The 426,921-nt window shown below is 43.3% G+C and overlaps 2 protein-coding genes and 2 pseudogenes across 3 annotated transcripts; all 4 read left to right on the forward strand.

Moving 5' to 3' along the window:
• Positions 1-20,809: 20,809 nt before the first annotated feature.
• Positions 20,810-23,950, forward strand: LOC129505809 (dnaJ homolog subfamily C member 2-like; annotated as a pseudogene).
• A 23,421-nt stretch (positions 23,951-47,371) lies between these two features.
• Positions 47,372-48,157, forward strand: LOC129506034 (40S ribosomal protein S4-like; annotated as a pseudogene).
• A 5,934-nt stretch (positions 48,158-54,091) lies between these two features.
• On the forward strand, positions 54,092-424,362 carry KCNH1 (potassium voltage-gated channel subfamily H member 1). Of its 2 annotated transcripts, none has more exons than XM_055319555.1 (11): positions 54,092-54,241; positions 81,702-81,825; positions 85,374-85,480; positions 98,089-98,217; positions 106,180-106,298; positions 139,855-140,328; positions 204,962-205,391; positions 318,315-318,514; positions 323,928-324,180; positions 344,787-344,983; positions 423,496-424,362. In XM_055319555.1, exons 1-11 carry the CDS (start codon positions 54,163-54,165, stop codon positions 424,360-424,362), a joined length of 2,979 nt encoding a protein of 992 aa, XP_055175530.1. In that variant the 5' UTR covers positions 54,092-54,162. The 2 variants fall into 2 exon arrangements, with proteins under 2 accessions (XP_055175530.1, XP_055175531.1); XM_055319556.1 differs by having other exon boundaries at positions 139,855-140,247.
• Positions 249,247-252,367, forward strand: LOC129506088 (VPS35 endosomal protein-sorting factor-like). Its single transcript, XM_055319558.1, is given in 2 exon segments — positions 249,247-249,431; positions 249,433-252,367. Coding segments are annotated over 2 exon segments (2,880 nt in total). The 5' UTR covers positions 249,247-249,255; the 3' UTR covers positions 252,137-252,367.
• Positions 424,363-426,921: the final 2,559 nt, after the last annotated feature.

Below are 426,921 nucleotides of genomic sequence, written 5' to 3' on the forward strand. Positions count from 1 at the left end.
CAAATTGATTAGTTGAGAGGGAGAAATACAACTCTTCCTTAAATAAATGATGTTGAACAAAATTCTCACTTTTTGCTTATTGAGAATCAGGGTAGTAGTCTGCATCCATGTGTTTTTTAAAAAATATTTTATTTATTTACTTGACATGCAGAAGGAGCAGCAGACAGAGGGAGAGGGAGAAGCAGGCTCCCCACTGAGCAGAGAGCCTGATGTGGGGCTCAATCCCAGGATCCTGGGATCACTACCTGATCTGAAAGCAGACACTTAACCAACTGAGCCACCCAGGCACCCCTACATCAGTGCATTTTTGTTCTTGAAGTAAATAACTCTCTTTGCTCCTACTTTCTTTTTTTTTTTTCAAAAAATTTTTTTAAGATTTTATTTATTTATTCCTGAGAGACACGGGGGGGGGGCAGAGACACAGTCAGAGGGAGAAGCAGGCTTCATGCAGGGAGCCTGATGTAGGACCCGATCCTGGGACTCCAGGATCACGTCCTGGGCTAAAGGCAGGCGCTAAACCACTGACCACCTGGGCTTCCCTGCTCCTATTTTCTATAGCCCTCAGGTAGTAGCTTATCATAATAGTGACTTTTCAAAAAGCAATTGATATATCTCTGCATTGGCCACTAGAAAAAAAATTGTCCTAATTTTTAACACTTTTTTTTTGTTGTTATTTGGCATCAACATGGTTAATCATGATTCACTGACTGAATGCTTGCCTTGTTCCAGGCACTGAGCTGGCAGCAGTAAGCACACAGACACACGGTTATTCTAGTCTGTGGTCAAAATGACATGCCTCAAAGGGATGATGCAGGTAGTACTTAACAATTCTTTTTCCTGAATATTGCCAAGCTGCTGCACTGTCTTGATTCACAGTTCGGCTATCTTCTCCTTCACTGATGCTTCTGAAATTGTGTGGTTTGTAGGGCTGAGTGCTTCCACACTGCATGCCGTTATTCTGTATTTGGTGGTGATAATGTTGTCTTCCTTCTTGTTGCATCTACCTTCTCCATGGTAACTTCTTGAAGCTGCCAGAATGATGTAACTTTTTTCCTCTTCCTTTTTTCAGCCACTCCTGCACAGTTGCCAGGGAAAACTAGATAAGTATTAAGTGTAATATTAATTTAAATAATTTCTGTTAGAATAGGGATAAAGTGCATGGCTTTAATGATATCTATTTCAAACTAGCCTCAGGCTTTTGCTGCATTTACTTTAGGTTTTTTGTTAGGCTCACAGGTGTCCTAGAATTGAGGTTCCTGGTAGTCTACCAGGTAAATAGGGTAATGTCTATGAGGAGAAAGTCTAGACAATGTTGTTGGGGAAATGTGGGGAGGGGTAAGCATTATGACCTGTTTGAGATGGTCCTTATTAAAAAAAAAAACCAACAGACTCTAATGTGAATGAGTAAGGGATGGTCTATAGGTATATTTAACTCATTCTTATATCTCCTGATCTTGGTTCTTAACTGGTAACTAGTGGGAAAGAAAGGCCACTCCTTGGATAAAGGTGGCTAACGTTATCCCACCCATTTTTCCTCTTCAATAAACTAGTCAGTCTATGCTCAGCTTCTCAGATTCTTACATTGTGATAGTTATGAGCTAGTTTATTCCCCAAACCAATCATTCTATTCTCTGCTTTGTGTTGCTAGACTTTGCAAATCACAGTTTCTGCTTTGCCATCTGCCTCCTGTAGGCTTTGACAATAGTGATTCATTACATTGACAATGTCAAGTGATTGCACGTTTGGTTTCTGTTTGCAGTTTTCACATAACAAACTTAGACCAGTACCAGTCTTACCTTAAACCCAGAGATACAACCACCTGACCAGTGTCCTTCCTCAAAGGATTAAGCATCAGCTCCGTAGGGCTCTTCCTCCAAGACTCTATGTTTTAGTAATACCAATGTCTTCATTTTTGATCTTCCCCCAGTTCTAAGACTGGTACTTGCTTCCTTAGGTTACTGTCTTTATGATACCTTACCTTCTATGCTTGCCTTTTCAGTTCCCTACCCATGACCAACAATTGTTTAGATTAAATTCTTTCTGTTGAAATAATTTATGTAGTTTTTCTTTTTTGAACTTGATCCTGACTGGTATGTGGCATTTTATTTCTTTCAAAGGAGTACCATAAGTTTATGACACACTAAAACTATATAGAGGATGGCCAACATATTAATCAACCCATAGTTCTTAGATTCCAGGTGAAGAAAATAGCAAAAAGGCTGTTCAGGTAGGAACAGGGTGGTGTGTAGTCACTGATTTTTAAAACACAGAAATTTCTAGTAAGAAAATCAGTACAATGCAGAAAACTGACAGAAGCATGGGGAATGAGGTATGTTACCACTCAATCAAGCTTTCTTTTTGTTCTGGAAGATAATTGAGTGTTACCAATGAATGAGGCTTGTGATCTCTGCTGAGGTAATCTGCAGCCTACACACATGGTAATTTTTACATAATACTTGTCATAAGGATTTTTAAGTAATTATTTAAATATTTTAAAAAATATTTATTTACCCATTTGGGCTGCTTCTTAAGGACTGGGACTATGTCTGTTTTGTCCCTTTCTCTATTTCCAACTTATAGCACAATGCCTGGCAGAAAAGTACTCAAAAATTTTGTCAAACAGGAGGAAAAAAGATAATTTAAATCTAAAGATCACATGCACAGAGTATACAAGATGTCCCTTTTTTGGAAGTCACCAGCTGGTCTAGATGTCCAGGACATCATTTTCCTCTAAAATTCCTCTTATTTTATTGTCAAAGGCTGTCCATCAACCAGGGATAGAATTAGTTGGTGGATATCAGCTGTTGTCATTCTACTTCACTTTCTAGTAAACTCATAGTGAAAGAGGACATCAAGATTTCTGGTTCAGAAAAATAATAGACCTGAAAACCTTTCTGCTAAAAACACTTAGAAATGCTGGCTAAAAGTTAACAAGCATCATTTTAAATACATTTCTGAGTTGGGTCCTGCTTTTTTTCTGAGATTATCTATTCTGATATTCCCTGCTCTGCCTTTTAAAAAATGTTTAGTCCATTACCATTTAATGTAATGAGGGGTGTGGTTTGATATGTGATTTTTCATAATTTTTTTTCTGTTTGTCTCCTCTGTTTTTTGTTTTTGTTTTGGTTTGCTCTTTCTTCACTTTCTACCTCCTTCAGAATTTTGTTTTTATTTATTGGATTTTTATTTATTTATTTATTTATTTTTAAAGATTTTATTTATTTATTCATGAGAGACAGAGAGAGAGAGAGAGAGAGAGAGAGAGAGAGAGAGAGAGAGGCAGAGACACAGGCAGAGGGAGAAGCAGGCTCCATGCAGGGAGCTCGATGTGGGACTCAATCCCGGGTCTCCAGGATCACACCCTGGGCAGAAGGCAGGCGCTAAACCACTGAGCCACCCAGGGATCCCCTATTTATTGGATTTTTAGTATTATTTTCTAATTGTTTACTCCAGAGGTTATAATATACATCATTAAGTTTTCAGTATATTTGGATTTACTGTTTCATTTCTCAAATGTACAAATCTTCATTTGTATAGGTCCATTTAACCCTCTATCTGCCATTGTTTATGCTTTGTTATCATATGTATTACATGTACATTCATTATAATTTCCAAAAGTATTTCTATAATTTTTTGCTTCAAACAGTTATGTTTGTTTTAAATATAATAGGTCATCTATACTTATCCAGTATTTACCATTTCTGATGACTCTAATTCATTCCTGAAGATCTGAGCTTCTCTTTTGTGTTATTTCCCTGTTCTTTGATAAATTCCCTTCAGTATTTCTTATAGTCCACTCCTGGTAGTCATGAAATATCCTAGTTTACTATCATTTGGATAGTAAAATATCAATATCAATAGGATATTTGAGTAAGTAGTTACTAGTTTACCTTTATTTAAAAACTTTTTTAGTTTTCTTTCATTCCCATGAGATATTTGCTAGATATAGCATGTGGAATTGACAGTCTCATTCTATAACTTGAAAAATATCATTCACTCTTTTCTGGCCCCCATAGCTTTTGATGAAAAGTCCAAAGCCATTGAATAATTTTTCCTCTTGTATGTAACATTTCTTCTGGCTGCTTTCACTTTTTTCTCTTTATTTTTGGTTCAACAGTATATTGGTTATCTATTGCTGTGTAACAAATTATTCTAAAACTTAGCAGAAAAACAATACACATTTATTCTCTTACAATTTCTGTGGGTCAGGATTTCAGAATCTGGGCACAACAATCTGGGCTCTAGTATTGGTCTCTCATCGGTTCATTACAGTTTTCTCAGGCTTGATTGTGAAGAACATGCACATAACTCATGTGCGTGATTGTTGCCAACATTCAGTTCCTTATGTGCTGTGGCATAGCTCAGTTTCTCATGAGCTATGGGCCAGAGGTTTCCCTCAGTTCCTTGCCACAAAGTCCTCTCCATAGAGCATTTCACAGCATGGAAATCTGCTTAATGAAAGTAAGCAAGCAAGCATGGCGGTGGAGAGAAAGAGAGAGAGAGTATACTACCTAGAGGAAAGTCCCAATTTTGTCATCCAATCATGAAAGTTACACACCACAAATTTTCTGTATTTTATTCACCAAAAAACAAGTGACAAAGTTCAGCTTGCACTCAAGGAAAGGGATTTTACAAGGGTATGAATACCATGGGGTTGGAGTTATTTGGAGCCATTCCAGAAACTGTCTACCAGTTTGACTACACCATATCCGGACAAGACCTACCATGGGGGGATCCCTGGGTGGCGCAGCGGTTTGGCACCTGCCTTTGGCCCAGGGCGCGATCCTGGAGACCAGGGATCGAATCCCATGTCGGGCTCCCGGTGGAGCCTGCTTCTCCCTCTGCCTATGTCTCTGCCTCTCTCTCTCTCTCACTGTGTGCCTATCGTAAATAAATTTAAAAAATTAAAAAAAAAAAAAAGACCTACCATGGGGCTTGAACTCACAACCCTGAGATGATGAGTCACATGCTCTATGGACTGAGCCAGCCAGGAGCCCCTGTATTTATTCTTATTGGGGTTTGCTAGGCTTTGTGAATCTGTAAATACATATATTTCATCAAATTTGGGAAGTTTTGTTCCCATTATTTCCTTGCATATTTTTTTTCTACCTCATTCTCTCTCTTCTCTTTTTTTTGGGACCCTGGTTGTCTGTATGTCAGCCCTTTTGATATTGTCCCTCAGATTCCTAAGGCTCTGTTAATTTTTTCAACATTTTCCTTCTGTTTTTTCAGATTGAACAATTTCTATTGATCTAACTTGAGATTAACTGACTCTGGTCTCAACTTTGTTTCACTATTAGATCCATCCGGGGAATTTTTTATTTCTGATATTTTATTTTTAGTTTTAGAATTCCCATTTAAACTATTTAAGTGTTGTAACTCTTATTAGAAATTTCTTGAAATTTTTAGTATAATAATAACCTCAAAAAAATGGAAGTAGTCAGGCCTCTCACAACCTTTGAAAAGACAGTTACCTAGAAGATCCTTAACAAATGTTTGCTGATTTGGATTTAATTGTAGCAAAGCTAGAGAACACATGGAGCCATAGAAAGTCCAGGAAAGGAGCAAGAAATATCAGGTATCTTTGCTGACTTGTTTTGGGAAGTTAGGCACAATGACTTCAGATAAGTTTGACTAGTAGAGTACCAAGAAAAAGGGGTGTATAATTCCCTTAACTCACAGACAAGGAAGGTTTTAAATCCGTGTGGCAGACAGATTATAAAATGGCTCCCATGATTTCTGTTAATTGGTGTTTACATCTTTGTGTAATCTCTTCCCCTTGAGAATAGACAGGGTTTGTGACTTTCTTCTAACCAGTTAAATGTGATAAAGGTGATGGAATGCCACTCCTGTGATTATGTTGTATAAGATTCCGTCTCGCAAGCCAACTCACTTTACAGGCGATTTGCTGGCTTGATGAAGGAAATGGCATAGTTGGGGAAATCTCCATGACAAGGTACCACAGGTGGCCTCCAGTCTCCAGCCAGTAAGAAGCTAGTTTTACAACCACAAAGAACTCAATTCTGCCAACAGCCCAAAATAATTTAGAAGCAGCTTTTCCTGCCTGTACATGGGACCACAGCATAGCTAACACCTTGACTTCAGCTTTGCAGAGGACCCAGCCAAGCCATCCCTAGCCTCCCGACCCACAGAAACTGTGAAATAATAAACAGGTGTTGCCTTAAGCCACTGAATTGGTGGTAATCTGTTCTGCAGCAATAGAAAATGAATACAAACTGCATTGTATAGCACAGAGTTGTGCTACCTTTTATTTTGTTGACAGTGATTTTCCTAAGTGATTTTCATACTTAATATGCTGCTTGAGTTTTAGGAAATGAAATATTTTGAGAGCAGCAATTTTATAGAGTAATCGTAGGAACAATAGGACTCTGGGGAACCCACAAGAAAAGCTTTTTTTTTTTTTTTAAATGATCTAATGCTAGCATTTCCACTCTTGGGAATTTGTCCATAGACATAAAGGCTTATTCAGTGAGGATAAATGCATGTATATATATATTTTTTAATTTTATTTTTTTTAATTTTATTTATTTATTCATGAGAGACAGAGAGAGAGAAAGAGAGAGAGAGAGAAAGAGAGAGAGAGAGAGGGACAGACACAGGCAGAGGGAGAAGCAGGCTCCTTTCCATTCAGAGAGCCTGACATGGGACTCGATCCGGGTCTCCAGGACCACTCCCGGGACTAAAGGTGGTGCTAAGCCACTGAGCCACCCAGGCTGCCCGCATGTATATATTTTTAATTGCATTGTTGTAGTGGCAAAAGAACTAGAAACAAATTTTTAATAGCTAAATTGCTTTCCAAAAAAGCTGTTAGAATTCACATTAAAAAAAAAAATCATGTTTCCACCAGCAATATATAAGTACCCTTTTCCTATGTCTTTTAATGGATTTCTCCTATCCATCTGTGTTAGTTTGCTAAGGTTGTCATAACAAAGTACCAGGTGGCTTAAACAACTGAAATTTATTATCTCACAGTTCTGGAGACTAGAAATCTGAAATCAAGATGTTGGCAGGGTTTTTTTCTGGGCCTCTCACCTGGGTTTGTGGATGACTGTCTTCCACCTATGCTCTTTCATAGTCTTCCCTCTGTTTGTATCCAAATTTTCTCTTTTTTTTTAAGATTTATTTATTTATTCATGAGACAGAGAGAGAGAGAGAGAGAGAGAGAGAGAGAATGGCAGAGACACAGGCAGAGGGAGAAGCAGGCTCCATGCATAGAGCCTGATGCAGGACTGATCCCGGGACTCCAGGATCACGCCCCGGGCTGCAGGCGGCGCTAAACCGCTGCGCCACCGGGGCCACCCTATAAATTTATTATTTAAAAAAATGTTTTTCATTACCTATAAATAGTTGTATAACAGAGTTCCAAACTCTTATTGACATAGAGCAATAAGCACTTGCTTTTATAGCTGAGCTGGACTGGACCCGCAGAGGTTTTGCACAAAGTGGGATTAGTGGGAAGGTTAGGGCAGGCTTTTCTTATAGAACAGCAGAATCTCAAGAGGTCAGTAGGAGTTAGAGAAGCATCTGCAGGCCTAGGCTTGAAACAGGTACATTGTCATTTATTGGCCAAAGAGAGCGACAAAGTAAAGGGATTGGGAAGTATGCTCTACACATTGAAGTGGGGTTAGGACAGAGAGTTAACATTTCTAATCAAGAATCTAGTCTATAGCAGTTGTATGCATATATACTTAGAGTTATACATTTCTATGAGTACATAAAGAGTTTTATGAAAGGATAGATCCAAAATGAATGGCTGTTATCCAAACATGGTAGAGTTTGAAATCATGTTTACTTTTTGTTCTTTTTACTTGATGTGTTTAAATTTTTTGCCATGCATGTACTTTTTGTATAATCTAGCAATAACAATAAATGTATTTTATTGGGGAATAAAGTAATTTACTCAAGTGAAGGGGCTGGTAGGGAGAGGGAAGAGCAGCCTAGAGAAAGCCCTTCAGAGTCAGGCTAGCTTTATATACAGCCGCGAGTCCTTAAATAACTTAAGTAAAAATCCCTGACTTTGGAAACATTATTTTGGTCATTATGCAAAACCACTGAATTTACTCATGTAGATACTCACTTATAATTTGGTATATGATCATCCTAATTTAATTTAATAATTATTTTATACTATATAAAAAAAGAAATTAAAGCAATGATTCTCAAAAACCTAGCAGATCACTAACCAACCAGAGCACTTTTCAAACTATATAAATTTCAAAGCCTTACTGCTGACGCAGATCTATGAGGTGAGGCTTAGGAAGCATTTTCATTAAGCTCACAGATAATTTTTATGATCACTCACATTTCGAAACTCTGAGATAAGGCTAATTTTGTAGACTTTGTCCAGCGTCCTCTCTCTTACAAAGATGATGAAAATGAAAAGAATTAAATTAATGTGGTTGCCTATGAGTCTTTCAGATGTCCTGACCATCCACATTAGTTGTTTATATTGCTCCTACATCACTAGTACAAACAACAGTTGCCATGTACTCCATGTTTCTTGATTATGTAGAATCATGTTATAAGTAGCCATTAGATATGTGAACTTGATCTTACTTTGAATTTATATACCTGTTGGGGAGACTAATTTCTTTTTAAGTGAAATTTAACAGTTTCCAGAAATTCTTGATTAGACTGACTTCATTGCAGAGGGTTTTCTAATAGGATTGAAAAATCTCCATATAACTAGGATCATTCTTCTTTAACCTAAAAATGCAAGTTTTCCCTCAGACATCCAGATACTGGCTTAGTGAACCTGGAAGTACACGCCTTAGAAAGTGTATAGAATAGTTTCCTGGGGTTTAGTTTTTTAACATGATTTGGTTCCCTTTACACCTTGTATTTAACAGCCAGGCTTTGAGGCTACTTTATTCCCCAAGTGGGCAGAGCTCAGGCCCATTGGAACTAGAGGCAGTAAGCCTATTCTTTAAATTCTGGCTAAGAAAACAGAGAAAAAAAAAGAAAGATCCCCTGATGTCCAGAATTTGGGGTGAGGAGAGATAGAAAAGATTTAGGATGTTTGGGTATTCAGAAAGGGAAATCTTTGAGAGAAGTAGAAGATCAAGGACTCTACAGGTTCTCTGACAAGTTTGTCAAGTTTATCTGAATGTGGAAAGCAAAATCAAATTGACAGGCAATTAACAACCTGGACCTGTTTTCAAAATTTCTCTGCATTGCACCCAGAGGAATTTGGAATTTACAGAGATCCAATTATTTTATACTATATAAAAAAAGAAATTAAAGCAATGATTCTCAAAAACCTAGCAGATCACAGATCTCAAAAACCTAGAGATCAATTTCCCTCTCATATTTCGTGTGGGTAAAATGTGCTAAGAAAAATAAATAAACCTAAACTAAATGTACAAGAATACAAATTTCTTGTTCTCTTGTTCTCTTTCCTAGCTGGAAAATTCCATCTCTCCCCAATGCATCTTAAAATTGTCACTTGCTTGATTTCGTTTTAAGATTATATTTATTCATGAGAGACACACACAGAGAGAGAGAGAGAGAGAGAGAGAGAGAGGCAGAGACAGAGGAAGAGGGAGAAACAGGCTCTAAGGAGAAAGCCCAATGCGGGGCTCCATCCCAGGACTCCAGGATCACACCCTGAGCCAAAGGTAGAAGCGCAACCACTGAGCCAGCCACCGAGGCATCCCTCACTTGCTTGATTTTGGATGGAGTCTTACACTCCAGGCTGTAGAAGGTAAACACAAAGTCCCTTAGGTACAAGGTATCCCAATTTTGGCCACAAATTTGACCAATTTGTCCCTCATGTCAATAATTAGGATTGCCAAGAAAAAAATATAGAACAAATAAAAAAATGTGTCTAGAATTATAAATGAAATACAAGTCACTAAGTTCAGATTTAGAATTTGGTTCTTTTGAAATGTGCTGACTCTGGTCTGGGGGAATGCCATCACACTGTGGGTAGTCCTCAGGCATTCCAACGTGGCCCTTTCTCTCACTCAATTTTTCCACGTGTTATTTTTCCCCTCACAGCATACCATTCACCACTATATTAAAGGTAGTGATGTCTGTAAAAAACCAAAACCAAACTTCCAGTTCTCCTAAAGATTTTCTATGTAATGCTCAAGGTAAAAACACCCCTTCCCTTTTCAAGGAGTAGAATTTAAAAACAAATGGCTATTACTTTACTTTAGATTGTTTTGGAGAATATTTTTGTGGGCTGAATTTACTCAATAGTTTTATAAAAACAGGTACACATTCCCTTCAATTTGAACTGGTAAAGTGATTTCACTTTACTTGAAGTAATAGCTAAAAAATAACTTGAAAGTTTACTTGAAGTATAGCTAAAATACACTATTGAAATTCATTATATGGATGCAATTTGTTTTCAGATACACTGTTTTAATTTTGTTCCAGTGTCAGCCTGGGCTAACACTGTTAAATCAGTCCTGGAAATAAAAGGAATCCAGTTAAATAAATTTTTAATATTAACTTTGGCCCGTGATATGAGAAGAATTTTTTTCTTCTAAATAAAGGAAGAGAAGATTGGGTAGTACTACATCAATGATTCTTAAAATATGTTAATACAACCTATCATCTGAGGATTTGAAGGGGTGCAGGGAATAGCAGAATGTTTTATTTATTTATTTATTTTTTTTTTGCAGAATGTTTTAGATGGAAACTTTCCTTCTTCCATGATCATTTGAACAATATGTTAAACCATATTCTTATTCTAACTCTCAAGATAGTGATCCAGGTAGAGATAAAAGAAGGAAAAGGAAATGGTTCTCAGTCAGAGAACCATTCTGGAATGTTTGACAGCTGTCTAAAAGTCCTGAGTTAGATGTCAGCCATCCTCACACCACTGTTCCTCAATTCAAGTATCCTGTTTCTCAAATGAACAAACGCAATTCAATGCATCTTATTTCTCAAATGAACAAATAAAGAAACAGACAAAATTTAGTAGTTTGCCTTAAGAGAAGTCCAAGAAGTTTATTTTTTAAATGCTAGGGACTTAACCAAAACTTGATGAAAAGTAGCAGAGCAATTAATTGATTTCCTTGCTTTAAGAGGGCCAATGATAGTGTTGGGGATTGAATGTTTGTGTCCCTCCAAAATACCCATGTGGTGGTATTTGGAGGTGTGATCTTTGGGAGGTAATTTGGTTTAGATGAGGTCATGAAAGTGGGCCCTAATGATGGAATTAGTATCTTTATAAAGAGAGGAAGAGGCACTAGAGTTCTTTTTCTCCCCACCATATGAGGACATAGCAAGAAGACAGACATCTATAAGCCAGGCAGAAAGCTCTTGCTGGGAACTGAATCTGCTAGCACCTTGATCTTAGACTTCCCAGCTTCCAGAACTGTGAGAAATAATAAACAGTTGTTTAAAAAAAAAGGGGAGGGGGGTGGCTGGGTAACTCAGTTGGTTAAGTGTCTGCTTTCTGCTAAGGTCATGATCCCAGGGTCATGGGATCGAGCCCCACATTGGGCTCCTTGCTAGGTGAGGAGCCTGCATCTCCCTCTCCCCCTGCCGACTTATGCTCTCTCTCTCTCCCTGTTAAATAAATAAATAAAATCTTAAAAAAAAAAAACAGCCACCCAGTTTGTGGTATTTTATATCAACCTGAGCTGACCAATTGAGTTAGGTTCAAATGAAGTAGTAGTAGTAGTAGTAGTAGGACATGTGGGTGACTCAGTTGATTGAGTACCTGACTCTTGATGTGGGCTCATGTTGTGGTCTCAAGGTTGTGAGGTCAAGCCCTGTGTTGTCAGCTCTCTTTTCAAACACAGAGTCTGCTTGAAATTCTCTCTCTCTGCCCCTCCCCATGCTCTCTTCCTCTCTCTCTCTCAAATAAATAAATACACCTTAAAAAAAAAAAAAAGAGTAGTAGCTGTCGAATGTACAGAGCAGTCCTAAAAGTAAGTAATGGGACATGTAGAGCATAACAAAAATAAAGGTAGATTGGAAACAAGGAGAACCAAACTTAAAATGAATGCATAGGACTTATCTTTTTCAACCATTACCACAGTAATTGGTCTTGGATTTCCTCTCCTATTACCTACAATAATGACACCAGATAAAATTTATGTTTTTGAGATTTTTCTTTATTTTTGGTTTTTGGCAGTTTTAAACATTAATAATTAATTAATTAATTAAATTCCAGTATAATTAACATATAGTGTTAGTTTTTTTTTTTTTTTAGACTTTATTTATTTATTTTGAAAGAGTTGAGAATGAGAGAGAGATGGGATGCCTGGGTGGCTCAGCGGTTGAACGTCTGCCTTCGGATCAGGTCGTGATCCTGGAGTCCAGGGATATAGTCCCACGTCGGGCTCCCTGCATGGAGCCTGCTTCTCCCTCTGCCTGTGTCTCTGCCTCTTTGTCTCTGTGTCTTTCATAAATAAATAATAAATTAAATCTTTTAAAAAAAGGAAAGAATGAGAGGGAGAGAACATGTGCATGTGCAGGGGGGAAGAGGCTGAGGGAGAGGAAGGAGCAGACTCCCTGCTGAGCAGGGAGCCTGATGCAACACAGGATACCAGGACCCCGGGATCATGATAAGCCAAAGGCAGATGTTTAACCAACTGAGCCACCCAGGCACACAGCATGAGTGGTTTTTAATAGTTTGATCCTGATGTGCTAACTAGCTGTGGTTTTCATTGCATTTATCCTGTATGGGGGTTTGTTGAGCTTATTGAATATACAAATTAATATTTTCCACCAAAGTTTGGGAAAATTTCAGCCATCACTCATCAAATATTTTTCCTATCCTACATTATCTTATTTTGGGACTTCAATGACATTGCCTGATAGGTTTTAGAAAATACTTCAATCTTTTTTCTCATTGTTCTTCATATTGAATAATTTTTTTGGCCTCTTTAAAGTTCACTGATTTTGCTTTCTGCCATATCAAATGTGAAGTTGAGTCCATGCAGTGAACTTTCCATATCTATCATTTTACTTTTCATTCTAGAATTTATATTTGCTCTTTATTAAAAAATATTATCTATATGTCTATTGAAGTTCTGTATCTGTTTGAATATTGAGACTACTCCATCCTTTAGTTCTTTGAATGCATTTTAATTCTTTATATAGCTGCTTTGACTTCTTTTGTTTTAAAAGATTTTATTTATTTATTCATGAGAGACACAGAGAAAGATAGAAAGGCAGAGACATAGGCAGAGGAAGAAGCAGGCTCCTCACAGGGAGCCTGATGTGGGACTCGATCCATGCCCTGAGCTGAAGGCAGATGATCAACTGCTGAGCTACCCAAGTGTCCCGAAATCTTTGACTTCTATATACAACACTGAGCCCTCTTGGAATCACTATATTTTGACTTCCTTTCTTCCCGAATGTGTCATGCTTTCTTCTTTTTTTGTATGGCTAGTAGTAATTTTTTATTGAAAACAATATTATAGATAGTGCATTGTACCAACACTGCATATTCTTTTTTTTTTTTTTAAGATTTATGTATTTATTTTAGAGAGAGACTGAGTGAGCAAGAGTCAGGGGAAGGGCAAAGGGAGAGAATCTCAAGCGGACTCCCCACTGAGTGTAGAGCCTGACATGGGGGCTCCATCTCATGACCCATGAGATCATGACCTGAACTGAAACCAAAAGTTGGATGCTCAACTGACTGAGCCACCCAGACACCTGAGACTGGATATTCTGATACTCTTCTAAGGATTGTTGGTTTTTTTATTTTAAACAGTTGACTTGATTGGACTATCATTGTTTTAAAACATCCCATTGGTATGTCTCATGTGATCATAAGCTAGCGGTTGGCGAGGGATATGGGCACATTTATACTCAGAATTTTTCTTTTTTAAAGATTTTATTTATTTATTCATGAAAGACACAGAGACATAGGCAGAGGGAGAAGCAGGATCAGGCTCCCCTCAGGGAGCTTGATGCAGGACTCAATCCCCGGACCCCGGGATCACAACCTGAGCCAAAGGCAGATGCTCAACCACTGAGCCACCCCTAGGATTACATTTCTAAGTTTCTAGCTGCTCTTTCAGTCTTGAACTCCATCTCCTGTCACAGTGAATGAGTAAGGCTTTAGTTTTCTGCTTCTGGATATATGGAGTTTGGGAGACTATTTTAAGACAAAAACATCACCGACACAATTCTTACCTATTTCAGTTGTGGATTTTCAAGTGGAAACTCTCCTGTGATTTCTTTTGAATGCCATTAAATGGTTGTTTTTAAAAAACATTTTGTCCAGATTTTGTCATTGTTATCTGTGGAAGAATTTGCTTGAATACTTCACCCTGTAAATATGGGAAACTAGACTTTCACTCTTAATTTTGAAAGATATTTTTACTGCACTTAGAGTTCTGTGCTAAAAGCTTTTTCTTGCTTCTGTTCAGCTTTAAGAGGTATTCATTGTGTTCTGCGCTCCTTTGTTTCTTTTTTTTTAAATTTTTAAAAAATTATTTATTTATTTATGATAGTCACACACAGAGAGAGAGAGAGAGAGAGAGAGAGGCAGAGACACAGGCAGAGGGAGAAGCAGGCTCCATGCACCAGGAGCCCGATGTGGGATTCGATCCCGGGTCTCCGGGATCGCGCCCTGGGCCAAAGGCAGGCGCCAAACCGCTGCGCCACCCAGGGATCTCCGCTCCTTTGTTTCTAATGAGAATTTAACTGTCATACTTTTTATGTTCCTCTGTATGTAATGTATCTCTTTTGGTCCAGCTTGTGTGTGTGTGTGTGTGTGTACTTGTCTTTGTCAGACTTGGGGTTCACTAAGCTTCTTGAATAAATATGTGCCTAAGTACATGTTTTTTTTTCAAAATGTGGAAAATTTTGAAATTTTTAGTTACTATTTCTTCAAATATATTTTCTAGTCCATTCACTCTCTTCTTTCCTTCTGTGATTCTAATTATAAACATTAAACTGCTTAATTTCTTTTTTTTAAAGATTTTATTTATTTGAAAGAGAGAGAGAACATGAGAGAGAGAGCACAAGCAGGGGGCAGACAGAGAGGGAAAAGCAGACTTCCTACTGAGCAGAAGCCCAATGGAGGACTCAATCCAAGGACACCGTGATCATGACCTGAGCCGAAGGCAGATACCTAACCGACTGAGCCACCCAGGCACCCCTTAACTTCTTTTAAAAACATATTATTTAAAGCAAAAGTAGTGACACTTCATAATGGGATTTATAAAATAACAATGAAATGTATCACAAAAAACCACAAAATATGGAGGGCTAGGAATGGAATTGTACAGTATACTCTCTTAATTTTATGTGTACAATATTACCCCTACTTAAACTTTAGTAAGTTAAAGGTGCATATTGTAATTCCTAGAGCAACCACTAAAAATAATGCAAAGATAAAAATAAATAAATAAATAAATAAATAAATAAATAAACAAACAATAAAAATAGGGATCCCTGGGTGGCGCAGTGGTTTGGCGCCGGCCTTTGACCCAGGGCACGATCCTGGAGACCTGGGATCGAATCCCACGTCGGGCTCCCGGTGCATGGAGCCTGCTTCTCCCTCTGCCTATGTCTCTGCCTCTCTCTCTCTCAATCTCTCTCTCTCTCTCTGTGACTATCATAAACAAATAAAAAAAAATTTAAAAAAATAAAAATAATGCAAAGATGTGTTGCTGAAAAACCAATAGAAGAATTGAAATGCAATATTAAAAATTTTATGATTAAACCAAAATAAAAAAGAAAGGAGAGACAGAAGAAATAATAAATGGGACATATAGAAAACTAAAAGCAAGATTGTAAACCCAGTCCCAACAGTATTAATAATTATATTCACTGTAAATGGATTAAATACTGTAATTAAAAGAATAAGGTGGTCAGAATGGATTTAAGAAAAGAGAAAGAGATCCTCTGTCTACAGAAGATTGAACTTTAAAAATAAACACAGTTCAAAGTAAAAGAATGAGAAAAGGTAGATCATGCAGATAATAAGCATAAGAAAGTAGTTGTTATTATATTAATATCATGCAAAAGTGACTTCAAGGAACATCGCTGGAGATAAAAGGGAACATTTTATAATGATGAAAGGATTGATTTGTCAAGAAGATATAAAATTCTTAAGTATCTATAAACCTAATAATAGAACTTCAAAATATGTGAAGCACAACTGACAGAACAAAAGGGAGAAATAGACAAATGCACAATTTTTAACATGACTCTCAGTAATTAACAAGTGGATAATACAAGTAGATAAAAATCAATAGGGATATAGAAAATAGTTTAATCAACTTGACTTAATTGAAATTTACAGAATATTTCACCCAGCAACTGCAGAATATGAATTCTTTCAAAGTGAATATGGAATGGTTGCCAAGTTAGACCATATGCTAGCTCATAAAATAATTTTCTATAAATTTCAAAAGGTTGAAATCTTATAGACTATATTCTCAGAACATAATGAAATTATTTATTTATTTATTTATTTATTTATTTATTTTTTACAGATTTTATGTATTTATTCATGAGAGACACAGAGAGAGAGGCAGAGGGAGAAGCAGGCTTCATGCAGGGAGTTCAATGTGGGACTTGAGCCCAGGACTCCAGGATCACGCCCTGAGCTGAAGGCAGATGCTCAACTGCTGAGCCACCCAGGTGTTCCAAACATAATGCAATTAAATTAAAAGTTAATTGCAAATAAAATACCTAAAGAAACTCCAGATATTTGGAAATTAAACAACTTATTTCTCTATAAGCCATATGTCAGAAACATCATAGAGGAAAGTAGAAAATATTTCAAAATGAATGACAATAACAAATATATCAAAACTTATGGGGAAGTGTTTTACCTTCTTAAATGCTTATATCAGAAAATGGTGAATTCTCAAACCAATGACCTCAGTTTCTACCTTAAGAAGCTAGAAAAAGAGGAGCAAATTAAAGTAAAAAAAAAAAAAACACAAGGAAAAAAAATAAAGAGCAGAAATCAATAAAACAGAAAATATACAAACAAGAGAGAATAAGTAATAGTTAAAAGTTGGCCTTTTGAAATAAATAATAAAATTGACCAAGAAAAAAGGAGGGAAAACACAAATCACTAAAATCAGGGATGAAAAAGGGGCTATCACTATATAAGATCTTACTGATGTTAATTGAGTATGTGGGGTGATGGAAATACTCTGTATCATAATTGCTATTTTGTTACACGAGTATTGTACATTTGTTAAAACTCATTGAATCGTTCTCTTAAGATCTATGCATTTCACTGTAAGTAAATTTTCCCTTAATTTAAAAAAGTTAAGTCAAATGTATCACACTCTCAGTTGGCTTCTTTCTTTGCTATTGTGTATGCTTTTGTGCAAACCAGCATTTTGGTAAGACTTGAATTTATTCAACCCATTCTCTAAGTTGGAAATACAGTCTTTGACCTATTCATTTTGTAGTTACTGTAATTGTACGTTCTTATTTCCTTTCTTCTTAGATTATATGCTCTTAAAGAATAGGACTGTCTCCTCTGTACGCTATGTTCCGAGGACCTCATATGGTACCATGAAATTTGTGGGTGCTTGACAAATACCTGGGTTATTTCTCAACTTTCAGCTTTTGATCATAATTAAAGCAAGCAGAGCTAACCAAGATAGGATCAAATATCAGGCATTTAAAACAGTGAATTCATGCTTGTGAGTGTTTGTGTGAGTGATGGTGTGTATGTAGCTCTGTTCTACAACAGATGAAGAATAATTTGGATTCATTCCACATTAGCTATTTCTCTTCTCTTAGTTACTGAGCATGATTAAGACCTCCTTTTTTTTTAAGATTTCATTTATTTATTAATGAGAGGCACAGAGAGAGAAAGAGAGGCAGAGACACAGGCAGAGGGAGAAGCAGGCTCCATGCAGGGAGCCTGACGTAGGTAGGACTAAATCGGGGATCTCCAGGATCAGGCCCTGAGCTGAAGGCGGGAATAAACTGCTGAGCCACCCGGGCTGCGCAAGACTTCCCATTTTTAACGGGTCTGGAAAATCATCTCAAGAATCCTACTTTGTTGTCAAAACATCTCTAACAAGGTTAAGGATTACTGTGCCTCACTTCCTCGTCAGAATCTTCATTAACAGAAATGAAATCACATAGGACACATAGGGAAAAAAAGTTCCCTAATGTCAGTTAAATTGTCAAATGTGTATACTCTTATGTGGTAAATATCAATTACAAGAAAGTCAAATGGGAAGGACAATATCAAATATGCATTGGGGTCTTAAACCTAGGAAAATACATAAGCTTAACTTCTAAGGGTATGCCTTTGAGGGGATAAAGAAGTAGAGGGCAGGTGGGAGAAAGAAAGACATGGAGGACAAATTAAGGGTGAGGAGAACTTATTTTTAAGGCATGAGAAGCTTGAGTTAATCAATTCAGGAGCCATATGCTCCTTTTTTTCATCCTCAACATTTATTGTGCATGGATTGTGTAGCTCCCTCACTATTGAGACAGTCCCTGCCCTTGGGACAGTCTGGGACTTATGGAGATTCAGTGGGTAATATGTACAAAGTGCCTTATATTTCTGGACACATGGGGAACTTCAGTCTTACTGTGTTGGTTCACTTTATGGATTCTAGTACTCCTCCCCTTCCTCTGGCCACTCCCATTTAGATTCAAACTGAAGAGATAGGCCAAGTCTTAAAACTTCATCTGTTATTTTTATACAGTACTTAAACACCCTATAAGCAGCATAGCATTACTGTCCTTATACTCCAGCAAAGGGGCCATTGCCATGCCTCAGAGGGCTCCGTTTATCACACACACAAATATAGATGCGTGGACTGAGTGTCACACATGAGAAGAGCTCAGCTGTGGCACAGCATGATCTGTAATCCTAAACAGCCCCTCTGGAGACCAACGGCATTCACCTCTTGCTCCCTTGCTCCATGTCCTCAAAATAAAAAGTGACTGTGTCTGAGTGGTAATGATGATAGATTATGCCACTGCCAACATTAGAAACAAATATTTCTGAGCAGTAGAAGCACTTAGGTCAGAGAAAAAAAATTACTTAACTCGCCAATTTCTTCCTCTCGGATGATATGAATACAATAGATGTTCACATAATGAATTATCATTTTCCAATAATGCCTAGCATCCATTTTCTTACTTGCTTGCAACAATTGAGCATGACATCTGGGAAAGACTGTAATATTAAATGATTCATATTCCTCTTACGTTGATACATATGTAGGTCTAGATACAACATGTGTAGTAACTAATTCTTTATATAAAAGCTCAGATATAGGGACGCCTGGGTGGGTCAGTGGTTGAGCATCTGCCTTTGGCTCAGGTTGTGATCCCGAGGTCCAGAACTGAGTCCCACATCTGGCTCCCTGCAAAGAGAGCCTATGTCTCTGCCTCTTTCTCTGTGTCTCTCATGAATAAATAAATAAAATCTTTAAAGAAAGAAAAAAAATAAAAGCTCAGATATAGCTATTGATTTAAGAGATGATAAAATTATTAAATTATAATGATTTTTATGATGAAATTAAAATATTTTATAATATTAACAGTTATAATAATCTTGCATATAACAGCTTTATTACAATGTTTGAGTATGATACAAAAAGTTCATGATTTGTTTCTGAATCTAAGTAATGCTTTAGAGATATTACTTTAGTTGCTGTTGTTTCAGCAAAGTTTCTCCAAATTGTAATTAGTAACAAACAAACAAAAACTTATATAGGAACTTCTCTGGTCCAAGAAAAGTCATCTAATTTGGAATGACTCAGAGTAGAAACAAACTATGTGAAAAATCTTGATTATAACCACATAATTAGTGATTTTGCTAGAATGAAAACTAGAAAAGTAAATTTCATGGACTAAATGTGATTAATGAATGTTTTGTTACTAATCAGTTATCACTGACTCATCAGAACACTCAAGATGTGCAGTAGTAATTAAATTCAGTTATTTTTTATAACTAGCTGCCTTTTGATCAAATAAAAACATAGTTACATTTAAAATTTTTTGTTATGAAAGATAATTTGTCAAGATAAGAGGATAGAACATATTTTATTGGAAAGTTTATTAATGTGATTTAGAGCTTCCAAATATTTCTTCTGTTAGATGGGAGTCTAGATTTGTATTATTGCAGCGGGTCATGTATCTGTTAGGGGAAGTTTCACAAAGTAGTAAATGATGAATACATTTTTGTTCATTGGTTGATATAAGATCTTCACGGGAAATAAGCATTCTCTTCGTGTTTAGAGTTCATTAAAAAATAATACTTTATTTTGCGGAAAATCTTTTTCTAGTAGTTTCAAATGAAAGTTTCTGATGATTTCTTATTCTCTGGAAGAATTCCCATGTTTTAAAAGAGTATTTGAGGGCAGCCCCAGTGGCCCAGCAGTTTAGCGCCACCTTCAGCCCAGGGTGTGATCCTGGAGATTTGAGATGGAGTCCCAAGTCAGGCTCCCTGCATGGAGCCTGCTTCTCCCTCTGCTTGTGTCTCTGCCTCTCACTCTCTCTGTGTCTGTCATGAATAAATAAATAAAATCTTTAAAAAAAGAGTATTTGATAATTTTTATCAATTTTTTTCCTTTCTCCTTTCTGAAAAGCTCAGATATTAAAGTCAGACTAAGGTGGGCATTGTGAGGTGGGTGGTGTGTGGAGGGCAACTAGAGCCCTCCAAACAAATCAAGAGCATGTTGCTAGGCTCAATTTGGTGTGCGGTCAGAGCCCCAGTGGGAGGAAAAGGCAGCCTATGTTGGGGGCAGTGTAGTGTAGGGTGTTAGACCCAAGCTGGGTAAGGAGAGCATTCACGTGGTGGGGAACCCTAGAGCAGTGTAGAGCCCAAATTCGGTGAAAAGAGCACCCATGTGTATAGAGAAGCCTGGCCATGAAGTTTCAGAGCCTGAGCAGAATAGACATTGTCTATATGGAAAGCATGGTGGCAATAATGGGAAATGGATTACAAACAAGGTGGGGGAATGTAATTGCAAAGATAAAGATATCAAAAGAAGAGGGAGTCATGATTTCACTATCTAATGGAAAGGGAGAAAACTAGAATGAACACTGTCGTGTTAGGTTGGAATTGGTTGTATCTGCATGAACTCATGATTTCGATAAATATAATTTAAATTAATAAAATAAATAAATAGATATCAATGTGCAATGTGTATGTATGATGGCCTTGCAGTAGCATCCTTTTCCCACCCCAGCAGCAATGAGCACACTTTTCACCCAGGCTTCTAAATGTCATTTTCTATTAAAAAGTATCAGAGCTTTCTAGAGATGACATTCCAGGGCTCAGTCAAAACTTTTGGGACATCCTATTGAGCCAGAGAATAAGTGTCTAGGAATGAAGGACCATGTCAAAGGGATACAGGCACAGCAAAGGAAACCATCAACAAAATGAAAAGGAAACCTACTGAATGGGAGAAAATATTTGCAAATCATGTATCTGGTAAGCAGCTAATATCCAAAATATGTAAAGAGCTCATGCAACTCAATAGCAAAAAACAATCTGATAAAAAAAATGGTCAGAAGTTCTGAGTATACATTTCTCTAAAAAAGACATACAGATGACAAATATATAATGTACCCGTACCTGTTGCTTAACATCACTAATTATCAGGAAAATGCAGATCAAAATCCCAATGATATCACCTCACACCTGTTAGAACGGCTATTATGAAAGAGACAGGAAATAACAAATGGTAAGGATATGGAGAATAGGCAACTCTTGTATACTGTTGGTGGGAATATAAATTGGTGCAGCCACTATGGAAAACAGTATGAAGTTTCTGCAAAAAAAGTAAAAAAATAGAGCTACCATATGATCCAGCAATTCCATTTCTGGGTATTTACCTGAAGAAAATGAAAACACTAACTTGAAAAGATATTCACCCCCAAATTCATGGCAGCATGAAAAGAATCTAAGTGTCCATCTGTGGAAGAATGGATAAAGAAAATGTGGTGTAGCTTGGTGCCCTTGTGCTGCTCCTGCCTAGTGCTGCAGATAGCCACAGCACCACCGTCCCCCACACTCTGACCTCTGCCTCAACACCCCATCAGGTTGAACCTCTGGGAACATGGTTTGAAGCTTTTGTTAAGAGGAGAGACAGAAATGTTCCTGCCTCTTTTCAGGAACTGGAGGATAAAAAAGAGTTATCAGAAGATGAAGAATTGCAGTTAGAGAGTTTCCCATGTTTAAAACACTTGATTTCAAAGACTGGAAGATAAAGCAATGGTTTTAAAACATCACCCAGACAAATGGAAAGCAGCTGGCAAACCAATAAAGAAAGAGATAAGGCTGACTTCACTTGCATAACTAAGGCTTATGAAATGCTATCTGATCCAGTGAAAAGATAAGCATTCCACAGTGTAGATCCTACTTTTGATAACTGGGTTCCTTCCAAAAGTGAAGCAAAGGACACTTTCTTTGATATGTTTTCCCCAGTATTTGAAAGGAATTCCAGATGGTTAAATAAAATAATAATAATAATAATAAAATCCCTAAATTTGAATTCATCATTTGAAGATATAGATGCATTTTATTTTTTCTGAATTCATCATTTGAAGATATAGATGCATTTTATTTTTTCTTGTATAAATTTGAAGATATAGATGCATTTTATTTTTTCTTGTATAAATTTGATTCTTGGAGAGAGTTTTCATTATGAATTCATCATTTGAGGATATAGATGCATTTTATTTTTTCTTGTATAAATTTGATTTGATTTGTACAAATTTGATTTTATTTTATTTGTACAAATTTTGTACAAAATTTGTACAAATTTTGATTTATTTTTTCTTGTATAAATTTGATTTGATTTGTACAAATTTTATTTTATTTTATTTTTTCTTGTATAAATTTGATTCTTGGAGAGAGTTTTTGTATTTTATTGAAGAAGAAAAAGCAGAATATTGCAGAGCAATAAGGGCTCAGAAGAAAAAAGAAATGAACAGAAAAAGAACATTAATTGATAATGCATGTAGCTGTGATCCAAGGATAAAAAAAAAAATAAGGAAGAAGAAGCCACAGGAGAAGCAGAAAAGAGAGCCAAAGCAGAAGCAAAATGGAAGGAGCAAAAAGCTAAAGAAAAACAAGGGCAAGCTGAACTAGAAGCTGTCTGGTTAGCTAAAGAGAAAGAGGGGGAGAAAGATAACAAGAATTACTAACTAAGAAGGAAAAAGATATCCAGAAAAAAAGCCAATAAAAAGGAAAGGCAAAAACTTCGAAATTCACATAAGACCCGAATCACTTTTCTGACAATGAGGCAGAGCAGCTTATAATGATGCAAGAAGTGCAAAAAAAATGTGATTGGCTTGAACTAGCAAGCTTACAGCATTTGAAAGAAACACTCACACCATCTACTAAAGAAGTAGGAAAGTTTGCTCCAGAAAAAAAACAGAAGAAATAAATGAACAAGTTAGAACAGAGAAAGAGGAACCTGAAGCTCATATGCGACTGCATCTAAGAACGCAAAGCAACTGCCTAAGTGGAAATGGTAAAAATTAGCCAAAAGTTGATACGCAATTACTAATTCATTGAACCTCTTTCCTGCCAGAAGAGATTCAGGATGGGAAGGTATTGCTAATTACATTAACCTATGTTTTTCTGGAGTTAGGAGACCTTCCAAAGATGGTAGAGTCTTCAAAAATGTGACCTTCATCAGAAAGATGAGATAAAGAAAAAGGCTTTTGATAAATACTAAAAGAAACACGGAATGGTGCCTCAAGCAGACAATGCAACACCTTCTGAACTATTGGAGGTCTACACCCAGATCTCACCCCTTGGACAAGAGTAGAACAGAAGCTTTTGGAACAAGCTTTGAAAACATACCCAGTAAATACACCTGAGAGATAGGAAAAACATAGCAGAGACAGTGCCTGATAGGACAAAGAAGGACTGCATGAAACGATATAAGGCATTGTTGGGATGATAAAAGCAAAGAAAGCTACTCAAATGCAAGTGCTGAATGCAAGTAGAGCCAAGAAATGGCTTACAATTTTTGTTGTGTGTGCATTTTTATAATAAAGCTGAAAATACTGTAAAAAAAAGAGAGAAAATGTGGTGTATATATACAATGGATTATTATTCAGCCATAAAAATAAAAAATACAAAGGCTTGAGGCACCTGGGGGGCTCAGTTGGTTAAAGGTCTGACTTGGTTTTAGCTCAGGTTGTGAACTTGGGTGGTGAGATGGAGCTGTGCCTCAGACTCTGCACTCAGTGCAGAGTCTGCTTAAGACTCTCTCCCTCTCTACCCCTCACTGCCACTCTCTGTCTCTCTTTCTTTGTCTCCTGTCAAATAAATAAATCTTAAAAAAATAAAAGAATGAAGTCTTGTCATTTGCGACAACATGAATGGAATTTGAGGGCATTATGCTAAGTGAAATAAGTCAGACAGAGAAATAGAAATGATCTCACTTATGATCTCACTTATATGTGGAATCTATAAAGCCCCCACACCAAATGAAAAACCAAGCTCATGGATACAGAGAAGAAGACATGGGCAGTTGTCAGAGGTGAGGGGTGGAGATAGGTGAAGTGGGTGAAGGAGGTCAAAAGGTACAAAAGGTACCAACCTCCAGTTATAAAATAAATAAGTCATGGGGCTGTAATGTAGCATGGTGGCTGTAGTTAATCATACTGTATTGAAATTTGCTAAGAGAGTAGATCTTAAAACTTCTCATCACACACAATTTTCATGGTAACTATGCATGGTGATGGATGTTAAACTAGACTTATTGTGATTATTTCACAATGTAGATTAATATCAAATCATTATGTTGTACACCTGAAATTAACACATTGCTACATGTTAATCATACCTCAATTTTATTTATTTATAAAATATAAATAAGAAGTAATGCAGCAACAACAAAGGACACAGAAGCCAGCTTGAAAGAGATCCCACTGATCAGTTTGAGTCTCAGAAAGATATTGTCTATTATCTAAGAGATAGTAACCCATTGAATATAATACAAAATCATAGTCCATGCTGATATAAATTAATAAGTGAAGGATCTGATGAAGAATGGGATATTTACATTGTTTTAAAGTGCTCCCCCCAAATAAATAAAATATAGTGCCCCTAAGCAAAATATTTATTAATTATAAAGAGAAGAGCAAGCTTGCAGTGGAGAAGCTTGGCAGACACCCTTGAAATCAAATAGTTAAAGCACACATTCTCCATAAAGGAACAAATGAAAATCTGCACCACTTAAGAATGCAATAAGAAGATGGCAATATTGTTTCTGCAATATTCCTACCAAAGATACATAACCTGAATTTAATCAGGAGAAAACATCAGACAACTCTAAATGGAGACATTCTATAAAATAACTGGCCTATCATTTTCAAATGTGTCAAGGCCATGAAAGTAAAAGTAAGACAGAAGGAGACTAGAAACAGGACATCTCGATGCAATGTGTAATTGGGAATTGGATCTATAAAGCACGTCATGGGACAATTGGGATCTGAGGATTAAATTGCAATGTGGTGTCAGTGTTAACTTTCGATCATGATGGTTATTTTGTGGACTGTAGGGGGATGTTCTTGTTTGTAGGAAACAAAGCATTTACAGGGTGATGGGGCATCAGTTTGGCAACTTATTCTCAAATGGTCCAGGAAGAAAACATCTTTGGATTCTTTTTTTTAGAAAAAGATTTTATTTATTTATTCATGAGACACACACACACACAGAGAGAGAGAGAGAGAGAGAGAGGCAGAGACATAGGCAGAGGGAGAAGCAGGCTCCATGCAGAGAGCCTGATGCGGGATTCGATCCTGGGACTCCAGGATCACGCCCTGAGCTGAAGGCAGGCGCTAAACTGCTGAACCACCCAGGGATCCCACATCTTTGGATTCTACTTGCAACTTTTCTGTACGTTTGAGATTGTTCCTGGACTAAAATACTTATGCCAAATATAAAAATTAAAAATAATTCTTAAAATCACTAATTATAATTCTGAAAATGAAAAGAAAATAACAAATCAGAAAGAAAAAGAAGAAAAAAAAGAAAAGAGCAAATCAGTTTTGGTCAACTAACCTAAAGACACTTCAAAAGAGCACAGTTTACATAAGACATCCCAGGTTGTTTTAATGAAATGGCAGATAAAATCCAAGAAATGTTGTGCCTTGTAAGTGATATATAAGTACAAAATGCCACTTAGCAAGGGGAGAAGCCTACATCCTATATGAGTACTGAGTACTCAATACTGAAGTCTGAAGTCGACCGTTGAGTGTAGAGTATATATTTTTACATTTATTTATTTATTTTTTTTAATTTTTATTTATTTATGATAGTCACACACACACAGAGAGAGAGAGGCAGAGACACAGGCAGAGGGAGAAGTAGGCTCCATGCACCGGGAGCCCGACGTGGGATTCGATCCTGGGTCTCTAGGATCACGCCCTGGGCCAAAGGCAGGCGCCAAACCGCTGCGCCACCCAGGGATCCCTATTTTTACATTTAGAGTAGAAAAAAGCGTGTGTTTCTGCCTGCTAAGACAGAACATCACAAGTGGTTGGATTGTCAATTAGTCGATTGATGGATTCATCCTGGCTCTGTCATTTACTAGCTGTAAGACCTGGACAAGTCGCTTAATCTCTCTGTGCCTCAATGTCCCCATATATAAAACAAGGATAATTACGGTGCCTATCTCATAGGTGCTCACAGGGTAAACTTTAAATGAGATAGTATGTACAGTGCTTAGAATACTGCCTGGCACAAAACAAGTGCTACCTGAAAGTATTAGCTGTTGTTATGAATTCATTCAACAGTACGATTTGCATTTTTCAATGTTAAGGATGGTAATGACATGGTGCAACTCCCTGCCAGGTGTTGAGAGAAACCTTCCCTGCTATGACAATTTCTTTTTTTTTCTAAAAAGGAAAATTTATGTATTTGAGAGAGAGCATGCACATGGTGGGGGAGGGGCAGAGGGATAGAGACAAGCAGACTCCCCACTGAGCAGGGACACTAACACTGGGCTCCATCCAGCACTCCCAGATCATGACCTGAGCCAAAGACAGATTAACTGTCTTTAACTGACTGAGTCCCTCAGGTACCCTCTATGGAAATTTCTTATATTATTCCCCTCACCCCACTCCCCACCTCGTACCCCCATCCAGCCTGTGTCCATCTGGACCCTCCTTAATAGCAGAATGTCAGTACCCACCATGGCCTGACCCCAACTTTTTACCCTAACCCTAGAACCTCCCCTGGCTGAGCTGGGAGCCCTTAGCCAGCATATCTAGAACATACCTTATATTTTCTGGTAAATGGTTCATTGCTTCCCTTCATGCCATTCTGCCATTAGGATGTTTGCCTCGTTACATCCTTGCAGAGCTAATCAAACTGTCTGGGACCACTGACTAAAAACTCCGCCTTCTCCAACAGAGCTCCTCTGTTCACCTTGTTCCACTGTGAAGTCAACATATTTTCTTCAACACATCTGAAACTGAAATAATGCTTACATTTTTGATGATTTATATTTTCAATACCCATTCAATGCTTAGGCTCCAAAAGTCTGATTATGAGCAGATTGAACACTGACAGAGGAGGGCTTACATAATCTTTTTAGGATGATGCGCAAAATTTTAAGCTTTAATTATTGTTATCGATCAATAGTTAGACTTCCAGTTCTTATTTGTTTGCAAATGTTTTGGGAAATTATTTAGGCAACTCTCTTATGGTCTGTGAGTAATTTATTTATGCATTTTATTGCCGTGTCACTGTGAAGAGCAGATGGCAGTAAATATATCTCGACTTGATTTAAGGACTTGAATTTCCCCTGCATTTACAGATTGCCACTTTTAATGATGCTGTTCTCTAAAGTTGCTTGCTTGAGAGCATCTGAGGATATACAGTAACAACCTGTGTGTCCTTTACCTCAGCTAGCACATATGCCTAAATTTGCACACCAGTGAATAGAATGTGAATTTCAGAGTCAGTCACAGCTGCCTTTAACACTTCGCTCTTCAAGAAAGTTCATGTTGGCTGATGAGTCTGGGCAAATTTCTTCATCGAAGAATAGTGGTATTGACTGTTGCTCCCCAAAAGGTCACTGGAAAAACAAAACAAAACAAGACCTATTGATCAAACAAATCTGTGTGGATTGGATTTGCCATAAGGGTGTGAACATCATCTTGACAGTCATATCTCAAAAGGGAGAAGTCAGGGGAGGATTTATTTATAGAATTTAGATAGGCTGGAGAGCATTTCAGGTGGAGAAGTAGTTGAGGGGGGCAGAAATTATGACAGTCACTTTGGATTGGTGGGCCTGGTGAAGCAAGCATGCAGTTAATGTTGGAATTAACCCATTTTAGTTGGTTCACAGTCTTATCTTCTAAGGGCAAGCAGTTAGGTCACTTTTGTTCTTTTCAATATTTTCTAACACAGGGGCAGGAAGATATGTCCAGTTCTAAGACTGTTTAACACAGGTTTAGGAAATTTGCTGCTTTTGATTCTCAGTGATCAAATTATGTCATCAGATTGCTGTATTAAATAGAATACTGTATATAAATGAGACTGGCACTGAATAATTGCTCATTAAAATGTTAGTTTCTTTTCTCTCCTAGTCTTGCTGCCTCCCAACTTTCCATCTCTTTTTATGTGGCGACCTCCTCTTTATATTAGCACCATCCAAATCAGTGGTATGCCATAGTAAGAGTACTAAAAAAAAACCTTATTGAATAAATAAATGAAAATCAAAAGATAAAACTTTAAAAATCAAAATCAAAGTATTTGTGGAGTTTTAATAATGGTTTAAGCCCATGATACTGGATTTCTTCTAAGCCTTTTTTGTTGTCATACTGAATGCAACTTTCTTGTTAACTCATTAAAATTCTGGAAACTTGAAAACCTAAAAGAAAGCACTTATATTTTGATTCCAAGTATTTAAATTATTCAACTTTATTAACTCTCACGGGAAAAAGGCTATCCAAATTAGTTAAGAGTCATTCTATAAAGATCTTCTAAAAATGCTACAACATCAGAATAAAGTGAGAGGTCTAAAGATCAGATTTTGTTTAACATTTTTTTTCTTCTTTGAACTGGGAGTCTGCTTTTGATCACCTTTGTTAGAAAACAATTTCAGTTACTTCTGAATCCGTTTGCACCTACTTGTATTGATAAAGTGCGATAAACTGTACAATTGTAAAGGTCTGACATCCCATAATGCTGTTTTCCCACAGTGCTTACCTGCTTTCTCTTTATTCCTCTCCCTAGCTCTCTGTCTCTCTGTCTCTCTGTCTGTCTCTCTCTCTCTCTCACACACACACACACACACACAGATTCCAAACCTCAGATGAGAAAGAGATTATATCAGCAGTTCTGACCACTGGAGCACCTCAGAACTTTTAAAGGTATATGTATCAGAATCCCTTTCTTTCATCAACCCCTAGGAGATCCTGACTCGGTCAAGTCTAAACTGAACACATAGGGATCTATTCTTTTTCAAAGCACCTCAGAAGATTCTGGTGGTGAACCAGGTTTGGGAACCAACCCCTGAGGAATATGGCCACAAGGGCATTCGCAGCTCCTGGGGTTTCGGAGGAGCCTGGCAGCTTCTCACAGTCATTCACACACAGGGTGCAATTGCTTGTTTTCCTTTCTTTGCCACCATTCTAGTTTCTGGGGAGGCATGCAGGCTGCATCTGGTTACAGGCATGCTTCGTTAGCTGCAAGGTTAATACAACTGTGACTTTGTTTTGTTTTGTTTTGCAGGGCCATCAGAAGGGCGAGATGAACAGGAAAAGGGAATTGAATACAGTGAAATTCTATTCTTCTGTTAAGAGACTGGAGTCCCCTTTATTCCTTCATGTGTGCTAGGTGTAAGGAGTTGGTGTGTCAGCTGACAACCGTTCATGGAAACCTCACCAAGAAATGCCTGATTTTCTATAGAATTTAAAGCCCCAGACTGATCTATTTTAGTTTCCAGGCAGGTGCTAATTCTTATGGCTACAGCAGGCATCTCTCACTCTTTCATGTGGCGTTTGGCTAATAATAGCTACCATTTATTGGCAGCTGCTATGTTCTGAGAACAAGTTCAGCACTTTCTCTAATTTGTTTCATTTAATCCTAACAGCAACACTGAAACTTGTTCTCCTCATATTATAAAAGAAACTGAGGCTTGGGCAGATTAAATAATTTACTTGGGGTTAGATATCACCTACACTGCACAGCCAGCCCGGAGACCCAGGTTTTTTTAGCTCCAAACCTGTACCCTGAAGGCATTACAGAATAGTGATTATGACTGTGGGCTCTAAGCCCTCCTGACTGGGTCAAATGCCCACCGTGTAAGCCTGGGCAACTTGTGGAACCTTTCTGTGCCTTGGTTTCCTCATCTGAAAATGGAGTTCTTAACCCAGTTAACAAATAGGCGAAAGATCTGGACGGATGGCAAATAAGCATATAAAACGATGCTCAACGACATACATCATTAAGAAATTGCAAGTGAAAACAACAATGACATACCACCACGCCCCTATTGGAATAGCTAAAATCCAAAACATCGATAACCCCAAATACTGGGGAGGATGTGGAGCACCAGGAACCTCATTTGTTGCTTATGGAAACGCAAAACGGTACAGCCACTTTGGAAGACAGTTTGGTGATTTCTTATAAAGGAGCACATTCTTAGCATATGGTCTAGCAACCGTACTCTTCAACATGGACTCGAATAAGTGGAAAACTTATGTCCGCACAAAAACTTGTGCATGAGTGTTTAGGGCAGCTTTATTCATAATTGCCAAAATGTGGAAGCAACCAAAGATGTTCAATAGTGGACAAGTAAGCACACTGGCACATCATTACAATGGAAGAGTATTCAGCAACATGAAGAAATGAGCTATCAAGCCACACAGGACGTGGGAGACCCTAAATGCATACTGCTGAGTGAAAGAAGCCAACTTGAAACATCTACACGTTGTGTGATTCCAACCATAGCATATTCTGGAAAAGACAAACTATGAAGAAAGCAAACATAGCAGTTGTTGCCAGGGGTCCAGGGATAGGAAGAGAGGGATGAATAGGTGAAACAGGGGAATTATGGGGCGGTGAAACTCCTCTGTATGATACTGTGATGGTGGATACATGTCATGACACGTTTGTTAAAACCCATTTTACTTAATAGTAATGTATCAGCATTGGCTCATCTATTGCTTTTTCTGTTTCTTGTTTTTTTTTAAAGATTTTTATTCATCCATTTGAGAGAGAGAGAGAGAGAGAGAGAGAGAGAGAGAGAGAGAGAGAGAAACAAGCAGGGGGAGTGGCAGAGGGAGAGAAATAAGCAGGTTCCTCGCTGAGCAGGAACCCTCACCCCCACCCCACCCCCAACTCGAGGCTTCATTCTCGGACCCTGGGATCCTGACCTGAGCTGAAGGCAGACACTTAACCAACTAAGCCACCAGGTGCCCCTTGGCTCATCAGTTGTAAAAAAAACAAAAAACAAAAAACAAAAAAAAACTATATTAATGCAAGATGTTGGTAATAGGGAAAACTGTGTGCATGGTGAGGTGGAGGGAAGAGGGAAAACAGGGTCTATGGGAACTCCCTATGCTTTCTGCATAATTTTTCTGTGAACCTCAAATTGCTCTAAAAAATAGTCTATTAATTTAAAAAGAATATCCAAAAACAGTGTTATTGTGAGGATTAATGAGTTGATATAAATAAACCACTTAGAAAAAATGCCTGGCGCTGAGTAAATATTGTTATTATTACTATTATTACTAATCTCTATTGCTTCCTTGGAGGTGATCCAGACATTTGTCTGGAAGCACCCTGAAGTTTTTGTGGGGAATTTAATGTGACCTTGGGCAGATAACATAAACCTCTGTACCTCCATTTCCTCCTCTATAAAGTGGGGGTGAAAATTGTGCCTCCTTCTTAGGTTGTGAAGAATTAATGGGTCAGTGCATATTAAAGGTTCAGAACAGTGCCTCACATGAAAGTGTACACTGCATAGAGCTACTTTTACTACTGTTTCTATATGACCTCCCAGCCCTTAGTACTCCATGGAACTCTGCTCAAACCTACCACCTAATTTTTGTTTTCTTTGCTTGTCTCCATTCTAGCACATGAACTTACTATGTTTGGCCTCAGGATGAGATGCAGCACACTGACATGCTCAATATCTGCTGAACAGATGGAGGGAGATATAAAACCAAAACCTGGACACCTCACCTGCAAGGAGACCTTCAGCCTTCCAGGTTGTGAGAACACTTGGGTTATATAGGTCTAACATGCAGTCTGAATGATGGGGAGTACACTCATTTTCTTGGGGGGACTTCCTCCTTCACTATCTAATGCGTCTTGGGCTCTTCTTGTTATTCTAACATTTGGGCACTATTTCTACAATCTCCACCTCCCACCTCTCTTCAGATTTACTACTCTGACTATACTGCAATGAATTTCAACTGATATCCCAGTGATCACAGGTTCACTATGGTTGACTTTGAAATTGGAAGGTATCCTTTCTTGTGTATCAAACTTCATCAAGTTTATAACTAAATTTCACAGTCTGATATGCATTCTAGATGTCAAATAATCTTTCATCTCTTAGGGGGCAGAATTACAAATATTCCGCCAAAGTTAATTTCTTTTTCTAGAATAGTATACATATATATGTGTGTGTATGTGCCCATGGGCATGCGCGTGTATGTGTATGAAAAATATTTATAGTTTTATGTTTCTTATGAATTCTACAGGTATTTAATTAAAATATATAGCCACTGAATGTTCTTAAAACAGGCTCACATTTTTATGAGTGCTTAAAAGATTGTTTAGGTACAGCTCTTCTGGAGAAAGAATGAACAAAGACAGTTTTAACAACAGCAGATAATCTGTTGCCTTCCATTTTTAGATATGATAATTGTGATAATACTAATTCATAAAAATTGGGACTAAGTTATTTCAAACTAAAAACAATCTAAGGAAAATGTATACACAAAATATGCTTGAATTCAAGTGATTTTTCTTTTCTTTTTAAAGATTTTATTTATTTATTTATGAGAGATGAGAGACACAGAGAGAGAGAGAGAGGCAGAGACAGAAGCAGGCTCCATGCAAGGAGCCCGACATGGGACTCGATTCCGGGTCCCCAGGATCAGGCCCTGGGCTGAAGGCAGCGCCAAACTGCTGAGCCATCCAGGCTGCCCCCAAGTGATTTTTCTAATAATTGGCTGAAAACACCTATATACTTTTGACAAAAAAACTAAATCATAGTTGTTTACTGGTCTTGATTTATGGATCCTTAGAGTTCTTAAATATGAATCTTAATCTTACAAGGTGGCCTAGAGGATGCATTTGGTTTATCAATGTTGATGGTGTGGAAAATTCTCAAAGGCAAGAACTCTATCTCGCTAGATAGTTTATCAATAAGCCAGTGAATGCTTGACCTTTTTATTGAGTTGATCAGTTGTGTTTGTTGATTATTCCAGCTTCACAGGGAACCAAAAGGCTCATGAGACAGTATTAACATTAAGCTTTTGTCCCCTAGAAGAGAGGCACTTCACAAAAATGAAATTCTTTCTGGGATACTAGAAGTTTACATTACTCTGAGTACATTGCACACAAAATGGGCTCTGTATCGTTGTGATAAGGGAGGGAGGACTCCAGAGGGTCATGTATGATGCCATTTTCAAAAAGGAGAAAAATTAAGATCCCAGGTAGTCAAGTGACTTTTCGATAGCTGACATGAAACTTGTCTTTTTGCCTGATTGACTTGCTCCCGCTCTACCTTTTATAAAGGTATAAATATCCCCTACCTTCCCTAATTTTTCATTACCATCACCAGCTGGTCTCACTGCCCTCAGGCTTAGCCCATTCTAATATATTCTTTTCATTGCAGCTGAAATGATCTTTCTAAAATGCACATCTATTCCTATGACTCTGCTCTTTAAAATCCTTCAGTGGCTTTCTGTTGCTTTTTTGATAGAGTAAACCTTTCACAGTGTTACTCAAATGTTGTCTGCTAACCCATAGCATTATTATTGCCTGACATCAGTTTGCAAATGAAGATCCTCGGGTACTATCCAGAACTCTTGAAACATGGTCTGCATTTTGGCCACATCCCGAGCTGATCTACAATGCACAATACACTTTGAGAAGCACTGATGGGCTGAGTATAGGCTTGAAGTTAGGCAAGTCAGACTCCAGAACAACACTATCCAATAGAACTTTCTGTGATGATGGAAATGTCCCATATCTGTACTCCTCAAAACATTTGCTGTTAACCACATGGGGCTATTGAGTGCATGAAATGTGAGTAGGGCCTGAGGCAGGTCCCCTTGAGTATTTAGCAAAGTAATGGAGTGGCACATGTGTCTGAGGAAATTCAGATCGGGAAAGAACCATCTAAGAAGATCAAAGAGAATAGTGCTTACCACTAGGAGAACCAGGAATGGTGCTTGTTCCCTATAAATCCAGTGCTTTATACAGTGTAGCAAATATTAAGTGCTTAGCTATTATCATTGTTGGAGGTGTTATTCAATCTTTATACTCTTAAGAAAGTTACTGTTATTAACCCTCATTTATAGATGAAAACGGAAGTGCAGAGAGGTTAAATGACTTGGCCAAGATTACACAGCCAGTAAAGGGTAGAGATGAGTCTCAAGTTGATTCTATTTGACTTCAAAGCTCATACTTTCAACTACAATGCTGATCTAAGTCCAATAGGAGATTATTATTATTTTTTCCTTTGTTCTTCAGTACTGAACTAGCTCCAAGTCAACTGCATCTCAGTGTACATTGATCCTCAAAAGTGTGTGTGGTTGATAAGAAAGATGGTTCTTCCACAAACCATTTCTGGAAAGTGTCAATACTTCCTAGGAAGCAACTCACACGTCGTTTCCCATTTTCCCCTGCGCAGCTGCTAACATGATTTCTTAAATGCTGACAATATGTGGGTAGGTCATTAGAGACTTACCTTCTCTGATAGAAACTAGAAGTATGAGACAATGAATTGGGGATCTGAACAGCTGTCTGGTCTTCTTCCCATTACTTTGTCAATCATGGCATGGCTCTCTGCCCTGGGTTTCATGAGTTTATTTTTATTTTTTTTTTATTTTTAAAGATTTATTTATTTATTTATTCAGAGAGAGAGAGAGAGAGAGAAAGAGAGGCAGAGACACAGACAGAGAGAGAAGCAGGCTCCATGTAGGAAGCTTGATGTGGGACTCGATCCCAGGTCTCCAGGATCACACCCCGGGCTGCAGGCGGTGCTAAACCACTGCGCCACCGGGGCTGCCTTCATGAGTTTATTTTTAATGTCGTCATGTAAAATAATTTTCCTCATTCACAAACAAAAATGCTCTGTGATTTGTAACCCTTCTCTAGTTGCCTTCCCAACCCCAAAAACACTTGACTTGCCTTTTTTATGTTACTCCCTAACCTCTGAGCACAGCTATCTTGCCATGCATTCACCTCAGGGCCTCTCTATCATCTCCAAAAACAAGTAGAAACTCAAGTTTTTGGTTTATATAACCCATATGTCCACTGTAGACCTATTACTCACTGAGTCCTAATTTGATCACCTCAGTCCTAGGAAATTCACTTTTCTCTCCAAGATTTCTGTGTCTTTGCATCTTTTGCATGAATACTCCTACTTCTGGGCTCAGGTTTTAGTGGGTAGTTCTTCTGCAGCAACTCAGATATGTAATTCTGCTTCTTTGTAAGTTCTAAATGCATTTAAGGACCACCCCTCACTGCCCCCTTGCCCATAGAATTTGGCTTTGAAATTAGCTGACACAAAGCTAATTTTGGAAAGATGTATATTGCTTCAGTTCAAATGACTTCAAATTGAACATTAGATATTTCTTTTTTGAAATGCCTTTTAGATACTCCAATATTACTGGCCTTTTACCCTACAAGGTCTCCAACTGCACATCATAACTCTGATTCTCCTTTTACCCTCCCTGCTTAGAAGCTAAAATATATTTCTTTCTTTGCTTTAGGAAGACCACACAACCACTTTCTAAAATATTTACCATGGTGCCTGCTGACATTCACACTCTTTGATCTGTCAATAAGGCACAGTCTAAGTATTGGCTCAGAAAATTACAGTAACCTCTGTAAGAGAAATTCTGGTGCCAACTGTTAAGATAATACATTTTTTCATTTCTAGTGACCTAATTTTTGCTTACATTTCCAACTTCATCTCCCCACTAGTACACGTGCTATTTCTGCTACTAATAGACAGTGTTTCCCCTCATTTCCATGTTTTAAAAAGATGTTACAACATCTTTGGCCTGAAGTCCCTTCTACCCTCCTTTATTTTGTATTTATTTATTTAAAAAAAAGATTTTTTTTTAAATTCATGAGAGACACACAGAGACAGAGAGACAGAGACACAGGCAGAGGGAGAAGCAGGCTCCCTGCAGGGAGCCCAACATGGGACTCGATTCCCGGGCTCCAGGATCAGGCCCTGGGCTGAAGGCAGTGCTAAACCGCTAAGCCACCCGGGGCTGCCCGGAATATATATTTTAAAGGGAAAGTCATGTCTCTTGTACAATAAAAAATAAATCAAAGATTTTATTTAACTCATTAATTAATGTGGGAACTAATAAGATGCTACAACAGATTTAAAGGACAGCCCAGAGAGCAGAAATATAAATGGGCCATACAGGCCATCAATAATACTGAGATAAATTTGCTTCAAAAATGCAAAACTGGTTTATTTCTCATTGTGGAGTGGGGCGGTCAATTGAAGCTCCATCAGAAAAAAAATGCATCTGTACATCTCTGGACAAAATTAATTTGCACTGTTCTAAGTTGTCTACAAATTACAGAGTTATAAGTAGCTCAAAGGCCTCGAAAGGCACAAAGACCCCTAGAACTTGTTATCTTTGGAGGATGTGCTAGACAATAATTGGGTTTTTTTTTTAAACTTTTTTTTTAAATTTATTTATGATAGTCACACACACACAGAGAGAGAGAGGCAGAGACATAGGCAGAGGGAGAAGCAGGCTCCATGCACCGGGAGCCCGACGTGGGATTTGATCCTGGGTCTCCAGGATCGCGCCCTGGGCCAAAGGCAGGCGCCAAACCGCTGTGCCACCCAGGGATCCCAATAATTGGTTTTCATTAAAAACATCCAGTAAATTTTTTAGTGCATTTCCAAGGCTTTCAATTTTTTCTCTGTACTCTCTTCCTCTTCCTCTACCATCTTCTGTTCCTCTCTTTCCCCCCATTTCTGGCTCTCAGTGGTTGACTCATTCCTTTCTAGATGCTCTCAATCTGTATACTTAATAACCTATCTATGGTCTGTGCAGAATTTGCATCATTAGCTTGCTAAATAGTGTTTTTTTAAAAATTATTTCATTCTCCTTTTGAACAGAATCAGGAAACCATTCATTTGTGTGCTTAAGTTTCTGGTTACTCTGATGTTTCATCTAGCTGGATTTGGAGGCTTGAACTAACTTGAACTAGCCGTATGGTTTCTTAATACATTTTTTCCCCATATCTTAGACTTCAATTTCTGTATGATGTTGGGAGGTTGTATACAATTCAAGTATTATTATATTATTCTTACAAAGAAGGTAAGAGCAAAAAGGACCTTGAGGAATTCCATATTTTCTGTCTTTTGTTATATTTTTATGCATACATAATCTATAAATAGTGGTCTTCTGCTTTATATATTCATTTACTGGCTCTAGGAATAAGTTTTGGTTGCCTGCAACATTTATCACAATTTTCAGAATTTTGAGGGAGCTGGTCTCTGGCATTTGGCTCACAGGTTAATACAACTCTTTGTCATTTCTGTATTTCTGTTCTAAATATGAACTATTTGCGGAGCTGTAGTGCTCTGGTTTCTTTGTGTTCTTCTTCACTTTTCTTCCTTCTTCGGATGATAGATAATAGTACTTTTAGAACTGTATTGTAATAGTCAATACTTTATAGAGGTAAATTGTATATTTAAAAAATATTTTATTTATTTATTTGACAGAGAGAGAGAGAGAGAGAGAGAACGAGCACAAGCGGGGGGAGTGGCAGAGAGAGAGGGAGTAGAGGGCTCCCCACCAAGCAGGGAGCTCTATCCCAGAACCCTGGGATCATGACCTGAGCTGAAGGCAGACACTAATTTAGGGGTGCCACCCAGACACCCCTAGAGATAAATTGTGTTAAGGCTCCTGATCATTCTAAATAGTTTTTACTGGAAGATACTTTATAAAGTGACTTATTAGGTGGCTTCAGGAGGGGCCTGTTGATGCTGAGACAGTATTTTTCAGACAGGATGGTCAATGAGTAAACAAAGTGGCATTTGAAGAACGGAGATAAGTAGGATCCATGCTGGTGAAGAGTGAAATCTTGTGATAATGAGATCATGTATAATGTAAACAAACCAAAGCTATCCAAACAGTGTCACAATGATTCCCCAGTGACTTAAAAGCACAAATAGGATTTATTATTCTGCTGGATTTTCAATTCTGAATTTTGCTCAATGTTAAGCACAGAGAGGAAAATCTTACGCTGTTTTCCTGGGTGCTCTGGGTGCAGTTGGACAGTCATTTGTGTTGTTGAGGCTATAAAAACTGCTGCTCACAAAGTTGTGGGGACTGAGGATCCCTGGCTTGGGATGGAGAAGACTCTGGCTGCAGTAGGCATTGTAGTGGGTAGAAAGTCAGGCTGTGGTAGGTGAGGCCCCCCTTAACCCCCTTAACCCCCTTAATCAGGCAACCAGCACCCTCAAGGCCTCTGCCCACCACTTCTCGTAAGAGACCTCTGCTATTTATATGTCTTCTTTGGAGAAATGTCTGTTCATGTCTTCTGTCCATTTCTTGACTGGATTTTTTGTTTGTTTGTTTTTTAGGTTTTGAGCTTGATAAGTTCTTTATAGATTTTGGATACTAGCCCTTTATCTGACATGTCATTTGCAAGTAACTTCTCCCATTCTGTAGGTTGCCTTTTAGTTTTGTTGACTATTTCCTTTGCTGTGCAAAAGCTTCTTATCTTGATGAAGTCTTAGTAGTTCCATTTTTGCTTTTGTTTCTCTTGCCTTTGGAGATGGTCTAGCAAGATGTCCCTGCGGTTGAGGTCAGAGGTTCCTGCCTGTGTTCTTCTGTAGGATTTTGAAGCATTTCTGTCTCATCCTTGGGTTTTTCATCCATTTTGAGTTAATTTTGTGTATGGTGTGAGGAAATAGTCCAGTTTCATTCATTTGCATGTGGCTGTCCAATTTTCCCAACACCTTTTTTTGAAGAAACTGTTTATTTCATTGGATATTCTTTCCTGATTTGTTGAAGATTAGTTAACCACAGAGATGAGGGTCCATTTCTGGGTTCTCTATTCTGTTTCATTGATTTATGTGTCTATTTTTGTGCCCATACCATAGTGTCTTGATGATTGCTACTTTGTATTGTGGTGCCTCTGGTTTTGGTTTTCTTTTTCAACATTTCTTTAGCTATTTGGGGTCTTCTCAGTTTACACAAATTTTAGGATTGATTGTTCCAGCTCTTTGAAAAATGCTGATGTATTTTGATATGGATTGCATTGAATGTGTAGATTTCTTTGGCTAGCATAGACATTTTAATAATATTTGTTTTTCCAGTCAGACATTTCTCAAAGGAAATATACAAATGGCCAACAGACACATGAAAAAATGCTCAACATCACTTGGCATCAGGAAAATACAAATCAAAACCACAATGAGATGCCACCTCACATCTGTCAGAATGACTAAAATTAACAACTCAGGAAATAACATATGTTTGTGAGGATGCAGGGAAAGAGGAACTCTCTTACACTGTTGGTGGGAATGCAAACTGGTGCAGCCACTCTGGAAAACAATATGGAGATTCCTCAAAAAGTTAAAAAAGAGAGTTATCCTACAACCCAACAATTGCACTACTAGGTATTTATCCAAAGGCTATAAATATAGTGATTTGAAGAGGGCAAATGCACCCCAATGTTTATAGCAGAAATGTCCGTAATAGCTTAATTATGGAAAGAGCCCAGATGTCCATCAAGAGATGAATGGATAAAGAAGATGTGAGATATATTTATATCCAGCCATCAAAAAGAATGAAATCTTGCCATTTGCAATGACATGGATGGAACTAGTATTGTGCTCAGCGAAATAAGTCAATCAGAGAGAGACAAATTCCACATGATTTCACTTGTATTTGGAATTTAAGAAAGAAAACAGATGAACATAGGGGAAGGGAAGGAAAAATAAAAGATGCAAATTGGAAGGGAAGCAAATGATGAGAGACACTGAACTCTAGGAAACTGAGGGTTGCTGGAGGGGAGATGGGTAGGGGGAAGGGAGAATTGGGTGATGGGCATTGAGGAAGGCACTTGATGTAATGAGCACTGGCTGTTATATGCAACTAACGAATCACTAAATTTTACCCCTGAAACTAATAAAAACACAAAATAAAATATAGGAGAAATAAATACACCACCAGCTCAGATGGGGGTGATTTAAAAAGATAAAAGAGAGACCTCTGCTATAGTTTCCTGGAAAGTTAGTGGGGAGGGAGATTTTAACTTCAAAGATAAATTCCTAGAATTCACGGTTTTTCTTCCTTTTCTTCGTGTGCAGTGTCTCTCCTGTCACAAGCTCCTGAGCTACAGATAGTTTAGTTGCATCAACCAGTTTTAAACAGTAAAAGGGAATGGCAGGGCATAATGTATAGCCAAAAACAAACAAGCAAACAATGGTGTGCCAGACATTTTTCTCATTGCTTTACATTATTAATTTGTTTATTCCTCATCACAACTAAGTGAAGCAGATAATATATGACATTTTACAGACATGTAGATTATATAAAATTATGTACTTATTGTTCTATATTATTTAGCTTTGTAAAGCAACAATCCATTAAAAAAGGCCTCTTCCTATTTTATACAATTTATAGTTATAGCTAATTCCCAGCCTTGGTGGGTTTAGAGGGATGTGAAGGAGGGGAGTCCTTGGCTCGGGTTAATTAATTTCTGCCCTCTAGTCCAAAGTGTCTCCCTCATTCCCAACCCTTTCTCTTTTAATTTCTGAGGGACTAAATTCCACGTGTGAAGGTTGGCCATGTCCTTTTGCAGCTGGCCATACCCAGAAATATTGGTTTGGCATTTGATGCCATGACTGAAATCACACTGAAGCTTCCAACTTCCTATAATTCAGGCTAAACATCTTGGTCTGCTTCTTTATCAGTGATTTTCACCAGCAATATGGCCAAGGTAGTAGGTCCTCAGATGGCTTAGTGTGTCTTATGTTTGATGAAAATCATTGGTTGATAGTGATAATAGGACTCTTAAAATAGTTGTTTTTTTGTTTTTTGTTTTTTGGAGGGGGTGCCTGGGTGGCTCAGTCAGTTAACTGACTTTTGACCTCAGTTCAGGTCTTGATTTCAGGGTCTTAAATTCAAGCCCTGCATTGGGCTCCATGATGGGTGCAGAGCCTACTTAAAATAAGTAAGTAAGTAAGTAAGTAAATAAATAAATAAATAAATGAAATTTTTTTTTATTTGAAACTATACAATAGAGTAATGATGCCCAACTCTGTTTTTTATGATAACTAAGGACATTTACTGTACGTCAAAAGATTGTCAAAACCTGCCAGTGTTCCTTTAAGAATAATAAAACTTAACACTTACATAGTGCTTGCACTGTGCCAGATCCTGTTTTAATTAATTAATTGACTTTAATTTTAAAAAGATTTTATTTATTTATTCACGAGAGACATAGAGAGAGAGGCCGAGACACAGGCAGGGAGCCTCATGTAGGACTCAATCCCAGGACCCCGGGATCACAACAACTGCTGAGCCACCCAGCCATCCCCAGGCGCTGTTTTAATTACTGAATGCATATTACCAAGTTTTAATCTTCACAATAACTTTTGGAAGCAATTTTAGTTTGACTTGTTTCTTTTTTTCTATCATTTTCTTCCAACTCTAAGTCTCATGTGGTTGCAGTAAGTAGTAGGACTTAATATCACATGCTTACACTTGATTGCAAGGGAGGCTAACAAGGCAGGCCTCGATCTTTGCCTTGGGGGTTGGACTCATCATGAAGAAAGTGAACACAATATGGAAATGTGTTTAAAAGATTCCAGGATAACATAAATATAAATAATGCCACTAATGCCACTATAAACAGAAGAGGAAATTTAGAAATGTGACATCACAGAAGCCAAAGGAAAGTGCATTTCAAAATACAGGCAGACACTGCTATCAGACACAGACGAAAACCATGCACACATTACAGCAGCCATTGCCACCAAGAGGTCCAGTATTGTGAAGAGTGAAAAATATTCATTGGCTCTAAATATTTAAAAAAATGTAGAAAATATTCATTGGAGGTCACCAATGACCTTAGTGAATATCATTGCAGCAGAGTGTTGGGAGGGGAAAGAGATGGATTGAACTGAGGAGAGAATAGGACTTGAGGAAATGAAAATAGTTAGTTTAGGCAATTCTTTAAAGATCAGCAGTGAAAAAGGGGAGAAATATAGGATAGCAGTTGATAGAGTAGGAAGTGGGATCAGGAATTTAAAAAAAAATTCTATGTGAAGGATTTCATAAAGAGAAGAAGATGAAGATATAGGATAGCAAAGGTACAATTAATAATGGCAAGCTTCTGAGAAGGAGGCCAGGGATATTCAGAGCACACTACTATTTCAAAAGGTGGAATAGATGAGAGAATGGTAGCAATTGTAAACAAGTCTTTGTGGTAAAAAGTAAAAAGAACTCCCATAATTGACTTTGCATTTTGGGAAGTGGGGCATAAAATTGAAATTGGGAGAGTGAGAGTATGCTGGTTGAAGGAAAAATGTTTTAAATGGTAAAGCATAGCAAGCAAGCTGACTTGAGCGGTATACCATGACTTCCAGGTAGTATTTAGGGCTCTGGTAGGGTAGGAAATCGTGAAGGTATAAATAGCAATGCCAATCTGGCCTATCTCACAATTTCCTCCTACATGGTTTACTGCCAAGATACAGGCACAGAGGGAACAGATAGTGTATTTACCCTGGGTAAATAGATAGAGGGTAGAAGGGTAAGGGAGTTTAAGATGTTGGTGAGAGACTTACTAAACTGATAGACAATGTAACCTAAACTGAATAACATGGGAAGTAAACATCATGGTGGTGGTGGTGGTGGTGGTGGTAGTATACACTAGTAGGAAGTTCAGTGACCTGGCTGTCCCAAAGATACAGAAGAATGTCTGTGGTGGACAATGGTTGAATAATCAAACTGGAAAGAGAAGTTTAGGGTCAAAAGCAGGTGTGGTAAGCAGCCTCTAAGAAACTTCACAGAGATCTCTGCCTCCTGATACTCTTGTGTAATCCCCTGCCTTTGAATGTGAAGTTAATTTGGAATAAACAGAATATGGTAGAAGTGATGGGGATGGGATGACACTTCTGAAATCAGGTCACAAAGAGACTATGGTTTCCACCTTGAGCATCCACTCTTGCGCTCTCTCACTTCCTCACTCCGAGGGTCTTTGCCCACATGGCAAAGACAGCAGGATGCTTCTGGCCAACAGCCTGTGGAATTAAATCTTGCCCAAAACCATGAGAGGTGGCTTAGAAGCAGATCCTCTGCCAGTTGAATTTCCATATTAAACTGCAGTCCTAGCTAACAGCTTGATTGCAGTCTCATGAAAAACCTTGTAAGACACCCAGCTAAGCTCCCTAGATTGCTGACCCAAGTAAATGGTGAGATAATAAATATTAGTTGCTTTATGCTACTAAATTGTGAGGTAATTTGTTATGCAGCAGTGAGTAACTAAGCAGGATTATCAAAGTACTAATTAGATGCTACGGTCTTTTGTTTAAAGGAAAAATAAGATCTTTTTCATAAAAGTCATGTTAGAATGGGATTAGAGTAACATTTTGTAGGTTCCAATACCAGTGCTGAACTGAAGAAATCAAATGGAAATAAAATGCCAAAGAATCTTTTGAGAAGGCTGAAAACAATGGAAATATCTCTTTAACTTAATAGCACCCTTCTCCAAGGTCCCCTGCTGGAAAGTAATACTGACAGTTCATATATTTCCTATAATGATTATACCTGCTCTGAATCATTTTTCTTTAGCTCCACAAGGAAATAAAAGTGAGTAAAAAAAAAATCTATCTTTTAACATGCAAAATAAAGTATGTATTATTTTTTGCTAATCTTACCTAATCAGAATTTAGCTCCTTAAAGGATATTTATTGTTTATTCACTACTGTATCCCCAGAAGGTAGAGCAATTCGTGCACCTGTTTAAACTTTTGTTCCTTCAGACTGTCCACAGAATAAAATTGACCTGGCCTTGGTCTGGTTTTCTACCCTCCCACCCCCACTTTGCTTGGGTGACAACAGTGTAAAATCATTGTGCTCATTGCTTGGTTTTTAGTTCTGTCTTTGCTTTTAGTCCCTGAGCATTTATTTACATTTCACTTGATAGCTACTCACGTAAAAAGATATATATATATATATGTATATATATATATATATATAATCATTTATTTGTTTTATTCAATATTTTTTGATATATGTAGAAGGGTTTTAAAATTTCTAATTTGAAATATTGCTAAAATCCAAAGTCCTACTATATCCATTTCCATCTCTCTCTGTATTAAACATTTCTGTGTAATTGTGCTCCAAGTGAGATTCTTTTAAACCACCAAAAGAGGGATATTGTTTTGTTTTTATCTGACTTAAAAGTTTAATAAGCAAATTTAATCCATTTACATTTATTGTGATTACTGATATTTTTGGGTAATATATTTTTTATGTCTACTGTATTTATTCTTTTTTTAAAAAAGATTTTATTTATTTATTCACGAGAGACATAGAGAAAGAGGGAGAGACAGGCAGAGGGAGAAGCAGAATCCCTCTGGGGACCCCGATGTGGGACTCAATCCCAGGACCCCTGTGAGGATCATGCCCTGAGCGAAAGGCAGTTGCTCAACCACTGAGCTACCCAGATGTCCCACCATATTTATTCTTTACATCTTTCCCCCCCCTCTTTTCAAGGCATATTTTAGTTTGATTGTATTTTCTTTATCCCCATTCCCATTTCCCTTTGCTGGTTTTTCTTTTCTTTTTTAAAATTTATTTTTTATGTTTATGTGTTCAATTTGCCAACATATAGAATAACACCCAGTGCTCATCCCATCAAGTGCCCCCCTCAGTGCCCGTCACCCAGTCACCCCACCCCCCCCACCTCCCCTTCCACCACCCCTAGTTTGTTTCCCAGAGTTAGGAGTCTCTCATGTTCTGTCTCCCTTTCTGATATTTCCCAATCATTTTTCTCCTTTCCCCTTTATTCCCTTTCACTATTTTTTATATTCCCCAAATGAATAAGACCATATAATGTTTGTCCTTCTCCGATTGACTTATTTCACTCAGCATAATACCCTCCAGTTCCATCCACGTCAAAGCAAATGGTGGGTATTTGTCGTTTCTAATGGCTGAGTAATATTCCATTGTATACATAGACCACATCTTCTTTATCCATTCATCTTTCGATGGACACCGAGGCTCCTTCCACAGTTCGGCTATTGTGGACATGGCTGCTAGAAACATCGGGGTGCAGGTGTCTCAGCATTTCACTGCATCTGTATCTTTGGGGTAAATCCCCAGCAGTGCAATTGCTGGGTCATAGGGCAGGTCTATTTTTGACTCTTTGAGGAACCTCCACACAGTTTTCCAGAGTGGCTGCACCAGTTCACATTCCCACCAACAGTGCAAGAGGGTTCCCCTTTCTCCACATCCTCTCCAACATTTGATATTTCCTTCTTGTCTTGTTAATTTTCCCCATTCTCACTGGTGTGAGGTGGGATCTCATTGTGGTTTTGATTTGTATTTCCCTGATGGCAAGTGATGCAGAGCATTTTCTCATGTGCATGTTGGCCATGTGTATGTCTTCCTCTGTGAGATTTCTCTTCATGTCTTTTGCCCATTTCATGATTGGATTGTTTGTTTCTTTGCTGTTGAGTTTAATAAGTTCTTTATAGATCTTGGACACTAGCCCTTTATCTGATACGTCATTTGCAAATATCTTCTCCCATTCTGTAGGTTGTCTTTTAGTTTTGTTGACTGTTTCTTTTGCTGTGCAAAAGCTTCTTATCTTGATGAAGTCCCAATAGTTCATTTTTGCTTTTGTTTCTTTTGCTTTCATGGATGTATCTTGCAAGAAGTTACTGTAGCCAAGTTCAAAAAGGGTGTTGCCTGTGTTCTTCTCTAGGATTTTGATGGAATCTTGTCTCACATTAAGATCTTTCATCCATTTTGAGTTTATCTTTGTGTATGGTGCAAGAGAGTGGTCTAGTTTCATTCTTCTGCATGTGGATGTCCAATTTTCCCTTTGCTTGTTTTTCTAACAGACTCTAAAATTTCACAGATCTTTGCTATGTTAAAATAAGGACTTTAGAATACTTCAATTTCCAATATTCATTTCACTGTTGTCAGGTATTTCAGTGTCACTATATTGTTAACCTTCTTCCAATCTATCTGTTATTGGCCTCATTATTTTTAGGAGCCAGTATTTATTGAGGTTAACTAACAGTTTTTACAAGTTTCTCTGTTTACCATTGTATCTTGTACTCTCTTTTCAGCACATTTTGTTTTCTGCTGTAGTACATTCTTAATCATTTCAGCAAATGTCTGTCAGTTTTATCCTTTCTGTATCTGAAAATGCCATTTTTATACTCCTCTTCAAATTAATAGTTCAGATGTATATGAAAATAATTCAAATATATAGAGCACTTGAAAGACCTTTACAGTGAATACCTATATCCTAACCACCTAGATTCTATAGTTATTAACATTGTGCTGTATTTGTTTTATCCTACATTCATTTATCTATTTCTCCATCTTTCTTTTTGATGCATTTCAAAATAAGTTGTAGACATCCATATACTTCACCCTTAAACACTTAAGACTGAGTATGATTAGCTATGGTTCAATATGTGTTTAGATTTTCTTTTTTGAAATAAAATATACATGATGCATGAAACTCAAATGTATCATTTTATGAATTGTGACAAATACATGTACCTGTATATCCTATACTCTCATTAAGATGTAGGATGGTGCCATACGCCAGGAAGTTCCATCATGTCCCTTCCCAGGTAATCCCTAGAATCCCCCTTGAGAGGCAAACACTATTCTGATTTTTTTCACCATAATTTCATCTGCTTATTCTAGAATTTTGTATGAATGAAATCATATACCATGTTCTTTTTTTTGTCTAAAGATTTTTCATTCAGCATAGTGTTTTTGAGACTCATCCATTTATCTGAAGTTTGTTTTTATTTTTGAGTAGTATTCTATTGTTTGAGTGGACTTATTCTGGCAGTGATGGACACGGGGTATTTTTAGGTTTTAACTATTATGAATGAAGCTGATGTGAACAAATCTTTTCATGGACGTATGTGGAATTTCTGGGTTGTAGGGGAGGTGAATGTTTAGTTTGATAAGAAATTGTCAAGCTAGGCAGTCCTCTTTTTGTGCCTAGAGCAGCCATGGCTCATGATCCCAAGAAGCATCTGAAGCATGTAGCCGATTCGAAGCATTGGAAGCTGGATCAACTGGCCAGTGTGTTTGCCCTCATTCATCTACTAACCTCCCTAAGCTGAGAGAATGTCTCCCTCTCATCTTTTTCTGAGGAACAGACTTAAGTATGTCCTAACAGGAGGTGAAGTAAAGATCTGTATGCACCATTTTATTAAGATTGATGGCAAAGTCTGAACTGATATAACCTACCCTGCTGGTTTTATGGATGTCGTCAGCATTGACAAGACTGGGGAGAATTTCCAACTGATCTATGATACCAACGGTTGCTTTGCTCCTCATCAGATTACACCTGAGGAAGTTAAGTATAAATTGTGCAAAGTGAGAAAGATCTTTGTGGGAACAAAAGAAATTCCCCATATGGTGACCCATGATGCTCACACTGTCTGCTATCCTGAGCCCCTCATTAAAGTGAATGACACCATTCAGATTGATTTGGAAACTGGAAAGATTACTGACTTCATCAAGTTTGACACCGGTAATCTGTGCATGGTGACCAGAGGTGCTTACCTGGGAAGAATTGGTGTGATCACTAATTGAGAGAGACACCCTTGTTCTTTTGATGTAGTTCATATGAAAGATGTCAATGACAACAATGACCTTTGCCACCTGGCTCTCTCTCTGGTATTGGCAAAGGCGACAAACCATGGATTTCTCTTCCCTGTGGAAAGAGTATCCGCCTCACCATTGCTGAAGAGAGAGATAAGAGACTGGTGGCCAAACAGAGCAGTGGGTAAAATAGTCTTTAGGTGATGTGTTTGGAAATCTTTAATTAAAGATAATATAGCATGATAACAACAACAAAAAAGAAACTGCCAGCCTATTTTCCCAAGTGGCTTTTATTATTTCACATTTCCACAACGTATGAGAGTTCTGGAGGCTCTACATCCTTGCCAACATATGGTATTATCCATCTTTTTAATTTTAGCCATTCCATTGGGCATATATAGGAATTCATCATGTATTCCATTGTTTCTCTCTTATTCATGTTGAGATCCCAATGGCAGTTTCATTTTCATCTCTTTGTAGCTAATCTATCCTTTCCTATGATAGTTTTTAAGATTACCTTTTCCTTTTATGTTCTGAGGTTTCACTGCAATATGTCTGGATTTGTTTGTTTCCCTTTATGCTGCCTTTTCAGTTTGAGTATTTAATTTTAGAAAACTCAATTTGGAGTAATTCATAATTATGGCTGTATGTTCACTGTTGGGGGGAATTTTTATCAGTTGGACCTTAAGGTGTACTGGTTGGTATAGGTTTTTTTCTATGTGGGTAGTTTCTTACTGGATTCTGACAGGGTTATGTGAGATTTCTATACAAATTTCTTGGCACAGAGTTGATACACTGTGAGGGCACCTGGGAAAATTCTACCTCAAATATGTGGAATGCTTTGTCTAGAGGTCCTGATTTCTGAAGGTCAACTGTTTCTACCCATATTCTGGACAAGCTGAGAAATAGGGCTGGTAGGTCCTAATTTTCCAAGCTCTTGGCTTCACCAAAAATCCAGTGCCAGTTTCCCCACTATGAAAGGAGCCTGTGTTCTTGGCTTATACCATCACACAAATACTAAAACTCCAGCCTGTAGGGTGTGTTTCTTTTCAGGTTATAAGCCTCCCCCGCCCCCGTTAGATTCCCACTAACGTTACTGGTTTCCTCCCTATTTTTGACATCTGAAATTTCCCCCATTTTGCTCTTGAGCTTGGCAATATATTAATTATGTTTAAAAACATTTTTTTCCTGTCATTTCTATGTTTTGTGTGGAAAGGCAGTGCTCATTACTCCTTAGTTCAATTTGCCATCTTGATTGTAAGTTTCTCCTTACTCTTTAAACCCATTGTAATTTGGCTTCTTCCCCAGTACTCTATTGAAAATGTATCTACCAAGGTCTCAAATCACCAATGAATCACTAGATTCAGTGGACATTTTCCAGTGTTCACAGCATAATGCTATTATGATGGTGTCTTCATTTCTCCTACTTCAAGACTTTCTCCCTCTGGGCTTCTATAAAACTGCTTCTCGCAGTTGTCCCTGCTTCCAAACTGTTCTTTCTCAGCCTCCTCTGAAGGCTATAAATTGGTGATTTCCAATCTCTGGCTCTACCCAGATGTGTCTTTTGGGTTTTAACCTGTGTGTATCTCCCTGGCTACTCAATATTTCTTTGCAATGCCCCACAACATCTAGACTTTTTCAAAATGGAATAAAAATATCCCTAAATCTATTTTAAGATATGAAGAAGAGTAGATAGAGTGTTATTTCTCTTGATCGTGGTCTTCAAAGGAGAACGGTTACCTGAATGTAGAAGAGTAGTGGTTTGGATATGGTAGTGAAGAATTAGATGAATTCTCACCACAGCCTCTGGCTTTTAGGTACAGAGGCCATAGCAGATGAATATCCTCCAAAGGAGGGGGATCTGTGGAATTTTGAGACCTTAGAAGAAAGCCAAGTCTCAGTTAAGAGGAGATGGAAAAATCTTCAGGGTTGAGATCAAGCTGAGTTGTAATTTATTGACAAAGCGAGATTTAGAATGTACATCTGAGAGAGTAAAGTAGCTAAAAGGAGAGAAATTATAAAGAAGCAAAGCACTCACAGAGCGTTTATTGAGCTTCTCGAGGGCAAGTACCAATCATCTGCATCTTTCCATCCTTAGAATCTATCCCAGTGTCTGGTATATGCTAGTCTCTGAGCAAATGTTTGTTATGATAAAATGAGACTGTTGTAAATGGCTTTTAATTATTTTCCACGAGAGGGAGTGCAGTAACAGATCCTGTTCTCTGATGGTAAGAGGAAATGAGAAAGAAGGATATTAACTTTGGGCATTTAGAAGGACATAACCCAATTCTACAAACATTTATAAATGCCTGTTGAGTTAACCACAGTTGAATGCAACACCCACATCTGTGCATGCTTCCCACCCCCCAGTCGCATAGATTCTAATTGCGGCAGATTTTCTCCCTTCTCCCAACAGATCTGGGGTGGAGGGGGTGAGGGGGGAGTTGGGGCGGGGTGGGGAGGTATCTATAATAAAGAACAGGTCCTTCCAGTGGATATGGCCCTCACAACTCTCTTCCTCTAAGTTTATTAGAAAATAATTTTTACTAACAGAAATTAAATATAACAAATAATACACTAGTCACTGGGTTATAGGAGCTGAAATGTCTTTTGCTGCAAATTCCCCGTTTTAGATATTTCACTCTTGATGGCAGAGCAGGTAAGTTACCTCCACGTTCAAATTCTCCTACTGGTGCTAATGGTTTGGTAACCATGAGGCGTCCCTGTTCGGCCATTCTGTCTCCCAGGCTTTCTAGGACTCATAGGTGACTCTCCCATGTTTGAGGGGTTCTTGGCTTTCTGAAATGTGTCACCTATACCTGATGGTCTTAATAAAAGGAAAAAAAAAGTAATTTCTGTCTTTGCATGATGCCACCCCCTCCCGCCTGCCACGTGTGGCATTGTCTTCCTTTGTATTTGGTAGGTTTGTTGTTGTTGTTGTTGTTGTTGGGCATAAAGATTTTTTTCTGTTATCTCCTGGACTCTTCCCAGCCAGTTTGCAGCCCTCCATCACCAGGCTCTCTCTGTCGTGGTATACTTCCATCACTATCAGTCCCTCTGTGAACTCACTAATTACACCCAGCTCAATTACATTCGTTAGAACAAAGATTGGCAAAGTTCATCTTTGTTTCACGGAGCTCTCCATCCATTGTGTGAATACAGATATGAACTCATAATTGAGGGGTAAACAAAAACACTGGAAAGTACAGGAGGAGAACTGCTGAGAAGGGTAGAGGAGAGACATCGGAGTAAAAGTTTACAAGTTTTAGACTTTTTATCTTAGACTTTTTATTTTAGACTCTCTATCCTTCTTGGTACAAGTCCTAGACAGTGGTAGCCTGCTTTCTGCAGGGAGGGACAGAGGCAGCTTAATTGGAATTCTGGCCACAGTTATTTAAAATTGTCCCTTTAAATAAGAAGTGGCTTTTCCTGTTATATAAAAACACAGGAACGCTCAACTGCCTTGCCAGCGCACATTGGTATATTGTGAATCCTTTACAAATGTGTTACCAAATTTTGACAAATTTGTAAGACTAGAGCTTGCTCCAACTACGATTCCTACATTTCAGTGACAGAGCTCAGAACTTTAAGCTGAGCAGATCCTGGAACTGAAGTAGAGTTGGGAACGGAAGGTGTCAAGAAAGAGGTAAGAAGCATAGTGCATTGTCAAACCAGCCCCCCAAAAAGCCGGTATATTTACTGAACACGTGCAACCTTGGCCTGTAAATTATTCAAGGAGAATGTGGACAGAGTAGAACACGAGTCTCTTCCCACAGTCAGATAGTGTTGAGGGTTGGGCATGAGAATGCTTTGCTTCCTCTTTGAGACATGCTTTCATGGACTCACTGTGAAACACAGTCACACTGAGTAGTGATGGTGGTTAGATTGCTGACTTTTTAGTGTTCTTTTAGGTCCCTTAGTCTCTTCAAGTGTGCTACTAAAATCTGTAGTTTTCAAAATGGTGCCCCCCCTTCCACACACACAATATTGTGCACAGTGAGAATCACTGTGGTAGTACATTTAAAATTAAAATAGAAGAGATCTCCTGGTTCTTTTTTCTTATCAGGTAAAAGGCTTTAACATCGCTCACCTCAAATGAATATCATCTGTTTCCTTTTTATCTGAGCCACAGAACATGAAAGCTCATTAAAATCCGAGAAGTTTTATTAACTCTCTATGACAGTTTTCCCCCATTCTCTTCTTTATCTTCCTTGCACAAGCAGGATTATGAGGTTGCTTGATGGGTTTTTAATATTGTCATGAAAAATCTCCCTGTGGGCATGTTTGTGCAGTAGATAACATAACCTTAAGAGTCTTATTCAAATGAACTTATTCAAATGAAGTGGGCAGACGCCACCGAGCTAGCTCAGCACCACATACATTTCAGATAAGTTCTTGTCAACCACCATTTGTTATCTCATTTGTAATAGAACAAAGAACCACTAGACGGAGCTAGGGCTTAAGAAATCACAGCTCGACACTGGGCGTCTTGAGGGATGGGTTATCTTCTGGAAAAAGTGTATCATTACTTTGATTTCAAAGCCTATGCAAGGGTTACCTAACTCGGCTAGCAGCCGTCATCTATTTGCTTTGTGCCCGCACAAGATGACGTCCCTAACGGCCCAATTTATTTAGTCACTCATATGATGACATCTCACCTTGGTATAGCACTTTACAGTTTAGAGTGCTGCCCTTGGCATAATTATGCTTGATCTTCACAGTAACTCTGAGGCATTGCTGGGCAAGGATCGGTTCCTGTATTTTGAGACTAATAAATGGAGACAGGGTGTCTGCAATACAATAGGCCGCACCAGGGTGGTGAACCTGGACAGTTGAGGTGGTGGGGTCTGTTCTTCCCTCATAAATATTTTGGTGCCGGCCATTAATCTAGCCTGGAACTAACTAGAAAACTATCACCTCCTTTTGTGGTCTCTGGCCACACCTGCTGGGGGACGTCTAGTAAAAAGACAGGTAAAGAGTCCTGTGCGGGTGGAAATCGCCCAAGTGAGCACGGGGAAAACGAGCAAAAGTGAGCTCCTGCCCAGAAAACCCTTGGTGTATATGATTCTTCATATCAGAGGCAAAGGTGTGGAAGACCAGCGCCTCATCCTGTGTGTAGACAGTCCTTCAAGCGAAGGTTGTTCTTATAACTGAACGTTAAGTGTTGGGGACACAGCCCACCCCATTCCTTCGGCCCCACCATTTGGCCTCAGAGGCAAGCCCACCCTTTTGATGCCTGTCAGTTTGCTCCTGTTCCCTAAGCTCACACATTGATCCTAACAGGTCGTGCTTCAGCTAAGAAAGAAGTCGTGCATACGTACAGATGGTTTCTTGGCCTTGGGTTAAACCAGACGCTGGATCAGAGTGGAAATCAGGTCAGTCACTCAGCAAACCTGTGAAACGTCCAGAGCCTGCGTCTGTCCGTGCCTTGGGTTATCTTTAACGACTCAAGACAGCGCGTCTGGAGCTCCGTCGGCCGGTCACTCTGCGAGTCTGACCTCTTAGGATTCAACTTCTTTAACTACTTGGGAAAACACGGGCAACTCTCACGGACCCTCTCACGGACGAGGCTAACAGCCCCCACGGGGAGGCGGGAAGGTGTTCCAGGGGTCCCCGAGAGCTCCCAGAGGCTCCGGCCTGCAACGGAGCGCAGGAGGAGGCTTCCAGGGCCGTGTGCCCCCAGGACTCGCGGTGACCTTGTGGCAGGTGGACGCACCGCGGACGGGGCTCCGCGCGCCAGCGCAGGGCGCACCCCGAGCCCGCTGCAGGGCTGTGCCAGGGGGTGGCGCTGCCGCCCCAGCCTCGGCCGCCCGCCCGCCGCTTCCCGGCCGCTGCGGGAGCCCCCCGCTCGCTCTCCCGCAGGCCGGCGGCGGGAGGCGGGGGGGCGGGGGGCGGGGGGGCAGCGCCCGGTAGGGGGCGCCCCGGGCCCGGCGCCGCGGCTCCCTCCGCCCACCCGGAAGGGCTGCGGCGAGGCGAGCCCCGCGCGAGCGCTCCGCGAGGCGGGCGGCGGGGAGGGAGGCGCGAAGAGGGCGCGAGGGCGGCAGCCGGAGGGAGCGCCGCCCCTGGCCGCCCGGGTCCCCGCGGGGCGCATGGGGCGCCTGGAGCCGCGATCGCGCCAGGGCCCGGCGCCCAGCTCGCCGCTGCCGTGAGAAGCCGCGCCGGGACGCCCCCCGGACCGCGAGCTGCCGGGAGGATGACCATGGCCGGGGGCAGGAGAGGACTGGTGGCCCCGCAGAACACGTTCCTGGAGAACATCGTCCGGCGCTCCAGTGGTAAGCGGCGCTGCGGCTGTCGGGGGCCCGGGCTCTCCCTCCCGCCGCCCGGCGCCCGCGGATGCAGCGGAGCCCGCAGCTCTGCCGGGAGCCGCGGCGCGGGGCCGCCTGCCCGAGGCCGGCGAGGTGCGCAGGGCGGGGCGAGGTCCGCGCACCCCAGCCCCGGGGACGGCCGCTCTCGCGCCGTCTCCGTCCCCGCTCCAGACAGCGTGACCGCGGATGGGCAAAGTCCTGGGAAAAGTGACGGGAGCCGGACGCGGCGGGAGCGGGAGCGCACTCCCCGCCGCACCGCCCGCCCCCCGCCGAGGCTCGCGGGGCTCCCCGGCTGCACCCCGGGCGCCGCCTCTCCCCGCGGGGAGCCCGCGGTCCGGGAGGCCGGCGGGGCCGGGCCGGGCCGGGCCCCCCCACCCCGAGGGCTGGGGTCGGGGGGTGGGGCGGGGGGCGGCAGCTGAGAAGTCCGAGGCGTGGGACGCGGGGGTACAGGGACGCGCTGCACCTTGCCCGGGCCCGCCTCTCCCCCGCCCCCCACCCGTCCCACCCTTTTGGAGGTTAAGGCTCGTGAGGGGCAGACTTTCCGGGACTTGGACGGCAAGTGGAGCGCACAGGGGCAGAGCTGGCCAGGCGGGCGCAGGGCAGACCTGTCACAGGTCCTCTCTCCCGCACTCGGCAGGTTCATGCCCGCACACCTTGCTCACCTCTAAATTCCCCACCTCGCCAAGCCTGTCAGTCTGTCCATCACCCAGTCACCCGGTGCTCCCCGCTCCTCTCTTTCTTTCTCTGTGGCATTAGGGTGGACAGTGCATGGCAGGGAGCGCTGGACGGGATGCTGCTCCCCAGGGAGCAGGGGTGCGAAGGGAAAGGAACGCTGGCGATCCCTTCTGGACCCACACGCAGCAAAGCATCCTGGCTCCAGCTCGCAGGGCAGAGAGGAGGTGGGCGTCTGGCCCCGGCCATCACGGGGCCCAGATGAAAGGGGGCCAAGCCTGGAGATGCTCTTCACAGGTTCCGGGACTCCTCTCCTCCCAGGGACCGAAGACACGAAGAGCTAACTTAGGAAATGGGTTTTAAAAAGGCGCAGATGTCACAGTTTCGGAGCCCTTGTTTAAAATCATGGGCTTCTGCTTGGATTTAGTTAGGGATCCAGGGGGAAGAGCGTGAGCAGTGACTTGTGCTCCCAAGAAATACTCTTTAATTGAAAAGTGATTGAAGTTGATCTTAACAACAAGAAGCTTATCAACCAGCATAGCCTATTCTTGGGTCTTATTTAAATATCTTAGAAATGATCATTTACTGTGTGTCTCTTAAGAGTACCGAAGAGTTTCTGTTTAGTCACCTTTTCCTTCAAGGTCTCTCTCACTCAAACTCACCAAGGGGGCTTTTAGAACAAGGTGACCCCCATTACCTGGGGATTCGAGGGGATGAGAATTACTTGGTGAGTAGTCCCCCCGAACTCTTCTGCCGTGAAGAAGCTGGAGGAGTTCATGGATTTTTAAATAAAATCACTAGTTAAGAGTTCACGTGCTGTGATTGCTGTGGTTATTGACCTGTTAGGGGCTGTGGAGACAGTCTTGCAGATTTGGGGGATCTCAGTGACATCAATTTTCTTATGAATCTCAAGGACAATTCCTTTTTTTCTTATTTATTTATTTATTTATTTATTTAGTTAGTTATTTAGTTAGTTAGTTAGTTAGTTTTTTTTTTTTTTTGTTTTGGTGAAGAGGCAGTGTCCTTTAAGTTATAAGGGAAACCTCGTGTCTCATGTGTATCATACTATGTTTTTGAATGGAGAATGAGATAACAGATCTTACATGTAACAGTCCTAAGGTTCCCTTGGGCTTGTAGGAGGACCTTAAGAAGGGTGGGGCTAGGGGTCCCTGGGTGACTCAGTGGGTTGAGTGTCTGACTGTTGATTTTGGCTCAGGCCAAAATCAGGGACCTGGGATGGAGCCCTGTGTCAGGCTCCCTGCTTGTGAGGGCGGGGGTGGGAGTCTGCTTGAGAATTCTCTCTCTCCCTCTGCCCCTCCTCAGCTTGTAGTTTCTCTCTCTTTCTTTCTCCAATAAATAAATAAATAAATCTTAAAAAGAAATAAGAGTGGTGAAACTAATGCCCCACAACCACAAAATCAATCTGGAGCTGGGAATGCAGGATAAATACTCTAGTTGATTTTCTTAGAGCCACTTCTCCTTTATAAGCATATATAGAATGTCAATAGACTAAGTAGCTGGGAATATTTTTAGCATTGGCATTTTAATTTCAGCACCAATCCCAACAGCTTGACTTCAGTTAACCAACCAACCAAATGACATCAACCACACAAACAAAACATCCTTAGGAGAGTTGAAGTCTTAACATGATCTGTTGTTTCAGAAGAAAGTATTCTGGTCTTGAAATGTGGGATTTAAGCTTCTCATGATCCCTTTCATCACATTTCCTAGAGACAAACAGAAGAAAAATATGTGGACTCTTGGAAATATCACAATATCTTCATGCATTGTTTTATTTTACAGTGATGGAAAAAGTCTATTTAAAAATATTGATTGTCTCCTCCTGAAATCCACCAGCCTTTTTTGGACGTGACAGTGTTTAAATAGCAGCTTACCTTTAATAGCAGTACTTTTTGGATCATCTTTATTAAGCATTTTCTCCCAGTGGTCTTATGCAGTATTGTGGTTCCTGTTTTACAGATCAGAAAACTGAGCCCTTGGAATATTACGTGACTTATTCAAAGTGGCAGGCACACATTGCCTGACACAGGAAGTCTTTGGAGGGTATCATTCATTTCCTCCTGTAGCATCATTGTTTCTCCAGCCATATAACTTAGCCTGTCTTTAAAACACACACACACACACACACACACACACACACAACCAAAAAAACTACTCTCATTATATGCTTATGGATAATAGAAGTGGCTTTGTCTTGGGGCATTAGAATATCTGGTGTCTGGAGTATCATGACCTGTAGGATTAGATGCTGCATCGTCTGCCTCTCCTTCCCCATCCTTGTGTAGATGAAGAAGGTGAAGGAAGCACATTTCCTCAAATATTTAAGGGCAGAGCTGATGAGACCCGAAGTCCCTTGACCCCAGTGTCATGTTCCTTATGGTACACTATGCAGCGGCCTTCCTTGTATTACCAGTATGTTCTCTAGAGAAGCTTAATTTCCCAGGGGAGATTAAATAAAATGTTATAACAACAAGAACAACATCCATTTTGGCTAACAGCCATACTACCACATCCAAACAGAATAACAGGGCAAAGGAGAAGCTAATTCTGTTTTAAGCAAGGGCAGTATCTTCATCTTTGTCAGTGGTTTAGCTGAAGTCACCGGTGGGGTAACAGCCACTTACTTATTCATGCACCTGCTTATAGTTATAAAGTTTTAAATAACTTTTCAGAGAATATCACATTTGATCCTCATATGCCAGCAGAGGAGGTGCAGTGTCTCCATTTTAGAGTTTCAGGAGCTGAGAATCTTGGGGCGCCCGGGTGGCTCAGTTGGCTAAGCGTCTGCCTTTGGCTCAGGTCATGATCCCGGGGTCCTGGGATCGAGCCCTGCCTTGGGCTGCCTGCTCAGCGGGGTGTCTGCTTTTCCCTCCGCCTCTGCTGCTCCCCCTGGCTCCCCCCTGCGTGTCTTCTCTCCGTCTCTCTTTCTCTCTCTCAAATAAATAAATCAAAATCTTAAAAAAAAATCCTTAGGTTAAGTAATGTACTTACAGTTAGTAAAAGGCAGTTGGAGGCACGTCAGGTACTAGTCAGCAGCTGTGACAGGTTTGTTCATTCAAAAAGGTTTTATCGAGCACAGTTATTGAATGCTGAGGATATAGTGGGAATCAAGGAACCCTCCTTGCCCTCAGAAATTTGCATTCTAGTGAATCTTGGTCCAAGCATCTTGACCCTTCCCACGATGCTTTCTGGCTGTAGCTCTTATACAGGCTTGACATTGTGTTTAAAAAGAATTTTTTTAAAGGTATTTCTTGGTTTTGATGGGACTAAAATCTAGTTTAACTTTCTCTGATACATTCCGAATACCATTTGAAGGAGAGATTTTTTTAAAAAGATTTTATTTACTTATTCGAGAGAGAGAGAGAGAGAGAGAGAGAGAGAGAGGCAGAGACACAGGCAGAGGGAAAAGCAGGCTCCAAGCAGGGAGCCCGATGTGGGACTCGATCCCAGGTCTCCAGGATCACGCCCTAGGCCGAAGGTAGGCACTAAACCACTGAGCCACCGGGGCTGCCCTGAAGGAGGGATTTAATAATTATCTGGGTTTTTTTTGAGAGTTGCAAGTAATTAGCAGGAATAATTAAGTATTCTCCAGATTTTGCTTATGGTCATGTCAGTGATCATGTCAAATCCTTCTATTGACTTTGTTACCACATAGGCAAAGCCAGCCTGTTTCTCTTTATATTCATGATTGGAAAGTGTTATTCCAGAATATTTTTTGAGGGTTGCTTAAATCTGCAGGCACTTACTGTCATGGGAAGGCTGGCAGACCTTAGTGCCAGGAAACTACAAAAATATTACCCTAAATGGTCCCATTCTAGGCAGAACATATGTTTTAGTGTTCGGAAACCTATATCAAACAATTGTAGGTGCCAGTAAGAATCCATGCACATTAGCAGGAGCGAAACGTAGCACATTTTGGTACAGATTTATGTACATGTATAATTTACAGATTGCTAAATCAGCTGTGTTTTTGTATAGTGTTAAGTTGGTTCAGGTTGTTGATATAATTAGTACACAAACAGGATGAAAGCCGCGGGTAATGTTGTGTCTCCTCATAGATGTGTTGAGCCACGGTAATATTTATAAAACAGAAAACTGGTTAAAATCCATTGTTGCTCCGAAAGGGGAATAGATGGTAATCTGGATTATTACCAGCTCCACGGAGCTTGTTTTTTCCCTTGTAATATGTTCTGAGATAACCTTCAGCCAAGGCTCAGCTGTCTTGCTCTGAAAGTGTCAACAAGTAAAATCTAGTGACTGATATTGCTCGGAGATAGGGAAGATGCAGGCCTCTGATTTAACGGGAGACAATAACATTTCCAAACTCCATGGGCTTTTTTTTTTTTTAAATCCCTCTATTTTAATCATTGATCGTGAAAGAAGAAATGCATTTGAGGAGCACCGTAGGCGAGTTGAATCTTTGCCTTCATCCTTTCTCACACCAGCTCTTCATTTATGATTGGGCTTTGTTTGGCCCTGGCTTCTCCAGCATTACGTCGAAGTGCCCCACTTCTCCTTCCCTTTATTTTTGGTTAGTTAATGGCTTGTAGGCAAACACTTAAAAAAAAATTTGTTACTTATTCAAAGGCATCACTTTCCTAATGTGAGTGTCTGCTTGATACATTTTGGGTATTTGGACCATGGTTTGGTTTTGTTTGTTTCTTTAGGTGGCCACACCTGTAACTGGTGAGAGAGAGAAATAGAATCACAGAACTTTAGGTCCAAAGGGACATTTTCTACTATTCGTTTTCCAGTGTTCAAATGTCTCCAGAATTTCCCTCTCAGTTGTTATCCAGCCCATGCTTGAATAGTGACGGGGTGCTCACTTTTTTACAAGGAATGTTCTGTTTTCAAGTAACTAGTAATTGTGAACTAGTTTCTCTTGTGTTGCCTTGTCTTGTTTTGCCTTCCCTTCTCTTCCCTCTCCTCCCCACCCCTCTTCTCCCCTTCTTTTTTCTTCTCTCCTCCTTCTCCTACTCTTTTCTTGTTGTTATTCTTTGGTCTCACCCAAATCTGTCCTCTTACAGGTACCAGCCACTCATTCGAGGTCTGGCCCATGGAACAAAACTGACCTAGTTCACTCCTTTTTCCTATCAGAAAACTTTTTCTTTCTTTCTTTCTTTCTTTCTTTCTTTCTTTCTTTCTTTCTTTCTTTCTTTCTTTCTTTCTTCCTTCCTTCCTTCCTTCCTTCCTTCCTTCCTTCCTTCCTTCCTTCCCTCCTTCCCTCCTTCCCTCCTTCCCTCCTTTCTTTCTTTCTTTCTTTCTTTCTTTCTTTCTTTCTTTCTTTCTTTCTTCTTTCTTTCTTTCTTCTTTTTTCCGGTGGTGGTTATTTGATAATAGTTGTCCCGCCTTGATTCTTCTTCCTTTTTATTTTTTTTAAAAATCTTTTTGATTGTATAATACCACAATAGAAAAGCATATAAAATAATTTTGTGTAGCTCAACACATTTGTATAAAGTGAATATGGTCCTGTCACCATCTATGCCAAGAAATAGAATCTTGCCAGCTCTCCAGAAGCGCCCCGGACCCTTCCTGATCCCAGCTCCCTTACTCTCAAAGGGAACCATCTTCTGATTTTATGGTGATCACTTTCTTGCTTCTTCCTCCTAATTTTGCCACCTTGTTTTGTATTTGTGAACACCTGCAGTTTAATTTTTTATCTGTTTTTGAGCTCCAGATGCATGGGGCCATACAGCATGTGTTCTTTTGTCAGTTGGAAATTCACCCATGTTGTCCCATGTGCTGTTGGGTCATTTTTACTGTGGTGTGATGCTTTATGGCATGATCATACCACACATTTTATATATCTTTTCTGCTGTTGATGGACTTGTGTTGGTTCACAAACTGGTTTCTGCACACGGAAGGCAAGGATATACCAAAGAAAGAGCCAGGCGACTCCAGATGGGTAGGTGGCAGGTTTATTTGTAAACAAGGGAACTTACTTAGGAGGCTTGTCTTGGGCTGCCAAAAGACAAGTAGATCTCTGCACCTACTACTAGAATCTTACAAGTTGATACACAGGCCTTGACTGGGGCCAGCCATGTATTCAGTCCTCATGGTTTCCACCCCTTACTCTTCCACGGCTGTAAGCTTGGAAGGGCTCCCACTGTGGGAGCAGTGAGCAGAATGTACATTCCAAGGGCAGAGGAGGGGGTGAGGAGCCTCCGATTGCCTGGGCCCAGCTGGCAGGTCAACCAGTGGTCACATCGTCTCGGTGACCTCCTCCAGCAACATGTGAGCTGTTTCCAGTTTTTTTGCTATTCGTGCTGGTCCAGACATTCTTGTACATGTCTTTTTGGACATGTGGGGACCTATTTCTCTTGCATGTTTATGTGTTAACTGGTTAACTACGGTAGATGATGCCAAGCAATTGTCCCAAGGGTTTGTGTCAATTTGCCAACCCACCAGGGGTGAAGGAGAGTTCTCATCACTCCACATCCTGGCCAAAACTTGGCATTTTTTCCTTTTTTTCTCTTTAATAGGGACATTGCCCAAACAGTCTAGTAACTAATAAAATAGGGTCATTTAGAGTTCTGTTAATAGTGAGCACATGAACAAAATGAAATGAAAACAAAACTTGCTCTTGTCCTTTGGGAGGCATCAGTGTCTAGTGTGTGTTGAAATGTTCTCACAGTCTGAACTGCCTCACACACGCTGATAAATGACATGAAAGACTTGCCCAGTTAGAATTGTGTGCACAGGGTTCGTGCAGGGGTGTACACGTGCGTACGTGCGTGTGAGTGTGTGTATTTAGGAGACCCATTTTCTTAAGATGAGAAGCACTAAACCCCAGGGATAGAGATTATGTAAGAATCAGAGCTGGAAGTGAGAAGGAAATAGGAAGTGGATGATTTATGTTTATTTTAGTGAAAGACGGAAAATGGCTGATGGAAGGAAGGGCACAGATGAAGGAGGCCTGAGAAATCAAAAGACAAAGTAAAATGGAAAGTAAGGTCTAGCTTATGGGTTCAGCTTCACAAACACAATGGACCTCCTTTGTGCCTGATGCTGAGCCAGAGGCCGAGCAGAGCACAATGAGGGAGAATTCTGTGATATGGGGTCTGGTCGGGGGATTTATGATGAAGACCAGCAGGCACTGTAGGCCTCGAGAGATTTAAGCGATGTTGTGTTGGTTGAACACACATGACACGTGTTCCCCTTATAAATGCCTTACCCCCAAATTATTCTTAGATTTTACAGCCATTTCTTTTCCTGTGAGATTGAACGTGGGATGACTAGATCCCTGAAGTCAATTTAAAGAAGATCGCAGAATGTGTGAATCTTTGTTTTGGTGGGTGGAAGTTTTCCTTAAAAAAAAAAACAAAAAACAAAAAAAAAACTCACTCCTCGGGGATATCTCACCACTCTGACTTCTTTGGCATGCCGTCTTGGGTTGTTCACCCATTGTGAGCTTTCAGCTGTTGACTTTAAAAATAAAACAGTCATTTATTTTACCAGCAAAAGTGGGTTGATTCAGGAATAGCAGAGAATTATAATTTGGGACAAGCAGGCTCTGGCAGAAAGGACAGGGTGTCCAACAAAGGAGGGGAACGTTTTATGGAGAAGAAGGAGGAAGTTGGGGGTGGGGGCTTGTTTTGAATAAGTGTCCATTGGAGAAAGGCAGGAATTCAGGGTGATGATGGCTTCTCGTTGGCTGAGTTGCGGAGGTCGTCAATTCTTACAGGAGATGCGCAGTGTACATCTTTCCCTGTTTGGGCCTGTGGCTGCTGCTGATTCTTTCCTGTTGAGGATTCTTCTGTTGGGGGCCTGTAGGTGACGGACAGTTCTTGACATCGCGTGGTGCTGCGTGAGAGCTCCCCTTTCTGGCCTCTCTACTCCCATTTTAGTCAGTCCCTTTACGTTTCCACGCAGCATGTTCTGGATGCTGGGATTTGTTTGGTGCTCTGTTGTCCACGCGCATGCGGTCGTGGCAAACACACTGCGGTCTGAGCAGCTTTAGCATCTCACTTCTCCTGGTCTCTGCTCCGACAGTCACGCGCTGCTGCTAATGAGCAACTACCAAAAACTCTTCCGATTGGGTGTCCAAGAGTTATGCCAATAATCAGAATGTTTGCTTCCTCATCCTAAGATTGCTCATGTTGTAAATTGAAATGACATTCTTTTGATTAGCTCTAGGTTGCATAAAACTGAGTTTGCAAATTAACTGAGTCAGTTCGTTCTTTCCTTTCCTGTTTTTTTTTTTTTTTTTGGTTTTATTTATTTGAGAGTGAGCGAGCAAGAGAGAGCATGAGTGGGAGAGGGAGAGGGAGGAGCACAGAGACACAGGGCTCGATCCCAGGACCCTGAGATCATGACCTGAGCCAAAGGCAGATGCTTAACCAACTGAGCCAATTCTATAATTATTAATGTAATTATTAACCAAGAGTGCCCCCAAACCATCATTTCTCATATATTTTTACAATTTTTTTTTATGATAGTCACACACAGAGAGAGATAGGCAGAGACACAGGCAGAGGGAGAAACAGGCTCCATGCACCGGAAGCCCGATGTGGGATTCGACCCCGGGTCTCCAGGATCGCGCCCTGGGCCAAAGGCAGGCGCTAAACCGCTGCGCCACTCAGGGATCCCATTTTTACAACATTTTTAATTTATTTATTCATGAGAGACACACAGAGAGAGGCAGAAACACAGGCAGAGGGAGAAGCAGGCTCCCTGTGGGGAGCCCAATGCAGGACTCAATCCTAGGACCCCAGGATCACGCCCTGAGCCCAAGTCACACCCTCTATCTCTGAACTACCCCAGGTGTCCCTCTCATATCTTTTTAAAGGTCTTGAGGTGACATCAGGTGCTTCTGTGAAGAAGAAAGTCCTCTCCTTCCTCTCTTGTTCCTCCTTCTCTGAAAGAAACACACGGAGCGTGGACTCCCCAGTCCTCACATTCCCACCCCGGGGCCTGTGTCTGAGAGATGCTACTGTCCTGGCACATTTTACTGATGCTTTGCCCCTGCTTAAGTGTGGTTTTCATTTTAGACTACACAACCGTGGCAAGGAAAATGAGTTCATTTGAGTGCTAAGTCTGTATTTACTTTATCTAAATGGATTTTTTTTAAAGTTTTAATTTTGTTTCTTCTCAGCGTTCTTGGTATCAAATTGATCAGGGTTCTATGCTGCTGTCGTGAACCTTGTGCTTTGGGTGGGTCAGGGTGCTGCCTATCTTCTCTTTGCTTCCCTAGAGCCATTCTCTTTTCTTTCTTTCTTTCTTTCTTTCTTTCTTTCTTTCTTTCTTTCTTTCTTTCTTTCTTTCTTTCTTTCTTTCTTCTTTCTTCTTTCTTTCTTTCTTTCTTTCTTTCTTTCTTTCTTTCTTTCTTTCTTTCTTTCTTTCTCTCTTTCTTTCTCTCTTTCTTTTTCTTTCTCTTTCTTTTTTTAAAAGATTTTATTTATTTATTCGAGAGAGAGAGAGAGAGAGAGAGAGAGAGAGAGAGATTGAGAGGGGCAGAGGGAGAAGCAGGCTCCATGCAGGGAGCCCCATTCTCTTTTGGGAGGCTGCCCTGTATGGGTGATGTCCACGGGCTCCCTTGCTTCCTGGCTTCTGGCTGGCTCCAGCCCTCGAGGGGCATACCCACCACGAGATGGAGGGAGAATTTATTTACTCTGTGCTATTTCTTCTCCCAGTTTCTTCCCTCCCTCCCTCCCTCCACCGTAGCTTAGCTGTTTTCCCTTGATTGAAGACTATACATCTAGCTCACTCTCTTCGGGTCTGGGTAGGGCTGAGGGTCCTAAAGTTTCCAAGCATTACTAACCCTGGGGGTGCTTCCTGTGGCTGAAGTTTCTCTTGGGGGTGTCCTGGGGTCACCCTGGGGGTGCTACCTGTTGCTGAAGTTTCTCTCGGGGGTGTCCCAGGGGCAGGCTGCAGCTGGCTGGCACTGCCTCTCAAGATCTGAGATATGTGCATCTCTTCTCTATTCTATGTTCTCAGACTTCACCTTGGTGGCTTTACATCTGCCATGCTGGGGTATGTGCACCCCCAGAAATTGGCAAATGGTATATATCACCTGCCATGAATTACCAGCACGCTACTGCCAATATCTCCCCACCTGTGCCTTTGTAGATAGTTCTGTTATTCCCCACTCGTCTGAGTGTGCCATTTTTTCCCTGCCAGGACTAACTGATAGAACCAGTTACTTGTTCTCTGGATCAAGTACTTTCTCAACCTTTTGTCCAGACCAGCGGTAATCATGGGGGGCGGGAGGGGGGACCCAATGAGGGGCGGGGGTGTATGTTCCAGGTTGTTCTTTCAACTGAACGAAAAACACCTGTGTTCTGTGTGCCACAGGCAGCTGTCCTTGCTTTTCCACTCAGTGAGGTGGTCCCCTCCAGGCTGGGGGGCTACTTTCACATTCCTTCTCCATCTTCTTTCACTGTCCTGATTTCAGAGGTCAGGAAAGACCATAAGTAAATTGTGAGTTTATCAGAGACAGCGGAAGCCAGGTACTTACTCCTAGTTATAAGCGCCGATTATAATTATTGGGGACAGTCATGACCTTGGACAAAGGGCCTTTCTCACATGTGTCCCTGGCAGCCTTGCCTCCCCTGACCTTCATTGGGACCCTTGTCCTGTGGGTGCTTTTGTCATTCTCATTCTACAGATGCAGACACATGGGTGTCACAGTTGGGGGACTGCTGCTTTTGAGACCCACCCCGTGTGGTTTTTTTTAACTCGAGAGGTAAATGGTTGACTGCTAAGGTGTGTGGATGGAGGAGGGTGCATGTTGGAGACCGAGTGGACTTTTTCTCTATGGCCTTTCAAGTAGTTTTCTGGTTGTTCTCACATGCCATTCTTTTTTTTTTTTTTTTTTTTTTTAATTTTTTTTTTTATTTATTTACGATAGTCATACAGAGAGAGAGAGAGAGGCAGAGACACAGGCAGAGGAAGAAGCAGGCTCCATGCACCGGGAGCCTGACGTGGGATTCGATCCCGGGTCTCCAGGATCGCGCCCTGGGCCAAAGGCAGGCGCCAAACCACTGCGCCACCCAGGGATCCCTCACATGCCATTCTTGCCTTGGGTAGCAGCTAGCGGGTCTGTGGTTCCAAGGACCTACTGGGCCCTGTTAAACCCCCTTCTTGGCCAAATTGCTCTAGAAGTTTGAAGTTGTGGTTTCCTCTGCTGCACATTTACCCACCATCCACTTTTCGTCTTTCAGAAACTGAGCTCAGGCCTTCTCTTTGTTTTGGTGTATATCCCTTTTCCTTTTTCCGTCATCCTTCCAGAACGAGGAAATACTAGTATGTGACCAATCTGCCATCTTGAAGTGATAACGGATATCTTTTGAAGACAGAGGAGGCCCTCAATTCTAGCCTTCTCCCTCTGTCAGATAAAATTACACCTCATGCTTCCCCCCCCCCAGTGAGCGTGTCCAGGGATTGTGCTCTGGCCCGACTTCCATGGAGTGTGCCATTTTTCTCTGTTGTTCTTGACAATGACAAAACTAAAACCATTTAGTAATGAGTTTGATGTCCTTTGTTTGAGGGAAAAACAATCCATGGACTGGGGGAATGTGGCGCCTCACAAGCAGCGGAGGCTCTTCCAGGGGGATTGGGACAAGAGCGGGTTCTATATGGTGTTAGAAGGGGCGATGTGGAAACATGGCATCGTGACTGGTTAGGAGGTCAGGATTTCCTTACCAGGCCAGCAGGTCTTGTTTTCTAGGTAAGGTCGGCTAGCTAAAGGTGAGCTGGAGGGTTGGGATTGGTGTACGTGAGGTGTTCCTGACAGTGAGGCGTTTCCCGTAAGTGTGAGCTGATTTAGGTTTAGATTCGTGACATAGGCCAGGCCACTGGGGTGGCCACCATTTCGTGAATCCCAGAGAAGGAATTAGCTGTCACTCTCTGCCCTAACTTCCCAATCCCTGCCTTCCAGCTGTCTAGGTACGCCTTCGCTTTGAATTTCCTGCTTTTCTTCTCTTTCTCTCTCTCCCTCTGGCTCTTGGTCTCCATCTGTTTCCTCAGTCTCTCCTGCATGCTCTTCCCATGGGTTTATGTTCTCTGCTCACTCACTCTCTAGGTCTTGCTATGGGTCTCTTGCTCTTGGGTGCCCATCCTCCAGCTCTGCCTCGTGCTCTTGTACTCTTTGTTGGCCATCCCTCCTACTCCCGTGCTCCTTGTCCTTCCATTCCCTCCGCCTCACATCTCTCCATCTGTCTTCCTGTCCATCTCTGCCTCCTGCTGCCCGCCATGGATTGTCTCTGTGGCTCTCTGCCTTTTGTTTGTACCCCTGTCTGTCTGTGTTGCTGTTTGCCACTTGTCTTCATCACTGTCTGCCTGTCATCTCTATCTGTTTGTTGTCTCTCTTTGTAGTCTCTGCCTCCACCTCTCCTTCGTTTGTCCATCTCTTTTTGTCCAGTTCTCCCTTCACCTGCCTCAATAGATGCTCTTGCATGGATCCATCCGATGGCCTTATTTCTCTCCCAAGACCTCCTTTCTCCACTTACTCAGCAGCATGCACAAGCTCAGCTCTACAGACCTCTTGGTCCTAGCATCTTGGTTTTTGTTCTAAGAGAATCTAATTGGCCCAGCTCTAACTATGAGTTGTTGGCTGGTTGTTTGTTCCTGGCCTAGTCTGCTGTGACTGGGGCCTGGATGGGCCGTCAGGAGGGCAAGGAGTTTTGTGATATGTAGACTATGGCAGGTGCAACTAGACAGGGAGGTGGGTAGAACTTTCAAGCAGATAGATGTATCCCCTGCACTCCTGCCATGCCTGGGACAAAGTAGTTACTCAAATATTTGTTATATTGAACTGAGCTGCTCTGAGATTCTTTCCATCCACCTTGGTGCTATACTCTAGCCTCACTGAGCCATTTACCAAGAAAGTTGTAAAGTAACATAGGAGAGGGACACCTGCGTGGCATCTGTGGTTGAGCGTCTGTCTTCTTCTCAGGTCATGATCCTAGGGTCCTGGGATGGAGTCCTGCATCAGGCTCCCCACAGGGAGCCTGTTTCTCCATCTGCCTATGTCTCTGCCTCTGTGTCTCTCATAAATAAATAAAATATTAAAAAAATAACACAGGAGACAAATGTAAAACTAATTAAAAAAATCTTTTTCTAGCACTATTTAATAGTCTGTACTGCTTAGTTTGAGTCACTTTTTTTTTTTTTTACTTCCAGGAATGAAATTTTTGTATGTTATTATTCAATGATGGTCAGAGAGTTTTTTTTTTATAAATTTATTTTTTATTGGTGTTCTATTTGCCAACATATAGAATAACACCCAGTGCTCATCCCGTCAAGTGCCCACCTCAGCGCCCATCACCCAGTCACCCCCACCCCCGCCCACCTCCCCTTCCACCACCCCTAGTTCATTTCCCAGAGTTAGGAGTCTTTCAGGGACCCCTGGGTGGCGCAGCGGTTTGGCTCCTGCCTTTGGCCCAGGGCGCGATCCTGGAGACCCGGGATCGAATCCTACATCGGGCTCCCAGTGCATGGAGCCTGCTTCTCCCTCTGCCTATGTCTCTGCCTCTCTCTCTCTCTCTCTGTGTGTGTGTGACTATCATAAAAAAAAAAAGGAGTCTTTCATGTTCTGTATCCCTTTCTGATATTTCCCACTCATTTTTTCTCCTTTCCCATTTATTCCCTTTCACTATTTTTTTATATCCCCCAAATGAATGAGACCATATAATGTTTGTCCTTCTCCGATTGACTTACTTCACTCAGCATAATACCCTCCAGTTCCATCCACGTCGAAGCAAATGGTGAGTATTTGTCATTTCTAATGGCTGAGTAATATTCCATTGTATATGGTCAGAGAGTTTTGTTCAAAATGCCTATAATATGTATATATGTGCATTAAGAAATGATTATGACTCTAAAAATGAGAATAAAACACTTGATTAATCTATCGCACCACTTGTTAGCAACTGATGACACCAAGTATTTCTTCACAGTAATTCAACGTGTCACTGACCTCTTATTCATTAAGTAAACTATCACTGAATCATAGAAAGTCTACATTTCTAAGTTTCGTGTGTTTTTGTTCCCTTCCATAGTGCTTGTAAAACTGATTCATCTGTTTTGTTTTATTTTATATAAAATTAAAAAAAATTTGTATTTAAATTCAATTAATTAACATATAATGTATTATTGGTTTCAGAGGTAGAATTTAGTGATTCATCGGTCCTATGTAGCGCTCAGTTCTCATTACATCACGTGCCCTTCTTAATGCCCATCACCCAGTTACCTGCCCTCCAGTGACCCTCAGTTTCCTATGATTAAGAGTCTCTTATGGGGGATGCCTGGGTGACTCAGCAGTTGAGTGTCTGCCTTTGGCTCAGGGACCCAGGGTTAGAGTCCCACACTGGGCTCCCTGTGAGGAGCCTGCCTTTCCCTCTGCCTCTCTCTGTGCCTCTCTCTCTCTGTGTCTCTCATGAATAAATAAAATCTTAAAAAAAAAAAGTCTCTAACGGTTTGTCTCCCTCTGTTTCATCTTGTTTTATTTTTTCCTCTCTTCCCCTATGGTCTTCTGTTTTGTTTCTTAAATTCCCCATATAAGTGAGATCTAATGATAATTGTCTTTCTCTGATTGACTTCTTTCACTTAGCTTGATATCCTATAGTTCCATTCATTGTTTTTATTGTTTTAAAATCTTTTAATTTGATGTTGAATGAAGGTGGAGGTCACGCTAATGAAACTATGTATTTAAGGGTAATACCCAGTAAACAAAGTGTTTGAGTTTGCTCTTGAAATTGAAGGCTCTCTTTCCATTGTAATTTACTGACTTAATCAAAACGTATTTATTTAGGATATTAAAATTAGAGGCAAAGCAAGTGATTATGGAATCTCTTGGGAGGATTATCAGATCTCTTGCCAGGATTGGGCCCTTGACAATTTAGAAGAGTCATTTTCATGGAATTTTATTGTTGAAAAACAATCAAGACACAACATGACTTCTGCCGATCTTAAGATTTTAGATGTTTTATTTAGGTGCATTGTACTGACTGGGCTCCTTGTTTCTCTCATCCCATCCTCTCCATTCTTCTAAATTTTGTCAAATCTCGATTTTTTTTTCTAAAGATTAATTTCTAGTATGGATTTTATGTAGGTTTGGGCAAGTTGAATTATTGTTTTCTTATCTTTGTCTAGTGCTTATGTATGTACTTCTTGTTTTCGTCGTTTATCTCAATGATGTTTTTTCTATTGTTTCCCTATTGTTTTAAAATAAAGGAAAAGATAATTTTAGTCAAGCTTGCTTTTTGTAGGTTTGATATCCTTAGTAATCTGTCAGAGTGAAAATATCCCAAAGGTGTGTTCCCTTCTAAGAAAATATTTCTAGTTCTTAGAAGCATGTTGTGAAATACATATTGTTGTCTTCTAACTAAGTAGCGTGCATGGGGAATAATACATTTGCATGAATTGCTTGCTGGATGTAGCTTTTATCTCTGTGATGGCCCACACTGAGTCACTTGCCAAGTCATTGCTTTGGTTAATCTCTCCTTTGTTGTTTGTGGTCATTACGATGTAAAGGAATTTTCTAATAATTTCTTTTTAGAATATCTCTGTGACATAGTAGGTTGGAATGATTTTGACCCATCTCACTTTCTGTGGTGTGACTTGGCTCATGCCCCACCAGCTGAAGAAACTTTACATGCTGAGGTGGGGGAGTCTTTCCAATTTTAAGAGAGTGTTTAATTCTACAAACCAGAGGAAAACTGTGTGGGCTGAGGAAGGTTGATTTGGGAAGTCTTACATTTCATTGGATGCACTCTTACAGCTGAAGACATTCAGAGGGTAAAAAGGCATCAGGGGGAGGTAGTAGAATCTATCTAATTTGCATCAAAGACCTGGAGGCATAGGGAACTTTCAGATGAGAGCCAATGAATAAATCATGGCAAGGGCAGCCAAGTTGAACCTACATATTTTACTGAATAATCGAGGAGGGACCTGATCAGTTCAGAGAATATGAATTTGAAGGCAGGCTTGGTGCTTAAGAATGGGCCACTGGCTGATTGGAAGTTACACATGCTACCTGCAAAAGCTACATGTATGGGGCTGCTTGGGTGGCTCGGTTAAGCATCCGACTCTTGATTTCAACTCAGGTCATGATCTCAGGGTCGTGGGATTAAGCCCTGTATCGGGCTCTAGGCTCAGCATGGAATCTTCTGGTCCCTCTCTATCTGTTCTTCCCGCCGTGTTCTTTTTCTCAAATAAATAAATAAATAAATAAATAAATAAATAAATAAATATCTTTTTTTTAAAATAAATAAATATCTTTTAAAAAAAAGCCATATGTATAGTCAAGAGTACATGTCTTATTTGGATTTTACAGATTCCAAAGACACATTTGGGCATTTTCTGTATACATAAACTGACCCACCAATATGTAATTTATTTCGACTGCAGACTCCTTTGACAACATGGTACACTTTTACATTAATATGGCATATCATGTGTCCAAATCCAGACAGTTCCACTGAGCAAAAGCCAGGTACACCATGGTTCGCCTGGAGTGTATCACTTCCCACTGAATTAAGTTTAGAAGGTGTTTCTTCTCTTTTTAAAGTGACCTAGATTCTATGGAGTCTAGCATTTAAGGAAGTGACATTTTAGAGTTATGACTGGTTGATTACTCCTCAAGGGTGGGTAGTTGTAGGTTGCAGAGGCATCATCTGATTTGTTCTTTGTTTTGAATCTAGTTACTTAGGAGTCAGATTTTATTGTTACCAGAAGTATAGAAAACTTCTAGTTCACTTCTACTGAGACCCACAGAGCTAAAAGAACATACCCACACAGCTCATTAGACCCAACTTGTTGTCCCCATGGCAGTTCTTTTGGATGGTGCTCTGGGGACCCTAGGGATTGCTGAGGACGGGTGGATTAATAGGGTCTCTCTTACCCCTTATTCTCCCATTGGTTTCCATTGTTGACTAGGTTCCTTGGTACTTCTCTGTAGAATCTCATGGCCTCTATCTGACCAGGTACCCTCTGCTTGTAGAATGTCCATGTGGTATCTCTAGTAGTATAGCTCCAGGCTTACCAGGAAGCTCAGGGCTCCCAAGGGTACAGAAGTAGACACTTCCAGACCTTCAGTGCTTAGGCCTGGGATTGGCATAGCATCCATTCTTCTGCCATCTGTTGGTCAGACAAATCACAGAGCCACCCAGATTCCCAGAGAGGAAACTAAACAGAGCATGAGTGTGAGGCACAGTTTATTGGGAGCTACCAGTGTAATCTGTTTATAGTGATGCTTTGGGCCAGCTCTCATAGGCATGGGCCTGAGACATGTGAAGGGCTGGTCTCTACTAAAAATATATTTTTTTCAAAGAGAAGATAGAAAGTAAAAAGGACTTAAAGCACCAAGAGTGTTCTGGAGGGGATCATATTGCTTCTTCCTTTGTAGGTATTTTATGAAGACTCTCACCAGTGCGAAGAGGCAGGAAAACAGATGACCTCTGAATACCCTTTGGGATCTTGGAGCTTTGATCCATGTTAATGTGTTGGAGCCTGTTTAACCTTGATCCCTCCAGGTTTTTACCGAAGTGAAGCCTGAAGGAGCCACTTGAAAGTCAAAATACAGTATCAGCTTTATTACTGTTAAACGGGATTGGACAACATGCAGTACCACCTGTCTCCCTCTTCAAGACTAGACTTTGACTTCTAGACCATAAGTCACTGACCTACTCCTAGACCAAGAAGCTGGAGGTGACAGGGCAGAGAGCTGGCAGTGGGTTCTTTTCTTTTTTCTTTCTTTTTTTTTTTAAGATTTTATTTATTTATTCATGAGACACACACACACACACACACACACAGAGAGAGAGAGAGAGAGAGAGAGAGAGAGAGACAGAGGCACAGACACAGGCAGAGGGAGAAGCAGGCTCCATGCAGGGAGCCTGACGTGGGACTCGATCCTGGGTCTCCAGGATCATGCCCTGGGCCGAAGGCAGGCGCTAAACCACTGAGCCACCCAGGGATTCCTTTTCTTTCTTTTTTAAAAGTAAGTTCCACGCCCAGCAGGAGCTTCACAACCCTGAGATTAAGACTTGAGTTGAGATCAAAAGTTGGATGCTTAACCAACTGAGCCACCCAGGTGCCCCTCAAGTGGATTTTTTTATTTTTAAAGATTTTATTTTATTTATTCATGAGAGACACACAGAGAGAGGCAGATACATAGGCAGAGAGAGAAGCAGGCTCCGTGTAGGGAGCCTCAGGGGGACCCAATCCCAGGATCCTGGGGTCGTGACTTGAGACAAAGGCAGACACTCAACCACTGAGCCACCCAGGTGCCCCCCAAGTGGGTTCTGAAGCAAGTGACTCAGGTCCTCTCTTCCCCCACCACACCTGGCACAGGCAAGTCTGAGAGGTCAGTGCACACAGTGGATTCTCCTTGCTTTTGAGATACCTACTAAGAGCTTGATCAATCTACTTAGGTGGGTAGAAGTGAGGGGGGCAGTGAAGAAAACTGTCGAAAGTGTTCAGTCTAATGCTTCCTTTTGGGGATGGATAGATACTCCTTCCTCTCAGTGAAAGCCCCAGATGTGGAAAGATAAGTGTTGCCTTCATAAAAGCTATTTATCAAACTAGAGCTTTATAGAACTACTGTATTCTGCCAAAACCTGGAGTCCTGGAGCAGTACCAAGGATTTTGAGGGAACTGCAGAATTTGTGAGCTGTGGTTCTGCTGAATCTTTAAGGATTACTGTAGAACATCATAGAGTTAAGAGCATTGGCTTTGGTGTTTGTGATGGTTAATTTTATGTGTCAACTTGATTCAGTTATTGAGTGTGGAGATATTTGGTCAGATATTATTCTGAGTGTTTCCGTGAAGGTGTTTTTGGATGAGTGGAACATTTAAATCAGTGGATTGAGTAAAGCAGATTGCTCTCCCTAAGGTAAGGGGGCTTCATCTAATCAGTTGAAGGGCTGAATAAGACAAAAAGCTGACTTTCCCCTGAATAAGAGGGAATTCCTTCTGCCTGACTGCTTGTATGTTGGGACATTGGTCTTCCTGCCTTTGGGTTTGAAATGAAACACTGGCTCTTCTTCAGTCTACACCATGAGCTCTCCTGGTCTTAGGCCTTTAGATTTGAACTAGAACTACACCATTGGCTCTCTTGGGTCTTCAGCTTGCCAACTGCAGATCTTGGGATTTGTCATCCTGAGCCAATTCCTTGTAATAAATCTCTCTTTCTCTGGATACACACACACACACACACACACACACACACAGACACACCTTACCTCCTATTGGTTCTGTTTCTGTCAACCCTGATTCAGTGTTAGTTTTGTCAATTTACTAAGCCTTTTTTGCAATATCTATAAAAATAGATGAACATTAGTGTCTGCCTACCTCGAGGAGTAATGAATGACCCAATAACTATTAATACATGCAGTCTTGATGATGTCGATGCCCTTTTCACCAGTGAAGAATGGCAGGTATCCTAACATTTCTCAGTTTAAAAATCTCCAAGTCTCTTGTATTCAGATCAGGCCAATTCTGCTGCAGCCTTAGGAGATTATGTCTTCTTGATGTTTTAGGAGATTCCCACTTTCTGTGCCTGTCTCTTCTTATGCAGACCTATCTCTGGAGGCATGGTAGCAAATTGACTTAGACCCACTTAGGTTCACTTCTTTATTTTATTTACCAGAGCTTATCTCGCTCAGTAGCTCCCCCTCCACTGAACAGCAAAGGGAGACTATGAATGTCCCAGTTAGTAGGATCTCAAGCTCTGCTCTTTTAATTATTCTTTTTTGGGTAACTCAGTCTCTTGTGTTGAGAAGCCAATTCTGCCCATCCCTTTGCTTTCCTGTACGATGGTGTGTGGGGTAGAGGCAAACACTTGCACCACCTTGGGGGCCTCAGATCCCCAGTGCAAGGCCTTATTTCCCCTCCTCTAGTTTCTGGCAGTGGCCTCTGTTCTAGTCACTAGGTGACTAGCAGCTGAACTTATATTCTGTTCTTTGGTTTGAACAGAACTTGATGCCCTGCCTCGACCTGACACATACTCCCTTGTGTGTGTGTGTAGTATGTGTATGCATGTGTGTGTTATATATGTATGTGTGTATGTGTATACACAACTTGATCCTATCTAGGTCTCCACTAGCTGTGCTGCTCACCTCTGATATTTGCCTGAACCCCCAAGTCAGGCAGTTTGACACACAGCCTTTGGCTACAGGGTCACTTTGCTCCACTGTGATAACCATCTGCTTATGCAACGTCAGCACTAGTGGCGTAGTTGGGAGCTTCTGGATCCTTTCCAGAATCTTTGGGAGCTGAGGGGGTGCTTAGGAGGCTAATACAGCCAAGTTTGCTCTACATGGTGCAGCTGGAAGCTTCTGGATCCTTTTCAGAATCCATAGGAGCTGAGGGGGCGGGGGCTCAGGAAGTTAATATGACCAGGATTGCTCTGCAGCATCTTTAGGTCACCAGTATGGCATCCTCTCTCACCCTTGAGTGTCAGATGGGGATCCAGGCATGAAGTTTCCCCTCCTCTTCTGTCCTCTTCTGTCGCCATGTGGAAGCAGGACTGTTAGAGAATAGGTCAACACACCAAGGTTTAAGAAGTGGGAAGCGACAATTTACAAGTGAAGCAAGAGACCAAACATTGAAAATCTAGACAGGAGGGCAGCCTTGGTGGCTCAACAGTTTAGCGCCGCCTTCAGTCCACGGCATGATCCTGGAGACCCAGGATCAAGTCCCACGTCAGGGTCCCTGCATGGAGTCTGCTCCTCCCTCTGTCTGTGTCTCTACCTCTCTCTCTCTGTCTCTCATGAATAAATAAATAAGATCTTAAAAAAAAAGAAAATCTAGACAGGAGAACCCAATCATTTAGATGAGGAACAATTACTTCTGTACACATCAATATTTCCTAAGGACGTCTTTGTAGATCACAAAGTAGAATCATAATATATGGTGACAATAATGGTAATGTTGACTCATCAGTTGAAGATCTCATTATACTTAGTATTTTTATAGGAAGGCACATAAACCTATGTGTTACAAAGATTTTCATAGAAATGGTCTGATTTTGGTACTTAATGGAATAAGAGTGAGATGATATAATATGATGATTAAAGGATGGATTTTGAAGTCAGATAGACCTAGATTCAAATCCTGACTCTAACCTGCCATGACTGATTATGTCCTCAGAGGCTAAGTGTAAAATGATGAAATCCGTGACGATTCATCTAGTAAAGGCATACCACATCACAAAGATTATTTTGAAGGTTAAAAAACCCTCCCCTTAATATATGGTAAAGTCTTAGTGCAGAGCCTGGCACAGAGTAAATTTCGGTAAATGGTAAAATTTTTCCTTCCACGCCACATCTTTGGGTAAAGAGGGAGCTCCTAGAGCTTCCATCATATAGTGGCAAGGGAATCGTGCTCCCTGGCAACTGTAATTTCTTGCTTAGGTTAACAGTAGTTAACTACTTTAGAATTTTATATTCTACGATGAGAAATCCTCTGAGTATTTGATCAGTAGGCTGATGTTTCTATTCCTACAGCACTTCCTATTTTTCTATTTCCTTTCTAAAGTCAAAGAAGGTACTAAGAGACTTACTTTTTCCCAGATAAGACTGCAATCTGCACCCTACTGACAATGAGAATGCTTGAGGAGGGTGGGCACCTTTAAAGGATGACCAGAATATGTTTGTGGGAAATTGCAATGATATCTGTAGCTTGAAATGTATCCTGTTCTCATTTTTTAGCAAAAAAAAAAAATTAATCAATAAGTTAATTTTTTCTGATTAAATTCATTAAAAATTAAGAATATACTTATTTTTATCAAAGTAATATATGTTCTTGGTTAAAAAAATCAAACTGAAGAGGTTGTAAAGAAAAATAACCGTCCTGAGCCTTGTCCCTTTGCCTTGCTCACTAGAGGTCACATGTTCTAATTTTAGCTGTTTCTTCTTATAGTTTCTGCCATGTTTCCAAATAATATGCATTGTAGCTATTTCTAGATTTATCAGTTTTAGCTATTAGCTGTTGACTTCTGTTAATTTAGCTGAGTTCTTATCTCGGTTTACTTTCTACCCCCTTCTTTTAATATAATTATATTACTCCCTTATTGGTTATGTTTGCAACTTTAAAATATTTGTACCCTTATTATTATATCAATTAGAGATATCATATGATTTGAGAACACTTTTCTCTCTAAACTTATCATTTTATTTTTACGATGTTGGAATTGATAAGATTATATTGAGATATGTATAGTTAAATATTTCATGCTTTGACTATATGTTGGTTTTAAAAATTGTAGATTAATAAGGTGTTTTCATTGTCATGACAGTGATGAGACATGATGTGATTTGTTCTCCCTTCTTGCACAGCTTTAGTTTTCTTTGGTACTACTTTCTTTTTCTGCCCCCTCCCCACCCCCAAATTATATACCTATATTGACTTATTTTTTTGAAAAGATTTTTATTTATTTGAGAGAGAGATAAAGAGAGAGAGAGAGAGAGAACGAGCCAGGGGTGGGAGGTGGGCAGAGGGAGAGGGAGAAGCAGGCTCTCCACTGAGCAGGGAACCCGATGTGGGGCTCGATCCCAGGACCCAGGGATCATGACCTGAGCTGAAGGCAGACACTTAACCACCTGAGCCACCCAGGTGCCCTGTATATTGACTTTTCATGTTGTTTCAAATGATCAGTAATATCCTCAGATCCTGATCTTTATCTTCTAGAACTTCTGTTCTTGGAATCATTCTATGCTGAATGCTTTCTTTTAGCTTCCTTCCTGCTTTCTATATTTGGAGCTACTTTTCCCCTTGGTTCTCATGTTATCTTCTTCCCTTACTCCTTCACTTTGCTCATACACATACCCAAGTAACTTCCCAAGAAAAAATATGTGGTAGGAGAATGCCTGGGTGGCTTAGTGGTTGAGCATCTGCCTTGGGCTCAGGGTGTGATCCCGGGGTCCAGAATGGAGTCCCACATCGGTCTCCTTGCAGGGAGCCTGCTTTTCCCTCTCCCTCTCCCTTTCTCTCTCTCTCTGTCTCATGGATATATAAATAAAATCTTTTTTTAAAAAAAGGATATGTGGTAGGGCACCTGGCTGGCTCAGTCGGTTAAGCAACTGACTCTGGATTTTGGCCCAGGTCATGATCTCAGGGTCCTGGGATTGAGCCCTGTACTGAGCTCTGCACTCAGCAGGGAGTCTGCTTGAGGAGTTTCTCTTCCCCTTCCCCTCCTGCCACTCACACTTGTTCTCAAATAAATAAATAGATCTTAAAAAAAAAAAAGAATATGTGGGAAATAACTTTCCTAGGTCTTTGCACATCTGGATATCTTTATTCTAGTCTCCCATTTGATTGTTTTAATTTTTTAAAAATGTCTCTGGCTTTTTTTCATGTTGTTCTTTATGCTGTTGCTACTAAGATGCGTGTTGTTTCTCTTGAATTGATGCTCTGTGTCTTATTTTTAAAAATGCTTCTATCTCTTTCTGTCTTATCTATGAGACTCTATCTTCTAATATTTATGTTGAATTTTTAATTACTCACTTTTACTTTATTGAGGGTCTTACCTGTAATCTTATTTTTTTCATAGCATCCTGTTCTTGTTTTATGGTTATAATAGCTCTTAAATCTCTATGAGGATACTAAATGAGGGTTTTGTTAAAGTTATTTTTTGTTTCTTATATTATTTCTACTTCTTCAATAGTCATTTTTTCTGTTCTTTTTTACTCTAATTTTTGTGGATTTTTATCTTTTTATTTCATATATTTTTATTTTAGAGGTTCCTAGGATAGGAGAGAAAATAAACACATGCAGTCAAATCATTATGGATAACTGGCTGTTATTCCTTCTTAGCACGTAACTTTAGTTGGGCATTAGCCATGAAAGAGCTCACTCAGTTTTTCCCAACTATTTGAGGTCTTTGAGGAAAATTGCTTATACTTTTAGGAATCAACAAGAGAGTTAAACTGATCGGACTTCATGTATACTTAGGGGTGATTTAGTGAATTTTTTTCATTATTTTTTTTTTTTTAGGGAAAGCCATGTGCATGAGTGAGGTGGCAGTAGAGGGAGAGGGGGAGAGAGAATCCCACATGGGGCTTGATCTCATGACCCTGAGATCACACCTGAGCCAAAATCAAGAGTAAGACACTTAATTGACTGAGCGACCCAGGTGCTCCTGACTTAGTGAATTTTGTACTTCTTTTAAGGCTTGGTTGTTCTGTTCAAGAATAATTCAGGAAAAGAAGGCCAACATGAAGGGTTATCCCTTTTTAAAAAATAATATCTTTATTGAGATACAACTCACATTCCATAAATTTCACACTTTTTAAATGTATGATTTGTGTGTTCAGAGTTATGCATCCATCACCATGATCACATTCAAGAACATTTTCATCACCCCAAAAAGAAACTCCATACCCATTGGCAGTCACTACATCTTCCCACCCCTCCCCTCCAGGCCCCTGGCAATGATGAATCTACTTTCTGTGTCTATGGATTTGCTGCTTCTGGACTTTTCACGTAAACGGAACCAAAAAATATGTGACTTTTTGTGTCTGGCTTCTTTCACTTAGCAATATATTTTTAAGGTTCATCCATGTTGCAATATGTATCAGTATTTTGTTTCTTTTTATTGCCAAATAGATACCACATTTTGTCTGCCCATCAGTTTAAGGGTATTTTGGATTGTTTCCACATTTTGGCTATTATGAATAATGTTGCTATGAACATTCATGTACAAGTTTTTATGTAGACATATGTTTCCATTTCTCTTGAGCATGTAGGAATAGAACTGCTGAGTCATGTGGTAACATTATGTGTAACTTTTGAAGAATTGCCAAACTCTTTGTCAAATTGAATGCACCATTTTATATTCCCATAAACAGTGCACAAAGGTTCCAGTATGAGGGTTCTAATTTCTCCACATCCTCATCAACACTTGCTATTGTCTTTTTTATTATAGCCATCCTAGTGGTATACCTGAAGGGTTATTCTATCTCCAGAACATAGTCAGAGACCTTTGACAGTCAAGCCCATCCTAGGCTGGTCTTCAGGCTTATCTCCTCTGAATCTTCCTGGCTACCCTTTGTCTACACCAGTCTTTATGTGTTCCATGCTGCCAGACCTTTGCTCATGCTGGTCGTCAGTCTGGAATGTTCCCTTCCTCTCACAACCTCTTGAGTTCACCAAAGGCAGACAATATGTTTTCATTTCTCTAAGTATTGTTTTTGTATCATATGTGGTAGTTACATGTTAGGCATTCAGAATGTTTGAATGAGACTTACTTATCTTTCCAGGGTAGAGCAAGTTCAAATGTGACCCCTCTGAGACACAGTTCTTTACCTCCCTTGGAGTTAATCATTTTATTACTGGTTTCTTTAGTTAGTTGTACACATGTCTTTTTGTCCTGATAAGTTCCTGGAATGCATGGATCATATCTCAGCCTTGTTATCTCCAGGGTCTCATCATGGGCTTGGTACCTAGTGGGTACTCAAGGACTATATGGGAGAAATGGAGGTAAAGACTGGTTGCAGATTTTCAGGAAAAGCATATTTATAAAATTAACAGGTGTATTCTTTAACTTAATGAAAGTTGTGTTTTATGTTCCTTTTAAATAGCTGAAAGCATTTCCAAGAAGAGTTTACCATATTTAGTTATTTCTCCTCCCTTTGGTTCCTCTATTTCTTCCCACATAAATAAGAAGGGATGATTACCCATACTGTGAATATATTGTAGATGCTGTACTAGAACAAAATTAGCCTCCCAATTAAATGAGGACATTATATGTCACTTTGCACAGTATGCATTTCATTTTGCGCAGTGTGCATATGTAAACAAAACCCCCTCAGTTCACAACAAAAGAAGGGTTGTGTGTGTGTGTGTGTGTGTGTGTGTGTGTTTTCCCCCCTTGGGGAAGTATTCTGTGGAGACGAGAGAGACAAGCTAAAATAATGATGATACTTAATTTCTGGATGCTATTTGCTTAATTTGAGGTCTTATTATTTTATTTTATTTTTTAATTTGAGGTCTTAAAGAGAAAAAGATGGACAGTTGATTACCTGAGCGCAAAAAGTACTGAAGACTTTTGATCTTGAAAAATGTGGGAAGTGGTGAGAACACACCGAACAGCCATACGTCTCTGGCCCACTTAATTTGCATCCGAAGTGCATGTGGGCTGGTAGTCAGTGAAAAGAGATCTGAAATGTGGCTTCTGTGGCTACAAAATCTGAGAATCAGCAAGAAGGTTTTTGCCATTGTGAGCATCTGGATCAGGTTGTATAGGCTCTATATTAGGAGGGTCTAGTCACTTCCTAAGTAAGAGGAGGGCTGTCTGGTGTGTGTGTTCCATGAGGTGATCCTCTGTCTTCCTTCCTCTGTCTCTCTAAGAAGGCTGTCAAAAGACAAACAAGGCTGAGATGCCAGATGGAGCCCAGAAGAAATTCCTTTTGCATTCTCTCTTGCTCCAGAGTACTATGTACTTTCTTTGAGATGAGTTAGTACTTGCACGTGTCTCTTAGGAATCACTGGATTTCTGCAGGATTCATTGGTTGGTTGGTTAGGTATGTTTCCATTGCTAAATTCCTCTTAGAGGACAATAACCTTAGCATTTGAATTCAAAATACTCAACTTAAAGGACTGTTCTTTTGTATTCCTCACAGGGCCATTTCCTGTTCAAGAGACTGTTTTAGAGGGAAGCCAAGATACCTGGATTGGTTGACATTATCTGTGTCCTCATTGAATCTCAACTAATGTCTTGCCTCCTATACCCTTTTCTTTTCTTTTCTCCTTCTCCTTCTTCTTCTCCTTCTTCTTTTTTTTTTTTTAACAGATACTAATTTTGTATTGGGGAATGCCCAGATAGTGGACTGGCCTATCGTGTACAGCAATGACGGATTTTGCAAGCTGTCTGGCTATCACAGGGCGGAAGTGATGCAAAAAAGCAGTACCTGCAGGTATTTATGTTTGGGGCTGTTCTGTTGAACAATCTATCACAGTACCTTCTGGAAAAATAAAATGGCTGACTCGGTGTGGGGATTGCCTTTCTCTCATTTAGTGTTAATTCATATTCATAGTAACATTATCTCTCGTTCATGTACTGTACTGAGAAATTGAAGAAGCCTTAAAACATGGTCTCTGCTACCTGATGGACTTGCAGTCACTGAGACGGAGGCACCTAGAAAAACTCAAGAAAGTCATTTTATCTAGAAAATGGGGACTCAGAAGTTTATGAGGTATTAGATGAAATGATATGAAAGTTAGATGTTGAAATGAAATGAACATGAAACAAAATTTTAGGTGATTAATCTCTGAAAATACATGACTGAGAAGAATCACTATGACGTTGGCCACAAGGGCCTTGTTCAGAGGGCTTTTCACCAGAGAAAGAAGAGAGCTGGGATTGGGTTGCCTTCTAATTCATGCTGTCACATCTCTGGTAGCTAACTCAAAGGCAGAGGCAAATGGTGCTAACAGCGCACGCGGCCTATGCACTTGACAGTGCATAGTGGCCACCTATGCACTTACCAAGAAGTACCCTTGGGTCGGGGCACTAGCACTAGAAATGCTCCTTTAAAGCATCCACAAGGTGTGGAGCAGAGCAGAGCTAGCAGAACGAGCAGTGCACGTGCCTGGCCCTCCTACAGCCCCAGCCCTGCGGTGCCCTGGCAAGGTCTCAGCTCAGTCCAGCCTTCAACTCCTCTCCCTCACCTTCTTCGGAGTCTTCTGTCTTCAGTGGTGTTTGCATGAAGTGAAATCATCTTCCCAGACCTGGCAAATCCAGAAATAAAGTCAGCTCCGGAGGGTGGAAAAACCTGTCTGACACAGGCATAGTCTTCGGTTGTCAGAAGTTGCATTTTGAGGCTATGAAATCAGGCATGTGACGAGTTATGGTGAAAAGTATTACATGCTTTGAAAATATCATTTCCTTAAATTGTAGGTGTTTTGGGGCTGGGAAATCTGAGATTCCCCTTCTTCCCTGAAAGGTTTAGAAGTTATGACTCTTACGTACTGTAGTTGAATTCTCTGATGTTTGTGGTGTGCTCTTACCCTCGTTTCTGTCTCTGTATCTGCATCTCTGTCAGTATTTGCACATATACCATCAAAACAAATCGGGAGAGTCAGCCTCACTTTTTGATGTGACCTGAGCAACCTTTCCTTCCCTTTCTTGCTTCTTATTGGCTTTAATCAGACACGTGAAGAAGATCAGATAACTTGCAAATTTAGTCACTTTCCCTTTTATGCACCATGGTGGGAAAGTTCTTTAATTCCCTGAATGTGTCCCTTTTCCTAAAGATGAAGCAAACCTGCCTTGTTTGTGCTGGCTCTGTTCCCAGGAGCTCAGGAGCCCCTTTGTGCTTATTTATTGCATTGCAGGTATTTGAAATCCAATGTCCGGGTAAAGGAAACTTATAGCTGCCAGTAAATTACAGTTTGAGGAAGTACATTAGACTAATGAAAGCTGGGTGTGATTATGGCACCTCACTCATTTCAAGCCTTCATTTTACAGGGATTTGTTTTACCTTGTGAAGGAAACAGCCAGCATATACACCATCATGTCACTTAAATGGAAGGTGCTTATATAGCAAATTAACTCAGAAAGAAAACGTGGGAGGAAGCTAGAAAGGCAACTGGCTAAATAAGATGATCACAGAGCCTAGTTTTTACGTCCTAGGAGTTGTCCTCTTGTTCTCAGGCAGGGCTAATTTAGTCTTGACCTAGCCGTCTTTTAAAAGATAATTCAACAAGATCAGTTATCTGTTTTCCTGATTTATAGATGAAAAGCAGAGTGCTACATGAGAGAAGCACAAGGGCAACCATAGATAATAATGTCGCTCAGTGAGCTGGGAAGGGACATAATAACAAAAGTGACACAGAATTCATAATGTCAACAGTGAGGGCACTTTTTTTTTTTTTTTTAAATACAGTGCTGGCAGTGGGAAGCCTGCAGTAAAGCTCAAGGCTTCCAATATCAAGCCAAGCAAGGCTCTTGAGTTGGTGGTAGACTCTGAGGTTCTTTGTGGCTCTGAAATTCTGTGATTCAAGTGATCAAGATCAAGTTAGATTGCATTCGGTGTGCACAGTTTCTGAAGATGGAGATTATATTGTTTAGGAACATACACCACTGCTTCCACGTCACCCTAGGTTCGGGGGCTGCACATTGGTGTCCTTCTTGTTCTGGTCACAAGAAGGCCTGAGGTGGACAGGGGAAGTGCTCGCTGGGTCCATGGGGAGCCTGAGTCCTGTCCCATTGAGAGATGGCTTTTCCCCTCTTCCATGCCATTAGTGTCCTGTGCCATTGTTTATTCCACCCAGTGGGGGGTGGATCTTATTCCCAGAGGGACAAACCTTATTCACAGTGGGATTCAGGAAAATGGGCAGTCCTGGCAGTTTTCCTGCCTCTGCTGAGAACCGGAATTAGTTGGTAGGAACATCTATCTAGAGGTTTTCTTTAATTTTCCTTCATGCTACTTATTTCCCCCCTTAGTATACTTTCCTCCAAATGTGAGCGGTAGGGAGGTGTACTGGTAAGAACTGTAGGATTTTATCATTTCTATTTTTTAAACCCAGTGCTTTTTTGGGGGTGGGGTGGGTAGGAAACAGAGCTGCACAGACAGTGGCTGAATCTTCTGTTTATTTCCTTAGCTCTGCCTTAATGATTAGAGCATCAAATTGTACCCTTTGGTGCAATTCTTTGGTTGATGGATTTTTGTGATTTTTCCTATTCTTTTGTTTATTTGAATGGGAATTAGGAGAGGGAAAAAAAAATCTGTCTCCCAGATTTGCTCCGCCATCTTCCCCGGGAAATTTCCCAGAGTTGTATTTTAAAATGCACATCTGATTATGTAACCCTTTTGCTTAAAACCTTCCAATGTCTCTCCCCAAGCCCCCTGCCCACCCTGTTGCTTTCAAGATAAGGCTGAACTTACTTCACATGGCTTATATGCCATGTACGCCTTCATGATTTGGTTTGTGCTTGTCTTTCTATGTTGTCTCTTGTGAAATCTCCCTTCATTGTGTATATTCCAGTCACACTGAACTGAACGACATTCAGGTTCTAGAATTAACCTTACTCTCACATCTCTGTCTTTGCACATACTTTTCTTTCACCTGGAATGTTCTTTTCCCTCCTTTGCCTTCAAATTTCCACCTGCTCTTTAGATTTCCTCTATCTTTACCTCTGGGAAGCCTTCACTGAGCCCTCAGGGCTCTGTGCCCATGTCCTGTGTTCTGTAATTCCACATGCACTGGTCACACTGTTTTCGGATCCACTCTTTTTTATGTTTCTCCCTTATTATACTGTTCATTTCTGGGGGGTGGAGTGCTGATGAATCAGTACATTTTTTTTGATTGATTGAATGTTCTGTGTGTGTGTGTGTGTGTGTGTGTGTGTGCGTGTTCATTCCACACAGCACAGTGCGAGGTATAGGAAAGATGCTTAACATATGCTGGTACAATCATCAATATTTGTTTAACTAACTTGAGTTTTTTGGTTGATTTGCAGTTTTATGTATGGGGAGCTGACTGATAAAGACACAATTGAAAAGGTGCGGCAAACGTTTGAGAACTATGAGATGAATTCCTTTGAAATTTTGATGTACAAGAAGAACAGTGAGTATCCAGACCATCCTGAACCATACCTTCACGTGCTCGGAATAGTAAAAGAGATCCTCTAACTTGGTTGACGTCTTGGGTTTTCTTCTCCTCATCAGCTAAATGTTACTTGAGGCTATCATGTATGTTGGGATAAATGGTATAGATTGCAGAGTTACACTGTGCCTAATGGAACACTTGAACTTGTCCACCGAACAGTTAAGACTTCTTGATCTCAGGGCACCTGGCTGGGTCAGTTTGTAAATCATGTGACTCTTGATCTTGAGGTTGTAAGCTTGAGCCTGATGTTGGGTGTAGAGATTACTTAAAAATAAAATCTTATTAAAAAAAAAAAAGATTTCTTGATCTCTTTTTCTGCCAAGCTAGTGTTTTTCCTATTGGTTTACTTATGGTGAGCTGCTAGCTGAAGACACTTGTAGGCTTTAAGCCTTCTAGGGGGAGGGGAAGGCATGGGAGAGTGACTCTGGCCAGGTCATCTTTGAATCTACCCTCCACAGTGCCTAGGGACAGCAGGTATCACCAGTAGATGCCCTGTTAGGTGAAGGGGAGATTAAGAGTACACTTACCTTGATGAGCACTGAGTAATATATAGAATTGTCAAGTCACTATGTCGTGCACTTGAAACTAATATAACACTGTATTTTAACTACACTGGAATTAAAACAAAAAGCTTCTGAAGAAAATTTTCTTCTCCTGATAACTCTAGTTTTCATCAGAGACAGTATTAATATTCAGAGTGGATTGTGAGTGAATTAGTATTTGTTTTGGATAGTTACTTCCACAAAGTATGTTAACGAAGAATTTAGCTCAATAGCCATACACAGGTATAGCACTTGCTTTTCTCTTCTGAGGTTTCCTGTTGAATGGAGATTAGCTATGTTAGAAGTATGGAAAAGTGGGGCATGTGGCCATAGCAGGGCTGCAGAGATGTCAAATTGTGCTGTATTGTTGGTTTGAAAAAATGATTTTGTTTGTAAAGCATTCTGTTCTTTATATGTTGGATGGAATGGTAGATCATAGGTTCAATAGAACATTTCCAGAGCGGCCCAGATGGCACATGAGGATAAGTGTTTATCTTGGTGGCATTCACAGTGATGCATCTTGCTCTGGAAAGCAAAGGCCACGTGTTTTTCTTTGGAAGGAAGTGGGTCTTTTCTTCAGTCTGGAGGTTGGGGCAGGCAGCTGAGGGGACCATTTGCTTGCTCAGTGGCCTGTGCTGATGCTGATCTGAGAACCTTACTCGGGGCATCAACTAATCTAAGAGAGTTGGTCCTGTAGCTTTCATACTAGCATGGTGACTTGTTCTGTCTTCCTCCCTTAGCTGGTAGGTTTAGTTCCTACCCAGGAGAGGAACGGGTGAAAGACTATGAATGGCTCTGCCCTGGTCCTCCATTATGGGTAGTACAACCCAAAGCACCAGCTCTTACCAGGAGCACACTGGCCTTTTCATGGGGAGGAGATGCTCTGCCCATGTGCCCCCAGCTAATGGAGTAAGTTCAAGGTTTTCCACACTGGGAGCTTTGCGTACTGAACAGTATGGATTTCCCCTTGACGCAGAATACTAATTGGGTAGGTGTATCACAAAAATAATGCTTTGCATTTATATTTTGCTTCAGAGTTTTCAAGCTTCATTAGACTATGCATTTAACTTGCTCAAATTATATGTGTTTGGCACAAAAGGGAGATAAGGGGAAACTTAATTTAAGTTGAGTCAGTGATTTCACTTGCTATTCCCTTCAGGGAGCATGTAGCCCAGAGGAAGTGCATGATGAGGGAGGGGAAGCTGCTCTTCTCTCTACCGCTTCTGGGGCTGAAGGCCTTGTGTTGTGAGCATCTCATGGCACTGAAGGTGATTCTGGTATCTGAGGTTCTGTACTTTGGGTAGACATGGCCCCCACATGTAAGCCAATTGGTTCAACTAATGTTCTACCAAGAAACGAGCCTCTCTTCCCTCCTTTGAGGTTGTGGTAGGCGTATTGACAGATGCATGCCAGTCTTCATGGGGGCTACATCAGCCTTCGCATGGGACTCTACTTCCTGGGTGGTGGCAAAAAAATTTTCAAGAGTAATTGTGGTCCTATGCAATTTTTACCTTACCCTTTGACTTGAGAAAATAAACTCTGTGGAAGATATGACTCCACTCTTATTTTATCTTATTTTTATTTTTAAAGATTTTATTTATCCATTCATGAGAGACACAGAGAGAGGCAGAGACATAGGCAGAGGGAGAAGCAGGCTCCCTGTGGGGAGCCTGATGTGAGACTCGATCCTGGGTCCCCAGGACCATGCCCTGAGCTAAAGGCAGAGGCTCAAACACTGAGCCACCCAAGTGTCCTGACTCCACTCTATTTTACAATGTTGATTCTCAAAGCCCCAAGAAGTAGGCATGGCTGATGTTATTTATGTCCAGTGTATAAAAGTTAAATTCCTTACTCAAGGTCATGCAGAGCCAGGACCTGGTTTCCAGTGGTTACTCCATGGCCATTCTTCCAAGATTGGGACAGTCTTAACTGTCGGTACAAGGTAGGGCCACCATATATGGTTGTGGAGGCTATTCCCTGAATAGACAGCAACTGGACCACTTATGATTTACTTGCTGGATCTTCCATGCACCATAGCCTGGCATTACCTCTGTGCTGAGGGAGGAGCTTCTCTTTCTAATTTATACAAAGATGTCTAGAAGGCTTGTGGGAGTTGCTTACAAGGCTAAGCTTGTACATAAAACATGAAGCATGAAACTGATGTGGATGGTGTTGGCTTCTTCCTAGGAACCTGTTCACTGCCCCCCAATTCCTCCAAATCCCATCCTCTCCTAAGGAATTTAGAAACTAAATTATTTATTAAGCCTGGGAATTTTACATTTGCACTGAATTCTATACCTTAAGAAATATTTTATTTATTTGAGAGAGGGGGTACAAGTGGGGAAAAGGGCAGAGGGAGAAGGAGAAGCAGACTCCCCACTGGGCAGGGAGTCCAGTGCTGAGACTCGATCCCAGGACCCTGAGATCATGACCTGAGCCGAAGCCAGGTGCTTAACCAGCTGAGCCACTCAGGTGCCCCTATGCTTGCTTTTTTTTTTTTTAAACTGCTTTTTATTGACCCACTACCCTATGTCAGACACAGGCTTATGCTAGGACTGTGGTTATGAGAAGAGACACAGCCTCTGCCTGTACTGCAGGAGTGGGGCTGCATCCACGGTGCACAACCATAAGTGTTTTCATGGTGACACCATTTGGAGAGGGTCACCGAGCCCTAACTTAGGAGGTCAGGGAAGGAAGTCTTCCTAGCAGAGAGGAAATCCATGCAGAAACTGAAGATGATGGGAGTTAGGAAGAGGGAAGGGCAAAAAGTAGCCCAGGCTGATGAAATGCATGGAAGTTTCAAAAGACCCAAAGGGCTTCTCAGACTTTGACATGCCTAGGGAATCACCGGCAAATGGTAATACTAGTTCTTTTCAGTAGGTCTGGGGAAGGGTCTAGAACTTCTGCTCCCAGGTGATCCCATGCTGCTGATGCATGTATCCCACTGAGCAGCAAGGACAGAAAGCAGCAGACTGAAGACTGATTTCCACGTCTACAGTGTGTGTCTCCTCCCTGCCAGATCCCCCACACCGGGCACCATGCCCGACACATCACAAATGCTACCCCACAAACTCATGGAGTAAATTATATCAATATGCAAATCGACAAGGGTTGACCATTGAAGCTGGAGAGGTTAGGAAGGGCCAGGAATGCAGCCACATTAAAGACTTGGCTTGAGTCATGGCCTCAGGGTCTGGGATCGTTGGACTCCCTGCTCAGTGGGGTTTCTACTCGGCCTCTCTCTCAAAATAAATAAATAAAATCTTAAAAAAAAAAAAAGAGCAGTGTTTGGGAAAGAGGGTGGGGGTGAGGGGTGTTCAATATATCATCAGATTTACATTTTAGAAAGATATCTCCAGTAGAGTGGGGAGATGGAACAAAGCATAGGAGACTGGAGTTTGGGGCCCACTTAGGAATGACCCCGGTGACAAGATGGTTGTGGCCTGCTGGCCCAGGGTGGGGGGTCAAGGCAGGTGAGAAAGAGGAATATCCAGGGATGTCTCCTCCAATGACTGAGTGTGGGGACTTTGTCAGTGGTGCCTGCTGACTGGCTCTGCCCTCAGTCTACCCAGTCCCGGGCAGCGTCCAGGAAGCCAGAAGCATAGCATTTCCTGTCAGGAGCTTCTCATCTGGCCTGAAGTAACACATGCCGAGTGTCTAACACAGAGCCCCATGTAGATGAGGTGCTCAGTGCGTGTTTGTTGAGTGACTTTGGAAGGAACTTGGCAGCTACCAAGAAACAGATGAGTGCAAGAGAAGCATGTGATTCAGAGCGAGGGCAGGAGGGCCGAGGTGGGAGCAGCGTGGGGCCAGACTGGCTGCTGATGCCTCCGAGGAGCAGACTGAGCAGACATGGGTGGGAGGAGAGGGGGAGGGAGGCAGAGTTTGCTTCTACTTTCAAAATGTCTAGTTTAATAGACTAGAATGTTCAGCATTTTGAAGCAGTATAGAGTCCCATGAAGGGACGGCACCCCTGTTGAGATTTCAGAATGTGAAATGTCATCATCTAAAGGAATTTTTTATTTTTTTTCTCTGATTTTTAAATTGAATCACTTCTACTATGGAGAATACATGAAGATATGAAGGAAAACAATCACCCCAAAGACTCAGACAAATAATACTATGCTACTAGCTTTTTTGATGTGTTTCCTTTTAGGTTTCGTCTTGCACGTGTTAAATAATTGAGATTTTGATGTGTATGCAACTTGAAGTCATATATTTGAAGTCAAAATATAAACATATAATTAATCTTTGATCATAAAAATATCCTCCTCATTTAAAATTCCCCATAAATATAATTTAGAAATAATTCATTAATACTCCCTCCGCTGTTGGATATTTATGAGGCTCTAAACTTTATTAAACACAATGCCGAGGGGAGTATCTTAGGTAAAGATATTTATTGACATTCTGAGGTAGTTCCTAGAAGTTGAAAACTACCATGTCAGAGATGTGAACTGAGGTTCCTGAGACGTTTTTGCCAAACAGTGTTTCAGAATTGAACCCATTCCCAAGTTCACTTGCAGGTTTTGAGCGTCTGACTCATTGTACTACACCAACACTGAACAATATAGCTTTCAAATTATCAAATTGCCTACAATTAAACTTTTTTCTTGTTTAATGAATATTTTTAATGCTAGTGAGACTTAAGTACTTTTTCCTATTTACTATCCATTTAAAGTTACCCTTTTTATATTAATTGTTCAGATTCTTTGCTCATACATTCTACTTAATTCTGGTGATTTTTTTACTGATTTTTAAAAATAACCCCTTAATAAATTGGCTCCCCCCCCATTCTTTAGTACTGTTTGCGAGGACAGCTTTTAGAAATAATTTTCTACTGATAAGCATCCATGTTTGTCCTACTTTGGGGACTTGGGAGTGATTAGCAGATCCTGGTGTGCTTTGGAATGAGTGTGTGGAATACTATTATGTATCTTGAGGATGGATAGTTTGAAAGGTTTCTTTCTATTGGCCTGTCTGATGAATAAACCTGGGCATTTTAGTAGTGTCATGTGTTTCATATTGTTACTTAACTCATTGTCAGTGTGTTAGATGTTATTCATACATCAATGATAGTCATCATTAGTGAACGCGTTCAGTAAATATTTAGGCGGTCACTCTTGTGCTAGTCAATTCGTTTTTCTATTTTTCAAACAAGAAAATCATGAAGTATCAGCTCTGAGTTGAAAGCAGGATACTGAGCAACCCGGGTGGCTCAGCAGTTTAGTGCCGCCTTCGGCCCAGGGGGTGATCCTGGAGACCTGGGATCGAGTCCCACATCAGGCTCCCTGTATGGAGCCTCCTTCTCCCCCTGTCTGTGTCTCTGCCTCCCTCTGCTTTAAAAAAAAAAAAAAGGAAAGAAAGAAAGAAAGAAAGAAAGAAAGAAAGAAAGAAAGAAAGAAAGAAAATAGGATACTCTCTAGGTAACACTCTGCAGCATGTGACTGACCCCACAATTTGTGGCATGGCGGTGGCCTCCTGTTTGGGACCTCTGGATCAGCTTCTACATCAGAGAAGCCCAGGAAAAGGTTTCTTACTGCATTTGTGCCAAGCCAGCATGGAGAAGCTGCCAGCCAAATACTTATTGATTTCCTACTGTAGGCCTGTGGGTTTGAGCCAAAGAGATCCAGGTATAAGAAACTGACTCTGCCTTTGAGGAGCTTACAATCTAGTTATAGAGACAAGTCTAATAGGAAAACCATCACATTTTGCCCTAAAGAATTGTCTTTTACTTATTCAGTGCAAGGAGCTATTTATATGTAAGGGATATTGATTCTACATTTAAAAATATTTTTTTATTTAAAATTTTTTCTCTTTAATTAGACCTTTTTATACTTTTTTTTTTTTTAAAGATTTTTACCCATTTATTCATGAGAGACACAGGGAGAGAGAGGCAGAGACATAGGCAGAGAGAGAAGCAGGCTCCATACAGGGAGCCCAATGTGAGACTTGATCCCAGGACTCCAGGATCACACCCTGCGCCAAAGGCAGGTGCTTAACTGCTGAGCCACCCAGGCATCCCTTTTATACCATTTATAAGTCATAAATTTATGGCAGTGTTTTCCTTTATGGTGTAAGCTTTATATAATGTTTAGGAAGTTCTTCTCTTTACCTGTACTAATGAAAATATTCTTCCATTTTTCTTTCTAGTACCTTTATAGCTGTGTTAGAATATTTAAAACATTAAACCATTTGGAATTTATTTTTATGTATTACATGACATAGCAATCTAACTTAATTTATTTTCCACATTGCTTATTTAGTTATCTCAGTATGATGTATTAAAGAATCCAGTCCTTCCCTTCTAGTTTGAAATGTCTTTTTATTCTATGCTAGATTCTCACACATTCATGAGCTTGTTTTTCTCCTCTCCTTTTCCAGAAGTCCTTTTGTAGCCTATTAGCTATGTGAGTTTGATTAAAATGCTCTCTCACTTGGTTTTTCCATATTTAAAGTAAGGAATAATTCTAGTCACAATTCCATTTCACGGAGTTGCTGTGAGAATTAACCATAATGTGTTAGTACTGGACCCCATTGTAAGCACTTAATAAATGATATTACTATTTTCATTGTTGTTTGTTTTAGGGCCAGTGCCAACGGCTCTTAGTTACTGTACAGTTAGTTGATATTTGAACAAGACAAGGTGAGGGGTATCACCCCCCTTGTGGTTGAAAGTCTTGGTTTAACTTTTGATTCTTCCAAAACTTAACCACTAATAGGCTACAGATGACTAGAAACCTCACCAATAACCTAAAGAGTTAACACATATTTTGTTTGTTATAAGTGTTATATACATTGTATTCTTAAAGTCCTCTAGAGAAAAGAAAATGTTACAAAAAAAAATCATAAGGAAGAGAAAATACATTTACAGTATAATATTTATTGAGAAAAATCCGTATTCCCTAGAGGAAGTGGGTGGGACAGGCTATCTATTTTCATTCCAAATAAAATTCTCTTTCTAAAAAAAAAATCTGTGTATAAGTGGACATGCACCACTCAAACTTGTTTTGTGCAAGGGTCAACTGTGGTAAACAGCTTTGTTGTTATTTTTCCTTTCAAAGAATTTCAAAGCTTTCTTCTCTGTTCTTCTACCTTTATTTTTCTACTTGAGTTGAATTTCAATTCATCAAACTCTGAGAAAAACAAACAAAAAAGAACCATTGAGATTCTGATTGAAATTGCATTAAATTTATATATTAAATGGGGAGATTTGACATCTTACAAAATTGAATCTTCTCATCTACAAACAATGTAACTCTCTCCATTTATTTAGGTTTTGTGTTTTGGTCTTCAATCAGATTTTAATTAAGTTGAGGCTTAGGCATTGATTTTTCTAGCTTTTCCCCCATGTTTGAGACTGGCCGTCTTCCTCAAAACAGGTAGAGGCAGCTTTGGAATTTCATTAAACACCTTGAGATACATTCTCTTTTAGGTCATCCAGACAGTCCTGTGAGGTAAGATCAAACCTTTCCATCTTACAGATGAGTAATTTAAAAGGAAGGGAGGAATGGATCAGACATTCCTATATTGGATATAAAAATATATCCAATATATTTTTATTGAATCTAAAGTAGGCCTATTATCCCTACTTTGAAAATGAGGAAACTGAGTCCAAGAGGTTAGGTGACATGGCCATGGCATACAGTAAACTAAGACATAGGGCTCAAACCCAGGACTTGGGATTCCCAGTCAGATATTCTAATGGCCAGTGGCCGCTTCTTCCCCCTGGTGCTCTCTCATACTCTCTGTGCTTGTCATTTGTCTCAGGGAAGGTGACCTGAGACCAACTGGTCTATTTCTTAGGGCAGGCTGCCATTCCCTAGTCTAGTTTCTGGACCTGACTGAGTGGCTCTGCACAATGCGGCCATTTCCATATGCCGGGGATAGTGGCTTGGTTAATTCTGTTGCTGTCGAATATGGCCTGGCTGCCTGGCTGCCTGGTTATAGAGAGTGCCTGGGAGGATGTCCAGGAGAGGAGGAAGCCTAGCAGAAGCCAAACAAATCTCTTGTACACCCAAGCCTTGCTGTTTTGTTATCTGACTGCTAGGGTTGAGAAACCCCATCACCAAGTCAAGGTGTCAGATTCATTACTACGTGACCCAAGGCAGCTAGTAAGGGATAAGAATCAGAGTGAGCAAGAGGAGGAGCCTGACCCGGAGCTGCCCCTCCACTGGTACTCTCAGCTAGAAAAGACCTGCTCTCCCAGCAGCAGCCGCCTTTGCCATCAGCCTTTGCTATATTTTTCTTGGATTTGTGCATCGATCTTCCTTTATTTATCATTCACCCCTTGTCCTTTTGCAGAAACAGGACATCAAATACTTGCTTTTCTTGTTTTTCCACTGTAGCCACTTGGGTGCAGAGGCAGAACTTTAACCTTATCTTCCTGATTTTGTGTCTGTATATGTGAATATATGTGCACGCATTGCCTCTCTTGTATCTTGGTGGGATGAATTGTAGTCCAGAATCTGGGCTCTTGGAGAGATCCCTGGAGGCCAACTACCCCGGCCTCTGCTTCTGGGCAGGTTTATATCTGAATGGAGCCAAGGGACTCCTGAATATCCTTGGGGGCATCCAGAGGGTTGGAAGAGAAACCGAGTGAGTAGGGTCTCTAGGTGCTGGGCAGTCTGTGTTCACTTGAAGCACCTGTTACATATATTGAGACTTTGAGTTATATTTCACTGGTTAGAAATGCTTTGCTCTTAAGAGTAAAAGACTGAAATTACTGGTCTGTGCCACATAGATGGGACTCATGTTCTCTTTTGAAAGAATATCAGAAATGAAAATTTAAGCCCATTCTGCTTGCTTTCCTAGATTGTGTAGGGCACAATAATTTGGAAAAGAGGCAGGTCTGAGTGTGAAGATACTGGAAGTAGGATTTATTTCTTTGAAACTCAGCAGGTACCTATCCCATCAGGGTGTTGCATTTCCCAACCCCACAATGGTACCTTCTGGAGTTGAGCTATGAAATGGCCTCATGTGGCCCTATGCATCACCTTGCACTTAACAGGGATGCAGGGTGATAAGACAGAGAAAGTTCAGATCTCCTGCCCCAGAGTGAATTACAGTCTATTTAAGGAAAGAGTCCTCAATTGTGAAGGATTGAAGGGAGCCATTACATAGCCCTTTCTTTCCTTGCCTGTGATCAGAACCAGTTGGAAGAGATAGAGGAATCAGGCAAATGGAGTTAAAATATCCTCTTTATGACCAGTGAAGTTGGTCCTAGAAATTGTTGTTTATGTCCATGGGCAAGTGAAATTTCTAAAAGTGAATCGTAGAATCAGACAGATTTCCCCACCCAACACAGGTAGCCCTGGAGAACTGCAGGCTTCTCTTCCTATTGGTCATCCCCATGCCCTTTGACTTCTCCCCTAACACCTATAGAATGGGGAAGCAGAGCAAGATGCAAATTCATCTCCAAGAAAGCAGATAAAGAGAGGTGCTTGAGCTACACATGTCCAATTCTTGACTCCCGAATTACCAATCCAGGGAAAAGACCTGAGAGTTACTTTGAAATATGTCTCTCCATGAGGAAACAGCAGATCAGGCAATAGGAGATTTTCTCCCTCAATAAGCCCACCTGATTAGCTAGAGATGTACTATAAGGCAATGCATACTGACTCCGAGTTTTTGCTAGAAGATTCATATATATTTACTGAAAAGAGATGATCAGAATAACATGTGTTTAATCAGGGAACATCTCTGGAAGAAGAATTGGGCTCAGTTTGGTGGAGAGGAGAACACAGCTTTAAACACTGACCTGTAGGAATGGGGGGGGGGAGTTCAAGATGAGTTTGAGCTGTAGTAAAACCTAGAAGGCCTCCCCACACGATAAATACAGTAGGCTATCATGATCTGGGAGATGTGGGTTAGCGTCATCAATCCCAGGAGTCATAAATGGAATATAAAGATTAGATGGCACAGTCCCAACTGGGAAAGTTCACAGGCCTTGGGCCCAGCTGATACAGTGTGTGGGTAGCCCATAGGTGGCAACTGGGAAGGTTATGGTTCCAGGGATTCCAGCAAGATGAGGCTCCTGGGGTTAGTCCTCATGAGTCGGGTTGTGGGGGGAAAGCTCTCTGATTTCTTAACTGGTTTGATAAATTAGTGGTGTTTTCTGGTGTACTATCTGAAAAAAAATTGCTTACTTTTTTTTTAAAAGCAGAAAGAAAATGTTTTTTTTTATTTGTTTGCTTTTTGTCTTAACATCTAGAATATAAGGGAGAGCTGTGGTATGTAGGCTCAATGGGTGTGATACTTTATTTTGAGTTTTCTGTTGCTTGATTGAAAACGGTTTAAAATCCCACAGGTTCTGAGCAGGGAACTGGGACGAATCGTAGCACAGACCTTTCAGAAACAGTAGGTGATTCAAAGGCCATATTCTTCTTGATTTTAGAATGCGATGTGTGATTTTTGTATGGTGGATTTTTCTTTCAAAACACATTTTTCTTAGGGTGACATTAAAATCTGTTTGTCTTCTGGGAGTACCCAGGAACTGGCAGCTGAAAATTATGAAACAGGAAAGTCGACAGAGGATCAAAGTTATAACTATGGATGAACGTATAGATAATGAAGATTTAAGAATATATTCCCATCTGGTCTATTTGCTGCTGTTTGACTATATATTTATACTTGTTTATGCTTCCATGTGAATACGTGGCTATACCTGGTTATTGTTAAGTTGGATTGGCTAATCCTAATGTCGAGCAGAGATGTCTGTCCATGTTGTAGTATGGTATAGAGTTTGCTGTGATTGCCTTCAGAGAGACCCAGGTACCTCTTGAGGATTTATTTCCATCTCCCAAGATTCAGTGAGTTGTTTGCTGGCTATCTCAAAATAATATGTGTAAAATGCTGAACACAGTGCCTGGCATACAGGAAGCTTCTCTAATTCTTAACATGGAGAAATACTTATTGTATTTTAACTTGGAAATGGTTATAAAATAGCATGTAAAGTATTATCCCAGTATTATCTCAGTTCTGCAAAATTCAGCAAATAGTTAAGTTCTTATATCCCAGATGCTGTTAAGGACCTTGGCTATGAGATAGGGAAGAACTTTCCACTTTCTTGTGTTTCATTTAATTTTGCCTCACAGAGTTGATTGGTGTGGCTTGCTAGGGTGACCTCTATAGATAGAAAACATTTGTTTTCCCTAATTCTGTTTTAGAAGCTAGATGCTGACTTTGTATAGATATTTAGCCATAGAAACCTGATTGGGTGCCCTCTCTGAGAAGTTAGTCAGAAGTCTTGCCCACCTTCTCCTTGTGTTGATGAGGCAGTGCTTTGGAAGAGCTCATTTGTCCCTTGTTTTTGCTCAGCAATAAGGATTGGAAGTTGAAACACATTGGTTGAGTTTCCTAGAGCACTGATGTCAACACAGCCCAAAGCCACCTGGAAACCTTCCTTTTCAAGGGAACCTTTGCTGGGAGAATGATTGTGGTGATTCTCTCTTCCTTCTTCAGCATGTTATCATCTGCCCCCTTGCATTGGACCTTTTGAATTTTTATTTTGGGGAGAGATACTTAGAAATATGGCTTTTGGCCCATGGTTGATTGAGCATGTGAGTCAAATTGATGGGTGCCCAAACTGGATTTTGACACTGGGGCCCTTTAGCAATGGAAATTTGAGTTTGCAATGGTCTGCTGGATATGATTGGCAATGCCCACCCTGGCCCTTATTCTTTACTTGTCTACTGCATGGTCTAAGGTAAGTATTTAGGTACCTTAGTGACTTCCATAAGATCAGGAGGGATTTTCAACCCATTTCTAATCATTTTGCAAGGGTTAAGAGATCTACACTTAACAAAATTATTTGAACCGAAGCAAATTCCTGCCAAACAGTCACTGTGAAAGTTTTTTATTTCAGCAAGAAGAGGAATTCATGATATGATATTCCAGCACCTAAAGGAATGAAACCATTTAAGAATGAAATAGTATTTGTACCTATTCATTCCCCAGTCTTTATTCCAGAGCACCTCACATGAGAATGCAAATTACTGACCAACCTTTTGATATTTCTTTCAGGGACACCTGTGTGGTTCTTTGTGAAAATTGCTCCAATTCGAAATGAACAGGATAAAGTGGTTTTATTTCTTTGCACTTTCAGTGACATAACAGCTTTCAAACAGCCAATTGAGGATGATTCATGTAAAGGTTTGTAATTCTGATTTGTACAAATACATTTATGTGGGTTTTTTTTTGTTGTTGTTGTTGTTTCCTGTGGTGTGACTCCCATTCCAGAGAATTTGAGGTTGCCAAGGCAATCTCTACACAAAGATCAAGATTTAAACTTTAATTTGTGTTGGGTAAAGCATTGTATCATTCTGGAATGTATTAAGGGGTCAAAGGGGAGGGGAAAAAGCTTTGTTTAGGAAACCATTTGAACTCAATTTTATACCTTTTTAGAGTAACCCTTTCCAGTAATGATTAGACAGAAGAAGGTAGTTGGGCACCTTTGGTATCAACAGAATCTTTTCTAGTGTCCCCATGACAGATGGGGGTCACCCAAATGAGTTAGTTCATGGCCACATTCATCGTATTTGTATATAGACTTTGTTAGGTTTGACTGAGGTCTTGCATTTCAAGATTGTTGCAGTTGATTTTAACACAGCTCTACCTCTGTGGTTGTTAGGTCTACAGCTGGTGAATTCATTGGAAACATGGTATTAATGAGGCCATGGTCTTGAGTAACATTTCCATTTGGGTCATTTAATCAGCTTGGGACCACAGATTTTAGCACTCACTTCAGCCATGTATCATGTGCATGTATTCTCTGAATCACACTGCGGGCCAGTGAAGGAAAGGACTCAGGATTTCTAGAACAACTGTACTCTTGAAGAGGTCAAGGTAATCAGATATACAATAGATGGCATGCTATCCTCAGAGGTTTGGGATTAGGGGGTGTCACAGCACTCTCTTCCATCCCCCTTCCATTGGGTGCATGCAAGATAACCGAGAGGCCATAGCTCTTTCTTGTTGCAGTGCTTCTTGGCTCTGTGGTTGATTTTCTAGCTCTCTCTGAGAACTCTGCTCCTTGCCGTTTCCTGAGATGCAGCAGAGAGATGGGAGTAGAGTCCAGGGAAAAGTCAAATTGGGGAGTATTCTTGATATGATAAAATTGCGATTGTTAAATGTATCTTATAGGAGGAAATAAAAAGCATCATGGTCTTTTCATTTTGTGACTTTTCTCTGGGGGTGTGTCCTCTAGCACATTTGGATGCTCACATTTATAAGTTCAGAGCACAATGCTGTATATACCAGTGCATCGTATTATTTTTCTTTTTTTAATTATCTGATAACCCAGTAAATCAATTTCAGCCTGCCTTTTGGTTTCAAGACTACAGCAGATGTAAAGTTTCTCAACCAGTGCCTCAGCTCCTGCAGTCTCCTCTTTTTCCTGCAGGTCTGTGACTCCCTGATTTCTGGTTTCTGACTTGAGGATTTCTCAGCGCAATAGTGATTACACGGTGATAGACTCACTCATGATTAAGTATCATCCTGCTATCATCCAGAAAGGCCATTTGCTTTTTTAACTGAATAAACTCATAAAATATTAAAGGCAGTCAGATATTTTGACATTTGCTTTTGTAAGTTTTGTCTTAAAAACGTAAATAGTCAGAATGTTGGTTGAGTCAGACTGTTTGCCTTTTACCATCACTGGAATATTTTTGGGTGACATGCAAGTATTTAGTAGGAGAGGCATACTCAACAGAGAGAGTGCCTCACATTGCCACGTAGGTATATGCATTTGGCTCTCAAGAAGTGTAACACAAGAGATAAATCAGAGCGATGCAGTGAGATTCGCCTAGCTGTTTATTTTCCAGGAAAAAAAAAAGTCCTACTTCATTTAACCTGACTCAATGATGCATTTCCTTGCTGATGAGAGTTTTGGTACACACACACACCACACACACATATACACACGTCGCACACCCGCACACTTCAGTGTTCCCTGTAGGAATGCTGCTAAGTGATCATGCTTAGTGTCTTCTCCAAGACATGACTGTATAAGCCTGTCCCTTTCAGATGCCATGACAGATATGTCTGGACCCTCCCACTTGTTATGTCACTGTGCCCCGGCCTACTTTGATTTGGTAGTCTACTTAGGACAAGGTCAGATTTTATATCACTCTGTTTATGATGGAAGAGCATGATAGTTCTCCAGGCCTTTTTAGTTGTAAGTCTATAAACTGTGGTTCTGGCTGCAAGGATCAAATCCAGGAAGATACATTGCCACGTGGCTGGAATGTTCTCCTGACTTGACATTTCTTCTTGGATGTGTTGTCACAGTGGGAGATCCTGGCAAATACAGCTGGGTTTTCAGTACAGCACCTCACTCAGCAGTACGAGTCTTGTGACCCAGGCTTATTTAGGATTCACTTTTGAGATGGAATTATCTGAAGACCCCAGAAATCCGCGGATAATTGTTCTTTGGCAGAGCAGCACAAGGTGTTTCCCACCATCAAATTCGTCCTTTGTTTTAGTCAGCTGTGCTCAAATTGTCTTTAAAATGACATTGTTTTCCTTGCTCGTGCAGTGCCTGACTCTGGGCCTTGGGACTGGGGTAAGTGCCTCCAGGAAGTGATACGAGAAGCCAGTTGGCGCCTCAGATTTTCCCACAAACACTCTGCAAGTGGTAAACACATGGGATAATCTGCAGTCCACTATTTTAGCATCTGACACAAAGTAACTCCCCTTTGGCAGGTGATTGGACGGCCCTGAGGCCCCTCTTACATTTAGTGTATTGGTTCTCAAGCTCCTTTTTAGGAATGATCCAGGCCCCTGACTCCCTCATCCTCTCCTTTCTGTCTTTTGACTTCTTTCTTAGCTCTCTGACAAAAGGTGTCCACAGATGGTGTGGACCAGGCAATGCAAGTCAAGCTAGATTTGCAGTTTGGTAGCAGCTCTGGGTGTATGCATGCGTGTGTGCATGCGTGTGTGTGTGCGCATGCGTGTCTGTGTGTGTGTGTGTGTCTGAAGTCAGAATGAGAGAGTAGCTGGGAATTCTTGGTTGAAATGAGACTCTGTGATGTTTCAGGGGTTTCCTTTGTTTCTAATCTCTTACTTGTCTGTTATTATGGATAATTGGTAGTGGCTACAGGATATTTTTCTCTGTCTTGTTCTCCCTTTTGAGCTAGGAGGCCTGGACAAATGGGTAGAGAATTAGATGGTAAGGCCCAGAGTTGCTCTCTACCTTGTTTCCTAAAGGATGAGGATGAGTCATCCCTCTTGTTTTGTCTCTTACCCTACCAAATAATCTCACATTGAAGGAGTGAATTCATTTTCAAAACTTGAGCCAGATTCTGATAACAAAAGGAATGTAGAACCTCAGAGGAGATTTTTAAAGTGAGGGATTGAGAATATGCAGGGATAAGGGCTCTGGCAAGCCGTTGTAACTGCAGACCCTTCTCCAAATGTCTTCCTGTGTGATATTTGCGAGGCACTCTCGGGAAAGAAACCAAGCAGTGGATACAAGCCACAGGTCCCCTCTTGTCCCCTGGATATTGACTTTTATCTCTCTACTGTTAGGATAATGGAAAGGTGATGATTTCGTGACTGCTCCTTGAAGCAGCCACTCTAGAGTTTTGGTTATTTCTACAGTGACAGGGAAAAGACCAGAGGAGGAAGACTTGAGGATGCTTAGGCAGTGTCCACACTGACTGTCCATCTCGGTCATCAGTGTCCTTTATTCTCTTGTGTATGTTGGGTTATGGCACCAGCTCCTCTAAGAGAATCTGTGACTGCAGATTAGGACAAGCTGGCCTCACAGCCTCCCTACAAGGTCAGGACACCTTACAGCCATCCTCTGCAACTTCTACTCAAAGTGACGTGGCATGATTTCCCAGAGCAGGGACCATAGGTTTGTCTTTTCTCCTATCCCTGGACTTATCCTTGGAGGAGCTGGAATTTCATCTCAACCCAGGATCCTCTTCTGACCTAGGGAGGATACAGGGTTATGTGGGCTAAAGTAGCCTGGGGAGGGGGGCGTTGCCCCGGTTGAAGCCAGCAGCTGTTGTGTGGTCAAGGAAAGGGGAAGTGATTGTCCTTACTGAGAATGGAGAAGGGATCCAGCGAGTACTGTTTAGCCGACTGCTGGATTGCACGTTGTGTTTCCTTCCTTCTGGCCTTCTCCTTTCATGCCTCCTCTTCCCTTCCTGTCCAACCCCTCTCACTCCAAAGATACCCAGTACATGCGTGTTAGCTGAACAGAGAGAAGTCTGCCTAAGGCCAAGGGGAGCATACAGAAGAGGTAGCGGACAGTTTTGCTGGTGATAGGGCAATACCTGGGAAACGCTCCCTCGGAGGAGGAGCTGCTTTATTTTCCTTGTGGAAAAGGTCCACTGGGCTTCCCCTAAGGCATATCATCCTGAGCTAGGTTCTCATTGGGTTGTGTCCTCCCATTTGGCCTTTTGGACAAAAGAAGATTCATTGTTTCCAGGAGTGTTTCTCCTAATGGCTCGGGTCCACATTGTACCTGTTATCTTCCACCACATACATTTGCTTCTCTTATGTGTGTGTGTGTTTTTTCTTTTATTTATTTATGATAGTCACAGAGAGAGAGAGAGAGAGAGAGAGAGAGGCAGAGACACAGGCAGAGGGAGAAGCAGGCTCCATGCACCGGGAGCCCGACGTGGGATTCGATCCCGGGTCTCCAGGATCGCGCCCTGGGCCAAAGGCAGGCGCCAAACCGCTGCGCCACCCAGGGATCCCTTATGTGTTTTTAATCTCATTGGTGGCCGTTACCCCAGTCCCCCAAACCTGGAACCCAGAGGCCACCTGGATGCCTTGTCTCTCTTTCTACAGCTGCTGTTCACCGAGTTCTGTGGATCCTACCTCTGTAGTTGTTCTCCAGCTCTCATCACCTGGCTCAGGCCACAGTACTATCTAGGCGTGCAGGATCTCTTGCCTGGGGTCCTGACTGATCTTTTATCTGTCGACCTTGTTTTTTAAAATTGACCACGCACATTACCATTCTGTCTTTTTTTTTTTAAAGATTTTATTTATTTATTCATGAGAGACACAGCGAGGCAGAGACATAGGCAGAGGGAGAAGCAGGCTCCATGCAGGGAGCCCGATGTGGGACTCGATCCTGGGACTCCAGGATCATGCCTTGGGCTGAAGGCAGGTGCTAAACCACTGAGCCACCCAAGGATCCCCCCATTCTGTCTTTCTAAAATGAAATCAATGTGTTTCCTCCTCCTCATGCCTATTTAAACTCCTCCCTGGTTCCCCGTGGGTTTCAGGATGAAGTTCAAATTTCTTGCAATCTCGGTTCTTACCACCAAAGTTCTTCTCCATCTGGCACCTGGCAACGACTGTAACATCACTTCAGGCTATGGTCTACATCCTCCTCCCCTCTACCAGCTGCGCCTCACTCATCCAGCCATTTAGGGTATCTTACTCTTTATTGACATATTACCCTGTTTTATGATTTTTGCCTTTGTGGGTGCTGTTCCTTCTGTGTACAATGTCTATCTTTTCCTTCTTGTGTTTTTGACTCCTACTCATCTTTCAAAATTTTGCTCTAGTATATGACCTCCTCTGGGACGCTCTCCCTGAATCCCTACCCTGGATTAGCTTACCCTCCCCCCTTTTATTAGCTTGCCTTCTTTGGACAGCCTTGACTCCTAGCATCCTATATTCATGTCTGTCACATAACTTAGCTCATTATGTCATGGCTTTTAAAATTTATCTGTCAATCTTCCCTACTGGGATGCATGCTTTTTGAAGCCAGAGTCTGTGTCTTATTTATCTCAGTATCTCCAGTACCTAGTGCAATGCTTGGCGTGTAGTAATTATGTTTATAGAGTTAATACATGAATGAAGTTTTTTCATCTGGCCAGGTAATGGTTCCTATTAGAAAGTATTTCCTTCCTACAGAAGACACAGAGCTTGTTCCTCCCGGTAGAGGTGTGATGGAGAATTTCACACTGCCTGTCCATTTTCCCATCTAGGGCCCACTCATCTTCCCATGCCTTCCACTCAGGCAGCTCCTTTGACAGCCACATTCTTGGAAAGGTTTCAGGGCTAGTCCAGAGAGTAAGAGGCTAGTCTGAGCCTGGGGAAATGCCCAGAGGTCCAGGGATCTTTCTTTTCATCCCTTGTGTTAGATCAGCTTTGGACCAGGACCCTGAACTCCCTGCTGGGCAGGTTCTGTGACCTTCCTCTTATCATTTGTCTCAGGGTGTGGATCTTGGTGGTGGTAGTAGTGGTGGTAGCCAAGGGGTGGGTTGGATCAGGGGGTTGCAGAACCTTGTTGGTGTTTGCATGCATGGCTATGTTTTACCTGATTGAAAAATACCCTTTTTGTTCTTGAACAGCTCTGTAGAACTCAGTTCCAGTTTTGTTTTGAGCTGAAAGAGAGCCTAACTCTGAAAGAGACTTTAGAAATTTCTAGCCCGCAATTCACAAAAGCAGATTTCAGTGAGCATCTTCATAAATGGCACATTTGGGGGAGATGTCAAAGACCCCTGTAGAGTCTGGACTGTCTCTTCCTGTTAACATTAATGCGACCCCTACCATCTGATGATCACCATGTACCTCTTTTCAAGCTGATTCTGTTGGTCTGCTTAATGGCATCAGGATGGATGAAAATGCCACTATCTTTTATTAAAGCCTAGAACTTCTGGAATGAGATAATAAATAACCGATTTGCTATTCTTGCTATGTTGACAAAAATTTATTCAGATCATGATTCTTAAAGGTTGTGCAAGAAGAGGGCCATTTGGCTGCTTAAGTTCATTGTCCTCTGGATTCCAAGTCTGTCTTGGAAAAGGTGCTCCAGGGTAAAATTTGGCAGAAGAGATGTCTGCTGCAAGATGTTGGATACTGCTAAACACGAAAGGACCACAAAAACAAACAAAACAAACAAACACAACCAAAAAATAAATCTTCTAGTCTTGCTTTTAACTGTCATCTTAGAAGAGTCGGATGCTCTATCATGTGAAAGGAGTCGGATGCTCTGTTTACTTAGACCCCACAGCTAAGTCTTTGGAGCCCCAAAGACTCTCAAGCTTGGGCCTGAGAACCCTGACAGGTGTTCAGGAGTCTCACGAGGCAATTGCCATAGTCATAACTTTGATGCAGATAGGTTGGGTTGTTGGGCGTTGGAAAGGACAGTTGTCTTTGGGGACCTTTAAATGCAGTAAAGATCACTCATATGTCTTCTGCAGTGCAGATGGGGCTGGATTGGAAAAGGACCAGCATTTTACTTTTCCTGGAGGAGCTAGTCCAGGGCGCCAAGGAGGCCTCCAGACAGCCTCTGTTTTAGTCTACTAACCGGAGCCCACTAAATCTAGCCTTGTTGTCTTACCAGGCAAGTGTACCGTACCTTTAGGCACCTAGAGTATTTTAATCTCCACTTTACAGATAAGGCTTAAACAACATAAAAGACTTGTTGGGGATCACAAAGCAAGCTGGAGGCAGAGATCGGACTGTGAGGAGATTTCTTTGTTCCAGGTTCAGTACCAGGCTCTTTGGGATTCTTGGTACTTGGGGAACCTGTTATAAACCATCCTTCCCCCCATCCCAGAGCAGACTAAAATATGCCCATGCTTTCCCCCACCTGCCCAGGGATTAGATCCATTTCTCATTCCCCTGGCTTTGGAGAATGTAGTGCATGGAATGGCCATTTAACTAGCTTGTCCATGCAACCCATGGAACCAGGCTGGTCTCTACATCAGACTCTGTGGGGGTTGGGAACATCCTGAGCCCAGTCACAAAGTCAGAGAAATATCTTGACTGCCTGGTATTATCTGGCAGGAAAGCTTTGGGCCAGAGTGGAAAGATCTGGGTTCTGGACTCTTTGTAGTTCTCTAGGCACTCTGCCTCTGTTTCCTTATTTGTAAAACAGTACTGAGACCTGCCCTACGTATGTCACAAAACTATGACTAGGACAGAGTGAAAGTGCAGGGAAAACTAAATTGCTACACAAATTTGAGTGTGTCTCGGTGCTTTTCTGAGCAGCAAGTCTGGACTGGGAGGAATGCCGAGTGACTCACAGGAGCCCAGGAGGACAATGGGTGTATGTACTTCGACAGTGTAACTGGTGGTGTGAATGTCCATTACCTTCAGGATATGATTGAAACTGTCTCTTCTCTCCTCTGCATGCTCTAGGCTGGGGGAAGTTTGCTCGGCTGACTAGAGCACTGACAAGCAGCAGGGGTGTCCTGCAGCAGCTGGCTCCCAGTGTGCAAAAAGGCGAGAATGTCCACAAGCACTCCCGCCTGGCTGAGGTAAGGGTGACGGGCTAGCTCCTCTTAAACCTCACTTCTCTGGGGTGCAGGGCTGAGAAAATGCTACAAAGCAAGGGTGTGGTTTGGAAGGGACCTTCAGGACCCTCATACTCCTGTCTTGGCTGGGCTAAGCACCATGACATGTGACTTTGGGAAAATGACCTAACTCCTTTGAGCTTTGTGCTTTTCTGGATGTAAAAGGGGCCTGCAGACAGCACTGTTCCAGCTTATTGAGGTGATAAGTGTCAATTCACTTTCTTGAGGGAGTAGAGAAGAGGCTAGAAGTCCCATATCCACAAAGGGGTTTATACTTATAAACCATAAACAATTTTTTTAAATTTAAATTCAATTTGCTAACATACAGTATAACACCCACTGCTCATCCCATCAAGTGACCTCCTTAGTGTCCGTCACCAATCCCCCCACCCACCTCCCCTTCCGCAACCCTTTTTTTGTTTCCCAGAGTTAGGAGCCTCTCATGGTTTTTCTCCCTCTCTAATTTTTCCCTACTCAGTTTCCCTCCTTTCCTTTAGAATCCATTTCACTATTTCTTATATTCCATGTATGAGTGAAACCATATGATGATTGTCCTTCTCTGATTGACTTATTTCACTCAGCATAATACCCTGCAGTTCCAATGGTAGGTATTCATCCTTTCTGATGGCTGAATAACATTCCATTGTATATAGAGATCACATCTTCTTTATCCATTCATCTGTTGAAGGACATCAAGGCTCCTTCCACAGTTTGGCTATTGTGGACATTGCTGCTATAAACTTTGGGGTGCAGATGTCCTGGTGTTTCACTACATCTATCTTTGGGGTAAATACCCAGTAGTGCAATTGCTGGGTCATAAGGTAGCTCTATTTTTAACTTCTTGAGGAACCTCCACACTGTTTTCCAGAGTGGCTGCACCAGTTTGCATTCCCACCAACAGTGCAAGAGGGTTCCCTTTTCTCCACATCCTTTCCAACATTTGTTGTTTCCTGTCTTGTTAATTTTAGCCATTCTCACTGGTGTGAGGTGGTATCTCATTGTGGTTTTGATTTGTATTTCCCTGATGGCCAGTGATGTGGAGCATTTTTTCATGTGCTCATTGGCCATATGTAGGTCTTCTTTGGAGAAATGTCTGTTCATGTCTTCTGTCCATTTCATGACTGGATTGTTTGTTTCTTGGGTGTTGAGTTTGATAAGTTCTTTATAGATCTTGGACACTTGCCCTTTATCTGATACATCATTTACAAATGTCTTCTCCCATTCTGTTGGTTGTCTTTTAGTTTTGTTTCCTTCACTGTGCAGAAGGTTTTTTATCTTGATGAAGCCCCAGTAGTTCATTTTTGCTTTTGTTTCCCTTACCTTCATAGATGTGTCTAGCAAGAAGTTGCTGTAGCCAAGTTCCCAAAGGTTGTTGCCCGTGGTCTCCTCTAGTATTTTGATGGATTCTTGTCTCACATTTAGATCTTTCAACTATTTTGAGCTTATCTTTGTGTTTGGTATAAGAGATTGGTCCAGTTTCATTCTTCTGCATGTGGCTGTCCAGTTTTCCCAATACCATTTACTGAAGAGACTGTCCTTTTTCCAGTGGATCTTCTTTCCTGCTTTGTCAAAGATGAGTTGACCATAGAAGTGAAGGTCCATTTCTGGGTTGTCTATTCTGTTCCATTGATCTATGTGTTGGTTTTTGCGCCAGTATCATACTGTCTTGATGATCACAACTTTGTAATACAGCTTGAAATCAGGCATTGTGATGCCCCCAGCGTTGGTTTCCTTGTTCGATAATCCTCTATTTGGGTTTTTTTTCTGATTCTATACAAATCTTTTTTTTTTTTATTCTATACAAATCTTAAGATTATTTGTTCCAACTCTGTGAAGGAAGTCCATGGTATTTTGGTAGGGATTGCATTGAACATGTAAATTGCTCTAGGTGGCATAGACATTTTCAAAATATTTATTCTTCCAGTTCATGAGCATGGAATGTTTTTCCATCTCTTTACATCTTCCTCAATTTCTTTCAGAAGTGTTCTGTAGTTTTTAGGGTATAGATCCTTTACCTCTTTAGTTAGGTTTATTCCTAGGTATCATATGGCTTTGGGTGCAGTTGTTAATGCAATTAATTCCTTAATTTCTCTTTCTTCAGTCTCACTGATAGTGTATAGAAATGCCACTGATTTCTGGGCATTTATTTTGTATCCTGCCACATAGCCGAACTGCTGTATGAGTTCTAGCAATTTTGGGGTGAAGTCTTTTGGGTTTTCTATATACAATATCATGTCATCTGCAAAGAGGGAGAGTTTGACTTCTTCTTTGCCAATTTGAATGCCTTTTATTTCTTTTTGTTGTCTGATTGCTGAGACTAGGAATTCTAGTACTATGTTGAATAACAGTGGTGAGAGCGGACATCCTTGTTGTGTTCCTGATCTTAGGGGAAAAGATTTCAGTTTTTCCCCATTGAGAATGATATTTGTTGTGGGCTTTTCATAAATGGCTTTTAAGATATTGAGAAATGTTCCCTCTATCCATACACTGTGTAGAGTTTTGGTCAGGAATGGATGCTGTATTTTGTCAAATGCTATCTCTGCATCTATTGAGATCATATGGTTCTTGTTTTTTCTCTTATTGATGCGATCTATCATGTTGATTGTTTTAGGAATGTTGAACCACCCTTGCATCCTGGGGATAAATACTATTTGGTCATGGTGAATAATCCTCTTAATGTACTGTTGGATCCTATTGGCTAGTATCTGGGTGAGAATTTTTGCAACCATGTTCATCAGGGATATTGGTCCATAATTCTCCTTTTTGATGGGGTCTTTGTCTGGTTTTGGGATCAAGGTAATGCTGGCTTCATAGAAAGAGTTAGGAAGTATTCCATCTTTTTACATCCTTTGAAATAGCTTTAGTAGAACAGGTATTATTTCTTCTTTAAATGTTTGTTAGAATTCCCCTGGGAAGCCATCTGGCCCTGGACTTTTGTGTCTTGGGAGGTTTTTGATGACTGCTTCAATTTCCTCACTGTTTATTGGCCTGTTCAGGTTTTCTCTGTCTTCCTGTTCCAGTTTTGGTAATTTGTAGGTTTCCAGAAATGCATCCATTTCTTCTACATTGCCTAATTTGTTGGCATAAAGCTGCGCATAATACGTTTTTTAAAATCGTTTGTATTTCCTTGGTATTGGTTGTGATCTCTGTTCTTTCTTTTTTTTTAATTTTTTTTGTTCTTTCATTCATGGTTTTATTAATTTGAGTCTTTTTTCTTTTTAATAAGGCTGGCTAGGAGTTTATCTATCTTACTAATTCTTTCAAAGAACCAGCTCCTGATTTTGTTGATCTGTTCTACAGTTCTTCTGGTCTCTATTTCATTGAGTTCTGCTCTAATCTTTATTATATCTCTTCTTCAACTTGGTTTAGGCTTTATTTGCTGTTCTTTCTCCAATTCCTTTAGATGTGAGGTTAGATTGCATATATGAGTTTTCCAATTTATTTTTTTTAAGATTTTATTTATTTATTCATGAGAGAGAGAGAGAGAGAGAGAGAGAGAGGCAGAGACACAGGCAGAGGGAGAAGCAGGCTCCATGCAGGGAGCCCGATGTGGGATTCGATCCCAGGGCTCCAGGATCATGCCCTGGGTGGAAGGCAGGTGCTAAACCACTGAGCCACCCAGGAATCCCCAAGTTTTTTCCAAATTTTTGAGGAAGGCTTGTATTACAATGTGTTTCCTTCTTAAGACTGATTTTGCTGTATCACAAAGATTTTGAACTGTTGTATTTTCATTTTCATTAATTTCCATGAATCTTTTTAATTATTCTCTAATTTCCTGGTTGACCTATTCATCTTTTAGTAGGATGCTCCTTAACCTCCATGTGTTTGAGTTTCTTCCAAATTTCTTCTTGTGATTGAATTCTAGTTTCAAAGCATTGCGGCCTGAAAATATGCAGGGGACAATCCCAATCTTTTGGTATCAGTTGAAACCTGATTTGTGACCCAGTATGTGGTCTATTCTGGAGAAAGTTCTGTGTGCACTTGAGAAGAATGTGTATTCAGTTGCATTAGGATGGAAAGTTCTGTATATATCTGTGAAATCTATTCAGTCCAGTGTATCATTCAAGGCCCTTGTTTCTTTGGTGATGTTCTGCTTAGAATATCTGTCTTTTTTTTTTTTAAGAATATCTGTCTTTTGCTAAGAGTGCTGTGTTGAAGCCTCCTACTATTAATATATTATTATCTATGTATCTCTTTACTTTGGTTATTAATTCATTGATATATTTGACTGCTCCCAAATTAGGGGCATAAATATTCATAATTGTTAGGTCTTCTTGTTGGATAGACCCTTTAAGTATGATAGAGTGTCCCTCTTCATCTCTTATTACATTCTTTTGTATAAACTCTAATTTATCTAATATGAAGATTGCTACCTCAGCTTTCTTTTGAGGATCATTTGAATGGCAAATGGTTCTCCACCCCTTCATTTTCAGTCTGGAGGTGTCTTTATATCCAAAATGAGTCTCTTGTAGACAACATATAGATGGGTCTTGCTTTTTTATCCAGTCCATTACCCTGTGTCTTTTGATGGGATCATTTAGCCCATTCACGTTCAGAGTAACTATTGAAAGATATGAATAGTGTCATCGTATTACCTATACAGTTCCTGTTTTTGTGGATTGTTTCTTTGGGCTCCCTCTTTCTTTTACAGGGTCCCTCTTAATATTTCTTGCAGAGCTAGTTTGGTGGTCTCATATTCTTTCAGTTTCTGTCTATTCTGGAAGCTCTTTATGTCTCCTTCTATTATGAATGACAGCCTTGCTGGATAAAGTATTCTTGGCTGCATTTTTTTCTCATTTAGTACCCTTTATATATCATGCCAGCCCTTTCTGGCCTGCCAGGTCTCTGTGGATAGGTCTGTTGTTAATCTGATATTTCTCCCCACATAAGTTAAGTATCTCTTTTCCTGAGCTGCTTTAAGAATTTTCTCTTTATCTTTGAAATTTGCAAGTTTCACTATTAAATGTCAAGGTATTGAACAGTTTTTGTTGATTTTGGAGGGGCTCCTCTCTATCTCTTGGATCTGAATGCCTATTTCCTTCCACAGATTAGGGAAGTTGTCAGCTATGATTTGTTCAAATATACTTTGTGGTCCTCTCTCTCTCTCTACCTCTTCTGGAATCCCAGTAAGATGAATATTATTCCTTCTCAAGCTATCATTTATTTCCCTAAGCCTTTCCTCATGGGTTATTAATTGTTTTTCTCTTTTTTCCTCAGCTTCCTTCTTTTCCATCAACTTGTCTTCTATGTCATTCACTCTGTCTTCCATCTCATTAACCCTAGCAGTTAGAGCATCCAGTTTAGACTGCATCTCTGTTAAAGTATTTTTAATTTTGGCCTGATTAGATCTTAATAAGAGAATCTCTAGAATCCTTTATGCTTTTGTTCAGAGCCACCAGTAATTTTATAATTGTACTTTTGAATTGTATCTCTGACATGTTATTTAAATCAAGGTCCAGAAATTCTGTGGCAGACAGTATTACTTTTGGCTCTTTCTTTTGTCCAGTTCAGAGTAGCTGTATGAGCAAGCAGAGTCAAAAATATCAACCACAACCTAAGTAAAATACACCAAAGACCATTCTGAAGAGGTCAGAGACCAGAAAATAAAAAAAAAAAGAAGAACAGAAAAAAATAAAACAAAGGGACCACTGAAGTGAAAAACAAATTTTAAAACAAAATAGTAAGAATAAAAAAACAAAAACAAAAGGGTTGGTGAGGAAGTGGTGATGGAGAGAGAATATAGTCTCCCTGAGGGGACCTGGAGGGTGATCCTCCAGGTTCTGAGTGTATTTTGTTCTGTATGTTAGCAGATGCTCAATTCCAAATTTCTATAAACCAGGAAAACATATAGAGACCTAACATCAACCACAAAAACAGAAACAAGATAAAAGAGAGGGGCAGAAGGGGAAGGAGGAACGAATGTAATCTCACAGAATGAACCAAAACATTGTTCCACTTGGTTCTGGGTGTATTTTGGTCTGTGTGTTAGAAGGTACTAACTTCCACCATTATAAAACAAAATGAGACAGAAAAAACAAAGAACAAAAAACAAAAACCCATAACTCGTATATCTACCAAAATTAAGTTGAATACATTGAAGGGAATCAAAAAATGAAGAATATATCTAAACATGTAAATGTAGAAATATGAAAGTTAAAAAGGAAAAAGCTTTAAAACAAAGAGTTGGTAAAGTATTGTAGTTAAGGAAGGAAAAGAGAAACAATATGGGAAATTTTTTAACCTGAAATATAAATAAACTGTAATGAGAAAATCTCTAGTTCTATATACTATTTTCCCTCAGTCTTGGAGCTTTCCAGTGCTGCTTGGTCAGTAAACTTGCTCTTCCCTTGTTCTTCTAGCAGTTCTTCTGGGGTAGGGGTCTACTGCACTGGTTCTCAGGTGTCTGTGCCTGGGCAGAGATGCCCTTCCCCTTGCCAGGTGGCCTGGCTCAGTGTCAGCTGTTTATCCTGTGAGGCCTTTGTTCCCTAGAGGCCCCCGCCTCTCCCAGGTGAACTGTGAAAAGAAGAAAAAAGGCAAAAAATGGCAGCTTCCAGATCTCTAGCTCCGGACCCAAGAGCTCCCCACGAGTACCAAACTGCAGTCTCCCAGTCCATACTGGCCTAGATGCTCCTGGGGGCAGGTGCAGGTTCACTGATCTGCAGAAATTGCAGGGTGCCCAGTGGCAGGAGAGTTCTTGCTGTCCTGTGCCCTCTTGGGGTCTGCTTCTCCCAAAAGGGAATGGAGGATAGCCAGCTTTGTCCAATTTGCTGCCCTTGGATTGAGGGCCCTGCACTGCTGGACCTGCTCCCAGGTCTGCCTCTCCAAAGGGGAACATAGGACATCTGCCTCTGTCTGTTGGCAGGCTCTAGGGTAAGGGGAGCTCCGGTGCTGACCTGCGTATGGGCTGGCTTCTCCCAAATGACCCCAAGGGTTGCGGAGTTCTAGCCCTTTACTCTGATCAGACAGCGGTTTGCAGTGAGCTTTCTCCCAGGTGCCTCTATTCTTATTGTGTCTCTGGGAATGTTGAAGCTTCACTGCCCCTCCTGTGATTCTGTCCTATTTCCTGCTGAGCACTTTTTTTTGGGGGGGGGCTGACATTATTTTATTTAAAAAAAAATTTTTGTTAGAGTTCAATTTGCCAACATATAGCATAACACCCAGTGCTCATCCCACCAAGTACCCCCTTCAGTGCCCGTCACCCAGTCACCCCAACCCCCCACCCACCTCCCCTTCCACTACCCCTTGTTCATATCCCAGAGTTAGGTGTCTCTCATGTTTTGTCACCCTCACTGACATTTTCACTCATTTTCTCTCCTTTCCCTTTATTCCCTTTCACTATTTTTTATATTCTCCAAATGAATGAGACCATATAATGTTTGTCCTTCTCCGATTGACTTATTTCACTCCCCTGCTGAGCACTTTTCAGTCAGGAAAGACTCAGGTGCAGATTTTGAAAGTTCCTGCTTATCGTGCTCTGGCTTGTTGTGGATCCCAACCCCCCACCTTTTTTTCTTTGCCTTCCTCCCTTGTCAGAAGCAATCACTTTTCTCTCTGTAGCATTCCAGCTGTTCTCTCTTTACATCTCAGGTTGAATTCGTAGGTGTTCAGGATGTTTTGAAAGCTATCTAGGTAAGTTTGTGCAACCAGATGAATTGAGGACCCCTCTTTTTTTGCCAGCTTGTCTCCCATAAACAATTTTTTTATTTGAGCAATTCATATTATTAGAGGAAAAAAGATAATAGGAAACAAAAATCACCTGTAATCCCACTAATCAGATGGCTTTGTTATTCTCATATGCATTCTTTAACTCTTTTTAAGTGTATCCATTTCTTAAAGCTTAGTAAGTACATTTTTTTCATAATTAATATTTATGAGGTTCAGAGGTATCTATGAATCAACAGGTACATGTAATGTGGTTGTGTCACCATTTCTTCACTTTATATAATCATGAACATCTTTCTAGGCTAATGAATGTACTTGAAATAATTGTTGTTCTGGTAAGCTTTGTAGTAAGGAAAACCTGTGATGGTGTTTTTGCTGGGACAAATGAGAGGCTGGGAAGCCTGGATGAGGTGGTTCACTAGGCTTCACGTGCTCGAATTACCCTTACCGTAATGGCTCTGGTGGCTCTGCATCCAGATCACTTATTATCTGCCTTTGATGGTGCCTGGTCCTCATTTTTTCAACTCTGCCTGGGTGGACCAGGTAAGAGCATCATACCTTGCACACAGCCAACTTCCTTCTTACCCAGAGATGACAAGTAAGCTGTCTCTCTCCTTGGTGTTGGCCACTCAGTTCTTGACCTGTGCTCAGATGACAGGGTCCTCTGTGGCCTGACTCCTGGCTCCTGGACCTCTAGGAGAAGAGTGGTGCAGCTCATGGGGGCAGCTGTGCCCTAGTGCACTGAATGTCAGATGAGTCAACTACAGAAGATCGACTTGTGGCATCCTGGCTCCTGGACCTCTAGGAGAGGAGTGGTCGGTGTAGTGCAGCTCACGGGGGCTGTTGTGCACTAGTGCACTGAATGTCAGATGAGTCAACTAGAGATGATCGACTTGTGGCACCCCAGAGCGTTTGCCACTAATGGGGATGTGAGCATTCACCTGTGTCATCTTAGAGATGGAGAGGCACTTGGAAGCCTAGTTTTTGGTTCTTATTTGGGCTCAGTATATCACTGAAAGAAGACTAAAGGAAACCTATTGGCATACAGCCTGCACTTTTCCCTGTCCCTGTTGCTGCTTTTGGTTACTAAATCAGCTTCCTTTCCTGCTGCTCTGTGCCTTGCTTGCTCTCACTCAGCCACACTCCTGGTGTATGTTCCTCATACACACCTGGCTCATTCTTCTCTTAGATATCTGCATGGTAGCTCTTTCACCAGCTGCAAGTCTTTACTCAAATGTCATTTTCTCTGGGTGGTTACCTGCATCAGTCAGGGTTCTACCAGAGAATCAGAAACACTATGATATTTATATATTAAGAGATTTATTGCAAGGAGTTGCTTTATGTGATTCTGGGTGCTGGCTAGGCAAGTCCAAAATTCATAGGACAGCTTGGCCACCTGGAAACTTTTGGAAGTAGCCAATGCCAAAGTCCACAGGTGGACTTTGTTCTGCTCTTAACGGCTTTCAACTTATTGGATGGGGCCATCCAGGTTATAAGCTATAGTCTGCTTTCTTGAAAGTCAGCTGATTGTAGATATTAATCACATTTACAGAATTCCTTCACAGGAAAGCTTAGTGTTTGATCGAATAACTGGGTACCACAGTCTAGCCGAGTTGACACAAGAAACTACTATAGTTCACCACTTGTCAGCCTGTCATACACATTCGCTTAAACCATTCTTGATCTCCAAATAAAGACAGCAACAAAGTCATACTTCCCATGTAACATGATCCAGTTATCCTGCATTTAACCAAAAATGTGCCAACTCTTCCCACAGGAGTGGATACAAAATTCTTGGGTAATGTTTACTCTTCACCTTGATATTCTATCACTTAAACACTGAGATGTAAACTATTATTAATACATCTTATGTTTGATAAGGGGATATGAGAGGGAAGAAAATAAAGTATTTGCTTAATATATATGCATATATTTGTTATATATATATGCATTATTAATAGGAAAGTAAAAATACTCATAACTCCTAATTCTCTCCTGCTCTTTTTCTCCACTTAGTACCTTCTAATGTCCTATATAGCTTGTTTATTTTTTAAAAGATATTTTACTTATTTGAGAAAGAAAGTGAGAGAAAGAGCACGAGCAGGGGGAGGGACAGAGGGAGAAGCAGACTCCCCGCTGAGCAGGGAGCCTGACTTTGGGGCTCGATCCTGGGACTCCAGGGTCATGACCTGAGCCTAAGACAGACACTTCACAGACTGAGCCACCCAGATGCCCCTATAGCTTATTTATTTATTCTGTTCATTGTTCATTGATACATCCCAGACACTTAAAACAGTGTCTGACACATAGTAGATGCTCATTGGTAGTGTTTGTTTTTTTTTTTAACTGATTGAATGGATGAAAAAAGGAAATGATGTTAGTGTTTTTGTTGACCTCATCTGGCATAAATAGTTGCTCATTGATTGGCAATGTGAGGCAGACATTTGGGCCCCATCCCAGGGACTAGTTAGCCTGATTAGAGGCTTATGGATTTTTAAAAAGATTTTATTTATTTATTCATGAGAGACACATAGAGGCAGAGACATAGGCAAAGGGAGAAGGAGGCTCCCTGCGGGGAGCCCAAGGCAGGACTCAATCCCAGGACCCTGGGATCATGCTCTGAGCCGAAGGCAGACACTCAACCACTGAGCCAACCAGGTGCCCCCCGATAGCTTTTCTGGCCCTGAAGTCTGGTCTGCCAAGAATTAATATAGCTACTTCTGCTTTCTTTTGAGTAATGTTGTCTTTTTTCATCCTTTTATTTAATCTACCTGTGCCTTTCTATTTAAAGTATGTTTCTTGTAGACAGCATACAGTTGGATCTTATTTTTTGATCCATTTTGACAATCTCTGTCTTAGTTGGCATATATAGACTGTTGATGTTTAAAATGATTATTGACATAGTTGGATTAATAATAGCTGCCATATTTGTTACTGTTTTTTATTTTTTTCCCTTGGCCTTTGTTCCTATCTTGTCTACTTTTTCTACTTTTTGTGGTTTTAATTGAGTGTTTTATATTATTCTATTTTCTCTCCTTTCTTAGCATCTTAATTGTATTTCTTTTTTTACTTTTTTTTTAGTGGTTACCTTAGAGTTTGCAATATATATTTACAACTAATTTGAGTCTACTTTGAAATAACACCATACTGCTTCATGGGTAATGCAAGTGCCTTATAATAAAATAATCCTAATTCTCCTGATTCCTCCCCTCTGTTCCTTGTATCATTGCTGTCATTATCCATAAGCACACATAAGCATATAGATATACCCAAACAGAATCAAATACATCGTTGCTATTATTTTGAACAAAGTGTTATCTGCTATATTAGTTAAGAATATGAAAAAAAGAGTTTTTATTTATCTTCACTTATTCCTTCCCTGATGCTCTTTCTTTACATAGATCTGAGTTTCCGACATGTATTATCTTCCTTCTCTCTGAGTAACTTCTTTTTTAAAGATTTTATTTATTTATTCATGAGAGACAGAGAGAGAGGTAGAGACACAGGCAGAGGGAGAAGCAAGCTCCCTGTGGGGAGCCTGATCAGGACATGATCCCAAGGCCTCAGGATCACAACTTGAGCTGAAGGTAGGCACTCAACCTCTGAGCCACCTGGGGGTCCCTCTCTGAATGACTTCTTTTAACATTTCCTGCAAGCCAGTTCCACTGGTAACAAATTCCCTAAATTTTTGTCAGAGAAAATCCTTTACTTTTGAAAGATAATTTCATGGGATAGAGAATTCTAGGTTTTTTTTTTTTTTCTTCTCTCAACTCTTTAAATATTCCAGTGTGCTGTTTTTTGGCTTATGATTCTGAGAAGTTACATGTAGTTCTTATCTTAGTTCCATATAGGTTATGTGTTTTTTCCCCCCCTCTGGCTTCTTTCAGGATTTTTTTCTTGATCTTTGATTTCCTGCAGTTTGGAGATGATATGTCTAGGTGTGTTTTGTTTGCTTGTTTGTTTGTGTTTTGGTATTATAGCCCACATGGTGTTTTGTGAGCTTTCTGGACCTGGGATTTGGTGCCTGGCATGAATTTGGGGAAATTCCCAGTCATTGTTGCTTCAAATATTTTTTCTGTTTCTCTCTTTCTTCCCCTTCTGGTATTCTCATTACATGCATGTTACACCTTTTGCAGTTGTCCCACAGTCCCTGGATATTCTGTTATTATTTATTTATTTTATTGGTCCTTCTGTTACAGGATTTATATTCTTTAGTGCCCGTGGCTCTTGGTCATGACACTTTGAAGAATGAAGAGTTAGACCAGACGAAGCATGATGGGCAGCAAGGCAAGGCTTATCGAGCGATAGTACAAAGCTCCCGAAGAGGGAGGGGACCTGAGACGGTTGAAGTTGGGAGTTTCTAAATGTAGGGGTTTAATGAGCTCTTTTGCAGAATTATCTTAAGCAGCCAGAGTGTGCAGAGTCATGCCAATTAGGACTTTGGTCACATTATCTGTCTACCTATTAGGTTAATGTCCACGGGCTGATTGATGGTCTTTTTGGCTGACATCTGGGGGCTTATGTCTTAGCTGCCCCTTGCTTGTCATAGTGACAAATGCTTTGTGGTTAATTGTTTTATCTGAGGATGTTTTGCAGAAGTCATTTATGCAAAGGCCGCAAAACAGAATGAGAGGGTAGTCCTGTCTAAGCTGCGAACAGGAATAGCACTCCTGTTAGTGCTATTATATCTTAGCTGTCCGGACTCCATATTTTCTTGTTGGGGCCTCTGGCCCTGACTACTCAACTGTCCAACTAACTCCTACTACTTTTTGTCTTTGCTTTTCAGTTTTGAAGGCTTCCATTAACATATCCTCAAGCTCAGAGATTCTTCCCTCAGCTGTGTTCGGTCTGGTAATGAGCTCATCAAAGGCATTCTTCATATCTGTCACAGTGTTTTTGATCTCTAGTATTTCCTTTTCGGTTCTTTCTTAGAATTTCCATCTCTTTGCTTACATAACCCATCTGTTCTTGAATGTTACATTTTTCATTAGAGCCCTTCACATATTAATCATAGTTGTTTTAGTTCCTGGTCTGGTAATTCCAATGCCCCTGCCATTTCTGGGCCTGGTTCTGATGCTAGTTCTGTGTCTTCAGACTGTGCTTTTGGCTTTTAGTATGTTGTGCCATGTTTTGAAAGCTGAACTTGATGTACTGGGTAAATAGGCCCTTAGTGGTGTGGAGGTGAAGTGTCAGGGGAGAAGCAGCTTTGTATGGTCCTGTGATTAGATGTTTTAGTGAGCCTATCCTCTGGGATGTGAATTTTACAAATGCCTCTAGTTATTTCCCCTACTTGGGCCAGACAGAATGTGCTGAGGGGCCCAGAATTGAGTATTTTCCTTCCTCCATGTCAAAGGCCAGAGGAGGCCAGAATTGGGTATGTCCCTCCTGCCAGGTCAGGTAGGCTCCATGAAACCCAACACATGGGCTCTGGTTATACAGTTTCTCCTGAGGGCAGGCCTTTCTGAAAAAGGACAGAATGCTCTGGTGTATTTCAATATTCAATATTCTAGAATATTCCCTTACAGAAGCAGGAGGAGATTTTTCTCTGATTTTCACTGTGAGGATCTGGTACAGCTCCTAGAGGTAAAACTCACAAAACCATGACTGGCTCTCCCTGGGCTTTGTAACTCTCAGACTTGGCCATCCTGAGCCTCCAAGAGATTTGCCAGTTATAGGTTAGTTTTTCCTCTCTGGTGCTCTTCATTCTTCTGGAGACTTCTGCTCATGGGTTTCTTCTCTGGCAGGTTGTAATTTTTTTGTTCACCTGTCTGCCTCTCCAGTTTTTGGTGAACGATTTGCCCTACAGTTTCACTTCTCCAGTGCATCCAAGAATTGATTTTTTGTTGTTGTTGTTGTTCAGACTTTTTACTTGTTGTTAGGATGGAGTGACAGTTTTGAAGCTCCTTACAACCTGGACTGGAAATTGGAAGTATTAGAGAAAAAACTCTGTTCCCTGGCTGTAGCCTATAGCTGATTTCCTGCTCAGTTTTGTCACTGTAGGTGCCACTGGTCAAGTGGAGATTGAGTGAGAGTGTGGATTCCTCAAACCTCTCCCACTTCTAGGAAAAATTTGACACAGAGCACAAGTGGACTGGAAGTAGCAGTTTTGCTTTTAAATGGATTGCACATGGTATTTTCAAGGCCAACTCACTGCCCTGTGTGACTCTTCTTCTTTCCTGAGCTCAAGCAATCTGGCTTTAGTCCTTGCTTTACTCCTCATGTCTCCCTCCTGGACTGATTGTAGGAAAGGAGGAGGCCCTTACTGTGTGCTAGGTCTGTGCTTCTCATCTTTAATACTCTGGACAACTCCAAGCAGTTTTAGAAACTGGGGCTTAGGGAGGGTCACTAACTTGTTCATGGTCTAGTTGGCAGGACATGGTGGACTCTGCATTGAGAACCAGATTTCTGTGACTTGAAACCCAATCCGTTTGGACCAGTTCCTTCTGTGCACTGTCTCTTCTTCCCAGTCCTGTGCAGTTACTCATACCAGATTGCTAGACTTTCTGGCCTGGTAGGGGTCCTTGATCTTCCTTATCACTAGAGGAGTCCTACACAAGGTGGAAGGACCAGGCCTCTCAGCCACCTTCTGCTCAGCCGTGGGTAGGTGTGGGGAAGCCATGGACGGGAAACCACCTTTCCCCGTCACATCGTCTTTCAGTTCTTTATGAGGGAGCCAGGTCAAGATGTAATCTGAGATATGCCACTGTGGTGGCTGGAGCACGGGCACATCATTCATCCAGGTCACACAGGGTGTGTGTTCCAGCTCACGAGGCTTTCCATCTTACCATAAGGAGATAAAAGCTGTATGTTCTTCATATGTTCTGATACTGTGCCTCATGCAGGTGATTGGAGTGGTGGGCTGAAACAGTGCTGTGTGTTATAACCCACTTCGCAACTTACTCAGCTGTGTGATTTCATCTACGTCATTTCACCTTGAAGAGCTTCCATTTCCTTCTCTTCAAGTAGAGGTTGTGAGTTCAAATGAGGATAATATGTACCCACAGATTTGTTCAGAGCAGGGAAGGTTATGAATGTAAACACTTTGGCATATAGTAAATTAAATGCTCAACAATATTAGCTTAATATTAAGTCTGGATTTTTGGTTCATTAACTCCTTTTTAAAAAAGTTCTCAAAAGGGGCACCTGGGTGGCTCAGTCGGCTAAATATCTGCTAAGCATCTGCTTTCAGCTCAGGTCATGATCCCAGGGTCCTGGGATTTAGCCCCACCTAGGGCATCTTGCTCTACCAGGAGTCTGCTTCTCCCTCTTCCTCTCCCTCTGCTCCTCCCCCCACCCCATGTTTCTCCCCTTGCCCCCATGCTCCCCCACCCCCACCTCTATGCTCCTCCCTGTGCTCCCATGCTCACTAGCTCACTCTCTCTCTCAAATAAATAAATAAAATCTGAAAAAATTTTTTTTTTAAATTTAAAAAAAGTCCTCAGAAAAGGAAATACTGCCATTTGGGATAAGATGGCTGGACATTGAGGACATTGCTAAATGAAACAAGTCAGACAGAGAAAGGCAAATACTCTGTAATCTTCCTTGTACATGGAATCTAAAAGCAAACAGGCAAACAAAAAACCTGAGCTCTTAGATACAGAGAATAGACTCAGAGAAGAGATTGGTAGCTGCCATGTTAGGGGTAGGAGAAATGGGTGAAGAGGTACAAATTTCCACTTATAAGAGAAGTAAGTCCTGGGAATGTAACCTAGAGCATGGCGGCTGTCATTAACAATACTGTATCAGGTATTGAAAGTTGCTAAGACAGTAGATCTTAAAAGTTCTCATCATAAAAAAAGATTCATAACTGTGTAGTGATCATTTCACAATTGATAACATGTATCAAATCACCATGTTGTACACCTGAGACTAGTATAATGGTACAGGTCGATTGTACCTCAATAAGAAAAACTTTTCAGTTTTTGGAAATAAAGCATGCTCTTCTTTATCAGATATTAAAGCAGAGGCATATAAAGTTAGAAGTGAAATGCCCGCTGTTTCTTGGAAATAACCATTATTAAACAGTGTGTGAGTTTTATTATGTGTTTATATATATTTATATTGTTTTTTTAAACAAAAAATGAGCTCATACAATAGATATTATTTTCCAGTTTGCTTTTTTTTTCCACTGGCTAGTGTATTCAGGGCTTTGCCTTAAGAGTGCATATTCCCTTCATTCTTTTTAATGGTTGCTTTGTATTCCCTTGCGTTACTACATCTAAATCTATTTAGCTCTCCCCTGTTGACGGATATGTAACTTACCAGTCTCTGGCTATTACAGATAATGTTTCGGTGAAGCTCCTTGTATGTGTATTTTTGGTTTTAATTTAGAAATCTTTTAAACATTCAGAGTAGTAGAGAGTAATTAACCAGCATTCCTTTATTTGTAACATCTAGATAGTGATTTCTTACTTCAGATCCTTTCGTAACAATTAAAATATTAAAGATAAAGTTGAGATGCTCTTTGAACTTATCCCTAGAGGTAAATCTCTATCCTGAAGTTGTGTGTCTCCTTGCTATTGATGTTTTAATATTTGCATTATTTATGCATTTATCCAGAAAACGCATGTAGTATAATTGTGCATTTAAAAAATATATGTGCACAAATGATATCATATTGTGATATTTTATAACATGCATTTTACACCCAACATTGATTTTTGAAAGCTTTTTATTTAGAAAGAATTACAGATTGGCGGGAGGTCGCAAAACTAGTACAGAGAATGTCTGCCCTTCATCCAGCTCCCCTCAATGATAGCGTCTTAAATGGCTAAGCAAAATGAGGAAAGTGACATGTGTAGAATAGTGTTAATTAAAGATCGTAGTTGGGCTCCACCAGTTCTTGCATGCATTCACTTGTGTTTGTGCGTGTGTGTGCAATGCAGGGAAGGGTATATTTAGTTTTGTCAGAAGCTCTTAAACTACTTGCCAGTTGCAGTTGATTATATCACTTTATCTTCCTACCAGTAATCTAGGAAACATCCGGTTTTCTGCGTCCTTGCCAGCGTTGGCTCTTGCCGCTCTTTTCCATTTTTCATACTAATGAGCACGTCGTGATATTTCATCATGGTCTTAGTTTGCCTTTTAGTAAAGGGCTCAAGATGCTGAACATCTTTTCAGGAGTTTGTTTCCAAGGACATGTTTCCTGTGGTGAAAAGCGTATTCGTGTCTCTTGCCCATTTTAAAATTCAGCCCTGCTCACATTTCTTTTTTTTTTTTTTTATTACTGTAAACACATAGGCATACTTTAAATCTTCATTCTTGGTGGCTAGTTTCCTCTTGTGGTGAGCTTATCTATAGCTAGAGGCTTTGGTGGGAGTCCACTGGGTTCCCAGTTGCAGAGGCATCTGGATGGGGTAGTTGAGATTGCCTGTGCCATGTTTCATAAAGTTTCACCTGGTGCAGACCAGCACTTTTAGCCCTAAAAGTTTTAGCCCTGGGGCTCCCCACCATATGAGCAGTGTGAAATCTGTCTCCGCACTTGTGTGTGGCACAGGTTTGGGGTTCTGATTTCTCACAGGTAACCCTTTTTCTACCCAGAGTTCCAGACAGGTGTCACGTTTCCTTTTTATGTCTCTGATACTTGTGATAGATGTCTTTTGTTTTGTGTTTGTGGATCAGCGCAGCCCTTTGTCACCCTGGGCAGAGCATGTGTGTTCCCCTCCTGTCCTCTGCAGTGTATACCCTGTTCCAATCACCCTTGTTTTTGAAAAATGCCTGGACTCTTTGGTTTCAGCTCCTTAGTGGTTGCTTTAGTTTTGTGTTCCTGTTTTTTTTTTTTTTTTTGGAACCTGAGGTTTGGAATTTTTCTATTTCTTTCTAAATCTTGAATGTTTATTTTATTTTATTTTATTTTTTAAAAGATCTTGATTGATTGATTGATTGAGAGAGTATGTGAGCAGAGGGAGGTGGAGGGAGAGGGAGAGGGGGAGTCCCAAGCAGACTTCCCGCTGAGCTCAGAGCCCAACATGGAACTTGATCTCATGCACCTGAGATCATGACCTGGGTCGAAACCCAAGAGTTGGACACTTAACTGACTGAGCCACCCAGGCACCCCTTAAATGTATAATTTTTAGATAGCATCTCAACGTGTTTGGTATACCTGGAAGTTTTCCATATTAGAGCTTAGTTCGCTTTATTGATGTTGGCTCTCTAAATACTTGTGCTTGTGTGAATATGGTAGGGTGCTGGCAGTGACATTAAGGAGACAGAGGGTACACACATTTAAAACTTGGTAGAAAGTGCCAGAGTTCACATGACAAGGTAGTACCAGTCTACACTGCCTGTCCCATCACATGTGCCATTTTCTTCTCTCCCTGATACTGATAATTGGCGCTAGCAATTGTTTTACTCAACCTAAAGTTTTTTAATTTTATTTTTATTTTTTAAAGATTTTATTTATTTATTCATGAGAGACACAGAAAGGGAGAGAGAGAGGCAGAGACACAAGCAGAGAGAGAAGCAGTCTCCATGCAGGGAGCCTGACGTGGGACTCGATCCTGGGTCTCCAGGATCACACCCTGGGCTGACAGTGGCTAAACCACTGAGCCACCCAGACTGCCCTCAACTTAAAGTTTTAACATTTTCTTTAGTTTTTAAAGGAAGAGCACTTAGTTTTTATGCATTGTGCAGAGATTTGATGTAACATAGGGATGCCTCCCTTACCCACGTGAGCATGCTGCCACAGCCACCCATCAGGGCGACACGCATGAAGCATGTGGGGTGGTGCTGAGCCGGGCACCTCCCCAGGCAGCAGGACAGAGATGCAGAGAACTGAAGTTTGCTTACGTGCAAGGCCACGCTTGCTATGTGCATTGGCAAGTGATGTGTGGAGGTGCTGTCTGCTGCCGAGGGAGAGCAGAAGGCAGGTACCAGGTTCCCGATGAGTCTGTGTCACAGTCCCTGACTTTCCAGTCTCAAGGGCCAGAATCGCCAGTGGAGGCTGCCAGTATGTATGGGAGCAAAGGTGTTATCCTTTTTTTTTTTTTTTTCTAGAAACATACTCTGTATGCCTTGAAATTGAGATTTCCTCCTCCACTCTTTTTTTGCTTTCTGGATGTTGACTTCATTTGACACCTTTAGACTCGGAAAAGTGACAACACTCCAGGGATGCCTCACTGAGACGTGGTTTTCTCCTGCTTTGGAGAGGAATCAACTTTGACAATAGGGACTTCTACCACAAGCATCTGGGTTTTGAGCTAATTTTACTTCTTGTAATGAGTCTTTTTAAATACTCTGAACTGTCTCAGTGTGGGATAGGCTGTGCTTGTAGGTAGTAAATTTGTCATTTCCAGAGGTGTTTGGAGAACCACTTGATGGTAGGTTGAACATGAGCTTGGAAAGTGTGGCTGAGCCCATGGCCTTGCCCTTGCTTTCCAGCCCTGAAGGCCAGCCTGTGCCTGTTTGCTCCTTGTGCGCTCACAGTCTGTGGGGCTCCTTCTGGCCAGCACTCTCTTGTTTGAGGACTGGGGTCTTGTGGTGGGGGGAGGATTCTCGGCTTTTCTCCGAGGAGAACCATTTTGTGTATGTTTATTATATTTTAATAAGCTATTTATTCAAGACAGGCAGGGAAAAACCCAAATGTTTGGTGATGCCAGAGATCAACTTTATATTTGATTTTGGTAAAAAGTTATAAATAATCAGGTGAAATGAGGTTTCAGGATCTCTGCTTTGCTTTGGTCTTTCTCTTTCTTTCATTCTTTCTCTTTCTTTCTTTCTTTCTTTCTTTCTTTCTTTCTTTCTTTCTTCTTTCTTTCTTTCTTTTCTTCTTTCTTCTTTCTTTCTTTCTTCTTTCTTTCTTTCTTTCTTTCTTTCTTTCTTTTTTTTTCTTTCTTTCTTCTTTCTTTTCTTATGAGACAGGATGATGTAGTGGAAAGAAAACGGGATTTGGAGTCAGACTGACCCGAGTTCTCATCCAAGACTCTACTGCATTCCAGCTGTGTGGCTTTCTGAAAGTTCCTAAACCTCATTCCTCTTTCCTCATCCTCATGAAATAGGATATGACCTACCCCAAAGGATGCTAGTGAGGATTTATGATGCTTTAAGACAAGTATGATCTTATTACTCCCTGCTTAAGAATCCTTTAATGTCATCTTGCTACTTCTTTGGATGAACTAAAAATTTATGTCATGATTTACAAGACTCAGCTCATGTCTCCAGCCTTATCTGGCAGTTCCCCACTCACTCCAAGCCACAAACTCTCTCTTGCCTGTGGGCCTTGCAATGGGCTCTTCCTCTGCCTGGAACAAGGAAGATTCTTGTTCCTTCTCTCAGCTGGGCTAGTTCCTACCCATTCTTCAACTCTCAGTGTAGACATCACACCTTTCCCAGTGTCCCTGGCCCACCCTAGGCCAGTTCAACCTCCTCAGACACTCTTCTCCCTGTGTGCAATTTCCATGTTGAGCACTCATGCCACTGGGAATGCTCTTGTTGAATTGCCTCCTCTGGTAGATGGAAGGTCTGTGAAGGCAGCGGCAGTGTCTGTCTTATTTATTCTACCTCTCTGGGGTGCCTGGGTGACTCAGTGGTTGAGTGCCTGCCTTCAGTTCATGTTATGATCCCAGGATCATATGATCCCAGGTCCTGGGATCGAGTCCCATATCAGGTTCCTCTCAGGGAGCCTGCTCTCCCTCTGCCTGTGTCTCTGCCTTTCTCTCTGTGTCTTTCATGAATGAGCAAATAAAATCATAAAAAAATGTTATTCTACGTCTCTGCCATTGAGCACAATGCTGGCACATAGTCAGTACTTGGTAAAATGTTCATTAAATGAATGAAGCAGGAAAGAAGCAAGAACCTTGGTTGGTGCCTGACATTTAGTAGGTCCTCACTAAATGTTGGTTCCCATTCACATTAACCCCTTCTTCCCCTCCTGATGGCTGTCTGCCTTGGTCATGGCTAGCAGAGTACTCTTTGTTTCTGATTTGGTAATGATGGTGACACTTTCATAACTCAACTTCATCACTTCTTCTCAACTCTTGAATTTAAAAAAATATAGCTGAAGATTTCAAAATAAAATGTTGAAAGAATTTCCCGGCAAAATAAGAAGAGACTGAGATCATTACCCTATTGCATTTCAATATGGGCTTTTAATTGTGAAGGTGTCATGTGGGTTGGTACTCAACTGTGACATAAAGTATATGGGTTCATACTTCTAATTGCTTCCCACTGCCTTTATCTCTTCCTTTAAAGAACAAGTGCATCATGGAAAAAGTTCTAAAAATAGCGCCTGCCTGGTTTACGGAGAAGGGTGTTTATGACAGGAATTAAGCCATTGTTTAGCTCGGGATGTCTGAAACCCCAAATCAGGCTTTATTTTGTGGCTGGAGCTTCATTCTCAGCCTCGTTAACATCCTGCTGTCCCTTCTCCTTTGAATGTGCTTTTTCTGGCAGGCACTGGATTTGTTCTCACTCTGTAGTCATAAAAACCAAAGGAGTTTCTCAACAGAAATGGGAGCTGTACTAGGGAAGAGGGAGGGGTTGCCTGGGGTAAGGGGTGCAGAAAACCAGGGTTTCTCTTCACCCGCAGGTGGAGGGTGTTTGAGGCAGCTGTGGTGGATGGTGGTACAGTGGTGTTTGTGAGGTCCCCCCATCTGTGTCCCAAAATGATCAGTGAGGCCAGTTTTCTGGGTGAAGTGTCGAGTACCTGGGGGCCACTCTCAGAGAGGAAGTTGATTCTGGGCCCTTGTGCTGTTATCATCCTGGGAGATGACGTCTGGTACTCCCTGTAAGGTGGCCATCGTGAGGCTGTTGGCTCCGTTGACCCCTGTTAGGACCCATCCTGTCCATGGCAGATTGGTCAGGTCTTCAGCTTCCCAGGAAGGCTTTTGTGTGTGTGTGTGTGTGTGTGTGTGTGTGTGTATTTTTTATTGGAGTTTGATTTGCCAACATATAGCGTAACACCCAGGAAGGCCTTTGAGTCTGCCCGTCATCTCATCCATTGCAACTCCCCAGTTCAAGGCCGCATCCTCTCTTTCTTGGAGTTCTGTGGCAGCTTGTAGCCAGCCTCCCTGTGCTTTCAGGCCTGCCTCTTCTCCTTCTTCTGTCACATGGATGACTGAGTACCTTCGCACACAGCGAATGATTTTGAGCCTCTCTTACTTAAAATTCTTACCTCTACATAAAGGACATGTCAAGACTTGCCCTCCCCTTTCCTTATATTTAGTGTCACTTTCCAATTTTTTGTCTTCTACAGACCCTACCCCTCGAAACACAAAACAACAGCAAAAAGCAAACCACTGCTAGGCTCAGCCACACCAGGCTCCTCCCACACTGAGCTCTTACCCCACCTCCCTTACACATCTAAGCCCTGTGCACCCTGTGTGCTGAAAATGCCCTGTCCGAGATTTGTCTGTGGCCCATCCTTCAAGGGAGGTCTTGCCAGTCACCTCACATCTAAGCTTTTCCTGATTACCTAAGTCAGTTCATTGTCTCTTGTCCTCTGCCCTTGAAGCACTTTTCTACATGCATCTCTTACTACTTTGTATTATGTTTTAGTAGTTGTGTTGCACATCTTTCTTCTGTTCTAAATATGGGATCTTTGGATCCCCGTGGGTAACTTTTGGTGTCCAGATGTTCGTGGTTGCTTTTATAAGGGTCCGTAGAATTGATGGGATCTGTGAGGTCATATTATTTTGTCTTTTTTCAACCCTCTAAATAAATGTACTTTATCAATCTTCCTTTCTTCCCAGGCCATTCAATTCTGTCATTCTTGGTCTCTGATCTTTGAGGAAGCCAAGGCCTTTAGGCAAGCAGGATGTACTCCATGAGTGGACTGCTGGAGCCTTCCTGATTCTCATCCAGAATCTCCTGAGTGGGAGAAGATGTTTGCAAATGACCTATCCAATAGGGAGTTAATATCCAAAAAATATTAAAAAATTATATAAGTCAACACCAAAAAAACCCCCCAAGTAATCCCATTAAAAATGGGCAAAGAACCTAATAGACATTTTTCCAAAGACATACAGATGGCCAACAGACACTTGAAAAGATCCTGAAACAATCATTTTCTTTATTTGCACAAAAATACTCATGTTTGGATACTGTTTACCTATTTACAAGAAAACTTTATAGATTTGTATATACATGTATACACATATCAACATTTGTATTTTTATTTGACCTTCACAGTATTGCTCTGGTATAAGTGGTATTAGCTTCATTTTTCAGTTGAGGCAGCTGAGGCATGGGGACTTGGCTTTGCCTGAGGTTGACGGGCTCTGAAGCCATGACTGACTCCATCAGGCCAAGGGTCTGGCAGGGTCAGCCCGCCACTGTCTTTGCAGCCCCCCTCCTTCTTAAAAAATTTATTACTTATTTATTTATTTATTTTTGTATATTTTTTTACTGGAGTTCAATTTGCCAACATATAGTATAACACCCAGTGCTCATCCCATCAAGTGCCCTCCTCAGTGCCCGTCACCCATTCACCCCATCCCCCTGCCCACATGCCTTTCCACCACCCCTTGTTTGTTTCCCAGAGTTAGGAGTCTATCATGTTTTGTCTCCCTCTCTGATATTTCCCACTCATTTTCACTCCTTTCCCCTATAATCCCTTTCACTATTTTTTATATTCCCCATAAGAATGAAACCATGTAATGATTGTCCTCCGATTGACTTACTTCACTCAGCATAATACCCTCCAGTTCTATCCACGTTGAAGCAAATGGTGGGTATTTGTCGTTTCTAATGGCTGAGGAATATTCCATTGTATACATAAACCACATCTTCTTTATCCATTCATCTTTCGATGGGCACCGAGGCTCCTTCCACAGTTTGGCTGTTGTGGACATTGCTGCTATAAACATTTGCATCCCCTCTCCTTAATGGTTTTCTTAGCCATCCTTTTGTTTTCTGACATGTCCTCCCTTCCCTACCTCCTTGTCTTGCACACGTTTACATGTACATGTTTGTGGGTCACATATTTATTTATTTAGTTTTAAAGATTTTATTTATTTATTTGAGAGAGAGAAAGAGAGAGCACAGAGGGAGAGTGAGAAGGGAGAAGGAGAAGCAGACTCCCTGCTGAGCAGGGAGCACAATGCAGGACTTGATCCCAGGATCCTGAGATCATGACCTGAGCCTAAGGTAGACGCTTAACAGACTGAGCCACCCAGATGCTCCTGTTTAAGTTGGTTCAGGATATTATTATGGCTTAGTAAAAAGTCATAGTTTAGGCTTGTGCTGTCTGGTATGGTGACAGCTGGCCGCATGTGGCTCTTGAGCAATTAGGATGTGATTCATCTGAATGGAGAAGTGCAGTAAGCTACATTACACACATTGACTTTGAAACTGAGTATGAAAAAAGAAATGTAGAATGTGTTGCATTAATAGCTTTATATACTGATTACATCTTAAAGTTGTAGTATTTGGATATATTGGGTTAAATTATTGGGTTAAAATATTAAAATTAATTTGACCGGTTTCCTTTTACTTCTTTTTATGTGGCTACTAGAAAATTTAAATTACATATAAGAGTCACATTGTGGCTTGCATCCTATTTCCATTGGTTAGTGCTCGTTTGGACTGTGGGCTATTGAATCAGATTTGGGTTTGAATCTCAGGTTCACCACTTAATTAGCTTTGAGGTTTTGGGCAGCTTAGCATCCTCGAAATAATTTCTCTTATTTATAAAATAAAAACCAGCTTCTACCTTGCACAATTGTTATAAAGATTAAATTATATTTTTTTTTGTGTAAAGTGCTCAACCCAGAGCATGGCATGGGAGCCTAGGGGTTAAAAATATGAATTCTTGGCGTTAAACTTGATAAGATTGGCAACACTGGCTGCACCACTTAAAACCTTTCTGTGCTTGGACAAGTTACTTTAATTCCCCAAGCCTCAGTTTCTTCAGCATGAAATAGAACTATGAGTATAAAATACACTCCCTATGTAAAGGGCTTACTAGCCCAGGGTAGGGCATAAATGATAACCAATACTGTAGTATCTGGGGAAGGGCATCTATTGGAAAACTTCATGCTGATAAGTGGTGTATGTGGACTTTGGTTTTTATTTTTATTTCTTCATGATTGTACATGTAATTAAAATAAGGCCATAAGAAATAGCATACTCTCTATTGTCTTTATCATGATTACTATAGAACATTCTTGATATTATATTTTTGTCAAGAATTATATTATTATTTAGGTATACTTTTATAGCCTCTTCTTTAATTTTATTCATTCAGCCAATTATTCATGTATTCAAGTGGCTTTTGTGAAGCACTGACTGTGTGCCAGACACTGTGCTAAAGACCGAGTATGTGGAAGAGAGAAGACAAATACCCTGCCCTCATGTATCTTATAGTCTAGTGGGAGAGACTTCTGTAAACAAGTAAATAGGGGCGCCTGGGTGGCTCAGTCAGTTGAGCATCTGCCTTCGGCTCAGATCATGATCCTGGAGTCCTGGGATCAAGCCCCACATCAGGCTCCCTGCTCAGTGGGGAGTCTGCTTCTCCCTCTCCCTCTGTCCCTCCTCCTGCTTATACTCTCTTTCTAAAATAGATAAATAAAAGTCTTTAAAGTAAACAAGTAAATAGATAAGGTATTACTATGATTCCCAATAAATGCTATAAAAGGAACAAATCTGGTGATGTGACAGAGAGTAATAGAGTAGGGGGCTGGTGGGAGTTTGTTTCAGATAGGGTGGTCGGGGAGGACCTCTGTGAGGAGATGGTGCTTACACCAAGACTCAAAGATTGGGAAGACCTCTTCCATGTTGGGGAAGAGCAGTTTGAGCTGCTCCAAGGTGGGAAAAGAGCTTCAGCATTTTTGTAGAAAGCCAGTAGGGTGGAGTGGTAGGTGAGGGGGTGAAGGGCTTAGGTGAGGTTGGAAAGATAGGCAGGGATTTGCGTGTCACAGGAAGAATGTAGACCTTGTTTGAAGTTCAGTGTCATGAGCTGGAGGATTTTGACTAGGTGACATGGTTTAATACAAGTTGTTATACAGCATACAGATTTGAAGAGGACCAGAGTGGAAGTGGGGAAAGGTTGGGAAGCTATCTCCATGCTGCAGTGGGAGGGGATGGTGCACTGGATTGGATGGAGTTGTAGAAGTAAGTTGGAGCATAGTGAATGGATCCTGAGTTGTGTGCTTTTAGTAGTAGAAGCAACAGAACTCCCCAGTGGATTAGTTCTGAAGGATTTCCTGAAGGGAGATCCGAGCCGCACCCTTTTGTGGCACCACAGCAGGAGTGGCATGGAGAGAGCCAAGTGACGAGAGTGTTTCAAGAGGAAGAAGTGTAAAAATCTGTAGAGAGCTGCCAAGAGAGTGAGTTATATCAGGATGGGGAATCCACTGGATTTAGCAACACTGAGATCTTTGTCATCTTGCAAAAGCTATTTCATTAGCTAGTGGAGGCCTTAGATTGGGGTATGTGGGGTGTGGTGGCTGGGGGAAAAGTGGAGACACTGTGATTACATGAATTTTTCAAAAAGTCTGGCCATATAGGGGAACAGCAGAAGGAGCTTACTTAGCAAGAAAGGGGAGTTGGTTGATGTCTAAAGATGCTGATAGAATGATCCTGTGTCCAAGGAGAGATTGATGGAATGAAAACAAGAGAATCATGGCAGGTGGGCATAAAGCACTTGAGGTAGGGGAGAGTAGGGGTGAGATTCAGAGCACATGGGAGGAATTGGCCTTTGACAGAAGTGGAGCACTTTATTGAAACAAGAAAAAGGTAGGTAAGGGTGGACATTGTGGACATTGACCATTGGGAGATGCAGGAGCCTTTCTCTGTTCTATTTTCTCAGTGATTCACAAGGGAAAAACATGAGCTAAGAGTGAGGTGTAGTAGATAGAGAGCAGCACTTAGAGTGAGTTGTTATAATCTTTGATCTACTTCAGCAGAAATCACTTGTATGATGATTATCTCTTGACACACAAGGGTTTCTGGATAAGGTAGTTGGGTCCTGCTTCTTAATCTAGCTAGTTGTGGCCTGGGGTCTCAGGTAGTCACTCTTCAGGAAGACAGGCTCTGGCCAGTGTAGCTGGTTTGGGACTTTAATTGGGATGCCTTTGAGAAGGTCCACACTGAGAGATGCTGCTTCTGACCAGCAGCTGACTTCCTAAGATGACAGGGTGGCATGTTGCCATCACGCAGAGGTCTTACGGAAAAGCTGTGGTTTTTCTAGAGTCATTGAATCAGGAAGCTGGGTTTAGGCTTACGGTCCTGTTTGGTCATCTGTACTATGACTGAGCAAGCCATTTTCTCTCTGGGCTTATTTTCCCAATTTGTAATATAAGAAAAACACTAGTCTTCCCATCTCAGGAGGTTATGTGAGATGTGATGACGTATGTCACTGTGCCGTGAGAGGTATTTGAGACTGTACAAGTAGATTGGTGAAAACCTTGAAGGGTTGGAGCTGGCAGCCTGGCTCGTGCTCCCAGCTCTCTGCTTACTCAGCCCTGGTATGACTCAGGGTGAGTCACTGCTCCTCTCTGAGCCTCCGTCTTACCATCTGTAGAACTTCCTCACAGGGTGATTATGGGGATTCAGAAATACAATAGAGGGCTTTGGGAGGAAAGGTGCTAGAGAAATGTGACAGACTAATGTCCCTACTCTTCATCCAGGGAGAAGCCCTATCTTCATTTCCCCTCCAGAATCAGTCTCCAAGATGAGAATTCTTTGGTGTCATCCTTAATGGTCTGGAATGAGCACTTCCTGTGGGCAGAGCCTGGGAGTGGGTATTGTTAGGGGGCAGACAGGGAGAGGGTGAACTAGTGACGTTACACTTGGTGAAGTCGTATCTGCATTTGGGGGACTCCCATCCCCGTCTGATTGGGCATATAGGACAGACTCAAGCCCGCTCTAGGAAGTGCATTTTGGGAAGGGCTGCCAGCCAGAGGCCTTTGGGAAGCATCCACTGTACAAGACTAATCAAATGGAAGAAACGAGAAGCACATGTCATACTGATGGGTGCAGAAAAGAGGTGGGGGAGGGGACTGCTCTGGTCCTCAGGACCACTGCACCAGGTCATTGTGTCTCCATGTCTGGTGAAGCTGTTCCTCGGCAGAGCTTTTGAGGTGTCATTGAACATCTAACGTAAGACAAGCTCCTTGTGGCTGTACACAAGGTTGGCATTCCGTGTCTTTCAATTCTGTACCCAGAGACTTCCTCCTTTTGGAGGACACTAACCCCTTTCCAAATGGATATTCTGAATGAGTCTGAGAAAGCTTTTTTCTCCTGAGGATGACAGTCCTGGAGCTCATCAGAGTGGTATCCTGGTCTGAATCCATTCTCACACAGACTTCTGAGAAGGAAGGTCGGTCAGTCTCACAGGAATCTTTGTGATCAACATGTGTAATTAGTCATTTGTCACTGTACTCTGAAAAGACTACTGGATTCAGATAGTTAACTGGATGCAAAATATTCTTTTGATCAGAGAATTTTTTAAAAAGATTTTTATTTACTTATTCATGAGAGACACAGAGAGAGAGAGGGAGAAGCAGGCTCCATGCAAGGAGCCGATGTAGGACTTGAACCCGAGAATCCGGGATCATGCCCTGAGCCAAAGGCAGGTGTTCAACTGCTGAGCCACTCAGGGGTCCCGTGATCAGAGCATTTTTCCTGGGAATATTGATTATCTGTAATGAAGAACTTCATGGATATTCCATTTCCTCTAGATAATAGCTAAAGAGTTAACATGAGAGTAAAATATGGAGAATCTCAAGTCAAACTGCCAAAGCTCGGCCTTCTGGGAATCATTTGTAGCCTTTTTTTTTTTTTTAAGATTTTTAAAAACTTATTTATTTGAGAGAGAGAGAGAGAGAGTGTGTGTGTGTGAGTATGAGCAAGGAGGAGGGGCAGAGGGAGAGGGAGAAGCAGACTCCGCGCTGAGCAGAGAGACGGATGCAGGGCTCCATCCCAGGGCCCTGAGATCATGATCTGAGCTGAAGGCAGATGGTTTACCCACTGAGCCACCCAGGCTCCCCGCTTTTGGCCTTTAACATAAAGAATTGGAAAGACAGTGTGTCACATTTATTCTGATCAAATATCCAAGCATCCAAGCCTACTCCCAGAATGCAGATACCCTGTGGTTTCAGTATAAAAGGCTGCATTTCAGAGATAGGAAGAGAGAAACTGAATACAAGTCCTCAGCAGCCGTCCCAGGCCAGCTTCACACTTCTGGCAACCGCCTTTGAACACATGATGTAGGAGAAGCAGCAGGAGGAGAGTCAGTGGCCAGCCTGGCAGTTCTAGGGGTATGAAGGCACCATTTACTCAGGCCTCATTCAAAGCAGGGCTTTACAGTGTCCTGGAAAGCATGGGAATCCACTTAGGAACAATTATGGATTATACTAAACTGTCACAGGAACAGCTATGTTTCTCTAAAAAGGCGTTTCGTCTCGGGGGCTTGTTACCAAGAATCATGGAACTCCAGGCGACTTTGGTGTGTGGTCAGCGGGTGGCTGCTTACTTGTGGATTCTTTTGAGTTCCGGCTGAATAGTCTTATCACTCAGACTGTATTTTGCAAACATACAATAAACCCTGAAGTAACTCACCTCCTTCTTCCCCTGCCTTTCCCTTAGCTGAATGCCCATGACCCCTTCCTTACAAGGGTTATAATTCATATATAGTCGTTGACTTTTAAAAATTAAACTTCTTAGTTTGAGATAACTATAGATTCACATGGAAGAGATAATACATAGAAATCCCATGGACTCTACTCCTTTTCCCCTGATGGTACCTTCCTGCAAAACTAAAGTACAATATCCCACCCAAGATGCTGACATCGGTATGGTCAAGACACAGAATATTCCATCATCACAAGAATACCTCATGTTGCCTTTGTATGTCACACCCACTTCTTTCCAGCCCTCATCTCCTCCTTAAACCCCTGGCAACCATTAACTTGTTCTCGATTTGTACCATTTTGTCATTTCAAGGATCTTGTATGAATAGAGTCATGCAGTGCATTATTTTTGGGAATTGTTGATTCAGTCTCTGGAGATTCATCCAGCTTGCTGTGTGTGTCAATAGTTTGTACCTTTTTATTGTCGAGTATTTTCCATGGTGTGGATGCACCATAGTGTGTTTAACCGGCTACCTGTTGAAGGACATCTGGGTCATGTCCAGTTTGGGGATGTTACGAATAAAGCTCTGTGAACATTCATGTACAGGTTTTTGTGTGAATGTAAAATTTTCATTTGTCGTGATAAATGCCCGGGAGTGTAACTACTGGGTCAGGCTGTGGGTGCATATTTGGTTGTTTAACTGCAAAACTCCTTCCTGGAGTGGCTGTACCATTTTACATCTCTGCTAACAATATGAGTGCTCTGGTTTATCTGCATCATCACCGGCATTTGGTATTTGTCACTATTTTGTCTTGTAGCCATTCTGATAGGTGTGTGGTGATAGCTCGTGGTCTTTTTAATGTGCATTTCCCTAAAGGGTGATGATGTTGCACATCTTTTCATAGGCTTATGTATCATCTGTCTCTGCTCTTCGGGGAAATGTCCCTTCATGCTTTTTCCTCATTTTCTGGTTGGATTGTTTGGTTTTTGTTGTTGTTGAGTTTGGAGATTATATATTGTAAATTATATATTCTAGAGACTGTTTCTTTGTGGGATAGGAAGTTTGGGAATATCTTCTCCAAGTCATCATATGTCTCTTCATTTTCCTAACAGAGCATTCTGCTCTTGGTGGGAGGAGTGTTTTATAAATGTCGACTAACTCCTGTTGGTTGACGATGTTGTTGAGTCCAGCTATATCCTTGCTAATTTTGTTCCAACAGGTCTTGAGAGAGGACAGGGTGGATTTGTCTGCTTTTCCTTTCAGTTCTATCAGCTTTTGCTTCGAGTGTATTTAGAGCTCTCCGGTGTATATGCGTCAGGAATTCTGTCTTGATGAATTGACCCTTTCCCATTATGTCAGATGCCTTTCTGTTTCTGTCATTTAGTTTGGGTAATTTCTACAGATTCCTCTGTCCTCTCCGTTCTGCTGTTGAACCTATCCACTGAAATGCCTAAATTGGTGATTGTATTTTTGGTTCTAAAATTTACATTTGTTTCATCTTTATATCTTCTCTTCCCTTGCTGAGACGTTCTACTTCTTTGCTATTTCTGAGACTTTCTATTTTTTTCCATTTGTTTTAAGCATATCCATAAATGTCTGTTCAAGCATTTTTAGGATGGCCGTTTAAAAATCTTCATCAGATATTTCTGACATCTCTGTCATCTTGGTGTTGGTATCTACTAATTGTTTTACATTCATTTGAGATTTGCCTGTTTTTTTGGTAGGATGAGTGATTTTTGATAGAAGCATGGACATATGGAATATTAAGTAATGAGACTCTGGATCTTATCTAAACCTTTTGTTGTAGGTGGCTTCCTTTGACCTGGGTATGGGAGAGGAAGGCATAGGCATCCCCTCATTCCTCCAGAGTGGGGGTAGAAGTCCAAGTTTTAAACTCAGCCTCTATTGATACCTGAGGGGCACTCCTTGTTATCTCTGGGTGAGCATGAGAGTTCTAGTGGCCTGTTGAGCTTACACTGATGCCTCTCTGCCTTGTGGGCAGATGGGCCTTCATTATTGCTGAGTGGACATAGAAGTCCAGGCTCCATACTGGGCCTTTTCCAATGCTAGCCTTGTAGGGAGGAGGAGGAAGAGGAGGAGGTTGGGTGATTCATTACCACCTAAGATGGGAGAAATCTAACTTCCTAGAAGCCTTTGCCAGCCTGGGTGGGAATGGGGCCATGGCTTTTACTGTGCTGCTTAGCTGTGGTAGAGAGGTCATTATCTAAAAGTTTTCTGTCTTTTGAGGCTTTTCCCAGTCTCTTTGCTACAGAGGGTGGGCTTTTGTTGGGACTATTTTTTGTCTGCATTCCTTGGTCATTTCAGGTCTCTGGCTTCTTCAGCTGTAAGTCTGGGAATGTCTGAGGCACAGACAACACCCAGAGAATTCCTCATTACGTTATTCCCAGGCAGTTTGCTTTTTCCCTCCATCTTTGAGAGTCTTAAGTTTGTGTTATTTGTAATGCTCAAGACATTTAGTTGTTCTTAGAGAAAGAATAGAGAAAAGTATGTCTATTTTATCTTTCTGGAAGTGGAAGTCCCATTCAGTTTACTTTTATTTTCTTCTAGGTCCGTCTCTTTTCCTGCCTTGAGATCTCAGGGCCCAGGCTTTTTAAATCAGACTTGTATAAATTCCTTTTCATGGGGGAGAGAAAATAAAATCCCAAGCCTAGAAGAGCTCTCTGTGCATTGGTGGGAGGGGTAGAAATAGTTCCTATACCCAAAGATGCACACTGGGCATTCTGTGGATTTCAGGCTTTCTTTTACTCACCTTATAAGGCCCAGGGCCAACCATAGAGGAGATGGGGATATTTAGATCAGTTTATATTCACTAAGGGGTCTTTATCCTCTGGAGGAAAGAGGAAGTTCCCATGATACAAGAGAAAGTTTCACCCAGAGATTTATAAGAACCTGTAAGTGTTCTTATAAAGGAGATGCAGCTCGGGGTCAGGGGTGAGGGCCCCTGCCAGCTTGGCTGGGCTTCTGAAAGTGTGGCTTTTTTGCTTTTGACTACTGAGGATGAAATCCATCTGTGATATTTTCTTGGAGCCAAGCTTCTTTGAACTTTACCCTTCATGAGTTTGCTTCTTTAAAAGCCTGTTACTTAGGGAAATGCAACCTTGATGTGGAATAGCATCTGTTTCTAATCCAGCTAGACCTACTTTGGGATCTGGTTCCATCTTTTGCTAGCTGTATGACCTTGCAGTTCATTCGTCCATGTAAAACCATCCTATAGTGCCTCCTCTGGGCCAGCCACCATGCTGGGTATGGAGATAAAGTAGTAGGTACCTTTCATTGCTCGCTTTGCTTTACTTTCTGGCCATGAGCAAGTTATCTGCTGGTTTTACTTCAAAAATATATAAAAAATTGAATTACTTTCCTCTATACCCTCATTTCTTTCCAAGGCTGTTTTAGTAAGTTCCTTGATTCTGTTCTTCCTTCTAATCCTTTGCCTCAATTCATTATCTACACAGCAGCCAGGGTAATCTTTTAAAAACAGGCACCAGTTTAATAGTCTTTTGTTAAACCGCTCCAATTATGCTAAGAGAATGAAGTTTAACCCCTCCTCGTGGCGCACTTGGTCCTGTGAGATCTGGTTGCCACTTCTCCTCTGAGCTCATCTGGCATCCTTTCCCCTCATCCAGTGGGCTTCAGCCACATCCGACTTCTCTCTTGGCCTGAGAGCATCGAGCTTGTCCCACCCTGGACTCATTACGCCAACTGTGCTCTCTGCCTCAGATAATTTTCCATACAAGTTTGAATGGGTGGTTTCTCGTTGTCATTCAGGTTTCGGTTCAAATGCTGTCCCTCCCCTGTTCCTCATGTCACATTCTCTCCAGTCACCGGGTCCCCACCCTTGCTTTTAGTTGGCTCTTACCACAATTTGAAATTATCTTGATTCGTCTACTAGACCGGGTTCCATGAGAGCAGGCTTCATTGCTGCACATATAACCAGTGTCTAGAAAAGTTCCCGACATAGAACAGTAAATATTTGTTGAGTAAAGTTGCTTAATTCTCTGGGGCCTCAGTTTCTCCCTTGTCACATGGAATAATAATTGGCTAACAGTACAAGGTTGTATTTAGAATTAAGTGAGGTAATAAATATGTGTGAAGTATGTAGTACAATGCTTGGCTCACTAAGCCAAATAATAGTTAGTCATTGTTTCCTTATGATTATTTATATTATAATGTTCATCTCTATTCTCCCATACTCCTCTAGTACCTGTTCTTGCTCCTTGTGATCCATCTGGAGTGTTGCGAGCATTTGTCAGTGACAGATGCTGACTGGTTAGATGTTTGCAGTGGAATCCTGACTTAATTCTCTCTTAACTGTGTTTTTCTATACAGGTTCTGCAGCTGGGCTCAGACATCCTCCCCCAGTACAAGCAAGAGGCACCAAAGACTCCCCCTCACATCATCTTACATTACTGTGTTTTTAAGACCACATGGGATTGGATCATCTTGATTTTAACCTTCTACACAGCCATCCTGGTCCCTTACAATGTCTCCTTTAAAACCAGGCAGAACAATGTGGCCTGGCTGGTCGTGGATAGCATCGTGGATGTCATCTTTTTGGTGGACATTGTGCTGAATTTTCATACTACCTTTGTTGGACCAGCTGGGGAGGTGATTTCTGACCCCAAACTCATCCGCATGAACTACCTGAAGACGTGGTTTGTGATTGACCTTCTGTCCTGTTTGCCATATGATGTCATCAACGCTTTTGAGAACGTGGATGAGGTTAGTGCCTTTATGGGTGATCCAGGGAAGATTGGTTTTGCTGATCAGATTCCACCACCCCTGGAGGGGAGAGAGAGTCAGGTACATGCCTCAAATCTCAGACCTTGTTGTCATGTCTTGAAAGCTGAATAAATGTGGGTGGTCAACAGAAGAGTAACCATGTGGGTGGGAACTAGCATGGCTGATGTCTGGAACAGAGGGAGCATGCTTGATAGATATTCTCGCCTGCTGGGTTTGTCCTTTGGAGGTTTGGAGGCCCTGCATGTCCGTGAATGGATGTGGAAGAGACCAGAGGCTTCCCTCTCAACATTATGTAGAGCGCAAGCCACTGGCTCAGGGGTGGTGGGGCTGCAGAAGCAGGCATGCATCGCCACTGCATTGGTGAATCTTTCACTTGATATGCAATTATTGAATGTCTGGCCTATTGATTATTCTAATTATGAGGATTTTTCTCTCATCTGCTGCTGACCTTTGGCTGTTTCATAACTAATTAACTCCTGGTAACAGTGATGCTATTTCCTCCCCAAGTTTGCTTGCTTTTTTTTTTTTTTTTTTTTTGGCAAATGTTGGAAAAGAAGGAGTTGTTTCTTTGTTAAAGTTTTGGCTGTGACCAATGGCATTCTGTGGTCCATACTCTCCCTTGCATAAATTTGCTGAGGTAGTCAGGCCATGGTCAAATGGTGAAGTCCGGCCCTGTGCCTAGGAAGAGTGAGTAGTACTATTGCTGGATTATACTGCTTCGGATTGTTAGTCCTACAGGTAATGGAAGGAATGAAAAGAAGACAAATGTTCTGTAGGTGTGTTGGAATTAGGACATGCTCAAACAGTGAATGGGTGCCTGCAACATGTTGCATAAGGCAGGAACTGCTGGTCTGGTTCGGGTGATTTTCTCCCTTGAAAAAGCAAGGACATCAAGTCATCGCAAAGGACAGTGTCAGATTCTTATTCAGCTTAAGTGTTCCATGGGAGTTGTTCTTCCTTTTTCCTACTGCCTAGTTGATGCTTCGGATGGATGAAGATAAGGTAGTTCATCTGGTAAATCTTCAGCCTCATATAGAGGATTCTGGAAATTCAGCCTGGCTGGGTGTTAACTGGGTGAGTAATTCAGAAAGCCATCTGGAAGTTGAGATTAGGCAAGATTCACTCTCAGGGCTAACAGGCTAGTGGGACTAGCCTTGAGGTAATTGGAAGGAACAGCCAGATCCCTGCCAAGACAAGACCTGGCCAATGACTCTGTGACTTGCTGGGCATAATGATGCCTCTTGGACTTCAGATCAGTATCAGTAGTGGGTGAGGACTCCAGGCCCTTCCTCTGTGAGAACCTAGCTACCTACCACTTCCCTCGTCAGAGAAGAGGAGCTCATGTTCAGGTCCTCTAAACTCAGAACAACACCCGCTTTTATCTGTGTGGTGTGTTTTAATATACTTTGAAATCCCAGGGAATAATGCTCTGGGTGGCTTGGCTTATATGGATTTTGTAGGGGGATTAAATGAGTGAGACTGATCATTTCCAAGAACAAAACATCCCTAAAGTGAATGTTGGGATTCTTTAGTGTGAATTTGAGTATACACTGGGAATGATATTTTTCTCTGTGAGCACATTTCTAGAAGATTTTATGTTAGTTGGTGAGGAAAATATGATCATTTTGGCTTAGATAACTCAACTGAATTATTTCAACCTAAAAGAGCTTCTTATACACATATGGGAGATGAAATTTGACTTTAAAAAAAACCTCTCGAGTTTTTAAAATAAACCATTTGCTATTTAGAGCAATAACATTGACAATTTGGAGATAAATAGAACAGTTCTTCAGCTTCCACAGGTTCCCGTTAAACATTGGTAGAGCCATAAACACGTTTGTAAATGTGTCAAGATTACCTTGTCCATTAGCAAAGCAGAGAGCTTCCCCTCAAGCACCTTGTATGTCACATTGGAACTCCTTTGCCATCAATTGTGAGTATCCCTGATGTGATTTCTGACTTCCACCACCATGAAATATATGGGCGGATAGGAAAAATGCCAGGTATCTGTTGCTTTCCTGTTGGAAAGGGTTTAGCATCAAAGTTCTCACTACCATCTCTTGGTCATAAATAATAATATGAGGGGCACCTGGGTGGCTCAGTATTTGAGTATCTGCCTTTGGCTCAGGTCGTGATCCCAGGGTTCTGGGATCGAGTCCCATATCCGGTTCCTGGCAGGGAGCCTGCCTCTCCCTCTGCCTATGTCTCTGCCTCTCTCTGTGTCTCTCATGAATACATAAATAAAATCTTTTAAAAAATGAGTATTAAGAGGCTGTTGTTATGATTTGCTTCTGTAAAGACTTGATTTTAAATTTATTAATTTCTTTTCAAGCTTTGGCAGATACCCAACACAATGCCTGTTGGTAACATTTGTTGTGGTGTGGGGGAGTCAGTGCCAGGAAACTGAAGATTTGGCTTCTGGCCCTCTTGGTATCACGTGTTTGGACAGCTGGGACTTTGTGCATGCCATTTAGCCTCTATGGATCAATTTTCTTGTCTACCCCTTGGGGGTCATGCTACCTTACCTGTCTGAAGGCATGGCATTTGGGCAGTAGATTATTTGAGTTTCCTGCTAGCTGCAAAGTAACTTTGGTGAGTTCTAAAATTTCATCTGCATTTGTCTTACCTCCAGGAGTTAATGATAAAAACAAGAAGCCTAGCACTTTGACCTCCTCCCTACAGTGAGGGTGGGAGGGAAGTGAGATGGAATGAAGGTTCAGAGCCCAGGAGGACCAGAAGGTCATGCGGTTCAACCCTTTTAGTTCACAAATAAGGGAATAGACTCAGGGGGATTATGACTCACTCAAGATGACACAGCAAATCATATGGCTATGGCAATAATGACTCCCTTTCTGAGTCCCCTCTATTCTCAATGGTGACAGAGTGGATAAAATAGGGACAAAAACACTGATGGACAGAGTTGAGTCAAAACTGACCAAGAAGCTTCCAAAGTCTGTGGCTCACCCCTTGGCCTGGTTGTTGTGGTGGGGAAGTTGGGCACTGTGTACAGGGAAGTGAGTGTCTGCATTCTCCCCAAAGCAGCTGTGTTGGTGATGAGATAGGCAGTTTAGGATGCTCATGGAGGGTCAGACCCAGCATGGCTTTCCAGACATAGGCCTTTTGTTGAAAGGCACTATTAAATTAGAAAAGAAGATTGGTGGGGCTTAGAGGAGGTTGGAGAGGCCTGGAAGGGTGCCCCATTTGCCAAACCTGGATTTAGCTGGGTAAGAGAATTCCGATTAATGGTTTCCCATCTACCGCCTATTGTCTTCTTGCCCACACTGTTGTGGAGTTGCTAATCTAAGATTGCAACTGCCTCTGCTCTAATCCCTTTCTTTGGGAGAGTGTGGGGAGAAAAAAAACATTATTGACTCATTTCTCATAAAAAATACATGGAGCTGAATTCTCTCTGGTGTCCTCCTAATTATGCCAATGGAATTGTATCCCAGTGGAGACCACCAAAGAAGAGAGGAATGTGCGGTGGTGGCTTGGCCATCTGTGTGTATGTTGGGTGTGTGTGTGTGGGGCTGAGGGTGGGTGTGGGGTGGGGGCTCTTGAAGTGGAAGGACTAGATCCCCCTGAGGCTTGGGTCAAGAATGAACCAGGTTCAATTGCTAATGCCAGCCATTGTGACTTCAGGCCTGTGGATGTCGCCCACCTCCATGATTTAAGCCACGCAAATGATCCCTTTGGACCCAACTTGTTTCACTTATGTAGATGGCCTACATTTGCGTCATTCTCCAGTCTGTTGGTCATAATCTGTTTTGGAGGCTTTTTGGGAATATGTTTGCACATTAGTTAAGCTGGTGAGAGGACAAAAGGTCTGGAAACTGAGTGAACTGAAGCTTACAGTGGGTATGCGGAAGCAAAAGCCAGATGAGTCTTTCTCAAGCATTTAGTGGATTACTGGCCTCATGTGCTTCATGGATTAAAGATGAAATTATTATTCACAAAAAATCTTCCCTTTCCCCAGGAAGCCTCATTGCCTACTGCCATTGGGGTGTGGAAGTGCACAGGGGAGAATGGAGCCAATCAGGCTACCTCCCAGGTCACAATTCTGGGGCTAAGAGCTTCCTCCAGTCCCTGGCTCAATAACTTCGGACAGTGGGACTACCAGCTGGTGCTGGGGACACAGCTGACCCTTGCCAAGAGCCCACACTCAAGGAGATGATCCTCTTAGAGAGAACAGGAGCAAGCAGTGAAAAGATGAATAGTTTTGACAACAGCTTCCCTTTAGCTAGTGTGTTGAACTTTCCAAAACATTTCAGGCCAGCTGGGTGGCTCAGTGGTTGAGCGTCTGTCTTTGGCTCAGGTCGTGATTCCAGGGTCCTGGGATCAAGTCCTGTGTTGGGCTCCCAACAGGGAGCCTGCTTCTCCCTCTGCCTATGTCTCTGCCTCTCTCTCTGTGTCCCTCATAAATAAATAAATGAAACCTTAAAAAAACCCCATTTCACACAAATTATCTTTCCTCCCATGTAAGATGGGCCCATCTCAGCTCTAACCTCAATGCCCTCAGGCAGCTATTATTCCAGCTCTGTTGATGAGGGGAAAGGGCCTGGCTGTCCAGGTCCTGGGCTTCAGGCTTCTGACTTCTAGGCCTGCACTTTTCCCCAGGCAGGTCATGCTGCCTTGTCACAGAATCTGGAGCCAGAGTGAAGCAAACTGTGCATTTTAGTCCCTGAGTCCCCCTTTCTGAATCGTTTGCCAGCTAGGCCACTTCTGTTCCCCTCTTACATAGCTGACAGGCGAGAAGTGTGAGCAGTCATTGTGGTCAACCCTAAGCAGAGGTCACTGACCCAGGTGTACAGAGCTGGATGGTGAGTGTCAAGGTCAGAAGTGACTCCAGTGGCAGGTCACCCATCCTGCTTCTCTTTCCTTGGCAGATGGGCTGCCCTTTAGGTTCTTTTAGATTCACTGTTCTGGACTCTTCTAGGCTTTCAATGATGCTGAAAGAAATTGGGCTTCTATGCATTGCTCATCCTGTGAATTGGTGGTCATCAGTCCTAATCTGTGGTTTTTATTTCGGTGGATGGACACCGGTTTAATTTTCACACAGGAGACTCCTCTACTATTGCCACTGAAGGTCATAAGATGACCTGGAATTTGCTTTCCTAGTGTCCCAGCAATAGAGGCCATATCTGTGGCTTGTAGTAGCAATTAAAATTAAGACTTTTTTCAGAGCAATTTTAGGTACATAGAAAAATGGAACACCAAGTGCGGAGACCACAGTTTCCCTGTCATTACCATCTTGCATTAATGTGGTACATTGATTATAGACAATATTGATACATTATCATTAGCTAAAGTTCATAGTTAACATTAGAATTAGCTCTTTGTAGAATACATCCTAAGGATTTTAACAAATATTTAATGACATAGCTTCATCATTATGTGTCATACATAATGTTCCACTGCTCTAAACATCTCTGTGTTCCACCTGTTCATCCCACCCTCCTCCCCAACCCCTGGCAACCACTGATCTTTTTACTCTCTCCATAATTTTGCCTTTTCGAGAATGTCTTGTAGTTGGAAAAATACAGTATGTAGCCTTTCCAGATTGGCTGCTTTCACTTAGAGATAAATATTTAAGGTTTCCGCATGTCTTTTTGTGGCTTGATAGTTCATTTCTTTTCATTGCTCAGCAATATTCTGTTGAGTAGATGTACCGTAATTGGCTTATCTATTACAAAAAATTCCTGAAAGCCATTGTTTATTCAAGCCTGATCATTATAGGCCTTGTCCTGGGATTTCCTCCTCCTGCGGGTTCCTTGGACACAGAGAATGGACAGAGCGGACACACTGGCATGCAGACTGGTGTGTCTGAGCAGCCTGTGGCATCTCCTGGATAAAAACTAGCAACGTTTAGCACAAGTTGTCATGTCTGATACTATGATGGACAGGAAAGCAAACTTGTATTACAGTTTTCTCACATTTCATACTCTTTTCCTTGGCATTTCTCTCTTTTATTTTGGTGCTATTTCTACATCTGATTTGGGCAAACAAAAGAGAACACAAGCAGACACACTATAGCTTTCATCCCCGTGTCTTGTTAAGGGCAGGCAGTGCTGCTAATGGGCATGTTTCTCTTTTGACGACTTGCCTCCATGGCCAGGGGCCGAAGTGTGATTGCAGTAATCTTCCCAATGTTGCCGATGTCCCCATGCTGGCAATATTGTTCCCCTCTTACCTCTGAGGGGAATACAGCCTAGATCATTCCCTCTTATTTTTATGTATTTTAAAAATCATTCTTCTTCCGAACTTGTACTCACAACCCATGAAGGCCTGTGGGGGTCCGTGGAGCAAAATAGGCCCAGTGTTTCCCTGCTGTCTTTCACTCTCAGACTCCATTCTAGCTGACCCAAGTTCTGCTTCTGTCTTGATTCTCCACCAGCTTTTCTTGATACCTCTTTAAAGTTCTTCTTTTTTAAAGAAATCTTACTGACTTGGGTGCCAGGAGATGGGAAAACAACTTTTCAAAGCTTGCAGTCTAGTGGGGGTCACAGGTGATGGATGCTGTCAGAGAATGTGAGAAATGCTATTCCTAGGGTCACCTCAGAGTGTTATTAGGGCTTACTAATAGGGAGTACCTAGCCTGGTGAGAGAATTCAGGAAGGCTTCCTGGAGAAAATGACTGGAGTTAGTTTGGTGAGGAGTGAGAAGGATATTCTTGGAAGAGGAGAGAGCATATGCAGAGGAGTTTGCTCTCAGGGCTGAGGAAGGCATTCACTGGGTCCAAGGCAATGTCAGCATTGGAGGAGGGAGGCATGGTGAGAGAAGGAGGCAAGATCTAGTGATAGAATCTCAGAGTCTTGCCAAAGAGTTTATATTTTATCATACATGGAGGCTAAAAAGCATGGAGGCAAAAAAGAAACCATTAAGGATTTCCATTAGATGTGTGCCATGATATGACTTTGACTTTGATTTTGTATGTAAGCAGCAGTGGTTAAGAATGAATGGAAAATGTCACATGTCTCTCCTCCTCTAGCTCCCTTGAACCCACAGCACTCAGGCTGTTACCTCAACCACTGCACTGAAACAACACTACCTCCCTGTCCCAGATCTCCTATTCTTCTGGCCCTCACCCTTAATGCTTAGCCAACCCCCAAGCCCTGATTGGACCCAGTTCTCTGACTCCTCTGGGCTGTGGTCCAGTGTCTCAGTATCCGTGGAGGGCTCCATCACCATGTAGACCCACTTGTAGTACAGTTGGGATGCCTACTGTGTTTCTCCAGGCACTGCCCTCCAAGGTAAGTCCTTCATTCCCCGGACCCATTCAAGTCTGGCTGTTACCTCGACCCCTGCTCTGAGCCTTGCTCATAAATCAAGTGACCATGCATGTGGGGGTTTATTATTGGGCTCTGTTATTATGTTCCATTAGTCTGTCTGTTCTTATGCCAGTACCACACTGTGTTAATTAGCATAGCATGATAGTGAGTATTAGAATCAGTTATCTGTGTTCTTTTTTAAAAAATTTATTTATTTATTCATGAGAGACACAGACACACACAGAGAGAGAGAGGCAGAGATACAGGCAGAAGGAGAAGCAGGCTCCATGCAGGGAGCCCAACGCGGCACTCAATCCTGAGTCTCCAGGATCATGCCCTGGGCTGAAGGCGGCGCTAAACCGCTGAGCCACCGGGGCTGCCCAGTTACCTGTGTTCTTTTGCTTCAAGACTGCCATGTCTATTTTAGATCCTTTGTACATCCATATAAATGTTAGAGTTGGCTTGCCAGTTTCCACCCAAACTCCAAAAACCTGTTGGGATTTTGGGTGGAATTACATTAAATCTAAAAACCAATTGGGAGAGGGGTGCCTGGGTAGCTTAGTCAGTTAAGCATCTGACTCTTGGTTTCGGCTTAGGTCCTGATCTCATGGGTTGTAAGACTGAGCCTGTGCTCAATGAGAATCTGCTTGGATATTCTCTCTCTCTGCCCCTTCCCCCTCTTTCTTTCTTCCTTCCTTCCTTCCTTCCTTCCTTCCTTCCTTCCTTCCTTCCTTCCTTCCTTCTCTCTCTCTCTCTCTCTTTCTCAAATAAATAAAGAAAATCTTAAAACAATTTGGAGAGAATGGAAGTCTTAATATTGAGTTTTCCAAACGTTGACCATAGAATATCCATTTTTTAAAGGTCTTCTTTAATTAGCAATATATGAGTGAAAATGTTGGCCTTCAAGTCTCCAGCCAAAAACTTGGGAGTCCCACTCCTCAGTGGGCCTTTAGGAAAAAGCAGTCAATCGCTCCTGTCTTCCTGGTCTCTGAGCAGTGGACCTGTTCACAGAGACCTGGCAGGCCAGAAAGGACAGGCATGATATATTCAGGGTGCTAAATGAGAAAAATATGCAGCCAAGAATACTTTATCCAGCAAGGCTGTCATTCAAAATAGGAGGAGAGATAAAAAGCTTCTAGGACAAAGAGAAACTAAAAGAATTTGTGATCACCAAGGCAGGCCTATGAGAAATAATAAAAGGGATCCTTTAAGCAAAGAGACAGGCCAAAAGTAACATTGACCAGAAAGGAACAGAGACACTATACAGAAACAGTGACTTTACAGGTAATGCAGTGACATTAAATTCATATCTTTCAGTAGTTACTCTGAATGTAAATGGGCTAAATAACCTAATCAAAAGACACAGGATATCAGATTGGATAAGAAAGCAAGAGCTATCGATATGCTGCCTGCAAGAGACTCATTTTAGACCTAAAGGCACCTCCAGATTTAAGCATTTATCATGCTGATAGACATCAAAAGAAAAAAATCTTTATATTAGACAAATTAGATTTTAACCCAAAGACTATAATAAGATGAGGAAGGATACTATATCATAATTAAAGTGTCTATCCAACAGGGAGATCTAACAGTTGTAAATATTTATGCCCCTAACATGGGAACAGCCAATTATATGAGCCAATTAATAACAAAATTAAAGAAACACATTAATAATAATACTATAATAGTAGGAAACTTTAACACTCCCCTCACTGCAATGGACAGATCATCTAAGCAGAAGATCAACAAGGAAACAAGGGCTTTGAATGATACACTGGACCAGAGGGACTTCACAGATATATTCAGAGCATTTCATCCTAAGGCAACAGAATACACATTCTTCTTAAGTACACATGGAACTTTCTCCAGGATATATCACATACTGGATCACAAATCAGGTCTTAACTGGTACCAAAAGACTGGGATGATTCCCTGCATATTTTCAGACCACAATACTTTGAAACTGGAACTCAATCACAAGAGGAAGTTTGGAAAGGACTCAAATACATGGAGGCTAAAAAGCATCATACTAAAGAATGAATGAGTCAACCAAGAAATTAAAGAAGAATTTAAAAATTCATGGAAACAAATGGAAAATGAAAACATAACTGCTCAAAACCTTTGGGATGCAGCAAAGGCAGTCCTAAGAGGGAAGTATATAGCAATACAAGCCTTTCTCAAGGAACAAGAAAGGTCTCAAATACACAACCTAGCCTTACCCCTATAGGAGCTGGAGAAAGAACAGCAAATAAAGCCTAAACCCAGCAGGAGAAAAGAATTAATAAAAATAGAGCAGAAATCCATGAAATAGAAACCAAAAGAGCAGTAGAACAGATCAACGAAACTAAGAGCTGGTTCTTTGAAAGAATGAATAAGATCAATAAACCTCTGGCCAGACTTTTCAAAAAGAAAAGAGAAAAGAGTAAATAATTAAAATCATGAGTGAAAGAGGAGAGAACACAACCAAAGCTGAAGAAATACAATTATGAGACATATTATGAGCAACTATATGCCAACAAATTAGGCAATCTGGAAGAAATTGATGCATTTCTAGAGATATATAAACTACCAAAACTGGAACAGGAAGAAATAGAAAACCTGAACAGACCTATAATCAGCAAGGAAATTGAAGCAGTAATCAAAAATATCCCAATAAAAAAGAGTTCAGGGCCAGATGACTTCCTAGGGAAATTCTACCAAACATTTAAAGAAGAATTAATACTGGGTGCCTGGGTTGCTCAGTCAGGTAAGCATCTGCCTTTGGCTCAATTTATGAGCCAAATACTGGGATCCAGTCCTGTGTTAGGGCTCCCTGCTGAGCAGGGAGTCTTCTTTGACCTCTGCCCTTCCTGCCCCACCCTCCACTTGTGGTGTCTCTCTTGCTCTATCTCTCTCAAATAAATAAATAAAACCTTTACAAATTAAAAAAAAAATACCTGTTCTTCTAAAGCTGTTTCAAAAAATAGAAATGGAAGGAAAACTTCCAAACTCTTTCTATGAGGCCAGCATTACCTTGATCCCAAAACCAGACAAAGACCCCACCAAAAAAGGAGAATTACAGACCAATATCCCTGATGAACATGGGAGCAAAAATTCTCACCAAAATACTAGCCATTAGGATCCAATAGTACTTTAAAAGGATTATTCACCATGACTAAGTGGGATTTATTCCTGGGCTGCAAGAGTGGTTCAACATTCACAAATCAATGTGGTACACTACGTTAGTAAAAGAAAGGACAAGAACTATATGATCCTTTCAATAGATGCAGAAAAAGGATTTGGCAAAGTACAGCATTCTTTTTTGATTAAAACCCTTCACAGTGTAGGGACAGAGGGAAATATCTCAATATCATAAAAGCCATATGTACAAGAAGTCCACAGTGAATATCATTCTCAGTGGGGAAAAACTGAGAGCTTTTTCCCTAAGGTCAGGAACATGGCAGGGATGTCCACTATCACCACTGCTGTTCAACATAGTACTAGAAGTTCTAGCCTCAGCTATCAGACAAGAAAAAGAAATAAAGGCAACTGAGTTAGCAAAGAAGAAGTCAAACTCTCTTTGTAGATTTCATGATGCTCTATATGGAAAACTCAAAAGACCCACCCCAAAATTGCTAGAATTCACACAGGAATTCAGCGATGTGGCAAGATATAAAATCAATGCATAGAAATCAGTTGCATTTCTATACACTAAGAATGAGATAGAAGAAAGAAAAATTAAGATATCAACCCCATTTACAATTGCATGCAAAACCGTAAGATACCTAGAAATAAACCTAACCAAAGAGGCAAAGGATCTGTACTCAGAAAACTATAGAACACTCATGAAAGAAATTGAGGAAGACACAAAGAAGTGGAAAAATCCATTCTATGCCCAAGGATTAGAAGAACAAATATTGTTAAAATGTCTATGCTACCCAGAGCAATCTATACATTCAATGCAATTCCTATTAAAATACCATCAACTTCTTTCACAGAGTTGGAACAAATAATCCTAAAATCTGTATGGAACCAGAAAATATCCCGAATATCCAAAAGAATGTTGAAAAAAAAAACCCAAAACCCATGGCATCACAATCCTGGACTTCAAGCTCTACTACAGAGCTGTAATCATCAAGACAGTATGGCACTGGCACAAAAATAGACACATAGATCAATGGAACACATAGATCAGACACATTTCCAGAGAATCTAGCAATGGACCCTCAACTCTATGGTTAACTAATCTTTGACAAGGCAGGAAAGAATATCCAATGGAAAAGACAGTCTCTTCAACAAATGGTGTTGGGAAAATTGGACAACGACATGCAGGAGAATGAAACTGGACCATTTCCTCACACCATACACAAAAATAGACTCAAAATGGTTGAAAGACCTAAATGTGAGACAGGAATCCATCAAAATCCTAGAGGAGAATACAGACAGCAATGTTTGTGACCTCAGCCACAGCAACTTCTTACTAAACACATCTCCAATGGCAAGGGAAACAAAGGCAAAAATGAACTATTGGGACTTCATCAAGATAAAAAGCGTTTGCACAGTAAAGAAAACAGTTGAGAAAACCAAAGACAACCAACAGAATGGGAGAAGATTTGCAAATGACATATCAGGTAAAGGGCTAGTATCCAAATGCTGTAAAGAACTTATTAAACTCAAAAACTAAAAAAAAAAAAAAAAAAAAAAAAAAAAAAAAAACCAGAAAATCCAGTCAAGAAATGGGCAGAAGACATGAACAGACATTTCTCCAAGGAAGACATACACATGGACAACAGATATGTAAAAAAATGCTCAACGTCACTTGGCATCAGGGAAATACAAATCAAAACTACAATGAGATACTACCTCACACCATGTCAGAATGGCTAAAATGAACAAGTCAGGAAATGACAGATGTTGGTGAGGATGTGAAGAAAGAGGAACCTTTGTATGTGGTTGGTGGGAATGCAAGCTGGTTCGGTCACTCTGGAACAGTATGGAAGTTCCTCAAAAAAATTAAAAATAGAGCTACCCTATGACCTAGCAATTGCACTATTGGGCATTTACCTCAAAGATACAAATGCAGTGATCCAAAGGGGCACTTGCTCCCCAATGTTTATAGCAACAATGTTCACAATAGCTAACTATGGAAAGAGCCTAAATGTCCATCGACAGATGAATGGATAAAGAAGATGTGGTCTATACATATACACGCATGGATGGAACTAGAGGATATTATGCTAAAGAAAAATAAGTCAATCAGAAAAAGACAATTATCATATGATCTCATTCATATGTGGAATTTAAGAAACAAAATAGGATCATAGGAGAAGAGAATGAAAGATAAAATAAGATGAAATCTGAGAGGGAGACAAATCCTAAGAGATTCTTAATCATAGGAAACAAATTGAGGGTTGCTGGAGGGGGGGCAGGTGAAGGAATGGGGTAACTGGGTGATGGGCACTAAAGAGGGCATGTGATATAATGACATTGGATATTATATAAGATTGATAAATCGCTGACCTCTACCTCTGAAACCAATGATACACCATGTTAATTAATGGAATTTGAATAAAATAAAAATATTTAAAAATAATTAGCAATATATTAGCAAAATATTCTTGACAATATTTGCTGCCATTCTTTTTGTTCTTGCTATTAAAATTATTCCTAGACACCTGCTATTTTTGGCACTCTGTAAATGAGATTTTAACATATTTCATTTCCTAATTGTTTTGCTGGTATAAAGTGTTTTTTGTTTATTGACTTTGCTTCAAAATTGCCAAATTTGCTTATTCATTTGAATATTTTGTAGGTTACTTAGAATTTTTTTACATGTGCAATCATGTCTTTGTGAATAAAAACTATTTTACTTTTTTTTTCTCTGCAAAATATGTACCTTTCCTTCTTTCTTTCTTTTTTTTTTACTTACCCCTGGCTGGGATCTACAATATAATGTTGGATAGAAGTGAATATAGTAGACATCCTTCTCTTATTTCTAATCTCAGGGGGAACATATTCAGTGTTTCACTATTAAGTATATTGTTAACTTTAGTTGTTTGTAAATATTCTCTGTAGATTAAGAAGAGCCTTATATTCCTGATTTTCTGAGAATTTAACGGGTTTTGAATTTTATCAACTACTTTTTCTGCATTTATTGAGATAAAATGTTTTTTCCTTCTTTAATTTATTGATGTGGTGAGTAATATTGATTGACTTTTTTAAAAAAAGATTTTATTTATTTATTCATGACAGACACACAGAGAGGGAAAGAGAGGCAGAGACACAGGCAGAGGGAGAAGCAGGCTCCATGCAGGGAGCCCGATGCGTGACTTGATCCTGAGTCTCCAGGATCACACCCTGTGCTAAAGGCAGGCGCTAAACCGCTGAGCCACCCAGGCATCCCTGGATGGAAAGCAAAGATTTAATGTGAATTTAAAGCTATTTTACTCTCTAGGGACTTTTTAAGAACATTCCAGAAGTTTTGATGTGTCATAATCTCGTTATTTCGTGGTTCAAAATACTTTATTTCCACTATGATTTCTTCTATTTAAAAGTGTGTTGCTTAATTTTCAAACTTTTGATAATTTCCCACTTACCATTTTATACTGATTTCTAGGTAATTTCTTAGTGGTAAGAAAGTATACTATATGATTTCAGTCCTTGAATTTTGTTGAGACTGCTTTATGGTTCAGTATCTGATCTATTTTGGTAAATATTCTATATGAAATTACAAAAAACATGTATTTTGAAGTTGTTAAGTGTTTATTCTCTATAGGCTAATTAGGTCAAGTAGATAGCTTTAAAAATTATTTGTATTACTAATTATTTTGTCTACTTGTTCTATCAGTTACTGAGAAAGGGATATATTCAACTTTGATTATGGAATCATTTATTTACATTGATTTTTGCTTTGTATATTTTGGAGTTATGTTACTAGATTAACATCTTACATGTTACATAGGTAGGATTGCTTTGTCATCCTGTTGAAGGAGTTCTTTTGTTGTTATGAAATATTCCTGTTTTTATTTAATAATACTTATTGCTTTTAAGCCTGCTTTGTTTGATGTTAATATAGGCATCCAGCTTTTCTTTGCATAGTATTTGCATGGCATGCCTTTTTCCATTTCTTTTATTTAAATTTCTTGTGTCTTCCTAATTGAAGTATAGTTGATACACAATTTTACATTAGTTTCAGGTGTACAACACGGTGATTGGACACCTCCATATGCTATGCTCACCCCAAGTGTAGCCAGCATACAATGCTACTGCAATACCATTGACTACATTCCCCATTCTGTATCTTCCATTCCCATGATTTATTCATTCTATAACTGGAAGCCTGTACCTCCCACTCCCCTTCACCCATTTTTGCCTGTATCCCCAACCCCTTACCTCTGGCAACCATCAGTTAGTTCCCTGTATCTCTTGGTGCTCTGCTTTTTTTTTTTGTCATTTGTTTTGTTTTATAGATTAAACATATAAGTGAATTCATTGTCTTTTTTTTTGTCAGACTTATTTCACTTAGCATAATACCCTCTAGGTCTATCTGTATTGTCCCAAATGGCAAGATCTCATCTTTTTTATGGCTGAGTAATACTCCATCATGTGCATTTGTATGTGTATGCATATGCATGTATAACATCTTCTTTATCCATTCATCTATGGACAGGTATGATACTTGAGTTGCTTCCATATCCTGGCTATTGTAAATAATGCTGCAATAAACATAGGGATGCACATATCTTTTCAAATTAGTGTTTTTGTTTTCCTTGGGTACATACCCATTAGTAGAATTACTGGATCATATGATATTTCTATTTTTAATTTTTTGAGGAACCTCTATATTGTTTGCCACAGTGGCTGCACCACTTTACATTCCTGCCAAGAGTGCACAAATGTACCTTTTTCTCCACATCCTTATCAACATTTGTTATTTATTTTTGATAGTAGCCATTCCAATAGATGTAAGGTGATATCTCATTGGGGTTTTAATGTGCATTTCCCTGGTTAGTGATGTTGAGCATCTTTTCATATGTCTGTTGGCCATCAATATGTCTTCTTTAGAATAATGTCTATTCAGGCTCTGTGCCTATTTTTAATTGAATTATTTGGGTTTTTCTTTTTGGTGTTGAGTTGTAGAAGTTCTTTATATATTTTAGCTATTAACTCCTTGTTGGATATATCATTCGTATTTATCTTCTCTATTCAGTAGGTAACTTTAATTTTGTTAATGGTTTCTTTCACTGTGTAAAAGCTTTTTCTTTTGAACTAGTCCCAATAGTTTATTTCTGCTTTTTTTCCCTTTTGACTGAAGAGACATATCTAGAAAACTATTGCTAAGGCTGATGTCAAAGAGATTACTGCCTATGTTTTCTTCTAGGAATTTTATGGTTTCATGTCTCACACTTAGGTCTTTAATCCATTTTGAGTTTATTTTTGTGTATCGTGTAAGAATATGGTCTACATACATTTCTTTTTAAAATTTTTATTATTATTTTTTTATTGGAGTTCAATTTGCCAACATTTAGCATAACAGTCTACATACATTTCTTTTGCATGTAGCTGTCCAGTTTTCCTAGCACCATATATTGAAGAGACTGTCTTTTGCCCACTGTATATTATTGCTTTCTTTGTCATAGATTAATTGACCTTATAAGCATAGGTTTATTTATGGTGCTCTCTATTCTGCTGCATTGATCTTTTTTTTTTTTTTGCTGCTGCATCGATCTATGTGTCTATTTTTGTGCCAGTACCATATTGTTTTGATTAGTCTAGATAGCTTTGTGCTATATCTTGAAATCTAGGATTGTGATGTCTCCAGCTTTATTGTTCTTTCTCAAAATTGCTTTAGCTACTCAGGGTCTTTTGTGGTTCCATACAAATTTTAGGATTATTTGTTCTAGTTTTGTGAAAATGCTATTGGTATTTTGATAGGGGTTGCATTGAATCTGTAGATTGCTTTGGGTAGTATAGACATTTTAACAATTATTCCAGTCCCTCAGCATGGAATATTTTTTACTTGTTTGTGTTATCTTTAATTTGCTTCATCAAAGTTTTATATTTTTCAGACTACATGTCTTTCCCCTTCTTGGTTAAGTTTGTTCCTAGTATTTTACTCTTTTTGGTGCAGTTGTAAGTGGAATTGTTTTTTTTTTTTTAAGATTTCATTTATTTATTCATGAGAGACACACAGAGAGGCAGAGACACAGGCAGAGGGAGAAGCAGGCTCCATGCAGGGAGCCCAACGCAGGACTCAATCCTGGGTCTCCAGGATCACACCCTGGGCTGAAGGCAGCACTAAACCACTGAGCCACCTAGGCTGTCCTGGAATTGTTTTCTTAATTTCACTTTCTGCTACTTCATTATTAGTATGTAGAAAAACAATAAATTTCTGTATATTAATTTTGTATCCTACAACCTTACTGAATTCATGCATCAGTGTTAATATTTTTTAATGGAATCTTTAGGGTTTTTATGTATAGTCTTCTGGCCTTATTTTTTTTAAAGATTTTATGTATTTATTTATTTATTTTTAAAAAAACTTTTATTTATTTATGATAGTCACAGAGAGAGAGAGAGAGAGAGAGAGAGAGAGGCAGAGACATAGGCAGAGGGAGAAGCAGGCTCCATGCACCGGGAGCCCGACATGGGATTCGATCCCGGGTCTCCAGGATTGCGCCCTGGGCCAAAGGCAGGTGCTAAACCACTGCGCCACCCAGGGTTCCCCGATTTTATTTATTTATTCATGACAGACACACAGAGAGAGGCAAAGACACACGCAGAGGGAGAAGCAGGCTCCATGCAGGGAGCCCGACGTGGGACTTGATCCCGGGTCTCCAGGATCACACCCTTGGCCTTATTTTTAAAGAATTTTCCTTGTAAATAAAAAGCAAAGAATTGTGTCTTTTTTAGTTTTTGAAAATCTGGTCCATTGATAGTTGTCTTATAACTGGAATACTTAGAGCACTTTTGTCATCGTTGTTGCCATCATTGGGTTTTAGTCTGTCATCTTGCTCTTTATTTTCTCTTTCTCATACTTGCTTTTTGGTTCCTATATCCTTTCTCCTCACCTTCTTTGGATTAATTCAGTATTTGTTTATTATTCCTTTTAATTGCCCAACTTAGCTTTTTCTTGTATATATTTTTATTATTCTTTTAGTACTCACCCTGGAGATTACAGTTGCATTCTCTGTATATTAAAAGCTAGTTAAATTAGCACTTTTATCCCTTTTCAAACTACATAAGATTTTTACAGTAGTTTAATTCTATTTAACCTCCTTCTTTCCCTTTGTGCTATTTTTGTTATAAACCTACAGGTCTTTGTTATCATTATTGCTTAAATTGCCAGTATTCTTTTATATTTATTCATATGTTTTTCTCTCTTTTTAGTTTTAGGAGGGGAATCAATTGCTTTTAGCCTGAGCATCTGCTTTCATTTTTTTTTTCGCAGTACAGTTCTTTGGTGTGAATTTTTAAATCATTTATTTAAAAACATCTTTATTTGGATTATTTTTTCAAGGTGTAAAATTATAGGTTTGCTTTTTTCTTTTTAAGCCTGTTAGCAGTTTAAATATGTTACTGCTTCTGACGAAAATTCAGATGCCCTTCTACTGCTATTCTCCTGAATGTGATGCCTTATTTTCTTCTGCTTTGCTTATTTATTTTTTTTCTTCAAATTTTTATTTAAATTCTGGTTAGTTAACATATAGTGTAATATTGATTTCAGGAGTAGAATTCTGTGATTCTTCACTTACATATAACAGCCAGTGCTCATTTTAACAAGTACCCTCCTCAGTATCCATCACCCATTTAACCCATCCCCCACCACTTCTATTATCCCTCAGTTTATTCTCTATCATTAGGAGTGTCTTATGGTTTCTCTCTCTCTCTCTCTCTCTCCTTCTTTTTTCCTTCATATATGTTCATCTGTTTTGTTTCTCAAATTCCACATATGAATGAAATCATATGATATTTGTCTTTCTCTGACTGACTCATTTCACTTAGCATAACACACTAGCTCTATCCACGTCATTGTGAACGGCAAGATTTCATTATTTTTGATGGCTCAGTAATATTCCATTGTGTATATATACCACGTCTTCTTTATCCATTTATCAGTCAATGGATGTTAGGGCTCTCTCCATAGTTTGGCTTTGTTGATAGTACTGCTATAAATATCAGGGTGCATATATCCCTTCGAACCTATGTTTTTGTGTCCTTTGGGTAAATTCCTCTGCTTCTTTTAAAATTTCTTCTATATTTTTTGTTTTTAACATTTTGACTATTAAGTTCTGGGTTAGGTTTTGTTGTTGGCTGTATTTCATATGTCTCTTGTGTTCTGTTTTTCATTCTCTTTTCCATCTATGATTCAGGCTGACTAATTTTTATTGACCTATTTTTGAATTCACTAGTCCTATTTCTGTTGTAACCAGTTTACTGTAAATCTATCTGATTAATTTAAGATACAGTTTTTATCCTCCCCCGAATACCCATTTGATTCTTTTTTTTCTCCCATTTTTTGAACAAGTTGAGATATAATTCCCATAACATATCATTTACCTATTTAAAGTGTAGGAGTCAGCAGTTTTTAGTGTCTTCCCAGAGTTGTGCAACCATCACCAAAATCAATTTTAGCATATTAAAAAATGTTTAATCATGTTAAAATACATATAATGCAAAATTTACCACCTGAACCACTTTTAAGTGTACAGCCCAGTGGCATTCGGACATTCCCGTTGTCTTGTTACCATTACTACCATTCATCCACAGAACTCTTTCTACTTTGTAAGACTAAAACTCTGTACCTATTAAACAATTATTCCCCATCCCTCTTCCCATAAATACAGGGTTTTTTTTTAAGATTTTATTTATTTATTCATGAGAGACACAGAGAGAAAGAGAGGCAGAGACACAGGCAGAAGGAGAAGCAGTCTCCATGCAGGGAGCCCAACGTGGGACTCGATCCTGGGTCTCCAGGATCAGGCCCTAGGCTGAAGGTGGTGCTAAACTGCTGAGCCACCCCAGCTGCTCAATACAGGTTTATGTGTATTATCTTCTGACTTTTGATGGAATCTGAGACACAGAGGGGTTGGTGCTATTACTGGAAAGCACATAGTTAGTGAGAGGCAGAACAAATCTTGTCTTCCCAGTGGAGGTTCCAGAATTATTGACATGCTTGGATGGTAACTTGTTTCACCTTGAGTTCACTGTAGCCTAGGTGCCCAATTTAGCTGAGATGATTGTGGCTTCTATTGGAACTACCCAGCCCGGGATCCCTGGGTGGCGCAGCGGTTTAGCGCCTGCCTTTGGCCCAGGGCGTGATCCTGGAGACCTGGGATCGAATCCCACGTCGGGCTCCCGGTGCATGGAGCCTGCTTCTCCCTCTGCCTGTGTCTCTGCCTCTCTCTCTCTCTCTCTCTCCCTCTCTCTCTCTCTCTCTCTGTGACTATCATAAATAAATAAAAATTAAAAAAAAATAAAAGCTATATGCTTTTTTTTTTTTTTTTTTAAAAAAGGAACTACCCAGCCCATACCAACAACAGCGTCTGTGGACACATGTGTAGGAAAGGGAGTCTGAAGGATGTGAAGACTGTACTAAAGGGTTTTGAGAATTAAACCTTCTTGGAGAATTAGCGTCCAATGTATTTCTCCAAGAACAGGAAAGGTCTGTGGATAAGACATAAGGTTTGAGGATTATTAACTCAAGTGTGTCTCAGGGTGTTGGTTAGGAGGCAAGAGAGCATTGCTGTTTGATGGCTGAGGCCTCTGTAAGAACGCAAGACTAAGCCTTCCTTTAAGAACTACTAGTTTCTGTATGTGTGTGCTCTTACCTTCCTGATACGTTGAAAGTTTTTTTTTTTAATTTTTATTTATTTATGATAGTCACACAGAGAGAGAGAGAGAGGCAGAGACACAGGCAGAGGGAGAAGCAGGCTCCATGCACCGGGAGCCCGACGTGGGATTCGATCCCGGATCTCCAGGATCGCGCCCTGGGCCAAAGTCAGGCGCTAAACCGCTGCGCCACCCAGGGATCCCTACGTTGAAAGTTTCTGAAGGCAAGAATGATCCTCAGTGGTCATTAATTGATGCCATGGGTGTCTGTCACCCTGTATTTGAATTAGAGCATAAGAGAAGCACTTGTTTTAGGTTGAATGAGAAACTCCCCAGTAGAGTGATAAGAGATGGTCAGAAAAAGTCTCTTACATATATCATCTCTCCCACATAACCTGCTTATTAAAATTCTTAGACTTTTTTTTTTGCTCCTTGTTATTTGTTACATGTTCTCATAGTAAGCAGAGTAATAAATCAAAACGGTTGTAATTATGAGAGTAGTGGTAGGGGGCTGGCCTCTCACTGACCTTTGGGGAACATGAGAGGAGTGTGTGCTCTGCTGTCAGTCCATGCCTGTGGGTGAGGGCCTGGTGTGTAGTCTCTGAAAGCATGGCCTGCACCCAGATACATGGTTGGTGGTGCCAGCAATGGGTGGTCTTCTTCCCAATAGTCCAAAGATGAACCCGTGGAAGTAGTGCAAATAGTGTAGGTAGATTTGGGTGTGCTGTAAACAGATTGTCAGATCCATGCGGGGCTGTGTAGGAAAGAGAGATGAAACCTCATTGAAAAGAAACATAAAGAAAAAAATAGGAAATAAAGAGTACTAAGCAACAGAAAAGACTTGCCTTTTTTAGTGACATTTTTATATAACTGGATTTCTTTGAAAGGGATGTATATAAATGAAAGGCTTCTATTTGAATAGAGAAAGCAACAAAAAGCATGGCAACACTTAGAGGAAAGAATGGGACCTTGTAAATAATGTCATTTTAAGTCTTTTACAGACCCCCTTATGTCTTATTCCAATAAAATGTTTTGTTTTGTTTTGCTTTTTTAAAGCAGGCACTGGATCAGATGAGAGAGTCGATGTGAATGTGTTTTGTGCTCTTTGGGAAAAGGTATGACAGAAACATAACTTCTATTTATTCACCAGTTATTGATTGAACAGCACCAGAAATAGTTCTGTGTTCGGTGCTTTGGGAATTTTAGAGGAAATAAAATGGCTTCAGGTTGAGAGTTTTGAGCCAGGTTTGCACAAAAGGTAGAGCCGAGGCCTGGCCAGTAGAACTGTCAGTTGGCCGAACAGTGTAGCTTCATGATGAAATAACCAGCTGCCTGTTTGACTCTGTCTCTGACTAGCTGTGTGACCTTGAACACATTAGTTATCCTCTCTACACCTTGAGGTTCTCATCTTTAATGAGGGCAGTGTCTATCTTGCATGGTGTTGTGGGGATTAAAATAGGTCACCTGGATAGATTAGTGCAGTGCCTGGCACATTGCTAGCACTTAGTAACTATCTCTGTTATTGTTGTTGGCTCAGAAAATGATCTAAAAGAGTAATAATTACTTTTCTCATGAAGATCCTTGGCCCTGGAAATTGTTGCTGTGGGGAAGCTCATCTTTATTACTGAGCACATAGGCTTGAACCACCTGATGACCATTCACACTCCACCCTTCATGGAGCCTTGGCTAAAAGTGAGAGGCCTCAATCACAAGGGAGATTTTGCATAGAGGTATAAAGGCCTGGACCACAACAGCCATGCTGAGGGCTCACTCTGCTTTCTGGTTCTGGGTATAATCTGATGGCACATTAAAATCATCTAGGTTGCCTGTTGAAAATACATATTCTCAGGCTCTACTCCAGTCTGTTGATTCTGAGTTCCTAAAACTCGTATTTTTAATTCTCCTCTGCTGGTTCTTCTGTGGCCTTCCCAGCTCCTAACTAGCATGTGGAGTCACCTTAGACCATTTGGAAACACATTCCTAATGGGCTGGTAGTGGCATCAGTGATATTCCAGATCTTACCTGCACGTTTCTGTTTTCCTGGATCTTGGGATGTCTTTGCACATCGACCTACTGGCTCCTTGGCTGTCCTCCTTTCTCATAGCCATACCTTCTCTGAGTTCTCAAAACCTATACCATCCCCCCGTACTGGAATCAACAAACATTTACTAAGCTCTGGAGAGGCAAGGTGTGCAAACAAAGCAGAATGAATTCTTATTTCCTTTGCTTTTTGCACATTGCTCTGGGACACACACCTCTTTATACTGTGGTGATAATAATAATTATACCATAAAAAGTAGCTCCCATTTATTGGGCACTAATCACATGCTGGACATGTACCGGGCTAAGTGCTTGATACTTATCATCTAGTTTTGTTTTATGATGATGATACTTATCATCACCATTCAATGAAGAAGACTAACTCCCACTTTATAGGAGAGGGGATTGAAGCTTAGAGTGGCAGTCTGCTAGGGAACAGAGCGGACATTCTCATTGTGGGACTTGGAAGTCTTCTCTTCACCAGTTCGTTGATCCATTGGTTGCTATTTGCAGCAAGCTGTACGGATCCATTAGGGAGGACTTGAAACTTCAGTCCATCAGTTCTCACCAACACCCCCCAACTTCTTACATATAATAAATGCACCCTGCCAAGTTGGGTTAGTGAATGAAGGGGTGCAGAAGTGCCTGCCAAGTGCTCTGAAAGCCCAAGGAAGGAATTGCTAAATGGTCACAACGTGAGAATTCATGGAGGAGGTGGCAGATGGGCCACGCCTTAAGGGAATAGGCTTGTTTTGACAGATGACACTGTGACCAAGCGGATTTTCTCCACTGCCACAGCTGTAATGATTCAGGACTTCAGTGTCATAACATATCTGGGTGGTTTGGGTGGGGCCTAGCCTATTTTTGGTACTTGTTGATATCATTGTGCTAAGATTGATAATAGTCTTCCTTGAGCCATAGTTTACAAAGTGGAGCTTAAAATGTGGGAAACATATAAAGATGTTTAGATTTTACAGCTCTTCAGAGGAAATAGAGGTGGAAACAGAAGGCTCCCAGTATAAAAGATGGTTATTTTGAAAGACTGCCTTGTGTTTGGTGAGGATCACCTGAAGAAGCATATCTTGGAGCTGATCCCTCTGTAAGAGGAGTCAGAGATGCCAAAGACTAGGAAGTTTTAACCAGGGAAAAAATAGTATCAAGAGGGTGGAGTGAAGAGGGACCCTCTAGCCTGAGCAAATAGGATAGCCAAGGGCTGGAGGTATGAACCTGCATGGTGTGTTTCAGGGCACAGGGAGCTGCCCTGTAGGAGGCTGGAGCAGAGTGTGTGAGGAAGGATGTGAGAGATGAGCCTTGAAAGGTGGGACTGTGGAGGGCTTTGAAGTCAGGGTACCCTTTTGATGGAGGTATACATGATATTCATCCTAGACTTTAACTCCAGCATGGGGGGATTGATTTTTTCTTATCTTATCTAGTAGGGGTCAAAGGAAGGGCCTTTGGGGAGCATCCCACATAGTTATCTTGCCTGTTTTTCCATAATCCCTGTTGGTATAACAAAGTATAGGTTGTCCAGGTTATCATGGAATTCTAAAGAAGCTCCATAGGGACACCTGGGTGGCTCAGTGGTTGAGTGTCTGCCTTTGGCTCAGGGTGTGATCCTGGGGTCCCAAGATCGAGTCCCACATCGGGCTTCCTGCATGGAGCCTGCTTCTCTCTTTGCCCGTGTCTTCTGCCTCTCTCTCTCTCTCTGTGTCTCTCATGAATAAATAAATAAAATCTTTTAAAAAAATAATCTCCATAAACACCATATTATAACTCTTTAGCACTTGACCTTGCTTCCATATGAAATCTCATTTTTGATTCTCATCATCAAAATGTATAGAATATTGCTCCTGGATCCACGAACAGTTATCACTTACTGGGTTCCTAATGTGCTTCACAACATTATCACTGAATCCCCATAATTGTGCAAGGTAGTTGTCATTTTTTCTGTTTGCCTGATGAGGAAGCCAAAATTTAGAAAGCTTAAGTAACTTACTCTTTCATAGAGCCCCCATCCCCAGGTTTAGAAACCAAACTTGGCTTACTGCTGAGTCCGTGTTCTTTCCGCCCAGCTCTGCTATTACCTTTGTCTTACTGCGGGGGGATCTGAGGTCCAGAGAGGATATCTTTTCTTTTTTTCTTTTCTTTTCTTTTCTTTTCTTTTCTTTTCTTTTCTTTTCTTTTCTTTTCTTTTCTTTTTTTCTTTCTTTTCTTTTCTTTTCTTTTCTAAGATTTATTTGGTTAAAAGAGAGGGAGAATCAGAGCGAGCTTGCACACGAGTCAGAGGAGGGACAGGTCAAGGGATGAGAGGAAATCCACAAGCAGACTCCCCACTCAGTGTGGAGCCTAACAAGGGGCTTGGTCACAGGACCCTGAGGTCATGCCTAAGTCGAAACCAAGAGGTGACTGCCCAACTGACTGAGCCACCCAGATGCCCTGAGAGGGTATCTTGCTGAGGGTATACTTGCTGAGGGTGAGACAGCAGCCTGTCCAGGTTACTATGAATCTTTTCTTGAGCTGTGAGCACCCTGCTGTCTACCAGATACCCCTAGTGTTACACTTAGTATCACATGGCCAGGTGGCCCCTCTGGAATCTGTAACATTTATTCTTCGTTATTTGTCCAAGGGTCTTATGGTCTTCCCTCCCTTAGTAGGTAGGACTCAAAGCTCCTTCCTAGTGTTGACAGCTTAGTCATTAACGGTCTTCTCATATTTCCAATGTATTCACCTGTACTCGCTGTGTAAATCTCCAGAAACAGCCTGTTAATAAATAGTCCTTTGACAAGGCTGTAACTCCATCCTGATTTGAGGATGCTGCTGTAATTAGTTACAGGTTGGCATTAGCTAAATTGAATATAATCCATCATGCTTATTAGATGTGGTGGGGGAGATTGCACCTGGAAAGATCAGTAGTAGGAAAGACACATTAAATATAGATAAGCTGAGTATTTTCCCAGGCAGCTGGATTTACAGAGAGGGCCATGTGTTCATAACACAGCAGCTCTTTTGCCATGGCACAGAAAAAATAGTGGGGACTGGGGAAGAGCAGGCACTTAGAAGCTTTAAAAGTAAATTGAGCAAGTTACAAAGTACCTCTTATAAAATTTAAACAGTAATATGTGAGAGTGGAAAACAAGATAAGTGATTCTTCAGGTAATTACCAAAGATTTCTCAGGTAAGATGGGGTTTTCTCCAGGCACAGGTATCTTGACACCCTATATAGACTATCCTAGTAACCCATTAGTTTTTACATCATTTGGGAACTTTGGCTGTTCTCAGTTGCCCAAAGTGCTAAATGTAACATACTCTAGATCCAAGTTACTTTGCAGCACTTTCATTTTTGGTCCTCAACATCAAAATAAACCTTCATTAGCAGCCTGGTTTTAAGAGGCACTAGAGCATACGAGGTATATGGCTCGGTTCACTCGATGTTTTGGAGGATGTGCCCTTGGAGGAAGGGCAGCACTGTTGTAGCTGGTTACCTGGATGTCAGAATGAACCCAGGTAGATAGGCTCTGATACTAGGTTTGTTTGTATGTTTCCCAGCTGGGCAGCAAATCTCAGCTCACAGCTATAATAAGAAAATTCACAGACTGGTTTTGATGTGTATTTCTGATCAGAAAATTAGTATGTGGCTTTTACTATTATTTATTTTTTTTTCATAAGCGTATTGGTAGTTCGTCAAAAAATTCCCCCAACAACACAAGTTAACATCTGTAAGAGTCCCAAGCTTAGTAGGTGTGGCCCCCGTTGGGGGCAGGTGCATTGAAAAAACAAAGCTTGGTCCCAACTGCATTTTTTTTTTAATCATTTGTAAGCTGGTCCATGATCACAGGGGCACTGACAGAGAATGTCAAAATGCCACTCCCTGGTTCATCTTATTCCTGGAAAAGCAACCGATAAGGTGTGATATTAATACCAACCTCTTAAAAAAGAGAAAAAAGAAGGAAACAGAGCTACCCAGTTTTCATTTCCTCTTGGACACCTGCCACATTTATTCCACCTCCCCCCTGGTTGTAGCTAAAAGCTACATTGACCATCTCTTATTTTCATCCTACTAAGGCATGTCCATCTTCAGGGCCCGATGGAGACACACACAGCTAGTTGGACAGCACTGCCATTGGGGTGAAGGAAATTTCCTTCAGCTTTATTGAATGCTGTCAAGTCTAATCTCAAGCAGGCAGCGTAACATAAAGCATAGCTTCCACATTGTTTTGTTTTTCTTCTAGAGTAAGAACGTGATTTTCTTGGTTTTTACTCTCTTAGAACGTGGGCATGGCTTCCCAGCTAAGATTCATATATTAAACAGAAATATTTGTATAGAGGGCTTATAGGTCTTCTGTTTTCATAGAATCCAATCCCATTTTCTGGTTCCCCAAATTAATCATTATGACCATTTATTATGTCTTGGGGGCAGCACTTTTGAATGTGTTACTTCTAAATATGTATCCTCTGATCAGGAGGTGGATTTCCCAGCTGATAGCTTATTAGGATGAAGCTGGCTTGTGTTGTTGGGCTTAGTTTATTTTAATTTCATCTGAATTTTTCAACAGTCCTCAGCTTATCTTGCAATAATAAAGCTTTTATTAGTTTTCACATCCTTTTCCTGTCTGTTATTTAATTCTATTCTCAACATCCCTGTGTGGATGTTGAGAAATTTATGAAAAAGGGAGACAGAGGTTGGGAGTTATGGACTTATTCAAAGTCTTATGGCTAAGGAACTAAAGATCAGATTTCCTTATCGCTAGCGCAGTTTTCTAATTCTTGCTTGATTGGTTCCTGGGCTTTTCTTTGTGATTAATATGAACTTTGTTTTTGACGTCTTTTAAACTGGATCTCCTCTCCAACCTATACACCAGACTTCAGCACACGTTTGCACATGTATGGGTCCACGCAAGTAGATTCCCCTCTCCTTTGCTCCCCTATCAAACCTTGAAAATTTGAGTTCTTTACTGTGTCTCCAAACAGTCTTCACTTCTAGAGCTAAGTGGGAAATGGAGGAGGAAGTTGAAGCAAAGGGACCATTCTGGTACAGAGGGGAAAACTCAGAAGTTTCCCAGCATGTTTTGCCTGAGTCACTGGAAAGCTGGCCCCATTTCTGCCTCATTTTGACAGTACAGATGGACTTTGGGCAATTTGAAAATAATTATAGAGAAGGGAAGCTTGGTTTTAGATGATGCCATTCCTAACTGAGATAGTATTTATAGCTAAGGAGCTGAGAGACTTTTATATTGAAAACATTTCCCCTGTATTAAGGACCTGATTCACTTGGGAAGGCCACACAGTCACTCCTTCTCGATCCTTAAGAAAGCCGAACATTGGCTCTTTTTTTTTTTTTTTTTTTTTTTTATGCTGGCGATTTTCTTCGTATAGCCATGGTGTGATAGGGGTGATTCACATTTTGTTGTTGTTGTTGTTTCTTCTGTGACTCACTCATGATGAGTCCTTCGAACTAGATGTACTTCCTGCAGTGATGATATCTCTAAAACTCGGCTTTCTTTTCGGCAATCAGTTCCCTGGCATATCAGCCTAACATGGTCTATGTGTAGAATAAGACATGGGTTAGACTCCTGCCTGTTTCCATCTGGCCTAAATATGCTGTAAGCACTATCTGCCTGGACAGGGAGCAGTCTTGAGTGGCTCTCTGAGTGATTCTAGCATGTGTTACCTCATTCTTGAAAAGGATTTTTCCAGAAAGCTAAAGGATTCCTTAGAAGGCTATAAGAATTCCTATTATGAGATATTCATGGAACTTTCTCCCCAGTTTCAAGATACCTAATGAAGATTTTAGAAGTTGTCATAGTGGAAAATGCATAGGTTCTGGAGCTTGTGAACCAGAGTAACATCTGTAACTAAGCCTCTGTATCTTCATATGTAAAACGTAAGTAGCAATGTCTGCTGTGCCTTGTCATACACACACATACACATATACTGTACATGAGTTTGTGTATACACAGTTACCTAATACATTGTGATGCCTCTTCTCAAGCATCTTATCTTACAAGCTTCTCAATATATATTGGGTGCCATCACCCCAATAATACTTAGGACCAGTGTAGAGAACTGGATAGACTCTCTGCCTATTACTGCTTATACCTGTCTCAAAACTAGACAATTCAGCTATAACAGACAATTTCTTTTAGCCTTGAATTGTATCATAACACAATCCACATTGTTCTTTCCTTTTCTCTGAGCTTCCTGCTGACCCATCAATTTGTAGCAGCTATTTCTGTATTATCTTTTGTCGATATGCTTTTTTAGGGACATTGGGCTCTCATCAACATGCTGCCTGTAGATTCTTATGAGCACCCATTATAGAAGATGATATTCTCTGACCGATAGCACTCATGCAGTCCTGTCCATCATGGCTGCTTTGGCAGGCCTTGACCTGCATCTGGGGATCAGGTTTATATTTGAGCTCATGTGCCTGGTCCAGCTTCCAACTTCATGTTGTACTTATTTAGCAGTTGTTTCAGACAAAGCCTGGATTAAAGCTTGTCAACCATGAAGGAAGCCATCTTAAGCGTAATTGAGATAAAAGAGATGGACAGAGGAGGGCAGAGCATATTTAATCCAAATTCTTGAAATAATTGTTTTGTGATATGTTAATATTGGTGCCAAATTAATAATGTCTTTGTTTCTTAATAAGTGTTCTTCTAGAACCTCTTGGTGCTATTTTGTCAGAAGCTAAAGATAGTGCAATAAATATGATAGAACTGCATTATATTATTTAATTAGTATTTCACTAATTAATATTGCCTCCTGTTTGCATTAATTTTTTGTTAAAATAATTTAATTCATTAAACACTCAGTGAATGGCTTGTTTACTAAGGAAAGTACTATGTATAGTGTGAGCTGGAAATGGGAGATGGAGCCATTAATTGAGAAGCCACTAAAATTGGTTTTAGTAGAGTGTAACCGGGGAGTTTTTTCAGGCTTAAGCACTAGAAAATACTCTAAAACTTGAAAACTTCTTAGGAAAAATTATAAAAATAATATAAGAAAAATAATTGAGATTAAAATATCAAATACAGAGGCAAAAGTTTAATATCTATAATGTTCACAGAGATGAGAGAACTATCAAGATGAGTGGGAACAAAACAGAAGAATAGAAAATTCACTCAGTGGGAAATAAACAAACAAGGAAATGTTCCAATTTCTAATAATTAAAAATGGTAAGTGAAACAATAGTGAGAAATTTAAAATATGGGCTAGCAATAGCTAGATGAGGAGGTTGTCATATCCTCTTTCTAAAAAGGTAACTCTAAACTTGATGAACTTGGTGAAAATAACAATTTTAATGCACTAAAAATCAACCTAAGTTATATAATCATCTGAGAGACATTTATACATAAATAAACCACCCAGAACTTCAGGTAAGACCAGTGGCAGTATGTGGACTTGCTTGCGGTACCTGATGTTTCCCCTCCTTCCCCCATTGCTCTGTTGACACGGAGGTTCTGCAGGGGCAAGACAGACTTTGAGCACCAGCAGCTATGCTGCTGTGGTCACAGGGGATTCACTTCATTTGGAATGGCTGGTGATGCTTGCACCCACCAGCACTGTCAGTGGAAGTGACAACCTCCATGGAAGGGTAAATGGGGAAGACCATGATCTCTAGCTTGAGGTTGCAGTTGTGATAAGGGCAAAATGTTCCTGACTGAGGTGCTGCAAAGATTGGAGAGGGCCCAAACTATCTGCATACTTCTGCATAACCTTGAGGCTGTTTTCACGTGTTGAGAAGGCACTAAAAGTCCTGATAGCAAGCAAAGTACTAGGCAGACTTAAAACAACTCGACTTTTTAATGTATTCTCTGACTTACATATAGATTCATTGGCAGAGGTGGAAGCCCTATGGGCATGAGGTGTTTGATCTCATCCTCTGATTGACTGCCAAGCTACATCGACAAAAGGGGTGAACACTAAGAGTCCAGGCTTAAAAATAAAAACAGAATAATAGTTAAGAAATACAACTCAGCAGAGACATCATGACCATATGCAGTGAGGGAGACAGATTTCACAGATTTGCTTGAGGCAGGTTACTAAACAAACAGAAGCAAACAACGGTAACTTACTGTGAATATAATGTCCTGTTTTCAGCAAAACGTGGTGAGGCATACAAAGAAAGTGAAGTGTGCTCCATACTCATAAAAATAAAAGCAATTAGTAAAAGCTGCCTCTCAATGTTCTCAGACACTGGGTTTAGCAGACCAAGACCTCAGAGTAGTTATATACATGTTCATAGAAGTAAATGAAGCTATATTTGAAGCATTAAAAGACAATATGACAACAATGACTCGACAAGTAAAGAGCCAATAATTATAAAACAGAATTGAATCAGAAATCTGGAGTTGAAAAGGGTAATAACTGAAATAAAAAATTCACTGGAATCAGGGAGGCGTCTGGCTGGCTCAGTTAGAAAAGCGTGGGACTCTCAGTCTCAGGATTCTGAGTTCAAGCCCCACATTGGGTATAGAGATAACTTAAAAAATAAACTTAAAAAAAATTTACTGGAGGGACTGAGCAGCAGATTGTAGATGACAGAAGAAGTAAGTGAATTCGAAGATATGTTGAGAGAAATGAGCGAGAGAACAGAGTGAAAAAGATGAAAATGGATGTGGCAAATGACAGAGTGAAAATCATGCAAGCTGCAAAAGAAAATTACTAGTGGGCTTATTGATGTAGCCAAAGGCTGACTTCTCATCTGAAACAGTGGAGGCCAGAAAATGATGAAATGACCTATTTGAATGGCTAAACTTAAAAACAAAACCAAAATTCTGTTCAACCAAAAATCCTGCATCCATCAAAACTATCCTTCACAAATGAAAGTAAAATAAAGATGTTCCCAATAAACAAAGACGGGGAGAATTGGTTGCTAGCAGACATGTCTTTCAAGACATACTGAATGAAGTCCTTCACAATGAAAGGAAATGACATTAGATTTAACTTGAATCCCCAGGAAGAAAAGAAGGGCATCAGAAATGGCAAAGATGTGTCTGAAAAAACTTCTAAATATATCTTATCATTTCTTCTCTTAACTTCCTTAAAAGACAAGATTGTATAAAGCAATAATTATTCTGTATTGTTGAATGTGTAACATATAAAGATGTGACATGACAATAATGGCACAAACTCTTAAAAATTGAAGAGGGAATACATCAAACAGAGAAACTTTATCTCTGGGACTGGTAGTATTCTGATAACAAAGACAGATGTTACAAGAAAAGAAAACAATAGACTAATATCTTAGGAACATAGACACAAAACTTCTTAACACAGTATTAGCAAGCCAAATCTGGCAGCATATAAAAAGAATTATTCACCATGAGAAAATGAGATTTATACCTAGAATGCATGGTTGTTATAACACCCCAAAATTAATTAGTATAATATGCCATATTAATAGAATAAAGACAAAGACCACACAACCATCTTTAACACAGAAAAAACATTAATAAGAGCCCAAAACCCATCCATGTTAAAAACTCCCAGCACACCAGGAATAGAAAGGAGCTCCCTCAACCTGATAAAGAGCATCTATGAAATACCTATAGCTAACATCATAATGGTAAAAGACTGGCTGTTTTATCCGTAAGATTTGGAAGAAGAAAACAAAAGGAGGAGGAAGGAAAGAAGGAAAAAAGGAAAGAAAAAAGGAGTTGAAGTCATCTAAATTGAGAGAAAGAAGTAATGTGGTCTTTTTTTTTTAAGGTTTTATTTGTTTTTTTGTGAGAGAGAGAAAGAGTGAGAGCACACAAGAGAGCACAAGCAGGGCGAGTGCCAAAGAGAGAGGGGGAAGCAGATTCCCTGCTGAGCAGGGAACCCAATGATGACATGGGGCTCAATCCCAAGACCCTGGGATCATGACATGAGCTGAAGGCAGACTCTCAGCTGACTGAGCCACCCAGGTACCCCTGAAGTTGTCTTTATTTATATAAAGAAAGAAATGATTCTTTCTTTATATGGGATATTCCAAGGAATTTACAAATGACCAGAACTACTAAGGAACTTTAACAAGATAACAGAGTATAAGATCTGTATACAAAGATCAGTATACAAAACTCAATTTTATTCCCAATTCTGTTTTCTATTCCTATTAAGAAAAAACACAAAACACCCAAAAAATGAAATTAAGGAAAAGATTCTACTTACAATAGCATCAAAAAGAATACAAGTTGGAAGACTGACATTAATTGATTTAAAAACTTACTATAATGCCACAATAATCAGGAAAGTATGGAATTAGCATAAGGATAAACATATAACTCATTAGAACAGAATTGGGATCTAGAAATAAATGTTTATATTTATGATCAGCTGACTTTCTATAAAAATGCTGAAACAATTCACTGGGGGAAAATATAGTGTTTTCCACAAGTGGTGCCAAGACAATTAGGTATCTTGATCCATTCCTCGCATCATACACCAAAATTAACTCAAAATGAATCATGGATCTAAATGTAAAAGCTATAAGTTCTAGAAGACATAAGAGAAAATCTTAGTTATCTTGGGTTAGGCAAAGAATTCTTAGATACAATACCTAAAGCACAATACAACAAAGGAAAAAAATGGGTAAATTTAACTTTATTGAAACCAAAAACATTTGCGTTTCAAAACATACCACTAAGAAACTAAAAATATAAGCCACAGACTGGGAGAAAATATTTGCAGATCGTATAACCAGTAAAATATTTAAGAACTCTTAAAATTTGGTAAGAGCTAAACCATTCAATTAAAAATGGGCAAAAGAACCTCCTCAGGCCCTAGAAAACGTCTCCACCTTGGAAACCCAGCCTGAAATCCCCAGGTCATGGAGATGACTTCTTCCATATCACATTTCTCCCCTTCTCAAAGAAGAGCCTTCAGCCCTGCCGGAAGTCTCCTCCACCAGGGGGTGAGTGTGTGGACACCCCCCTCCCCCAACAACAACAACAAAGGCAGAGGCAAAGTAGTAAGAGTTGCTGTTTACTCAGTGCTAACTATGTGTCAGACACTTGACCTATGTGGTCAGCTGAATAATGGCCCCAAAGGTATCCCCATTCTAATTCCTGGAACCTATGAATGTGACCTTATATGGCAAAAGGAGCTTTGCAGATGTGACTGGATTAAAGATCTTGAGATGCGGGAATTATCCTGATTGCCCTGGGAGTCCTTAAGTGTGATCATGTGTGCCCTTCTGAGAGGAGGCAGAGGGATATGGGATGTCAGGAGAGAAGAAGGCCAGGTGATGACAAATAGAGCCTGGAGCGGTGTGTTGTGAAAATGAAAGAAAGAGCCACAAGCCAAGGAATGGGACAACCACTAGAAGCTGGAAAGTCAAGGAACTGGCTTCTCCCCTGGAGCCTCAGAAGGAACCAGCCCTGCCAACACCTTGACTATTGAGCGGTGGGACTGACTTCAGATTTCTGGCTTCCAGAAGTGTAAAGGAATAAATCTGTGTTGTTTAGAGTTTCACCCCCAAAATGAGCAAAAGATTTGAATATACTTTTCACCATTACAAATAACTATTAAGCATGAGTGTAAAGATCCTTTTTTTTTTTTTTTGGTCTTGTGATTTAATTTGTCTTTTAGAATTTTTCTTTTTTGCATTTGACTAAAGGTTCTTAATATCATTAATCATTATGGAAATACATATTAAAACCATAATGAGATATGTCTATTTACCCACCATAATAAAAAAGGCAGCATCAAATATTGATGGCGATGTTGTGAAACTAGAACTCTCATACATTGCTGGAAAGGAATATAAAATGGTGGAGCCACTTTAAAACATAGTTGGGTGGGGATACTGGGTTGGCTTAGTTGGCAGAACATTCGACTCGTGGTTTCGGCTCAGATCATGATCTCAGGGGTGTGGGATCAAGCCCCAGGGCCCCATGCTGGGCTCCACACTTAGCGGGGTGTCTGCTTGAGATTCTCTCTCTCCCTCTCCTGTTGCCCCTCCCCCTGTGTTCTCTCTCTCTCTCTCTCTCTCTCTCACAAATAAATAATAAATTAGTTGGGCAATTTCTAAATAGTTAAACATACATTTCTCACACACCTGAGAAATTTCACTCTTAGGTATCTACCTATGGCATGTGAAAGTGTATGTCCACACAAAGACATGTATGTAAATGTTTATAACAGCATTTTTCATCATAACTGAAAATCTGGAAACCATCCAGACGTCTAACTGATGAATGAATGCATTTTTTTGGAGGATATTGGAAATGTGCTAATGCTATAAGGTTGCATAGCCTTATACATGTACGAGTAATCATTAAACTGCACACGTACCCCCAAATGGTGCTGATTTCTTAGGAGATTGTGGTGAAACTGACAAACTCATGCTTTAAAAATTGTTATGAACCTTTGGGAAAATAATGTAGCAATAGATGATATGAAAAAATATAGCAATGTAACTGTTTGGATTTCATTCACTCTTAGAAATGTTTATTTGGAAATAATTCAAAGGAAGAAAAAAACCTCATGTGCATGGAATCTTCCTTGCAACATTCTCTCTAAACATGTAACACTAGAGACAACCTAGTTGTCTAATAATAGTGAAATGGTTAATACATCATTTAGATGAAGTATGTTTTCATTTAAAAATAGCTACAACTGACATGAGCAGATATGTATTCTCATAATCAAAGAAAAAGAATCTTTAAAATTATATGTTTGCTATAATTACATTGTGTAAGATTATGTATACTGGGCCCACAGTGGAAGGGAATATTAACTGTGTGTAGTTGACTCTTTTTACCTTTTTAAAAATTCCATTACTCTTGCTAAAAAATTATCAAAATAAGACAAATATGGGAAAAAGTAGTGACAAGTGATATTGGCAGTATTTAAATTTGAATAGAAAAGAAGAGATGGATGGATGAATAGGAGTTTTGATCTGTAGATTCAAGTGGCATGATTTGGTAGTTGGTTAGGCTGTGGAGCTGGGAGAGAAAAGCGTGTCTGTAGCCAGTGAATTTCTGTCCTCCTCAGGGATGGTGATTCCATTACTAGAAAAAGAAGATAGATCTAGGGCCACAGGCAGAGACAGCAGTCCCATTTTTTATGTTCCTGAGTATGTACCTGAAATCAGGGTATTCCGTTAGTATTATTTCCCTCCTGAGTGTTGAGTTTGAAGTGCCACTGTGATTTCCAGGTCAAGATGTCCAAAGGTCAGAATGCAATGGGTCTATAGAGGTTTATTTATTTATTTATTTATTTATTTATTTATTTATTTATTTATTTTCTATAGAGGTTTAGAGAGAAGTTGCAGTAACAGGATAGAGGTGGAGACCTTATGCATGTGGGTGCAAGAGCCTGAGGGAGTCATAGAAAGTGAGGGTTGGGTAGCATTGTGACATGGGAGAGGGCATGTGCAGTAGATGATGGGTGCCATGTGTGAAGAGGTAGAGGGCTAATTAGATGGGAGGCAGGCAGCTAGGGTGACTGTCCTAGGAGACTTTCAGCAGTGATTGGAAGGAAAAAGGTGAGACAAAACTCAAGCCACAGCAAGACTGTAGAAAGGATTTGTTGCAGAGGTCTCCCTGAAGATTTTACGGTGAAATTCTCCTTTGCTTTAAGGACCAGCCAGACCCTTGACTGCTATGACTGTACTTCAGCCTTCTGTTAACTTTAACACACTTGCCCAGCAGACACAGACCTTTCCCAGTGAAACAGACCCAATTTCATGGTGTTCTGTAACTGAAATGATTGTTGCCTTAGAATCTTCTAGCGCAGTGAGAAGAGAATTTTGAAAATCAGTTTCTCATTTTACTGACTCTTACAATGACTGTCTTCATCAGAAAACAAACTAGCTTGCCAATTTTGACAGTTTTCTTGTGAGAAGCAGGGTTTTATCTTTTCTCCCAGTGTATAAATAAGTCTTTTTAAAAAGTAATTTTAGGGCAGCTGCAAATCATTAGAGAGATGGAGGGGCTTCCAGATGAGGACCAACAAAAAGATCACAGGGCCTTAGTCTGAAATTACAGAGGGAGCTGGACAGAACTGGAGTCTCAATTGACAGAAGCCACAAGGAAACACAGCCTGGTCCATACGTCTCTCAAAATGGGAGACAGTCTTCTGGATGGTAATACCTACCCCATGGGCTCTTTGCTAGTAATAAGATATGCTGTATATAAAAATGCTTTGTAATCCATCAAGCACTATTCAGATATATGATGTTATTATTAGAACTTGGTGGGTGGTGTTTTGGAAAAATAGAAGGAAGAAACCCCTTGCTTTGTAGTAGGGTAGGGAGCATGAGCCAATAGAATATAAACAGAATGCCTACATAAGGTCACAGGCATTTGCACCTGAGTGGATTTTTAGGGCCCGGTGGGTCTTTTCTGTACATTCCCTTCACCCTGAAGTCGAACTACCATATACTCCATATCACATCTATTTGGTAATGGCCTAATAATGGATTGGATGGACACTAGGCCCACCATTTCCCTCAATAGATAGCATTTTAAACTCCTTTAAGTAATAAAATATTATATACTAGAAAATAAATGTAATATAAAATGTATAAATATTGTGCAACTTACTCTCCAAAAGAAAAAATATCCTAATTTGTAGAGCTTACTTATCTCTATGGTACAAATACTTCCTCCATAGCTGATTTCAGGCTACCCACATGAGTTCACTGAATGTCACTTGGAAGAGATACACAGTAGCATATCATTGTATAATATTTTCACCATCCTGACATAATAAAAGTAAATGACTTCAGGAGCATGGATAATAATAAAGTGAAATAAAATAGTAATATATTTTGAGTATTTATTACCTTTTCTTGTAATATAATTTATTTAATTTTAAGTTTGCATAACTTTATTTTTAATAATAGCACTGTTTAAGAACTTGCTTTCGAAAGTCCTAAAAGTTTAATAATTGCTCACTTGAGCTGCTGTGAGCTGTCTCAAGTATACAATATTCTGGATAACTTATGGGTCATAGATCAGAAAATATTTAGGCCTATTAGATAATAAAAACTATATATCAAAACTTGTAGGATGAAGCTAAGATATTGCTTCGATGGCAATTTAAAATATTAAGTGATTGTATTAGTAAACAGGAAAGATTAAAAATTACTGAGGTAAGCACTCAACTCAAGATAGTGAAAAACAGGGCAGCCCCGGTGGCTTAGCAGTTTAGCGCCACCTTCAGCCCAGGGCGTGATCCTGGAGACCCGGGATAGAGTCCCACGTCAGGCTCCCTGCATGGAGCCTGCTTCTCCCTCTGCCTGTCTCTCTCTCTCTCTCTCTCATAAATAAATAAAATCTTTTAAAAAATAGTAAAAAACAACTGAATAAATCTTCAAAAAGTAGAAGGAAGATAATAGAGATGAAAGCAGAAAAATTAATAAAAATACAAAGGCAAATCATCCGTGTCAAAATTTGGATCTTTGAAGAGATACACAAAATTGACAAAACTTTGCTGACATTAATCCAGAAAATAAGAGAAGACACAAAAGAGCAAAAATAAGACATGTCTACAGATACAACAGAAATTGAGAGAAGAGTAAGAGAAACTTAAGGACTTACAGCAATATGTTTGAAAACTTGGATAAAATAATGAAATTCTGCAGGGGGTAGGGGGAAGGACTTAAAATTGACCCAATAAAAAATGCATTCTCTTATAACCATTAATAATTGAAGAAGTACTTAATAAACTTCTAATAAAACACTAACACCAGGTGATTTTATAGATTAATCCTACCAAATTTTCAAAACAGACCTCATGATAATATACTTGTCCTCTTATATAAGGTTGTCCAGAGTATAGAAAAAAAAGAATACTCCTAAATCATTCTGTAAACCCAGTAAATACACAATACCGAAGCACACAAGGATGGTGTAATTATAGGCCAAACTCATTGATGAATATGGATGCAAAATTCATAACCAAAGTAAATAGGGTTCTACACTATACAGAAAAGGCAATATATCATAACTAAGTTGTTTTTTTTAAGAATTCATAGGAAGTCTAATATTAGAAAATTTATAAATTTGATTAATTACATGAACAGATAAATGGAGATAACCATTATGATTATCTTCAAGATATAGAAATGGCAATTTATTAGAAGCCCGTACTCATTTATGATAATGTCCTTAATCTGGCAAAGAATATTTACTCACAACCTCTGAAAACAATCATTTTAATGGGGATATTTTAGAAGCATTTTCCTTCAAATCAGGAACATGACAATAATGCTCACGATCACAGCTTCAAATCAACATTGTACTAGAACTCCTTACCAGCATGGTAAGGGAAAAAGAAGAAATAAAAAATGTAAGGATTGGGAGGACGGAAGTGGAAAAATTAAGTGGGAGGATATCTTGTAAAAGATATGAAGACTTTCTTTATAACAACATAGTGGTTGGGACAGTGTCGTTTGATACAGGTTAGGCTAATTGATGGAACCAAATAGATGCAGGATCACGCAAATGGGAATCTGGTAATGAACAAAGGTGGCATTTCATGGTCCTGGGGAAATAAATAGTTTTTGGATATTTGATTATTTGTATGGGTAAGATGATACTGTTTCTTGTCCTCATACCACATGTAAACTCCAGATAAATTGTTGACTTAAATGTGAAACACAAATCTTTAGAACATTCAGAAGATAATCTAGAAAAAACCCCTGTCCTTAGATAGCAAAGGGTTTCTTAAAGCAGTTACCAAAAAGGCTAACCATAAGAGTTTGACCATATTAAAATGAAGAATTTTGTTTTGTTGTTTTTTTAAATTTTATTTGAATTCAATTAATTAACCTATGGTGTATTATTAGTTTCAGAGGTAGAGTTCAGTGATTCATCAGTTGCGTATGACACCCAGGGCTCATTACATCATGTGCCATCCTTTATGCCCATCACCCAGTTACTCCATCCCCCTACCCACCTCCCCCTCCAGTGATCCTCAGTTTATTTCCTATAGTTAAGAATCTTCTTATGGTTTGCCTTCCTCTCTGATTTCATCTTGTTTCATTTTTCCCTCCCTTCCCCTATGATTCTCTGTTTTGTTTCTTAAATTCCACATATGAGTGAAATCATATGATAATTGTCTTTCTCTGATTGACTTATTTCGCTTAGCATAATATCCTCTAGTTCCATCCATGTTGTTGTAAATGGCAAGATATCATTCTTTTTGATGGCCAAGTAATATTCCATTGTGTGAGTTTGTGTGTGTATACATCTTCTTTATCCATTTATCTGTCAGTGGGTATCTGGGCTCTTTCCATATTTTGGCTATTGTGGACATTGGTGCTATAAACACTGGGGTGCAGGTGCTCCTTTGAATCACTATGTTTGTATCCTTTGGATAAATACCTAGTAGTGCAATTGCTAGATAGTAGGGTTAAAATTAATAATTTTTGTTTGGCAAAGACAACATGAGGAAAATGAAAAGATAGATTATTCATAGAGAGAAGATATTTCCAAAACTTATAATCATTAAATATAAATACCCAGAATATGTATTTTTAAAAGCTTGGCAAAGCAATAAGAAGATAAAATACCCAGTTAAATTAATAGGAAAAGCATATGAATAAGCATTATGCAGAAGAAGAAACATAAATGGTCAACAGCATAGGAAGGGATGCTCTGCCTATTTGTAAGTGGAGAAATAGAAATAAGACTGCAAGTAGATGCTCTTACTCAGTAGCTCACAGAATTTAAGTTTTACAACATCAAGTTGCAATAATATGATGGGACAGTATAAAATCCAGCAGTCCTACTCCTAGAATCCTAGAATCCCTGGAATCTTGTGCAAAGATGCATTAAGGGACATGTTTAAGAATGTTTATAGGGGCATTGTTTCTAAGATAAAAACCTGGAGACAATCCAAATCTCTGTCAATGGAAAAATAAAGATATTGTGCTACATTTACCCAATGCAATGTCATTAGGTGGTAAAAATGAATAAGCTTCAGTTATTTGCAGTAACATGCCTGAATCTTAAAAATGTAATGTTTAGTAAAATCAGATAAAAACCCAGGAAGAATGCATAAGGTGTACTTATTATGTTTATAAAGCTCAAGAACAAGCAAAACTAAGTAACATATTATTTAGGGCTCCATTTACTCATTAAAAGTGGAGAGAGAGAGAGAGAGAGAGAGAGAGAGAGAGAGAAAATTAGCGCTAGCATAAACACTGCTCTGGTCTTGTCTAACAAATCTTAAAAGCAAGACCTGAAGAGATAAAAGAATACGTAAGTAATGTAATGGTGTCCTAGAACAAAGCTCAGTAATATTTATATGGAGGAATACAAAAATATCCAGCACCCAGTGAGGTGACTTCACAATGTCTGGCATCAAATAAAAAATTACCAGTCGTGCAAAGAAATAGGAAAGTATGATGCACAATGAGGAGAAAATCCAATCAATCAAAACTAATCCAGAAATAATACAGAGGATAAAATTAGAAGATACAAAAGCAATTATAATTGTATTTGTATGTTCAAGGAACAAGAGAAAAGACTGAGCACCATAGATAGGAAAGTCATAGAGTTCCCTGACTTGGGGAATACGGAGCAGAGTGGGAGGACTCAGCCTTGAAATGAAGAAGGCTCACTTATTTCTCTGAACTTCTAGGATAAAGAGGCAAAGATGGCTCCAGGTATAGATGTGAGTATAGGTGTGAGAGAAGGAATCTGAGGGAGTTGGTAATTGTTGGAGTTTGATAATTTTGATTATATGGGTCAAACAAGAGCTGGGGTAACTTTTGAAATTGGGTACAGAAGTTTAGAATAGCTATTACAGCATATTAAAGAAGGAGCTGACCAAAAAACAGACAAACCAAACCACATAAAATTGCTGCAGGGCAGCCCAGGTGGCTCAGCGGTTTAGAGCCGCCTTCGGCCCAGGGTGTGATCCTGAAGACCGGGGATCGAGTCCCATGTTGGGCTCCCTGCATGGAGCCTGTTTCTCCCTCTACCTGTGTCTCTGCCTCTCTCTCTCTCTGTCTCTCATGAATAAATAAATAAAATATTAAAAAAATTACTGCTGCAGTTAGGGCCATTGCATATCGTCACATGGCTTACATATTGCACAAGACTAGAAACACCAACATTCTCATTATAGTCCATGTGAATGATACTCTGGAGGATTGTGACATAGGCGACCTAAACAACTGTACATGGTGGCCTCAGCTCTAAGCTAGTTGAGATTGAAAGCCATAAGTTTGCAGTAAGAAAAATTGGTCCTGAGATTAGAAACCATAAGTTTTCAGTAAGAACAGTCAGCATGTTTGTGTCATTTTTCTCTAAGAGTGAATCTTTGGATTGATCCCGAATATCCAAGGTTAATGGACTTTTGGGAACATGGAGGAGAAAGACAAAGGACTGAATATTAAAGATGATTGTTCAAGGGTGATGGGAATGCTGAACTTGAATCTGTGTTCTAGTTCACATGTCTTGTGTCCTCTCATCCCCCCCTGTGGATATTATCAGTTTGTCTCCTCTACAAAGCTGTAAGCTCCGTGAAGACGTGACCGGTCTCAATGTCCTCCCTGTTGCCATGCCTAGGCTACACCTGCATATAGTAAGGACTCCATGGATATCTGTTGGATGGACAGATGGATGAATGGGGTCTAGGCTGCATGGGAAGGAAGGAAGTTATATTCAAAGAATGTGGACCAGGAGAAAAGGAAAGAGGTAGGGTGTATTTGATGCATTTCAAATGAAGCAGGAGTGAAGGTGTGAAGGAGCTGGAAGGGGTCTGTGGTTGGAGGTGAAAATTAGTCCAACCCTGAGAAATGACAAATTCTCAGATACTGCCCTGGGAGTAGGTGCTGGGGGTGAGAGGAGGTATAGGCATGATGAGGAAGACCAAGGCATCGGTGTATGGCATATAGCTGATTCCAGTTAAGAGAGCGCAGGGTGTGTGTGGGGGGTGGTGGGGGCGGGGGTGGTGGTGGTGGGGGCCAACTTCCGTTAGTTGATCTGCCCGTACTGAGTAGCTGTGCTACTTTTGCTCTTTCCCTGAACAGCCAGTCTCTTTTTATATACAATAATTAGTCGATAGTTACAATAATGCTTTGATATTTTAATGAAATTATACCATTACAGAAAAAGCATAATCTACTGGATTTTATCCTATTACTGAGACATTTTTTTTTCTGTGGCTGAGGAGAGCTTATCCCATTCACCCCTAGAACCGTGACCAGCAGAATAGCTGGAAAGAAGCTGCTTCTGCCAAGAAGCTTAAACCAACGAGTTACTAGATGGAGCCCGCCCATCCTATAAATCACGTGTGCAGAAGGTTCAAATGCTCTTCAAGTACAGAGAACATTCTCTCCGACAGACATGAACAGGGATGTCTCTGTTTCACTTTTTCCACTGGGTCCTTTGCTTTATAAACCCTATCTGTACTTTCCTTTGTGTGTTTTTCCAGTTTCCTGGGTGCACACAGACCTCTGTGTCTTCCCCTTTACACATTGCACCCCTGCGTAGGCTGGGGCGGGGGTGGGGTCAGCCCCTTGTGGGGTTTGTGTAACAGCCCTGAGAATAGAACAGCCTAGTTCCTGCCCGCCCTGAGTGTGCCATTGGAGTGCAGAGAATCCCCCCGCACGTTTAGGGGGAGGCTCTCCGGGGTAACTGCTCTTCTTCCCACTTTTCATTAAAAATGATTCTTTACCCATTTAACCAATTTATGTCCCTTATAGCATTTTACACAGTCAGTATCTTCGTCAGCTATTTGTTTTTTCTTATTTTTTGTCTCTCACTAGAAGAGTAAGGTCCATGAAGGTAGAACTTAATGTGATTTGCTTAACATGGAGCCCCCAGTGCTTGGCACAGTGCCTGGCATCTGGGGCCACCCAGTAAGTAGGTCTCTCTAACCAGGGTTTGTCGGTGGTTCCTACATTTCTGTCAAGATGAGGATAAAAGTATCTGGCTCGTGGAGCGTGGTGAAGATGAAATGAACCGGTGCATCTGAAGCACTTAGCATGATATTTGGCACATGAGTTGTGAGTCTCAACAAATGGCGGCCAACATGAGGACTGGACACATTCTGGGGCACATGTGTGGAAATCTGCTGTCTGCTTGTCACTTGCCCTCCCTGCTGCTGTCCTCTGGAGGGAGGACAACAAGGAGTTCTGTTACCTGGAGCTAGGAGAAAGTCCCCTCCTACCTGTACATCTGTTCTTATTCTTGTTCTCTTGTGTCTATGTGGCTTGATAATCTTTTCCTTCACTGACTTCTGGTTTCAGAAGAATATTGTGTTTGATTAAAGCAGGCTTCACATGGTTGGCTTGCCATTCTTCCTTTTAAAAATCTTCCCTATACCCGAGTGATTGATTCATGGCATCTTTATATCATGTTACCTCGTAATGTCGTTGCTAAGGCCTGTAATTGCGGTGAGTGGTTCTGTGCACAGAATATAATTACTCTTGCAGCAGCTTGGAATGTGTCAAAATAATGACCAGATGAACAATTATAATAGGCAATATGGCTCATGGTGGCAGATCTGCAGAGAGCACTAACCATATCATTACTAAAATCAACAGCAGAAACCTGGACCATCTGCTAGTGCCTCCCGCCCCATTCATTGGCTGGGTCTCTTCTAACCACTTATGCTCAGCTAGCATTTGTGAAGTTCTGTTGTGTGTACGGTGCTCTAGAAGGTGCTGTGGGAGGTAGAAAAGTAGCAGGCATTGGTCCTGACCTTAATCTTTCCATCTTGTTAGAAGACAGAACATATATTGTGATGTAACAACTGGAAACAGTATTAAAAAATTAGTATTCACATTGCTTAATGAAGCAAAGGAGTGAACTATTTGGGTTGAGATCTGTGAGGGGAGACTCCTTGGAGCAGGTGAGCCTAGAAGGGGGTCTTCAAGAAAGTGGTCAGATTTGGGCTGTCAGGGTTAAGACATTAGAAGGGAACTTAAAATGTCGAAGCTGAGGAATCAGCAAGTCATGTCCTGGCATCTCTAAGGAGAGATGAGGCTGGACTCTTGGGGCTGTGGCAGCTTGTAAGGGACATGAGTTTGCAGAGGAGGTAAGGGCCAGCAGGCTCGTGTGAATCTGAGCTTGGTCGGTTTTAAATGGTTCTGGTCAATCCCAGGGAATGCATGGCATCTTTTTTTCCCCCCTTTAAATATAAAAATCATATGACAACATTAAAGGCAATGATAATGAAAGAAAATAGCTTAGTAACATCATCGTAATCCAGGGGTCAGTAAACTGTGGGCCAAATCCAGCCCACCATCTGTTTTTGTACGGCCCAGGAACTAATAGTAGTTTTTACATTTTTAAATGGTTGAAAACATTCAACAGAGAACAATAGTTTTGTGATGTATAAAAATGACATGAAATTCACATTACATATTGTATGTGGCTGCTTTGGGCTGCAGCGGGCAGAACTGAATAGTTGTGACAGAGGCTGTATGGCTCACAAAACCTAAAGTACTTACTATGTGGCCCTTGTCTGCTGACCCCTGCCCTAGCCCAGTAACCCAGAAATTTCATTTCTGCCTTGTTCCTTTCAATCTTTACCTAAATGTATACATAATTTATAGTTGAACAGTTTCATATATGGGTTTTCTTGCTTTGTATCCTAAACATTTCCCTGTAATAGTCATCATAATTGTAATTTGAATTCGTGTGGTGCTTTAAAATGTAAAAAATACCTTATATCCATTGTCTTGTTTTTTTTTTAAAAGATCTTATTTATTTATTTATTCATGAGAGACACAGAGAGAGAGAGGGGCAGAGACATAGGCAGAGGGAGAAGCAGGCTCCACTCAGGGAGCCCGATGCGGGACTTGATCCTGGGGCCGCGGGATCACGCACTGAGTTGAAGGCAGGCGCCCAACTGCTGAGCCACCCAGGTGTCCCAGTTGTCTTGTTTATTATCACAGCAACCCATGTGATAAGAGGGAATGCTCCCATTTCATGGAACTGTCATAGTGATTAAGTGATCAGGGTCACACAGATGCAAGCAAGTAAAGCCAGGATTTCTGACTCCAAATTCCTTGTTCGTGTCACTTTACAATATTGTTTACTGATAATTATGTAATTTTCCCCAAGTTAATATAAATCATTTTTAAGGAATAATTCTTCTATTGGTGCTTATATACATTGTCCCCAGTTCTTCCCCTTACCAGTAATCTCTTAGTGGACATCATGTATATGACTTGTTTTGTCTTTATGTACTTTAAGGGGAAGAATTTAGATTGTCTTAACATCTGCTTTTCAGCAGAGAGCACCCATGGTATGAATGAGGCAGGGAATGAGCTGTAAGTAGGGGGTACAAAAGATGGTCTTACCCTGTTCAGAACCTGCCTTCTCAGAGGCTGAACTAATTTCCAAAGTTATTTAGCAGTTATTTGTGGAGTGCCTGTTAGTGCTGGTAGGTTCTGGGCATTTGGTGTTGAAGTTGATGGTGTCAGTGCCTTCAAGAAACCAAGTCTTGTATGGGATAGAGAGGGGATGGGGAAGCTGGCCATGATGTTGCAGGGTGCTGGCTACAGGGGGGATTCTGGGAGCTCAGAGAGTCTTTTTGTTTGTTTGTTTGTTTTTTTAGAAAATAATCTTAAAATGAAGGATAAATGGGGAGTTGGCCAGGTAGAAAAGGGGGTAGAGGGGGGACAATGGGAGGGGATGTTGTTTGAGGCCTGGGGACCAGCCTATGTGAAGGACAGGCACACCTGACATGTGAAGCACATCTGACATGTCTAAGGAATTCACACTGTTCACATTGTGTAGGTGTGTGAGAAGGTGGGGAGAGAGAAGGTAGAGGAACAGACTGAGGCCCTATCATGAGGACCTTGTGTGCCCAACTTGGGAGCATAAGCTATATCACGAGGGCATTGAAGAATCTGAACAGGAGGAGATTGCCATCAGAACTGCCTTTTTGGAGAGAATGATTGAGTCGCAGCACAGAAGGATAAATTAGGTGAAGGGAAGCCAGAGGCAAGGGGCCTGTTGGGGCAGCTGGTGTAGCAATCCAAGTGAGAGACGAGTGTGTCAGTGTGGATGGCAAAAAGGTGTGCTGGTTCCAGAAACCACTGGAGGCAAACTGAATAGAACTCCCTTGTTGCCTGTATGTAGGGGGATCAGTGAGAAGGAAGAACCAAATCAGGTTCCTGAAATTAGTGTTTTGTCTTTTAGATTTTTTTTAAAAATTTTATTTTTAAGCAATTTCCACACCTAACACGGGGCTTGAACTCACAACCCTGATATCAAGAACCACATGTCCTACTGACTGAGCCAGACAGGCGTCCCTCTTTTAGATTTTTTTTTCCAACTGTTGATATCCAGTGAAAGGATTACTGGACAAAGGATATGAATCTTTAAAGATCCTTTTTTTTTTAGATTTTATTTATTTATTCACGAGAGACACAGAGAGAGGAGGCAGAGACACAGGCAGAGGGAGAAGTGCGGACCTCCGGAGAAGCAGGACCCAAGGATCACACCCTGACCCAAAGGCAGACACTCAACCGGTAAACCACCCAGGTGCCCCGGATCTTTGAAGATTCTTGATATGCCTTGAGGATATTATATTCTCAAAGAGGCAGTTTATAATACCAACAAATGGGTTTTTGTGTAGGAGAGTGATTTGATTAAAAAAAATAGTGTAAGATGATAGAAACAGGTAGGTGACATTTAATCAGAGAGCCCTGGAGGGGTAGCTCCTGTGGAAATCGAAGTCTGAAGATAAAGGAGGGTGTTAGCCAAAGCTTGTCATGTTCCTGTCAATAGTTGATCACTTGTTTGTTCATTCAGGAATCAATTCCTGGATGCATGTGCTAGGACTGCCTGGATGCCTCAGGGAAGTATCAAGGAGAAAGAGACTTGTTCTTTTGCTTAGAAAGGGGTTCTCGGGATCCCTGAGTGGCGCAGCGGTTTGGCGCCTGCCTTTGGCCCAGGGCGCGATCCTGGAGACCCGGGATCGAATCCCATATCAGGCTCCCGGTGCATGGAGTCTGCTTCTCCCTCTGCCTGTGTCTCTGCCTCTCTCTCTCTCTCTGTGACTATCATAAAAATAAAATAAATTTAAAAAAAAAAAGAAAGGGGTTCTCTGTGTAGTAAGAGATCAAGATCCACGGCAAAACGTCAAAGGTAGGACAAGATGAATGTAATAGTAAGGTACAAAATGCTATGGGACTTCAATGCAAAGAGAGTAATTCTAGAGTCGGAGTGGGTGCAGGGGTGGGGAGGAAGGGGCAGGTTCAGGCCAGGCTTCTTTGAAGAGCTATTGTTTGAGCTGGTTTTTATTGGTCATAAGTGGAAGTTTCGGGCAGGTGAATGGGAATAGTCTGGAGGAAGCATAAGACACAGATTTGGGGACGTGCTGCTTCCCTGTTTATTGTGAGATCTGTCTTCGGGCTGTAGCTGATGCCACAGAGAAGGCACCACAATGTATTTCTGCATCTAAAGCTGGATGAGTAATACAGGAGTTTCTAAAACCAGGAGTGTCTCAGTATTTCTCTGCCTCACAAAGCAGTGCCCTAGATTTGGTCACAGAGTGAAGCAGTGGAAAAGGATTTCTGATTCTGGAACAGGATTTTGCCTCCAGGCTTTGACCATGGAGGGGCCAGGCATCTTGGCCTCTATGAGGCAGGCTAGGGTGCTTCCAGGCTTCCAGGACTGCACTGGGCATCCTCTGGTTATTTTTCTGGCCCTGTGTTCCCTAAATCCCCACCCCCCTCCCCCGGAAAGTACAAGTCATGCCTCAGACCACCAGGAATATGCTTCTAGACCAGGGGGACATAGGAAGCCTGACCTTCCTGGTGTGATTGCACGAAGACATTTTCAGTTATTTTATGAAAACCAAGTGGGCTAAGATTCGTGGAAGAGCTTTGTAAGCTGTAAAGCCCTGGCTGGGTGCTATGTATTCATTCATTGAACGAATCATTACCGAGGGTCTGCTCTAACGTTCTAGGTGCTGAGGATACAGCAGTGCCCCTCAGCTTGGTGTTTATATTTTAGTACGTGGGACAGTCAACAAACCAAATGTAAAGCCTACAGTATACTAACTCCGGTAAATGCTCTGGGGAAAAACGAAATAGGGAAGGTGGGTAGGATGGGTATGCTGGGCTGGGTGTTGTGATTTTGCAGGGGTGTCAGAGAAAGCCTGTTTGAGAAGATAACATTTGGGAAATGGCCCCTGGGTGAATGAGAGTTGCTGGGGATGTTGGGGTACAGGAGTCCTGAGCAGAGGAAAAGCATGTGCGGAGGCTCTGAGGTGGGAGCCTACCTGACTTGCCTGAGGAACAACAAAAGTTCTCTGTGACCAGAACGGCCTGGTTTGAATCCAGCTAGGACAGCCTAGCCCACTTTGCAATCTTATGCAAGTTACTTAACTTTTCTGTGCCTCAGTTTCTCCTCTGTAAAATGAGGATAATAGTGGTTCCTTCCTTATAGGAGTTAGGAGAATTAAATGAGCTCATGTTTATAACCTGCAGTGCCTGGCACATGCTAAATGCTGTGCAAGCATTTGTTAAAAACAAACAAACAAAAAATTAAATTACTGCAGCCTTGGTGCACTTGGGTGGCTCAGTTGGTGAAGCATCTGATTCTTGATTTTTGGTTCAGGTCATGGGATTGAGCCCCACATCAGGCTCTGTGCTCCATGTGGAGTCTACTTGTCCCTCTCCCTCTGCTCCTCCCCTTGCTCACATGCACGTGGCAGGTGTTCTCTCTCATAAATAAATAAATAAATAAATAAATAAATAAATAAATAACTTTAAAAATTGCTGCAACCTTGGGGACTCAAAACAGACATTTGTGCACTGACTCATAGCAGCAATATTTACTGTGGCTCAGGGGAAATATCTCAAGTGTCTATCAACAGGGGAATGGATAAGCAAAACGTAGTATAACACGGGTGCAACCACTATGGAAAAACAGTATGGAGGTTCCTCAAAAAATTAAAAATAGAACTACTCTACAATCAGGGCACCTGGGTGACTCAGTGATTGAGTGTCTGCCTTTGGCTCAAGGCATGATCCCGGGGTTCTGAGATTGAGTCCCGCATTGGGCTCCCTGTGGGGAGTCTATTTCTCCCTTTGCCTGTGTCTCCCTCTCAGTCTGTGTCTCATGAATAAATAAATAAAAACTTAAAAAAAAAAAAAGAACTACTCTATGATCCAGCAGTTCCACTCCTGGGTATATATCCAGAGGAAATGAAAATACTAACTTGAAAAGACACCTGCACCTCCATGATCATAACAGCATTATTTACGATAGCCCAGACATGGAAACAGCCTCAGTGTCCATAAAGACAAATGGATAGATTGTGGTGTGTGTGTGTGTGTGTGTGTGTGTGTATACAAATACAGTGAAAATTGAGCCATAAAATTAGCCATGAAACAACCAGGAGATCTTGTCCCTTGTGACAACAGGAATGGATCCTGAGGGCATTATGATAAGTGAAATAAGTCAGAGAAAAAGAAGTATTGTATGATATCACTTATATGTGGAATTTTTTTTAAAAAGGTATAAAAACCTAAACTCATAGAAAAAGAGATTAGATTTGGCACACCTGGGTGGCCCAGCAGTTGAGCATCTGCCTTTGGCTCAGGGCATGATCCCGGGTCCGGGGATCGAGCCCCACATTGGACTCCCTGAGTGGAGCCTGCTTCTCTCTCTGCCTATGTCTTTGCTTCATTCTCTCTCTCTCTCATGAATAAATAAGTAAATCTTAAAAGAGAGAGAGAGAGAGAGAGAGAGAGAGAGAGATTAGATTTGTGGATACTAGGGGGGAGAAGGAATGGGAGGAAAGTGATCAAAAGGCACAAACTTCCAGTTACGAGATAGTAAGTGCTGGGGGTCTGTTGTAACACATGATGACTACAGCTACCACTGCTGTGTAATGTATGGAGAGCTGCTGAGGGAGTGAATCCTGTTTTTATCACAAGGAAAAAACATTTTTGCAATCTATATGAGGTGATGGATATTAACTAAACTTATTGTGGTCACGATACCAAAGTAAGTAAGATCATCATGCTGTGCATCCAAAACTTACATGGTGCAGGGGGCCAATTATGTCTTGATAAAATTGGGAAAATGCACTATGGGGTAATAAGCACTATGGAATATTGTTCATCCAGAAAAAGGAATGAAGTTCTGACACATGTTACAACATAGATGAATCCCGAAGACAGTATCAGCTCCACGATCCCTGGGGTCACCTCCTGACCCAGAGTTCTGTGATGCCGGGATGCCTGAGCCGAGGCTGGTGTCCTCAGCCCTCCATTGACATCTGGGCCATTCGGCAGAGTCCCACCCTTTGGCAGGCTCCTTTGGCCATCTGCTTTGTGGTCTGGGGAACTGCGGCTCTGTCTGCTTGCCTGGAGGGCTTTGCAGCTGAGAGCTCTGTTCTGGACAAAGATGGGATTGTGTCCTCGTACCACCAGGAAGGGATTTAAATTATTGTCTGTACATGCATCGTGACTTTAAAAATCATTTGTACGTAATACCACCACCGCTGCCAGCAGCACCCATGTGTAGAGCTTTTGATTTTAACTCTCCAAAAGATGTCCCCATGAATTATTTTGCTGTAGCCTCATTGTAGTTCTGTGAGTCAGGTGGAGTGGACAGCCTTATGGAGCAGCCCCCAGGTTGACCACTGGCCCTTGGGTCAGCCTCTTCCCCCTTCTGGTTCTCAGAGGCCTCGTCTGGGGTGGGACTGAGAGTCTTGGGAGTCTGTTAGTGCCCATTTTGTTTCACATCTGAGGTGCAGCGAGTTGAATAATCAACAGCATGTAAAGAGCTGAAGCCAGCTGGCTGTCACTGCACCTGTTATGTGTGGGAAACCCACGTCAATGGAGTCCCCGTGAGACGTACCCGAGGTCTGCCCTGGGTGGTCCTGGGATGCCATCCTGCCTGTCTGTGGGTCACCGAGTAAGAGTCCAGGATCTTTAATCTGTCCAAATGCAGCATGGCCCAAGCCTAGGCTTTTTCATGCATTAATCTTTAGGCAGTGGAAAGAGCATCATCTCTTTATCCTAGCGTTGCTTTTGTTTTTTCACTTTTTCGTTCTGCTACGTGCTATCTATACACCCCACCTACTCCGCTTGAAGAGAAGATGGAAATCATCAGTCTCTCCTCCTGTGGTCAGGTTGGCTTAGGGGGAGCACTTCCTGAGTGAATGCAGGAGAGGACTAGGCTGGCTTTTGTCTTTGGAATAGCCATGGAAGAGTCTGATTTCATTGCTGGTTTTTAAAAATCGGATCGCAGTCAACACATCCATCATCCTTCATGGCTGCTTGTCTGTTAGTTAGTTCATAAAAAAAATCCAAACATTCCAACAAAACAGGGAGAATTATATTATTTATCTATACTCTAGAATAGTTATGAGAAGTGAGTTAATGCATAGAAGAGTAAAAGTTAGACTTCCTTGCCCTCTTGCGAGTGTTTAGTAAATTATGGCTGGGATTGTTTGCTGTTACTCAGCAGGATGGGGTTGACAGGTTAGGGTCTGCATATAACTTTTCCATTCAAATAAACTTGTACGTGGCCTGTGTGTTTCTTCAGTAATTTCTAGTCATGGTAGCCAGAGAAGTGCTGGATCTTTTAAAGTGAGTTGAGAAATAGAAATACCTAGGTATAGATTGTATTCTCTTAGTTTTGCAGGTATCCTGGGTCTCTCTTGTCCTTATCAGGTGAGCCCGGCTCTCACTTACCCCAGGGGGGCTCTGTGTGTCCACCAGCACCAGGCCCCCTTTCCTGTTTTCCTTTACCTAACATGGCAGTTTTGGCCAAAATGTCCTTGACTTTTGTTGTTCTCAGCTTTTCAAGGAGGAGGCATTATTTTCCCTCTCTATGAATCTTCACTTAAAGGTGACTTCTTTCTGACATTTCAGATCTTTTCTTTTTACTGAGAATCCCCTTTGTGACTCTCTCTCTCTCTCTTCTTCTTCTTTTTTTTTTTTTTGGCTGGATTTTTATAGCTGAAGGACAGTGAGGTGACCACCTCCTAAATAACAACTGATATTTTTGTGAACATTAATCCTGTGTAAGTGCATTTTTCCCACTTGACAGATGAAGAAATGACGCTCAGAGAGTGGGCGATAGGCTAGGGTCATAGAGGTAGTCAGAAGCGAGCCAGGGACAAGAGCCTGGTTCCAAGCCTGAGTCCTACAGGTGGCTTTGGGTGTGCATGGGACTTCTCACAAGTGGCCTTTTTATTTATTTGTCTAATGAGAAGACAAGTTTCTTTTCTCTAGGGCTTCTCTTAAGTTTGGTTGTAGTTCCTGATTATTTTAACCACACAAAATGGGTGACTATTCTTACTTCTGCCGGCTTCCAGAAAGTTTAGAACTCTGTATTTACCAGAAGCTTCTTACAGGAGCCATAATTTTTCCTTAGAACATTCCTACAGAGGCTTGTCCTCAGAGGGCCAGATGGCAGCAGAGTAGAACTCGGTCCCTGTCTGTCAGTTGCTTCACGGAATGAAAAGTCTAGAATGATTAGTGGTCCCATCACCACCCACTGCTGAGGCTGCAAGAAGGAATAGCCCCCGAGGGCTTTCAATCTATTTGTGAAGATGGGGCAGAGATAAAACCATGAGTAATATTAGAGGCGAAGCACTGACAACTCCTGGCTGGAGGGGCTTCTTATTACCTCTAACCTATGGGGCCTTTAAGTTATGGCCACTGGTTCTTCCTGAGTCTCTTGTTTCTCCCCTGTCCCTTCCTCGGTGTCCACTGTGTCCAAGTCACACATTGTCCTGGGGCTAAGCCAACACCCACGGCCTGCTCCAGGGTCCCTGCTCTGACTTCCCCGTGGGTGGCCGTCACAAGTGCACCCAAGGGCCTGTCTAGCTCTTGTCCTGGAGCTGCTCTGCCCTGGGGGTTTTTGTTTGCCCGGGGCAGTGAGCTGGTCTGTGAGCATGGGGGATTCTTTGCACCCGCCCCGGCTCTCACAGATACAACCCAGGTGGCTGGGCTGTGGGCCTGCGGCTTGCTGTACCAGGCTCCCCGGATTCTGGGCAGCTTTTCACACATCCAAACCAGCTGCTCGAGGCTTCCCTCCTCACCACCCCGGTGGAGACCTCAGGGCCATACCACAGATTCCTGGTGCTGGTCAGGAGGGCAACACATTTGTGGGGAAGGACTCCCACCTTCTGACTGGAAGCTTAATTTTGGTTGACAATGAGGCCAAAGTGGATCCTGTCTGAAGAGGGAGGGAGTGTGCTTTTTAAAGCCAAATTAGACTGCCTTAGGGAATGATCTCCACCTCCCTCACCATTAAATAGAGAGTGTTATCCCATGATGTGGTCGAGGAGGTCCCAGCTGCATGCTCCTTTGCTCCTCATTGAGGGGAGACTTTCATAATGTCCAGACTGTTCTGTATCAAGAGCCCTGGCCGAGCAGTGATAAGTGGACCAAAGCCCTCCTCAGGCCCCAGTGCTGAAAACTCCGATGTACACAGCCCTCCCGAAAGTCCCTGGGATTTTCACCTACACCAGGCCCTGTCATGCTGTCTCTGAGAATTTAAATCAGATTAGCTTAAAGCAAATTAAGGGCATGGCTAATTCTGCAGAAATGTCACAGCTGCAGGCACAACATGTATTTACTGCTTCTGTTAGTATAGGAGACAAAGTACGATCTAGGCTGCTTGGAGTCGTTTCACTTCCCGGGAAGAAGAAAACCTGAGCTGAGTATTCTGTGAAAGACAAAGTCATGGCTTGTCAGAACCAGATTCTCTGTTCTGTAGACCTAAGATCTTATTTGGCCACTGATAGATTTCAATTTTCGGTGCCCCTAGAAAGAAAAAAGAGCCTGATGGTTCAATATTGCAACTGAATACAGTTTATTTCAAGGTTTGAATTGTCAACAGAAAGAAAATGGATGGTTTTAAGGGATATTTCTAAACTTCCTTTAATGATTGTTTTCTGTGGAGTCTGCAGATGTGTCCTTTGGATACATTATTGGTTTAAACAAATGCAGGGTTGCAGGCTATCCCATTTCTGGTTGGAAAGCTCCCCTTAAACTCAGTAACCACATCCACCTCTTGAATACGGTCAACAGCCCTGTTAAGTGACGTAGAGAACAATTCCCTTTATATACAGTCGCAGGCCTTGTGGGAATTCGGCCTCGATGGTGGCAGCTGACTGCTCCCTGCCTTCATCTGCAGGCTGTGTTGTCTCTGTGGCCTCATTGTAGGCATCCTGAGGGCAGGGCGTTGCGTGTTTGTTTTTGTACCCTTGGTAGCTCTTGGCTGTGTCTTCCTGCACTAGGTTTTCAGGAAATGATTGTGGAATTGAATTGAGCAAGCCTAAAGTAAAATGTTGGAACGATGGAAGGGACGCAGATTGTATTTAAGCTTCAGTGAGTGACTGCCAATTAGATCTGGTAAGCCAGGTTATTGCATTAGGGAGGTGAGATGGATCCTCAGTTCGCAGAGTGGTGGGATCATCATGGAACGTTTATTCTTTGAGGTCATCTCCGTGTTAAAGACAAACAACCCGAGCTCTGTTAATAAAGTAGTAAATCCTCACGCCAGACCAGTAGGTTTGCGACCGTCACAAGTTCTCCTTGAGAGCGTCAGTGGAGGTTTCCACTCAATAAACAAGTATTGAGCAACTGTGAGGAGCTAGAACGATGGAATATGAGAGAAAGGAGTTAAGGGAATACACTTGGGAGTCAGTTGATCAGGGTTTGAATTCTAGGTCCTCCACTTTCTACCTGTGGGATTCTGGACAATGAAGACATCAGTTTCTTCATCTGTGGATTGGATGTATAATATACTTACCTCCCAAGGCTATGAGGATTAAGTGAGGTAATCCTTGTAAAGTCCTTACTGTGCCTAGCACTTAGTGAGTACTCCACAAATGCTAATTATTACTCTTACTAAAGATGAGCTTCCCGACCTCAGGGGGTTGTGTCAGACTAATATAAAGACATTGTGACATTCCTGCCTCAGGACATTTGTACTTGCTGATTGCTCTGTCTGGAACATGCTTCCCTTCTATACTAGTGGGTCCACATTCTCATTTCCACTGGGCCTCTACTTAAATGCCAAGATCTCAGGGAAGTTTTCCTTCACAACCCTGTTTAATGTTGAACATCACCCCCTCTTCCTGTCACTTTTTATATTCATTTTCCTGCTTAATTTTTCATCTTTTTGCCTTGTACCATTTATTTAACTTATTTTTTTTTAAAAAGATTTTATTTATTCATGAGAGACACACAGAGAGAGGCAGAGACACAGGCACAGGGAGAAGCAGACTCCCCACAGGGAGCATGATGTGGGACTCAGTCCCAGGATCGTAGGATCCTGACCTGAGCCAAAGGCAGATGTTCAACCACTGAGCCACCAGGTGCCCCTTTTACTTACTTATTCTATTTATTGTCTATCTTTTCCAATTTAAAGAAAATTCCAGAAGGGTGAGGATTTTGGTCTGGTTTGCCGCTGATCCATCATCAGTGCCCCATATTAAAGTGCTCAATAATTGTTTGTTGAAGGAATGAATCAAGGACCAGTCTTGGGAATCTAGTGGAAGGCATGTGGAGCTTTGTGGCTGTCAGAGAGATGACCCTGTGTTGAGTCTTAGGTTAACCATTCTTGACCTTTCTTCTGTTAACACTGTTAAGATTATGGAGGCCGAGAAGTCCTGTAATCTGCCACCTGCAAGCTAGAGACCCAGGAGAGGAAGTTGGTATAAGTTCCGGTCTGAGTGCAGGTGAAGACTGATGTCCCAGCTTGAAAACAGGCAGAGAGTGTGAATTTTCCCTTACCTGACTTGTTGTTTTATTTAGGCCTCCAGTGGATTGGAGGAGGCCCACCCATACTAGGGTGGGCAGTCTGTTTTATTGAGTCTATGGATTCAAATGTTATTTCACTTCAGAAACATCCTCACAGACACACCCAGGATAATGTTTAACCAAATGTGTGGACATCCTGTGTCCCAGTCACATTGAGACATAACATTAACCATCACAGCCATACGCAGAGGATTTGGTTTCTGTGGGTTGATGAAGTTTTGGAATATAGGTGAAGGTCCTGAGGCGATGACCAAGAAAGAATTCTTGACACATCTTTGGTGCAAAATGTGGTTTTATTAAAGCCCAGGGACAGGACCCATGGGCCGGAAGAGCTGCTGCCCTGGCCCTGTGAGGTGTGGCTGATTATATACCTGGGAGTTGGGGGCGGTAAGCAAAAGGGAGATTTCATATGCTAAGGAGGACCATACTAGATACTGGAGGCCTTGCCCTTGTCAAGTTAAAGATGGTTTTTCTCTCTAGCAAGACATTAAGACAACTGGAAGCTTCCTCAGGAATGTCACACATATCCCACCCTGGGCGGGGGTCATTTGTGGGATATCAGCTGTGCTTTGTCCTCAGCTAGCCCTGTGCCCCCCTCAGGTGACATCTGATTCACAGTTTTGAGGGTGTTACTGTATCTACACTCCTTTTTCTACAGGTCAAGAAAGCAGATTGAAATTCAGATGCGAGAGTAGTACTATTATTAGAATAAGTTTGAATTCTCTTTAATACTTATTTTTTATTATACTTCCTTTTTCTTTTCTTTTCTTTTTTTTAAATTTTATTGAGAGAGAGAGAGAGAGACAGAGAGAGAGAGAGAGAGAGCAGGGGAGGAAGGGCTAAGGGTGAGGGAGAGAGAATCCCAAGTAGGCTCCATCTCACAACCCTGAGATCATGACCTGAGTAGAAATCAAGAGTTGGGTGCTTAACCAACTGAGCCAGCCAGGCACCCCCTCTCTAATACTTATTTTAATACTTATTTTAAAAGGGAAACTGCTTGTATACTTGCTGAGGATATGTGACTTATCCTACCACTGGAGCGTTGAGAAATGTCTTTAAGGATGGGTAAGGATTTCCCAGGCAGACAACCAGGGAAATAGTGTTTGAGGCAGGAGGCATGGCATATGCGGAGGCATAAAGGTGCAGTGTGATTGTTGACTCACAAATGATTTGATATGACTAAAGCATATCTTCATACCTGGAAGAGTAGGCAAGTGAGAGGGGAGGCTGTTGGGGACCACATTACAAAGGATTTTGTTTACTAAAGGAATGGAATTTTATCTAGAAGGCAATGGAAGCCATTGAGTGGTTCTAAGCAGAGTTGTGTCACATTTTAAAGCTTATATTTGATTATATTTGTAACTTGATTTTTTTAGGTTGGAAAAACAATAATTCACATGGTACAACACCCAAAAGGGTATATACAGTGAAGAGCCTCTCTCCCTGGGACAGTCAGTGTCTTTAGTATCTTACCTATACTTCTAGGGATGTTATATGCATAGACAAGAAAACTTGCTTGTTTTCTATTTTTATCCAAATGGCAACGAAAGTAGGCATTGGAATACTGATGGACCTTATCACCACTCTTCGAGAAAGAACGTTCAGTTAAGAAAAGTTTGTATAGCCAACTGAGATGATGACACCTTTTTTTCACTTGGGAGACTGTAGATCTGAGGCATGTTCTCCATGTTGGGGAGTAGAAGATGGGCTGAAGGTTACATGTGGCAAACTCCAGAACTCATGGGATATCCCACTGGCAAGCTCATAGGGATCTTAAGGTGAGGAGAAACGTCTAGTTTGGAAAGATGGATTTATAGGTTATTAATGTAGAGATAGGGTGGTTGAAGCCACATTACTGGATGCAGCTGCCAGAGAAATGGTTATATGGAGAAGAGATAAAGGCCAAGAATAATGCCTTTATAATAATAATTAAATATTTAGTTAGGAATAATTAGAGTTATTGTGGGAATCAAAGGAGGACAGTCCATTTCATATTGTTACAGTAGCCAGGGTTCAAGTCTGGTAAATATAAGGAAGAGAAAGTTTATTAAAAGGTTGTTAGGTACTCAGAGAGTGTTTGGAAAGGCCAGGAAAATATTTGGAGGCTATCTGGCAAAATCATATTGCAGAACTGGTCCTATGAATAAGTCACTGCTGCTACTTGACATGGACTTGCAATGTGCAGAGCTGATACCACCATCAGTGGACCCTGGGCATCAATTCTAGAACAACCACCTGCTATCTCTAGGAACTGGGTGATGCTGCCATGCTCTTGCAAAAGGGGTTCTATACAGTAGATACTATTCAGTGACTGGGTCATGTGCTCACATTTTAGCTGTAGAAAGGATTGGCGAAAGAAGATTTGTGGTTATTTTCAGCTTCTGGGGTGGGAAACAAGTTCTATTTTCTAAGGTGGTAATTCCTCAAATGCAGAAAGACAGTTTAGATGCTGTGTAGCCGTGAAGAATATTAAATGTCCATTACAGGTGTCAAATGCTGAAGGTATAACAATTAGAAGTCAATTGTTGACCTTCAAGATAGTAGATTCTGGGAAGTGGTGGGAATGGACATCTGAATGCAAGAATGCAATGGGTTGAGAAATGAGTGGGAAATGAAGAAATTGTTTGTTGATTATGGTTTTAGGAAGAAATATTAGGAAGAGGAGGGAAGTTGATATATTTGGAAAGGTGCATAGATCTTGTAACAGTAGTGTGATTATAGATAAGGGAAATTAGTCCCTGAAAGGGAGGTTTGAAGACAAAGGCAGTGAAGAGAGAGGAGAGTGGATAGTTGATGGAGTGATGTCCGTGAGTAGGTGGAGGAATGAGTTTTGGTGCAGTGTGGAAGGATGGTGCAAATGCACATACTTCACATACTTGAATTTGTAGAAGTGTGATGTAGAGGGCGTGTTGATTCTAACAACCTCTACTTTCTCTGTAAATTGGGAGATATGTTGGCTGAGAATGAGAATGAGAATGGCACAGGTCAGGTGAGATCCTGAAAAGAGTAGTGAAGATTTGGAATATCTACTGACATGAAGAGGAGAGAGTGTTCAAGGAAGAGAAAAAGGATGGGTGAGAAACATCCAGGGACCCAGCTGAGAATGGAAATGACAGCTCCGTCCCTGCTGTTAGATCCCACGCAGTGCTGGCTGGGTTTGGCAGGAGGGCAAGGAGAGGGGTTGTTGGTTGATAAGGGGAGAGTACTGAAGTGATGTAACAGGGTCTAGTATGATGGGAAAGGGTGTGAAATCTGGAGAGTTGATGGTTGGAAAAGAAAAGATAGCAAAAAGAAGCCATAGAATGGATTGGGTTGGATGGGGATAAAGGAGAGGGCGGAGAAGCAGAAGCGTGTAATCATTGTGTGGAATGCTGGTGTGTAAGATGTCCAAGAGGGGGTGGTTTCCAATGATGACCAGGCTCAGGATGTGGGGAGGGGGTGAAGGTCGCTGGGAATAGGGAGGCTAGAATTTTGAATGAGTTTTCCCCTTGGATGTTGAATGTTCCCATGTCAATAGCAGGAGATGGGCTGGAAATCCAGGTGCAAAGATTTTAAAGGATGAAAGGAAGAAGTTGGTAAGTGGGATAATTAGTGAAAGATTAAGTTAAATTCTGGCATATTTGTCAGCATTCAGTGGTGTTAGCTGTCAATAATCAGATGGCTGTGATGAGGAGGTGTTTTTGCTGGATGGCATGAATCTTAAAGGAAGGGATTTTTTTTGTTTTTTTGTTTTTGTTTTTGTTTTTGTTTTTGGAGTGCCAGCCAGCTCTTGTTTGGAAGATGAAAGTGTGGAGGTTGAAATCTCCTTTCATTTGAGGAAATACTTTACAAACTCCAGGATGTATGGGAGAAGCACCTGGAAAAACAGAGTGCTCGGTGGCAGGGGGATGAAGGGGAGGTACTGGCTTCAACTAAAGCAAGAAGATGGTGGGAACAATCCAGAAGGATGTTGAGGCTGGGAATTTCTTTTACACATGAAGGTGGGTTCCAGAAGACTCACAGGGAAGCACGTGAAGGTGATCTTTAGCTGCAGGAAGATGCAGGCATAGAGTAATCATGTGAGGTCAAATGCAATGAAAATGGTTTACCTGCAGAATCTGCTATGGATGCCATCATGTCACCACCTGGGGGAACTATTCAAGGACCAGAAAGACTGAATGGTTTTTTTTCAGTAGCACATTGTCATTAGTCTGTCAGTGTTATCTCCATGCATATGACAAAAGAAGAAAATATGAACCAAAAGTTGGTGAATCTGGCTAATCGAGAAAGTAAGGGATAGTCCAAGTTAATGAAATGATATATGTAGTCTGGGTGAATAGGCAAAACTTGATAGTTCACATACACACGAATTTGCTGATTGCCCAATGTCCACCTCCGGTTTGAATGGCATCAGTATCGCTGCAGCTGAGGTTACTGAGATTTTATTTTATTTTTTATTTTTATTTTTATTTTTTTTGGTTACTGAGATTTTAGAAGGGCTTCCTCGCAGTCATACTTGTTGGCATCAGTGATAAGGCTCACGGGCACAGCACAGGTTCTCACCATCCCTTCATCCGCATTGATTCATCTTGAAAGTCTTGCTTCTTCATAATTTTAAGGTTGTGAGGAGCTTTCTGGAACAATTTGGAATGTGAGATAGGTTTACTGATACAAGAAGTCCCTGGGGAAATGTGATTCTTTACCATATGGTGCTGTCATGTTTTTAGCATACTAAGATAAAAAAAGAAAAAGTTTGGAGTATTCTGTTTATTTATCTCATCTACTGAACTTCAGGCAAATAAGAAAAAAATGCAAATTAATAGCTTGAAATGATTTTAAATAGCTAGAATTCCAGCTGTTAGTGCAATAGGCGAGAACTTAGACAAAACCGTGTAATAGAGTATCAGTGTACACAGATAAATAACACAGTGAGGAAGTGCCTATTTTATGTTGTTCCAGAGGCTTCTTACAACGAGAAAGAATCCTCTAATAATCCAAACTCTCAATTCTGTTAAGAAAACGTTTCAGACTCTTTTTGAGGAGGTGCTCGCTTTAGATTCTGTGTAGGTATATTAGTTTCCCAGGGTGCCTGTGACAAATTACCACAAACTGAGTGGCTCAATACAGTAGAATTTTTTTCTCTCACAGTTCTGGAAGTTAGAAATCTGAAGTCAAAGTGTCAGTAGGGCCATGTTCTCTCTGAAGGCTGTAGGAGAGAATCTGTTCCCTGCCTTTCTCTTAGCTTCTACTGTTGCTGGTAATTCTTGGCATTCCTTGGCTTGAAGACACATCCCTTCAATATCTGAAACCAATATCTGGTTTCTCTCTGTGTGCCTGGCTCTTCTCTTTTTTATAAGGACATCAGTCATACTGGATTAAATGTGACCTCACATCTTAAGTAACTATACCCACAACAACCCCATTTCCAACTAAGGTCATTTTCTGAGGTTCTGGGAAAGACGTGAATTTGGAGGAGACACCGTTCAACCCAGTACAGGAGGCTTCTAAAATGGATAACAAATGGCTTCTGTCTTCAGGAAGATGTAGCACCTGCTATAGTTGGGGAAACTATAGTGCAAAGCAATGTGTTCAGTTAGTAATGGGTACAGAATACCATGGGCATATGGAGGGGTGGGTGATTGGTTGTGACTCCAGAGGGGCCGTGGAAGGCTTTAGGGCAGAGGTGGTAGCAGACCTGAAGGACAACAGTATACCGGCTGGTAGAAAGGGAGAAAGTTGGGCATTCTGGGCTGAGGGTCTTGTCTGAGCAGGCACAGAGATGCAGGTGGTGTTGCAAGATGTCTGGAGTGTATGGCTATAGGATAGCAGGCCTTTGGGTAGTGATTGCATGTGTTGTGTGGCCACTGGGAGGGGATGGAGAAGGGAGGAGGGATGAAGTGCAGGTGGAGCAGAGGGAAGTAGGAAAGGTCACGGGAGCCCAATCATTCATGTCCACGAGTGACTGCCAGAATGGAATCTTAGAGATGCAGTGGTTAAAGGGGGAGTTGAAGGAGAAGCTGAATGAATGTTCTTAAGGAAGCCCTGGAAGGCATCACTAGACTCAGCGGCTAGACTAGATGACATCTGTGCTCTCAGCAATCTGCTTCTGTGGCAATTAGGTAGAAGTATCCTTCACTAATCACATCTTGCCCCTTTCACTGGTTATCATGCTCTTGCTTGCTCTCTCCTTTCTTCCTATCAGGCCCCTTCCCCAGGCCAGGCACTGAAGCCGCAACAGTGAACAAGAAGGCACAGACCTCATCGTTTTAATCTCTTCCCTGGGGCGTTAGCACAAAGAGTACATAGTGGGTTCTCCTCAAATGTTGCTTTGAATTAAAAAGGAGTGAGGAAAAATGACAAGGCAGTTTTGCCCTGGGTAATAGGTTCTGCTTCGGAGTCGAACTGCTTTGAAAGATGATCTCAGGAACCTCCTTATGAGCAGGTGGAGAGTAGGTGGCTGCTTACATGTGTTTGATTTCTGAGTCATCAAAAAGGCTCCTTTGCCTCCCAAAATATCTCCTTCATCCAGGCTGTGGGTATTTTTAATTCCACTATTGGAGGTTGATTTCTCTGTTGAAAAGCAGATGCCCTCTGGAGAGAGGATATCCATTTACCCTCATCAATCTTTTGCCCCTTATTATGGGCAGGGGTAGGGGAGGAGGGTTCTTAGCCTTTCCTGCATGGCAGGTTTTTAAGCAAAGCATATGGAGGGAAAAGAGGACCCAGGAGCGGTGTACTGCACATGCCAAAAACAAACTTTGTCAGGGTTAGCAGTTTAGATGAGCTGACCCTGGAAATATAGTCTGTTGGCCTAGAAGAATCCACTATTATTGATTTGCTGGTGTATGTTGGACAAGAAGTGATTATTTCTGTTGTAAGTTTTATGGCTACAGAACTGTTGTTTATTTGTTTTATTTTTCAAAAGGTGCAACAAACCCCACCTCCCCCACCCTCATCTCAACAGAAATAATTTGTGTGGCAGCTGGATCTGTGGTCTTTATTGTCAAGGCTATGCTACATATGGTCATTGTGTTCACATGTCAGGGAAGGCTAATAATAGCTACTGTCACCAGATATCCTCCAAAGTTTCAGTGGCTTATTTCAGGTTTCATTTTTCATTCGTCTCATAATATTCAAATTGATGGGAGGGGAGAGGGTATTCCACGTTGTCTTTCAGGGACCCAGGCTTCTTCCGTGCTGTATGTCCACCATCTTTAACACTTGGCCTCAGGGTCTCACTAGCCTCATCTGGAAGGCATGCCAAGGGGAAGAGAGAGCACATTTACTTTTAACTTGGCTTAGGAATGACACACTTTTCACCTTACATCCATTGGTGAGAACCAGTCTCAGGGACCCACCCAGATGGGAAGAGTCTGGGAGATGTAATTTATCTGAGTATCTTTAGTGAGTCTTTGACACAGGCTCATCAGAAAGTGTTTATATATTTCCTTCTGTCTGTGACATAAACTGACCCTCGGGCGTTGTTATTAAGGGAATAGGGGACAAGAGACACTAGCAATGACCTGGAAACTGTTCAGTGTTTAGAGTAGTGTAAAGTCATTCATTCTAGTTGGTGAAGGGCATCATCCTGCCGTTGGGATTATTGCTGTGTGAGGGAGACCGAAGTTGTGGTACAAAGAAATGTCTCTATTTTGTTTGCTTGTTTATTTGCTTTTTAATGGAAGTAGGAAAAGCAAGTGGAAATCTCCCTTCCCTACACCTGGGAATCACTTTGAAATAGGAATTTTAGGACTTTGAATGCAGTGGATTCTGTGATGTTAGTATTTCCTCTAGTCTACTTCCCACATTGTCTGGATGAGACAATCGAATTGTCCAAATTCACATAGCAAGTTAGTGGTTTACTTGGGTCTCAAACCTTGTTATCCAGATTTCTACTCTGATGTTCTTTTTACTACCACTATTCCCTTAGAGAAGCACTATTTGGAGAAGAGATCTGCCCTGGCAGGGTTTGCAGGATGGCAAGAGGCTTTGACTCACTGAAATCAAAAGCTTCCTTCTAGCCCTGAGGTTCCTTGATTGATTGTGTTTAAAAATATGGTGTCTGATTGTATAATCCCTGGCCTGACGGGAGTGATGTAGCTTCAAAGAATTTGCAACTTTCCTGAGAAAACAGAATCTTAGTTCTTTATTCTTCTCAGCTGTCTCTTTAGTTCATTTTTATCCTTTTTTTAAAAACTGTGTTTTTTTACAAATATATATATTTTCTAACTATAAAAGTAATACTTTTAATTATAGAAATTAAGTTAATATATTCAGTGTAACAAAAATACAAATATAACAAAAAAAATTGGCTGTAATTCTGTAACTCTATAATGCATTGCTAACCACTGTCAGCATTTCACATTTCTCTCCATGTGTTTCCTAGCCATTTTTTGAACACATAAATACGTGTATACTTATGTACAATACAATCAGAATAGAATATTATACGATATGAAATAAATATTATACAACTCTTAAAATATTTCATATTACTTAATATGAAATATTACATAACCCTTAAAATTGTTTTAAAATAGTAACGATATGAAAAATGCTCATATATATTTGTATACTCATCACAATTGGAATAAAATTCTAATTTTGCTTTCTTTGTTTTGTCATCTACTTTATAATGGAAGTAGGAAAAAGCAAGCGGAAATCTTCCCTTCATATACCTTGGAGTAAAATTCTCATTATATTGTAACTATACAAATATGTATGAGCACTTCTCCATATCATGATTTATTTTAAAACATTTTTTAAAGGGTTGCATAATATTGCATCTTGTGGAAATGCCCCATATTGAAGGAAACGGCTCAGGTGGGGAGGAGGCAAGGAGTAGTAGTATCTTTGGTTCTTGGCCCTGACGCTCTGCTCCTCTTTCTCCCAGGGCATCAGCAGCTTGTTTAGCTCACTGAAGGTCGTTCGGCTGCTTCGTCTGGGGCGAGTGGCCCGTAAGCTGGACCACTACATTGAATATGGAGCTGCTGTGCTGGTCCTGCTGGTGTGTGTGTTTGGGCTAGCTGCTCACTGGATGGCCTGCATTTGGTACAGTATCGGGGACTACGAGATCTTTGATGAGGACACCAAGACCATCCGCAACAACAGCTGGCTCTACCAACTGGCGATGGACATTGGCACCCCTTACCAGTTTAACGGGTCTGGCTCAGGAAAGTGGGAAGGTGGTCCCAGCAAGAATTCCGTCTATATCTCCTCGTTGTATTTCACTATGACCAGCCTTACCAGCGTGGGCTTTGGCAACATTGCCCCATCCACAGACATCGAGAAAATCTTTGCGGTGGCCATCATGATGATTGGCTGTAAGTATGGCAGTTGCTGGGGCTGTGTGGGTGATGGGCAAGAGGCTAACTGGACATCCCTTCCCTTGGCTGGGAGTAGGGTGATGGCTGCAATGCTAGCAGGATCAGGGGGTATAATAACTTAGAATAAGAAGGGCTTTTTTTTTTTAAAGATGAGCTTTATAATTTTCCTGATAATTAAAGCATTATGTGTTTACTGCAAAGAAATTTAGAAAATACAAAAGAGCACAAAGTAGAAAATCAAGACCAACCATAAGTCTGTCTACTCACAATAACTACTTATTACCCTTGGCCTCTCCCTTATAGGTTACTTTCTATCCATATCTGGACACATAGATACAGATTTTTATAAAGTTGGAATAAGATGCTGCATATACAACTTGGTAAACCTGCTTGCTCTTAGAACAGGGACTTGTGAAAGTTTTTCTGTGTCAATTTGAACACAGCTCTAGATCTGTGCAGTCTCATATGGTACCAGAAAAAGAATATAAGAAAAAGAAGTGTGTGAGATATCTCATTTATTATCTTTTATATTGATTATATGTTGAAATGATAATATTTTTATATAGTGGGTGAAGTGAAATATTTTAATGAATTTCATGTTTCTTTTTAATTTCTTAATGTGGCTCCTAGGAATATTTTTAAGGCATTTTCTATTTTTCATACATTTTTGATATCTGCCTTATGATTAAGAAATTTACCAAATCCAAAAAACAATACAAACCCTCCCCTTGCCAAACCCACACAGGATAAAAAGGATCTTGTTCAGTTGAGAAGTAATGAGTTATTGGATTAACTTGACTGGACTGAAAAACAAAAATAACCTTAGTTTTTGAGGAAGGTGCCTAAATCTGTCACTTACCCATTGACCATCGTGTAGCTGTTGCTAATGCTGGGACTGGGGACAGCCTTGGGCTGGGAACAGTGAACTCTCTTCACTGAAGGGAGTTGTAGGGAGAAGTAGACCTAACTGGGCTGGGGAAAGCATAGGAATTCAAATGGCTTGGGCTCATGGTGAACCCGCCAAGTGTACCCTCTTGGCACTTCAATGACAAATGGTGATATGGGCGAGGACAGTTCTCCCATGAAGCGTCAGTGTGGACAGGAGTCTGGTCACAGGACGAAGCTGGGCTCTGGTTACAGCAGCCAGAGACTGTTATGCTCCATGTGCTCCTTCAGAGTGGAGCTGGCACATCAATTGTTATAGCGACCAGGGAATTCTAAGACCAGGAAACCTGAGGTGTCAGTTTGTCTTGCTTGGTCCGACCCACCAGGGATCCATCGTCCCCCTCTGCAAATGGGCTTTGTGACCCCAAATGGTCACATTTGCTGCTTGCCTCCTTTTCTGCAACTATCTCATTGTGGCTGGTGTGGTTCTTCCATAGCCCATGTCCTCTTTGCAAGGTGCAGAGCTTGCCTCTGAATATTTACTCAATGTGTCTAGGTGTAATTGATTTGTGGCAAGCGTGCGCCCATGGAGCTTTTGGGTTTGCTTCTTACTTTAAAATGGGTCTTAATAGAGATGATTGCCTGACCATGGGAAGCAGCGTTAAGTATCTGTGGGTGGCTAATTGCTTTAGCTTAATTAGAACTGGAGGTGCTTTCTCCTGTCTTGTAAAAGGATTTAAGACTTTCACTCTTCTAGGACTATTTTAGCCTTAACAGCACTAGTTTTCTGGGTGGTGCTTGCAGCATTTTTGAGAGCCTTGGGGTACCAGGTAAGCAACCAGGTGTGTCGTGCTCTGGGCCCAAGTTCTGCCTCTAAAAGGGGGAGATGAGACATTCTTTCTGCCAATCGAAATACCTCCTTATATCCATGACAGGAAATTTGCTAAGAGTGGGCAGTTAAAAGATGGGCCCTATGTCACGGGACCTCCAAAGGCTTGCAGATATAGGGAGACTGTGTTGCAACTTTTTAACCTGGAAGAAAAGAAGAAAGAGAATGGTTCTGGTGGCATATGATAAAGCTAAGCAGGGTGCTTGGGTGGCTCAGTCGATTGAACATCTGACCCTTGATTTAGGCTCAGGTCACAATTTCAGGGTTGTGGGATCAAGCCCTACGTTAGGCTATGTGCTCAGCAGGATCTGCTTGTCCTTCTCCCTCTGCCCTTCCCCCACTCGTGCTCTCACCTCCTCTCCCTCTTCCTCTCAAATAGATAAATAAAATCTTAAAAAAAAAAAGATAAGCAGTTTGTTTTTCCAAAATCGTTCATCTATGAAGAGTATGATTTCCTGGGTATAGTCTCCAAAGAAAACCTCAATTATTATCACCTCTTTTCTCTTTCCATCTTCTCAGAGCTTTATGATAGTTCCATTTCTTTTTTAAAAAAGTGTAATGATACACAGGCAGTCACCTCTCCATTATGCAACCAAGTGTGATGTTTGTGTAGGCAAGTCTCCTCAACTGTAACCCCATTTCCCGAACACTTGTTATGTGCCAGGTGCTGTGATGAACGCTCCATACGTGATTTCTGCTGCTCATAACAACTCTGTACTTTAGAGATTATTATCTACATCTTGTAAGGAAATGGACTCAGGAAAGGCAAATTCCTTCCCAAGAACGTGGGGCTGGTAAGTGGGAGAGACAGGATCTGGATCCAGGTCCCTCTCCGTTAAAAGCCAGGCCTTTCCCATGTAGCCCACCTGTGGTCGAGTGGTCTGAGACACAGACTGCCAGCCTCTGGCCCTGACACACTGACACCTTGAAAATCCTCTCTGTAAATCTTAACAAGCCAACAGCTTCTGCAGTGGAAAGTTTTGTATGCTTGTTGTTGTTTTAATTTAAGAACAAGATTACGATACAGACTCGGGGGACCAGGTGCTTTGGAAATCAGCCATTTTTCATCAATCTGTCACTTGCAGTTACAGCTGTTCTACTTTCTGTGTGACATGTCTGACAAATTGTTGTGCTAACAACGAAGTTATTGCACTCTGTGTAATGTGGTGGCAATTATCCTTGTAAACTCGCATTCTGAACAACCTTTGTTCAGGACAACTGCTGATGTCTTATTGGATTTATGGGATTCTCTTTTATCTTGCTTTGCCTTGTGTGTGCTCGTGTGTGTGCTTACATCTTTACTGCATGGCGCACGGGGGTGGGCCGATGCCAGAACTGGGATCTCTGGTGGTGGGGGATGTTGACCATAGCCTGCATTTGCTGTGGTCAACATCAAATGACCCCTTTGTGGACAAGAGGTCATGCTGCTCCCTTTCCAGTCACCCTGGCACTTGGGCCGAGCAGTCCTTAAAGAGTAGAGAGAGACACAAAAGCCAATGGGCTTTTGAAATAGTGGTTACTTTGTGAAGTTTCTTCTTTGCTTTGAGTTTTACATGTGTTGGTAATAATATTTCTTGGCTATTCTATGGCATTGTATTAACCATAATATAGATGATCTAGAAGCCTTCTGTTGCTTCTCATCTCTACTCTCTGGCATTGAGTATCTCATTATGATCTGGCCAGGTCCCCAGAGAATGCCAGGAAGCAGAAAAACTGTTTTCAAGCTTACACACCTTTCTTGGTTCTGATAAAAAGTTGCAGAGGTCCTGGGTGGCTCAGTCAATTAAGCATCTGAGTCTTGGTTTCAGCTTATGTCCTGATCTCAGGGTTGTGAGATTGAGCCCTGTGCTGGGCTCTTAGCTCAGTGCTTGAGATTCTCTCTCTCTCTCTCTCTCTCTCTGCCCCCTCTCAAATAAATAAAAATCTTAAAAAAAAAAGTTGCAATAGGAAGAGGTGAAAACTATTGGCTAGAATGAATTTTTGTGATTAGTTGTAGATGTGGGCAATCTATGATGTCTCATTTCAATTCTGGCATCTGACCTGGGCCAGGGCAAGGCACCTCCACCCTGATCTCCCTGCCTTCCTCATATGTGGGTCTTTGGTTTCATGCAGGGGCTCACCATGAGGTGTGGTGAATGGGCTCCTTACGTCTTTTTGTACATCTCCTATGTGCTGGTGGTGCTGAGAGGAGCACAAGGCCACCCTAGCCCCCTGCGTGAGACCTGGGAGACGATGTCCCCCATTCAGCAAGCACATACTGAGTGCCTGCCTAATACACCCCCCAGCTGTGTGCTAGGGACATGAGTGCTGTGAGTGGCATTTTCAGGGAATCCAAGGTCCGAAGGGATAGGGGCAGTGGGAAGGACAGAGACAGCTCCCATCACCCGTAAGCCACTGACCACGGCCTAGAGAAAGAGCCGCCACTGGGAGCCAAACCTTGCCCAGGCCTCTGAGGGATCCCTCAAAGAAGGAGGGGTTGTCAGGAGGAAAGAGTCTCTTTATCTGGGATGTCTCACACTAGGGACATGACCCTGTCTTGGGGAGTTCTCCAGGGAGAATTTGTCAGTGAGGAGACAGTTCCCATTCTCCTAATATGGGCTTTGTGCTTTTCTGATTCTTTCCTTATAATGTCATTGCTGTCATCCTGTCATTATAATTAAGCCACATTCATTTCCTTTCCCTCCGATAATGGCAGGGGGTCTAGACATTGTACTCCTACTCCAGACACTCTCTACCCCACAAGCTGAACTTTGGTCTCCCACCTCAGCACCGCACACCTGCCTCTTTGGATTCATTTCTCTCTTGCCAGTCTTCCCCTACCTCAAGTCCTTAAAACAACAGCAAAATGTTGGTGCTGAAGGGACCCTCTGAGCCTCTATTAAGCCCACAACAGCCCTGCTAGTTCTTCTGCTGGGGCAGATCTCATCCTGGTCACTGCTTCTGTAAAGCTGGTGGCTTCCATACATCACCTTCTCTCCTGGGGAAGGGACACAAGACACCTGCACACCCGGACATTCGACTCCACTACCTCACTCACCTGCGGCATGCTTTGTGGCTTCCTTTCAGGTCAAATTGGTATTTGCAAGCAAATAGGGACTTTCTCTGCCTCCTTCATGATCTTTTTCAAACATTTCTTACTTCTTTCCATTACGCCTTTGTTGAATGTGCTTTTCTGCATTCCATACCAATATTGTGGGTTTTTTTTTTTTTCAGAAATAATATGGTACACATCTCCCAGGAGGCTGTAAGTACACTCTTAGGAGACTTTAAACACACAGTAGACTCTTAATAAATATTTATGGATTTGTTGATTCCGAACAATCGAGGAGGCTGTAGAGTTTTGGAAGTGGTCTTTAGTGCCATTGACAAAGCTTTATTAGTTAGGATATGGGTTCTGCTGCTGGACAGAGACAGAGAGTAATAGCAGCATCAACAAGGGATATATTTCCTCCAAGTTTAGGGGGGGTCTGGCTGCTTTGCAATCACCAGAGATCCAGGCTTCCCTGGTGTCTTTAGCACATGACTTCCATATCGGGATCCCATATGGCTGTTCTGGCTTCAGCCATATGTTCTTTTTCCAGAAAGTGAAAAGAAGGGAAGAGGAAAGACTAGGAAGTTGAACTGTATTATCCGGGTTCCTCTCTCATTGTCTGGAACTAGTAATCTGGCCACACCTAGCTGCAAAGGAGGTTGGGAAATCTGGTCTTTATTCTGGGTGGTCATGTGCTCAGGTGGCATAATACCATAATATAGACAAAGAGAGCAGCTGTTGGAGAGTGAAGCCACGAAGTCTGTCTGCCTCACCTTTCTTCCCTCTTCTCATTCTCCCTTCAGTAGATACCAGCAAACATCAGAGGCATCCCCGGTTGGAGCTTTATCCCCCAATTGCTAGTCGAGAGACCTTGGTCCAAGTCCTGGATCAGCTCCGTGCTTTGGGTCGGACCCTTTAATTTCTGCAGATTGGGAGTAAGAGAGACTTCTTATATCTCCTTAGAACTAAATGAGTTCGTGATGTAGGATAGCTCTTTGGAAGAGCTGGAAATTTTACATTCAAATGTGGTGATTTTGTTGTTAGTAACAGCAATTGTTTCTTGCTCTTTCCAGTGAATTTTTTTTCTTTCCTTTTCTTAGGTAAAAAAATAAATAATTGTTCCTCCCTTCTCAGGAGCTGTTTAGTTTTATCTTTGGTTTATGTTGATCTGGGAAATAAGGCATTGTCCAGAATACTATGGGAGAGGGAACTAGTCTTTTTTTATTCTCAGAGGTTTTTTCCTAGCCAGCAAAACATTATTATTATTTTTTAAAGATTTTGTTTATTTATTCATGAGAGAGAGAGAGAGTGAGGGGGGGAGGGAGGGAGGGAGAAGCAGGCTCCATTCAGGGAGCCCGACGTGGGACTCGATCCCGGGTCTCCATGATCACGCCCTGGGCTGAAGGCGGCGCTAAACCACTGAGCCACCTGGGCTGCCCCCAAAACATTATTTTTTTTTCTCTAGAAGCTGATTAAAAAAAAAAAATCTGCCTGCTGCTGTGCAGTTCACATGGGTATCCCATCTCTGGCACGACCTAAAGCTATTATTTATCTTCTATATCCCCTTCTCCCCTCTTCTAGAAAACTCTCTTTGGTTACTCCCTCCTGGTTTTCAACCCTTAGCTATCTTCATACTCTGAAGGCTAATGGACTCTGCTTTGGGTTTATTCACCTGCCCTTAGACCTTACACTGCTTTTTAAGTGTTCTTAGGACTTCCCAGTAATCTTTCTGGCCTCGTGTATATTTTGTTACCTCCTCTGAAACTCTAGGCTTCTGGAAGGCAGGGCCTGTGTCTCTCCATGCCCTTCCTCTTCCCCTATGTGCCTGGGTATATGCTTTGAACATGGGAAAGAATATGAGCTTTGGAGTTGAGCAGTTCTGGTTTTCAGACCCACCTCTACTCCTCATTAGTGCTTTCACCTTTGCAGGTTCCTTACCTGAAAATGGAGGCCCCAGGTCCTCCCCTAACCAAGTTGGGAGATGAGTAAATGAAATGATGCCTCCTCATCCCTAGCACAGCGCTTCCCACACAGGGTGCTCAAACACTGGTTGTTCTTTGCCTGGCACCTCTGGTCCTTCTCTTTCTGCACATTTCTTGGGCTCACCAAACAGTGATGTTTCTCAACCATTGGTTAGTTCCTCGGGTGTGTTCTACTTTGAGAATTTGAATTAGCTCAGAGTACCAGGTGCATTGCACTAAGTGCAGGTCACTAAAATCTGTATGTCTGGAAGTGAGTTTCTTTAGCTATAAAATTTCTTTAAAAAAAAAAAATTTGTCCTGGCTTCAGAACAAGTTAGAGGAAACTCTTAAAAAGGAGAAAGTGATTGATTTTGTGTGACTGGAGGGCCTCCTGGGCATTCTATCCAGACCAGACTGGAAGGGTCTTCACTGGGCAAGAAAGAGTACCCTGTGGAGTGAGTACCCCCTGGAGAAGGAGAGAAGAGGCTAGAAACACTGGTGCCCTGAGCACCTGAAGTGGGCCAGGTGTCACGCTGGGAACTTTCTCTCTCTCCTTTTTTTTTTTTTTAAGATTTATTTATTTATTTGTTCATGAGAGACACAGAGGCAGAGAAACAGGCAGAGGGAGAAGCAGGCACCATGCGGGGAGCCCGACGTGGGACTCGATCCAGGGTCTCCAGGATCACACCCTGGGCTGCAGGCGGCGCTAAACTGCTGCACCACCGGGGCTCCCCGGGAACTTTCTCTCAATTAGTAACTTCATAAATAGGTTTTATTATCCCTGTTTTGCAGCTAAGAATATTAGGCTCAGAGACAGGAAGTAATGAGATCACAGGTTAAGAGGGGCCGCACTGAGTTTTGAACCCAGTTTTATCTAACATCAAAGTTTCACTTTGTTTTGTTGCTTCTGTTGCTGATTATTTTGGAATATGGGAGCAGAAAATGTTCCCTGTGGTGTGTGTGGTGTTGGGAGGCAGGGAAAAGAGCTGGGGGGAAGGGGGGCCATGGAAGGATTGCAGAGAGGGGGTGCTTTCCCTGGATTCCTTCTCTGTTATTTTGAATTATAATTATAGTGACAAGATATCTGATTACGTGTGTTGTGGGAAGATGTTATCCTTGTTCGTAGCTGGATTATTGCACTGGGCAGAATTTAAGCAGAAGTCCTAGGGACTGCTGCCAGTGGGAAGCCAACCAGGGGAGGGATATTGTTTCAGACCTTATAGATACCCACATCATTTGCAAAATTTCTTTCTTTTTAAAAATACAATTTCCATCCAAGTGAAAATTGTCAAGTGGAGCTGTTTCTATAATCAAGTTTGTTTGTTTTTTAGAGAAGGAGAGAGAGAGAAGAAGAAGATGGGGGCAAGGGCAGAGGGAGAGGGAAAGAGAGAATCCATGCTGAGCATGGAGCCAGACTTGGGACTTGATCCCACATCCCTGAGATCACAATTTGAGTCTGAAATCAAGAGTTGGACACTTACCAGTTGAGCCAGCTAGCTGCCCTTCTGATCAAGTCTTTTGCTTTTATGTCTGTCGTGGCCTTTGCAATGCTCTATGTTCCACGGGACAGATAGCATTTTCTCCACTTTTGGGATAAGGAAATCGTGGAGTCACTTGCTGGTGGTCACACAGCCAGTTAGAAGCAGAGCCGGGCTCCAGCCGGGGTGATCGCTCTCGGCTCATTGCCTCCCCTTCTACATGCTAGCTGCTGGTATTGGTAGACACGGGTCACAAGTTATAGCAGCTGGGCCCTTGACAGGAAGTCCTCAAAGCTTGATGAGAAGAGGTGTAGGTGGGTGAAGAATGGGTAAGGCTACCATTGCGTTTTCAGCAAAGGAACTTGATTCACCACATTTCACAACTCTGGCTGCTTTTTATCAAGCCTTTATCGTGGCTCTTAACTGCTGGGCTGACGACTCCACTTCAGGCAGCTAGAGAGAAATCATACAGAGGAGCACATGATTTTCCTTTCATTCTCTAAAACCGGTGAGAGGAGGAACGCCCAGCAGGGAAATATGAACGGTGGTCCCCAAGAAAACAAATGTTAGAGTGACCTGGAACCCCAATCCATGAGCAGTTTACCTGGGTACCCCTTTGTTCATCGAACAGACAATTTTTTGGCACCTGCTGTGTGCCAGGCACTCCGTAAGTGCTGAGGATGGAGCAGTGAATGGACTGATGCAGGCTCTGCCCTCACCTTGCTTATGGTCTGCTGGGGGAGCCGGATGAGAAGTAAGAAGTTGCTGTGAAGCGAACTGAGTCTCTGCTGAGGAAGGGTTGTTATGGGAACATGGGTGGGGGCCTGTCACCTGGGAGGAGGACAGGGAGTTCATATCCCATTTATTTGGGAAGAGCCCTGGGGACACAGGCCTTCCTCAATTTACTTATAATCTAGTTTGGGAAATACACATGCAAGCGGGAAAGTCCATGTGAAGCTGGAAAGTAAAATAGTAGTTCCCCCTTCTTCCCCCGTTACCGCAGAAGATGCGTTCCAAGACCCCTAGCGGATGCCTTAAACCACAGATGGTACCAAACCCTATGTGTACTGTTTTTTTTTTCCCCCACAAAAACTTATGATAAAGCTTAATTTCTAAATTAGGCACAGTAAGAGATTGACAACAACTAATAATAAAATAGAACAATTATAGCAATATGTTGGAATAAAAGTTACGTGGATGTGGTCTCTCTCCGTCTCTCTCAGAATATCTTACTGTACTGTGCTCACATTACCCTTCTTGTGATGACATGAGTTGATAAAATGCCTCTGTGATGAGACGAAGTGAGGGGACTATCAATACAACGCCATAGACGAGGCCTGTGACCTAGTGCTAGGCTGCTGGGGACCTTCTGACGATAGTCCGAGGAAGGATCATCAACTTCTAGACTGTGACTGTCACGGAAACCACCTATGAGGAGGGAGGGGTGGGATTGTGACCACTGTAGATGTTCACAGAAGAGCAGCAGAGCCAATTCCTGCTTCCAGGCTTCTGGGGAGGGCAGTGAGCGGAGAGGAGAGTGGCACTGAAGAAGAGAATCTTCCTGGCCGGTGAATAATAGGTAGGATACGCAGGGCTCACAAAGATGGACAGGTAAGAAGGGTACTAACAATTAGCGGAGCAGCATGTTCTGTGTGTAGGTCACTGTGGACACTCTCCATGAACTGTCCGAGCACTCTTGCACCAGTGTTACCGTCCCAGTTTTAGGGGTGAGGAAGCTGAAGCTCAGAGAGGTCAGTGGTGTTTCCCTGGCTCAGCCTCTTGTGATGGGTGGAGTCAGAATTCAAACCCAGATCTCTGGCTCCCAACTCACTGTCCTCCATCTGTGCTGCCACCCTGGTCACCGTCAGTGGGGGAAGATGGCCCGGAGGACAGCAGTGACGTAGCCTGGAGCAGAAGGCTCCCGAGAAAGCAGCCACCATCCCTTCCTGCCAAACAGGACAGCAGAAAGAAAGATGTGCTAATCCCAGAGGGGCCGAGTGCCCGCTCTGTGCCTCCTGGCTCCTCAGCGTCTCAGTCCCCTTCCTGTGAGTGCTCTGGGACCGTCTCCCACCATCCATCATGTGCCAAGAGACAGGGATGGTGACAAGTCGCAGTGAGGCTAATTTACTGAATTTCTTGAACACCCAGATCTCAATCTTTTAGTCTTCCATTTATTTATTTTATTTTATTTTATTTTATTTTTTACTCTATATGATTTTTCTTTCTTTCTTTATTTTTTAATACATTTATTTTTTACTGGTGTTCAATTTGCCAACATACAGAATAACACCCAGTGCTCATCCTGTCAAGTGCCCACCTCAGTGCCCGCCACCCAGTCACCCCCACCCCCCTCCCACTTCCCCTTCCACCACCCCTAGTTCGTTTCCCAGAGTTAGGAGTCTCTCATGTTCTGTCTCCCTTTCTGATATTTCCCACTCATTTTTTCTCCTTTCCCCTCTATTCCCTTTCACTATTTTTTTATATTCCCCAAATGAATGAGACCATATAATGTTTGTCCTTCTCCGATTGACTTATTTCACTCAGTCTGCCATTTAGAAAAATCGTGGCGGGGGCGCCTTGGTGGCACAGTTGGGTAAGCATCTGCCTTTGGCTCAGGTCCTGATCTGACCTGACCTCAGGGTCCTGGGATCAGAGCCCCGCCTCAGGTTCCCTTCTCGTTGGGGAGTCTGCTTCTCCCTTTACCTCTCTCCCTCCGCTCATGGTCTGTCTTTTGCTTTCTCTTTTAAATAAATAGATTAAATCTAAAAAAAAAAAAAAGAAAAATCATTGCAATGCAGACTTTATTTTTTTACTTGGGGAACATTGTCAGTGATTTCTGGATTAAATTGCTCACTTTGTTTTTTGTTTGTTTGTTTGTTTTTTTTTAATTGCTCACTTTGTTAAGCTAAAGATGCCACAGCCATGATATGGGTCAGCTTATTTCCATCCAAGCCTGTCCCCTTTTCCTGGATAGCCCCCTTTTCAATCTAGGTCCCCAGGAAGGAGACTAACTCAGAACTGAGGATGGTTTCTGAGAGGCATCTCCACTGCTTAACGAGACCAGTTAAGCTGCACGTGCATCTGACATTGGGTCAGGAAGATCATTTTCATTTCTAGGATCATTATAACGTAGGCAGACGGTGGGAGCAGAAGAGTTAAGCATGGGTATGAGTCCTGCCTCTGTTACTTAATAGTCGAGTGACCAAGTTACTTAATTCCCGAGCCCGTTTCTTCCTCTACAAAATACCAATGCAGTGGCGTCCACGAAAGCAAAAGGTCTCCCCTTTCAGAGCCTTTGTTCGTGCCTTGTGCCAAGCCCGGAGCCACAGATGGCCTGTTGGTGGACGTTGACATCATTCTTGTAGCACCCTTGGTCTGTGCCGTTTGTGGGGCAGCTCAGCAAGGGACTCCGGTGGGCGTGGGCTGGGGCTTTAGAGGCAGGAGGAGGTGTGCGAAGGTGCTGATGGAGTAGGGACAGCACAACACCCTGCGTACGGGAGAGCTTGATTAAGGGTTTGCTTGTGGAACTAAATATCAAGATGAAAATGTTCTAGTGAGGATGCCACGCACGAGGAGCTGTCAGGGCCAACTCTGCAAATCCTCACCGGATAGTGACTTTGCAGACTCGAAAAATGTTTCCATTTTCACTTTTCCCCCTTGTGGTCCTCTGTGTGTATGCGAGAGAGAATAATTTTAGCTCTCATCAGCCAGAGGTCTGGCTCTGAATCATAGCTACATGGTGATAAAAACCCACTGTTGCCACAAGAAAGCTTGGCAGGGAGAGAGGTCTTGGTACGAAGAGCAAAATGAAAGGGCTAGGGGCTTAAAAAGAAAATCAAATATATGAAGAGTCAGCAGCGAGTTGTGCAGAGCTGTAGGTGCCCTGCTTGTAGGGCTAACTGTGTCCAGAGGGTACCTCTTTGTTCTTCCCCGGGGATGGGCTGGAACAGGGGTGGTGGCAAAGCCGGAGCAGGGGAGAGGTCCCTCGTCCTGATCATGACTGATGAAGCAGAACTGAGGGCCAGGGCCCCCTCTTAAGGCTCCCTGGGTCAGGTAGGAAGGAAGCAGAATGCATCTGTTGGAATAGCACCAGTAAGCTCTAACGGGTCCTTACACAGCAGGGCACAGATGTGCGTCTAAACAGAACAGCAGACCCGTGGCAGCTCTGCAGGGATAGGACGCAGTGACAGGTCTCTCGGGCTGTGGGGCTGCCTGTCCGATGAGCCTTGCCAAGCAGCAATCAGGAAGGTGGGGAAGCGGCAAAAGCCACAGGTTCTCTCCTGGTTGTCATTTCGATTCAGTCCCTCCTGGGAACTCAGGTGTTTAATTACACTGAAATTTGCCTGCAAGCCTGCATGGGAGGCCTTGGCTGCAGTCCAGCGCCCTGGGTGGAGGGGAGGCAGGATTTCTTAGCAAGGGCTTTTCTGGACACACGGTGGAACCTGTGATTGGAACCTTCCATCTTTGCTTCTTTCACTCCTTTCCTTCCACAGGTATTTATTCGCCCCCTACTGTGTGCCAATCACTTAGAAATGGTGTATTGACAGGTGAAGAATTGTCCATTCTTTGTGATAATTAACTAGATCTCCAATTCTGTTATGGGCATTTGTGGAAATTTGGAATGGAGAAGGACCTCAAGATGTCCTCAAGGTCACCTACCTGTTAGATCCTTGAATCCTTTCCCTGAAGTTTGCAAAGCCCCTGGAATGAGACCATTCCATTTCCAGATAAGTTCAAGGATGAAGATTTACCTTTTATATAAAGCTCAATTCTGTCCCTCCCTGTGGATTCCTTCCCCTTTTCTTGCTTTTTTACTCCTGGGACTTCATGGGACAAATCTAGCTTTTCTTTTACATGACAATGCTTCAAATATTTGAAAACCATTGTATCTGCCTGGAGGCTTCACCTCTCCAAGACGGATAAAACCAACTTCTTCCATGTGGTTCTGAGAACTTTTTGGTGACGATCTCTTTTCTCTCCCTTTATCCCTGGGTCTCTCATGAGGGGCCCAGGACTAAACTCCTTTTTCCATCTGTGGTTTGGTCAGAACAGAACTGAGTAGGAATCTTGCTTCTCTCACCTTGAAATCACATGTTTAGAGTGAAAGAGCATCAGAATGAGAAGGGGTCTTAGAGACCACCTGTCCTAACAGCATCCTTATGAAGGTGAGGAGATGAGGTCTGGAGGGAAGTGGCTCAGCTAGCTAGTGGCAGAGCAAGAAAAGGACTTAAGTCTCCCCCAAACCCCAGTTCTTTTTTTTTTTTTAAGATTTTATTTATTTATTCATGAGAGACACAGAGAGAGAGGCAGAGACCTATGCAGAGGGAGAAGCAGGCTCCCTACAAGGAGCCCCATGTGGGACTCGATCCTGGACCCCAGGATCATGCCCTGAGCCCAAGGCAGACGCTCAACCACTGAGCCACCCAGGCGTCCCTTAAACCCTAGTTCTTTAGGGTTTGAGTACTTTCCACTACTCCTCATCACATCTCTACACCTCTCTAGATTGCTCTTACTTCAAATTTGTATTTTTGACTACTACATCATACTGTTGATTAAAATTCACTGGCACCCAGCTAGAGTCTTAAGTTATTTCATAGACTCTACTATGAACCATGTTTTTTTGCTTTTCCAGTTGGCTCTTTGGATCTAAGTCTATGATTTGACATTTCTCCAGATATGTTTCCCCATTTCCCTTGGCTGCTCCAATCTGGGAATATAGTCATGGAACAAAGTCACTGTAGTAGGAAGAGAGCAGTGACTCCTTTTTCTGTTGCTTTAAGCAAGATCATTAGGACCTGGCTTATGGTTTAAGGGATGCTAGTGGGATCTCACGTTGACTCAGGAGTGACCACAGATGCCTTCTTCTTCCATCTGGTAGTATCCACTTTCCTTCCCTGTGCAGTCCTGCCATCATGTGGTTCCCCAATTGTGAACTCCACCCTGCTGGGTTATGGACCTTTCTCTTTACCAAATGCTGATGTTACTCCTTCTGTGTCACCCACAATGACATGTGGAAGCTCTAGACTTTGTTCAGTGTGGGTGAAATGCCCTCCTACCTGTGCTAAACTCTGGCACCACCACAGAATAGGATCACATTGTGCTGCTGGTTGTCACGTGACTCTTGAGTCAGACTCTTGAGTTTGGGCTGGAAGACACTGTGTACTGCTGTACTATCCCTCTCCTGCTCTTACAGAATCTCGCCCTATGCTGGTGTTCATGGACAAAGCTCGTTCTTGGTAAGCATCTATACGTGAAGAAACCATATTTCTACCATTCTTTGCTTTTGCCATTGGCTTTTTGGACTCAACTCCATGACTGCCAGTAGGGTGAGCCTTTCCCCATTGGCTACGACTTCTTGGCATTCGGAAGGCTATTGTTCGCTAGCTGTCTTAGAGGTCTTATCTGGGAATAGGCCATTAGTTCTCTGCACCACTATCATGTAAGTGGTTCCTGGGCCTTGTGTGTAAAATTCCAGCCTTTCATCCCCATGTGCGTAGATGTAGCGTTGGCCAAGTTACAGTTTTAGATTTATTTTTATGATTTTTTATTGTCATATATATGATTTGCAAATATTTTCTTCTATAAGTTGCCTTTTTTTTTTAAGATTTTGTGTATTTATTTAGAGTGAGCAGGAGGAGGGGCAGAGGGAGAGGGAGAGAGAACCACAAGCAGACTCCTCATTCAATGTGGAGCCTAACTCGGGCTTGATCTCATGACCCTGAGATCCTGAGCTGAAATCAAGAGTTGGGTGCTTAAGTGACTTGGCTACCCAGGCACCTCTGCCTTTTCATTTTCTTGATAGTGTCCTTTGCACAAAGTTATAAATTTTGAGGAAGTCTGAATTACCTGGTTTGTTATTGCTGCTGTTGTGGCTTATACTTTTACCATGTTAAAGGATGGCAGTCTTTAATCTACCCTCTTGGTTATTACCTCCCTCGCCTAAAGTTATCATGAATTTGATCAACACATCATCCATCTGAGGTGTTCTGGCCCATTTCATCATTCCTTCATGGTGTGTGAAAGCAGTGCATGCTCTAGAACCACTCCTCTTTTCCCTCCACTTCAGAAACTTGCAGGGCAACTTAATAATCTATCAGTGAGGGGATCAAAGCAAATATGAGGAAGGCATGGAATTAAAAGCAAGGTATGTAGCTCATAAATCCACAGCTTTATTATAGATAAGAAATGCTTTTCTGTGAATTACACTCGATGTGAAAGGAGTGTAGTGAAGGGAGTCATGGGAAATGGTTATGAAAATCTCTTATTTTTCTGAGACTCTGCTAAGAACTAGAGCCAAAACTGTCATTGTGGAGAATGACAATCAGCACTGTGCTCCAGTGGGTGTTCCTGAGTGTTACTTGAGTCTGGGAGGAGGCTGTGGTGTTTGAACAGTGACATCTGATCCAGCAGCATCTAGTTATCTGGGCCCCCATCACCGTGACCTCCATGATGCTCTGGCAGCCAAAAATGGTTGCTGCTCACCCCGTATTAAACCAGCAACCTGCTTTTCACAGTCAGCTCAGCCCTAGAGACCTGACTGTTTCTAATCCCCAGGCTTAGAAGCTGAGCATGAGGCTTGGGGCAGGGAAAGGACTCACATGAGGTCACCTTTCCACAACCAGCCTGCTGAAAATAACACCCATGACTTCTATCTTTGGGAGTTCAGACCTGACTGTGCATTTGTCACCCACGTTGCCCCTCTCAACCAGCTGCTCCCTCGAGACCTTGAAACCAACCAAGAGAAAAAGAGTGCTCAAAAACGTGAGCAAGAGTGTGCAGGTGAGGTCAGATTGGAGGGAAGTAAGAGCTTACATTGGAGCAGATGCCTTTGATTTAAGGAGAATGAAAATAATAATTCTAGTTCCCTCCATTGCTATGATGCTTTGCAGCAAATGGAGTGTATTGTACACATGATGCACAATCCTCATAATAATCCTCATAGTAACACAGGTGAGGAGATGAGGCTCGGGATGGCTGACTGGTTTTCCGGATGTGGCATGGCTACTCAGTAGAAGAATCAGAGCTCACACTTAAGTCTTCTGAGGCATTCCTCAGCACCCCACAGCCGCCCCTTTGGGAACCCCACTGAGAACAAGGCTAGGCTGGGTCAGTTCCACCTTGTTCTTTTTTCATTGTGATGAAAGACATGAGTCTCACACAGAGCTCTCTTGCTCGTACCAGTCCATGTGGATAGTTTATTATTAGTGGAAGTCTCTGTTCTGAGGACTCTGGGCCACATGTCATGAACTGAAGGCTGAATAACTGACTGTGGAGAGGAGCCAGTGCTATGCTTTGGGGAGGTATCTGCATTGGACATTTAGATCCTGGTCAGTGTCGGGGAGTAGTCAGTCTCATGGTGCTCTGAGTATGGAAGCTCATCATACAGGACGTCTTGTCTTGTCTTTCCTTTTTTCTCTTTTTCTTTTCTGTTCATTTTTGTTTTCTTCAAGAGAGAGAGAGGGGAGCAGGGAGAGAGAGAGGCAGAAGGAGAGGGAGAGAGAGAGAGAGAGAATCTTAAGCAGGCTCCATACCCAGCACTTGAGCTTGATGCAGGGCTTGATCTCACAACCCTGAGATCATGATCTGAGCCGAAATCAAGAGTTAGACACTTAACCGTCTGAGCCACCTGGGCACCTCAGATGTCTTGCTTTTCCATGTTTGGATCAACCAGGATAATGGCAGTGTTGCTGACAATATTAAGAGCTAAAGTTTATTGAACACTTATTATGGGCCAGGTCTTAACTCATATTGACTCAGTTAATCATCACAGCATTCTGAGATGGGACTATTACCGTCATTCTTATTTTATTAGGTATGAAAACAGAGGCACAGAAAATCAGCCTCAAATCAGCTAGGAAGTGGAGGAGCTGGGATTCACAGATCCAACTGCAGATACTCATCTAACTCAGTGTGTGTTGAAGGAAGACCTACCTACACCCATATCCCTGGGGCACAGGCAGCTTTCAGAGCATGGTTCTTTCTTCCTGCTCTGCTGGTTCTGGTTCTTTACCCCAGCTTGTGCCTCTCTAAGGGGCTGAAGGTGTGGGGAGTTCGGAGGGAGGGTCAGGTGGGGTAGAGCGTCTGATGAAAATAGGCAGTAGAGGCATTCTCCTGTTCACCTTGCCTTCCCTTAGCTACTCATTCCCTGTGTGGCTTTGAGATGTTCTCAAAGCCAGGGTTTACCTTCCGAGCTTGTTTCCTCATCTGCAAAAGGGAGATGATGAGGTCTACTTGGCAGGGTGGTGGAGAGGACATAGTGTCTGTGAGATCTCTGACCCAGGGTCTGGCACGTCATAAACTCCAAATAAATAAGTACCAAATAATAAGGAATTATTAATCACTATAATCATTTTGCCTTCTTCTCTTTCCTATCTCCACCCCAGCTAGAGATGTGGATGCTGCCCAGCGAGCACTGTCTGGAGGTTTATCTGACCCCAGCCCCTCTTTCAAAATTGGTACAGAGGCCTGTGAAGTGGGAGAAGGTGGCCCAGTCTCACCCAGGCTGGTTCTAGAACCTTCTTTTGTTATGAAAAGGCAGGCATTGTTCTCTTGTTCAAATCATCGACCTTTGGGATAAATTAAATAATAATGCACCAAAGAAAATTTCTCCACACCTTCCTCTGAGTTTACCAGCCCTCCCTCCCCAGCTGCCAGTGCCACTAGAGACGGAAGCCCTGGGTGATGGGATGGGAAGAGGGGAGGCCCGGGGAGAGGAAAGATGCTCCCCTTCAGCCTTGTGTGCTAGCTTCTGTGACGTCACCTTTGTGCTAGGCTCACTCAGCTGCTGCTCTCCCCTCTAATCAGGCTTCTTGCAAAGCTGTTATCTCATTATTCAAATATCCTCTAGTCGAATGTTCTCACATTCATAATTTAATGACCTTAATTATGCATATTAGCTGCCTGCTGACATTCCAGGCTTCCTCAGAAGCCAGGAGTTGTGCTTGGAAGCGCTTGCTCCCTGGTCAGGTACATAAAGAGATCAGAGAACAAGAGAACTGCTAACATGCCAGACCCCCACCTCCACCCCCACCTTGGCCCCAGACAGCAGCTCACTGTCCTCAGAGGTGAGGTGTCTTGGCTCAGCCCTGCTCCCTCTTTGGGGTGGGGATGAGGAGAGAACAAGCATTTGGAGGGGCCAGTTCGATCTCTGCCCCCAAGGAGCAGTTTTGTGTGTCTGTGCCTGGAGACAGGAAAAATAACCCTCCTGTCTCCCTTCCTGAGAGTAGATGCATGGGGTACCTTTGAGATCTGCTCTGTAACTTTAGGCCAGATCTTTCCAGAGAGGACTAAAGTGAAAACATTAAGGGTTGACTTGAGGTCTGTTATTTTAGTATAGAGGGTGAACAGGGCTTAATCTCTTAATTATGGCATTCCATTTTTTCCTAAACTTTAATTTAATGCCTATTGTGTGCAAGGCACATCATAGCTATTTCCAGGTAGTAGATAGACCTTTCTTTGCTCGATAAAAAATTTTGCTATTTGCTGATGAAATGAAATAAGTACTGTGTCCACCATCCATGCACAGGGTGGGTAGTGGCAGTATTTCTGACCTGTCCAAATAAAGACAAGTCCTAGTTATGCGTCCAACGGCTTGACATCACTCTGTGATGCCATCAGCCCTCCAAATCCTCCCAGAGAGGGTGCTGATTTACTGTCCGTGGTTGGCAAGCATATTTTATTCATTGATTTGAGAAAAGATTGAGTAGCTAGATGCCGATATAAAATAAAACAATAAAAAAGTTGTAACGAGGTGACAGTAGCAGGGGAACAGACAATTCTAATGCAACTTGAGAAGTTCCAAGATTGTTGGTGAGTATGGAGTTCTAAGAGAAGACTTGGGTAGAGGTTTCCTTTTTTTAAAATTTTTTTAAATTTTTATTTATTTATTTATTTATTTATTTGGGTAGAGGTTTCCTAATCTGGTCTTTGGGGTCAGGGAGAAATGGATGTTTACTATTCCCTGAAGGCTGATTAGAGTTAGCCCGGTAAAAAAAGAAAGAAAGAAAGAAAGAAAGAAAGAAAGAAAGAAGAAAGAAAGAAAGAAAGAAAGAAAGAAGAAAGAAAGAGAAAGAAAGAAGAAAGAAAGAAGAAGAAAGAAAGAGAGAGAGAGAAAAGAGAGAGAGAGAGAGAGAGAAAGAAGAAGAAAGAAGAAGAAAGAAGAAAGAAAGAAGAAGAAAGAAGAAAGAAAGAAAGAAGAAAAGAAAGAGAGAGAGAGAGAAAGAGAGAGAGAGAGAGAAAGAAAGAAAGAAAGAAAGAAGAAAGAAAGAGAAAAAGAATTGGAGATGGGAGAGCAAGGGGGCAGTCCAAGGAACACTGTGCATTGGAAGTGAATGAAATGAGTTCACATAGCTGGACCTTAGGGGGAAGAGAGCAACTAGCAAGCCTCAAGCCTCCAGCAGAAAGTAGAGGCTAATTTTGCAAGGTCACATGTGGGAAGAGCTTGTATTTTTGCCAGAGGGCAGGGGGGGCTATCCAGAGATTTTCAGCAAGGACTTTTACCATTAGGGAATAGATTGGAGGGTAGGCCTGGAGGTGGAAACAACAAATAGGAAGCGCTGGTATTATTTGAGTGGAGAAATAATGATGATCTGAACTCAGGCAGTGGTAGTGAGGATGGGGGAAGGATGGAGGGCTTCCAGAAATATTACAAAAGTCAATGGACAGCTCTTGGCAAGGTCCCTGCCTGGGGTTGGGGACAGAGTGTGCCACCGCACTGCTGCTTCACCATGGGCTTCCTTCCCAGCCAGGCAGGTAGATAGATGTGGCATTTTCACAATGCCCGAAGGCACCACTTTGAGCCATATGGAGGGTCTGTGGGCGGCTGGGCAGCGCCAGTGGGGAACAGACGGGCTGGCCGGCAGCGATGATGAATGAGCACGTCTCCTGGAGCCAAGACTTCCCTCCCACAACCGCGGTGCTCCAGGGCCCCGGGGGCACCCAGTGGCAGAGATGCCATGGTCAGCAGCAGAACTGCATCTTTGTTTCTTCCCTTGTTCCTGCAGTGCTTTGCTTGAGCTCCTCTGGGGCACAGCTGAAGAACGGCTCTGTCTTTATGAGATTATGTTGCTAAAGAAATAATTGGTCAGCGTGGATGTCTGCTCTAGAGACCTGGCGACCAGCCCCTCCTGGTTGAGGGGGTTGCGGGTGGGGGTGAGCGCCCTCTTCCCCTCCCCTCCTCTCATGGGTTCATTACCCCCTGGTTGATGTTTCCTCAGGGTCCTAGGTTCATTGCAGTCTTGCTAGACCCCCCACCCCTGACCCCACCCCACACCCCACACCCCTCTGGGCCACCCAGATGTGGGAAGGGCCCAACATCCTTAGGGAGGCCAGCCCTCTGCGCTGCCTGAGACATGGTGGTGTGTGGAAGACAGAAGGCTCCCCTCTGTCCTCTGAAGGCCTGAGATTTGGAGGTCTACGTGTTTGATGTTTGTTCTTCTAAAATCACTACCCGTGTTTTTCTCATTTGGGGTCATAGGACTTTGTTGCAGGTGATCCAGGCTGACCCCACATACATGTCTGTCCTTTACCCACTTCCTCCTCCCTTGCCAGGCTCCTCTCCTGGCTTGTGGGAATGACCATACTCTTACCCCCCACCCCCTACCCCTTAGCACCACAGTCTTTCCCTTCGGGCTCCCTACTTTCCTTCCCCACTGCTGTCTCACATTCACTTCTTCCTAGACCGAGTCTAGGACTTCCATTCTGGGCTGCAGAAATGTTTCCCAGCAGCTTCACTGGCTTTGCAAGGAGACTCTTGCTCTTCCTGCGGCCAGGTCTTGGGCTCTGCTGCTTTGCTCACAGTGGACGGGTGTGTGTAGTTGGCCGCAAGCTCCAAAACCACCACCGGGGTTCTCACCTTGAGACCCTTGAGGCCTCTCACCTGGGAAGCCTCTCCTAGCGGCCTTCAAATCCTTGGCTCTGAAACCAGCCTGCCAGCAGGGCTCCTTCCCCTCTGTTGTGAAAAAACAAAAACAAAAACAAAACACTTCTGGGGGTGGGGGGCTTCCCTGCCAATCTCCTTTATATAACACAGGGGCTGTTGTGGATTAAAGTGCGCAGTGTGGATGCATTTTTTTCTGAAAGTCCTCATTTGTCCCTCCCCACTCTATCCCATTCCTAACCCACCTGCCCCAAACTGGGAGCTTCCTTGGAGTCACTAGAAATAGGAACGGTTAGGTCTGTTTTGGAATGGTCTCTTCTGGTGTGAGGAGAAGGGGACGACGGAGAGGGCTGTGTGTTGGCCTGCTGCTGAGGCTCAGTAGCCATGGTGAATGCCCTCCTGGCGCTCTGAGGCCAGGGAACCCATGGAGGGAAGAGCTGGTTAGATTTATTTGTTATGGCTTTGGCTGTTTCTCACGGGCTGCTGAGATCCAGCTGCTGTGAGCCAGGCAGGAGCAGTAGTGTTCCTTGGCCTAACTGGGAACTCACAGGTGGTGGAAGCAGCAGCTCCTGAGGGCCTGGTGGGGTTCCCTGCCTCCTGCCACCCCAAACATCCTGCTCGGTCCCTTCCTCTTTGTTTCTTCTTGTCAGGTCCTTGTTGGTGTTTGTTTTGGAGTTGGGTCCACCCCAATATATAGGAGGTCCAACTGGCGCCCTTCTCTCCTTAGATTGGAGTTGGCGGGGGGGACCCTGGCTCCTGGACGACTTGGTGCGTCTTCTCTGTGGAGCCACCCAGCCGTGCTGGTGTGATCAGCAAGGGCAATAAATAAGGGAGCCTCGAGTGATCACCCTGTGGTGTGCTCATGTTAAGGATTTTTATTCGTATTATAGTGTCATTTCATCCTTACATGGCAGCATTGGTTCAAATCCTCAAAGCATTACTCAGATTTTTTTTTGTTTTTTTTTGCTTTTTTTGTTTTGTTTCGTTTTTCATTATTTTTTTTTCATTACTCAGATTTAAAGTTTACATGGACAGGTGTCTATGTGGACTGTGCTTTTTTCATTTCTTTGTCAATCGTATATGCATGGAGTTCTGTGTTCTAGGCATTGGGGATCCTGGAGATAGATCATTCTCAGAGCCTGCCTTCGAGGAGTTTTTAATCTGGTGGTCTATCCAACAATGCTGAATCAAAGTGGGTGTGATAAATGCTGCAAAAAGATCTCGGGGGCACCTGCATGGCTCAGTTGGTTAAGCGTCTACCTTCGGCTCAGGTCATGATCGCAGGGTCCTAGGTTGGAGCCTCACATCAGGCTCCCTGCTCAGCAGGGAGTCTGCTTCTCCCTCTCCCACTGCCCCTCCCCTCGGCTTGTGCACTCACTCTCTCTTTCTCTCTCTCTCTTTCAAATAAGTAAGTAAAATCTTTAAAAATAAAATAAAATAAAAAGCTCTCTGGAGAAAGGGCTAGAGTTTAGAGAACGAGAAATGACTTTCAGGAAGACACATCTACAGCTGCAAGAGCAGGCCTGTGAGAATACCACGTTCATGCTAACGTGCTTCTCAGAGGTCTGTTACTATTGTTACTGGGGAAGCAGAGATTGATTTGTGGACCATGTCATATTTGATGTGAGTCTGAAAGAAGGCTCTGTATGATTTGAATACAGGGATGGACATTTCTTGTGTGTCCATCTGGCCAATGTAGATGTGCCACTGGACATCAGGGGGCCAGAAGAGGAAGAGTCGGGAGTCCTGCCTACTTGGGAAGACCTCACTTAAGCACTTAGAAGACATTTAAACTATGCAGCTAGCAGGTATGGATAGCTCACAGCCAAGGAATGCCAGTATGAGAAGTGTGGGTCCGGAAGATTTGAGCTAGAATATTCCACGTATGAAGCTGTGCAAAAGGGGCAGGAAAAAATATTTTAAAAATAAGCACTAGCCTTCAGAGGTCAGGGATTCCAAGTCCTAGGAGATGTGGTCCTGCTCCCAGGCAGCTCATCGTCCATAAGGTGGGTTAGATAACTTTCACATAAAACACATAAATGGGATATAAGACACTGTGTGAAACTGATCTCTACTTTCTCACATCACGGCAGGGTTTGCCCCAAACCCACAAAGCACAAAGCAGCTTTTCCTCTTGACTACCTTAGCTTTCTTAATTAGTACCCTGTATTCCCAGCTACCAACTGCCTGTCCCTGGGCCTTTTCCTTCCTTTCCTATATTATCTCCACCCTGGAGAGCCTCGAGAGTTGCATTCTCTAGAACTTGGTGTCCATCTACTCCTTTAGGGTCTCATTACCACACCCTGATCCTGGCCCCCTTCACACCCCCTAGGAATATCAGAAGAGCCTCTTGATTTGGCCCCTACTTCTTGCTTTTCCCTCTTCCAATCGTCCCAGAGCTGGCCACCCAACCCGACCACCTGCTGCCATGCAGGGATTGGATTGGAGGCTGAAGATGGAATGAAGGCAGAGTCCTGTAAGGAGGGCACTGTAGTTGTCCAGGTGAGAGTGGAGGTGGTCTCTGATGATGGCAGTGGAGATGAAGGGACGTGGGAAGACCCTGGATAGACTTTGAAGATGCAACCAACAGGAACAGGTGATCGGTTGGCTGTGAAAGGATTGGGAGTAGATGTTGTAAGACTAGTTAGACTAGTTGGGAGACTAGTGCTTTTCCTGGGGCTGGGTTCATGGAGATGGCCCAGGTCTTAAAGTGAGGATGGGGTGTTATTTAATGGTGGATCATGAGTTTGGGTTCAAATACGTTGAGTTTGATCTATCCAGGAGCTATAGTAGAGAGTTGATGTATGGGTCTAGGGCTGAAGAAGGAAGTTTGGCCCAGAGATATAAAGCTGGGAGCCACTCGCATGTAGCATCCCAGTAAGATCAGGGTGTTAACTGAGCATATACTGTTACACACAGCTTCCCAACCAAAGGTCTTGGAGGTGGCATGTGTGTTTTATTTTTACATAGGTAATGTGAGCCACGTATGACAGGGTACTGAAGCTGGGCCTCTTTCTGTCTGGCCAGGTTCAGGAGAAGGAGGATGGGAATAGCAAAGAAAGAGCCATCTGTGGTTAAGCGCATCAGCGAGGAAACCCCGTTGTTCTTTAATCATTGCCTGTGAAGATGACCATGGCCCTTCCATTAGTCCCACGGAAATATAGCTTGTGTGAGCCATTCACACCTCTCCTCACTCCACTGTGACCCTGGCCCCATGTTTGCACACCAGAGCTAGGAGTGTGGCTAATTGCATCAAACCCACCTCAATACCACCCACCGGCCTAGTTATTATTCCTGCTTCTGCCCAGAGTCCTGTTCCAGAAATTCTCTAAACAGACCAAACATACCCGAGTGCTTCACACCTCCCACAGACTTCCCTAGCCCACCAGGCCTCACAAAACATATTTGTCCTTTCAAATGAAACAGTAATCTTGGCTTATCCAGATTCAATAGCCCAGAGATGTCTGTAGCTGAAAAATAAAGAAGGAAGCAGGAGAACTTGTAAATGCGCTTGTGCTCAGACTCACTGTGTCAACAGCCTCAGCCAGGCTCTGACCGGAGTACCAGGGGTGGCTTATGCCAGCTGGGTGCCTGGCATCCCATTGTGCCCTCCCCACTCTTGCCCTCCCGGCTTCTCAGTATGTCATGAATGGGGACTGCTCTGGGCAAGCTCAGTTCCCATCCAGATGTTGCTGCGCTTTTGAACTGCTTTATATTTGTGTCATTATTTGTTTAAAGTCGGCCCCCTGCTCTGTAAGCTCCTTAAAGGGAAGGAAGAGTCTGTCTTGTTTAGGGCTTCTTCTCAAGGCACCAGACAGCACCTGGCAGACAGTACATGTTTAGGGTTAAAGAATTATACTCATTTACCTATCGATTATTCATTATATGTGCATTAGTTACTGCTCCTTTATCCTAAAGTTTCCTCCTTCACAGTGGATCTGCTCTATTTCTACTATTATGTCTATGGTGGTTGTTTTGTTTTGTTTTGTTTTAAACAGTTTTTGTTGCCTTTTTTTAAAAAACTATCTTTAACATGTAACCTTTTTGCAGTATTGGTTTTGTAAGAGCAGGATAGCCATTAGTAACTTGGACTTTAGCATTTGGCAGACACGGGCTTGAATTCTGTTCTGCTCGCTGAATAGCTCACCTTGGGCAAGTGGCTCAACCTCTCTGTGCCTTATTTTCCTGATCTGCAAAATGGGGAGACAATTTTCTAAACCTAACATGTTGTTGTGAGGAATCGATGAGATCGCAAATCTAAACTGCTCAGGGCAATGTCTGGCCTGCCCATTAGTAGATGGTTAAACATATATTTTAAGAGTCTGTCTTTACATTTATTTATTTATTTATTTATTTATTTATTTATTTATTTATTTATTTTTATTTCATTTCATTTTATTTTATTTTTATAAATTTATTTTTTATTAGTGTTCAATTTGCCAACATATAGAATAAAAGACCCAGTGCTCATCCCGTCAAGTGCCCCCCTCAGTGCCCGTCACCCAGTCACCCCGCACCCCCGGCCCACCTCCCCTTCCACCACCCCTAGTTCGTTTCCCAGAGTTAGGAGTCTCTCATGTTCTGTCTCCTTTTCTGATACCATTATTCTTTTAGACCCATGGTTGTCAAAGTTTGGGTCTCAGGACTCCTTTATAATCTTAAAAAATACCAAAAATCCCAAAGAGCTTTTGTTTTTATCCCCTAGATCTATTAATACTTATTGTTTTAGAAATTAAAACTGAGAGATTTTATTTACTTATTAAGTCATTTAAAGATAGGAATAATGAACCCGTTGCATGTTGGCTATAGCTATATTTTCCAAAACAAAAAAAGAAAAAATTTAATGTTAAAAGTGGTACTGTGGGGCGCCTGGGTGGCTCAGTAGGTTAAACACCTGACTCTTGATTTCAGCTCATGTCATGATCTCAAGGTCATGAGATGGAGCCCTGCATTGGGCTCTGCGCTGAGCAGGGAGCAGGCTTGAGATTCTTTCTATCCCTCTGCTCCTCCCCCCGTGCTGGCTCTCTCTCAAATAAATAATCTAAAATAAATAAATAATCTTAAAAAAAAGAGTGGCATTGTTTTACATCTTTGCAAATCTATTTAATCCTGCCTTAATAGATGATAGTTAGAATGTGCTATGTGCCTCTGTGTTCAGTCTACTACGTGATTACAGACCATGTAATGTCTGGAAACTTTACTCACTGGACACTTGTGAGAGATCCAGGGTAAAAAAAGAAAGTAATGGCTTAGTATTACTATGAGAATAATTCTGATCTTGAGGACCTTCTAAAAGGGTCTAAGGAATTCTTGGGGGTCTCTGGTCACATTTTGAGAACTGCTGTTCTAGGGATTGGGTTCTAAAAATTAGGATCACAGTCAGATATTTGGAGCTAATCTGAGCAAGGAAATCAAGGAGACTGAAAACCTCTGTGAGCTGAGCCCCCTAAGGCACTGTGAGAATTTCAAAGTCTAAGCATCTTCAATTCATTCTATCTTCCCCTTTCCAGCATCCAGGCAGGTGGATAGCTTTCTGGAGAGCTTTCTCTCACTTTGATCTTCTCCATTCCTTCTGTCTCCACTCAAGTCCAGGCTCTAATTACCCACTCCTGGATGTCAACCCCAGGATTCTCTCCTGGGTGTGACCATGTGATGTTGGATTCCAACCTGGCTAAAATTCTAAGTTCATTTACCATGAGGCACTGGTTGCCCCATCTGTTAAAAAAAAAAAAAAAAAAAAAGGTGGTTGCCAGGACTCTCGTCAGGGAGTCATGTAGTTCTAAATGAGATTATGATGCCACACACCTGGCACAGGGCCTGGCTCTCAGTGGGTACTCCGTGAGTTTTGCCAACTCACTCCCGGAGCATCACTGAACCCCCCCCCTCCTCTGAACCCCACAGGCCCTAAAGCCACTACTGTTTACATCTACCACTCACTTGCAGGTTGTGTTGTTTCTTCACAAGTTTCTCAAGATTGTTAGACATGGGGCCCCTGGGTGGCTCAGTCGATTAAGCGTCCAACTCTTGGTTTTGACTCAGGTCATGACTTGGCAGGGGGTCTATTTGAGATTCTCTCCCTCTGCCACTCCCCCGCTCATGTGCTGTCTCCCTCTCTCTCTTTCAAATAAATAAATCTTTTAAAAAAGAGGTTGTTGGGATCCCTGGGTGGCGCAGCAGTTTAGCGCCTGCCTTTGGCCCAGGGCGCGATCCTGGAGACCCGGGATCGAATCCCATGTCGGGCTCCCGGTGCATGGAGCCTGCTTCTCCCTCTGCCTATGTCTCTGCCTCTCTCTCTCTCTCTCTCTCTCTCTCTCTCTCTCTGTGTGTGTGTGACTATCATAAATAAATAAAAATTTAAAAAAAAAAAAAAAAGAGGTTGTTAAACACAAGAGGCAAAACCATGCCTATAAATGTTTCTGTACCTTCCATGGGGCTGAGGCCTATAAATATTTATTGCTTTGTGTGAAAGAAGTAAGCACATGCCCTTGCCAGAAGAATGATTTGGTGGGAGGACATATTCTGTTTGTACAAGGAAATATTGTCATATTTAGAAACTGGTGTTATCAACAAGTGATAATCAGCAGGCAGGTCAGATCCATGGGCAAGAAATGGCTACTACAGACACATCTGTTTAACAAAGGAGATTGCCAAAGTCCTTGCCAATTTGGTGGACATATTTTGGGTGTTTTTCAGTATGATGCAATTCACAGAGAGGAAAAAATGTAGTGTCTTAGAGTTATTTAGAAAGGCATTAATCTAAGCTAGATGTTAGCAGAAGAAGCAGCTGAAAGGTGGTCCTGGCCAGTTACCACCTAGCAACTTCCATCTGCCCTTCCAGGGGCTTCCACCATCTCCCCAGCTCTGTGAGGAAACCCTCTCTTCTTAGAGCCGCAGATTTGTGTTCACTTCTGGTCTTGGAGCATTAGCTCTCTCTCCCTGCTTCTCTTCTTGGCTCCTCCTCTGTAGCTTGACCTTCCAAAAGTACTCAGAATGTCAGGAAACAAAAGCTCAGGAAAAGAAGATGAAGGTGTGTTTTGCTTTTGTCCTTCCGAGCACAGTACCCCTCTCCCACAGACCTACAAAGACAGGTGCATGCAATGCCCCACACCTACTTGGAGCAGGGAAGGAAGAAAAAAACCATGGCAAGAGCAAGGCAGAAATCCAAAGTAGTATCTCAGTAAATTATCTTGTCTCACGTGGGAATCCTAGTAGGGCTCTTGCCTGATTTCCTTCTCTCTAGGAGCCTGTGGGAATCCTGGGTTGGAGACTGGGGTGTCATCCTCACATATCTGGGAGAGAACTGTTGACGTCCTTGCCCACTGTGCAGGGTCCCACAGAGTGTTCCTGATGGGGGCAGTCCCTGAAGTGGATCCTGTCTAATCTCTAATCTCCCATCTCTGGATGAGACAGTAACTAGCCCACTCAGAAGGGCTTATTTGTCTTGGTTTTAAAGATTTTTAAGCCACACATCACAATCTTTCTTACTTCCCACATCTTGTGTGCGGTCTCGTCAGTGCTGTGTCCTGCTCCCGGGGCCAAGGCGGTCCACCTCTGTTTGCTGCTGCAGGAAACACACCTGGTTGGCCTTTTGGAAATGGCCCATCCCTCACTTAAGGACCCCTCCCACCCTGTTGTCTGTGCTTAGATTGTCATTGAGCCATCTAGCTGTTAACCCGCCTGCTGTTGGCTTAGGGAGAGCTCATCTCTGATCCTGTTGTGATGGGGCGAAACCCGGGGACCATGGGATGTTCCTTTCCAAAGATGACCATCCCATTTTCAGGTGTGGACTGGTCACAGGCAAGGGTTTGTTTGCCAAAACCAAATAAACTTGTTTAGAAATGCTGTGGGGACATTCTGTCAGGGGATCTTATTCTACCACTGTGTGTTTGCTGGAAAAACCCAGAAAAAGGTAGGATTTTATCATTGTGCAGTTACCCACAATGCTCCCCAACTTGTGGTAACAGGAAAAGGAAAGCAAAACCTCAAATTTTCCTTCTTCTTCTGTTCCTTTCTTTCCCTCTTTTGTTCCTGTTCTTTCCTCCTCCCCCCTTCCCTGTTCTCCTCATTCCCTTCTGTCCTTCATTCTTACCTTTCTTTGAGTATCAGGTCAGCATGAATTGTCCTAGAGAAAATGGAACTATACCCTGGGATGCTGGATGCCAGGAATCCAGAATGTCCCTGCTTCAGGTTGCGAGGCAGGTTCCACACAGCTCTCTGGAAAAGGCCCTAATTTTTAGTCATATATCCTTGGTTTATATATAATCAATCCAAACTCTGTTCTTTAGAGATTTATTTAGCTGAGGTTTAGGGTGTAGGACCCTATCCTTTCCTTACTCTGTTTGCTCGCTGACTGGACTCAGCTCCTTGGCCAGTCTGTCCATGGCAAGGACAAGAAAAACAAAAGGAGAAAGCCTGTAGTCTTTTTTTTGGGGGGGGGGTTAGTCTTTGAGCTTACGTCTATCATCACTTTACTCTGTACTGCTTAGAAGGGTTTGAAGGTAACTGCACACAGCCAGTAACTGACCAGCTTTTCTCTAGGGCTTATGTTTTTGATGATAGAGATTTGTCAGGTAACATTTTAAAAAGATCCCATACATCGATGACACCATTCATCAGTTACATATGACCTAGGGTGGTTGAGGCTAAGATCATAGAATTAAGGGCAAGGAAAAACCATTTCTAGATTTTGTCCTTCAATCATTTTGTATTTTAGTTCCTATATTTAAAATGAGGGAACATGGTCCTGTCTTAACCAAGGTCCAGGGATGAAGAGGATTCATGGAGATCGTTGGTGTCCAAGTTCCTTATAGTAGCTCACATGAACTTTTATGAACTTTCTTCGTACATACACTCTTCATGATAGGCAATACAATAACAATTGTTCACGTCCTACATCACCCAGAACTTCTGGTGGCTGTCTGCTGTATTACATAAGATTGCTTGTTGGGCAATCTATGTTCATCTTAGTCTCATGATGTGGTTTAGGGTGTGTGTGTGTGTGTGTGTGTGTGCGTGTGCATATGCCTGCACGTGACTTGACTGTGTTGGAAAAATGAAGGCTGAAAGATAATCTCTGCTAAGTTAGCACAATGTGAGAGCCAAGGAAGAAGAGGAAACCAGGGAATGAGGAGTCCCTGCCCTTCTTCCTTATCAATAGTCTCCTCACAGGGAGACTTTGTTTTCTGTGTGGGGCCTATTTCTTCTCTGATACCATCTCTACCCTGTTTTCTGCTCTTAACTTTTATCCCTTCCCTATGTTTGGTGGTCATGATGTCTTTGTCTCCAGATGCATGCTAGAAATGGAATGTAGGGAGGGTATTATGAGCCAAAGAGACCTTCTATTGCAAAACATTCTACATTCAGATGAGACACGGTACCTCATCTCTTGTCTTCTCTCCCCACCTAAACACCATACTTCCTTCTGATGCCTTCTTAGGGATGTTTTGCAGAACTTCATGTTTTTTAAAGGGATTATTAAATGTAGGGCCTGCATGTTCTCTTTCAACCCCAAGATGCTGTAATTATACAGTAGATCCTTTTGCAAGCACTACCATTGTGGTCAAAGTGATGGCAAAATGCAGCATACATCTGTGATACTGAATTAACCGTAGCCAATTATTATTGCACCTCCACTGTGTGCCAGGCATGTATAAAGGTTTGAAGGTGAATATAGCACAGACCCTACATTGAAGGAGCTCCAATGAAGATAGACACATAAACCCAGTTATTAAAATACTGTGTGATTGATTGGGCCAAGACAGAGTAACAGAGACTGGATTTAGCCTCCTGCCTCAAAACAAAATAAAACAAAAACAAATCAGACAAAGCATACTAAGTGATGCTTTCCAAGACCCTGGGCATCAAGCAATGAAGGACAGTGATCTCTGAGACACAGGAAATAAAGGAGCTTAGCCCTGCAATTGCCCCAAATTACTGCCTTACAAGAATTTCCAAGCTGTGAATCCAGAGAAGAGCAACCCAGGCCTGAGGAGATGGAGGCGAGAGTCTGGGACAGACTAAAGCAGTCAGATTTTACAGGATAGAGGAGCAAACAGGAGAGACTGTGCAGAGAGAGAACTCTGGGGATGTGTGGAGAGTCTCCCCTTGAGTGTTCAGTAGACCGTTTATCACTGCATGTGAATGAAGAGACTACCCAAGTCTAGGGAAAGAACCACCCAAAACGATGAAGAAAGTAGTGCTTGGTGCTCACCGGGAGCAGAGAGTAATGCCTATTCCCACCAGCCAGTCTGGATTCAGAAGCGTTGGGTTGAGTTCTCAGAAAGGTCTTTGTCCTCAGAAGGGGAATAATCAACTTTAGACTAAACACTGCTCTAGACTTGTGACTAAACTGTAACAAATATTTGAGATTTGCAAGATCTCTGAGGATCAAACTGTTTCTAGGTAACTTAACCATTTCCTAGAACAAAGCTCAAAAATATTCATAGGAATGCAAAAATATCCAGCACCCAAAAAGGTCAAATTCACAAAGACCAACATTCAATAAAATATTACTAGTCATATAAAAAAGGAGGAAAGTACAATGCATGATGGAGAAAAATCAGCCTATCGATACTAATCCAGAACTAATCTAGATGTTAGAATTATAACTAACAAAGAAATTAAATTAGTTATTATAATTGTATTCCATATGTTCCAAAAATTAAATAGATACATGGGAGGTTTTTTTTTTTTTTTTGGTTCCAAATCAAGCTTCTAGATGTGAAAAGAATAATAATATGAAGTTAAACAAATGCACTGGATAGGATTAACGGTAGATGTAGACCTAGACATTGCAGAAGGAAAGATTAATGGACTTGAAGACATAGCAATAAAAGCTGCCCAAAATGAAACTCAGAGAAAGAAAAGAGTTTTTTAAAAATGAACAGGACATCAGTGAACTATGACACAACTTCAAGGGGCTAATTGGAGTCCTTGAGAGAGAGGAGGAAACAGAAACAATATTTGAAGAAATAATGTCTGAAAAAATTCCAAACTTGATAAAAACTGTGCATTTACCAATCCAAGAACCCAACACAAACACATGAAACATGCATGAGGGGAAAAAAAGCCCTATACCAAGGCACATCATAATCAAATTGTTCAAAATCAGTGATACAAAGAAATTCTTTAAAGCAACCGGGGTGAGGAGAAACATGTTCTATACCGAGGAATAAAAATACCAGATTTCTCACTGGGAATAATGCAAACAGAAGACAATGGAGCACCATCTTTAAAGTACTGAAAAAAAGAAAGGAAAGAAGAAACCCTGTCCAGCTAAAATTCTTTATTCTGCAAAAATATCCTTCAAAAATAAAAGTGAAGACATTAAATATATACAAAGTCTCAAAATATTTATTACCAATAAACCAGCACTATAAAAAAATGTACACCGAGGTCCTTCAGACAAAAAAGAAAATGGTACTGGGAGGAAGTATGGATCTACATAAAGAACACAAAGCACTGGAAACGGTTGCCTCTCAGCCTGAACTTTCTTTTCTTCTTTTGCTGACCAACCTCTACCAGTCTTTCAAGACTCAGCTCAGATGACCACCATCTTTCCCCAAACTCCGAGGCTGGAGACTGTGCCCCTCCCAGAGCCCTCTGTGCTGAGCCCTGACACTGTATTCATCAGATTGTCCTATTGTATAATCTGTTTGGTCTGTTTGCTTACCGAGCTCCTCTAGGGACTTAGGAGCTCCTCGAAGGCTGAGGCTGTGTGCTGGTAACTGGGAGGCACTCAGTGGCCAACAAATGCTTATTTGGTGGATCAGAGTTCTGAATAAGACTTGGTAGTGGTAACTAGACAGAAAGGATTTTTTGGAGATACTTCTGAGCAAAACCAATGTGACTTGGTTGGTGGCCAAGGAGTAGCGGAATCCACTTTTGTGGATTTGAACATTAGTGTCCCAGAACATTAGTCCTCTGTGGACTTCTTTGTCGTATCCAAGTTCAGCATGTACTATTATTGATTGAACATTTTTCAATTGACTCACACATTTTTATAGACTCAATGTATTTTTTAAAGAAAACAAACAAAAGAAAATAAAGAAGATACATGCCAGTGCTGGGATGGAGGCATGTACAGGGGAGCCATTGGTGAGGGTGGAGAGCCTCTGTGAGCCAGGGAAGGCTCTGCTATTGTTTGCATGAGTGGGTGCCTGAAAGAGGAATGAGGTGTCATTTGAGCATTTCTAAAAGAAGGAATAAACAAATCCTCAAGCAGAAAAGTGGAGAAAGTCTGCGCTTTGCAGAGGGTATGGCATCTGCAAAAGCAGTGAGCCTGGTTTGCAGATGAATTTCAGGCATTCAGGGAATGGCAGGTGACTCGGGGTGAGAGCTGGGATCTATGGTGAGATTTTTATTTTTGGCTTCAAGCTGGTCCCGGAAGAATGAAGCTCACTCACAATAGGCCAGTGACTGACCTCTGCCCCTCTGCCTAGTATCTTCTTTGGAAGAGAAGGAAGACATCTAAAATGGCATTAAGTCTCAGCTCAGAAGCTGTGGTACAAACTGGCATGCATGCCTGGCCGAGAGCAGGGCAGTCTGTGAGCAGACACCCTGCAGCTCTTACCAGGCGCAGTGTGGGAGTGGGGGTGATGACCTCCCTGAGGCCGCCGTGGCTCCAGGCCAGGCCGCTAGAGTGGGGACAGGGGTGGAGGGTGGCAGGCAGGTTTCCTGGTGCTGGTGCTTTTCTCCCACCAATAGTGAGAGTGCCCCTGAGGTTGAGGAGAGAAGAATCCAGGGTCTGAAGGCAGGTCTGGGTTTGAGGGCCCAGGTCCATGATTTACAAGTTGTGGGCCCTTGGGCAAAGACACTCCATCTCTCTGAACTTGGGGTTCTTTGCCTCTATAGTAGCACTAGGAAGAGCTCTTCTGCCTACCTTGGGATCCTCAAGGCTCATGAGGTAAGAGACGCAGGAGTGCTTCGTAAACCGATGCTCTGCAGGTGCTGATTGTTTACGTGGGGAAGAGAAGCCCTCTCGAGTGGCCTTGGAAAAGGAGGCTGCCTTTGGTGCAGATACCGTATTATTGGACTTGCTGTTGGAACCAAGGATGGCCGTGCACGGTCCTTGCCCGGAGTTAGAGTGAGGCTTACTGAGGGCTCTTTCCTTTTCAAACGGTCATGGCCCTGGCCCTGTGCGTGCCAGTGCCTGTGGGTGCAACAGTTCCTCTGCCCTCTCTTTGTTGCTCTTGGTTCCTTTCCTGTCCCTCCCTCCCCCTTGATCTGAGCATCCAGGAGCATGGCTTCGAGCTCTCACTGAGTGGCTGCAGAGCTGAAGAGGCTAATGAATCACTGTCCAGAGCCTGGGCTGGGAGGAAGAGGCTCGCATCAGACCGCGTCCAACCCAGGCCCTTGGTCTAACCATTCGTGTTTAATCCTTTGATGATGACCCTTGCTCGTTTGCCTTTGTCAGTGAGCTACATTTCTGTTGAACCTCTTGTGTTCCAGGCCCCGTGCTAGGTTCTTCCTCTTTCCTTGTCCTCCATAGGCCAGCCTCTACCAAACCCGCTTGGAATTGATGAACCTGGGCTGCCCCAGGTGGAATCGTAGGCCTGTGATCTGTACAGCTCTCTTCCCTGTGTGTATACGTATATGGATCACAGAGGCTTTCACCTGGTCCTCTCTAATGCTCTCTACGGCACTGCCCAGAATGCAGTATGATTTATGTGCCCTTGGGATCGGGCTGGCTGGGATGAAAAGTCATTAAGCAGCGTGTTCAAGATCGCACAGCTGGTACGTGGCAAACTCAGGATTCGAACCTAACTTCTGATTCTAGAATCCCAGTGCCATCCAGCACAGGACACGAAGCCCATTGTGCCTTGTCCGCGAGGAAGGCCAAACATTTTTAGGATGTGCACTTTGTGTTATTCTAGTGCCGGCTTTGGGTTTGTGGGGAAACTCCCCAGCTCCCGGATCTGGTGCGGTCCCTACAGGGATCCACTGCCAACGTGCAGGCCGGGGAGCCTCACACGTGCTGGCCAGGGGGGTAAGAGCTTTTCTCTTTTGGAAGCAAATCCCTGATGGCACCCTTTGTCTTCAGGAGCACGTATTCACTTCTCCAAGGCGGGGAGCTTATGCCTCTGTCTGAATTCATTTACATTCATTTCTCTGAAACGACCCCTCCCCCTAACTTCATACCTAAGCGCTTGTTTCTGGTCTATTAGATTTGTGATTTAGGAAGAAAATGAGGCGGCTTCATTTTTTAGGGCAGGATTTATTCATTCTAACCCCACCATTGCTCCTGGAGCTTATTACTTATTCTTCAGAAACGCGTTCCTGCTAAATGCTGGTGGCTGTGAGCTTAGCAGACTTTTTTTTTTTTTCACAGTTTCTATGTTTTATGGAGTATTAATGACTCCATTCTGCAGAGTGATAATGTGGTGGTGTTTTTTTTTCTTTTCAGGCCTGAAAAGGTTTAGAGATTCTTCTTGGTGTGGCTTCTCATTAGAGTGGAGTTTAAATGCAAGCACTGATTTCTTCTTTCCAAACAAAGGGAAACACCTCGGCAGCCTTTCAGCAAAGCACATTCAGCCTGAAATGGGAATTATGTTTTCCCTCCTACTCCTCATCCTTCTTATGTTTGTATTTTCTTCCTTCTCACAACTGCTCACAAGTACACGGAAAACTTCTCTGACTCATACCATGGGAGCTGGCAAGTTCCTCTTCTAATCTTGAATGTTCCATGCTTTGGAATAAGAGAGGGGCCAGTGGGTTTGCCATTTGAGCCTGTTCAGCATCTGCAGGCGTGGGTCTGAGTACTTGAGATTCTTGAGGGCTTTTTTATTTTTGTTTTTTGGCTTTTTAAGTTTTTAGTTTAATTCCGGTTAGTTAACATACAGTGTTATGTTGGTTTCAGGTGTACAATGTAGTGATTCAACACCTGAGAGATCTTTAGATCACCCGATGCTCATCATGGCAAGTGCACTCCTTGAGGGCTGTTTTTGATCTTGAGATCTGGGGAATGATGTTAGAAGTGTTCATAGGTGGTGGGGTAAGGAGGTTCCTTCAGGAGCCAACTTTCTCTAATTTCTCCTCCCTTGTTTGGAATTCAGCTTTTTTTTCTTAGACCCACATGAGAATCACTGTTTTCTTTTTTTTTTTTTTTAAGATTTTATTCATTTATTCATGAGAGACACACAGAGAGAGAGAGAGAGGCAGAGACACAGGCAGAGGGATAAGCAGGCTCCATACAGGGAGCCTGATGCAGCACTTGATCCCGCATCATCAGGATCACGTCCTGGGCCGAAGGCAGATGCTCAACCGCTGAGCCACCCAGGTGTCCCAAGAATCACTGTTTTCTAGGAATATTACTTACCTGCTTGATGTGTGCTTACATCTGTGAAAACTAGCCCTGCTAGGCACCTTTCTAAAAAAACAATATTTAAAGGGGTTCTTTTAGCTGGAGGCTTTGTAAAATCCAAAGATGGCCAGCACATAGAAATTATTTAGTTCAGCATTGAATTCATATGCCAGATTTATAATTTAGGAAGAGGATTAAGTGATTTTATTATTTATTGATTTAATTAATTTCTGTGTGTTTCTATGTTTGGCTTGTATTGGCAATGACAGAGGAAAAAGATCATTCATTCATTCATTCATTTGATACCACCTGTGTTCCAGATAAGACTCTTGTTGGAAATTCATTGATGAGTAGGATAGACAAGATCCCTACCATCTCAGAGCTTTGGTCTAGTGGAGAAAACAGAAAATTAATTAAGTAGTAACTAAGTCCCACCCATAGGGGCGATGAGTACTCAAGCTGCAGATATCTTTTATATTTTCCTCAGAAGGTAATACGGAGATACACACAGAGGAGTTGTTCAGCTTTTGCAGAATGGAAGGATTGAAGAATTTATATGGAATCATCATACAGTGAGAAAATGGGGGCAGAGCAGATTTAGGGAGGAACTTTTGGGTAGTAGTGGGTGAACTTTTGGGGGTTATCAGTACTGTTGCTGATGGAGCCAGTGGACCCTGACGCAGGTGCGGGAAATGGGCCATCACATGCCCTGCTAAGCAGAGATTTCCATGGCCCACCCACATCCCCAGGTCACAGGTTCATTCCTTCCCACCTGGGAGCTGTGTCTCAGAGCCACTTTCCTGGCTGGTTTATGCACCAGTGAGACTCCCTACTAGGCTGCACTCAGTGTCTTGCTTCAGACTCTGTAGCTCCATCATCTACCCCTCCCCATGTCCCTGCTCCACTCCTGCTCCCCTCTCTGCCACACAGATGACTAGATCAATATACCTTTCATTAGAGATGTTTCTAAACTTCTAGAAACAGCCCTCCAATAGGAGTGCCCTCCAGCCCTCCAATAGGAGTGCCCTCCAAGGAGATGGCACTTTCCACAAGCAAATTGTTTATCCTGACTGGTGAATCATGAAAATCAGGCTTGCTTGTACTGGTCATGGTGCTTTTTTGTTGCTGTTGTTGGGGTAAAAACCACAGCCTAAGTTGACTTAGATTTTCCTCAAGAAAGAAAAAATCACCAAATTATCTGGGAGCTGGTTAACTCAGGCTGAGAGCTAAAGTTAAGTGGTGAGGAAGGAGGGGTGGAGAGGGCAAGCTGATGCACTTAATCCATTTTGAGTTGATCTTTACTGTGACTGTCTGGAGGCAGAGCAAATTATGGCTGCATTTGGCCATGGTCTTAGATGGGTGTAATGGTCTAAGTGACACTAAGGACAGCAATGGATTCCATGGGAAAACCAGATGTCCTTCACAGCGCCCTATAGAACCAGGTACTTTGTGCTCCTTATTGCTTTAGCACTCCTTGAGAGAATAGGGATTGCTCTGGTCACCCTCTTTAATTTGTGGGCATTGAATGCTGCTGCATCTTTATGGTCCTCAAGGGAAGCCCATAAAACCAAAGGCTCCACAGAGATGGAAGAGCCTCAGGGGACCTCTGTACATACCGGGAGATGAGCAATGAAGAGATTTCTATTTTTCCCATAGTCTCACCTGGCCATTTCACTCTGGTTTCTGTGAACATATCATGGTATATCCCCATTGATGGAGGAGGGAAGAATTGAATCCTAGGGAAATGGACAGAAACACTTTTCCTCCTGTGTTAACCAGATTTCCAGAGAGTATATGTCAACTGAAAGGGGAATATGGGGAAAGAATAGGTTTAGGATGGAGGCAGGGAGGGGAGAGATTGACGAGGGGTTCAGTTTTGGACTTGTTAAGTTTGAGATGTCAAACAAGATGTTTCCGGGGTTCTTTAATCTGATCTACTAATCTCTACCACTGTATTGATTTCTGCTTTAATATAGATGTTTGATACATTTTAACCAGTAGGTCAGTTTTTCTTCTAGAAAACTATTTTAATTCTTCATATACTGTTATTCTTGCATTGAAATCTTAAAATCAGATGAAGTGCTCTGAAACCTCTTGGGAGTTTACTTGGAATCACCTTTATGGCAATTTGGGAAGAATTATCATCTTAATAATGTTGAGTCTTATACTTAATGATTTATTTCTCCATTTATTCAAGCATTTAAAAATTTCTTATGACATAGGTTGGGTAATTTTCTCTGTTAATGTTCTGCATGTTTTTGTTAGGTTTATTCCTAGGTGTTTTGTACTGTTTGTTTTTATCATGAATGGTCTCTCTCTCTTTTTTTAAAATATAGTTTTCTAGTTGATTATTGCTTCTTCAACAATATTGTCAGTTCAGTTTTTAAAATTTTTAATTCCTGTGTAGTTAACATGTGATGTTATCTTAGTTTCAAGTGTACAGTATAGTGATTCAACACTTGCATATATTACTTATCAGCAATAAGTGTACTCTTAATCCCCTGTTGAGTTTTACATGCAGATTTTATATCCAGTGACCTTACTGAACTCTCCTATCAGTTCTAATCGTTTTTTTTCTGATGATTCTTTTGTATTTTCTACGTAGATAAATACATAACCTACACCAACAATTTTAACTCTTATTTTTTAATCATTACCACTCTTTGTTTTCTTTGTGAATTTTTAGGGCATTCGGCATAATAGTCAATAGTAGTTATCACAGTAAGCTTGCTTTCTTTGTTCTTGACTTTAAAGGGAAAACTTTTAAAGTTTCACCACTGAGAATGAATGTTGACTCTTGGTTTCTGATAGATGCTCTTTATAGGTTAAACTAGTGCTTCTCTAATCTTGGCTACTTAAAAGTAATTTAAAGTATGTTTTATTAATTCATCAGTATCTCTTGAAAAGAATATATACTTTATTTCAATCTAAGAGTGATGAATTACATTGACAGATGTCTGTCTCCTTTCTTCATTCCTTTCTTCTTCCCTTGTTCCCCCTCCTTCTTCCTTTCCTCCCCATATCTCAAGTGTAGTGAAATGAGTTGCTCACAGTCCCCAGAGTATGGAACATTCACAGCCTTGGCCTATCAAGATCCTCTTTATTATTATTATTATTATTATTATTATTATTATTGTTATTACTGTTATTATTTTCCTTTTACTATTTTAACTATTTGTATATTTAGAGATATGTGCTGATTAAGAAATATACAGTGAGGTATTGTGTGTATGCAGAGGTATATATATGTGTGTTTAACTTACATAAAAGATATTGTGCTGTGAATATTCGGGTTTCTTTTTGTCTCATTCAACTCTGTGGTCCTTGGCATTATATTTATGGTGCTATATATAAATATATACAAATCTTTTTGAACTCATTAATTTTTGTAGTACTATGATAGAAATAGAATACAGAAATAGAATATAGGAATAGAAATAGAGTAAAATCACTGATATGATTCTGCACAGTATGCAATGTTATATAAAACTACATTTTACTTATCCTCTGGTGATGGACTTAGGTTACCTCCTATGGCTTGGTACTACAAACAGTTGTTCATGTTTCCATGGGACATATGGGAGAGTTTTTCTGGAGTATAAATGGATGAAAGTGTGGCATGTTTTCTAGGTTTTCTAATATTGATCAATTCTTACATTTCTAGCACAATTCCTACTTGGTTATTAGATTGAATGCTTTCAGCTATAAATAGAAATATCTAACTCCAGTTGGCTTAAATAAACATTAGGAAAACTTATTATCACATATTATAAGATGCCCTAATGTAGAACTTCTTCAACACTGCTTAATTCAGTGGCTGGAAGGCAGCATCAAATTTCTCCCATCTTTCTGCTCTATCATCTTCCACATTGGTGTTACTCTCTGCCAGAGTTCCAGGGCTCACATTCACGTGCTACAGTGCCCAGCAGAAGTAGGAGACAACTTCTTTTCTTTGAGTCTTTTTAAAAGTGAGGAAACTTCCCAGAAGCTTCTACTTTTACCCTGAAGACTCTTCTGTGCCTCATTGGCCAGAATTGTATTACATGCTGAGGCCTAATCTGCTCCCCAGCCAGGAGAATAAAACCATCACAAGTTATTTAGACCAGTGACTCTTAAACCTGGCTACACATTAGAATCACCTGGAAGCTTTAAAAAATGAAGCAGAGGCTCTCAATTTCACTTATCTGTGTTATATTGACTAATATTTTATCTGAGATTTTGACTACTATCTAGTGTCTCTTGCATTTATTGGTCTATTTGAATATTTTAAATTCTTTGCTTTAAATCTTTTGTGATCATAAATCTCTGTGATTATTTATTGTCTGCTTTATCTGGAAGAATTTCTCCTTGTTCATTTTAAATATTATTTTTGTACTCTCACTTTTCTTAGTGTTCTTGAACCAGAAGCACGTTCTTCTTATGGTAAAAGGCAGGGGAACAAGAGGGAAATCCTAACTATGCAAGTACATTTCAAACCTTTGTTCGTTGTATACTTACTAAAATCTTCTTTTTCTTTCTTTTTTTTTTTTAAGATTTTACTTATTTATTTATAAGAAACACGCAGAGAGAGGCAGAGACAAAGGCAGAGGGATAAGCAGGCTCTCTGCAGGGGGCCTGATGAGGGACTTGATCCCAGGACCCTGGGATCACAACGTGAGCCAAAGGCAGATGCTCAACCACTAAGCCACCCATGTGCCCTAAAATCTTATTTTTCAAATAAAGTCACATGGTCAAGTCCAAAGTTAAGGAGTAGGCAAATTCATTAAACTCATCCTAAGGCCATTGCATGGGTTTGGATAAAAACATTGCTCAGGAGAATTAAAGAGTAAGAGCAGTGATTCAATCTACACCAGGTAGGAAGTGAAAAAGGACAATTCAGTGATTATGGTAGCCAAAAAATGAGAGAATGGGTAACTCTGTCAAGTACTATAGGAAGACCAAGACCTAAGAGGACTTTTAGAAGACCACTTAATGTGGTTCAGTGGTCATTGGTGATTTTTAGAGAAGATTAAAGTGTTGAGGATAAAAGCTGGATTAAAGGGAGTTAAGAATAAGGTGGTAGAAGAGTTATAGAATTGATAAGCCATATTTATGAAGAGCTGGGAAGGGAAGAAAAGAATATACTGCTTTTTTTAAAAAAAATAGGGGAGGGCAGCACAGGTGGCTCAGCAGTATAACGCCAACTTCAGCCCAGGGCATGATCCTGGAGACCCGGGATCGGGTCCGCGTCAGGCTCCCTGCATGGAGCCTGCTTCTCTCTCTTCCTCTCATGAATAAATAAATAAAATCTTAAAATAAATAAATAAATAAAATAGGGGAAAGAAATCTGGGAGAATTTAGTCAGAAATGAGGGACACCTGGGTGGCTCAGTCGATTAAGTGTTTCTGCCTTCAGCTCAGGTCATGATTCTGAAGTCTTGGGATTGAGTCCCACATCAGGCTTCCTACTCTGAGGGGAGCCTGTTTCTCCCTCTTCCTCTGCCTGCCACTCCCCCTACTTGTGCTCTCTCTCTCTGTCAAATAAATAAATAAAATCTTTTTAAAAAAAAAAAGCAGAAATGAAAGGAGATTGAAGTTGCTTGATTTGGTAATTAGGAAATAATTGTAATCATTAGGTCAGGTAGAGGAGTGGTATGTAGAGTATGTGGAGGAGCTAGACTTTAATCATCTCCACTGTCATCATAGCTAAATTTATTAATCTTTTATTATGGTCCAGGAGCAGTACTTTCAAGGGATTATCTTGCTTAATCCTTAAAATAGCCCTAAGAGGTACACAGAATGTATTACCCTATTCCAAAATATGGACACAAGCTCAAAGGAAGTAAGTAAATTGCCTAGGGCTACCCAGCTAATAAGCAGAACTGGTACCAAAATCCAAAGACAGTGCTATTCATCCTAAGGAAGGATGGGTGTGGAGGAGTGATGAGTTGAAGAGAAGGTGGGTGTGTCCCCTGAAGCCTAATGATCTCACAACTGTGAAGTGTATTGAGTGGGGGGAATAGGGTGGGTAACCTGAGTTGGCAGAGAAAAAGGCAACTACAGTAGAAAGAATATGTAAATACCATGGAAGAGCAGGGCAGTATTGAAAGGGTCACTCTGTAATGGACCTGTTCTCATCCCCCTCTGTCAGAAATGATCAACTTGACAAGAGAAACTAAGAAAGAAAAAGTCTAAGATTTGAGACTTGACATGTCCGCTAATGAGGTATGATTAGTAAGATGCTGGGACAAGGATAAGAACACTGGGGGAAAGCTAGCTGACTAGCTGAGGCTGGAGCTGTTAGTAGAGATACGAGTATATTTAAAGTAGGGGAGGGCAGGTGGGTGACATCATTCACAATGGGACAAGAGAGCTGAGAATTTTGGATGGGAAAACACGCTATGCTTTTTTATCCCAACCCTGGTGTTGGGGAGCCCATGGATTCTGGATTAAGAGAAGACTGTCAGCGAGTGCCTGGGTGGTGCAGTCGGTTGGGTATCAGACTTTTGATTTCAGCTCAGGTTCAGATCTCAAGGTCATGCGATTGAGCCCTGCATTGGGCTCCATGCTGAGTGCAGAGCTTGCTGAGATTTCTCTCTCCCTTTCCTTCTGCCTCTCCCTGTCTCACATACTAGCAATCTCTCTCTCTTTCAAATAAATAAATAAATTTATTTTTTTAATAATAAAAAACATTTTATTATATATAAATATATAATAAGAGAGAGAGAGAGAGAGAGAGAGAGAGAGAGAGAGAGAGAGCCATCAGACCTAAACCAAGTCTTGAATATTGAATAACAGTTTTAGGGGTGGGGTGGGGGGAAGGAGGAATAACACTGGATCTTTTCATGGCATCAGTTACTTCTACTTCCATATATGAAGAGTAACTGGGACTAAACTTGCTCTCCTACTGTAAACAAATAGAAAACCAGACAAAACCTATGAAACAACTCTTCTAGATACTAGGCAACAAGAAGTACAGTTCTGTGACACCTTAAAGAAGAGAAACAAATGTGGTTAACCCTATAAAAGTGCTAGCTTTCTGTCTGGGCACTTTCTGGACAACCAAACAGAATGTGGTGGTACTGCTGAGATGAGGAGCTAGAAATAGGAATTTGGAGAGACTAGGGTGACTGGAATGTGCTATGTGGAAAATGCTTAGGATCTGTACAGAGGTCCCCTTGTATCTATAGCTAAGTACTAACTATAGGGTGAAACTGCATGAGCAGGCAAAGGATGACCTGTAAGGTGAATAATTCCTAGACGTAATACAGAGTTAGTAGAAATTTGAGTTCTAACCAGCCAGAGTGGAGGATCTTGGATGAACATCAAGGTCATTCCAAAAGAGACCCCAAAAATGTCACTGCATAGTAGTTGGACTAAACGAGTCTGAGGGTAAACTCTACTTAGTAATGTTTTAATAAAGCTTAGAAAAGGAGTAGAAGCGCTCACGTGACCGGGAAGATGGCCGTCTTTCCCTGGCATTCCAGAAACAGGAACTACAAGGCTGAGTTTGCATCATGCTGCCTGGAGGCTGTGCCCTTGGAGTTTGGAGACTATCACCCGCTGAAGCCTATAACTGTCACAGAGTCAAAGACCAAGAAAGTGAGCCAGAAAGGCAGCACGTCTTCCACGTCCTCCCTCCAGCTCTGTGGTGGACCCGCTGAGCAGCGTGCTGGATGGGACTGACCCCCTCTCCATGTTCGCAGCCACTGCTGAGCCCGCAGCCACGGACAGCTCTAGAAAGAGACGAGACAGAGATGAGAACTCGGATCAACTCGTAGGATCAGACTTTGAGCCCTGGGCTAGCAAACGAGGAGAAATCCTTGCCCGGTACACCACCACAGAAAAGCTCTCCATCAATCTGTTTATGGGATCTGAAAAAGGCAAAGCCGGGACTGCCACATCCGCAATGTCAGAGAAGGTTCACACCAGGCTGGAGGAGCTGGATGACTTTGAGGAGGGATCCCAAAAGGAGCTGTTGAATTTGACTCAACAGGATTATGTGAACCTCATAGAGGAGCTCAACCAGTCGCTGAAGGATGCCTGGGCCTCGGACCAGAAAGTGAAAGCTCTAAAAATAGTCATCCAGTGTTCAAAGCTTCTTTTGGACACAAGCGTTATTCAGTTCTACCCAAGCAAATTTGTCCTTATCACTGACATACTCGATACATTTGGAAAGCTCGTGTATGAGTGCATCTTCTCCATGTGTGTGGATAACCGCAGCGTCTTACCAGATCACTTCTCTCCAGAGAATGTAAATGACACAGCCAAAGAAACATGCTTAAATTGGTTTTTCAAGATTGCTTCCATCAGGGAACTCATTCCAAGATTTTACGTGGAAGCATCTATCCTGAAGTGTAACAAGTTCCTCTCTAAAACGGGGATTTCAGAATGTCTGCCCCGGTTGACTTGTATGATTCGCGGAATCGGAGACCCACTGGTGTCAGTGTACACCAGGGCCTATCTGTGCCGGGTGGGAATGGAAGTGGCTCCACATCTCAAAGAAAGCCTGAATAAGAACTTTTTTGATTTCCTCCTCACATTCAAACAGATTCATGGGGATACAGTCCAGAACCAGCTGGTGGTCCAGGGAGTGGGGCTTCCATCCTACCTGCCCTTGTACTCGCCTGCTATGGACTGGATCTTCCAGTGCATTTCCTACCATGCCCCGGAGGCTCTGCTGACTGAGATGATGGAGAGATGCAAGAAACTAGGAAACAATGCCTTGCTGTTGAATTCTGTGATGTCAGCTTTCCGGGCCGAGTTCATCGCCACAAGGTCCATGGATTTCATTGGCATGATTAAAGAGTGTGATGAGTTGGGTTTCCCCAAGCATCTTCTTTTTCGCTCATTGGGGTTAAACTTAGCCTTGGCTGACCCTCCTGAGGGTGATCAACTCCAGATTCTCAATGAAGCTTGGAAAGTCATCACTAAATTGAAGAATCCACAGGACTACATTAACTGTGCTGAAGTGTGGGTGGAGTACACCTGCAAGCATTTCACGAAACGAGAGGTGAATACCGTTCTGGCTGATGTCATCAAGCACATGACTCCAGATCGTGCTTTTGAAGACTCCTACCCTCAGCTTCAGTCAATAATTAAGAAAGTGATCGCGCACTTCCATGATTTCTCCGTTCTTTTCTCGGTGGAAAAATTTTTGCCATTTCTGGACATGTTCCAAAAAGAGAGTGTGCGGGTGGAGGTTTGCAAATGCATCATGGAAGTTTTTATCAAGCATCAGCAAGAGCCTACAAAGGATCCTGTCATTCTGAATGCCCTTTTGCACGTCTGCAAGACCATGCATGACTCTGTGAATGCACTCACTCTTGAGGATGAGAAAAGATTGCTGGCATATTTGATTAATGGATTTATAAAAATGGTTTCCTTTGGCCGTGACTTTGAACAACAGCTAAGTTTTTATGTTGAGGCTAGGTCAATGTTTTGCAACCTGGAACCTGTTCTTGTGCAATTGATTCACAGTGTAAACCGATTGGCAATGGAAACAAGAAAAGTAATGAAAGGAAATCATTCCAGAAAGACGGCTGCCTTTGTCCGGGCCTGTGTTGCCTACTGCTTCATCACCATCCCCTCCCTGGTGAGCATTATCACACGACTCAACCTCTACCTGCATTCTGGTCAGGTTGTCTTGGCCAACCAGTGCCTCTCCCAAGCTGATGCCTTTTTCAAAGCCGCTATTAGCCTCATTCCAGAAGTTCCAAAGATGATTAATATTGATGGAAAGATGCGACCATCGGAATCATTCCTTCTGGAATTCCTCTGCAATTTCTTTTCTACTTTATTAATAGTTCCGGATCATCCTGAGCATGGAGTCTTGTTTCTTGTTCGTGAGCTTCTTAACGTGATCCAGGACTACACCTGGGAGGACAATGGTGACAATAAAATCCGCATCTACACCTGCGTCCTGCACCTCCTATCCGCCATGAGCCAGGAGACCTATCTCTACCACATAGACAAAGTTGACTCCAATGACAGCCTCTACGGGGGAGACTCCAAGTTCCTGGCTGAAAACAACAAGCTGTGTGAGAGGGTGATGGCTCAGATCCTGGAGCATCTGAAAATCTTGGCCAAGGATGAGGCTCTCAAGCGCCAGAGCTCACTGGGCCTTTCCTTCTTTAATAGCATCTTGGCCCACGGGGACCTGCGCAACAACAGACTCAACCAGCTCTCCGTCAACCTGTGGCACCTGGCACAGAGGCATGGCTGTGCAGATACCAGGACCATGGTGAAAACTCTGGAATACATCAAGAAGCGAAGCAAACAACCAGATATGGGTCATCTGACTGAGCTGGCCCTCAGGCTTCCTCTGCAAACAAGGACCTGACTGGTGCTTTGAAGCCAATTCCAGAAAGACCTGCCTTGCTTTTTTTGTTTTATTTTTACATACACAAATTGGTTTAAGCTTTGGCCTCTACCCAAATTTTTGCGACAGTGGAGGAGGAATTGTCAGAGCGTTAAAATCCAATCTTGTTCCTAAGAGTAGCAGTGTCTGTGCACAAGTGGCCTTCAGACTGGCCTTTATTGAGAAACAAAAATCCAAGTAACATCTGTCAAAAAAAAAAAAAAAAAGCTTAGAAAAGGATCAAGTTGATATGCAAGTAAATTAACTGCTTGACAGAACAAGGTCCCAACCTTATTAAGGAAGAAAACAAAAACCCAACATTCAGTAACATAAAAAGGACAATATCTAGCATCGAATTCAAAATTACTAGGCATGCATTGAAGAAAAAAAAAAGTGACCTATAATTAGGAGAAAGACCAGTTAATAGAAATAGAGAAAAAGACCCAAAATAACAGAGAAGAAAGAATTAACACACAGGCCTTTAAAACAGCTGTAATATGCATGTGATTGGAGTCCCAGAAAGGAGGAAGGTTAAAAAAAAGGAATCAAAGCTAAAAGCTTTCTTTCTATAAAAAAACTTTTATAATTTTATGAAAATTATAAACTCACATAGCCAAGCAGCTCAACAATCCCCAAGCCGGATAAACACAAAAGAAAAGCACACCAATAGAATTCAGATCAAATTACTGAAAACAATTTATAAGGAGAAATTTTCAGAATGTCTGGAAAAATCTTGCATACAGACAGAGATGCATTACGTATGGAGGAACGAAGATAACAGTGACCACATGCTTCTTGTCAGAAACTTTTGAGCCAGAAGCAGATGAAATGGTACCTGTGTTGAAACAATACCAACAACAAAATAAGCTATTCATCTTGGGCTCTATATACAGTAAAGATATCCTTCAAAAATAAATATGAAATAAAAACTTTTTCAGCAAGTGCAACTGGTGACTCAGCAGTTTAGCGCCACCTTCAGCCCAGGGCATGGTCCTGGAAACCCAGGATCGAGTCCCACTCCAGTGCTCCCTGCATGGAGCCTGCTTCTTCCTCTGCCTATGTCTCTGCCCCCCCCCTCCACCCCGTGTCTCTCATGAATAAATAAATAAAATCTTTTTTAAAAAAGAGAATCATTCGTGTTGCGATGACTATAAAAATGGTTATAAGTGATTGCTTTTAAAGAAATCTTTTTCAAGGAAACAAAAATTGCCAGAAGTTTTCACTGGCAGATCTGAAATGCAAGGTGGATAATATCACTGAAACTTAGATCTACACAAATGAAAGAGGAGCATCATGTGTAGATAAATACAAAAGAATAAAAAGCCAACCTCAAGAGGGCGTGTACTTTATATGACTCTATTTATGTAGCATTCCTGAAATGACAAAATTATAGAAATGGAGAATAGACCAGTGGTTGCCAGTGCTTAAGGGAGGGAGGATGGGAGGAGAGTGTGAAGGAAGTGGGTGTGGCTATAGAAAGGGGAGCAGGAAGAATCCTTGTTGGTGGGAAAGGTGCTAAGAGTATTTCAATGGGGAAATAGTCTCTTCAACAAATGGTGCTAGAAAACTTATTTATATTCGAAAATGAACTTCAACCAGTGCTTCACACCAGGCACAAAAATTAACTTGAAATAGATAAAAAGTAAAATGTCTAGAAATCAACATTTTTGCAGCCTTCCGGTAGGCAAAGATTTCTTAGGACACAAAGTTTGAAACATAAAAGAAACAAATGGATACATGGGACTTCATCAAAAACACCATTAAAAAAGACACCATTAAGAAAATGAAATTTCTAGCCACAGACTAGGATAAAAATCTGATAAAGGATTTGAATCCAGAATTTATAAAGAACTCATACAACTCAGTAATAAAAAAAAAATCAATTCAGTTTTTTAAATAGGCAAGAGATTCAGACAGAAGCTTCACAAAAGCAGATATCCAAGTGGACAGAAAGCACACGAAAAGATGCTCGATTTAATTAGTCATCAAGGAAATGCAATTTCAAACCACAATGAGGTACCCACTAGGCTAAAATTAAGAAGGCTTCAGCCCTGCTAGTGGGTGTGCAAAAATGGTATTAACATTTTGGAAATCGGTTTGGCAGTTTCTTATAAAGTTCAGTACGCACTTAGAGTAAGACACAGTGTTTCCACTTCTGTGCATTTACCAAAGAGTGATGAGAACATATGTCCCACCAAAAACTTATACATTAATGTTTAGAATAAATCAAGTTAGGAAAATCCCAAATGTTCATAAGCAGATGAACGTATAAACAAAATGTAGTATCTTCATATGATGTGTGATACTATCAACAATAGAAAAGCAATGAACTAGAGATACATATAATACTGTGGGTGAAGATCAAATATATTAGACTGAGTTTTTTTTTTAAAGCCAGATCCAAAATCATACACATTGTGTGATTTAATTTATATGAAGTGATAGAAAAGGCAAAAACTAACTTACAATGAAGTTAACACAGATAACCAGTTGCATGGGGCTGGGCACTGGGGCATAGATAAAGATGTTCCAGGGAACTTTTTGGGGTAATTAAAATGTTCTGTATCCTGATTGTGTTGGTGGTTACATTTGTCAAAACTCATCAAGCTGTAAACTTCAAGCAGGAACATTTTGTCACACATAAATTATACCTTGATAAAGTTGTTTTTAAAAAATTAGCATCATCTGGTTGCTTTTCAGTTTACCTCTGCCACACAACCTCAAATGCCAGCCTGAGGCAGAGCACCTGTAAGTGGTTCATTTCTTTCTTGACATTACCTAGGTTTTCTATGAAACTTTTATACATATGCACGTATATGTATGTGTATGATGTATATGCAGAGATGTACGTGTAGGTATATATACTTTATTGAAATAGAATTCACATATATACAACTCACACATTTAAATTTTACTGTTCCAGGGTTTTTAGTATATTCCCTAAGATGTGAAACCATCTCCACTGTCAATTTTAGAACATTTTCGTAATCTCAAAAAGAAACCCCAGACCAATTTGCAGTCACTTCCTGTTTGTCCCCACATCCCTTAGCCCTACGTAGATTAATGGTACTGCTGATAATACACTTTCTCTCTCTCTCTCTCTATATATATATATATATAGATTTGCCTGTTCTGGACACTGTGTAAATTAAATCATACAAAAAAATTAAATAAATCATACAATATGTGGTTTTTCTGACTTGTGTCACTTAGAATAATATTCCCAAAGTTCATGTATATTGTAGCATATCAGTACTTCACCTTTTTTTACTGCTGAATAATATTCCATTGTGTGGGTAGGCCATATCTTATTTATCTGTTTATTATTGGATGGACATACAAGTTGTTTCTATTTTTTTGGCTCTTCAGAATAATGCTAGGAACATTCATGTACAAGTTTTTGAATGGACATGTTTCCATTGCTCTTGGGTATCTACCTAGGAGTGAAATTGCTTGGTCCTGTGAGAACTCTATATTTTAACATTTTGAGAAACTGCCAATCTGTTTCCCGAAGCATTTGCACCATTTTATATTCCTACCGGCAGTTTACAAGGGTTCCAGTGTTTCCATATCAACACCAAAAGACAAGTGTCTTTTTGGTTATCACCTTGTGGTGTGAAGTGGTATATCTCATCGTGGTTTTGAATTGCATTTCTCTAATGACCAGTGATGTTGAGCAACGTTTCATGTGCTTGTTGACTGTATATCTTCTTCAGAGAAATGTCTATACATTTCCTTTGCTTGTTTTATAATTAAGTTGTCTTTTTATTATTGAGGTTTAAGAGCTCCTAATAGTCTGGATACACATCCCTTATCAGATATATAATTTGCAAATGTTTTCTTCTGTTCTGTGGTTGTGCTTTCACTTGTTTGATGGTATCTTTTGCAGCACAAAAGTTTTTTTTCCCCATATAAGCCAATTTACTTCTTGTGCTTAATTAGGCATAAATAAAAAGGCTTTGCCTAACCCAATACCATGAAGGTATACTCCTATATATATTTTTTAGCTCTTGTAATTAGGTCTCTGATCCATTTTGAGTGATTTTTGTATGTGGTGTGAGGAAAGGGTTTAACTTCATTCTTTTGTATGTGGATATCTAGTAGTCTTAGCACTGTTTGTTGAAAATACAGTTCTTTCCCCCATTGAATTTTATTGGTATAAATGCATTTAAAAAAAAACTAAAGTTGGCCTTTATACTTTTTGATGGATATTTAGCCTATCCATCCGTCAGCTGCCTGAGAGGGAGAATAACAATGAGGATCAAAATGGGAATTCCTTCTTCTCATTTGGTTGTGCTTTGCCCCACAATCTAGATTAAATTTCAAAACAAAAAGTATCTATTTTAAGGGTTTGGGGAAAAGTAAGAGAGGGGCCTTGCTCCACTTTGAAAAATAGATTTTGAGCTGTGCCTTTCTTTTCCCACTCTGGAAAATGTGATGGGGGTGGAGGGGACCCGGGAGGGACCAGCAGGGCAGCCCACACACGTAGCTTCTAGCCCATCTGGAGATATACCATTTTTCCAAATCTTCCTTTATTACATAAAATGCATTTATCAGCAAGAGAAATAGCCTTTACAGGTTACAAGGCTTAACTATGGCATTGTGTGTATGCTGTAAACATTTAGGCATCAAAGGAACAATTTTTGGTGATTAAAGGGTGCCTTTTTTTTAAAAAAAAAACAACTTTGTTCCCACCACCCTAGAACCCAAGATCATTTTGTTTGCAGCACAACATCCTGGAAAGATTAGCAGCTTTGAGTTTGAGTAAGTTGTTAACAGATTTAGATCTGGACTTGATGATGTTTCTGTGCTTCAAAACTGCATGACCAGGGTACCTGGGTGGCTCAGTCCATTAAGCGTCTGCTTTGGCTCAGGTCATGATCCTGGGGTCCTGGGATTGAACCCACCATTGGGCTCCCTTCTCAGGGGGAAGTCTGATTCTCCCTCTCCCTCTGCTCCTCCCCCCCTGCTTGTGCTCTCTTTCTCTCTCTCTCTCTCACTCTCAAATAAATAAGTAAAATCTTAAAAAAAAAAAAAAAACTCAAAAAACAAAAAACTTCATGACCTTGGGAAAGTGGTCCGAAATCTTTGAGTTTGGTTTTGGGTACAAAATGGAATAATAAACTACCTTACGGTATTATTGTGAAGACTAAATTAGTGAGCTGCCATATGAAAGTACTTGGTCTGGACCTGGCACATACAGCCCTGCAGGAGGAGAGTATATGCCCAGGGCTCTGCTAGGTAAAAAGCATGTGCTCAGTGGATGCACTGATAGGCTCAACACATAAATCAGACCAGGCTTCTCTGTCCCTTGGCAGATCCAAACTTAGAAGTTTCCTTTCCAAACTTAGAACTTTCCTTAGAAGTTTCATGGATTCAAGAAAGTTCTCTTGGCCACTTTTTACATTTGTAGGAAATAAGTAATACTGGCTGCTCCCTTTGTGACTCCTCCAACTCAAGTCTGCACAGGATAATGCAACACGCATGCCCTGGAAGTTCCTTCTCCCACCTACCAGGACAGGACAGATTCCAGTTAGCATTGGGTTTTCTTGCCCATTGGCTCCAGTGAATCCCTGTGGAGGAAGGAGATACTCCTATCAGGTTATATGTTTTTGAGTTTTGGCCAAACAGCAGTGAACAGAAGCCTCCCCAGGTTGCGATAAGGACCTCTCTTCCATGTTACCTGAGGGTTTAATGTTGCACTTCCCACAAGAGCAGGGAGTAGGTCTTATTTCTATTTGTGTGCCCAATGCCTAGCACAGTAACTGTCACATAAATGAGTGCTCATGGATGTTTGTTTTGAATAAAGCATGAAGGAACACCCATCAGTCCTCTCTCTATTGAAAATATCCAGGCAAACCTTCTTGATCTGAGGCTCAATGCTCTGGGAAGTCTGGCTTGATTTCATCCAAAGGTCTGGCCTCACGCATAAACGAAAAAGGCATCCATCCTCATGGTGTGATTTCTGGACTGCTCATAAGGCCTCAGGCCCCTCATTTGTTCCTCTTTTCTGCTTCTACATGCTAGAAATTCTTTTACTAGAAGTAAAGCCTTTCATTGCAAACAGTATTAAACATAGGTATTGGTATGAATAGTTACCTATTGATCAAATGTGCTGTAAACCAGTGTTTCTCAGATGTTAACGTTATGTACAGATCACCTGGGGATCTTGTTGACATGCAGATTCTAATACGGTAGGTTTGGCATGAAGTTCCTGGCTCTACATTTTTAGAGTGCTCCCAGGTGATGCTGCTGCTCCTGGCCTGTGAACCATACTTTGAATAGAAGCCTCTGTTACTGGCTGAATTGTGTCTCCTTAAAAGTCATATGTTGAATCCCAACACCTAGTATTTCAGAATGTGACTATATTTGGAGACCAAGTCTTTAAGGAGGTAATGAATTAAAGTGAGGTCGTTCAGATGGGCCCTAATCTATTATGACAGGTTTCCTCACAGAGGAATTAGGACACCCACACAGAGGGACAACCATGGGGAGACACATGTTGATCCATCTACAAGCCAAGGAAAGAGGCTTCAGAAGGGACAACGCTGCTGGCACCTTAATCTCAGAGTGTGACCTCTAGGCCTGTGAAGAAATAAGTGTTTGTTGCTTAGACCACCCAGTCTGTGGTACTTTGTTATGGCAGCCGTAGCAAAGTAGTACAGGCTCTAAGCCAGGGTTTCTCAACTGAGGGTACATCCAAATTATCTTTGATGCATAGTTTAGACTTAAGACCTTCATTTTTAGATGTACTGGGTGAGCATCTCCAGAGTGAACACCAGGCATGACCTACCCAGGATTCTGATGTGCTTCCCTGGGTGAGAACAATGCCAAAGGGCAGTTTCTCTTTGTGGGAAGTTCTAGCAGGGGGTTGGCTGAAGGGTCTTTAACAGAGAGAAGTTAGAATCCTGTAGTGATTCAGCAAGAGGATGACTGGTCCAGATGGCTGGCAGAATTGGGGAAGCAGGAAGAGGCCAGGCAAATCTTTTCCTGTGTCCAGGATGTTTCCTCCTGCTTGGGTTTTTCTCATCACCTCACATCCCTAAAGTCGGCCTCTGCAGAGGTCAGTGGGGAAAGCAGGTCTGGGATGGAGGATGGGCAGGCAGCATGGTTCTTCTCTGAATACGCATCCAAAGACCAAAGAAGCAACGGGCATTAAGTTCCTTAGAGAGGGTGTTTCTGGTTCTCCTAGAGAAATAAGGATGGGGTCACTCCATTTGGGCTCGGTTTGTGAAAGGTACACGAAACACTCCTCACAGCTAGTCTCTCTCAAGAGTGGCTGGTACTCATGTGAAGAATGAGTTCAATGAGAAATTTTGATTCTAGCTAAATATGAAAAATAGGGTTTTTAGATGGTAGCTCCCCCCAAAGGGTTTGGAACTCTTGCTCTATAACAAAGCTCAGTTGAGAACTCAAGATTCAGTAAGGAGGAAGATTTGAAAGGGTCTTGATGAGAAGGGTAAAAGGATGCCTTCAGAACATTAGCACCGTTGCCTGGAGCATGAGATCACCTGCCAACCAAATGGCAGTCAAGAGTAAGTGAATTGCTTGATTTTTTTTTTAAAAGCCTGTGAACTTATTCTTTGAAAATAAATGAGCTATCTAACTACAGTTCAAGTACTGGCAGGTGGAATGAATCATGGAGGGAGAAAGTGCCAAGGGGAAAAGTAGATTACAGCAGAGCCCAGCCCCTTAGACCATATGTGAAAGCATTGCCAGCATTCCCCGCTGAGTCCTGAGGTTCTGTTATAAAAGAGCAGCAGGTAGGTGGGGAGGGCTGGGGACCCTGAATATCCCACAGAGTTCACTGAGACTAGACTTGCTCTCCATGGTGCTAATGGAGCAGCTTTCAGCTTTCTGGCTAAACAATATTCTTGATACTTTTACCTGCTCTGTGTCTTATGTTTAGTTTCTAAAGAGGGAGAATGTGGTCAAATCTAACAAGGGAGAATATGGTCAAGGTCATATCCTTAAAAATCGGCAGATTTTCAGAATCTGGGCTTGCTTCTTCTCCCCAGGTGCTGCCTGTAGCCATGGCCTCAGTGTTCACACCTTTGATGGAGCCATTGACCACCACAGGGGAGGTATTATTTTGGGGGGAAATGGACTCCGCTTAGAAGCTCACAAGAGATAGTGAGAGGTTTGAGAAAGAGTGAGTTCACATTTCTTTTCTTTTAAAATCTTTGTTTCAAACATCATGTGAGAAATTCAGAGTCTGTCACTCTGCTGTAATTTCTATCCTTCTTTACTCTGGTTCCTGCCTCTGGCTCAGGGGGTGCCTTTGCCCGTGGCTGGTGCTGTCACTGGCCTGGGCCATGGACCAGTTTGAGGTGGATAAAGTTTTAGATGATGCTCTGGAGAGGAGACCTCCAGAACTTCCCCACATTGGTCCTTTTACCTTTGTCCTTCATCACTAGACATTTGTATCCAGGCAGCGTCAGGTCAGAATGAATAAGGTGGGCAGCCTTTTCGAGAGAAAGAATTGCAAAGTTGAGGGGTGAGCCCCAGGCATTTTTAGCACCAGCTAAAAATCTCCTAGGGGTTATCATGATATTAAAGCCACAGCTAAGGACAATTGCTTGACTCCCCGTGCTCATACTTGTTTAGGCTGATGTGAGTTGCATCGTGCATCTTGATGGGCCAGCTGCAGGTGGATGATGTACTCAGCTGTCACCGGTTGTGACTGGTGGACAGCTACCAGTTGGCAGCCTGGTCTCCAGGCCTCTCTGACGTAAGCTCTACCGTATTCCTTTTCAATCTGCAGTGGTTGTGAATTGTCTAGGTCTCTTTCCTTTTCATTGCTTTTGACTGTTGTGGAATCTGGCACTGACCATTCTTCCCTCCTCTTGGACAGGATGAATTATCTGAGGCAAATTGTTCTCTGAGCCTTGATTTCTTCATTTTTAAATGGCAGGGATCCTTCTTCTATTCTTGTTATTCTGTGAAATGAAGTAAAACCATTCTCATTATGACTTGATAATAAATTGAGATTAGGAGGAGATTCCATTATAATATCGTATAAAATAAGATTTGTGGATTTTAAATTAATGCACAGATTCTAGACGTAAAGGCTCCTCTCTTCTAATAATTGATCATTTGCCGATTTTTTTCCTACTTCACATACAGTCATAAAAATGAGAGGCAACATGTTTTCGGAATGGCATTGATCTTTGGTTATTTTATCCATATGATAAAACATCAATAATGTCAAATACATTATATCAATAGATAAGACTTTAGTCTAATTTTTTAACTTGACAGGCCCTTTTATTTCTACGGATATCAAACTGTTGCCTGATTCCAATTCGTCAGTGACCTAGTAAAAGAATTGAAATGCTAGACAAGGAATTCACAAGAGGCAAAAGACAGCTGGGCTGACCTTAACCAGGATGATTGGGTCTGTAGACAGAATTTGACAAAGGTATTGATCAGAAAGACAGGAAAAACAAAGAGTGGGTTCATCTGGAAAAAAACCAAGAAATCTCTCCCAAATTGTGTTTCTTTAATGCGGGGCTAGGGCAGTGGCAAATTTTAAGCTCTTAAGCGTGAATACTTCTTGGTGTAGTTCTTCCCGGTTAGGGTGAGTCTGGGCTCTCTGGGATGCCCTGGTCCCTTGGTGCCCTTGCCCACCCAGGAGCCCCTGGTCCTCTTGTTCTACTGTAGACTCCTGTGGAACAGAGTGCCCTGGGGGATTTGGGGTCCATTGGAGGATTTCTGACACTCGTGGGCTCAATGGAGTAGGTCTCTCATGGTGAGCTCTACCTCTTTCTGTTCATCATCTGTCTCTGTGGCCAGGCCTCTGGGGAGCAGTCCTGCCAGTGAGGGCTTTGCCGCATCCCATACTTGGACCCCCTTCCAAACCTGCATTTTGTATTTTGTGCCTACTAGGCACCATACACCAAGCTAGGGCTTTTCTTTCTTTCTTTTATTTTATTTTTTAAAAGATTTTATTTATTTATTTATTCATGAGACACGCACACACACACACACACAGAGAGAGAGAGAGAGAGGCAGAGACACAGGCAGAGGGAGAAGCAGGCTCCATGTAAGGAGACTGACGTGGGACTCAATCCTGGGGCTCCAGGATCTGGCCCTGGGCTGAAGGCGGTGCTAAACCACCGAGCTACCCGGGCTGCCCAAGGGCCTTTCTTTAGTTGTGATCTCTTTTAGACCACAGAGGCCCTGCCAGCTGCATGTTGTCCCTGTCTGGCAGAAAAGGAAACTGGCTCAGAAAGGGACAAAAGTTCATGTGGCCAGTGGGCAGCAGAGCCAGGGGTTGCATCCATCTCTGTTTCACTCCAAACTTTGTATTGTAACTGAGTGACATTTTGGCCAATTTCTCTGGCCAAAGAAACATCTTAGTGGTGCTTGATCCTGCCCTTTCAGTTGCCCTGTATTCATGCCTGATGGGCACTTGGAGAGCCACTGAATGATGGATATGTTGGAACCAGAGAAAGAAGAGAAGACACAGATTCCCAGAAGAGGACACATCACTCACATGAGATGTGGTTGTGAAACCTAATTTTTTTTTAAGTGTAAACAAGTGGTATAGTTGTGCCCAGGATGTTCTAAATTGCTTTGGACTGTGTGGGTCTTTTTCATGGGACACCTAAGAAATTCCAGCATTTTTTTTCCTTGATAGGTGAGGCTAATGTTTATTTATGAAAGAAAGGGAACCATAAAATGATGTTGACCTTGCCGGATGTTTGTAGCTGTGGAAGCATTTGTTGCCTCTCCTGGGCTGAGCATGTTTGCCTGAATTACATTTAAATAGTGCGGCCTTCCTTTGGGATGAGACAGTAGATGAGGATGCTAAGGTTAGAATTCCCTTTCCGCAAGGGTTCTGTTAATTTTGTGGTTCACAAAGGATAAGGGACTCTTGTAGATTTTCTTTCTTTCCTTAGCAATTTGTGGACCTGAATCATCGAAATAGAAGGGGGCTTATCAATCACTTCGCTTCTAAATTAAAATGGATGACGGGCACTGAGGGGGGCACTTGACGGGATGAGCAGTGGGTGTTATTCTGTATGTTGGCAAATTGAACACCAATAAAAAATAAATTTACTATTATTAAAAAAATAAATAAATAAAATGGACTCTACCAGCCAAACAAAGCATTTGTATGGAGCCCCTGTTAATTGAGGGCCTACTGTGTGCTCAGTGCAATACCTCCCTTGGCAGACTATTCTCCCACTCTGTCTCACAGTCTCCTCTTGCTCCCCATGGTCCCAGCTCCAAACACCTGAGCCTTTTGAATTCTCCAGCATGCTGAGCCCTTCTTTCCCTTTGGGCCTTTGGCTGTGGTATTCCTTTGGCCTGGAATCCCCCTTCTCTATTTTCCTGGGCTGGCTTTTCCTTATTCCTCATACATGCCTCCCCTTAGAGATGCTTTCTTACTCCCCAGCTGGAAGAAAGTCCACCCCCCACACCCCAATCCCATCTTGGTTTCCTCCTAAACACACTGTTTTTATTCTTTGAACACTTCAAATTTGTAATTATATATTTGTTTGTTTACTGATTTAGTTTCTTTCTCCCCCACTTGTCCTTAAGCGGTGTGAGGGCAAGGGCCAAGTTTGTTCACCAGGACATCCTTAGCATTTAGCATGCTTCCTGGCACATAGCAGGCAGGCACTCAATAAATATTTACTGATTCGGGAGTAGATATTATAATCCCCAGTTGATGCAGCTGAAGGGCAGGGAGGTGATGGGATTGTTCAAAGTCACCCACCTGGTAAGTATCAGAGCTAGGATTCTCTTCTGGTTCCTTATTCTCAAATCCAGCACTGACCTCACTTTACAGTTCAGTGTGAAGTTTATTTAGAAATGTAGCTTTCTTGCATCACTGTTGTGCTGACAGAAACAGACTCTTTTAGCCTTTACAGCTATATCATAGTTCAGGATTAGAGAAAGTACTGGACAAAGTACCTGGGTACATCAGACTGCGAAGACAGAGTGTCTGTCTTCTGTTAATTGGGAACTGCTTAGGCTCCAAGAGTCACAACTGTCCAAATGCTGGGCAGCGCTGTGACCAGAGAGAGGTCTGGATTGAGTCCTTTTTCTGTGTCCCAGAGCAGACAGCACTGGCTTTGTCTTATGGGAATGCAGAGGCCAGGAAGACTGGTTTTGAACAGCCCTTTATGTGAGTAAGAGGGTTGATTTGGTAGGTTTTGGAGGCAGGGAGCTGCCTCTCTCTTCCTGGTCTGAAATGACCTCTTTGTACATGAAAGGAGAGACACTAGGGATGTGGCTATTGGAGGCCAGTGCTCTCTATGGAGATGGAAGAGACCTCCGAAACAACTTCTGGAAAGTGGGCTTTTGATGCTGACAAGCAGAGCCCATTTTCTCTTTCCTTCCATGAAAGGCTGTTGTTGTGGTTTGACTCATTGTAAATCACTGATATTAGAGTGGCATTGTTCTGCCTCTTGGCTTGCTGTTGGGGCTGCTGCGTCAGGCCCGAGCTGGTGCCCTCAAATCCCTCAGGAGTCCTTGCTTTGCCAGGGCCGAGCTAGCAGAGCTGTAAGGAGAGGCGAGATGCCTGCCCATCTCTAGATCCTACTTTGAATTCAGCACTTTATCTCTGGGTTCTGCATTAACACCGATCCAAATGCTTTTAGATAAAAATTAATGATTTGCTTTGCCCCCTTGCCGCTAATGGTCTTCCTTGACTTTTCTTCCTTTTCTGAAAGCCCTTCTTCATTGGAAGGGCACTTCAACAAATAGTTTGCTTTCCTTCTTCCACATGTGTTTGGCTTCCTTCGTCACCTATGAAAGAATACTCCCAGGGAGGACTCCAGGTCTCAGACCGCATGCTCTTCTCTCTAGACCACCCCTGTTCCACAGAGACTAACACTTGAATCACAGACAGTGACAGCAGGAAAGGACTTGGGGATCATCTCAGGGGGTTTCCATCTTGGGGTACATTTTGCCCAAGGGTCTTTGGCAGTTGGAGGGAAGGTGCAGGGCAGGAGGAGCTACTTTTCCTTCCCATCCAATCAGCCATTCTCTACCTGTTTTACATATTGAACTTCCATCTAAAATGTTGCCTGATCAAAGGACTCATGACTTAAAACCATGGTTTGAGGAACTGTTCTAGCTCAAATCTTCCAGGGAGGCAATGGTGATCAGAATAAATCCTCAGAAATTCTTCACCTAAATGGAATTGTCAAACTTTCAGCAGGTGCCATATTATTTCTAATTCTATTATATTTTAATTCTGAACTGTATCCATGTGATAGAATGTTTCTAGAAGTCTGTACAAGTATAAGTGTATTTTTTAAAAAAGATTTTACTTATTTATTCATGAGAGACACACAGAGAGAGGGAGGGAGAGAGAGAGAGAGAGAGAGAGAGAGAGAGAGACATAGGCAGAGGGAGAAGCAGGCTCCCTGCAGGAGCCTGATGTGGGACTCGATCCCAGGACCCCAGGATCACACCCTGGGCCAAAGGCAGATGTTCAACCACTGAGCCACCCAGGTGCCCCCAAGTATAAGTGTATTTTAATGTGTGCACATAATACACACACACAATACACATGTATAGGTATGTTTATATATAAAACAAGGTGGGAGCTGTCCACATCTCTGAAGAAGCAGTTGGTATCCTTACATTTGGAAGTAATCTTGCATTCCCTTTTAACATGCTACTTAAACATTTTTTTTCTCTTAATTTCCCTTTGCCTTGAATTGTAATTACCTGTGTGCAAACTCTAAGTTCTTTAAGTTTGAAACTCTAAACTGCGTATCTTTGTAATCTCTGTAACACTTAGCAATATGCTTTGCACATGCAATGAAGGAATCAGTATCTTATAGCATAGTATTTTATTGCAAAGTCAGAATTTCATGCTTGGGCCTCATAAGGACCTAATTAACTTTCCATAGAGAAAAAAAATGCCATGTGGCTACGGACTGTACCCTAGCCATCCACCTCACAGATGTATGCTGTTATTCATAGGTGGGGCAGAAAAGATGGCCCTGTCCGCTCAATGCAAAATAATTTCCATCACTGCAAAAACAACTCTAGCTATGGGGCTTATTATAGGAGGCCAAGAATGTTAGCGCTCTAATGGCATTCATGGAAGTGGATGTGATGGTGCAATTGTATGCATCAGTTTGACTTGGCTACCGAAGTGGCCATGTATTTAGTCAGACAATATTCTAGGTGTGTCTGTGGGGGTGATTTTGGATGAAGTTAACCTTTGAATCAGTAGACCGTGTAAAGCAGATTGCCCTCCTCAGTGTGAATGACCTGAATAGAACAAAAAGGTTGACTCTCGCATGAGTCAGGGCTTCTTCTCTGACTGTTGAGCTGGGGCACTGGTCTTCTCTTCTTTCGTTTTTTCCCCCCATTGATCTCTTTTTGCCTTTGGACTAGAACTGAAAAAATTGGTGCTTCATGGTCTTGAGCTTGCCAGCTTCTCCAGCTTGCTGACTGCAGATCTTGGGACTTCTTAGCCTCCATAATTGTGTGAGCTAATTCCTTATAATAAAACTGTTTATCTCTACCTCCTGTTGGTTCTGTTTCTCTTGAGAACCCTGATCAATTCAGACTTTGGTACTGGGGAATGGACTGTTGCTGTAACAAAAGCCTAAAAATGTGGAAGTAAAAAAAATAAAAATAAAAATAAATAAATGAAAATGTGGAAGTAGTTTTGCAGCCAGATGGAGGCTGGAAGAGTTTTGAGGTGCTTTTAGAAATATGGCTGTTGGGACACCTGGGTGGTTCAGGGGTTGAGTGTCTGCCTTTGGCTCTGGGCGTGATCCCAAGGTCCTGGGATCAAATCCCACATCAGACTCCCCTTGAGGAACCTGCTTCTCCCTCTGCCTGTGTCTCTGCCTCTCTCTCTGTGTCTCTCATGAATAAATAAATAGTATCTTAAAAAAAAGAAATATTAATGTTAAGGGCATTTTTTGGTGAGGTCTCAGATGGAAATGGGAAACAGGTTATTCGAAATTGGAGAAAAGGCATTCCTTGCCATATATGGCAACACTTGACTGAACTGTTTTCTAGTGTTTTGCGGAAGTTAGAACTTCCAAGCAATGACATTGGATGTTTAGCTGAGATTTCTAAGCAAAGTGTGGAAGAAGTTGCTTTGTTCCTCCCACCTGCTTATAGTAAAATGTGAAAGGAAAGAAATGAATTAAGGAATAAATTGTTGTGCTAAGAGGAATCAGAACTTGACAATTTGGAAAATGCTTGACCTATTCACATTGCAAAAAATGAGATTAGTATGTTCTAAGCAGAACATCAAGGGTGTGGCTGGACTATGACTCAGTAAAGAATTTATGGGATTATATGAACGGAAACACTGCCAGTTTGAACCAATGGGAACAGAAATGGGGGCAAAATGATGGAAGGCTTTCAGACTTCTTGGATTTGACAGGACAAGAGAGCTATTTGACAGCAAAGGTATGCTATTCTTCAAGAAGAGGGAAAATTACCCCAAAGGCAATGCGGAGATCATCAGGGTCACTACCTGAATTTTCCCAGGCCAGACAGCCTCTGTCTGAAGCCTTGGGGGTAGGACTGCCCTACAGAGCCATGGTGGCAGGACCCTGGCTTGACAAAAAAGCCTGAGGAGTGGAAACCCCATCTAGACCTATGAGGTTGATGCTGCCATCCCACTGGGCCTAGGGGCAGAGTATTTAAGCAAAGGATTATTTGTGTACCTAAAAACTAACTTATCTTGCCAAGTCTTACACCTACATGATGTTTAGACAAGACTTTGGGCTTAGGTAGGACTTTTAGAATTGATGCTGGAATGAGTTAAGACTTTAGGGACTTTGGGAATGAAGTAATATATTTTGTGTGCAAGAAGGACATGGATTTTGGGGGGTTTGGAGATGGAATGCTATGGACTTAATTGCATCCTTCTGAAATTTGCATGTTGAAATCCTAACCTCCAGTGTGACTGTATTTGGGGATTGGGCTTTCAGGAAGTAATTGGGATTAAATGAAGTTGTAAGGATGGGGTTCTTATATAATATGATTGGTGGCCTTATAAAAAGGCCAATCTCTTGTCCTCTCTCTCCACACACATGCACTAAGGAAAGGTCGTGTAAGCACACAGCAAGAAGGTAGCCATCTGAAAGCTGGGAAGAGAGATCTCTCCTAAAACTGAGGTTACTGGACTTAGATTTCCAACTTTCCAACTTTTCAACAATTGTGAGAAAATTAATTTCTGTTGTTTAAGCCATCCAATCTGTTTTTGTTTGTTTGTTTGTTTGTTTGTTTGTTTGTTTTGGCAGCGTGAGCTAACTAATAGGTGGAATGCCTGGAGATCACTCTTGCATTAATGGTCTAGGATCTGGGTGGTTAATATGGACTATTGAGTCTTGACAGAGCTCAACTCAAATGCTTGTCATATTGAACTGAATTTATTACAAGGGTCATGAGAAAGCAGCCATATGACCAACTAACCAATAAGAGATATGAACCTTGGAATATTTGTATTATTTATGTCCCACATTCTCTATGTTAAATCATCTTCTAAGTTGTAGAATAATAGGCCAGGGAAATCATGCATTGAGTAATGTAATTCAACAGATACTTATTGAATGTCTAGTATTTATAAAGGTACCTTGCTAAATCTGAGTAAAAGGTATTAAGATTCCTAAGATGTGGCCTCTGCCTTCCAAGAACCTATAACTTTGTGGCATTCCTGCCTCACTATTTCTCAAACACCATAGGTGAACAATATCAACTTCTAATGTACTTCAGGTTGAGTTTACCCATCAGTTGTAACTGTTGTTCATGGACAGCTGTCACCCAGAGTCCAGCCCAGCCTGTTATTCCTTCTTCCACTCTTCATCCTTGACCTGTACTGTTGGGTCTTGAGGAATCGCTACTTTCCATCTAGCTTTGTTCCTGGTCATCTTAATCACCAGGCAGATGCTAAAAAACTTCTAAAAAAGTGGAAAAAGGTGGTGTAGGTTCATGGGTTACAAGACTATTTGCATGGAACCTTGACATAATTTAGGTCCCTATGGAAGATGTTGAAAGATAAAATTTAAATGTAAGTATATTATAATTTCCTGATAGACACTAATGATCATAATGAAACTTCATTTCTAATCAGTGATTATGATTTGCAGTGGGAGTACCTTGACCCCACTTAATGGAGATGTTCATTGTGCTGCTTTTCTGTAGCTCACATTTGCTCATTAGCCATGACATGAACAGTAGGCCATTTTAGATTTTGGATTGAGTGCTATTCATAAATGTTGAGATTTCATCATTTTACTTTGAAATCTAGTACCAATCTCATAGGGGGATTATGATGGGCAGGCTTATCTTTTGACTTTCCCTTGTAAAAATAGGGAAAGAACTTTCTTTCTTTCTTTCTTTCTTTCTTTCTTTCTTTCTTTCTTTCTTCTTCTTTCTTTCTTTCTTTCTTTCTCTTTCTTCTTTCTCTCTTTCTTTCTTCTTTCTTTCTTTCTTGATTTTATTTTTTAAGTAATCTCTATACCCAATATGGGGCTCAGACTTACAACTTTGAGAGTCACGTGGTCCACTGACTGAGCCAGCCAGGCGCCCCCAAACTTGCCTTTCTTGTCGACACTGTCTGCCTTTCTTCCATAGTGGAAAAGGCTGTAATTTTTAAATTTGTGGGAAAATTGGACATTTGTGGGTTAATTGGCAATATTTACATGCTACAATTAGTCTCATTATGCTTCAATTATATTAATTAAACTCTTGTCCTGGAGAGTAGGCATTCACTCATTTTTCTTCCCTGCATCCCTCCAAATGTGCATCTGGAAGCTGCTTCCCTGTGGTTTTGTGAGCACATGAGGCAGAGTCCACGTTTTTTAGCCTTATATTCCCTAGCACAGTACTGGCATATAAAAGCTTATAAATGTTTGCTGAGCTGAATCAAACATGTAGAGACATAGTTTGGAAAATCAATGCTGGTAACTCCAGTGGCTTTTCAACTCATTCTCCATGTTCTCCAGTGCCTAAATTTGCTAGCCCACACACATGCTTTGTAAGTCTTTCCATTCCTATTTATTTTATTAATTAGCAAAGTAAATAAGACAACAATCTACGTGCAAGGTGAAATATGGGAGAAAGAAGGGAATTTGTATTTCAAAACCAATTTTATGCGAGGAACAGGGTTAGGAATTTTCAAATACGTTGTCTTAGTTTATCAGAAAAATGTTTTTTCCCTTGGTCCAGCAGGCTGATTTTAACAAAAAGCCACCCGAAGCAAAAAAGAAATTGCAACTTGGCTTGCTGGAAATCCCTAAAGGCATCAGATGCTGCTGAAGGGGTTGATAAAAATGGGTTTAACAGAAGTCCTTCTTTGTGGTCTCTCATCACTAAATCATTACCTGTTGGAAAAACAGTTTTCTAGATGATATACTTACAGTAAGCCATACTGAACTACCAAATCCTATCATTCCTTACTCTGAGTCAATTGCTCTTCACGTGGACAAGGTCATGGTTTCTGAAGCAGGATGTGAGGTAGAGGTGGGAGGCAAGCTGCCTCCTTAATACGTCTATCCTTTTAAAAGGGGATAAAATATGGAGCATTTGGGGGGCTCAGTCAGTTAGGCATCCAACTCTCGATTTCAGCCCAGGTCTTAATTCCAGAGTTGTGAGTTTGAGTCCTGCTTTGGGCTACTTAAAAAGAAAAAAGAAAAAAGAATAAAAGAGGTAATACTGTAGTAAACATGCTCCTAAAACAAAATGTGATTACAGATAGTAAACAATTGCCTCCCATCCCTGATAGTAAATGTGACTATTAATGCAGTGCTTTTTCATACAGACACGTAGTAAATGAATGTGATCTTGCGATTCTCTGGCAAACAATGTCTATCACTTGGTTATTTTCAATTAGCCATGGCCTCCCCAGGACTACCCTAGTGTGGGCCAAGATAAGAACACATAGAGGTCAAGTAATATCCACTTAAGGATATTCATCCCCGGTATGTCAGATGCTGGGAGACTTTATTGCAGAGACATAAGAATTCCAGCCCAATATTTGCTGATAACAGTTACTGGAAAAGAGTTACAGAATAGAAAGATCAGTGTTCAGCAAGAATGGGAGGAGTGTAAACATTTGTCAAATGGTTTGCTTGGTCTTTCCACCTTCTAAAGAGGTAAGCATATTAGTGGTTGGTTTCCTGATAAATTATACAACAGGATCCTTCAGGGGGTCCATTTCCTGAAGGTGATTGCTCAGCATCATGGAGCACTGAACACTGTTAGCACCAGTAATGGTCTATCAGAATGGTCCAGTGGTCTAGAAATGCCACTCACATGTTTCTTGAAAGTACATTAATTCAGCCTGAGAAGAAGAGCTTTGCCCCAGACAATTGATGCACTGTTACATCATCCCTTTTTCTCTCTTCTTCCAAGAGCTCTTCCTACCTTCTCAGGTCTGGTGAGATGTAGGCCCATATTGGATGATTTTGAATATTTTGCAGGCTACATTCCTTATTTGTTTCACTATGGCATTTTAGAGAAAAAACCACTTTCTCCTTAACTCTCGCTTATTGACTTGTTAATACCTATAATGAATGAGGGAATGTGGGTGGGGGGGCAGTCATCCCCAGCTGGGAAACAGCAGCTCCTTAGGGTTCCTGCAAGCTATCAGAGTTATTACTGAGGGTTTTTCTGTCTTGTCTTACTCCAGCTATTTTGTCACCTGAAATCTGAAAATAGTAACACCACACAAGGGTGGTGTGAGTAATAAATATCCTGATTAAAGGTGCTAGCCCCGCACCCCACACCTTAGTAACCACTCAGTAAGTGTTAGTTGAGTCTGAATTCCCCCACCATCCCTGAAGAATCACCTCATTAAAGCATTGTACCTTTGGTTAGAGTATAAAAGGTATTTTTCATCATGTCCATTTGTTAGCTCAGTCCCTCGCCATCTGTGTTCTTTGTCCATCTGCCAACCTAGAAAATTCCTCTTCTTGTTTCTAAACTATGAGTTCAGTTTTTTTTTTTTAAGATAACACTTTTTATATTTTGGGCTTTACTAAGGTGGAATGTGGTAGAGAATTATTATTTCCAAGGAATACTTTAGCGTCTCATCTAGATAATTAAGATCTTATGTGTTCTATAGGTGAGCTCCCTGGTCAAGGGAGGAGAGAAAGCAACATGCTCTTGTGCCTTCACGCTATTTTTGGCTAACGGAGCAATTGGGAAATCCAGAGCTGGTGGGGACAAAGCCAAAGTTGCAAGTATGTTAGATTTACTGAGTAGGCACATGTTGGGTCAGTGTCCCTAGCCAGCCTGCAGTGAGTGGAATTAGAACACTCAGCAGGGAGAAGTTTGTTCTTTGGAGAAATTTGTTAAAGAAGGAGCTCATGGTGTATCCAATTTAAACCCTATTTTCAGAAGTTTGCAGGATTCTCTTGCATCGTGTCATCTCACATATATTTTTTTAATCCCAAATAGAATGTGTGCATAGGGATTTGAAAATCCTTGTCCAAGCACCTCTCCCCACCTCACCCCACTCCATGGTGCTTATTATTGTAGTGTTTACAATCCACTAGGGTTGCTTGCACTTGGAGATTCATTGGTTCTTAGAAAAAAAGCCTCTTGATACATATAGGAGAAAAGCCTACTAGTGGGCAGCTCCCCCCCCCCATTAAAATAAGAGAAGACATCATAGAAGCCTTGGGGTATAACATGTTAGCAGCTGCTGTTCCAACATAGATTCAAGATTCTGGATGTTCATGGCCCTGTTACCTTTTCCCTATGCCCAAGAAGGTTGGTTAGGTTGTCACAGTAGGTTGTGGAAAGAAATAGGCAAGTTTCTTCAGTGGTTTTAAGAACATCAAAATTTGATCTAGCTTTATAGGGGAGTAAAAGTCACCATCTCACAATTTATTATTATTTTTCCCAGCCTGACTCATATTCTAAAAGTCAGCTTCACTGTGCGGGGAGTAAACTACATTCCCTGTTCCCTGGTGGCTCTCTTTACAGTGCAGAGGATCCCAGAAGCTTTATGCTGGAAGAAACCAGCTGTGCACATCTAGTCTCTGGGTCTTACAGGGGACCTTGGAGGCTGGTCTGTTACAGTGTTAAAATGGCATCGAAGCACCATGGCTCCCTCGTAGAAGAGGGCAGTCGGACATGCAGTAAGTAGTGGAGATGAGCATAGCTGGGAGGAGGATGAGGCATAAGCAATGAATCTCTTCGATACTTAAGTAGTACTGAACAGGGAAGTAGTCCTATGTGTTGGCCCATTGGACCAATGGACCATTCGGGGGGTCCAGATTTTGAATCTTTTTTTTTTTACTTTAAAAAAGTATCAAGGACAGATTTTTGCAGATGCTCATATTGTTTTGCCTGAACTCCTTTTTATTTACTGGCCCACATTTGCAGGAGAGCTGGCCGGGGGTCCATTTATGGGGACAAAGGTAACAGGCCAACAGAGGATTCAAAACCACAAGTTTGTCCTCATTAGGGGAAGCTTGCTTACCAGTGGTGTAAACCATGGCATCTTTCCTCCTGATGGTTTTGGTGAGCTTGTAATTTGTTTGAGTTTTGTTATTTAAACTGTAGGAGGGAGGCTGCTGTAAGTTTAGGAGACCTAAGGGGCCTTTTGTGTCTGAAATGATAGCTCCACAGAAAACTTTGGATATTGGCCAGGACCGTCCCCTGGCCTCTACAGTATCTCTTGAAAACAGAGCCTTATCTTTCTCTTTGGCATCTCTGGAGAAGACTCCAAACTTGACTTTGCAAAATGCTAGAAGCAAGTTCTTCCCGATGTCTCATCCCCAGCCACCTGGTATGATGTTATCATTTCCATTTTGTCCTTTCCTGATGGGGCACAGGGGAGAGCCTCATTACCTCTAGCATCCCTCCAGCCTTCCCTGGGGCATGTATGCAAACGGTAGTGTGAAACAGCCCCAGCCTGGTTTAGTTCTCAATGTTCGGAATTGTTTTTTTCCCTTCTTTTCTTTTCTCTTGTCCTTTATAATATATTTTCTTTTCCTGCCCCTTCATTTACGTCACTCAAAGCTTGGAACACCTGCTGGGTATTTTGTTTCTTATTTTTTTTGTTTTTGATCTCAGCTGCTTTTTGTGAAGGAAAAGCTCCAGAGCCACTAGCTAAGGTGTGTGCATTGCCTTGACCGAAAGAAAAGTGCCCCAATGCAGTTATTCTATGTCCCATGTTGTTGCAGACTGAGAAAAATAGATACGTGTTCAAATATTTCCTGGAGAAGCTTTTCAGAAAACATCAGTACACACACACACACACACACACACACACACACCCTTCTCGCTCCCAGCCCTGGTTAGCTTATTCATGGGTGCTGAGGCCTTTCCTTTATTCTAGGTCGATCCTCCTTTAGACAGGCTGTCAAGAGATTCTTCATTTGGACCAGGAACGAGAGAAGCCAGCCTACAAGTGCCAAGGCAATTCCTTCCACTATGAGTACAAAATATTTCCTTTGAAGTCTATCTTCCGAGTTTTAAAAGATACTAGAGTATTTCTAAATGAAGCTAAGTAGAATATTACTTTAAAACTGGAGTCTAATTTGACATAAAGTTATTCTCTTATAGCTTTCAAGGGACTTTTCCTGCTGTCAACCTAAAAAGACTTCTGAAAATGCTGTTTTATTTTTAAGATCACAGACATTTGTTTAGCTCTTTACAAAGCCTTTTCCAAAAGCAATAACAGCAACAACATTTGGCGTTTACTAATTGCTGACGGCGTGAAAGATGCTCTCCTAAATGTTTTCCAGGCACTAGCTCATTTAATCCTCTCAATAACTGTATTGATTACATGCTATGTTGTCCTCGTTTTCAGGCATGGAAACTGAGGCATTTGAGGGGGCTTAATCACTTTCCCCAAATCGCCTGGTTGGCAAGGACTAAGGCAAGGGATTTCTTTCTAGGTATGAGTGATTCCAAGATTCTTGAACTTCCCATCACCCTGTGTGGCCTCTTAATCAGTGTCATGTGAGAATCCTGAGTGTTAGAGCAATTAAGTGACTTGATTCTGGTTGCCCAGCCTGAAGTGATGGAATAAAATTTAACTCTTTTTTCCTTTTCCTTTCATTGGTTTTCCTTCCTATGTCATGGGGCTCTAGGTCGATATCTTAGTGAACTGAAAGCATCCATTGAGTCCCTACTGTGCTCCAGGTACCCAGGTAACCTTTGATGTTACAAAGAGAACTTTCTGTTCTTTAAGAATTCACAATCTAAGTTTAGGGAGTTATACAGATAAAAATACAGTGACAAATGCAAGCGATATAATTAAATGCTCTACTAGGGTGTTACCTGGGTGGCTTAGTGGTTGAGCATGTGCCTTTAGCTGAGGTTATGATCCCAGGATCCTGGGATCGAGTCCCACATCAGGCTCCCCACAGGGAGCCTGCTTCTCCCTCTTCCTATGTCTCTGCCTCTCTCTCTGTGTCTATCGTGAATAAATAAAATCTTAAAAAAAATGTTCTACTAGGGCTAAGGATGGGGTGTTTTGGAGACACAAGGGATGGGTGGCTATCCCAACCTAGGGACTATCTAGAAAAACTTTGTAGGGGGACTGAGTCTCTAGGAATGAATGGGAGTTAATCAGATACAAAAGCCCAGATATATTTGAGAGCATGGAGTCTTTGGGGACCTCCAAGAACTTCTGTGTGACCTTGGGTTTAGAAGAAAAGAAGCCAGAGAGATGGATGAGATTTAAATCATAAAGAACACTATAGGTCATGGTAAGCAGTGTTAGCTTCTGCAGTTGGTTGGGTGTCATCGAAGGATTTTAAGCAGGTGTTGTAGAAAATGGGCTAGAATAGATGAAGTAGAGCTTGGAGGCAGGGAGACCCAGTTAGGAGGCTATTAGAAGTGTCTGGATAAGAAATGATGAGGGTCCTGATTTCAGGCACAGGCAGTGAGTCAAGCTTTTCCTGCCTCTCCAGGATACACTTAATTGATTTGTTTGTTGCTTTCAGCAGCCAGCATGTCTACCTGGCTGTCTGTGTTACCACCAAGTCTTCATCCCTTGTCTTTGTAGTATCTCCCTTTCTTTGTCTTTCTGTACTGTGAGTCATGTACTGTCGCTCCTCTGAGACCTCGGCTCCTCGGGGGCAGCAGTGTATCTTTCTCATCTTTCTTCTCTCTGTCCAAGTACTGTGCCTGGTACGTGTGCTTCAGGATTAGCATGGCTATAGTCTACAGTCCTTTTTGAGAAGTAGTAGGAAGAAGGGACTTTTGGAAAGAAAGGGTGCCTCATCCTCCTCCCAGCTACACTACAGTAAATTGAAGAGTACTGGCAGATGAGAATTTTCTCTGACTCCACTTGGACTCTGCCAGAGGGCATCAGCCTTCTTCTGGGACTGAAGGTAATTTCCTTGCAGGCTTATTGTTTATTCTCAGTAATGTCACACAACTTCTGTGCCGTCTCTTCGATATAGATGAGACTTCAACATCAATAATGAGAGTCAAGAACAGCATCTGTCGTTCTTTCTTTTTTAACCTTTATTCTTTTTAAATTAAGTTTTCCATTTTAATTCCAGTATAGTTAACATACAGTGTTATATAGGTTCAGGTGTACAATGTAGTGATTCAACAATTCCATACCTCAGTACTCCGTGCTCATCATGATAAAGGTACCACATTTGTTGTTCCATTACCTATGTTCCTAAATACACACCTGCCCTCTACACTGGAAGTGAAACCCTGCACTCTTCCCTATAAATTCTGTGGGAGAGGGGCACCTGGGTGGCTCAGTGGTTGAGCATCTGCCTTTGGCTCAGGGCATAATCCCAGGGGGGTCCTGGGATTGAGTCCCATATCTGATTCCCTGCAGAGAGCCTGCTTCTCCCTCTGCCTATGTCTCTGCCTCTCTCCCCGTGTCTCTCATGAATGAATAGATAAAATCTTAAAAAAAAAAAAGGCTTCTCATAGTTCTATGAATTCTGTGGGAGATGGTCATTTAGTTCATGGGCTTTCAAAATTTCTTTATCCTATTGAATACAAAAGTCTACATGGAAGCCCAGTATAGAAATCACATTTTTACAAGGAACTGCTCTTGTTGAAGCCAGAGCCAGTTTTGGGGACCTGATGCTTTGTCCATGGGCTCTTTGTCATCAGATTCCTGCCTCCAAATAAAGAGACTGTGAAAATCACTACTTAAGAACATCAACATTTTCCTTTTAACTATTCACTTGGCTCAGTTTCTCTTAAGTTACATATGGCTTTTCACAGGTACTTGGTAGTTTTGTTTTTATGGTCTTAATTGCTCCACCACTTTTTGGGCTCTAGTGTCTTCCAAAAAGAGGGGATTTGGACATTCTTCTGCCTAACCTCCCAACTTCTTGTTATTCTTTCTTTTTTTTTAAGATTTTATTTATTTATTTTATATAGAGAGAGTGCAAGCTAGGGGGAGGGGCAGAGGGAGAAGGAGGGAGAATGTTAAGCAGACTCACTGCTGAGCATGGAGCCTGGCATGGGGTTTGAACTCACAACTCTGAGATCATGACCTGAGCCGAAACCAAGAGTCGGACACTTAAGCAACTGAACTGTGTAGACACCCCCTCTCAGGTTCCTATATACCATTCTTCATCAGTGACTGGTAGATGGTTTTGCACCTAGCAGTAAATGCCTCCAGAGATCCAAAGTCAGAGGTAATCATCATTTAGATAAAAGATTTCTTTGAAATGATAAGTGTTAAGGAGGTAGTGCTTCACTTGAATTCATGCAATTTATGGTTCTGGCTAAAACTTAATTATACTCATGGAGTTTGGCACACCTGAGTATCTTTCATGGCCTTCATGTTCTTACCAACTGTGTTAAAATTACTACTTGGCCTTATGGAATAAGAGGCTGAATTCTGTCCTGAAGATTTTTCGGGGTTACTGATAGGCTTAGAAAGGAAAGAGACCCTAACTTGTTTGTGCCTATATGTGAAAATGTAGTCATTTATTTGTCTCGAGCACACACAAGAAGCATCTGTGTACATGAAATGTGGTAAAGAATGCCATAATTAGAAGAAATGAAGGGGGTTCTTTGGGTATGAGTTGTTAGGTGCTCTTTTGGAGATAATCAGTCATTCCTCCTCTTCTGTTCTCAGAAGGCTTTACCATTCATGTACAGAAGGTTATCAGGAGGTGAGGCAAGGGGCTCCCAAGTCAGCCCTGCAAGGTGGCTTTGCAATGAATTCTTTCTGTCCTGTAAAATAATTGCGAGGTTGTGCTTCACTTGAGAAATTGGACTCATAAACACGACATAGTTAGTAGTTGTCAGCTCTGTGAAGGGTGATTATTCACTTTGGAAAAGGTCTTTGTGAGTATGTGTATTTATCCAAATTCTTAAAAATAGCCCTCACTTAGTGCTTCCCAGGGATTGTTTATAGATCATTAACAATCTAGAGTAAGAAGAGAAACTTTAAAACCAAGATGTTTAGGAATCTGCTGGCTCTTTGAAGAACAGTCTGCAAAAATGATTAAGACTCTCAGAAATGAGGCTCAGTGGGTTAAGTATCTGCCTTTGACTAAGGTCATGATCCTGGAGTCTTGGGATCCAGCCTGCTTCTCACTCTCCCTCTGCTGCCTCCCCCACCCCCCACTTGTGCTCTCTTGCTCTTTCCAAAAAACAAAAAAACCCAGAGGAATCTCTAAGATCATTTAACTTCCTCAAATTCAACTTATACATACCTTTTTTTTTTGAAATGTAACACCCATTGAATGATTTGTCTAAAGAATACAGCAACTATAATTTGCTGATATGGATTTTCTTTGTTATATATAAGCCATTTCAGTGAATGGAATGAAATCTGCAGCCCCTTCTGAGATGGCTTCCAGGCTGAAGGAGTGAGACGAAAAGCTTCTGCCCTACCAAGCAGAGAGGACTTGACTTTCTCTCACTTTGATTAATGTCACTTGTAGTCTCTGAAGGGAAGTGTTTACTTGGAAATGTTATTCTCCTCCAGATAATGATTATTATCTTTTCAAGGTTACATTTTTTATCTACTTCTAGAGGGAGACCAAATAACCCTTGTTGTCCTTAAATGTGTTTATAGTTGAGTTTTTACACAATGTGTTTTTACACAATTTTAATGTAGGAATATCTGATGTCAGTAACAGCCACAAATCCTCAGAACCAATGAAACAGATTGTGACAGAGGGAGAAAAAAAGTAGAAGATTTGAGAAGACTCTGGATTGGGAAAATTAGCTTATCAGATTACACCAAGATATCTGGAATGTTTATTTTGAGCTTTAAATATTTATTGAGTGTCTGGCGTATGCCAAAAACTTACAGGCTAAGTTAGGTTTAAGGAGAGGATTATCAAACATCTGAGCAGGACCAGATAAGAGGCCATGGTCTTCTTGGGCAGGCCTTAGCAGGAATTCCCTGTTTTAGTACACTGGGACTTTGGCAAATTGGGACATATCCAGAGAGGACCGGCTGCATGGAGAAGGCATTGGAAGCCATTTTGTTTGAGAAACTGTTGAGCAAATAGGGGCAGTTTACATAAAGAAGAGAAAATTTTTGGTAGAGATCATAAAAGTTTTTAAAAAAATCTTTACTGATATGATCACCACCAACCACATGTAGCTTTTTCAATTTAAATTAATGAAAATTGAGTAAAAATTTAATGACTAGTTTCTCAGTTATAGCTGCACATTTGGCCAATGCACAGATATAGTAATTTCCATCATTGCAGAAAATTTTATTAGATGGTGCTGCTCTAAATAACTGAAGAATTTCACATGAGAAAAAGAATAGGTTCATCCTGCATATTTCTGGAAGGTATAGTTATGCCCAGTGGAGAACTACAGAGAAAATTTTTCCAACCTTTGAGTTTGGTCAGAAACCAAAGAAGCAGAGTATGAAGTTCTCTAAGAGGGGAAATACTGACTCTTGGTGACCTTTGTCAAAGATGCTGTAGCAGGAAGGATGAGTAGATGGGTGCCACAGTTTACCCAGCCCACTCCCACATCTGTCGGGGCTCTTTCCAGCTCCTTTGTTGTTTGGTTATAGAAAGTACCTGGTAGTCTGGTTGAGACTAATCTCAGTCCCCTCTCTCAATTCTGTCTTAGTCTGATTTGAACCCTTCTTGGGAAGGCTGGTAATTCATAAGGTTTATCAAAAGCTTATTTCTCATTGAAATTATGCCTAGAAAGTACTGATTTCTAGAAATCTGAAAATGGAGATATCTTTTCTGAATATAAATTTGGATGGATGATGGATGGAGATAATGGAAAGGCATTGTTTTCTAACCCTGTGTAGGCTTGAATTATCCAAGGTCCTGTATATTTAAATACTTGAACATAAGTAGAGTGGAACATCAATTAGAAGTTGGCAACAAGGGACGCCTGGGTGGCTCCATGGTTGAGGGTCTGCCTTTGGCTCAGGGCATGATCTGAGGTCCCAGGATCGAGTCCAGCATCAGGCTCTCCTTTGGGGAGCCTACTTCTCCCTCTGCGTGTGTCTCTGCATCTCTCATGAATAAATAAATAAAATCTTAAAAAAAAAGAAGTTGGCAATAATATTTTCTTTGGATAAGCTGCAAAGCAAATAGTTGGCCTATGTGTTTGATGGGTTGTGTGTTTGCAGGGAATCTTTATAGCACAGTCATGCTTCCTCAAATGCTTGGTCGAACTCACAGAGAAGTAAGGGACCATGACTAATAGGTATTTATAAAGCTCTTTAGTAGCTTTTAAGGAGACTGTGCCTGATAACTCAAAAAAATTGTTTCTGGAAATCTAAGACCAGGGTTCGTTACCTGAGCACATTTCTTAACTGAAACTTGATGGTGTTGCCTTACATAAGAATCTCCCCTTTGGTGAAGCCTGGGCAGTTTTATTGGTCTTTTGTAGTTCTGAAATGACACTCTCAAACTGACTGAGAGTAGTTGAGGAAGAAAATGACACACATCAAATACATTAGGATCATCTCTCCAAGAAGTCCAGAGAGAAAGAGTGGCAGAGTCTTGGAGAGACAGATTGTTGTTGGAATACCTCAGTTATCTTGGATTGGCTTTGTCATTTTCCAAACTCTCAATGGGAAATCATTGTCTACTTTTTTTTTGTTTAAACTTTTGTCTTTAAATGTCTTTTAATTTGCTCCTTTGAATGGCATAAACAGCTGGTCTCCCTTCTTTCTTTCTTTTTCTTCTCTTATTCAGTGCAGAACCTGGTTTACTCTCATCCAATGGTTGGAGTTAAAATATACTCTAGATGAGTGTTTTATCATTGACATAATTCCAACTCACCCTGTCCTTGAAGTTCAGGTATTTTTTCTGTGTCCTGACCCGCCAAAGAAATGTCTCCTTGAGTCAAACACAGATGCATTTACCTGCCGGAACTAAGTTTCTTCAGGAAAGTATCCTTGGTTTGATGGGACTATACTGAGGAAGGAGCTCTTCCCTATCCCTGAACATGGGAAGTTCTCATGGACAGTGAGGCTTAAATCATGCTAAAGGATGAGTAGGTGTTTGTGGCATGGATGAGGGATGGAAAACATTCCAGGCAGTGGGAGTGGCCCATACAAAAGAAGAGAAAGCCCAGAGCTTAAGATGTTTAAAGGAAATTCCAAGGTGGTTCTGTGAAAAGAACTAGTGGGAGAAGTATTCATTTATTTACAAATATTTATTAAACGCCCATGATGTGCTAGGCACTGTTCTAAGCAACGAAGATATATTAGTGGATAAAACAAAGATTCCTGCCCTTATGGAACTGATATATCAGAAAATAGTCAATACATACAAAATGACAGTGTTAAAGTAGTTATTTCTAAAGAGCTTAGAACATGATAAGGGCTACATGAGTGTTTGGTTGATAAACCAAATAATTTTATGTATTTGTTTGAAGTCAGTAAGTGCTGTGGAAGTTAAGGAGTGGGGATCATAGAGTTTGGTAAGGGAAGTGGCAAGAACCAAAGGGAGGCATTAGGAGTGGGTTGTAATGTTACATCCTCTTTGAGAAATCTTTTGGAAAAAGTACCATTGAGCAAAGACTTAAAAGAGAACGGAGTTCATAATGCAGTTATTTTAGTAAAGAGCCTTCCAGTGTAGGTAATAGCCCTTGCAAAGGTCCTAAGGCAGGAGAATGTCCTTGGGAAACAGCAGGGAAGCCAGGGTGGAGAAATGAGGTTGGAGAGACAGAAGGGACAGACAGAAGGTCATCATCCGGACTTCTGGGTCATCCTAAGGATGAGCTTTTATTCTGAGTAAGATGGAGAGTCATAAGTATATGATCTGACTTAAGTTTTAGGAGGTCAGTCTGGCTGCTCTATTGAAAATAGATATTAGGGGTACAATATTAATGGCCACATGAAGTCACTTAAGGTACCATCCTAAGTAAAGGGCATTGTAATAACCCTAGGAATTTTATAAGAGATTGTTCCTACCGGAACTCACATTAGGGAGAGTACTGTACATAGAAGTGAAACTTAACACTGGACATGTTTGATTAGGTAACAAAGATATCCACTAAATGCCTTCTGAGAACCATGTGTCCAGTTAACTGCAGGCCTTTTGTTTTGCTGAGTGGGAACTGCAGTTTGCTGCTAGAGCTGAATTGTCAGAACCATGGAGGAGAGGCTAAGTGGGCCTTCCTTCCCAACTTCCCTCCACTAGAGCTTATTTCCTGCTTAGACTAGGATTCTTATTAAATCAGACTACCCAGAGAGCCCTGTGTTTCAGTCCCTCCATCCTAAGGAGAAATGCAGGGGGGGCGTATCCTAAATGACCTTGGATATCCTTCAAAATATACCTAGTTACATAAACTATACACACTTCCATGATGGCCTTCTTTTTCCACCTCCAGACCCCCTAGGCGAATGTTCTCTTCCTTCATTCTGGGAGCAGTTTTATTCCATTCTTTAGTAATAATGATTAATTGTTATTCAGAAAGTCATTGCAAATCATAGGTGAAAGGGTCTGCTCTTGAACAATGGGGTTTAGCTGGAGCTGTCTCAGAGGATTAACTGCCACTGTCCTAGAAGATATGGACCCTACCTGGGTATGGAGCCCCTGGGGTCTTTGACATAGATGAGTAGCTTTCAAAACCCCTGTTTAGAAAGGACAGTCTTGGGCATTACGTAATGTTAAAGAGGTCCATTCTCCAAGAAGATATAACAACTGTAATGTATATGTGTCTAAAAATAGAGCATCAAACTGGAGGAGGCAGGGGCACCTGAGTGGCTCAGTCTGTTGAGTGTCTGACTCTTGGTTTCTGTCTGCTTAGGTCATTATTCAGGGTCATGAGATCGAGCTCTGAGTCAGGCTCTGTGCTCAGCATGGAGTCCACTTTTCCTCTCTTTGCCCCTCCTCCCACTTACCCTCTCTCTCAAATAAATAAATTAAGTTTAAAAAAAAAGACCTATATGAAGCAAAAACTGAGAACTGCAAGGAGAAAGAGATGAACCCATTATCATAATTGGCAATTTCAACAACCCTCTATCAGAAATGGACAGATCCAGCAGGCAGAAAATGAGTAAGGACAAAGTTGAACTCAACAATACCATCAGTCAACTGGACATAATTGACATCTATGGACTACTTCATCCAACAGTAGCAGAATACACATTCTTCTCAAGCTCACATGGAGCATTTACCAAGAGAGACCATATTCTGGGCCATAAAACACACCTAAACAAATTTAAAAGAATAGACATCACATAGTATCTGCTGTCAGACCACAGTGCAATTAAATTAGAAATCAGAAGAAGAAAGATAACTGGAAAATTTCCGAAAGAACAATCTGACAACCTACTTTAAGTCAGCATGCTTTGTTGAGTGCCTGCTTCATGGCAGGTCCCCAAGGACAAGCACCATGGCTGTGTCCTTGGTGCACTCATTCCCTGACTCCGTGGTCTGTCAGTACTTGTATAGTAAATAACTGAGGATTTGGCAAAATAGTAAAACTTACCTGGACTTTGTAATCTACTGGTGAGAGGTAGGAGTAGGGTGGCCAGAGACTCTGACAATGATAGCATATTCCATAAGTGCTCTGAGATCTATATGTTACTATGGACACATTGAGGATACAGACCTTATCAATGCCTCATCGATTGTTTTTGTTTTATTATGTTCCATCCTTTGCCTGTTTCTTCTTGTATTGCATGGTAAGTTCCTGTGTCTGTTATTCTCTGCACACTGTAGTACATACAAGAGGGGGCTTTTTAAAAAATATTTTATTTATTTATTCATGAGAGACACAGAGAGAGAGGGAGGCAGAGACATAGACAGAGGGAGAAGCAGGCTCTGTGCTCTATGCAGGGAGCCCAATGTGGGACTTGATCCTCAGACTCTGGGATCACACCCTGAGCTGAAGGCAGACGCTCAACCGCTGAGCCACCCAGGCGTCCCAGAGGAGGGGGCTTAATAAAGGATTCTTGAAGAAATGATGATAGTTACCATCACTTACTGAGCTCCTTCACAAACATTTTCAATGAATCCTTCAATAGCCTATTGAGGCACGTATTATTTATCTATTTAGTGTATATCTCCATTTTGTAGATAAGAAAATGGAATGGACTAATACGTCTAAAATAACCAGCTGAGGCGGTGACCATTGGAGCTGATTTGTGAGCGCAGATACATCTGATCCCAAAGCCATGCTCTTAGCCACCACTCTGTTCTAGATCATACCCTTGTGGTGTGAATGTAAGAAGATAATTTAATAAGTCCTACTTTCCAGTTCCTCTTTGGGAAAATGGCAATAATTCTTCTCTGCCTATTTCAGTTAAGACATTCAAATGTGAGTTGTAATGTACACATAGAAAGTACTGAAATAGTGACCTGTTTGCTTTATAGCAAAAGCACCTGTAAGCATAGCAATTGCCTTGTTCATCTTTGATCTTCCAGGTTCGCTCCCCAAATACTTGAGAAGTAGTAGTACTTGTTAACGTCTGTTGCAGTATAAAATTACAAGTTAAGGAGAGATTACATAGTCAAGAAGGGTTTTGCGCACTGATATTTTTAAAAGGTTGGAATTGTATTTATGAAATTGAAGAAGGTTAAATTTATATTCTCTCCAGGTTTAAGAAACCAGCTCTCTACGGCGAATGTGCTTTTCCACCAGGCTCTGAGTTGCCACGTGCCAACTCTGTGGGCCCCGGGCAGACTTGGCAAAGGTGCCGCGTAGGCTCTGTGCCTACACAGCGTGGTCAGGAGGGGTAGGTAATTGCTCACTGGGCTCTGCAGACAAAGGCACATTTTGCAACGCTGCTTTTTGCACGTCGTCCATTGGAAATGTAACTTTCAGAGTATAAGTCATTTTAGTTTGTATGTATTCAGAGTGACTGTAGAATTGCTGTAGCAGATAATTTCATGGTGAGAGGAAAAATGCTTCTTAGATGTTCTCAACTGAAATCCTGAAATCCTGAACTAGAGGTTGTCAGCTTTCTTTCCATGATTGTGCTCCCTTTAAAAAAGAAGGAAAAGAAAAAAATAATCCTATAGTTCTTCCCAGGAGGGTTAAGGTGCCATGACCCCTTTATCGTTTGACCTTTTCGGTGGACTCTTTTCTAGTTGGTTTTATTGTCCAAAATGAGTTGGGCTGATGTGAGGTTGCATGTTCATTATTTTCACTTTATTCTTTGTGGCCAGCATGACTAACCCCATACGGAGCCACCTTGGGAAGTCATGAACATAGGGATCTGGGTGTTGGGGAATGGGTATATGTGGCTCCCCAGAAACCCATTGCTGCAGGTAGAAAACGGTTCAGAGCACACCTACTAATAATGGGTCTGGAGAATCTCCGCAAATAAAACATAAAAATAACACATGCACTCTTGTCAGTTTGCTAGTTCAGTGCGTCTCAAGCTGTCTGTGGTAAAGAACTAGTTTTTGATTTCTTAAAATATCCATTCCATCTCAGACTAATACTTTTGTCAAAACATAATGAATTAAATTTGGAAAAAATTGAATTTTAAATAGATGAATAAAATACAAGCCCCAATTTTTAAATTAGATTCAACAGACATAAACTTTTATTTCAGTAAACATACTCAGAACAAACAGAGAAAAAGGATTACAAAGGCTGCACATATATTTTATTTGACATTCACACACTGGTGATTAATGTAGAAAATTCCTATTACACTTGTACTTTTGTCATTCCTCAATCATAATTAAACAAAGTTATGAGTGAAAAAGCAATTCCTCCTATTAAATGCCTATATGCACACTTTGAATGAACACCATGCATAGGTGAGCTTGCTTCTTGCTTGCTAATTTATTGAGTCTAGGTTGGATTGACAAAAATGCTGTTCTCGGGGGATAGATGATGAAACCCAACCTGAGTGCATCAAGGACACAAGCCGTAGTTTAGACACTTAGCAAAAGCATGCTGAATGGAAGTAGTTGTTGGCAACTCAATGGTCTGTTCTGATATGTGGTTCTGGGAACTACACATCCATCTCAAAAAACTGCAGGGCTCCACTCCCAGGTAGAGTCCACATCTTTTAGGATGGTGACAACTAATCCTCTGAGCCATCCTCATCTAAACCCCTTTGTTCAAGAGCAAGTGCTTTCAGAAATGATTTGCAATGACTTTCTGAATAACAGTGAACAAGAATAATTATTACTGAAGAGTGGAATAAGACTATTCTCAGCGTGAAGGAATAGAACATTCTCCTACAGGGTCTGGAGACAGGAAAGAAAGACCTTCCTGGAAGTTTATGTGGCTTATGTTCCAAGGTATGTTATGAAGGGCATTCAAGGTCATTTAGGATCTGCCCCTGCATTTCTCCTTACGGTGGTGGGATTAACATCCAGGTGCTCTGGGTGGCCTCATATAAATGTTCACTGGAATAAAAAAGCGACTCTAGCTAATTTAGCCTCTCTCAGAATATTCATTTGTAATTTTTATCTAAAATAAGGCAAGTGTTGTGTTTCCAAATTCATCTTCAGTTCTTCATCAGTAGCCAGTTCCAAAAATGCTAGTTAAATTTAAATGATCTTTTGATGAAAAAAAAGGAATCCATAGAATTGTCTATGTATACACTTAAAAAATAAATTCCAAACATTTTCTCAAATTCCAAAAATATTTGGTAATAACTTTTTTCAGACATGCTATATCAATATCACCCCATCCTTCAGTGATGCTTGTTAAATCCTGAACATGTTGTAAACTATGGAAACTGTATTCTTAAATTGCTAGCTTTTGTTCTGGGTTCTCAGTCTTATCTGTCATTGAAAAACATGTTCCTCAGGGCACCTGGGTGGCTCAGTGGTTGATTGTCTGCCTTTGGCTCAGGGAGTGATTCTGGGGTCCTGGGATCGAGTCCCACATCAGGCTCAGCGAGTCTGCTTCTCCTTCTGCCTATGTCTCTGCCTTTCTCTCTGTATCTCTCATGAATAAATGAATGAATGAATGAATGAATGAATGAATGAATAAATAAATAATAAAATCTTTTTTTTTTTATAAATTAATTTTTATTGGTGTTCAATTTACCAACATACAGAATAACACCCAGTGCTCATCCCGTCAAGTGTCCCCCTCCGTGCCCGTCACCCATTCACCCCCACCCCCCGCCCTCCTCCCCTTCCACCACCCCTAGTTCATTTCCCAGAGTTAGAAGTCTTTATGTTCTGTGTCCCTTTCTGATATCTCCCACACATTTCTTCTCCTTCCCTTTCCCTTTATTATTCCCCAAATGAGTGAGAACATACACTGTTTGTCCTTCTCCGATTGACTTACTTCACTCAGCATAATACCCTCCAGTTCCATCCACGTTGAAGCAAATGGTGGGTATTTGTTGTTTCTAATGGCTGAGTAATATTCCATTGTATACATAAACCACATCTTCTTTATCCATTCATCTTTCGATGGGCACCGAGGCTCCTTCCACAGTTTGGCTATTGTGGACATGGCTGCTAGAAACATCGGGGTGCAGGTGCCCCGGCGTTTCATTGCATCTGAATCTTCGGGGTAAATCCCTAGCAGTGCAATTGCTGGGTCGTAGGGCAGGTCTATTTTTAATTCTTTGAGGAACCTCCACACAGTTTTCCAGAGTGGCTGCACCAGTTCACATTCCCACCAACAGTGTAAGAGGGTTCCCTTTTCTCCGCATCCTCTCCAACATTTGTTGTTTCCTGCCTTATTAATTTTCCCCATTCTCACTGGTGTGAGGTGGTATCTCATTGTGGTTTTGATTTGTATTTCCCTGATGGCAAGTGATGCAGAGCATTTTCTCATGTGCATGTTGGCCATGTCTATGTCTTCCTCTGTGAGATTTCTCTTCATGTCTTTTGCCCATTTCATGATTGGATTGTTTGTTTCTTTGGTGTTGAGTTTAATAAGTTCTTTGTAGATTTTGGAAACTAGCCCTTTATCTGATATGTTATTTGCAAATATCTTCTCCCATTCTGTAGGTTGTCTTTGAGTTTTGTTGACTGTATCCTTTGCTGTGCAAAAGCTTCTTATCTTGATGAAGTCCCAATAGTTCATTTTTGCTTTTGTTTCTTTTGTTTTCGTGGATGTATCTTGCAAGAAGTTACTGTGGCCAAGTTCAAAAAGGGTGTTGCCTGTGTTCTCCTCTAGGATTTTGATGGAGTCTTGTCTCACATTTAAATCTTTCATCCATTTTGAGTTTATCTTTGTGTATGGTGCAAGAGAGTGGTCTAGTTTCATTCTTCTGCATGTGGATGACCAATTTTCCCAGCACCATTTATTGAAGAGACTGTCTTTCTTCCAGTGGATCGTCTTTCCTCCTTTGTCGAATATTAGTTGACCATAAAGTTCAGGGTCCATTTCTGGATTCTCTATTCTGTTCCATTGGTCTATGTGTCTGTTTTTGTGCCAGTACCACACTGTCTTGATGACATATTTTCATGTTCCTCCCTTACATGGAAGTATTAATATCATTAAAATAACAAGAAACAAGTTTCGAGCTCTAATTTACACATTTGTAAAGTGGGGACAAAGTTGATAGAACACTAAGCATTTCTTCTGTACTTCAGACATTCTTGACACAACTTTTCCTCTTGATAACCCTCAAATGTCAACGTATAATACGGTTGTTTATTCTTGGCTTCCCTCTCAATAATTTATTCAGAGTAATCATGAATTTAATTCATTTACCTTTACAGAATTTTTGTACAATGTTTACTACATCACTAAATATAGTAAATGTAGTGTTTCATTGAGCTGACTTGTTTTTGAAGCAAGTCTTTCTCAACAAAGGCAGCAATGCGTTAATTTACACTCTGGTGCGAAGTTTATTAATCTGTATAATTCCAGAATGTTTTCTTGTCTTTGCAGCTGTGCTCTCAGAACATACTCTACACAAAACTTAAACTCCAAATCACATCTGTTGACAATGTAATTTTTTTAGCTTTATACGTTGGAGAGCTAGCTGTGTCTTTTGGCAGTGAACACGCGGAAAAGGGTGGGATTCTTCATATCTTGAGTCTTATATGTACTGAAAGATCATTGCCATGTTAGTAGTATTGGTGCACTTGGCAAGTTGCAATGAGAAATCCTTTGCTTGTTTTATTTGGTCTGTGAGTTGGTCTTCCGCATCATTAACCTGGCATGTTACTCTGTGATATCATTTGAAAGTGGTACTGGAGCTACCCTCTTTGCCACAGATTCACCCAACATTTCTAAGCAAATACCTCTGATGCAGATTTTCACCATTTTATTGATTGCATGAGGGTTTTTTTTTTCTTTAGCAACCCAAAGTGCTATTTTATTAGAAGCTTGCTAAGTGTTAATAGGTAAAATTTTGAACATTTGCTTCTGTGGCTTTCTAATGCAGTCCTCTTATTTCAAATAATTCTTTTGGTTTTAAGCTTATTTTTAAAAAAAAACATGTGTGAGTAAATTCTGCCTGAGTAGTTTTAGAGGTATCATTACTTGAACATATCTGCCAATAACACACTTTTGGGTTTAGCATGCCACCCTCAAACACCTACAAATCCAAACTTTGTTATTGTTGTTGTTTTTTAAAGATTTTATTTATTTATTCATGAGACACACAGAGAGAGAGAGGCAGAGACACAGGCAGAGGGAGAAGCAGGCTCCCTGCGGGGACCCTGATGTGGGACTCGATCCCGGGACTCTAGGATCATGCCTTGGGCCAAAGGTGGATGCTCAACTGCTGAGCCACCCAGGCACCCCCAAATCCAAACTTTTTATATGAGGAATGCTACTTCCAAATAAAACTAGCACAAGCTCCTTGGTCTCCATTTCTTTGGAATAACTTCCACTAACATTATTCAGTTTATGTCTATTGATGCATTCAGCCGAGGTAGATATTTTCTTGACTAACAAATCCCGTGAAATTTCTTTTATGGTTTTAAATTAGAGCTAAAAATACATAATACGATTTTTGCTTTCTTAATTTAGCTAATAATGTTAAGCTATAAATAAAGCAAGGTTGCTTAAAAATGGAAACAATCACAAAAATAGCAAGTTATGTAAATAATACATGCCAACATTTTCTTCATCTGCCTTGTCTTCTCTGGCATCCCTTGTGTGACTTCCTAACTGGCTACCTCATGCTTCTCATCTGAGCTGGCAAGCAGCTAGGTAGACAGACATTTGTCTAGTAATGACTATTTAAAATCCTTCTGTAGCTTAATTCATGGGGAAAAATAGGGAGATCAGGGTTTTATGGCTTGTGTTTTACATTTCATGTCATTTCCTAATGGGCATGGTAGTATTTAATTGTGTCCTGGGAAATGAGACATTTCCCTGTGTAGGATCCATGATTATATTGATTATATTTAACTGGATATGTGGCATCTAAAACAAGCACCGACTTAAGTCAACATATACATTTTGAGTACTTACAATGTGTCCAGCCCTATGCTAGATGTGGGAGAGAATACTGGAGTAAGTATATCATAGTTTCTTTTTCCTATGACCTGGCAGTTTGGTAGGGAGTGTAACTCAAATATAAAGTTTATAGAATACCTGTTGCTGCATAACAAATTACCCCAAAATGTAGTGATTTAAAAACAGTAGCAATTTTTTTATTTAGCTTGTAAATCTGCAACTGGTCATTGGTTCATCATGATGTCTGCTTTCTGTCCCACATGCTGTCAGTGGCTCAGCTTAACTGGACACCGGATGATCTTTTTTAAGATGGCTCACTCACCTGGGTAGTACCTGAGTGTAGGCTGGGAACCCAACTGGGGCGTTGAGCCAGGGACCCAGGTTGCTTTCCATGTAGGTCTCTCCAGAGGCTGTTTGGACTTTCTCTTGGTATAATGGCTGGGTTCCAAGTGTGACTGTCCCCAAGGATGAAGGCAGAAATGCATGGCTCTTTAAAGACCTCGCCTTAGAAGTCACATGGCATCTCTTCTACCATGCTCTGAAGGTTGATGCAGTCACAAAAGCCTACCACGTTAAAAGAGAGGGGACTAACCTGGTATGTGGCAAGAATATAGAAGAGTAAGTGTGATGGGACATATTGTCATAACCAGCTTTAGAAAACACAATCTACCATACAAATTATTCACTCATTCAACAGTATTTATCAAGCACTTACCAGGTGCTTGACACTGTTAAAGGTTTGGTATTCAGAGATTAAATAAGACATGGTTTCTGCCTAGAGAAACTTCCAGTTGTAGATGAGAAAGATGATATAATTAACTATGCATCATAAAATGTTATAACTATGCCAGAAGTTTGTGCAAATCACAGTGGTGGCTCAGAAGGAGGGGGGGTGGTAAGATTCCTCGGGGAAACAGCATTCAAAATGACACTAAAGAGGTGTGTAAGGGCAACAGTTCTCAAAGCAGGATCTTTGTATTCCCAGGCTTCCCAAGACCTTCCCAAAGAGATTGCAAAGCTATTTATACAATAATGCAAAGACTTTATCTGCCTCTTTTACGGTGTTGATGTGTGCATTGATGGTACAAAAGCAACGGTGTGTAAGTAGCCAGACCGTAGCATGAATCAAGGCAGTCCCAGACTGTATTAGTTGTCATTATATTCTTCAGTACCAAGCACTTGCTAAAACAAAACAAAACAAAACAAAAAAAAACAAAAACAAAAAACCCCCACAGTTTTACTGAAGAATGCCCTTGATGAAGTGATAAGAATAGTTAAATTTAGTCAATCTTGACCCTTGAGTATATATTTTAACATTCTGTGTGACAAAATTGGAAGCATATGTAAAGCACTTCTGCGTTCTGAAATACGGCTGCTTCAAGGAAAAGCATTTGTGCAATTGGATTCCACGCAGCAACAGGGTCTCCTTTCCTGCTGTTTTCACTGCCATTTTTACTCGAAAGAATAAATGACACATAAAGTATCACTTTCCAGTCTTGGGTATTTGGACGACATTTTCATGAAAAATCACTGCGGTGAGCCCATCATGTCAAGGAAAATGACTGACAGTATTTGTTGCCAATTATAAAATTAAAGCTTTCCAGCAAAAGTTAGAATTATGGAAAACTGGTAACTGCCATCACGAATGTGACAGTTTCTAATACAAAAGACTGTGTGGATTCAATTGATGGCAATATTAACGAGTATGGTTTTTGGTATTATGTGACGGAATGTGTTGACTTTTGGAAGATCTGCATCACTTAATGAACTCATATTTCCCATATGACCAATGCATGATGTCACAAAATCATATGTGGGTAAAAGACCCATTCAAAGTGCAAAGTAGACCAATGTATTCATATAACAGAATATGAAGAGTTCATTGATATGATTTCAGATCCCACATTAAACTCTAAGAAGCTACCACTTGTTGAGTTTTAGGGTAGTATCAGAGAAGAATGTCCTTAGTTGTCTGAAAGGGCTATTAAAATATTCTTCCCTTTTCCAACTACATACCTCTGTCAGACTGGATTTTCTTCATATACTTCAACCAGAACAACATGCCACCTCAGGTTGAGCGCAGAAGCAGGTACAAAAAATTTAGCTGTCATCTCTTAAACCAGGCATTAAAAAGATTTATATAAATGTAAAGCAGTAGCACTCTTTTTACTAATTTTTTAATGTTTTGGATAGTGTTGCTATTTTTGTAACATACACAATGTCTGTTAACCTCTAATGAACATGTTATTATTTTTAAGTGGATAAATAAATATTTTTAAGTTTTCTCCGATTGACATTGTAACATGGTAAGTAGTGACAGATTTAATCTGCATAAACAAAAGTTCTTTGTTGTCCTCAGGGTTTTAAGAGTGGAAAGCAGTCCTAAGGCTCAAATTTGAGACCCCAGTTGAGAGGGTCACATTCATCGGAATAATGGACTTTCTGGCAACAAAGGTCCAGGGGCTGACTGAGGGAACTGAGCATAATCTGGGTACTGAACAAAGAAAGCCAAGACGGGCTTAGGGAGGACAAGGGACAGAGGATCACTATGAGAGACGGAGCCACCCCGGTAGGCAAGGGCCGGTGCAGGGATAGAGTGCTTAGGCCACAAACTGCCTAGTTCAAATCTTGATTCTACCATTGGTTCCTGTGTGATTTGGGCCAAGTTATGTAACCTCACTGTATCTCAGTTTTCAGATATTTAAAATAGGTACTAAAATAGTGCCTGTTATATAGGTCGCTAGGATTCAATGAAATAAGCTCTGTAAAATACTTGACCTAGTACTCGGCATAAAGCTAGCACTCAATAAATGTTAGCTATTTTTTTTTTTTTTTTTTTTTTTTACTAAGGTGTTTGGACTCTGTTCTCCAGTAAGGAGAGTGTTGGAAGGCTTTTAAGCAGGAAAAAGACATGACCAGATTAAGATGTGCTGTAAAAAAAAAAAATGCAGGGAGAGTACATGTCATCGTTGGGCCTTTTCTTGATGCAATATGGTCCTTAGGGGGAAAATGTTTAAACTGAGCTCTACTGGCCACTCTTCTGGCAGAAGTCTTCAACCTCAGGAAGCCTCTCGGGCATACCAGTTACTTTTGGAACAATTTTATGCACAACTGGGAATCAGTTCTCTTTTGTGGAAAATATTGCTGGCCTATGAACTTTCAAATTTGGATTTTTTTTTTCTCCTTTTCACTCAAACTGCATTACTAAGTTATAGAATCTTTTTGCTGTCCTCAAGTAATTGACTGCCTGGTGCCCATTCTTACATTACCATAGTTTCTGAGATGGCCATTTGTTACCATGGGTACCATCGTAGAACTGGGCTAGGCCAGGAGCAGCTCACAGGAAGAAACAGAAGCACTGGTGGCCATGAACTCACTGGGTTCTTCTGGAGAGTGAAATTCAGCTCATCAGTAATGTGTTGAGGGTTTACTCTGTGCCAGGTGCAGAAGAGCAACAGAGGTGAGGAAATATACCTCTCACCCCTACCCTTACAGAACTTGCCTTCCCTGTGGAGAGGAGGCATGTCTAAAGACAACAACATTGTGAGTTATGTGTGACAAGTGCTAAAACAGAAGTAAAAGTGAAGCACTGGGCGAGCCCAGCTGCGTGAGCATGAGTAGTGAAGATAAGTGTGGATAGGCATGTTGGAACCCCCTGCCTGGGCACCGACCCAAGGAGGATAGACCAGATGCTGAGTTCAGTGGGGAATTTCTGAAATTTGGAGCCAGGAATGATATGATCCAAAGAGTGTCTTCAGATTGTGGCTACCACTGTGTAGAAGCAAGATTTGAGGTGGTTTGGGAGGGACTGGAGAGAGGATGAGGGCTTGGGGGCCTTTGAGGAGGGATAGCTGTGCACACCAGAAGCAGCAGCAGGAGTGGAACCGGGGAAATGGTCAGATGGGTCACTAAAATGAGGAGGGTGATGGAAGGAGTGTGCAGAAACGATACCAAAATATCATTGAGCCTGTTGAGCCTGCGTGATAGAACTGAAAAGAAAAAAGCAAAGGAGAGGCTGGTAGTTGCAGAGGTCAGGCTTTCGATCCATGTTCTTTACTGATTGGCTGATTTAGCCGCAGTGACTTCATGACTCTGCTAGGATTTAACCAGAGCACTGAGACTTAAATGGTGGAAATAACCGAATACCTGTAAATTCTTCAGCAAAGGGCAGTGCCTGTCCCCTCATTATATTTAATGAAGCTCTGGAAACATCCCCCGGTTCAGAGGTGGGTTTGGTGAGCAAGTCTTGATTTGTGCAAATCCCAGCATCTTACTTAGCCTGACATAGGGCTTCAGGCCTAGTCCCTGTGCAGCTGTCCAGCCTCCTCTCTCACTGCCCTCCCCATCCATACCCTGTGGCCAAGGGCTGGACCGTGTGCTTTTGCTTGGAAGTCTTCCTTTCCCATTCCACTGTCATACTCCCAACTCTGTTCATCCTTCAAAACTGTTCTCTGGGGATGCTCTACACCCTGCCCACTCCTACGCCTTAACCCCCACCCCTAAGTCTAGATTGTGCTGACCACACTGTGTTTCATTTGTCTATTCATATAGATACTGCTCTCATCAGACATTGTACCTCGGTGCGAATACCACACCTAACACAAGGGAGATGCTCAGTAAATGTTTGTGGAATAAGAGAATAAATAAAGAGATCAAGTTTGGCTATTAGACTGAAGTGATTATCTGAAAACCCATTCATTTCTGCATTAATAGTTGAACTGTTTTTAGTTCTAAAGAGGGTACATGGCCTGCAGTTCCTAAGCAGCTGAGCATATACTGCTGCTGATTAAACAGCCATGTGCCAAATGGGGCTCACTTTCATCATTCTGACACCCCAGTCCATCTGTTGTAATCAGAGACCAGGGAGGAGCAGGAGCCACCCAAGGGCGGGATATGGGTGGGAGTGGTCCACACTAATGCATTGTTGGTAGATAATTTAGAGCTATTATAATATCAACTGAAAGTTGGACGATTTCTGTTAGAGCCCCTGAGAGTCATACTGGGGAACAGCCCAGGGTTTCAATCATACCTCTCAGGGCAGAGTAGAGATTATTGTCTGCTCTTTCTGTAGTAAGTGTGGGCCCCTCAGAACTTCCATTTTCCTCCTCTTATTGATGGCGATGTCTAGCTTCCCAGGGTCAACCAAGCCTGCCACTGCTCAGGTTCTCTGCCTCCTTCCTTTTAGATTTGGGGAGCAACGAGAGGGTTGACTGGCTCAGAAGAGCCTCTCTGAGTGGAGCTGAAATCTAAGTTTTATTTATTTAGTTATTTATTTATTTATATATTTATTTATTTATGGATTATTTATTTATTTATTTATTTTTAAATAAATTTATTTTTTATTGGTGTTCAATTTGCCAACATGTAGAATAGCACCCAGTGCTCATCCCGTCAAGTGCCCACCTCAGTGCCCGTCACCCAGTCACCCCCACCCTCCGCCCACCTCCCCTTCCACCACCCCTAGTTCGTTCCCAGAGTTAGGAGTCTTTCATGTTCTGTCTCCCTTTCTGATATTTCCCACTCATTTTTTCTTCTTTCCCCTTTATTCCCTTTCACTATTTTTTTGTATTCCCCAAATGAAATCTAAGTTTTAGAAGAGAAATAGAGGGCTGTCACGGAATCAGGATCTCTGCCCCTGTGTATATGCTGGATGAGAGTCTACTTCTGGTCTTCCATTTACTAGCCCATGTGTAGACTGTAGACTTGACTCAGTGAAAACATATTTCTGAAACTCCTCCCTGGGTGCTGAATTAAGTTGGAAAACATTGCAAAAGCTACAGAAGCTATGGCAATTTGAAAACTTTGACTAGCCAACATCTGTATCAGAATTAATGTAATATCAATATGATGGCCCACCTTGCAAACCAAATTGAAGTTTAAAAGGTATGGTGATACCAGTGGATCACTCATAAATATTGAGACGGTTAGTGTCCCCCTTGGCCTGAAGGTAGCTGTTAGAGTGACCCAGTTGGTGGGCTGCTCTGATTCTTCCCCTGGAATCTGCAAGTGGAGCAAATTCTGCATCTCAGGATGCTGGTTGAGTTTGCCATGTCTGTGCTGAGCCCAAGAGTGGAGATACCAGGTGTAAATAAGGATTTCCACGGCGTATAAGATAAAACCTAAGGATGCCTTTCATGGTGTTGTCTTGTCACATGACATCTTAGAGTCACCCCATCACCATTCTTGAATTCTAAGAATCAGCTATGCTGAGAGACTTGCAGTTCCTCAACAAGATTTGTTCTTTCAACCATCTGGGCTTGGTCATACTGTTCCCATTGCCCAGAATTTTCCATTTACCCTCACTTCCTCATTTACCAGAATAATTCAAGACTCAGTTCTGGCATCCTCTTATGCAGAAGAGCTTTCTTCACTCATTTCCCCAAATGGGGTCAGTTAAATGCAGACTTTGTTTCCATGTACTTAATATCACAGCTAAATAACCTCACCTGTCCCCTAGCCCACATTGTCATTGTCCCTGCCTTTTGCACTTTTGGAGATGTTCTTTCCATTGTCTGGAACACCTTCCCACATGCTTCCTTCTATCCTGAGTGTTGCCTCTCCAGGAGCATTTCCTAGGGATGGTTTCTTCTGCTTATCTCAAGGCTGATCATATTTTTATATGCACCATTCTTACAGTCCCTGGTAGCTACCCCCAAGGCAACTATTGAGTGATATTGGTATGGTAAAACTGAATCAGAAATCTGGAGGAATTTACCAGTTGGGCCTTTTCTATTAACAACAATACTGTCAACAGAATAGAATATAATAATTTCTAGTTGCTATTTTTTGGACAGATTTATCAAGATATGTACATATCTTATCAAACAGCTAAATACAAGTTGAATGTTGGGTTTTTTTCCTGCCTAAGCTCAACACATCCACCATTGCTTAGCTTAGTTTTTCTTTTGCTTTCTTCCCCCAGAGTAACCTTGACTGTCTTGCAGGCCCAGTGATTCAGGGCTGGAAGCCCAGGGCCCTTGACTTGTCCAAAGTGTCATGGCAGACACTCAAGGCTTGGCTGTTCATAGCCCTGGTGAAGGTTCTGTTCCTTCCTCCTGACATTTGGCCAGCCCCCCTTAGCCATCTCTCTTCATGAAAAATATTGACCTTGCTAATTTCAAGGCCTAAAATTACCTTTTTCTCTCCATACTATTCTAATCTTTCCTCTTTCAAGTGAGAAAAGAGGGGAAAAAAGTAAAGGCTGCAATTTTTTTCTAGTTTCTGTAAAATTTGAACCTAGCCTATGATTATTTCTTCTTAACTAGCAGAAAGTTCAAAAGTTACTAGTTTCTTCAATTAACTACACCCCCTCTTTTATTTTTTTTTAAATCATCAGTACCCAGTTAGCGTTAAGTGCTTCTTGGCTAAGCCTGTTCTTTTATAATCTGTTTCATAAAGGCATCATATTCTTTTCCTTAAACATTTTTAGAATAGTTGAACATAACCAGACTTTTTCAAAACAAGGCATCCAGTGGTTACTCACGGATAATTTAGAGGCTCACAGAAGTGGATGAGATAATGGTGCCTGTAAGAATCATGGGGAGTTTTAAAAAAATCTACTTGCTCACCCTCTTCTCACCTCAGTTCACCCCTGACTATAACTAAACCTGGGAAAATATAATCTTAAAAAAGCTCTTTTCATGATTCTACTATGCCCCCTGATTGACAGTCATGGTCATGATGGTTCCAGGTAGGCAGGACTCGTCTGAGGATTGTTGATTTTGCACATGAGTTACACTGGGGAGCAGAAGGGGGGTAGTTAGATGTGATGGTTCCTGAAGGCTTCTGAAAGAGTTAGGTTTTGTTTTGAGTTGGATGTTGAATAATAATAACATGGCAACATGTGTTGAGGACATACTGCGTGGAGCATTTCATATATTTCATCATGTTTAGTCCTCACCAAGGATGGTATTATTCTCTATTTGTGCTGATGGAGAAAATGGAGTTCAGAGAGATCAAGTGCTTTGCTCAAAGTCACACAGCAAGTAAGTAGCAGAGCTAGTATTTAACTGTTCAGTCAGTGTGACTGCAGAGCTCTGACTGCTATGATGTGTCAGATTTAGGGGGAGGGAAGCAACAGAGGCTCATGGTACAGGTTATAGCAGGAAAATTATTTCTACCTCATCAAAATCTTTGCAGGAGACAGATATCTGGGCTTATAAGAAGTCCTCAGAGTCAATTACAGACATCACCATTAGGCTGAAAATTGTCTTTCTGTCTCTAAGAAGATGAGAAAGGCCAAGTTTTTATCATCTTGAATAGACCTGGTGTATTATCATCCACTTCAATTTTTCTATCCAATTCCACAATTGTAATTCATAATCATAGTCATTTCTTGGAGATCAGAGGGACATTAGATTCCCTGCAGCCTTGTTTCTTGTCTGACTTCCTCCTTTGGTTGGTTTATTTATTCAAGGGGCCAAGTGAAGCCAAGCTGAGCTGCCCCCACCCGCCCCCCAGCATCTCAGTGCAGTGTGGCTGGTGGCTGGGAGGGGTGCGGTAGTGAGACCAGCGCTGCGCTCCCGTCCCCTTCCCTGGGTGCCCCCGGGGGGCTCCAGTGCCCGACCGTCTGGGGGCCCTCCCTGCACAGGCCTGGATGCCTGTCATCCCTCCGCCCCTATGTGGAAAGTGAAGTTTGAAGAGTGAGGAAGAGACAACGTGCACTTGAAGAGAAGGCTCCCCTTGGAGCTGAGGAACCAGACCCCGCAGGTGTTGGAAAACTTGTCTCGGACAACTGCAGATCAGATGATGGGAAAATTGTGGGCTGAGCACTGACTTTGTGAGCGTAGAGTTGCTCAGTTCCATAAATGCAGGCTTGATTTCAGTTTCAAATCTCCCCTAGATACCTAAATTGAAAAAGCTTGAGCTGGATGACAGTAGCATTTTTAGAGGTCTGGACGGGTTAGCAGAAAGCCTTTCAAATTTCACACATCTGAACTTCAGTGCAATCTACTGCAAAATATCAGCACCTTGGAACCTCTGAAAAAGTGGGAATGTCTGAAAAGCCTGAATCTGTTTCTAACCGTGGGGTTACTAGTCTGAATGGCTAGGGAGAGAGCATCTTTCCCAGCTTGACCTACCTGGATGGCTAGGACAGAGAGGATCTAGAAGTCCAGGTGGATGGTGTGCATGAAGAAGAGCCAGCTGTAGGAGAAGATGAGGAGGATGAGGATGGTGAGGAGGAGGAGGAGTTTGATAACCAAGAAGATGAAGAGGAAGAAGAAGTGTAAATGGGGGAGGGGTAGTAGGATAAAGTTGAAGTCAGTGAGGAGGAAGGAGAATTTGGACCTGATGGGCAAGGTGATGAAGATTAAGGGGATGAGGAGGAAGAAAGGGGAAAGGTAAAACAGGAAAAGAAAAACTGATGATGAAGAAGATAATTAAGACCAAAATAGCCTGCAAAGAAAGAACTGTTTAGTATTGGTTGGACTGCTCATCGGTAGCAGTTTAGATAATAATAGTAATAAAGGGTATGTGTGATACCAACCACAGGACACCACCCACCCAAAGAGCCAAAGAATAGTTCCTATTACATTCTTTCATCATTTGGTCCCTCTTCAAAATCCACCATCAACTTGGGAACTTCACCCCAACAAAATTGTAAGTGCTGTTAGGTTCTAGAGTGAGGCTTGCTGTAGCATGGGTGGTTGGTGAGTGAGTGGTTGGCGCGTCAACCGCCAGTGACTACTAGTCACATCAAGACTATAACAGCATTTTTACTTTCTGTACAACAGAGGCTTGTAAATAAAATCTTAACATAAAAAAAAATTCCCACAGCAAAGAATGAGCCGGTCCAAAGTATCAATGGTGTGGAGGCTGAGAAACCCTCCATAAATGTTTCAGGCATGGGACTGGGGTTGGATCTAGCTCCATGCTTACTAGGTGTGACCTTAGCCAAGTTACTTAACCTCTCTGTGGCCCGTCTGCAAATAAGGCTAATGACAGTCCCTTCCTCATAGGGATCTTAAGAGGTTTCAGTGAGCCAGTGGTGTATCTGCAGCACCGGAGCAGTATCTGGTACACAGTAGACATGTGTTTAAGAGAGGCGCCTGGTGCCATGGTGGAGTGGGCTCCCAAGCCAGCCTGCCTGCGTGTGAATCCTCCATCTGCCGTTTACCAGCTGTGTGACTTTGGGCAAATCACTTAGACATTCTGGACTCAGCTTTCATCTATAAAATGAAGATACTAGTAGTAGCTACCAGGACATAAATCACGTATGCAAAATGATTGGAATAGTGATTTGTACATCATAAAAAGCATATAAATTCCAGTTGTGATTATTACTGTTATTATTCCTTTTTGAAACAAATATTTGGGTCTCCTTTGCACAAAGAGGTGAAGTCACTTGGCTTACAGCTATGAGTCAGCAGAGCCAGAATGAGGACCACTGACTCATGAAAGAATGAAAGGTATGTCCATGATGAGAGTTTCGGTTCTCTCCACTCCTCGGCATGCCGTGGAGTAGGAACCTGGGTGGGTCATGGTCACTTGAGACAGTGTGGACAGAGGCGCTGGGATCTACAATGTCACTTAGCAACCAAATAATTCCAGGACTGCCTTTGAGAAACTAAGAGACTGCTGGTCATTCAAGTAGGAAAATCAGCAGATTCTGAAGTGCCACGATCAGAGTTGTCAACAATGGATAAAGTGATTTTAATTTCTTTTTGTTACTATTATTGGAAGAGGTATTTCTTTGAGACGTTTCGTGCATTGTGCTGTTCCAATTTAATTCACCATGGTGATAGTAATGTCTTTTGAAAAAAAAAAAACTTTTTTTCTTTTTTGTCGTTGTTTAGAGAGGGAGAAGAAAAATTTGAACTTTCTGAGAGCTCATAACTTTAGGAATAGACATAACTACTATTGGAAAATGAGCCCCCTTCAGGTTAACACGCGTGTTTAAATGGCTTTAAAAATTATATATTATTTTAAATGGCTTTGGTAATTAGATTCTCTTTGATGACTCATATTGGCCAGATATAAACTTAGGGCTCTCATTATGAAGTCAAGCAAGACCTGGGTTTGAAAACCTGCAGGCCACTCTATCTTTTTAGCCAGGTGTACTGTAACTAAGTGGTTGTCTCTTTGCAATCAGGAACTCAGCAAGCACAAAATAAGTAAAAGTAGCAAATTATTTGGAGACCTTTCCAACCTGTGTCTGACCTTCTTGATTCATTTGCAGAAGTAATTGCCTGTGGAAATTGCTGTGCTTTTATCTGTGGTGCTATTAAAACACTGGTTGAAATGAGATGGCACAGACTGCATGGTTAATGGGTTACTGTGGAGTGGGAGCTGTTGTTTTATTCGACAGATGAGAAATAGCTGAAAATAACCTTCTGTCTCCCTGTAAGAATTTTGCTTGTTAAGTGACATTCACCAACACAGCAGAGTTTCAGCGTGGTTATAGGAATTTGTGCTATTCTTAGCAAGATATTAAGTGAGAGTTTTCAGGCTTTTCTTGTTATAAAGTACAGAATGTATGAGTGTTTTAAATTCCCTGATTTCAGGGACACTTTCTGTGCTCAGAGGAATAATGGTCCAGCTTGAGGAGGAATGAGGACATAGTCTTGGTAGGACACTGAGAAGAGAGTATAGTCATTTGTATTCCCTGTATGCAGGTACCACTGACCTGTGGGATCATTCCCTCATTCTCTCCTGGCTTCACTGTCGTTATTCTGTCTAGAGGGGTAAGGCTAGCTGCCTTCTTGGCCTCATCCTGCTTCCTCAATATGGCCCAGTATTTTTTCCCCTCCGACCATTCTCCTCCTTTAAAGTAGAGCATTATACTGACAATTTATTAGAGAAATAGTGGGGATCCCTGAGGTATAAAGCAGTGTGTCTCAAACATGAAGATGCCTCAAAATCACCTGCAGGGTTTGAAGAGCTACAAATTCCTGGGTCTCACTTCCGGAGATTTGGACTCAGTAGATTTGGAGTGGGCATGAGAATTTGCATTTCTGACTGCCCAAGCAAGTGATTGATCCTGGTTTGAGACCACTTCGTGAAGCCTTTGTGTGATGTTATGATTTATATGACTAAATACATATTTGCTTTTCCTCCCTGTTTCTGGCACAGAGCTCCTAAAACCCTTGGAATTTCCTCTGCTGACAGCAATAAACGTGTCTCTGGTTGTATTAATGAGGTGACTTTTGGAGGCGCCTAAGGATCTGGGCTGGTTGCCAGGAAAGCCAATCAAATGATTAGAGGGTTGGAACTTTCAACCCCCACCCCATTTCTGCTCCCCCACTAACCTCCTGGGAGGAAAGAGGGGATGAATATGGACTTTATTCACCAATAGCCAATGATTTAATCAATCATGCATATGTATTGAATCCTCCATAAGAAACCAAGGGAAGAGGATTTGAAGAGCTTCAGGTTGGTGAACCAGAACACTTCCAAGTGCCATGCCAGGCCCCAAACTCCAGGAAGACAGACACTCCTTTGTTCAGGGCCTGCCCTGTGTATCTCTTCATCTGGCTATTGGCTCCTTTCCTTTAATATCTTTTGTAATAAACCATTAATCTAGTGAGTACACAGGTTTCCCAAGTTCAGTGAGCTGCTCTAGCGAATTAATCGAACCTATGGAGGAGTTCATGGGAACCATTGTCAGAAGTACAAGTAGCAATCTGGACTTGCAAATGGCATCTTAAGTGGAGGCAGTCTTTGGGGCTGAGCCCTTAATCTGTGGAATCTGATGCTGCCTTTGGCAGATAGCCTCAGAATGGAGTTGAATTGTAGGATACCCAGCTGGTGTCAGAGAAGTGGTTGTGGGGCGTAGAAAAAGCCCACCCACATTGTAAACCTTGTACCATTAAACCCGAGGGAACTCACCTCTCTGGGACAGTCTCTTCCAGTAGTCAGCCAACAGCACTTTCTAAGCACCCCCTGATGCAGAAGAAGAAAGATATCCCTGGAATGATCACCATAACTCCCGCACTCCAGAAAGTCTTCTGTTTAAAGAAAAGCACAAGCCTACATATCACAGTAGAACAGGGAGAACCTGAGTCTCGGGGTGATGAATGGAGGGATATTAACATTAAGTGGGTCAAGAAAGAAAACTAAGATTTTTTTGGATCCACCCCATGGCAGCACCGTGGCGGATATTTATCCTGTGAATTTGGTGAATCTTCACAGAAATCCCAACACGGGCAGATTATGCTCTCTCTTTCATAAATGAGGAAAGTGAGGCTCTTAGGACATAAATTTGTGGTGTACGGGCCAAGGGCAGGATGCCCCAAGATGAGCCACTTTGTCATGAAGATTATTTTGACCTGAGGGCAATCAACGCCCTGTGGGCTGAAGAGAAACTTTTGTCCTTCTATTAACCACATAGAAGAATCTAAATTGGGGATCATTCTCAGAATAAGGGTTATTAGCAGAGATAAATTTTATCTGAGAGACCCATCTGTATGGCAGGACAAACCTCAAATTACCAAGTACCTGCTCTTCTTATCGCCTTGTGAAGTGATTCTTTTCTTCTGAAGTCCCAGACCCCTAACCCCTTCTCCTTAGTTCAGGGTGACATGTAGACCTCATTCTGCCTGACTGCCTTTGGAATTGCCATGTCTGGGTGGATTCCCTGTATGAATGCTGTTACTTTTTATTGTCTCTTGTTAATCTGTCTCATGTCAATTTGATTCTTAGTCCAGCTAGAAGGACCCTTGAAGGGGAAAGAAATCCTTGCTCCCCGACAGTGGAAGGGCCAATAGCATTCTTTCTTTTCAGACACCAAGTAATTTTCACTACACCATGTTGCTTCCCACCATAGCACCTGACACGCCTAAGTATTCAGTTAATGTTTGTTGAATTAAGACATCAGATGATTTAGTGAAGGAAAGTTTCCAGGAAATGATGACTCTGGAGAGTGTCCTTAACCATCTTGCTATTAATTATCATTATATTTATTGGGCATTTATTATATACCAGGTGCTGTGGTAAGCAGTTTGCATACATGATCCCACTTATTAAAAAATAAGCTATAAGGTAACTATTCTATATAAAGATATTTAGAGAGGAAGAATGATTTTCCTGGGGTTGGTAGTGAAACCAGGTTTCCAAATTGTAACTTTTTGTCTCCAAAGTACAGAGTTCTCCTAGGCTGAGTTGATCTGCTAACATGGCACTACTTTTTTTTATCTCCCCCCCCCCCGTTACTACTCATTTCTTCCCAGACAGTGAGATAGACCCATAGCTATGGATTTCAAGAAATAAGATTTTAAAAGTTAGTTGCCAGTTACCATGACAATATAAACATTATCCTCAGACCCACTCATCATCACATTAGGATAAGCACGTGCAATAACTGCAGCAAAGACCAAAAATACTACATTAACAAAATGAGTTGTGTTGCTGTCATGTGGGCCAATTTGACATGGAATGAGGACTTAAATTGGGTTCCCAGGCCCTCCTCCCTGTCCCTGCTTCCTTCCTGCATGCTTCCATGTATCCTTCAGTCCTTCCTAATCAATGAATAGCTTCATTCAGAATCACCACATAGTCAGTATTTCAACTATTGTGTCAAAGTTCTTTTTTTTTAAGTAAATTTTATTTACTTATTCACAAGAGACACAGAAAGAAAGACAGAGACACAGGCAGAGGGAGAAGCAGGGTCCCCAAGGGGAGCCTGATGTGAAATTCGATCCCAGGACCCCAGGATCACAACCTGAGCCGAAGGCAGACACTCAACCACTGAGCCACGCAGGTGCCCCCGATGTGTCAAAGTTCTTAACATGTATGGATTTGAGAAGCTCCTTTGCAGTCCTCTGTTTTGGCAAGATGAGCTTGGTGTGAAACCTCTCTCTGGATTCCAGTGTTTTCCCATTATGATAAATTTTAAGTCTGTCTGTGCAAGTAAAAGATAATAGTTCCCATTCAGGCTAGTGTTCCAGGCTACTGTCTTAGCGAATTGCCCTCTGATGTGTGTGTTCTGACACTGGACTTGCGGACTAGCTGCAAGAGACGGTAACATCGAAGGTCTCTTTGTTCCAACTTAGTACTCTGGGTACTTTCACAGTGTCTCATTCTCCCAACATCCCAGGGAAGTGAGCAGGTGATATTTCTTTTGTTAGACTGACGGAAATGAAGGGAATAAACAGCAAAATAATTTGCATCTGGCCACACAGCTCTAAGTGGCTGAGCTGGAAATTGAACCCAAGAAGGTGTAAGTCAGAAGACACCATCTTCCTGTCCTTATCAGATAATATTGTGAGTGCAAAAGTCACTGGGTTCACCTCTTTAGATTTGCTGGGCTGTGCTTAACCGAGAAAGCAGAAGATTCCATTTCTGAGCTCCTTCTCTGGCTATTTAGATTCTACTTGCTGTATCTCATTAATGTCTTGGAAGTGAAAGGATGTCTCTGGACTGCTTTGAGCTCTCAGTGCCAATGTTGTGTGTGTTAATGACTTTTACCCCCAACCCACCAGTGCAGCTACATGACTTAATGAGCAGTTCATCCTAATCATATGGCTGGCTAATGGGGAATTGAGGATCATAAGACTGGCGATTTTCTTCTAAGGGAAACTCATCTAACAAGAGTCTTTTTTTTTTCTTCAAAAAATGAAGAAATTAAATCTCATTAAAATAAGCAGCAGTAAGGCATAATCTTAATAGATATTGAATATGAGGCACTATCTGGTTCACAAGCAGGAATTGGAAAGGGCTTCTGTTTCCTTGGTTTTTCTTTTTGGCATCTGTGAGGTCTGGGGGTGACAGGATAGCTAGGGTGGGAGTAGAGTTGAAGCGGGGAACAGGGTGGAGAGAAGGAAGGGGGGAGGAGGGGAAAGGGGGAATATTATAGTCTATATCCCAGAAATGGGCTTTTTATAGAAAAGCAGCTCTCTCCTTTTGATCTGTATAAACCTACTCTAAAAAAAGAAATTGGTGAATAATGTAACATGCCTTGACCATGAAGAACTAATCAAATGCAACATTTATGTCCATAGAGTTTGACAACATAATCTGAAATAAAACAAAACGGTGGAAGAGGAGAGAGAACAATAGTGCCGTGCTTCTCACTGTTCCCCCCAGTAACAGTATTACCTGGGAATTTGTTAGAGGTATACATTCTCTAGGGCCCACCCACCCTATGGAATCAGGAACTCTGGGATCAAGGGTCCCAGAGCTGTGTCAAATGCCCTCCAGGTGATTCTGACACACACTGAAGCTTAGAAGGGGGTGGTTTAGTGGAGTATGGCCTTGGGGTCAGAGAGACCCTGGGTTCTGGCCTCCCTGCATGCTGTTTCACTGATACTGAACTTTGTTTTCCTTTTCTGCCGAGGAGTGATGGTACCCACCCTTAGGTGGCTTTATTTTGTATGATTGCTACATTGCTCTGAGCTCTTGGCTTTAAAGATTTGAAAACTACTTTTCAGTTTTGTGGGGGGGTCACCTTGGGCCACAGCCAGCAGTTCCTAATTGCCTTTGCAAACCATTAGTATGGCTGTCAGAAAACATGGTTGACTGAACACACACATTTACGTCTGATCACTCCCAAAACACCATTAAAGCAACAACAAAGGAAACGTCCTTTTAGCACATTAACACATTAGGACAAAGAGCATGAGAGGAGAGTAACAAAAATTGGAAAGCTTAAAACGCAGTGATTGACTTGGCAGACCAAAGAAAGCTGAATCCTAAGATGATAGAGGGGAAATCTAGACAATAATTTGATTTACAGCAGAATTTCCTGAAAGACCCAGGCATTAGTGGCAATAGTGTCATTAGAAGTGAGGATGAAGGGGGAGCTAAAAATAGGGCTGGTTGAAAGTTTAAGAAGCATTTAGATCCCTGTAGGGGCGCCTGGGTGGCTGTCAGTTAAGCATCTGACTCTTGATTTCAGCTCAGGTCATGATCTCAGGGTCATGGGATCGAGCCCCCGCACTGGGCTCCGCACTGGGCATGGAGTCTGCTCAAGATTCTCCCTCTGCCTTTCCCTCTGCCCTCTCTCCACCCACTCACCCCTGCTTGCTTGTGCACGTGCTCTCTCTTTCTCTCTCAAAAAAAAAAAAAAAAAAAAAAAAGAAGCAGCATTTAGACCCCCAAATATCCTTCTCCTTCTATGAAGCTGAGTCAGTGCCCCTCCCCCACTCACAGAAGCCATGTGTATTCCTGAGAGAGTCTCTAGGCTGGAAGAGACAAGGGACAGTGAAAGGAAGAGGTACCATATGACAGAAGAGCCTAAGGCAAAGTTTATATACTGAATGTTTAGACCTTCAACCTCCCTACTTGATTGCTATGCTGCAAGCATTCTCCAGCCAGGAGACTGAGGACTTCTCTAGGAACTCAGCAAAATCCAAAAGGACAATCCTAAAGTTGATGACACTGTACATTCTTCAACACAAACTGCAACCAGGTCCCCAACAACGACTTCTCCCCCACTCATACACACAAGGGTCCCACTCTTAATTATGAGCAGACACCTAAGGAGTACCATATGTTTGTAATCTGAAAGGCAGGCAAACACAAATAAATGAGGAAACAAAGACCAAGCAGGGATAAGAAAATTTAAAAATATATCTATTATTAATATCTCCAGAAGACAAAAGATATTAACATCAATGAAACAACAGAATGCTATTAAAAAGCAACATTTAGAGAATAAGAAATTGATGGGAATGCAAAGTGTAACATCAAATGAAAATTAAATAAAAGCTAAAGAAAACAGGGCATCCAAGTGGCTCAGTTGGTTGAGCATCCAACTCTTGATTTCGGCTCAGGTCACTGTCTCAGGGTCATAAGATTGAGCCCCACATTGGGCTTCATGCTGGGCATGGAACCTGCTTAAGATTCTGTCTCTCTCTCTCTCCCTCTGCCCCCACCATACCCCCTCGTGCAATCTCTCTCTCTCTCTCTCTCTCTCTCTCTCTCTCCCTCTCTCTAAAAAAATAAGTAAAAGAAATAGGAGATAAAAGTTGAAGAAATTTCCCATGAAGTGATAGGAAACTGGAGAGAAAAATAAGAATATTAGATTAGTCCAGGAGTCCAGCACCTGATTAACAGGAGATCTGGGAAAAAAAGAATAGAAAAATGAAGGGAAAGAAACTATCAAAGAACTCAATTAACTATGTAACTAAACTTATCGTGGTAATCATTTCTCAGTCTATACATATATCAAATCATTTTGTGATATACCTTAAACTAATACAATGTTCCATCTCAGTAAAACTGGATGAAACAAAAGGTGGAACCAAGAGAATTTTTTACCAATATGACTTTGAAAGCCTACCTTCACTTTTAAGGATTCTCTTTTCAAAATTACTGTGTTTTTACCTGATTTGTCTCTTGCATCAATACTTATTCCCTCAGTGTATTCATTCAACCCATGCTTTTTTAGTCTTTTTCTGTATTTGACATAAAAGGGGAAAAGAAAGATGTCAGAGATGTCAATGTGGCTATTTCCATATCAATTCACCTTCCAGGACCAGCATGTCCCCATCATTGCCAAATGGAGTGGCCAGATGATAAGGGCTAGCAAAGGCTTGATGACCCTCTGCTGGGAATTAAGAGTACAGAAAAAAGCATAGGTGAGAGAGTAGTGTCTTCTTTAAATTCTGTTTTAATGTATCACTTGGAATTTTGTATAGAACAAAGTCAGTTTGTATAAACCCATAAACTACCCACAGAGGGCAATGATTTTTAAATTATTACAAAAAGAAAGAAGACTCATTAGTCCTTATCTCTAAGCTTTGATACATCTACAGAAATAGCTCTTTTTTCTTAAAATCTTTTTTTAAAGATTAAAAAAAATTATTCATTTGAAAAAGAGAGACATAGAGAATGCCAGTGAGAGGACGAGCAGGAGAGGGAGAAGCAGACTCCCTGATGAGCAGGGAGCCCAATGTGGGGCTGGAACTCAGGACCCTGAGATCCACAAAGTGAGCTAAAAGCAGACACTTAACTGAGCCACCCAGGTGCCCCTCCCCCACCTTTAAAAACTTTTGTAGCCTTCTTGAGTTTAGGAGTGAATTATGTTCTGCATTAGAAGTTGAGGTGCATTTTTCAACAGGAGTAATTTTGTAAATAATGACCAACTTCCTAAAGAAGCCCACAAGTCTGTTTGACCCACTGATTATTAAAAGTACGAGGGTGAGGTCCCGATAGTTTTGTAGAAGCCAGTCACCCAGAATGCTTGAGAGGCCCTGCTAACACAGGGACGGGGTCTTCCTGTCTTTACTCCCCTTTGTTAGCAGGCAGATAAGGTGCCCATCCCACTTCCAGAAGATGCCCCAAAGAGACAGAGATGCGAGATGGGGCAGTGGTATGGCCACTGGCTTAGACTAGGGTGCTAAGGCAATCAGGAGCTGGAGAGCAGGGTAAGCATAAACAAAGAATAAGCCAAGGGCTTCGGAGCTGTGGCCTGCTAAACGCACTTCTTATTTCCAGACTCACTCCAGCAATGTCTCTTTTCTGTTCCACCCAAGATCCTTGAGGTTGAGCTACCTTCTTACTTCCTTTTCCACTGCCCTTACTTTGTTGTTTCTCACTAGGGTTTCCTTCCATCTTGGGTTCATAAAATAGAACAGTCTCTCAATTTTCCTTCTCCCTTTTTTGAGAAACTGTGAGGCATTTTATTTTAAGTGATTTTTTAAAAGCTGACGAGAAATAAAGTGTCCTTATTATGCTTATCCTTCCATCACCTCATCCACCACTGTCACCACTCTGCATGTTTACTTTCTTTACTCTTCCCTCCCCTTCCCTGCCCTCTCCCCTCCCCACCCTTCCCCTCCCACCTCTCCTCTCCTTCCTTCTCCCCTCTTATTTTCACTTTGATCTGCTGGAGGCAAGTTTAAAAAAAAAAGAGAAAGAAGGAAAGAAAAGAAAAGAAACAAGAAAGGAAGGAAGAAAATGAAATAACCCAAGAAAATTTCCTAGAAATGAAGGCCATAAATTTCCAGGTTGAAAGGGCCTACTAAAAGCCTAGCACAATGAATGAGAACTGAGCCACAGCAAAAGGCGCACTGTCATGAATTTTCAGAACATGTGGAAAAAGTTTCTCGAGAGGAAAAAACAGGTTCAGTCTGTAGGGTGAAGGATCTTGAATGCTTTTTTCTTCTCAACACAGGGAAGCCAGTGGAGAAATGCTTCTATTGAGGAAAGAGAGAAATGATTTCACATCTAGAATTCAATGCCCAGTTTAGCTATTAATTGAGTGTAAGAGTAAACATTAGGTCTCAAAGTTTTGCTCCCATATACCCTCTCTCAGAAAACTATAAAAGCGTGTCTTTACCAACATACACTGGTAAACCAAGAGGGTGAAAGACATGGGATACAGGAATCAGGGGATCTGACCCAAATAAGTGAAGCTACTTCCCAGGATGCTGGGGCAGAGGCACCCACATAGCTGGCACCATAATGGTTCAGAAACCTCTAGGAGAAATTTCTTTTTTCTCTTTTTTTCTCTTGTTTCCTCTCTCTCTCTCTCTCTTTCTTTCTTTTCTTTTCTTTTCTTTTTTTCTTTCTTTTCTTTTCTTTTCTTTCTTTTCTTTCTTTCTTTCTTTCCTTCTTTCCGTAGGAACTCACAACCCTGAGATCAAGACCTGAGCTGAGATCAAGAATTGGATGCTTGAAGACATGAAGAGACATGTCTCCAAAGAAAGACATACACATGGCCAACAGACACATAAAAAATGCTCAACATCACTGAACATTAAGGATATACAAATCAAAACCACAATGAGATACCTCACACCAATCAGAATGGCTAGAATTAACAAGTCAGGAAAGGACAGATGTTAGTAAGGATGCAGAGAAAGGGGAACCCTCCTACACTGTTGGTGGGAATGCAAGCTGGTGCAGCCATTCTGGAAAATAGTATAGAGATTCCTCAAAAAGTTGAAAATAGATTTACGCTACAACCCAGCAATTGCACTACTGGGTGTTTATCCCAAAGATACAAAAGTAGTGATCTGAAGGGGCACTTGCACCTCAATGTTTATAGCAGCAGTGTCCACAATAGCCAAACTATGGAAAAAGTCTAAGATATCCACCGACAGATGAATGGATAAAGAAGATGGTACACACACACACACACACACACACACACACACACAGTGGAATACAACTCAGCCATCAAAAATGAAATCTTGCCATTTGCAACAATGTGTATAGAACTAGAGGGTATTATGCTAAGCAAAATAAGTTAATCAGAGAAAGACAATTATCAGGTGATCTCATATGAATATATGTGAAATTTAAGAAACAAAACAGGATCATGGGGGAAAGAGGGAAAAATAAAACAAGATAAAAATCAGAGAAGGAGACAAACCATAAGAGGCTCTTTTTTTTTTAAAGATTTTATTTATTTATTCATGAGAAACATACAAAGAGAGAGGCAGAGACACAGGCAGAGGGAGAAGCAGGCTCCATGCAGGGAGCCTGACATGGGACTCAATCCCGGGTCTCCAGGATCACGCCCTGGGCCGAAGGCAGGTGCCAAACCACTGAGCCACCCAGGGATCCCCACCATAAGAGACTCTTAATCATAGGAAACAGACTGAGGGTCGCTGGAGGAGAGAGGGTGGGGGGATGGGGTAACAGGTTGATGGGCATTATTAAAGAGGGTATGTGATGTAATGAGTACTGGGTATTCAATAAGACTGATGAATCACTGAACTCTGCCTCTGAAACTAATGATACACTATATATTAATTAATTGAATTTAAATTTAAAAAGGAGAAAAGAAAAGAAAAGAAAAAGAAAGAAAGAAAAGAAAAGAAAAGAAAGAAAAAAAGAAAAGAAAAGAAAAAGTGACCTGAGTATCCTGTGTGGTTTAGTCGTGAATATTTCTCACCCAGTTACAATAATATCCACACAGATAATTATCTAACCAAGATGATGCTATAACCATGTCGGAGGATGGGGCAAGGGGAAGAGGAGAAGGAAACAAGTATGAGATTGGAGAGGAGGAAGGGAGCTAAATTCTCAGAGGCCAGCAGATAATTCCTAAACCTGATATATCAGGATATGGTGATTTGAGAATGACATTCAACTAGGAAGATCAACAGCAAACCAAATTAGCTAATACAATGGAAAATGGGTGCTTCTGCAGAAGGGGAACTGGGGGAAAAGAAAGAAGATCTAAGGGAGTAAAGAACAAAAAAAGCTTTGGCTATTTAATTCTTTATGTGTATGTGTAGACAAATGTGAAAATTTATTTATTTTTTATTTTTTATTTTTATTTGTTTATTTTTAAATGACAATTTAAAAAGGGAAACAAAAGTTTTTGCTCCCCTTCCCCTAAATTCCATACATCAACTTTTAATTAAGGGCCAGAGAATATACCATGATTATTTTTCTTTGAGTGGGACCCAGGGCCCTTGCTATGATACAGTGTTAACTCTAAACTGCTCACAGAGAGAAAGACCAGCCCTCACCCAAATCAGCATCTTGCCTTGGGATTGAGAAAGGTCTTTCCCAGTGTGGGGGGACCTAACTAATTCGCATTTAGGGTCGTTCAGGGCATCCTCTGCACTGTGAGGTTCTTATGCAGATAACATACCAATCTCCCTCTCTTCCTCCCCATGTCACACTCAAATATCTGTGCAAGTGGCAGCTGGACTTATGTGCAATCTCTCCCAGTTAGGTTGTGAGTATGTAAGGCATAATGCTTTATATAGAGATATCAATAGATAAAATGTATGCATGAAAAATGTATAATCTCACTTCATATAAAATTAGAGAAAGAGCATTGAGAGAATTACCCATTTTTAATAGTAATAATGTTTCTAATAGTAATAGTAATTAAATAAAGCCCTTGTGAGGACTTTTAACCTTCTAGAATGTCTCAGAAGCAGACTGGCATGAGAGCAGCCCTGGGCTGTAAATGATAGATGTGGCATCGTCGCCTTAATTGTCTGACCAGCACACCAGTGCTTCAGATCTGCACCTAGTTCTCAAATCATGGACAAGAGAGCTATTCTTACTGTATTGATTTGGTGTAACTATATTTTTAAGCTCAAAATTAAATTAATTTTCTGGCAGCCATCCGAGAAAGGCACCTCTTACTCTTCATGCATGACCTCTGGTTCATTATGGCCCAGGAAACAGAGCTGAGCCAAGCCTGCCCTACAGGCTTATTGAGTTAGAGTCAGACTCACTGGGAACAAGGGAGCCAGCCCAGGCCCTGGGAGGCTGGTCCCGAGTACACTTGGTGATGTAGGAGGCAGGAAGCAGGAGATTGGACCTCTTTGTGTATGAGGTTATTTATGAGCTGGTAAGGGCTGTGTCTGCATTATTCAGGCTTTGGCTACTTTTGCTTTTATCTGGTTTCTTTTGTTCAGATTGATACCACTCCGTGGTACCTTTCTAGAGTTGGCAGCACTCTTTCCAGTCCTCATTTCTAATTCTTCTCAGGTGGAATTTTGGGCTCAGTGACTTGGGCAGCCATATCCAGCCCTGGTGGACAGACTACTGAAGATTTCCTTTCCTTAGGGGAAAGGAGAGAAAATGAGGGGGAAATATCAGAGAGGGAGACCGAACATGAGAGACTCCTAACAGTGGGAAATGAATAAGGGGTAGTGGAAAGGGAGGTGGGCGGGGGATGGGGTAACTGGGTGATGGGCACTGAGGGGGGCACTTGACGGGATGAGCACTGGGTGTTATGCTCTATGTTGGCAAATCGAACTCCATTAAAAAAAATATACAAAAAAAAGGAAAAAGATTTCCTTTCCTTACATCTAGATCCATGTCTTTCTCTCTTATTTTTCCCTCTCTTAGTCTTCAGCTAAGCCTGAGTAAGATCATTTGAGAGAATTATTGTGGCCTCTCCATATAATGGGACAGTATTCGTCAATAAAATGGAATGAACCATTGATACATGCAACAACATGGATGCATCTCAAGGGCATTTTGCTAAGTGTAAAAGGCCAATCTCAAAAGGTCACATACTGCATGATACCATTTATATAATGTTTTTGAAATGGCATAATTATAAGAAAAGGAGAAGAAATTAGTGGTTCCCTGGGGGAATGTGCATATAAAGAGAGATTTCTGCAGTGATGAGACAGTTTTATCTTATGAGTGTGAAGCTGATTTCATGAAACTACATGTGTGATAAAACGACACAGAGTTATATACATACTTGTAGATGTTGTAAATCTTCTGGTTTTGACATTATGTTCTTTTTTTAATTTTTATTTATGATAGTCACACACACACACACACACAGAGAGGCAGAGACATAGGCAGAGGGAGAAACAGGCTCCATGCACCGGGAGCCCGATGTGGGATTCGATCCTGGGTCTCCAGGATCGCGCCCTGGGCCAAAGGCAGGCGCCAAACCGCTGCGCCACCCAGGGATCCCTTGACATTATGTTCTAATTGTATAAGATGTAACCAGTGGGGAAATAGGGCAAGGGGTATACAGTATCTATAATATTTTTACAGATTTTGTTAATTTATAATTATTTCAGAATGAAAGGTTTTTTCTTAAAAAAAAAAGGGGAATGAACTATTCATAATGCACCAACATGGATGACTCTCAAAATAATTATGCTGAGTATAAGAAACTAGTCAATATTTGCACATGTGTCCTGGTGCATTCTTGTCCATGTATATCCATTCTTTATAACACTCAAGATGATTAAAATCATTGTATTATAAACTGAAAAAAAAGAAGCCAGTCAAAACAAAGTACAAAAGAAAAATATAGATGAATTGGGCTACCTCAAAACCAAAAATGTTTACATGTAAACAATTCCATCAAGAAAGTGAAAAGACAAAAAAAAAAAAGAAAGAAAGAAAAGGAAAAGAAAGTGAGAAGACAATCCACATGGCATGAGAAAGTATTTGCAAATCATATATCTGATAGAGGGTTTGTATCCAGAATATATAAAGAACACTTACAACTCAATAAAAGACAAACCCAACTGAGAAATAGGCAAGATTTAAATGGACATTTCTCCAAAGAATAGAGAAGAATGACCAATAAGCACATGAAAAGATGCTCAATGTCACTAGCCATCAGAGAAATGCACATTCAAACTAGGATAAGATAGCAGTTCTCACTCACTAGGACAGCAGTAATCAAAAAGACAGATGATAACAAGTGTTGACAGGGTGTTGGAGACATTTGGAGCTCTCATACACTGTTGATGGGAATGGAACACGCTCCATCTGCTCCAGTTCCTCAAATTGTTCACCGTAGTTACTGGATGACCCAGAAATTCCACTCCTAGTTATCTGCCCAAGAGAACTGAAAACATGTTCATGCAAAAACTTGTTCTTGAGTGTTCCTAACAGCGTTACTCATAATAGCCAAGAAGCAAATAACCCAAATGCCCATGAATGGCTGAAGGGATAAATGAAATGTGGATTGTCAATATTGTTGAATATTTCTTCAACAATAAAGAGGAATGAAGTACCAAAATGTGCTGCAGCATGGATGAACCTTGAAAACATTGTGTTACAGAGAAGAGCCAGCTGTTGAAGTTTATGTATTGTATGATTTAATTTATATGTCCAGAGTAGGCAAATCTATAGAGATAGAAAGCAGATTACTGGTTGCCGAGGGCTAGGGGTGTGGGGGTAGGGTGGGGAATGCTAGTGGTTAAGGGGTAGTTGGGAGGAGTATGGAAATATTCTAACCCTAGTCGTAGTGATGGCTGCTCGACTCTGGAAAATATAACAGAAGCCATTGGATTGGATACTATATGTGGATATATTTCATGGCGTGTGAATTATATCTAAGTAAAATGTTTAAAAAAGAGTATATACTGTATGATTACATTTATAGAACATTCTTGAAAATGCAAGCCAATCTATGGTGACAGAAAATATTAGCAATCACTTGGAAACAGGAAAGACTATAAAGGGACATGACGAAACTTTTTGGAAAGTGGTAGAAGTGTTCACTGACTTGATTGGGATGGTTTTGTGAGTGTATACATATTTCAAAGCTTATCAGATTGTATATTTTAAGTGTGCAGTTTATTACATATCAACAATAACACAGTTAAAAAACTGAAGCAAAAACATGTGTGAACTTCACATATAATATGCGTTTTATTTATTTTATTTTTTAATAATAAATTTATTTTTTATTGGTGTTCAATTTGCCAACATACAGAATAACACCCAGTGCTCATCCCATCAAGTGCCCCCCTCAGTGCCGGCCACCCAGTCACCCCCACCCCCCACCCTCCTCCCCTTCCACCACCCCTAGTTCGTTTCCCAGAGTTAGGAGGCTTCCATGTTCTGTCTCCCTTTCTGATATTTCCTACCCATTTCTTCTCCATTCCCCTCTATTCCCTTTCACTATTATTTATATTCCCCAAATGAATGAGACCATATAATGTTTGTCCTTCTCTGATTGACTTATTTCATTCAGCATAATACCTTCCAGTTGCATCCATGTCGAAGCAAATGATGGGTATTTGTCATTTCTAATAGCTGAGTAATATTCTATTGTATTATTTATTAAAAATAACTTGACAAATATTTATTGGCCACTGGTATAGTGTTAGCTCCCAGGGATACCATGGCCAGGAAAAGATGGGTCCAGCCTTCAAGCAATTCATACGGGCACAAGCAAAGTAAGAAGCATATGGCTTGCAAAATGGTTTATATACCATTTCAAGCCTGGGAGTCATGGTCAGCTTCATGGGGAGACTTTCTGGAAGTGGTAGCACTGGAGCTCAGCCTTCAAGGGCGAAGAGGACTTAGAGGTAGAACATGGGGTTTTGTGATGATGTAATGGTCCTCCTTCCTGATGCTAATGTAGGGGAAGCAGTAGGAGCACAAAGTATGTACCTGTTATATCTCCAAGGTGACCTTGGAGATTTTATTTTTGCCCTATTGCAATCGTGCTTTTCTCTTAGGAGCCCCAGCACAGTGGAGTAGATTGTTGTATTTACATGTACCTTAACAATAAGTGAAGCAAAGTTATAAATAACATCCTTCATCGCTCTTGGCAGCCTTGCTATTATTTAGTTACTTGTGATGAGGTATTCAGAGTTTGTCCTTCCACTCCGTTGTTTGCTGTGTGAGAGCCAGGCCTGAATGTCTCATTCCCCATCCTGTCCTCGGCAGGTAGCATAGTCCTTGGCACGTTAGCAGGGCTTGAAAAAGATAACTTGCTGATGGGCTAGGAATTGGGTTGATACAGAACAACACATTTGACTTTGACAGGTAGCCTCAGGCATGGCTCAAACTTTGTGGCAAGAAGTGTAGAGTAGTCTCACTGCTCCTGCCCCCACTGTCTCTCTCCGCCTCTTAGCTCCATCCCCAGTCATGCCAGCAACCATCTATGCTAGCCCTGCCTACCACATGTTTGTCCTAGTGGCCTCCTGTCAGGAGACTCTTTAATGGAGTCTACTCCCAGAGGCTGCTGGGTGAGGTTCTTCTCAAGAGGTCAGGACAGTCTGTCCTGGAGAAGGCAGCTCTAGCCGTTGGCCTACTCTGGGCAAGTTGGGCATTCTTGGGCCCCAGTTGAAGGACCACTCACGTCTTGTCTTTTTTCCTCTTCCTGCCTCAGCACTTCTGTATGCCACCATCTTTGGGAACGTGACGACCATTTTCCAACAGATGTATGCCAACACCAACCGGTACCATGAGATGCTCAACAGCGTTCGGGACTTCCTGAAGCTCTACCAGGTGCCAAAGGGCTTGAGTGAGCGAGTCATGGATTATATCGTGTCCACCTGGTCCATGTCCAGGGGCATCGATACAGAGAAGGTAAGGAGAATGACAAGCTCAGGTGAGCCCTGTATGTCGGCTTTCTCAGACCCGAGGCTCTCCTGGGGCAGGGGTTCTCAAACCTGGCTGTGCATCAGAATTCATTTGGGTAGTTTCGGGTTCCCACGTCCTACCTCCAGAGGTTTTGATGGCTTCTAGATCAGCTTTGCTCAAGGACCAACAATTAAGAGACCAGGAGCCATTATTTAAGAAACTCAAAAGAAAGTGTGTGTCTCCTAGAGAAGAGAGGCATTGGAAGCCTAGCTGTCTCGTGCAGAATTTCCTAGACTTGTACGATGATAAGGCTCAGGGCCATCCAGGAGGAGGTTATCATTGTGACTGATTTTCCTTCCGCCTCAGGCTCTGAGATGGCACAGCACTGCCAATGATTTCGTCTTTCTTCAAATTTTTGATATTTTGTTCATTGGGGATTTTTTTTTGCATGAATTTTGACATTTTAAAATATAATATTAAACTGTAATTTATCTTGATTACTGAGTTTTTAACCCAAGGCTGTTGCCTCACTGTAGTCTCAGCTCTGATAAGAATCCCACGATTTGTGGTCTTTATTCCCATGGAGATTCCCAACCTCTATCCCAGAGGTATGGAATCTGGGTTCAGAGGAGGGGAAGGTGGGAGGAGAGATCTGCATTTGTAAGAAGTGCCCAGGTGATCCTATTCATCAGATAAGTCTGGTCAATACCGATAGAGGGCTTGTGTGTTAGTCATCTTGGGCTTGAGGAAAACCCCAGTTAGACATCTTTCTAAGGCTAAGGGTATTGGTTTCCCCATCTGCAAAATGGAAACAAAAATAAATCCCTATTGTTCTTTAAGAGTCGCATATAATGCATTTCAATAAAGTGAAGAAAATTTGTTGGCTGGAAAGAGTAGAGAAAAGGTACAGTGGACTTTCTGTTCTCTTAGGAATTATCTCCTGTGTATATTTCTATAAGCAGACATGTAATCCTGGGTCCATTTTTCTCTGCTTCTCCGTGTTTTCAGCCACACTTCTCCTTTTACTGCCAATCTCGAAGTACTTGGGGAATTCTGATTCCTTTCGCTGTTGGAATAAGAAAAACAGAAAGATAACGTTGCTGCAGAAATATAACACATTCCAAGCCAAATTCAACAGACTTTGGATCAGCTAAACTTGCTCCTACCCTTGCATTAGAATAGTTAGTTGAGAGTTGACAGTTTAAAAGGAAAACTTGAACTCAATTTAATTGCTTCCACCTTAAAAGGAATGATAATTCGGTTTTGTTGAAGATCTGCCATAATCACAACAGTAATATAATAAGCTCACCACTGTAGCACCAGCTACCATGCCTTGAACGCGCTTAAAAACAAATATTTACTACACTCTGCACGTGCCTGGCCCCACGTTCACGTCCTAGCTATGCTCTACAGCAACTCTGAGAGGGAGCCACCGTTGTTTCTACCCAAGAAACTGAGGACACAGAGGCCTGATTAGATTTGTTAACTGCCAAAAAAAAAAAAAAAAAAAAAAGATTTGTTAACTGCCTCTGGTCATAGTTAAGAATGGCAAAGTCAGGATTTGAATCTGGTTTTGTCTGACTTGGGAGCTTATGCTTTTCCTACTATTACTGTTTTGTTTTGTTTTGTTTTTAAAACATGTACTGAAGGGAAGAAGGAGAAGAGTCCAGATGGAGTTGCCCTCATTTCTCACTCGGGCAGGGTATCATTTGGGTGGGTCTTAGTCCCTGGCTTTGCCAACCACCTGCCCTAACTGCGTCTGTTGCTTTTGCTTCATTCAGCGAGGCACGTAGGTTCTGTGGGTGCCTGGCAGCTGATGGAGCAGAAAGGAACTTTGATCTCTCAGCCCTGGGGCTCCTTTTCTGAGGGGCCAGGATGGCTTTGTGAATCTGGTTGTCTGGAAAGAAGCCATTCCCCACCCCAGTGCAGGGCTGGGCTGGGCGGCTGCCCATGAGAGACAGCACCGTCAGCGTTTGCCCTCTCTGCCCCTCCCTGCTGTCTCACTTTCCTGGGAGGCTTTGGGGGTGTGCCCCAGGTCCTGGCTTGGGTGGCAGAGGGAATACTGTGGTAACTCACTGCAGAGCCCAGCCTGGCCTGGGTGGCTCCTCTCCTAGCCCCTGCCCCTGGTGCGTGGCCCCATTCCTCTCCCTGGTTCCCCTACCCTCTATGTTGGATCAAAGTCGTCAGTGATGACTATGGGAGCCTAGGGGTATGTGGGGGAGGAGGGAGGGTGACCATGAGCATGTCACCTGTCCCTCTGAGCCTCAGTTTCTATGTCTGTAATACATGGAAACTAGATGCCTTTTAATATTAAGGCCTACCTCTAAGGCCCCTTCACCTATGACCTGGACTTCCCTCAACCTGAGCCACTGCTCTGCTGTGCCAACAACCTCAGAAAGGAGAGGCCGCATGCACTGAGCACATGTGTGTGCCAGGACTTTGCACACACCAGCTCATGGAACCCCCGAAGAAGTCTATACTCAATGTTCAAAACTGAAGACTTGGGAAAAGAGGCTAAGTATGGCTTCAAGTTCACATGAATAGTAAGTGTTAATGTCAGGACTTGAATCCAAGTCTGCTTGGTCTTAAAGCCCATTCTCTCAACCATGTTCCATCCTGTCCAGCCTGGGGAGGTTCCATGAGCCTTCATGGTGACATTTCCCAGTGGCCTTGGGGCCCTTCAGGAAGCAGCAGGGAGGGTCTCTCCTCAGGTCCAAAGAGAAGGGAAGGTGCCCAGGAAGGGGTCTTCAGCTGAGAAGCATTCAGCTCCCAGGGAAGTAGTCAGGACCCCCTCACCCGCCCAGTATGGAACCAACAGAAGAATGACGGAGGTGCCCGAGGGCCATGGCAGTCCGGATTTCTCTACCCCTAGATTCCCTCTCCTCCTCCCCCATGCTTTCCAGTGGATTTGGAAACAGTGCCCAGGAATAAAACATTGTCTCCGTGCCAAGGCCTCGTTCACTAGCAGCCTCTGCCAGCAAAGCTCAGCCCAGGGGAAAGCAAATATTTAAAGGTGAACTTACCTGGAGAATAAATCTTGGTTTTGAACTGCCGGGCACAGGTTTGACATGACATGTGAGTGTCGTCCACTCCCTGGTTGTTCTGCTTGGGGAGAAGAGGATCCAAATTAAATCTGCATTTCTGCAGGAGTCATGTTTTTAATGAGCCGTAAGGAGGGAAATACTTAGCAAGGGCTCCATCTAAGCCTTGGCAGTCTGAATTGTCCTCTGCCTCGCCAATGCTCCGCTCCCCTCTTCTGGGGGTCCTGCTTACTTCCTCAGCGTCCTGCCATGCCGGAATGAGAAGGAAGAGGTGCACAGAGCATGGGGACCAGCGTGTATAGAGTCTGTTCCTGGGTCCTGCGCTGTCCTTGGGGCCATGTGCTGGGAGACGTCATTTCATTTAATCCCCATAAGCCAATATGGATTTTAACTACTGGACCACCTCTGTCCACTGCCTCCTCTGTCCATGCAGAGCATGGGGGCTCTTGAGAGGGTGGGGTATGAGCAAAACTGCCACGGGCAAGGTGAGAGTTTTGAAGGAGTCTGAGAAACTTCCAGTTTCCAAGATGAGCTCCAGGTGTGGAGGCAAATGGCCTGCGGTGAAGGCAGAGAAGCAGGGGTGTAGGAGTAACTGGCACCCAAAGGCAATGTCTTCGCTGAACATGTTTGATTCTTTTTTTAAGATTTTATTTATTTATTCATGAGAGACACAGAGAGAGAGGCAGAGACACAGGCAGAGGGAGAAGCAGGCTCCGTGCAGGGAGCCCGATGTGGGACTCGATCCCAGGACCCCAGGATCACACCCTGAGCTGAAGGCAGACGCTCAACCACTGAGCCACCCAGACGTCCCAACATGTTTGATATCAGGCCCCCAGCTTTGTTTGCTAGGCTAGGATGGGAGAAAGGATTATTTTAAGAAGACTCCTAATTTCTCTGGAAAAGTCCACCTGAAGGTGTTACCTGATGCTTGCTGGGGAAGGTACCATGCAGTGGTTTCTTGTAAAAATTTAGTCCAGGGAACTTTCTCCCCCTAGAAAAGGCTAAGAAATTTTCCTTTCTCAAAAGACAAGATCCCCCTCATGACCTCTTACAGTTCCTGCTTTGCCCTGAGTTTCTAGATGCTGAGAGTGGCACGACAGGTACATTTGTTTTGGGCAGTGACGTAATGTAGGAAGTGGTTAGTATCTCAACCAGGCCCCGGACTCAGACTACCTAGTTTGAGAGCCCAGCTCTGCCGTTTTGTGTCTGTGCAACTTTGGGGAAGTGATTTGTCTTCCCTGTGCCTCGGTTTCCTTATCTGTAGGATGGTACAGTACTAGCACTTAACATCATAGAGTTGTGTTGTGTGAGGATTAGATGAGCTATTAAACACACATAACACTTAATAATGTAAAATCATTGCTAAGTTTCACTTCTTTTGCCTATTATTTGTCTCCTCCCCCCACGAGATGGTAAGTTTCACAAGGGCAAGGACTTTGGTCTGTATTGTTCACCGCTACATTCTCAGAGCCTAGGATGATTCCTGGTGTCTAATAAGTGCTCAATAAATAAGTATGAAATGAATGAATGACTTTAAAGCACTTAGCAATGCCTGGCACAGAGTAGATGCTCACTAAATACTACTTTATCTCTCTCTTTAAGCCACACACACATTCAGTCCCTGAGCAGCATCAGCTCCACCTTCAGAACACATTCTGAGTCCGACCGCTGCTCACTGGCTCCCCTGCCAGCCTCCCAGTTAGGGCCCCTCACTCGTCACCGGGACGCCTGCAGGAGTGACCTAACTCAATTGCTTGGCTCCATCCTTGGCACCCTACAGTCAGAGCCCTCTAACTCCACTCTCTCGCTGCGGTGATCCTCTTAAAATATAGTCTGGTCTTGTCACTCCCCTGCTCCCAAGCCTCCAGTATGTCCTCATGACACTCAGAATAAAATCAAAACCTTTTCAAAACCCAAAGTCTCTACATGCATGTGTACTTGGCGTTCTCTCGAAACTTCATCTCCTACCCCTTGACCCCTTTCACTTTGGTTCTTGCTTGGGTCCCCTCACAGCATTTGCCTTGCTGCTGGAATGTCCTCTTTCATATGTTCCCTCTGACACATTTGGTAGGTGTCAGCTTACATGTCACCTCCTCAGATAAGCCTTCCCCAGCTGTCAATCTAAAGAGTCCCGCGTACTCTTAGCCCCGACTCCCTGGCCCTTCTGAGCATCTAGCATGGATTTTTGTGGTCGCTGCTTATCTGTCCCACAAGAGTGTAAGCTCCACAATTGACAGATGCTGTGGCTGTCCTGTCCACCAGTGCCTTGAGGAGTACAGTCTAGCCCGGTGGGGCTACTTCACCCCTGGGGTCGCAAGGGGCAATGGGCTGGAGACCGCAGTGAGGACCCTGACGCCGTTTCTTCCTTGCCCGGCCAGGTTCTGCAGATCTGCCCCAAGGACATGAGAGCCGACATCTGCGTGCACCTGAACCGCAAGGTGTTCAAGGAACACCCAGCTTTCCGGTTGGCCAGCGATGGCTGCCTGCGGGCTCTGGCCATGGAGTTTCAGACAGTGCACTGCGCCCCGGGGGACCTTATCTACCATGCGGGAGAGAGCGTTGACAGCCTCTGCTTTGTGGTCTCCGGCTCCCTGGAGGTGATCCAGGATGATGAGGTGGTGGCCATCCTAGGTAGGTGTGTTGCCCTTGCTCGACATACACCTCTGATGCCCAGGGTTGGTTTAGCTACTGGGCAGCTCGGTGCCCCTGCTGCCTTCGGCCAGAGAGAGAGATTGCTCCTGAGGTCAAGGCCAATCGCTTGCCTCTGTCCAGCAAACAAATATTTGAGTGCCTGTGTTGTGCCAGTCGCTGTCTTAGGCACTTGGAGTATTTCAATGACAAAAATGGGTCTTGTCTTCAAGGGGCTCCCAGGCTACTGGGGAAGATGAGCCATAAGTAGACACTTGCATACAGGGGAGGAAGTATCTAACTCAGTATTCAAGTGTCAAGAAGGTTTCCTGGAAGAAATGACCGATACCTAAGTTGAAACCTAAAGATTGGAGAAGAGAAGGGACAGGCGGGTGTCCTCAGCAGAGGGGAAAGCACATGCGAAATCCCTGCAGAGAGAGAGCCTGATTCATTTGTAGAACTGCAAGTGTGTCCCCTTGGCATGACTGGAGCAACAAAACAAGAAGGGACACGAGGAGAGATGGGGCTGGGAGGGTGCTAAGTGCTGGGCAGATAGATCATGGCAGGCTCTGGGAGCCATGTTAAGGGACTTGGACTTTATTTCTGGGAGCCAGTGAAGGGTTTAAAGCAGGAGAGAGCACAGTCAGATTTGAACTTGAGAAAGATGACAGTAGTTGCTGCTTGGGGAGTGATTGCAGGGGGACTGGGAGCTTGCAGCTAGGGCCGGGAGATGAGGTTAGAGATATGCTATCCACGGGCAGGTTGATGGTGCCCCGAACTGACACTGTGATGGGCAGATAGAGTTGACTCCTTTAAGAAGCAGAATCAGCAGATGGTAGATTTGCCGGGGGTGGGAGGGGAGGTGGGGACAGTTAAGAGTCGATGAGCATTGCAGGATTTCTCACTTGGATAACAAGGAAGCACTGTGTGTGCCACACAATGACCTGGGGGTTGTGGGAGGAGGAACAGGGCCATGGGGGCACATGTTGATACTTCAGCATTTTGAGCATCAGTGGCCTTTGAGAGATTCATCTGATTGCCTGAGGTAGCTACAGAACAACTCTTGATGGAGGCCACGTCTACCTCTCTGAAGGGACCAACCATCAAGTAATAGCCATCATTTACGGCCATCTAGTCTGTGCCAGGCATTTTACATACATATTCTCATTTAAGCCTTATGGTAACCCTATGAAGTGCTTTTATCTCCATTTTATAGATGAGACAGTGAAAGCTCAGAGAGGTTAGGGAACTTTCCCAAGGCCTCACAATCGATGAGGTCCATGGGGCCAGCACCCTGGAGTCCCTCTGATTCTAAAACCTCTACTCTGATCCATTTTGCAATACTGCCACCCTAATGATAGCTTATGTCGTTTGCTGGCCCATTAAATTACGCTGCTAGACATTGTGGACATATTTTATCCTTTACATATGATTTAAGAAACTGAGACGGGGAGAGGATAAGTCATATGGAAATGAGAAGTGAGATTCAAACCAAGTATCTAAGCATGCATAGTATTCGTGTGTGTGTATGTGTGTGTTTGTGTGTGTGTGTACACATATATGTTTATAAAAGTCCAAGATTTGTTCCCGCTTGACTTTGGAGTGCATGATCTGCAGCCTTCCTGTTGCTCCCCTGGCCCCAGGCCAACTTGCCCTCTTGATTACATTCTGCTCAGGTTAACCCAGGAATGATTTATATTCCTTCAACATGCGTTGGCAGATGGTCAGAGGGAGCCTGGGATAAAGACTGGGTGCGGGGTGGAGGCCCAAACTGTTTTTCGCTAAAATGACTGTGTGGATTCCTGCTCTCCACTGAACTCTGCAGACAGGGTTATTCTGTTCCTTGCCATCTTTCACCTTTAATCCTCATCGGTGTCCTTGATAAAGACGACTGTCCGGGGATAATCACTATTGAGATATTCACCTGGCTAAGAAAAAGTAACCAGTGACTAGTGAGCTCTTCTTTGTGTTGGAACTGGAGTTGAGTTTGAACTGATCCTTTGGTTAGGGGCATCTTCCACCCATCCCCCTTACTGATAACTCCAAATGCCTTTCCAAGGACTCTCTGCCTGTGACCAACACCATCCCTCTCACATACGCGTACGCAGGGCGTCCTTAATGATGCACCTTACACAGCTGCATGTTAGAAGTTGGGGTTGGACCATGAGGCATGAATTTAGGACAGAGCTGCTGAGGGGTCGGGGAAGGCAAATGACCACTTCCCAGCCGGGTCTCCACTCTCCACCGCCTGGGCTTCTTGTAGGGAAGCCAACCAGGGCTTGATCCACTATTGATTTACTTGGTCACTTGGCTGCTTCTCCAAATCCAGCTCTCTGTCTCTGGCCCCCCTGGGCATCCTGCCGGCTCCAGTTAGCGATGGCCGGAATAACTCAGCAGCCTCAGATTCGGAGTGGTTATTGCCCTCAAGCTGTCCCCACTAGAAAAGACATTTTTGTTGTGTCTCCAGGAGCCAGATTAGGTCCGAAAGAAGTAGGTCCAAGCTTGATATCCTAAAAAGCCTGTAACATTTTAAGAGGCTCTTACTCTATAAAAGGACGTGAAACAAGGCCTTTGAACTAACTTGACCTCTCGGCCAAGATGCATCAGATTCTTAGCTATTTGCCCCCTGGAAACTTACACTTAGAATTTTTGTTGTTGTTATTATTTTCCTAAATAGAATATCTTTTGCTCAGTTTACTGAAATCAGTTGTTCTTGCCAAGGGGGTTCAGGTGACAAATGGTTGTTAGAACTAGATCTCTACTGGCTTTTGATGCTTATCAGTTCAGTCCAACAAAATTTCTTGAACACCTTCTATTTACCAGGCACCATCATAGAATTGAGATTATCAGTGGACCACACATAAGCCTCCCCGCCTTCTAGGAGCTATGGTAACCCTATGAAGTGATTTTTATCCCTAAAAAAAAAAAAGTGCAGGAGACTGACATTATGCAAAAGGCAACATTCACACTGCTTCATTAAGTGTTACCGCTTCCCCGGGGTCATGGGACAAGTGATTTTTGAGCCGGTACTGTATCGAGTGCTCCAATGTGGGGAAAAAAATAGCCAGAGAATGTTTAGTTATCATGAAGTGGGAGCCTTTAGGATAAAGGACAGAGCTCGTCGGTCTCATTCGGTTGTCTCTACTGTCTTGTTATCAGTTCCCTCATTACATTCTGCTAATTTGTTTCTTCCTCCCAATTTTAATATTCTCTGTTTAATTTTAGCACAAGAACGAGGAAAAGAGTCTGTATTCATAACTGAATGTGTTTAATAAGTGTTAAAAATAGAACGCTTTATAAAAAAGTTTTCTAGAAGAGTGTTTGTCAAACGTTCCAGACTCCACTCATCATATGAAATGGTATGTTGTCTCAGGAATGAATAATCTCATGTGCACACACAGTTACACCCCAAGCTCAGTGCTTACTCTTGCCGCATGAGATGCAACCTGGTGTTTTCTATTAGATTCCATTCTCTTTCGTTTAAAAAGAAATTGACGTCATGACTCACTAAATTGCTTTCTTGTCTGACGCAAAGCCTGCACTTTAAAACACGGGGTTCTACAAACGTCAACGACCTCTCTTGGACTAAAAGCCTGCTGTCCCCTGAGGGCAGAGAACACAGCTGGATAATCTCTTAGGATCTCCTTTTCCTCTGTCGTTCTCTGCCTTCCCTTTGAGAGGACACCTTCCCAATCTCCTTTTCGGAATTCTCTTAGAATTCACTAATGTCTTCTCAAATTTAGTTTCTTGGTTCTTTGAAGTAAATTCAAGCCTTTAGCGTGTACATTTTATTCTTGATATTTTTAAAGTAATTTTCTCCCAATTTTTCTTAGCTATCAGAATACAAAGGCATGGGTGCTCATTTTGCCGGTGCCCAAATGGTGGAGGTGCCCAAACGCCTGCAAGTTAAGTTGTTATCTTAGTTCTGTTACTTGACCAAAGTAGGTGACTCATGGATTTTCATTGGGGTTCTGCTTGAGTGTGATCCAACTCCCAGTGTTTCCATCTTATAAATGCAGTGTTTAAATGATCTTGTTTCACTGTGATTTAGTATCCCTATAGTAACTTCTATGGGTTTTGCATTTTAATACTTAATTTGTATTTTAAGCATGGATCCTCTTGTGTCCTTTTTTTTTTGTTTTGTCTTTTTTTTTTTTCCATTCCCTTGGGCAAAGCAGAATCTTTTTAGCCAGACTGCATTGAGCTGTGGAAAGATCCCTGGGCCTGGAGCTAGAGATTTAACCATAGCCCTGGTTCTGCACTAACTCCCTACAGGAGTTCCACCACTGACTCATGAAATCTCCAAGGTCTTCTGGGTTTCTCAATCCATCGTGCTGCATCAATTGCATATTTACTCATTTGTCCCTCCTGTGAGCTAAGATCCTTTGGTTTTATGTCTCCAGCTTGGCCCAGCATATGGAAGGCACTGGGGCTATTTATGGAATTGAACTGAATTGAGTTGAATTGAATTGAATTGAATTGAAAGCAGGGAGAGATGGGGCTGTGAAGGGCCCCATGGTCCAGAATAAGGGTCTGGACTTTATCTTGAGAGAATAAGGAGCTCAGAGAGAGTTTATGAGCAACAGAAGAGTTTCACGAGCAACACGAAGATCTGACTTCCACAGATACAGAGGTGTGGAGGCTAGCTAGGAGACTCAGATGAGAAATGATGAGAACCTACGCATGGTGGTGGAAGGGACATGTGGAGAGCTGGAGCCCAGAGATATTAGGGGAGGGAGAACCTCTGGGTTGTGGGAGGTAAGGGGAGGGAATACATGGCAGCTCAGGGACAGGCAGGAGAGCCAGAGGAGGATGAAGCATTAAGGGTTTATTCTACTGAGTTTGCAGCCTCTTTTTGGAGCAGATCTAAGCATGTCTCTCAACTAGTGGAAATTCTTCTCCACTTATGGACAGGCCAGGGCTTGCCCAATGAAAGGGAGCAGCCATGGGGAAGATTGACAGGCCCTGGCTCATCACACTGAGTTAACTTACTACTTGTGATCCTGTCACTATTGTACTGGGATTTACATGTAGATTCCCCTTAAATGTACATGTTCATTTCCTCTGTTCATAGAGGAAATATTTTTTTTAATGAACACTCCCTTCTCATGGTTCCTAATTTGGAAGACACTTTCATCTTTGGTTAGTTCGTTTTTTTGTGTCCATTGACCTTGGTTGGATATGAATATGGCACTTATTTACTTAGTAACTATCACAGCATAACAGGGTGATAGTCTCTTTGCAAGGATGGGTGTGTGTAGGGAAAATTCTTGTTTTGGATGAATGTTCTAATCCATTTGGGAGAGACAAATGCACGATTAGTGACAATAAGTTAATAGGTACTTCTTTCACTAGACCTCCTGGCATGAAGAAAGGGCATATTTATGGAGGAGGCAGGAGTTGACTGGGCTCGGAAGGATCAGTAATAGTGTTTGGTAGGCTGAGTCTTGAAGTGGGAAGAGCAGTGTAAGTCCATAGAGTCATTAGAGTATGTGTAGCCATATTCAGGGACCAGTGTGAGTAGAGTAGACTGAGAAGACTTTCCATGTGGGCAGTGGTTCTCAATTTTAGTGAACATAAGGCTCAGCTGGAATGCTTGTTCACAGTGCAAATTCTCAGGCCCCTCCATAGCTCTAGGATGGAGTCTTGGACTCTGCATTGTTAACATGCCTTCCCCTCCCCTGGGCAGTTCTGTTGCATGTGGTTAGAGGAGTATACCTTAAGAAACACTGCTTTAGGCAGTTACTATATACTTGATGTTTTGGTAGAAAAGGGTGATATGATGATGTTGTAGAAAGTATAAGGCACATGGTAGGGCACCTTTTATTACTTTAGCCTAAAGCATATGAAATTGCCAATTTTCAACTATTTTTTTACCTGCCAAAATGGTAGAATAGACATCTTGTGATCTGTATTCAAGGGCCTAGGATGGTGGCTCTGTGAAGGTGATGTCAGGATTTAGACATAAGAGGTAGGGCCTGCTAGATGGAAGGAATAATGCAAGCTGAGGCCTGGGGAGGAAAGTGCAGAATGTATTTTGTAACCACAGGACCAACACTTGAGCTAGAGCTGAGAGCCCCAAGGGGCAGCAGTACGACATGGTGCCAGGGCGGCAGGTCAGAGCTAGTCTGTGGACATTTCTAAATGTCAGCATGAGGAACTAGGCAACGGGGAATCACTGAAGGTGATGGGTAAAGTATGACACCATTAGAGCTGTGATTTTTAAAGATTAATGGACAGGACACAGAGCAGGGAGACGGGGCATTGAGTGACTCTGGTTTGTAGTAGAGATGAGAGGTGGTAAGGTATGGGCAGTAGACACTGAGACAGAAGGAGAGTTACCAGATTCATCCAGTTAAACTTGGATTTCATATTAATGAGTAATTTTTGGCTCATTACATGGGATGGGATGTACTTACACTAACAAATTATTCATTTACCTGAAATTCAGATTTAGCAGGGTGTCTTGTATTTTTGCTCGCTAAGTCTGGCAACCTATGATGGGAGGGACATATTGATGAGACATTCTGGAAGAAGCATCTGAAAGGTTGTATAAAAAGATGTAGGGAGCAGCCAGAGGGAGGTGAGAGGAGTGATTCTGACATCCCAGTGAGTGGGGAGATGGAGACACTGGAACAGACGAGGCTAAGACAGGAGGAAGACATGGTAAGAGAGAAAGGTAATGAGCTTGGTTTTGACTTGCTGCATTTAAAGACCAGTGGGGTATCCAAGTGGAGTGCTCAGAAAAGTGGGTCTGAAACTACCTGAAAAGATTCCAGGGCTCAAGACAGAGATTTAGGATTCAGAGGAAGGAATAGAAAATAGGAAAAACAGACAAACAAACAAGACGGGTGCAGAGAGAACACAGGGAGTCATATTCATTTTTCCTAAATGACCAAGTATTTCAGAGCATTTTAAATGGAGTGGGAGTGTAGCCATTCAAAATGCTCATGAGGAATTTTAAACAGTGTTAGAAACTCTTAAGATAAGTAAAGTAAGTAAAATATAAATTTTAAATGCAATATGATCTCAGCCATGTGGGGGGAACACATTTGTAGATAAAAACTCACAAACATTGTGCGTTTTTATCTACAAATGTCTCTACTCACATGTCATAGTTGATGTCTTTAGTCTGTGAGGCTATAAGAGATTGTTGTTTTCCTTTTATGTATGTATATATATATTTTTTTTCTTTCAAGTCTTCCTTAAAAGAACATATGCTACTTTCAAAATTAGGGAATTTTTTTTAAGTGGATCTTGAGAAAGCGTTGTTTCATATATTCTTTTAGTTCTTAAGATACAGTTTGAAAGAATAACATTTTTTTTCAAAAAGAAGCCTCAACAGTATTTCTTCTGTTTTTTATCGGTTCAGTCAGAAAAAAAAAATGACATTTATTTAGTGGCTACTACCCAACCCCTCCCTCAAATGCTCCTTGAAATGGAGGAGGGCTAGGTAGCGAGGACAGAGTGGCTATCTCACCAGGATTTTAAAAAGAGCAACAACCTCATGCAAAACCCTCATAATTTTAGAGATGGAGGAGCTAAATCCTTCACAGAGATGCTCCCTGAGATGCTTGTGAGGTGGAGGGGACGAGTGGGAGGTCCCTACTTCCTGCACTACCATATTCTGGAGTGCTTTGTTCCACATTGCCCTGGGACCTGGCGTAGCTGCTGGGAGAATGTGACTGCCAGGACCGTCTAATAACGTCGCTTGCTCATGCTCCACGCGAGGGGAGGAGGCTATGTCTAAGTGTCTCTCTAAACACTCCAACCAAGCATTAATATTCATATAGCTGTTCCATCAACCGAAGCAATTATATTAAATCCACACTCCCAGCAAGAAGCTATCATATGAATAATCTAGAACTTCAGAAATGCAAAACATTTGTGTCAGGTAGTGCACACAGTACTTGATTGAGGCAGGGTGGGGTGGGGACCAGGTTCTACTTACTAATTATGTTTTTGTTTAAGCAATTTAAAAAATTGGTTTGTAGTCTCTGAAGACACCAGTCATTAGGAGAGTCAATAGATCTTTCTAAAGGAAATTCTTATAACTTTAGTGCCCAGAGGGGAATGGTTCAATAAAAAATTATGATAAGTCAAGGCAGCTGTAGTGATGACGATATACCAAATTTTATCGGCACCCAAAATGTTTTAAATATGATGTTAAGTGGAGGGAAAAAGCAGAGTATATAGCTATATGTGCCATGGCCTCAACTGCATAAAAATGCATGTGTGAGCAGGAGAAAGATGGAAAGCATACCAAAATGTTTGCATCAGGGATGCCTGGGTGGTTCAGTGGCTAAGCACCTGTGTTCGGCTCAGGGCTTGATCCTGGAGTTCCAGGATTGAGTCCCACGTCAGGCTCCCTGCATGGAGCCTGCTTCTCCCACTGCCTGTGTCTCTGCCTCCCTCTCCCTGTGTCTCTCATGAATAAATAAATAAATAAAATCTTAAAAAAAATGTTTGCATCAGAGTTTTCTAAGTGGTGGCCTGCAGAGCCAATATTTTCAATTTCTCAGTATATTTCAGGCATTTTCTGCAGTGCACCTAGAATCTTTTATAAACAGGAAGGGGGAAAAATCAAGTCAATTTGTAATTCTTATCTCTAGTGATCTTGGAAATTATCACCTGCCTTCAGTGAAAGATTTGTGGTCTGTTTACTTAGCAGAGACACATTGGGCTAATTTAATTTTATCTGATTGCAGTTGTGAAGAACAGAAGGAGAGTGTCGTGATGTTTCCAAGCCATTGCTTTAACGTAACCATTACTGAGCCAGCCCCCTTTCAAACAGAGATGCCAGTGTTGTTTGCTCCTGTTCGGTGTAGTCTCGACAAGAAAGGCTGGAGACCCATATTTGGGTGAAGTTTTAATTCTTTTAAGGGGAGCATTTGCATGATAGGGTTATTTCTAACATTTATCATCTTTACATCTTCTTTTTAAATTCGTCTATACATTTTCAGCTTAGCATGAAGCTGGATCAGAGTGAATTATGGGACTGAACAGGTCAGCAAATTCCTTTTTGAGCCAGGCTGACAAGGTAGCTCTCAGAGGACACCTGGGCTCTTGCACTCAGGCTGGAGACCAGTCTTTTCCTCAAAGCCTCCATCCTGCGACATTCTACGTCTTTCATATCTTGGCCCACCTTGTGGTCTTCCACTCAGACCCAATGAAAAGAGGGCTTTTCATTGATGTATTGATTTATTCATTCCATAAACATGCCAAGTGTAGTCTAGGGACTGAAGCAGACAGACACACCTGGGATAGAGCTATTCATCTCATCACGGAGACAGATAAGCAAATACACCATTTTATGATATAGTACGCCGAGAGTAATAGGAGTAAGAACAGGATGCTAAGGAAGCTTATAAGACAGGCATCTAATCCAGCCTGACCAAGAGAAATCAAGAAGGGCTTCCTGGCCAAAGTGGTATCTGAGCTGAGATTTGCATGATCAACTGAATTCCGCTGGATTCTACCTCCACAGCAGAGGTAGTGGGGTTTAGAATAGAGGATTAAAGAGAAAGTGTTCCAGGCAGAGGGAACAGCATCTTCAAAGGCTTTTTTTTTTTTAAAGATTTATCTATTTATTTTAGAGGGGGGCAATGTGGAGAGGCAGAGGAATAGGGAGAGAGAGAACCTCAAGCAGACTCCCCACTGAGCACAGAACCCAACTTGGAGCTCGATCTCATGACCCTGAGATCATGACCTGAGTGTAAATCAAGAGTCGGACAATCAACTGACTGAGCCGCCCAGGCACCCGCAGCATCTTCAAAGACTTTAAAGCAGAAGAGTGACATTTGTGTTTAGAAAGGTCATCCTGGATGCGGCAAAGAGAATGGATAGCAGGCAGGAAGACCAGCGAGGACAATGTTGAGAGATGAGCGTAGCTTGAACCAACTTAATATCCGTGGAAAGGGAGAAAAGTAGACCAACTTATGAGATCCTTAATGGATAAAATTATCAGAGCTTGGTCTTTTATTGGATATGGAAATGAGCAAAAGGAGGAGTCTGGAATGACTCGGACAACTTTCACTGGGACAGGAAACACTGGAGGGTGGATAGGCTTACCTGGGGGTGGGAAGTTCCATTTGGGGATTTGTGATTTTTGAGCTAAGTGAAAGTGTCCAGTGTGAGATTCTAGACTCAGAAGAGAGACCCTGTGGTTTATGCTTGAGGCACAAACATGGGGACGGACCATCATGATCCAGGTGGCAGCTAAAGCCGGGTGAGAGGCTGAGAAAAAACCCAAGGAGAGGAGAGAGGGCAAAAAGCCGTAAGGTCTACTAGAGCAGAGCCCAGCGGGTTTCCAGTTTATAGGGGATGGATAGAGGAGGCGGAGATGAACTGCCAGCGCAGGACAGTGGGCTATCACAGAAGGCAGGGAGAGAGGGAAGGGACATTTTTAACTGATACAGAACCAAATTTCACTGACTTGGAGATGCTCTGGATTGTAAGACACTCCAATATTTAATGGCTTACTAAGACACAACACTGCCAGTTAAATGGTGATAGATTGTTGATTGTAAAACACCTTCTGATTTTAGAGATAAAAAACGCTTGACAACCTAAGTATATATTAGAATCAAAGAGCTAGAATAAGTTGAGGACTAAAATACATCATTTAGATATGTCAGAAAAAGAGCTGTTGTTGACTATGGTGAGAGTAGTGTTAGCGGGAACTGCAGGGTGGAGGCAAGATTAGAGAAGCTTGAGAAATGGGGAGAGGTGGCTATTAACTCCAGGGTGCTTGATAAATTGCAAAGATCTTCCATAGTTCTTTTTTTTTTAAGATTTTATTTATTTATTCATGAGAGACACAGAGAGAGAGAGAGAGAGAGGCAGAGACACAGGCAGAGGGAGAAGCAGGCTTCCTGCAGGGAGCCAGATGCCGGACTCGATCCCAGGATCCTGGGATCAGATGAGCCAAAGGCAGATGCTCAACCACTGAGCCACCCAGGTTCCTCTCTTCTGGAGTTCTGAAACAAGAAAGAAATAAGTGAGATAATAGTCAAAATATCACCTTTTTTTTTTCTTTCTGATTAAGCTAATATTGGAGAATATGCTTTGTATCTGTGTCCAAGAAGACTTCCCAGTATGGGGCCCCAGAATTAGGCCTACCTGGTAGTGCCGACCAGCACAGGCTGGCCTCTGAGGGTCTGGCTGGCAGATATTACAGCGTGGAGGGACAGAGAGAACATGCTTCTCGCAGGTCGGCAGATCCTGAAGAGAGCAAGGGGCCGGGCCTACCCATGTGCAGGTTCTCCTTCCAAACTCCTCCCGCAGAGGAGGGCATCAGGGAGGCCAAGGGTGTGATGCAGCTGGAACTGCCTTCACAGAAGGGAACATCAGGGAAATGGGGGTAAATCACCCCTTAACAATAGTGTAGAGACACCGTAAATAGTATTCTCAAGAATTTGAGCCATAAAAGGAAGGAGAGCACCCCAGAGCAGCAAACTTCACTTCCAGCCATCCAGCTTCCCCGCCCCGCCCTTGCTGTTTGGAAAAATTATCCGTCTTTCCCATGTGTCTCAATTCTCCTGGCTCACCATAGAAGGCCAGATCCATTCTCATTTTTCTCTATGAAATCTCCATAGCCCTGCCTGAGACAGCTTATGACGTATCTTGATATTATGTTTTTTTTAAAGATTTTTATTTATTTATTTATTCATGAGAGACACACACACAGAGAGAGGCAGAGACAGAGGCAGAGGGAGAAGCAGGCTCACTGCAGGGAGCCCGACATGGGACTCGATCCCAGGTCTCCAGGATCATGCCCTGGGCCGAAGGTGATGCTAAGCCACTGAGCCCCCTGGGCTGCCCGATATTATGTTTTTATTTGTCTTATACCTCACTGTTACGCACATGTAGGTTTGTCTCCTCCCAGTCTAAGTCCCTTGAATGTGGATACAATGCGTTTTCCGTGTTATATGGCCCTTGGCCTCTGGAACACCGCCTGGTCCATGATAGGTAGGGCCAAACTGTTGAACTGGTTTGAATTATGTGCCAGGAGAACTGGGAACTCCCAGTCCAACAGCTGCCTGAGAGAGAGAGAGGGTGAGAGGCAGTCCCCATCCGAGCTGGCATGTGACATTACCGGGCCTGTGTGGGTTTCACCGACCAGGTACGTGGCTGCCCCACGCCAGTGTCCCATCTCTAATACAGAGATGGTTTGCTGAAGAGCGTAACAATTGCTCTTTTGTACTAACTTCGAAAGAAGGCAGATGTTTCTTGAACATCGCTGAGCTCTCCTATGAAACCTAAAGTGAGACCACACCTCCCTAGAAGGAGATGCCCTTCTGAGAGGCCTGAGAGCCCAGGCCTCCTGAACATCTGCAGGCCCTGCTTTCTTTGTTGGCAAAAGAAATCCAATAAAATGTGTTGGCTCGGCACCCAACACCACAACACAATCAGATAAGACCTGGCACTTAACACTAAGGCTTTATTCCTAGTAGTATGTTTTCACCACTTGGACAGGAAAGCGAACTGTTGAGGTCTCCACTATGTCTGTCTGCATTTGATGTACCTTCTCACGTCTCGAAACTGTAGCAGATAAAGCAGAGGTCACAGACTGCCAGGAGCATTTATTTTTTTCAGTAAGTGAAAAAAAAAATGAAGGGGCTTTGTAGTTTCATTTCAGATAAAAGAAGGCAAAATTTACAAAGTGTCACAACTTTGCTTATCTACTCTTCCCCGTGGTCTCCCGTAGATGCATGTGGGAGGGTGAAGTATTCCAAAATAGGGGGGCAGCCCGGGTGGCTCAGCGGTTTGGCGCCTGCCTTCAGCCCAGGGCCTGATCCTGGAGACCGGGGATCGAGTCCCACGTCAGGCTCCCTGCGTGGAGCCTGCTTCTCCCTCTGCCTGTGTCTCTGCCTCTCTCTCTCTGTGTGTCTCTCATGAATAAATAAATAAATAAATAAATAATCTTTAAAAAATTATTTAAGTATTCAAAAATAAGCTAGAAAGCCTGGACTTCATCATCTTTGGGGGAAGGTGCACAGTGGGTGCCTGTGGCAGGGTCTCTGGCTGCTGTCTGACCTGCTACACCGTGAGCCCCCAGCAGATCCTGACCCCTGGCCCCCCATCAGGGCTGGTCTGGGAACTGGATGGATATCACCAAGGTGTGTCACTGAAGTCCTTGGAGCTTTTGCTCTGACTGTGCTGCTAGAGCTCCACCATCGTGTTACTGCCCCGTCCTTCAGATGCGTGGAAGCCTGTGCTTTCCCCGCAGCAGGTGGAGAAAGCAGGCAGGTACCTACACTCCCCACAGAGCTGAACACGCTGTACTGCCCCCCTGGACCATGGACCCCTGAATTGGCTAGGATGCGGGTTTAGCTCCTCCAACAGAAACCCAGAGTAACAGAAGTTTGGACAAGACAGAAGCTTGTTTTTCCCTCATGTAGTCGGCTACGTATAAAAGGGTCGGCATGCCCACTTCATGGTGTTGGGCACCACGCTTGCTTTTTGACTGTTGCCTCATCCTGACTAGTAGTCACCATGGCCTCCTGGTCCAAGAGAGCCCATCTTCATTCCAGCCAGGAGGAAGGGCTGGAGAGGGGAAGGGCAGGGCAGAACCCTTCTGCAGCCCTCCCCTTCGCCAGAACTTGGACACGTGGCCACAGCTAGGTGCCATGCAGCCTTCATCCTGGTCGCCCTTGTGCTCAGCTACAAGTCATAGGCTCTGTTACCAGAAGAGGACAGAACTGGTTTTGGAGCACACCTGGATTCCTCAGCCCATAGCTCCTTAAGGTCAAAGCTGTCTCTGATGTATCCTTTTTCCTATCATCTAGCATGGTCCCTGACCGAGGTAGATCCCCCCTAAATGTTGCTGGGAAGGAGGGCTGTTTGAGGGAGGGAATGCAGAAGACAGCCCACTGGGAGCATGGCAGAGACTCTCCCGACATGGAGGCCACATGGGGAAAGCCCATGGAGTCACGGGTAGTCATTTAACCCTCACCTGGAGCTCACCTTCCTCTTTTTCAAATGGGCCTGATGATCCCTGTGGAATTTGCTTCGCAGGGCCCTTAAGAGCGTTCTTCTTTCGTTGGGTTTACTATTTATTGGGCACCTACTGTGTTCCAAGCCCAGGGCTAAGTTCTTTGTTCACAGTCATTTCATGTAAACCATACAACAGCCCTTTGGGTCTTACTATCCATATTTTTTAGTTGGGTAAATTGAGACTAGGAGGGGTTTAGTAAGACGCCCAGTGCCATTAGTTTATCTATGTACCTAATACCCATGGAGTGCCTGCTGTGTGCCAGAGCCACTGCCGGGGACATAATGATTCCAGGTATGAGGAGTGCCTTCAGAGTACGGAGGACACACAGAATGGGGAGCTGCTCTGGCCAAGGGGTTAGACACGAGGTTGGGGCGTGTTTGGAAGCATGAGCAGGAGTTACCTAGACCAGGGAGCAGGGTGGAGGCCTGTAATGGTGCTGGGAAGGCCCTGTGAGGTGAGCAGGAAGCCAGACTTGGAGCCACAGTGTGACTGGAAGGCAGAGAGTGAGCAGAAGAGGGGACAGGAGCCCACTCAGGCTCCCAGCAGGGCAGTCCAAGGGGTCTGGCCCTGAGGCTTGTGTTGAGGGAGGACAATAAAATGCTGCGGGCAGCACTGGGGAGGGAGGGTGAGACTTGGCAACTTCTCTTTGTGTCTTAGACATGCCTCGGAGGACCAAGGAGGGGACCCAGATGTAACCTCCTGAATCCAGGAGGTCTGAGAACCGCCTTGGTCCTGATCCTTGTTGTCCTGAACCGTACAGTTCAGTGGGTGTGCACACAGTCTACTCAGAACTTGCCTGGAAATATTTATCCAGCCCCTATTCTATGTCTCCCTAAGCAGGGTTATTCCTGGGGCCAGGAGACAGAATGGCCCACCCTCTGAGCCTCTCTCAGTGATGCCAGGGGCTCTGTGGTCACATTTCACCATCCTGATGAAGTGAGTGCTAGGCCCCTCTGGTCTTGAAATGGCTTGAAGGCAAAGGACCTCCTGATGCCCCAGAGAGGAGAAATGTAGACAGTAGGGTAGGCTGAGGGGGCTGGCACCGTTCTCAGCACCCCCAGTGGGGCCCCCAACAGCATCACGAATCCAGGTCTTTAAAACAGTGACTCAACAACTTGGTGCCACCAACTCAGTGTACAGAGTATGGAAGGTGCTAAGCTGAATGAGGGGACTGGCTACTTTCCTCAAAGGATTACAAAATATACCGGCAACACTCATCTCTACAGGTGACTGAAGGAACAGATAATCCAAAACATGGGATAATCCAGAGGCTTTCATCCTGCTGAAGAGGGTGTGTGCTTCTATGCTGTGCCTCAGGGCCTTTGCACCTGCTGTTTCTTCTCCCTGGACTCATCTCTGTGCTGTATCTTTATGCTGATTAATTGGAACTCATCCCTCGGGCCTCAGCTCAGACATCATATCTCCCTGAAGGCCTTCCCTCCCCCCTTGAGCTTGAGCTGGGCACCCCTCCTGCATGGTGTCCTATCATGTTAGCTTGAGGCAGTCACCCCTGAAACGTTATAATGACCCGGGTCTCTGTCTCCCTGACGTCTGTCTCTCTGACGTCATGTCTGTCATCCCCCTGCTATACTTCAGCCCCTAGTACAGGGCCTGCCGAAAGTTGCATGAGTGACTAAGTGGGTTCTTTTCGAATTGGTGTGGGTCTGGAAATGGTGACTTCAGGAGCCGATAGTAACTTACACGGCAGGATTATGTTTTGCTAATACAGGTCACCACTGTGAGCGGTCCTTACAGGAGCACACAGTAGGGAATAGTGAAGAGAAGCTGCTGGAGATTTCTGTTTTGCTCTGACCCCTCAGGCCTGCCAAACTCACTCAGGGCCTGTGGATACACAAGGCCTTTTCTGACGGGTTCCAGTTCAGAGCAGAATCACTTCCCTGTGACTTCTTAACATTCGGGTAGGCTGTTTGATCCTCCCAGAGACCCAGTTCCAGCACCTCAAGAGTTTGCCCTTATGACCCCTCCCAGCTTCCACACCCCCTCAAGCCTCCTCATGTGGGTAATCCAGCCTCTGCCTGTTGTTAAATTGAATTATCCACAGGGCCTTGGTTTTCTCCTGTGCTCCTTGCGGAGATCTGTCCTCCCTCTCCCTGGGCGACCTCAGCCCTGAGTCCCACCTCCCACCTATGCTTTGTGAACGTTCTTCAGCCCCACGTCTGTACCCCATGGGGTTGTTTATGTCCACTGCAGAAGTGGAGGTGCAGTAAAGATAGCTGCATTCAAGTGGAGGGGGAGGAGGGAGGGGGATTAATTATCACGGGGATGTTTGCTTGCAGTTTTAATTAGACTGCGGTTCCATACTTCCCCTTTTCATTCTTTTTTTCTTTTTCCCACCTCAGAACATCCACTTAGAATGTATTTTAGAAACTTGAAACGTTGGGTTTTAACATTCTGCACCTAGCACCTCAGGGTAATAAATAAATCAATAAGCTGATTGCCTCAAGTCATTTGATTGCCAAGTGCATTGGGGTAACTTTTGTTCTTCAGTGAATGATCATCTCATGTGAGGGAACAAGGGATAAATGTGGGTGTAGGGCTTGTCCTGGCCCCTGATTCCTCATCCCGACCTGGGAAGTCATTATTCCCAGAGCTGTGTGTAACTTAGAAGCAGCCTGCCAAATGCTCTGTATCCTCCCCTCTGACAGTTTCCCCAAGTTATTGGGGTCATAAATACATTCTTCGTTTGCCAGAATAGTCCTGGGTTTGTTTTGCATCTGACAGGCCCTCCGACACCACATTCTTAAGTCTCACTAACAGATCGTTTATACCAAAAATGGTGCCTTGACAGGAAGAAAGATTGTATGGTTTTCAATTTGGGTTGAAAATCAAATCCAGGTTATAACAACACTGAGACTTCCTGGACCCTACAGATTAATCATGATTATCTTACCGTGAAATACTTTGTGTAGTAGGAAGTACTCTCTATTTATTGTTTCTGTCAAAATCTTTGAGTGGAAGACTTTTTACACTGGGCATGTTGTCATTTCTAAAGATGCACTTATTAGTTTCATGGTATGTTGCGACTATAATATGGTTGTTCTTTGTTTTATGCAATGGGTATGCCCCTGAAGAGTTGTTTATAAGCTGAATTTCTACAGATAAATTCGTATGTTAAGTACACATTAGGAAATTTTATTTTCTGGGTTCCTTTATAGATGGGAAAAAAATGGCTCCAAATTTGTTTGAGAAGTATAATGCTTATTCATTAGGTTTTGTTTAAATGAAGGAGAATTGACCCTTGAAGAATGTAGAATTAGGGGCGCTGACCCTCTGTGCAGTGGAAAATCCACATATAACTTTTGACTCCCCCAGCACTTAACTACTAATGCCTACTGTTGACCAGAAGACTTACTGACAAAATAAATAATAAATTAACATGAATTTTGTATGTTTTGTGTATTATATACTACAGTCTTACAATAAAGTAAGCTAAAGAAAAGAAAATATTAAGAAAATCATAAGGAAGAGAAAATACCTTTATAGTGGTGTACCGTATTTATAAAAAAAAAAATCCACGTTCACACGGATGCTCATAATTCAAACCTGTGTTGTTCAAGGGTCAGCTCTAACCTTGAGGAGAATCAGGCAGGATTATCCATGGTCTTGCACTCTTAGTAGTTGTGGTTTGGTTAGACTATATTTCATCCCAATAGGAGACCACGGGATTTGTAATTTCTACATTTTATCACTGATATTCAAAACACTCAGGATAATCTGCTCCCATTAGAGCCACTCATTGCTCTTCCTTGTCCCATTCTTTCAGGGCCAGAAGTGGGGTGCCAGCTCAGAGCTGGGATAATTTGTGATGTTCTACTGGAATATCAGATAAGTTATTAAGTAACTTCTCATGGGCTTCTCAGCCCAGAGTTCCATGATTCTGTGTGTTCTGGTTATTTATTTCTGCATAATACACCTCCCCTAGGGGATCCCTGGGTGGCGCAGCGGTTTGGCGCCTGCCTTTGGCCCAGGGCGCAATTCTGGAGACCCCGGATCGAATCCCACGTCGGGCTCCCGGTGCATGGAGCCTGCTTCTCCCTCTGCCTATGTCTCTGCCTCTCTCTCTCTCTCTGTGTGACTATCATAAAATAAAAAAAAAAAATTAAAAAAAATACACCTCCCCTAAATTTAGTGGCCTAAGAAATTTATTATTGTTCCTCACCATTCCATGGGTTGTTTAGCTCAGTTGGTTGCTTCAGACTTGGGCTTTCCACATGTGGCTGGCACACCGGCATTGGCTAGGGCTGCAGGCATTTGAAGGCTTGACTGGGGTGCCCTACTGGCCATGATCACTCACGTAATGACTAGCAGAGGCTGGCTGTCAGCCAAGAGTTCAGCTGGGCTGCCCACCAGAGCACTGGTCTATGACCTTTGGTATGGCTTGTTCTTCTCAAAGGATGGTAGTTGGATTCTAAGAAGGAGCATCCTAGGATAGCCTGGGTGGCTCAGCGGTTTAGTGCTGCCCTTTAGCCCAGGGCATGATCCTAGGGACCTGGAATCGAGTCCCATGTCAGGCTCCCTGCAGGGAGCCTGCTTCTGTCTCTGCCTCTCTCTTTCTCATGAATAAGTAAATAAAATCTTAAAAAAAAAAAAAAAGAAGGAGCATCTTAACGGTAAGTGTTCCAAGAGACCCATGCTGGAACTGCAAGATTTTTTATGGTCTTGCTTCAAAATCTCAGAACATCTCATCTGCCAAACTCCAGAGAAGGTACTAGATGAGTCCAGATCCAAGGGGAAGGTAACTAGGCTTTGCCTCTTGATTCCTCTTGACTATCTACCATTCTATGCGTCGGAAGAGCTTTTTCTAGATCACATAAAAATGAAAGGCATGGGAGGCATTGCAGTGCAGTGTAGGGAAGTTATGGAATGCTTGCTATGTATGAATGAATGGCCAAGCCTTGCTGGTTAGAACTCAGTACCAGGGAGCACACGTTGAATGAGCCCATCTCCGTGGAAGCTGGTAACATCCCACAGAGAGAAGTACTCCCATCCAGTGGCCCCAGCCCTAAAGTAACCCACTCCTAGTGCAGATGATTGAAAAACACCTGGGAAGGGAATTTAACTAGCATAGTTTTAAAGGCCTTTTTATCTAAAAGCCCCCTCCCCTCTACGCATGCATCTTGCTCATACTGAGTCAATAAAACTATCTTCATAAATCAGAACTGTATACTAATTACCTCATAACCACATGGGAAACTGTGGAGTAATGTGTCCATAGTACACTTGGTTTCTAGCTCATCCTGTGAAGGTGCTTGGAGAAGGCTATGCCCGTGGATTACTCGCATACTTAGAATGGGTTCTTTTTTTGAGAAAAGATCAAGTTCTGTCCAGGTGCTTGGATGTCTAATCGCCTCCTTAGCCTGAATGAGGAAAACACCTGCCCTGTTCATCCTACTGAGTCAGGGGCACCTGGGTTCCTGCAGTGGCGTGCAGCTGGTCTGGATGCAGGGGCCGACGACTCTCCTGAGGGTTATGAGGGTTACTGTCCACTCTTTGTAGCATTGTTCATTGCTCACTGCATACTCCTCTCCTCCGGCTCCCTATGGATTCAGATTTGTGTTTATCTGTGCTGAAAATTTAGAGGCAAGATAAACAACGTTTCAAGCTATTTATAACCAGAGGCTGTGCCAGGAATGAATTAGGCTTTGCATTAGACATATGTTAAAATGTTGGACTCGGGGAAAGATAGGGGGAATATCCCTAGATTTGAAAAGCAGATATTTAGAGGAGATTGATAGAATTTTGACTCAGGATATGATTATGTTACTCAATTGGCTTATTACATGTATAGAGAAGCTTGGAGATGTGTAGGGCCCCCCTGCCATGTGTAGGGGGCCCATGTTTTTTTATACCACAAGGAGGACCTTTGGCAGGGGTGAGGAGCATGGAAGGAGGAATGGGGTGAGGGGGAGGAGTGAGGCACCATACAAACATAAACCTTAGGGCAGTGGAAAGAGTATGGAAGGTAATGAACTCCACCCCTCCATGCCTTTTTCCATGCAGATCATCCGAAACAGAAGAGGCCTCTCTTGATCTTCAGCTCCTGATGGAGAGTCCACACCTTCTCCATACTATTCACCCCTCAGCCAGTCCCTTTAATAGAGATCCACAGTTTGCCCTCCTTCCTTGCTTCTCTTTTGCCTGCACTTACAGAATTCCTACTAGGCTCCAGACACTGTGTGACGTGGACAGAGCTCTCAGGCTGGGAGTTACACAACAAACAAGGAAACAAAGAATGTGATTATAGGTCATGATTGGCATTTGGGGAAAATGGGGGGGCTACAAAGAATAACAGAGGGTTCCCACTTTGGATAGGATGTTCAGGAGGTGACGTCCATGACCCCAAAGTCATTGGTTAAATTTCGACGTTGTATTCTACGGTATCTTAAAGTTTCTTGAATCACATGTTGTTAAGGTTCAAAATAGAACCTGTTTTCTGTTTTTAATTTTTTGGGGGGTTTTGTTTTTTCCTTTTCTGAGCCCACGTTGCAGGATGTCAAAGGCACAGCAATTCTGGGAGACAGGGAAGCCAACCTGGGTGGCCAGACACCGTCTGGCTGGCACTCTCTTCACCAGCACTTTCTCTCCCTAGGGAAAGGAGACGTATTTGGAGATGTGTTCTGGAAGGAAGCCACCCTTGCCCAATCCTGTGCCAACGTGAGGGCCCTGACCTACTGCGACCTGCATGTGATCAAACGGGACGCCCTGCAGAAAGTGCTGGAATTCTACACGGCCTTTTCTCACTCCTTCTCCAGGAACCTCATTCTGACCTACAACTTGAGGAAGAGGGTAAGCTGGCAGTTTCATTTTCTTTTCCACCAAGCACAATCTCTGTGCACGTAGAATAACTGCACGGGCCAGGAAAGTCCTTTTGCGGTTTCTGTAAGTGGAGCAGTTGTTTCTATAAAGGTTCTGTGCGTGGCTTGCTCTTCGGAGCTTTTGCTATGAAATACGGGCAAGAGGAATGTCGCTAGATTAAAAGATGGATTAATTTTGCTGCGGAAGGGTTTTGTTCATGAGTGTGTCCATGCGCTTTTCCCAGCAATAGCTAGACCTTCTAGCATTTTGAAAAGATGAGTAAAAAATGAGGTCATTAGTCAGTAAAATGCCTGAGCGGGGCTACTTAATTACAGTAAACTGAATTCTCCCTGGTGACTAGGACTCACTAACTGGTGGGAAGCCATTCGTCAGCTGGTAATAATCTTTTTTTTTTTTGTAATAATCATTTAAAAAGCCATGAAGATGATTCAGGTGGGTCCAGAAAACCAGAAAGGTATGGAGTCTGATGGCCTAGACATCATGTTGTATACACCTGCCAATTTAATGGGTTGAGAAATGATGAGTAGTTCTAAGAACCAGAGAAAATTTCTTGTCTGAAATTGTTTCCTTCACCCTCACATCATCAGGATCACACCATCTGTCTCTGTGAGGGTTAAACTATTCGTTCGTCTTATACTCTTTAGGTTTTTCATGACTGATTTCTTGCACTTCATCTATCTCTTTTTTTAGTTAAGGTAGCTCTGACCTATAGAAACCATCTGGAAGGATTATCATAGGAATCTTTCTGAAAATGATCTCATACTCTTTTCCTCCAAAACTGTTGTTCTTCTCATGGTCCTTTCTCTGTTGACTGTGTGTCACCCTGGTGTTCCAGGTTAGAAACGCTGGCATCATGGTTGATGCTTCTCCCCCCTCTCCCATACTCAGGTTACTAATCAAATCCTTTGGGTTCCACCTAAAGTCTCAAACCTGGACCCACACTTTACTTCCATCCTTGGGGCTCACCCCAAGCTCTTGGGACACAGCACCCTGATATGGACCTTCCCTGTGTCCTGCACCATACAGTAGGTTCCTGCCTTGGTGGCCAGTACTCAATGTAGTACTTCCTCCTTTGGCCAATTATGTGACCTTAAAAACTAATTGGATCATGTTACTTCCTTGTACAGACTTTTGCCCTCCCCCCACCCCACGCCCAACTTTAAGATAATGTCTATACACTTATACACTTCAGGGTGGCTTACGTGGCTTTTCACCTCGACCCTCACTTAATCCCCAAGCCCCGACCTCAGCCACTCTTCCCATCCCCCTCTCTGGCACCCTGAACACCCCCACCATGAGAGCTCTGCACAGCTCTGCAAGCACACCACACCCTCAGAGCCCTGGGCCTCTGCATCAGGCTTCCTCAGCCTAGCATCCTTCTTTTTTCCTTCTGTGTATGACAAACACCTGTTAACCCTTAAGTCTGCTGAGATGTTTATTTGTTCATTCATCATACCCCAGTATGCACCAGCTGAATGAGACAGACATATAGAGCTGAATAACACTCAGGTCCCAATCTCCTGCAACCTAAAATCTAACAGAGAAGATCAACACAAGAAAGATAGATGCAGTACGTGATGCTAAGTACAGTGAGTGTGATTTGTACGAGATATTGTGGGAGCGTTAAAGGGGGAGTTGGGAAGAAAACGTTGTGGGGGGGCACTTGAGCTGAATCTTAAAGGATTGGGTTGGCCAAACAAAGAGAGGAGGCAGGTGTTTGATTTGGAGGGACAGGTTAAGCCAAGGCACAGAGGAAGGAAATAGCTTTTTGTCTTTCAAGTTCCTTGTACAAAGCTTCAAATGCTTATCATTAAGCTTCCCCAACAATATGCTTCCACATATTTTATTTTGAGAGAAAAAGAGAGAGAGAGAGCGAGAGAGAGAGAGAGCCCATCCATGCACAAGTGTGGGGAGGGGCAGAGGGAGAGGGAGAGAGAGAATCTTAAGCAGGCTCTACACTCAGTGCATGGAGCCCTACACAGGGCTTGATTTCACACGACCCTGAGATCATGACCTGAGTTGAAATCAAGAGTTGGAGGCTCAACAAACTGAGCCACCCAGGCGCCCCTGCTTTTACCTATTTAAATAACCTTGAGATGCCTGGGTGGCTGAGCGGTTAAGCATCTGCCTTCAGCCCAGGACATGATCCTGGAGTCTCGGGATCGAGTCCCACATCGGACTCCCTGCATGGCCTGCTTCTCTGTCTGCCTATGTCTCTGCCTCTCTGTGTCTCTCATGAGTAAATAAATAAAATCTTAAATAAAATAAAATAAATCCCTTAATTGGGGGGCACCTGTGTGGCTCAGTCGGTTAAGCATCTGCCTTCAGCTCAGGCCATGATCCCAGGGTCCTGAGATCAAGCCCCATGTTAGGCTCCTTGCTGAGCTAGGAGCCTGCTTCTCCCTCTCCCCTCTGCTTGTGCTCTCTCTCACATGTGCTCTCTCTCAAATAAATAAAATAAAATCTTAAATAAATCCCTTAATTGTATTGTTGTGTGTGAGTCCCTGCTCAGAGACCTGAGAGGGCAAGGCCTCACTACCTTGGCATCCCCAGTGTCTAACCCAGTACAGTACAGAGGATTGATAAACATTAGAGGATGCCAAGGAGAAAGAGATGGGATCTCTGGGTCTCAGTTTCCACATTGTAAACTGTGAGGTTGTGGCTGGATCATTTTTATGCATCTGTGATTTGTAAGGGGGTCATTTAGATTCGAGTGGGGAATGGGCAGTAGTGGAGAAGCGGTGTATCCATGGTTTTCCCTTGTTTATTTGGGAACATGGAATGCTTTCTGGCTGTCCTTTTAGCCATGTGGATTCTTCTAAAATCTTTTTTTTTCCTTCTTTTTATGAAAGCAAGTTGATTATAATCAGCTTTCAGTGTTGGATAATATAGGTTGAAAAAAAGCACAGTTTGGGTTATTTGGAGTAGTAATCATTTTGGAATAATTGTAGATCAAATAAATCTGTCTTTTTTTAAAAAAAGAAACAAGTACAACAACAAACACGGCAGCACCTCAGTGGTCAGATTGTTTTTGTAAGTACAGAATGATTGACAACTCTTGCAGAAAGGAAGCCTCAGGGGGCGGCATTTTTGAAGGAATGATGTGGAGGGGGGTTGGGTCTGTATGGCCACAAGGTGTAGAGGAAGCATCCAAGCTGTAGAAAGCGTGAGAAAGAATTTGGAAAAGATCATAGGTGTCCAAGTAGGCAGCGCCGAGTGGTCCTTAAGGTATTTCAACACTCCTTAGGTACCCTCGGAGATGGAGAGTCAAATCAGTTGACCTTCACATGTTCTTCCAATTACAAATGCCTATGAGTCTGGTATGGATCCAAGACAATTGTAGTGAGATCCTTTATAGGAAGAGGTAGTCATTCTTTTTCTTGGAAAAAGGAGGCTTGTCATTTTGGTGTTGCCATTGTAATCTCTCATTGTGTCCTTCTGAGAATTAATTCGTAGTTACATAGGGCATAGAAGACAAGAACATTACATGCATGAATTATTCTTGGAGCTATTTTTTTTCTGGCAAAGTGAAGTGTATTCTTGTGGCTGTTTCTATCTTGGCAAAATCGAGTGTTATTTGCAAAGATTCCTGAGAACATAGTGCCTTTGACATCTGTTTGGAGAGTTGGGTGGTTCTGTAGACGTTCTCTAGTGCACAGCAAAAACTTGGAGATGGAAGGTGCGTGTGTGGCCATCCAGTCTCTTCTCCATTTTCCCACCACCCACATTTCACAAGCATGACCTTTTAGAGAAAGGTCCCAGAGCTGGGTTAGTAATGAAAGAAATGGAGCTGGAAACGACTCAGACGTCTTGCTGGTTCTCCCAAGCTTCGTGGCCTCTGCATTCTGAGCCTCCCCCCTATATCCCCAAATCTGTGCGTGTGAGCACCACCCTGCTCATGGCACTGCTCTTGGGACCCAACTCAGGAAGGGACCTGTCAGCTTCCTCTGTTTCCTCCAAAGACTTACCTGAAGTCACAGGCAAGGAGAGAGGCAGGACCCAGAAGCCAATCCAGCATTTTGACTTTGGTTTTCCTTGTCTGTGGACACTGAGCCAGGTGAGACCCGGTCTGTGTCCTGCCTCTGCCACTTAGTGCTTCTGCAAATTGTCAGTGCTTCTGTATCTGTGAAATGAGGGTGATGAGAAGTCCTACCTTGTAGCATCATTGTGAGGATTAAATAAGATCGTACTGGCAAAGCCCTCCACAAAGGGTCTCACACACAGTATGTGCTCAATTACGTTGTGACTTATTATTATTTTGTTTTATCCACTTGACACCTTACTCCACTCTGTTCTTTATTATCATGTGCCTTTTGGAAAAGAAAGAGAAGACATTTCTTCTGCTTTTGCTTATATAGGGTACTCGCTCTACAGAACATTCTGTGGGGCGGATGTTGTTTCTGTCACTCTTGCAGTAGAGGATGTGCCAGCTGGTCTGGGATGCTGGTGGGTTGCTGGCCCCACTGTCTCTTCGGCTCCCACCAGGTGAGAGGTCAGCACTCACTATTTTGGCTAGTTTCACTCATGGAGGGAAAAACTAGGCTCTTCCGACATCTTAGGTCAGTCACCAGGGAGTCAGGGTTTTGCCAAGAGGAAAGCACAGCATCCTTGTTTCTTCTTCTAAGGGATGTGGCATGTGGTTGTCCATGAAAAGTAAAGGAAAGGTGCACCTGGGTGGCTCAGTAGGTTAGGTGTCTGCCTTCGGCTCAGGTCATGGTTCGAGTCCTGGGATCAAACTCCAAGTCGGGCTCCCTGCCCTGTGGGGATCCTGTTTCTCTCTCCCCTCCTTATTCATGCTCTCTCTCAAATAAATAAATAAATAAATAAATAAATAAATAAATAAATAAATAAAATCTTAAAAAAAAAAAGAAAGAAAAGGGAAAAATGAAGCCTTCCTCATCCTAGACCCTTGGCATTCTAGGGTACAAGGCTCTCTGGGCATTTCCCTCCAGGCCCTGAGTGATCTTTTATCTGTACTCAGAGCTTTGCAAAAATACTAATAATACAATTATCAACTGATAATTGTGCAAGAGGCAACCTACAGCGCAAAGTTAGGATGTGTTTTAGGTCAGCTCATCCAATCCTGAGAACAGCCTCGTGGCGTTATAGTGTCAGTCCCATTTCTCAAGGAAGTAAACCTGGACCCTGTGGAGAAGAAAATCACTTCTCCAAGGTCACACAGCCAGTAAGTGGCAGATTCCAAACCCTGCTGGAGCCCCTGATGCATCCTGCAGTAAAGTCTGACTGACTCTATGCTTTTCCCATATTGGTGTTCTTTGCCTTCTGCTTTCTCCCAGTTTATTGACTTTCCAGGGATGGCACAAATTATTTCCAAAGTATCTTCACTATCTCCCAGCACACTCAGGCACTTGTACAGAAGGAAGGAAGGAAGGAAGGAAGGAAGGAAGGAAGGAAGGAAGGAAGGAAGGAAGGAAGGAAGGAAGGAAGGAAGGAAGGAAGGAAGGAAGAAGGAAGGAAGGAAGAAGGAAGGAAGAAGGAAGATCAGGAAGGAAGAAGGGAGGAAAGGAGGGACAGAGGGACGGACGGACTTCTATAGTAAATCATAGGTCATATCCCAGTTTGGGACATGAGAAGTTTCTCCCTCAGAGTGACAGCCACACCACAGCCAGGGAGAGGCATAGCAGTAGGCTAACCTGACCATGATATTGGTACCTTGCTAAACAGGGCACCAGCTTTAGGGCTAGGAACCTGGGCTTGAATCCTGGTTTTGACTACTGACTAGCGGTGCGCCCTTCGTAAAGTTTTTATGGATGAGTTCTCAGCTCATCTGTATAAAGTGTCTAATAAAAGTCTTTCCTACTTAGAGGATCATAATGCATTAAAAAAAGCAACAGAGGTCCTGGAGGAACCACTCAGTACCTGTTTGCACCCTGTCTCCACTGCCCCTTCTCTCCTTCCACCTTCCGACTGAGAAGTTCTGGGTTCATGCTTTGCTCCCCTTTGTTTAAAACCAGACCCTTCCTTTAATCAGTGTCTCACTGGCTTCCTTTAGTCAGGGGCTCTACTGGCCTTTTAACCTGGGCTGAGGATTCCCTTCCCAGGCGCTAGCTAGGAGTTCGGGTCCTCCTGCTCATCGTTAGGACAGTAGAGAAAATGCACCACAATTACATGATGTATTGTAGACAAGTAATTAGGTAATTAATGACACTCAGCGCCTGGGAGAATTGGCACGTAGGTAATTGGTCGGGTGGTTCTCATTCTGCGCGTGGGGCTTTAGTTTTAAAGCCAGTGTTGTGGTTTTGAGTATACTTTGTGTAGCTCGTGCTTATGGCAATTTGTTCCAGGATGGATTTTTCTTAGCTTGATAAGGCCCCAACCTAGTGAGTTTGGGAGCCAGCTGAGACATAAGTTACTAGTGGCTTCAAAGCAGGGTCCTCCTAATGCCTATTTTTGGCAACTGAGGTTGCCATAGTGAGCTCTCTTGAATACTGTACATACATTTCTAGCCACCGCCCTCCCCGGTAACCAAAGGGCATTTTCTTCTGAGAGGAGAAGGTGAGAGCGCTGGAGTCTTGGAAAAAGAGCTTTGCTCTGGAAAGCCTCTCAGTTTTCTTTCTGCACAAATTCTTGTGGAAGTTGGTAAATGGAAAGAAAGATCACAAGGCCAGGTGCTTGGAAATGTATCCCCTTCCCCGCTGAATCATCACACCCTAAGGTCTAAAAATGATCTCTACATAGCCCATATCTTTTTTGTCAGCCTTCCATAGTGAGGGTTTCCATGGAATTAAAATCATCTATTAGACTGTCAAGTTATAAAGATAATAAAATCAGGGTGTTGGAATTAGGGGTGGGGGAAGGGGACAGATGATGTGAGTGATAAGACCATAATTCTTTTAGGACAGCAACATAAAAATCAAAGCCAGGCTCCTTTTCCCTCAAGAGGATCAAGGGATGATGTTAGGAACCTATGTCGACTTCCATGGATCCTTAGGGATCCTCCCTAGTACCCTAAAAACATATAGCAGGGCCCCATCATGATCCCTGAGGGGTGGGAGACAATGAAAGCACTCCATGATTTGTAATGAATCAGCTTGAACTGCAGGTGACTAGGGTATATGTAGTGATTCCAAGGAAGCAATAAGGTTCTGGAATGGGTGGGGGCTTTGAAGCTAGATCTCGGCATCTGGGCTCAGCCACACGATTGCTGAGAGTGAGGGTGCAGGGGGAGAGTGAACAAGCCATTCCTCTTCTGTGGAGTCATGCTGTTTACTCCAAAAGGTAGCTATGGGAAGGATAATCATGGGCCAGGCACAGTGCCTTGCACATAGCGGGTGCACAGTCAAGTTACCTTCCTTCCATTATCCATAGGAATGGGAGTAGCAGAGTGAAGAAAGAGAGCAGGAGCCCTAAAAGTGTGGCTCATGAAATAAGGAGAGTGACGGTTACAAATGTGGACTCTGGAATCAGAGTCCTTGGGTTCAAATCTTGACTCTCCCTAGTGACCTTGGGCCAGTTACCTAAACTCCCTGGGCCCCAATTCATTTGTTTATAATATAGGGACAGTAATAATACCTTAGAAGGGTATTTTGTCATAGCAAGTTCACCAACATATGTGTTGCTCTCACTATTGTTATTGATGAGCTCAGCTTTTCTGGAAATGAAGAGGCCCCATCAGGTGCTAAAAAGTTTTAAAAGGAGAGTAGGGGCTGAAATTTAACACCTAGAACTCTCTCAGACTGATGATTCTCAGCTCTGGGCCTGGGCCTCCCAGGTAGCATCAAAAGCACAGGCGATTCATGAGTGGGGTTTGGTAAAGGATGACTGTGTGGGGCTCATCACAGAGCTTGCTTTCTTCCTGTGACAGAATGGGGAGAGGGAGTGGTAGGTAGAGTCCAATGTGGAGGAGGTGCTGGGGGAGGGCGGTTGTAATTGATCTTACCCCTTATCAACCTAGATGCCCTATTACATAGAGTGTCTCCCACAAGGTAGAAAAGATCTATCCAAGTTTAGAGCAACGTGGGGCCAGTGCAGTCCTTTGGAGAGTAACGCACCTGCCTAACATTTTCATAGAAGTACGTGATTGAGTCATATTAAGTCGTGTAGTGCTAATGAGTTTCAGATCACGAGTTCTGTCCCCCGGTGAGCAAGCTGGCTTGCCGAGGTCTCAGATGTTGAGTCCAGCAGTGTGCACATTAATTTGCCCCCCTGAACACTTTTTTGAATTACACCGGCAAGTTTCTACTGTCTACTCTGGTATAGCTATTAACATCCGTCCGAGCTGGTGTGTTGCAGAACCTCTTTAGGAAACAGGGACGAGATGCTCTTCAGTGTCTCTTCTGGCTTAAGTGGTCAGTGACCTGCAGAATGGACGGCTCATGTCCGTGAAAACCAGACATCAAGAAGCCAATGATAACTCTAGCAATGGGAATCCTACTCGCTCGGTCCCCAGGGAAATCCTGAGCTGAGACTGCTGGCAAAGTCTCCCTGCTTTCTGAGCGTCCTCCTGAACTGAGCTTTCTCCCCACCTCCCCTCCAATGCCCAGTGGCCCATTCATTTCTAGTGAGCAGTGACCTCATGTTACCAATGCGAAGTTTGTCATGCTGGCGACATAGGTGCTAGTAAAAGGCTGCTAAAGGATGTGTTCACCCCTGGCTCCACCAGTTCCTTAATGGCCCGGTCAAATTTCCTGTCCTACCCCATCTGCCATGTTTCCGTGCTCCCTTGTTCCCATCTAAGTGCTCCTTCCACTCTTAAAAATTTGCTCTTTGGCTTTGAACATGTTCTCATGAATTTTGCCAGTGAGTCATGGAGGTTTTTATTCTAGCCTGTGCTTTCAGGAAGAGGAGAGTTAGGATTTCAACCCAGGAGACCTGTCATAAATAATGACTACCTTCTAAGATGTTAGATTAATGGAAGCAAATGTTAGTTCAGCCACGAAAGGGGCTTTGGACACCTGCCTCAGGAGCTCACACGCAAAATCTATTCCAGCCCAGATGTCCATGTGGATGTTTTCTGGTATGATGTGTGTCATACCAGACCAATGTGTGTCATTGGGCCCACCCAATTTTGGTGCTTCTCATTGCAAACTCAGTTGGTTGCAATTTACTCATTACTAGTGTCTCTTAATGGCTTTGTCCTGCCTGTATTTAACTTACGCTCCTAAAGTGAAGCTCTGAATCCACAATGGGGCCCTAACTGCATATAGCATCTCTTTAATCTCTCTAGTGTAGGTGAGGCCCCCTGTCTTTTGGTTCCATAAGTACCAGTCACTTTCTCTTTGTAGCTCTTGTCATATTTCCAATGAACTGCTTGCTGTAGGTCTTTTTTTTTTTTCCAGTCTAGAAGCTCTGTAAGGGCTGGGCCTTGTCTGTCTGTCTGTCTGATTCACCTCTCTTTCCTGATCAGCTCTTTTAGAGCTTGGTACAAAGTAAGCATTCATTCACTGAAATGAATGAATGAACAAGTGAGGCAACCAACCATCCATCCAACCAGCAAACGAACATACAATTACACCAACCGATACTGGGAGTGTGCCCCCTTCCTGTTATTGCTGTAGGTACCACTGATGTCAGCATAAGGTAATAATAATCACCCCCATTTACTGAGTATCTCCCAGGCCAAGTATGTGCTAAAGCCTTTATATGCATCATTATCTCACTAAGATGCTAAAGAAACTAAGGCTCAGTTAGGTGAAATAATTTGCCCCAGATCCAATAAGCTAAATGGAGCTGGAATTTGAGCCCAAGTCTGGCAATTGCCAAGACCATACGATTGCTTTTGTGCCTCTCCTCTAAATGGGGACCCCACTTCATTGATCTGGGTTAGCAGCCCTGGTTAATAAGCCTCAGTTCCCTGGGAGGAGGCTGTCAACCAAAGGATGGCTTTGGAAGCCATATCATGCCCTGCCTGTCTCCTGTATGATTTTATTAGAGAGCAGACCCTTGAATGGCACACCTAAGGGCATCTGGGCCTCATGGAGGCACCACAGGGCTAGATGGCTGATGGCTTTTGAATGTTTGCTATTTGTCCAGAGAAAGGAGAAGGGGATGCTGTTGAGTCACATAGTCCAATGAAGGAGCAGAAAGAGGCAGAGTGATCCTCCTGACAAGTTTCTCTTTGGCATGTGGGTCAGCCCTTTTACCACAGAGGAAGAGTAATCTTGTGATGGTCTGTGGCCAAGCTGCAATTTGTTCCAGTCCATCATGAGAGACCACAGGAGTGACCTTCAGCTCTCAGTTGGGTGCCATTCGACTGGAGATGTGCAGCTGGTCATGCCCCTGAAGATCAGGCCATGACTCCTGTGTTGGTCAGGGCTGGGGAGAGGCCTTGATGTCAGAGTGTAGATGTGGTGACCATGAGTCTAAGGCCTCTTCTAGCCCAGGAGTAGTTAGCAAAGGCTGTGGGGAGGTGATTTTGAGATGGATATTGGTGGGGGGATTTACCTGACTGGGAGAGATACAGTCTTTTGTAGGTACTCCTGTGCCTCATGGTGGACAGGCACAGATGGTTGGTTAAATGAGTGATACTCAAAGGGGAAGATGTCTTTGCATGGATCATGGAGAACAGTGAATCTAAATCACTAATCGGTAAGAATCTGGGAAGAGAGGACCTCCCGAGGGAAGCTCTGGTCAGTTTCCTCATCGCCCAGGTTTTGTTCTTGCTCCTTACTCACCTGGTCTTGAAGACTCCAGTTGGGGGCTATCCCAGACTTACGGGGTAGGGCAGCTTCAGCTACAGGGTTTGACTTTCCTGGAGGTGCCTAGAGACCCCAACGAGAGGGAGACCAACATGGAGGAAGGACATGATGCTTTCAGGGACCCAAGCGAGCTTGACACCTTTTCCACCCTCTTCCCACTGTACCTGCTGATGTCATAAGACCCCAGCAGCCCCTCAAACCTCTTACTTTCCAGGCTTTAAAATCCACCTGACTGTCTCCGAGCGGCCTGAAGTGGCGAGAGCCAGCATATTTTCCATGACAGATTTAATTTTTAAAAAGCCCCTTGCTCCAGGCGGCATGCGAAGATGGTGCTTTATCCCTGGGAGAGCAATTTGCAGACAGCTCCTGTGTTCACTCTGCTGCGTTTCCCAGCACACTTCTTGCAAATGCTTAAACCAGACATGAAAACAGCCTCTGGTTCACAGGGTATGAATTTCTAAAAGAGGCTACTTATTCAGAGTACAGCACCTAAAATCCTGCCCTCCTCGGACTGGAGACATTCAGCACTTCCTGTAGGTGAGGTGGGAGAGTGTATCCTAACCCTGTGGGACCTCTGTAACCACTTGGATGAAGAGAGAAGTGAAGCTGGGTCCCAGTGACTAGAAGCAGGGTGAGGGACTTCCCCAGGCTTGGGACAAATCTACGGCAGGTGACGGGAAGATGGCAAAATAACATGGAACACCTGTAAGCATAAGAAATGGTTTGAAATACTACAAATCCTGGGTGATGGGTGTTAACTGGACTTATGATCATTTTGCAATATATACAAATAGAGAACCATGGTATCATATGCTCAAAACGAATAGAAGGTGGCGTGTCGATTATATTTCAACTAAAAACATACTGACAAGCCTGACAAAGCGAAGCGCATCGCTGAGGAGTGCAGCTAGTGGGTAAACTATGCTGTGCAGGTAAACTGGCCACTTTCCTTCCCGAAAGTCCCTCACTCGAGTGCTTGGAGGGATTCTGCTGTAGGAATTTGACTGAACTTGCTTTCATAAAAGAGATGATGACATGATTATATAAGGCTCAGGCGGTGTGAAGGGTGCCGCCTTTCTCTCGTGTCCTCCCCACTTGATTTACACTTGGCTTGGGAGGACTCGGGAAATCTGGGCTACGCTCCTCTCTTTTGCCCCAGGACAGCGAGGAGCTGGGGCAAGAGCAGGGCTAAGGGAAAGAAAGGGGATGGAGAAGTCAGGGCCAAGGACACCTGTGCCTGGAGAGTATCAGGAGGCTGAGTAGATTTCGCAAAGGGCATTTACAGAAGAGGGGAACCTGGCACCTGCTCTGCGCAGCCGACCTTGGCCTGGGAGGCACATGCCTTTGCTGACCCCAGACTGCGCGCTGGGCTGGAAGGAAACCCCAGGGAAGAGTTGCTCTGCCAAACCCAGTTTTCCTGATCCTTCCACCCCAGGGCCAGATGAATGTCACAGCAGCGTGGCTTTGTTTCGCGATTAGGCTGCATGTTGAGGCAGCTGGGAAGCTGCCAGGATTATCATCGTGGACTTTCTGCTGAGGCTTTTCCTAATTCCGCTCTGACGTTGGTCTCAGGTTAGAACCTGAACAGGGACGCTTTGGGCTCAAGGGCTCAAGTCTTGCTGACTGGCGCTGGCGGCAGCTCCTAATTCCCTGTGGTCACGGGCAACAAAGCTGCTCGGAATCCATAACCAACCATTTCAAGCAGCGCCTCCCCATCCAGGGGTCCCAGCGCCCCTGATGGCAGAGCGACATCCATACCCTGCGCTCTGCGCTTCGTCCTTCCCTCTCTCCCATGGCTTGTTCCTGCTCTGTGCACTCCGGGCCCGCAAGGGAGGCCGGAGCACGAGTGGTTGTCCCTGTGTCCCTGCGCGGAGCTCTGGCTACCGTCTCCTTCTGCAGAGCCAGGCACTGTTTGCATGGGAGCATGCACGCCCCTCGGGCACCCTTGCCCAGAAGTTTGCAGGCTTCCCAGGGGACTGGTCCGTCTGCCAGTGCTGCTGCTGCTGCTGTGTGTGCATGCACGTGCCTAGTCCTAAAGACACTGGATGATACACCAACCAGTTGCTGGATTCAGTCACCCCCAGCATCCCATTAGGGTTGTGGGGTCAGCTCTGCTTGGCTAGGGAAGTTTGTTTTTTTTTTTCCTTCGGGTCAGAAGTAAAGATGGGCCTGACATCTGTAAGTGTGATAGCCCTGTAGACTGCCATGTGTAGCTGGTTGTTACTTGTCCATGTGTGTGCTTTACAGAAGGTAAATGCCCCCTTTTGGGGCTACTGGCCGGAGCCCCAGATCCTTAGTAATTACAGCGGGCAGAGCATAGCATGGCGGAAGGAGAAGGGAGACTGTCTGTACATATTATATACTCTAAGTGCAGGACCTTGTAGGCCAGGAACCTCTGATGAGATGTACAAATAATTCACAGCTACAACCCCCCAGTGAGTTTATTATAGGTAATTTAGGATCCTGGGCTTTGGTTCAAGAGACAAAAGGTACTCCTCCACGGATGCAGTGGGAAGCAGTCCATCCAGGATCCCAGCCTGAAGCTTGGGAACAAATGTCCTGGGCGGATGCTACTCCCCACCCCCCTCAGGCCAGGAGCAACCCCCCAGAGGAGCTGGCCTCTAGCTCTCTTAGGCTAGCAGTGGCGTCAAGTCTCCCAAGTTTCAGTTGTTGACTTCACCTCCACCTTATTTGCCTGTCTTCCTATTGTCTGCGTGTGTCTGGTGTGGTACGAGTCTCAGATTTTCCTCATCAGTCTTGAGCTTGCCAAGGAAAAGAAAACCATCTGATCGGAAGCTTCTGGAGAGTGGCACCGTGCTATCTCCCTTCCACCTCCTGACATGCACTCAGCCAGGGCATTCCCAAGTGTCTTACTTCCCTGTGGCTGTTGTCACAGATTACCGCACACTGGGTGGCTTAACCAAAATGTACTCCCTTATGTTTCTGGAGGCTGGAGATCCAAAGTCAAGATGTCAGCAGGGCCATGCTCCCTCTGAAGGCTCTAGGGCAGAATCCTTCCTTGCTTCTCCCCACTTCAGGTGGCTCCTGGCATTTGCTGGCTTGTGGAAACATAACTCCAGTCTCTGCCTCTGTATGCAGATGGCCTTCATCCCTCTCCTCTGTGTGTCAAAACAACCTCTCTTACCTCTTACAAAGACACTGGTTGTTGCATTCAGGGATGATTCTAATTCCAGGACGATCTCATCTCCAGATTCCTACATTAATTACATCTGCAAACCACCTATTTCCAAATAAGGTCACATGTACAGGTACTGGGATTTAGGACTTGCACATATATTTTGGGAGGGTATTTTGGGAGAGTGCCTTTTTTTTTTCCAGCTTTATTTAATTATTTATTTAGAGATTTCATTTATTCATAAGAGGCACAAGAGAGAGAGGCAGAGATATAGGCAGAGGGAGAATCAGACTCCCTGAGGAGAGGCCAATACGGAACTCGGTCCCCAGACCCCGGGGTCACGACTTGAACCAAGGACACTCCACTACTGAGCCACCCAGGTGCCCCAGGGGGGTGCCTTTTAACTCATGATATCACTCTTTTCCTCCCCCTCTTCCGTCTCTTCTTCTTCCTCCTCCTCCTTGAGTCCCCTCCCAGCACAGGAATTTTTTTTTTCCTCCCATAAGGAATATTCTTGTATAAGCCATGCTCCTTCTCCTGGATGGTTCTTGGAATAAGGTCCAAGCATTTGGTTAATCTCAGTTCCTTTGAATCTTAGACTGAACTATTTTCCTGTGCTTTTCTCATGAGTAGTCTACTTAGAACCCAAAGGAACTCTATTGAAAGAGATTGACAAAATACAGAAAGCACCAGGATCTCAGGAAAGAGCCTTGTGTTGACATTAGAGAGAGGTTCCTGCTGGCAGACGGCAGGTTGTGAGATGTTGGTTAGTAATACCCACTGCAGATGGTTAAGGACAACCTCTGGTCAACCTTCCAGCTCTGATCTCTCATATTCTCATTCCAGAAACCTCTGATGGTTCCTTACAACCTCAGAATAAAGTCCAGACCCAGTGATCTCATGTCAGCACATACTTCCAGCTGCAGAGCAGATTGCACCTTCATGGTTGTGTTGGACGCCCAGACACACTGACAGTTCCAGAATGTTTTGTGTCCTTACTTCCATGTATGTCCTGTGGCTTGGAGCACCACTCACCCTACCTCACCTCCCCCCATAGATCCCAACCCAGTCATCAAGACCCCTACTCAGATTCTACTTCCAGATCAAAGCCTCCCCCAGTCTAGTTCCAGCTAGAAATCTCTCTCTTCTCTAATTCATCATTCCATGGTATTTTGTTTGGTTCTTTAGAGGATGTAGCACTCATGGTTTCCTGTATGATTGGGCACATATCTAATGTTTCCTGGGGTTTTGGGGGTCGGTCTTATTCATATTTTTATTCCTTGCATGTCTTCATGCAGCGCCTGCCACTTAGTAGATGATAATTGAAGCTACTAGAATCACAACTCAGCTGCCACTCACCTGCCTTTGCACTTCAAGTCCAGAAGTGGGGATTCCAGACCCACGCTCTCAGCCAGCCTGTCTTTCTCGTGTCTCTCCAGCAGGTACCGTTGGGCCAGGCTACTCCCTCGGTGTCCCACACCCTCCACACCAGGGCGACAGGTTATCCCCATTTGGCTGAGACTGTCCTGGTTACAGCATCTAATGCTCTACATCCTGAGAAACTCCTTAGTCCTGGGCAAACTGGTTACCCTACTGCACACTCGGCCTCTCCTGGCTCTTGTTGAAAATTCCTATGAGTTGAATCATATGTCTGGCTCCACCTTTCTCTGGTCATCTGTTGTGTAACCACCTAACTGCTTTCTTCACCTGTAAGTAGGCATCTGGCCCTGGCCTGGCACAGCCCTCCTGAGGCTTCCCCCAAAGACGGTCTCATAAATGTGACTTCTGAACTTTCCACCAGCTCATGGGTGTCCTGGTCTGGTCTTCTCCACACCAGCCCAAATCCTAACCTGTAAGCTGACCCTCCCAGGTAACCTTTCCCACCACTCTCCTCCCAATTCCTTGCCTTTACCACATCAAAGAGGGCCTGGGAGGATCTGATCCCAGACCAAACCTTCCCCCTCTGTAGAGCCACAGCTCAAAGATGCCTCCTCCATGAAGCCCTCCCCAGGAAACCCTTCCCCACTAGCTCATCACCACTCCATCCTTCTTCCTCTGGGGGTTCCCAAGTTACTGAATGAATCATGACCTTTAAGGGAAACTCCCTGGTGTCCTGGGCTAGTTGTTAGGACTTGAGTTCTACCCCAAGTTTGCTATAAGGTCAAGTTCTTAACTTCAATTTCATTGATTGTAAAATGCAAAAGTTAGGTGAGCTCTAGTATTTTTTTTTTTTGAGCTCTAGTATTTTTACCAGCCTTGCCAAACTAGGGTTCTGCTCACTGTGTGTGCTCTGGAAAGCCTCGAATACAAACATCTTAACCAAGACAGCAGTGCAAAGAGGCCTCTGGAATCTCATCTCCTGTTGGCACATTCCCTTCCCCAGGCTCTGCTTGATTTATAATTCCCATCTTTATCCTTTGATTCCTCAGAATAATCCCCTCCTGGCCCAGCTGTAATAGGACAAAAAAGCCACCACCTACAGCTTAAGAGATCTTAAAGTACAATTAGAAGATCCATTCCTTTGCCATGACTTGACTTACAGAATTGAAGATTTGGGGAGGAGAGATTAGATTCCTGAGCCTTGTCCTGGGCTTGCCCCAGGTTGAACTTGTCAGGCCCCACATGTTGCTGCCCTTGGATGTTTTCAGTGTAACCAAGTCTATTGAAGAAAACAGGCTGGGTGACCTTCAGCTTTGAACTCTCTAATGTGTGCACATCATGTGTGTGCACCTGTATTTTTAACATCCACGCCCCACTTTACTTTGGATAAGGCATTTTTGCATATTTTGTCTCATCTGATCCTTGCAGCGAATTTATGAGGAACCTGAGGTTATGGGGAACCTGAGGATCAGAGAGATGTAGGGTATGTGGCAAAACTAGAACTTAAACTCACACTGTTCAACTCCACATTCCACATCCTTTCCACTGTGCACCTGCAGGGAGATGATGAATAGCCTTGACTCTCCCCAAACAGGGGCTCTGAGAACATTCCACTGACAGAGGCAGGTGGTCAAGAGAGCTACCTCATCCCTGGATTTAGTTCTATAAACTAGTGTCTCTCCATCTTCAGTGCACACACAGATCATCTTCAGTCTTGTTAAGATGTGGATTCTTAATTCAGTAGCTCTGGGGAGGAGTCAAAATTGAACATTTCTAATAAGCTCCCAGGTGCTGCTGGTATTGCTGGTTAATGGCGCTTTGAGGAGCACCCTTGAGCAGGGCTGTCAACAGCTCCGGGTGACACGGGCAGACAGGGACAGGGAATCTGTATGTTCCCAGGCCTGTTCCCAGGAGTCCACTGTTCTTCCCCAGTGAAGAGGCCCAAGAATGTTAAATACCCATGCTTCCATTCCGTCCCCACAGAGTCTGTCTGCACTCAGGAGCATGGCACATTGGTTCCTGTTGGCCCCCTGTATCTCACACACGATGTGTCACCCTGGGCCATGGCCTTCATGCCCTCACACTGTGGCCCCGTGGCAGAGTGGAATCAGCTCTGTCCTGGAGCTGAGCCAAGTCATGCTGTAGCATGACACCTGCCTTGCACTGTGTTATACCAGATGGATGGCTTTAAAGTCTGGTCACCACTATTTCTCAGCTGGCATATACAGTCTAGAAAAGGCCTCTTCACCTATTTTCAGGAGCAAATAAATATCTGGAAATACAGTTTTACATACACCAAATACCAAAATTTCCAGGTTAAAAAAAATGGACTGACTCAGGCCAGTGGATAGACCTAGTCTGTCTGACCCAGGGCCACCCAGGTAGAGGCAGTGAGTAAGAGTATTTCTTTCTACCCGAATGGAGTTGCCCGCTAAAGGCCTGGCCCCCAAAGCTTTCCTTGAGGTATGCTGGCCCTCCTGGGAAAGCCAACCTTACCTTGTTCCTGCCATCTACCTGTGAGCCTCTCTCTAGGGCCCTCTGATTGACTTTCATTGTTCAATTAGCAGTCTCTGAACAACTCGGAAAGCAATTACACAGCGCCTTCCTGACACCCCCAGGAAGTAACGGGGGCTTCCTTGTCATGCAAGCTCCCAACCCCAGGCTCTTTCTTCTGTTCTCCATGCCTTTTGCTTTGGCTAGTGGCTCACATTTCTCCCCAATCTTTTGTGAAGTAATCTCTTTATCACAGGAATCATTTACAAACAGTCCCCTTCCTTGACTCTTAATCTCTGTCCCCTTTCTTAATCTCCTCTGTACTGCTGTACATTTTCTGGACTGGTAGATAATACCATGAACAATGCTTTGAAGTAGTTCTGTAGTGTTTTCCACCCCTGAAAACACACACATACGCACACACGCACACACACCATAAACTGAGCCTCCTCCGTTTTCAAAACTTGACTCTCTCGGTACATTATTCTTCCTCTCTCTCTACATTAGGCTCCTCCAGCTTGTTAAACTGCTCTGGGTATGATTACCTTCTAGACAGCTTCTCTGTGAGTCCTCCTCTGGAGATGACAGCTGGGAGGTTGGGAGCATTAGGGACATAATCAGGACCCTGACCCACAATGTTCTCACTCAAACCCAGTCCTGTCCCACAAGCCCTGCTGTGTGCCCAGCTCTGAGCCAGGAACAGTGCAAAGGAGGGGGGATCTGAGTGCCTCCTCAGAGCATAGGAGATTGAGGGCTCTGGAATTTTCAAACCAGAGCTCTCATTCAACTCCCCATCTGCTGTGCCCCACCATGTTTCCCCTGGAGACTTAGAGAAAAAAAGCCATGGGTGGTAGTACATCAGGACTTCTGGTCTACTGAAGGGAATCTTTTTATGACAATGCTCTTTAGCCAAAGGTCACCTTGAGCCAATGAGCCCCCTTTTGCTAAGAGTGACTCCAGCCAAATTTTTGAGAATAGAATAATTCCTTCTGATTTCATTGTGATGGGATTTGATCCATTGTCATCTTCTTTATTGTTTTTGTTTTTGTTGTTTTTGTTGTTGTTGTTGTTTTCTTGGCCTTTCTCTGACCTAACATGGTGCTTTTGAGAAGGCCTACATTGGTGCAGTGCCTCGGCTCCAGCAGGTGACTGCCTGACTCAGCCCTGGCAGCTCACCCAGTTGTCTTCCTTCCAGGAGTTATGGGAGCATTATATCTAATCAATTTACTTCAGGCAAATTAAGCAAGATCTCACCTGCCAGGAATCCTGTCCACTCCTTTTAATCTAGCTGCGTTCTCCAGCCCACCCCCAGAACGTTTCTTTTATGTAGTTCTTTCGAATACTACCACACTGGTGTCCAGTTAATTAATGCAGACTGCCACTGCAGGGATCAGCAAGTGCCCTGGGCTGTCCTTTTTGGTTGGGGGGCTGTTGACTCTGCATGGTCGCTAAGGCCAGTCCTGGATGCAGAGAACACTGTCTATGCAGTTTGGGATGTATAACCTGTGTAGGGTTGTCGGTGAGGGCTTTCCATTTGTCACTGTGCCTCCATTCTCCTCATGCCCGCTTCCTTGCAGCCAGGCTTGGATAGAACCACTGCTCATGTGCAGATTGGTGTCAAGATCCCAGGACTGGGAGCCCCAGAAAGGAAAATGCCTTTACTTCTCTGTTTCTTCCTGGCCTCTCTTACAGCTGCAGTGTTTTCAGTGTCCTTATTCCTTCCTCTTTTTGCCTCTCCCTCCTGTACAATCAGAACTGAGGAGCGAGATTGCCAACCTGAGTCGAGTTGGCCCAGATCCATCTGTGCTCTTCTTGCCTTTTGGGATTTTCCTGTGCCATGTATATGAAACATGTCGTATTTACTAGCACATTTCAGTTTAGTAAATATGAATTCATTCATCCCATTGGTGATAAACTGTATGTTTATAGAAGCCAAAATGAAGAGGAAGTTTGGTGATATTCTATGATTTTTTTATGTCTTCATTATCATAGATCATGTAGTGTCATGATTCAGAAAGCCCTCATGGTCATAGCTCAGCACCACATTCCCCAGCCATTTGAAGGATCCTGAGAACCAGTTTACCAAAGCCTGCATTGAGTCAATTTAAATGAGCATGTGTCCCCTCAGGAGAAAGTTATTTGTCTTTTTAGGGATGATCTTATATGAGGGGAAAGCAGGCACCTTGGTCCCTCTGATGAGCAATGACTGAAGGCATTGCCTCCAGTCTTGGTTTTGGACTAAGCTCACCTTCCCTGTGTTTGAGCCTGAGTATGCTCAGCATGTTGTGGTTCTCACTAGCCTGAGTTGGTTCTTCAAAATGCTCTTTAATAAAGAAAAAATATTTTTAATCATATAATTTAATCAGAAACTTTGTCTCAAGGCAGGGAGGAAGGGAAAATTAGACAGCTACCCTAAGGAGAGGACTGTGTCAAATCCATCTAATTAAACCTCAATAGGTAAATAACCAAGAGCAAGGAAACTAAAAAAGTGGCAGCCTGTAAGTAAAATTCTGAAAGCTTTCCAGAAGAGAACAGTTTCTGGCAGAGGAAGAATAAAACAAGGAAAAATACACCCAGAAACAATAGAATTGGGTAACCAGAGGAGGAAGAGCAGAATTAAATATGGGAAGCCTCCTAGCAGGGCTAACATTTCACCAGTTCTAAATATAGTTACCATTCTTCGAAGGTAAAAGTTCATTTTTAAAAAGATAGGAGGGAATGAAAAGAGCTTTATTAGAAGCTGAATTGCAAGTCTATATGAAGAATGTATTTGAATATAATTAGAAGAAGACAGAATGGGGCATTCTTTGTCAAAGATGGTATTTCCTGGTGTGTTGGGAAACACTGAATGTATTGACGGAACAAGTAGGTCGGACTTCATTGTCTCGTTCATCTTTATCTTTCTATGCTCTCCTGCCTTGTGCACCCTTCTATCACATCAGGTCCCTCCCTTCCTTCCCATCCCTGGGTAGGTCTCGGTTTTTCAAGGAAGCTCTACTATCTTTACTTAGTTCCTATCCCTTCCTCACCATTCCCATATTTACACTAGGGAGCTGCTACAGACTTTTTTTGTTGTTTGCTTTTTTTATGTTCACAGATTTGCTTTTCCTCCTGGTACCTTGGAATGATCTTTAGGACAGAGACTAAGATGGGCGTTTCCACCTACAAAGTGTAGGTGTCCTGGAGCTAGGCTCAGGATGCCCTCAGAGGTCCTTCCTCCTCTGGCTCACAGAGGACACTCTGTCCAGGGTGCTGATCAACTGTCTGTCATGCGGTTAAGGTGACTTCTACACTTGCAGATATCTTGGACTGAAAATTCATTTTGGCTAAATCCTGTGGCTGATATCCAAACAAAACTACACACATTTTTTAGTTAGAGTTGAAAAAGGCTGCCAGTGGTACTCATGCCAGACAGTTAAGGAGCTTTTATCTGCATTTCTTTCTCTCTTATCCCTGCTTGGTCTCCTTTCAGTGAAAACAAGCCTGTTGATGGCAGAGAAATTGAGTAGCATCAGCTCACCAGACAGATCTCATGGTGGGTTTGGGTCTGCCAGGTTGGCATAATCTCTGAGGATTTCCTATGGCCAGCCATTGCCTTTCAAAGGCAAGAAAGCAAACGATACTGCCTAGTGGAGGCCTCTAGCTGTCGCTTGAGAGGAGGAGAGGCTGTCTTATCCTGGCAACTATGATTTGGGATGAAGAGTTCAATCCTAGACACTATGTCAGAAGATGACTGACACTACTGTTCTAGCCCTTGCCAGCAGAGAAAATGGCCATTTTTTGAGCACACCGTTGGCCAATCCCTCTGAATTCTGTGTTCTTTCTTTGTCAATCAAGCTTTATATTCTGGATTCTTTTCACATGATTTTCCACATCAACTTCTTGGGCTTCCATTTTCTTTTCAGTACAAGAATGGAATTAACCCACATTTTGGAGCTTTAAGGAATATAGTGGAAGGATAGAATGTCAGGATGAGATAAGTACTTAGTAGCAAGACAACTAGACTAACTGACTAGTCCTTTCATGGAGCGTGTAACATTTCTGCTCAGGGGCTGAGGAAACAAGAATAAGAGAGTACAAAGGTTAGGAAAGGAGATGGTCTAAGAGCCAGAGTTATGCTTCAGGCAACAGGCGAGAGAAATTTTTCTCAAATTACTGGCTAATTTGAGAAAAAGAGAGTTTATTGGAAGGAGATGGAATAGTTCACATGTCTTTCTGAAGAACTGGGCAGAGAAAAAATAAGACCCAGGACAGGAAAGACTGATGACAAGCCTGTAAGGGCATCACTGATGGATGGATTTATTCCATCTAAGTTTTCTCTCTTCCCATCCCTTGGGATTCACAGACCTAGGAGAGAAAGTCCGATTGTCCTAGCTTGGATCAAATGCCCAGATTTAGCTAGATTTCCTCATAGTTAAAACTATGTGTCTCTGATGTATTAGGCTGTGTTGTATATCAGGGATATATCAGTGAACAAAGTTACTGCTTTCATGGGTCACTTGATGTAGAGTCAGAGAAGTCTTCACAGATTAGAAAACATGTGAGCAAAGACTCAAAGTATGGGAGGGAACAGGCTATGTGGCTATCTGGGGAAGAGGGTCCACACAGAGGAAACAGCACATGCAAAAGCCTTGAGATGTGTAAAAGAAAGCAAAGGGGCCAATATGGTTGAGGTGAAATGACTGAGGGGAAGTGGTGAGAGATGATATCAGAGAGGTGGAGGTAGGGAACTCACCCTTATAGGACAGTATGTGGATGTTGATTCCTACACCAAGGCAGATGGAACTGTTCGAGGATTTTGAGCAGGAAAGTGATGTGCTCTGACTTAGATTTTGAAAGACTGATCTGGTAGCTGGATTGAGTGGGCTAGGGTGGAAGTGGGGGGATCAGTTAGGAAAACACTATAAAAATCTAGATAAGAAATAATGGTGATAGTAACAGTGGAGGTGTTGGGGGAGAGCGATAAGATGCCGTAAATAGAGTTTCCTATGGGAGTATAAGAGAGTGGAGGATGATCACAAGGCCTTTGGCCTGACTGACCAGAAGGATGAGATCGTTACTAAGTTGATGAAGACTTTTAGGGGATCAGTTGTGGGGGATGTGTATGGGAAGGGACAGGGGGGAATCAGGAATTCAGACTCAGATTCTGGGCTGTAAAAGTTTGGGAGTCATCAGTGCATATATATATTAAAGCCACAAGAGAGACCCGAAGAGTAAGTTCTGTTAGGAAGTAGATGAGGCCAGAGGTGTGAATCCTGGGTATAGGAACATAATTATTAATTGGCCTAATCATATTAATTGAATGAAGTACTAAGATCTATACTTCCAAATACCAGCAGGTAGGATAGCAGACAAGCAGATAGTCTTCTGCTCCTGAAGAAGAAGGCTAAAACATACACCAAGCCTACTCAACCCCACCTTCTTGTCATGTACCAGTTGACTTGACCTGACTTTTCTCTTCTCTTCTCTTCTCTTCTCTTCTCTTCTCTTCTCTTCTCTTCTCTTCTATTTTCTTTTCTCTGGACTCTTCCCTTTGGTTGTCTTTCTGCATGGTTGCTCTCACTGTGGGATCACTTCCACCAACATCTTGAGAACAGATCCTTGTTGCTATGGCCTGTGGCTACCCAGTGACCACTCTTCCTCTCTCCCCACTTCCCAAAGTCTGGTGGAAACCCAGGTGTTAGGGCCTGGAGACACGAAATAGAAGATCTGATCACCACTTGGCTTTGGCCACTCTTTGGTCCTGTACCAGAAAGCAGCTACAGCCTCCTTTAGGAAGAACTGAATTGTGTAATTCAGCATAAATGGTGACATTTCTGAGGGAGGAGCGGGGGAGGGTGGTGAAGGTTCTCATGTGAGCAAGCAGTCCAGGCGCCCACCTCATAATCATACTAGCAGTCCACCATGTTGTGCCAAAAACCCAGGGAGGAGGCATGAGTCCTTTGAGGGTTATAGCCTTGTGATGTGGGAGGTAGTCACACCTGCCTGAGAAGCCACTCTCACCCCCTCCAGCCCCTCTAACCTCCTCCTTCACTCAGCCCCCTGCAACATGGGTATTGAGGTGCTTGAGGCTATTTTCAGCCCATCTTTGTGTGCCTTTCAAGAACCAATGTCTTCTTTTTCGGGTGTTTTTTTTTCCCTCCTGTCTTTACCATTAATCTGAGAACTTCCAAGGGCAGGGACTGTATGGAACTTCTGTGTCCTGCTCATGGACAGTCTCATAGTTGCTCCCTTTCCCCAGGACAATCTCATTTTTAAAAATCTAAGGTTAGAAAAGTAGATAAAACAATGATGACTGGGTGATGGGCACTGAAGAGGGCACTTGACGGGATACGCACTGGGTGTTATATGTTGGCAAATTGAACTCCAATAAGAAATATACAAAAAATTGCAAAAGACAAGACGTTAAAAATGCAGCCTGCAGAAAACAAAGTGGATAAGATAATGAAAATGACTATAATTAAAAAATACAAAGTTTTGAACAAAACACGCATCCATGAGTAAAGAAATTGTTTTTGCAAAGCTGAAGTGGCAGGAAATAACAAATGGTGTGTGTGTGTGTGTGTGTGTGTGTGTGTGTGTGTGTGTGTGTATGGTCAGAGCACAGTATCCTGGACCTGTATGCTCAGCTGGTGGGGAGAGGATAGTATAGTTTGACTCATAGGCAAATAAAAACCCTGTTCCCATTGTGGTAAATATCTCAAAAACTTTTTGGCGGCCCTCTCATCTTGCAGCACTGGGTTGAGGACTGACCAGCAGATGTTTGTAGGTGAGGTCCCTGCCCTCTGGGCCATTGCAGTCCATTTTTTAAATTTTATTTATTTATTTATTTTGGCAGTCCATTTTTATAGGCTCTAGTGCTGAGCAAGTATATCTTCTGCCTTCCTTAGCATCCATCATCCCCTCCAGCATTATAAACACCTCCCAACATGCCCACATACACATATTTGTTCACCACACATTTGTTGAATGTCCTATGTGTGGATGAGACATACAGAGATGAAGTCTCACTCCCCAAAAAGCTGGACTTCTGAAGGATGAAATGGACAAATGACAAGTGATGGAGATAGTACATGATGAGTGCTACCTCAAGGATGCACACTAGGTCCTTGGAGGCAAGGAGGGCTGAGAAGTGTCACAGATGAGGTGCTGCCTTCTTCTGGGTTCCATCAGGCAAAGGGGAGTTCACTGGTGAAATGTGGGGCATTCCAGGTAGTGGTCAGCACACACAATACTTCCGAGGTGTGGAAGAGTATGGGACTCTAGATCATTCCAGACTAAATGATGGAGTCTGAGCCCTGAGTGACTGGAAAGAAGAGAAAGAAAATAAGGCTAGAGAGTCAGGCAGTGGCCAAGTGGAGAGTACCTTGTGGAGCCTCCAGAGGGCTGTGATCAGGAAAAGATATGGTCATTATTTCAACTAAATAGAAGGAGGGAGAAGAGAAATATTAATATTAATACTAACATTTCTTGAGTACTTGAAGAATTTCACATTTATTATTCCCTTTAATACTTTAAACAACCTTGTGGGATAGGTACCATGAAGGTTTTAAATGGGCACCCTCTCCAGTTCCTAAGAAGCTCCACGAGCAAGTTGGCCATCACAGAGTCAGGGCCTGCGGCTCTCACTGTCCTCCTACTGCCAGAGGGCTTGGCATCTGCCCACACATGGTCCAGATTGCAGGAGAGAAAGCTGAGCCAGCCACCTGGGGAGGTCCTTGCCTCTGCTCTAAAAGCTGCTTCCTGGAGCATCCATTGTACCCAGAAATTTAGAGGGAGATTATGTGAGAATAAAAGCAGATGCTTTGTGGAATAGAATGAAAACTATAACTATAAGATAATGGTAAGACTTAAAGAAAATAATGTTGCCTTTTTGATGGGCCTTGAGTTGGGCCTCTGTTTTCCCTCCTGCTCTCTGCTCCTTCTGGAACATTTTGGTGGGAAGGCTTAATAAGCACAGAAAACTAGTGTTCTGACCTCCAAAGAAAAAACCACTTCTTAGTGAGGTCTCTACAGAGGGCTACTGCCTAAGAGTAGGAGGACTGGCTGGTGGGGGGGGGTCCTATTTAAAGAGGCTCAACAGTATATCTTCACATGTAATCAGTTGCCATGACTCCCCCAATTCATCTGCTTTATAAGGTCATCATTTTTTGGAGTTGGATGCAGGATAAATGATGACAGACATGTATATTTGGAGTTTGTTTGAAGTCTGATTCCTTTGCACAAGATGTCAGAACCTTGCCTCGTAGCACCATGGACAGAGCCATCTGAGCCAGGACTGATTTATCTGCTCTAGGGAAGCTGAGCGTAACTTCTGAAATGTGAGAAATGGAAAAACTAGTTGTAGATGCTCCAGGCATTAACTTGTGGAGATAAAAGGTTAAAGAGCACATACCACTAGACCTTGCATGGGTCAGAATAATCAGCTAAGACATTGTCCTCCTGCCTCTGTTCCCATGATCTTCCCCTCTTTGTTGTACACTGCAGATGAATTGTATCCTCCATCCCGGCCTCTGCCTTTACAAGCCTTCCCAAGTCTGCTCTCTTCAGAACTATCTGCATCTCTTCTCCTGACTGTCAGTCCTATAACGTAGCCAACAAATTTTAAAATTTCAGGAGTGCCTGGTACATGACCACAGCTGCTATGACTCACCCTTCTCAAAAAGCAATGCAATTTTAATAACTATATTGATGTCTTGAGTTTGCCCAAAGGAAAAAATAAATGTTAAAGCAGAACCCTATCAGTTAATTGTTAATGGTGTAATTTTAAGAGTCGTGACAGGCTGGTATAGAAAGTAATTGAGGGGAAATGGGCTTCCTGGGGGGGTCTCAGATCCCCTACTTGGTATATAAACAGAGAAACGTTGTGCTACTTTGTGGTCCCCCATCATATTCTATTTGATCCTCAGGTAAACCCTAACCCTTAGTTAAATTCCCATGAGCTTTGCTTCCTCTTTCTCAAGTCAGAACATTTTCCAAACTTAAGCTCATTTGACATGAGCTCCACTTAGAAAAAGTTTGCTCAGTTTGAACAGCTCTCTAAGAAGGGAAAGAAATGCATTCTATGAATTTGAGGCAAGAAAGAAAGAAAAATTAGGCTATGCCAGAGTACTTTGTTTTCCATTTAGCTTGCTTCATTTGATTGATCATACGATCCCCAGTTTCTTCTGTCACCAAAAGCAAGGAGAAAGGAGCTTATCTTTTCAACTGACAGAATGAGGGGCCCTGGGCATCTGAAGGATTCACCCCAGAGAACTGTTGTACCCTGGGCTCTGAGTGACCTGTCACTGAATCCAGAAAGTATTGGGGCCTCCTGTGTGCTGAAGAGTGAGTGAGGTTCTGTCCTAGAAGGCAGATAGAGGGAACGTCAAGCCATGAACACACAATGGATGAGTTGGCTGGCCTTGCGGCAGAGTGCAGAATGGAGATGCTCTGCAGTAGGATTTCTGCAAGGACCAAAGGCAGTATAGACTCCAGTCTTTGGGAAGAACTCTGAGGCTTGGGCTCTTTTTTTGTCTGACCCATTGTCCCTCGGCCTATTCATGTTCTTTCTGTGAACCACTCAGGTTTTGAAAGTGAGGCTGCTGAGTCAATACCTGAGCTGGAAATGCATCCCGGAGGGGCCCACACAGGGTTACTTGGTTCGGCCTGGCAGGGTTGGGGCTTGGGAGGCATTTCCTGCAAGAGGAATTCATCCTCCATCAGCTAACTTCTCTCAGAGCTGGCCTGATGGTGGGGGCTGCAACCCCCACTACTTTGGATGTCCTCATGGTCCCAGCTGACCTGACTTCCTTTGATCTGATGAGTTCCTGAATGACTTCAGAAATGTTCAAGGGCCTGTATGCCTCCACCGTACATTGGGCCTCAGGCTACAAGAGAGTGTTTATTTGTTTCATTTGCTCCAACCTGACACAAGTCCATCTGCAAAAAAATCAGAAGTGGTTGAGATAAAAGGTGAGATCTCTCCTTCTCTGCGTGGGTGGTGAAGCATCCTGCTGAACAGGGAAGAGGAATCCAGCGGAGCATACTTTTCACATATTGATCCTCATACTTGCCCCAAGTTTGCTCAAATAATGATTTGTGAGCTTAATAAAGGTACCTAGAGCTCTGTTGCTTTACCTGAGAACTCCATCAGAGCCTCCCTAAGACAGCTCTGTATTTTAATAGCAACACATATGTTTTTAAAGAAGTGGTTTCACCAGAATTTATACCATGCGTTATTTTTTAAAGGACTTGCAGTATTTCTTGAAATCCCAAGCTTTTCATAAAATATCCCCAGTAACTGGAAACAAGGCCTTGAGTTCCTCCCCTTCCTGTTACATGCCCATTTCTACTTTATTAAATTCACTTATTTAAGCCTCTGTAAATAAATTGTCTATGAAGAGAGAGGGTCCAGTGATAGAGTAAAAAGAGAGAGACTGTGGTGGTGGTTAAGGGGGCAGGCTCTGAAGCCATACTGCCCAGATCCAGATTCTGGCCCTGGCCCCTCCCATCTGGTAATATGGGCAAGTGTCTTACCTTCTCTGGGATCAGGGGCTGAAAGGATTTTTCCTTTGAGTGTAAGAACATTTCATAAAACATCAAGAGCTATGTCTACATTATTACTGTAACTATAAATAACATTTCATAGGAAGTTATGGAAGGTGATGGGGGAGCCAGAAATATTTCAGAATCATTTCTGCTCTTAAAAAGCTTGCAACCCAGCTGGGAAGATAAAACACAAGAAAATAACAGGGTGGAGACAACTCTCAAGTCTTTTCTCCTTATTTAATCAGTTTGGCTTCTTCCGTGCCATCAGTTCAGCTGTCTTGTAAACAACAGAGTCCTCATTTTTAATAAGGAAAAGGAGAGTTAAAAAGACAGGACGAGGAAGGTGAAGGCCCAGGTGCCTGCCTGGATGCTGTCCACAGGAGAGGGTTATAATGGCCATTGAGTATATTGCAGTTCACAGTTGAAAACATGAGAGCCACTTGGTTTGATTACAATTGAGTCTGAGTAGGTAATATGAGTATTCCAAATTGTTTTAAGAGTCATTTGAAAGGACAAAGCTAAAGACGAGGGTTTGCTAGGCTTTGGACTTAGTAAGGAGCTTGCTGCAGAGCGAGGCAGTCCTCAAAGCCAAGTTAGAAATGCAGACTGAGTTCACTCTGCTTACTGCTTCATCTGCCCTCCTCCCCTCCCAGAAGGGCATCCCACCCCCACCGACCCCTGACTCTCAGTTAGAAGATACCAGAAGAACTGCACTGGGATGGAAAGCTTGGGAAAATTGAAAGTTTCATCATTGCTTAGTAGATACACTCACAACTGGGGTGGGAGTGGGGGTTCGGGGTAGAAATGAGACTGGGTTATCACTCATCTGCTTGGCTCAAAGCCATTTGCTGCCCTTGAGAGAGGTGACTTCTGAAGAAGCCATAGTGGTACCCGAGGCCACCTGGTGAGAGGCATGGGACATTCCACTCCTTTTTTCTCACTTCCCTGTCAAGAGCTCTTTCTGACTTAGATATGCCATGCTTTGACACCCAGGGATTTAGCCCTGAACCTTGTCCCTTTGGAAACCGATACCAGCTGCCTTTTAGAAAGAAGAAAATTTGGACAGTGAATCTAACTTTCTTGCCTAGCCTCAGGCAGTGATAGTTCTCAGTTGCAGCTTTGAGAGGCCGTCATCCTTGTAATGGCAAACACGTACAGCATTTACTATGGGCCAGGTTCTGTCCCTAGCACTTTGTGGATGTCACCATTTTAATCTCACCCCTGAATCCCAATTGCTCTGGAAAACAAGACCACTGACCCTTGGGTTAGAGCAAGCCTTTGGTCTTCACTGAGAGTGGTCTGCTGGCTTCTCTCCAGATTCTCTTCCTTCATTGACCTCACCAGGCCTGGGTGGTTTGCAACCATGAAGGAAGGTGGGGCAAGTGAAAAAGACAATGGATATTCTTTAGACAGAGTAAGTCTCCAAGCAGGGTGATTTGGCAAAACTACAGTATTACATGGCTCTGGTGTTGACTTAACTCTGCATTTGCACACGCTGAGGGCTATTTGTGGAGTACTGGTAACATGTTTGTGAAAGGAGTCCCCCTCTTCATCCAGAGGCAAGGGTCTTATCAGTGTGCTGGGGCTTTTCATTTTTTTCTAACTGACAGCCTGAAGAATAAGTACTCTGTTGTTGAGTGAGATAGATTGATTTCTTTTTCACAATTATCTGAGAGGTGTTTCACAAGTAATTTATTACTAATGGCAGTAAACTACAGTGTTTTCAGGTGATTTACTTTAAAAAATTACATGACATTCAAAGTTATACCTCTACTAATGCTATTCTCACTCATGACGTTTCAATATGCTTTCTTGAGTGGAGAAAAATGTGGAGTTACGGCTTGCCAGCTGGGAGGGCCATGATCAATGCACAGTGTGCTTGAACATCCTCTGCCATGTGTCAGGGTGACACTATTGTCCTAAGTATTTAATGCTAGACTTGGACTATTTCCACCAGAACCTTCTGCTTGATTTTGAAGCATGGGGGAATGACGGTTGAATTCTTTATCTCTCTCTTTTTTAAAAGACTTTATTTATTTATTTATTTATTTATTTATTTATTTATTTATTTATTTATTTATTTATTTATGAGAGCAAGCATGAGTGAGAGAGAACAAGCAGGGGGAGTGACAGAAGGCCCAAAGTGGAGCTTGATCCCAGGACACTGGGATCATGACCTGAGCTGTAGGCAGATGCTTAACCAACTGAGCCACCCAGGTACCCTGAGGACAACTCAATTTTTTTCTTGATGTTAACAAGTAATGTTAAGTTCAGGCCAACAGCAGGAGGAATAAGGAAATATAAAATGAAAGAAAACCTAAAGAACCAACTTGTTATCATCGACTTGGTCCCTTAATTCATACATGTACTCCGTGCTCTAAATGCTCTTCCCCTTCCCACCTACATGCAGGGGAATTTTAAAAAACAGAATGGATTGAAGGGAAATGGTTACTTCTAATCCTTGTCTGCCCATTCTTCACAGTCTCATTAATAATCCAACCTTAGCCACATTGTAGTCTATTTGGAGCTTTCTTTTAAAATGTGGAAGCCATTGTGTTCCTACCTGCCAGCATTTGCTTCAGCTCTTGAGTCTCCCAGGGTCAGGGACCACATCTGAATTGCTCTGTACAATGTCTTTTACAATAAAGTTACCAATGAAGGCCCTTTGGCAGTTTGGGATGCAGATGACTAGGGACTCGAGAAGAGCATCAGCCCAGCCCAGCCAATTGCCAATAAGACATTGGCTGGCTCTGTTTATGCCTCCATGTTAAGTGGCAAGACCATCAGAATGTGGCACTTTCTACTGAAGGGGCTATGCCAGGCTGAGCTTTTCCTTGGTAAACACATTTGAAGCTGGTCCCTCCTGCTGAGCTGATTGGTAGTGAGGGTGGCAGCTAGATCCCTGGGGGCTGTGTGTGTGTATGTACATGCATGTCATATATGCTGGCACATGGACCTCAAGCCAGTAGTCTCCACTATTTCTTTTCCTGTTTCAAATGTGTGATATGGAATAACCAGAAAGAAATTTATTTAGAATTTTCATGTCATCAAGGCAGGAAATTCACTCCAAGGTCATGTTTTGTAATTGCTATATTGAAATCTATTCTTTCTCCATTAGCCTTAATTATTCCCTCCATTCAATCACCTGTACTCCTCTTTGATCTCTCCACATAGTCTATTACCCCATCCACCATTCATTAAGCACTCATTATGCGTCAGGCATTGGAAAGGAGAGATACTCACATCCTCTTTCACATGGACTCAGTCTCTGGGGTTATCACTAAAGAGGGCATAAAGACAGTCTAGAAACACAGAACCCATCAGAACTAGGGCAGAGGGGCCAAGAGTTTTTTAGGCTCCTAGGCCTCAGTTCATTATGGCTTAGAGCAGTTGTCTGCCAATCTAGTTCCCAAAGAGCTTATTTAAAAATTTAGCTCTGGTGCCAATCCCCTGAGATTAAAAGTCAGTAGATACTGGGTGTTCTTTAAGAGTGTGCATTTTAACAAGTCCCAGGTGATTCTCCTGTAGGTGGTCTCTGACCACAGAGAACACAAATTTAGAACCCCCCAAGTCTCATCATCCTGCTTTATAGTGTTCCATCGTAGCTGCTTCACTTTGCTTTGTGGTTGAGATCAATTTCTTGTTTAGAAGATTGTCAAGATCCTTGTGGAATTAGCAGTGTAAACCCCTAGAGACAGGAGACAGGCTTCAGAGGTATTTTGTTTTTAATTTTTCTTGCTGCTTTCTATCCCATGACAGTCTTTTGGACTGTTTTGAATATTGAAGAGAGAGGCTGAAGCTGCACTCAGCTTTTGCATGTTAGCAGAAGCTGGACTCCAGAGAAGGTTTGCCAAGTCATTTCCAAAGAATCAAACTCTCTTATGCCTTGATTAAAAGGAATTTATTTGAGGTGTGAGGATAATTCCTTGTGTGTCTAATGGTAAAACATCTAGACACAAGTTTTTTTTAAAGATTTTATTTATTTATTCATGAGAACACACAGAGAGGATTGAGAGAGAGAGGCAGAGACACAGGCAGAGGGAGAAGCAGGCTCCATGCAAGGAGCCTGACGTGGGACTCGATCCTGGGTCTCCAGGATCACGACCTGGGCTGAAGGCGGCACTAAACCACTGAGCCACCCGGGCTGCCCTAGACACATGTTTTTGAGATTATCTATATCCCACCTTGTCTCTTTGCCTAGAGCTGTACACATCCTTTTACCATTTCCTCCTAGGCAATGACAAGTTCACCAGAGGCCTTGCGTTTTTGTCCTATGGGCCTTTTGAGTAATGGAAGCCTCTGTATGCATTTTGGAACTGTCACACACTTAGCATGAAGGGGACCTTTTTGCCATCTGCTTTTGTCTTGCAGATCAAAAATAGGGCTTTAATACTGAAGTACATACTGCCCCTCCAACACACTTTGAAATATACATCTCTCCTGTCTCTTTTGTTTCTCTCTCTCTTGATCTCTCTCTCTCTCTCCCCTGGTGGATAGAATAGTTTGTTCTGAAGTATAGACTTACAATAGAACATGAAGGACCTTGTGCTCTTCCTAATCACAAACAGCATCAAGATCTAGATAACCATTCATCATAATTAATAATTGTTGACCCTTTAACACACATGCCAAGGAGTGACTAGGGCCAGACTGAAATGTGGTAATAAATGGCCTCAGCCTCCTTGAACTCATTTTGTTTCCTCACCTCATTTGTGTTTAAAAAAGTATATATATATATATATATATATATATATATATATATATATGTGTGTGTGTGTGTTTGTGTGTGTATTTGCATAGAGGCATCAATATATATATATATTTGTATATATACAAATGATATAGATATAGATATATATTATATCCCTCTTTCCTGAGGATTGAGTAGGGATTTCTGGGTTGCAACCTGCACTTTGGAAGAATAGTGAGCAACTCAGCCTCTCCTGGGCACTGTCCAGGGTGCTGAAATATTAGGCATTTCTATCACTGACTCACGTTGTTTGGGGGTTCACTTCAATACATAAACAGCAGAAATTCTTGTCAGATCTATCTCGTTAATCACTTCATCTGCTTGTAAAAGTGCTGTCCTTAAAATGAGACAAATTCTGGGTGACTGGCTTGGATAAGGGTACAGGCTCTGGTCACAGAAAAATATACCTCATTGTGCTGCAAACTGGCCCAAGAAAACTTGAACCTGACCTTGGCCCTGTCATGTCTGAGGAGTTGAGTGGGCCTGCTTGGGATGATTCACCACACACTGGTCCAAGCTTCCTGACACTTCAAGGTTCAGATGCCAACCTGGCAGGGTTCCCTCTGTCTTCTGCATGAATTATTACAGGCATCTGAAAGGGACATTTCTTGAGCTGTTAGTTGTAATTGGATTCATGAGTAATCAGTTTGCTCCCAAATCTCTCCATTCTTTTCTGCTTGTTGTGGTGCAATTGTGCATGTGCAAATCACCAAATGAGCCTTCCTTTCAGAAGGTAGGAAAGTGCTGCTGCCAGGCATGTTGGGAGCTGGTACCAGGATCCTATTTTTTTACTCCTATTTATAGCCTGCACTGGAGGGACTCTGGCTTGTGCTTTGGAATGGATGAAAACAATCCATGTGAATTTTTGATATGTTGCTTTTTTCTTTCATTCTTTTGTCAATATTGGGAGTGTGATAATGATTAAAAGGCAGTTTCTATACTCCAGAAGCTTGCAACCTAGAGAGGCAAACACATAACTATAATACAATGCCACAAGTGCTGTGATTGTCCAGAGGTAGGGAAATAGTCACAGAAAAAGTGGCATTTGTATTGGACCTTGAAGGGTGGGTAGGAGCTCAGTGGCCAGAGGGAAGTGATGGGCATTCCTGACAAAGAATACAGGCCCAGCAAGAATGAAAATGTATGAATGTGCAAGGCCTGACTAGGGAACAGTGAGTAGTGGTGTGGGACTCAGCATAGGAGACTGGGAAGGAGAGGGACCAGAAAGCCATTTGGGGAAGGGCCTTCAAGGAGACCAAAAATTTTTGAATGAGGCAAATATAGTCTTGGCTGCCATGCAGAAGTGAGCTTCCACAGCTGGTCATTAAGGTACTGATGGTCCTTGATGCCTCTCTGCAGATTTCCTCCATTCATAGTTCCCTTTGTTTAGGAGATCTTCCCTGTTCACCTTCCACTTTCTCCCCTGAGACCAAGTTAAGTGATCCACAGGCAAGTCCATCATTTAGCCATTACACTGGGTTGTATTTACCTTTCATGTTTCAAGCTTCCCTGACCAAACTGGAAGCTTTCTCAGGGCAGGGGCTGGACCTGATTTGGTGTTCCCTGTCCAGCTCCTAGAGTGGCATGTAGCATAGAGAGAATGCTCAGTAAATGTATCTTGGGTGAATGTGTGGAAAACTGAATGAATGCTCTAAAATGTCCTGTAAGGTAGAACCTAATATTTACATTTAGGGTTTCAAAAGTACTTTCATAACTAATTCAGACACTAAAATGTATCTGTGTGGTGTGGCTATGGGCTGTGAACAGCAGGAAGCCATTGGGAACAGACATTTCATGAAAGAGACTGTTAGCCAGCGATGCCTTCAGGCTGTTCTAAGCTATAATCTGGCCTACAGGAAAGGGTTAATTGAGTGACAGTGACAGGCTGATGGCTCCAATTAGCCCAGCCTTTATTATACAGCCCAACCTAGATGTCTTGGCTAACATGGCTATGGCAGATCTCATCCTCGGGAAAGCAGACATTTTTTTTTTGAAAGCAGACATTTTAATATGGAAAATTATTTTCCATCATTTCCTCATGACAGAAAAAGTCAGGGAGATGGGATGTTCCATTCCACAAGGCAGTCAGTATAAGATGCTTCAGTTCTAAAAAAAAAAAAAAGATGCTTCAGTTCTGATGATTTTGCTCTAGAAAATGAGGACTATTAACTAAAGCATTCATTGGAATTGGCAGGCAGGACCCATCTGTCTGAACAGATGAGGTATGAGTGTGATGTTGGCCATGGGTCCTTAGTGAGTCAGTGCACTCACTGTGGGCCCCAGAAGGTAGCATGGGACCCTAAAGTCAAAGCCCAATTCTGCCCTCCAGCACATGGATGGAACTGGATGGCAAAATAAAAAGATTTTGAATGTCTGAAAATCCTGTTCACAAAGCCCATGCACTCTTCTGTATAGGAAAGACACTTAGCCTCCGCCCTGCTTATTATCCTATTTATAAGGAAAGTAGATACTATGCCAATCGGACTTCCTTTTTCTGAATCCCAAGTCTTTTCCATATGTCTGACAGGAAAGCCATTTGATGAAGATTTCTTTAAATCAATGGAGTGTTCCTTTGTGATGGGCAGTATCACAGAGAAAACTGAGCAGAGGGTTGGAATCAGATTCAAATCTAAAGTTTACTGTTTACTGGTTCAGTGGCTATTCAGCCATCACTACACATTGAAACCATTCGAGGAGCTTTAAAAATACTCCACTCCAGAGAGATTCTAATTTAATCAGCCAACAGTGCAGCCTGAGGACTATGATTTGGGGTTCTAAGGTGCAGCCCTGATTGAGAACTGCTATATTAAAAGAATCACCTTGGAAACATCACCTAGCCTCCCCAAGTCTCTTATTTTTTCTTGCCTGCAAATTGGGGATTATAATATGAACCTCACAGAACTGTGAGGAGGAAATCAGCTCTGTTCAATAAATGGTCTGTTCAGTAAATGACAGCTGCTGTTCTTAATCACAGTGCTGAAGGTGGGATCAGGAATGGGCCATGTAAGCTAGTGACCTTGAGTCTCCCATGTAAATGACACAGACCACACACTTTCCCAGCCTAGCTGGGGACTAGTGAGAGACTGTATGTAGATGGCTTAGTGAGGTCCATGTCCGGTGCATGGTGAGGAGCACTCAGCACCCTACAGGGACAGACCACAGGCTTTTTTCCCACATGAGGATGTCCAGTGCTGCCCAACAACCAGACTTTGGTTCACAGGTGTCCCTTTGTTAACCTTCTGAGGGCTGGACTTTTCCACTCCTATGGTTAGCTTGTTTGGTTTCTTTGTTCTAAAATTATTGATTTCCTGTTTGTTTTTTCTTTTTAATCTTAAAGAAATCAGGACCTGAAGCCAGAGAAATGGAGAGAACAAAAATACCTTGCTTTTATTTTTCACTTTGTTGCTCAGCGCATTGGCTGACAGTCCCCAGACTGTCATCAGGAGGCCTCTTTGTTTGGATGAGGTCATCAAGTGACCAATTAGCTTTATTTTAGAGGAAAAATTAGGAAAGTGTTCTCAGTTTTTTCCTGGAGAGGGCTTCCTGGGAGCCAGGGTGGACCCTTCTCTCCTCTTTTCCTCTACCTCTGCAGAGTGGCTACCTATGAGGGAGGGCTCCTCTCCTGGGAGGCCACAGTCACTCCTAAGGCAGAAGTGTTCAACATTGACCACCATGATTGGCCATGACCTTCCTGATAAAAGAACATTTCTCTGATGGTTGAAGAATGAGAGAGGCTCAATTTTACTCTATATAAGATAGTTTTTAAATGTTAAGTTTAAAAATGTAAGATTTTTTTTCAGGCAAGAAAAGGATTTGACAGGTTTTCAGACACCCAATATGAGTGGGGCCAGATGGGTTTCCTATTTGATCTGCCCTGCTTATTTAAGTACTTTGGTGACACATCTCTACTGGTTAATTTACTCCTTAAAGTCGCATGCCCTTCGGAAGTCTGTTTGCATTTCCATAAATCCGTGCTGATTTTATCAGGTTAAGTTTTCTCCTCTGAGGCCTGTCAGCAACAGGAAGCACATTAACCCCAGCAAGACAAGTGTGGGATTTTTCCAGAAATGCTTCGGTTCTCCTACACTGATGGGGTTAAAACAGTGAAATTACTAGGAGGCTGTGTTTTGCTCATTATGAAACCTAGACTTCTCTTCTTCCATCCTTTAGGCTTTAGATTATTATATTTTACTGGACTGAATTCTAGGGTATCTCAGAAACCTGTAGAGAAGGATAGTCATTAATTCCATGAACTTCTCTTGAGTCCATACACTGTGCCAAGCTAAGAGATGGAAGATATATCAGAACCCAAGGAGCTCAGTTGGCTAAGAGAAGAGACAGACATGTAAATTATCTATTACAATTCCAAGGGGTAAGGGTGATGAGCATGGGGCAGAGGCCCAAAGAGGCAGGGGTGACTGCAGAATCCAGCTGTACCATCAACACCACCAGACACTCCTCTGCCGTCTACTTCCTGGGGCACAGGGGGACTGATACTTTCTCAAGGAACTCTGGCTTTCCTTCATCCCCTGGTTGATTTTCCAGTGTGCTCCTGCTATGTGTCAGGCACTGTTCTCAGCACTAACAATATAGCGATTAACAAGACAGCCACAGTTTATCTGTGATAGTCAGAATAATGGGGGAGGTGGTCCCTTCCTGAAAAATAGGAGTGTAAAATATGAAACTGTATGCCTGTGTCTAAGTGTCTAAAGCCAAATCGGCCCTTGGAGCCTCAGGTAAACTCTTGAGGATGAATCAATAGTTCTTTCTACCTGTAGAGCTTCATCTTTTGCAATTGTCTTAGCATCCTGGCCTTTGAGCTCCACTCTAGCCCCTCATTGCAGCACAGCCTAGACCACTGTTCTTGTTCATATAGGACAGAGAGGGGGCCGCTTGGGTTTAAAGTGCAGTCTCTTGTCCTTAGAGCAAAATTTCCTTTTTATTTTTTATTTTATTTTATTTATTTATTTTTTTAAATTTCCTTTTTATGTCTTGGTGAAGTTCATGGTCTCTTGTGAGGCTCCAGCTCGGGCCTTGGCCTCTTTACAGGGTCTGGGGCTAAAGCCCATTGGAACTTGCTCACTGTTTAGTCATAGGTTTATGGGCAGGCAGGGAAGTATTAGGGGATGTGGGACAGAGGCTCATTCTCAGTAGACCATGAGTCAGTTTAGAAACATAAGGACAGAAAGCTGGGCCAGGGCTGTGGTCCCTTCTTGGAGCCACAGAGAAAAAGACAGCTCAGATGTAGCAATTGGCTTCTGACAGCTTCCCTCTGCAGCTGCTGACAAGTCTCAGAAAAGCAGTGAAGAGCTGAGGCAGAGTCTACTCTGTGCCTCGTTGCCTGGGAGCAATTATATGCCTCCATTGAAGGAGAAACTAAATTTTATTTCATCCATCCACTTCTACGTGGTCTTCCATTAAGTCTTGGAGTCATATCAGGGATCTCATTACTCTAAATACAACACAGAAATACCTCAAGAGAAAATGCATTTTATGAGATCTAAAAATTTTATTAACTCAAACTACCAAGTGCTTATACAGCTGGTGGCAGCCCTTGTGAGCCAGAACTTTTGCACTGAAGAATTTTCATTAGAATTAAAACCACCCTGGTTATTAGATGAGGTTGGCTAAGAGTCAGGGGAGCAGGGCCTGGGTCAGGCAGGTTAAATGTAGGTGCTTTTAGTCCCCAGAGCATCAAGCACCTGTTACATGAGCAAATTCAGCGCCAAGTGAAGAGGTCACAAGATACAGTGGAGAGAGCTCTAAATGGAAGCCAGAGACCTGGCCTGGGTTCCTCACCTTGGCTCTCAGTCGCTCAGGGCTCTTGTGCATGGCACTTCCCTCCTGCTCTCTGGGTCAGTGAATTCTCTCTATAAAAAATGGGGAGATTGAACTTGGGTCCTTTAGAGTCCTCCTAGCACCAAAGCCCCGGGAGAAGTGATATGGGTTGCAAAAACTATAAAGGAAGGAGATGCAGAAGGGTGAAATGACATCAGCTCCCCCTCATCTTATGACAGTAGTTTTGTTGACTCTGTTCCCATCCCCCTGCCCTGCCCCCCAGCCCCAGCCCTGAGGAGGCCCAGCTTTTCTTAGACAACCATGAGGAGCAAGGAGAACAATCTAAGCTGCTACAATGGCTCCTATCCCCAGTCAGGAGAAAGATCTGCCACCTTCTCCTGGGCCAGGGTCCCTCTAGACAGGGGTTCGGCCAAGAATAACAGGTGAGACAATGTGGAGATAGCCCTGTGTGATTTATTAGACACCATTTTCGGCCGGGTCTGTGAGAGCAACAATAGGTCTGTATTGTTCCCAACTCTTTTGAGCGAGTAAGGTTCAAGTTAACCCACTTAGATATAATTAAAATTCTATCCCATATGACTTACCCTTTGTCTTTGGCACAGATAATTCTGTATTCTTCTGCACACCATCCCTGAGCCAAACTGCCCTTGAGTTTGGCTCTCAAGAGTCTCTCGGAGTCTCAAGACTCTGTCTTATTTACTATTGACTTGAACTGCATGTGGCTATTCTCACATTGATGTCATTGCCATGAGATAGAGGTTTCATGGCCTGGACAAGCCAGTGCAGTGTTGGCCTTCATGAACTTTTATTTGTTTAAACTCTCCTGTCTTCTTGTCTCATTTCTCCTCCTCCTCCTTTCTCCTCTTTCTTCTTCTTCTTTCTAGAAGAGTAAAAAGAATCCGTCAATTCCCTCTACCCCTTACTTCCCATACACCTTTCTTTTTCTCTCTCCATAGGGCATGGCTGACCATACTAATTATTATGTTTTTATAAATTTATTTTTATTGGTGTTCAATTTGCCAACATATAGAATAATACCCAATGCTCATCCCGTCAAGTGCCCTGAGGTGGGCACTTGACCATACTAATAATATTGCTCCTACAAATCCCAGTGCTCTTTTTAGCTTTGATAAAGTGGTTTGTTCCTTTTAATTTTGACCACTTGGGAGTTTAAAGCTTGCTTTTCACAAGTCCTCTTTGGCCATATTATGCCCTTCCTGCTGTGGATGTGCAGGGGGAGTGGGTCCCCAGTGCAGTGCAGGAACGTCGCCCTTGTTTTCAGAGAGGTGAAAATCTGTCTGCACCCCCGGGTTAAGAGGAGTGGAGGTACACACAGACACATAAGCACACAAGCCCTAGAAGAGGGAGGGAAGGGAGCCAAAGTGCTAGACCTTGGGTTGGGTGTCTAGCCTTCTTTTGTCTCTTTTAATCCTCGTACCCGCTGTGAGGTGGTATGGCTTGTTTTTCCAAGTTTACAAACAGAGCAACATGTGCCAAGAGTTAAAAAGAATGTCTATTAAAAGTTAAATTATTAATTCCATTCCACAAATTCAATTATACAAGAGAATCGCCTTATTTTTCTATAAGTCAGTGCAGGTTTTGTTACAAGCTCCCATGCCTACAAGTAGCAGTACCTGCATCTCAGAAAATTTGGGGTTACTCTCTCCATTTCTCAAGGGTTGATCCAAGTTCTGTCTGTTAGAACTTCCTGTGATGACGGAAATATATTTGCACTACCTCATTAAGGAGCCCTTAGCCATATGTGGCTATTGAGCATTTGAAATGGGGCTAATGCAATTGAGCTAATGATTTTTAAATTAATTTAAATTAAAAGAGCCTTATGTGGTTAATGTCTATAGTATTGGACGATGCAGTTGTGGGCAAACTTATATGATGCATAGGCATTTAGTTGGCCTTGGTTGAGGGCATATGTTGAATATCATCATTTACCACATTGAGAACCCTGAGAATGATTTTGTTCCCATTGGGATGTCCAAGTCATTGGTCCCTGCAGACACCTGGGTCACCTCTATCCCTGACCTCATGTCTCTTTAGGACTAGCTTCCTCTTAGTCACCTCTTCACACTACATTGGCTCTAGAGCTACAGTGTTTAATATGAAAGACACTAGCTACGTGCACCTGTGAGTGCTTGAAATAAATGTCACTTGTGAGGATTGAGGTGTGCTGTAATTGTAAAATATACAATGAATTTTGAAGACTTCCATATAAAAAACATATCTCCTTATAGCTTTTTATATTGGTTACATGTTGAAATGTAAATGAATTTTGGACACATTGGGTTAAATAAAACATTATTAAAATTAAATTTCAGGGTGCCTGGGTGGCTCAGTGGTTCAGTGTCTACCTTTGGCTCAGGTTGTGATTCTGGAGTCCTGGGATCAAGTCCTGCATTGGGCTCCTTTCAGGGAGCCCGCTTTTCCCTCTCTGTGTCTCTCATGAGTAAATAGAATATTTTTAAAAATTAAATTTTATCTATTTCTTTTTACTTTTTAAAATGTAGCAGCAGAAAGTCCACATATGTGACTCATGTCTGTGGCTTGCTTGTATTTCTGTGGGACAGCACTGCTCAAGGGAGTCACTGTGCTTTCCTAAGACCCCCATAGGGCAATAGAAATCCATTTCCTGAGAGTCTGGCTTACAGGATGGAGGAAATGTTAAGGGGTAACACTTTGGAAGTGGTGGTACTACTTTAGCACCCTAGCAACTGGATTCTCCAATGAAGAGGAAAGAGTTCCTAGCCTTTGGATCTATGAACCAGGGACTGGGCCTCCTTAGAGATTGCGAATCTGTCCAAGAGCAAAGTGAGGCCCAGGGAAGGAGAGAAGAAGCACCAGCCAGCCTCTGCCTTAGGGTAGGACCTGTCTCATGGGTCAAAAGCTAAATCCCCAAAGGTTAAGAAGTGGAGGGGCCATGCTGAGGTACAGTCTGGGGACCAAAGTACATTTGTATCCTGATCCACAGTGGCTTGACTGATGGATCCCATCACAGCCTCTACATGTCCCATTGGGGGCACCAGTTAGTACATTCTATCCCCAGGTCAGGAATTGGATTTTTCTTGCCACCCCAAACTGTAGCTCAGGGCCTGGCCCTCCAGAATCCTTTGGGAAATGATTGTTTAATTCAAGTCAGGCAAATGAGGGCTGTTTTTTCTTCCCACGATGACTCACCTGATCCCAGAGGCTCTCTGGGAGGCAAAGAGAGGCTACTTGTAAAGCAAAGGGTTTTCAGGAATTCATTAGTATGTTGTCAGACAGAAGATATAACTCAAGCAAAAGATGTAAACTCACCCCTATTGTTGGTCAATTAACAGTGTGCCCAGCACCTACTCTTGGCAGAGCCCTGGGGATCTCCAGAGCTGGAGTAGAGAGAACAGGAGTTCTCAGGGAGCCTGATTGGAGAGGCAGGACATGCAACCAGGGCCAACCTGGTCATCATGCCCAGTAGACCATGTCAATAATCAAAGATGAGTAAAGGAGGCATCAACCATGTTGGGGGAGGGTAAAGTTCCGTGCAAGTTAAAGTTCACAAATCATTTTCCATTCCAAATGCCTGTAAAGGAGATCCTATTTGAATAATTCTGCAAGGTAAATAATAGAATATGATTGTTGAGGGCTTTCTGAAAAGTCTGGATTTTTGTGTCATACGTTGCCCTAATGCAAGACCTACCTGAGTGTTGCCAAGAGAACATCCTTGAGCAGGGATGAGGTGTGCTTAGAAAATGCGATGGCTGGAAATGTGACATATAAATGCGCTGACTGCCTTCTCTGAGAGACCATTGCCATCGTCTCAGCATCTGCTTCCCTTTGGAGCTCTGAGGCTGGGCAGGGCCCCTGGAGCTTCTCCCGAAGCTTCTGTTCTTCTGCACAGCCACTCTGGTCTCAAAGCCTGTGCTAGGGCCAGAAAGATTTCCCTGAGTATTCCTCTGTCCCAGACCCCCCAAAAGGCTGTGTTGGTAGAGCTACATACCTTGGAGAGCCACTCTCCTTTGGGTCCTACAGAGGGTCACACGAGAGCTTGTTTTTATGATTATTGTTGCTGATGTTGGGTTAGAAATACACCTCCACTTTCTCAGCCCTGAAGAATCACAGCTACTCATTTATGGCTGTCTATAACAATTAGCTCTTGATAGGAAAATTATGCCCTGGTGATAATGGTGCAAAATCCTGGAGGTGGGGGGTAGGTATGAGCAAGATTAGTAATGCACAGTTGAACCAAACCAAACTAATCCCTTTCAGATTTATATTGTGTGTTGTGTAAATCTGACTGTTGACAGCTGAGGCTCAGCGAAAGAGAACTGGGCTCCTTGCCCCTCCCATCCTTGTCCTCATCTTCATTCCGGGAGTGGCCAGAGGCACACTCAGTGCCTGGGCGTGAGTCATCTGGTGCAGGCAACACATTGATTCTTCCAGAAATGGTCCCCAGGCCTGTCAGAGTGGGTGGAGGCCTATCCTTGCCCCTAATGGAGAAGAGCTGGGGGTTTCTATTTCCAGAACCTTCCCTGAATCATCGTCTGTCTTGACTGCTTCCAGCCTCCCCATGGAAGCAGATCCTTCATGTAGACTTGACCTGAAGGATTCTCTGATGTCTGGCTGCCCCCATGCCCTCCCTCTAGGACCCACACAGGCCTCCAGCGGAGAGTCTGTTCTGGTCAGACATCGGCATGGACCATCCTTTGAGGAAGCAGCCCTCTGTCCCAGAATATTCCAGGGGACTCCCCTCAGAGTAATGGCCAGGGACAAGTGAGGTTATAATCAACCTCACATAGGCACTGTATAAATCAGGTACCCAAGCTTGTTGCTTATCTTCTGGGTTGTTCCACCCAGAGGAGACACCCCTAGAGAGACAAAGGGTGTACAGAGGAGAGTGGAATGCACAAAATATAAAGACAAAGAGGACAGGGACCTCATCCTCTTTGAGGATAGGGGTGGTGTCATGATCTTCTGCATCTCCTGTGCACAGCACAGTGCCAGAGGAAGGAAGAAAATATTTAACAAGCACAATCCCAGGCCAAGTTTTATGATAAACCCTTTTATAATATTGATATTTTATAAGGTTGAACAAGGTAGATTTTATTCTCCTTATGGACAGTTGTAGCAATTTTGGTGCAGAGAGGTGAAGTGACATGCCCTGGGCCATCAGCCACATACACAGCCACACACATGGCCACATACTCAGCCACACACACAGCCACACACAGAATTACAGCCAGAGCTCTTTCTGGGACCTCCATAACCCCCTCCCATACCTTAGACAAGACAAGGCCTCTTTGTCACTTGCTTCTCCCAATGGTTGGTGGGGTTAAAGAAAAATATTGATATTCACACCCTTTTGGTTGGGACAATCATGAGAAGCCACCCTCCTGAGTGGCAGGAGAATGTGTGAGCTCTTTCTAGGCTGTGGACATGGGTCTGATTTGTTGGCACTGAATTCCTGCTAGCTTCACTCAGAGCTGCCTTGGTCCTGGGTGAAATGAACTCCTGTGTGTCTGACCTCTGAATGTCCCATTTATAAGATGATCTTTAATGTAACACAAGCAGATCTAGATTGGCCTATGTGCCGGGGCCTGGGCTGTACCCTGAAAATACAGACATAAACAAGGTAGTCCCAGGGACAAAACAGAAGAGTCTATGCTGGGAGGAAGAATGAAATAAGTGCTAAGTTGAATCGCTTGTCAAGTGCTGTAGGAATCATCGGTTCAGCCTGGGAATATATGGGAAGGCTTCCCGCAGGAGGTGGCATTTGAATTGCATTGTGAAGGATGAGGACTTACTTATCTGGGCAGCAAATGAAGAGTTGGGCATTGCAGGCTGAGAAAAGAGAAAAGCTAAAACAGAAGGTCTATTCTTCCCCACAGCCACTTCCCTAACCCCCCACACCTCCAAATACTCACCACCCAAAGCTGAGCACAAATTAGGAAGGCAGATGTATTTCTTTATGGAGAGCAAGGGAAACGATCACAGCTTGACACATATTTTACCCCCAGAGCCTACAGGCCTGGCAATTAGAAGATGCTCATTTAATATTTATGGAAGAAAGGAGAGAGCAGACCACACTCCTCAAAGCCAGAGCAGAAGTGCCTCTTTAGTGCTGAATGCATTATTGGGACACTTGATGATCTCTTTGTGACGTACTGGACACTCCCAATTGTTTTTGATCGTATTGCCATCTTTGCTTTGGCCTCTAGGAGACTCAGAACCTGATTGGGTGGCAGGTTAAAACCTTGCTGTTGGCTTGTAACTATATCTCATTTACTACCTTTATTTTCCTGTTTTCATTTTCTTGCTAATATTACCATTTTTTTTTGTTGGTTCTATGCATCTAAAAAAAAAAGAAAGAAAGAAAGCACATTTGAATCAGTTGGTTTTTGAACTGAGGTGGAGAAATCATTTTTAAAGGTGAATAAAATAAATTGGCAAACACAGGAGCAAACCCAAACTAAAGCAATATTGCCCGCATACTAACACCCCTCCTGATGGAGACGGTAGGGTGAAAAGGATGCATAAATAGTTATTTGAATAAGTGTCAGGGGAACCAGGCCAAAGGAAGACCACTGGCTTTGCTGCAGGATGGGAGGGAGAAAACAACTCTTCACAGCCTCTTCAAGCCATTGGCACTGGGCCTAGGGCCCACAGGCTAGAATCCCAAGGCTCTGTGAGGGTCATAGGCATTAATTAGGAGCCAGTGCTTCAGGAAAGCAAAGAGAAGTCTACTGCAAAGATATGAAACTGTGTGAGCTCTGCAGCAGTTTTGGCATCACCTCCTGCTTTCTTAAGCATTGGTTTTGGAGGAATGGACAGCCACGTTGGCCAAGGGAAAAACCAAAACAAAATAGGTCCAGCATCAAAATTTCCCTTGTATACTGCAAAGGACGGAGTCTGGGGCAAACAGATCTGGAAATAGCAGTAAGACATGTTCTCTCTCTCTCTCTCTCTCTCTCTCTCTTCTCTCTTCTCTCTTTCCTTCTCCTTCTCCTCCTTCCCCTTCCCTCCCCCTGTCCCTCCTTCTCTCCCCCATCCTATCCTTTTCCTTCCCCTACCCCCCTCTGTGTCTCCTCCTCCTTCTTTGTCTCCATTCCCCACTCCTCTTCCTCCCCTCCTCCTCTTTTTCCTTCTCTCCTCCTTCCTCTTCCTCTGCCTCCCCGCCCCCTTCTCTTCCTCCTGCTGCTGTGAGGTTCCAGGCAGTCCTGGGCTCTCTGTTCCCACTCTCACTCTCAGCCCTTAGCCAGTCACACTTCTGCTTTCAAGTGTCAGGAAGTATCAGGAAGCAGCCCTGAGGAGGTGTTGATTTAGTGTGAAAATTCCACACGGGCTGAACGACCCTGGACTTGGTTTTATATTTAGCTCATAGAAATTCTATTTTTATCTTTAGGTTGTATTTTTTTAAGGTTTTATTTATTTATTTGAGAGAGAGAGCATGAGCAGGAGGGGCAGACAGAAGAATCTCAAGCAGACTCCCCACTGAGTGTGGAGTCTGACCTGGGGCTCTATCTCACAACCCCTGAGATCATGACCTGAGCCAAAAGCATGAGTCAGATGCTTAACCAACTGCACCACCTGGGTATACCACGTGAGTTGTACTTTTAAGGACAAGCAAGTATCACTCATGATTGGCATAACATGACCACGTTCCTTTCATGGATCCTGGAGACTTAACATCACTGGTTTGAATGGTAGAGATTTTTTGTGCCTGCTTCATGCAGGTCTGTGCTCTTCAGTAGACATGGTGTTCCAGGGCCGAGCTCTGAGCTCAGAGAGTAGACTCCTGGCTCACTTGTCAGGAGTAAGTATGATGGACTATGAATCCTTTTGGGACCCAAGGTGGTCCCAAGAAGCTGCCCTTCTGCCCTGATGGACAACAACATATGTGGGATACCTACTAGGCCTGGGGCCCAGGTGCTTTCTCTGAAGAAACATAACTGGCCTCTGAAAGCCACAAATGCCCCGTTGTGGCCTTGGCCATATGCTCCTTCATAGTTGTTTATCCTTCCACTGCTGTGTGCAGAGGTATGGCGTTAGCAAGGCAGGCAAAGATCCTGCCTGTCCAGATCACAGCTGGTGAGGACCTCAGACCAGGACATAGCCACAGAGCTTAAAGAGTACCCTGACGAGTACTACTGGATGGTAAAGAGATATAACAGAGGGACACCCAACCCAAGTGTGGGATGAGTCCAGAGGAGATGCCATCTGAGTTGGGCCCTGAAGGAAGAGTAGGGGCTGGCTAGGCAAAGAGGAGGAGGAAAGGCCACTCAGCCAGAGGAACAGCATGAAGGCATCTCAGAGGCTGCAGTGTCTGGTGTGGTTGGAAATCTCTGAGAACTTCACAGAAAGGACCCCATGAGATATAAGCCAGGTTCTACAAGCCCAGGGCTACAGCTAATGTGCCTCTGTCAGGCCAAGTCCTGGGAGCAGGAGTGTAACTTGAGGACATTAGAGGGAACCAGGAAACCTGGGCCCCTGAATAGGGTACCTCCACCAACCCCCCAAAGCTCCCCAAGACTCTAAGACATTTACATACATTTTAGCAGGACCCCAGTGTGATTGCCCAGCAAGTATGATTGCATTTGTATCAGCTGTTGTGTTTAGCCTCCTCTTCCAATCCCGGGGAGGAGCTGGGGCTGCCCAGCCCCCAAACCAATGCTTAAGGCTAGCTTGGCTAAGAGTGGACCACTAAGGTGGTGAGTTCTATGGGCCAGGAACTAGAGAGGCTGAAACAAAGGGAGATTCTGGGACCAGAAAGGCAAACTGAGCCAGAACCCTGAGGAGGACAGCAGAATCCAGGAGAGGCCACACATGCAACATGAGGCTGGTGTTTAAAGCCACTACTTTGAGGGGAAGCAGGTTGGAATCATGGAACAGAGGGCAGGGGCCTCACGATGATAATCGATCAGTGAGGATGGGCTGGCCTGAATCACAGGTTTGAAGACACAACATTTCCCCCTTTAAGCAGGTCTGGCTCATGGTCGGGTCTACTGAGCCCCTTTATTTGAACATGGGCTCATTCAGAGCGGCATTTGTGTAAAGCAGCAGGTGTGACAAAAGGACCCTGTGTTTGAGGCTAGGCAGGTATGAATATGAATCCCAGGCCTGCTACTTACTAGCCCTGTGGTGTTAGACAAATGACTTAACCTCTCTGAGCTTCATCTTCCTATTTTGTAAAGTGGGGCTAAGGATATCTTTACCGTGAGGTTTTCAGGAGGACATATTGCCATAGTGATTGTGGCATGTAGATCCTGGCGTCTCCTTGTGGGATGATTCTCCAATGTTCAGCCACCCCCATGGGGAGGTTTCTCTCCTACCCTGCATGGGAGAGCTGCTGGGCTGGGGAGAGCCCAGGCACCTTGTCTGCATGGTAGTTAGATTCATCTATTTACCTATCATCTATCCATCTGTCTGTCTGTATATCTGTCTATCATCTGTCCATCCATCCATCCATCCATCCATTCATCCATCCATCCATCATCTGGTAATCTACTATCCATCCATCCATCTATCCATCCATCTTCTAGCTATCATCTATCTATCTGTTCATCTATCTCTCCATCCATCCATCTATGGTTACCTATCCACCCACCCACCCATCCATATCCACCCACCTCTAACTTTCTGGATATACATTTCTTTAATAGGATTATGAGTCTGACCCTTAGTTAACTTAGCTTCACGTTATCACCGTCAGCACAAGTAGTCTGCCTCAGGCCTCTATATTAGTTTGCTCAGGCTGCCATTACAAAGTACCACAGCCGAGGTGACTTAAGTAACAGAAATTTATGATCTCACAGTCTCCCAGGGTAGAAGTTGAAGATTAGGGTGTCAGCAGTGTTGGTTCCTTCTGAGGTCTGTGAGGGAGGATCTGTTGCAGGCCTCTGCCCTGGTTCTGGGGGTTTGTGGAATTCTTTAGTGTTCCTTGGCTTCGGCTGCGTCACCCTGATCTCTGCCTTCATCCTCATGTGGCAGTCTCCCTCGGTGCGTATCTGTCTCTATATCCAAATGTCCCCTTTTTATAAGGACGCTTGTCATATCGGATTAGGGGCTGACTCTACTCCAGCATGATCTCATCTTAACTAATTATATCTGCTGCTATCCTGCTCCCAAAGAAGGCCACCTTCCGAGGTATGAGAGGTTAGAACTTTATCGGATGAATTTTTGAGGACACAATTCAACCCGTAATGGTCTCCCCCTCTCTTCTCCAGCTGCCTGTGCACTTGAGAGATGGCTGCGTAGGATCACAGCTACCACGAGGTGGGGTTTGGGAGATCGGAGCCAAGTAAGGTCCTAGAGCTTGAATCCACAACCTTGACTTGTCAGGACTTGACCAGGTGGATGGGCCTTACCATTTTGAGTTATTTCTGCCTTTTTCCCCCGTGTATAAAAGCATGAGAAGTACTGAAGTATCTTTAGTCTGCACATCCCTGCCGGGCACTACTCCAGCCCCTGGCCGTGGGCCTCAAACACAAATTCCTCCTCCACCCTCATCCTCCCTCCGGGGGAACCGAGAATCGTGCTGGTGGTGGGAGGCATTTGGAGACTAACATAACCAGCCAGAGACTTTCCATTTTGGAATTGGGAATCTTGAGCATTGCAATCAGACCAGAGGTTTCTAACCTTGCAGGAAACATTCACAGACTCACCTGACCCCATTCAAATCCCCCCTGATTTCAGCCTGTGTCTGAATGGGTGAGTGCCTGGGGCAATGGGTGGGTGATCCTTCCCCCTCCGTGGAGCAGTCTAGTAACTCTGCCAGAGTGAAGCACTGAACGTGGCCCGAGAGCGATCCGCGGACTTTGACGGTCAGTTCATGGAGGCTGTAACTATTAACTAAGCTGTTAATGAGCTGTAAGATCTGGTGACGGTCCCTGTGTCATTCAACATCCAGGCACAGGAAGGGTGCGTTCCACTTAAGAGGTTCAGGATTCCTGGTGGTAGTTTCTTTCTTTTTTTTCTTCTTCTTTTTTTTTATAAATTTATTTTTTTATTGGTGTTCAATTTGCCAACATATAGAATAACACCCAGTGCTCATCCCATCAAGTGCCTCCCTCAGTGCCCGTCACCCAGTCAGAAAGGGAGACAGAACATGAGAGACTCCTAACTCTGGGAAATGAACTAGGGGTGGTGGAAGGGGAGGTGGGCTGGTGGTAGTTTCTGAGTGGAGGAAGCGTCTCGGGTGTTCCCATGGGCTGTGTGCTCTGCGCTGGGTGCTGGCGGCAGAGGGCCCAGGACGGGGCCTTGTGGCAGGGGCCCGGCTCTGCAGCTCCCATGTGCTCCGGCCCCAGTGCAGTGTCGGTGTCCGCTCGTGGAGCACACAGCAGGCCCAACGCCTTCTCCCGTCCTGCGCAGGCCGGGCCCCCTCTGGGTGCTGTGCTGGCCAGGGAGCCCCTGCAGTCCAGCCAGCCAGCCCCACTCCCAGCCCCCTCCAACCCCACCCTCCTCCCAGGAGTCCCAGCCCTTTCCCCAAGGGCCCACAGTGAACCTTTGGGTCCTTTGAAGGGAGCAGTCACCAGATTTTTCCAGTCTTGAGAAGAGAACATCTGACTCTTAGACAACGATCTTTGTTTTTGCTGATGCCCCCTCCCACCCATCGCACACATTTGATATCAATGATTCACTGAGGGGGGGAAACAAAAACTTCCACCCAGGGGAGCAGGAAAAGGAGTGGAACGAGTGAGGGCACCCCAGGAAACCTGCCCGGCACCCTCGTGTGTCTTTCACGTGTGTGGGCAAGAATGTTGTGTTCGTTCACTCAGGGGATGTTTGCTGGGCTCCTGCTGTGTGCCAAGGCCTGTGCTTAGCCCTGTGGGGGATGCTGAAATGAATTGGACACGAATCCTGCCCCGGCGGGTGGTGGTGTGTGGGGGGGGGGGAGCTAATGAATTTGGGGAGGAAATTCAGATTTTTTTTTTTAAGATTTTATTTATTTATTCATGAGAGACACAGAGAGAGAGAGAGGCAGAGACATAGGTGGAGGGAGAAGCCGGCTCCATGCAGGGAGCCCGACGTGGAACTCGATCCCGCGTCTCCAGGATCAGGCCATGGGCTGAAGGCAGCGCCAAACTGCTGAGCCACCCGGGCTGCCCGAAATTCAGATATTTACCTAAAAGAATAATGTCGGGGCAGAAAGCACTGTTGATTAGGAGAGCAGGATGGAGATCATGTTTGGAAAAGGGCAAGTGCCTCTGGCTGGGAGGCTCAAGGAAGCCTTCCTGGAAGAAGTGGCATTGCTCAGGCCTTTGCCCAACAGGTGGGATTTGCATCAATGGAAATGGGCACTGGAGGGGGGTGGAGAGCAGTCCAGCGTGAAGGCAGCGCAAAGGGCTCTGGAGTGGGGAGTGTGGAGAACGGGCACGAGGCACCAGAGTCCTTCTCTGTCCCGAGCAACAAGGCAGCAAAGGGCGGCCGCAGACACCGGTGCTGCTACAGGCGCTGCGTGCTCTTGTGCACGTGTTCACGTTCTGTGTCCCGTGTCATCACGTACCTGAATCACACGCCTGTCTCTTAGCTCGTGCACACTTCCCAGGCAGGCCGGGAAGGGAGGCCTTGCTGGTAGTTCTGTGAAAACCGTATGTCCCCGCGTAGATTGCTGCGACATTTCCAGGGAGCCAGGGAAGGCCCCTTCGATTCCTGTTCTGGGGCCAGACGCACTGACAGCTCTTTCATGGGCTCCACAGGGGAGGGAAAGTCCTGGTTCTAGGAGTTTCCTCTTTGTTAGCTTGGAGGGGTTTTGTGGGAAACGCCCCTGCACACAGGCCACCTCTCGAGCCGGGGCCGGGGCATTGCACCTGCAACCAGGCAGAGGCAGTCCCTCTCCCCCGTGCGGCCAGCTGGTTTCCCGGCCGAACACTCACACCTGAACTCGGCTGCCAAGAACACGAATCAGGCAGCCGCTTTATTGACCATATAAAACACAGAGTGGGGGAGTGGAGCGGAGCTGGGCTTGGGTTGGGCTGCCAGTAATTGCTTGTGCTGTCCCTGTCCTTGAACAGTTCTTGATGTAAATAGCTCTCTCTGGGAGCGGAGTCTGGGTCAAGCCAGGGTAAATGCCCGCCTGCCTCATCCCGGGCCCACCCTCTGTGTGCCCGGCAGGGGCAGAGGCCTGGTACTTCTCAGTGCTGGGGGTGCGGGGACAGACACCTCACTTCTGAGCTGGGGGGGGACCCTTGCCCAGCCACTGATCACCTAGCACCCCCTCCCACCCGTCGGCATGGCTGCCCTTGCCCACACCTACCAGACTCCTCCCAGTCCTTGGTTAAGAAACAATGTACATGTGGGTTGGACCTCAGTGCCTTTTTGTGCCTGTCCCAGGAGGACCCCTGTTCTCCACCCCAACACCTGCTGTTTGCCTGGACCAGAATTTCTAGGGAGAAGGGACTGTGCTTCCCTTCCTCCCCATCCCTCTGTGCGGTGCCCACCATAAGCTGGGTGCAGTACATGTTCTTCAAATAGAGGAGAGAGGGAGGAACTAGGAAATGCCAGCCAGGGACCTACCTCCTCAAGGCCCAGATTCTTCCACTGAGCGCTGACATGGGTTTGAGCCTGTTTCCTCATCCATAAAATGGAAATCAAGCATTGACCTGGGCGGCATGGTGAGAAGGGGCCGCTCTGCCGAGTAAGACTTGTCAGTACCTTTATTTCCTCCCAATCTCCTTGCTAAGAGGCGTGGTCTGAGCTCAGAAGACCTGCTGGTTCCTGGCTCAGGCCTCCGTTTCCTGGCTGTAAGGCCCAAGGGAAACCCCCATCCCCCACTGTGGGCCTCAGTTTCCTCATCTGTAACATCGAGAAGTTGAACAAAGTGGTATATGAAGTCCTTTCCAGCCCTGACTGTGCTTCTAATTAAGTCATTAGGCACCTGTCACCCACATTCTGAGTCACCAGTCACGATGCACTTAATTCCAAATAGTGGCTAAAGCAAAGGTCATTTTTATTTGATTTTCAAATGCTTTGCTTATTTTGTAGTAGATTGTACTCTCCACGCTGCGTTTTGCTTCTGCAAATACTAAAAGTTGTTTGCATCTCTTGCGCACAGCAGTTGCTGTGGATGGGGAAGGGGTGACAGCCTGCCCTCAGAGGACTGCTCCTTACCCCACACGGTCAGTCCTTCCGGCTGAGTGAGTCTGGAAGAGGACCTCCTGCCTTCTGTTTGCTTCTGGAAGAGGGGAGATTCCAGGGTGAATGATAATAGTGACAGTGAGGAGTGGAACTAATTGACAAAAGGGCGGGACCTGCAGTCCAACTTTTTAGATCTGGATCTCAGTTACACCACTTGCCAATCCACCTCGTTGCTCATCCATAAAATGGGGCTGGTGATGGTACGCACCTCCGAGTTGTAAGGATTGAATATAACGCAATATGGGAAGAGTGGTGGCCCGTCACCTGGCTCTTCCTAAGCATTCAGTAATGCTGCCGCTGATTGTCGCTGTGGGGTGTGTGATTTAGGGGTAGCATGGCGCATGCGCAGACTGGGATAGAATGGGGAGACCCAGACACTGGATAGAATTGCAGTATGACCTGGGAGGGAGAAAGGAAGGAGGGAAGGATGGCTGACCATAATGGGCAAGTGTGGGTCAAGAGGAGGACCCTGGCTGGGAACTACAGGCAAGGGGATCCCCAGGAGGAAGAGGACCAAGCAGGGGAGACCCTCAGGCCTCCAAGATCTGTCTTCTAAACACTTTCCTTCTAGTCTATCTTCTGAGCAGTCGTAGCAGTTGGTTTTAGTCTTTTGTTGTTGCTGTTATGGAAACTGCAGCTCATTGGGGTCTGTGTCTGGGCCAGCCAGGGCCCCCCAGGAACACCACTGGCCTAAGTGGGACTAGAACTCGGCTCTCCAGCCACAGACCTCCATGCATTTCTTGAGGTCAAGTTTAAACCCCCAGGGAAGAGAGACTCGAGAGGCCTGTAATTCTCCTCTAGCTTCGTCAGCTCCTCAGGTGCAAGGTGCAGGAGAGCTCAGATCTGAAGTCTCCAAAGAAAGTGTGTTTCCACCCAGGGCTTGAGCTGACAATTCTTTCCCCTGGAGAGGCTGGCAGGCCTGGCCTATTTCAGGTACCTCTCAGCAGGCACCTTCTCCTTGTCTCTCCACCCTGGCCTGGCAGGGAGGCTGTAGAGGGGAGGAGAGGTGATGAAGTCCTCCGCTTTCTCCAACATTCTCAATGCCAGCGAAATGAACGCCCATCTCCAGAGCACACGCTCCCCCAGCTCCCTGCCTTCCCACCTCCTTCCCACCTGCCTAGGAATCCTCAGACCAAGCCCCACCTGACCCACTTACAACCCCACCCACTCCTGCTGACCAGAGAGGGAAGGAGGGAGCTTGAATTTGTAGCCTGGCAGGGAGAAGGTTTCTGGATGAGTCATTCGCTGTCCTTGACTTTGCAGAGTATGTACAGGAAGAACAGGCAGTGATCGACTGCTCTCCATGTATATGAAGGAATGAGCAAGTGGAATTGGGTTTGCGTAAAAGCAGACACAACTGTGTGTGTGTGTGTGTGTGTGTGTGTGTGTGTGTATAAAATTGACCATCAGATGAATAAATGCAGAACTGACACTCTGGACCTTCTAGAAAGAGAATAGCGTTTGGGTTGGAAGAGCCAGGGACCTTGCCTCTCCCAACCTATCTTCTCGTCTATACAAAATAAGAATACTTGCCCCACATATACTACAGGGCTGCTGTGATCCCAAAGGAGACAGCCTGTGTGCCAGCTTTCTGTCAACCAGAAACAGAACAAATGTCCATTGTCATATTGTTGTAATGCCAGGCATAATGGCAGCTTGTGTTGGGGACGGTTTAGAAGGTCACTGGCCTGAAGACAGCAGACTGGACCAGGTGACCTCCCGACATCTCTCTGATTCTAGCATCACTCTCTGCCTCCCTGTGCCTTTGTTATCAGAGGAGCCAGGGCTGCTGGGAAACAAAGGAGGAGAAATGGGGGTGAGTCTGGCGGAAAGGGCCTGAGGTCTCTAATCTTTGAGGCTTAGAGATTGTTATTGGAAATGGAATCCTAACCTAGATATGAAATGGCCAGGGCATCAAGAGTCCTCCTATCAAGACACCAGGCATTGTTCTGCTCCTCGGCTCCTCCTTTCCCTTGGATTCCCCAGCAGGAGGCAGGAAGGGCCCCTGCTATTGAGACATGTTCTCAGGTAGCACTAGAAGCTTCCCTCCACCCTTGATCTGGGGAGATTGCATTGTGATGCCTGCCCTGTCCTGGCCCATGCACCCCTTCCTGACTAGGCGTTCCTTCCTTGAGCTGACAGCTGGGCATCAGTGATTGGAAGCGTCGGTGATCACAGGGTAATGTGCCTCATCCATCACAGGGCTGTCTGCTGACGGGGTGCACTCTGCAGTTCAACCCTGGAGCACCAGCTCTGCACACGGGCCTGGTGCCCGGATTTCTGTTGTTCATCTTCGCTGCTGGCCTGTGCCCTCCATACTTGGAGGCAAAATAAGAAACTCTGGGCACAAGCCCAAGATTACAGATGTAGCCTAAGAATGGACCATTATGTTTCAAAATCAGGTGTTTAGTGAGCACATGCTATGTCCTGTCCTGTGCCTGGAACTGAGAACGACACAGAAATGCCACACGTGGTCTCTGTCCTTGGAGATCTCACAGGAGAGGAGGAAGGCAGCATTTATTCTCATCTTCTGTAGACGCTTCAGTGAAGAAAAACATAATGATGGTCAAACATATGTTAGCAAGGTTAATAAGCAGTATTAAGTGTGCACTAGGTCTGTGGTAGACACTCTACATGCATTATTTCTTTTCATCCTTCTAATAATCCTAAAAAGGACGGAGGCACTATTATTAGCTCTATTTTACAGATAAGGAAACTGATATTCAAAGGCATTACAAAAACTCGCCAGAGATATAAGAGAATGCTTGTTTCCCCATATCCTTATCAGCAAAGCAGGTGCCAAACTTTTGGGTTTTCACCTATCTGATAGATGAAAAAAATGGTATCTCAGAATAGTTTAAATTTGCACTTATCTTAGTTTAAGAGAGATTTGGCTGTTTTTCATATGCTTAATAGTCATTTGAATTTCCTTTTCTGTGACCTCTCCCCATATCCTTATCCATTCCAAAAATTGGAATGTTGGGGTTTTCTCTTATCAATTTCTAGAAGCTACTTTTGTAATAATATCAATACAAATAAATATCTTCCCATTTTTGTCATTTGTCTTTTAATTTTGCATATGTTGTCTTTTGTCATGCAGAATGTTGGTTGTTTTTTTTTATGTAACCAAATTTATTATTTTAATGTTACAGCTTCTGGGCTCCAGATTAATTAGCAAGGACTTCCTATGGTTTCTTTAAACATTAAGATAATAAAATCATGGGGATCCTTGGGTGGCTCAGCAGTTTAGTGCCTGCCTTCAGCCCAGAGCGTGATCCTTGGGTCCTGGGATCGAGTCCCACATTGGGATCCCTGCATGGAGCCTGCTTCTCCCTCTGCCTGTGTCTCTGCCTCTCTCTCTCTCTCTCTCTCTCTCTCTGTCTCTCATGAATAAATAAATAAAATCTTTTAAAAAATAATAAAATCATGTTAAATATGGGGGATTGGACATTGGTATCTATTTCTCATTTCTCCTGAAAATCCAAAACCCAATGAAATGATAAGAGAAATGTCTTTGTTTTTGACAGCAGGAAACATATCTTATTCCCAGGTGCTAAGCAGGCCTGTGACCACCAGCCAAGAGCCGCCAGACTGGGCAAGACCAGTCCTCATGGTCAGCTCTGAGAGGCCGGGCCTGGCAGTCTGGGTTTGTTCCCGCAGGGGTTTTGATGGAGACACAAGCATGTGGCAGAAGGAGGTGGTTAGTATTTCCGGAATATGAAGTACTTGTTGGCTGGCATATCCATCATTCTCTCCAGGAGCAGGCCACTGGCCTGGCCCAGGTCCTCTAGGAGCGCTGTTTCCCACAGCCCCCACTTCCAGAGACTACTTCTAAGGGTTAGGTCAAAATCTATATTACTCTGTGGAGTGATCTCCCATTGATTTTATAGGGCCCAGTGGTGATCAGCGGTGCCTTGGGTGAGAGCAGGTGCCCTTCTGCTCTCTAGAGCCTCTCAGTGCATTTCAGGGGGTTGATGCAGATCATGTTGATGATGAGCAGCAAGTCCAGCGACCGTGGCAGGATCCTGCCGCACTGCTCCCAATCCCAGATCATGTCCAGCTACAATGGGGCCTTCAAATTGGACAGCCCCTGAGCCTGACTGGTGGCTGAGATGCTATCCACGAAGCACTGGTCCACGTCCACAGCTGTTTTTTTGGCACGGGGGAGGGTCCACACAAAGTGGGTGGTGCACTGGCTGGAACCTGAGGTCACCTTGCACCTGTGGCCACTGCACCGGGCCCGGTCCGGGTACTGACTGCCCCAGCAACTGCAGGATGGGCTCCTTGTTCCCTCGGTGGCAGGTGGTGGCCTACAGCGGTCATCTGACCCAGAGGAAAAAAAAAATTTTAAGATGGAAGCCCACAAGGACAAAAAAATTGAGGGAAGAAAAATAGCACAGAAGTGGTTTCAACAAATTTTTTTGCAGATGGAAGGTGGATGGAGGAATGGTAAGTGCTTTAGTAAAGTGAGGGACCCCGCAGCCCAGATGCAAGCATGCAAAGATGAGAAAGGAACCTTTGTTGTATCTCCTGTAAAACTCAAGGAGAGCTCTGGCCTTGGGTGAGTGGGTGGAGGACACTGCAGCTGAAACCGGGGGTGAGGTGTTGGTTTAAAGTTTTTATCTGGCGTGGTTAAGAGCTCTACCTCAGGCAGCCTGGTGGACTCTAGAGCTAACGCGGGGATCAAAAGGAGGACATAAAATGTATGTATCCCTGAAATAACATAGGATGCTCTAAAAGAAGTAATCAAAATGTAAGCAAGAACTTTTGCGTCTTAAAAAAGAGGGTAGCAGAAAATTTAAAACATGGTAAGTTTGGAAGATAAAGTCAAAGAAATCTTTCAGAAGGTAAAATAAAAAGACAAGGAGTAAGAAAAAAGGGGATGGGGTGATAAAATTGAATCATCCCTCCTACATTTTGACTCATAGGAGTTCCAGAAAAAAAAAAAAAGAAGAAGATAAAAGCAGAGAAAATAATGTAAGAACACTTTTTGGTGCCAAAGAGTAAAAATCCTCAGGTTGCCAGGTCATCAGGTGTCTGGCTCTTTGAGTAAAGAAGACCCACATCAAAGCATATCATTGGGAAATCCTGGAACTTCTAGGGTTAAAAAAAACCCTACAAATTTTTGTAGTGATGTAATAGTTTACATGCAAAAGATTCGTAGTCAGAGTGCCTATCTCAATGGCAATGCTGACATATAGAATCTCGCGGAGCAGTGCTTGCAAAATTCTGATGGAAAACTATTTCATCCCAGAGTTCTGTATCCAAACTGTTAGTGAAGGGTGAAGGGAAAGACATTTTTAGGATGGGACGCCTGGGTGGTTCAATGGTTGAGCATCTGCCTTTGGCTCAGGTTATGATCCTGGGATCGGGGATGGAGTTCCCGCATCAGGCTCCCCTCAGGGAACCTGCTTCTCCCTCTGCTTGTGTCTCGCCCCGCTCTGTGTCTCTCATGAATAAATATATAAAAGCTTCTTAAAAAGGACATTTTTAAGAATGCAGGGATTCAAATGACTTTCAGGGAATCCTTTTCTTGGGGAGCCCCTACAGGATTTGTTCCTATGAAATTAGGAGGAAACTAAGAAAGAGAAAATACCAGCTTCAGGACAACAGTGGAAACAGCCAGAACGGACTGGAGCGAGGGCACAGACCAGAAATGGTAATGCTGGGAGAGAAGAAATGTAACTAATTACTTAGGAGTATAGAATATATTATTAATGGGCATATTGTAGAGGTTTCAGAGCATATGAGATAAATTAGTGAGGGGTTCATGGACAACCAGGCAGATTTTTTAAAAATTGAGGAATAATTAACTTCAAGAAAAAGAAGTGTGTGTGTGTGTGTGTGTGTGTCTTGTCCAAGCGTAAGTGATAGACCAAAACTCAAAGCTGAGGCTGTCTAATCTCAAAATTGGTCTTGTGATCTTATAAGAGAACAAAGCTGCTGCTACAGAGTACCTGTGGGACCTTAGTAAGCCACTCTCCCTCCTGGGCCTCAGTCTCTTCACCTATAGAATAGGTGGGCTGCACAAAAAGCACAAACCATACATGAAAAGAGAGGAAAATTGGATCATGACAATGTGAAAAGTGTCGGTATGATAAAAGAGCACAAAAAACTACTTAAAAACGAACCTATGGACTAGGGCAGCAGTTAGCAAACTGGCCTGACCCAAATTCGGCCCAGAGCTCACTTTTGTAAATAAAGTTTTATCGGGACACATCCACTCCGATTCATTTATGTTTCGTCTGGCTGTTTTTGCGCTGCAGAGGTGGAATTGAGTAATTTTGTCAGAGAAGTTTTGCATCATGGCCTGCAAAGTAGAAAATGTTTATGATATGTCCCCTTAGAGAAAAAAAAAATTGCCAACCCCTGAACTAGGAGAAGATTTTTATAATGTATGTAAATAGCAACAAATTATAAAGTCATGTAAAGCAAAAATATGGAAAGTAAGTTGACTAATCATTATTAAAAAAGGAAAAGAAAGAGAACGCAGGTGAAGGTGGGAAGAAAGGCACTGAATGGTGATGTTGAAACCCAGGCGGAGTGCCTTTGAAGGGACCGGGGGCTCCTGGGCACAGCTAGGCTCCGGACCCCAGCCTGGGACCCCACGCACATGTGGCCAGAGAACTCTGGTGAGGGTGTGAGGCCGACCCTGGACACTCCCAACCTGCTGCAGGGAATGTGGCAGGAATTTGTGAGCTGTGCCAGCGGGCAGTGAAGTGTCTGCTCCTCATGCCGAGGACAGCACGCTCATCCCCTGCTCAGAGCTCCTGCAAGCCTCTCACTTGTCACCCCCAGCGCTCTTGGGCAGTCTGATTGTTGCAACCATTGAGCATAAGAAGAGATGTGCCGAGGGCAGTACCTTTGGTGGCTTGTTACTCTCCAATTTGTCTTAATTGGCTCACGTGTTGGCTGGCTGATTTTCAAGGGGCAGCACAAAGGGGACTCTTCCTGAGTAGGGTGGGGTGTGGGGGGGAGAGACCTGGGACCACCCACTCCTTGCTCCTGTTCTCTCAGCCAATTTAGCTTAACCCTGGGAGCCAACCACCGAGGAGGGGCTGAGTCCTTGGCAGCTGGGCGGGAGGGAAGCAAAATAAGCCTGGGTTTGTGGGCTCACACCTTAGGTTCAAATCCGCTCTATTTATCAGCCAGATCCCACTCTGAGCACTGGTGTCCACGCTTCACAAAATGAATGGTAATAGCTGTAACCCCAACATCGAGTATACTCATCTGGTAAGGTTGGCTTTTCTCTTTCATCCAGGAAAAAAGAGCATATATAAAATGTCTGTTGCACCTTTGAAAGATCAGTGCAAGCTGGGGATGGGGCGAGAGGAGCACAGGGCAGCACACGGGAGCTTGCGGGTCCTGCTGGCACTGGCAATGAAATGTCTGCCACCTCCGGGGAGACCCCTCTGATTCCCGCTTCCCTCCTTCCATTAGGCAGAGTGACTTCCCTGGATGCCTGGGGACCAGCCTACCCAGGCCTGAGGGTCCCATTCCTGCCCCCAAAGACGGCTTGTTGACGCTTCTCCTGTACAGAGTGGGGCTCTCCTGGCCATTCTTGAGCTCACGGGACAGAGATACTCACCTGCCTGCCTTGGTCTGAGCTGCTGTGTCCACACCGGGCCCAGGTCTGAGCAGACGCAGCTCCTCTGGCCTGGGTGGCAGGACTGACCCTCCCGCTGCATCGTGACCCAGGAGGGCCACAATCGCAGTATGGGGAAGGCGAGACAGGCCGGCCAGGGCGGAAAGGGGCAGAAAGCGCATTTCCTGGTCATCAGGGGGCACTGCGTGCCCGGTCCACGGCAGACCTTTAGTCCCAGGCCCCCTGGAGAGCTCATTGTTCTGCTTAGACCAGGTACAAGAATGGCACAAGAAGAGACCCACTTTGGGGAGGAGAAGGTAGAAAACGGAGAGGCAAGACACGCAGGCGGAGGTCGGGCCTGGAGACTGAAGAGTCACTCCCGTGGGTCTGTTACATAGCCTGGGAGGTGAGACTGGGGAAGGGAGAAGGGGTCCCATTTTCCAAGTAAAGGTGGGGAGTCCCTGTTTTCTCCTCCCAGTGAGAATCCAGGAGGACGAGGGGCCTCAAGGGGCCGCAGGCTGGCCGGCCGGCAGGTGCTCCAGCGCCACGCAAGCCCCTGCAAGCCCCACACAAGCTCAGCCCCTCACTCATTGTGTCCTCTCCCTCGGCCTCAGCTTTCCCATCTGTGTAATGGGATCCCAAGAGTGGCCACCCCTAGGGTTGTTGGGATTGACTGGAATAAAGTACGCAAAGTGTTTGGAGCAGCATCTGATGGACAGGAAGGGAGAGCACAGCGCCTGGTGGCCCCTGCCGTCTTCGGATGACTCTGGGCCCCCCTTCCCGTCCGTGCTCCGGGTAGAGTGCTCACTTCTCTGCCGTTCTCTTGCTGTGTCTTGTCGCGCCCTCCCCGGGAGGCTCGCCTGCAAGGGCTGCTTCTCCTTCTCTCCTGCCTTCTATTCTTCTCGCTCTGTTCTCTTCCGTCTGTTTCTCCTTTAGGGCCTCTGTCCCCCTCAGATCCCTGGTTCCCCCGGAACAGAGCATCCTCAGGTCCACTTCCCCAGCTCCCTGCCAGGCCCCATGGCCCTTTTCTTGCTCCCTGGTGATCTCCCACAGCCTTTGGGGGGCAGAGCAGACAAGTGGGACAGTTTGCTGCACTTATGCTACCCCCTCCCTGCCTTCCCTTCCCTGAGAAAGTGGGGGGCACTGCAGCATTCCTGCTTCGGGTCTGTGGGCCAAGGAGAGGCGTGGCATGGAAGGACAAATGGCCCAGATGCCCAGCTTCCAGGTCAACCCCAGTGCCAAGTGCTGAGAAACCGAAGGCCAGGTTCCGCAGCGCAACACATCAGCCTTCCTTGGCCGTCCTGGATTCAAGACTGGCTCCTGCCATCTGTATACTGAAGGGAGGGGAGAAGTGCAAGCCACGAGCCGCCTCTCCGGGTGCCATGCACGACGACGATATCATGTGAAAAAATTACGGAGTAAAGGAGGTGGAGATGGTGCAGACACTGGACGCACGCCACAAAGCCCCGAAGGGGAATATTGTCACTTTCTCGGATGCCCTGATGTGGTTGACTCTGCCTGGCATCGGGCAGGAGGGCCGGTGTCTGATGGGGACAAGAAGGGGGTCCCTAGCCTGTGGCAGATTGCGTGGCCAGGTCCCCGAGCCAGAGGAGGGCATAGTTCCTCCCTCGGGGGGAACGGCAGCGGCGTGAGTGTGCCATCTGCTTGGTGAGCCTGGGATTTTGTGTGAACGTGCAGCTGGGGAGACAAGTTATTGGCCTTGCTCCCTGGGAGTGAGGAGTTGTCTGGGATGGAAAGAACACATCCCATGTCTGCACTTGGCCAAAGCGGTTGCAACAGAGGCGGGTGCACAGTCCTGAGGGCTGAACTGACCTCTCAGCCCCCAGGCCTGGTGCCTGGCTCCAGTCCAGGAGGCAGCACTGGGTCTGGGCCACTGACATTGGTCATACCTTACCATCATCTCATTAATCCTCAGGGGTGCTCAGTGCTGATCCCAGGATAAGCTCAGAGCCCAGGGCAAGTAGGTGTCCTGCCCATATTTCTAGTGTTAGAGTCTTCCAGGAAGGCCCTCTTAGGCCTCAGGTGCTCAGCTCTCTCCCAGGGCCGCTTCCTGAGCAGAGGAGCTTCAGTGTCTCCCCTTCCCACGGCCCCTGGGCTCTGTGATTACAGATTTGCGAGAGTCCCAGTGTCAGTGGCAGAGCTTGAGTATCAGCCAACTTGGGCTCTGGCCATCGATCTGTAGACTAACTGACTGAGTCAACACTCAACAAAGGACTTAACCCCTGTGAGCCTGAGTCCTTTATCTTTGGACCTCTGAGCCTGAGTCCCTCATCACTGGAAGAGGGGTAATAATAGTCCCAACTTCCCGGGCTCGTGGTTGAGAGTTAAGAGAAGGCATGTAAACTCTTAGCATCGGCCCTGACTCAGTAGATGGCTGTGAGTCACACAGGCCACAGCTGGGCAGCGGATGAGTCAGCCAAAGACGGGGTATTTCTAAGACAGACTTGGGTGAAAATCGGCCTCCTCCTCCCCTGCACAGGCCTTGTGCCTACAGTTTTCTGGAAGCTTTAGGAACAACAGATCCTCTGAATGATGGGAATAGACTGAGCAGAGAGGAGGAAGGAGGAGGACCCTCAGTCTTTGTAGCCAAGAGAACCAAGAGAAAGTCAAGGCCTTGACTGGGGCCCTCATAGGCTCCAGAGAGAGAAGCTAAGGTGCTAGTGACATCAGCAAGGGTGGCATGAGCCGGGGCCGTCGCCCAGCCCCCACAGGCGCCTGTGGTGAATAAAACAGGGGCTGTGGACACCAGGCGAGGTTGAGTCCTCTCCTTCTCCTGCTCTATGTTTCAACTTAAACTTTTCCCCCTCGGCTGCAGTGAGCGCCTGGTCAGGAAAACAGAAATTGAAACCACACTAATTTGTAAGAGATTCAAAATAGGGAATTGGTGTCAGAAGGCTGAAAGAGGGAAAAGCAGATGTTGATGATGCCCAGAAATTAAGAACTAAAAGCGGCAGCAACTCCCCCACCGACGTGAGCACAAGAGAGTGGCATTATTGCATCCAAGGGCCCAGGGGAGGGCCCCAGTTCCTGGGAGGGGTGCTCCGAGGTGCTGCTGTTCAGACCTCCCAGGAGGGGCACCGTGTGGCTGGTGCCAGGACATCTGAGGAGACTCCCCAGGGCCTGCCGCCCAGCTCTGGGGACCGGGCCTGGCTTGGGGGTGCCCAGGAGGTGAGAGGTGCCGTGGGGCTGCTGCCGGTGCCCCAGGGGAGCATGGCAGACCTGGCTAGGGGAGCACCAGCAGAAGCTGCTGGAGGGTGAGTGTGGAGCAGACCCCTGCTGCTGGCACAGGAACTACAGGAGCCAAAAGCAGGGAGGAAGATTTTTCTCTCCTCCCCGCTGCCTGTCAGTCCTGCCAGGGCCTGCCATGGGCAGAGCTGAGCTGGAAGCCGGCTGCCCAGGGAGCCTGGGAAACGTGGGTGGCCGGCGCTCAGCTCCGGCATCTCCAAGCAGAGCATGGAGGGTGGATCGATCGGCAGTACGCAAATAGCTGGTGTGCACATGCACCCCCACGCGTGCACGCACACACCCCCTGGGGTGCGCGTGTCCTCTGAGCCTCATGGCGTACCTCTAGTGGAGGGTATAACCCCCAACTTCTAAAGACAAAACCAAAGACCAGAGAAGTTCATTGATTTGCCCAAGTCAGACAGTCAATCAGCAAACACTCCTGCAACGTCTACACTGTGCCAGGCACTGTTCGAGCTGTGGGGCCACCGCACTGAGCAAGCAGCCTGTCCGGACCAGGGTGCTGGTATTGTGGCCTGGGGGAGTGGAGACAGTGGGAGCGGGTGGGGGGGGACAATCCCAGCTCACTCGGAGACAGGGGAACACATTCATAGTCTCGGGGATGGGAAACGAGCGCCGAACGGCATGAACACGTCAGGTGGTGTGGGGGGCAGAGACCCCGGGTGCATGGCCAGGGGCCAGTCCGAGTCACCCTCACATCTGCGACCTGGGAGCCACGCTCCCCGGGGTGGAAAAGCTCTTCATCAAAGATCAGCTCGGGCCAGGAAAGCCATTGGACCGTCGGGGCCCAAAGGGAAGGCCCTTTCTGCTTTCGTCCCGTGTGGACCAAGCACCTCAGATGCCTTGTTCCTCCGTCTGTATTCAGTAGGCACCGAGTGGCTGAGCAGAGCTGCCTCCTGGTGCAGTGAGGCCTTGGAGCGCGTGTCCTCTCTGCCTGTGGCCGAGCATGAGGCTTAGGCCACGGCGTGGAGTTCAGGGGGGTTCTCGGGGAGGAAGTTCTGACCACGGGGAGCTGCCCATCTCCAGGGCTGATTCACTGGGTCTGTCCGGTGTCAGGGGAATGGGCCCCTTTCCGGCCCTGGGATCTGGGGTGCCTCCAGCTGCAGACCCCTAGCGAGTCCCTCCCCCGCGGGGAGACAGGCTGTGGCTCTGCTCCCCCTGCACACGTCCTGCAGGCAGAGGACTCAGTACAGACACACACACTGGGCCCCAGGCAGAGCTGTCTTTGTCTTCGCATCCACTGCCTCAAGGCCTCTGCCCTGGATGGGGCTCGGGACGTGGGGGTGAGGGGACAGCAATGCCTGGTGCCCAGGAGGGGAACACCGAGTGAGAGAGCTGGTGAAGCTGGTAAGGGGGTCTTAAGCTGCAGCCGGTCCACTGGCACTGAGCAGGGCATGTTGTCCCCTGAGCATGGGCACAGGCGTGTCCTATAAACACAAGTGTGAATTCTGTGCCCATGTGGCAATCTTGATGAGGCACAGGAAGTTCCCCAGGTGACTCTGCCCCACTCCCTGATTGACAAGCACAGCTGGGGGAGGGGAGGCAGGGGACTCCAGGCTTCTTCCCATAGGGTCCTGCCCAAGTGAGGAGCCCTGAGTCACACAGCTGGGCCGTGAGCTTCATGAAGGATGGAGCTTTGATGACAAGTGGGAAGAAGTTTAAAGTTCTCCAGTCTCTAAGAGGTACCATTTAGGATTGGTCTCCCCAAGAATTCCTTTTGAATTATTTCTCCCAAGAAGGGGACCACTGTACCCCTTCCCTGGACAACCAGGGGGACCAGAGGGACCAGAGTGGGGCCCCCTGGGAGTGGAGGCATGGACAAGCAGGCTACTAAAACTGCCTCTGGAAGGGCTAAGGGCAGCTCCATGGTTTACAGATGGTTCCGTCGGCTTCCTAGGGCACCAAAGCCCTGTAGGAATTGGTGGTGTGTGTTTCCTCTAGAGGTGCCGGTGAGGCTGCAAATGCTCCTCAGGAACCTGGGACAGGCAAGGCCCCAGGTGGAGGTTCAGGATTTTCAGCTCACACCCATTTCTCTCACCATGGCCTGGTGTGCATGAGCAGAAACAGGCCACACTGCCCCTCATGGGGCCGCTCCTCTTCCTCCCTGGGCCACCCCTTCCGAATCTGCCGCTAGCTGCCCTCACAGCCATCTGCCTGGCCTCCCACCCTCCTCCCCCTCCTTCCACCCGCACCCCAGCCAGTGCTCACGCCTTGCTGCCCTCCGTGCTCCGTGTGCATAGAAGGGCTCGTGTGGCAAAGCCCCTCCTGCCAGGAGACGACCTGGGCACACTGCCAGCATCACTCGCATGCACAGCACTTGCCTGGTCCGAGCACCCCCTGAGAGTCCAAGCCAGCGTCGTTGCTCCCAGATTCCAGGTGAGGAAGACGAGGCTCAGGGAGACAAGCGAGTGGCTGGGCACGCAGGTGGCTGTGGCTGGGGCCCGGCCCAGGGGTGGTTCGCCGGCTCCAGGGACGGTGCTGAACGAGCATTCCGAGCTGGAGTGGCCTGCCCTGCTGCTGCAGGTGCGTGCAGACACGGCGGCCTGAGCCCGCAGGTGAGCTGGGGCCTCCTTCCCCTCCTGGCCCATACGTTACCACACAGCCCAGGGCTGCTCATCTGTGCGCCCCTCCTGCACGCAGCCCTGAGTCTCGGCCGCCAGTGTGGGGCCAGGCACCACTCTGGACCTGGGGTACGGTCCCCACGCTTTAGCAAGGACGGGGAGACCTCTGCGTGGCCCGGGAAGGCAGCGAAACCCCCTCTCTGAAGTAGCATGGGCACGGGCAGAGAATGGAAGAGACCCCCCTCCCCGCCGCCCCACTCACCCATGTGCCCCATACTCCACAGGGAAGGAGACCAAGGCCCCACAGGGAAAAGCTCAGGGAGCCAGTCACCTTCTCCTTTGTCATTGAAGGAGCCTCTCCCCTTCGAGGAGCCCTTCTCCAGACCTGCCAGGCACTCCCGATTCTGCATGGCCCTGCGGGGGATACAGGATTCCTCCTCGGCCACCCTGTGCCTGTGACCGAAACACCCGGGCAGGGCCAGGAGTGAGTGGGACCAGCTCTCCGGGTAGGGCCGCACCCTTGGTCCAGGCTGCTGGGCCGGCAGCTCCGGAGGAGACGCAGCTCCCCGGGGGCCCGTCAAGGAACTGGCCCGCGCCCCGAGATCCCCCCAGAGCATCTCTCACCTCTGCACACCCTGCTGTGAGCGCTGTCACTGCGTAGACAATTCGGATCGTTAAGTCTGTAGTGTAGGCGTGACTGAGACAGTGGTGGACACCTTCCCAGGGAGGACGGAACCTGGCAAGCTTCCTTGACGGCAGGAGCACCGTGCCCGAGGGAGCAGAGGGGCCCGCCTGAGAGCTTTGAGACCCGGCATCCTAAAATGGGGGTTTTAACAGCACAGCAGAAAATGATTTATTGGGACAGTCAAACCCTTGAATAAAATCCAGCAAAATTGTTACAACCGTTATTTTCAAAATGAGACGATTGCATGAATCGAAGTTATTTGCTCTAGAGCTTTGTGCGTGGGATGGGGCAGTCTGCGGGATGAAATGGTGAGTGTCCCAGCAACCCGAATCACAGGCCACAGACGGGGGGTGGGGGTGGGGGCACAGATCGTGAAAGACGACCGTGATGTCAGAGCCAACGCTCTAGGAGTGGACAAGTTGTCAGGATTCAAAGTTATTTGTGCATTTGGGTAGAAAACATCTATTTATTTTGAATGCATCTTTTTTTTTATTAGTTTCAGAGGTAGAATTTAGCGATTCATCGGTTGCATATAACACCTAGTGCTCATTATATCCCGTGCCCTCCTAACCCCATCCCCCCATCCTCCTTCCCTCCAGCAATCTTCAGTTTGTTTCCTATGATTAGGAGTCTCTTATGGTTTACCCCCTCTTTGTTTTTATCTTATTTTTCCTTCCCTTCTCCTGTGTTCATCCGTTTTGATGGCTGAGTACTATTCCATTGTGTGTGTGTGTGTGTGTGTGTGTGTTTGTGTACACACTACATCTTCTTTATTCATCTGTCGATGGACATCTGGGCTCTCTCCGTATTTTGGTATGTTACTGCTATAAACACTGGGGTGCATGAGAAAACCCCTATTACTAAGAGTGGGAGAACAATTATGCACATAAATGCTTTGCATCAGATTTTTTCAGAAAAAAAAGGAAGAGAATGCAACCAACCAGAAGACATTGAGGATGGTTGACTCTATCTTTAATTATTGTCCTTCCGGGTGGTAAGAAGCACAAGGTGCAGAGACATGAACGCAGAGGACACCAGGTGCAGACTTGCCTGGCGGATGACTTGTGCATTTACCTCGGCTGGTTGTGAGGGTCATTGACATGGACAAAGCACTTAGCCCGATATCTGGTCCTGCATTGAATGGCTGGTTGGCATTAGCCGCTATTGGGGCTGAAGGCTCAGATGAGGAAGTGGGGAGAAGCACTGCAGAGGGATTCAGATGTAGGATGGTGGGAGTGAAATGTTGACCTCCCCCTCAGGGCCTGCCCTGAGCTTTCCACCCCCCCTCATGGTCTCCTCTAGTTGCAGACCCCAGGGCAGACCCCTTCTCCTATTTTCCACTTCCCTTTGTCTCAGGCCAGAAGGCAAAGGGAATATTCACCGTGTGCCCAGGGTAGAGAGAAACGTGGTCCCAGTTCTCTGGAGACAACGTGAGCGGGGTTGTGTGCGATCATCAGGCTGAAGGGCGAATGGGGAGTGAGCCGGCCACTCAGAGAAGTATTTGGTGGGTTTGATGACCGCAAATCCCAAGTCACCTTCCACTTTCTTAAGTTGTCCCATGGAATCATGAGACCGCATGGTGTTAACACGATTTCACAAATCACGATCAGAGCGTCCCCAGACAGAGGGAGGCATTATTGAGGGCATGTTGGAGCTGCCCGCTGGTTCGCCTCTCTTTGCCCCTTGGTATCTCTGATGAGAGAGGAAGGACGTGATCAGCTCTACATCTTGGCCCCATTTCATCCTGCCCCATCGGACAATTGGCGCACGCCAAGGAAGGGTTGGGTGGGAAGAGAAGCTGCTCTGGCCAGGAGGAGAGCGGAGGCTGGGGGATCTACGAGACACTGACGTAGCCGTGCTCAGCGTGGGAAGTTTCAGGTTTAGGGCTGAACTAGGGAGAGAAGTGGGACTGGTTTATGGACTGGAGGGAGGGAGGGGCTTCTCGCATGTGCCATTCACTGCATCACCACAGCAAGGCTGCAAGTAGGAGTTCTGTAGATGAGACATCTGAGGGCTTAGAAAGATCAAGAACTGTCCCCCAAGGACTCAGCCCCCAGCAGATGGGCATTTGCACTGGGTCTGGCAGCCCACCTGCGAGCTCTCAGCCATGTGCGGTGTGCAGTGAGGCCCCAGGGCCCTGGGAGGACAGCCGGCGAGCCCGAGAGCAAAGGGCAGCCCTCACGTGGGACGGAAAGAAGCAGTGGCAGGAAAGGGAGCGGAGTCCGAGTTGCCAAGGGCCACTGTAGCAGATTACCACAGACTGGGGCGGGGGGGGGGGTTTGCTTAAAACAAGGGAAATGCGTCCTTCCACAGTTCTGGAGGCCAGAAGTCTGAAACCAGGGTGCCTCTAGGGTGGGTTCCTGCTGGAAGCTCCGGGAGAGATTCCATGCTTCTCTCCCAGCTTCTGGGCGCTCTCCGCAGTCCCTGGTATTTCTTGGCCTGTGGCCGCATCGCTCCAGTATTTACCTCCATGTCCACGTGGCCTTTTGCTCGTGTCTTCTCCCTTCTGTCTCTTATAAAGACATTCATCATTGCATTCAAGGTCCACCCTCAGGCCGTATGCTCGCATCTCAGGATCCTTACCTGGTAGCACCTGCAAAGACCCAGACTCCAAAGGAGGTCACGTTCTGAGGTTCCGGGTGGACATATCCCTCGGTGGCCATAAACTCCATCCACTACACTGAGGGAGCGTGAAGCGAGGAGAAGAGTGACAGAGACGGCCCCGGTGAAATGCCAGAGGCCAGCAGCTCCCCTGCAGCAATGCCATCTCTTCCCCAAACAGCAATCAAGGGATGCGATTCTTTCCCTGAGGAGCACTGAAAAGGAAGGGCCCTCCTCCCTCTTGGCCTTGTACCATCCTCAAGGCAGGAGCAGGTGCATCTGTAGGAGACTTTCATGCCTTAGGTTAGTTTGTCCAAAGAAGACCTTGCTGACTCACCTGCCCTTGATGTAGGGGCCAAGGATGGATGAGATGAGGCTAGTCTTGATGGGGTGTCTTCTGTCTTAATGGCAGAAGAAAGTGCAGGTGTTGCCCGATGATGGGAGAGATGGGCTGAGACAAGCTCTCCGAGAGGCACTGAACCAGGCCACCTGAAAGCAGAGCATCTCTAGTTTCTAGATGCTTCCTGGAGAAGGTCCTCTGGGACTTCTGTGCATTCCTGCTCCTCCCTCCCAGTGCCCCGCCTCGAGCGAGTCACTCACGATGAGGATGAGGAGGGTCACTGGTACCCTTAGCACCTTCCAGGGAGGCATGACGTTCCCCGTAACCAAGACCCCCAGCTCATGCGCTACACAGCCCCGGCTGCTTCTCCCGACCACTCAAAGTCTGGGTTTCACCTTCACTTATTCTTCCATCCTGAGGAATGAAAGGGCCACCCAGCCCAATGTGCCTGAGCGTCGTCCCCCCCCACCCCCACCCGGACACACACACAACCTTGAAGGCTCCGGGAGCCTCGGTTTCGTGGCCAGATCTCTGTGCTTCAGAGCAGGTGCCCTTGACTTCTTTGGAGAAGTTGCCCAAGGACAGGGAGGGAGAGAAGCTAGTGGAGACGGCTGGCCGGGCAGGGTTAGAGGTTATCAGCAGACACTGGGGAAAAAAATTGTCCTTTTCCCTAAAACCCAAGGCCTCTTACCCTTCGCAGGATGGCTCAGAGCTTGGGCAGGGGCGGGGACCCAGGCGGCCAGGCTCTGAGTCCCACGTCCACCGCCTGTGGGCCCTTGGCTGGTCACTTAGCTCATCGGAAAGTGAGGATAGCGATAGGACCGAGCTGCTGGGGCTGCTGTAAGGATGGTGTGAGATGGCCGCGTCCAACGTGGGACCCCAGTGCCTGGCACCCCGCGCGATCTCCGTCCCCGTCAGCGCGTCCCGCGGGGACTGCTACCGCAAACACCTCGGTGGCATTTCTGCCTCGTGTCACTGCCTGCGCTGTTGCCTGTCTGGATACCTCCGCCCAAATTCCTCACCTTTTATACCTGCCTACTTCCAACTCCTCCTTCCAGAACTGTCTCACGGGTCGCCCCCTGCCCCCCGAGAACGATACATCGTACACTTCTTCAGCAACTGCTGCGTGTCAGACACTCCGTAAGGGCCTCCTGATACTGCCCACCTCCCCCCAGGCCCGAGCCCTGAGAAATCAGCCCTGTTACCTGCTTGTGCAGGTGAGGAAGGCGAGGTGCAGGGAACATGATCCCAAGGCTGTCCCATCTCCAGAGCCTGTGTGCCCACTGTGTGTCACTCTGTGCCACCGCCACCTGCGCCCGCCCACCCCAGGCCCCTGCGCCTTCTGCTGAAGCTCGTCCCCCAGGCTGTCTCCGCAGGAGACAAGCCCCCCAGGAGACAAGCCTGGCATATCCAGGAGGGAGGGGGAGGAGGAGGGAGAGGGAGGAGGGAGGGGGAGGAGGGAGAGGGAGGAAGGAGAGGGAGAAGGGGGAGGAGGAGAGAGGGAGAAAAGGAGGAAAGGGAAGAAGGGGAGAGAGAGGGAAGAAGGGGAGGAGGGAAGAGGGAGGGAGAGGGGAGGAGGGAGGGCAGAGGGAGGGCAGAGCTGTGCTTCATCCCCTCCAGCCGCAGGCTCTGGCGACACATGGTCTTAGCTCCATGAGTGATGACTGACCTGGACTGGCCTGGGTCCTTCTGGAAGCCTCCACCCCTCCCTGGGCCATCTGCATGAGCTCGATTCCATAACGAGCCATTCTGAGGGGGCTAAGAACTGGCCTTTTCCAAAAGCAACACCCACCCCACTGCCTTATCAAATCGGTCCGTCTCCACTTTTGTTGTTTGGCGTTTTCAGTTTCGTAAATGGCCCAGTCTGCTCATCTTCAGGTTTTATGCTCTGCTGTAAAGCCAGGCAGGGCTCCTGGTGGAGGGGGCTGGTGGGACAGGGAACGAGGAGGAAGAGGCCACGTCACCAGGGTCTGTATGGACATGAGGCTGGGGACCTGCCCCCTGGTGCTGCTCTGTCCCTCAGAGTGGCTTGAGCCTATGCCAGCCTGGGCCCCAGCTCTGGGGGGAGAAGAGGCCTGGCTCCCCCCCTCACCCCCCTCCATGAAGCGGCAGCCTGTGGAGCCCGCTGAGGGCCCCTGCATACAGGAAGTGCTCCATAAATGTTTGCTTGGCTTTGTGTCCTCCATACCAGACAGCAAACCACTTTTTGTCAGATCAAAGGAAGGAGCCAGAAGTGATAGCAGGCCTGTCAGGCCTCTTGTGGTCATCCTTCAGGGACCAGAGGCTTGTGAGGTCTCCCTGGGGTCAGCCCCCTACTTCCCCCCACCGCACGCGCACACACACACACACACACACACACACACACCCCACTCAGTCCCGGGGAGCACACAGGAGGGCCGAGCCTGCTGGAAGCGTGGGCTCTGGCAGAGGGTGCAGAGGGTGCGGGGTGGTGTGTGGCCACACTCCTGGGTGAGCGTGCGTGTACGAGCGGAGGGCAGCAGAGTGGCTGCGACCTCGCTAGTCATCAGTCCAGGGGTTCTGAGACCCCAGTCAGCAGATCTGGCTCAGGCTGCCTGCATCAGAATCACCTGGGAGGCGGATCCCTGGGTGGCGCAGCTGTTTGGTGCCTGCCTTTGGCCCAGGGCGCGATCCTGGAGACCCCGGGATCGAATCCCACGTCGGGCTCCCGGTGCATGGAGCCTGCTTCTCTCTCTGCCTGTGTCTCTGCCTCTCTCTCTCTCTGTGTGACTATCATAAATAAATAAAAATTAAAAAAAAAAAAAAAGAATCACCTGGGAGCTTGTTGCCAACGCCAGCCTGACCCTGCTGCAGGAAATTCTCAGTAGGTGGAGCCTCTCCCAGAGGTTTGGATTACAGCCAGATTTGAAAACTGTTGATCTGGTCCAGCCAAGGAAGGACATGACTTATCTAATGTCACACAGAGTCTGGTCAGTGAGAAAGCAAAGAAAGAGCCTGTGCTCTTTCTACTGCTTCTGCATGTTTGGGATTGGGGGCATGTGTCTAAATCTAATAAAAACCGAAATAAATTCCTTTTGGTTTATCTATGGTTTTCGATGATTCATGCTCAGTCTCTGTTCATTTATGTAAACCACTGAGAGCTCACATTATGTATATATTTTTGCTTCCAACCTGAGCTCTTTCAAGCAACGGGGCTCCCACTTTGCTGCCCTCCCCTCACCCTCTGTGCTGTCAGGACTGCAGTGGTCCATTCCCTTCCCCGTCCTGTCTTTCCTCTACTCGTGTGGCTGGGACCCTCTTGCTCAGTGACCCGGAGGGGGCCCCTGCCCCTCCGAGGTCTGGTCTGGGGCTTGGAAAGGGCTCAGGCTTGAGAGGGGCCAGGCCCTCCGTGGATGGAACCCAGAAGGGCGTCGATGGGCCTGACTCACCTCAGGTTCCAGGGGGAATTGCTTTTTCAAACAAACTTGAAGTAGCTGCTCAGAAAGCCCTGCAGCTCGACCAGCCGGGTGTCGGTTCAGTTCAGCTCAACAGCCATCTAGGAGAGGCCTCCCGGGCTCGAGGCTGTTGCTTGGTGAACCCCCAGAGGGATGCAGAGATGGATGAGTGGGGCACAGTGGCCATCCTGCCCTGGGCCCTCCTCTGTCTCCCCACGCTGCAGTAAGTCAGGAGCCGCTCAGCATCCCCAAGACGTCAGACAAGGGAAAATATATGCCCCTGCGGGCCGGCAGGACGCTGGCTGGCCAGGAGCGATCCAGACTTGTCCCGTCATTGGTGACTGGACCCATGCCAGCCTGTCGCCAGGTTGTGCCCTTTCTGGTGGGTCATTAGAGGCCCTGGTAACAGTGTCTCCAGACTGACCCCTGGTGCTGTGGCCCCATCCACCAGTCGCCAGTGTGAAGAAAGGTGATGGCAAGGCAACCAGCCCGCCCCCCAAGTTCTGTTTTCACCTAGCCTGTGTGACCTTCATCTAACACCAAGCCTATCGTATAACAAAGCCTTGAACATCTCAAGTAATTTATTGAGTCCTGAACTGGAAGGGGGGAAGGAAACAGCATGGCCGTGTGGGTAAGAGTGGTCGTAAGTGTGTCAGGCGTCCACTCTCGTGATCGCCTGGCTGGCTGGGAGCTGTGGCTCGCTGCCTCCGCCCAGCATCACGGGAGAGCCCCCCCAACTGCATAGCACTAGCCCCAGAAAAGATCCAAATGCACAATTCAAAGTACGGCTTCTAGTGAATGTGTATCCCGTTAGCACCATCGTAAAGTAGAAATACCATAAATCGGGGCACATGTGCTCACTCGGAGCACATAGGCGGTGCATAGAGAAGTCCACTTGTGATCTCTCTGTCTCCATTGGACCACGAACATCAGAAACAGGTTTGTCCGCGTGTGTGTGTTGAGGGGCAGCATACACATCATTTCTTTCACCCTGGCATGGGCTCGCCAACAGGGAAATGGCCATAATTCGTTCACTGACATAGTGAGTCATCGACCATCGAGTAAGCGCTATATATGTCAGACGTGACACCCAAGATGGAAAGAAACCAACCCCGAATATAGCATCATGCCTGCCTTCAGGGAGCTTGCCCCCCAAGGAAAAGATGAATAAGCAGGACACTGATGCCACTGATGGTGGCAGTGATCTGTGCCCGGGCTGGGTGGGGCTGCCCCATGCTTGATCCCTGCAGCAAGGGTCTTCAACCCCCAGGGGGTGGAGGAGGGTGGGCAGGGGGAGTCAGGGGAGCCTGTTGGAGTACATGACCTCTAAGCCGAATCCCGAAGGTCATGTAGGAGCCAGGGTGAAAGGATGGGCCCGGAGATGAGATGGAATGGAGCTTGGGGCAGGTGAACGGGCCTTTTCAGGACCTGAAATCGCCCAGCGAGGTGGGCCCTGACCCGGGTGACTGAGAGGTGGGAGGCTGGAGAACTGAACGCGCGGCTTCTTCCATCCACTAGGGGAAGATGGAAACCCAGAATCGCGCACCTTGGGTCAGAGGTAGAGGTAGGTGCATCCTCTGACTGGGAAGAGGCCCAGCGAATGGCCTTCCCATCCCTCAGGGCGATGCACAGATACAGAGAGAGCACCCCACTTCCCCACATGGATATAATTTCAGTGTTTCCCAAAGGGGTTTCTAGGGATCACTACCCCTTTCAAAAGAGGGGGTCTAGGGAAAAGGATTTAAGAAATGCTACGCGCATTATGAACGTAGACGTTCATAAAAGACACATTGACATGGTGAGACTCTGAGAAGTCCCGCAGTAAAGCGACCAGTTTAACATTATAGTGCGGCTCACATTTATTTTATCTTGAAATTTCTTCCCCCTCAAGATCCCCACTTAAACCCCCTGCCCACTCAGCTGTGAAACAGCCAAACGTGTGGTCGTGGCCGCCTCTGAGACGAAGATCCTAAGGCCAGTGTCTAAAGACGCAGCTGAAGTTACTAAGCGAAACCCCAGACCCCAGGTCAGCACAGCTGTCAGACATCAGCTGTGCGTGGGCTTGGGCGTTGCTGGCTTTGCTCACTGATTCTCAAAGGAGGGCTCAGGCATTAGTGCAGGCAGGGCAGGAAGCTCTTTCCAGGTTCATCCACCCATCGGGTGAGCCGGTGATGTCAGGTGGGGCTGCCTCCAGCACACGGGGTGGCTGATGGCACTCTGGGATAAGCCAAGAGGCTCCAGAAGAGTCAGCACCGAGCCAGACACCCCTGCCTCCTTCTATGGAGAGCCCCAGCTCGTCAGTGCTGAACTGCCCTCGTGACGTGGCGACGATATTTGAAAACATTGCCTGGGCAGGGGATGGGGTCCATGGGGCATCTGGTTGAAGAGCAGAGGATATCCTGCCTCTCACGAGCGTCCACCACGTCTCTACGAAGGGATGTGACTGGGGGAGGAAACAGCTCTACTACAAGTGGACCCAGGATAAGAGAGGAATTAGGGCAGAAGAGAAGTGTGAGCACAGAAAAGGCTGTTGGTGTTGTGAGGCCGCATGTAACTTAGAGCTCCGTGGAATCAGGGAAGGCTTTCCGGAGGAGGTGCTATTTGAGCTGGGCCTTGGTGTCAGGGGGATGTGGATGCCTGGTGGAGAGTGGGGGCCATTCCCAGAATAGAGCCCTTGGAGCAGAGGGAGGAAGGGAGGTGGGAGACGGCTAACTCAGAGCACTGGGGCAGGGGCAGAGAGGGTCCTGGCCCTTCTGCTTATCATCCCTCCATCCCTGTGATGCCTTTGCTCTGGTTTGTCTTCAAGACATGTGGGATTCTCCTGAGTCCCATGGCCTGGATCTGCTGTCTGGACCCTAGGAGTAGAGGAGTTGAGGCTGAAGGGGATCAAGGAGGGCAGGGTCATTAAATCACTGCTGGAAAGGGCGGGCCTGGGAGAAATGCTGCCAGTGCAGGCCAGAAAGTCATGGCCTGGGGCCCAAGTGATGCGGTTTGAAGATTTAACCAGGTGGCAAGAGGAGCGGCAGCTGTGTCCAACGCATCTGTTAATGACCCGAGTGTCAAGTCATCCAGCTTCAGGGGCTTTGCTGGAGAAATCGGGTGATGCGGTGAGCCTCCAGTCTGCCAACGATTTGCTCAAGCAACTCAGTGTGTGCTGGGGTCGTCCCTATTTCCACCTGCCAGTGACCATCTTGCCAGTCATATGTGAGACCTAATGAGCAGCGCCGTCAGAGAACTCTGGGCAGGGGAGCTTTATTTTAAGGAGGAAACTGAGACTCAGAAGTTAAGGTATCTGGGGGAGGTCACACAGCAAAGCAGGCAAGCTGGGATTCAATTCTTTGTGACCCCAAAGCCCCGTGTTCCTGGCCTGCCACCCTGTGTGCCCATTCCCCCCCTCCCCAAGAGCTGAGAGTCCTGTGGCAGGTCCTCGGGCCGGGTTCTGGGGTGGTCCGAGGCTGCCTGCCCAGGGCACATGGGTTTGTGCGATGATGGGAACGCTACTGCCCTCCCTTACCCAGGCCTCCTCTCCTGTTTCTCAGAGATCTCAGGATCGGCCGTCAGACCAGTGATTTCTCTAACAATAGAACAATAGATGGCAGGTGGCTTCCCACAGTTCAGATGTGGGACAAGTCACACATGTCTCAGAGTGCACCTGCCACATGTCATATAAGCCAGAAATTATATGGTTTTTCCATAATCGGTGGTGGGCCCAGGGGCAAGCCCTGTAATTTGTGGCTCCTGGGGCACTCGGGGCCGGATTCATGGACTGGTCCTTCCTCTGCATGAAGCATCATTATCATCAGTAAGTACTTGCTGCACGTCCGATGGGTTTGGGGTTTGATGGCTCAGGCAAGAGTCACTTACAGCAAACTTGTCTTTTGTGCGACATTTCGCTACCTGCACCTCGGTTTCCCTCTTCTCTAAAATGGGAAGAAGATGCGTCCCCGTGGCCTTACAGTGCTGCTGCAAGGAACACAGGAAGTAACATTAGAGCGCCTTACGAACCACCCAGGTGGTTGTGTTAGCACGAGCCTGTGTGCCAGGCCGTGGGCTGTTGCCCTGTGAGCAGCCTGAGGACCGGGAGGGCTTCCGTGTGAGGCTGGCTTCTGCTTTCACAGGCGGCCCGATTTCCTTGGGGTCCAGATCTGCAGATGCCAGGCGCAGTCTTAGCTGTGGCCCTGGCTGGGGGAATGGGGGGACTCGTGTGAGCTTTCCTACCCTGCAATGTGGTGTAGACCAGGGGTGCTCAAACTTTCACGCGTGAGTCACCCGGGGAAGCTTGTTAGAGATTCCAGGGCTTCCTGTCTGGAGGTCCTAATGTGACAGGTCTGAGGCTGGGTCGGAAGAATGATTTTTGAAAAGCGGGACTGCAGGGGGGCCCCTGGGTGGCTCAGTGGTTGAGCACCTGCCTTTGGCCTAGGGCCTGATCCTGGGGACCCTGGATCGAGTCCCATGTTGGGCTCCCTGCATGGAGCCTGCTTCTGCCTCTCTCTCTCTCTCTCTCTCTCTCTCTCTCTCTCTCTCTCTGTGTGTGTGTGTGTGTCTCATGAATAAATAAATAAAATCTTTAAAAAAGAGAGAGAGAGAGAGAGAGAGAGAGGGCAGCCCCTGTGGTGCAGCGGTTTAGCGCCACCTGCAGCCCAGGGCGTGATCCTGGGGACCCTGGATCCAGTCATGTGTCGGGCTCTCTGCTTGGAGCCTGCTTCTCCCTCTACCTGGGTCTCTCTCTCTCTCTCTCTCTCTCTCTCTCTCTCTCTCTCTGTGTGTGTGTGTGTGTGTGTATGAATAAATAAATAAAAAATCTTAAAAAAAGAAAAGAGAAAGAAAGGAAAGGAAGAAAGAGGAAAAGGAAGAAAGAAAAGAAAGGAAAGAAAAAGAAAGAGAAAGAAAGAAAGAAAGAAAGAAAGAAAGAAAGAAAGAAAGAAAGAAAGAAAGAAAGAAAGAAAGAAAGAAAGAAAGAAAGAAAAGCGGGACTGCAGGCAAGGGCTGATCAAGGGGCGCCCAGCCCGGGCCCGGCCCGCGGGGATGGCGAGGGAGGGCTCTGCCCTGAAGGCCGCGGGGGGCACAGAGGCTTCCCGGGGAGGGGGGTCGGGAAGGTCGGGGGGGGGTGGGGGTGGGGGTGCAGGCCCCGGGCCTGAGCTGTGCTGTCCTTCTGTCCCGCTCCAGATCGTGTTCCGGAAGATCAGCGACGTGAAGCGGGAGGAGGAGGAGCGCATGAAGCGCAAGAACGAGGCGCCGCTGATCCTGCCCCCGGACCACCCGGTGCGCCGCCTCTTCCAGCGGTTCCGGCAGCAGAAGGAGGCGCGGCTGGCGGCCGAGCGCGGCGGCCGCGACCCCGACGACCTGGACGTGGAGCGGGGCGGCGGCCCCGAGCGCGAGCGCGAGCGCGCGGCGGCCCCCCACGGCGCGGCCAGGGCCAGCGTGGTCACCGTGCGCGAGAGCCCCGCCACGCCCGTGGCCTTCCCGGCGGCCTGCCCGCGGCGGCGGCGGGGCGGCGGGGGCGGGGCCGGGGCCGGGGCCGAGCTCGGCCGGCTGCACGCGCCCGGGGCCGACTGCGCGCGGCGCAAGGGCTGGGCCCGCCTCAGGGACGCGGGCGGCAGGCCCGAGGACTGGAGCCAGGTGGCCAAGGCCGAGTCCATGGAGACGCTGCCCGACAGGACCAAGGCGCCCGGAGAGGCCACGCTCAAGAAGACGGACTCGTGCGACAGCGGCATCACCAAGAGCGACCTGCGCCTGGACAACGCGGGCGAGGCCCGCAGCCCCCAGGACCGGAGCCCCGTCCTGGCGGAGGTCAAGCATTCCTTCTACCCCATCCCGGAGCAGACGCTGCAGGCCGCCGTCCTGGAGGTGAAGCACGAGCTCAAGGAGGACATCCAGGCCCTCAACGCCAAGATGACCACCATCGAGAAGCAGCTCTCCGAGATCCTCAGGATATTGACTTCCAGAAGAGCCTCCCAGTCTCCCCAGGAGCTCTTCGAAATATCGAGGCCCCAGTCCCCCGAATCGGAGAGAGACATTTTTGGAGCAAGCTGAGGGGTGGGTCTCTTTGGAAAAAAAAAAAAGAAGAAGAAGAAGAAAGAAAACAAAAACAAAAACCGAGAAAAAAAGAAAAGAGTCCAAGACCACCCCCCAGCACCCCCATCCCCGGCCTAGGCACCCCCCACCCCCCCACCCCCCACACCTGCGTGACCAACAACTTCCAACTTCTCAACGGAAGACCAGAGTGGGACAGTCGCTCAGGCTCCCGCTCCCCCTCTCCTTCCCTGGGAGCCCCCACCCCCACCCCGGCCTGCGAGACGGCAGCACTCGCCAACTGTCTGCACGCCTTTGGAAGAGGGGGCATGCTGTCTAAAGGGTATCTATCTTCCTTCGTTTTTAATTTTTTTACTGCCGTGATATTTGTAAAAGATGAAAACCACTAGAAAAGAGGAGCAGCTACGTGGGGTTGGTGGGAGCGCGCCTGGGAACCCCTCCGGTAGCCCCCGGGCCGGGCTCCCTCACCAGGACCCCAAAGACTGCGGTGGGCACAGGGACTTCCCAGCATTCCTTGTCCTGGTACAGCCCCTACCTGTCCTCACCTTCTATTTTCCAACAGCTGTCATTTGTCACAAGCCTGGGACAAGGGGAGCTTGAGGGTCAGGGAGGGTAGAGCCTTGCACCTCTCTGTCTCTAATGGCTAAGGCCACAAAGCAGAGAGGTGCCCGGGGCGCCTCCCACTGACACTCGGAGCCGGAATCCTCAGGTCGCCTTTCCCAAGTGGAAGAGCCGGAGAGGGGCCTTCGGGAAGCAGAGACTCTGGGCTGTGGTCTGAGCCTGCTGTCGTGGGAGAGCCGACAGGGACGGCCCCAGGGGCCTCAGACGAACCTCTGGCCCCGCTCCATGCCACTGTCCTCCTCGCATGGGCCCCTTTGCTTCTTTTCCTTCTCGACCTCTCCCCTAGTGTTCCTGTGGCATTCCTCAGGGTGTGCAGCATCAGCAGGAAGGGCGATGAGCCCAGAGTTGCTTTATTAGCAAAGACACAGACACACACACACACACAACCTCAGAAAAACGATTGTAGCAAGTCTCATGTTTCTATTAGGATTCTCACTGGGATTGATTGCCCTTCAGAAGTTTGTATTTTGTCCACTGCATGGGGTCATTATGGGACACTTGGGATCCATGCTTGGCCTTATTTTAAAATTCACCTCTTTTTCTCTTACTAAAGTCAGTAGGACCTCAAGAGAAACCACCAAGACTGCAGGGCCACGCTTGTATTTGCTCCAGGAACGGCAGACAGAGAATGAGGCAGCAGGTTCTCAAGCTGTCTCTGTAAGGTGACGGGCAGAGGCGGCCCGGGGGAGGTCTGAGCTCAGAGTGACCGTCATGGAGCCACATGTGGGCTATCCAGGCCCCTATGCCACGATGCTTGGGGACACTCCACTGCCTCCTAGTAACCTGGGGTCAGATTATCCATGTGTTTGGGTTCTTTTCAATGGCATCTGAGAAAGGAGAGAGGTCTCTCCAGGCCAAGTGGAACTAGCTCAGGTGTGTGCCCCTGAAGAGCGTCAGGACCCGAAAAATCGACACGCAAGGTTGGAAGTTTTACTCTAAGAATTAGCTTTGGGGGAGAATCAGGAGTGCAGGGGGTCTGGACTGTGGGTGACAGCAGGGACCCATCCAGGGTGCTGGCTTTCCTCATGTGCACGCTGCAGCGCCTCACCCCTGGCACGTGGCATTGCTTTGTGCACAGCCTGGGTTAAGCGCCCCGGGACTGAAGGGGACCTGCCAGGATGGGACTTGCCCTACCAAAGATACTCAGCATTCCTGAAGGCCTCCCATCTGGGCCCACCTACCCGCCCGACCCTTTAGTCCTGCTCGGCGGCCACGACAGGCCCCAGGACTGGGCCTTCAGTTGGGTGTGTGCAGAGTGGGGCTGTCCTCTCCTGGCTCCCAGCATCGGCGTGGATGGCCCTGGGGAACAGGGCCCAGGAGGTCAAGGGAAGATTCTGGGCGGCTTCTCACGGGAGGCTTACCGGAGTGGCTCCTGGCTTCCCAAGCCTGCAGCAGGATTAGATTCAGCCTCAGAGGGCAGCACGCAAAGAGGAGGCAGTATAATGTCCCAAGGCCGAGTGATGACTCTGGATAAAGCTTTGAGAGTTTCAGTCTCCTTGAAAAGCTGCCAGCTAGTCCAGAGGCTATAAAAATCTGGAACACCATCTGCCCCAGAATGTTCTAGCTTGCCATTCCTTAAATATGTTCGTTAGCCCACTTCTGAAGTTCAGTGCTCACTACCTTTAAGTCAGGACCAGGGCCCTACTGACTGACGCCATTGTCCGGCTTTAGAAGCACCTGCCCAGCTCTCTGCAGGCTTGATGACAGGCTCCCGTCCAGGCCCCTCCGGGCCAGCTTGGAGGGGCCCCCGTCCCCACCAGCTCTGCCGGAGGGTACAGGTGTTTATTAAGAAATGCCTCCCCATTGGGGTCCGAGGGGCAAAGACGCTGATGTGCCAGGCTCGAAAGTCCACACTTGCTTGGGGGGAGAAAGTAAAGCTTCATGGACGCACTCACGGACTGACTCCTAGGATTGAAGCCTGGATGCTGCGATGGGAAC

The sequence above is a fragment of the Nyctereutes procyonoides genome, unplaced genomic scaffold (genome assembly GCF_905146905.1).
Source record: "Nyctereutes procyonoides isolate TBG_1078 unplaced genomic scaffold, NYPRO_anot_genome, whole genome shotgun sequence".
Lineage (NCBI taxonomy): Eukaryota > Metazoa > Chordata > Mammalia > Carnivora > Canidae > Nyctereutes > Nyctereutes procyonoides.

Coding starts and splice junctions, on each gene's coding strand:
- KCNH1 (XM_055319555.1), top strand. CDS start 54,163: ATGACCATGGCCGGGGGCAGGAGAGGACTGGTGGCCCCGCAGAACACG. Junction 205,392..318,314: donor GGCCATCATGATGATTGGCT/GTAAGTATGGCA, acceptor TTCCTGCCTCAG/CACTTCTGTATGCCACCATC. Junction 344,984..423,495: donor CCTACAACTTGAGGAAGAGG/GTAAGCTGGCAG, acceptor GTCCCGCTCCAG/ATCGTGTTCCGGAAGATCAG.